The sequence below is a fragment of the Aotus nancymaae genome, unplaced genomic scaffold, assembly GCF_030222135.1.
Source record: "Aotus nancymaae isolate 86718 unplaced genomic scaffold, 86718_ANA_hifiasm-v0.15.2.pri h1tg000046l, whole genome shotgun sequence".
In the NCBI taxonomy this organism is placed as follows: Eukaryota; Metazoa; Chordata; class Mammalia; order Primates; family Aotidae; genus Aotus; species Aotus nancymaae.
This window is the reverse complement of record NW_026988460.1, coordinates 28,786,368-29,273,954: the sequence shown is the minus strand read 5'-3', so window position 1 is coordinate 29,273,954 and position 487,587 is coordinate 28,786,368. Positions and strand designations below refer to the sequence as shown.

General features: G+C 49.0%; 4 protein-coding genes and 1 long non-coding RNA gene across 6 annotated transcripts; 4 read left to right on the top strand and 1 right to left on the bottom strand.

Moving 5' to 3' along the window:
• The first annotated feature begins 1,971 nt into the window (after positions 1 to 1,971).
• On the top strand, positions 1,972 to 252,245 carry CHCHD6 (coiled-coil-helix-coiled-coil-helix domain containing 6). Of its 2 annotated transcripts, none has more exons than XM_012475813.2 (8): positions 1,972 to 2,133; positions 27,353 to 27,461; positions 31,004 to 31,073; positions 33,649 to 33,793; positions 147,458 to 147,541; positions 208,705 to 208,775; positions 249,400 to 249,535; positions 252,028 to 252,245. In XM_012475813.2, exons 1-8 carry the CDS (start codon positions 2,047 to 2,049, stop codon positions 252,031 to 252,033), a joined length of 708 nt encoding a protein of 235 aa, XP_012331236.2. In that variant the 5' UTR covers positions 1,972 to 2,046; the 3' UTR covers positions 252,034 to 252,245. The 2 variants fall into 2 exon arrangements, with proteins under 2 accessions (XP_012331236.2, XP_012331235.2); XM_012475812.3 differs by having other exon boundaries at positions 147,455 to 147,541.
• On the bottom strand, positions 127,977 to 128,381 carry LOC105733410 (large ribosomal subunit protein eL27-like). Its single transcript, XM_064362162.1, has one exon. The coding sequence runs from the start codon at positions 128,379 to 128,381 to the stop codon at positions 127,977 to 127,979; it is 405 nt and encodes a 134-aa protein (XP_064218232.1).
• Positions 252,246 to 279,069: 26,824 nt separating the features above from the next.
• PLXNA1 (plexin A1) lies at positions 279,070 to 326,100 on the top strand. Its single transcript, XM_012475801.3, has 31 exons — positions 279,070 to 280,402; positions 282,016 to 282,198; positions 293,911 to 294,051; positions 295,205 to 295,305; positions 295,458 to 295,581; positions 295,663 to 295,816; positions 296,607 to 296,706; positions 298,274 to 298,388; positions 302,276 to 302,476; positions 303,650 to 303,746; positions 303,812 to 304,005; positions 304,107 to 304,258; positions 304,335 to 304,455; positions 304,812 to 304,948; positions 306,124 to 306,291; positions 306,549 to 306,642; positions 307,007 to 307,246; positions 307,321 to 307,464; positions 307,854 to 308,088; positions 309,753 to 309,895; positions 311,629 to 311,885; positions 312,277 to 312,343; positions 318,389 to 318,535; positions 318,636 to 318,795; positions 319,425 to 319,528; positions 319,875 to 319,971; positions 320,324 to 320,514; positions 320,696 to 320,865; positions 322,841 to 323,053; positions 323,143 to 323,293; positions 324,450 to 326,100. Exons 1-31 carry the CDS (start codon positions 279,164 to 279,166, stop codon positions 324,543 to 324,545), a joined length of 5,736 nt encoding a protein of 1,911 aa, XP_012331224.2. The 5' UTR covers positions 279,070 to 279,163; the 3' UTR covers positions 324,546 to 326,100.
• Positions 326,101 to 360,131: 34,031 nt separating this feature from the next.
• Positions 360,132 to 363,158, top strand: LOC105733395 (uncharacterized). Its single transcript, XR_001111265.2, has 3 exons — positions 360,132 to 360,232; positions 362,671 to 362,785; positions 362,956 to 363,158. It is a non-coding gene; the product is annotated as an uncharacterized LOC105733395 (long non-coding RNA).
• Positions 363,159 to 481,273: 118,115 nt separating this feature from the next.
• On the top strand, positions 481,274 to 486,357 carry PRR23E (PRR23 family member E). Its single transcript, XM_012475784.2, has 2 exons — positions 481,274 to 481,418; positions 484,761 to 486,357. The coding sequence occupies exon 2, from the start codon at positions 484,856 to 484,858 to the stop codon at positions 485,603 to 485,605; it is 750 nt and encodes a 249-aa protein (XP_012331207.2). The 5' UTR covers positions 481,274 to 481,418; positions 484,761 to 484,855; the 3' UTR covers positions 485,606 to 486,357.
• The last annotated feature ends 1,230 nt before the right edge of the window (positions 486,358 to 487,587 follow it).

The following is a 487,587-nucleotide window of genomic DNA, read 5'->3' as shown; positions in this document are numbered from 1 at the left end:
TCTTGAGACAAATGAAAATGAAAACACAAGGTACAACTTATAGGATGCAACAGAAACATTTTTAAGAGGGAAGTTTATAGCGAGAAATACCTGCATTAAGAAAAAAGAAAGACATAAAACAACCTAATTTTATATTTCAAGGAACTAGAAGAGGAACAAAGTAAGCCCAAAAGTCAGCAGACTGAAGGAAATAAAAAAGACGAGAGCAGAAATAGAAACTAGAAAAACAACAAATGATCAACAATAAAGATCAATAAAATTAACAAACCTTTAGCTAGACTAACCAAGAAAGAAGAGAATTCACATTAACAAAAGCATAAATGAAAGAGGAGACATTACAACTGATACCACAGAAATACAAAAGATCATCATCAACTACTATGAACAATTATACACCAAGAAGCTAGATAACTTAGGAGGAGAAATGGACAAATTCACGGAAACATACCATCTATCAAAACTGAGTCTTGAAGAAACAGGAAATCCGAATAGACCAATAACTAGTAAGGAGATTGAATCAGTAATCATAAACCTCCAAGGAAAGGAGACAAAGGAAAGCCCAGGGCCAGATCTGACCACATCTTTACTCAGTTTTCCCTGCGCCCCCCACCCCCTACCCCTTTTAGACTGTCTCCCTCACTTCCTTTCTTCTGAGGTACTTCCCCAGGAAACCACTTGCACCAGAATCCCCTACACTGGCTCTGCTTATAGGGAAGAAGTGGAGGACAGAGGGTGTGGAGTGGGGCGTGCCAATTAAGTATTTTGAATGAAACTAGCAGATACCTTTGTTCCTAAAGAGTCTCTGATCACACCATCTCTGGGATGTTTACTGGCTTCTTCACCCTGCACTGAGCTATTTTCAGTCTCAGAGCCTTACTGCTCTTTCTCATTCATCCTTTCCTCCTCACCCCTTTCTTTCAAGTAGCCAAAAGGAGCTCCATCTAGTGTTGCCCAGCTCGGTTTCAGGCACACTTTTGCAAATCAAAGCCATTCAGCATCTCAGAGGGACAAAAAGGGGCTTAGTTGAAGGTAGCAGTGTCTATGAATGGCAACCATCTGCGTGCTCCCTTACACATAGGGTCCTGTGTAAGAAGCCTACACACAGTGCCTGGCACACTGCACTCCACACATGGTATGTACACTCCTTGGGCAATGCCTCCTAAATGCTTAGGACCATTCCTTGTCCTCCCACGGCATTTAGAATAAAACCCACACACAGACCCTGCCTCACAAGACCCAACATGATTTGAGTCCTTACTGCTCCTGTGCCCTCTTCTCATTTTCCAGCCATGGGATGGACGCTCTTTCTCTTTTCCTTCTTGAGAGTCCCAGAAAATGTCTTCCCCTACCTTTTCCTCTATAAATCCTACTCTCCCTCGGGCTCGGTTCAAAGCTTCTTCTTCAGAGATTGCTCTGGTCACTGAAATTAAAAGAGGCCTCCTTGTGTTCGTTTCACTAGTGGCATCACCATGCAGCTTTCTGTGTACTGTCAGTTTACATGGATGCATGTTTGGTTTTTCACTTGTTTCCTCCTTTGCACTGTAAACCTCACAAGGGTGGGACACTCGCTGTCTTGAAGGGTGCTGTAATGCGAGGGCCTGGTCCTTGCTCGCCTGGCGCTCAGCCCCTGCTGCTCTACACGTGTTTGCTGAATGAATGGAGTGGTGAACCCTCAGCAATTTGCCTCCAGATGAGCGCCCTGGCCATCTACTGGCCTCAGAACATCACCCTTGGCTCTCCCTCAAGGGTGAACTCCCAAAGCGAGAAGGTGTCCCTGTCCTTGGTACCTATTCTTGGCCTCAGTCTAACGCACTTCTGCAGGCGCAGACCGCCACGCCCCCGCCCCGCCAAACGGAAGGACTACAACCCCCGAAAGGCACCGCGACTGCGAGCCATCCGATTGGCGAAGCCTCCGACGGCGGCCAATAGAACGTGATTTTGTTGGCGGGTGCCGCAGCCGCGCGAGTCCTGGAAAGCGTTGTTGGCCCGGTTGCTCCGGAGCCGGGTCCCCAGGTTGGGTGGCTGCCCGCTCGCCAGCAGCTCGCCATGGGTAGTACGGAGAGCAGCGAGGGCCGTAGGGTGTCCTTCGGAGTGGACGAGGAGGAGCGGGTCCGGGTGCTGCAGGGCGTCCGGGTGAGCAGCTCCGCCTGGGCCGGCCGGGGCGGGCACGCGGGCGGGGGAGGTGCGGGGCGGAGCGCGTGAGGGGCGTGGGGCTTGGGAGACGCCGGGGGCTTAGGCCAGGACGAAGCTGCGCCGGTACACGAGCCCGAGGCTGGCAGCCTTGGAGCGTCGCGACACCGGCTTCAGGGAAGGAGTGGATAGCGGGACAAGGTGCGAGGCCGCCAGAACACGAGAGACGCCCGGGCCACGTCCCCTCTCCGGTCGGCTTAGTTTTTATTTCTCTTGAATTTGCGTCCAGCCTGGCAGCCCCGTGGCCCCCAGGTGCGCGCCTCCGGTTCTGGGTACGCGGTGCCTCCCACCTGGGCTTTGCCTGGGGACTCCGATCTCCCCCGTCGGTCTGTTCTCCACAGCACAGCTGCGGGGTCTGGAAGAATCTTAGCTCAGATCTGATCCTCTTCCCTGCCTAAAATCCTCCGGTGGGTTCCTAGCGCGCTTGGATGATGCCTTCCCTGGTTCCAAAGCTGGCTGGTGCCCGCCGACCTCTGGGACCGCATCTCGGGCTATTTCCCTCTCGTGGCACTCGCACCTCGTCCCCAGCCTCAGGACCGCCGTGTTTTCCTGGAGGCTGCTACTGGCCCAGTATAGGGTCTGTGCGCCGGCTGTTCTCTCTCCTTCAACTCTCCTTGCATCCTGCTTGCTCTTGTAATTCTTATGTAGCCTGGACATCACCTGAGAATCCTTCCCTGACCACCCAATCTGAAGTAACCTTCCACCCTGTCACAGATTTATTATTTTCATAGCACTCATTACAATGTGAAGCTTCTATTGATAATTGTTTATTTATTGCGCTTCCCGCTAGAGTGTAAGCTTGTTGAGGCTAAGGTTTCTGTCTGATTGAAGACTGTACCAGAACCCAGAAGAATAAAAGCAGCTCTTATTCCAGTGTAGGGGCCATGCGTTGGACTAAACCCTTTATAAGGAACTGATTAATTTTCTTTCTTTTTTCTTTTTTTTTTTTTTTTTGAGACGGAGTTTCGCTCTTGTTACCCAGGCTGGAGTGCAATGGCGCGATCTCGGCTCACTGCAACCTCTGCCTCCTGGGTTCAGGCAATTCTCCTGCCTCAGCCTCCTGAGTAGCTGGGATTACAGGCACGCGCCACCATGCCCAGCTAATTTTTTGTATTTTTTAGTAGAAACGGGGTTTCACCATGTTGACCAGGATGGTCTCTATCTCTTGACCTCGTGATCCACCCGCCTCGGCCTCCCAAAGTGCTGGGATTACAGGCGTGAGCCACCGCGCCCGGCCCCGAACTGATTTAATTTTCAACAGCCCTATGAGAGCAGCAGAATTCTGTTAGCTCATTATTATACGTTAAGGAGAACTGAGGCACTGAGAGGTGAAGGAACTGATCCAAGGTCATGTAAATAGCAAATGGGAAAGCTGGGATTGAAACAAGCCCACTCCAGGGCATATTGCTGTGCTCTGCCTCCTCCTACACCTGTGTGTACACCTGTGGATGCTTTGTAAGTAACTGTGGAGAGATGAAATTAGTGAATCCAGTAGAAGGGACCAGGTTTAAATGAAATGCACAGAGCTGGGTGTAGGTGAATTAGTGAATTAAGGAGGAATTAGGGAGGTGGCTCAGAAAGACTTCAGGAGGTCTGGCAGGTGCTCATTAGCTGTGTGACCTTGGGTGAAAAACTCTTTTGAGCCTCAATGACTACATTTAAAAAAAAAATGGATGTGTATGTATCCTAGGTACTGCCTAGGATAAGATGATGTCTGCGAAAGTGTTAAGGAAACACACAGAGTGCTTTGTGGGGGCCTCTGTTCTTAGCCTATCAGAGTACTTGGCACATTTGGTGCTTGCTAGGTGTCGTATAGTTTTGTTGACCTCACCTGTGGCAAGGATTAAATGGGGAGGAGATGGCTTGTGTTGGAAGGCCGAGAGGGAGGAAGCCGAATTGGAATTTAGAAAGATATGGTTGGGTCTGTTTGGGTGCTCTCACCCTTGTGATTTGGTCTCTTGTTTTGGGAAATGTTGGAAAGTTGAGTTGGAGTCTTCAGAGGTTCAGGGGAGTGCCTTTGCGGGGGTACCTTCTTCCAAGTTGATTGGAAACTTCATCTTTGAGTATTATGTAAGACAAGTACATTTTATTTCTAGTTCTCTTATATACTTTTGCAAAATGTAAATTCTCTTTATTTAAAGATGGAGAATCAGGCTTAGAGAGGTTAAGGAATTTGCCCAAGGTGTTAACCTGAGTAACTTGTGGGACTTTAATCCAGATGTTTTGGGTGCAAAAAACAACTTTTTCTCACTACTCTAATCTCCCCTCTCCCCATGATGTATATGCAAGGCAGCCTGAACATTTTGTGACAATACCTGTACCTGTCCTGACAGGATGCTGGTGCCCCACTTAGTTTTATCAAACTAGTAAAACTAGAAGGAACTTTGGTAACTACTTCCTTTTCCAGCTGGGCAAACTAATCCGAGAGGCTATGTGACTTGTCCAGAAGTGCACAGTGAGGTGCACAGCCCCATGTTATGGGAGCCACATCCTTCCCTCTACTTGGGTTTGAAAGAGGAAGACTTAACAAAGGAGGTGATGGTAATGAAGTGTTATGGTGTGGGGGCTTTTTCTGTTAGCAAAGTTACTTGAGGCTTGAGGAATTCACCTTATCTTTAGGCAAGGGAGTGAAAAAGATTTCCATATCAACAAAACAGTTGCCAAAGTGAACAAATCGGTTAATTTAATGGGAGGCAGATGCCAAAGAAGATCTGCCCCAGCTTCTTTAGATCAAGTTGAATATTTGTAATGACCATTTGTATTTAATTCCCGAGGCCTGGTCCTAGATAGTGTTCTAGTCCCTTTAAGATTAAGTGTTAGCGGCCGGGTATCGTGGCTCATGCCTGTTTTGTTAGCACTTTGGGAGGCCGAGGTGGGCAGATCACCTGAAGTCAGGAGTTCAAGACCAGTCTGGCCAACATGGTGAAACCCTGTCTCTACCAAAAATAAAAAAGTTAGCTGGGTGTGGTGGCATGCACCTGTATAATCCAGCTACTTGGGAGGCTGAGGCAGGAGAATCCTTGAACCCAGGAGGCAGAGGTTGCAGTGAGCTGAGATTGTGCCAGTGCCCTCCGCCTGGGTGACAGAGCGAGACTCCGTCTCAAAAAAAAAAAGTGCTAGATCTTACTAGTTTACATACTTATTTGCATAAATTCACAAAGTGTGTCCAAACCATAATTCCATGGACGGTAAAAGAAATTTAATTAATGCAAAATGCTGCAGTTATATTCAACTCCAGTTTTCAGAGAAAACGTGTGAAATAGGTAAAGATTTTGTTTCAAGCAGTACATTTAACCTCATCCTCCAGTGAGAGAAGGCACGCATGGTAGTCACGTCCTGTGTGTGTCTGCTTTCCCTCTCCTCCATTCCGCGTGAGCCACTCTTCTTTGGTGATTTAGCTGATGGTGGTTGCTTCACTGTTCACCAGCCTTTTCCCCTTTCCCACCACTGAGCCGACCCCTGCTCCAATCACTCCAGATTCATTACCCTCTCCAGGCTTGATTGACTTTACCATCATGCATTGCTCCCATGAGGCTGATTCTGGACCATGGCGGAGGGGAAGATCAGGAAGGATGTAGTCAGACACAGAAGTGAGTCCCCTAATGTGCCAGTGCCAGAGAGGCTGTGTGCCAGAGCACTGCACCTGCAGCCATCACTTATTCCTTACCTCAGTGAATGTTCAGTGGCTTCATGTTACTGGTCTTGGCCTTGCTGAGACAATGAGGGACAAAGCCGAGGACCCTGTCATCATAGAGTCCTCAGCCCAGTAGAGAGAACTGACCAGAAAGGAAGAAACACAGGCAAAAGACTCAAAGAGCTTCAAGAGCTAAGGAGGAAACAAAAAGGGTGCAAAGGCTACTGGGGCTGCCTACTTGAGGTGGGATGGCCAGGCAGTGCCTCTCAGGAGGAGATGTTGACTGTGGCCTGAGCCAGCCCTGTGAATAGTGTGCATATTCACTCTGTGCTAAGCACTGTGCCCGCTGTATTCAGAGCATCACCCCAGAAATTCCACATGCTCACCTGTGAGAGGTCATTATCCCCATCTCAGAAGTGAGGAAACAGGTTCAGTGAGGCCAAGTAACCCAAGATCATAGAGCTAGAACCTCAGGGTTTCTGACTCCAAAGCCCACATGCTTGGCAGCCACAAGGAGGGTAGGATGCTTGAGGATGTGGCAGGAGGCGAGGCCAGACTCAGGGCCTGAATGCCAGGCAGGAATGTGAACATGTTATTCTGAAGGCCACACTGCAGTTCTCTAGTCAGGAGCAGAGCTTTGGAAAGGTTTTATCTGGTGACGCTGATTTTTCTTTAAAATCAAAAAAACAGGTTTAAGCCACTTGCAGTGGTGTGTTCCTGTAGTTCCAGCTACGCAGGAGGCTGAGGCAGAGGATCACCTGAGCCTGGTGGTTTGAGTCCAACATAGCAAGACCCCATCTCTTAAAAAGACAAAAAAACAATGTTATCGAAAAGCACTTTATATATTATAAAATTCACCCATTTCAATGCTTTTTAGTAACTTTACAGAATTGGTCAACTGTCACCACAATCAAATTGTAGAGCATTTAAAAGACCTGAAAAAAAGATGCCTTGGCCTGTTTGCAGTCACTCCCCATTCCCACTCCCAGGTAACCATTAATCCTCTTTCTCTATAAATTTACTTTTTCTGGACATTTCAGATAGTTACCCCTCGGTATCCATGGGTCATTGGTTCCAGGACCCCCATGGTTACCAAAATCCTTGGATGCTTAAGTCCCTTATGGAAAATGGTGTATTTGCCTATAAACTACACATATTCTCCTGTATACTTTAAATTATCTCCAGATTACTTATGATACCCAAACAGTGTAAACATTATGTAAATAGTTGTTACACTGTTTTTAAAGATTTATATTTTTTATTGGTATGTTATTTATTGTTTTTTTCCCCAACTATTTTCCATTGGACCCATGGATACAGAGGGCTGACTGTAAATGATTCATGCATCTTTTATGTCTGACTTCTTTCACTGAGCAAGTGTTTTTGGTTGGTTCATTGATGATGTAGTATGTATCAGTAGTTCATCCTTTTTATTGCTGAATGGTATCCTGTTTTAAATATATACTACATTTGGCTTATTCAGTCACCAGTTGAGGGCATTTGAGTTGTTCCTACTTCTTGGCTATTGTGAGTAATGCTGCTTATGAACATTTATGTATTACACATTTTTTTTTGAAGACATATGTTTTTAATTCTCATGGATAGATACCTGAGAGTGAATTTGCTGGGTCATTCAGTTTATGAATTTGATGGATTGTCAGGTTTAATTTTTAAAGAAACTGCTGAACTGTGTACTGGAGAAGCTGTACCATTTGAGATTTCTACTAGCAATATATGGGGTTCCAGTTTCTTCATGTCTTTACCAACACCTGTTATTATCTTTGATTCTAGCAATTCAAGTGGCTGTGAAATTGTATCTCGTGGTGGTTTGAATTTGCATTTCCTTAATAACTAATGATGTTGAGTGTCTCTTCATGTGACTATCTGTATATTTTCTTAGGTGAAAAGTATATGCAGATCTTTTGCCCATTTTTCGTTTGATTATTTGTCTTTTTATTATTGAGCTATAAGGTATCTTTGTGCATAGTAGGTGTGTATATGTTATATGCAAATACTACAAATACTGTGCCATTTTATAGAATGAACTTGAGCATCTTCAGATATTGGTATCCACAGAGGTCCTGACACCAATCCTCCATGGATACCAAAGGATGACTGTTCCCAATTCTGCCATTGTAGGGGAAAGCAGCCACAGACAATATGTTTAAGTGAATGGTTTTGACTGTGTTCCAATAAAACTTTATTTACAAAATCAAGTGGTAGGTTGGATTTGGCTCAAGCACCAGAGTTTGCTGAACCCTGATCTAAATTGATGTTTGTTTCATGAGGCATCTTATTTCTCCAGACTCTGTTGAAAAAATTATTCTTTCCCCATTGAATTACCTTGTGAAAATCCATTGAACGTAAATGTAAGGGTTTATTTCTGGACTCTTCAGTTTTATTTCATTGATTTTTATGTCTGTCCTTATGCCGATACATTGCTGTCATGTTGATTATTGTAGCTTTCAAAACTGGGATGTGTAAGTCCTCTAATTTTGTTATTTTTCAAGATTGTATTATCTGTTCTGGGTCCTTTGCATTTCTGTATACATTTTAGGATAAGTGTCAACTTCTGCAAAAAAGCTGACGGATTTTGATAGGATTTGTGTTGAATTACTTTCAGGAGAATTGCTATTTTAGTGATACGGAGTCTGCCAATTAGTGAATATGAAATATCTCTCCAGTCATTAGATCTTTATTAAGTTTTCTGAGCAGTGTTTTGTACTTTCAGTGTACAAGTCTTGTACTTCTTAAATGTATTCCCAAGTATTATTTTTGATGTTGTTGTGAATGAAGTCGTTTTCTTACTTTTATTTTTGGGCTCATTGTTGCTTTATATAGAAATATAGTTGGTTTCTGTATATTGATTTTGTATCTTGCAACCTCGTTAGACTCATTTATTAGTTCTAGTAGGGTTGTGTGTGTGTGTGTGTATTTCTTAGGCTTTTTTACAGGTAGGATTATGTTGTTGGCAGATAGACTGACTTCTTTTCCAGTCTGGATGCCCTTTTTCTTGCCCTCTTGCTTTGGCTAGAATCTCCAAATGTCCTTGACTTATTCCTGAACTTAGGGAGAAAGGATTCCGTCTTCCATCATTAAGTGTGTTAGGTGTAGGGTTTTCGTAGATGCCCTTTATCAGATTGATAACTTTATCTTTCAATAGTCGTGGCCACTGCCTTCTCTCTGTCCTTATGTCCCGTTTTTCTTTTATAAGCTCTAGGAGGGCAAATCCTGGATTTCCATTATAGTGTCTGCTTATTAGTATATACATGTTGGGTTACATGCTTGGATTAATGAATTGACAGTCCTTCTGTAGCCAAGCTGGCGATCGTGCGGCAGCTGTGCTTGAGAATCTTATTCTTCCAGGCTTTACCACAGACCTGTTCTGGATGTGTGCGGCAGACTTTGTTTTCCGCCATGTGATTGTCTAGTGAAATGCTTCTGAGCTTGCCTCCTTGATTGTTTCAGCTTGAACATGGATGTTCCTTATGATATGTTTTACATGATTACTTTTCCTGTTCTTTCTTTTGTTCCTGCTAGATGTTAACCTCTGTGCTTAGAATCCTGTTCACGCTAGAATGTCTGCTTTTTGGTGGCAGCATTCATCTTACTTGACTTGCTTAAAGGCAGTGTGGTAAACAGAAGATCTAAGACCTGAGACTGATGCCCTGACACTTCAGAAGGATGAGTCTTTCTTCTTAAGTGCAAGATGAAGATATGATGTAGCATCTCCATGCACCCATTTAGCATAGACACCGTGAAGGGGTTGCATTATAGGTCTTCTCTGGTCTTCCTTCCACAGCTGTAAAGCTCACCTGGCTAACTGTTTGGATGAGTGCAATTTGATGGAGCCCACATCAGGAATTGCCAGCTTGGAAAGCCAGAAAACAGGTGGCCAACTTCTCTACCACTTTTCAATAAACAGTATCTGCTTTTGATTTCAAGTCCAGCAAACGTTGCTTGAGTACACACTGCGTGCTGTTTTCTGGGTTAGCTACTTTCACATGTGTTACTCTGTTTGATGCTCCTGAATCCATCACATCTTCTGACAAGTGTTGAGGCATTAGAAAGCAAGGTAAGCAAATTCTGCAGGGAAGCACAGTACTTTAGGTCTCTCTACCTTTTCCGCCTCAGCTGCTAAGGAGTGGAGGCTCATCTTAAAGACAGGATGGTTGAAGACCCAGACACCTACATGTAGATTTCCCCCAGTGCGCTCCGTTTTTCTGCCTTGGAGGTTCTGAAACTCACTGTACGTGAGAATGACAGCAGGGGACGTCTACACAACCACACTGTACCTTAGGGGCAGAAGGAATCACTCTCAAGGTTTGTTTGACCATCCTTTAAATTTTATCATAATAATAGTAATACAACTTAAATAGTGCAATAGTTAAAAGTTATTTCCACTTCTGACTTCAGCATATGACACTCATTTATGATGATCTGTGATGAAATTCCATTACATTCCTCCTTTCTTGTATCACAACACAATGTTGATGTTCTATGTAAAAGATAAATCTATAAAATAATATAAATTTAAGGTGGTTGTTAATTGTAACCCTTACTAAGCTCATCTTGGACCAGTTCCCACATTTGGAAAGTAAAGGTGCTGCACTGGGAGGCAGCCTTAATCCTCGCAGGTTTCAAATGCTACCTTTCCCTCTATTGGAAGGGGTCGCTCCTGCTCTCCATGGTGGTACTGGTGTCCAGCATTGATGTCTGTCTCTGCCCTTCCTGTGTCTGGTAGGAGCTTCCAACCATTCCCAAGCCCACTGTCCCTTCTGTGCCCTGTCCCTGGCCATTCTCTTTCATCCTCATTCATGCACTGATGACTTCCGGATTCTAAATATCCAACCCAGAGCTTTCCAGATGCCCCTGCCAGAGCCCCTTGCATGTCCCATTGTGCATTTAATTGACTATGTCCAAATGGAGCTCACCTGCATTTTTCCTCTAACCCCTTAAAAATGACCCTTGTCTCTTATGTTGTGAGTAGCTCTACTACCCAGTCCCTCATCCAGAAAGCTGGCGGTCATCCATATTCCTCTCTTTCTCTACATTCATAACAAGTCTTGAGCTTTACCTTCCATCAGTTTCTCGGTTTTGTCCTCTCGTCTTTGTCCTTCCTACTCTCAGTTCAGGCCCACACTGTCTTCCCCTTGACCAACTGACAAATTGTTCTTTGTTAGCTTGCTTCCCACAAATCTATATTTTCTGGTGCTACCAGGGTAATTTTTTTTTAAAAGGTAAATTTTACTTTTGAACAGGTTTCCAGCAGATGGTCATTAAATGCAGACAGTTAAAAGGAGGTGGCCGGGGAAAAGCCCGTCTTCTTTGCGCTGTGTTTTGTCAGTCTTGCTCCTAGAGGCAGCCTATGACCATCTTCTTGTGTCCCAGGGACTGTTCAGAGTTGAGGCTAATTGTGTTGCATCCTTTCATATCTCCCCTTCACCTCTCAGTTAAAGACACATTTCTAGGCCTGGCTCACGAGGTCCTCCATGTGTGGGTGCCACTTTCTGCCTTCACTGCCCCTCTCTGCAGGGACACTTGCCCCCGCATGACCCTAAGCTGCTTCATGCATGTGTGCCTGTGATTCTCCTCCCTTCCTTTGGCTGGCCAAGTGCAAGAGTTGCCTTCAGAAGGAGCCTTCGGTGGTGTCCCCTGCAGACTCTGTGCTCCCCTCCCAGGGCTTAGTGCCCTGGGCCGAAATGATCTATTCCATGCTTACTCCCTTACTGCCCAGTGAACAGGGACCACATCTTCTTCATCTCTCTGTCTCCAGCACCTAAGCCAGAGATTGGTACAAGTCAGTCAAATACTCATAGGACAAAATTTTAAGCCACTGGCTCAGGTTTTCTTGTCTCAAACTACGAGTTCAGAAACGTAATGATATTGATTGATTTTAAGTAATTGCCACCATTTAAAAGTTGGGAAGCTTTACATACATTTGATTTTTAGCTTTTTTGGGGAAGAAACAGGAAGTGTGCCATTCTCATGTGGCAGTGCTTTGTTGGAGTTGCGAGGTGGCTGTGCTCTTCAGGTGGCCGTGCACGCTTATCACAGTTACACCATGGTCTCCTTGCATGGTGCTTTCTAAATTTTATTTTAAAAAATCAGGCCTGTTTTATTTGTTTCCACCACCTGTCCGACTCCTGTGGGCATTTGTGTGTGCCATGCTTGGTGTAGGAGGTCTCTGAGGGCTCTTCTTATTCTGCCTTTCTGGGATTGACATCTGTGGTGAGCAGCCGGTACATCTAATTTCAGCTCATAGAAAACCGAAGAGCTAGGGAACAAAATCTCCAAGGCAACAGCCTTAGGCAAGGCGGGTAATCTGTTTCAGATCACAGGGTTGAGCAGCACCTCTACAGAGATTGGGGTGTCGGGCATCGGGTGTTGGGACCAGGAGCCGACAGGCCTAGCTTCCTAGAAGCTTGTTATTCTGGAACTGGCTGCATCGGCACTGCCCTGGTGCTAGGCCTGCCCTAGCCCACTCTGCCTGCCTGTTGTAGGTCTGGGCTGATTTGATCTCTTCCTCATTTTCTGGTGCCAGACACCCAGCAGGCCCTCAGAAAACACTGCATTGAGTGGATAGAGCATGGCCATATAGGCCTGTCTTGGTTGCTGACCCACTGTATAACTTTGGGAAGTCACTCTCTGCACCTCACTTTCTTTGTCCTCAGAGTGAGGATGATGACACCATTCCTGCCTGTGATGCCTTGCTTTGTGAAGTCTATGCACTTTCAATGCAAAAATAATACTGAAACTGCTTCCCCACTGCTCTTTCCCAAATGTGCCTAGGTAGTTATATTTTTAAGGCTAAAAACGTGCTCATTTTCAGCTTGACATTCCACTAGTTTTTAAAGTAGGTTGTCTGTTTTGTGAGTATATGGATGCTCCTCCTGTCTGTCTCCTGGGGGCTCCAGAAAGCACTGTTGATGGGGAAGGGGGAACTGCAAATCATTCTATTGTTTCCCAGTCGTCCCTTCTATGAGAAGAGTTACTTGTCGCCTCAGAGCAGCTCCATGTTACTGCCTTTACTTGTGCAGAGGTCCCTGTTAAGTGTCCAGGGGTTTAGATTTGAGTCTTGGCCATAGCACTTCCCATGTTCCACGTCCCTGGCTGTAGTTTCTTCATCTGTAAAATGGTGATCGCTGCACAGGGACTGCCCTTACCCGGAGCCTGGAACATGGAGTGTGCTCTAGGAACAGCAAGTCAGAGTTGTTTTTGTTATTAGTCTTTAATAGGCACCCATGTCATCACTCTTGGGTTGCAGTCTTCTTTTCTAGCTGTGAGCTTTGTTGCCCACTTCTGGAGTGTGGGGAAATTACATTCTTACTCTGGTCTGCCCATAGGCTCTCTTGTGCTGGGGATTCCCCAACATCTTTCTAGAGAGGCAGCCTCTTGCAACTTCCTGTGCAACCTGTTTGCCTGTGGAACCGAGCTGCTTAGATGGACTTGAAACATGACACACACACAGAGCTCAATAATGTGGCTCAATAACGATGCCTACCACTTTCCCGTGAGCTAGACTCAGGGCCTTGCTATCAGTTTTCCCTCATCCCTGTTACTTCAGGAGTTTTTCTTCTTGCAGAATGCATCTTATTTTTAAATGCCAGCTGGTCACAATTTCTCTTGAACCCTTGCAGAATTTTCCAAGGCCGTGGATACAAGTGTTTTCCTTCCCTTCTGTGGGTACAAATGAGATTACACGGTTCCGTCCATTCCCTTTTCCTCTCACCCATGCAGGTAGTCAGGTGGTCTGAAGTAGTCTCACTTCCTTGGTGTCTTCTGTCTCTGTTCCCTCCCCGTCACTGCCGCAGCTGTCACACTTCTCACTGCTCTTCTTCCTGATTTGTACTGTTGTGATGGTGTCCCTGCCACCAGCCCCTTCATGATCTCAGTCCTGCCTCCTGCTTTGCCAGACCTTCCTGTACAAAGAGAAGACCCTAACCATGTCCCTGCTTACTGCCTTCATTGACTCCCAGTTCCAGCTTCCTTGACTTGCCACCCAAGGCCCGTGACAAGTGGCACTCCAGCAGCCCCTCACATCTGATGTTTTCACGTCCCTGCCAGACTGAGCCACGGCATTCCTTGGTGCTCCCTCCCTTCTGTGCTTTTGCTTATGCTGCGCCTCTCTCTGGAACGCCACCCCTTGCTCACACCCCTTCTCCGCCGTCGTCCCTTCAGGCCTGATTCAGGCCGTCTCCCTTCTAGCTGGAACTTGGGGTTCTGTTGTTGAATCTCCTGGGCCCTTAGCAGGGCTGCTCGTGTCCACTGCTCAGGGGCTTGTCTCCTCTCCGTGTGTGCCTGTCTGTTCCATCCTGCTTGACTGTGAGCTCTTTGAGTAGAAGAGTCACAGGTGTTGTATCTTTACATAATCCATTGCACTAGTGTGTGCTATGGACTCAGGTCTCTAATAAATATTTAATTCATGTGGTTCACAAACATTTGAGTGTCTCCAGTGAGCTAGACACTGAAGATACAGCAGGAGCACCATGGAATCCCTGTGCCTGTGGAGCTGCTGTGCTGGTAGAGTGAAGATAAAGAAGTGCTTGGGGTCTGTTGTGCCAGGTGATTATAGTGCTGTGAAGAAAGCAAAGCAAAGTAAGGGTAGGGGCAGTGCTGGCAGAGGTGGGGTGGATGGGGGGCTGGTTCCAGACGGGAGTTGGGGAAATACATGCAGTCCCCTTTGAGGCTGAGCCTGCTGGGAGTTGGTTGGTTCTCTGGCCTTTCCACGGCAATCGTGGCCCCTCTGCTTTTTATCGCTTTAGCTTCTGTGGTGGTCGTCCCTTCTAGGGCCCGTTCTAGGTAGTTAGTGCTGCTTAGCAGATGCATCTCCCCTTGCTTTGCTGTTGGGGTGACAGCCTGCTGCCCCCAGAGCAGAGCAGCACAGCAGTTAAGCATGCAGGCCTTGGGTCCTGCGACCTTCCCCGCAGTCAGGCTTTGGTCCTGTGGCTTCATGGGCTGAGCAAGTTCTTTAACCTCTCTCTGCCTTGGTTCCCTCATGTAGAAGGTGGTTGTGGCATTATGAGGATTAGTGAGGTGCTCCGTGCACAGTGAGTGCTGGATGAATGTTAACCAGTAGGTAGGTAGCATTATTAGTAAGGTGGCACAACTCAGTTGCAATCATAACTTGCATCCTCACGACCCCTTATATTGGGTCAGCTGTACACTGCTCACTCCTGTTCTTGTTCATTCAGTTGTTGGTAATACCTACTTGAGTTTTTTAGGATCGCACTCTTCTCCTTCCAACCTTTTAGTCATGGGATGGCCATGTGACTTACTCCATGTTACTTGCCTGTATGGTTACTTACCTGTATGGTTTAATAAAGAAACCCATATGGTGGCATGCACCTATAGTCCTGGCTACTCAGGAAGCTGAGGAAGGAGAATCTCTGGGGTCCAGGAGTTTGAGACCAACCTGGGCAACATAGCAAGGCCTTATCTCTAAAAAATAAAAAAAAGAAACCTGTAGCCCTTTGGGAACTTGCCTCTTAAGTTCACAGTTGCTTTTGGGTGAGGGTGGCATTTTGGTTAGGGTCAAATTTTTATTTCTTCCTTGGAAGGAAGTGGGATCTGGGTTCCAAATGCATTTGTTAAGGTGGAAGTGCTGGGGTGTGTGTGTGTGTGTGTGTGTGTGTGTGTGTGTGTGTATCTGTCTGTCTGTCTGTCTGTCTTAGATTGAAGCTTGAGCCTCTCCCTGACCTGGCCTTGCATCTGACTCGGACTGTCTGCGGGCCTTCTCCAGTCTGCATGCCTTCCCCACCTTCAGCCATGGAGCTTGTAGGGCAAGGACTATGGGCTGGAGACGGGAGGAGAGAGAGTCTCTTCCTAGACCACACTTTGTCATCAGAGACTTGTGGAAGTACCAGCCAAGTGTGCCATGGTAGTGGCAGGGAAGAGGCCCCCTCCTTGGTATCCCCCTATTACTCCAGGGTGAGGGCAGGTTCAGGTTTGAGCCACAGGATGTCAGATCTGGAGGGCACTTTAAAAAGAATCTGCCCACTTTAATTTTGTACACAAGATGGACAAGGCGAGAATAGACTTGCTCAAGGTTGCAAAGCTACATGGAGAGCACTTAGAACAGTGCTGATGGTCTGTGGCAAATGCTAACTGTTACTATTGATCAACTCATATATTTTTATGTACCCATTGTGTGCGTGGTACGAATTATAATTAATATTTGTATAGCGCTTTGTAGTTTCACTTAATAGCTAATAGCAATTGTTGACTTTGTACCACCTGCTTTCTGTAGATTGCTTCATTTAATCCTGGAAATCATTGTAGAGTCTGTACCATTAATTATCTCCATCTCACAGATGAGGAAACTGACTCAGAGCCAGGAAGTCCCCTGGCCAAGGTCACACAGCTGGTACGCAGCTTAGCTGGGATTCAAACCCTGGGCCGGTCTGACTGCAAAGCACTGAGTTCCTGAGCTGTGCTGCAGCCAGGCCAGCCTTGAGAGAGGCTCCATTTCCTAGGTGAGGACTGTGAAGCTCAGAGAAGATAAAGGATTGGGGCAGTGCCACACAGCTGGAGGGTGGGCGGAGCTCCTCCTCCCCTGCACTGCTCTATATTAGCCCTCTGTCCACTGACCACACAGGGCCTCCTGGCAAGCTCTGATGGCACCGTGACCAGTGGGCCGCGGCACTGAGCACCCAGCTCCGTTTGGCTCTGGAGGCCTCCCCTCTGGTTCTGTTGGTGCGGGGAGCACTGCCCAGATGGTGTTTATTCTCACATGACTGCTGTGTGTGTATGTATATTTGTTGATTAAAAATATTACTTGCTGTATTTTGTGGCAACATAAAAAAATTACAAATCTCTCGCTGCCAACAAGAATCTTGCCAATGTTTTCATTAACCTCTTACAAACCGAGCTGTGTGCTTCCATTCCTGCCCCCCAGGGCTGCAACTGGCAAATCCGAGCCTCCTGCTCACCTGCGCAGAACCCCCGTGGTGGCATTCTCGTGCCCTTGGATCAGATGTGAATGCCTTACCCCTGTCAGCCAGGGCTCACACAGTCTGGCCTTTGTCTGCCCCTCTGGCCTGATCATCTGGTCCCCTTCTTTTCATTCACTGTCCTCCAGCCTGCCGACCTTCTGTGGGGCCCTCGGACACGCCAGACTTGGTCCTTCTAAGAGACTGTACTTCTCCTGTGTGCTGGAACTAGGTTTCAGGATATACTTGCGGTTGGGCAACTCATCCCTGGGCAGGCGTCTTAACACGAATGTCACGGCTAAGCAGACATCCCTGGTGCGTGCAGCTTCCTGCGCCTCCGCCCTGCATGCTGCCATCACTTTGTAATCACTGTTTCTTCATTCATAGAGAGCACTGATCACTAGTGGACCTCACTGGTTCTTCAGCATATGTTTAAGCATTTCTGAAGCGGCGATGTTCTGTATGATAGGAGGAATGCAAGTTTCACAAGGGTGTTTTGTCTTTCATCAGGCCATGTAAAATAATGGTATGATTTATAGTTACTGGTATCCTGGTTTAGGTGAGGAAGGACCTAGCGTGTTTACTGTGTGTTGTCTCTCACTTGCCATCCGAATGTGAGCTCCAGGAACCCAGGGACTGTGTCACTCCCTTTCACTGCTGTTGCCCACTGCTTCTAGCACATTGCCATCACAGTGGGCGCTTCATGAAGAGGGATAGTGGGTCATGGCTATGGCATCATTGTCTGTTTGCTTCTGGCCAGGCTGCTTCCTCTGGTCCTTGCCTGGGCTGCACGACCAGAGTCGTCGTTTTTTTTTTTCTTTTGAGACTAAGTTTCACTCTTGTTGCTCAGACTGGAGTGCAGTGGCGTGATGTCAGCTCACTGCAGCCTCCACCTCTCGGGTTCAAATGATTCTCCTCAGTAGCTGGGATTACAGGTGCCTGCCCCCACATCCACCTAATTTTTGTATTTTTTTGTTGTTGTTGTTGTTTTTCGAAAGAAAGAAAGAAAGAAAAAGAATAAAGAAGAGGAAGAAAAAGGAAGAGAAAGAGAGAGAGAGAATGGGAGTATTGCTTTCTTGCCCAGGCTAGAATGCAGTTTAGTAATGGGTATTGAAAACCTCTTTTATACCAATAATTATACTTGATGTAAACAGGAAGGAATAAGGGAAGAAAATAACAAACGAGCAGCCAACCAATATTTCATTTAAACCTATGAAATGCTATGTGATTACTGAGGAGTGATTTACTTCCAATTACGTAGTCACTTATGGAATAGGTGTAAGGTGGTAATGTACGTTTTATGTATTTGAAGTGGAGAGTTCTATAAATGTTTATTAAATTTACTTGTTCCAGGTCTGAGTTCAAGTCCTGGATGTCCTTGTTAATTTTCTGTCTCGTTGATCTATAAAATCGTTAGCTCTTCTTGTTACATTGATCCTTTTGCCATTATGTAATGTCCTTCTTTGCCTCTTTTGCTCTTTGTTGCTTTAAAGTCTACTTTTTCAGAGGCGAGAATTGCATCTCCTGCTTTTTATTTATTTGTTTATTTTTACTCTCTGATTGGTTGATAAATCTTCCTCCTTCTCTTTGTTTTGAGTCTTTGTGTGTCATTGCATGTGAGATGGGTCTGGATGCAGCATACCAATGGGTTTTGGCTTTTTATCCGATTAGAATATATATAACTTTAATACTGGCATTTGATGCTAGCTGGCTGTTTTGCCCATTAGTTAGTGTAAATTTTTCGTTGTGTTAATGTTCTTTTCTTTTTGATCTATTTTTGGAAAGGCTGATATTGGTTGTTCCTTTATATGTATAGTGCTTCTTTCAGAAGCTCTTGTAAAGCAGGCCTGGTGGTGGTAAACTCTCTAAGTACTTGTTTGTTCGCAAAAGATTTAATTTTTCCTTCGATTATAAAGCTTAGTTTGGCTGGATAGGAAATTCTGGGTTGAAAGTTCTTTTCTTTAAGGATGTTAAATATTGGTCCCCACTCTTTTCTGGCTTGTAGGGTTTCTGCTGAGAGATCTGCTGTAAGTCTGACAGGTTTCCCTTTATGGGTAACCTGACCTTTCTCTCTGGCTGCCCTTAGTATTTTCTCCTTCATTTCAACCCTAATAAATCTGGCAATTATGTGCCTTGGGGTTGGTCTTCTTGAAGAATATCTTTGTGGTGTTCTCTGTATTACCTGGAGTTGAATATTACCCTGCCTTGCCAGGTTGGGAAAGTTTTCCTGAATGATATCCTGAAGAGTATTTTCCAACTTGGATTCATTCTCTTCATCACATTCAGGTACACCTATCAAACGTAAATTAGGTCTTTTCACATAGTCCCATATTTCCTGGAGACTTTGCTCATTCCTTTTCATCCTTTTTTCTCCAATCTTGTCTTCTCGTTTCATTTCACTGAGCTGGTTCTCGACTTCTGATATCCTTTCTTCTACTTGATCAATTCGACTGTTTAAACTTGTGCATGCTTCGCGAAGTTCTCGTGTTGTATTTTTCAACTCCATCAATTCACTTATATTCCTCTCTAAATTGTCCATTCTCGTTAACATTTCGTCAAACCTTTTTTCAAGGTTCTTAGTTTCTTTGCATTGGGTTAGAACAAGTTCTTTTAATTCACAGAAGTTTCTTATCACCCACGTTTTGAAACCTGCTTCTGTTATTGGAACACACTCGTAATCTATTAAGCCTTGTTCCGTTACTGATGAGGAATTGCGATCCCCTGTAGAGGGAGAGGCATTCTGATTTTGAGTATTCTCTGCCTTTTTACGCTGATTTCTTCCCTTCATTATATATTTATCCGTCTGTTGTCTCTGTAATTACCGACTTTCTAACTAGGTCTCTGAGCAGACGTCCAACTTGTTGATTCCCAGCGCCGAAATCTGAGCAGTGCACTGCGCCGGCCAAAACAGCGGTGTTAAGATTGATGGTGCTTTTCTGCCCGGGAATCTCCGGACTCTGCACCAAAAACTGGTGCGCTAAGGCACCAGCAAAACCGCCGTGCCGGCCACAAGAGTCGCCCTGGTGACACGTGGGGCTCCTCTGCTGGGAATCTCCTGGTCCGTGAGCAACAAATATTCGTCTGAAAGTGTGGCGTCCTCTCGTCCTCTGCGCTTTCACTGGGAACTACGAGCCTGAGCTTCTAGTGATCAGCCATCTTGGATCTCTCTCCCAATTTTTGTATTTTTAGTAGAGACTGGGTTTCACCATGTTGACCAGGCTGGTCTTGAACACCTCACCTCAGGTGATCTGCCCACCTTGGCCTCCCAAAGTGCTGGGATTACAGGTGTGAGCCACCGTGCCTGGCCAAGAGTCTTTTGCATATCAGGGCCTGCTTTTTCCAGTATTGCAGACTTTTTCCATGGCGTGGATTAGGACATCATCAGCTGTGACTGCCACTGTCATGTAGACACTGCCACTGTCATGCACAACACAAGTGCAACCACATGTGTTGTGGTTGCCTTGTTCTTACCCACAGAGATCCCAGGACCCCTTGAGGTTCAGTCCTCAGTGCTGACCTTACTTAGGACACCCATCTGGGTCTTCAGTCTCTCAGGGGCCTGGTGCATTCTCACAGGGTCCACTCTGTGATGGGGGGGTGCTCTCCAGTCACGTGCTGGTAAATTTCTAATAACTGGCTCTGCTCCTTACCCCTCTCAAAGGGCCTGGTTTGTAGCATTGGCCAGTTTCTATGGTGGATATACCACTGTGGCCAATTTCAAACTGCTGTCATGAAGTCAACCAGCACGTTTCCTGAAAATTTAAAAATCAGCCTTAGCCAGGTTCAGCCACCATTTGGGTGCCCAAATCTTTTCATTCAGCCTGTGTTCTTTGAAGTGCTGGCTTCAGGAGCTTTCCCGAAGTGTTCCCTCTTGAGTGCCTGTTCCATGTTTCCACCTCCTGGGAAGGAAGTTCCACATTGCTCCTGCTGTCACCTTGCACCCAGCCAGGTGTCCTGTTTCCACCCTCAGCATGTGGCTGACCCTAGTAAGCACTGGGGACTTGGGCTTTTGACGTTTCTCTTCACTCTCCCATACACTGACTCGCTCAGGGTCTCAGTTGCTGCAGTACAAAAAAGGAGCAGATGGGCAAACTTGGGAAGGCTTCTCCCTTTTATAATATGGGAATTTTGTATTTACCTACAATCAAACAGATCTGCTGCCTTCTTAGAATAATTTTCTTAATTTCCCCCACCTTTTTTTGTCATTCTCATGCAAGTTATTCCACAAACTTGAGATCAAAACTCCTTTTTTTCAACTCTGTGCTCTCGTTCATTCCCTGTAGTCAGGGTAGCCACCAGAGGAGCCTTTCATTCTACCTCCTATGTAGGCTGTGGTGATGTTTCCTTGTTCACAAACTTCCAGCATCTTCTCCAGATGGGTGGACCTCTCCCTCTGCCTGATTCCAAGCTTCCTTCTGTGCCAGTTTTATCCAAGTCCTTCCACCCTGCGCCTTCCAAAGTGAACCTGCGGCAGCAGGCACAGAGTCTCTTCCTGTCTGTTCCTCTTCCCCTGTGCTCTGCCCTCAGCTATGAGGCTTCTGCCTTTCCGAAGACACTGTCACCCCGCCCTTGTGTTGGAGCTTCTCCACTCCTGCCGTGGGGAACCCATCCCTCTTTTGGCCACTTCCAGCAGCTGGAATCCCTCCTTGTGCTGTTCTCAGTGACCTCCTTTCTGGGCTGTTCCTCTTTGTTTTTGGTGTTCTCTCCCTTTTTATTTGTAACAGCTTTATTGATATGTTTTTCACATGCTGTACAATTCACCTATTTAAAGCATGTGATTTAACAGTTTTTAGTGTATTCACAGGTATGTGTGACCATTGTCATAATCATTTTTAGAACATTTTCATCACTCCCACCCCATGCCCTCCCCATCAAATCCTACTTGCTCTGTAGCTGTCAGCCCCCGGTCCCCGCATTTCCCCAAGCCCAAGGCAATCACGAATCCTCTTTTGTGTCTAGAGATTTGCCTGTGGTGGAGGTATCCTGTAATATGTTGCACAGTGTGGCCTTTTGGGTCTGACTGCTTTCACTTAGCGTTGTACTTTCAAGGTTCCTCCATGTTGTAACATGTCAGTAGCTCATTCCCTTTTATGGCTGAATAATATTCCATTGTATAGATCCACTTCATTTTACTTATCCATTCATTGGTTGATGAACATTTGGGTCCTTTCCATTTTTTAGCTATTACAGACAATGCCGATATGAATACATGTTTTCATTTGTCTTTGGTATATAGCGAGGAGTGGAATTGCCATACCATGTGGTAACTCTGTACACCCTGGCAAATACTTATTATGATTTGACTTTTAAAATTGATTTATTTGGATACAGGGTCCCACCTGTTGTCTAGGCTGGAGTGCAGTGGCACAGTCATAGCTCACTGTAACCCTGACTTCCTGGGCTCAAGTGATCCTTTTGTCTCAGCCTCCAGAGAAGCTAGGACTGCAGGCACATGGCACCATACCTGGTTAATTAAAAACACATTTTTTTAGAGAAAGGACCTACTATGTTACCCAGGCTGGTCTCAAACTCCTGGTCTCAAGTTATCCTCTTGCCTTGGCCTCCCAAAATGCTAATATTACAGATGTGAGCCACTATGGCTGACCCTTACAAGTTCACCTTTTAATTATAGCCATCCTCATGGTGTGATGTGGTATCTTATTGTGGTTTAAACCCATGTTTCTCTTGTGAGTAATGTTGAGTATATTTTCATGTGCTTATTGATCATTTGTATATCTTCTTTGGAAAAATTTCTATTCAGATCCTTTGCCCATTTTAAAATATGATTTTTTTCATTTTCTTATTCAGTTGTGGGAGGTGTTTATATATTTTAGATAAAAATCCCTTATCAGGAATATGATTTGTAAATACTTTCTCCCATTCTGTGGGTTGTCTTTTCAGTTGCCCTAGGGTGCCATTTGGTATTCAGAACTTTAAAATTTTGAAGAAGTCCAATGTATCTATTTTCTTTTTCATTGCTCATACTTTTGGTGTCATCTCTAAGAATGTATTGCCAAAGCCAAGGTCATAATGATTTATTCCTGTTTCCTATTAAGAGTTTATAGTTTTAGCTCTTAATGTTTAGATCTCGGATCTGTTTTGTATTAATTTTTGTATATGGTGTAAGATAGATGTGCAACTCTCGGATCTGTTTTGTATTAATTTTTGTCTATGGTGTAAGGTAGATGTGCAACTGTATTCTTTTGCAAGGGATATCCAGTTGTCCCAACACCACTGGTTGAAGAGACTGCTCTTTCTCCCCACTGAACCATCTGGGAACCCTTGTTGAAATCAATTGACCATTGATATATAGGTTTCTTTATGGCCTCTGTATTCCCTTCCATTGATATGTTTGGTCTTCTCTTGTCATATGTCATTAGCTATTTGATTTGTATATATCTTAAATACTACAGGGACTCTATTATTATTATTACAATCTTTTGTGACTAAGTGAATATTCATGGTAAAAAATTAAGACACAAAAGTGCCAAAAGTGAAAATCCTGCTCTGGCCGCTCCTGCCCGCACTTGTGGGACCTCGTCCTCTGAGTGCTCTGCTAAGCAGCTTTGTAGATTTCTCCTCAGAGCAGACCTGCATATGTGTCTGTGTGCATGCATGTGAGATCGAAATGCAATTCACACTTGTGTGTATGTGGATATGCATATATTCAAATTCAGCAATATTTATATTTGTATGTCTGTATTTTATTTTTATAAAGTTGAGATGTACAAAAAACTTCTATGACTTTTTAAATAATCAGCTGTATATCTCATGTGTCTTCCATGACGGTGTATATGTATTTTACCTCGTTCTTAATGATTCCATAAAATTCCATAGGGTGTATATGCCAAGATTTCCTCAATCAGTTCCCTATCATTGGATGTTTATGTGGTTTCCTTTTCTTCTTTCCCTTTTTCCTCTGTTGTTGCAGTGAACATCCTTCCACGTGCCTTTGTGTACATGGGGGAGTACTTTTCTCAGTGAGATATCTGGAAGTGGAGTTGCTGATCATGTCTTTTGTCTTAAAGTAATTTTTAATGTCTTTCCCTCAGCTGTGCTTTATGATGCCTTGCACATACTAGTCACTTAATAAATATTTACTAAAGTGAACTCTTAAGGGTTTTTATCCTGGATTGATCCCCTGCTTGCTGTTTCATCTCAGTAAACTGTTTTATGACACCCTTAGGCCTATTTCACTTCCTCTAAAATGAATGAAAGTTTTGGTTCTCCAGTCTTCATTAGGGGAACTGAGGTGAAATGAGTCAAGCAGTATTTTGATTATCTACTGTATGTGTGGCACTGTAGGTGTACAGAGATGAGTGAGTTGCAGCCTTAGCCCTCAAGGTATTTAAAAACCATCAGGGTAGGCAGGCGGAAGGTGTAGTGCTTCTCCAGGAAGCACACGTGTGTTGTCGGGGGTGCTCAGAAGAAGGGAGGAAGTATTACTGGCGCACTTAGGAGGTGGTGCAGGCATGGCTCCAGATACCACAGTACAGCTGATGTCAAAATAAAGCAAATCATGAACTTTTTGGTTTTCTAGTGTATATAAGAGTTGCATTTACACTATACTATAGTCTCAAGTGTACACTAGCATTATGTCTAAAAAGTATATATACCTCCCAGCACTTTGGGAGGCCGAGGCAGGTGGATCACGAGGTCATGAGATTGAGACCATCCTGGTCAACATGGTGAAACCCCGTCTCTACTAAAAATACAAAAAATTAGCTGGGCACGGTGGCATGTGCCTGTAATCCCAGCTACTCAGGAGGCTGAGGCAGGAGAATTGCCTGAACCCAGGAGGCAGAAGTTGCGGTGAGCTGAGATCGCGCCATTGCACTCCAGCCTGGGTAACAAGAGCGAAACTCCGTCTCAAAAAAAAAAAAAGTGTATATACCTTAATTAAAAATACTTTATTGCCAAAATATGCTAATGATCATCTGAGCCTTTAGTGAATCGCGAACTTTTTGGTGGTCGAGGGGTGTCTTGCCTCCGTGTTGATGGCTGCTGACTGATCAGGATGGTGGTTGCTGATGGTAGGGTTGGCAGTGGCAGTTTTATAAAATAAGACAATGAAGTTTGCCACATCGTTCAACTTTTCCTTTCACAAAAGATTTCTCTGTAGCATATGATGCTATTTGATAGTTATTTAACCCACAGTAGAACTTCTTTCAAAACCAGTTTTCTAAAACCCTGCTGCTGCTTTATCAACCAAGTTTATGATTCTATTCTAAATCCTTTGTTGTCATTTCTGCAGTGTTCACAGCATCTTCACCAGTAGATTCCATCTCAAGAAACCACTTTCTTTCCTCATCCATAAGAAGTAACTCCTCATCTGTTCAATTTGATCATGAGACTGTAGCAATTGAGTCACATCCTCAGGCTCCACTTCTAATTCTAGTTTGCTTGCTATTTCTACAACATCTGCAGTGACTTCTCCATTGAAATATTGAATCCTTCACAGTCATCCATGAGGGTTGGAATCGACTTTTAAGCTCCTATTAATATTGATTTTTTTGATCTCCTCCCATGAATCATGAATGTTCTTAATGGCATCAGAATAGTTAGTCCTTTCCTGAGAGTTCTCAATTTACTTTTCCCAGGTCCATCAGAGGAGTTACTATTTATGGCAGCTCTAAGCTTATGAAATGAATTTCTTAAATAATAAGACTTCAAAGTCAAAATTAGTCCTTGATCCATGGGCTGCAGAATGAATGCAGTGTTAGGAGGCATGAAAACAACATTCATCTTGTACATGTCCATCAGAGCTTTTGGGTAACCAGGTTCATTGTCAATGAGCCATAATATTTTGGCTGGATTCTTTTTTCTTGAGCAGGTCTCATCAGTGGGCTTACAGTATTCGGTAAAACATGTTGTAAATAGATGTTCTGTCATCTAGACTGTGTTGTTCCATTTCTAGAGCACTGTCAGAGTAGATTGAATATCATTCTTAAAGGCCCTAGAGTTTTCATAATGATACATGAGTGTTGGCTTCCATTTAAAGTCACCAGCTGCATTGACCCCTAAAAAGAGAGCCAGCCTGTCCTTTGAAGGTTTGAAGCCAGGCATTGATTTCTCCTCTCTAGCTATGAAAGTCCTGGATGGCATCTTCTCCCAGTAGAAGACTGTTTTGTGTACACTGAAAATCTGCTGTTTAGTTTCGCCACCTTCATCAATGATCTTACCTAGATCTTCTGGATAACTTGCTGCAGGTTTTCCAACAGCACTTGTTGCTTTACCTTACACTTTTAAGTTATGTTATGTCCATAACATAAAAGTATTCTTTACTTAAGTCTTTGCTTAAGTCTTATGAACCAAACTCTGCTCACTTCACTGTTTTCTTCTGCAGCTTCCTCACCCCTCTCAGCCTTCACTGAATTGAAAAGAGATAGAGCCTTGGGTTTGATTAGGCTTTTGCTTAAGGGAGTGTGGTGGCTGGTTTGATCTTCTATCCAGACCACTAAAACTTTCTCCATATCAGCAGTGAGTCCGTTTCACTTTCTTACCATTCATGTGTTCACAGGAGTAGCATATTTAACTTCTTTCAACAATTTTTCCTTTGCATTCACAACTTGGCTGTTAGGTGCAACAGGCCTAGCTCTTGGTCTGTCTTGGCTTTCGACATGCCTTCCTCACTAAGCTTAATCATTTGTAGCTTTTGATTTAAACTGAGAGACATGTGGCTCTTCCTTTCATTTGAACACTTAGAGGCCATTGCAGGGTTATTAATTGGCCTAATTTTGTTGTGTCTCAGGGTACAGGGAGGCCTGAGGAGAGGGAGAGAGATGGTGGGGAATGGCTGGTCACTGGAGCAGTCAGAACACAACAGCATTTATTGGTTAAGTTCGCCATCTTACAGGGACAATGTTCGCAGTGTCCCAAAACAGTTACAAGAGTAACATGAAATGTCACTGATGACAGATCACCATAACAGGTATAATAATAATGAAAAAGCTTGAAGTATCATGAGAATTATCAAAACGTGACACAGAAACCCAAAGTACATGCTGTTGGAAAGACAGCGCTAATAGACTTCCTGATGCAGGCTTGCCACAAACCTTCAACTTGTAAAAACTGTGTTGTCTGCAAAGTGGAATAAAGTGAAATGTGATGGAAGGAGGTATGCCTTTGCTTCGCTTGGATGCTGTTGGGGAGCAGCCTTCCCTGGAGAAGGGGATTTTGAGGTACCCCCAAAAGAAGGATATGATTTGGACAGGTGGAGATGTCCAGGGTGTAGGGGAAAGGTGGCAGACTGCGAGTGGTTCAGAGGGAAGAGCGTGCCTCAATTCAGAGGAGGTGAGAAAAGTGAGAAGTCAGGTTCCCCTGAGGACCAGGAGTGTGGAGGGGGGTGGTGGAGGTGAAGCCGCAAAGCCAGCAGGGGACATAACTGTGGTAGACTTGGGATTCCAGATGGGTTCGGCATGGATCTGGTAGGCACTGGGCCACCACGAGAGGAGTTTTAGTAGAATTGCCTTGTTGGAGCTGGTCTTGAGGAAACTGCACACATTTGGTAAATCTGAGGCCTGAATAAAGAGGAGACTTTGCTTCCAGGCACTTCCGTGACATAACTTTTTCTTGTCCCTCCTTTCTGCTTCCCTAGCTGTCTGAAAATGTGGTGAACCGCATGAAGGAGCCCAGCTCTCCACCCCCCGCTCCTGCATCTTCTACGTTTGGCCTTCCAGATGGCAACTTGAGAGCCCCTCACAAAGGTATGGGGGTTGTGACAGTTCTGTGGAGGGTGGAGAGATGGTGAAAGGATTGATGGGTGCTCCTCTGAGCCCACTTGATGGTGCAGGGCTCAAGTTGGCTTCTGGATGACGTAAGCAGCTCCATCTGGTACGGGCTTTCCGGGAGAGCGTGGCCTTCTGGGAGTGATGGATGCTGTTGCCAGAGCTGCTGGGATTCGGACCGAACCACTTTCCCTCTGTGTGACTTTCTGCATGTGGGAACTGAGGCAGAAGAATCTGGGTTGACAGCTCAGGAAAGAAGTTGCCTTTAAGGCCTCTCAGAAGCAGCACAGCCATGACTCAGTTTCAGCCACTGTAGCCCAAAGCCCAAGTCAAAGAATGATGTGGATTCATGCAAATAGGGCCAAATAAGGGAGAATTCCATCAGTGACTTAGGCGCCTGCCCACGGCAGCCCTCGCCTGACACTGAGGTTGAGAGCTCCTGTCCTGGTCCCTGGAATGGTCCCCCCTGGACTTCTAGAAGGGGGTCCTAAGAGTTCCTCTTCCTGGCCCACTGTGAAGCTGGTGCCCAAGCCAGGCTCAAAGCTGATTTGTTCCCTACTCTATTGTGCCTGTTGCAAATGAAGAAATATGTACTTTCCCCCAAATAATGACTTGTAGCAAACACAAGGAAAGTGTTTTAAGAAAAAAAGCTGTAAGGCATACAAATGTTAAAATACTACAAAATAAAAAATTCCTTGGAGCAACTGCTCAAAACATACTAGTTTTTGAGAACTTGGGTCTGTCTATCAGACTCAGTAACTCGATTAAAAAAAAAAAACATTGGCTGGAGGTGCCATGCTACCACAGAGGGTCACATGGAGAACCTCTACCACCCACTAGATTGTTTGTCTTGGGCCTGGCCCCGTGTTACAGTTGCCTTTTCTGCTCATCTTCCCTGTTGGGTTGTAAGAGTTTAGAAGATGAGAGCTGTATCCTGAAGACTTAGTGTTTACTGAAGGCCACCCGGGACCAGTTCCTGTGCCCTGTGCCAGGACACAGTGATAGGTGGGCAGGGACCCTCTCTCATGGCACACCGGGCTCTGGTTACAGAGCCAGATGTCAGCCCTGATGGGTTATGTGTCATGTTGTGATGCAACAATAGAATCCATTCCAGGCTCAGGGGAGAGGAGGGACTGTGAGAGGCAGGAGGAATGGTGGTGGGTGGGCACTGGGGGTGGGCAGACAGCAGGAGCAGAGGTCTGGAGGCGGAGTGCAGCCCGGCATGCTCGGGGATCTAGAAGTATTGCTGTCTCTGGAATACAAGGTACAAGGGAGGGGAAGATGTTGGGGTGGCCCTCGGGAGCCAGGCCATGGAGACCTCCCATGGTGGCCAGAGCGCTCTGGCTTCATCTTCAAGGGGATGCCCGCCAGATGTCCTGACACCTCCACCCCTGCTGTCTGCCCAGGAGCCAGTCAGTCCCTGGGTTCGGATCTACCCCAGGGTCTTTCTATCTACCAGTAAAGGGGCTGTGTAAGATTCCTGAAAATCCCCCAAGAAGCCCTTGTTGTTTTCTAATAGGGCTCACTTACTCCCCATGCTGGTTCTAGCTGACTGATGAGAAGGGCTTAAGAGGGGTCTAACTTGACCCAATGCATTTTAACAAACTGGATTAACTTGAAAGAGGGAGAAAGTGATGATAAAAGTGAAAATTGCCATAATATATAATACTACACATCAATTTCAGCTTTGAAGAAATAAGCATTTGCTTCAGTTTGGTAAGTTTCGGCAGTTTAGAAAGCAAGAATAGTAGTTCTTTTGTCACTTGGAGTTAGTTACAACAAAATACTTTGCTGTTTAAATGATAGGTGCAAGTTTGGTTTCTGAATATTAAAGAAGAGTCAGCATCAATGGACTGTCTTGAAGTTAATACATTTTAAGATATTTTGTACTTTTAAAACCACTGTGCTTTATTTTACTGATGGAACAAAGTTAGAAAAAGGTCAAAATTAAGTCCCTCTTATACTATACCCCCCTAAAATGTCAGAGGAAGTAAAAGTTGGAAATGTATGACTAGAAGCCACGAAAGTACAATAGAGGGTAGATTTTCTACACACCATATTAAATGAAGAAACCTTAAAAAAGTAGGAAATGCAAATATAAGAAATTAGAGACAATTTAGGAAAGAAGTAACAGGAATGGATAAGTTAGGGAAAATATAACATTGGACATAGTCCTGGTAATCTTAATATGTGGTGAGTTCTTAAAGATCTTTAAGACATACAGCTCAGTAGGAAATGGGCACAGATAGCCATACTCACGGCAGGATCTCTACGTCGCTAATACTGGAAGAAACGCATATTCAACAATGTGCAATCCAAGAGATTGGGGGATGGACAGGGGCACACAGAAGGGGGAGCGAGGATGAGTGCCACATGCTCTACGTTGGCAGGCCTGTTATTGTCGTAGTTAAAAAATGGAAAATGATATAAAAAGCAAGAATACCAGACATTAAACCTCAGTAAAGCTCTTCAGGCAAATAGGCATGGGGAGCACTGGTGTGGAGATGAAACCCCACAGCAGCCTCCCATGTTCACCGCAATTGAGAACCTGGCGTGTTGCTGAGCAGCGTGGGAGTGCCCTCCTCTTGTGACGGGGTTTGAAAGGGCGAGTTACAGCCAACCACTTTCAGAAGTGCCCCTTGAAGGGTCCCTGACGGCTCTGGGGTGGAGTCTTATACCCTCATTGGGCGCCTCCCACAGCCTGGTTCTTGTGTTATGTTCTGTGCACTTCTGGCTGCCGCTGCATAGAACCCTGTGGTGGAGTGAGGTGTGGAACATCAGAGAAGGCCAAGAAAGTTGGTGAGCTTTGGCTGACACAGAGCTTTGGAAGGGTGAAGGCTGGGGACAGGAGTAGGAACAAAACCTTCAGTGTCAGCAAGTGGTGGGGAGAGTGAATTGGATTTGCTCAGAAATCCCCAAATTTGTGATAATCAAAAGGTATCTACTGTAACAACAGAAAGAGCCCAGTAATACTAGAGGCAGTAGGGGTTAACTAGAATTAGGTTTAATATGGGGCATTTGCCACACTCAGGATTGTGCAGACTCAGGTGGTTACTAAGGGAAACGAGATTTAAAGAGCTCCCACCTCTTCCCTTCCCTGTGTCAAAACCTCTTCCCTGGAGGCTGTCCTCATGAAGCAAAGCAATGATTCCTTCAACCACTCCTGGCGTGTGCTTAGGAGATGACCTGGATTCCAAATAGTTGTCAATAGAGTAGGGATGGGTTTGGAACACTGCACTCGAGGGGTTCTGTCTGCGGGCTGCCCAGTGTTGTGGGCATCCTGGTGCAGAGACCCCTTCAGGATAAGAGGTGGCTTGGATCATCTGGCTTTCCCCAGACAGCTTGAATCAAGGGTGTGTTTCTTGTCTGCTCTTGCGGACGCTCCTTTGTGGGGATGCATCTGTGGCGCTGCTTTCAAGGGGCACGTTCACTCATGGGGGTCGTTCCTTTCTGGGTGATATCTGTGTCTTTGTGGACCCTGGCGTGCCACTGATAGGCCTTTTCTTCTCTTTCTTTTGCAGAATCCACAATGCCCAGGTCAGGGAGCAGTGGTGACCAGCAGCCCTCAGGGGCGAAGGAGGGTGTCAAGAGGTAAGCCCAAGAGCCCACTTGCTCCTGGCACTGTGCTCTGCCTAAAAGCCTCTTTCCTCACCGGGTACCCGTCTCCTTGCCTGAAGCCCTAGAGGGTTTGTCTCACATAATTAATCTCAGTTACACTGAAGGACAACCCTATGGTATAGGTGTCACTAGTCCTAGTTTAAAGATGAAGAAACACCAAAAGGGGTATAGAGGAGTTGATTGCTAATGTTCCTCATGCCCAGTAGTTTGAGAGGCCAAGGCAGGAAGATTGTTTAAGGCCAGGAGTTTGAGACCAGCCTGGACAACATAGCAAGACTGTCTCTAAAAGATAAAAAATTAGCTGGGTGTGGTAGTGTGTGCCTGTCTAGTCCCAGTTACTCAGGAGGCTGAGGTGGAAGGATCACTTGAGTCCAGGAAGTCGAGGCTTCAGGGATCTATGATTGCGCCACTGAACTCCAGCCTGGGTGACCCTGTCTCTGAAAAAAAAAAAAAAAAAAAAAAAAAAGAATCATTAAAAAAATCTAGGACTAAACGGTTGAGTGGCTGGACCTTCTGCATGTGTGTGTGCAGTGCATGCAGGCGTGTTTTCAGAGAGATGAGGAAGTGGAGCCCTTCCAGTTCTAAATGTGGTTGTCCAGATGAGCTGGTTCCAAGATGTTGGTGACTTTCTGTCAGGACAGGCCACAACCCCAAGAGCTGGCCATGCCTCTGAAATGGTACCTGCTTCCTGTCACCAGAAAAGTTTTAGCAAAGTGGTTAAGGCACAGAGGCCCCAGTGGAGCACAGGGTGGCATCTTGATCCTGCAACTTGCTAGTTAGATGAACTTGAAAAATCACTGCATCTAAGAAGGGCTAAGAAGAGTGCTTCTTTAATTGGGATCTGTCATGGTTAAATATGTTAATGTATATCATGCACATGAGCACAGTGCCTGGCCTACAGAGTTCTCATTGGATGCTCATAGTAGTTGTTACTGATTGACCTCTTCAGTATTCCTGAGGAAATTGGCCTCAGTATGATCAGAGGACCCAGTGGGTCAGCTTAGGAGGCCCAGTGTCAGCTACAGTTGGGCGTTTGCCCTCTAGTAGTTCAGCCATGTTGGATCTGTTGCATAGCCATGGGTGAAGACACACATTGTAAGAATTTACCCTCCCTAGGAAGTCTCAGCAAAAATAACTGACCTGGCTGGGTGTGGTAGCTCAATCCTATAATCCCAGTGAATTTAGGAGCCTAAGCAGGAGGATTTCTTGAAGTCAGGAGTTTGAGCCCAGCCTGGGCAACATAGTGAGACCCTGTATCGATAAAAAAAAAAAAAAAAAAAAAAAATTAAAAACATTAACTGGGGGTAGTAACACATGCCTGTAGTCCTGGATGCTCAAGAGGCTGAGGTAGGAGTTTTGCTTGAGGCTGGGAGTTGGAGTTTACAATGAGTTATGATTGCAACACTGCACTCTAGCCTGGGCCACATTATGAGACCCAAAACCAAAAAAAAGAAAAAGCCAACTGCAACCTGAACCTTGCTTTTTTGGTACTTTTAAACATTTTAGGGAGCCACCGTGGCTCCAGCCAGTTGTCCTGGCGCTTGAGGAGGCGAGGCTATGTGTTCAAGGCCAACCTGGGCAATATGAGAACCTCTCATTCATTAAAAAAAAAAAAAAAAAAAAAAAAAAATTTTAAACATGATAAAGTAATACATTCTAATGGAAGATTTAGAAAATATATAAAGTGAAAAAATCATCCATAGACTCATCATCTCAACACAACTATTGTTAATATTTTGGAGTATTTCAAGTTCTTTTCCACCCTGCCCCAACCAGCCCCCCATTTAGGGTTATTTTTGAAAGTCATAGATAATTTCATATCTTGCTATTTTCACTTAGTATTATAATTTTTCATTAGTTTCACCTGCTTTATAAATTATTTTATTGCTAAAAGCACATTTATTGGTTCTCAGTTTTTAGATTCAACCTATAGACAAATTAAAGACTATATTTTCTAGTGGTGATGTCATAGCTCATTATATGATCAACCATATTTTCTGTAGCTTAACCTTGATTTGGGGACATTTAAGTTGGTTGCATTTTTTTTCACTATAATAAATAATACTGTTAGAGCCTCTCAGTGGTAATAACTTTTTTCCTCTCTATAGGATTATTTTACTAGGCAGAATGCCCAGAAATATGTCAAAGGGTAGGAACAAGAGTTAAATGTTCCAAACAGAGGACTACTACTATCTCAAATCTTCACGCTCTCAAGTGGAGACAGTCCTTGGATTGAGCCCCTTCCTGAGACCCTCACTGGGCACTGAGCTGCCTAACTTGGCCAGGTCTCCTTCTGTTCCTGAGCTGTGTTGTCCTGGCTCAGCGTCATTGTCATTGTCTCCCCTTACCTGGGGAGCTGTCATTGATGCCTGAACTCAGGCGGGGAATGATGGGGTGTGTGGTTTCACAGCACTCTCTCCTGTCCTGTCTGGCCACTGGCTGGTCTCAGAGCATCCCTAGTAGCTGAAGTGATGCGCGGACTTTTCTTGACTATGGGCTGCCTGTCACGCCATCTGCATGTATTTCTCCTCATCTTTCTTCTGCACAGGTATGAACAGGAGCATGCTGCTGTCCAGGATAAGCTCTTCCAGGTGGCAAAGAAGGAAAGAGAGGCTGCCACCAAGCACCCCAAGGCATCCCTGCCCACGGGCGAAAGCAGCATCAGTCATGAGGAGCAGAAGTCAGTCCAGCTGGTGAGTGCATATTTTCCTCGAACTGGCCTTCCAAGCTGGGCAGCACCCCGGGAAAGAGGGGGCAGGTCTTGGCACCTGGTTTGTCTGATGCCCTGCTGGCTCAGGCTGCTCCTAGGATATGCTCAGTGTACCTCTGTGGAAAAGGGTCTTTTGGGAGCCAGGAACTTGGGTTCTTCCAACCCTGGCTCTGTCAGTGATTTGCTTTGGTGCCAGTGTCATGTTTTTGCAATCTCTGTGGCCTAAGGTCTACACAGTAAGGGACTAGAACACTTGACAGCCTCATTCAACTCTGAAACTTCACAGGTGTCAGGGCTGCAGTGGTATGTGTGTCAGGAGGGTGTGAGGGGAGAGGACTGGAGGCCTGGAGCCATGTAATATATGAGAGGGAGGGTATAATCTTTAGAGTTAGGCAGGCTGGGCGCAAATCCTGGACACACTGTCTGTGAGCCTTGCTCGAAGATCATGATGTTCACCCACAGGAGTGCCCAGGGAATCAGAGGAGACAGTATTTGTCCAGGACTTAGCACATGCCAGCAGATCATGGAAGTGCACTATTGTTATTGTTACTGTCATTAATACATTTAAGTGATGGGCGGCTATTAGGATCTTTTTGCTTAAGTGCAGCATTTATTTTGCAACATGAGAAGTCTAGAAGTGCCCCCAGGGTTGACTAATTCAATGGTTCACTGGCATCATCAGGGACCTGGTGCTTCTCTTCCTGCCACTCTGCCATCCACAGCGTGCAAGTGCATCCTAGGCAGGCTGTCCCCATGGTTAACAAAGGCTGTTACTGCCCCACAAGTCACATGCAGACAGTAAAACCCTCAGTAGAAGAAGAGAGGCTCTGCTGGCCCTTGTGTCTCTATCATAAAGAAGCTCCTGGCAGAATTCCTCTTACATCACATTGGCTTGAATTGTAACAAGTGCCCATGGCTAAGCCAGTCCTCAGCAGAGGGGATACAGAGGGCTCCACTGACTGCAGCTAGGGATCTTTTCTAGTCCCTTTAGAGAGGGTACACATCCAGCTAGAATTAGGACTGACAGCAAGGAAGTGGGGGAGGGAAGCATGACTGTGGGCCACATCTAATAACATCTGCTGGAGGCCATGAGGTTTGAGACCAGGAAAGCCTTGCCCTGCTTTAGGTGGGTAGCCTGGTACACACGATGCTGTGTAGAAGTGGGTTGAACACAATATGAGAGCATCATTTGGGATTGTGCTCTCTTGGTAGGGGAAGGCAGACATGCTGGCTAGGAACAGGCATTAGCTTACTAATTTGATGACTACACAAATGTTTGAAGCCTGCAGTAGGCACATAAATGCAGGTTCAACCAGGCCCTCTGGGAAATACAAACAGTGTAGGATCCTAGCCCTCAGGAAGTTTTAGTCTGTGGAGAAGACAAACTAAGAAGTTTGAAAAAGGCCAGATTGGTTACAGTAGGTGTTAAATGGAGGAAAAGATAATATGATTTGGAAATGCAAAGGTATAAGCTGCTGGTGGATCAGAGTCGGCATTTAACCTCAGCCTTAAAGGATGAGGGGCAGCTGAGCTGAGACAGGCGGGTGTTGAGGAGGTGATCTGATCCAGTGAGAAGAGTGAGGTTTGAAGCCTGATCTAGAAGGCCTTGGATGCCCTGAGGGGTTAATCCACAAAGTAGCCCACAGTGATCCTGAAACAGTTGACAGTTCTTGAAGTTAGTAAGGATGGGAGTGATGGGATCTGACTTGTGCTTTTAGAACCCCGTGACATCCTGGTAAGAAGTCAGTTGATACAGTGAGAAACGGGGGCCAGAGCATGCCTTCAGAGGCTCTTGCAGTCAGTCCCTGAGAGGTAGATCAGTTGTTACTCCTCTGCAGGTGGCCTGACAACCAAGTAAGAAGGACTCCTGGAGATGAAGGGTTAATCAGTATGGCATGAGCAGGGAAAGTTGACTGTCTCTAGAGATGGCAGATCATAACCTACAGGTGTGCTGTCTCTTCATTCTCACCTGGAATGTGTTAATTACAGTGAAAGGGAATTCACAGCTTCCCTTTCTTCCTCCTACAAAGGAGGTTGAGCTCCCCTTTCTCAGGACTGTCCCTTGGGGAAGAACTTCCTTGATTTTTTTCCCCCTGCAGGTCTCTAGATGAATAATAATGCCCTTTTCTGAGCTAGAATTCCTGGGGAATAGTGATGCAATTTTAGCCCTTCATTTTAAATAGTTCTTCATTTTAAAAATATTTACTTTTGTGAGCATTCTCGGTTTTTGACTGCTCAGCATTCATTTCTCCATGCAATTGGCGTTCCAGTTTTCTTCTAGGAGCGTTCCTGTTTCCTGCTGTGTATAGACTTGTTATGATTGTAATTCCAGTGCCCAGCTTCCATCTGGACACAGTGTGAGCTCAGCCAGCTTGCACCTTGTGCCCAAGGACCTTCAGTTTTGAGTGAGTACAGAGGAATGGCAGGAGGCTAGGATGGGAGTTCTTCATTGTCTCTCAGGTGTTGTGATCAGGCTCTTCATGCTCTGATGTTGTATCTTTTGCCATCTCCTACAGTCTCGGGGTACCATTGGTTTCTGTCTGGTCCCCCTGCCTTCTTGAAGTTTGGATCATCCACTGATGACCTGCCAATCAACTCTCCTTTGCTTAAGTAAGCCGGAGTTGGCTTCTATTACTTGATGCTATTAGAAATGCATCTCCTATAGGAGGTGTTACGGAAAATGATGTTGAAGGTGTACAACCATATTCAGTACTCAGTACAAACAGAGGAGAAGGGAAGATGGTGCCAGGCATTGTCCCGTAAGTTAACAGATACCCAGGGCAGTCAACTAAATGCTGAGCAGATGCTATGGCCATCATTTCTCAAGAAAGGGGCTCCCTTTGGGTTGGTATGGTTGGGGAGTGCTTTTAGTGGAGATAAAACTATATTTCCAAAACTATATTCCAAAACTATATTTTGGAAGATTTAAATAAGAGGAGAAAGATGGAGAAAAGAACCTAACAAAAGCAGGGAAATTTTTCTTTCCTCTCCGGAGTCTTCCACATGCAAGGATTGAAGAAGGTGGCCAGTTGGCAACTTGCTTTGTGGAGTGCTGTAGGACCTGGTGGTGTGGCAGTGTGTGGATCACAGCACATCCTCCTAGCCCTCCAGAAGGATTGGGCCCTGAGATGGACCTTGCATGGTCACCGGCAGAATGACCTGTCTGCCCACTCCTCGGTGCCTTCTCGGCTACCCCTGTAGCCTTCCACATGAACCTGTGGCCTCATCTGGAGGATTTCCTATTGCACTGAGTGCTGCTTAACATGTACTGTGCTCTTCCACCCTGTTCGTTTGCCTCTGACTTTTTCCAGTATTGACTTTTAAATCCTCTTCTGCATAACGGATTGGTCCAACTTATTACTGGAAAAGTTCATAAAACTAATGACAAGGAAAGGTTATAATTTTTCTAATCTACATCTGATGACAGAAGTGTTCCTCTTTCCCATCTAGTGAAGCAGTGATGAAATGTTTGGTGTGTGTTGATGCATATTTTGATGCGTATTTGTTGTCACTGGTGGTGACCTGGTTCTGGTGTGGATGAAGGCCATGAGTTTTACTGGATCCTGTGAGAGGTGTTTCTCCCTCTGAGTTGATGGAGAAGTTAGGAGTCCAAATCAAACATTCTGGGAAGAAACAAAAAGAACAGTGCTGTTGATTGGAGTCTTCTGATGGGTGGAGCCTTAAAAATCAAATGGTTGGAGTAATCAAGTCTTGGCCAGTGGTTTACTTTAGGGAAGAATGAGATTTACAACTGTGCCTGTTGCATTCACGGCACATATTATTAGGTATATAAGAATGCCGTACACCTGATAGAAAGCAAAAACTTTCTTAGCTGGGCATGGTGACTCACGCGTGTAACCCAGCACTTTGGGAGGCTGAGGTGGGTGGATCACTTGAGGTCAGGAATTTGAGACCAGCCTGACCAACATGGTGAAATCCCATCTCCACTAAAAATACAAAATTAGCCAGGCATGGTGGTGGGTGCCTGTAATCCTAGCTATTCAGGAGGCTGAGACAGGAGAATTGCTTGAGCCGAGGAAGTAGAGGTTGCAGTGAGCCAAGATTGTGCCATTGCACTCCAGCCTGGGCAACAGAAGCAAAAGTCGTCTCAAAAATAAATAAATAAATAACTTTAGCAAAAACTTTCTTTTCTTTGTTGCTGAGCAATTATGTATATGTGTAAAACATACCACACACGCACAAACACACCACACACGCACATACTCTGTATTCCTGTTAAGTTAGGCACTGGATTAGTTACCTAAAAAATGGAAATGAATAAGATACAGCTTCTGACCTTGAGAAGATGTGTTTATTAGGAGAGTTAAACATTCTCAGAAGTGACCACACAGTGTTGCAAGGGTCATCCCAGAGGGACAGGAAGATACTTGAGGAGCAAGGAGGTGGAACCACCAGACACTTCCTGCTAGGGTGGGAAGGAATTCTAAGAGGAGGTCAACAGTGAACTGGATCTTGGAGAATGAATAGAATTTGCCAGGTGGAGAGGAGGGAGGAAGGATGCTGCAGATAGGGGGCCTCTTGAGCAAAGACCATGTGTTGGGAGAAGATGAAGTCTTTGGATTATAGGAAGTAGCAAGGTGTGGCGAAAGGGAGACTAGAGGGCTCAATGTAGGCGCAGTTGTGGAACGGCATCCTGGAAGTCTGATGGGGAGCTCTGTGGAGCGGTTTCCCAAATCTCAAAGAGAAAAATAGGAGACAGCTGGACATTGATCACTACGAAAATACTTCAGTTGCAAATCAAGAAGCTAAGGCCAAATCTTCACACTGAAGATTTGGTAATAAAAGTGCTTCCATCCCTGAACGTGCCCCTCTAACCTAAGGATTCCACCAGAAGAGTAGCTGTCCTATCCTGCTGTCCCAGTGGCAGAGGACTTTTGATCTCTTACTGCTTCATTCTCTTCAATGCTCAGATGCTCCAGGTAGCTGCCATCCTAGCTGTGTGAACTGGATACAGTTGGCTCTCCCTGTCCATGGGTTTCTGTGTATGCAGATTCAACTAATTGTGGATCGAAGTCCATGGATACAGAGGGCTTACTGTACTATGTCATTTTATATAAGAGGCTGGAGCATCCACAGATTCTGGCATCTGTGGAGGGTCCTGGAACCAATACCCTGTGGATACAGAGGGCCGACTGTATTATGATTTTAAGATGTTCAAAGTTTTTGAACTGCAATTTTCTAAAATTATGAGGGAGATGGAGGATTGGTTCTGGTTTTACTGCAGCTGTAGCCTTTTTTCCTAACATTCCTCTCCTACATTTTTATCATCTTGTTCCTCAGATTATAAACTCCTTGAGAATAAGAACTGTGATGCGATAATTTTGGTCTTTGTAGTGCTGAGCAAATTATAGACAGGCAGTGAATGGTGATTAAATGGCAGATCTTGAGTGGGTGAGGGTGTGGAGGTGCTACTGCTTTGAAGCTCGCCGTGCAGTTGTCTGTTACCTTTCCTTTGCAGTCCCATCGCAGTGCCCCATTGCTAATAGTTGGAAGCAAGCACCCATCATAGCCTTCTGTAGAATGGGTGACAGTTTAAAGGTCTGACCCTTTTCAAGCAATAAAACAAAACAGAGTTTCAAAAGGCTTTCATTATAATGATATCTGGGAGTGAACTAAAACGATGTTTGTCTCCTAGTCAGAGTCCTACAGACTTTAGGTTTACCTTGCTTGGAACAAGGAAGAGAGTGGGCTTTGGGAACTCTGGTCTGAGGTTATGAAGTATACTATCTGGCATTCAGCCAAGGCAGTCTTGATATGTGGGTCGAGCTGTTTGTCATGGCTGTTTGAGAAGTTTAGTGACCTGGGGACTCTGGTGACCCTGTCCCTTATACCTCCTCCAGTATGAGCTTTATATGGAGATCTGAAAGTCCCATGGAGATCTACATTGCCTGTGCTCAGATGACTGGTGAAAGGCATAAACTGGGAGATTTTACTTTTTCTTCTTTTCTTTTGTCTACTGAGCTTAGTCTCTTGATTAGATCAGAGGTTGACACACATTTTCTGTAAAGAGCCAGATAGTAAATACTCTTTGCAGTCACATGTGGTCTTTGTTGTTGTTGTTGTTGTTGTTGCAACCCTAAAAAAATGTAAAAACCACTCTTAGCTCAGAGGCCATACAAAAAGAGGCTGTGTACTGGATTTAACTTGTTGGCATAAACCCCCTGCTGGACTAGACTGTGCAGCTCCAGAGGTTTTAACTTTTAAAGTCTCTCTGAGTACCCAGGTGTCTTGAGAAACTAAGGGATGGAAGCCCTGGTGTTGGTCCAAGTTGCTTAGTGGCTATGATTTCTTGTGAGAGGTTTCTTGTTTTGGTATTTGACAGCCCCCATCTTCTGATGTGTAAAATGAGGATTTTTCTGGAGACAGCCCAGTGGGCTGTATGGGAAAAGTCATTAACTTCTACTTTAATTCCTGATTCTGTTTTCATTTGGCATTTTTTGTAGTTTCCGTTTCTCTGCTGAAATACCCCATCTCTTTACACATGTTGCCCACCTGTAGGTCCTCTAAACATAGTCTCAATTTGACAGTTCCAACACCTTGATCATCTCTGGGTTTGGTTCTGTTGACTATTTTCTCTCTTGATACTGGGTCACATTTGCTTGTAGCTTTATGTGCTTTGTAGTTTTTGATTGGTGCTGGCCATCATATGCAGGAGACCAGTAGAGACTGAGGAAAATAGTCTTTATGCCCAGAAATGGCCACTCGCCTTCTTTTGACAGGCTATGAGTGTGGGAGGTTGAGTAGCCTAGGTGAGTAGAGTAGGGGCTCTATTGTTGCCTCAGCTTCAAACTATTAATATGTGAAGGTGGGATCAAACCCATTCTGTTTGTCAGGCCTTAGGATCTGAGTACCTGAGGCAAAGGGTTTGTCTAAGTTCTCTTGGCCATCCACCAGACTATTTTATAGGCCCTGCTTGTCTGTAATTGAGGGTCCTTCCTTGTCTCTCCTGCATCTGCAGATGACTGCTGCTTGGTGGTCAGTGGAAGTCCTGGAGTGCCTATGGGCTTTCTCTCAGTTCTACTGCTCTTCTCACAGACTTCAGCAGGCCCTGTGCACTGGTACCTTGGGTGAATGTGTGGAGGGAAGAAGGTGTCTCATTCAGTTCTTCTGCTTTATTTTTAAGAAAATAATTAAGAAAATTCTCATAACTGATACCAGACTTAGTGTACTCTTTCTCTTTGTTGTCATCACCTTTAAAGCACCCTTTACACCCCAAAGAAAATGAAAAGGACAAAGTGATGGGTCTGGCTTCACTCTTCTGAATGTCCAGGCCCACATGGCTGCTGATATACAGAGCTACTCCTTCCACAGGATAGGCAGGAGTCTGCACATTCGGTAGAAAGGGCTGTACCACACAGCTGCTCATCTGCATGCCCTGTTCACATTCACATTTGCTCAGAGAACAAGGGTGGCAGGTTATGGTTTAGAGAATTGGAATAATTAGTTGGAAGGGACAGTGTGGGGCCTCCTGGATTCCCACTTAACCTGGCCTTGGTGGTTATATGATGTGACAAGTTTTGGAGAAAGAAAAACTGTAGATAGGCTTACACGAAAACTAGCTTAATCTTATTAGTTGATCACACACCAAAAATGAACTTTGATTTATTTCCTGTATATTTTATCTAAACTAAGAGTGGAGGAGGGCTGTAGAAACCAGACATGGCATTCAGTCATGGGACTGAGAGTCTGTCATCTGTGTCCAGGGGTGGCCCTCTGTTCATCACTACTGCAGTAGTCATGCCTGTCTTGGCCGGGTTGTTGTGAGGACCAAATGAGGAACAGATATGTACAATGCCTGGTGTCATGAAATGTTAGAAGTGTTATCCTAGAGTGGTGCATTGGACAAACCCGGGCTGTGAGCCTGTCACTCTGTTCAGACGGCCTCCATCACTGTGGTTCCTTTACGCTTCTATGATGCTTCCTTACCTGCAAGGCGAAGGGCAGGCAGTGCTGTGTGCTGTTGGGAAAGTTAGGATTTATTCTTCCCCCTTCACTTCCACCCGTGTCTCCATGATACAGAGTTGATGTAAACCGATTCTCAGAACTAATCAGTGATTTTTTTTTTTAAAGGATGTGGACTCAAGAAACAAGTGAGGTTCATGTAGCTTCTGACTCTGACTGGTTCTCTGGAGAGGCTGAAGTCATGTGGGGGTCCTAGAAACACCTTATTGATGGCCAGATGCCATGGGGGCTTCCCAGAGGTGTGGTGTGGGTCTGGAATGAGGCTGCTCTAACTCAATCCTGCTGTCGAAAGACCCTTTTGCCCATGTTGCCTGGCTCTTTGTTCATCTCACTGACTGGCTTCCACACCTGGCTCTGCATCTGGATCGCCTGAGAACTTGTTAAAAATACAGATATTTGAATCTGATACCGAAACAGCTGGATGAGACTCTTGGATGCCATGACCCTGGAATCTCTATTTCTAATAGCCCCCCACATGATTCTGGTGCAGCAAGCCCAAAGCCAGTGCCTAGACCGATGCTGGGAGCCATTGACCCCAGAGTGGTTCTTGGCCCTTTTTGCAGTCTGGTCACTCCAGGCATGTGAAGCGTTCCTGCCAGGGATGTGGCTCCCTGTGGTCCTTAGGCCAGGAGTCTGTGCTGTTTGAAAAGTGCACCCGGTGATTCTGATTGCCTCCCCTGCTTCATCTCCCGCTCCCTGATGCAGCTCCTGCCTAGATGAACAGCTTTGTTGGGCTTATTGACCTCTAAGAGAAGCAGGTGCTCTTTTCTCTGCCAGGGACAGCTAGAGAAGAGAATCAACTGTCTTCGTTACCACTCCCTTGGTGAGGGACTCAGGCCATCTGGGTTCAGCATTTTCGGGGATGGTAGGAAGAACTTCCGATCCCAAATCCGAAGGGATGGCTGTGGGATGCAGGTGATACCAATTGGCACACCCTGCACTCAGCAATAGCTCAGCCTATGAGAACCCAGAGCCTCAATTCTTTGAAGCAGTGGTGGCCGCATCCCAGAAAATACTGGAGGCATGTAGGAGAAGCAAAAGAAACCTTCTCAAGGGCTTGTGGGACTCTCGGGAGGGCTGCTGCTGGTCTGGTTACTACTTACGGCTGCCAGGTGGGCCCAACAGACCTGTGGGTTGAGCTTCCAGTATCTCCCCTAAGAAGACTGTTGTGTTCTTGTTCTCTGTCCACGTCATTAGATGCATTGTGATGGTATCCTTGGTGTTATGATTTGAATATGTGTCCCCTTCAAAACTCATGTTGAAATTTAATCCCCATGTGGCAGTATTGAGAGGTGGAACCTTTAAGAGGTGATTGAGTCACGAGGGCTCTGCTGTGATGAATGGATTAAATCCGGTTGTGGATTTGTTAGTTAATGGATTAAGGAGTTACCTTGGGAGTGGGACTGGCGGCTTTGTAGGAAGAGGAAGTGAGACCTGAGATAGCACACTCAGCCCCCTCACCACATGATCCCACGTACCACCTTGGGACTTCACAGAGAGTCCCTGCTAGCAAGGAGGTTCCCACCAGGTGCAGCCTCATGACCTTGGAGTTCTCAGTGTCTAGAATTGTGAGAAATAAATTCATTTTCTTTATCAGTTACCCAGTTTCAAATACTCTGTTATAAGCAAGAGAAAATGGACTAAGATACTTGGGGTGGAAGAAATCTTGTTTTTCCCTCAACTGTTTCATACATTTTTAACCACCAGATAAGGGGTGGTTACCCTGGTAATAGTGGAGAGAAAGACCAGGGGAAGATGTGGGGTTGGGTGGAGCAGTGCCGGGGGGAGGGTGTTCTTCAGGACAAGCTGGTCAGTGTAGTGTCATTGAGCAAGGAGAAGGTGAAAGGCAGTCTCTAGCTGTTTTGAACCCTATGGGGAACTTGTGGACTCCACCTCTTTAAAGAAAGCTGTTTCTTTGTGGACTGCTCAGATTCAAGTGTGGGAATTTCAGAATCTTACTGTTCTAGAATGGCCCTGCTGTGGGAAGGGGGAACCCAACATTTTTTGAATAGTAGGAGATGTGTGTGTGTATTCTTTAAGAAGCTGGAATGACACGTGGGTTTTGTAACCTGGGGGTTATTTGGATTTTGTGGTGCCTCCCCCGTCACTAAATCACGGGTCTGCAGATGTCTTCAGTTTTCTTTTCTCTGGCTATGGTGCCTGGCTCAGGTGACCTCTGCTGTGTGCTGACAGAAGCTGGACATCCTCATTAGCTGCTAACTTTGTTAGGCAAATGGCTGATTGCGGTTCCATTCCTGGTGTCACTGCTTCTAATTAGCAGATCACATGTCTCTGAAAATGTCTGTTGGCATCAGGGATGAGCTAAAGAGGCTGACAGCTGGGGCTGGGGGCTGGAGAGAACTGCGCAGAAGTGTTTTCTTTATAGCCTCTTGAGGGTCCAGGCTGCCGACCTCAGCCAGGCTCCTTGGCCTCTGAGTGCCCACTAGAGCCCAAGGGAACAGAGCAACAGGCTTCCTTGAAAATTGCACCAACTGGGAGGGGTGATCTGAGCCATCTGATCAGCAGGTGACACCCTCCCTGACTTCCTGTTTTGTTCTTGAGAGAAGCCCAGGCCAGTCTGAGCGTTTTGGGCTTTCATTTTTTGAGCAGAGGTCTTACGTGGTCATATGTGAACCTAAAACTGTAGGGAAACCTGATCGGATCAGGGCCATCCCTCCTGGCTCGCGTCAGATGGTGTACGCTGGCAGCAAGGGCACAGGCAGTCAGAGGAAGCAGTGCCGCCCCTCCTGCTGCTGTCCTGCTCTGCACCTGCTCCTCTTCCTTCTGGGCAGTGCCCACCAGCCCTGCTACTCTTCTGTGTGTGGATCAAGTGGGGCGGCCCTTACAGCCCTAGGACAACCTGACAGCAGTCTGTTTCCCTTTTTTCTCCTGCTGGATTAAAATTGGCCTGGTGCCTTCGCACTTCTATGCATGCCTCTAGGATGCCAGCAGGGCTGGGGAGAGGGGAGTGTCTTGGTTTATTTTAAATCTATTTATGCAATTTATTCACATCGTTTTTGGGGAGCTACCATTCTGCTTTTTCCTTTTTGTGGAAAAATGTTTTCAATTTGTCAATGAAGCAGACTGTGTTTGCCCTCTTGGGGAGATGCCATCGCTGGCTGCTGGCAAGGTAAAGAATCGAAAAGGGTAATTTGGCTGAGAAACATCAACAAGTGTTTTCAGGAGGAAAGTTCCCAGATTATTTCCCTTACCTTTTGTCTACTCAGTGGGTGAGCCAGGGCCCTATCTCCTGTGTGTCGGCTCCAAGTTGAGTCCTCTTGGGTAGACCAACACATGCACCAGCTAGGAGGAGGCTTGGCTGTGAGTGATGGAGGCCCAGTTGGCAGTGGCTTAAAGTGGAAGTGTATTCTTCCTATGAACAAGACACCAGGGGTAGCCATCCCAGGTGGTTACGGTAACTTCGTGCCTCAGAGGGATCCAGTCACCTCCTGTCCTTTTGTTCCCCCCCGAGATGGAGTCTCACTCTGTTGCCCAGGCTGGAGTGCAGTGGCGCAATCTCAGCTCACTGCAACCTCCGCCTCCTGGGTTCAAACGATTCTCCTGCCTCAGCCCCCTAGTAGCTGGGACTACAGGCACGCACCACCATGCCTGGCTAATTTTTGTATTTTTCGCAGAGACAGGATTTCACCATGTTGGCCAGGCTGGACCTCCTGTCCTTTTGACTGGCTGTCCTCAGTGCAGCTCTCCTCATGGCGGCAGAGGGCTGCTGTGCCTTCAGCCTTCACATCAATTTTCCAGTTAGGAAGAAGGAAGGGTTTGAGAACCTTGTTCTAGTGAAGTTATATTATTTTATGTGGGTGTGGGAGGGACACTCTTCTCTGGGATTCTCATTGGCAGAACTGTGTTGCAGGGCCAGCTCTGGATGCAAAAGGAGGGCTGGGATAGTGAGCAATTTTACTTGGGCACGTGACTTCCCCAAATAAAATCAGGATTATGTTATTAAAGATGAAGGACTGGATGTTGGTCAGGTGGCAAGGGCACTTTCCATAGTCTCACGGCTTAGAAGGAGCCCAGCATCTGGACCCTGTTACACCTGGGCTCAGATTCCCCAGGTACTGTCTCTGTGACCCTGGACCTGTTATTTAACCAAGCCTCAGTTTCCTCACATGTCAAATGGCACACCTCTCCTAGAGCTTTTAGTATGCCTTACTAATATGTGACCAAAACCTTCAGCACATGGTATGGCATTTGGAAGGTGGTCAATGCATTCTTTTCTTTACATTATGCCAAATTCCCCCAAAATGCACTAGGAGAGGAGCTGCACGGGTGACTAATAGCAGTCTAAAGGAAGGAAATGGGTAGTGATTTTCCACCATGGCAAAGAAGGGACAGCGAACAGAGTGCTTTTGAGTGAAAGAGCGATGGCTGTTACCTGACTGCTAATATTCTAACCCTCTACCTGGGGTGGCTTCAGGCATTGGAAGCTTCTGAATATACTCCTCCCTTCCAGGTAACCTTAATTCTAAAACAGACCTTTCAGATCTCACTAGTGGTTGTCTCCTAACTCCCAGGGTTAATTTGTACTTATAGAGGAGATACGGCTGCTCAGGGCTGCTGTCTCTGGGCTTGCGTTCTTGCTGATGCCAGGACTGGCTTGTTTCACTGATCTTGGGCTCGTGAGACTGAGTGGGTAGGGAGCCCTAGATGCTTTGCTCCCTGCCCACTTGGGTGTGTTCTTAGGAGAGTCAAGGCGCTCCCGCCCCCTACACTTGGTGGCATCTGCTCTCTCCTTGTCAAATCTTGGCGAGGCTTCTCTGGAGGTTTCTAGTGCACTGTTCTTGGCTAGGACTTGGTGGCTGGGCAGGGCAGCTACGGGGTATTGCCGAGGAGAGCAGAGGTATGTGGTAAAGCCTTTTGCATGACACACATCAAGCAACAAAGCTCTGATGCTGCTGGGACTAGACACACTGGGAATGACAGTCTCTGTGGAGTGGCTTCTACTGGAAGCCTTTGCCCCTGCGCCTGTGCCCACAGGGGAGGGAGTACCTGTACATCAGCCTCTCACAGCAGCATGGCCTGGGCAGCCCCTGGGAAAGTCATGACTTTCCTCCTCTTGATGCTGACTCCCTGCTCTTTCTCCTCTTCCCCTGTTGATTGAGTGCCTTCCCTAACGCACACAGCCTCTGGGGGGTTCTCTTCTTGTGTGTAGTGGTTCCCAGGAGCCCCAGCAGCCCTGCCCTGCCTTGGCCTGCTCCTTCTCCACACCTCCTCTGGCAGCAGTGGTGCTTGGTGCATGAGTGCATCCAGGACAGGATCCACCCAAGTGCCTCTGTTCTTGGGGCTCCCAGGTGTCAGACAATGTTGAACACGGGGCCCATTCTATAGCTGACTGGTCGGACACGATGTCGGCACCTTATCTTCGTGCTGACACACACTGGACATTAATAGAAATACACTGCCATGTCACACGTGTGGAATTTCAAGCAGCTGCGAGGCTGGTGCTTTGGATAGCCTATTGTGTGTTTAACCTCTTCCAAAGAGGTTTTTGATGAGAAATGAGTAGGGCTGTTAACTCCAGGCAGCCTGGCATGTGGCAGGTGTTTTTTTGGTTTTTTGTTTTTTTCCTTTCCTCTTCTTGATTCTTTGCAATGCTTCCTTAATCTTTACTCTGGAGGAGTGGGCTTTGCTGCTTCGGCACATTTTATTTAATCTGCAGCTGCCCAGGCAGCACTGTGCTGGCACCGAGGACTGGGGTACTGTGGGGCCGTGAGGTGGCCTAGGAGTACTGGGGGAGCCTCTCCTCAGCCTGAGTTGTCTGGCCCTGGGTTTCTTGCCCCAGTCTCAGCTTTCATGGCTGCATACAGGGCTTTTGGAACTACTGGCTGCTTCTCTTCTGAGACAGCCTAAGCTTTTAGAGCTGTTTTTGTTTTTTCCTTCATCTTGTCTCCTTTCTCCCTCTCAGGAGCTGCCAGTGATGCCTCAGTTTCTCTAATTGAGGTCCAAAGCCCAGGAAAAGATCTTTACTCAGATGCTCTGGGTCTTGATATGGTCTTGGTCATCATGTGCAACTCTGCAGTTAGCATAAGAGAGATTTGTGTTTGAAGCTCATTTCTGCTGCTTATCTGGGATCACTCCATACATGTTTACTTTTCCCAGCTGTAAAGTGAGATGATAATGCAATTCGTAAAGTTAGTATGGGGTTTCAGTGAGATAAAATTAAGTGCCTAGGAGAATGTCTAGACTGCAGTAGGCTCTCAACAGAAATTATACCTAAACATTTTCTTGGTGAGGCCTAAAGGTGAAAAGCATTTATGGCCACTGGCTTCTGGATCACGTTTCTCAGTCTTCCTAATAGTAAGGCTGGTCTTTAACCTTATTCTAATTGTCATTTTCCTTCTGATGGCACTTCGTATATCAGAACTCTGCTTTACCTCCATCTTGGATTTCATCATGACTCAATCCTCATGGCCCATCAGGTCTTGTGACCTGACGTGTCTCCCTGCCCACAGGGTCTGTACTGACAGCTGGATATAGCCAACACCCGCCTTCCCTTCATTTTCAGGAACGACTTCTATTCCCACGTTGCTGGATTCTAGCCTTTGGTGAACCCAACCAGCTGTTTTCTCTGCATCCGGGCCTGGGCTCCTGGGGGCCACTAAAGGCTGTGGCAGTCTGGATAGATGGGTTCTTGTGCAGTTCGTGCTCTCTGACCTTCTGTGCATTACCCTCTCTGCTGCTACTGTACCTTCCTCTTGCTGTGCTCCAGCAGCACCCTCCTGTGCCCTCCCCACACCCACGTAAGAGCTTTCTCCATCTTTGCCTCACCGCCCTCTCCTCCTTGCTTCCCTCCTCCTAAAAGGTCCCCTCTCTGCCAGTGCCTGGATCCTGGATCTAGTCCCTCCCCTTCTTTTAGAGCCTGCTCTGTTACTTCCCCACTTTCTGCTCAGATCTCCTTGTCTAAAACCAATACCCCTTTCCCAAGCAGCAGCTCTGGTTGCCTCCTGGCTCTTCCCTTTCCTTGCCATAGAGTGTCTTGGAATCACAGTGGTAAAGTCATAAATTGTCTTCTCAAACTCATTACAGTTTGGCTTGATCTCAGAAATTACCATGATCAGCTGGGCATGGTGGCTCATGCCTGTAATCCCAGCACTTTGGGAGACCGAGGTGGGTAGATCTCCTTAGGTCAGGAGTTCAAGACCAGCCTGGGCAACAGGGTGAAACCCTGTCTCTACTAAAAATACAAAAAATTAGCTGGGAGTGGTGGTGTGTGCCTAAATCCCAGCTACTTGGGAGGCAGAAGCAGGAGAATTCCTTGAACCCGGGAGGCAGAGGTTACAGTCAGCTGAGATTGCACCACTGCACTCCAGCCTGGGCGACAGAATGAGACTCCATCTCAAAAAGAAAAAGAAAAAGAAATTACCGTGATCATCTTTCTAACAAATCTGATAACTTTCCTTATTCACATTTCCTTCAAAGGGCATTTATCACCAAGGAGCTACCCTTTCTTTAAATGTACCTTCTGTGAGCCTCTGTGCCTTAGCTGTCCTGCCCCCTTTCTGTGTGCTTCATCCATTCATTCAACACATGTTCCCTGAGTGGGGCTGTGGCCTGGGCTGGGCTGGCCATCCAGAAGTGACCTGGTCCTGACACTACTGGAGCTCCTGGTCCAGTTGGAGAAATAGATGTCAAACAAGTAACTGCTACCAGCTGAGATAAGCATGCTGCTGTAGAGAGAGAGAGTGATAGTGGTGCCCTAATTTAGATTGAGGTCAGCTAATGTTTCTCTGAGGAGTGGACATTTGAGCTTCGACCTAGAGGGTAAGTGGGAATGAGACAAAGAGTGAGGAGAGGGAGCTCTACAGTTTGTGGGGAGTGCACCCTGGCCTGGATGGCAGAGAGCTCAGTGAGTGAAAGCAGCTGCCAGCAAGAAGGTTGTGAACATTGGGCAGGGCTCACGTGCATGGCGGGAAACTGGGTTTGAGAGGCAGCAGGGAGTGTGTGAAAGGTTTTCATAGAGGTTCTGGGGAGGATGGCAGAGTGGGCAAGAACAGAGGCAGGGAGGTCAACAGGACTCCCAAGAGCCCTGCAGAGAGGTCATGGTGACCCAGACAAAGGGCATTGACAGTGTCTGGGGGAAGAATTATGTGGAAAAAGAATTGATGCATTTGGTGAGGGGTGAGGGCTGCAGGGTGAGGAAGAAGGAAGTGTTGAGAATGGCTCTTGGGTTTCTGGCCTGAGCCAGATGCCCTTTTTTGATGAGGAGATGCCTAGACGACTCTGGCTTGCCTACCTCTGGGTCCTTGTATCAGTTATGGTCTAGCTTAAGCTGCTCTAGCAGAGAGGCTCCCAGATACAGTGGCATAAATAAGAAAGACATGTGTTTCTCTTTCATGGAATTGTCTAAAGGTAGTCCAGGGCTGGTGGGAGCTCTGCCAGCCTCAGCAGCCTTGGGTGCAAAGTGGTTTCTCCATTTCTCCCCAGTTCCTGGCCAGTGCAAAGGGGACACAGGACATGTGAGTGCATACCCATTTGCATCTTTTACGGACAAGACCAGAACTGGGCTCCATCATTTCTGGACATATCTTGTTGGCCAGAAGATAGTTACATGATCACTGCTAGTGACAGGTTGTCTGGGAAACATCTAGATGGTGTAGCTGGATGCCCAGCCAAAGCTCCATACCAAAGGAGGAGGAAAGAATGGCCATTGGGGGACAATTGGAAATCCGTCACTATTGTTTGTTGCCTCCTCTTACCTTTTGAAAACTCCCACCTTGGCCCGACACCTGTTTAAGCCTTCTGTTCTCCAGATGCTGGTTTGCCACACCTCTTCTGGTGCCTTCAGGACCTCAAACTGAGGATGTCCAGTACAGAACCTGTCTTCTCTCCACAACTGGGCTTGAATCATTTGCAAAACATTGCACAATTGGGATAACTGCTCAGTTCTCCATATTTAGCAGTGGAGGAGCCCTTGAGAAGGCACAATACTGTCAACTCTGCCCAGACATTAATGGAGGTGTTTCTGAGGAGCAAGCAGGGAATATCCCACAGAGTTGAGATGTCTTTGACTATTTCCTCCTAGAGTCCACCTGGCCTTCCAGGCAACTGACCTCAGGGCTTCCTCTGAGACCCCAGATGTGCGTGTCTCTGTTTGGAAGATTATCTGTCGAGATGCCACCCATGGCAAAGCACATAGCTCTTCCCCTGGCCGGCTGTCCAAACTATAGCCCTGGCCAGACCTCAGAGAGGGACAGTATTTTCCACCAGATCAGACAGAATCAGAGAGAAGTGCTCCAGAGTTGGCGACTCCCTTCTGGGAGTTGCTTTAGGATGAGGACTGAGATGGAGGTCGAGCCAGTGTGGCCTTTGGTGCTGGAGGCTCTGCTAAGAGCTGGCCCTGGTAGGGCATGGCTGCCTCTGGGCCTGAGTCTTTAGCTCCTGGACACCCCTGGCATGTGAGGCGAGTTCCCAGAGCTTTCTCCCACGCCTCCCTGTAAATGAGCAGACCCACCTAGCTTTAATGCTAATTCCTTTTGCAATGAGCCTGAACTTCCTTGTTTCCCAGTTCAAGCCAGCCTGTTAACACTGCCTCATCTGTCACCATAAATGGAAAGTTCTTATAATAGTTGGGCAGGCAGTTCTCCCATGCTAATGAGGAATCAATAAAATTCCTCCAGGGACTGACATGGCTGTGGACCCTCCCTTTGCTGTCTCCATAAGAAGGCACAGCCGAATAAGGGCAGTTGGTGCCCTGTGCTGACCCCAGCACAACCATCTTGACCTCTCAAGGCTCTGGAAGGGCAGGAGAGAGAGGAACGGTGGTCTAAGGCTTCTCATCTTTCTTGCCCTCTGGCTTTCCCTGGAGTCACCACCGGTAGGGCTGAAAAGGAATGTGTGTTTTTCTTTTGTGTCCAGGCCTTGCAGGACCTCTAGGGAACTGGGTTTTTCCTCTGGGCCTCTGGTCGCACTTCTTTGAAGGCAGTTCTTTTCTCGCTAATAAGAATTTGCCACTGGGTGTGATAGCTCATGCCTGTAATTCCAGCACTTTGGGAGGCAGAGGTGGGCCGATTGCTTGAGGCCAGAAGTTTGAGACCAGCTTGGGCAACATGGCAAAACCCCATCTTTACAAAAAATACAGGTGTGATGGTACACACCTGTGGTCCCAGCTACTGGGGAGGCTGAGGCAAGAGAATTGCTTGAGCCTTGGAGTTCGAGGCTGCAGTGAGCCAAGAACCACTGCACTCCAGCCTGGGTGACAGAATGAGACCCTGTCTCAAAAAAAAAAAAAAAAAGAAAGAAAAGAAAAAGAAAAAAGTGCCTACATTGTCCTAACTCCCTAACTTGATTTTTGTCTGCTCCCCCAGGGTAGCCAGATTTTGCTCCTTTGCTGGTGCCTCTAGCCAGAGCAGACCTGGGATTTTAGGGTTTTAGAGTGGGATGTTTTTTATTTATTCTTTTCTGTTAAGCTAGAATTGGAGGCCACAGTATGGTGTGAATTCAGGAACCGGGTTGCCCGGGGTTGAATCCTGCTTCCCAGTTGTGCTCCCTGAGGAGGGCACTGTCTCTCTGTTGTCCCTGCTGGTGATCCTGCCTCCTCCCTGGGTGGTCATAAGACTTCTTGAGATAGGGGACAAGCTTAGAGCAGCACCGGGTGCACAGCACATGGAATGTGCCTTTACTGCCCTCTGAAGTTTACCAGTCACTCCCCTCCAAGACCTCGTACCCTGCCCACCTCCAGGACACCTCATGCATAGTAAAATTCACTCATCTGATGGCCATGTAAAAATCACAGCTTTTAGGACAGTCTTAGGATGAGGCCAGAGCCCAGAACCTGTGTGTGTGGGTGGGGGCACTCTGGGTCTAGCATTTTGGAATTGGCATTCCTGTTCCATACATTTCTTGTGCTTGACTGGGGACAGGCTCTGGGTGCAGGAGTTGTTTGGACTTAGAAAAGGTGGGGAAGAAGGCCGAGCTCTGAGAATGCAGCTCACTCCTTCCCATTTTTCATTTGTCACTGGCCCCGGGAAATGGTTTTCTCCAACGATTTTGGTTGTTGCCACAGCCAGCGAGAACCCCGCTGTGGCTTGCAAATGAAGTCCTGGAACTCTTGGCAGGACTGGCCACAGCAGCCCCTCTTCTAGGATCCGGTCTCTTCCCGTTGTGTGTGAGCAGAGCCCACTAGGTGGCAGGCCTGGGCCACTTGTTGACTGGAAGGACAGGAGTGCTGGGAGAAGGCCCCTTCCCCTGATGTCATCCTCTGAGGGCCTGTGACCTGGTAACTTTGAGATTGAGGAGGCCGAAAGGCCCTTTACCCAAGGCCTGATCTTTCACCTCCCATCCGTACTTTGTGTTGAGAGACCTGGCTTTTTGGTGTTGTCTGACCTCCCTTTGTTGTGGCTGCCCTGGGGGAGGGGGTGGGTGCAGATGACCAGGTTCATACTGCCCTGTGGGAACTTAGCGTCCTGTTCTCACTGCCCCTTTAGTGCGGCTTGCTGAGGAGGGCTCCCTTTTATCTTTCCCTGTTCTCCTCCTCATTCAGAAATTTACTGTTGGCTTGGCTTGGGTCCAGAAAAATGTAGAGACGAAGCAGTTGGGATTAGATGAGGAGGGAAAAATATTGGGATTTTATCATGGGCTGGGCTGGGGCATTGACTCCTCAACCCCAGTTACTTTGTTCCTAGACCTGGTAAGTCACATTGTTTGTCACTGCCAAGGACCCGAGGTTAAGGCTAAGTTAAGAGCTGTGTCTGAGGACTGCTTCCCCAGCTGGCAGAGAGGGAGGGGATAGGAGGATTCCTCACTCGAGTCCTTCTCTTGGTAGCTGGTGGCACCCGTCAGAAGTCTTTTCCTTGGCTGCCTGTTGCAAAAGAAACAGATTCTGACTTTCTTGTGGGCGGATGGACTGCCACAGTTTGGGCAGCCAAAGGGATTTTTTCAGGGCCCAGGGAAGGGACATGGAGCAAACAGCTAACATAGCAGTGGCTTAGACTTCCATGGCAAGCAGCTGTTGTGTGAAGGAACCTCAAGTTGGCATCCGGATATGGCCATGCTTGCTCATTTCTGTGGAGAAGCCAAGATCCGGCAGCAGGAGTTGTGCTGTCCTTTTGCCCACCTGGAGGCTGAGGAGGAGGGGCACTCAGGCACTCGTAACTGGGTGCAGATCATTCTGAAGAGATTCCGGGAGCATGCTGCAGCCCGCCTGCATGCCTGCCATAGCTCCAGCTTGCAGACCGGCCCCGGGGTGGAGTTCTCTGTAAACATTGGATGGGGCCTCTGTAGAACAGGCATCAGCAGAGAGCTTGTCTCAATCTTATTGGGACCTTGGCTGGCATTCTCTTCCCAAATAAAGATCAGTGCACTCTTGCCTCTCTTTTTGCCTTCTCTTGGTCTGCCCTTGCCCCCATCTCTCTCTCTCTAGTGTACAGGTACATTGCCCAGAGCTTCCTGGGCTGCCTTTCTGCAACAGTGAGTGAAGAGAGGGCCCATGGGCTTGGCTTCCACCTGCTCTTTGGGCTGCAGTGCTCCAGCATGAATCTGGGTGGCAGTGGGCACCGAGGGCTGTGGTGGGCACATGCTGAGCCTTGCTGAAAGTGGTACCACCTGAGAGGTACCAGCATATGGCCTGGAGAAGCGCAGTAGTACCTGCTTTTCCTGAGAGGGGTGGAGAGGAAAAGGATTGCCAGACTTGAGTGTTTATTGGGAAGACACTGTTTTGAAGGTGGTGTACAAATTCCACATGGAGGTGGGAGATCCTGTTAGAATTATCCATATGCTCCAACATCCCTGTGACCCTGATCTGTAATCTCTGGTTTGTCCACATTAGTCCATAAAATAGTCATAGCAGTTAGAGCTACAGTTCTTTGACTCATAGTCTCAACTGCCTTAAGTGGAAGTAACAGTAGTAGAAAAGGTTAAAAGAATCTCTTCTGTGTTACTGAAACAAATTTCGTGGCCTTATTATGTGTCTCTGGACATCAGTTTCTCCATCTGTAATACAGGGACAGCAATACTAACTTCACAGGGTTGTTGCAAGGATCTAGTGTAAACATCCTGAGAATGCCTAGCTCAGTGCTTCACCTGCCATAGGTCCTAGAAAGCAGTCATTCCCTCCAGGAATGATTCCCTCCAAATCATCCTGTGCACATCTGTGCCAGGACACCCAGTGACATCCCTCGTGGTGGAGCTCTTTCTAAGGTGCCGGCTGTTGGCAGAGGAGCCAGCTGGGGTAAGGAGGCAAGCCTGTCCAGGAACATTCTTTTTTTTCCTCTCCAAAGCAGGCTGCTTCTAACAGCTCAGCTTCCAAAGTGAAAATCCTGTGTGCTCCTCCTAATTGGTTTTCAGCGGAGATTGATTTTTGCCAGTGTAACTGCTGCTAGGAACCCTGACGTCTTTCTCCTTAGGGATCACGTCCTTCCAGATGATTTTGTTTTTAGCCAACATCGAATCCACCTGCCACCTTTCCAGAAGGACCTGTTTAGGAACCCTGGAGATGAAATGGTAGGCACCTTTGGTGCTTTGGCCGTGGAGGATGTCCCTCAGAATGTCTCCAGGCTAAGAAGCCAATGGGCAGGAAGGGCAGTGGCCGCAGGAGGGAGTGTGGCTGCTGCCAGTCTCCTGGGTCTGGCATCTTCCCAGTGGGGGCAATGAGTTGTCATGCTCTAAAATCCTGGGGAAGCAGGGAGTATGGAGAGAATCCAAGCTCCTGGAGTACCTAAAGAACAGTGACCTGGAAAAGAGGAGGCCAGCTGTGTTCTGGCTGTAGTGAGGGCAGAGGAAGGTGGATTGGGCTTAAGTAGTGCCAGACAAGAATGTGAGGAGGGGAAAGGGTCCAAAGAAATCAGAATTGAGAACTCTCCTCAGGGCCTGAACTCTCCTCTCCTTGTGCACAGGGAGCTTTGCATGATCCCAGAGGACTGAGTACATGGCTTAGGGGCTGAAGGGCAGCATGTGCTGAAACAGCCAGCTGCTGGCACCATCTCCTGGAGGGAATGACTACTTTCTAGGACCTATGGCAGGTGAGTGCTCTGAGGATGTTTACACTCGATCCTTGCAACAACCCTGTGAAGTCAGTATTGCGGTCCCTGTATTACAGATGAAGAAACTGATGTCCAGAGACATATAACCAAGGCCTATTCTGGAGGGCAGGCAGCAGCTCTGTCTTCAGTCAGGAGGAGAGGTACCAGGATCGATCATCAGCTGGGAGTGGGTTTTTGAGGTTTCTGAATCCATCTAGCTCAGCCCTATTACTGTACAGGGCAGCCTGAGGCCCAGGGTGAGGCTAAGTGGCCTGTCCAAGAACCCGAGTGAATTCTCATGACTGCAAGTCTCTGGGCATGTGTCTTGGGGTCCTGGGTAACATCCCTGGCTGGAGGGTCATCTTTGAGGCTCTGCAGCACAGCAGGCATGAGGAAGTGTCTTCCACAGTGTTTCTTAAAATCCTGTCGTTTCACTGGGCTCCCTAGAGAGTCTGCAATATATCTGCATTTCAGTCACTGTAGCTCTCTTTTTGGCAGCCCGATTATTTAGGCCTGACAGGTAGGCACAACTGTCTCATTAAATGCAGATATATTTGTGTGACTTAAAAAAAATGGAACATTCCATTAGTCTAAAAAAAGATACCAATAGCTCCCCTTTTATTCATAAACTCAATGTATCAAAATTTGTGGTCATTAAATTTATGAGATGGGAATGAAGTCATTGCTTGTACCGTCTTATTGTGAAATATCCAGGTGTTGGTGGCACTGTTGTCTCTCTCTCTCTGTGTGTGTGTGTGTGTGTGTGTGTGTGTGTGTGTGTGTGTAGACACAGCCATTCCTTATGCCTGGTCCTGGATCAGGTGCTTTGCATAGGTTTTCTCATTTGATTCTCACAGTGCCCCTGTTAGGTAGGGGCAGTGCTGCCCCTTTTTGCAGATGACTCTGAGGCTCTGGGAGGTTAGTAAACTGTCCAGGGCTGTGCAGTGGGTCTGTGCAGGGCTCGGAGAGAATCCCTGTTGCAGCAGCTGGTCTGTCTGTAGGTATTGGTGCTAGAGAGCCCAATGGACATTGCAGCTAGAACACAGGACAGTTAGCTCCACTGTGGTCGTGATTCTTCACCAACCCCTTTGCCCACCTCTACCCTGGAGCCTTAGCTTAGAATCTGGGACTGGAGAAGGTAGAGAGAGGAAATAGAGATTGCAGAAGCCTCTTGGGTGATTCTGTTAAATACACCCACTATTGAAAATCTAGTCTTTGTAAAAGGAGAAAGATGAACATTATTAAAGTGCTTCTTCTCTGTCTCCAATAAAGCTGCCTGGGGAGCCACAGGCTGCTGGAGAGCCTGGCATCCTAAAGGGAGGGTGTCCATTTGTTTCTCATCCCAGCTAGACCATGGAGGGCTTTTTCCATTTTGATATAGACGCCGTATGCTGTAAGACATTCGGGGAAGTGGAATGTGTAGCTCACCAGTTTTTCAGGATTGCCTCCCTTTATAAATCCAGGTCTTCCTACTCTGTCATATCCACACCATAGGCTGGTGATCCTGGATAACCTTGAACAAATTACCAACCCTCTGTGGCCTCACTTTCCTTAGCTGTAGTATCAAGCAGCCTCACAGGGCATGAGGACTAAATGGGAAATCATTCATTTACCTGTTCATTTAACAGGTATTTATTGAGGATTCTGTGGACCATGCTCTGTTCCAGACACTGGGGATACAGCAGAACAGAACAAAGCTCTTAACCTTTAGTGCTTGCATACTAGTTGTATGGGATGTAAAGATGGGGAAATAGTAGACAAGTAGATAATAGGTCAGTGTTAAATATGAGGGATTAACCTTGGTCTGGTTATCTACTTGTGTCTTGTTAATTAAGGCAAGAATCATGTCATATATGTTTGTTTTCACCTGTATCCTTGTGTACCTGTAAACTAACTGGTGTTATTACAGATTTCTATGTCTTCCTCCCTTCTTTTTTTTTTTTTTTTTTTAATTGCATTTTAGGTTTTGGGGTACATGTGAAAAACATGCAAGGTTGTTGCATAGGTGCATACGTGGCAGTGTGATTTGCTGCCTTCCTCCCCTTCACCCATATCTGGCATTTCTCCCCGTGCTATCCCTCCCCAACTCCCCACCCCCCCCGCTATCCCCCCCACTCCCCCACAACAGACCCCCGTGTATAGTGCTCCCCTCCCTGTGTCCATATGATCTCCTTGTTCAACACCCGCCTATGAGTGAGAACATGTGGTGTTTGATTTTGTGTTCTTGTGTCAGTTTGCTGAGAATGATGGTTTCCAGGTTCATCCATGTCCCTACAAAGGACGCGAACCCCTCGTTTTTAATGGCTGCATAATATTCCATGGTGTATATGTGCCACATTTTTCCTGTCCAGTCTATCATCGATGGACATTTGGGTTGGTTCCAGGTCTTTGCTATTGTAAACTGTGCTGCTATGAACATTCGTGTGCATGTGTCCTTATAGTAGAACAATTTATAATCCTTTGGATATATACCCAGTAATGGGATTTCTGGGTCAAGTGGAATTTCTATTTCTAGGTCCTTGAGGAATCGCCACACTGTTTTCCACAATGGTTGAACTAATTTACACTCCCACCAACAGTGTAAAAGTGTTCCTATTTCTCCACATCCTCTCCAGCATCTGTTGTCTCCAGATTTTTTAATGATCGCCATTCTAACTGGTGTGAGATGGTATCTCAATGTAGTTTTGATTTGCATTTCTCTAATGGCCAGTGATGATGAGCATTTTTTCATATGTTTGTTGGCCTCATGTATGTCTTCTTTTGTAAAGTATCTGTTCATATCCTTCGCCCACTTTTGAATGGGCTTGTTTGTTTTTTTCTTGTAAATCTTTTTTAGCTCGTTGTAAATTCTGGATATCAGCCCTTTGTCAGATGGGTAGGCTGCAAAAATTTTTTCCCATTCTGTTGGTTGCCGATTCACTCTATTGACTGTTTCTTTTGCTGTGCAGAAGCTGTGGAGTTTGATTAGGTCCCATTTGTCTATTTTGGCTTTTGTTGCCAATGCTTTTGGTGTTTTGGTCATGAAGTCCTTGCCTACGCCTATGTCCTGAATGGTTTTGCCTAGGTTTCCTTCTAGTGATTTTATGGTGTTAGGTCTTATGTTTAAGTCTTTAATCCATCTGGAGTCAATTTTAGTGTAAGGTGTCAGGAAGGGGTCGAGTTTCTGCTTTCTGCATATGGCTAGCCAGTTTTCCCAACACCACTTAACCTCCCTTCTTTTTTAGCATAGGGAAGAAAGCCTGAGCAACCACATGCATGTATGTTTTTCTTCATAAAATTATAGGTTGTACAGGTTGAGCTTCCCAAATCCAAAAATCTGTAGTCTAGAATGCTCCCAAATTCAAAACTTTGCAAGTGCTGACGTAACATTGGAGAATTTTGGATTTTGCATTTTCAGATATGGGATGTTCAATGTAAATGTAGTGCAAATATTCAAAAATCACAAAAATTCAAAGTCTAAAATACTTCGGTCCCAAGCATTTCAGGTAAGGGAAACTGACCCTGTACTTGGGGACTTTGTCAGCCTATCTGGAAAAAGTCTAGGGAAAGAAAGATCCTTAACATTACTAAAGCAGTGATGAGGTGGTGGTGGGGCATGGGGGGCTGAAAAGGAAGAGGGAAAATATTACTCTGGAAAGACAACTTTAAAAGTAAAGGGCTTCGTTTATGGTGTATGGATCATTCGGAAAGTAGAGAAAGTGAACACAGACTTCTTCAGCAAACTCAAACTAGTGCCAGGAGGCATTTTGCAAAGATTGAAGAATAGGTAATGCCACTTTTGCTCAGTGCATAGATATGTTGAGGTAGGTATCATGAGGCGGTACAGGTTAGAAATCTAAGCCAGTTTTAAGAAAACTGGTATTAAGTAAAGTTAATACCTTGTGGACAAGTAGGCCACAGAAACGAGGAAGAAATTGTAAGAAAACACAGCAAGGATTGGTGAGCACCGCAGAGCTCTGGGAGTATGAGCCCAGGGGTGCCCAGCTGCCGATAGGGGTATCTATGTGAATTTTTGGATATTTTAGTTGTCAGCAACTAATTCAGACTTAAAAAAAGAAGAGGGAGGAGGAGGAGGAGAAAGAAAAAGAAGAAACTGATATGGTATATAAACAAAACAAATCTGAAGGCTCAATGTGGCCCAGTGCCCTACCAGATTATAAACTGGTTTGGATGAACCCACTCTCAGGTCTCTTGGTGGGAGACAGGTTTTTGGTAAGTTTTTGAGCTGGAATTTGAGACCAGATGAACTCTTGGGCAAGCCCTCCGTGGCCGTGTTGATAACCTTCAGTTTGCATCTGTGAAACAGGCCACAAACAGCTGCTCCATGTCTGTGGGGAGCTTTGAAATCTTGATTAAAAGGCCCCAGTTAAATAGAGAAGATGCTTCTGGCATATTGCCAATCTTTCTGTGTCCATCAGCGCCCATCAGCAGGTGCTGCCCTCAGCGTCTCTTCCAGCCTGTAACTGTGTCTGCTATTTTTAGCTCTTCTGCAACTCCATTAACCATATCCACCTCCTCGTGCCACTTGTCTGTATGTTTAATTATGTAAATGGCATTACAAATCACAGTGGTGTTGAACTACATCTCATTTCTTACAGCAAATCAAAGCATGTTACACTATGTCTTTTTGGCCATTCATTGAGTCTGAAGGTAGCCACAGTAGAGGATGATTGCTTTCTTCTTGTGAAGAAGATGAGTTGGGAAAATGGAAGTTTTGGTAAAAGGGATCTCATGAGATGCATGTGGGATTTCACTAAGCGGTTGACTTTTGTTCTTTTAACTTAAGATACAGGTTTTGTATCTCTATTAAGCCATTTCTTTGCTGTCCTATTTTTAGCAATTGGCTTTAATTCTCAAGCCACTCTCAAGTTTGTAGGTGAGCGAGGAGGTGTGCACAGTCTTTGAACTATAGGAGGAGGAAGAATAAGCCAGTAAGACTTTCCTTTGCTAGGTCACCTGTAGGAGGGATGGCTCTGAGACCCACCCTATGTCCGCCTCTCTCATTACCTTAGTGCCAGAATGCGTCCTTTTAGAAAGCCACCCCTTCTGTCTCCCCTGCCTCACTTATGTTGTAACTGAAGCTCATTTCCTTTTGATCGATGTTCAATAAAGAGTAAATGGTCAGTACCCTTCCTGGAGTGTCTCCACTTTTTGTACTCTGCTTTGGATCCTGTCTGCGGACCCTGTGTGCTTTCTCACTCTCCCCTGCCTCTTGCTCTCAACTCACCAGTGTGGTCAGGTCTGCCTGTTCTCGCCAGTCCACCCCTGCGGCCTCCTGCAGCCCTGTACCTTCTACCAGCAGCTCTCATCTCTCATTGGCTGTTCATCTGTGGTGTTTTTCTAATCTGGTGGTCAGCCTTACTGTTGTGAAATGATTCACTCAGGTGCTTTCCTGCCTTCCAGAGCCAGTGTTCTCCAGGCCTCACACTACCTGTATTATTATTGAGTCATGTAAGAGTTACTTGGAGATACTGTAATTTCATCCAAAAATACTTGAGCATGCATCTCATCTCCTTAGGAATAAGAATATTCTCCTGTCTCACCACAATAAGATGATTGTACTCTCTACCTAATATATAGGCTACATTCAGTTTACCTTGTTGTCCTAATCAAGTCTTTTATAGCGGTCTTTTAAAATTCCAAGTTTCAGTCAAGGACATGCATTTCTTGTAGTTGCTGTGTCTCTCTTGCATGCTTTAATCTAGTAGAACAGTTTTCTCAGGCTTTGTTTAGTCTTTTGTGACATTGACATTGAAGATTCCAGCTAGTGGTTTTGTAGAGACAGTCTACAAAAAAAAGATATCAAAAGAAATCATAGATTTCTCTGATCTTTTCCTCATGATGAGGTTCAGGTTAAATGTTTTGGCCAAGCAGGTGCTGCCAGGTTCTTTTGTGCTCTCCTTACTGTATCACATCAGGAGACACATGATGGCAGCTCCTCTAACTCTTGGCACCATTAAATTTGATTACTTAGTTAAGGTGGTTTATACCAGATTTTGCTATGGTAAAGGCACTATGTTAGTCTGTTCTTGCATTGCTGTAAAGAAATACCTGATGCTGGGTAATTTATAAAGAAGAGGTTTAATTGGCTCAGGGTTCTGAAGGCTGTACAGGAAGCATGGCACTAGCGTAAGCTTTTGGAGAGGCCTCAGGGAGGTTTTACTCATGGTGGGAAGGCAGAGCAGGCGTCTCACATGGCGAGGACAGGAGCAAGGGCTGGCGAGGTGCCACACACTTGTAAACAGCTAGATCTCGTGAAAACTTGCTCACTATGATGAGGACAGCACCAAACCATGAGACATCTGCCCCCATGACCCAAACACCTCCCATCAGGCCCCACATCCAACACTGGGGATTGCATTTCAACATAAGATTTGGGTGAGGACAAATACCCAAACTGTATCAGGTACCTGTTCCTTTTTGAAATTAATGAGTAATCTGTGGGGTGATGTTTTGCAAGTGTGTAGAATATCCTGTTTCCAAACAGACTTTCATCCAATAATTTTCTGCCCATTGATGATTCTTGATTTTTTTAAAGCTGTTCTTCTGTTGTGGTAAAATATATATAAAGTAAAATTTGCCATTTAAATCATTTTTAAGTGTATAATTCATTGGCTTTAATTATACTCCCAATGTTGTGTGACCATCACCACTCTCCTTTTCCACAGCTTTTTCATCATTCCAACTTGAAATTGTACCCATCAAACAAAAATTCCCCATTTCCTGTATCTTCAATCCTGTCAACTACTCCATTCTACTTTATCTCTGTCAATTTCAGTACTCTAGGGACCTTATATAAGTGGAATCATAACAGTATTTGTCCTTTTGTAACTGGCTTATTTCACTTAACATAATGCCTTCAATATTTATCTGTGTTATAGCATGTGTCAGAATTACTTTCCTTTTTAAAGTTAAACAATATTCCATGGTATGGATAGACCACATTTACTCATCTTTTGGTGGACACTTGGGTTGTTTCTACCTTTTGGCAGTGGTGAGTAATGCTTCTGTGAACAAGAGAGTGCAAATATCTCTTCAAGACCCTGTTTCAATTTTTTTTTTCTTTTTTCATTTAAAGGCAGGCCTTGCTCTGTGGCCCAGGCTGGAGCGCAGTGGCACAATCATAGCTCATTGTAATCTTGAACTCCTGGGTTCAAGTGGTCTTCCTGCCTCAGCCTCCCGAGTAGATGGGACTACAGGTGTGCACCTGTAATAATAATCTTTATTATTTCTTTTTTTTTTTTTTTTTGCCAGCTTTGGGTTTAGTTTACTCTTTTTCTAGTTCTTCAAGTAATAAACTTAGGTTATTAGTTTGAGATCTTTCTTGTAATGTAAGCATGTATGCTATAAATTTCCCCTTGAGCCCTTCTTTCCCTCTATCCCTTAAGTTTTGATATGTTGTTGTGTTGTTTTCATCCGTTTCCAGTTTTATCCTAATTTCTCAGTCTGTTTTCTTCTTTGATAAATTGTTGAGTATGTAATTTCCACATATTTGTGAATTTTTCAATTTTCCTTCTCATTGATTTCTAGCTTCATTCCATTGCGGTTGGAGAAGATACTTCTTAGGACTTCCATCTTATAAATTTGTTGAAGCTTGTTTTGTGCCCAATATATGGTCTATGTGGAGTGTTCTGCATATGTCTGTTAAGTCTCATTGGTTTATAGTATTCAAGTCCTCTGTTTTCTTATTAATCTGCTGTCAAATTGTTCCGTTTATTATTGAGAGTAGGGTGTTGAAATCTTGCTATTATTTAGAACTGTTTGTCCCTTTTATTTTGTGAATGTTTGCTTTATGTACTTTGGAGCACTGTTTTTTGGTGCATATATATTTACACCTGATATATCTTCTTGATAAATTGACCCTTTTATTAAAATATATTCTTCTTTATTTCTTGTGACTATTTTCTACTTAAAGTCTTATTTTTTTCCTCACATTATTATAGCCACTCAGCTGTTTTAGTCATTTTGCATACTTTTAGTTCCAACCTATGTGCCTTTGGATCTAAAGTAATTCTCTTATAGACAGTTTATGTTTCTTGCCCATTCTGCCAAACTCTGCCTTTTGGAGTGTTTAATCCATTTACATTTAAAGTAATTATTGAGAAGGAAGGTCTTTGCCATTTTTGCTATTTGTTTTCTGTATGATTTATAGCTTTTGTTGTCCTTCATTCCTTCTGTTTCTGCCTTCCTTTGTATGTAGTTGATTTCTCTAATGTAGTTAACTGATTTGATTCCCTTCTGCTTGCTTCCTTTCTTTTCCTTTCTCCTTTTTCCTTTCCCCTTTTCTCTTTCTCCTTTTTCTTTCCTTTCCTTTCCCCCCCTCATTCCTTTCCTTCCCCTCCCCTCCATTTTCCTCTTCCCTTTTTTTCCTCTCTTCTACCTCTCCCTCCTCTTTCAACAAGATTGTGCTCTGTGGCCCAGGCTGGAGTACAGTGGCATGATCATAGCTCACTGTAGTCTCAAACTCCTGGGCTCACACAAGCCTGCTTCAGCCTCCTAAGTACCTAGGTCTACAGGTTTGACACCATGTCCAGCTATTGTTTTTGTTTGTTTATTTGTTTGTATCTTTTTAAAGATGGGGTCTTGTTATGTTATCCAGGCTGGTCTTGAACTCATGGCCTCAAGTGATTCTCCTGCCTTGGCCTCCCAAAGCGCTGGGCTTATAAGCATGAGCTACTGCACTCAGCTTCATTCCTTTTAGTATATTCTTCAGATACTTTTTTTGTGGTTACAATGGGGATTATAGTTAACATCCAACATTTGTAACAATCCAGTGCAATTGGTATCAGTTTAACCTAAATCTTTGCCAATTTGTGGAGACAGAAAGTAGAATAAAAGTGACCAGGGTCTATAGGAGAGGAAGATGAGGAATTATTCTTAAACCAGTAAAGAGCTTTTATGTGAGATGATGCAAAAGTTTTGGAAATGGATAGTGGTGGTAGTTACTTAGCATTTTGGATGTACATAATGCTGCTGAAATGGTATGCTTTACAATGGTTAAAAGTGGCATATTTTATGTTATGTATATTTTACCACATTGAATAAAGCTAAAAACAACCAACTCATATATACTGCTCCCCTATTTATGTTATTGTCACAAATTTTATTTTAATACATTGTGTCCCAGTAATATAGATTTATAATAATTATTTTTCATGCTTTGTCTTTTAAATCATGTAGGAAATAAAAATGGAAATATAAACCAAAAATAGAGTAATACAGACTTTTATGTCTACTCATGTATTTATCTATTCCTGGAGATCTTTATTAATAACAGCTTCAAGTTACTGTCTGGTGTCTCTTTATTTCAATGGGAAGGATTCTTTTTAAACATTTCTTATAGGACAAGTCTAGTGGTAAATTCCTGAGATTTTGTTTTTATAGATATGTCCTAACTTTTTCTTCATTTTTGAATTAAGGTTTCAGTTTTGTTGGTTATAAAACTCCTGGTTGAACTTTGTTTCCTTTCAGTATTTTAAATGTCTTCTCATTGCTTCTGGCCTGCATGGTTTCTGATGAAAAGTTTACTGTTTATCTTTTTGAGTATTCCTTATATGTAACTAATCACTTCCTGCTCACTGCATTCAAAATCCTATCTTTGTGCTTCAACAGTCTGATTTTAATGTATCTTGGTGTGGGTATCTGAAGTTATACTACTTGGAGTTTCTTGAGCTTCTTAGATTTGTGGATTTGTAGATTTGTGTCATCAAATTTGGTAAGTTCTTAGCCATTATTTCTTTAAATATTCTTTCTCGTTCCTTTCTCTCTCTTTTCCTTCTGAAACTTCCATATTTTGTATGTTGGTGTCCTACAAGTCTTTTAGGCTCTGCTCACTTTTCTTTCTTCTTTCTGCCCCTCAGACTAAATAATTTTGTTTTATCTTCATGTTCACAAATTATTTCCAGTTTCTGTCTCCTTGTTGATATTGTATTTTGTTTATATATCATTTTCCTGATTTCTTTTTGTTCTTTGTATTTTCCTTTAGTTTTTTGAGCATATTTAAGACAGTTATTTTAAATTATTTTTGGTTAGTAAGTCTGATGTCTGGGCTTCTTTGAGGACAGTTTTCACCAGTTATTTGTTTCCTTGAATAGGCAATACTTTCCTGTTTCTTTGTATGCTTTTTGATGTTCTTGTTATATGACTGGGCATCTGAATATGTTAGTGGTAACTCTGGAAATCACATTCTTCCCTTTCCCCACAGTTTGCTTTTTGTTGTTGTTGTTATTTGTTTGTTTTTGATTGTTTAAGGCCATAGCAGTTTGTGTCGTTACTTTTCCAAAATGTTTTTGCAAAGACTGTATTTCTTATTGTGTGTGGTCACTGAGCTTTCTTTTTTCTTTTTAGACTGTGTTCAGTTCATGTTTTCACAGAAATTTCTTTGATGTTAGAGACTTAAAAAAATAAAAACATTGACATGAAAACAAATAAGAAATAAAGAAGGAAAAACAAAACAAGCAAACAAAAACCCAAATACTTTCTCAGTCTGCGTATTGACTCTGTGCTGGGGAACTCCTTCAGCAGTTAGCCAGGTTGGCATTGAGAATAGAGATCACCCCAAGGTGAAGGACTAAGGTCTTCTCAGATCTTTGAGCATGTAGCTTGGCTTGTGCCTGTGTGTGGCTTTCTAAATTCTGTATGCATGGGTGGTTTTAAATGTCGTTGATTTCCAAAGATTCTTTCCTGACTTTCCCTCCCATGCTTGTTAGGTGCTGTCTTTTCTGTCTGGACCATGATTTTCCCACCAGGCACCTGTGGCTTGTTAGTTTACCCAAAGCATTTTCTGTTTTCTATTTCTATTTATTTATTTTCAACATTCCGGTTCAAGGATGCACACACATGTTCATTATATAGGTAAACTGTATGTCACAGGGGTTTGGTGTACTGATCATTTCATCACGCAGTTAATAAGCATACTACCTGATGGGTATTTTTTCTGATTCTCTCCCTCTTCCTACTTTCCACCCACAAGTAAGTCCCAGTGTCTGTTGTTTCCCTCCTAGTATCCAAGTGTTTTCGTTGTTTAACTCCCACTTAAAAGCGAGAACATGCAGCCTTTGGTTTACTGTTCCTGTGTTAGTTTGCTTAGGATAATGTCCTTCAGCTCTATTCATGTTGCCGCAAAGAACACGGTCTCATTCTTTTTATGTCTTCATAGTATTCCGTGGTATATATGTACCACATTTTGTTTATCCAGTGTACCATTGATGAGCATTTAGGCTGATTCCATATCTTTCTTATTGTGAGTAGTGCTGCAGTGAACCTATGTGATACGGTTTGAATCTGTGTCCCTGCTCAAATCTCATTTCAAATTGCAATCCCCAGTGTTGGAGGTGGGTCCTACTGGGCGGTGATTGGATCATGGGGGTGGATTTCTCATGAATGGTTTAGCACCATCCCCTTGGTGCTGTTTTTGTGATAGTGAGTGAGTTCTTGTGAGATCCGTTTGTTTAAAAGTGTGTGGTACCTCCCCTCACCTCTCTCTCTTGCTCGTGCTCCCACCTTGTAAGACAGCTGTTCCCCCTTTGCCTTACATTATGATTGGAAGCTTGCTGAGGTCTCTGCAGAAGCAGAAGCCACTTGCTTCCTGTATAGTTGTGCACAGGAAGAACTTCTTTCCGTATACCTGTTCATCCTGTACAGCAGAACTGTGAGCCGGTTAAACCATTTTCTTTATAAACTACCCAGTCTCAGGTATTTCTTTATAGCAGTGCAAGAACAGACTAATACAGTAGGTGTACATGTGTCTTTGTGGTAGAACAATTTATATTCCTTTGAGTATATATTCAACAATGATATTGCTGGATTGAACAATAGTTCAATTTTAAGTCCTTTGAGGAATCGGCACATTGTTTTCCACAGTGGCTGAAGTAATTTACATTTCCATAGCAGTGTCTAAGCATTCCCTTTCCTCCACAACTTTGCCAACATCTGTTATTTTTTGAATTTTTATTAATAGTTATATGACTGCCATGAGATGGTATCTCGTTTTGATTTTGATTTGCATTTCTCTAATGGTTAGTGATGTTGAGCATTTTTTCATATGCTCATTGGCTGCATGTATGTCCTTTGCCCACTTCTTAGTGGGGTTATTTTTTGCTTATTAATTTGCTTAAGTTTCTTATAGATTCTGGATAGTAGATCCCTGTCAGATGTATAGTTTGAAAATATTTTCTCTCATTCTGTAAGTTGCATGTTTACTCTGTTGATATTTATTTTGCTCTGCAGAAGTTCTTTAGATCCCATTTGCCAATTTTTGTTTTTGTTGGAATTGCTTTTGGTGTCTTTGTTGTGAAATATTTGCCAGGTCCTATGTTCAGAATGGTATCTCCTAAGTTATCTTCCAGTGTTTTTATAGTTCTAGGTTTTACATTTAAATCTTTAATCTATCTTGAGTTGATTTTTGTATGTAGTATAAGGTAGGGTTCCAGTATCACTCTTCTGCATATAACTAGCCAGTTATCACAGCACCATTTATTGAATAGGGAGTCTTCCTCAATGCTTGTTTTATGCAGCATTACTTCTGGGTTCTCTCTTCTGTTCCATTGGTCTGTGTGTCTGTTTTTGTACTAGCACTCTGCTGTTTTGGTTACTGTAGCCCTGTAGTATAGTTTGAAATTGGGTAACGTTGTGTCTCCTGCTTTGTTCTTTTTGCTTGGGATTGCCTTGGCTATTTGGGCTCTTTTTTTTTTTTCCTTTTTTTGAGACTGAGTCTGGCTCTGTTGCCCTGGCTGCAGTGCAGTGGTGCAATCTTATCTCACTGCAACCTCTGCCTCCCAGTTCAAACAATTCTCCTGCGTCAAGCCTCTTGAGTAGCTGGGATTACAGGCCCGTGCCACCAAGCCTGGCTAATTTTTTTTTTGTAATTTTAGTAGAGATGGGGTTTTGCCATGTTGGCCAGGCTAGTCTTGAACTCCTGACCTTAAGTGATCTGCCCACATCTGTCTCCCAAAGTGCTGGGATTACAGGCATGAGCCACCGCACTTGGCCCAGGCTTTTTTTTTTTTTTTTAAATATGAATTCAATATGAGTTTTAAAACAGTTTGTTCTAATTCTGTGAAGAATGTCATTGGTAATTTGATAGGAATAGCATTGAATCTGTAAATTGCCTTGGACGGTATGGCCATTTTAATGATGTTAGTTTTTCATACCCATGAGCTTAGAATGCTTTTCCATTTGTTTGTGTCATCGCTAATTTCTTTGAGCCATGTTTTGTAATTCTTGTTGTAGAGATTTTTCACCCCTCTGGTTAGGTATATTCTTAGGTGTTTTGTTCCTTTTGTGGCTTTTGTGAATGGGGTTGTGTTCTTGATTTGGCTCTTGGCTTGAATGTTGTTGGTATACAGTAATGCTACTTACTTTTTGTTTGTTTGTTTGAGATGGAGTCTCGCTCTGTTGCTCAGGCTGGAGTACAGTGGTGTGATCTCAGCTCACTGCAACCTCCACCTCCTTGGTTCAAGTGATTCTTCTGCCTCAGCCTTCGGAGTAGCTGTGACTACAGGTTCATGTCACCATGTCCGGATAATTTTTGTATTTTTAGTAGAGACAGGGTGTCACCATATTGGCTAGGTTGGTCTCGAACTCCTGACCTCGTGTTCTGCCCCGCTTGGCCTCCCAAAGTACTGGGATTACAGGTGTCAGCCGCTTTGTCTGGCCTCAATTTTTGTACGTTGCTTTTGTATTCTGAAATTTTGCTGAAGCTGTTTATCAGATCAGGGAGCTTTGGTCAGAGACTAGATATAGAATCATGTCATCTGCAAATAGGGATAATTTGACTTCCTCTTTTCCTGTTTGGATGCCATTTATTCTTTCTTTTGCCTGATTGCCCTGGCCAGGATTTCCAATAATATGTTGAATAGATGTGGTCAGAGAGTACATTCTTGTCTTGTGCCAGTTTTCAAGGGGAATGCTTCCAGCTTTTGCCCATACAGTATGATGTTGGATGTGGATTTGTCACAGATAGCTCTTATTTTCAAGTATGTTTCTTCAATGCCTAACTTACTGAAGGTTTTTAAGATGAAGGGATGTTTAATCTTACAGGAAGCCTTTTCTGCATCTATTGAGGTGATCATGTGGATTTGTTCTTAGTTCAGTGTACGGGGTGAATTACACTTATTGATATGCATATGTTGAACCAACCTTGCATCCCAAGGGTAAAGCCTTGATCATAATGGATTAACTTTTTTATGTGCTACTGGATTCAGTTTGCTAGTATTTTGTAGGATTTTTGCATCTGTGTTTATCAATGATATTGGACTGAAGCTTCCTTTTTTTTCTTGTGTCTCTGCCAGATTTTTGGTATCAAAATGATGCTGGCCTCATTGAATGAGTTGTGGAGGAGTCCCTCCTCCTCAATTTTTTGAAATAGTTTCAGTAGGAATGGTACCAACTCTTCTTCTTTATAAATCTGGTAGAATTCAGCTGTGAATCCATTTGGTCCTGCACTTTTTTTTGGTTGGTAGGATTTTTATTACTAATTCAATTTTGGAACTTGTTACTGGTCTGTTCAGGAATTTAATTTCTTTCTGGTTTAGTCCTGGGAGGTTGTATGTGTCCAGGAATTTATCCAGTTCTAGATTTTCTAGTTTCTTTGCATAGGGTTTTTGTAGTAGTCTCTTGACGGTTTTTTTTTTTATTATTATTTCTGAGGGGTCAATGGTAAAGTCCCCTTTGTCATTTCTTTTTTTCTTTTTCTTTTCTTTTTTTTTTTTTTTTGAGATGGAGTCTTGCTTTTTTGCCAGGCTGGAGTGCAGTGCCGCAATCTTGTCTCACTGCAACCTCCACCTCCTGGGTTCAAGCGATTCCCCTGCCTCAGCCTCCTGAGTAGCTGAGACTACAGGCATGCACTACCATGCCTGGCTAATTTGTTGTCTTTTAGCAGAGACAGGGTTTCACCATGTTTTCCAGGATGGTCTCTCTCCTGACCGTGTGATCTGCATGCCTTGGTCTCCCAAAGTGCTGGGCTTACAGGCATGAACCACTGTGCCCAGCCCCCTTTGTCATTTCTTATTGTGTTTATTTGCTTCTCTCTTTATTAGTCTAGCTAATGGTCTAGCCTATTAATTTTTTCAAATAACCAACTTTTGGATTTGTTGATTTTTTGTATGGTTTTTAATGTCTCAGTTTCTTTCAATTCAGCTCTGATTTTGGTTATGTCTTGTCTTCTAGCTTTGGGGCTAGTTTGCTCTTGCCTCTCTCTTTGTTAATTGTCTGCCTCAGTGGTCTCTCTAATCCTGTCAGTGGGGTGTTGAAGTCTATCAATATTATTATATGGTAATATAAGTCTCTTCCTAGGTCTTTAAGAGCTTTCTTTATGAATCTGGGTGCTCCTATATTGGCATGTATACATTTAGGATAGTTAGGTCTTCTTGTTAAATTGAACTCTTTACCATTGTATAACACCCTTTATCTTTTTTATCTTTGTTGGTTTAAAGTCTGCTTTCTCTTAGATTAGTATTACAACTCCTGCTATTTTTTGTTTTCCATTTGCTTGGTAGATTTTTCTGTATTCATTTATTTTGAGCCTGTGGATGTCATTGCATGTGAGATGGGTCTCTTGAAGACAGCATACCACTGAGTCTTGCTTCTTTATCCAGCTTGCCATTCTGTGCCTTTTAATGGGGTATTTAACCCCTTTACATTCAAGGTTAGTATTGATATGTGTGAATTTGAACTGTCATCATGTTATAAGCTGTTCATTCAGATCTGTAGATTTGTTTGTGTGGTTGCTTCGTAGTGTCACTGGTCTATGTACTTTGGTGTGTTTTTGTAGTGGCCAGTAACGGTCTTTCCTTTCAATATTTGGTTCTCCTTTCAGGACCTCTTGTAAGGCAGGTCCAGTGCTAAAGAATTCCCTCAGCATTTGCTTGTCTGGAAAGGATCTTATTTCTCCTTTACTTATAAAGCTTAGTTTGGCTAGATATGAAATTCTTGGTTAGACATTTTTTTCTTAAAGAATGCTGAATATAGGGCCCCAATCTCTTTTGGCGTATAGGGTTTCTGCTGAAAGTTCTGCTGCTAGCCTGATGGGGTTCCCTTTGTAGGTGTCCTGCCCCTTCTCTCTAGCTGCCTTTAACATTTTGACCTTGGAGAGTCTGATGATTATGTGACTTGGGGATGGTCTTCTTATGTAATGTCTTGCAGGTGTTTTCTCCTTGTGGCATTTTCAAATAACACCTGCCCTTTTCCAGCCTTAGTTCTGAGTTAGGTGAAAGGGAAAAGTGCTTTGCATCAGTCCTTCAGGCAGCCGTCAGACAGGTTAGAACAGATGCACACTATAATTTATTAATAAGACCTGCCCTGCTCCCTGTGGCACCAAGGACCAGAGTCTCACATTGGGAATGTGGCTGCTACTGAGCCATGACAGGAATAGGGCAAAGGCATGTAAAAACACCAGAAAGTTTTCCTACTGTTTTCAAGTGGCCTTTTTGTTGATTCAGCATTCACTTGGTTGTTTTAAACTTTGGACTATTTTTCAGAGTTCTGAGAAAGTTGATTCTGACAGTTTCTACATTTTTTTTTTTTTTTTTGAGATGGAATCTTGCTCTGTTGCATGGGCTGTAGTGCAGTGGCGTGATCTCAGCTCACTGTATCCTCTGCCTCCTGAGTTCAAGCAATCTTCCTGCCTCAGCCTCCCAAATAGTTGGGACTATAGGCATATGCCACTACACTGGCTAATTTTTTGTATTTTAGTAGAGACAGGGTTTCCCCATGTTGTCCAGGCTGGTTGCAAACTTCTGAGCTCAGGCAGTCCGCCTACTTTGGCCTCCCAAAGTGCTGGGATTACAGGCATGAGCCACCATGCCTGGCCTAAAGGAGAAACTATTAAAGAAGACCCAAGACAACCACAGGCACAGCCGATTCACATTTCCCACTTCACACTCACCCCAAGGCAACACCTACTAAGGGAATGGTAGCTGTGCCAATCATCATGTCCTTGTACCTTGGATCCCAGCTCACCTTCCACACTGGTCTCTGTCATGCTGGGCCTGGCTGGCACTCAGCAAATCCCATTCCTGCTTGGCCACGTGGCTTCATGAGAGTCTCCAATAGGGAGCACTACAGGAAATCTGCACCTGCACCGTGACTGCTTCCTCTCCCTTCTTGTTCTGAGGAACACCACCCCAGCAGGGCTTCTTTACTGGAACAGCAGTTCTGCCCCAGAGCAGCTGCTGATTCCAGCCTGCAGTTTTTCCAAAACCCGCAGAAGCAACTTCATCATATGCCACCCTTGAAGATAAAAGCCCCAGCCAAGAGGTGCCCCTCTGTGAAGCTCTGAGGTCCATGGGGACTTTCCTTAACCATAACTGCAACATCTTCCCTTTTGATTCTCCAGCCCTACAGCTGGTAGCTGCTGCTTGAGGTTGCTACCTCCATAATACTTTAGTGTTCCCTTTTTACCCTTTCAGTAACCTAGTTATCAACCTTGTACCTAGTTATTGATTTTTGATATCAAATTCTCTGCTCCAATAATTGCTGTAGTTTTTTCTGACTGGGCCTTGACTGATACAACAGATTACTCCTTACTTTTATTTTAAATTCTCTCTCTGTCTCTCTCTCGGGACATGAAGAGGCAATTCACAAGAGAGAAAAATCAGGCCCATAAATATATGAAAAATATTAAATCTCTTCTCCAAAGAAACAAAAATTAATACCACTGACACACATTTCTGCCTGTCAGATCAACAAGATGGAGAAGGACGCTAACACCCAGTGTTGGTTACAGGCACTCTCAGACACTGCCGGTAGGAATATAAACTGGTATTACTGTCTTATGGAGGAAGATCTGATGATAATGTGTCATAAATCTTTAAAATTTAAGTCAATAAATAAGGCACTGCAGGAGTAGATTCACTTCTTCCTGTTGCCTCTGCAAATGCAGCTAAAAGACCTGGATATTACATATACCAAGCAGATGTAAGAAGATTCTGAAAAGTGGATAGAAAAAGGCATTGTGGCCAAGGGCCTCAGGACCCAGAATGACAGGCCACTGAGAAAACTCTCCTGAGTTTTCTTCTTGCCTCATTATCTCAGACTGGGTGCTGGAGGGGATGCCAATGGGAATAAACCAAGAAAGCCCCCTAGAAAAGCCAGCTCTTTCCAGCCAACAGACCAGGAAAGAAGCAGCTTAGCAAGACAGGCAACTTTTAGATGGTAAAACTTTTAGATAACAACTACACTGCTCCAGCCGAACACCACAGAAATAGCTGCAGTGCCACCGCTACCAAGAAAGGCCAACTGGAGACCCTGGACTTCCACCCTTACAAAACAAAATGCCTCAACCCACCTTCCCTGCCAGGGGTGTCAGAGAAGAGCAAGTAGGGGTGGATCTCTGACTACCACCCAGGTGTGGTGAGGCCTTCCCTGTCAGTGGAGATCACTTAGGGAGCAGTAACCAGGTGCCCCTCCCCATCCCAGCCAGGGTGGTATCAGAGAGAGGCCTAGTGGGGAGCACGAAGTCCTGGTTCCAGGAATTTACAAGTGATAAAATGACACGGAACTACACATATATGTTGTACCAATGCCAATTTTGTGGTTTTAGTATTGTATGATATTTATACAAGCTATAACCTCTGAGGGAAATATGATGAAGGATACATGGGCCCTCTGCTATCCTTACAACTTTCTCTAAATCTATAATTTACAAAAAAGGTTTTAAAAAAACCTTTGAAAAGGGGCATAAGAGAACTTTTTGGGATGCTGAACATGCTCTATATCTTGATCGAGCTGGTTATTATATGGATGTTATATGTTACACTCAGCAAAGTCACCAACCTGAGCACTTAAAGTGTGAATTTTATTGTGTATACATTAATCCTCAAAAAGTTATATTTTAAAATATGCTGTTAAAATATCCGAATCATGTCAGTACTAACAAAATAAACAGGAAATGAAAATCTTTTAAATAGAATGCCAACTAATAAATGTGGAAAACATTATAGAAACATAAAGTCATCATTTTAGAACCACTAGCAAATTGATTCAGACAAGTATCATCAAAGGAGACAAAAATGGTGGACAGGCGACTCCAAGCTCTCATCCTCCCACAGAAGCATACAAAAACATGCAGAGGCCAGGCGCGGTGGCTCACGCCTGTAATCCCAGCACTTTGGGAGGCCGAGGTGGGCGGATTGCCTGATCTCAGGAGTTCGCCACCAGCCTGGGCAGCACGATGAAGCCCTGTCTCTACTAAAATACAAAAAATTAGCCAGGCATGGCAGCGTGCACCTGTAGTCCCAGCTATTTGGGAGGCTGAGGCAGGGGAATTGCTGGAACCCGGGAGGCAGAGGTTGCAGTGAGCCAAGACTGTGCCACTGCACTCCAGCCTGGAGCAAGACTCCATCTCAAAAAAAAAAAAAAAAAAAAGTTTCCCCTTTAATGGTTTGAACATCTTGCTATGGTGCATTTGATTTTAGTGTGAACATGGTTTTTGGTACAACATGGCTCCTAAATTATATTTTGCATATGGATGGTATCCTGGGTACTCTGTGTCACTGCCTTCGTAGTCTCATACAGACTTGGATGTGAAGTTGTATATATGTACTTCACAGAGGAGACAGGATTTTTCACGAGTAGTTCTGATTATGTCTGATACTCTTTTTACTTCAGATCCGAATCCGCCTTACATTCTCTCAGCTCAGTAAGTTGAGGCTTCAGTTATATTCCAGTCAAACTAGAGACCACCACCTGTGGCTGGTCCTGCACACATCCCTCTTCTGACTTCCCTGTTTGTTTTTCCTGTTTGGATTGATTCTGAATTCCTAAGGACAGGGACCATATTTATCTTATGCATAGGACATTGAGGGCACTTAGTAGTTGCTCAACAAATATTTGTCAAATATTGATAATAGCTATCATATTTACTTTCTATATAATCACTTAATTCTCATATCAACTCTGAGTAGTTGTTACCATATTTCATCAATTCTGAGGTGAATTTTTTTCTTATAATATCTTTGAATTAGGGATACATTTTATAACTAATGACATCTTGCAACTAACATTTTTTTTCTTAGTGGTAATGGAATAATAGTTCATCTTGTAATCGATGGTGTCGTAGATTTGGTGAAATACGGTGTTATTGTTGTAGATTCGGTGAAATAAGGTGTTATTCCCATTTTATAGATCAGGAAACTGGAACACAAAGAGGCAAAGTGACTTGCCTCAGACCACACTACTAGAAAGTGCTGGAGCTGTGGGTGAAGGCTTGGCTTCTAATTTGAGGGTCTTCCCCTTCATCATTGCCTCCCTGCCTCCCTATGCCTTTGAGCCAGCCCACCTGTCTCAGTCTCGTCCACCTTACATGTCTAGCTCACACTTCACCTGCCCCACTGGCCATTCTTGTCCCATGCTCCTCTGCCAGTCAGCTGTCATTTCTTCTCTCTTCCCTTGAAACCCATAACATTTGTTTATGATACTTATTTTACCTGGTTTTGTGTTTTTATTTAATGGATTTGCCTTTTCCAAGGTATTCAGACTTCAAATCAGCTTGTAAGGTAGAAATCATACATGCTCAAAACTACCCATGCATACATTTTAAGGACGAAGACTGGATAGGTTTGGGTTTGCAGTTCAGTACACTCAGTTTTTTCTTCTACATTAGGCAAATCACTATTTCAGCATCAGATCAGCCCCAGATCATTAGTTACCAGATCAGTAGTTATTTCAGCACCAAATCAGAATCATATGATATAGTCGCTTGTGTTTTGGGGCCATGTTATAGGAAAAATGCTAATCTTCAACACTGGGCAAGCTTGTGAAATGTAACAAGGTACCCTCTAGGAGACACACAGAAACTGAGGTAGACTGCAGGAGACAACTCTTCTGCTTAGAAAGTGCTGCCACACTGCATGCTTCCCACTCTGGGACTCAGCCTGAGTGGTCATAGGTGGCAGCCCTGTAGTAGGCATGTTGAGCTCCTTTCCAAGGCATTGATTCATTGAGAGGAATAGCAATTGTTCTCCATTTCAAAGCTTAAAGAAAACTGGTTTTAACAGCTTTATTAAGATATAATTCACTTACCATGTAGTTCTCTCATTGAAAGTGTCTAACTCAATTATTTTTTAGTATATTCATAGAATTGTACAACCATCACCACAATCAGTTTTAGAACCTTTTTGTCACTCCCAAAAGAAACTCTCTACCCATTAGCAGTCACTCCCTATTTCCCACGACCCTTATTCTCAGGCAGCACCTAATCAACTTTGTCTCTATGGGTTTTTGCGATTCTGAACATGCCATATAAATGGAATCATAGAATATGTGGTCTTTGTGACTAGCTTCTCATTTAGCTTAACGTGTTCAAGATTCATCTATGCTGTAGCATGTATTAGTACTTCATTTCCTTCTATTGCCAGTATTCCTTTGTATGGATATATCACATTTTATATATCCATTAATCTGTTAATGAATATTTGGGCCGTTTCCACTTTTTTGGCTACTGTGAATAGTGCTACTATAAATATTTGCCTACAAGTTTTTCTGGGACGTTTTTATTTCTCTTGGTTATATATTTGTAGCGGAATGGTTGGATCAAATAGTAACTCTGTGTTTAACTTTCTGAGGAATGTTCAGACTGTTTTCCAAAGTGGCCTGCACCATTTTACATTCACACTAGCAATGTATGAGGGTTCTAGCTTCTCCACATCTTCACCAGCATGTGTCTTTTTGAGTATAGGCATCCTAGTTGGTGTGACATGCTATCTCATGTGGTTATGATTTGTATTTTCATAATGAGTAATGATGTTGAATATCTTTTCATGTGCTTATTGCCATTTATATATCTTTTTTGGAGAAATGTCTATTCAGATCATTTGTCCATTTTTAATTGGGTTGCTTGTCTTTTTGCTGTTGAGCTGAAGGAGTTTTTTTTTTTTTAGTATATATTCTGGATAGTAATCCTTTGACATACACGATTTACAAAAATTTTCTCACATTTCATGGGTTTCTTTTCATTTACTTGATAATGTCCTTTGAAACGCAAGGCTTTCAGTGTTTTTTCCAACTGGGAAAAACTTCACTGCACTCCACCTGGGCAACAGGTCTAGGTGGAGTGCAGTGGTGTGATCATAGCTCACTGCATGCAGCCTTGAACTCCTGGGCTCAACCAGTCCTCCCACCTCAGTCTCCTGAGTAGCTGGAACTACAGGCATGTGCCACCATGCCTGGTGTGGCCAAGACAGACAGTCCTGCATAGAGGTCTAAGATCAGCAGGGCCATTTGTAGCACAAGAGCTAAAAGCAGTAACACTCTGATTTGGCCTGATTCGGCAGTGGTAGCATTGAAGTGACAATACTCATTCTTGCTGTTTCATGCAGTAGAACTAGATCCCTGAAGTTTTCTTCTTTAAGAGATTTTTCCCTGGAAGTGCATCCTCTAGGAGAACACTTAGTTGCAATCTGCTTGTTAGAAGACCGAGATGCCTCTGCTAGCCTCCTGCCTTGTCTGTGGTCTTAGAGTCTGAACGAGCAGCTGGGCATCAGCTGAGGGGTCAGAACTGGAGCAAGGGCTGCCTTGAGTCTGTAGAAAGATGCTGATCTGGAGAAGATTCTGTTGGCAGCCCCGCTTTCAGAGCCAGATGCCAATGTCCTGTGCCCATGATGAGAGGCCTGCATTCTCCTGGTACCCCACCCATTTCATCCATCTGCCTTTCATTCCTGCTCTTTCCCCCTTCTCTATCCTTGTCTATCTCAACTTTGTTTTCCCACTCTCTCTTTTCTAGCCTCTTGGAGCTGAGATCCAGAGGCCCAAAGTCTTTTTCTTTTCTTGCAGCAAACAGTATTAGGAAGCCCTTGTCTTTGCCAGCAGTGAAGGGGAAAAGCCGCTGCTTAGAGGGTGGAGATTAGGGGAGGGTCTGGGAGTGTCACAGGAGAAATGAGAAACAGATGTAAAATCTGTGGCTGAGCCCAGTCAGAAGAGTTGGAGGGTGAGGAGAGGGAAAAGAAGGCTGGAATTTGGTGGTGATAGTTATTCGTGTGTTTAATACTTTTGTGGCTTTACTGGTGTTCATGAAGCAAACGGCTCCCAGCAAGGCGGTGAACAACAAGCTGATGATTAATTGCCCTTTTTAAATTGTAATTATGTCACTCACCAGAACCCGTGAACATTAATTCTCGATTTACAGAGTGAGTAATTGAATAATGAAGGGGCTGCCTGTTTGTTGTGCTCTGTTCTTACTCTTGCATTTCTATAGTGCCAGGCCCTTCTGTCTCTCCTAGTCTTTGGATGATGCCCACTTCCCTGTTGGTTTTAGTGCCTGTTCTGGCCTCTGACTGCAAGCTGTCTGACATTACATTTCATTGGCGGTGAGTGAGGCCCAGGCCTCATATGCTCTAGAGAAAGGGAGTCCAGCATTTCTGATTCCAGTCTGATGCTGCCTTTCATTAAATATCTTTAAGAAAAGCTCGTTCCACCTAACTCAAGCAAAATAATGTGAATTTACTACAAGGATACAGGGAAGCCCACAGAAGCAAAGGGAAAGTTGAAGAAGCAGGCCTTAGAAGAAGAGAGCTAGACCCAGGGTCCAGGGTAGGGGCACCAGTAGGCAGGTCCTCCCTGCAGGCGCCACTCTAAAGTGAATCAGCTCCAGCATTTCCAGTCTGCCATTTCGCACTTGATTGCTTCAAATTCCTGAGCAAGCCACACCCTTGGCAGTGGAGGGTAGAGCACTTTGACTGTCTTGCCCGGAATCAGGAATGCACACATTGTGGGAGGGAACAGTCATTCCTCCCCACACTGCCAAAACACACATAATCAACAGGCTTTTACCAGAAGGGGGAATGGTTGCTGGGCAGGCAGATGATTTTTGTATATGGTGTAAGGTAGGGGCTCAGTATCAATCTTCTGGATATGGCGGGTCAGTTAGTCCAACACCATTTATTGAATAAGGAGTCATTACCCCATTGATTATTAACTATAGTCATCATTCTGTACATTAGATGTCCACAACTAAATTCATCTTACATGTGAAAGTTTGTACTCTTTGACCTACCTCTCCCCTCTTCCCTACCCCATAGCCTCTGGCAGCCACCATTCCACTTTGTTTCTCTAAGTTCTACATATATGTGAAATCATGTAATATTTATCTTTCTGTGACTGGCTCATTTCACTTAGCATAATATCATATGATCATCTCAATTACTGCAGAAAGCATTTGACAAACCTCAGCATCCTTTCATGATAAAAATTGTCAGCATTAGCTATAGAAGGAATGTACCTTAGTGTACAAAAGCTACATATGACAAGCCCACAGCTAATGTTATGCTGAATGGTGAAAGACTGAAAGCTTTTTCTGTAAGATCAGAAACAAGGGTGCCCACTCTTGCCACTTCTATTTAACATAGTACCTAGCCAGCGTACTTAGGCAAGAAAATGAAATAAAACACATCTAAATCAGAAAGGAAGAAGTTAAATTGAAAGGAAGAACTCTGTTTGCAGATGAAGTGGTCATATATATAGAAGTTCCTAAAAACTTCACCAAAAAACTGCTAGAACTGTAAAGTTGCAGGATACAATATCAACATAGAAATATCAATTGCATTACTATATACTGATAATGAACTATCTGAAAAAGAAATTAAGAACACAATTCCATTTATATAGCATCAGCTTTAGGTTTTCAGGTGTTTTTCCTTTAGTGAGGCTACTTGGTTTGGAGCCACAGAGGACTTTTTGATCAGCTGCTGTGATCTGTAAGGTGGAGGGCTGTGTGAGAGGTGCAGCCTGGGGCCATGATCATGCCATTTTAGGTGGTGGCAGGGGGGTCTGGTCACACTGGGATTAAACTCATGAGATTGTCCTTGTTAAGGAACTTGGATCAGAAAGAGATAAGTAATTCAATACTTTTGGGGAGGGTAACAGGGCACTCTTATATGAATAGGGGAGAATCTGTTTGAACCTTCCTTTGTATCCCTGCTGCACTCACTTTTCTGTTGACCTCTCCTGGGAGACACTATGCCTTATACATGGAGAGCTCTTGACAGCTGCCTACAGGTAGCTTTCTGTGATAGTCAGCGGATGTGCTTGCCACAAATAAGATGGACAGGAATCTATTTCACCCCCACAACTGCCTCATGGTTTTCTTCTCCTCAGTGGTGCCCATCTTCATTCTCTATAAGAAACTCAGGCTTCTCTTCTCAAGATCTTGAACAACAAAAGTTCTTCCTGACCACAGTTCCACTGTTTTGTTCTTCCTGCTCCCTTTCCTGTTGAGCTTTCTCTCCTTTCAGTGCATTCTCAGAACTTCCCTGTTCTCTCAGCCCGGCAGCCTCTTACTGTTTCCTTTGTCTTCCTACCCAGGGCAGACCCCCTTGTCAGCCATTGCGGATTTCACTCTCCTCCTGCTAGCACTCATTATACATAATATCTGCCCCCACTGCTTGCTGATGCTTTCTGCCCCCAAACTGTGGAGTGTGGCTGGAGAAAGCTTTGGTGCTAATTTGTAGACTACCTGGTGTACTCCACACAGAGCTGCCCAGCCTCAGTGCTGCTCAGCAACAGCACCGTCCCACCCTCACTCATGCCCCATTGAATTTTCCCACAGAAACTTTTGACACTTTTGCCTGCCCAGGCATCCCCCAGTGTCAGCAGATACCACTACCTCTCAGTTCATGAAAGAAAAAAGGGGCCAAATAATCTGACCCCTCCTCTCCCAGTTTCACCCTTTCACATTAGTGCCTGTCTCTTCACTCACTATTTTCCTTTCATACTTGTGATCTTCACTGGATTTTGAGAGGCTTTTTTGGACTTTATATACTAATTGTCGTTCCTTTTGCTTGTATTTTTCATTTTCCTCTCCCTATTGATTCCTTTTCCTTAGCTTATCTATTTTCCCAGGATTCCCAAAGCACTTTATGTATTTATTTTTTTACCTGCTTCTAGTGGTTTAGAAGCTGTCTATTCTCCTTGTGATTATACTTATATATTTACAAAAACGTTTAATTCCCATGTTCCCTTCACCCAGTTTTTCTCCAGTAATGTCATCTTGCACAATTTGCACAGTCAGTACAGAGTTTCTCAGCCTCAGCACTGTTGACATTTTGGGCTGGATGCTTCCTTGTTTTGTGGCTGGCGGGTGGTAACTGTCCTATGCATTACAGAAGGCTTAACAGCATCCCTGGCCTCTACCCACTAGATGCCAATAACACACTTTTAGGTGTGCCAACCAAACAATCTCCAGGTGTTTCCAAATCTCCTGTGGGCAGCAAAATCACCCTGGGGTGCAAAATCACCCTGGTTGGAAACTACTCTGTGCTAGTTTTCTATTACTGCTATAACAAATTACCTGTTATTGGCTTAAAACACATGAACTTTTTATCTTCTAACTCTCAGAAGCCTGGCAGTCACTCTAGCTCCCATAGGCAAGGAAGGGCAAATACAATGGTGTGAATACCAGAAGGGAATCTTTGGGAGCTGCTTGCCACAAATGCTGTAAATTTCTCTCTGAGCTATGCTTTAGCTACAGGTCATAGTTTTTTTTTATTGTAAAATTTACATAATATAAAATTAAACATTTTAAAGTCTACAATTAACTAGCATTAAGTATACTCACCATGTTTTATAGCCATATCACTATGCATTTCCAGATTTTTTTTTATCATCCCAAACAGAAACTCTGTATCCATTAAATAATAACTGTCCCCAGTTAAATAAGAAATGTTCCCATTTTTCCTTCCCCCAGCCCCTGGTAACTTACACTTTCTGTTTCTTTTTATTTTTTTTCTTTTTTTTGAGATGGAGTTTTACTCTTCTTGCCCAGGCTGGAGTGCAATGGCACAGTCTTGGCTCACTGCAACCTCTGCCTCCTGGGTTCAAGTGATTCTCCTGCCTTAGCCTCCCAAGTAGCTGGGATTACAGGTATGCACTACCATACCCACCTAACTTTTTGTATTTTTAGTAGAGATGAAGTTTCACCATGTTGGCTAGGCTAGACTCCAACTCCTGACTTCTGGTGATCCACCTGCCTCAGCCTCCCAAAGTGCTGGGATTACAGGCATAAGCCACCATGCCTGGTCTCTACTTTCTGTTTCCATCAGTTTGCATATTCTAGATACTTCATATAAGTAGAATTATATAGTATTTGTCCATCTTTGGCTTATTTCACTAAGTATAATGTTTTCAGGGTTCATCCATGTTAAAACATGTATCAGAATTTCCTTCCTTTTGAAGGCTGAGTAATATTCCATTGTATGTATATACCAGTTTGTTTATCCATTTATTTGTTAATGGACACTTGGGTTGCTTCTACCTTTTGGCTATTGTGAATAATGCTGCTATGAATGTTGGTGTACAAATATCTGTTCAAGTTCCTGCTTTCAGTGGAGTACATCCATAGAAGTCAATTATATGGTAGTTCTGTATTTAAGCTTTTGAGAAAACAACAAACTGTTTTCCATAGCACTGCAACATTTTATATTTCTACCAGCCATGCACAGGGGTGCCAGTTTCTCCATGAAGCCAACAGACTTTTGATGTGTTGTTATTTTATTTTCATTCAGTTCAGTATTAAAATGCATCTTTTACATTTTTCTTTGAGACGCCCTCTTTGACCCATGGTTTATTTAGAACTGTATTGTTTAATTTTCTGGTTTCTGTAGAGCTCCCTGTTATTTTTATTTTTATTTTTAATACTTTATGGTCTGATACATATTTTACATCATTTTAATTAATTTGAATTTTTAATGTTCATTTTATCCGCTAGGAGATGGTTTGTCATGGTGAATGCTTCATGTATGTTTGAAGATAATGTTTATTCTGTTGTTAAGTGAAGTGTTCTGTAAATGTCACATTCGATTTTTTGTAATTGTTGTTCAGTTCTTCTATATTCTTGCTAATTTTCTGTCTAGTGGCTGTATCAATTTCTGAGAGAGTTGTGTTGAAGCCCTCAACTATAACTAGATTTGCCTACTTCTCTCTTCAGTTGCATTACATTTGTTCTGTGTATTTTGAAGCTCAGTTGTTTGGTGCATTCACATTAAGATTGTTACGTCTTTGCACTGAATTGACCGTTTTATCATTATGTAAAGCTTCACTTTTTTCTCTGGTAATGTTCTTTGCTCTAAAATGTCTTTGTTTGGTATTAATATGGCCCATCCAAATTTCTTTTCATTAGTATTTGCATAGTATATCTTTATCATACTTTATTCTACCTACATAAATTTGCTTGCTAGCATATAATTGGGTCTTTTTAAAAGAATCCATTCTAACAGTCTCTTCATTGGTATGTTTATGCCATTTACATTAATGTAATTAATGATATGTTAGGATTCAAGTTTGCCATTTTACTTTTTGTTTTCTGTATGCTTCTGTTTTTAATTCCTTTGCTTCTCCTTTCCTGTCTTTCTGTGGGTTACTTGAACATTTTGTAGTATTTTGTTTTAATCAAAAGTGCTTTGAAATATTCTCTTTGCTTTGTTTTTTAGTGGTTGCTCTATGGATTATAATATACCTACTTATCACAGTCTACTGTATCAACATTTTACCACTCCAAGTGGAATATAGAAACCTTACCACCATTTACATCCCTTTATCCTCCTCCCTTAATATTATGGGGTTGTCTTAAATGTTACCTATGTATATATTGAGAACCACATCAGACAGTGTCACAAATTTTTGCATTCAAATATCAAACATATGTTTTAAAACTCAAGAGAAGCATTGTTTGTTGTATTTATACTTTCCATTGTTCTTTCTTCATTCCAAACATGTTCCAAGATTTTTCATTCATGTGTCCCTCCCTCCCCTTGTCCTTTTTAAAAATTATTTATTTCTATCTGAAGAACTTCTTTTAAAATTAGAGCAGGTCTTCTGGGAACAGATAGATTTCTTTCATTTTCCTTCACTAAGTCTTTAGTTTCTTTCTGATCCCTGAAAGATACTTTTACCAGACACAGACTGTTGGGTTAACAATTGCTTTCCTTCAGATTGTGAAAAATATTTTGCCACTTTCTTCTGGCCTCCATGGTTTCTGTTGAGAAATTCACTGTCATTTGCATCATTCTCCCACAGGTAATGTGTCATTCATCTCTTGTACTTTCAAGATATTTTCTTTGTATTCTTCAAAAATTTGATTATGATTTATTTGTCTGTGAGTAAATGTCTTTGGATTTATTCTGTGTGGGGTTTGCTCAGCTTCTTGACTCTACAGAGTTTTCTTTCATGACCTTCGAGACAATTTCAATCATTATTTCTGCAAGCATTTTTTCTGTATCATACTTTTCTCTTTTCCTAGGACTGTAATGGTTCTTTGCATTTTGTGTTTTCCCCCCATATTTTTGTTCCAAACTATTTTTAGAAGTATAGTTTATATATATACATATGTTTATGTATATTACATTTATTTGTGTAAGTTTATATTATCCATTAAATAATTACTTCCAGTTTTATATCTCTGTTTCTTATTTTTTCAATTGGGCTCATTTCCTATTTTGCTTGAGCATTTTCTCCAGTAATCCTTTCAGAAAATGTTTGAATATTGTAAACTTTATTTTTTCACATCTAAAAATGTCTTTCATTTTCCAGCTGGTATATAAAACTTCTAGGACTTCTAGGGCAAAATAATTTTAACTTGGTACTTTGAAAATATTCTTCTACTGTTTTCTGGTATCTGGTATTGCTGACTCTTTCCCCTTTCTGCTCTTGTTGAAATTCTCATAATAGTATCGTATTAGTTGTGTTCACTCCTGGTGTCCCTGCCACAGTGTCTTGAAATCAGGGACAGCGTCTACTGTCCTTTATAGATGCAGTCTGTAGGACAATGCTCAGTAAACTATATCAGCAAACATTTGTTACCTTGGATTGAAATGTGGGAAACTGAGCTGTATCTGGAGAGGCACATCAGCGGATAGATTTGGTCCTCTGTTCTTGCATATTATTGATACTATTTTTTTTTGAGTGAAAATATTCTCCTAGTCATTTTTAGCTACAGAGAGGTGTGCCTCTCCTGAGGGGCTGCAGGTTGCAGTGTTGTGAGAGTGGGGAGTGTAGTTCACCCTGCGAACATGTCTGGGCTTGTTGCTGGGGCTGGCCATCACAGCAGAGAGCTGCACATGTCTCCTGCCCACCAGGAGCTCACGCTCTGGTAGAGACATGTAGACAGGTTGCTGAAGCACAGAAGGGCCTCAGTGTGAATCCCAGTTCTGTCATTTATAAGGTGTTTTCCCTAAAACAGGGTATTTATTCTGTTTTTACCTCAGCTTTCTCTTGCATGAAATGAGTTTAGCAATTTCCATCTTGCTTGTATGGAAAGCATTAAATAAGAAGGCATATATAAAGCACTTGGCATGTAATTGGCATTCAGTGAATTTTAGTTCTTTTTCTTTTTTCTTTTGAACTCATTTGTTAGGAAGCTGGAGAGTTTTTCTTTCTGGCTAAGAATTGGGCATAGTAAATGTGTTCATCTCCTCAGAATGTTTTACAGGGTAATGTAACTTAGAAGCAGAAGATACTGGTTAATTCTTGAAGATCCTGCTCAAACCTAGAATTCTAGGATTTTAAGATTTTACGTTTGGTTTGGCTTTTTGGAAAGGAGAGTTCTTTTTCAGTCTCTAGGTTTTCTAGGTTGGCATCATCTTACTATATTGGCAAGGTAACTCGTGTCCCTTGAAGGTTAAATAATGATACTCAGCATTACCTGGTGAATAGAAAAATCAGTCCAAGTTTCATTAGACCCTGCACTTCTCTCCTGACCTGCAGGCCCCTCTTCTCCATCACCCAGAGAGAACATTCTTGAGAGAAGCCAGGATGGTTTACTTACCCTTCTGCTGGGGCTCTCCATTTATGTTAGAGGTGCCTTCTTGCTTTGGGCAAGGAGAACGGGTATGTGTGGAGGTAAGAGCTCAGGTGATAGCTCATAGTCGGTTTCATTGGTAGGGTTTGCAGGAATGGTGGTGACTGTATCTCTTCCCTGGTTTTTGTCTACAGGTGGCACTCTTACTGGCTACTAAAGTGAATATTCTTGACTAGGTGTGGTGGCTTATGCCTGTAATCCCAGCACTTTGGGAGATTGAGGAGGAAGGGTTGCTTGAGCCCAGGAATTCGGGACCAGCCTGGGCACCATAGTGAGACCCCATCTCTACAAAACTATAAAAACAAAATTGGCCGGGTGTGGTGGTGTATCTCCTCAGGAGGCTGAGGTGGGAGGATGGCTTGAGGCTGAGAGTTCAAGGCTTCAGTGAGCCAAGATCATGCCACTGCAGCCTGAGCAACAGAGTGAGAGAACCTGTCAATCAATTAGTAATTCAAATCAGTGAAATCAATCCATCAAATGAGGGCTCTCCTCCACCCCCCCACCCCCCATCCCCCACCCCGCCCAGGAATTCCTGCTCACCTCTCCTCCACTCTCTCACTCCCTTGGAGTAGTTTCCAATGGAGTGCTTTGTCATCTTCTTGAGGAACCTTTATTCTTATAACTTAAGTGATTTTTCCAAGAGAAAGACTTAAATCTGAGAATCGTCATCCTCGTCCACACCATGGAGTATCGGTGTACAATGGCTCCCAAGGCTGTACAGCTGGCCCAGATATGCCCCAGGGAAGGCCTCTGTCAGCATTGTACTCCTGGGGTTAGGATTGTGTCTGATTTGAACAATGGAAATATCAGAGTCCTGTTAGTGGGCCATGGAGATGGCACCCTGGAGAGGGTTTCTGTGTGGGGATCAACTCCACCACACATATATTGGGAGGGTTTTTATTTAGGCCCACGCTAAGTCTCTCTGTCTGAACTCCAGCTTCCTTGCCCTCTACTCTATCTCCATAGTCTTCACAGCGGCCCTGAGATGTCCGGGGAGGACTGGGGCAGCTTTGTGTGCAGGGCCAGTAGTCCTTGGGTAGCACTCTGCCAGGGAAGCTTTAGGAAAGCTGGCGCTCCCAGTGGCTTTTCTACCCCCGTCTTTTTTATATTCCTTGCCTGAGGCTTAGTGTTTATCAGAAGCTTAGATGGATGAACTGCATCTGGACTTCTTACCCCTGGAGGTGGAAGAGTGAGGAGTGGTGCCTCAGCCTCTGGGCCTCTTGTACTGTGTCTCTCTCTGCAGGGGCATGCAGGAGAGGGGCTGTCTGAGGCTCTCTAGCCTGGCGAGTGGGGAGACTCCACCTGGGCACGTGGAAGCATTCTGTTGTTGCTTTAGTGGTGAAACCTCATGTTCTTTTTTCCTACTGCCATTAGTGCTAAGGAGAGTTGGTGAGGATTGTTGAAAGACCACATAAATGGACCTGCTTAAAATGAGGGAGCAGGGCAGGCAACTAGACCTCCCATATTGGACATTTAGCTTCCCAGGAAGTCGTTTTCCTAAAAATACTGAAAAGACCTTGAGTCTGTAATTTAAGGGAGGTAATCTCCAGATTTGTCTGTTTGTAGTTGATTGTTCCCACTTATTTGTAGATGGAAAATGTGGTGTCCCAGGTGTGAGCTGAGGCTAAGTCTACCGTGGGACTTCAAGGATATTTTTACTGCCTATCATGGGACCTTGTTTTTTTCAAATGTAATTTTTTTTAATATAGTCATGACACATGCTTGAAAAAGTTAATACATATTTGTTAAAAACTTTAAAATCCCCTGAAGTGTTTAGAAGAAAAAGTGAAAGTCAGCCTCCCTCTCCTTGCCCCCGGGGCCACTCCCAGGATCCCTGTGGAGGAAGGTCAATAGGAATCCCGGACTTGTTTCTAACACACGTGCTCCCGCAGGCTCTGACCCAAGCTCTGCCGCTCAGGCCTCCCTGCCTCCTGATGTGGTGTGGCTATATGAGAAGGAAACAGGAGAAGAGTAACAGGGCACCTCCGTGCCAGTGTCTGGCTCCAGTCATCCTTGTCAAGGGAGAATTTGAGAATGATCTCCCCTGACTGTGCTTTTTCCTTCCCAGGCCTTGTGCTGTATGTGCTACACCAGATTTCCCTCTCTGTCTTTTTAAAAAGCCTGTACTTTTTGCTTCACAGTTTGAATCATGGAATTATAACGGAGGGGTGGCAGGAGGGAAAACCAAGTGGTACGCTGGAGGTTCCATGGGGGGACCAGCGCAACAGGGTGACAAGGGACATGGGCCACTTGGGCTTCAAGGGCCAGGGCGCATGCTGAGTAGTGAGGTCCCTGCTTCATCTCCAAAGGCGAGTTAAACAGAACTTTTGAATGTTGGTTCTTGGAGTGGCTTTTATTCTTTGACCATCTACTTAGAGATGGAGTGGGAGACACCTGAGTCTGCTAAAACCTTGCTGTTCTTCAAACAACAAAAGCGGTTTCATCAGAGGATTTCTGCTGAGGTTTCTGGGATCTGTGTTGTCAGCCCACCTCCCTTGCTTTCAGGATGGGCCACAGTTTGATCTGGGAACTAAATGTGCCCTTTTCAGTGGATACGGTTCTCTTTTCCCCGCTGTTTTTCCTTTGTGGCAGGCCATAGTCACAGTGCGAGCATTCTCTCAGCTCCCCGATGGCAACTCGCTCTGTTACAGCAGGGTGCCCCCGCTCTGTGTGGCTGCGGAGCTGCTTCAGGACCCTCCTGCCAGCCTGTGGGTTCCTTAAAGCAGCAGCTGGACCTGAGCCACCTTCTTATCCTCCTGGACTCTTCTGGTCAGAGAGGACCTTTGACGGTCACAGATTGCAGCTACCTAGTCACCAAGAGCAGATGTTGGTTGAAATTCGCAGGAGTTGGTGCTCAGCCTGCCTTCCCTCTCACTCCGTGTGGGATTCAGTGCCTGATTCATCCAGACTAAAAAGATTTGTAGTTGCTGAACATTCCAAGGCCTTTTGTGCCTTAGTCGGTTGCTCTTGTATCCTGGAATATTCCATTTTTCTCTCTTCCCCAGGTTAACAGGAAAAGTTTCAGGATTGGCTTAAATACACCCTCCTTCAAGAAGCTATCTATGCCCTCTAATGCTGGCGAGGCGTTCCCTTGCATGGACCCCCATGACTCCTGGACTTTTGCATTACTGGGCTTGACCCTTTGTTAACATTGTGTTTTCTTTCCCATTTCCTGGAGTGCAGCTTTCTTAAAGGTAGGATCTGTGTTTTTGTCCTCTCAGAATCTCCAGCATTTAGCCAAGAACTTGGTGGGGACTGAAAAATAAAAAGATGTTGAACGAATGAAGGAATCTTGTCTCTAGCTGTACTTAACAGATAGGTACCGGTACTATGAGCTGAAAAATGTATTTGCAAGAGACAGTTGTGTAGAAAGCCAAGGAGAAACCCAGAGGGAGTGCTTATTAGATGAGAACGGCTAAGACAGGACTTCAAGATGCCTTGACAAACTACTGATGTATTTATTCAACACCCTTCTCATAAAATGTGTTTGTTTCTTAGTGGTCTAGTCATATTTATTTTCAGAGGAGTACTGTGACAAAACATGGATCCATCTTACTTTAGAAAACTGAAATAGGCGGATGTTGAACAATGAGAACACGTGGACACAGGGATGGGAATATCACACACTGCGGTCAGTTGCTGGGGGCTAGGGTAGGGGAGGGACAGTGGGGACTAGGGGTTGGGGAGAGATAATGTAGGGAAAAATACCAGTATAGGTGATGGGGAGATGAAGGCAACAAACCACCTTGCCATGTATGTACCTATGCAACAATCCTGCAAGATCTGTACATGTACCCCAGAACCTAAAGTAAAAAAGTATATATATATATAAAACATAAGTGTACTTATGAACTTAATAAAAGTTATTTTCTTTTTTTAAAAAAAAAAGGGAAAGAAAACTGAAACAGGGCATGAAGAGATGGTCATCTAAGTGGTCTTTGTGTCAGGGCTAGAACTAGGGATGAGCCAGCTTGTCCTGACTCTGGAATCAGAGATTCTCAGAGCTCACGTCACCCCATGTTCCTGGGTGCCTCTCGTGTACCCCATTGACGGTGTCACAGCATAGCCACAGTCCACTTGGGGGATTCCTGATCTCTTTGCCTGGTGTCCTTTTTTTCTCCTGGGTTGGGGTTGGGGAGAAAGTCGAACATAACAGCAAAAAGAAGAAAGAAACACCCAGAATACCATGGCCTAGAGAAAAAGAAGACTGCACCATCTTGGTCTCTGTCCTTCTAAATAATACTAGAGTTTTGGGTCACACTTCATATGCTGTTTTGTAAATAGTCTTTCATTTAGCAAAACATTGTGGATATTTTTCATGTCTGTAAATATAGGTCTCCCCATCATTTTTCAAGTTTGTATAGTATTTCATAATGGATGTGCATAATTTACTTAACTGATTATTGTTATCCACTTATTTCCTGTTTTTAATGTTAAAGTCAGCACTGTGCCAAATATACATCTACATCTTTCCTTCTTTTGTTTATTATTTTCTTAAGGTTAAATTTTTAGAAATTTAGTCAAATCATACACACATTTAAAGTTAGTCAAATCATGTGCACGTTTAAAATTGTGATATATATTATCAGATTAGTCTCTAGGAAAGACGAAACTCAATGACTGTAAGGATGTGAGACTTGAGGGCATCTGGGCTGTGTGCTATAGAAGGCATATTGAACATACCATTTACCTTGCTCCATCCCCAAGCCCAATTAAAAGGAGAGTAAAAACATGGGGAGATCAAGATGATGGCAGCAAAATTGTGATAGCTGGAAAAGAGATGGATGGTTGGTGGGTAATTGAGAAATCGAGAGACAGCTGGAACTTGGACCTGCAGTGAAGAATCACAGAAGCAGTTGGGCCACACACCAGGGTGCCCCCAAAGAGCTCCATAGTTGAAGGGACCAGGCACCCCTGAAAGTGGGGTTTAAGTGGAGTAGAGAATGAAAAGATTAGGTTAAAGTCTGTGTAAGATACAGTGAGATCCCCTCTCTACTTGTGTAACGTGGTATTTTTATCTCCTTCCCGCCAGCAGACCAGTGGTTTATCCTCCAGGTTATCGCCCTGTGAGGATAAAATGGAAGGACTTTGGATGCTGGCATGGTAGGCATCACAGAAAAAAGGAGCATCATACTCAAGACAGGCTGAGACCTTCCACCCTGCCCAAGAGTTCTTCCTCACTAGACTCCAAGGACACTGGCTTTTAACATACCCCCAACAGGAGATTAAAAGATTACTTCATGAGAAGTTAGACAGCCCAAGTGAAAAGCCCCATAAACATGGAAATTTGGAAGTTCTTCAGTATAGTGTTCAGACCAGATCACCCTACCAATTGACAAATCACTCTCATAGAGACAGACCTTGCAATCAGTTTGTTATTGCACCATTCTTAACTATAAGGAGATGACTCTGTCAAAAGACATTTGATAACTTCCTCTAACGTGACCAAAATAAAAACCGATATAAATATGAAACCAAATCATTCAGCCTCCATAGTCCAAAACAAACACACAAAGAAAAAAGGAACATAGAGAACAAACAATGCAGAGGAGCAGAAGAAAACATTTTATTTAAGTTAAAAAAATCTTCAGAAAAGAGAAAATGTTGAATTCATAAAATAAGAGCAGGAAGCTGTCAAAAAAATCACACTTAGAAAAAACACTTATAAATTAAAAATATATCAGAAATGGATAATTCTTTTTTTTTCTTTTTTTCTTTTTTTTCTTTTCAGATTTTTTAAATTGTATTTTAGGTTTTAGGGTACATGTGAAGAACATGCAAAATTGTTGCATAGGTACACACGTGACAGTGTGATTTGCTGCCTTCCACCCCTTCACCTATATCTGGCATTTCTCCCCATGCTATCTCTCCCCACCTCCCCACCCCTCGCTATCCCTCCCATATTTCCCCCCAACAGACCCCAGTGTGTCCCTCCCTGTGTCTGTGTGTTCTCATTGTTCAACACCCGCCTATGAGTGAGAACATGCGGTGTTTGATTTTGTGTTCTTGTGTAAGTTTGCTGAGAATGATGGTTTCCAGGTTCATCCATGTCCCTACAAAGGACATGAACTCATCGTTTTTGATGGCTGCATAATATTCCATGGTGTATATGTGCCACATTTTCCCTGTCCAGTCTATCATCGATGGGCATTTGGGTTGGTTCCAGGTCTTTGCTATTGTAAACTGTGCTGCAGTGAACATTCGTGTGCCTGTGTCCTTATAGTAGAATGAATTATAATCCTTTGGATATATACCTAGTAATGGGATTGCTGGGTCAAATGGGATTTCTATTTCCAGGTCCTTGAGGAATCGCCACACTGTCTTCCACAATGGTTGGACTAATTTACACTCCCACCAACAGTGTAAAAGTGTTCCTATTTCTCCACATCCTCTCCAGCATCTGTTGTCTCCAGATTTTTTAGTGATCGCCATTCTAACTGGCATGAGATGGTATCTCAATGTAGTTTTGATTTACATTTCTCTAATGACCAGTGATGATGAGCATTTTTTCATATGTTTGTTGGCCTCATATATGTCTTCTTTTGTAAAGTGTCTGTTCATATCCTTCACCCACTTTTGAATGGGCTTGTTTGTTTTTTTCTTGTAAATCTGTTTTAGTTCTTTGTAAATTCTGGATATCAGCCCTTTGTCAGATGGGTAAACTGCAAAAATTTTTTCCCATTCTGTTGGTTGCTGATTCACTCTAATAACTGTTTCTTTTGCCGTGCAGAAGCTGTGTAGTTTGATTAGGTCCCATTTGTCTATTTTGGCTTTTGTTGCCAATGCTTTTGGTGTTTTGGTCATGAAGTCCTTGCCTACGTCTATGTCCTGAATGGTTTTGCCTAGATTTTCTTCTAGGATTTTTATGGTGTTAGTTCTTATGTTTATTCAATAGAAGGGCTAGAAAGTAGAGTTGAGGAATTGTCCCAGAAATTAGAACAAAAAGACAAAGCAATAGAAAATATGAGAGAAACAGGAAAATTAGAGACTTAGCTCAAGAGGTCAAGCATCCAAACAGTAGCAATACCAGAAAGAAGAAACTGAAGAAATTATTAATGAAATTATTTCAGAACATTTCCTAGAACTGGGGAACAAGACCTTCTAGATTGAAGGGCCCATTAGTTCCTAACCCATTAGCTTTTGAAAATACATCTATACCAGGATATATCTTCATGGAATTTTAGAACATAAAGGATCAGAACTGATCCTCAAAGTTTTCAGAGAGATGTGTTATCTCCTGCTGTGTAACAAATTACTTCAAAACTTAGTGGCTTAGAACATGGAGTGGTAAACTTTTTCATAGTCTTGTGGGCCACATGGTCTCTATTGCAGCTACCCATCTTTGCCATTGTAGCACAAGAGCAGCCATAGTCAATAAGTAAGTGGCTATAAGTGTGTTCCAATATTTACGAAAACCCATGGTCAGGTCAGTCCCTATGTTTCCTGGCTTTAAATAACAACACTGTGTCTCACAGTTTCTGTAGACCTAGCTGTTTCACTTGCCCTTGGATCACTCAAACAATTTCAGTTAAGGTGTTGGTTAGGGCAGTGATCATCCGAAGGCTTGATGGGGTTGGATCCATTTCTGCACTCATTCAGATTGTTGTCAGAATTCAGTTCCTTGCGGGCTATGGGATTAAGGTTCCCTGTTCCTTGGGTCTGGGTCTATCCATAAGGCAACCTGTAACATAGCAGCTTGCCTCATCAGAGTGAAGAAATAGAGTGTGAACACAACAGAATTCAGTCTTTTGAAAGCTAATCTTGGAAGGGACATTCCATCACTTTTGCCATATTCTTTTGCCATATTCTGAATGAGGGCTGTAAGTCCAGCCCTTGGTATAAGGGTGTGAATACTAGGTAATGGGGATCATTGGGGTCTGTCTTAGAGGGCTGCATAACTCAAGAAAAAAAGAAAACAGGTTATGGGAAGGGACTTCAAAATGTTTGTGGAAAAATGGAATTAAAAGATAAAAATATAAACTTTGTTTTTCACCATGAGCTTTATCGAGTTCAAGATACTTTTATACACAGTGATACCCACCATTTCATCTATTCCTGAAGAACTGAAGGTCCTGGGAAATTAACCATATCAATGTAGTCTTTTTGGCCTTATTAAGAAAAGTGGGTGCCCTTTAAATAATTTTTAAGATTAAGAAACAAAAAGAAGTCAGAAGGAGCCCAATCACAACTGTAAAGTGGTTACCTAAAGATTTTCTGTCAAAACTCTCCCCAAATTGCCCTCATTTGATGAGAGGAATGAGCAGGAGCATTGTCCTGGTGGAGAAGGACTTTCTGGTGAAGCTTTCCTGGACATTTTTTTTTAAGCTTTGGCTAATTTTCTCAAGACACTGTCATAATAAGCAGATGTTATTGTCTACAAGCAAAATGCATTGAGCATCCCCAAAACTGTTGTCATGACCTTTGAGTGTTATGCTTTTTTTTTTTTTTTTTTTTTTTTAAGACAGAGTCTTAACTCTGTCACCCAGGCTAGAGTGCAATGGTCTGACCTCAGCTCACTGCAACCTCCACCTCCCGGGTTCAAGTGATTCTCCTGCCTCAGCCTCCCAAGTAGCTGGGATTACAGGCATGCACTACCATGCCTGGCTAATTTTTTGTATTTTTAGCAGTTACAGGGTTTGCTGTGTTGGCCAGGCTGGTGTGAAGCTCCTGGCCTCAAGTGATCTGCCCAACTTGGCCTCCCAAAGTGCTAGGAGGCGTGAGCCACCATGCCTGGCCTGAGCAGTCTGCTTCTGCTTTGATGGGCCCCCTTCTGCCTCTTGGTAGCCATTGCTTAGGTTGTGCTTGTCTTCAGGATTGTACTGGTAGAGCCATGTTCTATCTCCTGTTACAGTTTTTTAAAGACATGCTCAGGATCTTGATTCCACTTGTTTAAAATTTCTCCTGTGGAAATTTTAAATTTTACTGTGTAAAGCTCTGCCCTTGTCTGCAGCTGATCTGGGTGCAACACTTTTGGCACCCATTGAGTGGAAAGTTTGCTTAACTTTAGTTTTCACTCAGAATGTGTAAGCTGAACCAAGAGATGTCTGTGGTGTCAGCTCATGTTCTGCTGTTAAACATTTGTCATCTTTAATTAGGGCACAAAGAAGATGAATTTTTTCCTTGCAGATTGATGTGGATGGTGTGCCACAGAAGGCTTTATTCTCAACATTTTCTCTTTCCTTCTAAAATGAGATATCTATATGTAAACTGCTGATTTCTTTGGGGCATTACCCCCATAAATTTTGAAAAGCATTAATGGTTTCATTATTTTTCCACCTAAGTTTCACCATAAATTTGATGTTTGTTCTTGCTTCAATTTTAGCAGAATTCATATTGCTCTGGTAGGAGCTGTTTTCAAACTGATATCCTTCTTAGTGCTCAAACTAAATCCTGTTCAGACATATTATAATAAGTTAGTACAAGTTTATTTTGATGTCAAAAATTGAAATCCATGCATAGTTTTAAAATATGCATTTTCCATGAGCTTTATGAAGACCCCTCATATACAAAGAGTTAAGAATCAATGTGTCTTCCTGTAACAGCAACACTGGAAGCTACAAGACAATGGAGCAATGTCTTTAAAATCCCCTGAAGAACAAAATTTAATTTCAGAGAAAACAAAGTTATACTAGAAAGGAAATACAACTAAAGTACATTACATGGCTCAGCTGTGAATAATATTTCCAGTCATACTGTAAACACTAAATATTGAACCACACACATGTTTTGTTTAAACTTGGGGAAGTAATAGGGGACAGGAGACTTGTATGGAGGAGGTATGTGTGCAAGAGTGAAATCCCTACCTGTCACAGTGGGACGTTAATAGATGGCAGAATTAGAAACATGGAGGCAAATACTTAAAGAAACAGAATAATCTAGGTTGTCTCCCAGGAAATAGGGAGAGGTAAGCCAAGCACTACAGTTTGTGGTGACAGAAGATGTGCTATTTGATGTTCATAGAAATAAACTTTAAAAAGTAATGAGATAAAAATGTAGTGTGACACCTTGGGTTGGATACTAGAACAAAAACAAACAGTAGAAAAACTGGTGAAAGTCAAATTGTTTCAAATTTAATACACTCGTAAAGTGGGTTTCTTAGTTGTGACAAAGGCACTGCAGTAATAGAAGATGTTAACATTAGGGGAAACTGGGTGGGGAGCATGTAGGGACTCTGTATTATCTTTACTACATCTATTTTGTAAATGTAAAACTATTCCAAAATGGAAAGTTTATTAGAGAAGGCTCAGGGTGGATGCTCTCACACTACCGAGTGGATGGTGGGTATTTCCTGAGTTATGGGACACAAGAAGAAGAACAGGTTGGGGTGGGATGGGGCAGGAAGAGAGGCTGGGCTCAGTTGAAGAGAGAGACCTGTGCCTGTAGACACATGAGACTGCCTTGTAGGCAGGACTCCCAAGTTAGAGGCAGAGTCATGCACTAGCCCATGGACAATTGGTTGGAAGCAGATGGGACGTGTCTGTGAAATGTGTGTGAAATGAGAGAGAAGGGAACTTAGGATAGAGCTCTAATGAATGCCAAAAACAATGGAGAAAAATGCAGTTTCTACTGCTTGATTTTTGTTCCTAATTGCAGTTCTTTGTATTGATTGACTCATTTTTTATGAGACTGGTTGTTGAACCTTTAAGTCATTTAATTTTAATCAAGAGCTAACAAACTCAAATGTCTCTGGAAGCTATGCAGAATTAATTGAGTGAAACTGGCCTTGTATGTAAGTAATAGGGAATAGTGTGGACTGTGGCAAGTGTGGGTGCTCTGCCCAAGGGGTTGCTCCAGCTTCAGCTGATCACTGCCTATAGGAATGTGGCTCTATTGTTAACACAGTTTCTTATTTTTCTAAGTGAGAAGTCCAGGGTTTTATATAAAGCATCTCAAGTTTTAAGTATTGGCAATTAATTAATTATTTTTAATGTTTGCTAACCAAAAAGAAAATCTTGACAAAAAGTGGCTTGCAGACCACTTGTGTATTATTTCCATTCTAATTCTTTCCTGTGAGTGTGGCCACTTTTCCATTTTTGTCCCTGCCCCAAACTGTTTTCTATACATTGAATCTACACTACTTCAGTGGACCAGCAGCGAGGTGTTTGAGGAGGCTGTTGACAAACTTGGACCAATGACATATTCCTACACAGCTCTACTTATTAAATCCACATGCCCCAGAAGGCACAGGCTTAGTAATGTGAATGGAATGGAGTCTTCCAGACATTTAGCTCCTTGCTCAAAGGGACTTTATCTCATAGTTGTCCCTTGTATTTGATGCCCATGTCATGGGGGACAGGGCCCAGTGTCCTGCCAAGTAAGACAGTGTGCCCCTAAGACCTGTGGGGCCTATTATTCTGGCCTAGAAGATTAATCTGGGAGAATTTGTTTTCACGTAGCCATGCAGCAACATGGTAAGTTTTCCTTGCAGGTATTTGCAGATGAATTTCCATCTCCACCATTTTGCTTGTGGTAAGTAAGGGCAAGAGTGTAACTTTTACTGTAGTTACTAGAAGAGGAAAAACTCAGGCCCTCTCATGAAGTTTATCTGTAGTTTTCCTGTCTTGTCTCTTTGCAGTTTTTTTTTTTTTTTTAAGTGAAAAATCTTGGTGGCTCTTTTCCAAGTTGTTCAAGCAAATTATCAATCTTCCATGAAGTCTTAGAAATACGAAGTTATCCTGGAATGCATTTGGCCACTTTTCTGAGGGCCTCAGCACGCAAATTTGAAGACACAGATTTGGTTTTCCTCTCTCCCCTTCTCTGTGTAGCCTGATCAAAGTCTTTACTCCATGTGTGACTTTTAATTTGGAGAAAAAAAAAGCATTACAAGTTTTTTTCACATGATGTTATCGATTTCATGTTAAAAATTTGGCAAGAGCATCTTTTTCTGGCTTCTAGTATAACCAAACGTGTTTTCTGGTTTATGCCTTTTGAGTTGCATCTCTGTTCTTTTATTTATTTATTTATTTTTGAAACGGAGTTTCACTCTTGTTGCCCAGGCTGGAGTGCAGTGGTGCGATCTTGGCTTATTACAACCTCTGCCTCCTGGATGCAAGCAATTCTTCTGCCTCATCCTCCTGAGTAGTCGGGATTACAGTCACCCACCACCATGCCTGGCTGATTTTTTTTTGTTGTTGTTGTTGTTGTTGTATTTTAGTAGAGGCCAGGTTTTGCCACGTTGGCCGGGCTGATTTTGAACTCTTGACCTCACATGATCTGCCTGCCTCAGCCTCCCAAAGTGCTGGAATTACAGGCATGAGCCACCACACCTGGCCATATCTCCATTCTTTTTTTCTTTTCTTTTCTTTTTTTTTTTTTTGAGACAGAGTCTTACTCTGTCACCCAAGCTGGAGTGCAGTGGTGCGATCTTAGCTCACTGCAGCCTCTGCCTCCCGGGTTCAAGTGATTCTCCTGCCTCAGCCTCAGCTGGGCACCACCACATCCAGCTAATGTTTGTATTTTTAGTAGAGACAGGGTTTTACCATATTGGCCAGGCTGGTCTCGAACTCCTGACCTCACAGTCCGCCTGCCTTGGCCTCCCAAAGTGCTGAGATTACAGATGTGAACTACATCTCCATTCTTGCTTTAACTTTTAGGATGCTGCCTTTCGTGAAATACGTTTTCTTCTTTTCCTTGTTGATTGGCACGCTGGGATTTTTACATGTGCCTTTGAATGTCCCAGTATATTTCATTTCTTTATCCGGGAGGTTTCTTGCTGGAAGGGCTGGTGTTTGTGACTCATCTTCACCCCAGGAATTCTAAGCTGTCTTGGAACCTACCACGATTATGTGTATATAATTATTGCTTTATGTATTATAAACCTGATTAAGTTTGTAAAAATGAAAGTTTGTAAGAGTATTTTTAGGGAGTCAACATAGTGCCGTGGAAGAATGTGGAATGTACAATCAGAAAATTAGATCAGATATTTTCTGTGAAATTTGTTACCTTATAGCAAGTAGAGTGGGTCAATAAATTTTAAAATTTTCAAAATTTCAAAAATTTTGAGTTCAGATCATCATTTTGTCTTTTATTGGCCACAGGACCTTGGGCAAGTCATGCCCCTTTTCTGAGCCTTGGCTTTGTCCTTTTGTTAAAAGTGATACTGTCTCAACCTTGTTGACCGTATCAGATTGTTATTCAGTATCAAATAGATTATGGGTAAGGAAATTTAAAATTAATGTCAATAAATTATATTGCTGCTGTTATTTTAAAATATACTAAGTACTTTGCTGTTTTCAGAAGACAAGAGATAAATGGTCGCCTTACTTCAATGAGTTTTCCTAAAGATAGGACTGCATCTCCATTGTAATCTCTAGTGAGAGGAAGGACTGAAAGAAATGTATAGTTCCTGAGCATCTGCTAGGTGCTGGCCACTACTGAGGAGCTTACATCCACATTAGCTCCTTGAGTCATCACAAACACAATTTAGTTTTTGGAAATGAAGAAACTCAACAATGAGCAGAGACTTTGCACTGGTACACAGGATTTATGGGAGACCCCACTCTCATGACCTACACAGGGTGCTTGGACGCCCATCAGCCGGCCTGGAGATGCTGAATCCAGGGTTCACCATCACCTGCTTCTTTCCTTACTAGCAGTAGTTCTAGCCCTTTTGCCAGTCTTCTAGGAACGGAGCTGGTTTATGTTGGGGACAAGAAGGTGTTGCCTAGAGTGAACCTCAAAGCATCAGTGAATTGGAGGACACTAGTTAATTGGGGGATATATGGGGAAGCTATTAGTTCTAGATCTTGTTTAGTTCTCATTCAGATGAGAGAAGAGTAATTTGAGGAAGAGTTTAGATCCAACTCAGTATTTGTGGAGTGCAGGATGGAGCTCCCCAGAGGAACCCGGCCTTAAACATAGCTAACTTTGCTAGAATTATTGCACCAAGAATATTGATGGGTGGCTTTCTTTGATTTTCTATTTCTGGATCGAAGTACATTTTCAAGGTGGGTTATTGATATCAGAGGTGGTCAGAAAGGAGTAGAGGTAGGGAAGATGTCTGTATAGAGAGAACAGAGGGAAAGACACGATTTGTTTTAAAAGGGTTGGCGGTAACTCTTTGTCATCACCTCTATTTGCCTCTGTAAAATAATTTGTCTCCCTTTGCTGAAGCAGAGACAGGAAGGAGATTATGAATATGATATTTAGAAATATGTATTTGGTCTTTGTCCTCCTTTTCCTGGTTTACAACTCCTGAAATCCTTGGAATCTCCAGAGTGATGTTGATGTCTTTGTGTATATGAATGATTGACTGATAACTTCAGCATGGGGCTGATCACCAGAAACACAGGCAGGATTGGAGGGTCGGGCCTTTAACCCCATTCCCCACCAGCCTAAGGTTAAGTTGATCACCCAATGGCCAGTGGTTTAATCAATCATGCCTATGAAATGATGCCTCCATAAAAACCTAAGAGGACAGGCTTCAAGAGCTTCCAGATAATGGAACACTTGGAAGTTCCTGGAGAGTGGTACACCTAGGGAGGGCACAGAAGCTCGGCACACCCTCCCACATGCCTTGCCCCAAGCTTCTCTTTGTCTATATCCTTCCTAGTAAGCCAGGAAATGTGTTTCCTTGAGTTTTGTGAGCCACTCCAGCAAATTAATTGAACCGAAGAGAGGGTCCTAGGATCCCTAACCTAAAGCTCATCAGTCAGAGTTCTGGAGGCTTAGACTTGTGACTGGTGTCTGAGGTGGGGGAGGGGGAAGGCAGTTTTGGGGACAGCCCCCAACTTGTGGGATCTGACACCATTTCCAGGTAGGTAATGTTGGAATAAAATTAGAGGATACCCAGCTAGTGTCTGCTGCAGAATTAATTGTTTACTGATGGGGAGAAATCCCTACATATTTTGGGCTCACAGAAGTCTTCTGTATTAATTGTTGTATGGTGTGAGGCAGAGGAAAAATGGTTTGAGTTTTTCTTAAGAGAATCTAAGCCAAACCTGGGACAGACTTTCAGTTTGATTATAATGAGCTCTGGAGAAAGCACAGAAACAAATTAATATCCTAAGCCCTTTTATTCCAGGGCTATGTTTTCAGCAAAGCTCTGTTATTATTTCCTACCTGATCCTTCAATATCAGCACTCCCCAGGGACATAACCCCAGTAGACATCTCTCTGGGAGATTTCCTGTCTTCCCATGGTTCTAGCCTTCCTCTGTATGCCAGAGACTGAATTCTGCATGTCCAGATCCACACCACAGCATGGTTGTGCACAGAATTCTCTGTCTTGTCTGCCCGATGCACTCTCCTAGTGTGCTCTCGTGGATCCCAGCGCCTCCCACCTCATTGTCTAAGCTGGAAACCTGGTTATCATCCTTGACTCCTCCCTCTGTCTCATCTCCATGCCTTTGCAAGGCCTATTCACTCAACCTTGTGTTTTCCTTCTTAAATCAAGTCTCTGCTCTTTCCATGGCTACTCTTCTAGTCTAGCCCTTGCTGTTGCTCCTGAAGGTTCTTGGCCCCTCCCTTATCTCTGTCCACAGCCCTTGCTCCCTTGAGCTACTTCTTCTACCTACCAGCAGAATTATCCATCAGAAACACACAACTGGTTATGCCACTCCTTTGGTCTGAAGCAGGCAGTGGCTTTCCTACATTTCTGTGCTCAAGTCCCCAAGTTTGTAACCTAGCAGTCAAGATGCCGATCAGTGCCTCTGCTGGCCTCATCCTAGCTTTCCCCAAAGAAGAGATGCTCACCTCTGCTGGAGGCATAGAGCCTTCCTCCCCATTTGCAGAACACTCACAGCTTCATCCCTCTGTGCTTTGTTTGGAATGATCCTTCCGCTTAGAAGGCGCTTTCCCCCTTCCTCTGCCCCAGGAAAGATGTCTGTTGACATCCATTCAGATACAATTTTCTCTTCAGTTCTGATTGGCTCTTCTGCCTCCTCCAGCCACTCTTCTCTTGCTCCCTGTCCTCTGCCTTCCCCTCTGCATCTTCTTCCTCCTTCCTTCTATGTGTTCATACCCACCTCTAGGCCAGGACCTTCCTGAGGTCCAAGAGAAGAAGTGCTTTTGTTAATGATATCTCCCCCAGCATCAGTGTCAACCATGTGCTTGGAAATGTCAGGGGAATGATGGAAGCTGAGCACTGAGCCAGGCATATGGACTTGGCACTTTCTCATTGGCGTTGTCATATTAGTCATGATTAAACTGAAACATAAGCAGCCACAACCAGGTGGTTGTAGGGGCCATAGAACCGTTGTTTGGCTCTGTTTTTTGTTTTTGTGACGAACTGGCTTTCTCACAGCCCACATTTTGCTTCGAGCAGAGGCGCTCAGTGCTGGACTTCTCAAGCCAGCCAGCTGTCATTGCCTGGAAAGCTTCCCTTCAGGAAGGGTGTGGCTTGCAGAGGCTGTGGACTCTTTCAGGTTGCGAGTGTAGGCCCGAGGGACTGCTGCCTGAAAGCACATTAGGGACGAGGGATAGAGAAGGTTCCCATCAGCTTGCTCTTGAACTCTGTCCTGTGAACATATGTACCTGCAGTGGTGGGGAGCACGAATGGAGTCTTACTTCACATGCACCAGGGGAACTTGTTATTTAAAGGAGCCCTGCTGTGGATTGTTTTGCAAGGGTGAGGAGGCTTCTTTAAATAATTGCCTTCTGCTCTCTCTGGGCTGGGTGGATAATATCCTGTGAGTTCAGGGCCCAGTACCTCTGCAAAATGTTCTTGCCTGTCTCCTTTAATGACTGAAAGCCAGAAGCCAGCAGAGCCTTGTAGAAAGGAGGAGTGCAGTTTTGTTGTTTTCTTTTTACAACTGAGTACCTTGGGGTTTTGCCAGATAGATTTTCCTCTTGCCTTTTTTTTTTTTTTTTTTAAATGAAAAGCTTTTCTGGCAGATGTTGGAAAGCCACTTCTAGGGCATTGAGAGTTACCAAAAAAAGACCTGGCTTCCTTTCCCCATCAGCTGACTGTGCATTTCCCTGCCTCACATCTGTGCTGTCATCCACAGAAGGCTGAGCCTGCAAGTGCCTGCTCTGGTGTGGCCCTGGCCTTTGCCTGCAGACCCCTCGCCCCCACCCCAGCACAAGTCTGTCCTGCAGAGCACAGTGCATGAGGGGCTGTCAGTTGCTTTCCACCTGAACCGTTCATAGCCTTGTTTTCACTCTCCCTCTGCTGAACCTGATGCAGTTTCTAGCTCCATAGGTAGCACTTGAGACCTGACGCTCTCTGAACTTTACTCTTGTCCTTCATGACTTCCTGCCTCAGGCTGTCTTTTCCTCTTCTGCCCAGGACTGTGCCGTCTGTGTGTCTGTTGCTCTTTGCTATCAGCCCTGAATGTCCTCTTCTTACCCCTTCTTTGTCCTTATTTCCTATTTGAAATTCATTCTCTCTGGGTTAGGTTACATACCATCTGGGGGCTGTATAATGTGCCGAGGACAGTCTGAAAAGCCTAGGTTCAAATCCTGATTTGGCCACTACCCAGCTGTCTTTGAATAGCACCTCCCTGAGAGCCTCCTTCCACACATAGAGTGGGGTGATGGCCGCAGCCCTGTTGGGACTGCGTGAGGGGCCTGTGAAGCAAAGTCTGGTGGGGGAGGTGTCACAGTGTTTTCCTCCTCCCTTTTTTTATGTAGCTCTTTCTGGTCTTCCTAGTGAGAAACACTCTTTTCCTCCTCTTAATATTTATGCATTTGGTAGCCGTAAATTAGGTGGAAATCATTATTTTCCACCTTTTTAATAATTATTTGCAGATGAGCTTCTCTTCTTCCTCCATAAACATACTTCGGTGGCGTTTGACTTTTGTTTCTCACAAAGCTGAGCCCAGTCCCTTGCCAGGGTTCTGTGCTCTGTAAATGCCTGCAGAGTTGTGAGCGTTCCACCCAGAAGTTCTGAGTCAGTCTCCCAGAAGTGACCGGATCCCCTCAGTGACAGGCAGCCTGCTTCTCTGCCTTTCGTTTATTATCTGCACTGGTTTTGATTCTATATTAAAATGTATTTTTTAAGGGGAAATCAGCAAAGGCATATGAAGTGATGGCCTGTCCACGTGGGGCCCAGTGTTCTGTAATAGGAATCACCATGGCAACATGGTAGCCTTCACATTTCTCCAGTTAAGACGATGAGCTCTTCTGCCCACAGATGCTGAGTGGATTGGCCACCATTATCTAGTGCTGCAGGTCTCTTCCTGAAAGGCAGTGGACCTCATTACCAAGGATCGTTTCTCAGCAGGGGATGGTCAAACAGCAGTTCTGGCCCTTTGCATCTCCCCATCATATGATTCTGTTGTCTGTAAAATCTCAGTTCCTCCTGCAACAGGCCTCATGGCATTGGCAGCAAGTTTAAAGCAGTCCTGATGTGAGCAGCTGCCTGGGACAGTGGCTGGTGGGGCTGTGGTCCGCACGCCTACTCCATCTGCTTCCAGGCCTACATGGAGGCTGTGGAGGGATGAGTGAATGTGTGCTAAGTAGCAGTGTAGCTGGTCAGCTTGAAGTTGCTAGTATGATAGCAGCAGCCCTGTTGTATCTTATTGGGGCCTTCCCATCCGCTGGCTGTCACCACCCCATGCATTCTATGGGTGGCAGACACTTGCTTCCTTTTTGTAAACCAGCCTGTCCTCTAAGCTCCTGCTGCACTTCTTCATGATAGAAAGGTGGGGTTGTAAGCTTCTGGTTTCTGGCTTTTTCTACAGTGTTTTGTAACAAAATACACTGAGACCAGGTGCAGGCACAATAGGCCTGAATTCTGACAGCCACCCAGGAGTGCACAGCAGCTGTTCTCTGAGCCCATCAGTTCCATTTCTGTATGTGGGACTTATTGCTGGGCAGCTTGACCTTCTTGCCCACTGTCTAATATCAGAGTGCCTTGACAGCCAGGTTACTGGATGCTCTACGAAGTTAGCATCATGGAATCTGGCAAAGCTAGATTCTTTGCAAAGAAAAAGACTTGTTCACTTCTTGGGTCCTTCCTCTGAAGAGGCTATGCATGCAGCAGTATGACAGGCCTGACTATTCCTATCCCTCAGCGTCAGGCCACAGTTCATAGCCAGGCAGTCACTGTCATGGAGGCCTGGAAGCCAACTGGCCAAGCCTTCACAGCCCACCAGAAAACTGCTGTCCTATCCTTAGGCCTCAGCATCTGTGAGTTGACTGAGATGATCAGTGGCCACACCTGGCAGAAGTTACTGGGTAAATTGGTCTCTAAATGGACGTCTGGCTACATGTCAGAGAGCATTTGCTTTTGATGGTATGCATACAGCGGGGATTGAACCTACAAGCACTGGAGTCACTGTGGCATACAGAACACGGAAAGGCAGCATGCCCGGGTTAAAATTCTGGCTTTCAAGTTTACAGAACCTTGCTCTGAAGGAGAATTCTCTGCTAATAAGGCAATTTTCGGAAAAGCTGACTAAAAGAGACTGGGAGGCTTTTGTCTGGACAGCCGTCTGGGCTTTGTTTCATCGTAGGAAACAGTGTAGCTTAGTGAGAAGCAGCAGCTGAAGAGGCGGGCCTGGGTTCAAATCTCAGCTCTGCTACTTACTATCTGTGTATTCTTGATGGGGCGGGTACAACTCCAGGGTACTGCCCAGTTCTTGTTGATGCCTCTAGAGGCCATAACTATCCTGTCCCACGCCATGACCTATTTTTTCCAGGGAACTGCCTTTCTCCACTAGAGACACTTACTGTAATGGTAGCTGTATTTTCTTTCTTTGGCCTCTCTGGCCACAGTGGTTGGTCAACATATTCTTTTAATAAGTGTTTTATTGAGGTATAACAGTAAGTACCTAAATTTTAAGTCACCAGCTCTGCGCATCTTTACACAGGTGTAATCATAACCTCTTCCCGTAGATGTAATCATGACCTGGATCAAGATATAGACCATTTCTAGAATCACATAAGGTTCCTGAGGGCCCTTTCTTAATTGGTACCCTCCGAAGAGAAACGTTACTTGGACCTCTGCTGCCACGGATTGGTTTGCCTCTTCTTGTGCTCTGTGGACTTGAAAGAGTACAGGACGGTGTTCATGGCTTTCTGGCTTTTCTAGCTCTGCGTGATGTCTGTGAGATTCACCCATGTTGTATTTAGCAGTAGTTTGTGTTTTTCCATTGCTGTATAGTATTTCCTTGCCTGAATATACCACAGTTTATAATGCTGCTATGAATATTTTTGTATGTGTGTTTTGGTGGACATAACCCTTCACTTTTGTTGAGAAAGTAAAGGCTCCGAAGTGTAATTGCTAGGTCTCAGAATAGATGCACTTTTAGTTTTAGTGGATACTGTTGAACATTTTTCTGAAGTGATTATATCAGTTTACTTTCCTTCCAATAATGTATTTATTCCACATTCCTAACCACCATTTTCTGCTGTCAGTTGTCTTAAAGTTCACTGTTCTAGTGGAGATACAGTATACAGTTCATTGTTTTTAGTATATTTGCAGAATTGTGCACCAGTAACCATTCTCTAGTTCCACAATATCTTTACATCATTCGCCAGAACCCCATGCCTATCAGCAGTAACTCCTCCTCACCCCTCAGCCCTAGTCCATAGAAAGCATTACTTTATTTTCTGTGTCTGTGGATTTGCCTGTTCTGGACATTTCATGTAAATAAGATCATATAATATATGGCCTTTGTGTTTGGCTTCTTTCACTGAACATAATGTTCTCAAGGTTCATCCCTTTTGTAGCATGTATCAGTGCTTTATTCCTTTTGATGGCTGAATAATATTCCATTATGTAGATAGACCATATTTTATTTTTTCCATTTGTCAATCGATGGACATTTGGGTTAAGAACATTTACAAACAAGTTTTTGCTGAACATATGTTTTTAATTCCCTTGCCTGGGAATTTCTCAGTAGAATTACGCAGATACATGATAACTTTTAAGTTTAAATTTTTGAAGAACTGCTAGACTGTTTTCCAAAGCAGCATTTGAGGGTTCCAGTTTCTCGCATCCTACCTCATGCTTGTTCTTGTCTATCTGTTTGATTATAACTCTACAACAAGAGAGTGTGAAGTGGTATCTCATTGTGGTTTTGATTTGTGTTTCTCTAAGGTTTGCTGAGCATCTTTTCATGTGCTTATTGACCATTTATATATCTTCTTTGAAGAAATATCTATTCAAACCCTTTGCCCATATTAGTTTATATGCCTTTTTATTTCTGAGTTGGAGAATTTTTTATATGTCCTGGATACAAGCTCCTTATTAGATACATAATTTGCAAATATTTTCACTCATTCTATGGGGTATCTTTTCACTTTCTTGATGGTATGTTTTGAAGCACAAAAGTTTTAAATTTTGATGAAATTCAACTTATCTGTTTTTTCTTTGGTTGCCTGTGTTTTTAGTGTCACATCTAAAAACATTTTTTTTTTTTTTTTTTTTTTTGAGACAGAGTCTTGCTCTGTCACCCAGGCTGGAGTGCAATGGTGTGATCTCGGCTACCACAACATCCCCCTCCTGGCTTCAAGTGATTCTTCTGCCTCAGCCTCCTGAGTAGCTAGGATTACAGGCATGCACTGCCATGCCTGGCTAATTTTGTATTTTTAGTAGAGATGAGGTTTCTCCACGTTGATCAGTCTGGTCTTGAACTCCCGACCTCAGGTGATCTGCCCTCCTCAGCCTCCCAAAGCGCTGGGATTACAGGCATGAGCCACCGTGCCTGGCCTAGTCCATTGCCCAATTTAAGGTCATGAAAATGGATTCCTGTGTTTTATAAAGTTTTATAGCTCTTACATTTAGGTCTTTAATCCATTTTGAGTCAGTTTTTATATATGGTGTGCGGTTGGGGTCCAGTTTATTTTCTATATGGAAATTCAGTTTATTAGCATCATCTGTTTAAAAGACTATTTTTTTTTCTCTCATTGTATGGAACTGGCATCTTTGTTGAAAATCAATTGAGTGTAAACATAAGGATTGATTATATTTATTTTTGGACTTAGAATTTCAGTCCATGTATCTCTATGTCTGCCAGTACCACGCCATCTTGATTACTGGACTTTATAGTAAGTCTTGAAATCAAGAGATATGAGTCCTCCACTTCTGTTTATTTTCCCTGACAATTTAGATTATTTGGGATTCCTTGAAATTTTCTATGGATTTTAGGGTGGATTTTTCTATTTCTGAAAAAAAAAGGCATCTGAGATTTTGATAGGGAATACATAGAATCTGTAGATCAGTTAAACCTTTCTCATTTAGGTCTCTGATCACTGTGAATTAAATTTTATGTAATGTACTAGGTAGGAATATCCATTTATTAAATAGATCATTCCTCACTGAATTGCAGGAGGGCCTGTGTCATTAATCACTTTACTCTGTATGTGTGGGCTGTTTTTAGATTGTGTTTAGTTCAAGTGATTCTGTGTTAGTAATATTCTTTATTAATTATTGCAGCTTTCTGGTAGTTATAATTATCTTGTATATTAATCCTTCTTTTTTTTTTTGAGATAAGGTCCCACTCTATCACTCAGGCTGGAGTACAGTGGCATGACTGTGGCACACTGCAGCCTCAACTTCGCAGGCTTAAGTAGTTCTCCCACATCAGCCTCTTGAGTAGCTGGGACTACAAACACACATCACCACACCCCGCCAGTTTTTGTTTTGTTTGTTTTGTTTTGTAGAAATGGTATCTCCTTGTGTTGCCCAGGCTGGTCTCAAACTCCTGGGTTCAAGGCATCCTCCCACCTCGGCCTCACAAAGTGTTGGGATTACAGGCGTGAGCCATCACACCCAGCCAATTTTGTTTGTTTAAATCAAAACTATCTTGCCTTTTCTAGTCCTTTGTATTTCTGTATCATTTTTAGAATCCAACTTGTCAGATTAGCATCTATAGATCAATTTGTAGAGAATTAACATGTTAGCATTCTTGAGTCTTTCAGTCTGTTATATGTATATCCATTTGCGTAGGGCTTCTCAACATTGTTTCATATATTTCTCTGTAGTGATCTTAGATCTTTGTTATATTTTTTAAGGGTTTTATTTTTGGATGCTAATGAAAATACTATTGCTTTTAGTTTTTTATTTCTAAGTATTATATAGAAATACAATTGATTTTTATATATTGACTTTGTATTTTCTGACCTTGATAAATTGACTTGATAGTTCATGTATTGTGTAGTTCTTAAGTTTTTCTACATATATAGTCATGTCATTTAAAATTCTTAGCAGTTTTACTTTTTTCTTCCATTTCAAAGGTTGGAATTTTAAGAATTCTGTTTATTTTATTACCTTGCTGTACTGGCTGGAATTACAGTATGATTTTGAATAGAAATTATTCTAGTGTGGCCAGGCATGGTGGCTCACACCTTCGATCCCAGCACTTTCGGAGGCCAAGGCAGAAAGATTGCTTGAGCCCAGGAATTTGAGATCATTTGGGCAACATAGCAACACCCTGTCTCTACAAAAGATAAAAAAACATTATCCAGGTGTGGTGGCATGTGTCTGTAGCCCCAGCTATTCAGGGTGCTGAAGCAGGAGGTTCACATGAGCCCTGGAATTTGAGGCTGCAGTGAGCTATAATCACCATACCGCTACATTCCAGCCTGAATGACAGAGTGAGACTTTGTTTCTAAAAAATAAAAAATAAATTATTATAGTGCATATTTTTATTTTAATTGTGGACTTAAGGGGGAAATACCAATATTTCACCACTAAGTATGTTGTTAACTGTAGGTTTTTATAGATATGCTCTCAAATTTCTATTCGCAAGTTGCTGAGAGTTTTATCAAATGCTTTAGAACCAACATTTGACTTTTTTTTTGAGACAGTCTTGCTTTGTCACCTAGGCTGGAGTGCAGTGGCATGATCTTGGCTCACTGCAACCTGTACCTCCTGGATTCAAGCAATTCTCCTGCCTCAGCCTCCTGAGTTGCTGGGATTAAAGGTGCATGCCATTACAGGTGCATGCCACCACAACTGGCTAATTTTTGTATTTTTAGCAGAGAAGGGATATTGTCATGTTGGCCGGGCTGGTCTTGAACTCCTGACCTCAGGTGATCCACCCACCTTGGCCTCCCAAAGTGCTAAGATTACAGATGTAAGCCGTCGTGCCCAGCCTGACTTTCTTCATTTTCTTAATTGTACGTGTATTTTTTATTTCATTGATTTATATCCTTTTCTGCTTATTGTCTTCTATTCTCTTTGGCATTATTATGTTCTTTTCCTAGCTTCTCAAGGTGGAAACTTAGATTGATTTTAAACCATTCTTCTCTAGTGTAGTCTTTTAAGGCTATAATTTTTCCTTTAGATACAGCTTTTGCTTTGTGCCACAATTTGGTATATTGTATTTTCATTATTTATCTCAAAATATTTTCTAATCTATTTTGATTTTTTTTTTGAATTTGCAGTATAGATTATTATATGTATGCTGCTTCCAAACATATGGGGACTTTTCTAGTTATATAGCTATCTTTCTGTTATTGATTTCTAGTTTAATTTCATGATACTCAAATAATATACTTTGTATGATTTCAGAGAAATTTGTTGGGATGTGTTTTATTATAAGGCCTTGTATATGCTCTGTTCTGGGAAATGTTCCATTGTGCTTGAAAGTAATATAATTTGGTTTTTACAGTTGTTGGTTGTAGAGTTCTATATATATCAATTCGATTGAGTTGATTAATCATGTCATTCAGATCTTCTCTTTTTCTTACTTTTTTTGGTCTGTTGTCAGTCACAGAGTATTCAGTCTTCACTTATGTTTGTGCGTTTGTCTATTTCTTCCTTTACTTCTGTCAACTTTTACTTTAAATAATGTTAATAAATATGCAAATAATTATTAGATGTATATAAATCTGGAACTATTTGTGCCAAAATGATTCTTTTGTCTTTGTAAAATGTTGTTCTTTATCTCTAGTGATACTCTTGCCTTAAAGTCTACTTTAATATGAATTTTAATAATTTAACTTTCCTGTAGTGTTTGCATGGTGTATCATTTTCCATCCTCCTTTCACCTTCTCTTTGGAGTTAAAGGTGTGTCTCTTGCAGATAACATATAACTTGTCTTTTTCTCCTCTTCAGTGTGGTCTAAAAACCTTTGTGTTACCATTTCCAGAAGAATGCAACACGTTTACTCTTTCCACTGCTGTTCGTTTCTTTCTGGCAGTTCTGTGCTTCCAGATGGGATCATTTTCTTCTCTCTGAAGGACTTTCTCCAATTTTTACTTTTTGTAGTATTGTATTATCCCATAGGATGTCTCCTTTCATAATTCTAGGTTTTGGTAGACCTGTTAATAAGAATACCCAAGAAGTAACCTCCACAGAAACTTCCCCCTTCATCAAATGAAGTAGCCAGATAAAGCCTTTATTTAAATGATTCAAGGTAACACCAATATTAAGATATTCCAGAAGAGGACTTTGGCTTCTCAAACAAGTCTTGGTTTTATTTTGTCTTGCATGGACATAATTTCATTGTCCAGGGCTTAGAAAGGCTGACATGGTAGGTGGAAATACATGATTGGAGACCAGTTTATAAGTGGTGAGTTCCTTGGTGAAAAGTTTTTATGATTATGCCTTTTACCTTTGAGGTCTTATAAATGCAGGCACGTGTGGACTGTGAGTATTTGGACAGCAAGGACCCAGGAGAAAGCTTTTAGCTTCATATTTGGCAATAGCAAGTACCCAGTAAGTAGAGAGAAGGGGTGTTTTCAAATTCTGAAGGCTAGCTACTGGTAAGTTCTCTTTCCCATTTTGTGTGTGAGGAGACAATAATCGTCACTGCCTTGTATTTACCTACGATTGTGTTAGGCTCTCTGTATGTCTTATACAAGTGCATCCTTGTAATGGTGACAGAAGGAGGCATCATTCTTCCCCCGAGGTAGATGGGGAAACTGAGGCCTAGAGACTGTCACTTATGCAGGATCGTACATATATCTAATAATAAAAGTGGAGACTAGAGACCATGTCCTCTGTCTCCTAAACAGATGTTTGTCACCACACTTGTTAACAATAGGAATCTACTACTGAGGCCTCCTTTTTGGCATGACCCCAAGCTTCCATGTCCACAGTGTGGCCAATTTTTGCAGAACTAGTACAAAACCCAGCCAGTGACTGCAGTGGTAGTGGAAACCAAGAGGTCTCTGGTCCATAGAAAGGACACGTGGGCCTGAGGAACCAGGGCAGGCTTTCAGAGGAAATGAGACCTGAGACTTGAAGAGTCAATAGGAGTTAACAGGTGAAGGATGTTTGGGGGGCCACAGGGAGGAGAGAACCAAGTAGGAGGAAGCTGTGGTGTGCCAGGAGATGAGAGCAAGAATTTGGCATGTCAAAGGATGCCAAAGAAGTTGGAGGCAAGGAGGAGGAATGACACTAGAGAGGTGAGCAAGAACCAGATCCTTTAGACTTTTGAAAGCCATTGTAAGGAGGGTTGGACCTTATTCTCTGGGCATTGTGAACTACTGAAGGTTTCATGAAAGGAAATGACACGATCAGATGTGTGTCCTGGGAAGATTATTCTTGCTGTAGTATGGGGAGCATTCCAGAGCAGAGTGAGGCTGGAGGGATGAAACCAGTTCCAGGCAGCCACGTGTCATCCAGGAGATAGTTGATGTGGCCTGAGCCAGAATGAATGATGGGAAATAGAAAGAATGATTGAGGAGCTGTGTAGTGGGAAAGGTCCACATGAGGTTGCTCTGGTGGAAGGAAGGATGGAGGGCCCACCTGACTGCCCACTCAGCCTTGTGCTGCAGCAGCCCTAGAGTATCTTCCAGGAGCACAGTTCCAGAGACAACTTGGTGGGACTTGGGGGTATGGGGTTAGGGCTTCATCATCTTTAACCTTTCTTGGGTTCTGACATGGAGAAGCTGTGAAGACTTCTGAGATGCCACTCTCATCTGGGATCTTCCACAATGTGCCAATCACTATTGTTGATACAAAGTTAGAGGAAAAAGGGATTTTTGAGCAAGGAAAAAAAATATGAGTGGTTATGCTGTTACTTGAGCCTGAAAAGTAAAGAAAGAACAAGCTTTCATCCCAACAAAGTGGGGCAGGGGTGGAGTGGAGGGAGGCTGCAGAAAATAAGCCAGAGAGCTTGTTCTCTTCTGTGTCTGGCCCAGAGCGCATGCTTAGAAATGCCAAATTCTTACTCTCTTCTCACGGCACACCGCAGCGTCTTCCTGCTTGACTCTCCTCCCTGTGCTCCTCTGAACATCCTTCACATGGTAACTCCTACTTACTCTTCAAGTCTGAGGTCTCATTTCCTCTGGGAAACTTTCCCTGGTCCCCTTCTGCAACTCCTTGGTCTTGTCCCTCTCTGTCTCTTCGATGCCTCCTCCTCTCCTTCCAACTATGATGGTTGGGCTCCCCAGGCTTACATCCTCAGCCTCTCTCTCTCAAGACTGTGTGCTTTCCCTGGAAATGTCATCTTACCTCTGTAAGTTAAGGACTCTGCCTAAGCTCTACCTTATGAATCCAGTGGTACACTTCACATCTCTTGGATGCTCCACATGCCCCGACAACTCAAACTTGGCTGATTCTCTTCCCACTGGCTTCAGTGCTATACTCCATGTTCCTGCCTTTCGTCCTGACTGGGGATGCCCAGGTGCCTGATATCAGTTGGACTTCTTTGGTTGGAAACACCAGAAATCAGTTCTGGCTAACTTAAATAAAAGGATATATGTGAGGGGACACGGGGGGCTCCCAGAACTGACAGGCAGGTGGCGAATCAGGCCTGGACAGAGGCCACTCTGAAATCTGGGAAGCAGGGCTTCTGTGTTGCAGGCCTGTCCTGTTGGACAGGACAGGAAAACCAGTGATTTATCTCTGGGGCCTCTGCTCACAACTGCCTTCAAGGGGATCCATGTGATCTTTGGTGAGAAGGAACATCCTGTTTTAGAGGGGGAATGGATGTTGGCATTAGAACATTTTAAGTGTTTATTCCAGTGCCCCTTCAGTCCAGGCCCTACCTGCCTTTCAAGAGAGGCCCTCCTCAAAGTCATCTTAGCAGCTCTGCTCCCAGGAGCCCACACTATTTGTACCACTAGGTAATGCTCCCCTTTGATTCCAGCTGTTGATCATTGTATTCTCCTTTTTGTTTTGATCATTCTGGCTAGGAATTTATAAATTTTGTTGATCTTTTTAAAGAAGCAATTTTTGACTTCGTTGATTTTTGTTTCCTATTGTTTGCATTTGAGTTCATTGATTTCTGCTCCTATGTGTATTACTTCTTTTCTTCTGCTTATTTCAGGTTTAATTAGCTAGGGTTGTTTTCTAAAGCTTCTTAAAGTGAAACTATATATCATAGATTTGGCACCTTTTTTTCTAATATAGAGGTTTAAAGCTGCCAAATTCCCTCTAATGACCGTTTTTACTGCATACCACAAATTTTTCCCTACATGTATGTAGTTCAGTGATCAGCCAGAGATTTGGGCAGAGTTTCTGTACAGTATGTGGAGCTCTTCTTTCTGGGGAGTTCTTCCTCACTCTCCAGATGCTGCGCTATCCCCAGACTCAGATTCCTGGTTTTCTATTCAATTTCTAGGCTCCCAGTGTGGCAACAAATGAAGCCAGTTCTTAAGTAAGACCCATAAAAACAGGAAACTCACCCGGTCCGATTTCCTGCTCCCACATGTCAACTCTCCTTCGACTTCTGCTTGCCTTTCGTCATTCTCCAGGGTTGTTTTTTATATTTTGTCTAGAATCGCTTTATTTCTGCAGGAGATGCTGTGGATTGAGTGTTTGTGTCCTGCCAAAATTCATATGTTGAAACCCTAACCCTCAGTGTGAGGTACATGGAGGTGGGGCTTTGGGAGGTCGTGAGGGTGGGGGGCTCCATGGTAGGATTAGTATCCTTATAGAAAGTGGAAAAAACTAGAGTTCTCTTGTTCTCTTCCTTTCATGTGACAATAGAGCAAGAAGGTGGCTATCTGCATATAGGAAGAGAGCCCTTACCAGACATCAAATCTGCTGGCACGTTGATCTTGGACTTTCACACCTCCGGAATTGTGATAAAATGTTTGTTGACTGGGTGCCGTGGCTCACACCTGTAATCCCAGCACTTTGGGAGGCCAAGGCAGGTGGATCACCTGAGGTCGGGAGTTTGAGACCAGTCTGGCCAACATGGTGAAACCCAGCCTCTACTAAAAATACAAAAATTAGCCAGGCGTGGTGGCACACATCTGTAGCCCTAGCTACTCGGGAGGCTGAGACAGGAGAATTGCTTGAACTTAGGAGGCAGAGGTTGCAGTGAGCCGAGGTTGCACCACTGTACTCCAGCTTGGGCCACAGAGTGAGACTCTGTCTCAAAATAAATAAATAAATAAATAATAAATGTTTGTTGTTGAAGTCACCTGCCTGTGGTGTTTGTGGTAGCAGCCTGAGCTAAGAGGAGGGCTGGCTGGTGTGAGAGGAGCTCTTCTGCCATGTGGAAAGAGGAAACTTCACTGTTGGTGCTAGTGTTGGCCACCTCATGTCATTAGATGCCACTGGAGGGCCCCACCTGGATTGTGAAGACTGGAAGGAGGCCTCTGGATCTTGTGCCTCTTTATAGCCTCTTAGAGTTCCGCTTAGTGAAGGGTTGTAGACGTTTTTAGCCAGGCTTTCACCCTGTGGCTTCAGCTGCCCTGCGCCCTGCATGCCTGGGGAGACCCACAGCCCAGCTGCCTCCTGGATCTCCTTTGCTGCAGACCCCAGGTGCCATGTGGGCAACACAATCACAATAGAACTTTCTGTCTTCCTCACCCCCTGCTCTGCCAGTGTTCCTGTTCACCTTTCTTTCAGGTAGAAACCTTCCTCCTCCTACTTTAATTTCTATTCATAAAGGAGCCTCTTCACGACTGTGGCTTAGGTTTCCGGTCTCACTGTGTCTTGTCTAAACCATGCATTGTCCACATGGTTTTCTTATCCTCATCTCCCACCCACTTTGCAGTCTACTCTTTATATATATATATATATATATAAATTGTACTTTAGGTTCTGGGGTGCATGTGCAGATCATGCAAGATTGTTGCATAGGTACATATATGGCAATGTGGTTTGCTGCCTCCATCCCCTGTCACCTATATCTGGCATTTCTCCCCATGTTATCCCTCCCCAACCTCCCTAACCCCCGCTGTCCCTCCCTAGTCCCCTCCAACAGACCCAGTGTGTGATGCTCCCCTCCCTGTGTCCGTGTGTTCTCATTGTTCAACACCTGCCTATGAGTGAGAACATGCAGTGTTTGATTTTCTGTTCTTGTGTTAGTTGGCTGGGAATGATGGTTTCCAGATTTATCCATGTCCCAACAAAGAACACAAACTCATTGTCTTTTATGGCTGCATAGTATTCCATGATGTATATATGCCACATTTTCCTTGTCCAGTCTGTCATCGATGGGCATTTGGGTTGGTTCCAGGTCTTTGCTATTGTAAACAGTGCATGTGCATGTGTCTTTATTATAGAATGATGTATAATCCTTTGGATATATACCCAGTCATGGGATTGCTGGGTCAAATGGAATTTCTATTCCTAGGTCCTTGAGGAATCGCCACACTTTCTTCCACAATGGTGGAACTAATTTACACTCCCACCAACAGTTTAAAAGTGTTCCTATTTCTCCACATCCTCTCCAGCATCTCTTGTCTCCAGATTTTTTAATGATCACCATTCTAACTGGTGTGAGACAGTATCTCAATGTGGTTTTGATTTGCATTTCTCTAATGACCAGTGATGATGAGCATTTTTTCATATGTTTGTTGGCCTTGTTTATGTCTTCTTTTGAAAAGTGTCTGTTCATGAATTGCTGCCTCAACTTCAGACATTAGCCCACTTTTGAATGGGTTTGTTTGTTTTTTTTCTTGTAAATCTGTTTTAGTTCTTTGTAGATTCTGGATATTAGCCCTTTGTCAGATGGGTAGATTGCAAAAAATTTTTTCCCATTCTGTTGGTTTCTGGTTCACTATAATGATTGTTTCTTTTGCTGTACAGAAGCTCTGGAGTTTAATTAGATCCCATTTGTCTATTTTGGCTTTTGATGCCAATGCTTTTGGTGTTTTAGTCATGAAGTCCTTGCCTGTGCCTATGTCCTGAATGGTACTGCCTAGGTTTTCTTCTAGGGTTTTTATGGTGTTAGGTCTTGTATTTAAGTATTTTATCCATCTGGGGTTAATTTTAGTATAAGGTGTCAGGAAGGGGTCCACCTTCTGTTTTCTGCATGTGGCTAGCCAGTTTTCCCAACATCATTTATTAAATAGGGAATCCTTTCCCCATTGCTTATTTTTGTCAGGTTTGTCAAAGATCAGATGATTGTAGATGTGTAGCATTGCCTGCAAGGCCTCTGTTCTGTTCCATTGATCTATATCTCTGTTTTGGTACCAGTACCATGCTCTTTTGATTACTGTAGCCTTGTAATATAGTTTGAAGTCAAGTAGCATGATGCCTCCAGCTTTGTTCTTTTTGCTTAGGATTGTCTTGGCTATGAGGGCTCCCTTTTGGTTCCATATGAAGTTTAAGGTGGTTTTTTTCAGTTCTGTGAAGAGGGTCATAGGTAGCTTGACGGGATCACTTTGGGCGGTATGGCCATTTTCATAATATTGATTCTTCCTAACCAGGAGCATGGAATGTTTTTCCATCTGTTTGTGTACTCTTTTATTTATTTGAGCAGTGGTTCATATTTCTCCTTGAAGAGGTCCTTTACATCCTTTGTTAGTTGTATTCCTAGATATTTTATTCTCTTTGTAGCAATTGTGAATGGGAGTTCACTCTTGATTTGGCTCTCTTTTAGTCTGTTATCAGTGTATAGGAATGTTTATGATTTCTGCCCATTGATTTTGTATCCTGAAACTTTGCTGAAGTTGCTTATCAGTTTCAGGAGATTTTGGGCTGAGACAATGGGGTCTTCTAAATATACAATCTTATCATCTGCAAATAGAGACAATTTGACTTCCTCCTTTCCTAACTGAATATCCTTTATTTCTTTTTCTTGCCTGATCACTCTGGCTAGAACTTCCAATACTATATTGAGTAGGAGTGGTGAGAGAGGGCATCCTTGTCTAGTGCCAGATTTCACGGGAAGGCTTCCAGCTTTTGCCCATTCAGTATGATATTGGCTGTCGGTTTGTTGTAAATAGCTTTTATTATTTTGAGATACATTCCATCAATACTTAGTTTATTGAGAGTTTTTAGCATAAAGAGCTGTTGAATTTTGTTGAAGGCCTTCTCTGCATCTATTGAGATAGTCATGTGGTTTTGTCTTTGGTTCTGTTTATGTGGTGGATTACATTTATAGACTTGTGTATGTTGAACCAGCCTTGCATCCCCGGGATGACGCCTACTTGATCATGGTGGATAAGCTTTTTGATGTGCTGTTGCAATCGGTTTGCCAGTATTTTATTGAAGATTTTTGCATCTATTCATCATGGATACTGGCCTGAAGTTTTCTTTTTTTGTTGAGTCTCTGTCAGGTTTTGGTATCAGGATAATGTTGGTCTCATAAAATGATTTGGGAAGGATTCTCTCTTTTTGGATTGTTTGGAATAGTTTCAGAAGGAGTGGTACCAATTCTTCTTTGTACGTCTGGTAGTATTTGGCCGTGAACCCATCTGGACCTGGGCGTTTTTTGGGTAGTACGCTATTAATTGCTGCCTCAACTTCAGCCCTTGTTATTGCTCTATTCAGGGTTTCAACTTCTTCCTGGTTTAGGCTTGGAAGGGTGCAAGTGTCCAGGAATTTATCCATTTCTTCTAGATTTACTGGTTTATGTGGATAAAGCTGTTTGTAGTAATCATTGATGGTAGTTGGTAGTTTTGTGGAATTGGTGGTGATCTCCTCTTTATCATTTTTTATTGCATCTATTTGATTCTTCTCTCTTTTCTTTTTCATTAATCTGGCTAGTGGTTTATTTTGTTGATCTTTTCAAAAAACCAGCTCCTGGATTTATTGATTTTTTGAAGGGTTTTTGTGTCTCTATCTCCTTCGGTTCTGCTCTGATCTTAGTTATTTCTTGTCTCTGCTAGGTTTTGAGTTTTTTTGATCTTGCTCCTCTAGCTCTTTCAATTTTGGTGATAGGAAGTCAATTTTAGATCTTTCCTTGCTTCTCATATGGGCATTTATTGCTATAAATTTCCCTCTAGACACTGCTTTCATTGTGTTCCAGAGATTCTGGTACATTGTGTATTCGTTCTCATTGGTTTCAAAGAACATCTTTATTTATGCCTTCATTTCATTGTTTATCCAGTAAACGTTCAAGAGCCAGTTGTTCAGTTCCCATGAAGTTGTGCGGTTCTGAGTTAGTTTCTTAATCCTGAGTTCTAATTTGATTGCACTGTGGTCTGAGAGACTGTTATAATTTCTGTGCTTTTGCATTTTCTGAGGAGTGATTTACTTCCAATTATGTGGTCAATTTTAGAGTAGCTGTGATGTGGTGCTGAGAAGACTGTATATTCTGTGGATTTGGGATGGAGAGTTCTGTAGATGCCTATTAGGTTTACTTGGTCCAGATCTGAGTTCAAGTCCTGGATATCCTTGTTAATTTTCTGTCTCGTTGATCTGTCTAATATTGACAGTGGAGTGTTAAGGTCTCCCACTATTATTGTGTGGGAGTCTAAGTCTCTTTGTAAGTCATTAAGAACTTGCTTTACGTATCCGCGTGCTCCTGTATTGGGTGTGTATATATTTAGGATCATTAGCTCTTCTTGTTGCATTGATCCTTTTACCATTATGTAATGCCCTTCTTTGTCTCTTTTGATCTTTGTTGGTTTAAAGTCTATTTTATCAGAGACTAGGATTGTAACTCCTGCTTTTTTTTGCTCCCCGTTTGGTTGGTAAATCTTCTCCATCCCTTTATTTTGAGGCTATGTGTGTCCTTGCACGTGAGATGGGTTTCCTGAATACAGCACAGTGATCGGTTTTGACTTTTTATCTAATTTACCGGTCCGTGTCTTTTGATTGGGGCATGTAGCCCATTTACATTTAAGGTTAATATTGTTATGTATGAATTTGATCCTGCCATTTTGATGCTAGCTGGTTGTTTTGCCCGTTAGTTGATGCAGTTTCTTCATTGTGTCAATGCTGTTTACCATTTGATACATTTTTGGAGTGGCTGGTACTGGTTGTTCCTTTCTATGTTTAGTGCTTTTTTCAGGAGCTCTTGTAAGGCAGGCCTGGTCGTGACGAAATCTCTGAGCGATTGCTTGTTCATAAAGGATTTTATTTCTCCTTCGCTTATGAAGCTTAGTTTGGCTGGATACAAAATTCTAGATTGAAAGATTTTTTCTTTAAGGGTGTTGATTATTGGCCCCCACTCTCTTCTGGCTTGTGGGGTTTCTGCTGAGAGGTCCACTTTGAGTCTGATGGGCTTTCCTTTATTGGTGACTAGACCTTTCTCTCTGTCTGCCCTTAGCATTTTTTTCTTCATTTCAACCCTGGTGAATCTGATGATTATGTGCCTTGGGATTGCTCTGCTTGAGGAACATCTTTGTGGTGTTCTCTGTATTTCCTGGATTTGGATGTTGGCCTGCCTTGCTAGGTTGGGGAAGTTCTCCTGGATAATATCCTGAAGAGTGTTTTCCAGTTTGGATTCATTCTCTCTGTCACATTCAGGTACACCTGTCAAACGTAGATTAGGTCTTTTCACATAATCCCATATTTCTTGGATGCTTTGTTCTTTTCTTTTCACCCTTTTTTCTCTAATCTTGCCTTCTTGTTTTATTTCATTGAGTTGATCTTCAGTCTCTGATATCCTTTCTTCTGTGGCCGATTTGGCTATTGAAACTATGCTTCGCGAAGTTCTCGTGTTGTGTTTTTCAGCTCCATCAGGTCATTCATATTCTTCTCTAAGCTGTTTATTCTCATTAGCATTTTGTCTAGCCTTTTTTCAAGGTTCTTAGTTTCTTTGCATTGGGTTAGAACATGTTCTTTTAGCTCAGAGAAGTTTGTTATTACCCACCTTCTGAAGCCTGTTTCTGTCAATTCATCAGACTCATTCTCCATCCAGCTTTGTTAACTTGCTGGTGAGGAGTTGTGATCCCTTTGAGGAGGAGAGGTGTTCTGGTTTTTGGTATTTTCATCCTTTTTGTGCTGGTTTCTTCCCATCTTTGTGGATTTATCTACCTGTGGTCTTTGTAGTTGGTGGCTTTCAGATAGGGTCTCTGAGTGGACATCCTTTTTGTCGATGTTGAAGTTATTTCCTTCTGTTTTTTAGTTTTCCTTCAAACAGGCCCCTCTGCTGTAGGACTGCTGGACGTCCACTGCAGACCCTGCTTGCCTGGGGATCACCTGTGGTGGCTGCAGAAAAGTAAGGGTTGCTGCCAGTTTCTTCTTCTGTTGTCTTCATCCCAGAAGGGTACCCCTCAGATGTCAGCCTGAGCTCTCCTTTATGGGGTGTGTCTTTGGATATATGGGGTTTGGGGAGCTGCTTGAGGAGACAGTCTGTCCCTTATAGAAGCTCAGCTGCTGAGCTGGGAGCTCCATTTTTCCATTCAGAGCTACTGGGCAGGTACATTTAAGTCTGCTGCAGCAAAACTCATAACTGCCTTTTTTCCCAGGTGCTCTGTCCTGGGAAAGTGGGGCTTTATTTATAAGTTCCTGATGTGCTGCAGCCTTTTTTCAGAGATGTCCTGCCCAGCAAGGAGGTAGTCTAGTCACCGTCTGCCAGCAGAGGCATTGCTGAGCTGCTCTGGGCTCTGCCCAGCTGCTGTGTGAACTTCCTTGCAGTTTTGTTTACAGAGGTACAGTTAGGACTGCCTCAGTAATGGTGGTTGGCCTTGGTAATGGCGGACTGCCTCAGTAATAGTGGACTGCCTCAGTAATGTCAGACTGCCTCACTATTGGTGGACTGCCTTGGTAATGGCTGATGCCCTTCCCACCACTGAGCTGGACCGTCCTGGGTCCAGCAGCGCTTGCTGCAAAACTCTCAATCCAGAGCGTTTCAGATTTCTGATCTTTGTGGTGGTGGCACTTGCTGAGCCATATCACCTGGCTCCCTGTTTTAGCCCCCTTTTTATCAGTTGAATGAGCAGCTCTGTCTCCCAGGTGTGCCAGGTGCCAGTTGAAATGGCTGCCCAGATTTGCGTGAGTTTTTGTGCAGAGACCGGTGGCACCAGCCGTGCTGGAAACTCATGGCACTTTTCAGCGCAGGAATCTCCTGGTCTGTAGGCAGTAAAAACTCATTTGGAAATGCAGTAATCACTCACCCTCTGAGTTTTTCTCACTGGGAACTGCACGTCAAAGCTGTTCCTATTTGGCCATCTTGGATCTGCAGTCTACTGTTAACATGGACAGAGACTGACCATAGGAAGAGGCAGTGCTGGGTCATCATGTCCTTTAGTGAAACTCCTAGTTCACCTCCTTTACTCAGAGGACAGCGTCCAGACTCCTGACCTGATGTTTGGGGTCCTGTGGGTGTTGGCTCACCTGCCTTTTCTGGCCTCATTCCCTGTCACTCCTCACTTACTCTGGGCTCCAGTAAAGCAACAGTGTAGCTGCTCACAGGACAGTGCCTAAGTGCACCTGGGCCTGCTCGGGGGCCACATCCTGTGTGCTTTGCCCACTTCTCTCCTGGGCAGCCCTGCCAGTCTTAACTAGCATGCTGCCTCCTCTCCAGGCCTCACTCAATCCTGCTAAGGCAGTGTTGGGCAAGCTTGCCTCTTCAGCCACCTCTGTGATGATATTTTAAGTACTGTATTGCAATTGTTTTATGTCTCTCTCCCTAATGTAAGTGATGAGTGGAGACCTTGTTTCATCTGTCTCAGTGCCTGCAACATCTCGTACACAGCAGAGCTCAGCAGAACATGCTTAAATTAACAGAGGTCTCTCCCGAGGCTGTTGGTGGTCAGGCCTGGGTTGAATCTGTTGCTGTGGAAAATGCATGTGTTTACTGTTGGACTCAGAATTTGGGCCCTGTGTCCCCCAAGCTGGGAAATGGGCTCATATTCAATATATGTGCTTCAGAATCGTTCTAAATATCCATGCAAAAGGGGAGACTCTGCCGATACTGAAGAAGGGAAAATTCAAGCCATCTTTTGCAAAACCTGACTTCTGCCATCAGGAAGAAAAGTGTGTTTAGTTTAATGTCCAGATGAGAAGATGCTCTTGGTCTCAGATGAGCAATGAGCATGTAATCTGTGTGCTGAGTGAGGAGTGCAAGGGGCTCACTCAGTGGGTGTAGCAGCTGTCACTGTTTTGGGATCTTTCTGCAGCAAGGGACAAAAAGGTGGGATAAATGCTTTTAAAATGTGTCTAAAAGTATTTGGCCAACAGCTGTTGATTAAAGAAGACGGAAAAAAAAGGACTTAATGATTATTGAGCTCTTATGAAGTGCCAGGAGCTTTTCACATTTAATGTTGTTAGTCCTTTCCCCAGTATAGATGGAGAAACTGAGGCTCAGAGGGGCAAGGTGACTCTGCCAGGGCCACACACTTAGCAAGGTTCAGAACTGGGACTCAAAATGAGGTCTTTCTGGCTCTAAGTATCTAATGAAATATTTAATGTACATGATGGCTTATCTAGGACTTATCGTAGGCTGTTGAATGCACATCTCCTGTCTCTTCCTCTCTCTAGAACCTTACTGCCTTTCCTTATTCTAATGTTAACCTCATTCAAGGGTGATGTCCTTGGTTCAGCAATGGCAGAGCACCTTCATCTGCAGGCTTGGTGTGCGCCGTCTCTAGCATCTCCATAACATCCACTAAGTGCCAGTTATCCAGTAGCTGCTTTTGAATATTTGTGGAATAGGTGATGGAAGCTGGCAGGATCCTTCCTGCAAATGTGTGCTGCTCGTTCCCTGCTTAAACCTCTCAGATTCTGAGCCTTGAAGTCCTTAGAGCCTGCTTTACAAGGAAGAATGCTACTCTTTCTTGTCTTTGCCAAGAGGAAGATACAGGAAGACTGGAGAGCCTTTTGGTTCTTTAAATTGCTGCCATCTTCATACGTCATTGTGCTTTACTTACTCTTTCCACTTCGTGGAACAGGACTTAAGCAATGCCTCCTGGTAGTCTGACCCAGAGAAAGGAGGAGGGCTGGTGTGGGACCAGAAATTATTAGAGCCAGCTGAGTTAGGGCCACCACACCCCTTCTCAGAGGGAAAAGGGACCACAAGAGGGGAATTTCTTCCCTGGCCAAGGTCTACAGATACGGAAAGTATGGGGAGGACCTCACATTAGCCTCTTGCCTTCACAGTCATCATTTTGGCTCATGTACTTTGCAGATACAGCCCTCATATTGTGCTACATTCTACCCAAGTGGCTAAGAAAGTTACTGAGAGAGACGAGGCACATAGTGACACCGTACTCATAGGCAATGGGAATTAGTCCCTTGCATGTGTGCATGTATGCGCCCACTTGCACACCCATACACACACACGTACATGTACATGTGTACATGCTCATACATATGTCTCTCAGAGCTCAAAGCAGAGTAAAAACTCTGTACTCCAAGGACTTGTTAGTTAAGGAGCCATATTAGGGAGACAGTTTTCTCCTGAGTTTGGGGGCACATTTCATACTCTGTGGCTGGCTCTGCCCCCTTGAGGACACCTTGTCTCCTTCCTTGGCATGAGTACAGACACTCAGCTCTTTCCAGAAACTCAATACCTCTCTGAAAGACAGAAGGTTTCCCACTACTAAAGACCTGCATAAATGTGTTAAATTTGAAAACAGTTTCTAAACAATATTGTGAACAACAGCAGCTTTGTTAGAATCATTCACACGGTGCCTTGCATGCGATATGTCTTTTTTTATTTTACTTTAGGTGCATACTATATCTGGCATTTGTCCCCACGTTTTCCCTTCCTACCCTCCCCACTCCCACTGTCTCTCCCCTATACCCCCAACTGCCCCCAGTGTGTGATTCTCCTCTCCCTGAGTCCATGTGTTCTCATTGTTCAACACCCACCTATGTGTGAGAACATGTGGTGTTTAGCTTTGTGTTTTTGTGTCAGTTTGCTGAGAATGATGGTTTCCAGATTCATCCAAGTCCCTACAAAGGACACGAACTCATCATTTTTTATGACTGAGTAGTATTCCATGGTGTATATGTACCACATTTTCTTTGTCCAGTCTATCATTGATGGGCATTTGGGTTGGTTCCAGGTCTTTGCTGTTTTACACAGTTCTGCAATGAACATACGTGTGCATGTGTCTCTGTAGTAGAACTATTTATAGTTCTTTGGGTATATACCCAGTAATGGGATTGCTGGGCCAAATGGAATTTCTATTTCTAGATCTTTGAGAAATCGCCACACTGTCTTCCACAATCGTTGAACTAATTTACACTCCCACCAACTGTGTAAGAGTGTTCCTATTTCTCCACATCCTCTCCAGCATCTGTTGTCTCCAGATTTTTTAATGATTGCCATTCTAACTGGCATGAGATGGTATCTCAATGTGGTTTTGATTTGCCTTTCTCTAATGATCAGTGATGATGAGCATTTTTTCATATGTTTGTTGGCCTCATACCTGTCTTTTTTGTAAAGTGTCTGTTCATATCCTTCACCCACTTTTGAATGGGCTTGTTTTTTTCTTGTATATCTGTTTTAGTACTTTGTGATTCTGGATATTAGCCCTTTGTCAGATGGGTAGACTGCAAAAAATTTTTCCCATTCTGTTGGTTGCCGGTTCACTCTAATGATGGTTTCTTTTGCTGTACAGAAGCTCTGAATTTTAATTAGATCCCATTTGTCTATCTTGGCTTTTATTGCCATTGCTTTTGGTGTTTTAATCATGAAATCCTTGCCTATGCCTATGTCCTGGATGGTTTTGCATCGGTTTTCTTATAGTGTTTTTATGGTGTTAGGTTTTATGTTTAAATCTTTAATCTATCTGGAGTTAATTTTAGCGTAAGGTGACAGGTAGGGCTCCAGTTTCTGCTTTCTGCACATGGCTAGCCAGTTTTCCCAACACGGTTTATTAAACATGGAGTCCTTTCCCCATTGCTTATTTTTGTCAGGTTTGTCAAAGATCAGATGGTTGTAGATGTGTGGTGTTGCTTCTGGGGCCTCTGTTCTGTTCCATTGGTCTACATCTCTGTTTTGGTACCAGTACCATGCTGTTTTGATTACTGTAGCCTTGTAGTATAGTTTGAAGGCTGGCATTGTGATGCCTCTGGATTTGATCTTTTTACTTAGGATTGTCTTGGCTATGTGGGCTCTCTTGTGATTCCATATGAAGTTTAAAGTGTTTTTTTCCAGTTCTGTGAAGAAGGTCATTGGTAGCTTGATGGGGATAGCATTGAATCTATAGATTACTTTGGGCAGTATGGCCATTTACATGATATTAATTCTTCCTAACCAGGAGCATGGGATGTTTTTCCATCTGTTTGTGTACTCTTATTTCCTTGAGCAGTGGTTTGTAGTTATCCTTTAAGAAGTCCTTTACATCTTTGTTAGTTGTATTCCTAGGTATTTTATTCTCTTTGTAGCAATTGTGAATGGGAGTTCACTCTTGATTTGGCTCTCTGTTTGTCTGTTATTGGTATATAGGAATGCTTGTGATTTCTGCTAATTGATTTTGTATCCTGAAACTTTGCTGAAGTTGCTTATCTGTTTATGAAGATTTTGGGTTGAGACGATGGGGTCTTCTAGATATACAATCATGCCATCTGCAAATAGAGACAATTTGACTTCCTCCTTTCCTAATTGAATACCCTTTACTTCTTTTTCTTGCCTGATTGCTCTGGCTAGAACTTCCAATACTATATTGAATAGGAGTGGTGAGAGAGGGCATCCTTGTCTAGTGCCTAATTTCAAAGGGAATTCTTCCAGCTTTTGCCCATTCAGTATGATATTGGCTGTAGGTTTGTCATATATAGCTTTTATCATTTTATGATACATTCCATTGATACCTAGTTTATTGAGAGTTTTTAGCAGAAGGGCTGTTGAATTTTGTCAAAGGCCTTCTCTGCATCTATTGAGATAATCATGCAATTTTTGTCTTTTGTTCCGTTTATGTGATGGATTATGTTTATGGATTTGCATATGTTGAACCAGCCTTGCATCCCTGGGATGAAGCCTACTTGATCTTGATGGATAAGCTTCTTGATGTGCTGTTGCAGTCTGTCTGCCAGTATTTTATTGAAGAGTTTTGCATCTATGTTCATCATGGATATTGGCCTGAGGTTTTCTTTTTTTGTTGTTGAGTCTTTGCCAGGTTTTGATATCAGGATGATGTTGGTCTCATAAAATTAGGGAGGTTTCCCTCCTTTTGTATTGTTTGATACAGTTTCAGAAGGAATGGAACCAGCTCCTCTTTGTACGTCTGGTAGAATTCGGCTGTGAACCCATCTGGACCTGGACTTTTTTTGGTTGGTAGGCTATTGATTGCTGCCTCAATTTCAGCCCTTGTTATTGGTCTATTGTTTTCAGCTTCCTCCTGGTTTAGTCTTGGTGTAGAGTACAAGTGTCTAGGAATTTTTCCATTTCTTTCTGGTTTACTGGTTTAAGTGCATAGAGCTGTTTGTAGTAATCTCTGATGGCAGTTTGTATTTCTGTATGTTCAGTGGTGATATCCCCTTTATAATTTTGCTCTTTCATTACTTTTTTTTTCAGGCTTTTTTTCTTTTTCTTTTTTAATGACCAAAACAAAGCATCTAAAACTACATCTTCTGGGAGAACCACTTGTTCTTGCCTGTCTTGTATCTCTCCTCAAACTTGACCTTGGCCTCTTGTCGGGCCTTGCGTTTAAGGGCAGGATCCCTGAAGACATCCTTATTGACCACAGTTTTGTCCAAAGGGATATCCACGGAGTACCTTGTGGTCATTAGGTGATTGTAGTTATAAACTTTCACAAAAGACTTGATCTTTGACCTCTTGGCGATCTTCTTCTTGACCATGGCAGCTGTCAGTTTGCGGAGATAGCGGTCAATTCCAGCCACCAGAGCATGGCTGGAGGGGCCATCTGAGGTGCCATCATCAACGTTCTTCATGATGACGGCTTTGTGTCCAGAGTAGTGTCCAACCAGGACAAGCACCACCCTTCCAGGTTTCATGAACTTGCCCATTTTGGCAGCAACCACTCGGGCCTACAGCAAAAAGGAAAGAAGAACACTCCCGCTAACCTTTCACCCCGGGGAGGAGTCGCATGCGATATGTCTTTGATGGAGACCTATTGAAAAGCAGTGTGGTGAGTGGGAAGAATGTGGGCTTCGCAACTCTGTAGACCTACACCACGCCCAGCCTTGCTGTCTGATAGCTATGCCATCTTGAGTTCATGGCCCTTGTCCAGCATCCACTCAAAACTTAGTGGTATAATAATGATGAGTCCTTGGAGAATAAATTTACAACCTCTTGAGAAGATTGTTGAAAATTACACCACTGTATTAGGTGGCCTGTGTTTTGCTTTTGCTAGAATTACCAATAACGTTACTTAATAATTCATCATATGCATGAAATATGAATGCGTCTTTTGAAAGTGTAAATTCTGTTCAACATACATTTATGCATCATGTGCCTACCAGGTTTCATGCCAGGCATGGGGACACCAACAGAAGTAACTCAGGGTTGCTGCTTGCATGAAGCTCCTATATTGGCAGGGGGATCAATAGCTTTAGACCAATTAGTGTAACAATAATTAGAATAATTATAGGATATATTTGAGTGCTGTGAGAGTATAGATAGGCGATACAGTTCTGTTTCGTTGGAGAGAGAAGAAAAAATAAGCTATTCAGGGATTTTGATTACAGCCATAGAAACCAGCTCTGGCTATCATAAACGAAGAGGGAATTAATTGGAGAGTTGTTGAGGCTCACCTGTGGGCGTTGAGCCAGAGGGCCAGGCCTGGGGAATGGGCCAGAAGCAGGGGAGCTTCTAGGTCATGAAGCCCTACCAGTTGCTTCATTGTACTCTTGCTGCTGTTTCTGTGGTCTCTGTCAAGCCAGTCTCCATCAGTCCCTCCTTTCTGTGTCATTTATTTATTCAGGGTTCAGTTTTGTGTGATGATGACTGACTGAGCCCAAGTGGGGTGCCTACTCCTGGCTGCTTCACGACAGAGAAAGCACACATATTTGATCTCCACTTTGATATAGGACAGCTTCCTATTTGGAAATTGGACAGAACCTCCCCAAGACTCCAACGCAGGATTTAATAGGGTGCTGCAGGAGCGTTGACTGGGTCCTTGACAGTCGGCAACAGCAGAGCACTTGGGCAGGCAGAGTATAGAAGAAGAGACGTTTCTGGCAAAGAACAGTAGGAGCCAGAAGCACGGGCCCTGGAAGCCCTGGTGTGTCTGAAGGGACGAGAGCTCTGTTGTGCCATGGGCAGTATTTGTAGCTGGTTGAGACTAGGTCAAAGAAAAGCATTTATTCAGTTTCTAATATCCATTCTCTAGAGAAGTAGCCTAGGTGGGGATCCTAGATGGATCTACAAGCAGTTGGAACAGGTTTTTGACCAGCCTCTGAGGCCCCTGAAGGACAGTTTATCTGACGGAGATGGCCCAGTGAGCCCCCACCAGCTGCAAGCTGACAGTTCCCTATTCTCTGCATTGTCCTCTTAGCCCAGGTGTAGTACCAACAGCAGAGGCAGGACATTGCTGCCCCCAGAGGATCCCTCCAGTAGGTATGGGGCAACTGCCTACTTGCCTGACATAGTTACGGGCTGAGCGTGTGACTGTGGCCAGGCAGCCCGTTCTCTGGTCAGGTAGGGGCCACTTCTCTGACTCTGTTAACCTCATGGCTCTCTAGAGAACCTTTCTGACTCATCAACATACAAATCCTGAGGTCTGAAGTGCTGTCAGAGTGGGGCAGGGCGTACTGGGGTTGCTCTGGGCATGAAGACCACACACACCTGGCTGGCTCTGCTCAGTTCATGAATTTCCCACCTGGAGCCTGGGCAGTTCATCGCTCTTGTTCTTTGTAAGAAACTATAGTTCTATTGCTGGTCATGTTTGAGCAACTTCTCTGAACTCTTACTGTTTGGAGCTGCAGTGAGAAGCAGCAGGCAGCAGAGCTGAATCACTGGCTTTTTCTCCCTCCCCATCTCTCTCTTTTCAGCCTGCAGATTTAGAAGCATGAGTAAGCTCTGCTTTACCCAACTCTTGCTTATTTCAAGCAGCATGCTGTTACCCTGTACCTAAAGACAGCCCCTGCCTCCCTCACAGGCAGGGATTCTATTCTCCAGCATTACTTTTTAAAAGGTGTTCAGCTAGAAAATCGCATATTATTTCCTCTGTAAAGGTTTCTCCTTGCCACCTTTGCGTAGCTACAGCTGTCACAACCGCAGTTAATATTTTGTGTGCCTGTGCATGCAAGTGCACAGTGTGGGAAGGGAGATAATCAGGCTGTCCTCTTGGGCAGCAGCCTTACAGTTCAGCTTTTATGAGCTAGGTTTAAAAAAAAAATAAATAGATCATATCGCTCTCTTGCTCAGAGCTCTCCAGTGGCTCTCCGTGCTCATAGACAGCAGTGCACCACCTCACCAGGGCTGCAGGGCCCTGCGCCATCAGGCCTCAGCCTGTTTTTCATGCTGTCTCTCACCACTCCCCCACTGCACTCCCAGGTATTTGTTATGGTGTTTGTTATGTCCCTCAAACATGTCACGTTTGTTCCCACTCAGAGGCCTTTGCATTGGTTTTCTTAGCTAGGAATGAACTTCTCCAAGATTGTCATGGCCTTCTATTCTGTCATGCAGCTCTCAGCTTGAATGTCACCTCCTGAGAGGGACCTTCTCTGGTCACCCCCTATGAATGAGTCCTCACCCCCGCCTCTGGACCGCCACTCTGTTCTTCACAGCCCTTCATCACCATCTGATATTGCATTCACTCATTAATTTATGTTCATCTGTCCATTCCCTCCTTTGTGCCTCACTCATCACAGGATCCCAGTCTCTGAAAACAGTCCTGGATCCACAAGCATTCAGTACAATTTTGGTACCGATGTCAGTGCAAACAAGAGTCAAACAGCAGTGGGGACATTGACCGGGAGAGGCAAAGTGCCATAGCAAAGATTGTGCAGAGATGCTGAGAGGAGAGAGGGCATCTCCAGGGATGTGGAGGTGCTGTCCGAGCTAGGTGTGCCTGTGTATATCAGGGCTTAGTTGTTCTGCCTGGGCCAGCCTGGCTCCGCTCTGGAGGAACAAAATTCATGGCACAGGCCAAGGAAGACAGCATGCGAGGATGCCAACAGGTAAGGACTGTTGGATGCCAGGAGCAGGTGCAGGCGAGGGGCTCTCTGGCCTGCTCTTCCCGAGGAGAAATGGACATCGCTTTGGGCTGTCAATGGCACAAACTCCCATGTGGTTAATTGTTGTTGCTCTGTGCAAATCTGGGGTTCCTCCCAGCCCTCCACTAAAGGGAATTGTGCACCAGAGTGGTTCTACATTTCATTTCCGACCTTATCATCTCTGTGCCCTAGAACTTTATTAGACATTGAAGAGATGATATCATGATTTCTTAAGATAGCCTTGCTTGGAAAATTATACCAGGTAGGATCTTATTACACCAGGAGATGAAGCCCATTACTTTAAAACTTTACCTCTGCCATGTATTGATTTTGCAGCCCTGGGTGAGTTCATTACTCTATGCCTCATTTTTCCTGCCTTTAAAATGGGTTTAGGCCAGGTGCAGTGGCTCACATCTGTAATTCCAGCACTTTAAGAGGCGAAGGCGGGAGGATTGCTTGAGCCCAGGAGTTCAAGACCAGTCTGGGTAACATAGTGAGACCCCATCTCCCCAAAATTTAAAAAATTAGCCAGGCATGTTGTTCTTGTAGTCCAAGCTACTCAGGAGGCTGAAGTGGGAGGATGGCTTATGCCCAGGAGGTCAAGGCTGCAGTGAGCCAAGATTGTGCTATTGCACTTTAGCCTGGGTGACAGAGCAAGACACTGTCTCATTCATGCATGCATGCATGCATACATACATACATACATAGTGTTTAATAATACATATCTATCTCACTATGTTATTGTATAAGTTAATGGAGCACTTAAGGAATTATTTATTAACTGGTAATAAATGGTCACTGTTGCTTTTATAGAGTTGTTCCTGATTGTTTCGTGAGATGTCACTGATCCTTGTTTTGTCATGACCAAGATTATACTTTTACCCTGACCAATATCTAGGTGTTGCTAAGAGGAAGGATGGCTGCAGAGAATGTGGTATTTACTGGATAAAACGTGTCAGACATACACAGAGTTAACTGTTCCCGAGCATTTCCATTGTCTCCTTCCCTGCTGTCTTGTTCTTTTCTTCCTTGGGCGACATGGAGGAGAGCAGGCTCTGGTTTCCCGGGAGGCCATCTGTCCTGTGATCCCTCACACCTGAAGCCTCTGTTCCCTCATCCTCCCAGCCATGGGCACCATGTCCACAGTGCAGATGGGGCGGGGGAGCGGTCTCAACACTGCAGCCTGTGAGTGGAGATTTGGAAGGAAGCAGCATGAGCAGACACAAGCCTTCAGAATGAGACCAGTTTTCATGTGGCTTTCCTTGGTAATAAAAGGAAATGGGGGCTGTAGAGAGCCTACAGTATTTCAGCAGATGGTCTTGTAATAGAATGTTTTTTCAAAGTTTCCTTGTGAGGCATCAGTGACTCTTGGAAAATGTGTATCGTGTAATGAAGAACAAAGACGAGACTCTGAGCATCCCTCTTCATGGCACCTTTCTGAGTTGCCTCTCCCTCCTGGCACAGGTGATTTTGGAAAGTAAGGAATATGACCCTAGAGAAGCAGCCTCTCTGGATTTATCTGTGCCTTCAAAGAACCTGGGACTTGGTCCTAGGGTCAACAATGCCTGTTCATCTCTGCCCCAACCCCTTTTCTGGGCTCTGGCCTCAGCAGGACCCATTTGATGTCAATGAAGGAAGGTCTGCATTTCTGCAGTCCCTTAATCAGCTGCATCTCACTGCTGAATTGTGCCAACCTCGTGGAATGCTGTGCGCCTGTCCAGGCTGGCTTATGGAAGGAAGGGAGGGATGGATTCTTGGTGGTAGTTTCTTCTTCAGACTCAGAGCACACAAGCCCAAGCACTGCCAGGACCCCTACAGCAGGGCAGAATCACACCAAACCCTTATGGCAGCCCTATGAGGAAACTGAGGCACAAAGAAATTGCAAATAATTGTTAGAGTCAGAATTTGAACCCAAGCCTCTTAATCATCACAGTGTACCCGTACTGTCTTAATGATTAGCATCTCCTCCTCCCAAAATCAACTTGTTAACATCATTCATTTTATACCTTTTTTTTTTTTTTTGAGGCAGTCTTGCTCTGTTGCTCAGGGTGGCATGCAAGGACATTATCATAGCTCACTTGTGGATTCCATCTTCTGGGTTCAAGTGATCCTCCTGCCTCAGCCTCCTAAGTAGCTGGGATTACAGGAATGCACCACTATGCCCAACTGATTTTTATTTTTAATAGTAGAGATGAGGTCTCGCTATAGTGCCTGAGCTGGCCTTGAACTCCTGAGCTCAAGTGATCCTCCTGCCTTGGCCTCCCAAAATGCTGGTATTACAGGCATGAGCCACTGTGTCTGGCCATTTTATTATTTACTCCATGTCACTGGGGATAAAGCGGTAACACAATTTAGCCTCTAGCCTCCAGGAACTTATAGTTTAGGAAGAGTACAAGCAAGTAAACAGAAAAATCAACACACAATTTGTTCTTTGGACATCTCTCTGTATAAACACAAGAACATACCTATGCCAAGTTGGCATCTGGCAATAATTTGGAAATTTATGTGAGCATATATCCACAGCTGAATACTGTATTAACTGTGGGAATATATGTAGCTGTGTGTAGATGACATACAAGTACAAGGTGCACTAATTTCATTTATCATTACAACATAAGTAGACATAGTTCTCATTTTCAGCCAGAACCTGGAGGGATCATCGTGTTTTCCTCCTTCCCTTCCCCATGTGTATAATCAGTCAGTCTTCTCCTGTTGAACCCCCTCAGCCCCCAACCCAGCCTCAGTGCAGTCCTCAGTGTGCTCCCCAACCTGGATTACTGCATCAGCTCTCTTACTGGTCTCTTCACCTCAGGCCTTTTTTTCTTAATATTTTGATAACTTTATTTCAATATAATTTGTTGCCTTGGTAATCTTACGTATTTTTAACATCTTTATTGAGATATTCATAAACCATAAAACCACCCATTTAAAGCACACATTTCTATGGTTTTTAGTGTATTCACTGAGTTGTGCAGCATTACCACAATTTCAGTTCAGGATGTTTTCATCACCCAGATAGAAACTCTGCTCCCATTAATAGTCACTTCCCATCACCCCTGCCCCAGCCCCCAGTTCATGACAAGCACTCATCTGTTTTCTATCTTTATGGATTTGCCGAATCTAGACATTTCATATCAATGGAATCATATATGATCTTTTATGTCTGTCTTCTTTCACTTAGCATATCACTTTCAAGGTTAATTTATGTTGTAGCATGTATTAGTACTTCATTCTTTTTTCTGGCTGAATGATATTCCATTATATAGATATACCACATTTTAAAACTCATCTGTTAGCTGATGGACATTTAGGGGCTAGGTATAGGAGAAAATGGGAGCTGCCTGCTGTTGGACACAGAGTTTCTTTCTGAGGTGATGAAAATGTTTTAAAATAAAATAGTGGTGGTAGTTGCACAGCTTTTTGAATGAACTAAAACCCACTGCATTATAGATTTTAGAAGGGTGAGTTTTATGACATGTGAAGTATATATCAATAAAAAATCTAAAAACACATTTTAGAAAGAACTCTGTGACATTTATTAATACCATAGATGAACATATTAAGAGGAAGGGAAGACAGGTGTAGTGAAGGAAGATAAAACACTGATACTGGAGTATAACATCCCAGAGCACCTCAGGATCAGTTCCAAGTGTGAAGATTAGCCCATATTATCTCAAAGTTATATTTGTCTTTGAGATATGCCTTTTTATATTAAAAATATGTTATCTTATATGGTCATGGATAGGTATATTTTCTGATTAAATATTTAACAATAACACTTTTATTATGAATGTAATTTTTGGCTGACATTTATTTTGAAGAAAATTATGGTGTACCAGTTATTTGTTTAGTACTTTATATGTATAATCTTATTTAACTTTACTGCAACCTCATGAAATAGAGATTGTATTAATTTATCCATTGTATGGGTTAGGAAACTGTGGCATAGAGAAGTTCTGACTTGACCACAGTCACTCAAGTAGAAAGTGACGAGGCTAGTATTCGAATCTAATTCTTTCTGAGTCTAAAGCCTGTTCTCTTAAGTCCTTACTCTTTATTATCTTTTAAAATTAGAGTGCATTATCATTAATCTAAAGTAAGGGTTGTGAGGAACATAATTTAGACCCACCATGGATCTTGCAGAGTCTTTAAGATTTCACTGTAACCATCATTTATCTTTCCATAGGCACATTCTAGTGTCTTATTACTCAAAGCAGCATTACCGAGGCTGGGCATGGTTGTGCATGCCTGTAATCCCAGCCCTTTTTTTGGAGGCCAAGGTGGTACGATTGTTTAAGCCCAGGAGTTTGAGATCAGCCCAGCAACCTAGGGAGACCCCGTCTCTCCAAAAACAAAGAAAAATTTTTTTAATTAGCTGGGCATGGTGGCATGTGCCTGTGATCCCAGCTACCAGGAGACTGAGGTGGGAAGATCTCTTGAGCCTAGGAAGTTGAGGCTGCAGTGAGCTGTGATCATGCCACTAAACTTAGCCTGGGTGAAGGAGCAAGACTGTCTCAAAACAAAACCAAACAATTACTTGGGAGTTTGTTGGAAATGTTTAATGTAGGCCAGGCGTAATGGCTCACCCTTGTAATTCCAACACTGTGGGAGGCCTAGGTGGGAGGATCACTTGAGCCCAGGAGTTCAAGACCAGCCTGGGTAACAAAATGAGATCCCATCTCTACCAAATATAAAAATAAAAAATTAGCCAGGCATGGCAGTATGTGCCTATAGTACCAGCTACTCTGGAGGCTGAGGCAGAAGGATCACTTGAGCACAGGAGAGCAAGGCTGCAGTCAACCAAGGTCACATCACTGCACTCCAGCCTAGTGGACAGAGCAAGACTCTGTCTTTAAAAAAAGAAAAAAGGGCTGGGTGCAGTGGCTCACGCCTGTAATCCCAGCATTTTGGGAGGCCGAGGCAGGTGGATCATAAAGTCAGGAGATCAAGAATATCCTGGCCAACATGGTGAAACCCCGTCTCTACTAACATTACAAAAATAAGCTGGATGTAATGGCACGTGCCTGTAATCCCACCTACTTGGGAGGCTGAGGCAGAAGAATCGCTTGAACCAGGGAGATGGAGATTATAGTGAGCCAAGATTGCACCACTGCATTCCAGCCTGGTGACAGAGCAAGACTCCGCCTCAAAAAAAAAAAAAAAAAAGAAAAAGAAAAAAGAACTGTTTAACTCGTAGCTCATCCCAGACCCAGAGAATCTTGGGCCCAATTTTGATGAGTCTAGACTAATCTAGAAGCTAGAATCCACCTTTTATCAAAATCCTGGGTGATTCAAATGCACTTTAAACCTTTGAGAAGCATGGTTATAATACATGTTCTTAGAGTAGTTCAGTTTGATGATGCACCAATGAGTTTTATGTTGTCAAAGCACACAGCTCGGGCCGGGCGCAGTGGCTCACGCCTGTAATCCTAGCACTTTGGGAGGCTGAGGCGGGTGGATCACGAGGTCAAGAGATCGAGACCATCCTGGTCAACATGGTGAAACCCTGTCTCTACTAAAAATACAAAAAAATTAGCTGGGCACGGTGGCACGTGCCTGTAGTCCCAGCTACTCAGGAGGCTGAGGCAGGAGAATTACCTGAACCCAGGAGGTGGAGGTTGCAGTGAGCCGAGATCACACCATTGCACTCCAGCCTGGGTAACAAGAGCGAAACTCTGTCTCAAAAAAAAAAAAAAAAAAAGCACACAGCTCAGGGTGGAATGACATGGTCCCAAATGTGAGGTTGCTGACTGTGAGTCAGGAACCTGTCTTCATAGTCCTGCTCCTGTGTGATAATATAGCAAGTCACTTAATCTGAATCCTATTTTAAAATGAACAATTTGCTTAAATCTCAATTTTGCATTTAAGTGCATTTACCTCACAGATACCACATTAGCTGTATCACGCATTTTTTAAATGTAGAACTTTTATTCTTGTAATTTTGAAATTTCTATTATTTTGTCTTATCCAAAATTATTTAAGGAGACATGTCACCACAGCTCATTTTAACTGTCCTTTTTGTTGCACTGAAATTTTTTTTTTTTTTTTTTTTGGGGTGGGTGTGACCTGCAAGAGTGGGCTGTTTTTAAAATGGTCCATTCAACTGTAAAAGAATGTAGATATTTAATTTTGGGAGTAGAGATTCTAGATATATGTCTGTTAGATCAACCTTGTTAATTTTATTAATCAAATCCTCTAAATCTTTTTAAACTTTTTCTCTGCCGTCTCAGGGGAAGAGCCTTCAATATTACACGAATAAGCATGATATTAATATAGATTCTTTTTGGTACATGTTCTTCATCAACTTGAGGAAACTTCCTTCTATTACTAGTTTTCTAGAAGTTTTCTCCTTGAATGGATGTCATATTTTGTCAGCTGCTTTTCTTATATCTGTTGAGAATGATCGTATGATTGTCTTACTCTTTGTTAATGTGGTGAAGTATGTTGTTTGATTTCTGTATGTTAAAGCATTCTTTAACATACAGTATCCTGCTGGCATAAACCCTAGTTGGTTTTGGGTATTATCTTTTTTATGCATTGATGGAACTGATTTGCCTATTTTTTTGTTAAGAATTTTCACATCTCTTTTCTCGAGCCGTACTGGTTTGGTATCATTATAGCAGCCTCACAAAATGAGTTGGAAAGTGTTTTCTCCTCTGTTTGCTGAAAGAATTTGCTTAGAAGTTGTATAATTTCTTTCTTAAATATTTGATAAAATTAATTAGTGAAGCCATCTGGACTGGGAAATTCTTTGGGGTAAGGCTTATGGTTTGTTTTGTAAATCAAGGACAATTATGTATTTGTAAATTATCAGATGTACAATTTTTCTATTTCTGTTACTGCGTTCATCACTTTGTGTATATTGTTGAGTTGGTTAGTTTAGCTTATTGGATTACGGTTTATACTTCTGAACACATCTGGGAATTTTTCATCTATTCTTGAAATATTCAAATATTTTTCCACTACCACTGTCCCCTCCCAAGAATTCAATTACACATATGTTAGACCGCTTGATATTGAAATTGTCCCACAGGTTCCTGAGGTAGTGTTCACTTTTTCAGCCCTTTCATCTCGAATATTATACTTTTCAGCTCTTGAAATTCCATTTGGTACATTTCAATAGCTTTCATTTATGTCATTATATTTACATTTCCTTGAAGTCTTTCAACATGCTTACGTACGCAGTTTTAAAGTCCTCATCTGCTAATTGTGTTATCTGTCATTTCCAAGTATATTTTTAAGAACAACTTTTTTTTTTTTTGGTTAGGAGTCGTGAGTTATTTAGTAATATGCTTGTTTTCTAAATATTTGAGGATTTTCTGGGTGTCTTACAATGGTAAGGATTTTCTGGGTGTCTTACAATTTCTAATTTAATACATTTGTGATCATTGAACATACTTTGTATGATTTCATCCTTTTAAACTTTTTAGCTCAAGATGTGGTCCATTTCAGTGACTGTTCCATGTATATTTGAGAAGCATGCGTTTCCTGCTGTTCATTAGATGTAGTGTTCTATACGTGTCATTTGGGTCATGTTGGATGATAATACTGTTCAGATCTTCCATATCCTTGTTGATTTTTTTGTCTACTTGTTCTATGAATATTTTGATAGCAGGAGATTAAAGTGTTTGACTGTGATTGTGGATTTATTTATATTCCTCTTTAGTCTCTCAGATTTGCTTTATGTATTTAGGAGTTTCATTATAAGTACCTACACATTTAAAATTATTATTCTTAAATAATTGCTCCTTTTATGATTATGAACTGCCCCTCTTTATATCTGGTCTTTTTTTTTGTCTTGAATTCTTCTTTAATATTAATATAGCTGCACCAGCTTTTTTATACTTTGCATTTGCACAATATATCTCTTTTCATTTTTTTTCCACAAATTTTTGTGTCTTTGTTTTTAAAAGATATTTCTTATGAATAGCATGTAGTTAGGCTTTGCCTTCTTGTTGGGGGAGTGTGATAGGAATAATAATGCCCCCTCACCAAAGATGCCCACCTTCTAGTATCTGGAACATGTTCATGTGTTCTCTCACATGGCAAAGGGGACTTTGCAGGCATGATCAAGTTAAGGATATGTGATGGGGAGATTATCCTTTGTTATCCAGGTGGGTTCAGTGTAATCTCAACGTTCTTATAAGGGAAGAGGAAGACAGGAGAGACAGAAGATATGATAAGGATAACAGAGGTCAGGGTGATATGAGGCCATAAGCCAAGGAATGGAGGTGGCCTCTAGCTAGAACTGGAAAAGGTAAGGAAATAGATTCTTCTCTAGAGCCTCCAGAAAGGTACAGCCCTGCCAACAGCATGATTGTAGTCAAATAAGACCTGTTTGAGACCTCTGACCTTTAGAATTGTAAAAGAAGACATTTATATTGCTTTAAGCCACTAAGTTTCTGGTAATTTCATACCATAGCAGTAGGAACTATTGTAAGTGGAGGTAGTGGTTTATATTTGATTTGATTTTTGATGTGACTATTTAAATCAGCCATCTTGATGTTTGATTTCTGTTTGTTCCATCTGTTCTTTGTTCCTCTTTGCTTCTTTCTTGCAGGTTTGTTTTCGGTCGGGGAGAGTGGGGATGAGTCAGTATATTTAGAATTCCATGATCTCCTCTATTGACTTTTTATTTTTGCGTTTTGGGTTAATTTTTTTGGGTTACTCTAGAAATTATAATTTTTAAAAAACGTATTACAATATATGTTCAAAAATATCCCATCACTTAAGGAATTATTTAAGAATTTTACAAAAGCATCCTACTTGGAATTTTTCTGAGCTTCTCAGATTTGTTGTCTTAGACTTAATTGTCTTCATCAATTCCAGAGAATTCTTGGCCATATATTTTAATTATTTTGCCCTACTTCTATGCTGGGACTCCAATTAAATGTATGCTTTAGATATCTGATATTATTCTGTTGATCTTGGGGGCCCTGTTCTATTTTATTTTTTATTCTCTTTTCTCTTTGTGTTTTAACTTTGATAATTTATAATGCCTTGTTTTCAAGTTCACTGATTGTTCCATCCAGTATGCTAATAAACCCATGAATTCCAACCATATCATGCTAGAAATGGATTTCTGGCATTTCCATTTCATTCTGTTTTATAGTTTCAGGTGGTGTCAGTGAAACTGGTAGAACAAGGACCCCTAAAAGTTCTCTTTCATAAAAGCAGTGAAAATACTGGCAAAAGTAGTCAGAATCTATTTTTTCAGAACTCTGAAAATTGACCAAAGGCTTGTAGCAATCCAGGAGCATTTGTTCAAGAAAAAATGAAAGACTCTGAGTAAGAAAAGTGGGCTTTGTGGCATTTTAATTTATCGTGTCCCATCCCTCTCTCCCCTGCAGCTCCACAGTAGCCTTGAAAACCTGTAGCTCACAGGCACAGTGCAGACATGCAGACCTGCAGCCTGCCAGCCACTGGAAGGGGCAGAAAAGGGTTGGACCTCCTTCAAAGCCCCAGTCCCAGAGAAATATCATTATTTTTCCGTCTGGTGATTCCCTGGAGGAGACCCTGCTTATAAGGCTGTCTTTATATGACCTGACTCAGAAGTTGCCCAGTACCAACAGCCTTTTCCCAGAGGACATTTGTCAAAAACAAGCAGAGGCAATTGTTGTATATTATAGCTGCCTGGGGAGGTAGAGAACAATTTGGGCAAACAGTAGGGTAACTTGCAAGCTTAAAAAGAAAATCTAGGGAATGAGGTGGCCATAGGAGGCTTTGAGAAGCTTATATACCATTCCTGGGATTTTAAAAGACCAAGACTATGTATGTGGCTTTGCACAAGATTTCAAAGGGATCCACACCTAAGTACTTCACAATCAAGCTGTCAAAAGACAAAGTCAAAGAGAAGATTTTGAAAGTAGCAAGAGAGAAGTGACTCATCATCTACAAGGAATCCTCTATAATATAAAAGACTTATTTCTCATCATGAACAATAGAGGCAGGATAGTTTCTGTCATTCCCTGGAAATTCTCCATGTCTTCATGCATGATATTTACCTTTTTCTACTATTAATATGTTAATCTACTATGATTAACATATTAATCATAGTTATTTAAAGTCCCTTTGTATTAATTCCAGTGTCTAGACCATTAATGTGTCTAGTTCCAGTAGTTTATCTCTATAGGGAGGGTCATTATTTTCGTGTGTGTGTGTGTGTGTGTGTGTGTGTATTTTAAGTTTTGATATAATGCTCAACATTTTGTGTAAACAAAATAAAACAGTAGACACTACACTATATATTTATGTCCAGTGAAGGATTTCTTTTTTTCTGTAAGGCCATTAGTATAGGGGCTTAGGTTTCTTGTAAGTAGCAAATTGTTAGGGTTTTTTTCCTTTCTTTTATCCAAAGTGATAATCATTTTCTTTTAAGGGTGAGATTAATCAGTTCATATATTAGTTAACAATTAGTAAGTGACAAATTACAAAATGTAGTGAATTAAACATTTATTTTCTTGTGGTTTCTGTGGGTCAGGGATCTGGGCCTGGCTTAGCTGGGTGCCTCTGCCCTAAGGTCTTGTAGTCAAGGTGTCTGCCAGGGCTGATGTCTTATCTGAAGGCTCCACTGTGGGAGGGTCTGCTTCCAAGCTCACTCGTGTGACTGTGGGCAGGAGTCAGTTCCTTGAGGGCTGATGGATTGAGGGCCTCAGGTCCTCATTGGCTCTTGGTCAATGGCTACCCTCAGCACCTTACTATGTGACTTTGGCCTTCTGATACCTGTCTCCGCAGTGGTAATGGAGATAGGTCATAAAATGGAAGCTTGCTTCATCAGTATGAACAAGGGAAAGAGTATGAGCAAGACAGAAATCACTGTCTTTTAAAACTAAATCTTGGCAGTGACATCCCATTACTCTGCCATATTCTGTTTATTAGTAGTGAGTCCCAAGTTCCAGCTCACGCTTAAGAGGAGGAGATCCCACAGGGGCATAAGGCCCAGGAGGTGGAGATCATCAGGAGCCATCCTAGATGCCTCCTTCATGTGTTTTTTGTGGTAACCGATTTATTTATACTTATTTCTATAATTCTATTAGATCTTTTCTGTTTACCATCCTCTCCCTCTCCCTCCCCTCCTCCCTCCCTCCTCCTCACTCACCCCTCACCAGAGTCTTTCTCCCTTACCTCACCAACCTCTTGTCCTCTAATCTGCCTTCTACTCTGGCTTCTGTCCTCTTTCCCCTCTTTTACCCGCTTCTCGTCTCCAGTCCTTCCTTGCTCATTTTCTGAAACAATACATTCTGGACCATCAGTCTATCTTCCACAGTTCTTAGCTTTTACCAGACTTTTTATCTTTAGTTTTTTTTATTTTTTATTTTTTAAGACAGACTCTTACTCTGTTGCCCAGGCTGGAGTGCAGTGGTGCCATTATAACTCATCACAGCCTCAAACTCCTGGGCACAAAAGATCCTCCTCCCAAGTAGCAGGTATGTGCCACCATAGCCAGCTAACTTTTATTTTTATTTTTTGTTGAGATGGAGTCTTGCTTTGTTGCCCAGTCTGGTCTCCAGTTCCTGGACTCAAGCAATCCTCCTGACTTTTTATCTTTGTCTTCCATTGCTACATTCTTGCTCAAGTCTCTGTACTTCATTTTACTTTGATAATTTTTCCTTTGCTGTCCTCAGCTTAAAGTTTGTCTTATCCATTTCATTTTTTATCTTGTAGATTTTTAAATGTATAATCTTTACCTATTTGGGGGTTAGCCTATTTCAGGTTCATAATTTCTTTTGTATAAATCAGAAGTTACTTCGTTTTATCTTTTTGAGCAACTTAAATATACATATTTAAAATTCTTTATCATTTGGAAATTGTAATACTGGCTGGATATCTGATGATGTTAAGGAATTCGTGTTAAATTATTTTTGATATGCAGTAGTACTATGGTTCTGTTTTGGAAAATAAAAGTCCTTATTTTTTAGAGCAGTGTATTGAAGCATGTGTAGATGAAGCGATCTGTAACAAACTTGGGGGTGGAGAAAGTGGAGGGTAGAGATGAAAGAAGGTCTCTTTGGTTTCTAATTGTTGAAGCTTACTGATGGCTATCTGGGGTTTTATTGTATTCTTCTGTCTTTACATTTTTGCTTAATAAAAAGTTTGTTAAATCCTTTGTCATATTGTCCTATAAAATTAATGTCATCTGGAGTGAATTCGTATTTCAGTTATTGCTTTTATTGGTAGCCTTTTTAGAAATTATATTTTGTCACATATTTGAGATTCGGTTTGCAGGTTCATTTGGAGTAGAAAGTACAATATTTCTATCGTCATCTACACATGACCCCAGTGCGAGACCAGGTCTGATTTTGGCCTTCTGAGGCCTCTCTCTGCAGTGGTCCTAATGATATTGCAGGGCCAGGAAATGAGTCACTAGGTATATTTGTGGTTCAGGGGCTGGATCTGTACCCTCTGGGCTTTCTAGGTTTAAGCAAACTGAAAACCCCAGCCCTCAGTGGAACTCTTCAGACGTTTTTTGTATCAGCTTCTTATTTTAGGGAGATCCCTAGGCTGCAGGTGGCCAGCCTGGCTTCAGGCCCCCACTTGTGTGGAGGTGGCTTATTCTGACCCTGCAGGATAAAGAGGGGTCCTGACTGCCTCTCCCTGCTCCAGACCTGGGGCCAGCAGGCCTATGCTTCAGCCCCACCCACTGCTTTGCATTTCTGTTCTGTGTTGGATTCTTTAATCTTGTTTTTGAACCTGTCCATGTCTTTTTGGTCATCTGTTCTATATTTTATCTGCCAATGCTCTGTGTTTGGAGTAGGGTAGAGGCACCAAAGTGTGAACTCACTGTGTCATCTTGACTGGAGGAGGTCCTTGACTAAATCATGCAGATTCTCTCAATTCTCTATTCAAAGACTGTCATCTGCTGAGTACATGCTCACAGTGGTGATATTTTACTTTTGTATTAGAGACAAGATTCTTAATTATATAATTTTTTCCCCTGAAGACTTTCTCAGAAATCTCCTTAGGGAAAAGAGCAACCCGCTAACCCTACAAGTGAGTCTGTCTTATGGTCTCCCCAGCACATCTCTCTCTGAAATTATTTATCTGCACACACATTTGTGTCTCCCACTGGGATCTAAGCTTCATGATAGCAGAAACTCTCTCTGGCTTCCCTGTTGTGTCCTCAGTCCCTTTACGATGCTATCTGTCACATGGAGGTCCTTCATGATGTTCTCTAGTAAGTGACGCACTCAGACACTGAAACCACAGTTGTGTTGCATGCTGTGTGGCCTCTCATGAGAGCTAGCTAGGAAGCCACTTTGAGACTGTGGGGCAGCTGTGTGGAGTGGCGGGTGCTGCCCGATGTACTCTTCATACGTCACAACCAGGTCATTGAGTACCTGCTCTGGGCCAGGCACTGACACACAGGCGTTTGTGTCATATTCAGTTTCTACAGCCATTTTCTATGTCAATTCCTGTCCATTGTCAGTCATTGGGGTTGCATTCTAAATCTCAGAGATGAGCAGAGCTGGTGGGCAGTGCTTTGTAGTGGGTGAATCAGAGGTAGTGAGCTCGCCACCCTTCTGGCTCACTTGTGACAAAGTCAAGGTGTTGGGGATGTGGTGTACGAGGTGGAGTTTTCATTCAAGTGTGAGGCACAGCCTCATCTAAACAGTTCATTTCATTCTTAACTGCTCAATTGTGTTGCATTGGACATGAATAGAAAAGTAGGCCTTGATGTCCTGTTTCTTCCTGTTGTATGAACAGTCTCTAGCCTGAGGAGGTGCTGGTGCTTAGGCATCTTCACCTAACACTTGAGTCCTGCCTCCCATTCCTCACATTGACATCCTACTGGCACAGGCTCTGGAAGCTTTGGTATGAACATTCTGGTAGCCTCGGCCCAGAGGAGGCATCACAGTGTGTCAGTGGGATGGTGGTGGATGTGTGGATGCACCTCCTTGTCTCTACTGCTTTACTTGACCCTAGAGAATGGCAGGTGAAGAGCCTTATGATGGTTTTGCCTTCAGATATCATCTTCCTGCTTGGCTGGGACTGCTGGTCAAAAAATGTCAGGTCCAGAGCCCTCAGAGACTTTCTTGTACTGGCTGCTTAATTGCATCAGACAAGCTTCTCCTCTGATGGCACCAGGGATTGGTAACAGTTAAGTGCTGGGCTGCTGAGAGGCCCAGCACAGATTAGCCGTGCTTGCATTCCTGGGACACAGCTTCAGCAACACACTTTGAAAAGCCCTGCGAGAAATTCCTGGCATTCAGTTCCACTGTTTGTATTTAGCTTTTCTAAAGCATTGGCATTCCAGAGGCATGCCAGAAGCCTTCCTGGCATTTTTAGATCCTCTGCAGCTGCCTGGGGATCCAGGTTACTACTTCTCCCTTCTACAGGTAAAGGGAAAACAGACAAGATAGCATCTTGCTCAGGCTTCCTAGAGGCCACTCAGTGATAGAGCCACTATTAGAACTTGACTCTCAGGGATTCAGCAGCCACCCAGGCCCACTGGCCTGGCATGGTCCTTTCACCTGAGTTTTTCTCCTGCTCTGCACTTAGAGGCACTGCTGGGTGGTCAGCTCTTACTACAGACTTCCCTGCTGGTGGTTCTGCAAGGTTCCATGCCAGCAGGAATAGCATTGCCAGGGAGATGGGCTTTCAAAAAAAGGGGTCCTGTCTTACACTGTACTTTTGAATGATTTAAACCCATGTGCTGATACCATATTGTGGCTTAAAAGGAAAAAGCTCAGGACTTGGAAGTCGTATGAACTTAGGTTCACAGTCTAGCCTAGTCGCTGGCTAGCTTGTACTCCTGGGGGTGGTGAGGATTAAGTGCCATCAGGAGCCTAGCAGAGTGCCTAAGCACACTCAGCCCTAGCACAGGGACAGACAGCGAGCAGATGGTGTTATTCCTCTATACAGTCAAAAAAGGCAGTCCTGAGCTCCCAGGCCCCCGTGACTGTGTCCACCCTGACCCTCAGTGTGGAGTTGTTCCACAGTTGGTCCGTGGAGGTAGAGGTAGGTATTGAGGCCTGGTCCTGGGAAGCCCCAGGAGACTCTGAGGACATGAGTATCCCAGTGAGGGGACTTACATCCCTGCCCTGCCATGTGCTGGTGACGCCTTGTGGAGGCCTGTTGAGGTAGTGCCCATATCTGTTGGGGTTTCCTTTAACCTTCTGTATAGCTGTGCATCCCTTCCAGCTTTACACATCATACCTGAGGAAGTTGGAGGTCAGGAACTTGTTCAAGTTTGCCTAGCTAGTTAAGGGTGGGCTGCGTTCAACTGCAGGTCTGCCTCAGGTTGCTTGCCTTGGTGAGCTGAGCCCTCAGCCTAACTGGACCTGGAGGGAAGGCCCTTGGCCCTGTGCTCCAACAGGGACTCAGCCATCCCCATCAGGTGGGTGAGGGTGCAGTGACCCTCCAGCTGACCCTGTGCCTCCCTTCCTGCAGGCATAGATCCCCGCCCATGAGGCTGTGGCATGGTGTGGTTCCAAGCATAAAGACACCAAGGCCAGCATATAGCTGTGTAGCTCACGGCAGCACAGCCCGCATCCAGGTACACCTGAATTGACCAAGTTTCAGTCTCCAGCACTATGAGCAGCTATGAGTTTTCCGACAGTTACTTAGGCCCCCAGTTGTTGTCTGGCTGTTCATCTGTAATGGGGGTATCATGATGATGCCACCTGCCTTTTACAAGTATGGTAAGGATCAAAGGAAATAACTGTGGGAGCACTGTGAACAGGACTCCCATAATCATAAATGTTATTGTTTATCATCTGTGAAAAGGCTACCCACCTCAAAGGCTTGTTGTGAAAATTTAGCACAATATATGTGAATGATTTGGCATATCATAAGGTTTTCAATTCATTGTTGCTACTGTTCTCATTATGAATGTGAGCAGAAATGTCAGTTGCCTTCTCCCTGCAGCATCAGTCCAGCACCATTGCTGCTGGCTAACGTGGGCTTTGTTCTCTTCCAAGCAGGCCAGGGAGCTGGAGAGCAGAGAGGCAGAGCTAAGACGCCGCGACACCTTCTACAAGGAGCAGCTGGGGCGTATTGAGAGGAAGGTAAGACTGCTGCTTGGCTGCACTTCTTGGGGCCAGGTCCTAAAGGCATCTGACTAGAACACACCACCGTCATTGGGGGCCGGGGCAAGGAGCCCGCAGGCCCAATGCCCATTCGCCCAAATGTCAATCACTCCTTGGACATGCCCTCCTGCATTCTGCGGCAGGCACCCAAATGGAGCCTTTCAACAAGTTGCGTTCATGGAGATAATTGGTTTTTAATTGTCTCCCCCTGCCCCACACTTTTTCTGTTGTTGAATATGGCTGGCTTTACAGTAGTTCAGTTTTAGAAAAAAATTCACTTTCACCACAGGGCGGTGCTGAGTCCCAGTATACCTTTTCTACTTTAGTTAAGCTGCATTTGGTAAAAATAATAATAACGTGATATCTGGCTATACAAATACATTAAAGTTGTATTATTGATTTTCTCCTGGGAGTCGGGAAGATCAAAGTGCACTACGGCTGCACACTCACTGCTTTTCTAAAGATAAGCCTTTGAAATGAATGAGATTTAAAGACACATCATCATGCCTTAAAAAAAAAAAGCCTACAATGACTCTTGAAAATTCATTTGGTAACTTGCTTACTTTATTTTTTGGTTTAATTTGTGGATCATGACAGATTTTTCAAAGAAATGGCTTAAAACGGGGGAGGGGATGGTTGGGAGGTTAAAGAAGAAAATTGTTCTCCCTCATGCCTAAGACAGCATGCCAAGCAACCTGAGCCATCAGCTTATTGCAGGCAAATCTTCGCAAATCATTTGTCACGGTTTGGAGCTTTGAAATTGACAGTTTGCTTGAGGGGCCTGATTTCCACAGGGGTTTTCTCCTGTGGCATGCCACGGTGGAGCCTGGCAGAAATGTGGGTTTCTGGATTTCCAGGCAGTATGGAAATGAGGGAGAGTCTTCCATGCCCCATGAACACCTGCTTGTCCACCTTTGCCGGGTGTTTAGGGGATGGCTGGAGTTGATGTGCCATGAACACAGAGTGCTGATGGTGACATCCCACAGTCTGAGGATCGGCAGTGCACCTCTAAGCCACTTTCCGAGTGGCCCTTAACAAGCAAATCTTTCACAGAGCAGCCTCACGCACAGGTTTGACTGTAGCTTATAATGACAAGGATTGTGATTTGAGATCCCAGAAAAGGGTAAAAAAGATTCCACCAGCCATAGCTCTAATGATCACAGTTGCCCATATGTTCATAGGCACAGGGGTTTTTTTGTTTTTTGTTTTGTTATTTGTGCAATTCTTTGGTCTCCTCTGTGCTCCCCGTATTTCCATCTCTGGACTTAGCTGCTAGAGGCATGTGTACGTATCTCTGTTTGGGATGGCAGGGAAAGAGCCTCACAGCATTTTTGCCTCTCTGAAATCTGTTTTCCCCTTGTGATTCTCCTCTCTCATCTGTACCCTAGTTCTTCTCCTAGAAACCAAGTCTCTTCCTTGCTGAAGGAGAGGAAATTCTAGATGAGACTTCTTTCTCATTATTAAGTGAAGTCCAAAGTCCCTTACGCATGTAGGAGGGGGCTTTTTAAAAATCGAGGTTTCTTAGATGATTGTAAAGAGTTATTAAATGCTTCCAGAAGCAGGTGCAAAAGCATGATCTCCTTTCTGATTCTTAAATACAGCATTTTGCTGGTAATAATATTTAAAAAAAAAAAGGAAAGCACCTCCAACATCTCAGGAAATGGAGATTGGTGTGGGAGATAGGAGGATTAAAGGAGAGCCAGGGGGAGAGGCAGAAAGGAGGCAGAAGAATGAGGCTTAATTGTATTAGTTTTGAAAAAGGTTTTCGATCTTCTCCTTGGATAATTTTATTCTTGTAATGGCTGGGAAGATGGAAAACACAGCATCTGACAATCTTTTTTTATTAGCTGTTGCTTTTATACGATTCCACTTTCATTTGTTGAATACTCGCAGACCTTGACATTTCTAGCTTCTGTACACACGGCTCCAGGACCTTCCAATCATCACATCCCTTTCCTTTTTTCCCTCATTTCCTTTAAGTTTAGAAATTGACAGTAAAAACCTGTTCAGGGAAAAGTTGGATAAGCTGCAGCATCATCGTTGACCACCCAGAACAGCTTAGAGTACAGTTCCAGGTGAGAGCAGATTGAGATGGGGAGGCTAAGGGCTGGGGCTGTTGGCCGAGCTGTGGTGTATCCAAGAGGCTGGCTGGAATCCTGCTGCCGTCCACCCGCGGAGGCTGGTCAGCCCCCACCTTCTACCTGTTGAGACTGGCAGGTAAGGAAAGCCTGCACAAAATCCAGACTCATTTTCAAGGAGGAAGAGACTTCTGGACCCTTTTGTCTATAGTATTTATTTCCTAAATGATTATTCTTGAGCATGGAAATCTCATTTTGTAGGGCTCCTGTGCTTTATAATATTTCTGAGTAATTGTTCCTCAAAGCCACGCTGTAAGATCTAAGTGAGGAATATTGTTTCCCTTTCCCCACAGAAAGCAGTGAGCTATTGAGGACACATGGGCCTTGTGAGGGCCTTGTACAGCACCTGAAGAAGCAGCCTGGGCATTGAGTATGGTGCAGCTGATGGAGCGTGGGCACCAGGGCCCAGGAGCCTTGGCTCCCATGTAGCAATTCAGTCACTGTGCCTCCTTTCAGCTCGGTTTCTCCATCTGTAAAATGGAGATGCTAATGCTTTCTCTGCCAGGAGTTACTGGGAGGATTAAGGGAAGTAACGCCTGTAAAAGTGTTGGTGTGTGCGGGGCAGGTGCTGGCTCTATCCCTGGCGTACAGCAATACTGGGGTTCTATTTCATGTCATAGTGCTTCAGGTTTGCATTAATGGATGTGCATGTGTGCGTGCTGAGATGGATTTTTATCATCAAAGGTGACCTGACCCCAACACCCGCTCTCTGGGATGGGGAAGCCTTCTCTCTGGGCTACATCAGGCTTTTCTCTGATGGTCTTGCAGTATCCAGCGGGCTCGGGCCATGTACTCCCCAGGTATTTCTACACATCTGACAGTGTCATAGAACAAGGCCGTTGTCCGTTTCCGTGGGCATCTTCCCACAAGACCCCTATTAACTTCAGTAGGGATGGCACTATGTTTGAGAGGTCAAAGAAGAGCCCCAGACCCAGAAAATGAGACACAGAGTTTTATTAGTTACATACAGTGGCAGTTAAAAGTTACATTCAGGAACAGTCCGGTGGCAATGGGATGAACAGGGGAACCACAAGGCCCAGGGGCCGGCTGAGCCAGCGAACCACTACTCACGGAGAGCATGCAGTTTCCATAGCATTTCACTCTCCCTAACAGCTTCTACCTGGCAGCCTTCATTTAACTCAGGGGCAGCCAATCTTTTGGCTTCCCTGGGCCACACGGGAAGGAGAATCGTCTTGGGCTAACACTAATGATGGCTGATGAGATTTTTTTAAAAATCACAAAAAAAGTCTCATAATGTTTTAAGAAAGTTTATGACTTTATATTGGGCTGCATTCAAAGCCATCCTGGGCTGCATGCAGCCTGTGGCCTGTGGGTTGGACAAGCTTGATTTAATCTAATACAAAGGGCCTCAGTGCCCTGTACAGCTATGTTCCATGGATTTTCACTTCACTGCTTCACAAGGGCTGAAGGTTCAGATGTTTCTCATAGATAAGGAATGGGTCTCCGAGTTGGGCACTCCCAGATTCCTTAGCTCAGAACTCCAAACACACATTCAGGTGCATCTGCCATATGGGCTTATGGACCAGGAAGGCGAGACCCTTGACTGCCTGTGCTGTCGTGAGTCATGGCTGCTGAACCCCTCGCCATCTTACCTGTGCTTCCATGGCACCCCTGGCTCCAGAGCCTTTGCTTAGCTGCCACTTTGTAATTTTCTGCAGGAAGCAAAAGAACTAGGAGTGGGATTCACCCACATGTTGCCTGGATTCAGCCATCATGGGGCTAAGGGTGACTTGTGTCTCTTTAGAACCAGCACATTTTATTGTATTCTAGTAGAAACCTTGATGCTGGGTGGCTCTGAAGGAGACCCTAAGGGCCCATGGAGTTGACCACTTGTGGCTGGCCAAGGCCTTGTCTTCTGTAGTCAACCATGGGGCTGAGTAGGGTGGTAGGGACGAGTAGGCTTTGGGGTCCAGTAGACCTCAGTTTAGTTCTGCCTCAATCATGTAGCAGCCTTGTGACCCTGAGCATGTTGTTACATTCTCTAGCCTCAGTTTCCTTATCTTTGAAATGGGGATTTAGGACTAACCTGCCAGCTGTTTTGGGGTGAGTGGTGGTTTGTATAAAGCAGCCATCAGAGTACCTGACCTCAGTATCCAGTTCTCTTCCATGTTATTTCTGTCCTCTTCCTCCTCTTCAATAAATGGCCGGCCTTCATTCATGCCACATCGATTTAGGTCTACTAAATGCCAGGTGCAGAGATGGTTCAGACAGCTGTGGCTCCCGCCTCATGAAATCCGCAGTCAGGTTTGGGAGGGAAGGGAGGTGCCGAGGATTAGGATGCCAGATGGGAGGATGCTCATATGCAGGCTTCCATGTGACTAGAGGACCTCCCAGCTCTGCAAAATGCTTGATCTCACTTTTTCCAAACTCAGCAGCTATAAAGCAGAGAAGGTCTTTTTCAGAGTAAGCGTCAAAAACCGAGTCAGGAAGAAAGGGAAGGGAGAAATGTATTCTTCCTGGACTTTGTCTCCTTCCCCTAGGATTGAAGTCTTCCTCCCCGCACCTTTCAGACGCCTCCCTGCCCTGCCTCTGAGCAGTCAGTCCTTTCCCCCCTTGTACTCCCTGCTGCTGTTTGAGCTTTCTTAAGAAAAGACCATCATCTGATCCTGACAGCCCTGCAGTTTGCTCACTGACACTGCTCAACAGACATGCCTATCCCAGGCACACTGGTCTCTGCCTTGTCCCTTGGTGTATAGGAAAACATAAGCTACATAAGATATTTAGAGGAGGAGAAATTACATACAGGATTTCTACTTCACAAGAAAAGGTATGGTCAGCAAACATGAAAAGAGCTCATCCTCACTACACATCAGGGAATTGCAAATTACAACCACAACATGATACCATTACACACTCGGAAGAATGGCCAAAGTGGAAACGACAGCTCCAAGTGTTGGCAAGGATATGGTTTAACCTAAATTCTGAGACATCCTTGGTAGAGTGTGAGTTGGCCTAGACACTGTGGAAGATTGCTAGCCAGCATCTGTTAAAGCTGAACATGGGTATGCCCCAGGACCCAGCATTCTGCACCTAGTGCAGATGTACCCCCAGGTTCACCAGAAGAGAGGCTGTAGAACGTCCATGGTAGCATCATCCATGATAGCTCTGAAAATCAACAGGAGAGAGGGAGGTGCTGCATGAGACTGAGCAGTCCACAGCTGCAGACACTGCTGCTGGAACTCCAGACACACTGCTGAGCAAAGGAGCTGGCTAGGGAAGAGAACTTGCAAACTGCGCGATTTCATCCATGGAAGGGGCAAAAGCAGCACAGCACATCTGTGGCTTTAGCAATTGGGATGGCAGTTATCCTGTGGGGGCAGCAGTGACCAGCAGGGATCATGTGGTGGGGGGGTAAGGCTTCCTTTCATGACCTTGGTGTTAGTTACAGGTGTGTTCAGTCACTGAGAGATCATCTGGCTCCACGCTCAGGAGAGTCAGCATGTGAGGCTTCATAGAAAGTGGGCTGTGGCTGAGGAAGGCAGGCTGGCAGGGGTGTTCCATGGCCTCTGCTGTCCCTCACTGCCAGGCACTCTCATGGCCTGCAGGGCTCTGCTCAGGGCCTGCTTTTCAAAGCCCAGGGACCTTACAGGCCTTGAACGTCCTTTTCCAGGTCCTCCCAGACCCTTCTGTGTGTTTGCCTCTCTTCCTTGCATGACTGGAGGACAGACCAGCAGGGAGAGGCTGCTCGCCTTATGGAGAGACACAGTCGGAGTGCGGCAAGCCCTCTGCGAGACCACATCTGTCTGCACCCAGCCTGCTGGGCTCTTGTCACCTCTGAGTTCTGTAATTCTGAGTGCCTCCTCTTCTGACCGGGTTGCTTAGGAGAGCTGCTAAAACCCTGTGTCAGGTACTGTGAGACGAGGGGCATGGGCACAGGTTGGGGGCTGAGTGTGGAGCCACACCTCACTGGCATGCCCCATAGGCACCACAGAATCGCCTGCCACTCCATCTTCTGTCTCCCGCTAAGGCTTGGTCCCTGTGCGTATTCTAGCACTTGCCACACTCTGTCTTGTTAGTGCCTGTGGCTGTCTGCTCTGCATCTGCGAGCACAGTCCTTGCTGGTCTGATTCATCAGGTGATTCATCGTCAAGGACTGGGGATGCAGCGCCTGGCATAGGGTAGGTGCACAGTAAATGTTTGCAGGAATAAAGAAGGGAATGTATATATGCAATCAGGAAACAGTGACGCAGCGGAGTTCCAGAGGAGGAGGAAAGAGCCTTTGCCTAGAAGGCTTCTCGGTGGGAGCTGTTTGCAGAGAGCAGGATGTCACTGGGTCGTGTGCAGGGCCGCTCCTGGAGAAACTGGGGCTTCTGGCTGGAGAGCTCGGCCCCAGCGAGGTGCTCTGTGGGAAGGGAGGCCATAGGTGGTGCAGCTGAGACAACAGGCAGGCCTGAGAAAGAATAATGGTACCATTAAGAGAAAGAGATCCTTGAGGAATCGCCACACTGTCTTCCACAACGGTTGAACTAATTTACACTCCCACCAACAGTGTAAAAGTGTTCCTATTTCTCCACATCCTCTCCAGCATCTGTTGTCTCCAGATTTTTTAATGATCGCCATTCTAACTGGCGTGAGATGGTATCTCATAGGTAAAGGGGAGGCAGGCAGCAAATCACACTGCCACATGTGTACCTATGCAACAATCTTGCATGTTCTTCACATGTACCCCAAAACCTAAAATGCAATTAAAAAAAAAGAAAGAGAAAATTTAGGTGAGCCACTACACTTGGGGAAGGTTGTGAGTTTCATTCTAGGCATGCATTTATGAGGCAGAGATGACCAGCAGATGATTGAGAAGTGTAGACAGTGTCCTACAGAATGACAGTCACTATAATTTTGTGAGCATATGCTACATGCCAGACCCTCTTACTTAAGTCATCGTGAATCCTTGCAGCAACCTGTAAGGTAGATTATAGTACACATGTTCTACAAATGCAAAAGCCGTGAAGCAGGCTGAAGCAGCTGCCAGAAGCCACGCACGCGGCTGACAGATGAAGTCAGATCCTTGGGGCTCCAAAGCCCGCTCTTCCACCGCCATGTACTGCCTCCCACTGCCTCCTGCATCAGCGAGTGGAGAAGAGTCCAGGATCCAGGAAAAATGTGGTCATTGGTGCCAAATGCTGCCTATCAGAGACACTGAGGACGAAGCGAGGCCTCACTCATGCTGGCATGAAAGCCCCGTAAGCTGTGTCAGGGGTGCTCGTCCTGGATTGTCATGGAGACTGATGCTAGGTTCCAGGTAGGGTTCAGATTCCCCGGTGCTGGAGAGGAGGAGGTCTCCAGACACGTGCTCAGTGAGGGGTGTGTCTCATTGGAAGAGCTGCCACTTGCCTGCCAGTCACTCTGATGTGGCCAGCAGGCACTTCTGCAAGTGAGAGAGGCCTACCTTTTGTCAGGCCCAGAGTCTGCACCAGAGATTCAAAACGGACCCCACCATGAGGAAGTGAGTGTGAGAGGCCTGTACAGAGAAGCTGCCAGAGCCGTGGGAATTCAGAGGGAACTGGTAACAATGAGCTGTAAACAATACAGCAGGAATGCTTCCCTGGGGGAAAAGGCCCACCTCCCACTGTTATGGGGAGCAGTCTTAACCTGCTGAGTGACAAGTCTGAGCCCAAGGGACTTTTGAAGAGTTTTGAATCAAAGTTTTTCACAAGGTTGGGCTAAAGAAGGGTACTACCAATGGGTTAGCCCATTAACACCTTTTTTAAGTAATGGTACCACCTTAAAAGTTACCGTTTTATATGTTCTCAGCCTTGTATTGAAAGTGAGAAGTGAAATAGCATATTGTTTAGAGATGACTGTCTTTCTTAGCAAGATGAGCTTTTGTGCACTTGTCCTGGTAGGACCAGGTCCTTTGTTAAATGTGATCAGTGAGACAGGAAGATACAAAGAAATTGATAACCATCGACCCAGTCCACTTTCTTTCACAAATAAGAAAATGGCCCAGGGCAGTTAAGTGGTTTGAGAGTTTCTTGGTATGGTGGTAAGCCTTGCATTTTTAGATTGAGAGGGAACTGAGTTTGAATTAGGATTTTACCACTTACTGGCCCTGTGATCAAGTCACTTAAGCCCTTGAGCGTTGGGGGCCTTCATCTTTAACAGGAGGACACTAGAGTTGCGTTTTGGTTTACATAATAAAGGACACAACCTACAGTCTAGCTGCTGTAACATATCCTTGCTACTGCTGTTGTTGTCATTGTTCCTCGAGGTCACACAGCTAATGAATAATATAGCAAGGACTCTGCCTCCTTGTATCCCTGTCCAGCAGTCCTACAGTTTTTCTCCTGTAGTGTGAGGACAGTGGTTAAGGTCACAGGCTCTGAAGTTAGGTGCTTTTAAGTCTTGGCTTCCCAACATGTATACTAACCATTAATATCCTCAACCAAGTGATTTTACTCCTTGCTGAACTTCACTTTCTTCATCTATACAAAGTTCCTACTTCTTCGGATCAGTATGAGAATAAATAAGACAACTCACACTAAGTGTTTATCCAAGAGTAGCTCTCAGTAAGCACTTAATAAAAAATGCCCGTTCCCACCCCTGCTCCTGCCACCTCCTCCACCACTACCACCGTCTTATCCTCCTCATCCTCCCCCATTACCACCTCCTCCACCACCATCAACACCTCCCCCTCCTCCACCATCACCACCTCCTCCTCCGCCATCACCTCCTCCTCCACCATCACCTCTCTTCCACCACCATCACCTCCTCCTCCACCACCATCACCTCCTCCTCCACCACCATCACCTCCTCCTCCACCACCACCACCGCCTCCTCCACCACCAACACCGCCTCCTCCACCATCACCATCTCCACCACCATTACCTCCTCATCCACCATCACCTCTCCTCCACCACCATCACCTCCTCCTCCACTACCACCACCACCTCCTCCACCACCAACACCTCCTCCTCCACCATCACCATCTCCACCACCATTACCTCCTCATCCACCATCACCTCTCCTCCCCCACCATCACCTCCTCCCCCACCATCACCTCTCCTTCACCATCACTTCCTCCTCTACCATCACCTCTCCTCCACTACCATCACCTCCTCCTCCACCATCACCTCCTCCTCCACCACCTCCACCACCTCCTCCACCAACACCTCCTCCACCATCACCATCTCCACCACCATTACCTCCTCATCCACCATCACCTCTCCACCACCAACACCTCCTCCTCCACCATCACCATCTCCACCATCATTACCTCCTCATCCACCATCACCTCTCCTCCTCCACCATCACCTCTCCTCCTTCACCATCACTTCCTCCTCCACCATCACCTCTCCTCCACTACCATCACCTCCTCCTCCACCATCACCTCCTACTCCACCACCACCACCTCTTCCTCCACCATCACCATCTCCACCATTACCTCCTCATCCACCATCACCTCTCCTCCACCCCCATCACCTCCTCTTCCACTATCACCACCTCCTCCTCCACCACCAACACCTCTTCCTCCACCATCACCATCTCCACCACCATTACCTCCTCATCCACCATCACCTCTCCTCCATCCCCATCACCTCCTCTTCCACCATCACCTCTCCTCCACCACCAAGACCTCTCCTCCACCACCAACACCTCCTCATCGACCATCACCACCTCCTCCGCCACCACCTCCACTTCTACCACCACCATCACCTCTTCCTCCTTCTCCACCATCATCACCTTGTCCACCTCTTCCACCACCATCACCTCCTCCTCCTCCACCTCCACCATCACCACTTCCTCCTACACCACCTCCTCCATCAGCACCTTCTCCTCCACCTCCACCACCTCCTTCTCCTCCACCTCCACCACCCTTACCTCATCTTCCTCCTTTACCACCTCCATCACCACCACCACTACCACCACTACCACTTTATCCTCCTCCTCCACCTCCACTACCATCTCATCCTCCTCCTATTCCTCCTCCTTCATCACCACCACTACCTCATCCTCCTCCTCTTTCTCCTCCTTCATCACCACTACCGCCACCACTTCATCCTCCTCCACCACCACCACTTCATCCTCCTCCCCCACCACCACCAGCTACACCATCACCACCACCTCCTCCACCATCACTACTTCCTCCTCTACCACCATCATCACCTCCTCCTCCACCATCACCTCCTCCTCCGTCTTCACCCACCACCTCCTACACCACCATCGTCTCCTCTCCACCATCACTTCCTCCTCCTCTACCCTTCTCCCTCCACCATCACCCTCCACCATCACTTCCTCCTTCTCCTCCTCAACCCTCCACCACCTCCTCTTCCACCATTACCTCCTCCTCCTCCACCCCCCTCCTCTTCCATCATCACCGCCTCCTCCACCACCCCCTCCTCCTCCACCATCACTTCCTCCTCATCCACCACCTCCACCTGCACCTCTACAATCTCTGCTTCTACCTCTTCCTCCACAACCTCCACACCTTCACTGCCACCACCATTTTGATTGCTGCTGCTGCTCCCTCTCCCACTACTACTGCCATTATCACCTCCCTCACTGCCCCTACCTCCATGACTACCACATCATCCCCCATTCTCTGAGTCTGCTCTGTGTACTGCTTCTGGTACGTTTGCTGAAGACGTGTTTCTTTACCTCAGTCTTATCTCCTACTTTGCAGAAATCCTCTCATATATCTCACACTAATCTCTGAGGTGAGGGGAAGCAGAAACTGCAACCTCTCTTGCACACTAGAGAGTCTGTGGCCCTCCTGGGCCTTGCAGCCAGGCTTCTCTGGGGTAGATGTCTGAGCCAGGAACCCTGCTGAATCAACTGCACACCTGCGGTTTGCTAAGTACAGTGCACAAGACCTGCCAGTTAGGTTTTATGACAGTGGGATTGGGAGTGTGGGGAGAATCACAAATGAAAATGACAACACTGAGAGGTCAGGAGTTGGCAGGAGCTGTTCAGCCTCAGAGCCAAGATATAATCAGGTCTTTCAGACTCTACTTCTGTAAAATAGGAATCATAGTAGTTCTGAGGGTGGTTTTGAGAATTAAATTAATTAATACAATATTACTAACAGACTATACCTCTCTGTCTCCAAAGCTGGTTTTCTTGGTGCCCAGTAGTTAACATTTATTGAGGGGTCCCACATGCAAAGCACTAGTCAAGCACTTCACCTGCACTGACTCCTTTGACCTTCACAGTGACCCAGTGAGCTGGGTGAAAGCAGTAATCATTGACTTTACCTGAGTCTTTGCTGCAAAAGTGCCTAATGCAACCTGAGTGTGTCACATGTACTAATTTGTTACAGCCTTGAACGAGCCTGTGAGGAAGGGACTCCTGTCATTCCCGTTTTACAGATAAAGAAACAGCCTTAGAAATCTATACCAGTTGTCACATCAATGATTTGGGATTGTAGGGAGTAGTCAGAATTTGCTCTCCATAGGCCTTGGCAGGCTAAATTCAGGAGATCACTTATTCACCAGTTGACTGTACTGGGCCAGCTGCTCAGAGGATTGTTTAAATCTGTACTAAATCACCTACAATGGTCTTTACTCTAGGTGGAACAGTGCACCGAGTTTTTCTTTCCCTGTCCCCCAGACTTAATGATTTTGCCACATTCGCTCATCTCTCTGCCTTTTTTCTTTTGTTCTTAAGTACTTTAAAGCAAACCCTAGTGACCATGAAGTTTCCCCCCACATACTTCCGTATGCATCTCTAAAAACTGTGGGCATTTTCTTATATAACTACAATGATATCATCTTGCCTCAGAGAATTGACATTAGTTTCTCTGATTTTCTCAAAAATGTCATCTTCCAGGTGTTTTGTTTTTTTGTTTGTTTTTGGTGTAAGTCAGCGTCCTCCAGAGCCACCGCACTGCAGTGAGTTCTTAGGCATTAAGCCTGTCATCTCCGACAGCAGACCCCAGCCTGGATTTCGTGCCAGTGCCTTGTTGCGTACTCTTAGGTTCTTATTCTCCTGTTCTCTTTCATTGCATGGGACCTGGTCCAGAGTAGTAAAGGTCAGTGCTCCAGGAAAAGCCAAATATATACCTTGTTAGGAGAGGTGAAATTGTCATGCAAGGCCAAGGGCTAATCTCATGGTTAAGTTGATGTTCACTGCTGCTAATTTATGTCATTTCCTCCGTTATTGTTGCTAGGGTCCTTTTAAGCAGAGGCTGAATCTGTACCTCCTCTTGAAGTGATTCCTACACCATAGCTGGCAGCAGCTACATGAATATGCAGCATTTCCTGCTCCAGCGTTATTGTGTGTTGATATTTTCCCCTGGCACATTAAGCCTCCTAAATAGGTACTTATGGGTTGAAGAGCCAGAAGTGCCTGTCCATCGTGTGTGCAGGTTACCACCTATCCCTGCTGGAAAAGATGTTAAACAGATAATTTTAATAAAATGGGTACTCTAAGGCCTTTTCCTTTCCTTCCATTCTCTGCTCTTCCCTGTCCAGCCTTGATTAGCTTGTTTGACCAGGAGAACCCCTTTGGTATTTTCCTTTGGCCTTTGGCCCTTGGGGAGGGGGGCATGCTGAGAAAGGCAATCTGCTATTAGCTGTTGGCCTCTGCTGGGGCTGGCTATAAAACAGATGCTCAGCCGGGTGCCTGAGATGGCCTACACCTGTAATTCCAGCACTTTGGGAGGCCGAGGCAGGTAGCTCACCTGAGGTCAGGTGTTTGACATCAGCCTGGCCAATGTGGTGAAACTCTATCTATACTAAAAAATGCAAAAATTAGCTGGGCATGGTGGCACATGCCTGTAATCCCAGCTACTAGGGGGCTGAGGCAGGAGGATCACTTGAACCTGGGAGGCAGATGTTGCAGTGAGCTGAGATCGTACCACTGCTCTCCAGCCTGGGCAACGGAGTGAGACTCTGTCTCAAAAAGAAGAAAAACAGATGCTCATGCCACCCCCACTCCACTGGTGACCGAGTCCTGCCCATGTCATTAAACTGATGTCTTCCATGCTGTCTGTATCCTCCCTCCATGATAGTGGCTCCTTGCTAATCTCTCACTTGAACTGAAGCTAAAACCTCCTCCACCTATGATCTGGCATTCACCTGTTGCAGGAAGACTCTATCTTGAGTTCATCAGTAGCTCTCACTGCATTCAGGAGAGAGCTGAGATTCCTTAGCTTTGCCTGCAGGGCTCTGTGATATGGTCCCTGCCTGTGGCTCCAGGCCCTACTCCAGTCACACCTGGCATGCTGCAGCAGCATCATCTGTCCCTGGAGAGTAAGGTTACCTGGCAAGCCCTGCCTACCCTGGAAGCCTTTTCTGACCACTTTCCATTGTCACTTCTTTGTAGGGCCACCACATGGTGGTGGCATAACCTAACTCACTTCCCCCCGCCAGAGTCCAGCTCAGGTCCTGGTCAACACCTGAGAACCATACGGCAGCTCTACAGTCAGGACAGATTGCATCAGAGACCAGCCAGTGGCAGAGCCTGGGCTGAGGTGGATTGATGTAGATGGAGTTCCTCTCTGAGTGTAACTGAGTGTTACTTGGTGCCAGCAGGGGAGCCAGACCCTCTCAGTCCTAAAAACTCTGTCTTGGTACTTGGTGTCATGGGAATTACCCAGCCATCTGCCTGGAGCTTAGCCATGGGCAGCATTGCTTTTTTAAAAAAAATTGTTTATACTTATGTCTTAAGTAACACATGTTCATGTAGGAAAAAAACCAACAACACAGATAATCTCAAAGAATAAAATGAAATTGGCCAAGTCAGTTCACCTGGATAGGTAACCATTGTAAATCTCTTGGTGTATGCATGCCTAGACTGGCTTCTGCTATGGTAATATTTCTAATGTTATAATATTTGCAAAAATGGGATTGTAACCATACATGCCATTTGATAACCTTTTTAAAATGCAGTCTATTTTGAACTCTCTCTCCACATCAAATCTATTTCTAGACTTACCTGGCTGTGTATTGCTTCTTGTTGTGGATGTGCCATCATTTACCCCAGCAGTTCCCTATCATTGTGCTATTAAGTTGCTTTAGGCTTTTCCTGTTAGGAAAAAACCAGATTACTCTGACAAACTTTCTGGCTGCCTGAACTTGTTTTCTTAGGAGAAACAGATGAAGAATTGAGGTTACTAGGCTGTAGACCCTGCACATCATAAGGATTTTGGTTGCCAGGTTGCCATGTGGTAGGGGCTTTAGCAGCTCTCACTCTTCCAGTGGCACATGACAGTGCCAGTCTCGCCTGGCTTTCATAAGCATTGGGTAGTTTCCTTTCCACTTTTTAAGTTAATTACTCATATAATGCACATTTCCAAAAAATTTAAAAAACAGTATGAAAACATGCAAAATATGGCTCCTAATCTCCAGAACTAACCACTGGTGTGTATTCTTCCATACATTTTAAGCAACCTTATTTGTGTGAATAATACAAACATAGTTTGTTATAACAAATAGGGTCACAGTTTATTATTTCACAGTTTAATTGTGTAACTTGCACAGAGCAGTACATCTGGGACAGCTTTGCTCATCAGGTCTCTCTGCACACCAGTCTCCTTTATTCCTTTTGATGACTGTGTGATAGGGATTACCATTATTTAATCATTTCCTGTGCATGGACATTTAAGATTATTTTTATCTTTTACAATTAATTTCAATGGATACATCCAAATTTCTCTTCAAAAATATGTACCAACAAAAAGTGTTCTGGAGTTCCTTGCCCCACACCTATACCATCACAGCATGGTGATGGTACAGAATTTTGCATATAATTGTTAATATGGCTGAGCATTTTTTCATAAGTTTGTTGGGCCTTTTTATTTCTTCTTTTGAGACTTGCCTCTAAATATCATTTGGCCAGTTTTCTCTTAGGCAGTTTATCTTTATACGACTTCTTTATATACTATGAATTATTAACCTCTATTTATCATTACTCTATTTTCCTGATGTTGGTTTAATTTTATAGATACTACTTTTGGCATTTAGATATATAAAATCTGTGTAGTTTATTATAAGTTTAAAACCTCCCCCTTCCCTATTTTCATCACTTTTTAAGTTTGTCAATTTGATGGACAAAAAATTGTTTTGGATCTGTACTTATTTATTACTAAGTAGGTGATCACATTTGTTGCTTTCTGAAATCCTGTTTTACCCATTCTAATCATTGTTGGAATCTCCCCTGTTAGAAGGCATTTTTTCAGGATGTTTTCCTGAGGTCACCCCAGCTGTCGATGGCTTAGCTGCTGACTGGAAGTTCCCACGTTGGAAAAGCCCAGGCTTTGGGTTCATCCCTGGGTCTGACTCCTGTCCTTAGCACTTGCTAACTGCATTAGTTAACTTTCCTGGCCTCAATTCCTCATTCTTAAGGGACCTTCCTAGAGTGTTGCTAAGGGTTCCTTAAGATAAGATATGAACATGCCTACTAGGATGTATAGCGAGATATTCAGTCACTTCCTCGTCCTGAGGGCCTGTTGCTTCTACTCCCACCCTGCGGAGTTGCCACAGCTGTTACAGAGTCACACAGCAGCCACCTGCAGCTTCCTGTATGTGTGGAGGTTGGGGAGTTAAGGGCTGACTTCGGTTTTTTTCCCCTAAACCGTTCTCCCGGTTCTTTCAGGCACTCCTTGCAGGAGGTGATCCAATACTTCTCCTTTTGGTTTTGTCCCCATCCTTCATGTCCTGGTGCCTGGGTGGGGCTGGATGACACTGCGCTGTGCCTGCTTGTGAGGAACTGTCTTCCACAGCACACCCTGGGGCTTCCACTCCTCAGCACAGCTCCCTCGGGCTGCCTTAGTGTGCACGCTGTGGACAGCCACATTCCCACATTCTGCATATGGCTAGCGTATTCATACCTGAGCACAGGGACTTCTATTCCCTTAGAATAGACAAAGACAAAAGGTGACGACGTGAGTCCGGCCTGACCTGTTCTCCGGTAGCCTGGGCTGGGCTGGCTTCTGGTGGCTGCATTTCTGGACCATAAAGTTCTGCCAGGGATCTATGTCCAGTTCACCAATCTGTAGTTTGCAAAGCATCTGCCTTCTCTCCCCTTTGCTGAATTGGACACTGTCTTGTCTTGGGCATCTTCTCATTTTCTCTGAATTCTCAAGAGTGCCTGCAGCGAGCAAGTCTCTTCGGTGAGTGAATTCTGCGCTGAGCTGTTATTCATCTGGGTCAGGAGATTTGGATTCATTTAGTGTGACTAGATGTTCTCTCACAATCTCTTTCCTGACGTGCGTTTCAATTCCCTCATATCAGCATTTGATTCACCCTTTTCAGTCTGAAGATTGTTCTCCTTGATAGAAAATGGGAGTTTAGTAACTCTTACTCTCTCTCATCTGTTAACTGAACACCTTTCACCCCAATATAGGCCTATCCCTTCTTGTTTCTATCATTCCTAATCCAATTTTAAAAGGCCTTTTTTTGGTCCTTAACATTTTCCAAAAGGATCAGCTTGTCTGCGCCTCGGCTCTCCTGACCCCACTCTCATCGGCCTGGGCCGCTCTGTTTTGTTGCTGGTTGGTCCCCTGCCCTTCCTGCACTCTGTTAGGCGTCCGTGCTTCTGCGAAAGCTTCCTCCACAGCCACCTTGAGGCCCTTAGGTCAGGGATTCTCAGGGGTTTCACTCCTAGAAGCACACAAAAGAAATCACCTCTGTGTTCATCAAATTGTAGGTCTCCCTCTCCTCAGGATGAAGTGTTCCCCCAAGGGAGCCCTGTCCTCACCCTGTGAGTATCGAGCCTGGCAAGGCGTGATTTTTAGGCTCGTTGGAGCTGAGGATAGCTTATTCTCTTCCCCTTTTAAATATCATCCATCATTGTATTTCTCAGAAATTTGTTTCTAAAGACTCTTATCTCTCTTATGTCTTCTCCTTATGGTGTGGTGGCTCTCAACCAGGGGTGTGTGTGCCCTTCAAGGACTGTTTGGCCACATCTGGAGACATTATTTGGTTGTCATGACTAAGGGAGGGATGCTGTTGGCATCTATCTACTGAGTAGGGCCTGGGATGCAGCTTTCCACCCTGCAGTGCCCAGGACAGCCCTCACAGCAAGGAATTATTCTGCACAAAATGTTGACAGTGCCAGGCACCATGGCGGCAGCCTATAGACCCAGCTTCTCAGAAGGCTGACGTGGGAGGATTGCTTAAGCTCAAGCATTTGAGTCCAGCCTGAGCTACATTGTGAGACTCTGCTCTGTTTTATTTTTTTAAGTGTCAAGATAAAGACATACTGTCTGGGGCAACTTTGTGTGCCTCATAATCACCTGAGGTGCTTGGTAAAAATTGCAGATTTCCACCTCAGAGTGCTAGTGTAGGCTCAGGCCCAAGAATCTGCATATGGATGAGCACACACAGGTGATGTCTACATGGATGGCTTAGGGCCCACCTTTGAGAAACACTGTTGAAAGTCTTAGCTTAGAGGCTGCATTCCTTGAACTCTTTTTTTCCTGGCTGAGGGCGCCACAGGCTCCAGGTGTAGACCGTTTCTTTCCTGAGCTGCCAGGAGCACTGAACTCACAAACTTGCTCTCTCCTGGGCCGGTCTCAGCTCCTGCACCTTGCTTCCCTGGAGAGCCCCGGTTTTCATCCCTGTTTTTTAGACCCAAGGGGCAAAATGGAACATTCTCCAGGTGAGTGACAGTTGATGACCCTGCCCCACTGCTCCTTCCCTTGGCTGAGGTCTGCTGAGGCAGGGATGCTGCTGATTTCCCTCGTTTCTCACTGCAGTTCTCCTCTGCTGTGGTCTAAGGCAAGTTGTACTTAAGCAAGTTTCAGAGTCTCAACACGGGCATATAATTTTTTAACAGGGGCTACTGTCCCTCTACCTTCTGGTCAGCACTGTGCAAGATATCTACAGTCCTGGGACAGCTGCTCTTGCTACTTCCTTGAACAGGACTGGTCGAAAATATCCACCATCATGTGAACACTTGTATGTTTCCAGTAGGTGTTCCTCATCACATTGAAAATCCTGGTTTGCAGTGTATTTTGGGGTATTCAAAGAGTAAGTAGAGGCCACTTGAGCCCGTCATCTCTCTATATGAGAAACAGTGCTAGTGCTGGAGCTGGGAAAAGACTGCAGGCCTATTTGCTCTTCCTGTGTTGCCTGAATGAGACCTGGTGGTTGCTCAAGTGCAGTGAGTAGAAGGTTTGTCTTCTTTTCCCCCTCTTTTTCCTGAAGCTCTCTCGCCCTGCTTTGATTTATTTGTCCATTGAAGTCCATTATTCAGTGCATGCTTCACCAATATCACCAGTGGTGTTGGCAGAGTAAGAGCTGAGGAGGGAAGACTTCATTGTCTGAGGTCAGAAATACTCCAAGTGCATGAGTTTCCTTTCCTCCCCTATGGCTGTTGATTCAGGATGTGAGATGCCAGTTCAGCTAAGGGTTGGTTCAGGTTGGTCGGCCAAAGGGACCTAATCCATAGGGCTGGGGCTGGCTGGAGTGCCGTGATAAGAACTTCTGCGGCTTCTGTGGCCTCTACAGCACCTGCCAGGCATCACCACTGAGCAGGCAGGATGGCGTCTCCCAGAGGTCTGTGGCCTTGACATTCTCTTCCACCTGCATGCAGGGACCAGACCAGCCGCTGCTCCCTTTTGTTGAGTGCTTCTGGACCAGGCACTTCACCAGGGGCTTTATCTCTAGTCACACACAGGTCTAGTAAGTAGATGCAAGTATTCCCACTGTACCAGTGGGAACCTGGGCCTCAGAGAGTATGTAGCTTGCTCAAGGCCACACAGCTTGTTAAGTGGCAGAAGTGGGATTTAAACCAGAGGCAGGCTGGCTTCACATCTCTACCCTTGCCTCCATTGTTGAAACTGTGATTCGTCTTTTGAAAGAATGGGAAGATTTGCTATCAGTAATGGAGATGGCCCTGGCCCCACAGAACCCAGCTTGCTGCTCTGATTACTCTGGATCTCAGGCCAGGTCGGGTCCCCTCCAGACAGTCAGCTTCCATGTCACTTATGAAGTGCCATCCCAGGAACTCATAACGCCTCAGGACTGTCCTTCTCAAGGCTGTCCTTGGAATTCAGCCCCTCTGTGTGCCTTACCACTTACTCTAGGTGTAACACTAGTGTTTAGAAAGTGTTTCCTATAGATGTGTTCCTGCTCTCGGGACCAGTTAAAGTGTTCATGGTAAAGTGGAACCTGAAAGATGCCTTAGGAGTAAGAGTGGAGCCATTAATTTAGGAGGAGAACATTGCATGTGCCAGTGTGGAGGGCACAGGCCAGACCAGATGGAGTTGGCCAACATCGGGGCAGGGAGAGAGCACAGGCAGCCAAGCCCGCTCAGGATTTGTACCGTGTGGCTGTGGGAGGGCACTCATTGGGCAGCTCTGTCTGGAGGGCTCCCCATCACCTGAGGCTGCATATAGAAACCGTCATCTTCCCCTGGAAACATGCAATGAATGGTCCCCTTTCACCACCGCAGCAGAAGACTCACGGTCTGCCCGGCTCCTTCCTCTCCCTTTCCTTGTAGTCAGTCCATTCCTGTACTTCCCCTTTTCTCCTCTCCATCCATACTGCCCCATCATCTGTTACCTGGACCTTCACAATCTCTTGCCTTTAGTCTGACAGCCTCAATTAGTCCATATTTCTTGTTACCACACAAAAGAACCTGCCAGTTCCCTACTCAGAAGGGTGGTCCTCATCCTTATGGTCTGTTCTTCACGGTCCTGTGTCCCAGCCCCTCCTGGCTTTCTGCCCGCAGCTCCCCAACCCCACCTCACATGCTCCTGCCAGCAGAATGGACCTGCTTCTGCTTTGGGGTAAACTTTGTATGCCTTCAGGTCTCTGTTCCTTCTGGGACCTTGTATTAAATGTGTTCTCCCTACCTGTCCTGACCAGTGTCCCCTTTAAGACTCAGCCTAGCCATTGCCTCCACCAGGAAGCCTCTCTGGATCCCACTTCCCGGAGCTCATTGTTTCCTAGCCCCTATGTCAGCTGCACCATCATGAGACTGGTGTGACTCTTGTTTTAATCTGAACCCTCCAGGCTAAGGGTGATTCTTCCTCATCACAGCACCAGAATCCAGAGTAGGAAGAGAGGAGAAGGGTGCCCTGGGGGGAAGTACTCACCCTGCGCAGATCCTGGGGAGCCAGTGGCCTGTGTGCCTATCCAGCAGGGCGCTGGCCACCACAGGCTCTGTCAGGTGAAGGGCTGCCTGACTTCTGAAGAGCAGAGACCCAGGCTTGTCACTGGACACCTGGGACTGTTGGGGAGCACCTGGAAAGCTGGTGTGTGGAGCCTCCAGCTGGCAGGTGCTGGCGCACTGCTCGTGCTACAGTGACACAGTGGCACCTAAAAGCCATGGGAGAGCTTCCCTCAGAAATTTGGAACACCAGGGGCAGAGGGGAAAGGGCTGGAGAGAAGTGGGCTCAAGTTTTATAGTGTTTCAATGAAAGACTGCCAGGGCTTCTGGTGAGGGTTCTTGATGGCATCATACTACATGCGGTTTTAAATAACCCAGTCAGTTCAGAGGTGCTTCAGTGTCCTTAGAATCCTACTACTCAGGTTTTAGACTCCAACCCAGGGAGATTAGGGTATTTTCCCAAATTATACAATGTGTTAAAGGGCTTCTAAAAAACAATGCACTGTATTTTTATTTTTTCTTGAAATGTCAGAAAAATCACATCCTGTCACAGATTGTCCCTTAGAAATATCACCATGAAAACCTGTAGGGTTTCTGCTCTTCTCCCAAGAGGATTATGGGTTGTCTCATTGTCTCTTGTTAAAATAGTCAGACTCAGCAAATATTTTTTGATATGCTAATGACATCTAATGAGAACAGCAACTTTCAGTGAAATAAATAGAATGTGTTGTAGAATCTGGTAATTTGCTAGTGGTTGTTGGATATTAGCCAGTGACTTTGTCTGGCTTAGGATAGTACTTACTGGATACTTACTCTGAGCACTGGTAAGTATCACCTCATTTAGGCAGCCTCTTTGTAGCTGCTCAAGAAATGTTCATACTATGAGTTAGTGGGCAAAGATGCTCGCCGCAGAGGCCTGCTTTCTGATCACATGTTCCGGGTCCCCAAGTACCCAGTGCAGGTGTTACTGGTGTAGGTGATATTTAGAAAGAGACTTGATGAGTTCACATGATGTGGAAGTGGCAGCGAGGCACTGGGAAGAAGAGTTAACGTGAAGCTTGTTTGAGTCTGGTGAGAAGAAACTGGCCTCAATTGCCAGAACCCCAGGGATGTTTATCTGTACTTGGTAACTGTGTGTGAGTTAACAGACCAGCCTGCCAGAACTGTGACAGTGTTGTGCTCTTGTTCGTGGTGTTTGTATTTTGTGACATTTTTTAAAGTGTGGTGAGGTAGAATTTTTAACATTTTATGTTTTATTGGCAGTGTTTTATTGAAAATATCTCACTTCCCTCATGAACATGTGATCTTAAAAACATAGGCAGCACTTTTAAATGCGTTATAATCCTATGACCACTTTTCCCCTTGTGGACTGGAATGCACTTCATTGGAAAATGAATGAATGTGTGAATTTCATATCACAGAAATTCATTTTGCAAGCAGACTCTAATAGAGTACATTTATTTCACTAAGATAGACAGATCCCTTTTCTCCTGTAGACCAGTTCTCAAATATGTCAGTGACTGAAGAAGAAAAAGAGTTATGAGGAAAGTCTGAAAAGAAAAACCTGGATCCATAATGTGTTAAGAGAGAAAGCAGCCAGCTGACTCAGCAGGGTGAGGAGTGTGCGCAGAGTAGAAGGAACAGGTTGCAGTGGAATCCGAGCAGCATCCAAAGTGCTTTCGGTAGGAGGAGCATCTAGATCATGAAGATTTTAAGTCACTAGGCTGTGAATTAGCAACTGCTAATTGAGATTCTGAGGCCGAGATGTGCTTCTGCTAAAATAAGAGGAAAAAAGAAGTGTTTGAATTCACTTACTTTTCAGAAAGAAACTCAAGAAGGATAAACCAGAACCTAATGGAATTGTTACTTACAGTGGGGAATGGGGATGGGATGGGACTTCTTGGAGAAGACTTTTCATATATAGTTCGGCTTTTTTTTTTTTTAAATGGAGTCATGCTCTGTTGTCATGCCAGAGCGCAGTGGTGCGATCTCGGCTCATTGCAACCTCTGCCTCATGGGTTCAAGCGATTCCTCAGCCTCCCAAGTAGCTGGGACTGCAGGCATGTGCCTCCACGCCCGGCTAGTTTTTCGTATTTTAGTAGAGATGGGGTTTCACCAGGATGGTCCTGATCTTCTGACCTCATGATCCACCTGCCTTGGCCTTCCATGTAGTTTGGCATTTGAACCATGTTGATGTTTTGTTTATTCAAAAATTATTTTGTTATTTTATTTATTCAAAAATTAAGTCAACGAAGATGATGAAAAAATGAATACAAACATTATTTAAAGGAACCTAACTCTATACATTGGATACCAAAACCACACAGAAGGAAAAAATTTAGGTTAGGTGAACCAGTTTCATCGAACTAGATTTAAACAAGCACAAATGAGTGTGTGTAAATCTGGTGAAATCTGAGTAAGATTAGTGGATTACATCAATTAGTAGATTGGTGGTTGTGATATTGTCCTACAGTTACTAAGGCGTTACTACTGGGGGAAACTGGTGGAAGGTACATGGGATCATCTGAATTATTTCTTAGCTCTGCATGGGAATCTACAATTATCTCAAAATAAAATGTATAGTTAAAAAAGTAATTTAGGTAACTTTTGGACATAGTACTCTGTACATTCTCTGTAGAGTGTATTCTAAGGAAGAAACAAAACCTTGAGCTTCACTTGGGCTTGATTTCCCTTGGTATGGTGATTACAGGCTATTTTATTTGTACTGTAGGACTGAGCAAATGAGCACTTGTGTGTTAGGAGCTAGAGTTCTCACTGTATGAGACAGAAGGTGCAAAAATGGAATGGAGGAAGAAAGACAGAGCCTTGTGGTCTTAGGTTGGAACAAGCAGAATCCATATGAATTCAGGATTTTTAAGAAGTGTATTTTTCCTGGCTTTCTTCCCTGAAAGAACACTGAAAGTGAAGACACATCAGTAGTAGTGAGCACTCCTTTGACCTAAATCTTGGTTTCTAAATGACCATTCCTAATTGAAAGAAACCAGTGTTCCCTGAAAACTGGCTGGTTCCAAGGCTACAACAGGAAATTGCCAGGGTGAGCCTAGGACATTTTATTTTATGAAAAAGAAGGACGTGTTCACAGAACGATGGCAGTATGTGAGTCCACGTACCACTGAGGATCCAGCCTGAAAGGGCTCCCACGAGCCACACTTAGAATGCACAGTGAATAATGACAGAAATGGATTAGAACACATTGAATGTTTAAAAAGAGAATCTGAGTCCATTCTGATATAAAAACATACAGAAGTAACAAAGTAAGGAAAGGAAAATTGTCTTCACAAAAGAATGCCAACTAGTAAGTACAGAAAGAAGGATAAGCCGTCCTTTTTGCCACCTTTGTAACTAATTTAGGCAAAAATCATGAATTGGTCTGAAGCTATTGGATGAAAGATTGTTGGGAAATAGGATAATCACAGGTCTTGTAGCATCACCCCTCAGATTATGTATCATATCGGGGAAGGGATATGGTTGCAGTTTGTCTATGCCTGCATCACAAGCCACCTTTGATAGTGACATCAGGCAGCCATCTGATTACAGTGGTGGAGGCTGTGAGTCAGGAGCAGGACAAGCAGTTTGTGTCTGCTCCACAGTCTCCTGGGCCTCATCTGGGAAGACTTGATGGCTGGAGGCTGGAATCGCCTGTACCTGTCTTCACTCACACTTGTGGCAATGGATGCTGGCTGTCAGTTGGGACCTTCGCTGGGCTCTTGGTCACAACATCTGTAAGTGGTCTCTCTGTGTGGCTCTCTAGGCATCCATTTATGTGGTAGCTGGATTCCAAGAGCATATAGAAGCATGAGGCGTTTTACGGTCTAGCCTTGATGGTTGCATGATGCCACTTTTGCCATATTTACTCAGTTGTTGGTTGAAGCAGTCAGAGTTCCACCCAAGGTCCAGGGAGAGGATATAGACCTCACCACGGTGGGGTGGGGTGGGATGGGACATCACGTCCCATTAAAGTCTGGGCATGTGGGTTGGAAGACATTGCTATGGCCATCGCTGGAAAATATCTGCCATGGGATCTTATGATGGAGCAGTCTAGTGGTCACCACCTTAATTTCCTATTACCAGCCATGGGATGCATCGAGAAGGGACACTACATTGCCTATGTCATTTTTTTTTTATTATTAAGAATTTTTAACCTGACTCTAATAATGAGAAAACAATCCTTCAAGTCCATATTGACAGTGGTTCTCCAAAACAAGTGTCTCATACTCTTCAAAAGTATTGGTATCACAAGAGGCCAAAGAAAGGCTGGAAATGCTTTAGATTAAAGGAGACTAAAGAGACATGTCAAGTGAAAGCATTGTGTGAACCTTGATTGGATCCTGAATAGGAGAGCAGCATCATTATTGGGGTAATTGGAACAATCAGATATAGACTATATTAGAAGAGCATTGTGCTGATGTGAAATATCCTGAGTGTGGGACAGTTGTTTTATAAAGACAATATAGGAATGTGTCAGAATGACCTTGTTGGTAGGAGATGGAGCTGAAGTGCTTAGAGGTGAATTGTCATGACTACTGCCATGATGAAATGTGTAAATCTGGTGAAACCCTAACAAGTGATGAAGTCTATATGGGCATTTATCATATTATTCTGCAAATTTTGTTGGTTTGAAAATTTTTCAAAGTAAGAACAAGTGTTGGGTAAGCCAACACCCAGACTCTCCTCTTTTGTGCCAGATATAAGATTTCTGGGAGGATAAAGGAAAAAAAAAAAGATTTAAGTGTAAGGAAAAGCCGCCATCAGCTCTGCTCTCTGGTTGAGGAGATGCCATTCCTGTGTGCCAGTGTACTAGGTGTAATATACATGGGGTAAGAGGAGGTCAGTGTGGGTCAGCTGACAGTGCCCCTTTCAGTGATGGAAACTCACAGACAGGAATAAGGCCGAGTATAGGGTCCTCAGTGTTTTATGGAGATAAAGACTAGAGGGGAGGTTGGGGCTGAGTGATGGGCTTTATTTCTAGAAGCCCCTCCTGCAGAGCAGCAGGACCCGCAGCTACCAGGCTCCTCTCTGGCCCATATATGCCTTGGGAGAAAGACCACAGCCAGGCCTTGGATCTGGAGTGGTGGCCAAAGCCATCAGAAAACAAGATGCAAAATGCTGTGATCTCACACAGAAGAGAACCGAGTAGACACCCAAAAAGACAGAGTCATCTTGCTGAGATTCCCACATTCCAGGCCTTTCACTCTGCCTTTTACTATAATGAATCACTAAATATAAACTCATCTGATAGCCTTCCCATCTGAGAGGGTGACTCTGAGGTATCCAGGTGATGAATAAGGATCTGAGGGAAACCCACTCACACTATATGGGGGACAAATTCTAGGCCTAGAGAGATCAGTCATTTAAGGATGAGTAAAAGGGAAAATTTAAAAGCCCAGCAAGAGGCATGTAAAAAGTATATAGCATTAGAGGAGAGTTATAGTGCTCGAGGTAAAAACATCTTTATCTTCATGTTTTACTAGAAAAAAACTATGTACTCAAGGAAATTAAAGGGAGTCATGAAACAAATAGTGAAAATGATTGCCTTGGTTCCTGACACTGTGAGTCAGGCTGTTAAGGTGGAGGCCGGAACATGGGTCTAACATGCACGGAATTGGTCCTTGGGATTCCCAAAAAAACCCCAGAGCACGTGGGCAACAGAAATAAACATAGATGTCACAGGAGGAAAGATACCTGAGTCAGATTCCAAATGGGTAGAGCACACATTCGCAGAACTGCTGACCTGTATGGGAGGACATTGTCTGTGGCCAGAAATGCTTCCTCAAAAGAAAGTTAATGGCAGCCAAGCCCACGTGTGGCCTGTTTGCCCCAGGCTTGATTGCACTTTCTAACTGTCCTTGCAGGCCTCGCAGGCTTGCTCTGTACAGATGCTACTGAATGTGAAATGCAATGGGTAGAGCCTGTTTCCTTCCCTGTGGCTTTAGGCAGTGAACAGCTCTGCCCCTCCTCTGGCTGCCCCACCCCACGCTATGCCCTCTGCCTCTCTTGGGGTTCTGGGGTCTCCCCCAATGCTGAGTGGTTTCCCTCGTCTGCCTTCCCACAGGGCTCTGTGCTGGACATGCTGAGCACAGCTTCTCCTGGCTACTCACCCCAAACCCCACATGGAGCAGTCCCAGTGTGTGTTGACAGACTTGAATGAATATTGATTTAATACAAGTGTATAGCAAAACTTTGTGAGAAAAGGTATAAGAGAGCTGACCCTCAGTGCCCATCATGAGAAATTAATCACTGACACCGCAGGTTGATGCATCTCAAGATTGTAAAAACATGGAATTCAGAGCTCTGGAGTTAGTGCTGAGGGGATGGAAGGGAGCTTCTCGAAGGAGTCGGCTGGAGTATTGGAAGGGTGGGCGGGGCACTGCTGTGTTTCGTTGTATCTTTTTGTATTTAACAACCATTTTAAACTATCTATTATAATAGTTATTTGATTAAAATTAAAACTAATTAAGCTTTTTAATAGATAGGTGCTCTGACAAAAGAAAGAACGAGGTACTGTGGGAGGGCATCTGAAGGTGGGGTCTCCAGGCTGCCCTGGCAGGTGGCTCTTAGATTCCCTGCAGAAACCTGGGCCCTTATTCTCCCCATTAGTCTCTTCCCTTCTGACTCTCCAGTGTCTCATGTATGGCTCTAGTGTGAAGCAGCCCTCTGTGGCAACGGCCCTGCTCCTGCAGTGTGCCCGGCTAGGCAGGAGCAGAATGAGCAGCCCCACCATGGAACATGGCTCAGATGGGAGGCTGGGGGGCCCACGGTCCACTAGAGAAAAGACAGGTGAACCCTATCCAAGCCTGGTCTGAGGATAGACCTGCCTTTAAAGAGGGCACCATGCTTAGAGAAGTGGGCAGCCTCGAAGTCCAGGCAGGCCTGCTCTGGCAGGTCTTTGGCCAACGTCACGAGAAGCATGGGTTCCATCTGATGCCAGCTTCCCTGTTGTACCAGGTACACTGCTAGATTGTGCCCAACAAGAACTCGTTGGGTCAAGATAGTGGGAGAGGGGGTTTGTCACGTGGAACAAGATGTTGTCAGAACAGAGGCAAGAGTCCATGGGGAGCTGAGGCAGCCAGGTGGAAGGAGGCAGGGAGACCAAAGCATATCCCGACCTGTGAGGGACAGTGAGGGAGAGCAGACAAGGGGCCAGGCTGTCCATGCCCAGGGGAAAGGCGCTCAGGCAGGCTCCTCCCCCTCCTCAGACCCAGAAGCTGGGGCAAGAGGGACCTCTCCTTCTCCTACCCTAGGGGAGGACTCAGACATGGGAGCCCCTTCCACCCACTCCCAGCTGACCTTTCTCACAAGTGTGTAGTTCCTCCTGCCCCAGCCCCATCTGTGGGGCCCGCCCTGTGCTGACCTCCCAGTTCCCCACACCTAAAAAGACCCTCCTTTTAATTCCCCATCAAGGCCACTCTGCTGAAAGTCACTAAAGCTTAGTGGATGAGATAACTTCCGAAGAGCATGGATGCTGATGGTTGGATGATGACAGGAGTGGGTACTGGGCAGCCCTCTGTGTACTCTGCTCCCAGCTGCTCCTGTCTCCAGGCTGCTTGCTGAGCAGCCGGCCTCAGAGTGAAGCTGCATTCATTGAGGTTCTAGGGCTATGGCGCACCCAGACATAATTGTCTGCCATCTCGCTACCTAAATTGCCAGTGCAATAGGCTCCTCAGGTGGTGAGGAAGGCCTGTCTGTTCCCAGACCGAGAAAGCAATTCTGCCTCTTGTCAGAGAGAGAGCCAGGGCCCCAGCTCCCAGCAGAAGTCCTAACCTGAGGTGGTGGGGTACCTGAGAAAGTGCCAGGTGGCCTGGCCAGGGCCCACCCAAGGCAAATGTGTGAGTCGGTAAAGCTGGTAATTTCTTTTCCTTCTATCCATCCCATCCACCTTCCCTCTCTTGTTATGTGCCAGGCCGTGTGCTGGGAGCTGGAGATACAGCATTGAATAAGATTTAGAATGTACCTGCTCTGAATAGCCACTCAGGGTCTAGTGGGGGAGCCAGATGCATTACTTAGAGATGGAGTAAAGTTGAGAAGTGCCCTGAAAGGAGTCCGGGGCAGAGGCGCCAGACAGTCTGGGGCAATCCAGGAAGCCTTCCTGTAGGAAATGCTTGACCTGAGAAACAGCTCATGTTTGCCACTCTGTGTCTATTTAACAAGACTCTCGTTTTACTTAAGTGTGTATTACACATTCCTTTGGGGTAAATAGGAGCAGGTGTTTTATAACCAGATATATTGACTGCATAATATATCAGGGACATCTTTAATTGGCAGTGTGTAATGATCTATCTTTTTAAAAATCTTCATAGTGGCTGATGCTGTGGCTCATGCCTATAGTCTCAGCACTTTGGAAAACCAACTAGGAGGATCACTTGAGGCCAGGAGTTTGAGACCAGCCTGGGCAACAAAATGAGATCCCATCTCTACCAAAAAAAAATTAGCCAGACGTGGTGGTACGCACCAGTAAGCCCCAGCTACCTAAGAGGCTGAGCTGGGAGGAGCCTAGGAGATTGAGGCTGAAATGAGCCAAGATCACACCACTGCACTGCAGCCTGGGCAACAGAGAAAGATCCCATCTACCAAAAATACAAAAACAAAACAAGACAAAATTGGCCTAGTATTTTATTCTTTGTACCATAATTTACTTAGCTATCCCCTTACTGATGGGTGCTAGTTTTTTGCTACTGTAAATGCTGTAGTAAAATTCCTTTTATTTATGTCTCTATGTACCTGCTATTTCCATTTGACAAGATGTGGTCATTCAAGGTGCTGACCCACATTGCCAGCTTGCCCTCTAGGAAGTCTGCACTGACTCACATGCACCCTGACAGTGTGTAAGAGGCCTGTGCTTGGCATAGCAATCCTTTTATCTTTGCCAGTCTGATAGGTAAAACACATCTCTGGTCTTATTTGCTTTTTTTCTTTTTTTTTGATTTGCAGTGGAGCTGAGACCCTGTTCCTGAGTTCCTAGGTCACTTGTCTGTGAGATGGGTTCTGATGGCTGCGCGGTCAGGTTTGGGGAGATATGGTGGCAGGTGCTCTGGGAAGTAGGAGGAAGCAGTGGGACATCAGGCCATAGGTTCCTCCAGATCACAAAGACCCTGAGTGTGAGGCAGGACTGGGACTTCGTTCTGAATGGTGTTGGGAGCTATTCATGGCCTCTGAAGCACCTGTGTTTGGTGTTTCTCCCACTCTCATGTCCCAGGGACCCCTTTGCTGTCAGTTGGTTGCCCACCCACCCCCAGGGAAGTAGGGGCCTGGCCATTAAGAGTCCTGCTTGCTAGGGAAAGAGAGTAGGACAGCCTCCCTGGCTCTCTGTTCTTGTGCTCCTTGACATGCCAGACCCCTGCTGATTCCAGTGGGGATGGCACTGTGTCTAGGCAGCTGATGAAGGGACCCAGAGCCAGCGAATGAGACACAGGGTTTATTGAGAACTTACATACAAGGCGTGTCCAGGAGTGGCTGGCTGGGCAGGATGTCCGCTACTATTTGTAAAAAGCATGCAGTTTATATAGCACCCTCCTCCTGGCACCTTCCACTTAAACAAGGGCCTCAGTTCCTTACATGCCCTGGGTTCCAAAGGACGGTGCCAGGAGTTCAGATGTTCTTTGTAGATAAGGAATGAATCTCCGGTTGGCCTGAGATTTGACACATCTCCGGTTTGACCTGATTCCTTATCTCAGAACTTCAAACACACATTCTTAGCCCATAGAGTCCTTCTCAGGGTATGCTTAAGTTACTGTTGTCAGAGGCATCTGCCATATACCCTCAGAGCCCCAAGCTATCCCCAGGTATCAGCAGGCAGCAGGAAGCGGTGTGGAGTAGTGGCAAGAGTTCCGCTCTTAGATTCCACCTGGAACTCCCTCTCCGCCTTGCGTCATCCTCTCTAGTGGAGACCTCTAACCTCTCTGAGCCCGTGTTCAAGCATGGAGATGCCTGCCTCGGCAACTGTGTCAGGATGGAAGAAGAACTGCTATGAAAGGATTTTATCAAGAGGAAGTGCTGTGAAGATCTGGTTGTGGTACTAAGAGATAAAAGTCTTGGTTCTCTACTGCAGAGGTTCCTCTGACGTGAACTCTCTCTGGCCTCAACTCCAATTCATTTTCTCAGATACTTAGGAATTAACCTCTTTTACAAATCGTCTGTTGATAATAATAATCATGATAGCTGCAATTCATTTAACACCTGTTATTGCCAGGCCCTGTATTAGACACGTATCAGAAATCACCTTTTTTACTCCTCACAGCAATCTGTGAAGGAAGCAAAGTTACCTCCACTTCATACAAGAGCAACTTGAACCTTTCTAAGACAATATCACATATGCAAGACTTCTGGAAGAGCCAGGATGCTTCTTGTACAGAGGGCTCTTTGATTTGAGGAAGCCTACATGTGATAATGTGAAATATGTATTTGGTATTCTGCCCCATTTTCTGGCGTACAACTCCTAAAATCCTTAGGATCTCCAAAATGATAAGTTATCTTTGTGTGCTGTGCATGACTGACAGCCGGCAGCCCCTAGGCAGCTTCAGGTTGAGGCTGCTCACTGGAATGACAGAGGCAGGATTTGAGGGTTGGGACTTTCAGCCCCACCCATACTTCTGGGGAAGGGAAAGGAGCTGAAGTTAAGTTGATGGCTGATAGTTTAATCAATCATGCCTACATAATGAAGCCTCTATAAAAGCCCAAACACAAATTGTCTGGAGAGCGTCCAGATAGCTGAACACTTTGGAGGTTCCTGGAGGGTGGTGCCCCAGGGAGGGCATGGAAGCTCCATGCCCCTTTTCCCCATACCTCCCTACAGGCCTCTTCGATTTGTGAACTGGTAACCTGTGTGTTTCCCTGAGTTCCGTGAGATGCTCTAATTGAACCCCAAGAGGAGGCTGTGGGAGCAGTGGTTCCAGAGGTCCTGCAACTGGTAATCTGAGGTGCAGCAATTTTAGGGACTAAGACCTCAACTTGTGTGATCTGCCACTGTCCCCAGGGAGATGGTGTCGCAATAGAATTGGAGTACACCCAGCTGGTGTCTGCTGCAGAATTGATTGCTTGCTTGCTGGTGGGGAGAAATCCCCACATATTTTGGGTCACAGAAGTCTTCTGTGTTAACTGTTGTGTGATAGGAGAGCAGAGGAAACACGGTTTGGGTTTTTTCCATACACGGTGTTTTGAAGGCTGGCTGTGGGAACAGACCATCTTCTAAGGCATACTCCAAACCTTTCAACCTGGATTATCAGCCACCACCATCACTGCTGTCCTCACTCTGGGCCCCTGCCGCCTTTGGCAAAATTACAGGGTGTCACACAACCCCAGCACAAGCTGTGTGCCTGGGTTTCTAATTCCAAGCCTGTTTTCTTTATGTGATAATGTTTAGTATCTGTCTTTGCATACTCTGGGCTGTATTTGTGGATATGAAAATAGAACCTTTTAGAAAATACCTTTTCAAAGCCCCTAAACATCAGGCTTATGTTAAAATCTGTAGGTTTTCTCAGTACTTGTAACATTTCCTGTTTGCATTTGCACAGCTTGGAGAGCAAATATTCACTGATGGGTTACAGATTTATTTTGTCTTCTGTTCCCATTTCTGTAATTCAAGTCTTAGCTCTTCAAGGCATTCATTTTTGGGGAGTAAAATACTTATTTGAATCTGTTGCTTTTCTTCATATCAAGTTTTCAACAGAATTCTTTGGTGGAGAATGGTACAGGCTTGGGCTGGGACACAGCTGGATCTGAGTCCTAGGTCCTCCACTGGCCAGCTCTGAGCCCCAGGGTCTATGTATGAAGTGGCATAGACTCTATGAAAGCACTTGGGGATGGTGTACAGTAGGTGCCCATCACAGGTGAATTCTCTTTCCTGTAGATTAGCCAGCATCCTACAAGAAAGAAATCTAACCAGCTCAGTCTTTTACACTGCTTACTAAACATTCATCAAGAACCATTTGTGTACTTAATATTGGTTAATTTTGGTAATAAAGGAGGGAATTGTTTTAACTTAAGTAATAATTTATACTACATATACATTGAGCTACATTAGCCCCACAAATCCAGCTATCTACCAACGTTTTGAAACTGTTCTAAAATTGGAAATGGAATTCATAGGAGTTTACAAACCATGAAAAAGAATTCATCTGTGTGAAGGAAAAGAGAAACAGAAGTAGGTGTGTTGTTTTCACTGAGAATTAACCATAGGAATGGAACTTGTTTTGAATCATTTGGAGTAGTAAAGAGGGTCCATGAAAGAAGTGAGTATGGAAAAGGATGATTAGAGAGTTGCAGTTTTAAAAATTCTTTGTCTTTTGTTTCAGCCTTCTTTCCTCCTTTGATTTTCAAGAAAGTCTCAAACTCCAAAATATCGGATAGCTGGGATGCTTAATACAAGAGACCAAATTATAGTGTCCTACTGTCATCCCACATTTTGACATAGAAAAAAATCAGATTATTGAAAAGTCACCATTCTTTGGGGCATGGATACACCCCTGTGGTGACTGCCCACGTGTGTTAGGTTACCCACCGTTTGTGTCGGTGGGGGTTCCTGGGAGATCCTGAATGTCTCTGCACTTTTTGACCTCCTCTCGTCTCCATTGTGGAGTAGAAGAATGCCTTAGTGAGCACACCATCCCACTGACTTGGAGGCCAGTCCTGGCACTGGTGTCAGGGGGCAAGTGTGTAGAAAAGCAGTCTGGTGACTCCCACGCCCAACACTGTGCCCATTCCAGGATGACTCTTCATCTGGAAAGAGGGACTTTGAGATCTGAAGGAGCAAGGAGTTGACAATGCCTGCCGGTCTTCCAGCTCCAGTCAGCATGGGCCTCCTGTTTAGTCTTGAGTTTTGAACACTTGGTTTCAGGCTTTGGAGGATCCACTATTCTTTTATCAGAGTTGTGACTTTCAGATTTGGAGAACACAATATTTTTTTCTCCTTCCTTTGAATCCTGTCCTGACCCAACTCCAGTTTCTTCCACTTCTTACCAGAGAGAACTGAGCCCCGTTTTACTAAGATTTTTGGTAGCTGCATACTGCCTGCACTCCTTTAAAGAAGCCAGCACCTCAGTGGGAATTAATTTTGAAACATGCATTTCAAAATCAGTTGAATCACATTTGAAAAATGTTTTGTGTAAAAATTCTTGCTCAAAATGTAACTGAGTTCATATTGTAAGAGATATGAGCTCTTTCAGAGAGTAATGTAAGATTAATTTGTAAAATTTCAGGAAGGCATTATATATCTAAAGAACTGTTACTCTAACTCCCAGCAGCACCTCGTCTGCTGTCAATAGCCTCTGAAGAGTCTCTTCTCTTTGGGCAAAGGGGAAAGTGATTGTCCTGTTACTATTTGCACATAAAACAGATGTGAATTTGTTTGTCCTCTGCTGCCTTGTCACTTACTCTCTTTGGCTTCTCCAAAATGAGAAGAGGCCTCTAAGGTAGTCAAACCCTAGGAGGGATGATGCTGACAGGAGACATGGAAGGACAGAATTCGCAGGACAAGAAGTAGAAGGGCTGGTGCTGCAGGGACCAGGCCTCCAGAGGAGTCTAACTGAACCGGAACGGGTGTCAGTGGTGGAGCAGGCCCTGCAGCCATGCTAGAAAGAAGGCCAGGGTCTCGGATGGGAATGACGAGAGTCACGATGGGAGAGGCCGCTAGATTGTATCTGTTTCAGTAAAAGACTGCTGTATGAACACTGTTTAAGGACAAAACACACTTGAATTTAAACAGCATTACCAGGGCCCATTCTGTTTTAGAGATAGAAGCTCCTTTACTAACAAACTTACAGATATAAAGGAACAGTAGTTCCCCCGATTCACAAGTTCTCTTTTGGAGGTGTCAGTTACCTATTTCAGTTACCTATTCAATTACCTAATATTTTGGACTGACAACCTCAGTCCAAAAATATTAAATGGAAATTTTCAGAAATAAACAATTTGTAAGTTTTAAATTGTATACTCTTCTTAGGAGCGTGATGAGATCTCACCCCTGCTCCCCAGGACACGAATCATCCATTGTCCAGCCCATCCATGCTGTAGACTCTACTGCCCGTTACCAACTCAGTGGCCATCAGGGTTATCTGACCAGCTGTCTGAGTGTAGCAGTGTTTACGTTCATCTAATGCTATTTTACTTAGTAATGGCTTCAAAGCACTAGAGGGGCCGTTTGAGACTCATTCCCACTGTGACTCTGTTTCCCCTCATTCCCATTCAGCCCTGCCTGCTCACCGTTTCTCAGCCTGTGTTTCCCTCACAACTGCATAGAGAGCACCATAGGCTTAGAACCTGTAGGGCATCTGGATCCCAGAGGAATCGAAGGAAGAAGCAGTGTATGGCTGGGGTCCTGGCCTCCTACCTCCTTGGAACTCTTTCCGAGCTGCCATTTAGAACCTAGGAGCCTGAGGTGCCTCAGGAGCTTTCCAGCCCTTCTTCCCAGGCCAGTGCCCCTGTCAGATGGGATTCAGCCTCACACTGTGGGCTCCAGCAGCACAGTGTGGCCCCACCCCATCAGAAGCCCCAGCTTCCCTCCCACCCTCCCCTCACCCCTCATCTCATCAATGCTGCAGTTTCCTTTTCACTTTCGTTGGCTTTATAGGTTGCTACCTAGTACTGGACTGGAATCGTTTGCTTCTGATAGCAAAGTTTGATCATGCTCTGTAGTCTTTCAGATTTTTGTATCTGTGCTGTGGATTTGAGCTTTGTGTGTGTTCCTGGTCTTTGTGCTGTGAGTCAGCATAGCAGAATGGAAAGCCATCACCAGCAAGGCTGGTATGGGAATCCTAGCAGTGCCCCTTGATTGACTGTGTGACCTCAGACAAGCTACTTACTCTTGCTGAGCATCTTTCTTTTTGCAATCTATAGAGTGGGGCTGTTGATAATTCCTGCTGAATAGCATAGCTGTAAGGATTAATGACCTTGCACATGATAGGTGCTTTAAAAGTGCTAACTTTCACTGTCATGATTTTTCTTTTCCTCCAGGGATGTCTTAGCTTCTTAGATTTAGTGCCATTATTTCTACCAGCCACTTCATGTTCTAGAGCTGCCTAGTGTAAGTAGGGGTTTGTGTGGGAAGATCTGTCTTGGCTCTCATGCACAGGATCTGGCTTATTCCCCCAAGCCCTGTGTTATGGCCCAAGAGGGCCCCAGAAAAATTCAGCTTGTAGCCCATTGTCCCTGGGCTGGATTAGGGCCTGAAACTGAGGTCTTCTGACTCTGGCCACTTATTCTCATTGGTCCTCTGTTCTGGCCTTCAGGGACTTCAGATGCTGACCAAAACGTAAGTGGTGTCCCTGCTTCCCGGGGGCCTCCCAGAAACACCACACATTGGGCCACATTGGACCAGCTGCAGCATAGGGCCTGCCCAGGAAGGCAGCCAAGCAGTCTATGGTGCCCATCCAGCCGGAGCTTTTTGCTGGCCAGAGTCTGCTAGTTGCCAGCTTAAATCCACATCCAGTCTTCTTTTCACTGAGATAAGAACTCCACTTTTATTTGGGATAGAAGAGAATCCTACTAATACCCACTTCCTAGCCTCTCTGCAGCTAAGGGTAGCTAAGGACCTTGTTCTGGCCACGCATATGTGAGCAGGGGGCTGCTAAGGGGCCCGCGGCCAGAGTCCCTCTCTCTGGCTGACTAAAGTGTGGGTGTGGGAGGGAGAGCTCTATTACCATCTCCTCAAGGGAAGGTGACTGCACACAAGAAAGGCAGAACAGAAAGACAGAAAAGCTGGAGGCCCTCAGGACTCTGGGGTCACCATGCCACTAGGCCTGCCTGCATCTCAGCTTCTTCTGTAAGAGAGAAAAGGACTTCCATGTGGTTTGAGCCACTGTGACTGTAGGCTTTCTGTTATCTGTAGCTGAATCTAGTCCTAGCTGATAAAGAGCCCCTTGAAACATATTCTGTAATCTAACATCTGAGCTAAGGCACAATTAAGAATTCCCCTTCTGTTGCACTTAATTGTATTTATCCGTTTAGCCACTCCTCACGCGACAGCCACCAAGACACTCGCTGCCCTCTAGCTAATATCACTAGGGTCAATAAGGGATGTTCTTCCTGCTATGCCTCACCTGCTGCCTGCTGGGATTAAGGAGCTTCTGGAGGCCACCTGGACAGGTGATGAGAGGGTTCTGAAAATGATCAGGAGAGCCATCTGGGGCACCTGGGTTTTTACCAGGGACAGGAGGCAGGCCTCTTCTGGTGAATAGATAGGAAGGGATGGTGGAGATGAAGCATAGACCTGCTCTCTGGGTACATTCGGGGTGTGCCTGCTCCCCAACCATGGAGCAGTGCTTGTTTTCCTGTGGCCACGTTTTTGCATGGGGCTGAGCTGGGTAGCTCCTGTGAGCATGAGGAGCTGACCATGAGGTTCCTCTGGGTTTCTGCTCTGGAGAGAAAGTGGGCAAGTCAGCCCCTCATCTCTGTGCAGTGCGCCTGATGGAGGCACATGTGTGGCACTCAGCCCCACAGCAGGACTTGCGGTCTGCTCTGTACAGGTGTGGAGACACATAAAACAGGCTTGGTCCCTTGTGTGGAGCTGGAAGCCTCAGGAGAGCGGTGGGTAAGTGACCAGCATGGGTTGGTGTGAGGAATCGCAGAAAGCCCCACATGGCTGCCCAACTCTGTTAGGTCCTTGGAGGATTCTTGAAGGAGGTGGTGTCGGGGTGGACTAGAAGGCTTAGGAATGAGGAAAGCAGCCATCATGGGTACGAGAGGTGATGTCGAGAGGGGCCCAGGGCAAGGCTGCTGAGGGCACTGAAGGTTGTGGCAGGAGCTGGGGCTACAGTGCCAGCTGACTGATGTGTCACTGAGAAAAGGACTGCCCTGGAGGCTGCAGACTGGCATCCTGTGCCTCCATACCTGCAGAGCATGAAGCGCTGTGGAGCCCACACACCAGTGTTTTTCACAGTGTACCCCAACCCAGAAGGGGTAACATGCTGTGAGCTTGGCAGTTCAGGAACCTGATGCCCTTGGTACTCAAGTTCCTCAGCACCCACCAGGGCTGCACAGCCCCACCTGGCTCCTGCTGAGCCACCGGCTGGCAAGTGGCTGTGGGAGCAGACTGTGCCCATCAACTTGCCTCTGTGCACAGCGGCCACACTCTCCAACCACCTGGGCCCCATGTTCCTGGCTGGCGTCACCTTTATGATACAGGGACCCTTGATGCAGGGTATTCTTGTATACTACCACTGCACATCTTTCTTTCCCTCTGCCTTTCTATACGTCCTTCCTGGAGTCTCTAGAGCTAGGGACTTCGTGAGTGTCAGAAATATCATTTATGCGAAGGAGCCTGTTGCCACAGCAACCCCAGCAGATGGCCTGGTGGTGCCTGGTATGCAGTCTCCGACTAGGTCTGCAGAACGTGCTCCAGCAGGGAGGTGTGGGGGTGGCCCCTGCCCCTGCGTTTGTGGTTCATTGGTACCCAGGGTAGAGGAACCATCAAAGGGGCTGGACCAGCAGCCCTGAGCTGACAGCCTTGGCGGGCTCTTTGTCCGGGCCCGAGGCTGACCGCAATTGCCACCCTTTCTCCTGAGGGCTGCATGGCCCATGTGGAGACAGCCAGGTGGAGGGACTTTGGGGTGACCTCCAAGGTGTTCCAGGTCACTGTCAGGGCCTTCCTGGACCGTGTGCTAGCTGCCTGGAAAGTGGGTGGGTTTCTTGTGCAACTGAAAGGAGTCCTGTTGGAGGCAGGTGAAGCCGGGAGTTGTCAGCATTTTGGAGAAATCAATAGCTGAACAAGGGCTGGAGCCTCAGCTACTTCCTAGGCATGCACATGTCCCTCATGAGCAGATAGGGCCTGGAGCCAGCTCTGGCCCCCAGTGCTGACTGCTGTGGTCCCACAAGGCTAAGTGACACAAGCACACAAGGTCCCTTAGTTTTCAGTTGGGGAGATTGTTGGGAGAGGGCTGCAGTGTCCCACCTAAAAACAGGCACAGTGGGTTAGTTCCATCTGCCCTACTGACAGAACTGTGTCTGTACAGCCCCAGGACTCTGCAAGACTCCTGGGGGACAGAGTCAGGAGGGGTAAATTAAGGGTGAGAATAGGGACCGGGCTCTGTGTCATGTATACAAAGCAGCAGTGCCTGCATTTCTGTAGCTGTGGGGCTTCTGAGTGAGAGCGTCCACTTGAATAACAGCTCTTTAGCCTAAGTTTGAAAGCCACTGTGCTGGGCATTGTCTAAGAACCCTACTAAACCAACATTGTAAGATTTTGTGATTATTAGTGTAGCTTAATAAGTAACATCTTTAGTGCCTTGATTTTTCCAGATGTATTTCTGAGCAGCAGTTCTCAGCCTGTTTCTGTACCTAGCCCACCTCAGAACCATGGCCCTTCCCTCCAAGGCACAGTGTCTCACTTTGGGGTTCCCCAGGGAGCAGGGAGGGGATGATGGAGATGGGAAGGCATAGAAACCGCATGGTCCTGATTTTGTCAGTGAAGAAGGATGTGCGGGGCTTTTTAGGAAGTATCCAGTGGGATATTTGGCTGGGTGAGGGGGCGTGCGGATTGGGATGGGGTGAATTTTAGCGCAGCTACTGTCTACCAGGCACTGCCCTGGGTGCTGGGGAGTTAGCAATAAAGAAGACATTGTTTCTTCCCCAGGACATACCCTAGTAGGGAGACGGCTAGTAGACCGGCACACTGTGGAGACCAGCGGGGTGCTGCAGCCAAGTACACCGTGTCGGAAACACCAGGATTGAGGGAATAGGGTTTTGAGAAGTGCTTGGGCTTGAAATGTGTTTGGGGTAATGACACCCTACTGATGGGCTTGAGAGATTAAGTAAGACAGAGCTAGATCAAGGGCAGCTTTAGGCTCCTGGCTTGAATCACTGGGTGTGGGGGGCGAGAAGAAAGGCTGGTGGCAAGGGGCATGTGAGTTGGAGCTAGCCCTGTTCCAGAGCTGCGACATTGGGCCTGTGTTCTGGGGTGATGAAATCTAAGCCACTGCCATTTGGGAAGCACCTGTGCTTGTCACTGTGGTGGAGTGCCCAGGAGAAGCAGCCTCTGCAGCCTATGGCACAGACAGTGCAGGGGCCTTGGCCCAGGCAGGTGCCAGTGACAAAGTCTCGCAGCCTATGTGTTGCATGTTTTTTCTCATGGGGGCCCAAAGCCTTGGCTCTGAGCAAGACACCAGGGGGATCCTCTGTGCCTACTGCAGCTCCTCCTCCTCTAGAGGATGTCATTATGGCCTTCTCAGCTCCAGCCTGGGCAGGCTCAGCTCCAACACTGGGTCCTGTGCTTTTACAAGCCTGGAGTCTCTCTAATGAGAGCTGGTTGTTCTTCATTTGAGGCGCTATGACTTAAAGAGACTACAAAACCTCAAACAAAAGCCATGAAAACATCATAACCCAGCAGGGTTTCTAATACATACACATCATCCAGCCCAGCCTCTGACTCTATCCAGAACATTCTTCCACAGCTTCCCCAATAAATGGCTCCTGACCTTGTTCTTTCCTGCCATAGGGTGCTCACAATTTTACAATGAAGTTCCTTTCTTTACTTGCAACCCTGAAACTTAGAGCTGCGTCAGAGTTGGGCACCCCTGAAACTCCTGCTGAATGGTTCTGCTTCTGCCTCCAGAGGTACACAGGCCCATCCCTAGCCTACATCCAGCTTTCAAGACCCTAAAGATGGCATTCATGCCACTTTCCTTCCCTGTATAAACCCCCCTGCTCCAGACTGCTCTCCTGTACTCTCACTTCCATGTGAGACATGAGTTTAGAAACTCCTGACTACCACCCTTTTCAGGAACTGGCATATTCTGTTTCTCTTAGATTCGAGGCCTAAAAACAAATATAGTTCCTGTGCTGTAACACAGCGCATCCATGCCTTGCCCGGCACTTCTGCCTGCCATTGTGTCTGTCTCATGTGAAAGTAGTGCTGACTGGGCATGATATCCTTTTCTCAAATAGCTCTTATTTCCTGAAAGTCTCTTTAGCTGATTTTTTTTTTTTTTTTTTTTTTTTTTGAGATGGAGTCTCACTCTGTCACCCAGGCTGGAGTGTAGTGCTGCAGTTTTGGCTCACTGCAACCTCTGCCTCTTGGGTTCAGTCATTCTGCCTCAGCCTCCCAAGTAGCTGGGATTACAACCACTACACCCAGCTAATTTTTGTGTTTTTAGTAGATATGGGGTTTCACCAGGCTGGTCTTGAACTCCTGAACTCAACTGGTCCACCCTCTCAGCTGGCTTCCCAAACTTCTGGGATTACAGGGGTGACACTGTGCCCAGCCAGCTGATTTATTTTTAATTGAGTGATCTCTAGGCTTTGAATAGAACAGTATGTAATTATTTGGATTCTGAGGATAGGAGGTTTTTTCTCTCAGTCTCTGTCATTGAGGTGTCTTGTAGCCCTGAGTGACTCATGCGTATTCTCTACCTTGTCTAGCCCTATGGGAATTGGCGGCCTTGCCTCCAGTGCTCTGGCCTTCTTGAATGAGGCCAAGACAGACACTGAACATGCCTAATAGTTTCCATTTCTTGCTCAGGAATTGTGATAAAAGCCATTAATCCAATGAGTCCTAGTCCTTTATTACAAAAGATAAAATGACATCAATGCAGTGATAGCAGGGCTCCAGATTCAAGGGTTGAGTCCATAGGGAAACTTGCCAATGAAAGGAACCCCCAGAGGTAGCAGAGACCTACCTGCAGAGAAACACTGAACCTCCTAAGGGGAGAGAGTTTAAAGCATGGCTTGGTGGGGCCAGTCCCTTTCGACAGAGTGAAGCTGCATTGACTGTCCTAGGTGTCCCGTGCAGCCCTGCTCCTAGGCCTGAAAGAGAGGCCACCCCAAAATAGGTGCCTTAAAGCTGTGGGAAAAGCAGCCAACTCCTGGGGGATGTGCATTAGATATCCTGGTGCCCCTAACCCCAGAGGGGATGGTGATTGGCAGAGGAGGAGGTAGCTGGGCTGTGAGATGGCCCTGCCCTAGGCCGGGGCTGTGCTGCTGAGAGGGCTCTGCCCAGAAGAGCCAGGTGCGTTTAGGAAGCTATGCTTGGCTGTTACTCGGTTAGGTTTTTGTGTTTTCCTCACCTTTGTGATTGTCCTTCCTCCAGCTAGGAGGCAGCTGCATCACGGTAATACCCTCAAACACTTCTCCTGAGATGCCCAGTGGCACATCCAATGTCCCCACCCTTGCTTGATGCCATGCATTTTTCTTAGACACAAGATGGCACTGACCAGTGAAGGCCCAAAGAAGTGACATGCTGCCCCTTGGGGGCTGGTCCTTCCTCAGTGTTTGCCAGGAACCCAGGGGTCTCCGGAGGGCCCACAAGGATCTGTGGAAGTGAAGTCCGTGGTCTCTTCTGTGAATCAGCCTCTCTGTTCCTTGAGGTCACTTGAGGCTCATGAAGCAACTCAGGCCTTTCCAAGACAAAATGCAGACATTAAACAGAGGGAGAAGGGCAGAGAATGCAGGATGCTGTTGTACAGGGAACAGGATGGATGGGGGCAGCATTTGGAAGACAGGAAGAGGCAGGAAAGAGGAGTTCTGTTCCCGGCCAGATGCTCCTCAGGGGCAGGGCCCATTTCTTGCTCGGTGTAGGCTCAACCCTGAGCACTGTGCAGGATGTCCAACGGGCCATTCAGCAAGTGTCCGCACATGCCCATGGTGGCAGGAGGCAGACTGAGTGTGAGCACCTAGCAGATGGAGCAGGAGGCTGGTGAAGGGGTGGTGTTGGGCACATAAGGGAAGTCTGGAGGGATCACGGACTGGGCCATACAGGTGCAGCAGGAGCAGCACTGTGGCTGTCCTTCCAGCGTGTGACAGCAGGAGAGATCTAGATGCACCACAAAGACACATGCAATGAACTGTGCTTTCCATTCACTTCCGCATGTAAAGAGCCACATATGCATGTGGTAAAACATTAAAGCCAATGCAAGATTGAACACCTCTTTTCTGCCAACCCCTTATCCCACTCACCAGAGAGGAGCCACTATTAATACTTTCCTATGTATCCTTTCAGAAATTTGTAATGCATATTCGAACGTATACTTTACCCAAATGGAATCATACGATATTGTTCTGTGGCTTGCTTTTTTCATCTTAATAATATGTCTTGCAGTTATTTCTCTGTCGTATATATAAACCTTTCTCATTCTTGTTAATGGTTGCATATCTAAAATCATAGATTCTTCAGGCTGGAAGGAACCTTCAAGTCAGTGTGATCTAATTGCCTCATTTTGCTAGAACTTGGAGCGGTGAGGTGACTTGCCGGAGGGCACAGTGAGTTAGCGGAAGGAAAGGATTCCTCTGAGAGCTATTTAGAAGGAGCTTCATGAGGGTCTGGGTGCTGAGGTGACAGATGCGAATGACCATTACTGGCTGGCTGCATTTTATCAGCAGCAGCATCTGTGTCCATCATTCTAGGCTATTTGCAGCAGGAGAAAAGAGGGAGGACTGGAGAGAGGAAGTGATAGTCTTCTCTGCACACACTGAATTTGAGTTCACAAGATACTTGGGTGGAAATGTCATTTGGGCCAGTATAAATTTGTGTTCAAGTTCCAGTGAAAGGCCCTCTGTCTTAAGCAACAGAGCCAAACGCTCATTATTTGGAGAACAAGTGTTTTCCTAGAAGTCGCTAGATTTTGTATGTGTCCCTTTGTAGTTCTTTTTAGGCATGGAAACATAACTTGTTGCAGGAGGGTGGGACTCCTGCTGGCCCCAAACTTGTTCTTCTGTTGTATTTGCTGATCCCATCCCCCACCCCTTCCAATTCCTTCTGGTGTCCTGCCATGTGACTTAGGTTGGTAGAAATAGGCATGAGCGAAAGCCTTCTGAAGGGCCTTAGGGCAGCAGCTGTGTGTGGCTCTCTGCTTGCCCCACAGAAGATGGGTCAGAGATGACACCTCTTGCCTCTGCTGCACCAAAGGACAGGGTGTTGGTTCACTGCCAGGCCTCTGGCTCACAGTGTGCGAGTGAGAGCTGGGAGGGCCCCTCGAGATGTTCTAGCTCAGCAAGTCCCACCCCAGGGTCTGTGTGCCCCCAGGAGTGCCCATTCACTTGTCAGGGTGGAAGATATGAAACCACAGCCTAGGCAGAGCACATCTTCCTGGAATGTCAGTTTTACATGAAGCTTTGAGGGGAGAGATGCTATTTTTATATTAAAGCAAACACTGATATTATGAAATAGCATGGAAAAGTCAAGTTACTTTTCAAGATAAAACAAGCAATTTCAAAGCAATTTTATCTTCCCTTGCCTTGGGCAACTTCAAGCTTTAACCCCTATACCCTGGAGAGCACATGTTCTCTCTCCTCTGCTCTTTGGGACTTTGTCAAAAAATACTTTAGTTAAATTGGGGTAGTCTTCTCAAGAAAATGAACTTTATCTTAAAGATGTACATATCCGACCAGGAGCGGTGGCTCACACCTGTAATCCCAGCTCTTTGGGAGGCTGAGGCGGGCGGATCACAAGGTCAAGAGATCAAGACCATCCTGGTCAGCATGGCAAAACCCCATCTCTACTAAAAATACAAAAATTAGTTGAGCATGATGGCACATGCCTGTAGTCTCAGCTACTCAGGAGGCTGAGGCAGGAGAATTGCTTGAACCCAGGAGGTGGAGGTTGCAGTGAGCCAAGATTGCGCCACTGCAATACAGCCTGGCAACAGAGCAAGACTCCGTCTCAAAAAAAAAAAAAAAAGATGTACATAGCCCAGAACCAGCAGGTGGCAGGGCCCTGGGTGGCTCCTGGCCAGATCTCTGCCTGCTCTGTGCTTAGCTGTGTTTGCTTCCTGCTGCCCGGTCTCCACATAGCCCATCTGTGTTTTTTCTGGTCTCTTAAGAGTTCCTTTCATCTTTGGTCAACCTCAGCCCCAATCCACCCTGATGACTTCCTCTTGCATTACCTCCATTGCCAACTGGCCACTCACTTCTTTGTTTATTCCCAAAGGAAATCTGCTTGGCCCACCTCCTTTTCTCACACCTGATCTACCCGGCTGCGGATCTGCTACCCTGTGATCAGGTTAGCTGGAGTGAGGAGTTCAGGGCCTTCGCATATGAGACATGTTTCCCTAGATGTCAACCTCTGGAGGGGCAGGAGTGGGCTAGCAGACCCTGGAAGGGAATGTGGACTCGTGCATGATGCTGCAGTCCAGCCAGGTGGAGCACAGAGGAGATGTGGGGGCTGGAGAGGGAAACGGTGAGTGCTGGAGGTGGGCCCTCACCTCCTGAGACTTCTTTCCCAGGGCCTCACTTTCTTCCATTTTCTCTGTCCCATCCTTTCGATCTGAATGAACACCTCCTACTGCTGTGGTCCAGGTTACCAGTGAGGACCTTAACCTGCCAGAGCACGTCAGCATAGACTCCCCACATGGACCAGGTGGATGGAAGCTGAAGGGAAGGGATGAGGGGCAGAGCGTCAGTGTGGGGTCCTGATGTGTGGCCTGTGCTGTTGTGGGAGAGAGAGCCGCGCTGGCAGGGATCCCCCAGCTGGTGCACACTCCCCAGGGTCCCACAAATGCTGTTGCAGCAGGGCTAGCCTCTCTATTCATCAAGTCTGGCCACATTTCAGGAGCCATTAATCCTCTTTGTATCTCTAAGTACTATGACCATGGACAAGGTTCTCTTCACAAGCATGCCATGGTATCAGTAGATAACGACTCTGAAAGATTTTTCTTCTTTTGGGTTAATATAATGGTGATGCTGTGGGTTAATGTGCTGGAGACACGGTGTTACTCTTTTAACTAGGACATTATTAACAGAGCAAACCTGCTTTTTTATCTGATTTTATCCTGTGCATGTCCCTTACTAGCTTTTTACTGAAGGAGTTTTTTTTTATTCTCTATTGTCTGATGCAGAAAGTGTAGGCAGTTCATGGTTTGGGGAGTCAGACGGGCCAGGGTTTAAATCTTTCTCCACTACTCACTGGCTCTGTGACCTTGAACAACATTCTTCATCTCTCTGAATCTGTTTTCTCAGCTATAAAAAGATGATGTTCCCAGCCTTCTCTGGCTGATAGGATTTAATGAGATCGCTTGCAGTGGCACTGAGAACCTCTAGCCATTCTGACCTTTTTTCAGTTTGTCTCCCTAGGGCCTTTACCTTGCCATTTGCTCTGCCTGGAATGCTATTCCCTTCCCTGTCCCTTCCCTGCAGCTGCCTGGCACCTTATGGGCATGTATACCCCAGCACAGGAACCCTCTGCGTGTGGACAGTCCTAGGTTTTTACCAAGTGGGATTGCAGCCCTAGATGAGTCTTTCAGCCTCTGTCTCTGCCTGTGAAGTGGGGAACATGGAAACTGTGGCATGGGGTCTCCATGACGACCATGCTGGTGTGAGGAGAGGCCCCGGAAAAGCCTGTCTCGCGGGTACTGTGCCCTACTCATTGGTAGTGGCCTCCTTTTCTGTTAGAGTTTTCACAGGCTCAGGCAGCTGTGGGTGAGGCCCCTCAGGTTCACAGGACCTAGTGCAAGATCAGCACCCTGCCACCAGCCAGGCTCGCACGCCCTGGACTGTCCTTCTCAAGTCAGGCTGGGAATGAGGTCCCCCTGCTCTTCCCCAGTAAAACTGAACATTAAAACATGGGAAAGTTTGTTTTGTTTTGCTATTTGCTTGCCCCTCTGGGCTTCCCTTTATTCTGCAGCTGGGAAGTCACCAGGAATAGACATGGTTATTTATTTACTGAGCTCCTGAGTTGTGCTTGGTACAGTGCTGGGCACGCATCTGGCCATCTGGGGCACAGAGGAAACATGGGGACTAGAGCAGGAAACAGAGAGATAAGGGGTTTTGCTTTGGAATGATAAAGATATTTTTGAACTGGATAGAGACATTGGTTGTCCATGCAGCATTGTGATTTTATTTATTTATTTTATTTTATTGAGGTGGAGTTTTGCTCTTGTTGCCCAGGCTGAAGTGCAAATGGCACAATCTTGGCTCATTGCAACCTCTGCATCCCAGGTTCAAGTGATTCTCCAGCTTCAGCCTCCCAAGTAGCTGAGATTACAGGCATCTGCCACCATGCCTGGCTAATTTTTATATTTTTAGTAGAGATGGGGTTTCACCATGTTGGCCAGGCTGGTCTCAAACTCCTGACCTGAGGTGACCCCCCCTCCCCCGACCTCGGCCTGCCAAAGTGCTGGGATTACAGGCATGAGCCACCACGTCCGGCCATGAATTTATTAAATGCCACTGAAATATTCACTTTAAAATGGTTACATTTATGATATGTGAATATTACCTCCGTAAATATTAAAAGGAGGAAACTGGTAAGATGGGAAGTAGTACATCAAATGTACACGTGTTGAGGATCTGTGGGGCATTTGGATCCTGCAGGCGGTTAAACTTAGAGGTAAGGCTCTGGGTGCCACCACTGACTCTGAGTGTATCGGGCTAACATTGTTTTCTTCAGTGACGTCTGAAAGAGTAGCCTGCATAGCTCGGGTTTACTATAGCTGCCTTTCTGTGCAGTGTTTGGTGGGACCTGATTATGTTGTTATGGGTCACGTGGCTAAGTGTTGCGATGCTCTGCTAGAGCGATAGCTTTAATTACCATATTGGAAAAATGCTAGGAAACACATCAGTATTAACCCACAGAGTTTTCCTTATTCCTATCCTGGTCATTGTTTTTATTATGATTTAGATAAAGATGAAGAAACCTACTCATCAAATTCGCAAATTTTCCAAAGCTTGGATGGATGGTGAATGTATTGAATAACCATCAAAGACATTTGCGGTATTGGGATGCCTGGAATCCATTTTCCTTTCTTCGGTGTCAGTATCTGGATTTTTGTTCAGAAACCTTCCTTTTCTATTCATATAGCCTATGCGTTTCTCAGTAAGGTGAACCCAGTGCCAGTTCTCATGTGTTCTCCACATCACTGATGTTGATGTACATACCCCATCCTCCTGTCTGTTGTGTTTGCTTTAGCCCACTCAGGAGACAGACGAGAAGTTTGGGAACCTGGGAGAAATAATCCCTTGGGCTTCAGAGAGCGCAGCTCTTTTTTGGTTTTATCCATTTACCTTTCCTGGTCTTAAGAGTGCCCTGCATTGGAAGGGACACTTTGTCCTCCTGCTGCAGCCCTCAGCAGTGCAGCTCACGGTTCTGCAGGCTGTATAGGAAGCACAGTGCTAGCATCTGTTTCTGGAAATACCTTAGGAAGCTTCCAATCATGGCAGAAGGCAAGTGGGGAGCAGGCATCTCACGTGGCTGGAGCAGGAGCAAGAGAGAGGGAAGGGAGGTGTGACATACTTTTAAACAACTGGATCTTGCTTGGACCTTACTCATCACCAAGGGGATGGCACTAAGCCATTCACGGGGATCCACCCTCATGATGCAAACACCCCCACCAGGCCCCACCTCCAACACTGGGGATTACATTTCAACATGAGATTTGGCAGGGACACAGATCCAAATTGCCATATCACCAGCACAGCACTTGGCACAGAGCAGGGGCTAAACCAGCTTCACAGGGGCAAGTGCTAATGCATACTGTCAGTTTCAAGAAGCAAAAGCCTAACTCTAAGTAACTTACTGGCTAAGAAACATGTAACAGGAGACCCAGGGTGGAGCAGCCTACATGGGTGGCTTCACCCATAAACTGCTCATTTCTCTGACTCTGTTTTCCCCTCCTCTGACGGGAGATGCTGTCTGTGTCTCAGAATTCCCAGCAGTTGTCCTAAGTTCCATTCATCCTGACTGGATCACCTTAGGTTACTCAGTCCTGTGACCAGGGCACTGAAATGCACTAGTTGGCCTGACCCGAGTCAAATCCTGCCACCTGTGGGTCTGGAGTTGTAGGCCACTTCCCTAGAAGTACACAGATTCCCCATGAGAAGTGGGAGCTGTCAGATAGGGAGAAAAGGATTGGATTCTGAAGAGGCCACCAGCAGAAATTGAGTCAAATGGAACCATCCTAATGCAGTCTAAGACTGCGTCTCTGAATGTATAATCTGTATGAGAGAGGAGGCTTCCTACTCAGACTACATCTTAGACTTATATTTCATTCTGAAACATAGGTCAGTTGAGGCTCTTTCCAAAGAGTGCAAGCCGGATTTGGGGAACATTTGAAATTATGCCATGTGAGGAAGGGTGGTACTAACAAGGGAAGACTCAACAGCATCATGATAACTAGAGGGTCTCGGTTCTCCTGTGTTACCACACGAGTGAAAGTGGTACCAGTAGCCCCTGTCACTCATTGAGTGCTTGTTGCACTGCCCAGCATTGTACTCAGCTTTCCCCCTGTGTTGTCTGATCCTTTAATATTCCTCTGAGGGAGGGACCAGACCTAAGAGATAGCTACTCTTACTGCCCTCATTTGTTAGATGAGGAAACAAGAACAGGCAGGTTAAGTAATTTGTCCTAAGGCATAAAACTAGTGAGTGAAGAACCCAGGATTTAAACTCAGGACTTTAGCTCAGGTTCCCTGACCTTACAACAGTGATTCTCAACATGAGCTGCACATTAGAATCTCTTGGGGGAGCTTCTGTAAAATATTGATGCCGAGGGCCCACCCTAAACCAATAATCAGAGTCTCAGGTGTGGGGTGGGCTCAGGCAGAACGTGTAACAGTGGCTCAAGTATTGCCAGTGCACTGCCAGGGCTGGGGAACCACTGGCCTAGAGCAGAGGACCACAGCATGGCTGCCTTCCAGAGCCCACTGGGAACTGCAGATTTATGAAGGATAGAAGGACTGTTAGGAAGAGGAGAGCAAGACCCAACCAAGGGCATTCAGTTTTTAAAAATCAGTTTGTGCTTGGAGACAGGACTCCTAGGGGCCTCCCTTCTGCACACCCATGCTGCCCGGACATGTAGACCACCTGAGGTTTGTAAAGAGCAGGTGTGGAGCAAGGTCTGAGAGATTCTCCCTTTCCAACAAGCTCCCTGACCATGTTGGTGCTGCTGGCACAGAAGCCATCCTTTGAGTAGCTAGGCCGCCATATACTGCCGTACTGCCGAAGACTGAGCGGATAGAGATTAAGTCAGCAGTCTGCCTGGGGGTGGGCCATCTCCTAGGAGTATTCTGAGGCTAACGGGCCTTCTCTCAGGAGTGTGGCTGGCCGCTGTCAGGAGGGCTGAGCATCTCCAACACTGAGAAACGCTGAGTGCAGTGCCTTGTCCAGCCTTCCCTCTGCAGTCCACCTGGAAGCAGAACTCTAGGATCAGCACAAAGAGCGGAAGCATCTGTTAATGCCTCCTTGGCCCAAATGCACCGTATCTGTAGATCTCATGCAGAGAACCACCCCAGCCCTCAGTCTGAGCAGTTGCACTGGGTCATTGGGGTATAGTGTTGTTCCTTAACCCTGAAATTCCCTCCCAGCCTTGGATTTCCCAGCTTTTGGGTTGTCCCTGGATTGTTTACTCTTCTACTCTGTTGCAGAGAGTCATAGCAATCCACACCTGTATAATCTTATTCAGGGGTCAGATCACCAGTAAGCAGCAGAACTGGAATTTATAATTCATGTCCCTTGGCTTTTAAAAAATTTTCTGTTGTGCTATGCATTTTGTTTTCAAACTCTTTAGATATTCATTTAGTCAAATATGTTTTTGTAAATGTAAAAATCAACTACCCAGCAGCACCAAGGCATGGCTGGCTGCCCAGCCTTTGTGCAGATAGTGGTGCCACTCGGCTGGACGGCCCTGCCTTCTCCCACACCCTGCCAGTGGAGTGATTACGGCAGCAGATTTCCTTGTCGATCCTGTTTACTCCAAGCACGCTGTGGAATTCCCTCCTTGTCTGCCCTCACATGGCTTCTGTCCATCTAGGTTAAATGCTTTTCTGTACTTTGCAGCCATTTGAAGCTCTCTGCCTTCCTTTCTACTTTGACACCCTCTCCCTGGCCTCAGGCTGGCTCCAGGGGATCCCATCCTCATCTGCATCCCTGGGTCTAGGTAGGGTGAAATTTACCTTTCAGATACCATAGCATATTTTTAAAAATTGTTTTCTACACATCACTTTAAATGATCTTTTGCTTTTAAGTGTTCATCAGGCATTTCTTCCATGAAGTTTCTCTTGAATAATCCCATTCATCTGAATACTGTTTTTCTGGTGTCTTCTTCTAAAACACAAACCCTTCCTTCATTCTCCTACAGGGACAGCACCACAGAGCTGCTTCTCACCCCTGCTTAACCCCTTCTCTTACAAATTGCTGGGTACATTTGGCTAGCCCCGCAGTCTTCAAAAATTCCTGTGTGTGCCCTTTCCAGAAAACTATAGGCTAAAGCCCCTTGTGTGTGTCTTCTCTGGGACTCCCCTGCCAAGGTCCACAAAAGTGGTGGATCATTCCCACCCAAACACCTGTCTTGGCCACTCTTAGTGAGAAAGAGCTCTGGGATGACGCTCAGTACTTCCCCAAAGCCCAATAGCTGATGTTTAGTATTCAGTGTGAATCACATTGTTAAAAAGCCTGTGCAGCTATTGCTAATGAACACAGCTTTACGCTTATCTGTTGCTTTACTCTTTGCAAAATCTGTGTGTGTGCGTATGTGTATATGTATGCATATACACACACACAACTGCATACAGCAGCAGGATATGCACACCCCAGTAGTGACTGAAATGATAGACTCAGCCACAGACGCAGAAGAGGTGTGGTCTAGAACACACGGCTCTATGCCTCAGACTCCGCATTATGGCACCAACAGAGAGAGAATGACATAGAGGGATCTTTTCTCTGCTTTCTCACAAATGCAAGTACTTCTGGGAGGGTATCACCTAAAGCCACTGTCACTAACACTCTAATTAGCAGTTCATACTATAGCAAGGTTTAGATGGCAGCCAGCCAGCTGTGTTAAGAAATAGGACATGGAATAGATGTCCTAGAATGAGAGGTGCCTAGAAGGGGAAGGGTGGGGTGCCCTGGAGGACGAGAGAATGGGCTTGAGCTAGGATGCGAGGTGATGAGGCATGGGCTTTTATCGCTCCTGCTGCTTCCAGGAGACTAGGCCATGGGCGGGAGCAGTGGATTTGACTACCTTAGGCTAGAGGTGATGAGGGCAGAGCAGTCTGGAATGTCTCACATCCAGAATGAGCTGAGAAATAGCGCCTTCATTCATACTTCAAGCAGGCATCTCTCAGACCCGGGGTCGGCCAAGCATTAAGTGATCAAGGCAAAGAAATGACTCTGAGCCCAAGCAGGTCCCAGTCTAAGCCAGGGAGACAGGCATGTCAGCAGATGATTGCAGTGCACAGTGGGAAATGCCGCTGAAAAGTGTCTTGGTATAGCATACTGGGAAGGGAATGATTAGTTTTGCCTAGGAGAGGAATGACATTGTTCAGCAGAGATGACCTTGTTGTTGGGTCTCAAAGCTTGAACAGGAGTTTCTCAGGTAGACGGGGAAGAATGAGCAGAGGAAGGAGCATCTAGAATATAACGGAGGCTTAGAAACAGCAAGGCATTGCAGGGGAAGTGCAGCGCCTGCTGGGACAGTGCCAAGATTGCTTACTAGAGAGGGCCAGATCTCACAAGGGGCGTCATGGATGCCATCCTACAGGCAGGGGCAACTGCATGTTCTCAGCTGCGAGCTGTAGAGGAGGGCTGTCCCTATAGCCGCAGGCCTGGATGCAGCAGTAGAGCGGCCAGTATGGATGGTGTGTGATGCGTGTCCTTGTGTTCGTCCGCTCATAAGATAATAAAGACTGAATGAAAGCAGTGGCAGTAAACAGAAAGGGAAGGATTCAGGTGACAAGCAGGAGATGGGGTTCTCTGAACTTAGTTGCAGCCTGAGATAGGGACCCATGGGATAGGAAGCAATGGCGAATGACAGGTAGCCCTCCAGAAGCTGGATAGCTAGTGGTGTTCACCAGTTCAAGAACAGCAGGAAGCAGGGACATGATGCGAGAATCAAGAGACGATGGCATGTAATGGGAGAGTTCTGGAAGCAGAATAACTGACAGAGGGAAAGAGGAAATGTGAGTGGGATCAGATCATTGATGGAGCACAGTTCTGAGGAGGGCCAAGCCTTCCAGAATGGAAGGCTGCATAGACACCGTCATATCTGCGTCTTAGACTCCAGTCATTCCTTAGCACCTCACTCACACTCCAGCTGCGGTCTTGACTTCCCCACTCATTGTCTCCTCTACCTTTCAAACTCAGTGGGTCCCAGCCTATGGTGTTGTCTCATTTGGAACTGCCGCTGGTGGAGACAGTGTTCCACACTCCCTCAGCGAATGACCCATGTCTCTGGGCCACTGCAGCAGCCTCCAGGCCTCCAGGCTGACAGCTGCTTCCACTTTCTTCCCAGTTGACACCATTACACAGCAGCCAGCAGTCCTTCCAGAATGGACATCAGATGGGGTCCTTTCCCTGATTAAGCCCTCCAGTAGCTCCCTACCAACTCTGAAACAGGCTCTGCGGTGTGAAGTCCAACCCTGCTGGCCCTCCCTGCATCTGTGCTTCACGCCCTCCAAAACCTTCTGACTGTGCTCATCTTGCTGCCTCCTGCCGGGCATAGTCTCACCCCAGACCTTTACTTACTTCTCTCGTTCACATCATTCAGACTTCTGCCCAGTGTCAGCCTGGGTTGGGGGAGGGGGGAGCCTTCCCTAACCAACCATTTAAAACAATACCCCCATCTTGTTGTTCCTTTTCACGTTATTTAGCCTGCTGTGGTTTTGTTTTTTCCCCTCCATATCCAGAGTGTTAGCTCTGTGAAGGCAAGGACTTCACCTCTCTTGGTTCCTGCTGCACTTAGCCTGTCTGTGTTTATTATTCACTGGATCCTCAGCACCCATGAAAGCTAGGTAGGTGTTTTTCTCCCTGGACCAATGAAGAAGCAAGTTCAGGGAAGGGGGAATCATCATCCATGTCACAACAGATGCTGGAACAAAGAACCCAGATGGCTGGTGGCCATCTCTTCTGAGGGTACGGGGGTCATGGGTACAGGGGTCATGGGTGTGGGCAGAGGCATGCCTGGCCCTGGTGGAAAGTGCTGGGGGTATGTATGCCCAGCAGCAGCTGCTGTTTTCTCTCAGGTGGAAACACTGTGATCTGACAGTGGGAATTCTGGGCCAGGGTAACAGGTAAAAGTTGAGATAGCTAAGAAGGGGAATGGAAAAAGACTCCAACCTAGAGTCTCGGAATTATAAGTTGCATGGAAGGTTCAGCTGAGCTGACTTTGCATTGACTCTAGTCAGGGCAGATCTTTGAATCTCTTCAGGGTCTCCTCCACCTTGGGCAGAGAAGGTGGGCAGTTTGGATAGTTGGAGGGGTCGGTGGGTTGGGATCTTGGCAGGGCAGTTGCAGTCATTGCACTTGGAAGTAGGAACTGGGGTCTGAGTGGGTTGCGATGGGAGCTACTGATACTGGGGTCCACACTGAATAGAAAGGAAGCAAAGTTCAGAAAGAGCTAAATAGGAGGCTAGGAAGGGGCTAAGCCAGGAGGTCACAGCAGGGACAGGAGCTGAAGTCAGGAATGAAGAATGTTGGAAGAGTAGAAAAATGTAGATGCCTGCGTTGTGAGACTTGGGAGGATCACAATCTCAGGTAGATTGTGGTCTGTGCACGCTTGTTTTGGGTAAGTGAAGAGCAAGTCAGGAAAGAGGGGTCTCCCTCTCCAGATGACAGCACAGTAGGGCATAGCCAACTAGTAAGTTTGCCAAGAACCAGATGTGCAGCCACTTAACAAAATTAAAATTCTCATTCATTCATTCATTGGCTGTGTAGCTCACTGCATGTCCTGAGCTTTTCATGTTTTATATTGATTATTTGGACCTTTTTTAAAAGACTTGTGTTCATTTCTCACTCATTTGTGGTTTTTACCATTTTCACATCAGAAGCTCTTTCTCCAAATCCTGAATATGTTAATTTTCTTCACTTCCCTTAAAATATAATGTTCCTGTGAATTTTGAGAAGCTTTGGATAATTAGGCTGGTGAGTTCCAAATCTCCCCAGATGACCAGCATTTGGCCATGTTGATAGCATCTTGGCATAGGGCTCTCCTGTCTTCAATCTGTTCCTCTCAGATTTCTGGGATTAGCTTGCACCGTCAATCCTTGGCCCTTTTCCAGCCTGCACTAATTTTGCTGGGAATCTCTCCCCTGCCCTGGGCAGCAGGATCCTGAGCTGCACATTTTTCTACATGGAACCGTGTGCTGGCATCTGTATGGCCTTTGGTTTGTTATCTTTCTTCCCAAGGGACAGCTGGGTAGAATGGAAGGCTTGACACTGTGTGGAAAGCCACCAGCCCTGTCCTCAGATCCTGCTGTTTAGCTTGAACTTTTGACTCCCAGAGTAGTACCCTTTGCCTTGCTGAACCTTGGTTTCTTCATCTGTCTAAGGAGCAGTAATTCTTACCTTGAAATAACTGCTTTCAGCTTGCCAGAAATTGACCTGTTGGAAAGACTCTGCTTCAGCGCCTAGCCTGAGGAGGGCTGTTGCACCTTGTGAGTGGACATATCCTTGTTTAATTGGAGTTTTGAATACATTGCTAGTGGATGCGGAGCACAGTCAGTGGCTGTGGGCTCCTGCATTCTCCCAAAGCATTTGGAGAAATGTTCTCACTTCATGGGAAAGGATCCAGGTTCCTGATTCTCACTCCCTCCAACCCCTCCTGGCCCCACCCTTGGCCTCCTCTGTGCTTTGGTCGTATTCTGTGCTACCCCTAGCTGGTTTCCATACCAGCCTGTCAGCTCCCCTAGAGCAGGGCCTGGTACAGAGTGGGAGTAGTGGGAGTCAGCAAACTTTCTTGATTGACTCTGTAAATGACTAGGTCCTGATTATCTTTTCAGATATTCTCAAGTTGGATCATCTTTTCGGATCTACTCTAGTGGTTCTGACCCCTATTTCCATTTACTCACCTTTATATTAAGAGCCTCCTGTCTGCCAGGCACTGTTACAGGCTCTGGGGATAGGTCAGTGAACAAAACAAGCTAAAGTCCCTATCTGTGTGGAGTTTACATCCCCTGGGAGACCCCACTCTTCCAAGACTCTCAGATGTCTCTTCTAAATATATAGTATACTTGGCTGGTATTTATGCATTTGGGTAGGAGATGTTTAATTATTAAAACATGTATTGAATATTTACTCTGTGCGAGGCACTGTTCTAAGCACTTAAATGTATTATCATTTGATTCCCACAAAACTGCAGAAAGGAGGTTCTGTCATTGTCATTTTACAGATAAGAAGCTGAAGAAACAGACCCAGAGGTCTTGACCCTTGCCTGTGGTTACCCACCCGAAAGAGGTGGGTCCTGACTGTGCACAGGCTGTCTGAGCACGGTGCGTGCACGTTGCCGCTGCCCCGTGCTGCCGCTCTGTTCTTGGAATGCTCCTGAGGCCTTGGTTCTTTCTTTGCTATTAGATGTAAATCCTCAAGTGCTGTGACCTTCTTAGGCTCCTTCTCTCCCGTGGCGCCCAGCACAGCCTGTGCACACCATAGGCTGTGAATGACTGCTCTTAACCCGGGGGCTGGGTGGAGGGTGTCTTTCAGGGCTCCAGTCCAAAAGTTGCTCTCCCCAAGGTCCACAGATTAGACTCTGTTGTCTTCACATCCGTGTTTGCACACACCTTAGCGCACTGGTCCTATGCTGCTCTATACTTACAGGGATTCACCTCAGACCTCTGGCTTTGGAGCAGGGGCTGCTGGGTGATCTCTTCTGCTCAGACATATTTTGCCGTCTTCCCCTCCCCAGCTTCCTCACCATGCTTCCCTCACCCTCACCCTCGCTTTTGATCTCGCAGATCCAGGCCCTTGGAGAAATCAGACAGTATGAAATATGAAAACTGCTTGGGAAGTAATTGAAGAAACACTGCGACTTTCGAAACCCATGGAGATAACACTCACACCTTCTTACTCATGTTATTTAATTTTTAATGGCAGATTTAATTAATGGAGGTCAGGCCTCCTGCTTTCAGATGTACATGTAGGGTGGCTGAAGGAGGAGGAAGGGCAGCTGTTTACAGGGCAGAGGAAAAGACTGCAAATTTGGGAAACTGAAGAGTCCAACGGGAAAGAAAATCGCCCAGAAATAATAGTCCCTGGTCATTGGGTGCCAATTAATGTGTGAGAATTCAGTACAGTGCACTTCAGAGAGGTTTCCCAGTGTCTCCTCAGTGGGCGGCAGGGCTCCTTTACAGGCACTGCCATGCTGCCTTCCCAGGCACTGTGCTGCAGGGTTCCAGGAGCTCTCTAGAACCAACGGCCTAGCCGGGGAGAGCTGGACGATAACATACAGACAGCTGCCAGATGGTCTTTTAAAAACACAAATCAGCTGGGCATGGTGGCTCATACCTATAATCCCAACAAATTGGGAGGCTAAGGCAGGTGGATCACTTGAGCTCAGGAGTTCGAGATCAGCCTGGCCAACATGGCAAAACCCCTCTCTACAAAAAAATAGAAAAATTAGCTGGGCAGTGTGGCACATGTCTGTGGTCTCAGCTACTCGGGTGGCTCTGAGGTGAAAGGATAGCTTGAGTCTGGCGGTCAAGGTTAGCGTGAGCTGCTATCACACCACTGTACTATCACACCACTGCACTCCAGCCAGGAGTGAGGCCCTGCCTCAAAACAAAACCACGCAAATCTTCCCTGCCACTCCCTGAAAAAGGAAAGCCTTCTCCACCCTCATTGCCCATGGGGTGCAGTCCAAGCTTTTGAGCCTGCAGCTGGCATCATCCACATCTCCTCCCGGCCATTGCCTCATGCCTCTGCAACAGTAGTAGCTTCTCTTGCCCTATGCACAGCCCTGTGGCAGCCCCCAGGCTCCTCGCGCTGCTGCCTGTGTTCAGGAGACCTCCCTCTCATTTGGCTCATTTCTGCTCATCCTTTAAAATTCATTAAAATGGAAACACCCTTTGACCCAAGAATTTGACTTCTAGAATGTTCCCTACAGATACACTTATGCACAAAGTTCTAGATACCAAGATGTTCCTCTTAGCGTTGTTTATAGTAGTAGAAGACTAGAAATGACCTCTGTACAAGGATGGGGAGCTGCGTGAGTGATACTCAAGGGATGACACTACAGAGTATTCATCCCTACTACTGAGTGCTGGTCAGCCGGAGGAGTGGGTGAGGTCTCTAAGGATCAGTGGAAAGATGAGGTGTGGCACATTGTGTCTGCTGCGATCCAGTGAGTGTCAGGAACAAGTGGGGCACACATGTGTGCTTGCTCACACATGTGCCCATGCACGCACAGCACCTCACCCATGGGACGGGGTACACAGAGGAGTAGGGACAGGGCTGAGTCCAGGCCAGCCCAGAGGCTCACTGTTCACCGCACACCCTCCACGCATTCCACTTTTGTTTTTTAAAACCATATGTAAGTATTTTTCAAAAACATTGTTTAGTGTAAATAAAAAAGATTAAACCTCAGTTCAGGTACTGGCTCCCAGAAAGTCAGTCTGACCCATGGTTTCTGCCAGGCTATCCTTTCACACATAACCTGTGCCCCACAGCACCTGGGATGACTGGCTGAGTGTCCCATTGTAATTATGATGCCATCATCTCAGAGCTCCCCAAGGCCAGGGAGCAAGCCGCACTTGTCTCAGAACCCTCTGGTACTTGGCAGGTTCTCAGTACGCATGTCGGTGGTGCCAAGTCCTTCTAGAAGCCCTGACCTGGTGATTGGCTGAGAGTCCAACAGAGTGCCCTGCCCTTCCCAGAAGAGGGAGTCTGGGTCCACTCCAGCAGCCTTGGAAAGGCCTGGTGGATGAGCAACTTTCTGAACACAGGAAGCCGGCTCAGTACTCCAAGTTGTGGACCGGAGACCTTTGAGTGCCAAGGGAGCCGCAGTTGTGAGGACATCCGTCCCTGTAGGTCTGCTCCGGCAGATTAGATGAGGTGGGTAGGCGGGTCAAGACAGGACAGGACGGGGAATTTCTCTGAGTCATTCTGAGAAACAATAGAGGAAGCTGCAGCGGGGTAATCACCGCCACTTCTTGGCCTGTGGGTACTTCCTGTGACAAATCAAGTTGACCACATGTTCAAAGTGAGCTTGCAATCAAACCCAAGTACTGTCCAAATTCACCAGGGCCAGGCTGTTCCAAGCAGTATGGCATCTTGAGCACAGGCTCTGAGTGTCTCCTGAAGCCCACAGCAGGCTGGGCCCAGGCCAGGGATTTGCGCTCTGAGAGGGTCAGCAACAGGTGCCTGGGCCTGCAGGACAGTGACCTGACACTCAGGAGCCCTGTGGCATAGCCACAGGAAGAGGGATTTGACTCAAAGAAAAGGTCTGAGCCATGAGGTTGTTTTGTGGGAAAGGAAGTGGGCCAGGATGAATGGGGAGGTGGGGCTTAGGATGAGGCACATTTTAGCTTTGGAAAATTCAGTGGCTGTGGTGGGCTGAGGCGGCTGCTGTGTGCCACGCTTACTCTCCGCCACCTGCAAGCTGGGTGGTACCCTGTGTTGCTGTTAAGAGAAGTGACTTACCCAAAGAACACTGCCAGCATATGCCAAAGCAAAAATCAAAATGTGGGTCTGCGGTCCCTGCCATCTCCTTGTGAGGTCTCATGAAGGGGAGCTTCAGACGGAGCTAAACAATCCCCACCCAGGCTGTGGTGGAAGGGCGTCTGCATGGAGTGGGAGGGAGGCCCGAAGTTGTTATGTCTCTATCCCTACCCCCTCGCCCGGGACAGGCAGTGCTGGTGAATACTGGACTGGTTGAGGCAAAGACATAATCTCCCATTTGAATGTGAGGGCTCTAGAGAGAACACTGGAGCCCTCTTGCAGGACATTTTGGCAGCGGCTGGCTGTGATGGAAGGAAAACCTGTGTTTACTTTGTGCCTGCTGTGTGCCGGGAGGATTGGCATTTCCCATCTGGCATTCCTGGTAGCCGTAGAGGGAGGCATTCGTTACCTCCTTGGCTCAGAGGTGAGGAGCGGTGAGGTGACTTGCCTAAGCTCACTGGGCAGTGGAGGGTGAAAGGCCCAGAAGTGGCCCCCAGGCCTCCCTGACTCCCCCGGCCCAGCCCAGGGCAGAATGCCAGCACCTGGTGGATCTTCCTCATCATATGAGCCAGGAGCTCTTCCCCAGGGGCTCCCCTTCCATATTTGCCTCCCAGTCAGCACTTCTCTGAGGCCACAGTGTAGCAGGTGAGTCCTTGGGGTGAGGACTGGAGCAGCGGGCTTCCATCTGGTTTCCATCTGGACCTGTCTTCCATGCCCGGTGGCCTTAGAGGCAGGGCTGTATCCCTGCCTCAGTTACCTTCCCTGCAGAAGGCTGAGGGGGTCCATGGTGCACAGGAAATGCTTTCCTTGGGTAGCTCTGCTTCTGTGCACCTCTCACTTCACGTCTGTCCAGCTTCAGCCAGGCTAGCTGTATGCCTAGCGGGCAGAGAGAGCTAAATGTGGGTCTCTGGTCCGTGGCATCTCCTGGTGAGGTCTCATGAAGGGGAGCTTCAGACAGAGCTAAACAATCCCCACCCAGGCTGTGGCATAAGGCTGTCTGCATGGAGTGTGAGGGAGGCCCGAAGTTGTTATGTCTCTGTCCCTACCCACTCTCCCGGGACAGGCAGTGCTGGTGAATACTGGACTGCCTGCAAATGTGTGAGGCAATGCAGCTCTGTGGCTTTGCAGTCCCTTCACTGCCATGCAAGCTTGTTTCAGGGGCTGACTGATCCGTGCCTACAGAAGGTACCTGAGGCCTGAATCTCCTGTTTGCTCATCTGTAGAATGGGGATAATCACGCTGCCCATATGAGGCTTTTTTTTGGAGACTGAGTTTTGCTCTTGTCACCCAGGCTGAAGTGCAGTGGCACGATCTTGGCTCACAACAACCTCCACCTCCTGGATTCAAGTGATTCTCATGCCTCAGCCTCCCAAATAGATGGGATTACAGGCACCTGCCACCACCCTCAGCGGATTTTTTTTTCTCATATTTTTAGTAAAGACGGTGTTTCACCATGTTGGCCAGGCTGGTCTTGAACTCCTGACCTCAGGTGATCCACCTACCTTGGCCTCCCAAAGTGTCTGTGTGAGGTTTTGAGGAGTAGATGTGGTTGGGTCTGCAAAGGGTCTGACCTCAAGCCAACTCCATGTGACATCTGCTGTGCCTTCCTCACCCACACTGGGGAGGTCTGACCACAGGCCCTGGACCACCTCCGGTTGTTTCATTTCTGAAACTGCTTTCTGCGTGAGTCAGCCCAAGGCTGGCCTTCTCCCTGTTGTCTACACATCCATGTGAGGGCTTCACTCTCCTACCTGGAGCACAGCAGGAGGTGGCTAGCAGATGTGTTAATGCCAGTCTCCCCTCGGAACATGCGAAGGTATTGGAGCTTTACAGAGAAAGGAGGATGTGGGCCTGGGCCTTTGTGGCCTGGAACAGCTCACCTCTGAGCCACAGCAAAGTTCCATAACCTACCCAAAGCCACACAGTGGTGGCACCAGGGCTTAGACCCAGCTGTGTTTTGCTCCCAGGCCTGGGCTTTCCCTCCACAAACCCGGGTCTGTAGGCACACACGTACCTGGTAATCTCAGGATAAATTAAGTGTGTGCCAGTGGATGCTCCCCGTAACACTCTGGACAGATGGTTGCTGTTCTGATGAGCAAGGTGGTTGGGGTAGGCAGCAGAGTGTGTCTCAGACCGGGAATCCAGACACCTGGGTTATAGTCCTGACACTGCCCCATTGCTGTGTGACCTAGGACAAGTCACTTCACCTCTCTGGAAAGGAGAATCTACCTATAAAATAGGGATTGGACCAGATCAGTACTCAGCAGTATTTTTCCTTAAAGATAGTATTTTAAGCTTTGTAGGCCATGTAATCTCTGTCACAGCTCCTCAGCTCTGTCATTGTAGCACAGAAACAGCCACAGACAATACGTGAACAAATGAGTGTGGCTGTGTGCCAGTAAAACTTTATTCACAAAAACAGGTGGCAGGCCGGATTTTACTTGTGGATCGTGGTTTGCCAACCCCTGAGCTAGAGGATCTCATAACGCACTTGCAGCCATTGTTATTCTAGGATTCCGTGGCAGCGGCCGTGCGTGCTGGAGCTGGAACCCAAGCTGTGGATTAATCACCAGTCGGCTTTGACGCCGGTCAAGAAATTAGCATCTGTCGATTTCTAATGTGGTTACATCCCATGAGGGAGTAGAGGGAAATTTTAGTCTTTGGTAACCAGTTCTGTTTTTCTCCTTGTAGAATGCTGAGATGTATAAACTGTCTTCACAGCAATTCCATGAGGCAGCTTCGAAGATGGAGAGCACAATAAAGTAAGAATTTGTTTATTATTCTTTGTAAACTTGGCCTGAATTTGCAAAAACTCCCACATGTGGCTTGAAACCTGCCACTACCTGCCTAATTTCAAATTTCCCTAATAACACACACAACCATCTGTTCCTCAGCTCTCTCACCTGGATCTGAGGTAGTCATTGGTCATCTGTAATTGGCCAAATTAGCACTCAGTTCGTCTCTAGCTCCTTGGCAAATTGGAGTGGGGCTGGGCTAGACTTGCAGAGTTATTTTCAGGGCCTGGTGTCTGGTGAGCAGGCGCTCCTTTCTTTGTGTGGCTAGCTGAGGAGCTGGCTGTCAGGCCCCAGAGGGAGTTGGGGCAGGGGTGCTACTGGCTTCTCTCTCCTCTGACTGTGGACAGGTTTTCAGGGTAAGGTGTCCCCCTCACTGCTTCCTGTGCCTGGTAGGTGCAGTGCACCCTGTGCACGCTCATGCTTCAAGTGGCTCACACTTCATGCCCAGAGGAACTGAGGCCCAGAGGTGCTCAGGTCACACAGTCCTAAGTGCCAGTGTTCCATCCCCTGTCTGTGGTGCTCCTGTGCTGTCCATTGAGGACTCAGCTAGGACGTCACAGGAGCAGCGAGGTGCTCACAGTGTGTCCAGTACCAATGTGGCTCTGCTCGGTCAATAGTACAGTTCCCTGGAAGGTCAGAAAGTGATCCCTGCAAGAGGGAATCGGGTCTTATGGGTTCTCTGTGTGAAGCTGGTCTCTGTGGACCTAAGAGACCTTCAGAAATTAGGCAAGGGGCTACCACCAACTCCATTCACTCCCTGGGAAGGCCTCTCCCTCCCAAGAGTGAATTGGGGCAATTCACTTTGCAGCCCTCAGGACACAGAATTGTGAGCAATGGATCTGGCCTCATGAGAAAGAAGTGTCAAAGACAGGTTTGGATGATACTTATAAACACAGCTGTGCAGAGAACTGTGAAAAGCTGGAAGGACAGTGGGGACAGATGTACAGTCAGCATAGACCCAAAGGCACAGAATAGGACAGGGAACAATGTAGGGTGGTTTGGGGTCTTTTTTTGAGACAGGGTCTCACTGTGTGACCCAGGCTGGAATGCAGTGGTTCAATCGTGCTCACTGCAGCCTGACCTCCCGGGCTTAGGTGATCCTCCCACTTCACCCTCCCAAGTAGCTAAGACCACAGGCATGTGCCACACCCAGCTAATTTTTGTATTTTTTGTAGAGATGGGGTTTCACCATGTTGCCCAGGCTTAATGTAGGGGTTTATTCTTGACACAAAACACCTAAAGCTGATGGGGATACTACATATTGTGGCAGAGCCATTTCCTAATGAGTTTGGGTACAAAAACAATTATCCTGAAATTTGGCTGGGCATGGTGGCTCACACCTGTTATCCCAGCATTTTGGGAGGCCTAGGCAGGCAGATCACCTGAGGTCAAGAGTTGGGGATCAGCCTGGCCAACATGGCAAAACCTTGTCTCTACTAAAAATACAAAAATTAGCCCAGGCATGGTGACAGGCACCTGTAATCCCAGCTACTTGGGAGGCTGAGGCAGGAGAATCACTTGAACCTAGGAGGCAGAGGTTGCAGTGAGCCGAGATCACGCCACTGCACTTCAGCCTGGGCAACAGAGTGAGACTCCATCTCAAAAAAAAAAAAAAGAAAGAAAGAAAAGAAAACCAATTATCTTGAAATTTCAAGTCCTGTAGCAACACTAGGAGCCTGGGAGGAACAGAATTTTCCAGTAGGCAGGTGGAGACAAGGACAGGCAGAGTGAGTGAGCACCAAGGCTGCCTGCATCCAGGAATGAAGGGTGCTGCACTGCCCTGCAGGGTGTGAGCCACCTGCACACAGACACCCTGCCCTTACTGATGACCAGCTTTTGGCCTGTTTCTGAAGGGCTGCCCCCAGTATGTCCTGTTCATCTGGGGCTGAGAAATACTTGGAATCACAGAACATTGAGAGGGAGAGCTGTGGTGGCAGCCACATCAAAGAGGCTGCTGAGTGACAGCCACAGCGTGGATGTGATCCCTGGAGATGGGCCGGCCACAGCTGCTGCCCCTCCCCTTACCTGAGCAGCTTCTTTGAGGGCCAGCAGCCCCTCCCTCTATACCTGGAGCCAGGACCCACCTGCCAAGGAGAAGATGCACTGGGGGAGAAGCCAGGCAGCTTTCTGTCGGTAACCATAATGCTTGTCACCTGCCAAGTGGCCCACCATCCCTGAGGGTGGGGACTCCTGCCCCACCGGCCCCTCCTTTTGTAAATGTGGCTTTATTGTCATAGCCTTTCTCATCCTCAAATCCTCTGAAGGCAAGGTGGGATGGATGTGAATGTATTTTTAATTTGAGAGAAGTGGGGTTTTGTTTGTTTACAGCATTCCTTGATGTTTACTGAGCAATAAGTACTCTGCAAGGCGTTTCAACTCTATAGTTACTCTTGTTAGTTTCATGTACAGGTAAAGAACTGAGGCTGGAGAGGTCAAATAACTCCTCCTTTTGTCCATGGTCACTGCTGGTTCTGTGGCCGGGCTGGGGTTGCTCTTCCTTTGTTTGTCTTTGTGTCATTTCTGTCCCTTGCAGGCCCTGCCTGGACGTAAGATGGCAGCAGGGTGGAGCTCTCAGAGCTTGCCTGAGCTTTGGACTCTAACCGGGCTCAGACCTCAGCCCCACCCCTTAGCAAGTCACTTCACTTCTACAGGCCTCTGTTTCCTCACCTACAAAACAAACAGGACACACTCTTTAAGTGACAATTGAGTAAGATTCCACATAGAAAGTAGACCTAGGATGTCAACAGCTGTTGTTGATATTAGTGTGACTGTTTGCTATGGACTATTTGTGTCTTTCCAGAATTCATATGTTGAAACCTCACTCCCAATGTGATGATATTAGGAGGTGGGGGCCTTTGGAAGGTGATTAGATCATGAGGGTGGAGCCTCCATAAGTGGGATTCATGCCCTTATGAAAGGGACCCCAGAGAGCTCCCTTTCCTCTTCCACCATGTTGAGGACACAGAGAGAAGACACCATCTATGAACCAGAAAATGGGCCCTCACCAGACATCAGATCAGCCAGTGCCTTGATCTTAGACTTCTCAGCCTCCAGAACTGTGAGGAATAAACATCTATCGTTTATAAGCTGCCCAGTCTATGGTACTCTATTATAGCGGCCTGAATGGGATAAGATACCGTTAATAATGGCAGTCATTTGAATCACTTTATTACAGCACCTAGCTGGGTACAGAGTAGAAAAGATTTGATATATAAATTGAGTTTACAAAAACACTATTCCCAAATACAGTAAACAGGAAGCAGTATACAGTTAGAAATTATTTAACTTAAACATTGAGAGAAAAAAATCTTTGAGATATTTCTTGGATTAGCAAATATTATAAATTATATCATAAATGTCATAGAAATAAATGCCAACTGCCCATAGCAATAACATTGAGGAGTTTTCTTCCAAGGCTATAAATATCTTTTAACAACTTTTGGCTTAGATGGTAAACTAGATGTCCGTGTATTCATTCATTCATTTAATACGCATGTATAGAGTGCCTGCTGTTTGCCAGAAACCATGCTAGGCCCTGGGGACACAGTGAATAACAAGACAGCTGCAGTGCCTGCCAGCAAGGAGTTTATAACATTTGGGAAATGATAAACAATGTTTTAAAATTAATTGCACAACAAGCAATTACCCAGTTAATTAATTGTAGCAATGAGTGAAAAGAAAGAGTTTGAATTAGAAAGAATGTCACATGGTGGGAAAAGCATTTTAAACAGAAAGATTAGTATGTGCAAAGGCCCTGAGACAAGGAGCATTTCAACTTATTGAAGGAATTGGAAAAAGGCCAGTGTGGCTGGAGAGTAGTGAATGAGAAGAGAGAAAAAGGGGAAGCTCCAAGAAGTGAGCATGAGCAGACCATGCAGAACTTTGTAACCATAGTAGGAATTTTAACTTGATCCTAGGGGCAGTGAAATTACCTTTTCCGAAGCTTTATTTCTCTTCTAATATATGCGTTTAAGGCCATACATTTCTCTATAAACACAGCTTTAGCTACACTCTATAAGTTTTGATGTATTGTGTTTTTAGTATAAATCAGTTAAAATTTTTCCAGTTTTCTGATTTCTTCTTTACTCATAGGTTACTTAGAGTATATTGTTTAATTCCAAACATTTAGGAATTTTCTAGTTACCTTTTTTATAATTGGTTTCTGTTTAATTCCTCTGTGATTAGAAAATGTACTCTAAATTCTTTGACAATTTTTGAAACTTGATTTATGATCCAATATATGATGTGCTTTGGTAAACTGACCATGTGTATTTAAAAAGAATGTGTATTCTGTTAGTAGCTGTAGTGTCCTGTATTGTCAATTAGGTTAAGTTGGTTAGTCATGTTCAAATTTTCTATATTTTTAATGATTTACAGATTTGTTGTTTTTTTCTGACACTTCCTTTCTGACTACAGGTTTGTTGTTTTTTTGTTTTTGTTTTTTTGTTTTTTTTTGTTTTTTTTTTTACTTTTCTCTCTCTCTCTCTCTTTTTTTTTTTTTGAGACAAGGTCTTCCTCTGTCACCTGGGCTGCCATGCAGTGCCATGATTATAGTTCACTGCAGCCTCAACCTCCTGGACTCAAGAGATTCTCCTGCCTCAGCCTCTTGGGTAGCTAGGACCACAGGTGCACCATCACACTCAGCTACCTTTTTAAATTTTTAGTAGAGAAAGGGTTTTACTATGTTGTCCAGACTGGTCTTGAACTCCTGGCTTATGCTATCCTCCTGCTCCGCCTCCCAAAGTGCTGGGATTGTAGGCAGGAGCCACTGCATGTGGCTGACCTTCATTATTTTTTTTTAGTGTATCTTTTCTGATAAAAGCTCTATTTTTAATTGTATGTAAATACCTTTTTCCACCTTCATTTTGAAAAATATAACAGTCATTCATTAAGCTCTTTGAAGATACCCTTACATTCTCCTTTGATTTTTTTCCTTGAGAAATCAGCGGATGATATTGCTGTCATGTCTTTACTTCTTTTTTCTCTGTTTTTAAGATTTTCTCTGTCTTTGGTTTTGCTAAGCCATGCCTAGTTATAGAATTTCTTTATTTTATTTTTTGGGGGTCTTGAAGTTGACATCCTTTTCTCGGTTTTGGAAATCTCTGACCATTATTCCTTCAGATAACACTCTCCCCTATTTTATCTTTCTTCTTTTCTGAAGTTTATTACATGTATTACTGTCTCATATGTCTCTTGTTCTTTTTTCTGTTTTTCCTCATTTTTAAAAAATTCCCATGCTGTAGTTGGAGTTCTCCCTATTGGTCTTTTAGTTCATTGATCCTCTTTATTGTGTCAAGTGTGCCTTAAATCTATTGCATTCAGAATTTCTGTTATTGAATTTTTTTTTAATTTTAAAAGTTCCATTTGCTTTGCTTTTTTTTTTTTTAAGATTCCCAATCTCTAGTGAAATTCTACCTTTTTCTCTCTATTCTCTTGAACATATTAGTTACAGTTATTTTAAAGTCATCTGAGGGTCTATTTCTGTTCCCTTTTTTTTTCTTGTGGTCATGTTTATTTATATATTTGGTAATTCTTGATTGAGTACCAGAAATTGTTTGGAAAGATGACACAGGTCATCTGTGATATGACTTTCCCCAGAGGTGCCTAGAGATGTGGCTTTCCAGAGTCCCTCTTTCTTGGTGAGCTTAAACCACTAGTTTTGTTTTCTCGACTCTGTGAGACTTTTGAAAATTCCACTCTTTCAGTGGACTTTTTTTAGTTAGCGTCTTAGCTTCTTGCCTGAGTAGCTCAAGAATTTAACAAATGTTTTAAAAGAAGAAAACCACTGATTATTGTCTCACTGCTGTGTAGCACCCTTCTGTCTGGAATCCTGGCTCCCTAAGTCCTAGCTGCCCGGGCAGCCTCCACAGAAGTGTTGCCTCCCTATTGTCCTGTGAGACTGCCTAGAGCCTCCACAGCTTTTCTTGCCTTTCAGCTGAAGCTATTTGCCTGACATTCAGCCTATCTTCCTGAACCAAGAATTGGCAGAAACTTTGAGGGGAAAAGTGGCTCTAAGAACAAACACTCACCTCTCTGCAGTTCCCTTCCCTTCATAATCTTGGACCTCAAGTTCTAGTTGTGTTGGTCCTTAGATGCCTTCAGACAGATTTTTTGTATTCCAACTTAATTCTTTTCTCCCCTCAGGAGAGAAGATGGGCCTTTTACAAGCTGCTCCATTGTAGCTGGAAGCAGAGGTCCTAACTTAGTTTTTGAGGAATGACTAGAGTTTACCAAGCAGTAAAGGGCCACCCCAGGTAAAGGAAACAGTAAGATCCTAAAGCCAGACCCGATTCATTTTAGCAGCAGGAGGCATTGAAGGCACGGGCGACTCTCCCAGCTTGTCTTGGGACACCAGCCTGTACCGAGGCCTGGATCAAGGCCAGCGTATGTCGAGATCTCAGAAGATTCCTGCCTCAGGGCCAACAGGGAGCTCTCCACCGAAGAGGAGTGTTGATGGCAAGGCTGACAGTCACAGGCTAGGACCTCTTGTTTTGGAAGAATCCTATTGTTAAGATAGAAGTGAGTATTCAAAGTGTGTATGTACACCCCTACCCACCCACCTCACAGCAGCACAGAAGGCAGAATTGTTCAGATTTTCTGAAGGAAGAGATTAAGACCCCAGGGAATCTCATGCATTTATTGTGTCACATCTATTTTTCATGATAACCTTCAGTCCCCTTCCCGTGGGATTCATTCAGAACCTATCTTGGCTTCTTCTTGTAAGGAAACTTGTACAGTCCTCCCTGGCCCCACAGAGAGCCAGCCCTCAAAGAGGTTACAACAATTGAGTTGAAGGAAGAAGGTTATTAACTATTTCCTGAAACTGAGCCATTGTGCTCCAAGGACTTTGATCCAGAGAGGCCTGATTAATGTGGATGTGGCAGCCTTGGGACTTGCTAGAGCGGAGCTGTTGTTGTGTGCTTTCACCTGCACTTGGAAGACAGGACTTAGTAAACTCTGGGAGGCTTTGGGACCCACCTGAGAGCATGCATTGTTTCTAGGCACCTCAGCTTCCTCAGTTTGCATTTATTTAGTCAGCTAATGACAGATGACCTATTAAAATAGTGGTCAGTTATTTGAACTCCAAAGAAAATGGCATTCTAAACATTTTTTAATCCAGATAGCATTCATCTTAGCCTGAATTCAAAAGATGTTACTATATCTCACTTCCCCATGTAGATAACCTTAGATGACTTTTCAAAGGAAATGTTTTCTGTGCAGAAATTTACTGATGTGTACGGCTTAAACTGATGGACCCTGCTCTTTGAGAAGTTAACAATCCAAACCTATTTAATACATTCATCTAACACACTAAAATTTAGTTAATTTCTTATTTTAAAAACACTTACTGAACATCGTCACATGCCAGTGACTGTGCTTGGCATGTGTACTGTACCCTGTCCCCCGTCTTCACAAGAAGCTCAGGTGACAGATGCCATTATTATTCCTATTCTGCGGATATGGAAATGAAGGTAAGTTCATTGACCTCTCAGACTAAGTTTCCTGATCTGTGAAACAGGGATGATGGTGCTGTCTACTTCTGTCAGGTTCTTATGAAGACCAGATGTGATAATCCACATTTGCTTACAGACACAACCCAGGGAGAGGCAGGTGGGATTTGAACACCGGTGTGAATGAGTCTCACCTTGCTCTTTTCTGCTGTACTGAGATTTGTATCTCTCAGAATGTACAGGATGAAGGTATTCAGCTGCTTGCTGCTTACCTGACTGGCTGCCCCAGTGCTGGCTGTGCCCTCCCCTGAATTCCAGCCCACCACGTGTGTGTGTGTGTGTGTGTGTGTGTCTGTGTTCATGTGTGTGCCCACGTACTCTTGTTTCCTAAGCTGTGGCATCTTGTGCAGGCATTTACTCCCATGCCAGTGCTTACAGACTTCTACCACCTTTGTAACAAGGGAAACAAAGATGCATGGAGAGAGAACTGACCAACAGTAATTAGTGTTTGTGTAGCATGTGGGAATGGAAAGTCAAAAGACGCTGGGTGACAGTTTTCTCTCAGGACCACACCCCGGCTGGTTTCTGTGGGTGGTGGGGTGAGCCACCATTGCTGGTGGTGTTGTGGCTATGATAAAGAGGCTGCTTCCTTCATGTGCCCAGCAGATGCCACACATGTGTCCCAGTGGCCTGCTGAACCTGGATGGGGCCTTGAGATCCTTCTCGCCACTGTGCTCTAGCAGCCGATCTCAGCCATGTGTGGTTGGCATCCAAGGTGAAACCCATTTGACATCCCTGGGCCAGATGAGTTCTAAATATAGAGTTTTCAGTTCTGAATCTCTGTTCTCAGTCTCTGATTACAGAACACAGAGTCTGTCAAGCTGTTTGTCTTTGTATATCCTACTTTCTGTCTAGAATGACCTCCCTCTTCTTTTCTTACAGATTATTATACCAACTGTTTAAAATCTAACTTAAGCATCTTTTTCTGCTTACTGTTTGTCTTACCCAGAGGTCAATCTAATGTCTTATTTATCTCTGTATCCCCACCATTCCAGCCAGGACTTAACCGTGATGGATGCTCCCCAGGCCAATGTCAGATGGGTGGATGAAGTGACACCCACTGTGGGATTTGAAAATAAGCAGTTGACTGTTTAAGCACCTACTCATGCCACAGGGCTCTGTCTGGATCAAGGCCCTGAGCAGGGACAGGGCCTCACCTCATCTGAGATAGGGCCTTGCGTGAGGCAGGAGCCCCTCACAGGGCAGAGCCTCTTGGTGACCAAGGATGCAGAGCTTAGCAGTACTACCTGATGTGTGGCCTAGGTCAGATGACATAAATCCTGAGACGCAGTTCCCGTACTTCTGAAGATTGTTTGGAGGGCATCAGGAGGTAATTTGTTAAGCCTCTAGGAAAGTTTCAGGTACATAGTAAGCACTCAATAAATGGTAGGTGTTGTGACATAGAAACATTTTAGTGAGAGATTGGAGTATAATAGCGAAAAAATGGCACATTCCTAGGTGCATAGAGTATATCAGTAACTGAACCTAGAGCCAGTAAGGAAAGGGACACCTAGGACTCAGCAGCTCTCCTTATGTGCCCCAGAGAGACGCTTACCTGTGTGCACCAGCAGCCATGGGCACAAGGGGCACTGCGGCCATGATTCTGAGTGTGTAGATCGGAAGCAGCCTCTCTACCTAGTGACAGGTGATACGTAACACAATTCCCCCAACCCTGGAGCTCCAGGCGGCAGCTATGGCGTGCACTGTGCACGCTGGCTCCCAAAGGCGCCGGAGACCTCTGGTTGGGGAAAAAGTGAATTGTTCACAATACATGTGTACAGTTGACACACATATGGTAGCACCATCTCTGTTCTGTAGACATGTGTATATTTATGTAACACAGAGAAAAAGTCTGAAAAAGTATGTTCCTGATGGGAGATAATAGTTACCTCTGGTTAGTTTGGAGAAGTTCAGGATTATGAAAAGGGTCAACAGGGACTGTAGATTTATCTGAAATGTTGTTTATTTAAATACATACATATATATATATATATATATATATATATATATATATTCTCTCTTACACACACACACATAAAGCTTATATAATTAAAAATTAATAAGACTACAAACACAACCACAAGGAAAGGAACAATAATGACTTGGGCCAGGGGTGAGAAAGGTTCCCAGTGTAATGGGACATCAGTTCCCCAAGCTGAGAGTGACCACAAGAGACAGGCACTGCACCCAGAGCTGGATTCCTGGTTGTGCGAGTGGGAGAGATTGCGAGCGTGCTGTTTGCCAGCCAGGGCTTGGCTTCTGATCCCCTGAGGTGTATGAGGCAATCTCTTTTCCTCCTGAACTCGAGCTGTGGTTTTGAAATGTCCTTTAACTGAGGACCTGGTGCTCAAAAGAAATTATTCGTGGACATGTGAACACCTGAGGCACAGATGAGCTGAGATTCTGGGTGAAGCCAGAATGGCCGGGCCTGGAGGGCCTCTCCTCCGCAGACATGCTGAGGATCTTAGGTCAGAAGCCCAGTAGCCAGGAGCTGAGGTCGCAGGAAAGATGGGCACCTTTCCTTCCAGGCCTCCATCACCTGGCTTTCATTCAGGCCTGGCTCGCTCACTCGCTCAGGAGCTGCTGGCCAGGTTTTTTGCATCTGTCATTTCACGTGTTAGTGGGAAGTAATGAGAGATGAAGCTTGCCGCAGTCAGTTTAGCTATTTTGCTGTCGGATGTATCCAAAGGCTCCATCAGGAATGAAGTTGAACCTTTATTGGAATACATGAAACTTAGGAATTAGGCAGTGGTTTTCTGTTCCCCATTCTGTCCTGTCACCCTGAATAATCAAGGGCTGGGCGCCTGGCACTCCATTTGGGACTATGCTGTGTGGGCAGGCGGTAGACAGATTGGAGAGGCTCCAGAAGGAGAGACCAAAATGGTTAAAGGGTTGAAAAGGTAAAACACACAGTTTGAGCCCCCAGGAAAGGAGAAGGCTGACCAGAGGGTGGAATCTTCTTCCTCTGAGAAGGAAACATTGTCTGAATAGTATCAGGGCTAGGGCCTTGTACTGCGGCTGTGAAAACTTAAATTAGATCTAGCAAAGAACTTCCTGACTTGCAATGAGACATTATAATGTGATAACTGTGTAAATGTTTAAGAAAAACCAGCAACATCACTCTGTACTAGCACTAGGAATGTAGTATACAGCCAGCCCTCTTCCTCATCTGACCACGGGCAACAGAAGGGCCACGTGCTCTGCATCAGCATCAGTGTTCTGTCTCTGTCTCCCCTGGCTGGCTGGCAGGCAGGCAGCCACAGTGCTTCTCCTAGGAAGTATCCTAGTGGTTTTCTCTTGAACCCTGCTTAGAGCATGGAGGCCTTCCTCCTTTTAGTAGTTTACTCCCTTAACACCTGCTCCAGCACTGGGGGCCACCATCCACAGAAAGGAGCCATGGACAGCCCGAAGTGTATTTGCCGCATAACCTTCTTCCCCCTTATTTTTTTTTTAAATCATCATTTCTCCTTAAAGACAGGATTAAATGATGGTGATCTAGAACTTAACCTCTGATTCAGTCCAGTCAGCCTTTCCTGCGGCTGGCTCGGTGGCAGGCTCTGTGCCAGGCAGGATGTGTAACGACAGACAAGACCATCCTGGAGGCCCTTGCCTCCACTGCAGAGCACAGATGCACTCCCAGCCACCACACTTGCAATGTCCTCACCTCCCCACTCAGCACTCTCATTCCTCTAGGTTTGGCCCAAATGTGTCTTTCTTTATAAAAGTAAAAGGCTCTCTAAAATTCTCCTGGCCCACCCAAGACAGAGTTATGCTGTGCCCAGGGAATATACCTGGCTGCCACTTCTACATCTGTTTTGTACTCACCTGTTCAGGCACTGCATTTTGTTAGACTATAGGCTCTTTGCAGACAGAAATCTTGTGTTATTCATCTTTGTATCCTTGGGGTCTAATACTTATGAACTCAGAGAATATTGAACAGAGGAAGAAAGCCCCTGTGACAAAGAGTGAGTGCCACAGCTGTGCATGAGGAAAGCACTCCCACAGCAGAGAGGATGGCAGAACTAGTTTTGCCGGAGCAGTGAGGCTTCAGAGATGAACTGACCTTGTGCTGAGCCAAGGTGAAGTGGACCAGGGCGGGCTCTGTGGCCAGGGGTCAGTGTGAGTGGAGACTCAGGTGGGCCTCTCTTCTGGAGTATTAGAGGAAGGACAGGGACCGGGCAGGCTGGTCAAGAAGCAAATATCCAAGAGGGTAAAGATAAGGCTGGTGGGACAGGGTGGTTCTGATGTGAAGAACCTTTGGTGCATTCTAAAGAATTTGAGATTCATCCTCAGGCAGTGGCAAGTCATAAAAAAGCTTTTAAGCAGGGAATTGATATGATTGAATTTGTGTTTTAGAAAGAGATCTGGCAGCATTTGGGAGAACCAAGCAGTAATGTTGTTGAGAACAGAAACAAGGGCTCCCTGAAACGCTGCCAGCCAGGAATGACTCACCCATTCCACAGATACACACTGAGTGCCTCCCATGCCGGCGCAGTTCTGGGAATGCAGCTATGAACCGGCAGGAGGCTTCCTGCTCTCAGGGCAGAGAGACAAATGGTCAGCAACAAAATAAGATTATTTTATACAAAGTGCTATGAAGAGGGAACAGTAGGGTAATGTGAGAGAGGATGGCCAGGACTTTGTTGGTCTGAGGATCAGGATGCTCTCTGACACTCAAGCAGAACTGAGTGCTGAGGAGGAACTGGGCAGATACCTGACTACTGTGAGACTCTGGCCTCTAAGCAGCAGCTGTGGCTGAGAGGAGGGCTGGGCCCAGAGGGAGGTGGCTGGGGAGCCGGCAAGGGCAGGGCAGCAAGGAGGCTCCCGACCAAGGCACGGGACATCCGCTGAGCATGAGTGCCAGGAGTGTTCGTCTGCTGTCCACCGCCAGGGCTGTGTGCAGAGCAAGGGCCCCATAACTGTCCCAGTACCCAAACGAGGGCACAGGAAGCTGTTGGGGGATGGTGGACTCAGCAGTCCTGTTTGGTTCGAAGTGCTGGAGCATGTGTAGAGGGTGTCTCGTCCAGCCAGCTCTGAAAGTGGCAGCTGCAGACTTAGGAAGGGCAGCCCCACTGTGCACAGGCTTTAGCCCAGTGCTTTCTGAGTGCTCAGAGATCCATGACTCAAAAAACTGGGCTTAGAGACGAGAATTTGTTAATCCCCTCCCCTCGACTGAGATGAAAATGGCATTTTATTCCCAGCTCTATTAATGGACTCACTTCCGGAATAAAGCCAGTGTCCCCAAAGGCAGTGGCTGGAGTTCTCCTTTTTGTCACTTTTGTTTTCTTTTGAGTGTTACATTTAGATTAGCTTCTGGGGGGATTAAATGTTATTACAGTTGAGGAATCTCTTCTTTTTTTAATCAGTGGAGAGGTTACCGCTTAGCATCATTGCTGTTAGATTTATTTTCTGAAGTCTTGCAGCCTCCCCTGTTCCTATTCTTAAGAGAAAGCTTTGCATCAGTTGTGTCTGGTTATCTGCGCCTTGGGGGAGCCGACCTCGTCACAGGCAGCGCTTTTCCATTCAGCAAGGCAGAGCAGACGCACCCCTGCAAGGTGCCCCACATGGTGTGCACGCACTGCTGCTGAGGACACAGCCCTAGGGGTGGGGGGCAGGAAGTTGTTCATTGGTAAAGCGTTCCCCTCAGATCTGGCTATGGTAGACCATAGTACTCAACCCAGGGAAGCTGCAGTGGCTCCAGGCTGCACTGACTTCCGTGAGAGCCCACCAGAGGGACTGCTGTGGCAGAGGCTGATCCTGGCATCTGGTTCTTATAGGACTAGGGTGGATGTTACAGAAAGACTGATTTCTTCTGTGGCATTGTGTAAAAGCATATCCATCTTAACAGACCTTGAAGTTTAGAGGTTTAGAGACAGGTATCAGGTGATTGTGTTTCAGGATCTAACAGCCTCTAGACCACAGGAAGAAAGTCCACACTGGGGGCTGTTTGGGGTCTCCACCCACCACCATCACAGAGCCCTCTGTCTCTGCACATGCCAGCTAGGAGAGCCAAGCCTGAAGGGTTCACCTTCAGAGGAATTGCGTCCCCAGTGCAGGCTGGCTGCACGTGACCCGTGGCACTCCATTTATACCTGCGTCATGGTGGCAGCTCCAAGCTAGAGTAAAACCCTGTGAGACCTAGGTTACCTGTGGCTCTTGGTCGCTTGTTTTGTTTCCAGTGTAGCCAGATCCAGGAGAGTCAAGTCCAGGATTCTGAGACTTCTTTGTGAAGTCCAGTCTCCCTGGGAAATGGGGCTGTCTGTCTACACTGAGCCATACTTTCTGAGAAAACACTAGGTGTTCCACTGTCCTCATTCCCACTGTCCCCACCACCACACACACAGATGAGGTCCTGACTTAACTGGTGGCATCCCTGAAACTGCAGGCCCTGTAGCTGGATAAACCCTCAGAGTCATCTAATCCAGTTAGATACAGGTTGGGGTCATTCATGTGTGGTCACCCTGGGAACTCTACCCCCTCTGCTGGAACAAGTTCCGTTGCCAGTGCCCATCGTCACGCCTCCCATTTCATCTCTGTACAGCCCTGGCTGTTAGAAAAGAGCGCTCTCTGATGGAAAACAGCTCAGGGCTAACTCTTGGGAGCTTCCTAGTTCTGCCCCCTGAGGTGTTATAGAGCACAGCGAAAGTGCCTATGCATGCAACTGGGCAGATATCTGAAGATAACTTTTATGTCCCCCATGTCTTCCTTTTCCTTCAGCTTTATCCCTCTCTAAGTCATCCAATGAAGTACACACCTGACTTGGAGTCCCTGTCTCCTCTCTCTCTGCTCTCTTTTAGAATTGGACTCTGGGGAGCCAGAGCAGATAAGCAGCCAGAATGCGGTGCAGGCATCACCTCCCTTGTCTGGTGGCTGAGCTCTGTCAGCAGCACGCACACTGGGTTGCAGCTCTGAACTCGCCGTGTTGTCTTCTGTCTCCTTGGCTGGGCCCACTAACTATTCATAGAAAGCTTCCTGTGATCTCACTTCCCTGCACGACTACTGAGTGCCCTGTTTGGGCTTAAGTACAGACCTTATATTTATTCTGAGTAAACTTCATTCTGATAGATTTAGTTCAGCCCGTAGACTGATTATTTGAATAGGCAGATTCTGTCATCCCTCTATTTTTTTTTTTTTTTTTTTTTTTGGAGATAGGGTCTTTCTCTGCCACGCAGGGTGGAGTAGTGCAGTGGCACGATCTTGGCTCACAGCAACCTCTACCTCCCAAGTTCAAGAGAGTCTCCTGCCTCAGCCTCCTAAGTAGCTGGGATTACAGGTACCTGCCACCATGCCCGGCTAATTATGTATTTTTAATAGAGGCAGGGTTTCACCATTTTGGCCAGGCCAGTCTCACTTCCTGACCTCAAGTGATCCACCTGCCTAGGCCTCCCAAAGTGCTAGGATTACAGGCGTGAGCCACCACACCCAGCCCCTCCCAACTCTTTTATATAAAGCAGCTAAGTATGCCTTCCCCAACTAAATCACTGATGAAAATGTTAAGTTATACAAGACTGAGGACCTCCATTAAAGCTGACCTCATCCATCTGGCTACAGTGATCCATCTAGCTCCTAACATAACCTCCTTGGATATCCAACCCATATTATTTCTTTCCCACTAGGCTGCATCATGAAGGATCCTCTGTAATGATACAGGAAGTGTCTGGGGCTGTCAGGCTGCTGCATGCCCCTAGTCTCCTAGCCAGGATCCCTGTTAGAAGGGAAGAGGAGGGAATGTGGTTTGACATGTTTCCAACACTCTTCTCTTCCTAGTGGTCACCTCTTCCTTTTGCAAGTACTCCAAACCAGCCTCTTTATGAAGCCATTCTACACTCCTACTTGGACTCTGCCTTCATTTGATGGAATGTACCCTTTTGAAAATCATGACATTGAAGATTGTTCCTTTCTAGTTTTCCTGTGTTTCCCATTCTCAAGAATTCTGTAAAGGTGACCCACAGTAGTTTGGTGGTCCAGCCATAGTTCTCCTGGTGTTCCTGGGCTCAGTGGAGTGGACTGAGAAAGCAGCAGTCAGGAGAAGTAGCTTGGCTCTCTCTGGTCATCTTCCCTTCCACAAAGACCTTCCGCACTCTCATACTTCCTTATTAGCATTGTCTGTCTTCTGGAAGGTGGCCAGGTAGAAATAAAACACATGGGCTTTGGAGCAGAAACCCTCAAGTCAAATCCTGGCTGGCCTCTCACTTGTTGCATGGTGCTTGGTTGGTAACTCGCTCTAAGCCTGTTTTCTCCTCGGTGAAAGGGGCGAGCCGTACATTGCTCACAGGACCGTTGTGAGGGCTGAGTAAGGAAACCTCTGTCCATCCCTACCCTTTCTCTTCTCTCTTCGAAGTCCAAAGCTCTATCTCTTTTAGAAGCTAAACAAGAGGGGCTGTTTCAGCACCCATTGTAGCTCAACCACACCCACCACGTGCCTCCTCCCATCTGTTCCCCCAGCCTGTGGTGTCTACAGTGAGGTCTCCTGTCCGACTGTGCTCCCTACTGCTGCCCAGACTGGCTGCCCTGTCATCAGGAAGCCCTGGGGTGGCTGGCTGTCTTCCTGCTCTGTGGGGACAGGTCTTGGTGGAACAGGGCACAGAGGGAAACACAAGGCTTTGCTTCCCATGGCCACTGCCCAGCACCCAAAGCCCTGACTGGCCACACCCCCGTGGACCCCCTCCACCTGCCTTCCCACAGAAAGAGAGTTGAGGCCTTTGCGGAGTCAGCCTTGGGTTTCCCAGGGACCAGGGGCAGGGAGTGCCCTTTTGCTTGTGCTGGTTTAGTTGAGGTACAGCACATGGAGGTGGAATTCACGACAGGCCTTTCCTTTTCCTCCTGGGCCCAGCACAGGCTGCAGGACACGCTTTCTGGGCTGCCTGCTTCTGCAGAGCCGACCCAGCCTCATCTGCCAGTCCCTGGTCTTGGTAAGGCTGCCGCAGGAAGGCCTGCTCCCTGTTACAGCCCTGTTTACACAGTCTGTGCTCCTCACAGCGTGGCCTGCGCCTGATGCGGAGCCCAGGGCAGCTTGAGGAGCTGGTGAACTGCGACTTCGGGATCTTTCACCTCAGGCAGCTGCCTGAGTCTGCCCCACAGGTCATTTCAGGTAGACCTGCCAAACACTCTCCTTTCTTCTTAACGCCCTTGACGTGCATAGCCCCCAGTTACCCACCTTGGGACCTTTCTAAGCTCCCCTTCTCAGTCCTCTGTTCCAAGCTGATTCCAGTAGAATTGGGATCTAAGTCAATAATGTTTATGCTAAAATACCAGCTTACAGGCTCCTGGTATATTCTGTGCTTGAAAAGAGGGGCTAGGGTAAACTGTTCACCACAGAAAGGCTTGTCTTATCTCATTTAAACCCGCCTGGAACAGGAGTCTTCACCCCATTTTTTGATGAGGAAGTGAGGCTCAGCTAGGCTGACACGTCTAAGGTTGCTAGACTGGAAGCAGCAGAGCCAGGATTCCAGGGCTGGCCTTTCTTGTCGTCAGCCAGGTGCATAGGTTTCATCGTGCAGGCACCTGAAGTTCAGGATCACTGAGGCGGATGTTTAAGAGCATAGAGGCTCTTAAACATGTGAGATGTGGTGCATTCCTCTTGTTGTCTTCCTTTAGAGGAGAGAGGGGCTTCAGAGACTTCACCATGCCCTTCTGCCCATAGAGCCTCTCAGTATCCTGATAACACCACGCTCCACAGATCTGCCTGTGCCAGTATGCTGTGACCCTGGTTTTTGGTGGCCTGTAGACCACTTCCCTCAGAATCATGGAATAGAGTCCCAGGCCCCGCCCCAAGCGAGGCCCTTGAAATCTACCTTGTAAACAAACTCCCAAGTGATTGCTATGAGTCCTGGAGTTTAGATCAACTGCCAAAGTGAATGTATTCCAGCCAGCAAATTAATTACTTCCCCAGGAAATCCCCCCAGGGAAGGCCTCTAAATCCATCCTGACTTCTGAACTGCCTCAAAGAGATGTGTTGCTTTTTCCTGTGGTGAGGAGGCCTTCTCCCACCCCGTTTCTTCCCAGAGTTAGGGCCCAAAGAACGTCATCCTGAGCCTTGAGTCTGGAGAGCCTGCGGTGGGCAACCAGTAGCCCCACAGAGAGCCTATGCCCTTCCCACAGGAAAGAGGGCTGTCCTCGTGGCTTGAGGGTTGGTGTTGGCACTGGCTTCTCAGACTGGCACATGCCTTCTTGCTGTCTTGCTGGCATGGCAGAGTGGCACATGTGCCCAGGGACCAGATCAGGCTGTCACAAGTAGGCACACTCAGTGCATGGGTGCAGGAAGGGCCCTTGGAGCCTCCTTGTCCATTTGCTGAGCAGGCCCAGGGCAGGCAGGGCTTCTCTGGATGTTATTTAGCAGCAGTCCTGGCCACTGGGCTGAGGGCCTTGGGTTTGCCCTGTTTGAAGATTGTTGTTTACTGCTTCTGAAAGGAGCATGGTCCTTGTAGGGTGGGGTGAGGCTCCGGGTGACTGCTGAGGGAGCCTGGGGTCTGGGAGGGAGGGGTGTCTGGAGAGTGAGATCATGCCTGCGCTATTACTGGACTCACCCATAGTTCTGAAAAGTCACCTCACACTGTGAGCTTCATCTCTTCATCTATGTCATGACGTAGTTGGACCACAGAGTCTCTAAGGCCCTTCTGGAATGGAAGCCCTACCTGCTTCCATAGGCCCTTCTTCTTGCCCCTCTGAAGCCTGGTACAGCATCCCCTACACTTATGCTGTAGGGGTGCTTTATTTCCCCAGGCTTCTCTGGTAGGCTGGGTCCTCAACCCCCATTTCCTACCATTTTCAGGAGTGAGATGAATGGCTCAGGAAGCTTTTGGTGGAAAGTTGAATTTCATCTCAATATTCTTGTGTTATCCATTTGCATTGCTATAAAAGAACACCTGTGGCTGGGTAATTTATAAAGAAAAGAGGTTTATTTGGCTCATGGTTCTGCAGGCTGTACAGGTTTGAAACCAGCATCTGCTCAGCTTCTGGGGAGGCCTCAGGAAGCTTTCAATTATGGAGGAAGGCAAAGAGGGAGCCGGTGTGTCACATGGCATAAGACAGAGCAAGAGAGATGCCAGGCTCTTTTAAATAATCAGCTCTCATGTCAACCACCAAAGCAAGAATTCACTCATTACCGCGCAGGGGGCACCAAGCCATTCATGAGGGACCCCAACCTCGTGACCCAGACACCTCTCACCAGACCCACCTCCAACACTGCGGAGTCACGTTTCAGCATGAGATTTGGAGACTGAAATATCAAACCACATCAATTCTTCATACACAATTCATGTTTTTTAAAACTTGTATGAAGGAGCGAGTAAAATTGTCTTTAGAAAACCTTGCTGTTTTTATTTGTCTTTAATACACCAGCCAGTGAAAACTGATTGCAACATCAAATACCCCCTTCCCCACACATATTGTATCTTGCACACATGCATGCATTCATGCACTCACACTCGCTCTGCCTGTAGCCAGAGAGCTTGCTTGTTCTGTGTCGGGATTCTGCGCTCTTTTCCTGTCAGTCGCCTCAGCACTGAGTATTTCCCTGAGCTCAGGGTCGGAGAACCTGGATTGAGCTCGCGGAAGTCAGACCACTGGAGTGCAAACATGGAAAAGCCCCTGGTCCATGTGTAGACGTATTTATTTGCTGCTAGAGAGGATATATTAGGAGCCAAAGACAAACTCCTACCAGCAGATTCCTAAAGGAGGTTTGTGCTATAAAAGATGACTCTGGCTTTCTGGGTTCTTTGAATTTCACAGAGATAGAGGAATTGCCTTCCAGACTTTTCTATGATAACAGTTGTCAGGAATGCCCGGGAGTTTTACTTAAGCTAACAAATGATTACCCTTCCCATTAGTTCTACAAACAGGCCCCTAATTAGTGAATTGGCTAATGACAGCTGCCTCTGGGGTCATTAGTCCTGACAGACAGTGCTGGCAATGTTCCGGGCACTGTGTTACTGTCATGAAGCATGTTGTCAGGCTCCATGGGACATCAGGGCTGGGGAACACTTGGAATGCATGCCCCCCCCTTTTCCTTTTATGTCATCTCCTGGGTCATGTAAATTAACTCCTACTTCAGATAAGTACGGATTCCTAAATATGGATTAAACATGGATTTTTAAAATAAAGGAGGACTAAGGAAATGATCACATCTATTCGGGACAAGAAAACAGTTTTTATGAAACAATTCCATTTTAAAGACACGTCTAGTCAGAGTTGCCAGTCGTTTTGGAAAGAGCATCTATCTTGCCATTCATTCCAGGGTTTACTTGTGAGCATGAATCACCTGCTGTCTCCAGCCACCTGGGATGCTCAGCCAGTGTCTTCGGAAACATTTCCACCCTGAATGTCAGGTAGTGGTGAGCAGGATGGCAGGGCTGGCAGGCAGAGGGCTCAGTGTGTCCCAGATGTGGTGTTCCCTTTTGAGAGCCTCTCTCCCTCCAGATGAACAGGCGTTAAGACCAGCCCCCTCTCTGTCCCTCCTGACCACTTAGGTGATCTTGAAGTGTGGACCCTCCTGGGACACACAGCCTCTCCTGACTAAGCTGAGCCCCAGGATAACTAGTCTGGAAGGCCCAGACTTACGTGATAACCAGGTTAAGTCCCAAGCTGATGTTCCAGAGACAAAGACAGCATTGCATGGTTGAAGCACAGAAGAGTTCTGGGGCTGGCAAGTGCAGAGTGGGATAGCTATTGTGACAGAAAGGCGCTCTGCACTCAGGTTTTGTTACTATGCAGATTCCTGCTACATCAGCTCAAAACCATGTGCGGCTTAGTCTAAATGCCTATTTAAGCAAAGGCCAAAAGTCTGTTGAAGATATAAAGGGGAAAATAGTGTTCATAATACAAAGCTTGCAGCTAGTCAGGGATGTACAATTTCCACACAGTAAAAGTGAGTATTGAAACTGCATTTAATTGTTCAAAAGTAGCAGAAATGCATCTTGAAGAATTAAGAAAAATTACAAAAAGGTGATTATACAGCATAGCAAATCTCTAACATGGATTAAACGGAATTGTTTAGGAGATAAAATACCAGCATGAACATGCATTTTGAAAGAGGGAAGAACAATGCTGGGTTTAGGTAGGGAGCGCCCAGCTTCTGCTTTTGCTTGGGACTGATATAGCAGGAAGTCACTGGTTCATGGCCCAGGAAATCTATGGATGGAAAGACCTTGGCTGCTCTTATGGAGTATACATACATACTTGACCTATGTAAAATGGATTGTACAGGACATCCCCAAACCTGACAGGTGCCTGCATCTGGGAAGCCAGCTTGTGCTGTGAAGTTCTTAGATCAGCCTTTCCTCTCAGCCAGGATGAACCTAGGTTTACATCCTCCTCCTGTGACTTCCTAGTCCAGATCCTGGGACAAGTGGCTCAACTGTGCTGACTCTGTTTCCTCGTCTGTGTAGAGGGTGGTGATACTGCCCTTGCAGTGTAGAGGGCAGGATAATATGAGCTGATGTTCATAGAACATTATGCCAGAGCTTGGGTCAGAAATGTTAGTCCTGGGCTACCACATCCTGTCAACACTGGCCACATAAGGCTATTGAAGTGTGGCTCACCCAAATTGAGATGTGCTGTAAGTGCAAAATACATACTGGATTTCAAAGACTTAGTACCAAAAAGAAGTAAAATCTGTCCTATAATTTTTTATGTTGAGAGAATATTTACCTATATTTTGTCAAATATATGATTAAAATTCATTTTAACTGTCTTTTTTTACTTTTTTTTTTGAGACGGAGTCTCGCTCTGTTGCCTAGACTACAGTGCAGTGGCAGGATCTCGGCTCACTGTAACCTCCACCTCCTCGGTTCAAGCGATTCTTCTACCTCAGCCTCCCAAGTAGCTAGGTTTACAGGTGTGTGCCACCATGCCCAGCTAATTTTTTTATATTTTAGTAGAGACAGAGTTTCACCATGTTGCCCAGGCTGGTCTCAAACTTGTGCCTGGCCTCTTTTTAATTTTTTTTTTTTTTTGAAACGGAATCTTGCTCTGTCGCCATGCTGGAGTGCAGTGACACGATCTTGGCTCACTGCAACCTCCACCTTCCAGGTTCAAGTGATTCTCCTGCCTCAGCCTCCCGAGTAATTGGGATTAGCCTGGCTAATTTTTGTGATTTTAATAGAAATGGGGTTTCACCATGTTGGCCAGGATGGTCTCCATCTCCTGACCTCGTGATCCACTTGCCTTGGCCTCCCAAAGGGCTGGGATTACAGGCATGAGCAGCCATGCTTAGCCCTCTTTTTACTTGTTAATATGGCTACTAGAAAACTGTAATTCCATACTTGGCGTGCAGCCTTTTTCTGTTGGACAGCACTGTTGGTCCTTTTCCTTCTTCACCCTGGCCTGCTGCCTCCCATCTTAACATCCTTCCACCTTGCATGCAGCCTTAAACTGGAGTGATTTATGTCCCTGAGGAATTTGCTCCAGGTCGTGTGGGTAGAGAGCTGGGGAACCAGTATTGTTATGGCATAACCCCCTTTCTTTTCTCCATTTTGAACATGAGGAGCCCATAGTGAAATTAAGTGCCTTTGCCGAGGTCAAAAGCCCTTTAGTACTGGAGTGGGAACCTAAATCCAAGTGTTCTGGCTCAAGTTCATTGTGATTTCTACCATGCCATACAGCCATTCATTTTATTGGCTGGAGTACAGCAGCATCTAAGCTGGCATTGAGCTTCACTTCCGTGCTGACTTAGAGAGACTAAGATTCTGAGGGACCCGGAAGAAGCAGCCTGGGTAGTGAAATGTAGACAGAGATTTGGATGAGAGATGGGGAGTGAGTGTTGGGAGCCAAGCCTGGTGTGTCTCTCAGGACTGTGCCTGTATGGCTTGTCTCGAAGAAGACTGGGGGAAGATGATGCTGAAAGGTGCTGGTCTTGGCCTGTATATGGGCTTTGGAGTCTGATGGGTGACGTGGGCCAAGTCATTCTATCTGCTTAAGCCTCAGGGTCATCATTTGTAAAATAGTCGTGTTTTCTTGCAGAGGTTTTATGAAGATTAAATCCCATGCCTTACAGATGCTCTCTGCCTGTTCATGGGCTTTCCTGTCTGCCTGGATTTGCTCTGTGAGTCAGTGGTCCCTCATCAGAACCTGTCTCAGAGCACGCTGGGTGTCTCTGTAGGCTTTCCATCCTCAGGCTGACAACAGCAGGCATGTATTGGTAAGAATCTGAGCAGAATTAGAGGCATGTGAGCTTGAGAGGGCTGGAGGATGTCGGGAGAGATAGTATTACAGATGAGGATCCCAAAGTGAGGATCCTTAGAATCCTGAGGGATGCCTTCTCTCTAAGCCACATGACTGAGAAAACAGGGGATCCCCAGGCTGTGCACGGAGGACAAGCTACAAATTATCTTGCTGTGCAGATGGCCAGCAGCAAGTCACAACCCCAGGAATCCTGAGAAACAGCTCTTCTTATCCAGGTCACTGTACTCATTCTCTTGATTTGTGAGAGTCCAGGCTATGACAGAATCCATTTCCATCAGGGAAATTGGCAAGGGGCCATTAGCTTGTGACTGTTGGCCTGGGGACAAGGAGAGGGGAATGGGAGGATGCTTAGCAAGGTGGCCACATCTCTCTGGCACTGCAGCCAGAGTACCTGGCGGGAACCACAGCCTGAGTTCCAGTTCCAGACCCACTGTGTGCTCATTCTGTACCACAGGGCTAGTTACAGAACCTCTCTCCATTGATTTTCTCAGCTGTAAGATGGTGATATGAGAACAAGGCAATGAGCTGGGTATTTAGATGCTGTGGAGTGTGTACGTGACACAGTAAGCAGACTGCCTGGCATGTAATCAGGATTCAATAAATGGTAGCTGTTCTTATTTATTATTGCTGCCGACTCTGTTAACATCCAGCATCCAGTTTAGACTCTTCCAAATTTCAATTTTTTTGTGCCATCAGCCACATTAAAAGACCTGTGCCAATAAGGTTTTAAAATGAAATGCCTCTCATAACAGAGAAAGTCCCAGTAACTATAAGACATTCCAGTGCTTACTTGGAAGAATGTGCTTTCTCCTGGGGCCATGCCCTGGGGAATCACAGCCATTCACAGCAGGAAAGGTGGCCCTGGTAGGCTCCCTCAGGACTGACAGCCGTGTGGCTCCCACAGGTCCCCATGCAGGGGTCTCTCTGCATGCAGGCCTCAAGGGCCCAGGAGGCCACCACTGCTGAGAAGCTGTTCCTGCTACCGGCAGCAGTCTTCGCCCTAAGCTCCCTGCATGTTCGTTCTTGTGCTTCATTTCAGGTTGACCAGTGCCTGATTCCATTTGTTATTTGGTACTCTTTTTAGTTCTTCTGTGGACAGAAACAGCAGTGGAAGGGGTATTTGTATTTATCAGTATCTTCCTGTGGTTCAGGCAAACCTCGAAGCACTTTGGATAGATTATCTCATTTATTACTCTGTTTTTATAGACAATTAAATTGTGAGTCAGGGAAGTGAACAGATGTGCCCAAGTCACGGAGCTGGTGAGCAGGAAAGTAAGGTTCCAGTTCAAGCAAGCCTGCTTCTAGAATCTGCCACTCTGGGGTGTGGCAAGGGAACACAGCTGGGACAGGATCAAGCAGTAGGGTTTTGAGTGCCAGGAGATTGGGCTTCATTTTGATGCGTTGGGAAGCCATCAGAACTGTCTGAGCTTTGAAAAGACATGATCAGGCTGGGTTCAGTGGCTCATGCCTGTAATCCCAGCACTTTGGGAGACTGAGGCAGGCGGATCATGAGGTCGAGATGGAGACCATGCTGCCCAACATGGTGAAACCCCGTCTCTACTAAAATACAAAAATTAGCTGGGTGTGGTGGCACGCACTGTAGTCCCAGCTACTTGGGAGGCTGAGGCAGGAGAATTATTTGAACCCGGGAGGTGGAGGTTGCAGTGAGCCGAGATTGCGCCACTGCACTCCAGCCTGGCTCCTGGCGACAGAGCGAGACTCTGTCTCAAAAAAAAAAAAAAAGAAATGACATGATGAGATGTGTGTTTTAGGAAGATAACTCTAGAAGTGGTGAATTACATCTGTTAAGCCACAACTTTCTCATCCTATCCCTCTACAGTTGGTTATTTTTAAACCCAAGTGCAGGAAATGTTTGTTTCTCTCTGATTTAATGTGCATTTCAGCCTATTGTTTCAGGCTGTCTTTTAGCCTGTGTGTGTTTGTGTGTGTGCCTGTGTGTGCACACAGGAGGACACAATACACCAGGAGACATGTGGGGACACAGTACACCAGGAGCAAAGAAGAATGTCTTGAGATGGCGTCTGCCATGCAGCCACTGGCATTGACACTGACTTGTGACACTGTGGAAAACAGGAATTTTATCTCTCACATACCTCTGCAGACATGGAACAAGATGGGATGCCAAAATAAAACGACTGATTCTTTAACAAACACACCAGAATTTACATGTATTCCATTCACTCCATCTGAGCAAATTGCTTGGGACTTCTATTTTTGAATCTTAGCGATAAGGGCATTGTTTATTCTCCCCTTCTCAGTCAACAAATATTCATTGAGTTCCTACGATATACAGGCATTTTCACTCTGCATTTCTTGTCCCTCAGGCTTCATCTTACTGTGATTATTAGAAGATGATGTGTGTGTGCATATATATCATCACCATAAAAAATGGACCTTTTAAATCCCTCCTGGGACTGTGCTTAGTCCTAGAAATCTACAGTACATAGATTCAGTGTCCACACATTGTCTGATTTGCTGTTTACTGTAGCATCTTAAAATGAGGCGGGATCTTCCAGGTTTTTCAAAAGGAAGAAGTTTCGTCTTCTGATTTATAAAAATGATACATGAATATTGTGAAATGAAATCAAACAATACAGAAAATACAGAGTTTTTAAAAACCCAGAATCTCTTCCTGCTTCAGTTTGGTGACATCACTCCATGTTCACAGAGCACAGCCACACAGCTGCACATAAATGAGACCGTGAGTTTGAGTTCAACACATGGCTCAGTGTCTGCTCTTTTCCCTCATCCACTTGTCATGCACATTATTTGCGTATCAATAAATGTAGATTTAGATCTTCATTTTAAATTACCCTATTATTCTTGTATATGGTTATACCAGAATTTATGTAACCAATTACTTATTGTTGAATCCTTGGGTGGTTTTCTATATTTTCTCAATATAATCAGCACTGTGACAGGCAGCCTTATTTGTGTTTGTATGCTTATATGTTTAAATTCTTCTAGAGAGAGTTTCTGGGCCAAAGGATACACACACCAAAGAAAACCCATAGGCATACATGTTTATATGCTTACATTTTACCTGCTAACCCTTCAGAACAGAAATGTACCAATTTTCACTCCAAAAATGCTAGAGAGTGTTCATTTCCCCAGGACTTCCCAAGCACAGGATATCAGCAATATTTTTTCAAAGCATCTTTACTGATATCAAAGGAGAAAACTACCCTCACTTTTAAAACTCCTTATTTTTTCGGGTATTAAGTGAGGGTGAAAACGTTTTCCTATATTATTGGCCATTTGTTTTTGTTTTTTACAAGTTGCTTATTCACAACCTTTCCCATTTTTCTCCTTACTATTCATTTTTAATAGGTCTTCGTGTAATGGTCTTGCTAATCTTTTATCATTTTTGTTGTGACTGTTTTCTAGTTAATTTTTTGTTTAATTTTTGCTTTTCGGAAGTTGATCTGGAGATAGGAATCAAATGTGTTTTTGTTGCTCATTTTTTCTGTTTGTAACTTATGTTACAAAGACCTTTCCTTCCCAAGGAAGGTCTATAATCTTATGCCCCATATTTTTAGACAAGTACTTCTATGATTTTATTTTCCTCCATTAAACTGTTATTCCAAATAACCTCGCTAGGATTTACTTATGAGTAAGATGGACTGAAGTAAAGATCTGCTTTCATTTTATTTTTTTCCAAACAAAGTGTCCTTTGTCCCATTAGCACTGATGTAAAACTTCACCTAATCATATGCTAAATTGCTTCTTACACACTTGAGTCTATTTTTAGACTCTTCTCTAGGCCACGTCTGCATGTTTTAAACGTGTAAGGCATATTAGGAAGCTACAGTTCTTTAAAATATTAAATATCTGGCTGAACAAGCTCTTCTGCCTTGATGATCTTTTTGCATTTTCTTTTTTGAGATTGAATATAGAATCACTTTGTCAAACTTCTCCAACACCACTCCCAGCCAGGAAAAGAAAATCTAGATAGACTCTTTTTGGGGGACAAGTGCATCCTTTTGAGTACATTCAGTCCTGTCAAATTGCCATCATTGTTGGTCTATTTTGAAAGAATTTCAAACCCATAGAAAGATTGTAAGAACAAACACCACCAAGGATTCCTGCATCTCCTTAAACAAGATTCCCTGACGTTTTACATGTTACAGAATTTGCTTCATCACCTTTTCTCTCTAGATGAAAACATGATCTTTTTCTGACATGATAACTCCCTACCCCTAAATACTTCCATCCACCATGGATCTCCCAAGAATGCCTCTTCCTTGGTCACCACACACTGCTGCCGATTAGGAAATCAGCACTGACTCAAAGGGACTGTCATCCCACAGACCACATTCCACCGGCTACCCTAACGTCGTCGTCTGTTCCTTTCTGGTCCAGGAATCTCACGCATCATCAACTCCTTCATACAGAACAGTTCCTTAGTCTTTCCTGTCTCACTCGACATGGACAGCCTTAAAGAAGGTGCAGGGCATTCATTCGTAGGGAGAGCCCCAGTCTGGGTCCACCTGTTGTTTCCTCATGACCAGACCCAAGCCATGCATTCTTGGCAGGAAGACCCCAAAATCAGTGCTATGTTCATCGAGGTGCATCCCATCGGGAGGCTCAAGAGGCCACCTGTCCTACCGCCAGAGACATTGACCTAGGCCTGGTTACACTGCTGTCTCCACGCTCTCCCTGCTGTGAAGGCCACATTTTCTCTTTGTGTTTGGTTAATATCTTGTGGGGAGATACTGCAGTATTATGCCAGTATCCTAATCCTCATCTAGTTTCCACCGATCAGCCTTAGCTTCCATTGAGAACATTGTGACTATCTATTATCATCATTTCTTCTATGTTTGTGAATTGCTATTCTATTAAAGGAGGAGTTTCCCCTTCTCTCTTTAGTTATATAGCTATTCATTTATTTGGTTATGTTAGCAAGTATTCAAGGACTCACATTTATTCATTGGGCTATAATATATGATTAGTTTTAGTATTCAAAATGCCATCAATTCTGCCCTTCAAATTGACTCTCCTTCCTCTTGGCCTGTCTCTTCATTTCTAGCACAAGGTGTTCCAGGGTCATCTTGTCCTTTCTCTGCCCCAGCCCTGGAGTCAGCCGTGTGGCCCAGGAGCGCCATTCCTTCTGTTGGAGGATGCTACTAGAAACCACGTTCTGGGGTCTGGGCTCTGGGTGTGCTCCCTGCTACAGAGGTGTCATTGCTTCTAGGTGTTCTCAGTGGGAGGAGCTGGGAAATACAGATGTGTGCACACAGCGTACATGTGTATGTAGATGTGTGTGCATGTACATCCATGGTGCATGCATGAGGACTCCCATCTGTCTGTGTGTATAGGAGTATTTCACAAGTTCATAGTGATACTTCAGTTCTAATACCTGGATGCTCTTTGTAGGGCTCTCTCTCTCCTTTTCCATGGATAGATCTCCCTTCTCATAGAGCAAGAGACTTGGCTATTTTCTTCAACAGGGTATGTATTTGCTCAATCAGTGAACTTCTGTCTCAGTGTAACCAATCTGTCAACCATGTTGGCTGCCTTTTCACCTGCCAGATCCCCTCCCGGACCTGGGCAGCTCCCCTCCACCAGCTGCCCCAACTGCAAGCAGACCGCTGCCACCACCTCCTGGTGACACCTCGCCACCACCCCACTCCCTCCGACTTCTGCTGGGAGGGGAAAGGACAATGGAAGGACAAGCCTTTCATTCTTCATTTCTTTTAAAACAACTTAAAACAGGATTTTTTCAAGTTGTTTTCAAACAGAGACTCGAGGTGACTTTGGGTTGCTGGGAGTTTGGAAATGGGAACAGAGCATGCCTTCCCCACTGCATGGCTGTGGGATGTGTCCATGTTCCATCTGCCCTGTTCTGCCTCCTCACCTTGGGTCAGCTTGTATCAGGTGTCTTACCAGACCCCAACAGCGGTAGCCGACCCTGCAGTTGTAAGGGAAGTCAGTTCTGGTTCAAAGCTAAGGTGTGGCAGTAGAGATTGAGGCACATTTTCTAGGTGCTTTCTATCCTAAAAACACATGGTCCACAGTCCCCCTTTTTTCTGGGTGACATCTGAGGTATGGTGAGAGGTAAGCCCTGGAGGACCCTCTTGGCCTCCTCTAGTGTCCCTGACAGGGTGGCAAGGTAGGGCTGTCACAATGAAGGAGGCCCAGTGTCTGAGAGCTCTTCTTTGGAATACCTAGGGTTTACCACGGTGTTCTATGCAGCTCCAGTTGCTGAATGTGCTCAGAGAAGACAGTAGAGGGAGGGGAAAGGGTCATAGATAGACCAGGGCCCAGGTCTTCCAGGAGGCCTATATGAATCTGTTTTTCCTGTTAGGTTATGAGACTCAGGAGCTATCAGCTGATAAAACACTATCACAACTTAAAAACTGTGAGCTTCACAAAAACTAATTCAGAATGGACCATAGGCCTAAACGTAAAATACAAAACTGTGAAACTCCCAGAAGATAACATAGGAGAAAATAGATGTCCTTGGGTTTGATGTTGAAAGGTGCATGAGAGGAATAATTCCTAAGTTGGATCCACAGTGAGGATGGATGAAGGAGGTAGGTTCCAGAATTTCCACACACCTGGCAGTAGGCACTAAGCTGTGTTCAGGAGCAGGAGGGAGGAGAAGGTGATAATGCAGGATGCAGCGTGGCCCAGACAGACGCCTCTTCAGCCAGGGGCTGGGCACGTGGCCCAGGGCTTGGCCCACTAGGTTACAAAGGCCCCAGTTCAGACCGCACACATGCACATCCAGTGTGTCAGTCAAAGCTGGCCTCTACCCATAGAAGCTGGAAGAAGGTGGAGCCCCAATGACCCTTAATTACTGATGCTCTGCCTACCTCAAGTTATTTATAGATATTTGCTTCCTGCTCAGTATTCTGTGAGGACCTTAGAGAAGAGGTAATAAGCTGTGGTTCCTGGCTTCAGGTACTCCTGTCTAGTGGGGAAACAGCATGCCGCACATGACTGGGTGCAGTCTGCTTGGATAATTTGTGTTACGGGATCCTCTCAGGTGAGCAGGCCAGGGAGGCCACAGAGCAGAAGTGAGACTGAGTCAGTAACGCTTCCTCCCAGTGAGAGGGGACAGAGAGGCGGGGCTGGCAGCCTGTCCACATAGGACTACACACACGCACAGCATCTTTGTGACAGCAGGAAGAAGGGCCGGTGAGCTTCGGGAGAAGTTGCGGTTAGCAGACAGACATGAGGGCAGATTGAAGGAGGAATCGAGAGTGTTCCTGAGATCTGGTCCCCAGTGGCCCGGGTGTGGGGACAGTTGATGACAATCAAGCAGGATGGAGACTTCCCTTCTCCTCAGGGCTGGGGCCTGGAGTGGCCTTAATGCCTCACTATGGAGCTGGCCCTGCCTCTGGGCCTTGTGGCTGTGGGTGGGTGAGAGGGGTCCCTGAAGGCAGGGCAAGAGGCTTCATTTTTTGTGGTTCTGGTCACCATGGGTACTTAGTAAATAGTTGTCATTTGAAGGACGGAAGGAAGGACCCTCATTTAGCGTAGGCCTTTACGGGGGCGTTTTAGGCCAGGATGGTCTGTGTCAGGGACCCTCTCCCCAGCCTGGGGAGAGGAGGCCAGGTGGGAGGGAGGCGCAGGGCAGCAGAGCAGGCAAGGGCGGCTCTTGTGAGGAAGACTTTGGCTCACCATGAGCTGGCCACGTGCTTGAGTGGAGCTGGCCAGGCCTCTGGTTCTGGGAGCCCCAACATTTGGGACCACTGAGGCCAAAGCACAGAGCTGGAAGGGCAGGCCCATGGGGGTGCCATCCTCTGTGGGAGCTTTGGGCCAGAGCACCCATGCCATCACCAGTCGGAAAGATCCCTCTAGTTGATGTCAGCAAGGAGCCAGGCTGGAGGGTCAGACTCAAGCAGGGAGTCTTGGGTTGGGGACACTTGATAGGGGAGACTTGGGAGGGGGCAGACGGGAGCAGGGAGACTCGAGGTGGGAGACCCAGGGGAGACTTGGGAGAGGAGAGACTTGGTGTGGGGGAGACTCGAGTGAGGAGACTCGAGTGGAGATTTGAGGCAAGAGACGTGGGAGAGGCTTGATGGGGGAGACTAAAGGGGTAGACTACAAGGGAGATTTGATGGGGGAAGTGAATTCGCCAGAAAGTGAGTAAAAGTTTCTAGGAGACAGGAGGCTGAGGCAGGAGAATTGCCTGAATCTGGGAGGCGGAGGTTGCGGTGAGCCGAGATCGTGCCATTGCACTCCAGCCTGGGTAACGAGCGAAACTCCGTCTCAAAAAAAAAAAGTTTCTAGGAGAGAGGCGGTGAGGACTCTTAAGATGACAGGGGGTGGGGAACAGGCAGCCGCCCACAGTCTGGAGTGCTAGGGACCCACCTGGTGCCAGTTGGGTGACAGCTCCCTACTTTGTTGAGGACCCAATGCTAGGGGAGGTCACATTGTAGGATTGTGCTTGGGAGCCTCCCACAGCCCCACACAGAGCAGGGTTGGGGCAACCTACTGACTTCCCTGTGTCCAGAGGCCATGGCTACAAGAGGCTTCCATGGTGAGTCTCTACTGGCAGAAACAGTGCCAGAAAGTTCTTCAGCCACAGGCAGGCTGGAAGTCGTCATCCTGCAGCACCAAAGGCCACCGTGGCCCTGCCCTTTCCTTCCGCCTTGGCGAAGCCCAGAAAGTGCCTGCCTGGCTCCCTCTGACATGTAGAGAATGGGCATGCATCCCCTCTTAAGGAAAGTGTGCATTCTTTATTTTTTGCAACAAAGGAACAAAGAGGAATGGCCCTTTCTTCTTCCCATGTGTTTGTACTCTTGTATGTGTGAGGGAGAGAGAAGGAATAATCCCAGAGAATCCTGTCACAGGCAGCCTCTGCCTCACTAAGCAGCAGCCAGGGGCCCATTTGTGTCTCAAGCCCTCCTGGGAGAGATGCACCCCCAGGCTCTCTTGCCTGCCTCAGCTCTCAAACAGGCCCCTCTCCCACCTGAGGGACAGGGCAGCTGGAGCGCAGCGTCCTGCAGTTGATAGCAATCCGCGTGGCATGTTGATCGATGGCAGGACCTCTGGGTTCCACTTACCCAGGCTGAGTGGCACATCATCGATAGCAGTCAGTTAACCAAGTCCTTAGTAACCAGCTGGTCTCATCAGCGCCTCGGCTCTAGCCACGGGTTAAAGCAGAAAGCCCTTATGAACAGCTAGATTGGACCTGACGAAGATGAATGTCTAATTCACTTGGAATCTCCTTAGCGCTGCCTGTAATAAAAAGCCTGCTCCATATATTCACCCCCCCGCTGATGTTTCTCTGAAATTAAATATCAGGAGGACATATAATAGCCCAGTTCCACACCAGGCCAATATTATCAGATTGATGTCAGCAGTGATAATAGGAGAAGGATAAGTTGATGAGATTTCATTTATTAAATAAAGTGAAGAGAGCACACAGAGGATTTGGGACTGCACGTGTGAGTGGGAGCTGGGGGCGCTCTGCGGGAGAATCAACGAGGGAGAAAGAACGGCACTTGGGGTCTGGCCCCCAATCCCTCTCCTTTCCCGCTTGGGAGCTGGAGTGCCCACTGGTGTGGGAGCGACTCAGCTGCCTACGATGTGTGTGCCCAAGATGGGAAGGTGCCGCCCATGCTCCTGCCAGGCCTGCCTCATGGTGGGACGCATCCGCTCACTTCCGTTTGCTTTTCTTCCCGCCACATGTTGATGCTGCAGGCAACCATGAGTTTGTGTCTTCCTCTCTCACCTTTCTCCCTGTGGCTCCTTGACTGGGAGCTTCCTGGCTGCCCATGGGGAGTTGGCAAGCTTCTGCCCCATGCAGAGCCCTGCCTAACGTGTGGTTGGGGGTGACTGTCTTTTGTTTTTCTGAGTACCCTTGGTGTCTCTTTCAGAATGTCTTGGCATTTTCTAAAAGCAGAGTGGAATGCATGTGGTGGTATAGAGAGCAAGAGCTATGGAGCTGAGCACACGCCGTTCTTCCTATCCCGGCTCCTCCCACTGCTCTGTAACTGTGGGCCAGTCATGTGAGCTCCCTGTGACTCATCAGCTCATCTGCAGAACGGGATGGGAAGGCCCAGCTCACAGGGTTGTTGTGAACTTAGAACAACCCCTGACAGGCAGAAGTTCCCAGGACCACAGACATCCACTCTCAAATGAGGCCGAATTTTCTGCCTGTGCTGTTGACCATCAGCTCCCCTCCCACAGCCTGATGCTCATCCCACATCTCTCCCAGAGAGGAAGACTTCCTGGGCAGTACCTGGGAGCAGCTTTAGGAACCTGGTCATAAGCTACAGCTCCTCCCCTTTTCTGTTAGATGGGTTAAGGGTGAGTCAGTTCATCTCTAAATAAGATAACACCTTACATGGGAGGACGGAGATTGGAGACACCGTGTGCAGACCCTGGCATGGAGCCTGGCATGCGGTGAGCATTGAAGCCTAGCGGCTGTTGCTGATGTGCGCCTGGGCCCAGCCACCAAGCCATGGAAAGTGCACGCTGCACTCAGAAAGCGACCAGTGATGTATTGGTACCCCAGTCATTCCTGTCCATTCCCACTCCCTGCTGTACTTCTGGGGAATGGGTCCAACCCCTTTGCGGCATGCCTGACGACATGCCAGGGTCTGCACACGGTATCTCCAATCTCCGTCCTCCCCTGTAAGGTGTTATCTTTTTTTTTTTTTTTAGACAAAGTCTCGCTGTGTCTCCCAGGCTGGAGTGCAGTGGCATGATCTCAGCTTACTGCAACCTCCACCTCCTGGGTTCAAGTGATTCTCCTGCCTCAGCCTCCCAAGGAACTGGGATTACAGGTACTCACCATCATGCCTGGCTAATTTGTGTATTTTTAGTAGAGATGGGGTTTCACCACATTGGCCAGGTGGGTCTCGAGCTCCTGACCTTAAGTGATCCACCCATCTTGGCCTCCCAAAGTGCTGGGATTACAAGCATGAGCCACTGCGCCCAGCCTGCACAGGATTTTCATGGATGGGAAGGAAAGGCTGCACAGAGGAATGGCTATGATATGAAGGAAAGGGCACACAGAAACTTGTCATGGGTGGGATGGGGCAGCTGCACAGAGTCATACTGTTGTTGGGAAGGGAGTGATGCAGAAAGCGTTGTTGTTGATGGGAAGGAAAGGTTGCCTGGATTCTTGTTATGGATTGACGGGAAGGCTGCATATGTTATAGATGGGAAGGGGAGGTCGCACGGAAGCTCGTCATGGGTGAAACTTGATATGATGTGGCTCTGTGTCCCCACCCAAATCTCATCTCGAATTATCATCCCCATGTGTTCAGGGAGGAAGCTGACTGGATCATGGGGACGGTTTCCCCTAGGCTGTTCTCATAATAGTGAGTTCTCACGAGACCTGATGATTTTATAAGGAGCTCTTCCCCTTTTCGCCTCTCTCTCTCGCCTGCCATTATGTAAAATGTGCCTGCTTTCCCCTCCACCATGATTATAAGTTTCCCGAGACCTCCCCAGTGATGCAGAACTATAAGTCAATTAAACCTATTTTCTTTATAAATTACCCAGTCTCGGGCAGTTCTTTATAAGAGTGTGAAAGCAGACTAATACAAAAATGAATGCTACACAGAATGTGTCCTGTAACTAAGGGAAGACTTCATAGAAGCTTTCCATGGATGGAAGGAAAAGTTGCAAAGAAGCTTCTCATGGATTGGAAGGGAAGTTCTCAGAGGTGTGTCATGAGTGGGAAGGGAAGGGTACAGAGGTTATGGATGAAAGGGAAGGTTGCACAGAGACTTACTATGGATAGTGGACCATGATCAGGGAGAAGGAAGAGGGAGGGAGGATTTCCTGGGTCTCCAGCTAGCTATGGGTTCTTCACCAAGTGCAGTGCACTCTGGGAAGAAGTGGGAATAAGACCAGGGGCCACTCAGCCACCAGAGGCATGGGGTCAGTTCCCTCTTCCAGCTCGGGAGGGGCTGGGGACACAGACCACCTTCTCAGGCCACTCAGTCTGGTGGCAGAGTTATACCAACCCTCCAACAATGGCAAGGTGACAGGTCACAGTGTCAGCATGTTTGAGGTCGCCTGAGGTCCATGGGAGACATAGCAGGCCATTAGGTCTAGGTAAGGTCTAACTAGGCCTGAGATCTGGCCCTGCTTTTCAAATGATGAACTTGAGCAAGTTACTGTATCACTTGGAGACATGGTGGGGGTTTTTTGGTTTTGGGGTTTTTTTGTCTTTTTTTTTTTTTTTTAAGGGAAAAAATACAGCTTCTACCTTATAGGGGCCTGCTTGGGATTAAATGAGATAATGCTTAGCACATTGTGCAGTGAGTTGTGATTTCCCAAGAAATGAGTTTTTGAATTGCCTTGGTGTTTTAGAAATCTGTGGCCTGCATTATATTCTAAACGCATCACTGTTGGCTGGAAGTAGAGAGGACTGTTGGGAGGCTATTTAATGATAGTGGAGACAAGGGATTGGGCTAGGGCTCTCCTGTAGGCTAGACTTGGGGGGGCGCTCTGTGGGCATGAGGGCTGGAGAAGTTGGGTGCTCTGGGTGTGCAGCTGGACCAACTGGGTGTTGGTGCTGCTGACACAGCTGAAACTCAGGAGGAGGAGATGCTGGGGTGAAGGCTACTCACGCCTGGTCCCTGTGGGCCTGTGGCCACCTGCTGGGCTGCATGGCAGGCAGGGGACAGCAGGTCTTGAGCTGGGCACCATGCTGGTGTGCTGAGGGGACAAGGGCAGGGAAGGGGGCCACAGGCAGAGCTTGCATACAGGCAGAAGCCCAGGGTCCAGCAGAGGAGAACCAGAGTGAGCAGCCAGAGAGGCAGTGAGGGCCAGGCAAGTGCCATCAGCTGAGCAGTGAGGCTTGGCATGGGGCCCAGGGGAGTGGGGCAGCGGGAGCCCCAGCCAGCACTTCTCCAAGCAAGGAGAAGCCGCTGTGGCCTTGGACTGAGATGGAGGCAAAGGGGGCTTCAATTTGAAAAGCTTTTCCATGTTTAGAGAGATGAATGTGTTTTGGGGGTGGAGTGAGGGAAATGGAGAAGGTCTAGTAAAGAAGGTCAGTGGAAGAGGCTCACTCAGGCACAAGGGTTGGGAAGGTACCATGCCAGACCTCTGGACTCTGCTCTGCCTGTGGTCTCAGCAGACTGGGGGCAAGGGGATGCTCTGGGAGTCAGGCGGACCTCTGTGGCCTGCTCGTCAGGGACCAGGACCCATGTGCCCTGTGTGTGGCCATCACACACTCAGGGCCATCAGGAGGCTGGATGTGGGGTCCTCTGTGGTCCTATTTACTCAGCACTGATGATTCCTTCAGAGCCACACTGCGGTGCTGAGCACGTTCTGGCCAGGCCGTCTTGAGCATCACCTGCCATCCTCTCAACAGCTCTGTGGGGTGGGGCCCTCCTCCACACCTGATGCACCAGCCACATAGTGGAAAGTGACAAAGTGACAAAGCTAGTACCTTGCCCCAGGTTTATCTGACCCCAGAACCTGTGTTCTTTCCACTAGACCAAGAGCCCCAGCCTCAGGCGTCTGCCAGCTGCTTGTTGAAGGGACACCATGATTATGCACATACGCTAATGCCTTAACATGCCGGAGGAGGAGGCACCACCACAGCTGGAGGAGGTCTGAACTAGGTCTCAATGTAGAGGGAGGGACCCCTTAAGTAAGGTCCCACCCTCCAAGCCATATGTCTGCAGTTCCACCATCCCAGCATATCCTCAGTTCTTCTCTGCCAAGGGTCTCCAGTAACCCAGCCTTTCTGCAAGCGCACCCCACCCCAGGCTCTGGCCCCACCTCAGTTTCTTACACTGATGGCTAGGTTGCTATGAGAGCTGCACTTCATAGCACACACTTGTGTTCATCTCTGGGGTAAGCGGTGCTACCGTTCCCATTATAACAATGAGGAACGTAAGAGCCAGTGAGGCGAGTCGACTTCCTGGGCATTGCCTTTGATGCCTGTGAAAATGGACACCCTATACACCAATGCAGGTGGTGTGAACCCCATCGAAGCCACGTGACCATTAGATCTTCATCCTTCAAGGTAATGTCCTCAAACAGGTGTACAGGACTTATTTCTCTCCTTGGTAACTTTGTGTCACACTTTGGATACCTTTATCTGTGCATGTGAAGAGCAGCTGTTTGCAAGACTGGACGTTTCTGGACATGGGAGCTGTTTTGTATGCATTGTAAACAGGGTCGCAGCATGCCGGGGCTGGGCGGGGTTCGGAGTGAATAGAGTGCACCTACTTTTGTGAATGGCTTCACCCAAGGCCTAGCCCTGCCTTGCTTCAGAGAAAGCTTTTCATTTCCAGAGCTATGCTCTCCCTGTCTTATCCCATTCAGAGCCTTTTTGTGGACAAATGGGTGAAATTTCTTCCAGTTGACATTTGCCTCCCATTCTGTCTCCTCATATTGTTGTGATGAGTCCCAGCAGAGAGAGGCCACCACAGTCCCAGAGGCAATATTGGCAAGGAGGGGATAGATTTCACCATGGCCCAGTTTCTCCTGAACTGGGAGCCCACTGGGAGGTTTGCCCTCAAAATGGAGAAGCCCTTGTCCTGGGACCTGAAACCAAAGGAGGAGAGACTAATGAGGAGGGGACACAGTCAGGCTGGCCATGGAGAGAGAGGCAAATGTGGCTGTGTCTTCCTGCGAATTACCATCCTGCAAAGCCAGTGTCAGCGTCTCTGTTGTGCCTCTGTAGAGGGCAGGGCGTGGCAGGTCAGCACTCCAGCTTCATGAGGCTCGGCCGCATGACTCAGCGGGCCACTTAGCCTCTGCCTGACCTGTCCCTGGCACTTCTTTTCACATAGATCAGTAAGCCTTACAGAGTTACAGCTTAGGATAGCTCTGTCTTTACTGAGCCTGGGGCTCCCTCTGAGCCACTCACCGTGACACACAGGTCCCCTTAGTGCCTGCTGACCTCCACGATGCAGCTATGAACCAGGCTCACCAGGGCCCCATGAGGGCAGGGCGGAGTCCTACTTCAGGGGAGTGCAGCAGAGGCTGTGATGGAAGTCGTGCTCTAGGGTATCAGACTCTAGAGGGTCAGCATAGTCAGGAGGAGCAGACGACACAGTAAGAGGCTGGTATGAGGGGATAGCAGACCCCAGGGAGACTGGCAGTGCCACTGAAGGCGCCCACAGCCCTACAGATTTAACCCTGCCTGGGGAAGGGAGAGTACAGCCTTCCAAGGATGGAGAGCCGGCGAGCAGAATAGGAGGGAGGGGGGCCTCTGTGATGGAGGCGGAAAGCCAAAATCTGCCCTGTGACTTAAAGGTGCTCCTAAGCAGGTGTCAGAACAGAACTGAAGCTGTACGTGCAGTGCCAGGGAGCGCTTACCTGAGATGAAATGCCACGAGGCCAGCTGTCCCTCAAGGAAGAAGCAACAACTAGACACACTCACGTCACAGTTCTTAAATACAAATGTGGAGCCATTCTTAAATACCTGGAGAGGAATCGGGGGCTGCCCCAGACACCCCAGCTGTGTTCCTGCCCCAGCTGCCTATGCGACAACTGACACAGGCCAGCAAAGTGGGTCTCCAGAGTCGGGCAGAGGACTGCACCCAAGGGGCTCATCTGCCCTGCATATGCAAGAACGAGAGGTCAATACAGATAAAAGACCCCCCATGCCCTGTCCTCTTCAAGAAATAAGAGGACCCAAAGACTTGGCACATGCAGCGTAGACGTGCATCAGAATTGTGACCTCAAGGGCAAGGACAGGATGGAATTCAAGGACCCAGGCCAGGACTGGGCCACCCATGGCCTCCCACGGCAGGAATGGGAAGGCACTCTCACTTTTCACATCCTTTACCTCGGCGTGCAAGTGTGTGAAATTGAGTGGGTTGCGCCTGGCCGGCATGGCAGCCACAGGCGGCTGCCCCCACCCCACACTCATCCCTCCCCATCTTTAATTTAGAGACTGCTCATTTTGTTCATCCCCTGGGGATGAGTCTTGCTGGCCTTAGCTGAACATGGGACACTCACTGCCCCTGGTAGCAATGGTGTTAGGCATGGGTATGTGACCTGGTCCTAGACAGTGAGTGGAGGAGAAACCTGGAGTGGGGTTTGAGGGGAGGATTGTCCCGCCTGGTCAGATGAGACTGCAGAGAGGCCTGTTCCTCCCTGCTGCCTTTGACCTCTGCTGCAAAGAGGACTGCGCTGCCGACAGTGGCCTGAGGATGGCACGGACAAGAAGGGAAGGCCAGGCCCGGGTGGCATTGCAGTACAGAGTCAGCAGTACAGAAGTGTCCACCCCCAGGCTTCCGGAACAAGACAGTTAAATATGGGGTCCTGTTCCCAAGCTGTCGAGCATCCTGTGCTGGTGGTTTCTAGCTGAGGAACCAGGTTCAAGTTACTGTTAGACGATAACAGCGCCAGAGACCCTGGTGGGAGAGCGACTGGCCTGCACGTCTCCCCCACGTGCCTGGAGCCGAGCTGTGGCATGTGTGACAGTGATCCTTTCTATTGCTAAGAAACTTGAGGAATGGCTTTCTACCTTTTTACAGCTCCTTTTGGTGCCCTCAGCCCTAAGTGGTGTTGAATTTGGAAAGGCTGTCAAGTGTTACAGTGGGTCCTTCTACAGCTGGGAAGGGTCCTGGCCTAAAACTCCCTTAAGAAAACAAATTGTCAGCAACAGTACAACTAAAGCCATGTAAATAAGTGTGTCCCGCTCCTCCACTGTCCAGCTGCATGGCCTTAATTCTCTGAGCCTCAGCTTCTCATTTGTGGGAACAGCATGGTGAAAGACAGTATCTGCTGCCAGCACCGTGAGGAGTAGCACTGAGCACGTGCAGCAGCCTGAGGACAGCACCTGGCCAGCATGGAGTGCACAAATGTGCTGCTGTGTGTGTCGGTGTGTGAGTGTGTGTGCGCCTGGCCAGCAAGGAGTGCGCAAATGTGCTGCTGTGTATGTCAGTGTGCAAGTGAGATTGAGTGTATGCGCACCTGGCCGGCAGGGAGCGCATGAATGTGCTGCTGTGTGTGTCATTGTGCCAGTGTGTGAGATCGAGTGTGTGTGTGCTTGGCCGGCAGGGAGTGTGCAAATGTGCTGTTGTCTGTGTCAGTATGCGAGTGTGTGAGATTGTGTATGCGCGTGGCCAGCAGAGTGTGCAAATGTGCTGCTGTGTGTGTCCGTGTGCGAGTGTGTGAGATTGCGTGTGTGTGGAAGGAAACCAACCAATCGGAAATTACACCCAGGAGGCTGGGCCGCTGACTGACTTTAGTGTCATCTATATTTGCTCTTTTTTCCCCTACAATTTTAGAAAGTGAACTTATTCACTTTTGTGAGTTCTAAAACTACTTTGAAAAGGAAAGGAAAAAAATGGTAAATTGCCCCTAAAATATTACTGTGGTTACCTCTAAGAAGTGAGAAGAAGAATATTTTTCATTTCTTTAGACATTTTCTATAGATTTCGTCTTCCTTCTTGCATACATATTAGTTTTAAATCAGCAAAAAAATAAGTTACATGGTTATAGCCATGGGTAAACCACAGGCACAGGAAAGCAGCTGACCTGGGTGCAGCAGGAATGGCTACCCTCGGTACAGCAAGGCAGGTTGTCCCAGGCATAGTGGGATGGCTGTCCTGGAGATGGGCTGCACCATCCTCCTGGGGGCCCTCCAGTGGGAGTCGTCAGCTTGGCAGATGGGTGTCAGATGGACCTTCCTGCCTCCTGGAGGTGCTCAAGCCCCAGCAAAGGAGCCCGGTGTGGAACCCCAGACCCACAGCCTGTTTCAGTGTCTGCTGTGTTGTGAGCCTAAGCCACTGACCACAGGGCTTAACCTGCGGCTGTCCTCTCATTTCTAGAATGGGAAAGCACAGTGCTTCTCTCTGAGGGTTAAAAGGATGCTGGTGCGTGTCAGGGGCTTAGCCTAGTGCCTGGCAGGTAGGTGGAGTGAATGTGAATTGTTTCTCTCCCCTGCCCGCTGCCACCTGAGCCCCAGGCCTGCCTGCTTTTGTCTTCTGCAGGCCCCGCAGCGTGGAGCCCGTCTGCTCAGGGCTGCAGGCCCAGATCCTCCAATGCTACCGAGATCGCCTGCATGAGGTGCTGCTGTGCTCAGACCTGGTCAAGGCATACCAGCGCTGCGTGAGTGCCGCCCACAAGGTAAGGCCTCACCTCCCTCCCAGGTTTCTAGGGGCTGTGGGAGGTGGAGGAGGTACCTCTATCCAGCATTGGAGATCTCTGCCTGCCTTTTCCTGCTAGAGTCAGATGCTCCACCTGGAGGTGTCTGCGTTTGCCAAGGGAGGGATTCTTGGGTCTTCGCTTTCCTCAGTCACCTCCCAGTGCGCACCAGCCTGCTTCCAGGAGTGCCTTGCACATCTGGCCAGGGGAGATGATCCCTGTGGTGTTTGCCCTGTTAGGCTGGACCTTCTTAGCCCTCAGCATTTATGGGTGGGAGCATGGCGGAGGCCCGAGTGCAGAGTAGGGGTCCCAGCAAGGACAGGCCATCTGGAAGTGGAGTGGGAGCAGGTGCAGCCATCAGGAGCTGCCTGCAGCCACCACCCCATCGCTGGTCTGGAGGGGCGTGCTGGCTTGGTCTTCCCGGTGTGTGGTCCCAGGTGTCACGTGCTCTCTGGTCACCCCCCACTCCAGTGGGCCTGCAGTGTGCTGCCAGCCAGCTTCTCCTGTCTTCCTCCCCGACCCCCAGCTGCTCCTCTCTATCCTAGATAAATCCTTCCCCTTTCCAGGTCCCACAGCGTCAGGCTGTTTCCAGTTACACCTCACCCTTGCCCCACTTTGGGCAGCGTCATTCACTCTCAGGGCACCTGGTTTAGGCTCCCTGAGGAATGCGGCCTGTTTGTGAAAATGTATGGGAGAAGCAATAGGATGAGGTCTTTCTTCCCACAGAAAAGCCTCTTTGGCCTGAGTAGGAAACAGGCTGCTTTAGGTACTTGAGGTGGAAAAGGCTGAGGCCAGACACCCTCTGCTCTCCAGCCACGTCTGAAGGGGGATCTCTCCCACGGAACTGAGCGGGGTCCTGCAGCCCTAGGCCTGTGAGAGCTTCCTTGGGCCATGTCCTGCTGACACCCATCTGCCAAGCTGATTGTTCCACCCTGGGCTGGTCACAGCCCCATCCAGCACCGCCTGACCCTTCATGGCCAGAGCACAGTCCAGAGGTAGCTCCATACAGGCTGAGTGAATGTGGGGCCTCTGTCAGCCTTCCAAGAAAGGGAAGCCCTGGGTAGGATAGGCGGCCTCCTCCTCTGTCTCAGACCATGGAAGCCTGCTTGCTCTGCTTCCACGTGGGCAGGAGGTGCTGGGGCACTGGGTAGGCTGGGCCGGACCAGGGCCCTTCACACCAACAAGACACTTAGCTCCCTACCCACTAGCAGGGTGAAACCCCCAGATCCTTCCCCACACCCTATCAAGGGCAGCTCCGAGTCCTGTTCATCACACACCTAACTCTTTACCGAGGGATCTGCTGCAGCCTCTTGGCTTCTTGGCAGGGCCTATCCTTCAGCAGCTAGCCCCAGACTCCATCCTCTCTCCATCCAGCCCCACCTCTGTGGTAGTTTTCAGCCCCTACCCCACACCCCCAAGAGTATTTCTTTAACAAACACACCTCACCAATATATCTTCCTTGCACCAAGGCAAAAATACGATTACCAAGGAAGACAGATTACATTAAACTCTAGTGTTCCCTGAGAGAGGCTCTGGGACACTGCCAGGCCTGGCTCCCTCCTTCCCGGCCCTACCCCTGACATGACTAGCAAAATCCGGAGACTGAGCGACAGCAGCGACAGCGGCCTGTCTGGCTCCCTTTTGCTGCCTTGGCAGCGTGTGTGTATTTGGGGACAGCATGTTCAACCTGACTCCCTCAGAGCCCCAGCACCCAGGCACTCGGGTGGCACCCTGTGTGTGAGATGTGGCAAGTGCTGGAGAAACTCTCACCACCCTTCTCCAGCCTCCACCTCAGAAGGCTGCTGGCAGAGCCAGAGAGCGGGGAGTGAAGGGTCCCTAAGAGGGATTTGCTTCTGGGAGGGGCCGAGCGGCAGGGGACAGAGGCCCACATGGTCAAAGACCTAGGGTGGGGCAGCACTACTTCTCCCCCCAGGATCTAGCATCTGCCTTGGGGCTCCTAGGGCTGCTAGGTGATGCTTAGGCCTAGAGCCTGGTGCCTGCCTGTGTGTGGATGTACAGGGCGTCTCAAATAAGGGCAGGGGCTTCGGGCTTTCCATAGCAGGGCCCTGACTGTGCAGACCCCGGCGTCCCAGCAGACTCCTGCTGAGCTGTGAAAAATCAGAGAACAGAGGGGATGCCTTGGTGAGGCAGAGCAGAGTTGTATACTGTTCTATACCCAATGTGCTTGTCAGAAGCCTCCGCCTTCTGAGCCAGCCCTGGGAGAGTTGAGGAACGGGAGCATGTGGTGATGTCACTATCGTGTGGAGTGAGGGCCTGTCTCCAGCTGCTGGGGACTGTGCTGGGCTCCAGGGCACAGAGGTGAAAAGACTCAGTGCTGGGTCTCAAGGTGAGGAGGGAGACTGACTCACAGCTGCTCCCCAGGAAGCGGTTGCTGTCCCAGGGCAGTCTGCATGGAGCCCTGAGGGCATGGGCAGAGTGGGCCGTGACTGAACTCTGACCTGTTCTCTTTGTAGGGCTGAGGAGCAGACATCATTCCCTGTCCTGGCAGTGACTTGGAGCCCTGAAGAAGGGACCAATCATGGGACCACAGCCCACAGAGCCCTAGGCCACAACCACCGTGCCCCGCCATGTCCTGCCGGGCCCTGAGCGGGGCTGCCATGTGTTTAGGAAACGAAGTATACGCTACAGTCTGAAAACAAATAAAGCAGACGCCTTTGTTTTCCGTTGTTGACTCACCAGCAGCCAGTCACTCCTGCCCGCTCTGCGTCCAGCCCTCTGCTGGACACCAGTGAAGCAGGGCTGAGGAAGATGGGCTGCTCCCCTCGGGGAGTCCCTGGCCTGGCAAGGGGGATGGCCTGGGAACCCCTAGTTACATCGCAGCAGCAACAGGCCACCCCAGAAGCAAGGATGAGAAGGAAGTGGGAGCAGGCCTTTCTAGGGATGGCACAGAGGGAGAGCAGGCCAGCTTCCTGCTTGGTGGGGGGGTGGTGCTGCCTGCGCCCAGTGCGGAAGCTGACCAGACGAGGGCAGGGCAGGCCGGAGACCCGGCAGAGTGGACCCCAGGTGTGAGGGCGGCAGGCAGTGGAGAATAGCAGAGGTGAGCAAGGCAGGCAGGCGGCGTGGCTACAGAGGTGGCAGGGCTGGAGTGCGTCAGGCTGAGCTGGCACTGTCTCTGAGTGACGTTGCTCTGGCTCTCAGGTGGAGGGTGGTGCCAGCGAGACAGGACTCAGCACTAGGGAGCATCACCAATGTGGAGGACCCTGCGCAGCTCAAGCCCAGGGAGGGTTAGTGGGGCTGACTGGCAGAACTGAAACTGACTGAGTGAAGAAGACTCAAGTGACTTTGAAGTCTCTGACTTGGGTGTCTAGGGTTCTCGTAAAATAAGGAATGCAGAGATTGAGGAGAGCAGATGACAAAGTGGGTTTGGGATATGCTCTGCTTGGTTGGTGTCCAAACACTGGCCTTCCAATCCTTGACCTTTGGCCGTGTCCCACAGCCAAGGTGCCCTGACCACACTCAGCCTGTGCCATGCCAGCAGGAGAATTTTGGGGTGGAGCTTGGGATCCTCTAACTGCTCTGCTGGTGACCTTGGATTTCCTGATAGAGCCCTTGGGGAGTCCCCATGCCATCTGGAGCTAAAAGCCTGTAGTCTTGACTCGGGCTTGGCAGCACAAACTTCCCTGCTCATTCCCAGATTCTTACACTCAGAGCTCAAGGGGTGGGTTGGGGCTTGGGCATGTCCTATCGGCTTAGCATACTAGCAGCCAGGCAGACAGCTCTAGGAGACGCCCTCTAGGAGTCCCAGGTCAGCCTGTGGAAAAGCGCAGGAGGCTCCATGCAGTGTGATCAGTGAGGAGGGGTGGGATGCACAGGGCACCCTGGCCTGAGCCCTTCGTGGAGGGGCCTACTAAGAGGAGGGGTGAGGGGTCACAGGTCCAGCCTATCCACCTGTTGTCACTCCCTCAGAAGCCTTTGGCTTCCCAGGCTTTTTCCAACTTCAGATCTCACAGGAATAACTTTAAGCTGTCCCTCTCTTCTCCAGGTATCAGTTTAGGTGTTAGGGACACATCTTGGAGTGGGAAACAGGGACTCCCAGGTACACAGACACCTGTGGGCTGGACGCTGCCTGAGCCTGTACCAGCTCGTTCTGTCTGGGTAACAAACCACCCCCAGACCTCGTAACTTAAAACAACGCGTGCTTTATGTGACTCATGATTCTGCTGGGTGGAGTCTATGGCCCAGGCCCACTCAGGTCAGCCAACAGACCTGTGACCCTAAATAGCCTCCCATGTCCAGCAGCCAGTGGGGCCATGGTTTCCTCTAAATGGCCCCTCCTCCTCCAGGCAAGCTCAGGCTCCTGCACAGCCAGAGAGCCAGCCTCCAGGAGCAAACACTTCCTGATCCTCTGCCCACGGCCCCGGTTCCCTTCATTCTCTGGTAGCCAGTCTGGTCAGATTGCAGTTGGCCTGAGAGGAGTGAAAAGACCCCTTTGGCCTCTGAGCTCCACAAAGCCACCTCCTGCTTTGGGAATAGGGCCAGAATGAGGTTGGCGGTGGCAGTGGCAGGTAGCAGCAACAGCCCTCTCCTGCCTGGGCAGGGCCTGTGCAGAGGCGTCCAGGGACAGAGGCTGGCAGAGCAGCCTCATCAGATGACACTGTTGCCCACCCATCACTGCATGGTTGACTCAGACCAGGAGCTGACAGGGGTTTGAAGGCCAAAGGTTTGGGAGGTGTGGGGCAGGGGCCAGCAAGGCTCTGCAGGGGCTCGTGCAGAATCCAGGGCGCTTCCTGGAGGTCTCCCACTGTCTCTGGCCCCTGGCTGTCAGGGCTTGCCTACCCCTCTCCCACCTCCCCATAGTGTCCTTAGCCCTGCCTAGGCTTCCCATACCCCCAAATCCACACATCTGTCCCCGGATCTTGCTGCATTTTCATAAACCTCTACTTGGTCCTGGAAATAAGACTCACACCTGACCCCTGGCCCATCTGTCCACTTTTCACCTCCATGAAAGGATACAGAGCTCATGGCCCCTGCCTGAAACTGTAGCCTCCTCCTCCTCCTCCTCCAGGCTCTGTGCGGGAGCTTCTGCTCTCCTTCTGTATTACTCAAGGGTTAAGCCCTGTGTGAGCCCTCCTCCTGGGTGCCCACCCAGCCCCAACACAGGCCTCCAACCCAAAGGCAATACAGTGTGTGCACAGCCCGCCAGCTTCTCAAGACCAGCCTGACGTGGGCTCCCCTTGGCCACCCCTGTGGTCCCTGGTACAGGCAGGTAGGGAGTCGTCTGGGGACCAGGGACTAGTGAATGAATGAGATATAAAGACCATCACCAGCTTCTTGATTGTCTCCAGGTCTGCCAACATCTACCTGGAGTCCAGGCCTTGGCACCTCCCATAATGGATTCAGGCAGGAGGGGAGCCTGGCGCACACAGGAAAATCCACAGGCTCTACAGACCTGGAGGCCTCAGTTTAAATCCTGACACTGCCTCCTGTTGGCTGCCAAGAAAGGCCAGCAATTCCCTTAGGCCTGAGCCTCAGTTTCTTCTTTACAGAACAACTAAAGCAGTGTCCATGATTTGTAGGGAACACCTGTGGCCCACTCTGTATCCACTCATCTTCTTTTAGAAATAGCTTTTCAAGTTTTCTGAAGAACCACTCTCCCCAGCTCTATCAATGATTCCTGTTCCCTCCCTCCTACCACCTTCACCTCCACACAGGGAGAAGATTCTAGAGAGCAGAGCCCGCAGAGAGACACAACCAAGGGATGGAGAGACTATGCCTGGTCATTGAGCACCTGGATCCAGCCAGACCTGAAGTCAACACGAGCTAGCAAGTTTCCCTTTTTGTTTGAACTTTGAACTGGGTTTTTGTCATTTGGAACAGGACTTCTTCGTGAAAGAGCATTGTTCTGGGAAGCAAATGATCTGCTGTCAGCGCCCGACTTCCCTTTCCTTTCAGCCAAGTTGAGGTGGCAGGTTTGACTCTTCCCAGTCTAGGGAGGGGAGCGCACTGACTCTCCCCTCAGGGCAGCTTCAGAAGCTGTCCCAGGCCCAGCTACAGACTCTGCCATAGGGACCATGGGGTGAGACTCAGGAATGGACTTTGTAACTGGGGAGGAACAGATGTGCTAGTGGCAAAGTCTGAGGCACTGATGTTCAGGGAGATGGGGAAAGCTTTCTGGGATTTCTTCAACCAGACCAATTGGAAGTGAGGCACCCACACACACCTCACCTGGTGAGCTCCTATCCATCCTTAGGAGCCCAGCTCTGACTTCTGCCCCTCTGTGCTCCCACCCGCACCTGCACACCTTTAGGTAGAAGCTGGAGGCTCCTGTGAGTGAATCCCTACGGTCTTCACCCGAGGAGATGGAGGCCAGGCCTGCGGGACTCCAGTGGGTGGGGCTCTACTCCCCAAACTTCAGCACCCCTGAAGGACCACGGCCTGTTCAACCATTTCTATTAGATTCTCTCTCCCTCATTGTTTTCTGGGGGCTTTGGGTTGGGGTGAGGGAGTGAGCTCCTGACTGTGCACATGACATTGTGCATTCCTCTCCTTGGCTCTCAATGTCTGTGCGGGGCGACCGTGTGAATGCGTTTGCATTGATATAAACTGTGTGTCCAGGTACACAAGTGTGTGTGTATGGGTCTGTATGCACATGTCCATCCTGCATGCAAATCCGTGTGCACTCATGTGAGTGCATGGTGTGCCAGCACACATGTGCAAGCATGTGCATAGCTGTACGTGTACCTGTCCATCTGCATGTGTTCATGTCTGTGCATGTGTACTTGAGTGTGCACAGGCAGCCAGCCATGCTCAGCACCTTCGGATGCTCACGAACTCTTCCCAGCCTAGATATCAGCTCCTTTCTCGACTTCCTCAGAGCCAAATCTTCGCCCATCCCCTGCTGGAGACTGTGCGTGTGTCCCCAGAGCCATCTGTAACACTGCATTGGAGTGTGAATGTGTGTGCTCATATGTGTCCATACATCTCAGTACCTCTGGCTGTGTGTGGTAGGTAGGAGGTCAGGTCTGAGAGAGCAATGCACAAGTGAGGGGTGTGTCAAGCAGGGTGTGAACCTTGAGGCAGATGCTGCGTGCCCCGGCTGAGTGACTGTTACACAGGAGTATTAATACTCAGCCCACCGATTGCAGGGGCATTCCTAGTGATGATACTGGTTTTATCATTCAGGGTCTGACCAGGAAGACAGCACCCTTGCTGTTGAGCAGGGGGAATTGAATGCAAGGGATTGGTCACAAAAGAGATGGAGGAGCTGGGAATCCAGATGGGATAGTGTGAGAGAAAACTGAGATCAGCACCTGTAGGACCTCCCACCACCTGGGGCTGCAGAGACAGAGGGAAGAGGCAGGATCACCCAGTGGAAGCTGGCACCACCGGGGCCCCGCGCAGGGAAGCTGGGGCCTCTGAGGAGGCATAGCAGCTGTGAGAGGCCTGCCTGTGGCGGAAGAGGTGGAAATTCCCTGACTTCATTCTGCCCTTAGCCATAGTTAGTGCCTCCTGTGGCAGGAAGCTGGAGCCGAGGCAGCCAGGAGTTGCTGCTGGCCACCTTCTGCAGTAGAGGAGTGGGTCTGAGAAAAAGGCCCAGGAAGGTGCCTTAGTGGGACTATGTGGGCTGTGTCAAGTGGGTGTGTGTGCCTGCACGTGTGCCTGTGCTCAGGTGGGCATGCGAGATGTAGCTGGAATGGCAGGTGTGTGCATATACCTGTGCACCTTTACTCCTTGTGTCAATAGACAGCCTGCAGAGAATAGTGCCGATAATCAAACTCAGCATTTATCAGACCTTTACCATGTGCCGGGTACTGTGCTGAGCCCTTTATAAATACTTCGTTAAGGTTTCACACTACCTTATGAAGTAGATACTGCTGTTACTATCCTCATTTTATAAATGGGGAAGCTGTGGCAGAGAGTGTGCATGACTTGCCCAAGATCACACAGTCTAAGAGGCAGGGTGGGGCGTTGGAGCGGCCTGGCTCCCGAGTCCTGTGCCAGTCCCAAACTGCTCCTGCTGTTGGACGCAGCCCTGGCTGTGTGCTGGCTGGGCTCTGACACCCAGAGTCTTACTCTGCTCAGCTCCAGACACCCCGCTGAGGAGCCAGTCCTTTCCCCTCGCCTCTCGAGATGGGGAAGGTGGCCCCTGGCAGAAATGGCTGGAGCGTGTTCCTTCCCACATCATTACTGGCCTGGAGAAGTCCAGTGACCCCAGGCCGGGATCCAAGCCAGGCACCACCAGCAAGGTGGCTGTGAGCCCTGGAACAACAGCCCAGGCGAGGTGGGAGAAACTGGTCCTGCCTCAGCCTCTCACCAACACTTCACCCTCCCATGGCACTGCCACCCCCGCAGGTCCAGATGTGGCTGGAGATGCCCAGAGTCAGGTGGCTGGGAGAGGGAAGGGAGCACCCAGGAAGGTGCAGAGCGGTCACAGTGGCGCTGCCATAGGAGGTGAATCACTGAGACCTCCCGGGAGGACTCATTGGGTGAAATGCATCAGAAGTCTTTCAGAGTGTGCAGACTCACAAAAACAAGCAGAACAAACCCCACAACATCCATCTATTCGATATTTACAAGAGACATCACCTTAATTATGAGAGCACAATTTGATTGACAAGAAAGGAGTAGAAAAAGATATACCTGCAAACTATAAGAAAGCTGAAATGGTTGTATTAGTACCAGACTGAGCAGAGTGAGACAGGAAGCATTATAGGCAACAAAGGGGGCATTTTGAATAACAGAAGGAACAGTTCGCAGGAAGACTTAGCACCCCAAAATAAAACATGCGTGCACCTAACACAGAGCTTCAAAATAGAGGAAGCCAAACTGGCAATAGCCCAATCCGGAATCATCATTGGAGATCTGGGAATGTGCACACCGTTTGCACAGCAATTCCAGTTCTAAGAACCAATCCTAAGGAAGGAAGCGTGTGTGCAGGTCCTGTGTCCTGGGTGCTTGTCCTGGTGTCTGCTCACTGTCTTCTCCCTTTGTTCACACACAGCCCTGGAGTGCCCACCCTGGAGCCAGAGCATCCGAGCCTTGAACCACTCCTAAACATCTAAGTCTGTTTTCTCATCTGTAAAGTGGGACAGGCATAGGCACTATCCCCTAAGGGAGCTTAACGCTCATGGAGTTGGGAATACAGGGCAAGTACGCCCTCCAGGAAGGCCTTGGCCGCTGAGAGCCACTTCACTAACAGTCATGCCCTTGGGGTCAGGGGCTTCATCCCTTGCCTGGAGATGGGGTGGGGTGTAAAGGGTGTCTTCACTGGGAGTGACTGGGAAGGGCGTCCCAACTCGGGAGCTAGCCCAGCCCACCCTCTGTCCACTGTCCACCTTCACCACGTGGGTGTGGACCCCAGCACCTCCTGAGAATCGCCCTGCAGGTTTGTCTCTGAGTTGGCTGCTCAGGGGACACAGGGAGCTAACATCACTATCCCCATTCTATCCTAGGTGCCCTCTAAGCAGCGGTGATGCCAGTCCATTTCCTCATGGGCTTAGGGGCTAGCAGGAAAGGTGACATTCACCATCAATTTTGGCGAGGCCTCTAAGCTCAGGGCCTCAGGACTTGGCCTAGGACAGTGGTCCCCAGCCTTTTTGATACCAGGGACAAGTTTTGTAGAAGACAAATCTTGCATGGATGGGGTCGGGGCAGTGGGGAATGGTTTCAGGATGAGACTGTTCCCCCTCAGGTCATTGGGCATGAGTTAGATTCTCATAAGGAGTATGCAACCTAGATCCCTCACATGTGCAGTTTACGATAGGGTTTACACTCCTGTGAGAATCTAATGTCACCACTGATCTGGCAGGAGGAAGAGATCAGGCCGGAATGCTCGCCTCCCACCGTTCCCCTCCTGCTGTGCTGCCCAGTTCCTAACAGGTCAGGAGCTGGTACCAGTCCACAGCCCGGGAGTTGGGAACCCCTGGACCAAGTGACGTGAGGTTAGAGGGCTGAGTGGTACTAGCCAGGTGAAGGCGCTGCTTTGTTCATGCTTTATTCAGGAAGTGGGGATTCTTTTGTTTGTCTTTTAGAGACTGTATCTCTGTCATCCAGGCTGGACTGCAGTGGCTCCATCCTAGCTCACTGTAGCCTTGACCTCCTGGGCTTAAGCGATCCTCTTACCTCATCCTCACAAGTAGCTGGGACTACAAGTGTAATGCCACTAGTGTTTATAATAGTGTCAGAATACTGGAAGCAACCTAAATGCCCAACAATAGGGGATGAAATAAATGTGTATACCTCCATAAGATAGCTCTAAAGCCTCTAAGAATGGGGATACTGAGTATATTCATACGGCACTCTCTCCAGTCCATTTAAAGAAGTAGCATGCGCTGTACAAACCCATTCTTTGGATGAAAAAAAAAATCTCAGCTATGGATATGTAAAAGCATACAGATGCCCAGAGAAAAAGGTCAAGAGGGTTATACATAAAATGTTACTGTGCTTTTCTCTGGGGATAGGATTATGGATGTTTTGGTTTTCATTTTATGATTGGCTATATTTTCTGTTTTTCTAAGTTAATCTGAATTGTTTTTATCACCCCCAGGCTAGAAGCCTCCTGAATGTAGATGGTGGACACGGTCTTCCACAGTCTAGGCCTGTCGGATCGTGGCCAGGCAGGGGTCTGCTCTTCCAACACATCTGGGGTCTTCAATGGGTGCTACCTGGGCCCAGCTGTTCAGCCCCCAGGCCGAGCCTAGATCTCCTTAAGTAAGGTGTTTTCCCTGCCTACCAAGCAGGGAGAGGCGAGAGGATAAACTGTGTGGAGGAGGAGAAGATGGAGGAGGGGCAGGGCAGGAGGCCAGTGTTCGCCAGAGGGAGGCCCCTAAAGCCACGAGAGTGGCAGCTGCAGGAGGGATCTCCATTGCTTATTCACCTTTTGTGTTCATCTACTGAAGATGGAGCCTGAGCAACACAGCGAGAAAAGCCCTGACCTCTGCAGCGTAGAGATCAGTGGGGGAGACAGACCGGACCAGAAACAGGTTCTGTAGGGTGGTACACAATGGAGAAAAAGCAGAGGGGATGAGGCAGCCCGAAGCAGACTGGGACAGGGGCTGTGGTTCCCTGCGCCCCTCCTCTCCCGGGAGACACACCCACACACGGGCGAGCCACCCCGTCGCCCCAGCCCTGGGACCAGCACGGCCCAAACCAGGTTCTCCGTAAGGGAAAACACTTCCCGCCTCATACGTGATAACCTGCCTCATTAAATTTAATGGGCTGGTTATTCCCGTTAAATAAACATCAACTAATTATGAAAAACATATTTGCTGAAGTTTGACTATGAAATGGACGAACCAATTACATGGTTATTCAGCCTCAAAACACAGTAATGAAGTGGGGTGCAGACCAGCAGCGGGAGAGATGGGGGATCGCCGGGGAGCCAGAGCTTCCGTCTACCCTTTCCCAGGCTGCAGAGTTCAGGGGGCCTCCAAATGCCAGCATGCTGGACAGAGGCTCGGTGTCGGTCTGTTGGTCACCCCCTCCCACACACATGACAGAACCCTCGCTGAAACTGACTACCACAAAGAATGTATGGGCTTCAAAAGTCCAGGAGTGAGCTTCGGGGGAGCTGCATCTAGAGGCTTAACCACAGTTACTGGGACCTGGACATTCTCCTCCCAGCCCAGCTCTGTCCCCATGGTTCTGTTCCCCTCTTTCCGTGTATCCGAGCTCCAGTGTAGCTTATCGGGGTCTTCTGCTCAGGGGCTTGCCAGGCCAAGATGAGGCAAGGCACCCCCTGTGTCTCCATGAGAAGCCCCAGCAATGCTCACCTTACAAGGAGAGCTTCTCTTTCCCTGAACTGAACTTCTAGCTCAGGGTTAAAGGTCAATAAAAAAAATAACCCTAGCACTAACAAAGTAATATTAGAAAATCCTCCAGGGAGACCAGTAAGCATGCGAAAAACAACTGTTGCACATCATCACGACTAACCAAAGAAATGCAAACTGAAAGCACCAAGAAGTGCTTCTACATCCAAGCACTGGCTGAGGTGAAAGGACAGGCCATACCCAGCATGGGTGACAAGGAGCAACCCCCGGGGCTCACTGTGGCTGTGAGGAGTATGAAAGGATGACAGTTGCTTCAGAAATGGCTTGGCAGTTCCTTATAAAGTTAAACACCCACCTACACTGTGATGCAGCAATCTTACTCCTGAGTTAATACCCAAGAGAATGAATATGTATGTCCTCTAAATAGTATGCACAAGAATGTTCATACAGCCTTACTCATCATAGCCACAAGGTTAAAATAACCCAAGTGCCCATGGAAAGTAGAATCGTTAAGTTATAGTTTATTCATACGATGAAATACTAGAGCACCACGAAAAAGAACACACGCAAGCTCCCTGTAGCAACATGGATGGATCTCTCAGACACCTCGTGGTGAGAGAGAAAGACAGATACAGAAGAATTCATGGATGTGTTAGCTTTCTACTGCCTGCTAAGTAATGACTACGTACTTAGCCGCTTGCAGCAATGCATGTCCATCCCCTCCTTTCTATGGTCGGAGCTCTGGTGTAGCGCAGCAGGATCCAAGTCTGCCCTCCAGACGTGGCCAGCCTGGGCTCCTTTCTGCAGCTCAGGCTCCTAGTTCAAGCTCACCTGGATATTGGCAGAATTCATTATCTTGCTGGAGGACCGAGGGGCCATCTTTTTGCTGGCTGTCAGCTTAGCTAGAGGCCACCAGCCGTGTCCTGCTCACAGACCCTCCACAGCCAGCAAAGGGATCTCTTGTATGACCTGTATAACATAATCATGAGAAGGGCATGCCTTCTCATTTGCCCAATCTATTGCTTAGAAGCAAGTCATGCGCTTAAGGTGGGGGGATTATAGAGATGTGACTCACAGAGGACCCAGGGTAAGTGTGCCATGGTACTGGATGTGTCTGTTTATATGAAGTTCAAAGACAGGCAAACTAACCCATGGTGAAGGAGTCTGGATAGGGGTTCTCTGGGGAGCGAGGGGTGGGGTCAGAAGGAAACTTTGTTTTGTGGAGATTACAAATGTATTTGTGTAGAAGTGTAAAGATGCATTCATTGAGCTGTGTGCGTAAGGATTGGGCACTTCATTGTATGTAAAGGAAATAAGGAGGGAGGAAGAAGGGAAAGGAAAGGGGAGGAGAGAGATCTATCTGAAGGTAGCTCTTAGTTTGTATCTTTTTTGCAAACAGAGAGGCAGGATGTCCCTCTGTCTCTGCATGTTGGACACAGTGTATGCATCTCTTCAAGGACACAGGAGATACACCATATCAGTTTTTGCTCTGGTGAGCTGGGGGCAGGTGTGGAGGGAGGCCAACTTCATTGTATTCTTTTATGCACTTCTTGGATTTTTTTTTTTTTACCATGAGCATATATTTTAATAATTAAAACATCTGTTGTTGTTGTTTTTTTAAGCCAGACAACTTGAAGGGTAAAGGGTACTGGGGAGGTGGTAGCTGTGATATCAGAGCAGTTGCCCCCACACCATCCGCACCTTACAGTGTGACGTTGAGAGGTGAAAGCAGCTGTAAGTGAGGGGAGACTTTTAGCCTCTGTTCCAGGTTGGGGAAAGTCTCTTGTATTTTCCTCCTGGTGGCTGCAGCAAAGGGTCAGGTCGGGACACCACACCTGGGAATGCACGCAGAGGAAGATGAAACCAAGAAATCAATGCCTGGTGGCATTATGGGGGTCCCTGGATTCAGCCTTGCCTGAAGCCAGACGTCCTATGCTTTTCAGGGAAGCACATCAGTGAATGTCCCTTGGGATGAGGCAAAGCTGGGGTTCAGCCAGCTTCCTTCGGTGCTGTTCTGCCCATGCTTTATGTCTGGTGTCTACTCTGATTGGCTGGTAAACATATACATATTTTTCAGTTTTTAAAGATGGAGTCACACTGTGTTGCCCAGGCTGGAGTCAACCTCCTGGGCTCAAGTGATCCCGCTACCTCAGCCTCCCAAGTAGCTGGGACTGTAGTTGGACGCCACTGTACCTAGCTTTGGCTGTTAAATATTTTAAATGTCATTTTGGTGTTTGCTCCTTGAACCCCAAAACCTGTGCCATCTGGATGGGGTCTCCAGGCCCTGGAGCTTGGAGCCGGGTGCTGTATGTTCAAATCCAGCCCCTCCCTTTGCTGCTCTGCTGCCCCTCCTCCCTGGGCCCGTGTCCCTGGCATAGCAAGTTCCCAGGAAGGGTGGGCAGCCCAGCCAGCCTGGGCTTCTGAGGGCACAGGAGAACTGAGCTGGTACTGTCTGCTCATTTTCTGTGGAGTGCAGACCATGCTGGCAACACTGGGGCCTTGGGACACCTCTGCTTCTGACGCAGGCCCATGACTGGAGGGTGACGCCCCATGGTGAGCTGCAGCTGCTCCCAACCCAGGCTGGGTGGGCGGTGCTTCAGGGCAGGCTTCCCAGAAGAGGAGGAGCCTGTGCGGGGGCTGGAGGAAGGTCAGCAGGGTGACCTCGGGGGAAATAAGTTGTTCCCTCTGTCTCCAGAACAGAGGAGCAGAACAAGCATCATGTGCAAAGCTCGTGGTGAACCAGGAAAGCACAAAGCCCACCCCCCCAACTCCCACAGAGCATGGGGGTGGGGCAGGAAGAGAGGCTGGCTCAGGGAGGGCACCTCTCTGCTTCCTCCCAGGTTCTCTGTGGCTCGGCCTGAGGTTATCCAGAGCAGTTGGCGAGTGTGCCCCTGGGGCCTGTCGCTTCTTCATGCCTTTGTTTCCTCATCCGAGTAAAGGGGGCAGTCACGGCCCCTCCCGGCCCCCATCGTGATGTGGAATGAGATGCCTCCAGGAACCTGGCACAGGGCCGGCCCTTCACATATCTTTGCTCTGGTTCTCACAGAGACCTCAGGGCCACGTGATTTGTCACGTGGTCCCAAAAAGGCACCGAGGTATGGTGTCAGGAGGGGACCCAACGGTTGCTGCCTTCAAACCCTGTACTTTTTCACATGAGCCCCCAGCTGCCATAGTGGCATTCCCCGCCGGGCCAGGGTTGCCTCAGTGGGCTGAGGCAGAAGACGGCACCGTGGTTAGAAAAGATGCCTGAACTCCCACCCTCCCTTTCCATCTCCACTCCCACCCATGCACCAGCCCATCAATAGCGCAGGCAGTAGGGGCACGCTTGGGGCTGGGGGTGGATAGGGGGCTCCCAGCGGGCTCTCCGTGGCTAGGGCTGGAATCCAAGGCTGGCAGCTCAAGGCCCTGGAGGCCAGCCTACTTCTGGCCAGGTGGCAGATTGTGTTTCCCACAGACTGCCTCCTCTGCACACCGTCCTGCAGGGCTTTGCAATGCACAGTGGACCTGACACCCCTGCCAGAGGTGGGGGCCGTGCTCTGTTCCCTGGAGAGCCATGGGGCTTGTCACCAATGTGCCTGATGTAGTGTGGCCCAGTGGTGGTACCCTCCAAGCTTCTGAGCCCCAGACCCCCGCTTCTCCTCCTCTGCCTTCCCTCTCCCTGCCCCGCTGGATGGGAGCTCTGCGTGGACACTAAGAAGGCCAGCTGCTCTGAAGCCACCATGCTGGAGAGGCTGTGGAGAGGCCCCACAGAGCTAGAGCTGCCAAAGAGCCCTGCCCCGGGGGAGTCTTGCCAGACAGGTAGGTGAGGAGCTGCAACCTATGCAAATCCTAGCTAAGGTCTTGGATACTGGGACAGAGACCAGCCTTTCCCACTGTCCTCTCTGAATTCCCCACGGAGATTATGAGAGGGAAAAGCAGCTGTTGGCTGAAGCCACTACATTTTAGGGTGACTTGTGATGCTGCAGCCGCTGATAGCTACTGTCCCCCGACAGCCCCTGATGGATGCTCTGCCTGGCACTGGGCTCTGTGTCCCTGAGAAGATGGACTCCCTGGCTTGCAGAGCTGCCGTCTGAGGGGCTGGATGATAAGCAGCTGAATAGACCAGAGACTGTCAGGTGGGGGAATGGGACTGGGTTGCGTTTTCCATCAGGGAATTGGGGACTCCTCTGAAGAGGCGATATGATCTCTGAGGCCTGGAGGAGGAGGAGATGGCTCTGGGAGCAGAGGCCAGGCAGCCCAGCCCAGGATTGCTGTGATGGCCTCTGTTGGGTATGGCCCCCAGAGGCCCGCTGGCCTGTGAGCTCTGTGGGGGCATACAGGGGGCTGGTTTTGCCCAAGAGGAAATGCCAGCAGTGGAGCTGGGGCTGGTATAAGAGCAATAGCCAAGGTATTTTTTTTAAACTTTTTATGTTGAAATAATGATAATCTGTAACAATTACAGAGTCACAGGAAGTTGGAAAGATAGTAGAGAGAGAGCCTGTGTACCCTTCACCCAGTTCCCCCCAGTGGTCACATTCCACATAACTACCACATATCAGAACAGGGACATTGGCAGTGGTGTGACAAGGATGTCAAGCCCTGTGTCACTTTATCACACATGGAGATCCATGTTCCTCTCCCTGTAACCATGATACAGAACTGTTCCCTCTCCATGGATATCCCCTGGTACTCCCCTTCACAGTGAGTCACCCCCACCACTCCATCCCCTGGCAGCCACCAATCTCCTCTCCATCTCTATGATATTGTTATTTCAAAAATGTTACATACATGGAATTATGCCATTTATGTTTTCTGTAATTACTGATATGGCTGAAGTCTGCTGTTTTATTTTTTGCTTTGTTTGTTCCTGTGTTTGTTGGTGGTGGTGTTTCTCTGTTTTCTTTTTTCTGCCTTACTGTGTGTTACTTGGACATATTTTAGCATCTATTTTGGTTTATGTACAGTATTTTTAGTGTATATCTTTGTATAACTTTCTAGTGGCTACCATATTGCATTATACATATGTACTTATCACAGTCTACTGTCATCAAATTTTATCAGTTCAAGTGACATGTAGAAAGCTTACCTCTCTTTGTGTCCCTTTCCCTCCCCCATTTATAATATCTTAAACGTTTTTTCTACATACATTGAGACATCCGACAATGCTATAATTTTTGCTTCAACCATCAAATGTAATTTAGAAACCTTCAGAGGAGTCCATTGTATTTTCCCAGAGTTTTGCTCTTTCCATTATACTTTCTTCCTGATGTCTTAAGATTCCTCCGTTTATCACTTTCTTTCCATGAGAAGAACTTCGTTTGGCTCTCCTTTCACAGTATGTTTGCTGGCAATGAACTTAGTTTTCCCTTCACCTGAGAATGTCTTGATTCCCCCTCATTCTGGGTATAGAATTCATGGTAGACAGCTCTTTTCTTTCAGCACTTAAAAATGTTCCACTTATTTCTTGTCTCCATGCTTTCTGGTGAGAAATCCACATTGTTTGGAAGGTGGTTATGTGGCTGCTTTCAAAATTGGGGTTTGTTGTTTTTGTTTACAGTTTTTGGAAATCTGACTGTGGTATGTCTTAGTGTGGATTTCTTTGGGTTTATAATGTTTGGAGTTCATTCAGCTTCTTGAATCCTTAATGTTTATGTCTTTTGCCAAGTTTAGGAGAATACTTCTTTAATGTTTTTTCAGCTTTGTCCTCTTTCTTCTCTCCTTATGGCCATTAGATGATGTAAACATTAGATCTTTTGTTATCTCACAGAGAACTCTTTCCCTTCCCACCCCCAGTCTATTTTCTGTATGTTTCAGACTGGGTGGTTTCTATTGCTCTATCTCCAGGTTCACTGTGTCTTTCCTTTGTCCCCTCTGTTCTGCTTTGGAGTCATCCATTAAGTTTTTATTCTGATTATTGTATGTTTTTTAAAGAATTCTAAAATGTCCATTTGGTTCTCTTTATAACTTCTGTTTCCTTGCTGAGACATTCTTTATTTTCATTTGTTTCAAGTGTGTTCATAATTGCTCATCAAAGCACCTTTATGATGGCTGATTTAAAAATCCTTGTCAGGTAATCCTGATATTCCTTCCTATTCAACATATACCAGTGTTGGTGTATGTTGATTGTATTTTCTGGTACAAGGTGACGTTTCTGTGGTTCTTGCTATGACAGGTGATTTTTTTTATTGGATCTTGAAAGTTTGGGGTATCGTATGTTAAAACCCTGGATTACATTTCAATCTTCTTTTTCACAGCTGGCCTCTCCTGAACCGATATGGTAGACAAAGAGGGGTGCTGCCCCATTAAATCAGGAATGAGGGAGGGAAACCCAGCTTCCTCACTTCAGCCCAGGTGTTTTTAGCACAATGAGGAAACTGGGGCTGCTTCCCTTATCTCCAGGGGAACTGGAGGCTGACCTCTTGCTGCCCTGCTTTTGGGGCTACGAGAGGCAAGGGCTGCTAGGCCTTACAAAGAGGGTATCAGGAATGGCTTTTCCAGAGGTTATGGCCCTGGAGAGGGCTCCCATATTTGGGGACATCATTGGTGATCTGACTGTGACCTCCAGGGTGACAAGCAGCATTCTGGGAGTGGTAGGAGCTGGACTGAGCCAGGGACTGCAAACTGGAGTCCTGCTGGCTGGGATCTTCACACTGAAAGGTCTTGTTCACACTCTCCCAGTAACATGTCCATGCCTTCCAGTGCTCTCTGCTGCTGCAGCTCTCACCTGCTACAGCATTCAGCCTGTCTCACTATTTACCTCCATCAACTATTTGGCCCCTGAAGTCATCTGAGTTTGCAGCCCCAGGAGGAGGCGGTGCCAAGTCCCCCCAGTGTTCCGGGGACTGCTTGTTTGTGTGTGGGCAGATGTGGGGCAGGGGAAGAGACTCTACTACTCTGTCTTTTGTGCAATAAAGTATTGACATTGGTTTTGTCTCCAGGCCAGGAGTGGGGTGGTGACAGGCCTGAGCCCAGAGTAGTCAAAGCTGGCACAAAGAGGGACAGGAAGCCAAGGAGGGCTCCTCGGGTGGGGTGGGGGCTGCAGAGAGGCTTCAGCTGAGATGACCACAGAGCTCCACACTCTCGAACCAGCACAGGGGGCACCTGCTTCATGCCAGGCCACAGGCAGAGTGACAACAAAGTGCACAAGGCCCTGACCCCATGAGCAGAGAGGACAAGGGAGGGAGCAGCGACAATAAAGTGATGACACGGTAAGTCAGAGGGAGGAGGGCCACCCAGGGCCTCCCAGGTGGGAGAATGGGTGGAAGTGCCACAGATGGAGAAGGTGGATGAACCTCATGTGCCAAGAGAGAGGGAGGCTGGCATGTGTGCACAGGAGGGAGAGAGGTGAGAAGCAAGTCAAGTATGTGTGCTTGCATATGTGAGTGTATGTGTGTGTGCTTGCACATGAGTGTGCACTTGCATATGTGAGTGTATGTGCATGTGTGCTTGCACATGAGTGTGCTTGCGTGTGTGCACTTGCATATGTGTGTGTGTGCTTGCAGGTGAGTGTGCACTTGCATCTGGGAGTGTATGCATGCATGTGCTTGCACATGTGTGCTTGCATGTGCTTGCATGTGTATGTGCATTTGCATGTGTGAGTGGATGTGCATGTGTGTGCTTCCACGTGTTTGTGCTTGCATGTTTGAGTGTGCATGGGTGTGCTTGATGTGTGTGCTTGATGTGTGTGCATGTGTGTTTGCATGTGTGTCTGCATGTGTGTGCTCGCATGTGTATGTATGCTTGCACGGGTGAATGGATGTTCATGCGTGTGCTTGCATGTATGTGTGCTTACATGTTTGAGAATATGTGCGTGTGCATGCTTGTGTGTATGTGTGTGTGCTTTGTGTGCTTGCATGTGTGTGCATATGTGTGCTTGCATGTGTATGTGTGCTCACATGTCTTGCATGGATGTGTGTGTACTTGTGTGTGTGCACGTATGTGCTCGCATGTGTGTGCCTGCTTGCATGAGTGTATGTGTGCGTTTGCATGTTTGAGTGTGTGTGTGTTCATGCGCATGGCATGTGTGGAGGCATTTCATGTGTTAAAAGATGCCATTAGAGGGTGTGAGCAGAGGGGTCCCGCCCACCCTCTATCAGATCCCCATGGGCCACAGTGTGGAGAGCAGAGTTAGGAGGACTGGGCTGGCGACTAAGGGTGCCCATGTCCTCCAGGCAGGAGGTGACAGAAGCAGAGGAAGTGAGACAAGGATGCGTTAGGAATATTTGGCCTTGGCGGTGCCAGGTTCCAAAGTGGGCTCAGGCAGGAATCCAGATGTCCCAGTAACCAGTTTGAACCCAGTGGCCAGGGATCCAAGGGCCATCCCCCAGAGTTGGGGGTGCCTGGATCCTCCCCATCTCCTTCCTCACCCAGCAACAGTGGGGCTGCCTCAAGGAGAGGGAGGTACTGAGTGTACTTTTGCAGAAAGCTGACTCGTACAAATGCAGAACAGTCCCCAGAGCTGCCCCAGGGGCAGGAACATGGGAAGGTGCCAAAAGGGACTCCTCCCAGACCCTCCTGAAATGGAACCATGGTCCTAGGAATCTCCTGCACTGCTCTACAAACTCCCCAGCCGGGAGCTGCTGAAGGCAAACAGAAGCTAAACCCGCAGAGGAAACGCAGAGGGAAGAGCCGAGCAGCCCGCTGAGTCACTTCCTCTCTGTTTGATGTGGGGTCAGGAGCCCCAAAGCCACAGACCCCAGCTCCAATCCCAGCTCCTCCAGGGTGGCTCGTCTCCAACTTCACCATCTGCATTTGGGGTGCTTCACTCTCTCCTCAGAGGGCAGTGTCAGGACCCAGTGAGGTCATGCCAGGAGCTCAGAGCTAAACAGAGGGCAGCTGTTGCCGGCCCAGACAGGACCCGCAGGGGGCTCCAGAGCCTGCCTCACACAGCCTGTCTGTAGCAAGAGGCACTCGCCTCTGTCTCCCACAAACCGCCTGTGGAGTCCTCTCTCTGCCTTCCTGTGGGGGCACAGCCTTTTCCTTGCTTACTCTTGGGAGTTCTTTATATATTCAGGATACTCATCCTTTGACAATTAGAAGTGTTATAAGCCGTCTTTTCCTAGATCCTGACTTGTCTCATTATTTCCTCTTTTGTAACTTTTATGGAACAAAAGTAACTAATTTTAATGTAGTCGAATTGATCCATATTTTCCTTTATTAATTTTTTTAGTATCTTATTTATGAAATCCTCCCCTAGCCCAGGGATGGGAAGCAAATCTGCTCTCTGGTCTCCTAAAAGCCTTAGAATTTTCTGTGTGGCTCTGAGACCTAGGCCACCTGGAATCCACAGTTGCTTATGATGGGAGGCAGGGATTCCGGGCATAACGAGAGGGTCAGATAAGCAGATTCTCACTGTGATGGTTCTTGCTGCTGCTGTCTGGGGAGTGGACAGACAGGCGTTACCAAGTAGAGCAGGCAGAGGAGACAGGAGGTGCTCCTTCCTGAGGAGCCAGAGTGGGGGATGGAGGGAAGTGGAAAATTCTAGAATGTTTTTGGGACGAATCCACAGAAGGCTAAGGAACACAGGGGGCATGAGGAGCATGGAGGTTCCTGGTAGGACAACCTTGGGGATGTGGCGCACTTCACAGAGACAGGGAAAATGAGGGGAGGTGCCTAGTTAATGAGGAGCTTGGTCCTGGACCTGCCCCAGAGGCAGCTGGAGAAAGTGAGCTGGACATCAGATGAGAGGCCTGGGCTCTCCTGGGACCACAAACGTAGAGCAGGAAGTGGCTTGAGTTGTGTCTGCCTTGGGGCAATAGGGCAGGAACAGGCAGAAAGCAGGGACAGCCCCTGATGCTGGTGACAGGTGGCGCAGACAAGAGCTGGTGAATATTCCCTGAGGTCAGCAATGGCCTCGGGGCCCATTCTGGGATGCAAATATAAGAGGTCACACCCAAAGAAAAGCAGTTAAAGATGAACACAAAAATGAGAGTTGTGGCTGCTCCTGGGGAGCCATGGTCAACCACCGTCTCCCTCATCACAGCTCTGCAAGCTCTCATGTCCATTTCACAGATGAGGAAATCAAGGCTGGGGAAGCCATCAGGACTTGCTCCGCCCTCACCGGTCACAAGGATGGACTTTCGCCCACGTGTGTGCCTCGGCAGTCCATGAGGAAGGAAAGCTCTCCAGTAGTTGTGTTTGTCAGAGAAGGGAGGGGAACTGCAGCCCAGTGACTGGGTCAGTATCACAGACTTGAGGAGCCAGACTCCTGGGGTGAGCCTCCCAGCCCGGCCTCCTACTCGCTGGGGGAACTTGGGCATATCTCCAGCCTCAGTCCACCCATCTGTAGAAGGTAGCAGGAAGATGTTCTGCCTTATTCAGGGACATGCAAGTTAAAACCACAATGAAGCCAGGCATGGTGGCTCACGCCTGTAATCTCAGCACTTTGGGAAGTTGAGGTGGGCAGATCACTTGAGGTCAGGAGTTTGAGACCAGCCTTGCCAACATGGCAAAAACCCATCTCTACTAAAAATATAAAAATTAGCTGGGCATGGTGGCACATGCCTGTAATCCCAGTTACTCAGGAAGCTGAGGTGGGAGGATCCCCTGAACCCAAGAGGTGGAGACTGTAGTGAGATCAAGCCACTGCACTCCAGTCTGGGTGACAGAGTAGACTCCATGAGGCTGGGTGCAGTGTCTCATGCCTTTAATCACAACACTTTGGGAGGCTGTGATGGGAGGATCTCTTGAGCCCAGGAGTTGGAGACCAGCTTGGGCAACATAGAGAACTTGTGTCTTTAAAAAAATAAAAAAAAAAAGGCATAGTGGTGCCCACCTGTAGTCCCAGCTACTCAGGAGGCTGAGGCGGAAGGATGGTTTGAGCTTAGGAGCTTGAGGTTACAGTGAGCTATGATTGTGCCACAACACTCCAGTTTGGGTGACAGAGCAAGACCCTATCTCTAAAAGAAAAAAAAAGCAGACAAAACCACCTAGTGAAAAACCAAAACCACTAGATTTGCAAAAACTAAAGTGTGCCAAACATTGGTGAGGATGTGGGACAGCCAGACCCTTCCATACTCCCGCAGAGCTGCTGGGAGTGTAAATGGGGGTTTTGCTGTAACTCCTAAAGCTAGACATATCCTATCCGTGACCCTGCAGACCGCCCCTGGATCTAAAGATGCCCACCGAGAGGCACGCACAGGATGCTCGTCACAGCTTTGATCGCCATGGCTCCAGATAGGGACAATCCCATGTCCATCTGCAGGAGAATGGGTAAGCAGGGGCCCAGCGTGGCAGCATACCACAAAACAGGCTGCGTGGACGATGCCTGCGAGCAGCCGCCCTGTGCCCCTCACAATACAGAGCAGGCGGAGCAAGCAGCACAGGCCGAGTGACCCCGTTTCTATAATGCCCAACACAAGCCACCCAAAACAGCGTCCCACTCTGGGATGCAAATGTAAGAGGTCATGCCTAAAGAAAAGCAGTTAAAGATTAACACAAAAATGTGGCTTGTGGCTGCTCCTGGGGAGGAAGGAGTGGGGTGAGACGGGGAGGGACACTTGGGCCCGGCATAAGTCCGTTCCCTTTCTCAATCATGTGAGCTGTAGTGGGTTCCTCTTCTGTAGGGGTGACGTGATTCACACAGCAAAAACCGCACGCCTCAGGCCCCAGCCAGAACTCAGCCCTCACGCAACGGGATTTTCTGGGCCCTTCTGCTCTTTTATAGATGCTCCTGCTGTCGGCATCCCCTTGGCCTGGTTGCCCTCCACTGGGAGGCCCTCCCGGATGCCTCCTGCCTTCGGGTGGCGGCGTGAGTACTGTCATTGAATGCTGGGTGTCTGCCCCTCAGCCTGGCCCTTGAGGGTATTGCCTGGGCAGCTCCGGCCAGTCACCGGTGCAGCTGGGCAGTCACCCTGGACTCTGCAGCCCCAGACCTCGCACCCTCCAGACCCGCTTCCCCAGGCTACACCCAGAGTTCGCGTCTCGCCACGCCTCTGCCGCGGGACCCTGGCCGCGGCCCCAGTCCGGAATGCGCCACCAGCCTGAGGCCTGCAGGGGGCGCCCTGGCTCCCTGCGCAGGTGCCCGCCCATCTGACAGAGCGGAACGCGCGAGGCTGAGAGCGGGCAACACCCAGCCCCGCAGGGTCTGGGAACTGCGATTGCCTCAGTTTCCCCTCCTGTGAAAGGAGGCCATGCTTTTAGCCCGGGCACACTGAACCACGCCCTGTGTCCGGGGTCGCGGGCCAGCCCGCCCAAGGGCGGGGGGCTCCCGAAACGGCCCGCGCAGCCCCGGCGCCCAGAGACTTGAGGCGGGCAGCCGTATCGCTCTTTGAAGGCGCGCGGCGCGGGGCAGAGCGCCCTCTGGAGGCCGCCGCCGGCCCCGCCCCCGCCCCGCCCCCGGGCTCTGGGCGGCGCATGCGCGCGGCGCGGCGCTCCGCGGGCGGCGAGAGCGAGGCCGGTCCGCAGCCGCGCGGCGCTCGGCGCCCCATTCATGCTGGGCATCGGCTGCGCGGCCACGCAGCGGAGCCCCGGCGCGGCGGCGGCCTCGGCCTCGGCGGCCTGCGTGGCTTCGGTGGCCCTGCGGCAGGGCGGGTGGCGGCGGCGCGGGCGGCTGGGCGCGGCGATGGCCGGCGGCGGGGCGCGCCCCGGGGCGGCGGGTGAGTCGGGGCGCAACTTTCCCCGCGGCGCGGGACGGTGGGCGGGGGCCGGGCCGGGCGGGGGTCCCGAACCGGGAGGCTCGTGGGTGGGCGCGGGGCGGCCTCCGGCGGCGGCCCTCGCGTGCGGCGGCGTGCAGGGGGTGTGCGCGGAGACTGCGGCGCGCGTGTCCGCGGTCCGCGTGTCCCTGCGGCTCCGGCCCAGGCGTCCGCGTGTGTCCGGGCGCGGCCGCGGCGCCGACGCGGAGAGACCGCACCCCCGTGCGGCGGGGCTGGGACCGCGGCCCGGGGCCCAGCGCCGCGGCCTTCCCCGCCCCCCGGCCGGGCCCACCGAGCCCCGCGGCAGCTCCGGGGCGGCGGAGGACGGGCGCTGCCCCTCCACGGAGGTTGGGGAGAAAGTTTGCGGCGGCCCCGCGGGGAGGCCCCTGCGGTGCCCAGGCCGGGCCCGGCCGCTGGACCTCGGCTCGGACCTACGGCCGCGGGCGAGGACGGGATGGCCAGGCCCGGGCAGGGATCAGAGCCACCCGGCAGGGCCGCGGGGGCTGGAGGAGGTCGTGTGGGCTAAGCCCCCGGCCGACCCTGGGGCGTGGGGTGGAAGTTGAAGCGGCTTCCCGGGACCTCAGCCGCCGCCGCCGCCGCCGCCCCCTCTGGCCCGGGGTGTGGGGTGGTGAGAGCTGGTTGCCGCCCCGGGAGGCCGCCCCGGAGGCCGCCCCGCTTGGGCCTCCTCGGCCTCCCCCTCTTGGGGCCTCTCCAGGGTCAGCCGCTTCCCCCAGAGGCTTCCGATTGCTTCCTGGACAGTCCCGGGCCTGGTGTGCGGCGAAGCTGGAGGCAGCGGGGCCGATCCTGGGCTGCCAGGGGAAGGGGGAGCAGGGACTCCAGGGAGGCCCCTCTGCCAGCATGAGGTCCCAGGTGCAGCCCTGGAAAGGAGGGGAGGGGCTCCAAAGGGTCGCCCGGGCTGCAAGCTGCCCCGGCTCCTGTGTGGGGTGCTGGGGCCACGCCCCTTGAAAGAAAGGGGTGTGTGTGCGGGGGATGGGACGTGGTCGAGCCTCTGTCCCCTCAGCGTGGCTCCTGTGGCTCGGGCTGCTTCGTGTTGTCCCACCTCCTTTAACACGTAGCCGGTTTTGGGGTCGGTGCGGGGATGGGGTGCACTGTCTGCTCCCCGGGCCCTTGAGGAGCTCGCCTCAGGTCCTCTCAGCTCCCTGCGGTTCAGGGTTTGCGGCAGAGGCCAGGTGCCGCACCAGGGGCACCGAGATGCTGCCCAGCCCTTGAGGAGCACCCAGCCCCCTGCCAGAGGCAGGCATGTGAACCAGTGATTCGCTGCAGGGCCAGGCTTCCATTCCTGGGGGGGACCGGTGGGGCCCAGGAAGGGCGTTTTGGGCAGATGGGACAGCATGGGCGGAGGCCTGGGTTTGTGGCCTTGGTGTGTGCTCTGGGGGTGGAAGACACATGAGGTGCCTGTGGACAAAAAATTGCCCTTTGCTGGACTCTTGGCCCTCCAAGGTCATTGCCTGTGTGTTTTGAGCCCCCAGGAAGACCCCCGTGCACAGAGCAGCTTAGAGCAGCTGGCCCGGAGGAGAGGGTACCCCAGGGGAAGGCCCACAAAGGTGGGCACTTTTTCTGAGGAGCAGGACTTCAACACCTTCAGATCCAGATCCCCTAGGACCAGTGGGGAGCAGGGCCACTGGGGCCACCTCCCATGACCCCCATATGGGGGAGGCGGGATGCCAGGAGCAGCTCCCTTCCCTGGGCTGCTGTTGTGAGCCACTGGGCAGGATGGCAACCCCACACCCCAACCTGCCTGAGCCATAGAAGGATCCAATGCAGGAGGACTTGAGGGGATTGGACTCTCCATTGTGGGGAGGGCTTTGGGGGCCTTTGTTTCTCAGGGTGAGAAGGAGCTGTGGTATTACCCAGGCCAGGAAAGGGAAGGGAAAGAGACACTGCTGGCTTGGCATTCCACCAGGCGGCGATCCCCTCCTGTCCAGGAGTGGAGCCCCTGGGCTGGGGTTCCTGCCCGCCCGCCTGCCGGCTGCTGGGCCTCTCCCGCCTCTCTCTCCCTGCTAGCCCTGTCGGCATCCCAACGCCAGTCCATCCTCCCCCGCTCTGGCTCTGCCTCAGCCCAAACAGCTCTGGCCATGCTGAAAAGCCACAGCCATTCTTACTGCCCTCTCCACACAGCCAGTGGTTCCCACCCCAGGCCTTTGCTCCTCCTATTCTGCCCCCTACCCCCACCAGGAATGCCCACCCTCCTGCACCAGCTCTTAGGCTGCCTGGTCCTCCCAGAGCAGGTGGAAAGGCCCCTGAAGCCTTTCCCAGCCACAGTGGCCGGCTCTGCTCCTCAGTAGAGCACAGCATCTGCTGGTTCTCCCCTCCCAGCCCCGGCCCAGCCCCCTGGCACCCAGGCCCAGCTTTGGAATGAATGCATTTTTTCCTGGGCAGACCCAGGCCTATGAGAGTTGAGCCCTGAAGCCTGACTGGTTGGCCCAGTCTTTGGAAGCTCGGGATTTGGGCCCTGCCCTAGTGGGACTAGCTGGGTGACCTTGAGTCTGATCCCCAAGTCTTGTGCCCATGAGGTGGAAGAAGTGGGCCAAGCATTCTCACTGGCCTTTGTTAGATGCTGGGTGTGAGGGACCCAGCTGTAGGCTTGGGGCTCCCCGTTTCTTGCCTGGCAACCCTGTGCCCCCGGGCCAGTCCCTTCCTAGCAACCTCTTTGGGGAAACGGGGGTGAGGGTGGGGTTTAGGGTGGTGGGCCCAGGGCCAGGCAGGAGTTCGGATGGTGGCTTCTTAGCCTCGTCCCTCCTGTTGAATATAAAAAGTAGGGCCCGTAATTGCATTAAGACGTGTATAATTATCCCAGAGGAGGGGAGAGCCCAGCCCCTGGTAATTGCAGGCCTGCTTTGAACTGATAAACGGTGAATGATTCATGTTTTCTTTGGAGTTCACGTGTGCTCAGCTCCCAGCCCCGGCCCCACTGCCACTGCCAGGAGCCTGTTCTCTCACTCCTGGGTCTGCCTTGAGCTCTGAGGTGGGGGCGGGAGCAGAGACTCCTCCCCTGCTGTTCTTGGGGCGCTGTCTGGCCAAGGCAGCTGGCAACCTGCTGGGAGCACACTGCAGTTCCTGCTCTGGGATTCCAGCCAAAGCTCTTTGCTTCTGAGAGCCTCGATTTTCCCATCTGAGCAGTGGGTATGCGCTGTCACACACTGGGCAGGGGGTGTGTGGGGAGTGAAGCCAGAGTAAGGAAGCGTGGGGGCTGCCATGCCCAGGCCTGGCTGGCCCTCTGCATACCCTTCATTCATTTGCTCACTCACAGGGATTTACTGACTTCCTGGGTCCCTAGCTTGGCTTGGAGATGCATTGGCAACCACCCAGAGCCAGGCCCTGCTCTTAAAGGGCAGCCATTCTGGCCGGGAGAGTGGGAGCAGTAAGTAACAGAGACCCTTTCCAAGTCCTGTGCTACAGTTGAAACCAGGGTAACTGAGCAGGGCAGGGAGTGGAGACAGTGGGCCCAGAGGCCTGGAGGAGGGGCAGGCAGCCCCGCGCTCTACATGTGGGCACCAGGCACAGGGGCTGATGGAACTGTGGCCAGCTCCCTGGTAGACTTGGAGAAAGCATTCGTCTTCAGGCCTCAGCTTCCCCATCTGTAAAATGGGGCCAGACCATACAAGGGGTGTCCGGAAGTAGAGGGATGGTGTGTGCAACTGGCTGGCCCAGGCCTGCACTCAGGACTCAGGACTCAGCCTTGCTGTGACCAGCTCCAGCCAGGAGTGGGTGAGAGGCCCAGCATATCAGGCACATCCGGGGCAGCAGGCCCTAATGACACCAAGGGAGTGGCGCTGCTGACTATGCCTTGTGGGCAGGTATGCCCTTTCCTCTTTCATCCATGAGAGAAGAGCTTTCATCTCCCTTTTGCAAATGGGGAAACTGAGGCTACAAAAGGGGACTGTCCCTATCAGGGCTACCTGTCTGCAGAGTAACAGGGTCTAGATTTAGCCCAGCGCCTGGCTACTAGTTGCTGGGTGGGAGGTGGTGAGACCTTTCCAGAGGCAATGGAGGCCATGGCAGGTATGGGGACTTCCGCCAGGATTGGGACAGTGCTGACTTCATGTGCAGGTCAGAAGAGTGGCCCTAGCCTCTGCGTAGGGGCCTGGCTGTAGGTGGTTGTGGGTGGAGGGAGCTGAGTGCCCTGGCAATCCAGGAAAGAGGGATGGGCCTTTTGGGGAGTTATGGGGTTAAGTCAATGGACCTTGGTAGTGAGTGTGACCGGGAAATGAGGGCCAATGTGGAGCAGGGTGGGAGGGGCCACACAGGTCTGGGTAGGGGTGGGGAGCTGAGGCTGGGTAACTGGAGGGGTGTAGTACAGGGAGCACCTGCCCACCTTCCCTGTGGAGGAATTCTTCTTTCCTGGAGTTGGATGTGAGGCTGGGAAGGGGAGTGATGGCTTGGTGGGAGTGCTGAGAGTCAGGGCTGGGTGGGCCAAGGAGCCTGGGAGGGGGCCGTTCGGCAGGGCACCTGTTGGCTGGTGTGGGGATGTGTGGGACACACTGCTTGCCTTCTAAACTACAGGTCTCAAGGTCCAGCATGGGGCTTGGGGTCCCACAGAGAGCAGCCCAGGCTGCCACCTGCCCACAGTGAGAACTGCTGCCTGCATGGCCTGGGCCTCCGTGTCCTCAGCGGTGCCTGTGCTGTGGACTCTCAGGGCGTGTGCAGGGGAGAGGCAGGGCTCTGGAGGTGGGAGTGAGCACTAAAGCCCATCTGTGTCAAGCTTCTATAGGGGATGGTGGTGGAGTATGTCCCCACCAGCCTTGGGCAGGGAGCTGGTGCCCACCCTGGAAGTATGGAGCTGTGGGGAGGGTCTTGCTCCCCAGGGCATAGGGAAGCTCTGGGTAAGGGATGCTCTCTAGGTCCCATTTTACAGATGGGGTGTCAGCTGGGGTCCCAGTCTAGACCTCAGGCCCTTGTCACCCACCTCCCAGTTCCTGGCCTCTGCCAGTGATGGCAGGGCACAGGTGCCGATGGGGTGTCCTCATGCCAGATATCCTGGGGACACCTGGTATACCCCACAGCTCACAGGGCCTCAGACTGGGGAGGTGTCCCGGTTCACCCCTGGCTCCTCCTGGTGGGTCAGGTCCTGCCTCCTGGAGATGGAGTCAGCACGCCTAGCATAGGAAGGGCTCACACTAGAAGATCATGGGATGGGGCGTGCACACCTACTACACTTGTGTTAGGGTGTGTGCTTGCCGGTGGGGGGGCCGTGCCTGCATTCACATGCCCTTTCCTTCCCTTTCCCCAGGGCTGAAGCTCCCGGCGCCATGAAGCTCGCCCCAGCAGGACCGGAGCACCGAGGCCTGAGGCCCCAGCCTGCCATGCTGCTGCCACCACGGAGCCTGCAGGTGCTCCTGCTGCTGCTGCTACTGCTGCCGGGCATGTGGGCTGAGGCAGGCTCTCCCAGGGCAGGTGGGGGTCTGCAGCCCCCCTTCCGCACATTCTCAGCCAGCGACTGGGGCCTCACCCACCTAGTGGTGCACGAGCAGACAGGCGAAGTGTACGTGGGTGCGGTGAACCGCATCTATAAGCTGTCGGGGAACCTGACGCTGCTGCGAGCCCACGTCACGGGCCCCGTGGAGGACAACGAGAAGTGCTACCCGCCACCCAGCGTGCAGTCCTGCCCCCACGGCCTGGGCAGCACGGACAACGTCAACAAGCTGTTGCTGCTGGACTATGCCGCCAACCGCCTGCTGGCCTGTGGCAGCGCCTCTCAGGGCATCTGCCAGTTCCTGCGGCTGGACGACCTCTTCAAGCTGGGCGAGCCACACCACCGCAAGGAGCACTACCTGTCCAGTGTGCGGGAGGCGGGCAGCATGGCGGGCGTGCTCATTGCCGGGCCACCGGGCCAGGGCCAGGCCAAGCTCTTTGTGGGCACACCCATTGATGGCAAGTCCGAGTACTTCCCCACACTGTCCAGCCGCCGGCTCATGGCCAACGAGGAGGATGCCGACATGTTCGGCTTTGTGTACCAGGATGAGTTTGTGTCATCACAGCTCAAGATCCCGTCGGACACGCTGTCCAAGTTCCCAGCCTTTGACATCTACTACGTGTACAGCTTCCGCAGCGAGCAGTTTGTCTACTACCTCACGCTGCAGCTGGACACGCAGCTGACCTCGCCCGACGCTGCCGGCGAGCACTTCTTCACCTCCAAGATCGTGCGGCTCTGCGTGGACGACCCCAAGTTCTACTCGTACGTGGAGTTCCCCATAGGCTGCGAGCAGGCAGGCGTGGAGTACCGCCTGGTGCAGGACGCCTTCCTGAGCCGGCCAGGCCGTGCCCTGGCCCGCCAGCTGGGCCTGGCCGAGGATGAGGATGTGCTGTTCACCGTGTTCGCCCAGGGCCAGAAGAACCGCGTGAAGCCGCCCAAGGAGTCGGCGCTGTGCCTGTTCACGCTCAGGGCCATCAAGGAGAAGATCAAGGAGCGCATCCAGTCCTGCTACCGTGGCGAGGGCAAGCTCTCCCTGCCGTGGCTGCTCAACAAGGAGCTGGGCTGCATCAACTCGGTGAGTGTGGCAGGGGCGCCCCTCCTCCCAGGACCCATCCCCCTGTCCCCGCCCCCCCACCCCCAGATGGGACAATAGCATCAGTATCATACACACTCCCAGTGGTACCTGCTGCGTGCCAGGCCTGGCTTTTGGCTTGGCCACCCCCAAGGCCCAGCTAGGTGGGGCTGCCCTTTTCCATCCCCCAGAGAGTGGGTTTGGACCCAGGGTGCTATCCCCAAAGGCTGCTCACAGCCATGATGGTGTCTGGTGCCTCAGAAGATGGGGTGACGAGGCCCTGCTGGCATAGTCCATGGCCCCTGTGGGACACCAGACAGGGTGTCGGCCATGCACCTGGTCCCACGATGGGTGCTTCCTGCTCCATCTTGTCCCCATCGTACAGATGAGGTTACAGGATAAGAGAGGTGGGGGGTAACTTGCCCTAGGTCACACAACCAGTGAGAGGCAGAGCTGGGGCCAGACCCTATCAATCAGGTGAGCCCAAATACCATCTCCATGGAGCGCTTGTGTCCCCCACATGCCCCTGGTGGCACCTGCCCGCTGGGCCTCTGCCTTTGCCCAGCAATGGGAGCTGACAGTGCCCTGGTGCAGACGGCAGTCCATGCCTTGCAGAGAAAGTGACCCTGACTCCAAGGAGCCACAGCCCCCAGCGCCCATCCCAAGGCACAGCTGGGCCTGGGCCTCTATCCTGCTGCCTTTCAGGCAGCGTCTTGTTCACACTCCTGAGCAGGCTCAGAGGGCACAGGCCTTGCTGAGGGTGGAAAGTGAAGGGACTGGGACTCCACCCAGACCTGGGACCCCTGAGACCAGGCCCTCTGTGCTTGCTGCTGGGTGTCGCTGGCCAGCCCAGGGGAAGGCCTGCCCCTCTCTGGCTGCAGCCTCCCATCTCTGACCTGGAGGTGATCCTAGTTTTGTCCTCTGGCCAGAGTGGGCCCGCAAGGGCCTCTCAGCCCTTCCATCTCACGCTCACTGCCTGTGTGAGGCGGGGCCCATGTGTGCTTGGCAGATGCGGTTGTCCACCTTCCCCTTGGCTTTTCAAGGCACGTTTTCTCTGTACCATACAGATGGAGACACAGGCTTGGAGGGGAGAGCCTGGGTGAAGCCCCACCACGCTCTCGCTTTGTGCTCTGCCCCAAAGCTGGGGCCAGCTCTTTTCCTCCCTGGGGACAGTCCCCACTGCCCTCTCCCACCTGTTCATTCCGTGTAGCCCAGCCCTGGCCCAGCCTCCCCTGCTCCTTCATCCTGGCCCCCCAACAAACCGGCTGCAGACAGGGACCATCTGCCCCACTTCCTCCCACACCTCTTCCCCGCCTGCCCTGCCCTCTCCTTGGGCCTGGCGGTGGAGCAGCACCCCTCCACGCTGCCCCAGCTGCTCCTGAACCTCATGCTATTGATTGCTTTCTCGGGCTCTTAGCTGGGAGCTGGCCCTTTGCCTTTCACATGTGACCTGCTCCCTCTTGTCTTAAATAAACCCTCTCTGTCTACACATTTTCTCTGGGGGGCTACCCTCAACCTCTCTAGAAAGACAGCCGCACTCCCGGCCCTGCCCAGGGAGGCCCAGCTCTCCGGGAGAAGGCGCCCGGGGAGTGGCTCTCACCCTGCCCCTCCCACAGCCCCTGCAGATCGACGACGACTTCTGTGGCCAGGACTTCAACCAGCCCCTGGGGGGCACAGTCACCATTGAGGGGACGCCGCTGTTCGTGGACAAGGACGATGGCCTGACTGCCGTTGCTGCCTATGACTACCGGGGCCGCACTGTGGTATTCGCCGGCACGCGAAGTGGCCGAATCCGAAAGGTCAGGCCTGGGTGGGCTGGGCGAGGAGGGGGCTTGGGAGGCAGTTCCTGCCTGGAGCAGGAGCAAAGGCTTGAGGTCCTCCAAGGTGGTGGCAGAGACAGTGCTGCTCTGCTGTGGGAGGCTAGATCTGGCATATGGGGGGCAAGAGGAGTGTGCCTTACACTGGGCCCAGTGACCTTGAAGGGCCCCACACCCCTCTGTGCCTCTGACCATGACTGGCCCCAGAACCACTAAGCAAGGATAATTTGAGACCATGCAGGAGCCTGTGCAGGGCCCAGGGATGCTGAGGCAGGGGCCGGCTCTCCAAGGGCACTCGCTGACCTCCCAGGGAGGCTGCTATGTGTGGGTGGTGAGGGCAGGCCCGCATGGCCCCCTCCCCTCTGGGCCCTGCTCCCGAGCTGGGAGATCCAGTGTCTGCTGCCTCAGCATTCTGCCAGGCCGGAGGCCTTGGCCCTGCCTCCCCCAGGCCCTTCTGCTGGGCCAAGGGCAGGGCAAGGGTAGTGCCCCTGCTCGTCTTTGGCTGGTGCTAGAGGAGCTCTGGGCCACAGTCCTGAGCTAGCCCCACGGTGGCAGGGTGAGGGCAGGGTGCTGCAGGAATAGCCGACTGGTCTTTGAGGTTCTCCTTTCCTTCCCCAGAATGGTGGGCTGGACAAAGGCAGTGCAGAGCTTCCTGGAGGGCGTGGGTGGAGGGGAGCTGCCTGGGCTGGGGTGGGCACCAGGCTGGCCGGTGTGGAGGAAGCTCCCAGAAAGACTGAAGGGTAGGGGTGCCTGGGTACCCCAGAGACCCAGTGGGTAGTAGTGGGCCCTGGGGGTGCATAACAGGCACCAGAGGCTGGTGCTGATGCAGCTTCCCCGAGCCCATGTGCGTCTGCAGGTGGGGCTGGGCCTGGAGCTGGCCAGGGCTGGCAGCTCTCAGCCCCGTCCCTGGTGTTGGAAGGGGCCTCCCATCTCTGCCATATTAGTTGCCCTGGGAATGGTGGGGAGTCCTGCCCCTCCTTGGCTCTGTGATCTCTGGGACCGGGATCCCCTGCAGCCTCAGCTTCCCCTCTGTGAAATGAGCCAGATGTCCAGGCTCTGGGTTGGCGGGGGTGCTGGTGGTATAGGGCTAGTGGGGGCCCAGCTGCTGACTGCAGGCCCCCCAGGGTAGGGATGCCCCAGGGTCCTGTTGGTTCTGTTATCAGTGGCTGTGAGGCTGAAGCTGATGGAGGAAGTCCTGTGACCCCTGAGTCAGGTCCTCTGCTGTGACCTCCCTCTTGGCCCCCATGTGGGGTGCCGCCCTGTGGCTCTGGTGTGAGGCCCCTCCCGTCCTCCCAGTCCACACTCCCTCTCCTCATACTGGGAGGCACGTAGGGCTCTTGAGCACATGGATGGGTGTTGGGATGGGTTTTGCCAGGCAGAGGGCCGTGCTTGTGTGGAAGCCCAGTGCAGCAGCTTGGAGACATTTTGTGGGGCACCCCAGAGCCTGTTACCCAGCCAGTGACCAGGTTCCTCCAGCCCTACCCTGTTCCTGCTGCCCGGCACTCATTCTCTTGTGACCCAGGGGCATCATTTGGGTTGGAGCCTTGCTGGAGGAGCAGCAGGACACAGCTATTCACCTGGGTGGCAGTTGGCCTGTCTCCCCTGCCTCCTCACCCCAGTCCCACAGAGGGAAACTGAGGCACGGAGCATGGAACTTCGGAATTGGGCTTGGGCCCATCTATGGAAAGAGGCTTCTTCTGGGATGAGATTCTATCAACTCTTCCCCTTCCTCCTGTCCCCACTCCTTCTCCCATTTCCGCCTCCCACCCCTAGAGCCAAGAAGGGCCATTCTTAGGGCAGTAGGTAGGGGTGGAGCCTGTCCTCTGCTCCCTGGGCCAGGCGCCTCGAGCCTGGCTGTGTGGGCAGCTGCTGGGAGGTGCAGCTGGGAAGGTGGAGGCTGCGTCCTTGTGGCCTGATATGGCTAGTTCCTTCCTGGTGACCCTAGACAGGCTGCCACCCTTCAGAGCCCTGAGTTCTCCTCAGAGTCTCTAGGTGCCCATACCTGCCTCCCAGTGCCCATCCTGGGTACTGCCTCCCTCCACCCCCAGATAAGTCTGGGCTGGGTGCCGTGGGCTGCGTATGAGTGGATGGTACCCTTTGCGGGCATCTGGGGTCAGCTGTGCCAGGGGTTGCTGGCCTGGCAGAGTCTGCAGTCGGGGACTTGGGTCTGAGTTTTGTTCAGAGGCCCTCCAGGTGAGACGCACCCCTGCTTTGTCCTCCCGGATGCAGACACAGTCATATCAGTGAAGAACCTGCCACCTGCACCCTTTCACCCAAATCTACCTGTTCTTAAACCATCTAGCAGCTGGGCACATCCTGAGCAGGGTTTTTGAACCCCAGTTACATGCAAGTGGGTACACGTCAGCGTGGTTCCCAGGCCTCTCCCATCCACTGTCTGGCCTTGAGCAAGCCGTGCTCCTGCTGTCTGGGGTGTGTGGTGAGTGCTGACTGTGCACCAGCACCCCACAGAGGCCTCACAGCAGCCTGTCATCCATTTGACAGGTGGGGAAACTGAGTGCTTGAGGCAGGTGCTCAGGGCTGCTGGCTCTTGCCTCTCTTTCTGCGGTTCCTTGAAGGAGGCTGGGCAGAGTTGTCAAGAGCTAGGCCCCTTCCTCAGTGACCTCCTCTCTGAGGAGCCCCTCTTTACCCACTCCCACCTGCACTACAGCCCAGGACCCTGGCTGTTTGGTTGGCTCCTGCCCTTGGACCTGGCTGGGGCTCTGCTGCTGTGAGTGTGTTTCAGGGTGGGTGCCTGTCTGATCCGCTCTGCCTCTCCTATTCCCTAGTCACTGTGGGGCCCTCAGGCCTGACTTCCCACCACAGGCCACTTGGGTGGAGGGTGCCCTGGGTTTGGGGCAAGGGGCCAGGAGGAGATCTACCCTCACTTGTCCTGGGGCCTGGGTTCGAGTCCCACTCTGCCTGCCTAGGCTCTGTAGTATCCTGCAGGCTCCAGCGAGAGGCCTCTAGACTTACTCCACTATGAAGGATGCTTGCTGCCTGCCGGCCACATACAGGCCTCTTGGCCTGGCCCTGGGGCAGCAGAACTTCACTTCTCATCTGCTTGTCATCCTGACCCAGCCTGGCTGTGGAGCTGGCTGTGGTCCAAGGTCCAGAGCCAGGGTGAGGAGGGCTATGCTGAGCCCCTTCCCCTGGGCTGCCCCACCTCCTTGTTGCTCTCAGGGTCTTGGGAAGGGGCTGGGCCTGGGCTCCCTCCTGCCTGTTCACACAGGGCTCCTCCTTCCCTGAGGCAGCTTGGCCTGGCTGTGCTCTTGGAGCTCAGGGCCCCTCCTCCTGCCCTCTCCACTTGGCTTGCTGGAGCCAGGCCCTGGGGACCCCCCGAGCCCACGCCTGACCCAGGGGCAGGCCTGCCAGGCCGACCACTCCCAGTCTTTCCCAGGCCGGTCCTTTCCGGGCTTTAAAAAGCATCTGGGGAGCTCCGGGGACTTGGCTGGCCTCTCGCCAGCCCCTGCCAAACTGTTGTGTAAAATTGTAGCCGATTAATTTAAGACCTGCGAACTTCAGCTGTGAGGCCGACTGGGGGTGCCCCTGACCCCTCTCCTTTCCCCAGAGCCCTACCCGCCACCTGCCCTGCCCCCACAGAGGCAGCCTCTCCCATTGGGGTGCCTCTCTCACTGGGGTGCCTCTCCCACTGGGGTGCCTCTCGGTGAACTTCCTGGGCCCTGCTCTCAGCTCCTCCTGTGCCCTCTGGGGACCCCAGCCATGTCAGGAGCTCCCAGGGGCAGCCCCTGGTTCAAGTCCTGTAGCATCAGCCCAGATACCCCCATGGGAGGGGAGAGCACAGGCCCCAGCCTCCTGCAGAGCAGGTGCTGTTTCCCCTACAGAGTGAAGCTCGGGAGAGCCTGGCCCTGTGGGCCCGCTGAGGGCACCCGAGGCCAGTCCTGCTCTGGTCCTGCTGCCACTGTGGGGCAAAAGGAGCTGGCCTCTGTCTAAGGCCCATCCTGCCCATGCTGGGAATATAGGCCTGACTGCCTGGGCACCTGGTTTTTCAAGAGATTCTGGAAATCTGTATTTTCTGTGAGATCTCTTGATTATTAAATGTTGGCAACTAATCCATGTTTTAAGAAAGTATAACAGGGCCAACTCAAGCATCCCTTTGGGCCACCAGTTTGTGGCCCAGGGACGTGCCCTGTGGCCTTGAGCAGCTCAGAGAAGCCATCACCTGGGCTATGGGGCTTACCCGGGCTCATTTGGAGCTTGCCCTGGCAAAGCCCCATCCTCTGGGGCCTTGGTTTCCTTCCCCGATGTTGGCTGCATCTTGGCGTACCCCAGGGAGGCTTGGGGCTTGAAGTTCCTTCTGGAGCTGGACCCGATGAGCCGTCACAGCATCTTCCTTCAGAGGTCCCTGCACGGGGCCTGTAGCTGCAGCACCGTGTGTGCAGCCTGACCTGGCTGGCCCCTGTCCCTTGCTCATGGGCCCTCAGGACTCATGCTACGGCACCTCCTGCACCTTGACTGGTCCACACCGCTCCTCGGCACTCCTAGGAGTTCGCGGTGGCGGGACTTGCAGCTGCTGGGTCTCTGAAGTGCTTAGGAGGCCTGTGGCGTTAGTTGCCATCCATGAGCCCGAGGAATGATGACCTACAGGGTCTGGAGCTGCAGCGAAGCCCCTGGAGCCCTAGGCAGTGTCAGAGAGGTGCGCTCCACCCAGCCGTCTTTCCCTCTGCAGACAGCTCAGCACCTGCTGTGCTCCTGGGCTGCCTGGAGACAAGGAACACCTGCCCCCTAGAGGCCCCGCTGCTCTAGAAGCTTTCAGCATGCTTTAGAGGCCTCTGCACTCCCACCATACCCCCTGAACCCCAAGCAGGATTTTGGAATTTGTAAGTTCTGGAAGTTGAATGGCATCTCACAGCCCACAGAAGTGCAAGGAAGTTGGTGGCCGGTGCCCACCGTAGGGTTGACAACTTGAGCCTGCCTGTTCAAGTCTGCAGTGAGCCTCCCTGTCCAGGGTCTGTGCCAGTATGTGGTGGGAGACCATCCTGAAAGAGCTGGAGCCAGAAGGACAAGAAGTGTGCTGGCCACAGAAGCCCCAAGAGAGATGAATGGCAGGATTGAGTCCCCAGCCCCTTAGCCACGGGGAAGCTGCTGCCCCCTGCCTCTGAGACTGAGTTTCATCTTGTGTGTTGTTGGGGGAGTGATGAGGGGAGTTGATTGCCCTTGAAGCATGCAGTCATTCCCAGGTATAGCCTGCACTGCACGGTCGTGTTCTTGGGGGACGTGCCCCTCGCGCCTGCAGCATGCAGTCCGCTCCCAAGCCTGCAGGATGGCCCTGCATGGCCAGCCTGTGATGGATGCCACATGGAAGTGAAACACATGGAAGCATGCATTGGGGGTGTATCACGGGAGAGCACAGGTACCCGCCATCCCTCACAGCCCCTCCCAGTCCTTCCCTCCCCAGGGTGACTGCCCTGGCCGACCTTTGACGCCATGTACTGCTATGTGGGTTCTGGGGTTGAGTCGTCATTTTGTGCTTGGCGTCAGTGTCCTTGGTGAGACTCCTCCTTACCGTAGGCAGCTGTGGTGTGTGCCGTGTCCTCGTGTTGCGTGTTCCAAGCACACACGCCTGTGTACCCTGCCCACTCTGGAGGGCCGTGGTGTCACCAGTCCTTGCGGGCCTGTTATAAGCACAGCTGTGTGTGGATTCCGGTGGCAGAAGAACAGATTCCTGTTAGGTTTCAGCCTGGGAGCTGGGCTATGGAGCCTCTGTTGTCATTCTACCCTAACTCTCTAGGACTGCCTCTGCTGCTGCGGGAGGACTCGGTGGGGGCCTGTGGCAGTGCCCGGCAGCATGCAGTGGGTGCTCCTGGGCAGGCTGCTGGGTGCGTCTATGCTGTGCCCCAACCAGTGTCTTCTTGGGATGGGGTGGAGTCAGCTGCCCGTGGTGGCCACTGCTCTCTGTGAGGCCTGAGTGTGTACTGCCACCGCCTACCTAGGCCAGCAGTCCCAGGCCCCTTGGGGGGACCCTGCACGGTGACGTGCCGACCTCTGTGCTTCCTGGCAAGCATGTGCCGCCTCCTTTCTGCCTCTCCTGTGTGTGGTTGGCCACTGTGGGCCGAGCCACGAGGAATCAGGGAGGGATCTCCTGTTTGCCCTGTGGGCATAATGAGTACTGTCCCAGAGCTGGTGGCACGTGAGGGTGCACAAGCATTGCTCCTGCTTCCAGTGGCCAGTAGAGCTACCCATGGGGCACGCACAGAGGGCCCTGCCAGTCAGGCCTAAGCCTGGGCATGGACCCCTCAACATCTTTGATAAGGTGGAGGCAGCGGTGGCTTCCTCATGCCCCGTCCTGTGTGTGCTTGGGCTCATGTCAGCCTGGCAGGGGCGGCCTCATGAGTGTCCACACTGGGCATTCCCCTTCCCCCACAGGCAGACAGACTCAACCACAGCAAGAACCACAGTGTAGGAGCCCCTGGCAGCATGCAGTGGCTATGGAGGCTGGAACAACCCAGGAGGCTGGGTGGTCTGCTGGAAAGGTGTTCTGGGGACAAGGAACAGGAGGACCAAAGCTCAGAGTGCCCCAGTGCATGCTGGGAATTGCACTATGCCTTTTGGGGTTTCAGGGGCTGCCTCGGGGACACTGTGCTTGTGAGGTGGGTCGCTTCACCGGAGAAGGCGGGAGGACCAGCTGGATGGGGGGTGTGGGTCTTTGAGGGCCCAGGGCCCTGGGGTCAGGGCTGGAGGTGGCATTGAGGTCACAGGATGGAGGAGAGAGGGCATCAGGTGGCTGGTGGGTTTGAGAGAAGACATTGGGGCAGATGGTCCCTGCTGCCTGCGCCCCTGAAGGACCCATGCTAGTGACAGCCTGGCTGTGGCAGGACCCTGGCCAAGCCCCAGTGTGTGACTGAGTTGGTACAGTCTACGGTGGCTCATGGTGGCCCTGCCAGTTGTGGCCTTGCCAGCAGGGGGCTAGGTTCCCCAGGCAGCTGTGCACATCTGCCCTGCCACAGGGCCAAGCAAACATGCCTGCCTTCCCCTTTGGAACCATGAGCTCCTGAGTTCTCACACAGCTCTGTGAGGTGGATGTTAGCAGATGAGACCAGGGGTTGGGCAGGTCCACTCCTTGCTGAGTGGTTGCTGCTGGGGCAGGCTGGAGCCCATCTAAGGCAGCCCTGGCTGTCCTTCACCTGCCAGGACCCTGACCTCGGTCCCTACTCTTCCCTGTGCGCTGAGGGTTGGGGGTGGAAAAGATGGGATTCCTGGGACACCCTCTCCCCCAACAGGTGTGTCTGGCCCAATTCCAGCCCTCAGGCTTCCTGCAAATCCTGTTTTAATTACCCAATTACTGCTAAGAGGAAATCACTAATTGCTTTTCCAGTGTCAAATTCCTCCTGGCCTTTCTGAGAGTGATGGGGACCCAGGAAGGAGGCCTAGAACCTGTCCCCAGCCGGAGGAAGGGGCAGTTCTGTGAGGGGTGATGAGGGTCCAGGAGTGGGTCCACTGGGGCCTACCTCAGCCGTGCGGTCCTGGCCGGGAAGGGGAGAGGCAGGTGGGCTCTGTGCCCTGTGGGGGATCCTGAGAAGAGGGGGCAGCAGAGGCTCCTGCTCCTGGAGCAGCCCTTCCTGGGGCCACCTCACACTAAGAACGGGTTTGGCAGCTGCCTCTGCAGAAAGGCTGAGAGGCGTGTGAGGCCTCTGCATGTGGCTACCTCCTTAGCTGCTGCCCTTGGTCTGCTTGTCCCCACCTCATCCTGTCCTTCTCCCAGCCCTGGAGCCAGACAGCAGCTCCACAGGTGCATGCCTGTCGTACAGGCAGGGGGAGGGCCAGGCCCCTGGCTGCCATCATGGGTTGGGCAGTACTGGGCAACTCCTCTTGCCAGGTCAGGGCCAAGCCAGGCAGCCCCTGCCTCCCGGCGGCTGGGGCGCGTGCCGGCCCTGGCACATAGCCTGGGCGGCCCAGACATCCTCCCAGCACCCCCGCGTGCCCTCAGCCTGGAGAATGGGCCCTTTGTTGACTCTGGGCGGGACGGACAGCTGACCTGGCCGGGCCCTCAGCTGCCCGCCTGCAGCAGTTGGCCAGGGCTGTGGCAGTGATGGGAGTGGGTACAGCCAGCAGGGCCAGCCTGGGGCCTGCAGTGAGCCCTGCCTGCTGTGCCTCAGGGCAAAGGAGTAAACCTGCTCCCTTGTCTGTGGGGAGGGTCAGGTGAGCCCTGTGGCAGTGGGAGGTGCTCAGTCCACATGTGAGGCCCGTGCTTGGCCTGGCCCCAGCACTGAGAGGCCTGGGAACCTGGTGCCTCAGGACTGCACTGCAGTCTCAGCTCCGAGGCCAGGGTCAACTCGCCCATGTGCATGTAGGACAGGGACCCCAGGGTTAGATGGTCTAGGCAGAAGTGGGTGGGGCGACCCATGTCCCCCCAGCCAGGGTTGGGTGGGGGCCTGGTGCAGCCGAGGGACATGTCCAGGGAGGCTGATGGCTCTGCTGAAGCCCCTTGGGTAAAGGGGAGGGTCCTCAGGCTTGGGGGCATGCATGGACATCGCCAGCTCCTGTTTAGTGCTAGGAGGTAGGAGGTCGGGCTGTTGGGGCCAGTTGTGGAAGGTTCGGGTGGTCTTTGGGGAAAGATTTGCAGAGCAAGAAGGTGACAGCTGGGGGAGGATTCCAGGGCATGCCTGTGGCCCAGCCCCAATGCCAGGATGCGTCAAGCCTCTCATTTGCTCTGCCAGCTGCCCAGCTGCTGTGGGAGGGGCTTTGGGTCCAGCTACCTCGAGGGTGGGCTGCCTCCAAGCGGGTGGCCCACGAGTGGACAGCTGTAGCCAGGGTGTGGACGTCGGCACGTGGGCTCCAGGCCGGCGTGTGCCCCGCTGTCCTGCCAGCTGCTCTGGCCTCAGGCCCGCCTGCCTTCTGTGCCCCTGTGCTCTTCGATTCTCCTGGAACACCCTCCTGCCGGGTGCTGGTTCCCCCTTCCCACTTTGCGAGCAGCTTCTGTGTGAGCCTCAGTTTACCTCCTGTCTGTGTGGTCTGATGAACCTGGCTTGGTTGCACAGGCCCTTCACCCTGAATGCTGTCTGGGACATGGGCCCACGTCCTGGGGACCACTGTCCTAGCTGGATGCCCCTCAGAACATGTGTGCACACATAGGGGTCTGCTGAGCCGGGACTGTGGCGCCTCAGTGAACAGTGTGCGGCCTGCTCTGCGTGCCGTCCATCCTCTGGCCTGGTGTTCTGGGCCGTGGCCTCCCCAATGTCTCACTCACACTACCCTCTGGCCATGCCATGGCCTCTCCTGGGGCCCTGTTTTCCTGGGCCCAGCCTGTGTGTGTGAATGGGGTGGGGGTGGCCCAGTGTGGGGCAGGTGGGTGGACAGATGGGTACATGGCAGATGGACAGCTGGATGCGTGTGCTCCCGGCTACAGCTGTCGGAGCCACCTGTCCAGTCGGCATGCTGCCGGGTGGAGCGGGGCGTGCCTGGGGCCCAGCCCGTGGCTCCTGTGGCTTCTTCCCTAGCCAGGACCCTTCATTGCACCCCTCGCCCACCATTTCTTGCCTTGGAGCTGGTGTGCCCCCTGGACCTGCCCTTCCCTGACCCATTTCCTCTACCCCTTGGTGTGACATCTGTGCCCCCAACCCTGAGTGGGTGGATGCTTGGCAGGCCAGGCCAGGGTCAGGCCCCAGCATCAAGTGGCCCTGGACTTTGTGAGGCGGGAGGCTGGTCCCTCTCTGGTCCTGTTCCTGTTCAGACCCCTCTCAAGTGTTCCCTGCATGCCGGGCCAGGTTCCATCAGCTCAGGCCAAAGAGTCCCTGCTGCCAGGGGCTAGAGGGGCCAGGCCTGGGGGGCGGGTGGGGAGGAGCTATAGACCTGGTGCTGGTGGGGGAGGCGGGGCTGGGCCTGAGCTTCACAGTGGGAAGCCACTGGGGATCTCTGCAGGGCTGTGGGGATGGAGGAGATGAGAGGAATTGCAGTTCCTAACCTGGGTCTTCTAGGTTGGAGCCCCAGGTCTGCACACTGGGCACCCTTGCCCCAGTCTCTACTCAGGCAGTGTCCTGCCCTCCTCGTCTTCCTGTCCCCACTGCCTGGCGACTGTCGTAAGCCACTGGCCTGGCTGTGTGGTTGGCTGCTGAGGTGCAGTGATTGCTTTGAGCCTGGCCTCCTTGGGTCTTCCCTGTTACCACGTGGCACACCTGGCCTGGTCCTCATGTAAACATCAAAACAGCTCTGTCTAAGGGAGGGGTGTCTGTCGTCCCCATTTCACAGGTAGGGAAATGGAGGCAGAGAGAGATTTGGACCCAGGCAGTATGGCCCAGAGGCTGGTCCTGGCTGGCATCCATGTGGGTCTGAGTACCTGCCCTCTGGCTACTGGCCCAGAGTAAGGCAGCGGGTTTGTGGTGCCAGCACCTAAGCTCCCAACAGGCAGTCCTTGGGCCACTGGTCATTTTGAACAAGGACTCCCATTCCTGCTGTGGCCGCAGGACAGGCAGGCGCAAGTGCACTGGGTTCGGGTGTGGGTGCAGTCCAGACCCCACCAGCAGGGGCACTAGGTGGCTGTGGCCTGGCTGTGCCTGGGCCACCCGCTGTCCCTGCGTCCTTCCTCCCAGAGGCTGTGGGCCATGGCTGCAGCTGGGCTGTCCCGGCTGCCTCCTCCCCTGCCCAGCTCTGGGCTCCACTCTTCCGGGTCTGGTTTGACTTAAGCCTGCTTGGAGGCGAGGCAGCTGAGCGGATGTGGGGGGTGGCCGCCGGCGCTCAGGAATGCGGCCCTCCCCCTCTCCCAGCCAACAGCCTCTTTGGCCCAGAAACACAGCGCCCCACCCTGGCTGGCCGCCCTTGGCCCAGGCCTGATGGATCGGGCTCCAACCAGGGGCTTTGCCGGGCCTTGCTGCCCTGGACCTGCCCTGCCCTGTCACCATGAGGTCACAGAGGAGGGGTACTGAGTCTGGGCCCAGGCCCGTGCCCTCAGGTAGAGGTGGAGAGGTTGGCTGCCCCTGGGGAGCGGGAGCCAGTCAGGCTGGTGGAAGCAGGCCACAGCCCACAGCGTGAGAGCCTGCCCTGGACTCATAGCTGGGCAGACACGCCCCAAGAGTCCCATCTCTGGAAAGCCCCCTGGGTCTCTCTGTTAATTAAATACATTTGTTTGGTAAAAGCAACTAAAAATACTTGCAGCATCGCAAGCTGCGGAGGAGAAGAGCTGGCTAATTAACGCCCGGTTCGTTTGGGATCTGGAATACATTTCCATGCCGATGAGACTCCCACCCTCCTCCACTGCCTTCTTGCCGGGATGCCCCCACCCCCAGGACACCCCATCCTGGAGTCTCCTGGTCCCAGCCACCCTAGACTCCCTGTGAGCCCCAGCCTCTGCCACCAACAACCAACACCCCTCCTTCAGAAGCCCAGCCTGGCCCCAGGGATGGCTCGGCACCCATGGGACTCCTGCAGCCTTCTTCCTGTGTGTGGCCGTGCTGCTCTCTGGTGAGCGCTGGGCTGTGGTTGTCTCCAGGCCCCAGTGCTCTCTGGCCTCTGCTGACTGATAAAGGGGCTGGGTCCCAGACTGGCCTGTTGAGGTCTGAGTTTGCCCTGCACTGGGGCTGGGCCGGGGATGTGGAGAGTGAGTGTGGCTGGCCCTGGATCTCTCTGCTCATACATGTCTTGGGCAGCTCGGGGAGGGGCTTTAGACCCCTGACCTTTGGTGGGGGTAGGACTGGGTCAAGGAGGTGTCAGCACAGCCCCAGTTAGGGACCCTTGCTACTGCAGATCCTGGTGGACCTCTCGAACCCCGGCGGCCGGCCTGCCCTGGCCTATGAGAGCGTGGTGGCCCAGGAGGGCAACCCCATACTGCGAGATCTCGTCCTCAGCCCCAACCACCAGTACCTCTATGCCATGACCGAGAAGCAGGTGGGTGCTGCACCAGTCAGACAGTGTGGGCTGAAGTGGGGGGGCCTCCTGCCAGGAACTCTAGTCACCGAGCAGTGGGGGTGGGGCCACATCACAAGTCAGGTACTCATGGCTCCTGGTGAAAGTGGTTTCAAGCTGGTCTGTGCTCTGCCTGCCTGCAGACTCATGGGCCTGGCTGGGTCTGTCGGGGAACCAGCCTGGGCACCAGGGGCCCCAGAACATCACTGCTGCCTCCATGTTCTCCTGAACTGGGTTTGGAATTCTCACCCCTCCCTTATTGACTTCCTGACCACAGAAACAGATATGTGAAGGAGAGTGATTTCAGAGGACAGATGTCACTGAAGGGTTTGGGGTGGGCAGGGCCCCTGAGTCCTCAGGCCTAGGGCTGGGTCTCTATCCAGTGGGTCTGCTTGTAGGGCCTATGGCTGGCCTGGTGCCTGGCCCAGCTCTGTAAGGCCATGGACTTGAGTCCCTGGCCTGACCTGCCTGGAGTTCACCTCTGCCCTTTGGCCCAAGCTAGTGGCCTGTGGCTGTTGGAGGATGGGCAGACAGGGCAGGTGGAACCAGGCTGGGCACACCAGCTAAGGCCAGGCCTCTCCCCCTTATGGCTGGCTCCTGCTTCTCCTCTGTCCCTCCTGGGTGCAGTGGGGTTCTGCCTTCCTGGGGACCTCAGGGACATGCCTCCATTGGCACTGGGATGCTAGGCTGAACCAAGGAGTCAGAGTGAGCTGCAGGGGAGTCGCCTGGCTCTGCACACGGGTGCCTGGCCCTCTGAGTGTTGTCTGGGCCTGCCTTGGAGCTTAGGATTGGGGCTTGCCAAGCCCATTGATCCCTGGGGAAACTCAGCTGGGAGGGAGTCCAGACAGATGGAGAGGAACTCTGGCTGGAGCTTCAGGTGCTTCTCTGATGGGCTCACCCCATATGGACTGTTCCCTCTGGCTGCTGCCTCCTGGGTTCCCAGAGCAGAGGCCTGACCTGTGTGACCTAGCTTGGCTAGGGCAGGGTCACCAGACCCTGGAGGCACCCCTGTATAGACTGAGAACAAGTGCAGGGCCTCCCCAGGCCTAATGAGAGCAGAGTAGGGAGTCGGAGGTGAGGATAGCTGGGATGCCTGGCGTGGGACTGGAGGGGCCTGACACCTCCCCCACCGCAGGTGACGCGGGTACCTGTGGAGAGCTGTGTGCAGTACACGTCCTGTGAGCTGTGTCTGGGGTCACGGGACCCCCACTGTGGCTGGTGTGTCCTGCACAGCATGTGAGTATGGGCAGGTGGGGATGGCCATGGTGGTCTTGAAGTGGGGAAGGGTAGCCTGGTGCAGGGTAAGCCACACCACGTTCTCCACTCCATCTAGGGGGTGGGCCCTATAGGTCTCCCCACCTACTCAGCCTCAGCCCCTCTGCCTTCAGCTGCTCGAGGCGGGACGCCTGTGAGCGGGCAGATGAGCCCCAGCGCTTTGCGGCGGACCTGCTACAGTGCGTGCAGCTGACTGTGCAGCCACGCAACGTATCTGTCACCATGTCTCAGGTCCCAGTAAGTGTGGCTCCCCAGGTGGTAGGAGGTGGGGGGCAGCCATGGGGACCCTGCTCACCACACCTCTTGCTGCATGCCCAGCTTGTGCTGCAGGCCTGGAATGTGCCTGACCTCTCAGCTGGTGTCAACTGCTCCTTTGAGGACTTCACAGAATCTGAGAGCATCCTGGAGGACGGCCGGATTCACTGCCGCTCGCCTTCTGCCCGGGAGGTGGCGCCCATCACGCGGGGCCAGGGTGAGTGGCCCAACACAGTGGTGCCTGCTGCCTGCCGAGGGCTGCCATCCAGTCACCGCCTATTTAGTGCCTCCCTTGTTCAGTTCCAAGGGCATGCTGGTAACACTCTGACAGCTGATACCGAGGAGGTCTCACCACCTACTGGTCTGAGAGTGGATGAAACCCTCCAGGCATGCAGCCAGAGCAAGAGCCCTCCTGCCAGGGAAGTGGACAGTGGATAAATCCTTCTTAGGACTTCCCTATGAGCTCACCATATAGACGTAGACACACGAGCATACTTTGCCTCCGCTACCATAATTATTGCTATCCCTACTGGCGTTCAGGTCTTTAGGAGTCCCGTGGTGACAGGGTGGAAAAGCAGGGCAGGGTAGGCGAGATGAAAGGACCACACGGTGGAGACCTGGGGTCTTGGGGGGTTTGCAGGCTGGAAGTGGGAGTGGGTGAGGGGTGGGCCTTGTGGGGCACAGGTTGGGTGGGGGACAGAGTCTCATGGGATTTGGGGTGCAGGACCTCGCTGGCTGCCACAGCCCATTGGGCAGTTGCTCTGCAGGCCCTTCCCCAGGAGCAGGCAGCCTATGGGCATGGGGAGGGCCTCACGGTTCCTAGCCCCTTACACTACTGAGCAGGAGTTGAGCAGAGCAGATCCCAGGCCCCAGTCACCTGGGGGCCGAGGGGGATGGAGGCACATTTGATGCGACTGTTGGTGGCAGCTCAGAGGGTCCCTCGGCAAGTTGTTCCCCTGTCTGGGCTTGCCCTGGATCCTGGTGACTTGGCCATGCTGCTCCTGCAGGAGACCAGCGGGTGGTGAAACTCTACCTGAAGTCCAAGGAGACGGGGAAGAAGTTCGCATCTGTGGACTTTGTCTTCTACAACTGCAGCGTCCACCAGTCGTGAGTGTCCCTGGGCCCCTCCACCCACCTGGTCCTGGGCTACTTGCCACACCCCCATCCCTGTGGTCCCACTGTACTTGCTGTCTGCCGACATGCCCTTGTGTGGCCAGGCAGCAGACGGTGATTCCATGGCTGGGACTCCCGAGTCTGGGTGGTCAGGGAGGGAAGAGAGCCACTGTGAGAGCAGCTTGCAGTAAAGGAGCCAGTCAGGGCAAGGCCACCAGTGCGGAGGGTGCCTGAGGCCAGGGCAGGTGCATCAGGGAGCAGCAGTCAGAGTGGGCGGCAGTGCCTACCCCACAGGGATCGCGTAGGGCCCCAGGCAGCCGTGTATGGCTTTGAGGGCACAGTGGTATGGACAGTGGCCCATGGGCACTGGTGTGGAGGGCTGAGGGCTTGTTTAAGGGCCTGGGCAGGGGCTCAGAGATGGCCCTTGGGTGCCTGCTGCTTCTGGTGTGTGGCAGGCTGCTGCCAGACAGTGTCCCCTCTGGTTGGTGCTGGCCACTATGCAGGCCCCTAGGTTGGTGCTGGCCACTATGCAGGTCCCCAGGGATCGTGGCTGGGAGGCAGCTGCTATGCCTGCTGCCCATTTTGGCTGTGAGCACCCCCAACCTCAGAGGAAAGATGGGAGGAGCTGGGGGCCTCCCCTGAGTCCCACTGTGAGCCCAGAGGAGAGCCCTCACTCCTTCCCTGACCCGGGGGGCCCAGGCTGAGTTAGTGGAGTATGGCTTCAGAGACAGGAGGTGCCTGGCTTTTCAGGCATGCCTTGTTGACTGACACAGATGGACTCTGTCACAGTTTTTGTAGAGCAACTGCTGTGAGCCAGGCAGGCTTTAGATTTCAAGGATGCAGCATGTCTCGTCCCAGGTGGGGTGGGGGATCTCTGGGACAGAGGCCTGGAGCGGACCAAGGGCTGCAGGAGAAGCAGGGTGGTTGGGGGAGCTGGCGGGTCAGAAGATCCCGGAGAGTAGATGGAGGTGGCGTCTTCCTGGAGGCTGTTGAGATGGCGAGGTGTCAGCCCTGTGCAAGGCTGCATTGTGGGCAGAGCACCTGCAGTGGCCAGCCTGGCAGACCCTGGGGCGCGTCAGAGGGAAACAGACAAGCTCCTGTCTCAGCGAGCCTGTGTTCTGGCCAGGGAGGTGATGTGCACAGCCCTGTCCAGCTCTGTGGCAGCACCTGCTGTTACAGTTTAAATCTAAGTTTGTTAAAAGGAGTCAAAACTTAAAATGAAGTTCCTTAGTTGCACTGATGCATTTCTGGTGCAAGTAGCCACGCCTGGCTGGCAGTCAGGTTGTGATCAAGGCTCTGGAGGAAAAAGCAGCAAAGAAGAAAGAGAGCTTGGCGTCAGGAGGGTGGGCAGGCGAGACCAGCTGTCGGGGAGGCCTGAGAAGACAGAGGGGCAGCTGCGTTCACGTTTGGGGGAAGAACCTTCCAGGCCAGGAGCAGTCAGTGCAAAGCCCCTGAGGTGGCACTATGAAGACCAGCGGAGGCGGCACGGTGTCCTTGTGATCACGGGTGACCCTGCGTGGTTGCGGGTCCCCAGGCTTCAGCACCCATCCTCTCCCTGCAGCTGCCTGTCCTGTGTCAATGGCTCCTTTCCCTGCCACTGGTGCAAATACCGCCATGTGTGCACACACAACGCAGCCGACTGCGCCTTCCTGGAGGGCCGTGTCAATGTGTCCGAGGTAAGGCTGGGTGAGTGTGGGGCTCAGGTTTTCGGAGGTGGAGCAGAACTGGATTGAGACAGTCCATCTGGGTGTCACCCAAGGCCTGGCCCGGGGAGCGCCTGTGTGCCTGTGGGTGACTGGGATGTTGGCGTGTGGTGCCCGCACCACCAGCCTGGGTCAGTGAGGGGACCCCGGATGCCAGCTGGGAGGCCTGTGGGGTCACTGTCTTGGCCTGAAACCAGGCCTGTGATATTTGTTGGTGGCCCCCGGGCATCCTTCTTGACCCTCAGGAAAGGGGAGAAGCCTCAGACAAGTTCTGCCCCTGGGCCTCTGTGGGGGCTGCAGACATGGGCTCCTGGATACAACGTGGGGCACTGTCAGGCTGCAGAGCACGTGTGGGCAGAGCCTGGGGTGCGGGAGCCTGGCTGGGCAGGGGACCTTGCTGGCGTAGTATGCCTGGAGGCTGGTGGGTTCTGGAGTCTCCGGGCGCTGAGTGGTAATTGCTAGTAATTAGGTAGTAATTATTCCGGGCTGGGCAAGGCGCTGGCTTTATGAACAGCAGACTGTTCCTTCTAGAGCCTGAGGCACTTAGTACCAGGACAGGCAGGACCCAGGGCCCATGGGCGCTGAGTGGTGGAAGCTGAGGCTGGAGCTGTGGCGGCCCGCACCCCAACCAGGTCTGGCTGTGGGTGTGGAGCCGGGACTTGCAGCCAGGTCCTTTTCATTTGCTGTGAACACTATGCCCTTTGGCTGGAGGGGGCAGGTTCTGTTTGCCAGGGATACCTTGGTGCCTATAGCTGGGCTGGACTTTCCTGCCAGGCTAGGGGCCGAGGAAGTGGCATGGTGGCCCTCTCTCCTCAGGGTTCCTTTTCACAGAGGCTCCCTGACCCCCAGGGTCACCCTCTGGACTGGACTTTTCTGCTCCCTGGCATGACATCAAGAGACAGGACGGCAGTGGAGGGTAGCCCAGAGCAGCAGGGACTACGGTGCTTGTGTCAGGGTGACTGCCTGTGACAGTTGGTGTGCAGGAGCCAGGGACACAGTGGGGGTCTTCCCTGGGTGTGCGGCCTGCCCAAGGAGCCGGGCCAGGGTGTCCTGGGGTGCGGGCAGAGCCCATGGTAGAGTCTCAGGCGGGAGCTGGTCCTGGGGCCTCTTGGGCCAGGGAGAGCTGGGTGTGAGTCACTGTGCAGATGCACTGGCTCCGGTGCTGTGCACAGCCCAGGGGCGGGCGAGGGCGCAGCACAGTGGTTGTCAGGGGTGGTGGCAGGGCCCTGGGCAGCTTGGAGTGGTTTTGGGACTGAAATAACCCAGTTCCTCAGTGGCAGCCTTCCCTGAGCCCTCCCTCATCCATGCCATGAACTTTGGAGCACCCTTGGGGATTGGAGGAAGTGGGCCCTGGAGTAGTGGCCCTGGGGGCTCAGGGCGTGGGGAGGCAGAGTGGGCAGGGCTGGGCTGGGGGCACGTGTGGGGTCGAGGGGCTGTGTGGGGAATTGATTCTCTCCACAAATACTTACTCTTTTCTTTAGCTTGAGTCCTAGATTTTTATGTAGCCGTTCCTAAGGGGCGTGATGTGAGTCCTCTCAGACTTGGGGCAGTGGCCAGTGCAGTCCCCTCCCTTGCAAGCCCTCTTCCCGTCTCTGGTTCTGGCGAGTTCCTTGGGCCACCTCCTGAGACAGGAGCGTACTACGTCCAGGTTCTTGCTGAAACAGCCAGATCTAACCCCCAAGGCCACCGCCTGCCCCTTGCCCCCTGCCCCCATGCTGGGAGGGGTCTCTGTAGCCTCTTGTGCCTGCCTGCATGCTGGGGTTTGTGTGTTTGTCTGAAGATGGAGTAGCCTGTGCGTGTTGATGGGAAGAGCCGCTGGGCTGGGGCTGTGGAGGCAGCTGGTGCTGTGTGCCAGGGCCTGAGGGCTCCCGCGTGGAGCCCCCACTGAAGCAGAGCTCATGAGACACTCTCAGAAGTCGGGACTTTCTCTTAGGAATGCCTGTTTCTGGACTCTGCAGAAAAGGAGGGACGTGGTTGGCATCTCCACATAACAGTTGTGTGCCCTGCCATTCAGTTCCCAGACCTAAGCAAGTCTTAGACCCCCTTGCACAAAGGGGAGGCCTGGGTCCCTTGAGGAAGTAGACTGGTACACTGGCAAAACGCACCCTGTTAATCTTCCCCCAGCGTTTCCCAGAGGGACTTCCAGCCTTTTACCAGGGAGACTATGCACTGGGCAAAAGGCTGTAATCAGAGCCTTTGGGGACAACTGGACCTGGCTCTGAACTGTCATTGATCCCAGGATGCCCATGCCACTGTGGCCCTCCTGTCAGAGTCGGACCAGCTGGAGTCAGGTGATCACTGGAGTTTCAGCGCAGGCCTGACTCAGTGGACCACATGGGTCCAGAGCTTCCCGGGTTCTCACCCAGCTGGGTGTTGGGGAGGAGATGGGGTGGGGATGCAGGGAGTACCTGAGAGGACAGGGTGTGGTCCAGGCAGCCAGTCAGCTTCCTCGATGGGCATGCAGAGGGCAGGGGCGGTGAGGGGACAGACCAGCCTCAGCATGGTGGGGCGGGTAGGTAGGGGCCAGCCACATTGGCCTTGATGCCTGCCGGGCCCACACACTCACACTGGTGTTGGGGTGGGTGGTGGTGGTCCCTGGCTGGGTCCTGGGTTCCAGGGATGGTCCCTGACTGAGACCTCACTCTTCGTGAGCCAGCTCCATGTCTCCTGCTACTGGCCAAGAGGTTTTCTGGACTTAGCAGCCTCGAAGAAGCCCAGGCCTCGTCATAGTTGCTTTCTGGCTTGCTGCAGGCTGAGCCACCTGGGCTCCTCTGGGCATTTTTCGGTTGGGTACGTGGTGGGGCAGCTCACCTGGTCTCAGACCGACCATTCCAGGGGGCTCAAGGGCAGCCTAGCTTGGACTGAAGAGTCTCAGTGCCCTGAGCCACCCATTTTCATGGCTGGGGCCCTCCAGTAACAGAGTGGCCCGTGTCACAGTGAGACTCCAGCCTGAGCTTCAGCGTGCAGAGTCAGTGAATGTACCTCAGCCTGCCAGGGAGGTACGGCCTAGGTATGGCCACTGTGTGTGCTGGTGACTTCCTGCTGTGGCTGTGGTCTCAACACACAGCTGCAAGTGCAGCCCCCAAGTTGGGGCCAGTGGCCCTAGCTGCAAGCTGCCACCACCTGCCTCTCCCCAGTGGACACAGGAGCATCCCTGCAGACTCAGAGATCAGCTTGCCTAGCTGGGCCTTGTTAACTCTGCTTCCCTGGAGCTCCTGAGGGGCCAGGCCAGAGTCCAGACCCCCTCCTGGGTCCTGGAAAATCTCTGCAGACCTGGGCCCAGGCCTGCCCACCTTGGGGACTATTGCAGGGCTTGGGAATTACAGCCTGTTTTCAGCATCCCTATTTAAAGCCCAGCTTAGTGGCGCTCCCAAGGGGCCATCTCCTGAGGCCAGCAGCAGCCATGCTGCAAGGAAGCTGGGCCATTGCATCAGTTATTGTTGCCGAAATGCAGGCCCCAGATGCCAGGCCTGTTTTTCTGCTGGGCTCTGGCTATTTTTGCCTACTCCCTGGGCACCCAGCACAGAGCCTGCAGCCCCAGAGCCCCACTCTCTTCTGCCTCTAGGGCCTTTTCAGCTGCTAGCCAGATGGTGCTCCTTTGGTTTATGGGATGGTGGAGGGTCCTAGAACATGGGGCAGGGCATTCAGGGGCCAGAGGTAACAGAGCTTGTCTAGGTCACAGTATGTAGCTACTGTCCCAGCCAGCTGTCTCTGCGGTCCTCGTTTTGCCAGTGCATAAAATGGGCACAGTGGTGCTTGGCTAGAGCAGCATAGGCCCAGTGCACATCCGGGGTGCAGTGGGGTGCGCCTTGCTCACTGGTCTCCACCCCTGGGCTCAGCCAAACTCATCTTGTCCCCAGGACTGCCCACAGATCCTGCCCTCCACCCAGATCTATGTGCCAGTAGGAGTGGTAAAACCCATCACCCTGGCTGCTCGGAACCTGCCGCAGCCACAGTCAGGCCAGCGTGGATATGAGTGCCTCTTCCACATCCCGGGCAGCCCGGCCCGCGTCACTGCTCTGCGCTTCAACAGCTCCAGCCTGCAGTGTCAGAATTCTTCGGTGAGGCAGCCAGGGCAGAGGCTGGGGGCTGTGAGCTGGAATGGGCCAGTTACCCTCACAGCCCTGGGTCCTGGGGTGTGTGCATGTTCACAAAGGGCAGTGCACATGCTCATGTGTATCTCTGATGAGTCAGAAGCCACTCCTGGTTTTCCCTGGCCACTGCCAGGCCCCTCAGGTGTGCCTGGGTCATGCGGGCAAGTGGGCCGCAGGGGGCCCGTGCTGTCTTAGTAGCTGCTGAGAACCCCCAGATTTGTGTTGGGAGCAGCCTGAGGGTGGACTTCAGTTCATCCATGAGGGTCACTCCTGGCCACCACAGCTATCTGGAGTTCCCTCTGCTGTCCAGCCTTTCCAGACATTTCTGCTCTATCACCAACTCTTTGTCTTCCCTGCACCTTCCACCTGTGTCTTCCTCCCCATCCTCTCTTCTCACAGGCCCACATTAATCTTCCCTTCAACTGTGTTTAAAGGGAAGAGGGTGTATCGGGGAATTTGATAGGATCCAATTAAATTCCTACAGATAAAATAATGATGAATTGCCAGGCCGCCCCTTGGAAACGCTAGGCTCCCTGCACCGCCCCAGACAGGAACACAGTTGAGGTCATCCACAGCAGAAAGTGGGGCACAGCTGGAACCCCTGGCCAAGCTCCCCGGGAGGGGCAGTTCCCATGGGCCCAACCCCACTTTGTTGGGGAGGGGACGGAGGGGCAGGGCTGCACCTGACAGTGATCCTGCCTTTCTCTGCCCCAGTCTGGGGACACAGATCTCCCACCTCAAGGTAGGGCAGTCCTGGCCCATTCAGCAAAGATGCTGAGGTTCACAGAGCATGCTGATGCATGTTCTAAGGCCAGCTTGGAGTCCTGGTTTCCAGCCTGGCTGGCTGCAGGGAGTGGTCACAGCCTGCCTGTGGTTGGAGGTGGTCTCCAAGGGGGTGCCATGGAGGTGACCATGGAAAGCATAGAAGTTCCCCTGGAAGGGCACCTCATATGGTTGCTAGGCTGGAGAGAGGGGGCTCTGGAGGCAGGAAGGAAGCCCTGTGTAGGGTAAGGGTGAAGAGGGAGCTTTCGTGGCTGCAGAAACTTCCCCCTGAGCTGGCCACGCTGGTGGCTTGGTGGGTGTCAGGCTCTGGCCTGGAGGCTGCTTCGCTGGGAGCCTGACCGCGCCACCACCCCCCAGTACTCCTACGAGGGGAACGACATCAGTGACCTGCCAGTGAACCTGTCAGTCGTGTGGAACAGCAACTTCATCATCGACAACCCGCAGAACATCCAGGGTGAGTGGACGCCCCGGCAGGGTGGGTGGCGGGCAGGCCTGAGCTGACCACACCTCTCCCCGCAGCGCACCTCTACAAGTGCCCGGCCCTGCGGGAGAGCTGTGGACTCTGCCTCAAGGCTGACCCACGCTTCGAGTGCGGATGGTGCGTGGCTGAGCGCCGCTGCTCCCTGCGACACCACTGCACGGCCGACACACCTGCGTCCTGGATGCACGCGCGTCATGGCAGCAGTCGCTGTGCTGACCCCAAGATCCTCAAGGTAGGGCCCCTAGCCTTGCCCCACACCCCACGCCCTGCCCCACCCTGCCCCACATCCTACGCCCTGCAGGATGCCTGCACCCTAGCCTTTGCCTCCCGCAGCTGTCCCCCGAGACAGGCCCGAGACAGGGCGGCACGCGGCTCACCATCACGGGGGAGAACCTGGGCCTGAGGTTCGAGGACGTGCGTCTGGGCGTGCGCGTGGGCAAGGTGCTGTGTAGCCCTGTAGAAAGCGAGTACATCAGTGCCGAGCAGTGAGTGCAGCCTGGGGCAAGCATGGGGTGGGACAGGGTGGGGCTCCTGCAGCCCCTGAGGCCCGCCTGTCCACAGGATCGTCTGTGAGATCGGGGATGCCAGCTCCGTGCGGGCCCACGACGCCCTGGTGGAGGTGTGCATTCGGGACTGCTCACCGCACTACCGTGCTCTGTCGCCCAAGCGCTTCACCTTCGTAGTGAGTCTGCGACCCTCCCTCTCCCCCTATTCCCCGCTGCTCTGAGAGGGTGTCCGGCAGCGGCAGCTGAGTGCTCCTGTACCTCCCCATGGCCCCTTGTCCGGCCATGCTCTGCTGCTGCTCTTCCATGGCCTGGGTGCTGCTCCTGCCTTCCTGTGTCTGGGCCAGCTCCAGGGCTCCTGGCCCACCTTGGGCCGTGCCTGAGAAGCCCAGGAGTACTGGGTCTGGAGTGCAGCTCCCAGGCACTTCTGGTCTGGGGAACTGTCTGGAGCTATAAGCAGGCCAAGTGAGGCCTGCCCCCATGTGACCCAAGGGGGAGTTCCCTGAGAGTTCCAGCAAGTTCCCTCTTCCTGCAGACACCAACCTTCTACCGTGTGAGCCCCTCCCGAGGGCCTCTGTCAGGGGGCACCTGGATTGGCATCGAGGGAAGCCACCTGAACGCAGGCAGTGATGTGGCTGTGTCGGTCGGCGGCCGGCCCTGCTCCTTCTCCTGGTACGGGGTGCAGGTGGGGTGGGGCCTGGCTGCCCCTCCTCCTGGTTCAGATGGTTGCATGCCCCCTCTTGTTGCCTGGGCAACGGGGCTATGGAGAGCCTGGCTAGGGTGATCATTGTGAAACCCAGAGGCAGAGAAGATTACCATGGAAACGACTACCTCCAGAGTGGGAGGACTGGCTGGTGACAGGGGCGGGGCCTGCCTCTGGGGGCGGGGCAACCTGGCTGGCTCTGTCCTGGTTCTTCCCTGTCAGGGAGATCCCTTGGGTACAAAATAAGAAGTATCTAAAAAAAATTTTAAGAGGGAAAACAGAAATCTTAACAAAAGCCCTGAGGCTTGAAGTGGATAATTTTAGATTAGGGATGATAATGGAACGTCCCTTTAAATATTTTCCTGTGGTAATTACCCGTTATCAGACTAATCATTGGTGTCTGCAGCTGAGGGGGCCTGGTGGCTGTGGCGCTCCTGGCAGTGGTGGAAGAGCTGAGGGTCCAGACCCAGGTGCAGGCCGTGCCCAGCTGCCTGCCCAGTGGGTTGTCCCCGTGACCCCCACCCCAGGCCAGCTCATATAGTCTCCTCATAGCCCCCAGAATGCAGGAATAGGACCAGCTTTTCCCAGTGGGACAGGTGCCAAGAGGGAAGGTGTCTGCCTGGCCCAGGGTAGTAGGAATGGATGCTGGGCTCCCAGCACTCGAACCACAGGTTGAGTGAGGGTGGCCCTGGGACAGGCAGGGAAGGTTGGGGCCAGGGCTTAGTCTCATTGACCCTCCCCAGGAACAAAGGGAGGCCAGCGTGAGGCCACCTTCCAGCCTGGCATGTGTGGGGTGGGCCTGCTGCCTACTGCTTCTAGGGAGGCAGATGCCCGGTAGATGTGGAGCCCTGGCCAGGGTCACCTGGAGGGGGTGTGGGCGACAGGAAGGGTGTGATGAAAGCAGACCTGAGGAGGTGGCAGAGTGGGTCCCAAATGCCAAGCTGGGTGACAGTGGGGGCCTAAGGGGTCTGGAGCGAGGGTAGGACAGACATACACAGCCCTGGGAAGGAAAGTGGCGGTGACAGTACACAGCCACCCAAGGCAGTACCTGTGACAGATGGCACCCTGTCCCTCAATGCATCTGCATTCCACATGCCTGGGTCCTGCCTGTGTGCTCCTCACTGCCCTACTTGGGCCTCTCCAGGAGGAACTCCCGTGAGATCCGGTGTCTGACGCCACCCGGGCAGAGCCCTGGCAGCGCTCCCATCATCATCAACATCAACCGTGCCCAGCTCACCAACCCCGAAGTGAAGTACAACTACACGGAGGACCCCACCATCCTGAGGATCGACCCTGAGTGGAGCATCAGCAGGTGGGGCCCAGCAATGCCCCTTCCCTTTCCTCAACTGCTGAGAGCAGCACCGAGCTGGGAGCTCTTCCACCAGGCACTTGGCGGTGGCCCTCCTGCATGTGTGTGCTGTCCTGCCAGGAAGCACTCGTTGCCGAGAACTTTTACCTGTTTCCCGTCTTTGGGGAAGGCAGGTTTTGCCTGACTGAGCTGTGGACCATGTTTCCAGCTCGCTGGGCCCCAGCATCATCTGGTGACCCCCTACTCCTGTCCTCTTCCAGCGGTGGGACCCTCTTAACAGTCACGGGCACAAACCTGGCCACTGTTCGTGAACCCCGAATCCGGGCCAAGTACGGAGGCATTGAGAGGGAGAACGTGAGTGCCTACCCTCAGCTGCCCACCTTGGTCTAGGCCTTCACTTGGGCTGGGGCTCCTGCTAGGAATGCCCCTCCCCCTGGGCCTGCCTCTCCCCAGCTTGTGTTAACCTTGGCTGTGTCTGGAGGCCCTTGGGGAGGCATCTGTCCTGCCCGGTGGGTTTAAAGTCTGGCTCTGGTCTGCTGGCCTCTTCTAGGCCTTGTGCCCCTGGTCCACTTAGGGTGGATGGCCCAGGACCTGCTCTGCTGGTGCCTGGCATCATCCATGCAGGGAACAGGTGGCTCCCAGGCCAGGGGCTCTATCATGGGGAGCTGTCGGGCCACTGGGGGAGGTCCTGCCCAGCATCCCCACCCTGTGTCTCCAGGGCTGCCTGGTGTACAATGACACCACCATGGTGTGCCGTGCCCCGTCTGTGGTCAACCCTGTGCGCAGCCCACCGGAACTCGGGGAGCGGCCGGATGAGCTGGGCTTCGTCATGGACAACGTGCGCTCCCTGCTTGTGCTTAACTCCTCCTCCTTCCTCTACTACCCCGACCCCGTACTGGAGCCGCTCAGCCCCACTGGCCTGCTGGAGCTGAAGCCCAGCTCCCCACTCATCCTCAAGGTGGGTCACCTTCACCCATAGGCCAGGGAAGAGGCCCCTCATCCTGGGCTCTGGCTCACCCCCGCCTCCTACAGGGCCGGAACCTCTTGCCGCCTGCGCCAGGCAACTCCCGACTCAACTACACAGTGCTCATTGGCTCCACACCCTGTACCCTCACTGTGTCAGAGACGCAGCTGCTGTGCGAGGCGCCCAATCTCACGGGGCAGCACAAGGTCACGGTGCGTCTGCCCACCTGGGTGCAGAGCTGGGAGAGCTATGCCCCACCTATGAACCCTGCCCTGCTAGGACAGCCCCAGCTCTGACCTTGCCCCAGACTCACCCCTCGCTCAGAGGGCGCCCAGCTGCAGTGCAGGCCTGCCTTAGCCCTCAGTCCGCCGCCTCCTTAAGCCCACCAGACTGCCTGCCCACCCTGAGCTCTTGCCATGCCAGCGCTTTCCTGGCTGGCTGGGTACCTGCCCTGGGTCCCAGTGTCCCTGCCCTGCTGACCACTCTGTGCCCATCGGCGGGACCTTGCCCACAGGTGGGTGGGGGGTCTCGCCCATCGGGAGGGGCTCCTGAGCTTTGTGAAAAGATGGGTGGCTCCTGAGTGGTCTCCACCCACCGGCAGGTGCGGGCTGGCGGCTTTGAGTTCTCGCCAGGGACACTGCAGGTGTACTCGGACAGCCTGCTGACACTGCCTGCCATCGTGGGCATCGGCGGGGGTGGAGGTCTTCTGCTGCTGGTCATCGTGGCTGTGCTCATCGCCTACAAGCGCAAGTCACGAGACGCCGACCGCACGCTCAAGCGGCTGCAGCTCCAGATGGACAACCTGGAGTCCCGTGTGGCCCTCGAGTGCAAGGAAGGTCTGTTGGGGCCGGGGCTCAGTGGGGCAGCTGCCACCTTCAAGCCAGACCCTGGCCCATCCTCACACCTACCCTCAACTTCTTACCCCGCTTCAGCTCAGTTTACAACGTTCCTGATAGCCTTGCTGTACCAGGCCTAGTCCCAAGGCAGTGGGCAGGTGTCTGACCAGGACCTGGCCCTACAGGAGGTACCACCTCCTTGGGGTGCTGCTTGAGACACAGAACCCAGGACCAGACTGCATTTGTATCCCAGCTGGGCTGTAAGGCTGAGGGTGGCTACTTACCCTTCTGTGCCTCAGTCTGTAGAGTGCCTCATCTGTAGAGTGGGTGTGGTGACAGTGCCTACTTCCCTGGGTGCTGGGAGTTGTGGTGGGTTGGTGGTGCCCACAGAGTGGCAGAGAGGGGTGCTTCTGCCATACAGCAATGCGGAGCCCTTGTGCTTTGGCAGTCCCTGGGCACATGCAGATTTTGGCCTGAGCTGACCTTCATCCTTGAGGAGATGTCTATAGCAAGAGTCAGGCCACACCATCCTCCTAATCCGGGGCAGGTGTGAGTGACAGAAATCTGTTCCATGCTGGGCGAGATTTTGAGCATTTGCAGATAGTAACTCACACATGTTCACGGCTCTAGGGGCAGATACTAGGAGCACTCCTGCTGCAGGGTAGGACCTCAGCCATGTGGCTCCAGCATGCAGTTGTCATGAACTCCACCGAGACTGCACTGGGATGGGGTGTGTGTTTGTACAGGACTCAGCCAGTCTTAAAATGCAAAGTCCTGCATCCTGGGAGCCCACTCAGTCCCAGACAAACTTAAGAGGCCCCCTGGTGGGCTGAGGCTCTCCCTACCTCTTGGGCAGTCCTGGTGGGACCAGAGGCAGGTGTGTGTTGGGGCCGGGTGGGAGGCAGGTGGCCTGGGCCCCCCTTGTGCTCCCACCTGCTAAGGCTGGCTGGACGCGGTGGTTGGTGGCTGCTCCAGGCCAGCCAGGTGCAGATAACCAGACGCCTGGCAGCGGTCCCCAGGAGACGAAGGCTCCAGCTCTTAGTTAAACCTGTCAGATGTCCCCCAGAGCCTGCCTGGCACTCCTCTGGCTCCTGATCAGATAGCTCTATCCTCGGGCTGCCGCAGGGCTGACACCTCACAGCTCTGGAATGTTCTGTCAGGGCCTGCTTCACTGCCCTGCCTGCTTTTGTTCCTGACAGAGGCAGAGCTGGCTCTGAGCAGGGTGGGCCACTCTGAGGGTGCACCAGACCTGAGATGTGCGTGCAGTGGTTTTGGGGGCTTGGGGATAGCCTGCAGCCCTGAGACCTCACCCCTACCTCTCACAGTGGGTGGAAGGAGTCCGAACTCCATAGCTGCTCTATGCTTAACTGCCAGTGTCTGAGATGCAGGAGGCCCGGCCCAGCCTGCCACTCGTGCCGATGCTGTCTCTGTTCCTGTCTTGTTTGATCCTGCAGGAACCTGGCAAGGGAGAGTTATTATCCCTGTGCTAGGACTAGGGAAGCTGGGGCACCGAGACTCACAGTAGTTTTCTTAAGATCATGAAACCAGTGAGTGCCAGAGCCAGGATTTGATGTGGGTCCCAAGAGTGGGAAGGGTTGGGGCATGGAGCTGGGCAGTGAAGGGCCACCAGGGCATGCTGCCCCTGATGCTACATCTGGCCATAGCCTTTGCAGAGCTGCAGACAGACATCCATGAGCTGACCAATGACCTGGACGGTGCAGGCATCCCCTTCCTCGACTACCGGACATACGCCATGCGGGTACTCTTTCCTGGGATCGAGGACCACCCTGTGCTCAAGGAGATGGAGGTAGGATGGCTGGTCCTGGTGTCACACGCACTCAGAGGCAGCTGCTGTCTTCTGCCTTTGGTGCTCCTTGGGTGCAGATGGATGGTATGGGGGCAGCCTGGAGGAGGGTCCAGGAGCTGCTGTCTTCTGCCTTTGGTGCTCCTTGGGTGCTGATGGATGGTATGGGGGCAACCTGGGGGAGGGTCCAGGTCTGCAGGGTGCTGGGCTCAGCCAAGTGGGGAGCAGGTGCTGGGAGGCAGAACAAAGGCCAGGCCAGCACGGTGGGGCCCTGAGCCCTGGGGCCGGGGCACAGGCATGGCCATCGTGGCTCTGCTCCATGAAGTGCCTCCAGTGGGCAAGAGGAGGGTCTGGCCCCAAGGGCCTGTGTGGGATGCCAGACCTCATCCCAGTAAACTACCTTTCAGCCTAGGTTTCTGGCACCTTCCTGGTCTCAGGCCTGCCTCTGTTGGGGGCCCTGCCTGTGGCTTCCCTGGCCTGGTCTTCTGGGTGGTTCTGCATACAAAGTCTGTTATGGCAGTTTGGGATGGGAGCGTGTGGCTGGCATATTACCAGGGCCTCAGAGAGTCAGGCTTTGCCCCGTAGACATTGGCAGCAAATGAGCAAGGGAAAAGAGGGCTGGCCCCCATGTCCCCAAAGTGCCCCCAGAAGCAGGCAGTCCAGGAGCCAGTCCCCGGCGAGCCACAGCCAGGAGCTCGGCAGGTAGTTTGTCACTCATCAGCAGAGGGTGCCCCCTCAACCATGTGCCTTGGATGATGGGGAGCCCACGTCTCCTGGGGTGGCTCTGTTGGTGGAAAGTCCCTCTTGAGCTGAAACTGAGCAGGCCTTCCTGCCTTGGGCCTGGGGCTGCCTGTGGCTGAGCGCTGCCATCCTGTTCCTGGGCTTGCTGCCACGAGGGGCTCCACAGTCTCCCCAGCTTGTATCTCTCTCTCAGTGCCTCCATTTGCTGTGTCTGTCAGATTGTCTCTCTCAGCCATGACTGTGTTCTGCCTGGGCTGTTACCTGTCTGCCTGATACCTGTTGGCCTTGACTGGGAGCCTGGTATCACTGGTGGCCTCTGGGCACTGCCTAGTAGGAAACATCTTGCCGTGACAAACCTTAGTATGAGCAAGAGAGAGAGTAGGGGCCCTGGAGGCAGCCATGCCTGCACTCCACTCCTTTTCCCTACCTCCAGTGTGGACTTAATCAAACCTTTTCCTTTCTCCAAACTTGTGTCCTCATCCATGAGATGCAGAGGCTGGCTATGCATTGGTTATTACTGTCCAGGCAGAGGGAGATGGTAGGCATGCACTCCTGGTACCCAGTGGATGGGGGCATTGAGTTGAGCTTCCTTTGAGCTGCTGCAGGCCAGCTAGGGGGGTTTGCTGTTCAAAGGGCCCAAGCACGGAGAGGGTGGTGGGAACAGCCCCTTTCATTCTACACCCAGCTGTGCTGGTAACACCTTTGTCACATCTGCTTGCGGTGGGCTTCTCAGGCTGCCACAGGGGCTCTGTGGCCAGGGCTGCCCTGATGGCAGCAGGCAGTGGTGGCAGGTCAAGTCCATTTTGCTAAGGACAGGTGGAGCTTGGGAATGGCCCGCGGAGCTGAGGAGTCAGGGCAGCTTGTCACTTGCCTTCCAGGCCTGTCCTCTGGCAGGGCCCTGCCACACCTCCCAGGCCTGGATAGCTCTCATCGGCCAGCTGTGGGGGCTGGGGCTGGGTCCTTCTCTGTGGTCCGAGCCCCATGTGCTCCCACAGGTGCAGGCCAATGTGGAGAAGTCACTGACACTGTTCGGGCAGCTGCTGACCAAGAAGCACTTCCTGCTGACCTTCATCCGCACGCTGGAGGCACAGCGCAGCTTCTCCATGCGCGACCGTGGGAATGTGGCCTCACTCATCATGACAGCCCTGCAGGGTGAGATGGAATATGCCACCGGCGTGCTCAAGCAGCTGCTGTCCGACCTCATTGAGAAGAACCTGGAGAGCAAGAACCACCCCAAGCTACTGCTGCGCCGGTGAGCCTGGGGGGGCACTGGGGTGGAGGGGGGCAGTCCTGTGCCTCCAGCTTTGGACAGGCCGCCGGTCTCGCAGGCACAGAGATGTTGGGGTAGGGGGGACTCACCTGGCCTCTGAGGCTCAGCTACCACCTCCCCAGGTACTGATAGTGAGGACCCAGGCCTGAGTTTCCATACTCACAGGCCTGGGTTCTGGGTGAAGGGCTGGGGTCTCCAAGACAGTCCCTAAAGCGCTGCTGCCCACTCACGTGGGTGCCTTTTGAGACCTGGCCTTCGGTGCTGCAGGAAGTTGGGCAGGGTGGGCTGGGATCTATGGGGTAGACCTGCGGGGGCCCTGTACCTGCTGGACAGCTGGAATGATGCCACTCTGCCCATATTCTATGTCCCCTAGGACTGAGTCAGTGGCAGAGAAGATGCTGACCAACTGGTTCACATTTCTCTTGTATAAATTCCTCAAGGTAAGCAGAGGCTGGAGGAAGCAGGTGTCATAGGCAAGTGAACAGCGGGAGGGGAAAACAGAGGGAGCTGGAGATCAGTGGGAGGTGCTGGAGAATGGCAGCAGGTGGGGTCTCGGTCAAGTTCTGGCTCCAGCCAAGGCCCCTGGACACACAGCTGCTGCCAGGTCCCGGCTTCTGGCTCCCTCCTTCATCCTCCTTCCTTCTGAGGCTGTCCAGCCCTCACACAGCTCACCAATGTAGGTGTGGAAGTTCAGATACAGGCTCTCAGTGCCCGCAGCTGGGGTGGGCTCAGGAGGGTCCAGTACCTGGCCAGCTTAGGAGGGGCCTGAAGACTCTGGTCCACCATCCGTCATGGCCCCACTGGACTTCCTCTGTGCTGTCCATTCAAGCCCTCCCACTCCCCAGCAGAGGGATGCTGTCATCCTCAGAATAGGAACAGGGAGTAGGCCAGAGGCTGCAGGCTGGGGCCCAGGCGAGACGGGGGTCTGGATGGGCTTTATTGGGGCTGTAAGTAATTGAATTGCTGTTTGCACTTCTGATTTTGGGAGTTATACAAACTTGGGTATCTGGCTTCTCTTGCAAAGTCTGAAGTCCTGATTAGCCCACTCCTGAGATGGGAGGAGCCCGGTGTGTGTAGTGAAGTGCATGCTCCCCACCTGGCTTCAGTGGTCCCTGTCGCTGCTCTGTGGGTGAGGGTGACTGACAATGTAGCCCAGTGGTTAAGGGTTGGGGCTGGCGCTGAATGCCTGGGTTCAATTCTCCTCGTCTCCTTATGAAATCCAGGGATGGCATCTCTGTCTCTGCTGGCTCATGGAGCTTTCAGTCCTCCTACAGCCAGATGCTGCTGAGCTCAGGTGCACAGATCCCTGCACAGAGCAGAGTCCTGGCCGGGCATCCTCGCTGCAGGGAGAGACAGTGGACAGGAAATACAGCAGACAGGCTAAGGGGCAGGGCTGAGCAGGGAGGGTGGGATTTGAGCAGAGGTCTGAAGATCAGGCTGATGGAGGGAAGAGAGTCCCAGGCAGAAGAGGCCGCTGGGGAGAAGAACACAGGTAGATGAGGGGATGGGCAGGGGCGGGCGGGGCTTGTCCGTCCTGGGTGGTCTCTAGAGGTAGGATGTGTATGTGTATATAGCATTCCCTGGCACCTAGCAAGTGCCCAGTAGATGATAACATCCTTAGGCAGAACTGGAAGTGGGTAACACGGAGTCGTGCATGTCCTGTAGAAAGTATGGTTCTATGAAGACTCATAGTGTGTGTGCACGCTGGATTAGCTGGGCTCTGTGAGCCTAAAGCAGCAGGTGCCCTGGGTGAGGTGGAAAGGGCACCTCTCCCCTGGGTTCCCATCTGATCCTGATTCTCCACACCTACAGAGACAGGGCTCAGGGCAGCAAACCCCTGTAAACACTGACATTGGGTGTGGATTCTCTTTCATGCCAGGCTATAGGGGGCCAGCCTCAGCCAGCAAAGAGTGTGGCCCCACAGGGTGTCACAAGCAGAGAGGGTGGCAGCGGGGCACCAAGGGGGGTTGTCCTCAGGCTGGGCCAGGTGCTCTATGGAGGGCTGGGCACATTTGGGACAGGTGCTGAGGGATGTATGGGCAGTGGAGGGAGGGAGAGTGAGGCCAGCCTTGGCCGAGGGAGCCATAGGAAGGGGACACAGAGAAGGAGACAAGGGTGACCATTTGGGTGAGAGTGGCACAGGCACAGGGGGTGTGGGCTGTGTGTTCGGGGCTTCACAGCCCATGTCCATGACCCCAGCAGTGCAGGGGGCAGGCAGGGGCCAGGAGCTGTTAGATCTCCTTAGGTCATCATTGTCCCCACCAGTTCTAGGAGGAGCCCTCACTATGCTAGGGAGTTCATGTACTGGATGCCAGGACATGCCCTGAGGTTCAGAGGCACAGACATCCACCCTGGAGCTGGGCACCCCCTGGATGGGACCGAGATGGTCCCAGGGCTCTTTCCATCCACATGACGGGCCAGTGACTTTTTTTTTTGCCACCATATCTGAGGTTTTTTGTTTTTGTCTTTTTTAAGATAGATAATATTTTTTAGATCAGTTTCAGATTTGAAGTAAAATTGAGCAGAAGGTACAGAGGTTTCCAGTGCGTCCCCTGCCCTACACATGCATCTTCTCCCCACTGTCATCATCCCCAGAAGAGGGGTGCATTTGGTTCAGTCGATGAACCTATCTAGACACATCTTCACCACCCAGCGCCCCTGTTTCCATGTGGGCTCACTCTTGCTGCTCTGCATGCTGTGGGTTTGGATGAATGTACGATGTCATGTATTCACCATTATAGCGTCACACAGCTTCGATGCCCTAAAAGTCTGCTGAGCTCACCTGTCATCCCTCCCTTCCCCTCAGCCCTGGCACCCATTGATCTCATTGTCTCCATAGTTATGCCTTTTCCAGATGTCGCTCAGTGGAATTGTATACTATTACTGCAGCCTTTCAGACTGGCTCCCCTCACTTCATAATCTGCTTTGAAGTTTCCTTTATTTATCTTCATAGCTTGATAGCTCATTTCTTTTTAGTGTGCCACAAACTTTAAAAAATTTATCATGGTAAAATACACACAACATAAAATTTACCATCTTTAACCATTTTTAAGTGCACAGTTTAGTGGTAGTAAATTCACAGCGGTGTCAGCCATGGCCACCTGCTCCATGACTCTTCGTCTTGTAAAACTGAAATTCTGTCCCCATTCAACACCCACTCCCTGTTCCATCCTCCCCAGCCCCTGGAACCACTATTCAGTCTCTCTGAATCTGACAGCTCTAGGGACCTCATATGAGTGGAATCATGCATCGTTTGTCCTTTCGTAACTGGCTTATTGCATCAACTTAAAGGGGAAGCAATCCAGGTGTCCATCGACAAATGAATTAATAAGCAAAATGTGGTCTCTGCATACAGGGGGATAGTATTCTGCCTTGAAAAGGAAGGAAATTCCAACATGCTGCAACATGGATGAACTTTGAGAACACAAACTCTTTTAAACAACTCAAATCCTTTTTATTCCTTGCTGTCTTTAGAAACAAAAACTTTAACTAGAAAAGTAACCCATGCCATTTTAGCACACGTAAACAACCTGGAAGGGAGAATGGAGGGGTGAGTTCCCTGCCCCTCTGCAGTTCTGATGGTAATGACTACCAGAGTTTTGGTGCCTGTCCTCCCAGGCTGGGGTCTGAACTGAAGCAATTATGAATAAACTATGCTTTTTAATATTAAGATGAATGTTAGTATCAAACCTTTTTTCTCATGAGAGAGTTTTAAATTTTTTTAGTACCACACATTTTCACTGTCCCTCGTTCCCTCTCTGCCCTCACCTTGAACATAGTGTTAGGCCCACCTTTGCAGGTGATCACACAGAAGTTTGCCTTATCTTTTTATCAGCTGCATAGTGTTCCATGGCGTGCCTGTTCCATCATTTGTTTAACTGTGGCACTGCTGATGGCTGGTGCTGCATAGCTTGGATTTGGATGCAGTTGTCTTTCTTGCATGGTCATGTTTAAGTGCGTTTCCAGAAGAGTGAGTGCAGGTGATCAGGCATGCTCATGTTTAATTGTAATATATGCTGCTGTGTTATCCTGCAAAAAAGGTTGCTGATTACCAGTTCATCATCTGAGAATCTTACCCAGGCCTGGGATAGCACTTGTCTTATTGATCTTTTTCACCTCTGCTCATTTGAAAAGTACAGACTGGTAGGGTTGTTGCCTTAGTTGGCGTTTCTTTAACACCTCGGGCATCTTTGTATATGTTTGATTGGCTGCTTTTATTTTTTCTTTGAAGCCAAGTTTGTAAACGTCTGTTTTTACCCTTTGCTTGTTTTTCTAGGGTCATTTCTTTTAGATTATAGGAACCTTTTAACATATACACTTCCCATCTTTTCAAGCTCATGTGTCGCCTAGAAATGATTTTTTATTTATGTGTGGTGTGGGGTAGGGATCTGGTTTGATCCTCCCACCTCCCCATGCCCACCATGGAGAAGTGCTTGTCGTAATGTCATTTATTCAACTGCCTGCATTATCCTTCTATTAGAAAAGTGGCACTTTTTGTTGGGCAGTTTCTGCACATTCGTAATTTGGGCTGAGAGGAGTCTGAGGTCTTTTTTTCCCCCGTCACTGCACAAGAGACTGTGGCTGCGACAAGAAAAGGACTGGGCGTTCCTTTTCCCTGGCCTCTGAGCTCTTGGAACCTCCTTTGCAGCCTCCAGGCTGACCTTGCTGAAGAAATGGGAGGAGTGGGGCAGGGTGGGGCCTGCTGCCTGGTTGAGTATGAATGCCTGGTCCAGCCTGAGCCTTCTCTGGGGACACCTGGCTTTTACGGGGCAGGTGCTTTGAGGTCAGATGGATCTGAGTTTAGATCTTGGCTTCTCCAGTTACTTGCTGTGTGAACTTGGACCAATAGCTGCACTCCCCTGACCTTCAGAGACTAGCTGTGCTCCTTTTACTCTCTGAGGCCAAGCCTGGGAACTCTCAGGCAGGTGTCTGACTTTGGGAAACCCCCAAAGGCTCTTGTCATCCTGTCACATTAACGGCTGTCCATCCGGATCTGCACCCCTTGTCCTTCTTCTTCGTGGCTAACTTAATGAAGCCAAGTTTGCAAATGAAACATAATTTCAAAGACAAGCATGTTGTTGGAAGATCTGGATGGTCTTAGCAGCTGTCTTTCTAATTACCGCAGATGCTAATGAGGTGCCTGGAGCCTCTGGTTACAGGAGCAGAGCTGCCGTTTGCCAGGACTGGGTAGGAGGCAGGGCTGCTGAGCCTGCCCCTCCATGGGGGTGCACACACACCTGAAGGCCCTTGGGCAGCCAGGGCCTGCAGCAGACCCTGTGCCCAGGCTCTAGGTGTCCCTCGCCTGCGTGGCCGACTCAGCAAGCCCAGACATGAACCTTTCCCAGGGACAACTCTCCATTCACTCAATTCGTCCAGCAAGTGTCTGTGGTGCCCCATGCCCAGGCTCAGCCAGTGCTGGCAGTAGGGTATAGCAAGCAGGCCCAGCAGCTCCCACTCCAGAGGGGTTGGCAAGGGTACACAGGATCCTTCAGAGAATGGCAGATGGTGGCGGAGACATGGCAGGGTAGCGGTGGGGAGTACATGCTCTGGGCTCCCTGGGAGCCTTTCTGAAAAGGGCAGATTGGGTTGTGTCCAGAAGGGCCCTTGAAGACCCGGGAGAAATTTCTGGTTGTAGAGGCAGGAGTTGCAAAGGTCCTGAGGTGGGACAGGAGGCGGCTTTTGTGACTACAGCATGGGGAACCAGAGAGTGAGGGGCAGAGGGATCAGGTGCCCCCCCGAGGGCCTGGGGCCATGCAGAGGCAGAACAGATGCCCGCTGAGGGCCGGGGGCTGTGCAGAGATAGAGTGGATGCCCCCCGAGAGCCCAGGGCTTTGCTTCTGGCCCTGTGCCTTGTGCCTGGGTGCTGGTGAACTTCCCTGGGTGGGCAAGCCTCCCCAGGTAGGTATGTCAGCATCCATAATGCACCATAGATATGTCCTGAAGTAATGTGTGGGCCCAGCCGGGTGGTCCCCCACCCAGCCAGCAGATCACAGAGGCCAGATCACAGTCACATGTCACACCTGCAGTTGCGTAGTGTGGGGTGCACTTGCGCCACAGGTGGCAGGCCATGGGAAGCTTTGTCCTGAGCACCTCTAGCTGGGGAACAGGCCCCTGGGAGCCTGGGGCTGGTCGGGATCCTGCTGAAACCAGGGGAGACTTCTTGGTGAAACACAAGGAGAGCCTCGGCCCTCCTTGATGTGGGCCCTGCATGCCATGCTGTGTTCCCTGACATGCTCTGGCGCCTCCTGGGTAATTTAGGGTTTTCACATGGTATTCGCAGGGTGGCAGGTATGTTTTGTTTCCTGATTTTCTTGCAGTTTCCACTGGGCTTTGGGACCAAGGCTATACTTTCCTCCTAAAGAGTTGGGAAGCGCTGCTCATTTCTCCTTGCTGGGAACACTGTGGCTGGCACTGGATGGGCAGAGGGGTGGATGGGCAGGAGTCTTGGGGGTCCCAGCTGCAGCCTCATGCTGCCAACCCCGCAGGAGTGTGCCGGGGAGCCACTGTTTATGCTGTACTGCGCCATCAAGCAGCAGATGGAGAAGGGCCCCATCGATGCCATCACGGGTGAGGCACGCTACTCCCTGAGTGAGGACAAGCTCATCCGGCAGCAGATTGACTATAAGACGCTGGTGAGTGTGGCCACCCTCTGTCCTGGGTGCCCTGGTGCCCCCCACCCCCACCCCTCAGCTGTTGGACTGACAGTGCTGTATTGCCCCGCACTGCCCGCAGACCCTGAACTGTGTGAATCCTGAGAACGAGAATGCGCCTGAGGTGCCAGTGAAGGGATTGGACTGTGACACGGTCACCCAGGCCAAGGAGAAGCTGCTGGACGCCGCCTACAAGGGCGTGCCCTACTCCCAGCGGCCCAAGGCCGCGGACATGGACCTGGGTGAGTGGGTGGGGTCGCAACCGCCTGGGGTGTGTGCTGGAGCAGAGGGGCAGGGCCATGACCCAATACTGAGCTTGGCGGAGAAGTCCCGGCCGGGCTTCTGCATCAGGCTGGTCTGGAGGGGAGTGGAATGCCGAGTGGGCTGTCTAGTCCCTGGCAGGTTATAGAGGGTGGCTGCCCTGCCCTGGGCAGAGACTCTGGGAGATGGTGGGTTCCAGTACACTCTGGGAGGCAGTAGGCTCTTGGAGCCTAATGGGGGGTGCTTATGAGAGGGGAAGGAAGAGCCACTGAGGGCCAGAAGGGATGGGACAGTTTTAGGGTAGAGCCCGGGGTCCTGCAGCAGATGTGACTGGAGAGGCTGGGGCCTCACAGAAACCCCAGTGCCAGGCTGAGGAGTTGGGGACCTAAGGCTTGGGGAAGTCAGGGCAGACCCCCCCTAGGGTGGGGCTGCTGTGACAGGTTGGGGGGGCTGTGGCAGGTTGTGGGGGGCTGTAGCAGGTGTGGAGATGTGCCCCTCCTCTGTGCTGGTGCTGAGAGCTGCAGGTGGCCCCCGTCCCACTACACTGATGTGATGGAAGAGGGAAGGAGGGCCCCAACGGCCCCACCCTCCAGCACCCTCCTCCCCGCAGAGTGGCGCCAGGGCCGCATGGCGCGCATTATCCTGCAGGATGAGGATGTCACCACCAAGATTGACAATGATTGGAAGAGGCTGAACACACTGGCTCACTACCAGGTGGCTCCCGGCCCTCTGACCCCAGCACCGGCCTTGCTCCCCTTGGGGTTCCCACAGTGCAGGTGCCAGTGTTTGCAGCATGTGGGCTGGACAGCAGCTGGATCTTTCAGGGAGAGGAGGGGAGGGGGTCACATGCGTGTGTGGACCATCCCAGGCCCTGAGCTGGGCTTGTGGGATTGCTTGGTAGCCCTGGGTTGTCCTGATAGAGAGACAGACTGAGTGAGGTGGCTGCCTGCCTCCAGGCACAGCACCAGGGTGTCACTTGGGTCTCCAGCCGGGGAGCGGGGAGCGTGGTGGTGCAGGGGTGCCCTGGTGGGTCACAAGTTCCCTGGGCCTCTGCCCACAGGTGACAGATGGGTCCTCGGTGGCACTGGTGCCCAAGCAGACATCTGCCTACAACATCTCCAACTCCTCCACCTTCACCAAGTCCCTCAGCAGATACGGTGAGGGTCCAGGCAGTGGGCAGGAGGGCAGTACGTGAGTCCCTGGCCTGGGCAGGATGTCCCCCAGGCTCCCACACTGCAGCAGCTAGACAGGAGGACCCAGGGGCCGGTGTCAAGGCCTGTCACTCGCACTCTTGGCCTTGCCTTCCAACACGGGAGGCTGCGCCTCACCTGACTGTGTGTCTGTACACAATTATGCCACCTCTGTGGTGTCATCAGGTGTCCCCAAAATCCCATGTGGGTGGGGGTGCCATCCCCAGCTTTCAGAAACTGAGGACAAGGGAACTGGGGAAACTGAGGCTTAGGCAGGGGGGTGCCAGCCAGGGTGGGCGCTGACAGCCCGGTGCTGCAGAGAGCATGCTGCGCACAGCCAGCAGCCCGGACAGCCTGCGCTCACGCACGCCCATGATCACGCCCGACCTGGAGAGCGGCACCAAGCTATGGCACCTGGTGAAGAACCATGACCACCTGGACCAGCGTGAGGGCGACCGCGGCAGCAAGATGGTCTCAGAGATCTACCTGACGAGGCTGCTGGCCACCAAGGTGGGCCTGGCGGGCAAGTGGGGGCAGGGGACACTGGGCTGGCCAGTCTCAGAGAAAGCACCAAACTTGGAGCAAGGCCTTCGCCCCCACGCTGCTCCCGCGATCACTTGCCCAGTCACTCAGGAGGTGCAGACAGCCAGGCAGAGCCCTGGAGCTCGGTGTCCCTGCCTGCCTCCTGCAGGGCACGCTGCAGAAGTTTGTGGATGACCTGTTTGAGACCATCTTCAGCACAGCACACCGGGGCTCGGCCCTGCCGCTGGCCATCAAGTATATGTTCGACTTCCTGGATGAGCAGGCCGACAAGCACCAGATTCACGACGCCGACGTGCGCCACACCTGGAAGAGCAACTGGTAACTCAGGGCAGGTGGGCCGGGGGGCAGAGGGGCATCCACTGGGCCAGGCCAGATATGCTCCCAGGGTCCTCACCCTGTTCTGACCGCAGCCCGCACTTGGAGCTTCCTGGCGTGGGGACACAACCCAGCAGGGCGTGGCAGGCCAGCCCTGTGCTAACTGGCCTTCCCTATTTGCCTGCACCCCTTGACCCACAGCTCGCCCTCTGCTCCTGCCTCCGAGCCCCTCCCACTGCTGCAGGAACTTCGTGCAGGCATGAGTGGCCCTGGGTGTGCACAACTGTGCAGACATGAGTGTGGGCTGCAGTGTGAGAAACAGGGCACAGTGGACCCAGCCCCGAGCCAGCTCATCGCAGTGATGAGGGCAACAGGGACTGCATGTCCTGGTACTCCCTGGTGCAAGGAACTTACAGCCTCCCCACTGCAGTGTGGGGTCAGGCCTGAGCCTGCTCACTGAGGTGCAGAGGCCAAGCCACTTAACATGGTCTCATGGAGCAGGTGGAGCACGGGGCAGAGCCTGCCTAGACTGTAGTGTGTGCAGCTACACCAGTGTCAGCTGGGGCTTTATGAGGCTGGGTTTGGTTATGAAGAGGCACCCCGGCCTCCAGGTGGCCTCTTTCCAGAGTGTCTGACTCCCTGGCCGGCCAGTCCCTTGCTTTCCTCTGGCCTGGTCTCCCTCTGGGACAGTGACCTGCTGCTTCACTGGTCCCGGACTGGCAGTGTTGGCTTCCTCTTTGCCCTGCAGGCAGGCCAGCCCTTGGCTTCGATCCTTACTCAGGGTCCCCAGGCTCTGGTCTGTGGCTTGCTGCCCCAGTTGGCACACCCTACCCCCTGGAGTGGGTCCCTACTGTGTATGTGGCCCCCACCCCAGCAGACAGCCCCACCCCTGCCTGCCACAAGGGAGTCCCTCTTTGTACACCAGGCTCCCCACCTGCATGTCCCAGAAGTTCTGGGGTGGGACTGCTCCCCAACACTTGGGGTCAGGTGGACACCTTCGCCTGTGTGGCTGGACCCTGTTTCACTAGGAAGTGCCCCTCCTTACCCTGCATCCTGCCGGGGTCTCCCGCCAGTTCTGTGCACGCTCAGTGTGCATACCCTCCACTGTCTTAGCTCCCTCTCACCTGGACTGTCCCTGCCACCTCCGCCCAGAGGTAGTGAGCAGCTCCCGGGCCAGCAGCCACCCCTAGCCTGGTCTTGTCCGGCCCATGTGTTGCTTCCCAAACCTGGGATGCAGCCATCTACCCTGTCCCAGCTCCGCCTGCTGCTCACAGAGTCTTGGATTGGGATGAAGTGTCATGAAGCCCCTCTCCTGGGCCATGCTGGTTGGGCACAGCGTGAGAGGGGAGTCTCCAGGGAAGCAGTGTCTCCAGGTCAGCATGGTCTGGGAGAACACTCTGCCACAGTGGAACATTCTAGACCTGTGCTGTCCAGGGTGGTGGCTCCTGAGTGTTTGAAATAGCACTGGTGTGGCTGAGGGTCTGGGTTCTTAACTTCATTTAAGTTAAGCAGCCACATGTGGCCAGTGCTACCAGGCAACCCAGCTGATGGCAGTCCCTGAGGTGTTATTTGGGGCACAGAGGGCTGGTCTCTGCAGGGATGGGTCCCCTGAGCTGCAGATCTCAGCACAGGAGCCAAGGGTGCAAGCCAGCACACAGGCCTAGGAGGGTGGTGGCTTTGTGGAGTGGGCCCCCGAGGGCCTGGTCACATCTTGCCTTCACGTAACCAAGTGCGTTAGAGCACACCTGTCACGTGATGCCCTGCATGAGATGCAGGTGGTAGGGGCAGCACAGCCCTGGCCAAGTGGCAGGGGACAGTCCACACTTACCCATGGGCTCTGCACCTCTGGGCCTTATTTCCCAGTCTGCATGGAAAGCCACGCCCACTTTGGATTCCGAGCCAGGAAGGCCACAAGTTTGCTCAGGAGGGAGTGGAGGGTGGAGGCCCATCTGAGTGGTGCCTGGCCTGTCACCTGCAGCCTGCCCCTGCGCTTCTGGGTGAATGTGATCAAGAACCCGCAGTTTGTGTTCGACATTCACAAGAACAGCATCACGGATGCCTGTTTGTCGGTGGTGGCCCAGACCTTCATGGACTCCTGCTCCACTTCTGAGCACAAGCTGGGCAAGGACTCGCCCTCTAACAAGCTGCTCTATGCCAAGGACATCCCCAACTACAAGAGCTGGGTGGAGAGGTGGGTGGAGGTGGCAGGGGTCGGGGCAGGGACTTGGGGGGCAGCGTAGACCCTGCTCTTATGCCCACCTGGCCACTACCTGGCCACAGGTACTATGCGGACATCGCCAAGATGCCAGCCATCAGTGACCAGGACATGAGCGCATACCTGGCAGAGCAGTCCCGCCTGCACCTGAGCCAGTTCAACAGCATGAGCGCCTTGCATGAGATCTACTCCTATATCACCAAGTACAAGGATGAGGTGAGCACCGTGGGAGCCTGCAGGCTGGGCTGGGAGGGCCCTGCCAGAGCCACCTGCTCTGCCCTACCCTGCCAGCTCCTCTCTGAATCTCTGGGCTGCCATGGGGCACCTTCGCTCCTCTGTACCTGCTGACCACCTGGTTCCTTGGGGCCAAGAGGAAGCCTGCTAGGCTGAGCAGAGAGGGCTATGGTGGAGTCACTGCATGCAGCCATGTGGGGTCGGGGATAAGGAAGATGGGATGGCAGCTTCTTCCTGAGGCGGAGGGTGGGGGTGGTGAGCAACTTCCCTGAGGGGCTCATTTCAGGGTTCTCCAGGCTGAGCTGGCATATCCAGGGCTGGGCATAGGCTCTGGGCAGAGCTTCCCTTTCAGTATCTTTTCTGCTAACTTGGAGTGAGCCCTTGTCATCCACGAACGTGGAACTGGGGACAGGCTCCAGGAGGCATCCAGGAAGAAGGACTGGCTCCTGGCCTGCACCAGACAGGAGCACGGACCAGAGGGCAGGACAGGCTTGGCCTGTGCCAAGGCCCTAGGGCCGAGGAGGCCACGGGACTGAACCAGAGCCACCCTGGGGAAGCTGGGGCAGGTGCAGCAGAGGCAAGGAGCCTTTCCCAGGGTGCCGCAGGCAGCAGATAGGAGTCAGAGGAGCAGCCAGAGACTGCATGTATTAGGGTGGGGGTGGGAACAAAAGCCTGGGGTCCTGGGGCTCACCAGGGCTAGGGATGCTGAGGCTCTCTGGGAGGCTCCAGGTTTTCCTTGCTGGGAGGCAGAGGCAGCCACGGGAGCACAGGCACATCCCAAATGCAGAACCACATCTCCCTGGGGAGACTCATCTGCACCCACGACAGATAGCCATGTATTAAAGGGGCACAGAAACCCCAGGGGTGTCAGAACTGGGTGGAGACATGTCAGCAGTGTGGCCAAGCAGCCAAGGCATCAGAGCCTGCTGTTTTAGGGGGCAAGGGTAGGAATGATGATGGGGTGGGGCTCATCCTCCATGATGGGGTTCTGAGGGGTCCAGACTCACAACCGAGGTCCCTTGGCCAGGAATAGATGGGGTTGAACCTCTGGCACCTGCTCCAGAGGCATCCACCCTGGGCCTGCTGAGCTTGTGGAGGCCGGTGGCCCGGCGTGCTGACAGCTCTCCTGGCCCTGCAGATCTTGGCGGCCTTGGAGAAGGATGAGCAGGCACGGCGGCAGCGGCTGCGGAGCAAGCTGGAGCAGGTGGTAGACACGATGGCCCTGAGCAGCTGAACCCTGGCTGTGACCGTCCAGCAGGACGCAGCACGAGGGTGGCCGAGCAGGGACCAGGGCAGCCCTCGCTGCATGCGTGTGCAATGTCTGGTGGCACTCAGGCCGCCGCAGTGCAGCGACTGCCCGGCCCTCCCTCCCCCGTCTCGCCCGGCCGGGTCCCGGCTCTTCCTGTGTGGAGGTGATGGTACCTGCCATGCCACAGCTGTGCACACAGCTGCTTGCTCAGGGGCCGGGGCAGCACTGGGTGCCCAGGCCGGCCAAGGACCTTCATTGCCTGGCAAGAATTACCTGGTGGCCTTCATGAGAGAAGGGCTGACCTCTGAGGGGCTGAGGGGTGAGGCCAGGACCCTCCAAGGGGGAGGGGTAGCCAGCTTGGGCTGTCCCCTTGAGACCGGGACAAGAGGCTGGGGGTGTCAGCATTCCTAGCTTCCCAAGCTGCCCCCAGCTGACAGAGTCTGAGGGTCCAGGGGCCCGGTTGGCAGCTGGAGAAAGAGGCGAAAGCCCATGGCTGGGCACAGGAGCTCACGTTGGTCTGGGCCCATTGCCACCCACCTCCCCCATCCAGCACCCACGCCCGCTGTACCGCTGCCATCCTCAGATTCACCGCGTGCTCTGCGCGGCAGAGGCCGGAGTGCCACATCCACCTCGCCCCAGAGAGGCCCTGCTCCCTCCTATGGAGGGGCTGCGAGCTGGGCTGCTCAGACTCCTGGGTGGCTCCCAGATGGACCGGGCGGCCCCTCTCTGTCCTCAGGGCTGTGCCTCTGGGAGCCATTGGGCCAGGGACCCTGGGTCACAGAGAGCATGTTCCCATTATTTATTCCCCTTCGAGTCCTACACGGGCTGCCCTGGCAGCTGCCTTCAAGGGTAAGGCCGAGCTCCCCACTGTGGAGCCCCTGAGGGCAGCCCCTGAGCACTCCTCTCCCTCCTCTCCCTGCCCCAGCGGCTTCCAGTGTGGCATCTCAGCAGTGTCCTGGCCCTTCCAGTGCAGTGGGACATCTGGGGACTGTTTTGTTTTTAGGGGAAAAAAATTCTGCTGCACTCTGCTTGGACCTTGAGTTCTGTGGCACAGCCCCTCCAGCCCACAGTGGCCTGGATCTGTCTGGGCCATGAGTGACGGGCAGTGACCAGAAGGACTGGAGGCCAGTGGTGTCCACCCTTGCCCTCAGCAAGAGAGAATGCATTCTTAAAAGAAAGCTGTACATGTATATATATGCACATATATATATGTGGCTCTAGCCTCAGGCTCCAGCCCCAGTGGGGTACTGTACAGTTAACTGAAGAGGAATTTTAAAGACAATTTAGAACAAGAAAATGAAGGCAGTGGGAAAACAATGCCAAATGGTTGTGGAGAAAGTGGCCAGAGCCTCCCTGGAGCGGAGCAGCCCTGAAGCCTGTGCCCTCAACCTGCGAGCCGCTGTTTTGGTTTGACGTGACACGGAAAGGACTTCTTGCCGACCCTGAGAGCCTCCGGGTGCCGCGGCCCCGCGGGGCATGCATGATTGTGCTAGCGTTTAGTCTGAGTTGATCTTTTTAAAACTGCAAGTGTTGAATACTAGAGGTTGTTAGACCCTTTTTTATGTTTTTTAATTAATCAGTCACTTGTAAAAGCAAACAAGCCGTCCATCCCCTTTACAAGGTCACTTTTTTGATGGTACTGAAGATCCCACAGACTTTAAGGGACAGCTAACTGTGGCCAGACCCAGTCCCGTGTCCTTGGCCAGGCCCGAAGAGAGCACTTGGCCCCAGGGGGTGCCAGTCTTGCAGTCCACCCCTCCTGAGCAGCTTGAGCCAGACACCACCACAGAGACCCGCCCCTCCCCTGAACACGGGTCAGTATGGAATCGGTGACTGCTGACTCAGGGAGCTCCTTGGCTCCATGGGCACTGTGCCAGGGCTGGGGCCTCCTGCTGCTGTCACACCCAGCTCAGGTCTGGGTCAGCTCCCACCCCCAGCCCACTGAGGGGGTGGGCTCACTCTCTGGGCAGACTTGGGGGCCAGAGCCGAGGCCAGTCCATATAGTGGCTGGGCTGTTTTTTCAGTAGTCCCTAGCGTTGGCTGGGATTCCCATCCCTGGGTGCGCCTCCACCTCCCTTCCGATGCTTCCTGGCCATGGTGGGGTGGGAGCCTCAGTTTCCCCCAAAGTCTTCCCTGGATGCTGGCTTCAGGTTGAAGCCCCTGGTTCTTCCAGTTCCTCATGGGTCAGGTAGGGGCTCCTGCATCACCTTCAGAATCCACTTCCAACCCTCACCCTCCTTAGGCCTTGCGCCCTGCTGGGCCCTGCCAGGCTGCCCTTGTCCATGTGAGTATCATGGGTGGGTGGTGGGGACAGCAGTGGTGATAAAGGGAGTGCACCCACAGGCCCCGTGTGAAGTGGTTCCCACGGGGCATGTGGCTGGGGTGTGGCCACCGCAGAGCATATGGCCGTGTGTAGGCGCAAGCACTTTAGCAGTATCTGTTTACATGCGCAAGGATCAAGCCGACACTACCCGTGCTGTCTACTGGGACAGCAGTCTCTGAGCTACTCCATACCTCCCTCCGCCAGGTCGTGGAGTTGGGGCCCAGTTCCCACTTGTCACTGGTTCCCACCATGCTCCGAGCTATGCAGCACCCGGGAGCTCTGGCCTGGGGCTGGGGTCCCTGGTTGGAGCTGGGGTTTGAGTCCGCTCTGTGTCCAGCAGCGGTGAGCGGCTCCCATGGGCCCTGTGTCTTCAGGGAGCCAGGGCTGCACACAGGTGCTGTGAAACCGACACCCACCTGGCGTCCTGCTGATGCCACTTGCTTTCCGCAGCACCTCCTACCCTGCTCCGTGTCCTCCCTCTTTCCGCGCCTGGCTCAGGAGTGCTAGGACAGCTCACGCCTTGGCCTGGGAGCCTGGCCTCTTGATATACCTCAAGCTTCCTCTGTGCTCCCTAGCTCCAGGACCACTGGCCCCTTGGCCTGAGGGACTGGGGACCCCAAGACCTGCAGCGTCGAGTCTGGGGCAGGGCCCTGAGCGGCGTGCCAAACCAGCTCGGCCTTCCGAGAGCCCCCGCCCTGGCTTTCTCCCTATTCTGGATTCAGTGGCTCGCGTTGGTGCTACACAGCTAGAATAGATATATTTAGAGAGAGAGATATTTTTAAGACGAAGTCCACAATTAGCTGTCCTTTAACGCTGCAGAACCCCCTCCCAGAAGAAGAACGATCCCTCCGACGGTCCGGGCGGGTACCCTCAGCTGGGGCTCCTAGCAGAAGCAGCGCCGCTGACCGCGGGTCCGGCCCTCAGATGTGTACATATACAGCTATTTCCTATTTTACTGTTCTTCAGATTTAGTACTTGTAAATAAACACACACATTAAGGAGAGATTAAACATTTTTGCTAAAAGCTCTTGGCTCCAGGTTTTCCTTGCTGGGAGGCAGGGGTGGCCATGGGAGTGCAGGCACACCCCAAATGTGGAAGCACATCTCCCCGGGGAGACTCAGCGGCACCCAGGACAGATGGTCCTGCTCTGTGAGCTGGGCGCACTCCACCCAGGTGACACACTGGAGCCCTTGGCGAAGACTAAAACACCAGTGCCTGACCCCACGGGAGCCTTGGAGCTTCAGGGGGCTGAGTGGTAGTCACTTTTAGATGCTCTCCAGGTGATTCTCCTGTGGCACCCCTAGCTCGGAGCAGTGGCTCCCAGCCCATGCTGAGTGTCAGGAATTCCTGGATGCCTTGTTGACTAAAATCTGATTCCGACCCTGAGGGGCCCATGCAGAACAGCCTGGGGGACCTGAGGCTGCAGTCCCGGGCTCCCTGCCTTCAGTTGCCAAGGCTGGAATTGTTTCCCAGGCGTTCGCAGCCAGGAAGCCTCTTTTTGTTGGCGGGCCTGCCGCCAAGGAACTAGGTTTGAGAAGTGTTGGTCCTTCCAGCAGAGACAGGCTACACTGCTTCATCTCATGAAAATGTGTACATATACTCATGATGGAGGTGTGGACGCAGCTTCTGCCAGTGCATGGCTTTGGTCAGGGGCCCCCTCCCTGGGCTCATTTCATCCATGGCCCAACAGGGGTGGCTGCTTCTGCTGCAGAGGGGTGGGTGCAGGGTCAGGTGTGACACTTGCACTTGCTCTGTAGCTGTGCCTCCAGGCAGACCCTAGGCTGAATTGTCTGAGCACTGCCTATAAGTGAACTCTCCAGGACCTCCCAGCACCTTGTGAGGTTGGGGGCAGCAGCAGCTGCAGGTGAGGAAGTGAGGCACGTGGAGTCTGTGCAGTGTGCCCCAGCCACACAGTGGTGAGCAGCAGCCCACCCAAATGAAGGCCCTTGGGACCCCAGGCCCTCCCCACCGCCTCCAAGCTCCTGTCTGTCCCACCAGCCTCTCCATGCACTCATTCCCAGCGCTGACAGAGGCCCGTAAGTCATCATCAACACCTCCTGCTCCCAAACAGGCGCATCCTGACAGCGGGGCTGCAAGCATGAGCTCCGTGCCAGGCTCAGTAACTCAAGAGAAATCAGTGTAATCACCATGAAATTGCATCGGAAACAAATTTAGCAAATGCGGTCCCGTTTGGGGTGTGACGGGGCCTATTCTCGTGGCTCACTCCCCTTCAGCTTTTTTCCAGCACAATCAGCCCTGCCTCAATTACCCTTATTAGACCTCCAAGGGCTCCGGCCCGTCAGCCTGGAAGCCGAGCCATCTCTGAGCTGCAATCAGCGTTCGCTGTGCGAGTGATCGGGTGCAATTACACGGCAGTGGTGATGGGGCCTTCTGATTGCTGTGTGAGTGTGCTGGTTCCTGAGAGTATTAAACCATCAGCTATTAATGCCAGCAGCTCTGAGCAGGGCACCTGGATGGGCTCTCTGCAGGGCAAGGGCAAGGCCAGTCTGTGGGCTTGGTCAGGATGGCGGCACCCCCCACCCAGAGCAGATCCAGAGGTGACTTCGGACTTCCCACCCGGGCCCCAGAGCAGCCACAGCTCAAGAACAAACACAGGCTCTGTGAGCAGAAATAAAACATAACCGGCCAGGTAAGACCTGATACAGTGACTATAGATGGTGCAGCGCCCTGAAGAAAACACCTGGCCAGGTGGGCAGGGAAGTCCTAGGGAGGGATGAAGGAATCGAGGCCTGAGAAACAAGGAGCCAGCCGAGGTGACATCGGGGGAGCATTCCCTGTGTCGGGAGGAACGGAAGAGGCCAGGTGAGCTCTGTGCAGGGAGGTGCAGGAGGTGCTGGGCCTTGGGGAATGAGGAGGGTGGGCTCTGATTCACATCTGGCAGCCGTGGGATGAGGCCAGAGGAGGCTGGAGACCAAGAGGCTCCTGCAGGTGTCCCCAGGGCCCATGGCCCATGGTGCCCCTTTGGGGCCTTCCGTCAGCCCTGATGGTGGGGCTTTGTGGGCAGATGTACTATTTCTGAGGACAACCATCACGGAGTTGTCAGTGGAAGTGACTTGGGTCATATCCAGGCTGAGCGTCTAGTCCTGGAGCAGAGCCTCCGGCTAGCCTGCACTGGGCATGTGGGCAGGTGCACCACAGACCTTTAGGGGACACGGATGCTGAGGAGTGGTTTCTGCGTCGTACAAGGCTGCCAGGCTGCAAGTCAGGACTAGGACCAACCCCATTGTAGGAGGAGAACCTGGGAGCAGAGAGGTGAAGTCACTACCCTCAAGGACACACGGTTACTCATGGTGGGGCCAGGATTCAAACTCAGACTCTCTGCTGCATGCTGCAGCACTTCTCTGTGACTGGAGACTCCTGGAGGACAAACCAGGGCCTGATGCCCAGAGTCTGGACGTAGAGCAGAGGGACATGAGTGGCTGGCAGTGAGAGACGTCCTAGGGCCTTGGGTACTTCGAGGAAAGCATGATCTCAGGAGCATTTCTCCTGTAGCCACCTTGTAGATACTGCCAGCCCCTTGAGTCTGCCCTTGAGGCTGGGAGACTTATGCCCTCTCCCCAGCATGGGGTCTGTTTGATAGATGGGCTTTCCAGCCATCATTGCTGTATTGGGCTAAAACTGCCCTGAGAAGCACCAGAGCACATGTTCCCTACTGGGTGCCCCCCTGCATTAGAAATGACAGAAACTTAAGCTGGCTGGAGCAAGAAAGGGAACTGGCAGGCTCGTGAAATTGACAGGTCCAAGGGTGCATCTCCTTCAGGCATGGCTGGATCCAGGAGCTCCTGGAGGTCATGAGGAATCTGTCCTCCTTCTCTGTCCTCCGTATGGGCTTCATTCTCAGGCCAACTCTTCCCAAGCCAGGATGGACAGGGGGGTTGCAGGCAGCGATGGCCACCAGCGGCTCCAGGCCTACCAGCTGAGAAGTCCCGGTGAAAACAGGATGCCCTTGGTCAGCGCACACATCCAGGTAGGGATTTCACTGGCCAGTGAAACGTCTTGATTTGCTATTTGAACCAGTCATTCTGGCCTGAAAGATGAGGTGCTCTGACTGGTAGACCCAGGCCACATGGCAGGGTAGGGGTCAATCCGTTTGAACAGCAAGGTTTTGCAGATTGTGGAGAAGTGTGCAGGTGGAGGGGAGGGTTCTCCCCACTGCTGATGGGAAAGGAAAATCGTACGCTTGCTGTGGATGAGGTGTGGCAGTTCCTGAAAAAGTTAAGCATAGAATCACCAAGTGATCCAGCAACCCTGATTCTGGGTAAACACACGAATGGAGAGCAGGGTCTCAGAGACACTTGCACACCCATCTTCACAGCAGCACTCTTCAGAGAGGCACCCCAGGCGTCCACTGACAAGTGAATGGACAAACAAAAGCGGTGCACCCCAATAATGGAAACCCATTCAGCCTTTGAAAGGAAGGCAGTTCTCACACGTGCTCTGACATGGATGAACCTGAGGACATGATGCTAGGAGAAGTAAGCCAAGCACAAAAAGACAAACACATATGATTCCACCTTTACAAGGTCCCTAGAGTAGTCCCAGTCATAGAGATGGAGATGGAATGGTGGGCGCCAGAGGCTGTGGGAGGAGGGGTGGGAGTGAGAGTTGAATGGGGACAGAGCTTCAGTGGGGAAGATGATTGTTCTGAGACGGATGGTGGTGGTGGCTGCAGAACAATGAGAATGCTCTTAGTGCCTCTGAGCTGTGCACTTAGACATGGTTAAGATGGTACATTTTACGCTACACGTGTTTCCCCAATGCTGGCACCTCAGCCTCCCTGCAGCCCTGGTCTCTCCTCACTCACTGCCCTTGAGACGCTGGCATCTCTGGCCGTGGCTCACAAGGTCCAGGGAAGAGCCTCTTATCACCCTTCCATGCCCCATGGTGGGATCCCCATCTTGGCAAAGCCACCTCCAAGTGGAACCCTCTCGAGCTTGCAGAAGCTCCTGCCCCACTGAGCAGCCCTGCCTGGGTGACCTGCTGCATGCTGTCTGTGTCAGGCCTGTCCCTTGCTGGGCCGCAGTCACAGGCAGCAGGGCCACCCCAGGGCCAGCACTATGGCCTCTACCCCAGCTGGGGCCAGGACAGAGAAGGAGCTCAGGACGTTCAGAGTCCCAGATAGCATGGGTCCTGTCAGCTGTGCCCCTGCCCTGGGGAGGTGTCTGACTCTCGGAGCCTCTGCCCAGAATCTCGGGTTCCAACTTCCACCTCACACCTCGTTGCTCCCAGGTGAACGTTCCTGAAGCCCGGCTTTGACAAATACCTCTTTTCTTTGTTCACGAGACTGTTTGTATTTTTTCTAATGGATAGACATTTTTCCTTATATAATGGTATGTCATTATCACACTAATAAAATTAATGTTTCATATTCCAATGTCCTCAACTATCTCACCCCCGAATTTTCATAAATGGGTGGTTTGGATTTGGATGAAGCCCCTGTCACGCTTGTTTTTCTGTTTCCCCTGTTTGGATCCCCAGCACTCCCCTTCTGTTTTCGAGCTGTTTTAATTGCCGAAGCCAAGTTTTGTGTCTGAAGACTTGGGTGGCATTTGACAAGCAGCTCCATCCCTGCTTGCTGGGTTGCAGGTTCAATCTCCCAGCAGGCAGTGCTCCCCGCTGCAACTGCCAGGAGGCCCCGGTGAAGTCAGGCTGATTGGGAGTTCAGGGCCGGCCTTGGCGTGCCCTCGCCTTGGTATGTCTCGCTCCATGCACCCAGGTCTTCCATCTATCTGGACTTTTTCTCTGAAATTGCTCTTCCTTTTTCAACCAGAAGAAATGATTCAAAAGAAAAACTTCATAGCACTCAGTGGATACCATGAGTAGGACAGAACCATTCCTAATGGAAGGGGTCTTTACAAATAACTACGATAGAGGTAAAAATAATCTTAAATTCTAGCAAAAAGCTGTGGCCCACATAAAGGCTTTCCTCTGATCAATGGCGAGGTGCGAGTGAGAGGCTGAAGACCAACGCCGGGGCTTTGCTCTCGGTGCATGGATTCTGGGCTGCATTCTGCCTGCTGGCTCAGGGGTCCTTCTCTGGCCTGCCCTTCTCTCTCTGGGGATGTGTGACCCTGCAAAGTCTACTGCTCAGTCCCCTCCACTGGTTGCCTGAAGGGAGACTGGGTGGGACAGAGGAGAGGCCCTGCTCTTGGTTCCCCTGGCTCTCCCTTGGGGTGAGCATCCTCCCTTGTGCTGGCCTGTGCTGGCGACAGTCCCTCCTCCCCCCGCCCCTCTAGCCTGAGTGAGCACGACTTCTTGCTGCCCCTACCCTTCGTGGTGCCCTGTGATGGTGACTGAATGTGTCAACTTGCCTGGGCCTTGGGTGCCCAGATACGTGGCAGCGCCTTGTCCTGGTGTCTGTGAGGAGGTTTCTGGTTGCAGTGAATGTTTGGGTGGAGACTGAGTGAACCACACTGCCCTCCCCACCCCCACGGGTGTGCCTACTCTCCATCCAGAGAGGGCCTGGAGAGGACAAAACCTTGACACCACCCCGCCCCACCAGGAAGAGAACTCCTTCTGCCTGACAGCCTTTGGGCTAAGACATTCATTAGACTCGAGCTGAAACATGGGCTCTTCCTGAGTCCCGAGCATGCCAGCCTCCTGGTTCTGCTCACTCTCGCCCTGCAGACCCTGAGACTTACCCTCCACATGACCACAGGCCAACTCAGAACCATCACCTGTCTGTCTATCCACAGCTACTGAGAACCCTGACGCATTTATTTCCCTCTACAGATCAGCCTTCCTTCCACCGGATGCTGCCTGCGGGTGGGGGGAAGGTCCTATCTAAGGCTTTCACTGACCACCAGATGCTGCCTGCCTGGTGTGAGAGAAACTGGGGCCCAGCCTGCCCCGTGGGTTCCCTTGCCCCTGCGGTGCCCCCTCAAGTGCTGTTCCTCCTTCGTTCTACGTGGCCGAGCCTGCCCGGTGGCTTCCACCCCTCCCGGTGGGGCTCTGAGCGGGGCTCACCTTCCTTGGGCTGGGCCTCTCATACAACTTGGCACCCGCAGGTGCGCGACATTCCTACCATTCTTTGCGCATTTGCCAGCCTGAAAGGCTGGAGGGAGGGTGCAAAAACAGTTTTAAGTCCAAGAAAGAGAGCCAGAAGTCCTCTTGTTTCTTAGTGGAACAAATTCCTTAAACAGTAGTTTTTGAGATGCAGATTCCTTTTTAAATCATCAGTCCATGAGAGCGAGAGCGGAAGGGGCAGGCCTCGCCGGGGATCTCAGCCTTGTGACTTGTGCCTCCTGTGATTTGGAGCAAGTCTCTGTCTCTTTCTCAGCCTCAGTTTCCCTATTTTAAAATAAAGGAACAGTTCTAACGACCAGCGCCCTCCCCTGCATGGTGGGGCGGAACTGTGTGATGATTATCTCGTGCCCTGTAAACCCATGCTTCCTGGAGGGTGGACACCGCCTGGGACAAAGAAGCCCTCATTCCTCCTGACCACAGGCCGCTGAGACTGCCCGAGGCAATGGACAGAGGGAATGGGGTTGCCCAACCCTTCTGCTGCCTCACCTGTCAAAAGCAAAGCTTGAATGGGAAGAGTCTCAGTTACCCTTGTACATCTGGCAGGGTCAGGGGTTTTGGTGAAGGAGGCTCCAGCTCTCCTGGTGGGAATGAGAAAGGCAGGTGTGAAAGAGAGGCCTGATTTCTCCCCTAAAGACAGCACCCCTTGTCTACTGTGGAGGGGTGAGTGACCCAGAAGTCTCCTATGGCCGCTCGAGAGGCCCAGAAGTGCTGAGAGGCCTGCCAGAACAGCAGGGCCTGGAGTCAGGAGGAGGGGGCTGCTGGGCAGGGGTGAGAGCCAGCACACATCTAGAAGACAGGGGCATTCAGGGCTGAGGAGCAGAGGGGAGGGACAACTCCAGGGAGGACCATGTACACTCTAGTCTATGCTGATACTGTCCCATGGAGTTGTGCAGTGCACAACTTGCACAGCTGTACCGGGGGGCCCTGAGTGTGCTGCCAAGGCACTCCCACAGGAGGCTCACATGGCTGACCTCCCCTTCCCTACTGCTGGGAAGACCCAGGAGCTTTGCCTTAGCCCCCAGTGTCATCTTGGAAAGAAGGAGGAAAATGGAGAAAGATCCCAATAGGAGGTTGAACTGCGACCAGAACTTCCCATTTTCCCACAAGAGACTATGAAAACAAGAGAGATCATTTAAATAGTGCTAGATTAAGCTATTTTCAAAGTTTGGAATGCTGTTCCTACTTCCCAGTAGGGCAGAAGCATGGGAGCAAAATTAGGTAAGTTACAGACAATTAAGAAGCTCCATTAACAAAACGCCTGAGCAGAGCTGTGTACTTTCTCAGCCCTAGAGAGTCAGGCTCAGGTGCAGGTAGAGGGTGGGGGACGCTGCTCCTCTGGCCCGCCAGCATCGGAGGGAGTCACAGCCCGACTGGCCAATCAGAACATCCCTTCCTCCTGTCAGGGCTCAGTGTGCCACCCCAAGGGGACATTTTCTTCCCCAGAAAAAGAAATTGCTCCTTTACATAGTGGGGGAAGTCTGTAAACCAGGCACTGCTGGGGGCCACTCCATGAGCCTGGGAGGGAAGCTAATTCAGAGGAATTCAGAACCATGAGATGGGGAGAGAGGGAGGGAGTGAAGGGAAGAAAGAAGAAAAGGAGAGGCAGAGAAGGGATGGGGGAGGGAGAAAGCGAAGGAGAAAGAAAAAGAGGAAAGAGAGAAATAGGGAAGGAGAGAAAGGGAGAGAAGGAAGGAGGAAAGGATGGAGAGAGGAAGGGGGAAGGGGGAGAGAGAGAGACAGGGAGAGGGGAGGAAAGAGAATGAAAGAGAGAAAGAGAGGCAGAGAAGGAGAGAGAGGAGTTGAGAGGGAGAGGGAGAGAGGAAAGGACAGAGGCAGAGAGAGGGTAGGGAGAGAGGGAGAGAGGGGAGGGGAAAGAGAGAGAAAGTTTAAACCTCTGGATCCAGTGGTGTCTAAAGTCTACATCTGTCCCGGCCTTCAGTCACGTTAGACAAGTCCCATTTCTCCCTTTGCCTAAGCCAGTCTGTCACTTGCCTCTTACAGAGAGCAGTTCTCTGCTGTGGCTGTTGAGAGCTTCAGATATACTTCATCTGAATTGAGATGTCCTGTGTGTGCAGAACACACATCAGATGTAAAATATTAAACCTTTTAAATGAATTACATTTTGAAATTATAATGTTTTGGATATATTGGATTAAATAAAATATGGTGTTAAAATTAATTTTACCTATTTATTTTGCTTTCCAAAATATGGCCACTAGAAAATTTAAAATGACACTCCTGGCTCATGTTGTATTTCCATTGGACAGGGCAGGGCGAGACCCATTTTCTGGGTATGAAAGATATACATTGTAATTTTGCGTGGGGAGGGGGTTGTCTATCTTAACACCAGCTGCTTCTGAAAAGAATGATTTCTGTGAAGCAGAGCGGGGCTTGGCTTTCTGAGTAGATGATGGATCTCATATGCAAGTTTGGGGTTAGACCTAAGGAAGAGAAGAAATGCTTTTTTTTTTTTTTGAGACGAGTCTGGCTCTCCAGGTTGGAGTGCAGTGGTGCGATCTCGGTTCACTACAACCTCTGCCTCCTGGGTTCAAGTGATTCTCCTGCCTCAGCCTCCCAAGTAGCTGGGATCACAAGCATGTGCCACCACACCTGATTGATTTTTGTATTTTCAGTAAAAACAGGGTCAGGCTGCTCTCAATCCACCTGCCTCAGCCTCCCAAAGTGCTGGGATTACAGGCATGAGCTGCCGGGCCGGCTGTGCTTTGCTTTCTGTTGTCTAAACTGCTTTACTCAGAATTCACATAACACCCAATTCATCCACTTACAGTGTGTAACTCAATGGCTTTTTCTGCCTTTACAGAGTTGTGCAACCATCACAGCTATCCAATTCCAGGATGTTTTCATTACCCCAAAGAAGAACCCTGTATGTTCTCTTTCCTCCATATCCCCCACCCCGACAACCAGTGGCCTGTGTTCTGTCTCTGCAGATTTGCCCATTCTGGACATTTCACGTGAGTGGCATCATGAATTAGTTCTTTCTGACTGCCTTCTCTCACTGAGTATGATGTTTCCAAGGTTCGCCCCGGTTGTGGCAGGCGTATTTCCCTTTTCGTGGCTGAATAATATGCCATTGTAGGGTGCACCACATGCTGTGTATCTACTGGGCAGCTGATAGGCATTTGGGCTGCGTCCACTTTTTTGCTATACTGAATAATGCTGCTGTGAATATTCAGGTACAATTTATGGGTGAACATTCATTCTCTGTTGTAAAGAGCTAGGAGCGAAATTGCTGGGTCACATGGTAACTTCATATTTAATCATCTAAGGAGCTGCCAGTCTATTTTCCAAAGCATCTGCACCTTTTTACATTCCACAATGTATGGTATTGATGAGGGTCCCAGTTTCTCCACTTCCTTGTCAGCACTCGTTCTTATGGGTTTTTTATTCTAGACATCCTAGCAGGTGTGAGGGGCCCCTGCTGCGGCTTTGATTTGCATTTCCCTGAGGGCTAGTAATTTTGAGCATCGTTTCATGTTCTTCATGGTCACTTGTATATCTTCTTTGAGAAATGTCTATTCAAGTCCCTTTCCCAATTTTAAATTGGGTTGTCTCTTTATTATTGAATTTTAATAGTCCCATATCTGTTCTAAATACAAATCCATCATCAGATGTATGATTTGCAAAATTTTTCTCACATTCTGTGGGTTGTCTTTTCACTTTCTTAATGGTGGCCTTTCAATGCTCTGCTTTTTTTTTTTTTCCCCCAATGCAGTGCTTTTAATAAGAGAATGAGAAATCTGAAGTTAGTTTCAGGGGTAGGGCATGGGATCCAGGAGAGGTAGAGTGGAGCTGCAGGCAGGGCAGTGCCCAGGAAAGACTGCGAATATGATTCCCAGGGAAGACAGAGGAGGAGCCGGCAGGGAGGGCGGGGCCCAGGGAAGACAGAGGAGGAGCAAGCAGGGAGGGCGGGGCCCAGGGAAGACAGAGGAGGAGCTGGCAGAGAGGGCGGGGCCCAGGGAAGACAGAGGAGGAGCCGGCAGTGAGGGCGGGCCCAGGGAAGACAGAGGAGGAGCCGGCAGAGAGGGCGGGGCCCAGGGAAGACAGAGGAGGAGCCGGCAGAGAGGGCGGGGCCCAGGGAAGACAGAGGAGGAGCCGGCAGGGAGGGCGGGGCCCAGGGAAGACAGAGGAGGAGCAAGCAGGGAGGGCAGGCCCAGGGAAGACAGAGGAGGAGCCGCAAGGAGGGCAGGGCCGGGGAAGGCAGGGCCGTGTTCAGAATTCTGAACACAAGTTCCTTTGAAGCGTCTCTTGGTGATAAACCGTCTCTTTTTCTCTGATGTTACCTTTGATTCATTTCACCCTCTTTTTTGAAGGATAGTTTTGCTGGGTATGCAATGCTAAGTGGAGCCATTTTTGCAGCACTTTAAAGACACGAATCCACTGTTCTGTGGCCTCAGTGGCTGCCATGAGGAGGTGGGCTGTCAGTCAAACAGTCTTTCCTCAAAGGTGATTTTCTTTTTTACTGGCTATTTTTAGGATCTTCTTTTCATCTTTTGTGTTCTGCAGTTTGGATACAATATCTCGTCGACCCCTGCCTCACAGCTGTGGAAGATGTTCTGGATATCAACACTTCCAGTGGGGGTCTCCTGGAGAGCCCAAGAGAGGTCCTTTCTCAGTCTTCCCAGTGATGGAGTGAGTATGCCATTCCCATGGCTCCATAACTTTCTCCTGCATCACTGTACTGGTGTCTGTTTTTTGCAACAAACCCTTACTGGACAGGGGCCCTCACCCACTGCCATGATCCTGTGAGCAGCATTTTTGTCCTTCCTCTGAGTCCCATAGGCTCTGACCTCAATACTTCTGATGAAGGTGTGAGGGGTGGGGCTCACACTTCCCCCAGGGTTTCTCCACCCCTAGTTTCCCGTTCTGGCTCCCACCCACTGAGTGAACAATGTGGGGGAGTCAGGGAGCTCCTCTTTGGCCCCCTTTGGAGCCTGGCCATGCTGCTTGATCATGGTTATTTCCATTAGCGATCTGAACCAGCGCGGCAGGATGCAGATGGGGAAGCATTACTGTTGCACCCCACCACCAGTTTGACAGCTCCTCCTAGTCAGCAGAGCTCCTCCTTGGCCTTTATCACAAGCTGGGGTCGTTTCCAGCTGTCCCTAGCTCAGGTTACTGGCAGAAGCGCGTCTCTGTCTGCAGTCTTGTACACCACACTTAGGACAGGTGTCTGTACCCAGAGCTGCTGTAGCCACCAGCAGGTGAGAGGTTGGAGTGTTTCGTAGCTTAACCACCCACTAGTTGAGATTGTCCCCTCTGCCTCCACCCACAGAGGTTGAGATGGCTTGGGGGTGCCTGCTTGGACAGCAATAGAAAGGGCAGGCAGCACGGCCCCTGCCTCTTGGCAGCGTAATCCTGGATTAGAAAACGGCCGCGTGGCTGCAGAGCCACTTCATTCCTGGGGCGAGTTCCCAGCACGCCCGATAAAGGCCCATTAAATCTCCCAGGTGGGGGCCCTTGAGGGTTGATAGGCAGTCATTCTTGACTTTTGAATTCCTGCCAGTTGAAATACTTCCCATGGCAACTGACTCTCAAATGCCTTCCATGGTGAGGATGGGTTGGAGTGCAGATCCTCAGGAAGGGGCACCATGAGGGTGGATGGCCAGTCTCCCTGGGGTTGGGCTTCTGGGTTCTGACCCCTGGGTTCTAGAAACTAAATAGCCACCAGGCCTAGGAATTCTAAGCTTTGCTGGTCTGAATTCTCCATCCACTGCAACTACTCCAATGCCTTTTTCTCAGTGACTCCCTCCGTGTTTGAATGGCCGTTTCCAACAGTGACCCCTGTCCCTCAGTCCTGCCGTCTTTTCCCCAAAGCACGCATCACCGTCATTTTATCTATCTGGTTTTTGGCCTGTGAGAACAAGGGTTTTGTCTGTCTTAGTTCCTGCTGATTCTTTAGCCCCTGGGACAGTGCCTAGCACACAGTAGGTCCTCAGTAAATACCCAGTGATTGGAGGAATGAATGACAACTGAATATTGGTCTTTGCACACACACGGCTGTGCTTCTGTGCACACATCCTGCTTGTCTCCAGCCAGACAAGTGTGCAAGGTTGTCCCCCACTCTCCTGGCACCGTGGACACCTCTCTGAGGCGATCTGAGCTATCAGCAGAGCCATTCCCAGGGCTTTGCAAGACCCGATAATTGGGCACAATAGACAACTTCTCCTCTCCCAGGGCAGAATTTCCATGCTTTAAAGAATCACAGGCCTCCCCACCCACCTGTGGGGACATGACTGTGGCCACCACCCCTGCGGTGCCCACAGAGCTCTGGGTGCAGGCTCCATGAGACCTCCCCATGTAGAAGCCACCCTGGGCTTCAGGATAGGAAGTTCCAAGGCTGTCAGGGCAGTGATTGCAAAGCTGTCCCCGTCATACCCTGTGCTGTTCCTTGCAGAAAAACACAGAGTTCATTTCCCATCCCATAAAACCAAGCTGCCCTGTGACCCACTTTGGCCCATAAAGTGTGGCAGAAGTGCTGGTGGTCACCCAGAGGTGGTGCCGCTCTGTCTGGAATCAGGAGAACAGGCCTGAGAGCCCGCTGGGGCTGAGTCTGGAAGGTCATCAGAGTTCCAGTTCCCTGTCCACCCAGAGTGCATCCAAAGGCCAAGGACCTGGAGCCCTTCCCATGCCTGTGGCCACTGCTAGGAGCAGCCTTGAAGTGCACAGGACTGCACTGGCTTGGCTGCCCGGGATCTGAACTCCCTCCTGACCCCGGGCGGCTCTCCCTGCTGAGGCTCAATCTTCCCTTGCAGGATTAGGCATGTCCAGGCTCCCTTCCCAGCCTCCTTTGCAGCAGCACAGGCAGCATGGAGGCTCTGGTCAAGGTTAGCCCCACCAGCGGCTCCCTGCTCGAGGTGGGCAGTGGCTGTCCAAGGCCGCACCCACTGCTCCCTGGCAGCCCCAGGGGGCTCCTCACCAGCCTGGGCTGGGGTGTGGTTTTTGGGTGTGGTCCCAGCTGTGGCTTTTCCTGCCTTGTCCCTGTTTCCTCCAGGTCTCCTGGAGAGCCTCTGAGCTAGCCCTGTCAGTGCATAGAGTCTCTGATATTTGCAAGTAAGAGCCCTGATGGTGTCAAGGTCCCTGTGTGGGCCAGGCCCTGGAGTCAGATTGATCAGGGGCTTGGCCAGTCAAACAGCACTTCTCTCTGTGCTGCCCAGGACACCCATTCTCTGCAGTTGGATGAGGCAGGGTCAGGAAATAGGGGAGGACCTGTGTACACTCCCAGATGGCAAATAATGTGCCCTACACTTGTCCCCATGGGGCAGCATAATGGCCCCTGTCTAGGGACTGTCTCCCTTCCCACTCAGAGTCTTGAACCCACAACTTGCTTTTTCTGAACCTAAGCACACCATCCCCAAAATCTGCCACCTCAGTCCCACTGGCACCCCAGGCACCCTCCCCACACCTGCCTGGGGCTCCCCAGAACTCCTGAAATATCCCAACAAACAAAAACATCCTCCTGGGCAAAGATGCCGGTCTCTTTTTCCTCCTCCACCTGCCCACCCCCAACACAGAGTCTTTGCATCTCCTGCCGGCAGCCTGGTGGGTGTCAAGCCCCCGGTGAGTCAAGCCTCTGGTGGGCCACATGGGATTCATGCTGTCACTAGTGCATGTCCTGATTCTCAGATTCTCAGGCTCCATCACGACAAGGTGCACCCTGGGAGGCTTATGTGTATTGCACCGTTCCTCATGTCTCCCTTTTGTACACTCAGTTACCAGTGATGGGTCGGTCCTTCCAAGACACCCTCTAAGAGGCCAGGGTCGCTGACACTCACCAGGGCTCACTCCACCGTCATAAGCCCAAGTCCCAGGTGGGTCTTTGTTTGGGACTTCCTCCACTCCTTCAGTGCTGAGCCTTCATGGGGGCTAAGTTACCTACACACAGTTCCCCGGCACCATCCTTGGTGTGCATGCCCAGGAGGCCCAGCAGAGACATTCTCGTGTGGTGACCTTGTAGTGCAACCTTGGCCAAAAACTGTTCCCTAGCCACAGAGCAACTGGGTCAGCCAGAGTTCCCAGCTGCAGGCAAACAGAAATGAGCTCTGATTTGAAGGGAATGGAATCTATTGAAAGGCTATAGGGGACTTCACAGAGCCTCCAGGAGTCCACACAGCCAAAGCTGTGCTGCGAGGCTGGGCTGAGGCGCACGTGGCTGCTGGCCTTGTGCATTTGCCAGTGTCAGAGTGCCCTTGGCCATCCTGCAGTCCCTGCTGCAACTTTAGCGGCCTCTGATGCCCTCACCGTGGCCCTTGTGTCACCAGCTTCCCAGTCAAAGTTGGGGGTGGGCGTTTCTGATGGTGGAGCCGAGGTCCTCCTCTCTAGCCCTGGACACCACGGGGAACCTGTTAATGCCCAAATCTCAGGCCTCACCGCGGCTTGGGGAGAACCTGCATTTTAACTAGATTCCCATTGTATTAATTATCAATTCCCACATAACAGTTATCCCAAAGCTCAGTGGCTTAAGACAACAAACGATGGTCTCACACTGTTCCTGAAGGCCAGGAAGTGGCTGGGCTGCCGGCTCTTTTTCACTGTCTCATCAGGCTGTAGCTGGCTGCAGGCTTGGCTGGGGTTGGTGGGTCTACTCCCAAGGTGACTTGCTCACTGCTGGTGTTGACAGAAGGCCATGGCTCCTCATCATGGGGACTCTCCACAGGACTGCTTGAGTGTCCTTGCAATATGGCAGCTGGCTTCCCTGGAGCAAGTAACCCAAGAGAAAGCCATGTGTGGCTTAGCCTTGCAAGTCACATATGTTGGCTCCATTCAGCCTGGGAGAGACTGTGAGGCAGAGGTGGTGAGGACCTGGGATTTTGTGGGGCTCTGCTCACAGAGAGTTTTCACCTTGCAGGACAGCCAAAAACGATGACTAGGATTATTCTCTTGTTCTTTTTCTAACCTACTGAGTTGGATGTTTAATTCAATTATTTGCATTGCTTCTTGTTTATTAATATAAACGTTTAAGGCTATGAATTTTCCTCTGAGGAACAACAGCTCCATAGGAGTGTTTTTATTATTTCTGGATATGTCAAATTTGGGATTTGATTTCTTCTTTGATCCAAGTTTTGCTTAAGAGCTTTAAAATTTCCAGGCAAACCTTTATGTTAGTTATGTCTGGTTTTATTGCATTGTGAATACTTTTTTTTAAACAAAATAAAGTGTATATGGCTTAAAAATTCACATTGTAGCATTATCAAGCGTAAAACAAAAATCTTGTGTCCCCTTTCCTTCCCTTGCATACTTCAAGTCCGCTTAGTCCCCGAGGCAACTGTCTTCAGCCCTCTTAGATGGCTTTTCTGTTATGTCCAACCCCAGATCTGAGGAATAGGACTGCAGATATTAGGCACTATCTGCCGACTATCATACTTCTAAGACCAGGACGCAACTTTTTATTTTCCCCTCCGTCATACGTATGTCTCCTCTCCCTGTCCTATTCTTGTAGCCATATCATGAGCTTTGGTTAAATTCATTCCTAGCACTGAGATTGCTCTGGTTGTGTAAATATTATTCATAGATGAATCCCATAGTACACCATGATTACATTGATTTTCCTATGCAATTTTGTCTTTGGATTTGCCCCATTTTAGGGGTTTGCTTGATTTTTGTTACTGTTGGTTTCTCAAGCATATTTGATAATCCACCAATTTTAATTTTTTATTGACAACATCCCTCCTGGAGCTCCAGACGCTTACATTGGCTGTTGCTGTGTTCTTGGTCTCTCTGTCCTCACTTCCCTGGGAACCCGCTGGCCTTAGCCCTGGGCTCCAGCCTCAAGGTTGTTACCGAGCAAAAGAGGCTCACTGCCCGGTGTGCTAAAGGCCAATACCGTGATGCTGAGCTTTTGAGAAAATAAAAGCTTTATATCAATAGTTGACTCCCAAGGAGACAGGTATCCATCTCATATCTGTCCCCTGGGCTGGCTTCACGGCAGTGCTTTGATTAGAGAAGATTGAGGGGGTGAATTCTGGGATTGGTAGGTGATTGGCAGAAGGGGAGGGAAGGTCTGGAAAGTCCTTGGGCATGCACAGTTATCTCTTCATGCCTCCTGGTGAGTCTCATGTGCAAAGTCTAGGGGGAGTTAGTCAGTAACATGCAGGGGAAGTTCAGGTTGTGACCAGCAAGCTCCTTCTGCATGGACTGCAATTGGCTATCTTGGTTCCAACCAAGATGTTTCTTTTATCTCATAAGCAGGGGGAGTTTCAGCGTTTCTGCAAGTTGCTTCTTTTCTTATCTGCCAGCCTGAAAACTCAAGAATTTCTGTTAGTCACTGGTTTTTAAAAAGCTCTTTGGGGCATAGTTTCAGGGTCTAATATCCTGGTTCCCCTTTCTGCCCTGGCTTGGGTGTGCACACAGACCTAGCACATTCTCCAGTAGGCTCCGTAGTAAGTGTGCACAGGGGAGGCAACAGTTTTGAAGCCTTAAGTATCTGAAAATATTTTATTTTACATTTGCATTTTAAAATTCTTATTTTCCATGTATACTGAGGATACTTTGGCTGGGTATTGAATTCTAGGCCGGAGCCATTGCATCATCATCTTCTAGCTTCCACAGTGCTATGGAGGAGTCAGATGCCATTGGAACCTGATCTTCTGTGACCTGATCCTCTGTTATCTCCTTGCCTTTGATGTTCTGAAACTTTATGGAAATGTGCCTTGGTGAAAGTCTGTCTTTATTGATTGGACTGGACCCTTCGTGAGGCCCCTCAGTGTGGGAACCAATGTCCCTCAGTTCTGTAATGATCTCTTTTATTATTTCTTGGATGATTTTCTCTGCTTCATTTTCTCTGTTCTGAGTGCCTGTTATTTAGACAGTGGATATCCTGGACTAACAATCTGATTTTCTTTTGTTTCTTCCTTTTGCCATTTTATGTAACTCTTTGTAGTATTTCCTCATTCTTATCTTCCCTTCTTTCAACTGAATTTTCAAATTTATGCTCCACATAGTTCATTTTGCAGAGCTCCTTTCTGTTCTTGTAATTTTCTTTTCTTTGCTAGAGCATCTTGTAGGTGTTCTGAGGATCTTCCCTCCTCTCTCGGAAGACATTCCTTTTGGTTTCCTGCTGAGGCCCTTTGTACTACTCCCTATTTTCCAGGCTACAGGCTTTCTTCAGGTGATCCCTCAACTTTCTGTTTATATTTAAAAGGGAGGCACTAAAAGCTGATTAAACACATAATATTTATTTGTAAGAGCCCAAATTGGAAAATGCTCATTAACAGTAGAGTGGACAACAGTGTACCTACACTATGGAACACTCTCCAGAGAAAAGACCATCTGTGTGCAAAGTCATGGAGCGAATCTCAAATATGATGCTGACAGAAGAAGCCAGGCTTGAAACAGCACACCTTTGCCTAAAGCATAGAACTAGGCAAAACAAATCTGTGCTGCTAGGAGTCACAATGGTGTGAATCTTTGCCTGGGGTGGCGACTGAAAGGGGCTGAAGGGGCTTCTGGGATGCCAGTTTATTCTACCCCTTGATCTGGGTGACTGAGGGTATGTCCAGTTAGTGAAAATTCACCATGCAAGACTCAGGATGAGTGCACTTCACCGTCCAGCAATTGTACTTTCAGCTAAAGGAAATCCGTGTGTTGGGGTGAGATTTGTGGGCTGGCAGATGATCCTGTGGGGCCAAGCTGTTCCTCCAGAGAGCAATCTTCCATTCTCCTGCCTGGGTGAACCATTTGAAAGTGGACTGAGAGAGGGGCAGGGGTCTCTTGACTCCATGTGCAGGCTTCTCACATACTCCACTTTTTCAGTAAGGCGCCTCACTTCTGCCCTGAGGAAGGCTGAGCTCCCCACCTCCAGAGAGTCTGGATTCACTCTCTGCAGAGAATAAACCTCCAATCTTCAACTGGTATGGTGGAGGATGGGTATCCAAATGCCTAGACCCTGCCTCCAGGGTATCTGGTACCTCCGATTCTGCCGGCTTCCTGGGACTCGTGATTGGCCTGATTCTGCCTGGCTTCCTTAATTCTTGCTTCGGAACAGTTTTTGTTTCACTGTATTTTCTGGGCCTCCTATTAGTAAGTGAGGGACCATCTGGACTAATTTGCTAACACTTCTTTTTTTCCTCATGTTTTCTCTCTCCCTTTCCTTTTGTTCTACTTTCTTGCAGATTTCTGCAACTGTATATTTTAATCCTTGGGCAGATTTTTAAAAATCAGCTATCATATTTTAATGTTGTCCATTACATTACCTTTTTTATTTTGAGATAATTATATTCACATGCAGTTATAATAAATAACAGAGAGATTTCTATGTACTCTGTGCTCAATTTCCCCCAGTGGTAACGGTTTGTAAAGCTATGGTAGAATATCACAACCAGGATATTGACATTAATGCAGTCAAGATGCAGAACATTTCCACTGCTTCAGGTATCTCTTGTAGTCCCCATTTTTTCTGACCAAAACAACTGTTCCTTCCCTCCTCCCTCTAACTTTTATCCTTGGCAACCACTAATCTGTTTTCCAGTTCTATAATTTTTTCATCTCAATAGTATTCTATGAATGGAGTCGCAGAGTATGTAATCCTTTGGGCTTGGCTTTTTCACTCAGCAGAATTATCTGGAGAGCCATCTAAGTTGTTGCATGTATCAATAGTTCATTCCTTTTATTGCAAAATAATATTGTGTAATACGATGTACTAGTTTGTTTAGCCACTCACCTGGTGAAGGATATCTAGGTTGTTTCCAGATTTTGGCTATCATGAGTAAAGCTGCTGTGAGTATTTATGTACAGATTGTTGCAGGAACATACTTTTTCATTTCTCTGGAATAAATGTACAAGGGTGCAATTGTTGGGTTGAATGGTAGTTGCATGTTGAGTTTTATAAGAAACTGCTGAACTATTTTCCAGACTGGCTGTACCATTTTACAGTCTTACCAGGAATGTATGAGCAATACAGTTGCTGCTCATCCTCACCAGCATTTGGTGTGATCGCTATTTTCAATTTTAGCCATTCTGTTAGGTCTATAGCATATCTCATTGTGGTTTGACCTGCATTTCCTTTGTGGATAATGATGTTGAACATCTTTTTATATGCTTATTTGCCATCTATATGTCTCCTTTAATAATATGTCCATTTGTGTCTTTTGTCCACTTTCTAACCAGATTGGCTTGCTTTTATTTTTAAATTTTTAGCTACCCTATTAAATGAAGGACTTTTTTTATTGCTAAGTTTTGAGTGTTCTTTTTATATTCTAGATACTAGTCCTCTATTGGACATGTGGTTTGCAAATATGTCTCCCAGTCTGTAGCTTGTCTTTTCACCCTGTTAATAGAATCTTTTGCAAGCAAAAGTTTGTAATTTTAAAAAAGTCCAGTTTGTTAATTTTTCTTTTTATGGACCATGCTTTCTGCATCAGGTTAAAGAACTCTGCCTAGCTCTAGAGTTTCTGCTCCACTTTTTTTCTAACATTTTTATACTTTTTAAGTCTATAATCCATTTTGAATTAAATTTTATGTAATGTGCGAGGTGTAGGCTTATGTTCATTTTTTTGCAGCTATCATTTAAAAACTAAATAATAGACCACTTTTAAGTTTTGGATTTACAGAGAAATTGAGCAGATTGTATAGAGTTCCCGTGTAACCCCACCCCTGCCTACAATTCCTCTGTTATTAACATCTCACGTTAGTGGCACACTTGTTATAGTTATAACCCAATATCAGTATGTTATTATTAACTAAAGTCCATAGTTCACACTTGGTTGTACAGCTCTGTGGGTTTTGACAAATACAGAATGTGGTACATCCCCCATTACAGTGTCACACAGGAACTCCTTGGCCCTAAAATTGCCCTGCGCTTTAGCAACCATTATCTTTTCACTGTCTCCATAGGTTTGCCTTTTCCAGAATGTCACACAGTTGGGATCATACAGTGTGGAGCCTTTCCATACTGGCTTTTTCCACTTAATAATATGCATTTAAATGTTCTCTATGTATTTTTGTGGTATGATAGATGATTTTTTTTCTTTTTTTCAGAGACAGGGTCTCACTGTCACCCCAGGCTGGAGTGCAGTGGTGCGATCACAGCTCACTGCAGCCTCGATGTCCTGGGCTCAAGTGATCCACTGCTTTAGCCTCCCAAGTAGCTGGGACTACAGGCACATACTACCACACCTAGCTATTATTTAAAATTATTTTTCGTAGAGACAATGTCTTGTTATGTTGCCCAGGCTGGTCTTGAACTCCTGGGTGCAAGCCATCCTCCTGCCTCAGGTGCCCGAGTAGCTGGGATCACAGGTGTAGATCAGATCATTTCTTCTTTCTTGTCTTTTTTTTTTTTTTTTTTTGTCACTGAAGAGTATTCTGTCATGTGTACAAACCTCATTTGATCATCCATTGACCTATTGACAGATGTCTTGGTTGAGTCCAGTTTTTGACAAATATGAATAAAGCTGCTATAAACATAGCAGTAGGTTTTTGTGTGGACATAAGTTTTCAGTTCAGTTGGGTAAATACCTAGGAGTGTGATTGCTGGATCATATGGTAAGACTATGTTTAGCTTCGTAAAAACTGTGTCTTCCACAGTGACTATACCATTTTGCATTCGCACCAGCAATAAGGGAGAATTTCTGTTGCTCCACATCCTTGCCAGCATTTTCGTGTTTTTTTTTAAATTAGCATACTGTTCTTGTTTTATAGCTGTAGTATTTCTCTCATTTCTATAAAACTATTAATTAGAATTTTTGGTAAATTTCCTTTTGTTTCCTGCCATATTGTTGGTTTCTTTCCATCTCTATGTTTACTTTGTTTTCTGTCTCTCAAGCTGGGGCTTTCTGCAGATGTCTGGTCATCCTCAGCTCCCCATTCATCAGCAAGAGCTGATTGGAGGCTCACAGACTGGGCTTCGCTTTTTGGTTAATTGCAAGCCAGAGCAGCTGTTTGACTGCAGGGGGACCGCCGAAGGTCTCCTACTTGGTGAAGAGTAGGGGAGTGGCCTCCTTCCTGCTGCCCTATGTTGGGCAGAGGAGGGGGCTGGGCTGAGGGATTTAACCAGTAGGTGTCCAGACTTTCAGAGAGTTACCCTTGTGTCCCCAAGCCTCCTCCATATCCCATGTTCACTGCATCCACAGAAGAATCTACAGTCTCCTGCTGGGGTTGGGGTGGCACCTGCCTGGGTGTTGAACATGGGCAGGGTCAAGCGATGGGCTTTTTAGCGTAAAGATTTCAACCACTCCGTCTGTGGTCTTCTGGGCTCCTCATCCCTTTCCTTGTTGCTGCCATCAAATTCCGAGCCTCCCAGAGTTCTCTGCGGGGAAGACAGGCTCACTTCCCATCTGCAGTGCTTGCCCTGAAGGGCGAGCCTTTCGGATCTGTTAAGTCAGATATCTTAACTCTATTCTTCCATAGGCAGAAGGTCTCTGTCTACTGACATTCCCATTTATACCTCCTATGTCAATGTGGGTTTACAGTTTTAAAACATTTTAATGCTTTAGGCAGAAGCAGAAACTTATATGGTCAGTCCATCCATCACCTTTAAATAAAATCTCTCAATCATTTTATAATGATAAAGTTAGGGGATACAGGCCATGTGCAGTGGCTCACGCCTGTAATCCCAGCACTTTGGGAGGATGAAGTGGGTGGATCACCTGAGGTCAGGAGTTCTATACCAGCCTGACCAGCATGGTCAAACCCTGTCTCTACTAAAACTACAAAAATTAGCTGGACGCAGTGGCATGCGCCTGTAATCCCAGCTACTTGGGAGGCTGGGACAGGAGAATTGCTTGAACCTGGGAAGCAGAGGTTGCAGTGAGCTGAGATTGTGGCCCTGCATTCAAGCCTGTGTGCAGAGTCAGACTCCATCCCGAAAGGAAGGAAGGAAGGAAGGAAAGGGAAAGAAAAGAAAGTGGATACAGAAATATCTCAAACAACATAGATACATGTAAAACAAAACAAACAAGCAGACACAAAAAAGTGACATTTTCTCAGCACCTTCTGCCACTTCCCCTTCCACAGATGTCACACATTAGCTATGAGGAATGTGTCCTTCCAGACCTTTCTCTGTGCATGTGGACAGCTGCAGACTGAGAATGTGCGCCTTTGTGTACGCGTTCCCTGGCTGTCCCTGTGATTACATTCTTTGTCTAGAAGAGCCCTCCTGGAAGGCACTTGCTGCCCTACGGTGTGGGGGTGGTGGCGGGCTCTGGACTGTGAGCTCCCTTAGTGGGGGATTTGCCTCGGGTGCTGAGACAAGGTCAGCGGTGACTGAGCAAGATGAAGGCCTGTCCGGTTCTGCCTGGTGTGGCCTCCCCTCCCAGCCGTCTTTGCTCTGAACTCCCTGTCGGGCTGGCAGAGGCTGTCAGGTCTGCAGCAGGGAGGAGGACTCCCTGCCAGGTGCTGCTTCCGCCTATCCTTTCCCAGATGTGTCTCCGGACCTCCCTCCTCATCCTTGCCACCTCAACGTTGGCTCCTAGGGAGCTCTGGACATACCCTTAGTCTGAACCCTGAGTTTTCTCAGGTCCCATGTATCAGGGATGCTTTTCTAAGCCAAAGGGCATACAACTGCCCAGTCCTTTTTAAGAATGGTGTGGTATTTTATGGCAAGAATGTATCTTAAGTTATTTACAGTCTCTTGGGTTTGTTTGTTTGTTTGTTGAGACAGGGTCACCCTCTGTCACTCAGGCTGGAGTTCCATGGTAGGATCTCAGGTCACTGCAGCCTTGACCTCCTGGCCTCAAGTGATCCTTCCACCCCAGCCTCTCTGTAATTCCTATAGCTGGGATTACATGTGTGCACCACCATGCTTAGCTAATTTTTAAATTTTCTGTAGAGACTAAGCCTCCCTGTGTTGCCTGGGCTGGTCTCAAACTCTTGCACTCAAGCAATCTTCCTGCCTTGGTCTCCCAAAGTGCTGGGATTACGGGTGTGAGCCACTGTGCCTGGTCTATATTCTCTTGTTGATGGAATCTTAAGAAGTCTAATTTTTTTGTGAAAAATCTATTGAAAAATCTTGTGAAAAAAGCCATTTTAAACATGCATTTCATGTTATTTTGTGTGTATTAATATGATAACATATCATTATATATTACATAATATATAATACAAATGATATGTATGACTTGATATGTATAATATATAATATGTATCACGTTATATGTGTATCACCTATGATATACATATAAATGGGTATAACATGTTAAGTTTATGTTTCATAAGTATTTCAGCCAACAGATTAGCTTCAAAACAATGCACACTGACATTTACTTTCTCTGTCCACCTCTCTCTCAGGACCAGGCACAGGGCCGACTTGGCACATTCTCCAGAGAGGAGTGTGTGGTGCGGGATTGTGCAGGTGTTGACGTCCTGTGGGCCCAGGCAGGGCCGTTCACACAAAAGCAGACCAGATTATCACAGCCCGTCCTGCCCTCCATGAAGATCGCCCTAGGGAGGCCATGGTACACAGCACTCTCTGAGTTCTTTTGGAATTTCTACATGAACCAGAGAATTAAAAAATAGAAATTTTATATCTCCTCCAAGATCTCCATGGGATTTTGAGAGGTCCTTCTTGCACATTGATTCTTAAGGATGTTTTGCCTACCTATTTTTGTCATGTGACCCTTAAGGCGGTTGTGCGGTGTCTTGCTCTGGCCTCCTCCAACCCCTGCACTCTGAGTTCTCCTCTAAGGCTCAGAGCCCTCCTTCTCAGTGGTTTTTGAGGGCTCCCTTTTCCCAACCTGCCCCTTCCAGCTGGGACAGTCCCCCTGGTCCCTGACATACTGAAGAGGGAAGCCGGGCATTGCTTTTTGCACCCAGCACCCTCCCCTCCCCGCCTTCAGTTCAGTGGGTGCCTTGTGGACACAGCCCTGATGCCATGCAGTGCCGTCCACAGCACACAGAGTCATGGCTCAGCGCACATGGCCAATGACAACAAATAAAACACACAGCGAGAGGCAAAGCTTGGGGAGGTGCCACCCTCAGGACCTCGGCAGGGTCAGAGGTCCCACCCCCAAGTGCTGGTAGGCCATGCCTCTGGCACCAGATGCCCCCTCAGCTAACAGTGCGTCACAAGGACCTGAGCTGAGGATGATCCGGAGGTGCTTGGGGCCAAGGCTTGTTCCACTGGCAATGCGGGCAAGTGTGCTGGCCAATAGCTATCTCACCAGCCAGCTGATTAGCAGCTCCCAGGGGACAGCTACAGATTCTGCGAGAGAGGACGTGAGGGGCCCACATGGGTGTCACCAGCAAGTGACCAGCTTAGGACCTCATGACTCGTAAGTAGCTCCTGTATTCACTGAGCCATGAGTATTCAGCATGCCGCCAGCTCATGCATTTTTGGTGTGTCAGGAATATTTTGTGCCTACTTGGCCCTTCCTCATCTTTATCTGTGCCCCTCGCACTCCCCAGCGCGGCTCCTGCACCACTCACGGGCTTGCTTGTTTGTGCTTCACTCTTCAAGTCCACCCACTCCCTTGTTTTCTTTCTTTCTCTTGCAGAATTGAGAAAGCCCATTTGGGGGATATTTGAATATATTTATTCTCAAATAGCAAATATACATGGCCGTCAATCTTCTTCAAAATAATTTTATAAAATTATGTCATATACTGCGCACATCAAAGTATGTATAAAATATATTTATATAGTTTTAGAATCCTAACAAAACAAATACCCATGCCTCCTCTCAGGTGAACAAAGGTGACACTAGTATTCCCCTAAAGCAACTCCTCGGCCCTTCCCTTCCTCCCCCAGTGTGGCCCCCTCTTCCGTAGTGCATTGCTAAACATGTATTGGCTTCTAGTGACAGTTCCATCCCTAAACTGTGCTGTCTGGCTTGTGAGTTTCTGAGTTGAGAGGAATGCAATCACACCACATGCATTTTCTGGGATCTGCTCCTCTTGCTCAACATCATGTTTTTGAGGTTGATTGGGGTTGCAGGGATTCCTTCAGGGAACCAGCTGTTCATGATTGCCCGGGATTGAGGGGTTTCCCAGGACATGGGGCATTCAGTGTGGACGCCGGGTGAGTTCTGGGGCAGGCCCGACTCATTTTGCTGCTGTAGACCGTCCTGTGGTGTGAGCCTGCCACAACTTGTGTCTGTGGACATTCTGGCTGCTTTAATCTTTGAGCCATTTGAACAGGGCCGCTGCGTGGAACATTCCTGAATGTGCCTCTGGGTGCCGGGAGGCCAGGTGGGTGTGTGTGGACACCTCCAGATGACAGCACACTGTTCTCCCAAGAAACTACAGCCATTCACCCCCCCTGGTCTAGGAGGAGCACGGCCACTCCTCCGAATCCCCACTGACACAGGGTGTGGTCCAGTTTCTAATTCTTCTCCATTCAGTGTTGAGAAGTCGATCTCATGTGATTGTCATTTAGATTCCCAAAGTTACTAACACGCTTTGTTGGCTATTTCAGTTTTCTTTGTGAGGAGTGACTGTTCGTGTCTTTTGCCCATTTTCTTTTTATCACAGTCTTCTTACTGACTACTGGAGTCCTTGATATATTCTGGATATTAATCCTTTGCAGTTACATGTGTTACAAATACCTCCTCACAGCTTGTCATTTGTGATTTCATTTTTTATGGGGCTTTTGGTGAACAGAGATTCTTTATTTTAACAGAACCGATTTTGTTTCTTCCTTTGTTTCTGTTCATTTAAGGGCTCTCTCCTAACCCCAAAGTCCGGAAGACTTCCTCCCATGTTCTCTGTGAATGGTTTTCCCTCTGCAGCCTGGTGCCTGCTCGGCAGATGGCTCCAGTGGTTGTCTTTGGGAGGGGGTGTCTTTCTCCTTGGTACCAAGGGCAAGGAGGGGTGTCCAGGCCTCTCTTCCCCCATGCAGCCTGGGCTGGGAGATGGGGGGGACAGTGTCCAGAGGCAGGGCTGGGAGCAGGCCTTGAAGGCCATGGTGAGGGTGTGGACTTGACGGCGGGTACAGAGAAGCAGTGGATGCCCTTCAGTTGGGGAACATAGGACAGATACATGGATGACATATATGATAGGTATGTATATGCACACATACGTGTGAGTGTGTTTGCACCTGGCTGTAGGTATAGCTCTTATGGAAGCCACTTGGCCATTTGGTGGCACAGAGCTCAGTGTGGGCCAGAGTGATGGCAGGGGTCGGGGCTACCTCTCAAGGGGATGGCCAGCCTGTGGGCATCCATGTGCGATTCACTCCCAGCTTTACCTGTGCTCACTGAGCCCCGCCGTCTGACACACCACATCATAGCTGGGTTAGGTCCATGGCTCCTCCTCCCTGAAGTGTGACTGACACACGCACAGTCAGTGCTCAGCACTCACTGCATGAGTGGATGAATGAGCTGATGAGTGGTAGGCCCCGCATAGGGATGGGCACCGAGAGGGCCATGGGCTTGAAGGAGAGAAAAATGGAGAATGCCAGGGCTAAGCTGTCTCTGATGTGACTCAGGGACCCCATCAGCACTCCCCCTTATGTGGCCACAGCCTTTCAGGACTCCAAAAGCATCATGTGCCCTTGCTCCCATCTTGACTTCCCTGCCTCCTTTCATGGAAGACAGCTCAGCTGTGAGTCCAGTTTGATGTCCAGGGGGCAGTATGAGTTTTTCAAGGCCCCACAGCGGGTCCGTGAACCAACCAGAGCCCCCAACACCATAGCCTGGACAGAGGAGGTTCTGCTTGCAGGCCTGGCCCCGCACCCACTGATCTGTCTTTCCTCATCCCAGCCGTGTAGCCTTCGTCTAATACCTTGACATCTCTTTCTGAAGAGCCGTTGCTTGGCAATGGTTGCTAGGCAAAATTCATCATTAACCAAGAGTTAGGGTTCTTGATAGGAGGCCTTCAGGAACACCGTGGGCCTGTAGGCTTTGGTGGGCAGAATCCTAAGATGGCCTGGAGATTCCTGCCCCAGGGGTACACACCCTGTGTGATCCCCCCTCCAGAGTGTGGGCAGGACCTGTCAATAGGATGGGACAGCTGCTCCCTTGATGAGGTCACATTCAGTGGCCAACATGACAGACAGTCACACCTGGGATCAGGCAGTGTTAGATTAGACTTAGCAGTCCAGAAAGAGGAGCTCCTGCTGGCTGCTGATAGACAAGTGCCACATTACTAGAGGGCTGTGTGCCAGGACTGGCAGGTACTGTCCAGGAGCTGGGAGTGTCCCCGCCCACCAGCAGGAAGACAAGAAGTCAATGCCACCACTGCAAGAAACTAAGTAATGCCAAGACCCAGCAGGCTTGCAGGAGGGCCCGGGAGCCTCAGCTGAGATCCAGGACCCAGCAACCCCGAGATCCAGCCTGGAGACACCTGCGCCAGACCCCGGCCTGCATGATCAGTGCTTTAAGTCACTTCATTTGTGGTATGCTACCATTGCTGTGTAGCATAGAAAAGGAATACACAGGCCCGGGCGTGAGGTGAGGGGTCTGCTTTTAGGAGCAGCCTTAGTGTTGAGGTTGGCTGCTGGGACCAAGGAGGAGAACACAGGAGCCCAGAAGGATTGGGCCATGGCCCTGTACCCAGTGTCTCACACATAGGTTCTCAGAAGACCCCTGCAAGGCGAGGGTCTTTGTCCCCCTTCACAGATGGGCCCAAGGTCACACATCCGGGGGAAATAAGGCTGGAACCTGAGCCAGAGGGACCTCAGCTGCTGCGGGGCTGCCTGCACAGGTTGCTCTGTGGATGGAGTGTTCACAGGCCACGGGACTGACATTTATGGGCACTGTTGGGAGGCTGATGGCTCCTGTCCCCCATCCACATCCCACCATGCCTAGGGAAGTGCAGCTTCCTACCACTCCTGCCCAGGCTTCCTCAGCGGGGCTTCCTGTGGTGCCCCTGGTTCTCGTGTCTGGTGTAGCTCTCACCAGGGAAGAGGATCTCCAACTCTTCTGTTGGTCCCTCTGGCATTTAGGGCTCAGCCTCGGGTTCCATGGGTTCAGGTCTCTCTCCACAGGGTATCAGCCATCTTGGCCACTTGCCTCCTCACTCCACATGGCCTCCAATTGTGGGATGACAGGCTGGTCACCTCAGGTTGAGACCAGCCACCCCTGGAGCCCTGGGCGCCATGTCAGAGCCTCTTGGCCCCAGAAAGCCATGGGACCATCTCCAAGAGAGGGTGTCCTGGGCTCTCAGAGGACAAGCATCTCAAAGATCCTCAAGCAGCCCAGGAGAGTGGCTGGTAGAGTGCATGGAGGTGAAGGGGCCCCGCCCTACCTGTTCCAGTGCCCGGCCCATACTGCACATCTGCCAGCGTGAGCAGCAGTGTGAGGCCTACCAACAGGTGAGAAAGGGGATGCAGGTGAGAGGGATCATCCCGGGAGGCTCCAGAGACGAAAATAAAGAATCAGGCATCACAGCGTAAGAAGTAATATTGTTACAGTGCATGACACAAGACGTAGAAACAAGAGAGTCACAGTAACCTAACAAAGATGAGAACTTTAGAATGTACATGTAATAAAAGATAGGAAAATGAGATGCAGGATAAGGAGATAAAAGGCGAGAAATGAATGAGCTGCCAAGCGGAAGGCTGGAAACACAAAGGAGCGAAGATCAGAAACAAGGGCGAAGCTCATTGCCACGAGGTAATTTTTTAAGTAGATGAAACCATAGGTCGACAATGAGAATTAAGGGATAGGGAGTTATGAGTAAAAATGAATATAACAACCAAAGAGAAAGTATAATCACAGAGCAACATTTTAAATGATTCTCTCCTGTCCAAAAACACACAAGTTACCCAACCACCTTCCAAATGAACAGGACCAGGAAGGAAAGAGGAAGGGTGGAAGGAGAGGCAGAAGGCAGGGAAGCTCAAGTTGACGTACAAATCAATACAGTAACATGAGGGTCACGAACTGAAAAGTTACTAGTGAAATCTCAGTTTCTCCCTTCAAAAAGCACAGACCCTGTCCTCAAAGAGGAAACATCTATGAATAACCAGGCCCCTCTGGCTGGGGGCTCCAGGAGCTGCCGCCGTCCTCCAGTGCGGGTTGAGGGTTCTCTGAGCCCTGTGCCCGGCTCCTGAGCTTGCAGCCTGTTGCGGATCACCTGCACACTGGCCCTGGCTGGTCTTGGTCCCGCGCACAGGGCCCTTGGCACAGGGCCCGCGCACATCTTCCCCGGCTCCCACGCCGCTCCACACGACCTGCCACTGTTCTGCCATCCTCCATTTTTGCTACTCAGAACCCTGTAGCCCTGACTCTGCCACCCTCCAAGCGTGGAGATGGCAGAAGTTCCCACCCACAGCCTAAGCCAGGCTGTCCTAGTTATGGCGGTCAGAGGCTCTCAGACCTGAGCCTGCACAGAGCCTCAGGTCTGAGCTTGCTCCAGGGAGGGGCCCCGGCACACAGAGCTAGGTAGCTCCCACAAGAGTACCACCAGCTAGGACCATACTTTGAGTGCGTTGGGAGTTGCTACTCAGGAAAGGAAACCTTAAAACTGGCTTCTAGCCAGGCTTGGTGGCTCACACCTGTAATGCCAGCACTTCGGGAGGCAGAGGTGGGTGGGTCACGAGGTCAGGAGTTCGAGACCGTCTGGCTGCCAACAAGACTCCATCCTGCCCACATCCAAAGGGCAGGATGGGAGGACGGGAGGACAGGAAGGCCACCCTGCAGAAGGGCATCAGATGGAAAGTGTCATCGCGGTTGTCTGGAAAATTCCATCTGCACAGGTCCCTGCTGAGATGCTCAGAAAGTTGGAGAACCATCAAGGGAGCCACAGTTGTCCTGAGAAGGGACAGTTAAGTTGGGACTTCGAGGACAAAGGGGTCATCCTGGCAAGGGGTGGGGGTGGTGCCCCAGGAGGAGAGGGCAGTGAGCAGAGGAAGTGAGGATGGGGCAGAGTGCCGGGTGAGAACCAGGTGGCCCCGAGACAGTGGAGACCTTAGCCGGGAGTGGACCACGCAGCCTGGCAGGCTAGGGCAGGGAGGGTGAGCGGGGAGCCGCAGAGGTTCTGGAGCAGAGACATGCCATGAGCCGAAGCAGGAAATACATTGTAAAAGAGTAGCTGCTGGGAGGTCTGCTTTGAGGCCCTTGCAATTGGCCAGACTAAAGAAGACTGTGGCAGGGACAGGATGGGGCAGGTGATAACTGTGCAGAGGGAGAGGAATGAGTGATTCAAGAGAGAGGGACTGAGCCAACAGAGCTCGGGCTGAAGTGGGCCTGGGGTGCAGGAAGGGCATGAGGCCTAGGTATAATTAGGGGTGCAGGGGTGCCACTTAGAGCCCAGGCATTGGTGCCACTTGTGGGCAGAGTGCTTGGGGCAGCAGCGTGTGCCTTGCCACCCCAGCAGATGTGAGTGTCTGCTAGAGGGGTCTGTTCCGTAGAGAGCCAGCTGCCCCGGAGTCCCTGAGCAGCCCCATGGAGGCTGAGCTTGTGCCTGTCCTCCAGGGGGATTCTAAACATGGTGGCAAATGTGAGACAGGCCCAGTTTCAGCCCTGGCTCCATTCTTTACTAGCTGGGAGACCTCAGGCAAGTCACCTTGGCATTTCAGGCCTTGGTTTTCTCATCTGTAAAAGGCAGTGAGGGTATGTGCCTTGCAGGGGTGTTGGCAGGATTAGTTAATGCTGTTACGGGGACAGAGCTGGGTAATGTTTGCAGAATTGGCACATGCAGGGTTAATCTGCAGTCCCATGTGGGCTTAGCAGGTTCAGGGCAGGAGAAGAGAGGGGGAGGGCCCAGCGAGACAGACAGCCGGTGCAGACCCCCAGGGAGTGGCAGAAGTATCTTCAGGATAGGGGCTGGGAGAGGCTCCCTCAACCCCCATCTGCCAACAACACCTTCCCAGGGACAGTGGGAGCTGCCTTTGCAAGCTCTCAGTGGGCACAACTGCATGACCGAGTGCATCAAGGAGGAGAAGGGGAGTCAGATGCCACCACAGCCCTGCTCATAGTGCTGGCCCCAGCCCGAAGGTCGCCAGAGCCACTCAGCTACATGCACTTATGACAGGTGGAAGTGCCAGGGACAGACCCCACACGTGACCCTCAGAGGTCGCCGGCGTCCCATGGGACTGAACCTTGGCCACCTGCAGTGGCCACCCACCTGTGACGAGCCCGTCTCGGCAGGTTCTCTTCCCCCTCTCATTTCTTCGTGGCCTGCAGGGGGTCGTGGGCTCAGCCCCCACTCACACTACTGGCACTGGAATCCTTGTGTAGCCCTGAGGGAAACCGTATGGAGACTTTGGGGCTGGGCAAGGGTGGGGAGGCGTGGGCCTGTCCTCGAGCTGGGCTGGGGTCCCACTTGTGCAGAGTAGCCAGGCCCAGGCACTGGGGACCTCCCTTTTGTCAGATCGCACAACCATTCATGGTCCCTGGTCACTCCCAGAACTGAGAACAGGAATGGGAAGCACAGGGACTTTCTGAAGCCAAAGGGAAGGTGGAGACAGGGCTGGAGTGCAGAGAGAAAGAAGAGATGGATGGGGAAGAGTGACCCTCTGCTCCCCAGCACGTACTGGGTGTGGAACATCCGGCAGCTGGGTGTGGTCCCCTTCCCAGGTGGAGATGCAGGCCTAGCAGGCAGGCAGGGAGGGTGGGCCCCAGACTCCACCAGCCTCTGAGGGGACACAGGTAACTGGGAGCTGGCCCACATTGTGGGCCAATGCAGGACAGGGATGGGAGAGAAGCCTCACTCTTGACCACTGTAGAGTGGAGACCAGTGGTCAGAGGGCCACGGCGGGCTGCTGTGAGAACGAGAGGTGCCTGCTCCCCTCCTAGGCCTTCCTCTCCTGCCTGGTGGTGGGGGCAGGTGGAGGGCTGGGGCTTGCTGGTCCTCCTTTACTGATGTGGCCCCACCCCCACTCCAGCCCCTAGGCCCAGCCCTTGCATAGAAGGCATCTGGGGAGCTTCCCTCTCCACGCCTGCCCGACTTCTCCTCCTGAAAGATGCATGGAGTGTGAAAATTTCATCAAAGCAGCTTGCTTCCTGGGCTCACAGGCGGAGGCAGGTGCTGGGAGCCCTGGTCCCTCAGGCCGTCCTGCTGCTCGCTCAGCCCTGGCCGCCCCTCTGGCCTCCTGCAGGACTGGGGTGAGCAACGGGTGGTGGCTAGAGGCCCCCTGGTGTGTGTGCTAGGAGGGGTTGTGGAGGGGCAGAGGAGGTGTCAGGCCAGCTCTGTGGGGTGGGCGGTGCTGACAACCGCAGGAGGGGCCGCAGCTGGGCAGGCATCAGAGTGGGGTTTGGAGTCCAAGGTCCCAGTGACTGTGACTAGTTGCTCAATCAGCAAACACTTACTTATTGACCCTGCAGCTTTTCATTATTGTTATTTTTGAAAAACAGGTAATACATTTGCCTAGTTTTAAAATGAGATGGGCATTTCGGGCTATTCCTGCTCGTTTGCTGCCAGAAACAACGTGGTGAGGGTAATCTTGCTCCGAGTCGCTTGGAGTGTGGTAGGTACATATGCAGGGCAGAATTCCGCAGGTGGGGTTGCTGGGTCAGTGGATAACATTGGTGGGAATTGCCACACTGCCTTTCATAGAGGCCATGCCGCGAACCCTCCCAGCAGCAAGGCAAGCAGTGTTCACTTTCCCGAGGTCTTGCCCACAGAGCAGGCTGAAAACACTTGAAGTTTTGCCAATCTGACAGAGAAAACATATTCTGAAAAATATAAAGAAGTTTGGTTTGTTTGTTTTTGTCCTCTCTGAGTGGCTTTCTTACAAACAGCTACAGGGAAGTTGTCCTGTGGCCAGAGTATAATGAGCTTATTTTAACTGTGTGTGTGGTGCATGTGTAGGAGCATATATGTGTGCATGTGTGTGTGCTCATGTACAAGAGTTCATGTGTATGCATGCATGTGCTAGCGTGTGTATGCTTGTTTTACTTGGAGCATCCAATCCAGCCCTGGTCACTGGGCAGGAGGAAACTCAATCTGAGCATAGCCAGGCGCTCTCTGGGAAGACAGGACCCATTCCCATGGCCTTGCTCTCAAAGATCTGAAGTTTGTGAGACTCGGCTGGTGAGTTAAAGACAGGGCCAGCTCCAGAGCAGGGCGGTGAGGAGCAATGACTGCCAGTTAGGGAGCTTGGGGGTGAGGCAGGCTCAAGCAAAGGCTTGGCTCTGGCAGACAGCGTGCTTCCACTGGGTGCTCCTAAACAAGAGACTTCGGAAGGTAAAGGCAGAACCCACCATGGCTCTGCAGAGAGCTGGGCTAGGGGAGGTGTGCCAGAGAGCTGAGCTGTATACCAGCCACCTCTAAACACAGGGGCCTCAAACAATACCATATACTATTTTTAGAGTTTAAGTGTTGGCAAGCTGAGCTGGTAAGTATAGGCTGAGCTTGGCTGGTCTAGGCTGAGCTCTATGGTCTGGGCTGTGCTTGGCTGGGCTGAGCTCTATGGTCTGAGCTGTGCTTGGCTAGTATGGGCTGAGCGCTGTGGTCTGGTCTGTGCTTGGCTGGGCTGGGCTGAGCTCTGTGGTCAGGGCTGTGCTTGGCTGGGCTGGGCTGAGCTCTGTGGTCAGGGCTGTGCTTGGCTGGGCTCGGCTGAGCTCTGTGGTCTAGGTTGTGCTTGGCTAGGCTGGGCTGGGCTGAGCTGGGCTGAGCTCTGTGGTCTGGGCTGTGCTTGGCTGGGCTGGGCTGGGCTGAGCTCTGTGGGCTGGGCTGGGCTGGGCTCCATGGTCTGGGCTGTGCTTGGCTGGGCTGGGCTGAGTTCTGTAGTCTGGGTTGAGCTCAGTGGTCTGGGCTGTGCTTGGCTGGGCTGGGCTGGGCTGGGCTCCATGGTCTGGGCTGTGCTTGGCTGGGCTGGGCTGTGCTCTGTTGGGCTGGGCTGGGCTCCATGGTCTGGGCTGTGCTTGGCTGGGCTGGGCTGAGCTCCATGGTCCCGGCTGAGCTCTGTGGTCTGGGCTGTGCTTGGCTGGTCTGGGCTGAGCTCTCTTGGCCTGGGCTGGTCTCCATGGTCTGAAATGTGCTGGCTGGTCTGGGCCGAGCATTGTGGTCTGGGCTGAGCTCTGTTGGGCTGGGCCGTGCTCCATTGTCTGAGCTATGCCTGGCTGGGCTAGGCTGAGCTCCATGGTCTGGGCTGTGCCTGGCTGGGCTGGACTGAGCTCCATGGTCTGGGCTGTGCCTGGCTGGGCTGGACTGAGCTCCATGGTCTGGGCTGTGCTTGGCTGGGCTGGACTGAGCTCCATGGTCTGGGCTGAGCTCTGTGGTCTGGGCTGTGCTTGGCTGGGCTGGGCTGAGCTCCATGATCTGGGCTGTACTGAGCTCCATGGTCTGGGCTGTGTTTGGCTGGGCTAGGCTGAGCTCTGTGGTCTGGGCTGTGCTTGGCTGGGCTGGGCTGAGCTCTGTGGTCTGGTTTGAGCTCAGTGGTCTGGGCTGTGCCTGGCTGGGCTGGGCTGAGCTCTGTGGTCTGAGTTGATCTCTGTGGTCTGGGCTGTGCTTGGCTGGGCTGGGCTGAGCTCTGTGGTCAGGGCTGAGCTCTGTGGTCTGGGCTGTGCTTGTCTGGGCTGGGCTGAGCTCTGTGGTCTGGGTTGAGCTCTGTGGTCTGGGCTGTGCTTGGCTGGGCTGGGCTGAGCTCTGTGGTCTGGGCTTGTTCAAGAACCAATGTCCCATTGCTGTGTCTTGGGGCTGACTGGTCTAGAATGACCTTCACAGCGACCACCTGGCTCCACAGGGCCTCCCATCCTCTAGCACCCTCCAAGCCGTCTGTGGTCAAGCAGAGGCAGGGCTCTGAGGGAGAGTGAAGTGTGGGCTGGGCAGTGGCATATCACTCCCACCTGTGCTAGTGGCCAAAGAAAAGTCAGGCCAGCCAGAATCACATGGTAGGGCAAGGGACTCCAGAGGAGGGGTGGAGCCCTGTGGCCAATTTTGCAATCCATCTTCCTTCTCTAGGAGGACAGAGTCCATGGCTGCCATGTCCCTGAGGCCATCTGTGCAAAGCTGAATACCATCAATACTCAACCCACAGCACCTAATCTGGGGGCCGGGACCCAGCAATGGGCAGCAGGTAGCTTTGCCCCCAGAGTATGTGGGCCAGTCGCACCAGCAGTGGGAGCACCACGAATACCAGGAAACGTGGGAGAAGGACTCCTGGAGAAGCAGCCTGGGCCACGGTTGAAGGGTACATAAGCGTGCACCTTGGCAGTAGTGGTGAGGCAGGGCACTTTCTCTCTCCAGGTCCTTCCTCCTGGCTGAAGGCAGAAGGCAGAAGGCAGACCCAGCCCTGGAGCTGAGGAGGGAGAGGATCCTGGTGTTCAAGCTGCAGGCCCACAGCCCCGCATGGGCTGTTCCTGCGTGGGCAGCCCAAGGATTAAACAGATTTTGTTGGGATTACTGCTGCCAATCAAGTTCAAGTGCATTTTTAAGAGCTTAATTTGCAGCCCTAGGTTTCGAATAAAATCGTCAAGTCCAGTCGATTAAACTCATTAAGGCGGGTGGACTGGCTGGCGTTCACACTGCCATCAGATTTGGAGAATTAATTAGGGGCCTGTTATCCTTTGTTGGGATTAGCAGAGCCAGCCCGGCGGCCCAGGGTTTCTGCTAAAAGACTGGCCCGTAATCTCTTTAGTGGGGCCTTGGGAGACAGAGATCTGGGTGGCTTTTGAGCAGGAAGCACCACACAGGTGTCTGATGCTGCCGTATGCAGACTGGCTGTGGATCAGGGGTGTGGGCAGGCTCGAGGGCTTGGGCCGTCCTGAGGGTGGCTGGCCTGGACAGCACTTTAGGCCACACGGCCCTGCACACTATCCATGACCTATTCCCCATCTCATAACAACCTGGCGGGAGGGCCCCATGCAGAGGACTTCTGCTGCCTTTGTCTTCAAGACAACCCCTGACCCCAACTGCTGGAGTATCAGGGCTCTATCACTTTATGAGCCAGGAGGTATCAGCAAGCTGGCTGCCAAGAGCATTCTAACCCCTTGGGGGACATCAATTAGTCTCTGAGTGGAGGGGGGGATGTGACCCGAGAAGAGCCAGTCAAGGCCATGTCAGGGGGTGGTTGGGGGTTCCAATATAGCTGAGGGCAAAAACAGTAAGCCTGGAGCTGCCAGGCCCTGCAGGCCTTGCCTCAGGATGGAGAGAGAAAGACAGATGAGTTTCTAATGACACTGGGTGAGCTGCTGGATCTAGCCACACATAAAGCTTACCCCTGGACTCTTCAGTGACATGAGCCAGTCCATTCCTCCTTGGAACAGGGTCTCTGTCACTTGTAACCAAGGGACAAATTAGTCCAGGTCTCAGGTCTCTTGCCTTCCAGAACATTAGGGCTGAGAAGAAATTTAGAGGGTCTTCTTTTTTCTTTTCCTGCCCATTTTACAGATGGAGAAACTGAGGCCCAGAGAGAAGGACTTGCCTAAGGCTGCTGCAGATAGTAATGGCTTCTGGTCATCTAATGCCTCCCAGGAAAGAATCCTTCCCACACCTTCCTGGTGGGTCTGGCCAGGCCAGTGCTGGGTGGGGTCTACCAGGTGTCCTTACCAAAGGCAGACCATGTTCAGAGCGAGTGGATAAGCTGGAGACATCTCCAGGGATTGGGGGGAGTAGAGTGCCCCACAGTGCCACCCACATGGGTCCCAGGTGATGGCTTTCACTCAGCTCAGGACCCTGGCTGGTGTTTCTGGGCCTGGCACTGGGCACTGAGCCTTGACTGGGGTCTGTTCGGTTCCTCTGTCTGTCCTGAGAGATGGCCCAGCAAAGGAGATAGGGGAGGGGCTCAGAGCCAGATTACCGGGGTTCAGATCCTTCCCGGCCAATCGCTTGCCGTGTGACCCTGGATTGGTAGTTTGGCTTCCTTGAGTGCACGCTTTCTTCTGTGTGAGGGGGTGGTGGTGACAGCGGGGCTGGGGGAAGCCTGGGAGGCAATGCAGGTCTAGCAGGGAGCTTCGTGAGTGTTGTGTTCTACATTTCACTTTGGCCCTTGGGGCATCTTCCAGCCTCTCTGCCTCCACTCTTCCTCCTCCCCATCAGTTCTCAGCACAGCAGCCAAGAAGCATCTTTTAAACATTAAAAGTCAAATCCTGCCACTTGCATGCATAAAGGCTGCCAAAAAAGCTTAGAATGCAGCTTAAATGCCTCATTGTGTCACATGTCCTGGCAAATATGGACAGGTGACAACCCCTGAGCAGCTCCGCGATGGAACACACCAGCCGTGTTGTTCTGCTCCAGCATTCTGTGTGCAAGGACTCTGGGTGGGACCTGAGCACATGGCTTGCTTCTGCTGTTCCAGGTCTGGCTCAGTGGAGACCGTAGACTGGAGTGCCTGCCTGCGTGTCCCCAAGGGACTCTGGCTTCCTCACAGCATGGTGGCCAGGTGCCGAGAGGGGCTCCTGGAGAGCACGGGGTTGGGGAAGCAGGAGGAAGCTGCATGGCCTTTTGTGACCTAGTCTGGCGGACACATAAGGTCATTTCCACTGGATTCTAGTGGTCCAGGAAGGCACAAGTGTACGCTGTTTCAAGGCCAGAAGACGTAGATGGGGAATGGCTGTGCTGCTTGCAGAAGGAGCATATGAAATGAGAGACACTGGTGAGGCCATCTCTGGAGAACATGGGCCCTCCAATCCACGGCATGGCCCGTCTGTCTGAAGCAATCGCCTCTTCCTCTCCCTACTCATGTCCAGGCAGCTACCTTCTCTCTGTGCCTCAGAAATGCCGAATACACTGCCGCAGGGCCCTTGCCCTTGCTATTTCTGTCTCCATGTGGCTGGCTCCTTCCACTCTTGAAGTTCTCAACTCCAGTGTTCCTGCCTTAGAGATGCTCTCCCTGACCCCTGGTCTAACCACTGCCCCCTCCAGCAATGCTCTAGAAAAGTCCCATCCAAGAAAAAGAAAGATTATTCAAGTCATATGTGTAATTTAAAATTTTATAGTAGCCACATTAAACAAGAAATTAAATGTATGGATATATTTACATGATGGAGTTTTCAGCAATGCAATTATTACTTCCTAGACTGCAGAAAGGGTACTCTCACTAGCCATCTTGCCAAGACAGTATAATGAAAAAAGGAAAACAGATAAATTTATCCCTTATGTGTTTAGGATCATCCTTACTGCTGTGTCTGATCTCCGTTGGCTGGAGCCAGACCTCACAAGTTAAACTAAAACCCGATTGGCTAATAACTTAAAACTCTTCTAAACAGGTAAAAGCAATGGACAGCCACGTCCAGCACAGATATCTTGGTTAAAGTGCAAGGACATAGAATGTACTACGTGCCTGTAAGCGTGGCATGTCTAACAGCTACATAGGATAGGGCTTAACAAAGTTATTAGCACACTTATTCTTTAACAAAAAGGAAACTTTAAAAAGGAACTTTTCCACTTCCCACACCCAATTTATCCAAAATATTATTATTCGATATGTAATCAAATAAAAATGTCAGGGAGGTATTCTCACATTCTTTTTATTGCACTGTCTTTGAAATTGCGCGTATTTTACACGTATAACACGTGAATTTAGAAACTGAATTTTTGTAGGAAATACTTGATCTGCTTTTAGGTCTGATACAGTTTACTATTGAAAGAGGCTACTTATATCGCCACCTTGTTCCAAAGTAACTGAACTGATTTGAACGTCAGTTTTAACATTTAAATGACTTAAAATTCAATACAATGAAAAGCCCAGGTTCTCAACCTCAGCATCCACCTCACATGCTTGGCAGCCACATTTACCTAGCAGAGACCACTTCCATCATCACAGAAGGTTCCGTTGGGCTGTGCTGCCCTAGGACAGTTCTGGCCCCTGTCCACGTAGCACTCACCGCTGTCTGCGAAAATCTCATGCTGCTTGCTCAGGGAAGAGGAATCAAGACCCAGTCTGGGGTGGGGGGCGCCCTGGGTCAGCCCTGCCTGCCCAGCGCCTGCCTTGTCTGCTGTCTGGGCACAGATCCAACTCCAATTTTGAGTCTGTCAGAACATGTGATCCTTCCAACTGCAGGGACTGGCTCAGAGATCGGCACCCTGAGAGTTCCCCAGCTAGGTTTTTTGTTTGTTTGTTTTTTGAGATGGAGTTTTGCTCTTGTTGCCGAGGCTGTAGTGCAGTGGTGCAATCTCAGCTCACTGCAATCTCTGCCTCCTAGGTTCAAGCTATTCTCCTACCTCAGCCTCCCGAGTAGCTGGGACTACAGGCATGCACCATTACTCTGGGCTAATTTTTGTATTTTCAGTCGAGACGGGGCTTCACCATGTTGCCCAGGCTGGTCTTGAACTCCTGACCTCAGGTGATCTACCCACCTTGGCCTCCCAAAGTGCTGGAATTACAAGCATGAGCCACTACACCTGGCCCCAGCTTGTTTTGAGGGAAGGGATGAGAAATATGCCTGCAGGCTGACCCAGGAGGAGGGAGGTTGAGGTAAGAAGAGGGTTCGTGGTTGTGGCAGTGCTGCTGAGTCATACCTGAAGTTGATGTCCCCCATCCACGCCCGAGATCCATGAGCCAGTAGTGAAGGACCTGGCTCTGCCAGGCAGGGTTAGTGTGGAGCAGGTCAGGCCTGGAGCCTGGGGTGGGATCTGGCACCTGGCTTACCTGTATGAGCCTGGAACAGTGTCCCAGCTCCTTGCCTGGCACTGCATGCATGGAATCATGTGTGTAATGTGCCAGGCTGGTGTTGCGTGCTCAGTAATGTGAATTCCCATCCCCCCTTCTTCTGCAGGCAGCTTCCCATGGGGTCTGCCCCAATCTCCTTGCCCACATCACAGCCCCAGAAATCCCACAAACTCCCTCATCTGACAAGTGGGGATTACAATTTATTCTGCACAGGCGTGTGTCATGTCTGCATGCATGTAACGTGTCTCTGTGTTATGGATTATGGATGTCACACGTGCATGTTGCGCATATATGTTGTGTGTGTTGCATCTGTGTGTCATGATTATGTCATGCATGTTTGTGTTGCATATATAGTAGCGTGCATGTTTGTATGTATGATATGTGTGTGGCATATGTATGTGTGCATGCATGTGTGTTGTATGTGCATGTGTCATGTACGTGTGATGTGTTACTTGCTTTGTGATGCGCACCTCACAGTGAGGAGTGGATGGCTCAGAAGCGGAATGATATGGTTTGGATTTGTGTCCCTCCAAACCTCAAGTTGAAACTTGATCCTCAGTGTTGGAGGTGTCTGGGTCATGGTGGGGGGCTCTTCATGAGTAGCATGGTGCCCTCCCCACGGTGATGCGTGAGTTCTTGTTCCATCAGTTTTGCGAGATCTTGCTGTCAGAAGGAGCTTAGCATCTCCGCTCTCTCTCTCACGCTCTCTATCTCCATGCGACCTCTGCTTCGACTCCACCGTGAGTGGAAGTTTCCCGAGGCCTCCCCAGAAGCAGAAGCTGCTGCTGTGCCTCCTACGCAGCCTGCAGAACCACGAGCCAAACAAACCTCTTTTCTTTAGGAATTCCCCAGCCTCAGGTGTTCCTGTATAGAGACGCAAGTGAGACCTAGCACTGAGCCTGTGCATGATGAGTGCTTGGAAACCACACTGACCACCAGCACCCATGTGTGGACACTGTTCTAGGCACGTGCTGTCTGCTGGCTGCTTTTGTCCTCATTGCAGCTGGGGGTGGTGTGATCAGTATCCATGGCAAGGACACCACAGCTCCACATCTCAGTAAGAGGCTGGCCTGGGGGCCACCTGGATCACCTGCTCTACCTTGATGCACAGCACGGCCACCCTTACCCTGTGGAGCAGCCTGCACTGCTGGTCTGGGTGAGGCGGGCCTCATGGCCCTTCTCTCTTTGTTCTCACTGGGAACTTCTCTCCCAGGTCCTTACCTCTCAGCTGATCAATAGCATCTTGAGCGGACTCAGCCTGGAAATTCTCATCCAATGGTTTCCTTAGCAACCAGCCCACAGGCAGCTGCCCTCGGTCAGTCTTCTTTCTGATCTGAAACGCAACTCAGAGCCCAAAGGCTTTCCTCAAATACCCTATCCAGCACCTCTCCTGCCTGGCTGGGGGCTGCAGGGTCCCTGTCTACCTCCCTTCAAGTGGGTGATGCTGATGGGGCTTCTTGCAGAGCCAGGTGAGCACAGCTAGGGCCCAAGGCAGGGCTTCAGGTAGACCTGGGTTCAGAGGCTTGGGCCAGGGTGGGTATGTGTGGGATGCTGACCAGGCATCTGTTTTAGACCAAGGAAGGCACATAGTCCGAGTTATGTAACCACCAATGTGACCTGGGTACTGGGCAACCAGAACAGCTGCTGGCCATGTGCAGTGGGTGCTGGGCCACCTGTAACATCCTGGGAGTCAGGGCTCTTGTTATCCCCTGCAGAGAGGAGACTGAGGGGGAGCAGAGCACACAAGGAGGGAGGCCAGAGAGGGATGTGAACCCTGCTGTGTTTGAGCACAAAACTCAGGTCCTCCTGGAAGAGTGGCCTGAAGTTAGTGGGCCCCAGATGGCGTCTGGAGAGGCTATGACATTGAGAGGCACGGTGGACAATGCCTGGGACAGGGGCCGGAGCCGGGAAGTGAGCCTGGGTTGCAGCCCCCAGCCCTGGAGCTCCCTTGCGGCCACTGCCCATCCCATGTGCATTCAAGGACTCCAGGCTGTGCAGAACCTGAGCAATCCCATGCAGAAGAGGTGTGGCACCCCTGCAGGATGTGCCGACTGGGAATTCAGGAAAAGCAGGGGTAAGGAGGAACAGAACTCCTGATTCTCAGGAGCCATTGGAAGTGTGGCGTGCATGCCTAGGATGAGTCACAGGGGATCACAGGACACACAGGCCATTTCAGAAGATAGGCAGCTGGGACTCCAACCCCATGTGCTTGGTCTGAGCCATGGCGTTAGAAGCAAAGGCTCTGGAGTCAGGCTGGAGACTGAATTCTGGCTCTGTCCTGCCTCGCTGGCAGTGAGACCTCAGGCAAGCTGCTTGCCCTCTCTGTGCTCTGGTTTCCTCACCGTTGGGAGCATTAAGTGAGTTTATGTTAGAAAAGCCTCTCAACAGTACTTGGCATACAGTAAGTGCTTCCCGGTGTTGGTTAAGTAGAATGAGGCGGCCCTGGGGCCGTGCCGGGTCACTGTAGCTCACGGCTTGGCCTTGTCCAAGCAGGCACAGCAGCACCGTGTTGCAGCCCGTTTCCTTGTGCGTAGCTGTTCCCAGAATGGTCTCCCCTCAGAGCTCATGAGCCCACGGGGGCCATGCAGGGAGAGGGAGCCTGGAGACTGGGAATACTGGAAAGGACTCTTCCCTCTGCCTCCCTGGGCCCACCTCAGACACATGCACGCACACTGTAGAAAGTGAAAAGTTCCTCTCCAAACTTTCCCTTCTTGTTAAAGAAGAAGAACAATAAACGTTAGAAATAATAGTTTATTTTAAAGACTAACTTTCTTCAAAGCCTTCTTGCTTTTTGCTAGCAACTATCCTATGTAGCTGTTAGATATGAGGGAGTAGGTACATTCTCTGTCCTCGTACTTTAACCAAGATATTTATGTTACTACTTTTCTAAGTCCTTTTGGAAGCTTCCTCTCCCTTCCTTATTTGGACTCACTCTTTTCCTTTGTTCTCCATTGCCTTTACCAACTTAGGAAGTTTTAAGTTGTTAGCCAGTTGGGTTTAGTTTAGGTTGTGAGGTCTGACTCCAACCAACGGAGATTGGACACAGCAGTAAGGACCCAATGCACAAGGAATAAATATACCTGCCTTTCCTTTGATCATTGCACTCTTGTGGCAAGACTGCTGGCAAGTAGTACCTTTTCTGCAGAAAGTGAAATTGGCTTGCTGAGAGATCCTTTGTCTCAGTGCTGATTTTTCTTTGCAGCACTGAGCATCTGTTTTCAACATGTGCGTACACAACATGTGCACATCCCTTGAGTGCGGGTGGGGAAATAGACTGGCTGTGAGCCCAGCAGTGCCAGGGACTGACAGGCCAGGCATTGGGATGTCCACTAGAGACCCTTCAAGGGCCCTGATTTTCCTGTGTGGGGCTCTAGGACAGGACTGGCTGAAACTGTGGACAAGGAGGAACTGTCCCATTATGTGGCTCAGGCATAAAAGAAAGACAGTGTTTTTTTGTGGGAGGGGGGTTGTGGTGGGTATTTTTGCATCATAGAATTGCTATCTTCCAAGCCCCCATCAGAGATGCCCCATTAAAAAGGGCCCGTCGGCGTAGGCAAGGAGAAACCACAGAGAACTCCCGGCAGACTCCTGGGTCACTGCGAGACCCTCAGCCTCTTTTCCTTGGGATTTGTGTGACATTAGGGAGGGAGACCCCAAAAATGCCTGAAATGGGATTTTCCTTCCACCTCTGGCCAAGCCAGGCTCCATTTGGTTTGCAGCTAAACAAAGTGTGCCATGTATCTCTCCAGTCCTGTGGCACGGCCTGCGCACTGTGCTTCACTGTCATGGCACCGCAGGAAGGGAGGCTCTGTCAGCCCCTCTGCAGCTGAGGGGAGCCTGGCCCAGAGGCTCACTCCAGGCCCAGGGTGCTCCCAGAGGCTGAGCCAGGGCTGGAGGAGTGGCCCCTGTGGTCACATGCACACTGAGAAGGGAGAGATGGGGCCAGGACCGCAGTCAGGGCTGAAGGGGGCGCAGGAGTTGGAAGGACACAGAAACTCAGCCCTTGCACTGTCCCAAAACAGGTAAGGGTAGTTCAAGAAGATATTTGGAGAGAGAGAGGCCACATTGACACGATTTTATTATGCCATATTGTCATGATTGATCTGTTTTATTGTTGACTGCTGTTATTAATTTCTTACTTTGCCTAATTCAGACATGACAACTTGCCACAGAAAGATACGCATAGGAGGAAACGTAGTGGATGTAGGGCTTGGTGCTAGCAAGATGAGGGGGAAGTGCTGTATTTAGGAAAATTTGCCAGATGTCCAGACCCTGGGATGTGGGATTCAAGCCTGGCTTTACCAAGGCCACTGTGTGCCTCTGTGCCAGTGAGTTCACCTCCTTGTGCATTAGTTTCTTCACTTTGAAAGGACCTGTTGCACTCACCCCAGAGAGAGGTTGTTCGGATTACATGAGGTGACACAGGCACCCAGCCATGCAGCCGCCTGGGCCTGTGCCCTTCCAGCCTGGAGTCCACCTCTCCTGGTGGGGGGACAGTCACTGCTGCTGTGTGTGCCCTGTGTAAGGTTTGTTCTTGGGTTTTTGATGCGTTTAAAATGAAGAAACGGAGGCCAGCACGAAAATAATCCAATGCAAAGGAATTTATTCAGGCTCCCGGGTAAGGTTCTGCAGTCCAGGCAGGAGGGGCCAGAGAAGTCGCATAGATGCCGCTCAGACAGGGGTTTTTATAGGGAGTGAAACAGCTCAATTGGTTGTGGGAGAGTGAGACTGCTATTGGGTAAGTTACAAGCCTTGACCTAGGACTTGGCTTGATGTTGGTTGGAATTACTCAGCTGCTATTGGTTGTTAAGACTCGGCTGCTATTGGTTGTTAAGACTCAACTGCTATTGGTTGTTAAGAAGCTAGGGTTGCAGCACCTTGTTTGCATATTGGGCTCTTTAAGGGAAGGTCAGACTGTGCGAGCATGGGAGAAGGGAGCATTCCTGAGCATGTCTGAGCTTCCCCGAGCTCGTCCGGGCTTGTCTGGGCTTTTGAAAAAGAAGCGGGGCGGTCTGCGTCTGTGCTCCCGGTGAGGCAACCGGCCTTACACCCTGGGGGCCCCCTGCTCCCGGGCATCCCTTCTTCCTGAACCCTGGCCATCGGCCTGGCATGGCTGTCCTCTCCCACACATTTTGTCTCTCAGTTCTAGGGTAACATTTGGACATCTGTGTATTTCACATAAGAGTCCTGATTTCTGGCTTCTCCTAAATTGTCAGAGCCACCTGGCTGGACTTGGCTCCTGGGATGCTGATTAGAGCATCCCAGCTAGGGAGGGCCGCCCCTTTGCAGGCGAGGGACCTGCAGGCTGGCCTCCTGCCTGGCCCCTGGGGCCTGTGGGCCCTCACCTGACAGCACTTTTCCTGAGTGGAGTGGGCCGGTCACTGGATGAGGTGGGGACAAATACCTTACAGGCTTCTCCTCATTTCCGACCCCACATCCAACGTGTAGGCAGAAATTGGCCTGGGGCATAGTCTCAGGAAATGAAAGGCACGCTTCCTAGAAGGGCATCGGGGCTGGCCTTTGAGCTCACTCCCTGCCATGGACCCAGCGTGTTGCTGTGTGCGGAGAGGAGCAGATGGCCCTGTGCCACTGCTCTGAGTGTCCTGGAGCCCAACAGAGGGCTCTCACTGACCCGCAGTGATGGGAGGGCTGGAGGGCAAGGCATGGGCCTGGGGGAAGTGAGCCCATGCTTGGGATCCCAGCCTGGCAGGCAGCTGGCAGGCCACTCCTCCCTGGCCTGACTTCTGGCCTAGAGGGGACCAGTAAGGTTCTCCCCTGCATCCCCCTGGGGCCCAGGTCCCCAGCTGCTGCCTGCTCCACCCTCTGCTCAAAGCTCCCTTGACCAATATCTGACCTTGACATCTTGTCACCATCCTTTGAGTGTTAGTGGCATCATTTACATTGATTAGTAACACCAAAGAAGCCCCTGTGTTTCTGTCTCATTCTAAAAATCTTAATTACGCCTCCAGAGGTCCTGCAATCTACATCTGTGATGAGGCTTCATTTCTGCCAAGGTCTGCAAGCAGCATCTGGCCAGTGGTCCACTGGGACCTCTGACTCATTCTCCCTGTTGTCTGCTCTGTACCAAGCTCCAGGCTTGGCTGAGGACACAGAGGTGAACACAAAGTTCTACCCCTGCCCTCAAGGAACTCCCAGACTGGTGGGGTTGGGGGAGACATACACGTGTACAAATAATTAGAATCCAGAGGGGAATGGGTTCCTTGCTATAACAGCAAGAAGCCCAGGTCTGGGGGACCCCAGAGGAAGCACCTGGCCCAGGCTACAGAGCCAAGAAGGCTCCCTGGAGGAGGGGACACCTGGGCTGGGTGTTGAAAGACATGTTTTGCAGGCTGCAGGGAGAGAACCGTGCAGTGGACACAGCAGCTGTGAAGGTGATGACTCGGGGCAGGGAGGAAGGGGCCATGAGGCGAGGGCCTGGGTCCAGCCGCACAGATGGCCGGCTCCTCTTTCAAGTCCATTCATGGTGTCACCAGAGACCAAGGCCAACAAGGGTGGGACAGAGAGCCCGGCTCAGGGCTCTTTCAGACCAGGGCCACGATTCCAGCTCCCCATTTCCAGCCGAGTGATCTTGGGCACATCGCAAGCCTCTCTGGGGTGCTGCTTCCTCATCGGTGAAATGGAATCTATGAGAGTTTCAGGCAGGGGTTGTCCACATAGTGATGGCTGCAGGAGGGGGTCTCTCCTCTGTCCCACAGCAGACCCCTGAAGGTGGTCCCCATTGGTGCCCTCCTCCCTCTGAGGAGACTTTGTCAAATGCCACAGGGAGCTGAGTTTGGCCCCTTCCCCTTGTTGGGGGATTCTGTGTATTCAGGGGTTTTGCCTGCAGAGGCTCTGGTGAGTCTGCTCACCCTGGGCCCCCCAGCGAGGAAGAAGGGAGATGCAAATGGCTGCCCTCTCCTCTCCCCACCCAGGGCCAGCCCAGCTCTGTCCCTGCACTGGGCCCCCAGGGAGGGCTGCTCCCACTGGAACCAGGTCACAGGGCACAGCGGGGGGCTGGGGGAGTGCCCAGAGCTGGGGGCCACCTTCTCAAGGGGCTCTCGTATCTGACTGAGGGCCATACCCAGTCCGCTCAGGTCACTGTTACCATCACCTTGCTCCTGGATGTTCTGGTTCTAGGATTCCAGAAGGGTGCCTGTGGGCAGCTCATCCCTGAGTCATGACGGCCAGCCCCAGCTGGGAAGGCTGAAGCCTGAAGTGGACTCACATGAAAGCCTCTTCACTCACACATCTGTGCCTGAAGACCAGGACTGCTTATGGGGCCTGCCTGTGGCCTGGGCTCCCTCGCAGCGTGGTAGCCTCAGGGCCGTTGGAGTCGGACGGGGAGCCTCACAGCTCTGAAAGTAAGTGCTCCAAGCCTTTCCTAACTGGCTCTGGACATCTTCCAGCATCACCCTCACACTCTGCTGGGAGGCACACACAAGCCCAGAATCAGGAGCAGGAGACAGGTCCCAGCCCTCAGTGGGAGCCGCGCAAAGGACTGTGCAGACACGCATGAGGCGTTTCCTTACAGACCAGGCACTGTGCGGTCTCCAGGATTCCTAGAACTCCCTCCCTAAATGCCCCACAATGTGCTACCATGAGGGCTTCCATTCTTTTGCTAGACAGTTTGGTTCCTGTTCAGAATGTAACATCCCAATAGAAGTCTCACCTTCAGCCCTCTTAGTCAAGATGGGCCCTGTGCTGGAAGCAGTGGCTCACGCCTGTAATCCCAGCACTTTGGGAGGCCAAGGCAGGTGGATCCCTTGAGGTCAGGAGTTTGAGACCAGCCTGGCCAACACGGGGAAAGGCTCATCTCTACTAAAAATACAAAAATTAGCTGGGCATGGTGGCACGCACCTGTAATCCCAGCTACTCAGAAGGCTGAGGCAGGAGAATCGCTTGAACTCGGGAGGCAGAGATTGCAGGGAGCTGAGATTGTGCCACTGCACTCCAGCCTGGGCAACAGAGCAAGACTCCATCTCAAAAAGGGCGGGCCCTGTGATAGAGCTCCCATAAATCCTGCTGCTTCGGGGCAGAGCCCGGCTCTCAGCCTGGGACCCGAGCCTGCTCATCACCCTGCCCTTGTCGCCTCTCCTCCATCTCTGCACTGTGTCCTCTCCACCATCCCTGCCTTTGCCCGCCCTTGCTGGGTCCTCCTCCCAGGACCCTGCCTCTTTCTCTGGTTGGAACCCAATGTTCCTGTCTCCCGCTCAGGGAACCCTCCCTGACTCCCTCAGGCAGCTCCAATCCCCCGACCAGGCACCCCTTGATTTTTTGCTCATACATTGTCTTGCCCCTGTCATTTCTCTCCCCCATAGTGGGTGCTCCCTGGGGGCAGAAGTGCCTGGCATATATGCTAAGATCATTTGCAAGCACCCACTGTGTACTTGGCACTGTGCCAGGCATAGAGGCTGTGGAGTACGTAAGGCCCACATCACCCCTGCCCTCGGGAGGCTCAGGCTGAAGTTAGGAAGAGGAGACAGCATACCTGCAAACCCGAGATGTGGGTTAAGGGTCCGAGTCAGGCTCTGAGGCCAGCTGGCCCTGGCGATAGTCACAGCCACAGCGCGGGCCAGTTGCAGTGTCAGTTATGCAGTAATGCTGCGTCGTAGCTGCCCCAAGCGTTGGGCCTCAGAACAGGCGTTTACCCTCACCTCGGGCCCTGGCTGGGTGGCCCATCCTTCCTGCTCCTTGGACTGACAGCTCCCTGGACAATCCTCATGGTAGATTTTGGATGTTCCCTGAGGATACTTCTTTTTTTTTTGACGGAGTTTTTGCTGTTGTTACCCAGTCTGGAGTGCAATGGCACAATCTTGGCTCACCGCAACCTCCGCCTCATGGGTTCAAGCAATTCTCCTGCCTCAGCCTCCCGAGTAGCTGGGATTATAGGCATGTACCACCACGCCCGGCTAATTTTGTATTTTTGGTAGAGATGAGGTTTCTCCATGTTGGTCAGGCTGGTCTTAAACTCCCGACCTCAGGTGATCCGCTCACCTTGGCCTCCCAAAGTGCTGGGATTACAGGCATGAGCCACCGCACCTGGCTGAAGGTGTCTCTTAAAGCCTCAGCTTAGAACTCACACCTTCCACCTCTGACCATGTTCCAATGGCCAATGCAGGTCACACTGGTGAGCTCCACATCACTGGGGTGGGGAGAACACTCCACTCGTGGAGGCGGAGGGAAACTGATGAACAAAGGCTAATCCACCCCACCGGCTGTGTCACCTTGGCCAGTTGCCTACCCTGTCCATGTCTCCGTTTCCTCTTGAATTAAGTGGGGACGTTAACCAGACGTGACAGGCCAGTGTGAAATTCACCCCCAAACATTTCTCATGTTTCCTGTGGTCAGGAATTCAGACAGGGCAAGGCAAGGATGGTTTGTCTCTGCTCTGTGATGTCTGGGGCTTCAGCTGGGAGACGTGAAGGCAGGGTTTGGAGACCTAGAGGCAGAGCTGTCTGAGGGCTTGCGTGACCACATGGTGGGCAGCTGTGCTGACACAGAGGGGGCTTTTAGCTGGAACATCTGTGTGTGGCATCCCCATGGCCTGGGCCCCCTTGTGATAGGGTGGCTGGCTTCCCAGGTGTAGGTCCCCAGGGAGAGAGGAAGACAGAGAGGCAGAAGGGCGCCACAGGAGGCAGGAGGGCACCGCATCGTCCCTTTAGGACCTGGGTTTGGGAGAAGCTCAGTGTCCTTCCTAGCCTTCTACTGTTTGCTGCTCCAGGCAGTTCCCTGTGGGTGTCGAGCTATAGGGTAGATCCCAGATGGGCTCTACTGCCATCTGCTACCAAAAGGTTGCCTTCCTCATAGGGTCGTTGTGAGGCGTTAATTAGTTAAATGATCCTCATAACGAACTTAAACCAATGCCTCATATGCAGTAAGCGTCTCATAGATGTTTACTATCATGATTATGAGAGAGAGCTGGAAGGAGTAGCCCCTGGTCCTGTGAGGGCTTAGTAAGGGAGCCCTCACCTCATCTTCGGGAGGGACAGTCAAGGAAGATTGACCTAAGGAGGGGCCATTTCAGCAGCGATCAGAGGCAGGGTGTCGGGGAATGGGCTCCAGGCAGAGGCACAGAACGTGCAAAGGCCCTGAGGCTGGCAGGGTGCGAGAGAGACAGAGAGAAAAAGAAAGAGAGAGAGTAGAATGAACTGAACAGAAATCTGCGTTCCAAGGCTGGTTTTCTCAGGGCTAAATGAAGAAATGAAGTTTTGTGTTATCTGAGGAAGGGCTACCAGGCCATGGTTTTGCTGTGGCTGGGGCCAGAAGTAGGTCAGCCAGCCTGGTGTGGGGAGCAGCTAAGGAGGCCACACTGACCTGCTCCCTCCCGGTTAAGGGGGTGGGAGTGGAGGCTGTGGCTGAGAAAGGCCTCTCATCTGAGGAGCCTGCAGGCACTATGGCAACACCACCCTGAACACCCCAGGGTGAGGCCCAGGGCTGGGGTCCCCTGCTCCCCAACTTACAGGCCCTAGCTCCCCAAGCCGACCTTCCTCTGGGATGGCCCCTCGCCTCCTTAACTGTGGCTGACTCCCAAGTCAGAGGGTAAAGTCCATCCCCTCCTTTGTTTGGGTTCTGGGTTGCACAGGGAGTGGGAAGATCCCATCTCTGAAGGCTGAAGCAGATCTGACCTCCTCCCAGACCCCCAGGCCTTCGCCTGCCCTACCCATGAGAAATAGCCTGTCCAGTTCCATGAGCAACCCCTAGGGGCTGGGGCACAATAGCTCAGTCCCCACGGGTGGGAGTGGGTGACGCGGAGTAGCCCCACCCTGCCCCTCACGCCACTGCCCAATGCAGCAGACGGGAAGGCTGCTCTGTGGCCTGCCTAGAGGGACAGCAGGAGAAAGATTTAATTGCAGCCTGACCCGCAGCCTCCGCTGCACTGACCTCCTGCCTCCTGCCAGCCACACCCCAGGCTGGGCACACTTTAATTAAAGACCAAGAGCTGCTGGGAGGAGGCCCTGCTGTCTGCCTCCCGCTGGCTGGTGTGGCCACCTCGTGATTACCAGCTGACCCTCTGCAGGGGCGAGGGGTCTCCGGTCTCGCAGAATCGATAGGGCAGTGGGCCGCACTCGGGCTGGTTGGGGCCACAGTTGCTGGGCTGTTCTCTGATCCATCGACCGCAGACAGCAAAACACAAGCCCTGGAGTTGCTCTTTGTAGAAAACCAGCCTTCCTGGGGTTACTCCGCTTCCTTTTCATCTCTGGGATGTCTGTGAGCCACATCAGTCGGGTTTAGGGCAGCTGTGCAATGAGACTGTGGCCAAATGATGCCAGAAGCCAGTGCTGGTGGGACACCCCTGGGTCTTCATCCATGGGAGCAGCACAGCATGGAAGCTAAGAGAACAGACTCGGAGCCACCAACTGGGTGCATGTCTGTGACTTCCTAACTGTGCAACCTTGGGCAAGTCACTCGACCTCTCTGAGTGAGGGTCCTCATCTGTACGTTGGAGAGATCCACAGTCACCTCTTGTGAGGACTGACTGAATGGGCAGAGTGCCAAGGGGATGGGTAGGCCCTGCAGATGCCCACTATGTGTCCTCAGCCACCTTTGTGAGGCCCCGGGCTGGGGTGCCTGTCCTGTACACGTGCACGCTGACTTCTCACCCCTTAGTCTAGTGCCTGCCAGATGGGCTCAACAGCCTGGGGACAGGGCAGCCTCGAAGTTCATGAATGTAATGCCCCTGGAACAGTCCTCTGCTAATGAAGAACAGAGCTGGTGGATTGGTGGATAAAGACCCAGCTTCCCTGTCCTGCAGCCTCACAGGGGGCATTTCTTTTTAAAAATAATTTGTGGGATACGGTGGCTCTCGCCTGTAATCCCAGCACTTTGAGAGGCCAAGATGGGCAGATCACTAGGTCAGGAGCTCAAGACCAGCCTGGCCAACATGGTGAAACCCCGTCTCTACTGAAAATACAAAAATTAGCTGGGCACGGTGGCACGTGCCTATAATCCCAGCTACTTGGGAGACTGAGGCAGAATTTCTTGAACTGGGACCTGGGAGGTGGAGGTTGCAGTGAGCTGAGATTGTGCCTCTGCACTCCAGCCTGGGCTACAGAGAGAGACTCAGTCTCAAAAAGAAAAAGAAAATTGTTTATATTGTTTTTTGTTTTATTTTGTACAGTTCTTTTTATCCTTAAGTTATATGTCATTAAGGATACACAATTTAATGACTATTTAAAAAATTTGATTGTGGCAAAATACATATAATATTTTTCATCTTAACCATTGTTGTTTGGTGGTGTTGAGTATATCAACATTGTTGTGCAACCAAACTCCGAAATTTTTTCTTTTTTGAGACAGGTTATTACTTTTTGATACCCATGCCAAAGTGTAGTGGCATGATCTCCGCTCACTGCAACCTCTACTTCCCCAGTTCAAGCAATTCTCCCACCTCAGCCTCCCAAGAAACTGGAATTACAGGTGTGTGCCACCATGCCCAGATAATTTTTGTATTTTTTGGTAGAGACAGGGTTTCACCATGTTGGCCAGGCTTGAACTCCTAGCCTCAAGTGATCTGTCCACCTTGGTCTCCCAAAGTTGGGATTACAAGTGTGAGTCACTGTACCTGACCCATAATTCTTTTTATCTTGTAAAACTGAACCACCATCCCCATTAAACAATTCTCCATCCCCCTGCCCTAGCCCCTGACACTTCCTAATCTCTTTGAGTATCTATGAATTTGACCACTCTAGTACCCCATGTAAATGGGATCATACAGTGTTGGTCCTCCCATGGCTGTCTTATTTCACTCAGCATAACGTCCTCAAAGTTCACCTATGCTGTAGCAGGGGTCAGGATTTCCTTTCTTTATAAGGCTGAATCTGTTTATTATATGTATAGACAACATTCAAAAAAATAAATTCAGTCATCCATCAACACTTAGTTTGCTTCTACCTTTTGGCCACTGTGAAAATACAATTATGAAAAATACTGCTTTTGTATTGTGTACAAATATCTGATCGAATCCCTCTTTTCTTTTCCCTCCCTCCCTCCTTTCCTTCCTTTCTTCCTTCCTTCCTTTTCTTTCTTCAGGGTCTCACTCTGTTGTCCAGGCTGGACTACAGTGGTGTAATCTCAGGTGACTGCAACCTCCGTCTCCCAGGCTCAAGTGTTTCTCCTGCTGCAGCTTCCTGAGTAGCTGGGATTACAGGTGCGTGCCACTATCACCTGGCTAATTTTTGTATTTTTAGTAGAGACAGGGTTTCACCATGTTGGCCAGGCTGAACTTGAACTCCTGACTTCAAATAATCCACCTACCTCGACCTCCCAAAGTGCTAGGATTACAGGCATGAGCCACCATGCCCGGCCTGAGTGCCTGTTTTCAATTCTTTTGATCACAAGACCAGAAGTGGAGTTTCTGGGTCATATAGTAATTCTATGCTTAACTTTTTGAGGCACCACTGCACTGTTTCCATAGTGATTGCACCCACCAGCAGTGCACAAGGATTCCTATGTCTCCATATTCTCACCAACACCTGTTATTTTCTGCATGTTTGATACGTAGTATCCCAATGGGCAGGAAGTGGTGTTTTATTGTGGTTTGATTGGTAGTTCCTCGATGATTAGTGATATTGAGCATGTCTCCATGTGCTTTTTGGCCATTTACGTATCTTCTCTGGGGAAATATCTATTCGAATCCCTTGCCCATTTTTGAATTGGTTGTGTGTTTGTGTGTGTGTGTGTTGTTGCTATTGAGTTGCAGGAGTTCTTTATATGTTCTAGATATTAACCTCTTGTCAGATATATGATTTGCAAATGTTTTCTTCCATTCTGCTGGTTTCCTTCTCTCTCTGGTGATTGTGTCCTTTGATGCACAGAATTGTAAAATTTTAATGTAGTTCAATTTATCAATTTTTGCTTTTGGAGCCTGTACTTTTGGTGTCATATCTGAGAAATCATTGCCGAAGTCTATGTGATGAAGCGTTTCCTCTATGTTTTCTTCTAAGAGTTTTACAGTTTTAGATCTTACATTTAGGTTTCCCACTATTTTTAAAATAGTTAATTTTTGTATATGGTGTGAAGTAAGGTCCCGATGTATTCTTTTGCATGTGGAGATCCAGTTTTCCTAGCACCATCTGTTGATTACCCTGAAAGGTCCCTGTCACAATCTGTGCCTGATCAAAGAGAAGAGAGAGGCTTGCGGAGGTTGAATGCCAGCCCAAGGTCATGGCTGGGAGTGGCTGAGCTGGGACTGTACTGGGACTGTCTGATCTCAGGTCTGGTCTCGTTCCTCTCCTGCACCAGAACCCATGGAGCTCTCATAAAGGCCGCTTAGCGCTTCTGGGCACATTAGGAACTGGATCGTGTGCTTGCCCTCAAGGCACTGCTGCATCTGCCTGAGGGCTCCCCATCATCTTTCTCAGGACACTGCAGGCCCAGCTGGGCTGGGACACCAGGCATGCACTTTCTGCAGGCAAGCAGGGTTTGGGAATGGCTCAGGAGCTTGAGGAGCCACGCTCTCTGCTGTGACTGTCAGCAGCAGAAGCCGTCATCCCCTAACCCCAAACATACTTCTGTTCCAGCCCCCCCATCACTCCCTGTCCCCCATCCCAAGGACCCAGCCCTGGCCTGGGCTTGAGGTTCTCTAGGAGCAGGAAGTAGATAGATGATTCCCACATTTGCTGCTGCAGGCCTCCCCCAGCAGGCTCTTACTCTGCTAGCTGGATGGGCTACTGTCACCTTCTCCAGGTCAGAGTGAGAGGTCACAAATGGGAGGTGTGTGAAAGGGAATCCTTGACCAGCTGGTGACTGCAGGAGGGCTCCCAGGGTAGCCAAAAATGTATGCACTTGACCTGCAAATGCAAACAGAAGACGAGAGCTCCAAGCAAGGGGCTCAGCGTGTGCAGAGGCGCAGACCAGATCCCCCTGGAGCAACCAGGGCAGCCCTGCAAGATTGGATTGTGGTGGTGGGGTGAGCGCTAAGCAGTCATGCAGTTCCTGAGCTCAGCGGCGGCAGCTGCGAGGGGAACCTGTCCACGCCCCTAGGCTTAGCCAGCAAGGACACATCGAGGCCACATGCTTCAGTCTGTTACTTACACAGATGGCAAAGGCCTGGTGTCAGCCCCTGTATCCCCAGTCCTCTAGCACAACACTGAGCCAGACGACACAATGGTGGGTCCCTAACTACAGGCAAGCAGTCCTGTCTGCTGCTGCTGCACCTGGAGGAGGCGGCCCAGGGAAGTCCCAGGCCTGGCTGGAACCGGGAGGAAGGTGAGAAATGGCCTTGCGACAGCTCCTCATAGTGCCACCTGTCATCCAGTTCTCAGGGAATTCCATCAGGATGAGGGCCGGACTGAGGTGGATCCTCACCTGCATAGCCAGGGTGGGGATCTGCAGGTGGGCTGTGGCCTCCCATTGGCCCTAGTGCCTCCAGCACGAGGGTAGCTGGCCTAGGTGGAGGCTGCATTAGACACCTTGGTGGCTCCGAGAGAGCAGTATCTTAACAGAGTGTGAGCTGCCTGCCTTTAGCCCCACAGGAGGCTGGCTTGGGTGTGCCTGTCTTTTCCTGTTCAAAGGGGCAACGCTGTCCAAACAGACACCGGATCAAGGACAAGTGCAGCACAGGTTAAACCTCTCTCCCCTCACCGTAGAATCTAAGGGTAACTTCCCCTGGTGTATTTCTTTCTCTATGTCTAGCTTATCATATGAGATATAAAAGAGGAAAAGACACAGCTGGTTATCCACTGCTGAGTAATGTATTCCCTGCAAACTCAGTCTTAAAACAACAATTTCCTGGACTAGGAACTGGTATAGGTACACTTGAGAAATTCTCCTGTTCCGCGTGGCATAGGACAAGGTACCTCACTGGTCAATTCAACTAGTTGCCGGCTGAGTGGTTTAGAGGGCCAAGGGCAGCTCCCTCCTGTGTGGCGCCTGACAGAGATGGCTAGAAGCGGGTCTCACCTGCATCTTCAGAGTCTCAGTGGGGTCCCTCTTTGTGACTTGGGCTTCCTGGCAGCATGGCTGCTCAGGGTGGTCGACTCCTTACCTGGCCCTCGGGGCTCCTGGAGGGCAGGCAGCGGCTCACAGTCTGTCTAGAGACTGGGCTCAGCACTGGCTTCCCCTGTGTGCCCAGCTGGCCTCGGGGCCAGCCTGGATTCAGAGTGGAGTCAAGCACCAGCTCTAATGGCAGGAAGAGCAAAGACTGTGCCACAAAAAAGAAAATCACCCACATATCATTCGACCTTCCTTATTTAAGACTGCAACATATTTTCTTCAAGTCTTTTTTTAAAAACCACATTGTGATCATATGTTCTGCTTTTTAAACTTAACATTCCACTTTGAGCATTTTCCTAGGTCACCAAAACTTCTTCCTAAGTTTCAATTTTGATCTTTGTAGACATGTACCATGATATATGTAACCGTCTCCTGACAGTGAGACATTTCTTCTCTTCTTCGATAGCAGAGACGCGGCTGCCCTAGCTATTTTTATGGAAACGCTTGTTTCGCTTTGCTGTCCATGGTGCGGTCAGTCTCGCCTGCCGATGCTGCGCGGAGCCTGCCCCTGGCCTCCCCTCCCTGCCTGGGCCTAGGCCTGATGCCCTCCTCCTGTGACTTTCGTCTCCTTGAGCTGTTCCCTGTGAACGTGCTTGGCCGGTTCCCTGGGCTGGAACTCTTTCCTTGGTATTTTCTATAAGGCTTCCCCTTCTTGGTGTTGGAGCCTGAAGCACTTTGTAGAGCTAATGGTGGTGTCTTCACCTCGGTCTGTGCCCAGCAGCCAGGGAGGCTGGAAAGTGGATGTTTGCAATTCTCATCTAGGGAGCCAGAGTTCCCCTCCAGGAAACTAGTAGCAAATAAATGAATAAATGACAGGGAATGCATAGTGATGGTGAACTTCAAGCGTCCCAAGGATTTGGGGCAGCCATGAGTGACAGGTGTCCATCACACGTGGCAATGCCATTCCTCATTGTCGATGATGTCTAGGGGATGCAAGGAAGAGGTTGTGATTCTTGTCTGACAAGTAAGGCATGGTGAAGGGAAGTCATTTGCCCAAGGTCACACAGCCTCTGCGAGGCTAAGCAGAGGCTCGGATTCCAGTCTGTCCATCTGCAAACCCAAACCCTGGTGGGTGCCTGGGGTGTGACTGCTACAGTAGCCCAGCTGTGTAGTTGGAGCCACCAAAGCACAGGGGCAACCTGGGGAGGAGCTGCTGCATGTTCTGCCCGAGCTTCCCCAATCCTGTACTCAGCTTGGAGGCTGGCGGAAGGAAGGGGCTCCCCGATCCTGACCTTCCATCCAGCCACCAACAACAAGGAAGGCCTCTTTTACCATAGGCCTCCCAACTGCAGACCACAGGCCAAATCGGACCTGCCACCTGTTTTAGTAAATAAAGGTTTAATGGGACACAGCTACACCTGTTCTCTTAGGGGTTTCACGGCTGCTTTCAAACTATGGCCACAGAGTAAAGCAGTTTCACAGAGACTGCGTGTCCTCCCCTCCAAGCCAAATATACTTACTATGTGTCCCTTTGCAGAAAAAGCTTTCCAACTCCTGGTCTGTTCTTGTCCTCAGGCCTGGACCTGTCATTCAGACTTTGGACCTTGAAAGTACTGTACCTCTACAGAGTCCTTTAGGAACATCAAACCATCCGGCATGGAGGGCAACTGTCAGGATTGTCTGGTTCCTGTGTCCTCACACCTTCTTCTCAGATGTTTTCTCACTGTGACTCGATGGTCCTGATGGGTCACTGAGGGGAAGGCACAGTTGGAAGTAGATGGCTTGGGATAAGCTTCTGGAATAACGACTTTTTCAGGACTGTTTGGATTGTAAGTGACAATCCCAGCTCAAAAAAGCTCTAGCAAAAACAGAAATTTATTGGCTCATGTAACCCAAAGTCCCCAATTATTTTTGGCTTCAGATATAGCTGGATCCAGGCGCTTGAAAGCTGTCTCTCTACCCTTTGGCTCTGGTTTCTTCAGCATTGACTTCGTTCTCAGGCAGGCTTTTGCTGTGTCGTTAGCCAGGAAGGCCACCGATGACTGAAGGCTGAAGCCTTCCACCACACAGAGGCTTATCCCCAATAGCTGCTGTCAAAGTCCTAAGGAGGGGCCCGGGGGTTAAGTACTGACACCTTCCACTGCTCACTGTGATTGGGGCATGGATCACTATGACTGCCCAGGCATGGGTCAGGAATTGAGGCTGGGTCCATTCCACCTGGTCACCACCACTGAGAGTAGAGGTGGGAGTGCCCTCCTCCCGATGCCCTTCTGTTAGTAGACGCCAGTGAGGCAGAATCCAGCCAGCACAGGAGCAGGCATCCTCTGCAGGCCACCCTACCCCCGCCCACTGCTGGCGGCAGCCCTGGTGCTGCCCTCCCTGCTCTTCTGGGCCTCGCTTTGCCATGTAGCCTTCCCTGCATGAGGGCCCCATCCTGAGTGCACAGTTACCTGTTCTCCTGACCCCCACACTTGCCTCTGGCCACCTTAACTTCCTGAGGGGCTCCTGTGGCTGCTGTTAGGCTCTGGGAACTCACAGGAGGCCCCAGGCTGTGGAGAAGGTGGAGGAGGCGGGGCTGGCAGACCGGGCTGGTGGGAGGCCCTGAGCAGGTTCGGGGTTGGTGTGACCTGGCAAGAAAAGGTGAGCACAGGGCCATGCATGGCCAAGCCAGGAGGCAGATGGCTGAGTGGCCAAGATCCCTTCTGCCAGCGGGGGGAGATGAGGGCCTGTAGAGACCCTGAAGGAGCCCAGGGCCAGCTCTAGAGGGGAGGATTTGGGGTCATTTAAGAGGCTCTCTGTTGGATCCTGAGGTCCGAGAGATAGAAACACCCAGACACCTCCAGGGGCTCCGCTGTGCCAGAGGAAGATGGATAATCAGGCAAGCAAGCTCAGGGCTCCTTGGAGAAAGGAACTCCTGAGGGATGGGGACAGGGTGGGCTGAGAAAATCACCTTGCAGGCCCACAGGATCCAAGGTGCTCTGTGAGGGCCCCAAGGGATGGGGGCAGGCGAGGTGCTAGTGGAAGACTCCAGCCCTCCAGGGTTGGGCCAGTCTGGGCTGAGAAGGCAGGGCTGGCGGACTGCATGCTTCCCAGAGCCAGGGCCCCAGGGTGCCCGCCACAGCTGAGGCCCCGCACAGCCACAGAAGAAGGGCATGAACTTAATTTTAATAATCAGAGTGAATTAGAAATAATATTGCATTGGGAATTCTCCTCTTCCAATTTTGCAGACTCTCTGGAGATAATTGGAGGCCCCCTGGTGTGTCAGAACCCAGGGCGGGGAGTCCTGGGGCGGGGGCGAGAATTGCTGCCGCTGAGCCATCTGCTCCCGCCCGGCTCTCCAGTGCGGCAGATTCTAAATGCGCTTATTTAATCATTTTCCCCCCAAAGTCGTTGCGATTTCTAGGGATGTTTTTGAGATGGATGGCTCACCACAGGAACCAGCTGGGCCGCTCCTGTTATTTTATATAGGGGGAAACTGAGGGCCGGGAAGGGGGAGCAAGTTGCTGGGAGCCAGGAGCCGGGTGCCGGAGAGGTGGGAAGGAAGAGGATGTCCCCGCAGGAGCTGACAGCAGGGCCTTTGCCACTCAGCAGAGTGGGGGCCCACACTGGATGCCAGGGCGGGGAGGAGAGGCTGGTGAAGATTCTACATCTTCTTTGAAGGTCACCTTCACCAAATGCCATCTGCCAAGACAAGTCCCTGACTCATGTCAGCCTCTCCTGACCCAGACTTGACTTCTCACCCACCAACATGCCCGCCCCCTCAGATCTTGGCTCTGGGGAGTGCCAAGGTGGAAAATGAAATCGCAAATTCGGTTAGACCAGGGCTCAGTGATAACAGCTTGATGTGTGGTTGCTTCACACACACAGGCACGCGTGCGTGCACACACACACACACACACACACAGAGCTTACAGTACATGCTACCTCAGTTCAGGACTTTCATACTCAAATACCTACTGAGGCCAGTAGTTGAGACTAAAGGGAGTGGTGGGGACTGTGGCAAACTGGAGCGCATCTAAAGGGGCAGCAGCTGCTCATCTCTAGGCAACGGTTGCCATGTGGGAATGCCAGCCCAGGGTGGCTACATCTTGAGGGCTTTTTGAAAGAAGTTGAGAATTCTGATTTTTAAATGAAGACTTCACATTTTTAAATGTTGGCGACTTACTCAAATTTTTATAAAACACTAAGTGGGCCATACAAAAATAAGTTTGTCAGCTGGATTCATCCTGCAGGCTTCTTCATCCGAGAAAGGGACCTTGTGATGGCGATAAAAATACTGATTGGTGGGGGAGGAGGAATAAACGTTTAGTACTCGTCAGTTATTTATCAAGTGTGTAGGCGCCAGGAGTACTGCGACAAATCAAACCAACAGGGCTTCTCCTCCAGCAGGGAGACTGCCTGACACAAGCGATCCCGTCACTCATCACCCAACAACCGTGCGGGCGCACCCCTTCGCAAGCCTGCGCTGTGTGGGGAGAGTCCACGCCCCAGTGTCCGCCCCACAGCCCGCCTGCTCTGTTGGGGAGGGTGAAGAGCCACTTACCTGCTGATAGGCTCCTGGGGACCTCTGGAGACAAGAGAACTGCCATGGGGAATGGATGATGCCCCGGAAGCCTCTCCCGCTGCAGCACCAGCACCCCCAGCCAGGGCCTCAGAGCAGACAGATAAGGCGAGGCAGCCCTGGAGGCCTGGGTCTCATGGCCCTGCATTCTGGAAACTTCTGTCGACTTACGCTATGAAGCAAGATGAAAAGAAATGCAAATCCGTATGTCCATTCGTGTGCCTGTCTCCTGGAAGCCTGACTGGTCTTGCTGCTGGCGTCTCTCGTTTCCCTCTCAGAGGCCCTGAGGGGGTGCCCTGAGGGGGGTGCCAGGTTTTCATATACCACCACCGTGCTGGCCATGGGGGGTGTGGGAGGGGCGGTTGGCCGAGCTGGCTGATTGCAGGGCCTTCCTGAGAGATTTTGAACTGGAACTAAACAAGAGTGGCAGAAGCCATCAGCAGCCATGCTTTCCCCAGCAGGGGAGAAGCCGGCCTCAGCCAGGGAGGAGAAACCACTGATCAGAAAGGAGCTGGGATGGGATGAGTTGGGGAGCATCCCTGTGGTATCAGAATTGCAGTCCTGGTTCTCAGGGTCCCGCCGCTCCTCTTCTTATGAGATACCTGGATCTTTCTAGGAACTGCCCTCTTTTGTTTATTTTTAAACCGATTTATTTTATTTTTAGTTTTTATATTTTTAAGACAGGGTCTCGCTGTGTCACCCAGGCTGAAGTGCAGTGGCACGATCATAGCTTACTGGAGCCTTGACCTCCCAGGCTCCAGCCATCCTCCCACCTCAGACTGTCAACTAGCTGGAACTACAGGCATGCACCATCATGCCCAGATAGTTTTCTGTAGAGATGGAGTCTTGCTATGTTGCCCAGGCTGGTTGTGAACTCCTGGGCTCAAGTGATCGTCCCTCCTTGGCCTCCCAAAGTACTGGGATTACAGGTGTGAGCCACTGAAGTTGGCCTTATTTATTTTTTAATTTTTAAAAATTGTGATAGGCCGGGCACAGTGGCTCATACCTGCAATCCCAGCACTTTGGGAGGCCAAAGTGGGTGGATTACCTAAGGTCAGGAGTTCAAGACCAGCCTGGCCAACATGGTGAAACCCCGTGTCTACTAAAAATACAAAAATTACCTGGGTGTAGTGGTGGGTACCTGTAATCCTAGCTGCTCAGGAGGCTGAGGCAGGAGAATTGCTTGAATCCAGGAGGCATAGTTTCGAGTGAGCCAAGATTGCACCATTACATTCCAGCCTGGGCGATAGAGCAAGACTTTGTCTCAAAAAAAAAAAAAAAAAAAAAAAAAATTGCATCACACAATACATATAACATAAAATTTACCATCTTAATTTTTAAGTGCACAGTTCAGTGGCACTCAGGGCATTCACGCTGTTGTGCAAACATCACCACCATCCATCTCTATAACTATTCATCTTGCAAACCTGAAACTCCGTCCCCATTAAACTCCCCATGCCCTCCTCCCAGCCCCTGGCACCCACTCTTCTACTGTGTGTCCCTGTGGGTTTGGCCACGCTAGTGCTTCATACAGTGGAGCCGGGCAGTGTTTGTCCTTCCGAGGCTGCCTCATTGCACTCAGCACCATGCCCTCACTCTAACAGCCATCCTCTTTCCTGAGCAAGTTCAAGCAGAGATTCTGTCACATGCAAGCAAAATGACACCGACTAATTCAATCGTGGTGGTTTTTGGAAAAGCAACGTAATTCAAAACACAGTATAGAACAATGCTGAAAGATATACAAACACTGATGCTTAAGGTAAAAACTTCTTTTGTTCACTAAGCTCAACTGGGCTGGCCACTGCCTGATGAAAATGATGACTTTTCTTTCGTGGTTTTTCTTATGGAGGTTGCTGCCATGCAGCCATCCCACCCACAGTCCTGTGCCTGCTTTGCCCTAAACCCTCAGACACGAGCCACACGTGAGGATGCTTTGCCAGGTGGCCTCTCACCGGTTTCGGGTTGTAATTTGCGGGTTCAGGTGCAGGTCAGAAAATGCTAGGGCTCTTCTCAGGCAGATCAAGCTTCTCTGCTCCCCGCTTAGCAGCCCTCAATGGCAAAGCATTCTCTGCTTGGTCCCCGCAGCCTTCGTAGGTTTACCATGTAGCTTTCCGTTGACACACACGCTTCCCAGTACCAGCAGTGTCAAATATTTAAACCACTGATTTGTTCAAACCCAATGGCCAGTTATGCCCAGGACAGGTGGGCTAGAGGGCCGCTCTCCGCTTTTGCCTGTCTTGAGTCCTTCTTCATGGAGGCTTTGTCCTGGGGCTGTCCCCAGCTTGCTCTTCTCAAGTGAAAAACAGAAACCAGGTTAAATGGACCCAGCCAGCACAGACCCCAAAGATGTCTGGGGCCAAGGTGGTCTGGACTCTGGGGGATGGAGGTGGAGGAGAGGTCAGAGGGGAGGCTTGTGGGTCAACTGGAGCAGGGGGTCACTCAGGACTGGGAGATGAGGCATTTTTGGGGGTCAGCTGCCATTAGTAACTCAGGGCAGTTTCTTTTCAGAAGAATGAAACCCTAATGGAGGCTGGCCTGGCTCCAGGAGCCCCATGGCCAATGACTGGTGATGTGGCCCTCATGGTAGGGACAGCTCAGTATGCAATTCAGAGCTCCCAGGAAGTTCCAGTCTCTAGACAATACCATGTCTCTGCTCAGCTCCTTCCCAGCCCCGCCTTGGTCCCCTTCCTTCCTTCCTTCTCCTGAGAGCCCTCCCTCAGAAGGCAGGTCTGCCTAACTCCTCCTCAGGTTCTGCCTCCAGGAAACCCTGTACAGGGCAGAGCTAGGGGTGGGATAAGATGGCAAACAAGAAGCAAATCTAGGAGTTCCGGAAGTGAGAGGAACTGGGACTGGAAGGCACTGGGTTTGGTGAACGAGGCCAGGGGCCAGGCAGTGGGGCTGGGGAGACGTCATCTTAGAGAGTGGTGGGCCAACTCCATGTCAACAGCTCCTGCGAGCCCCCTGCCCTGCTCCCTGGAGGTTGGCCTGATCATTGCAGGATGCACATCTTGGGAACTTGGGGTGGTTTTGGGTGGACCCTGATGATGTATTTCAGTAGCTCTGCATTGAGTTCATAGATCTTAGTGAACAGTGACGAGCCCCGTGAAGTTAGGCTTTCTGGGCTATTGTTCCTCAGATACACACAGAAGAAGAATGAGGAAGATGTTGGTGGTATGTGGATATGTGGATGCGGCACGTTTCCCTTGGTAGTAGCTGGATGGCAGTGGCTTGAGAAATGGTTTTGTGGGTTGGACTTAGGGTTGGGTGAGGTGGTTGGGATCAGGCCTTGGGGCTGTAACACCTCCACCCTGTGAGTAGGCGTTGGGGCTGCATGTAGTCCCCAGGGCAGGTGGTGCCTCTGGGCTCCAAGCAGAGGCCTCTAGGAGCTCCATCTGCCCACAAAGTCACCCCAAGGCCCCAGCCTGAGCTCACCTGCCCAGTGTGTGCCTGCCCCAGGCCGAGGGGTCCTCCCTCTCTTGACAGGGTGGTTTAGAAACAAAAGACTGGGCATTGCCCCAGACATGGGGTCCCTGCTACCTCCACGCTGTGCCCTTGAGGGGATCACAGTGTCCCTTTGCCAAAAGCCAGCGCCCATTCAACTTCAAGTGTTCAGAAGGCAGAACTTTGTGCTGCTCCTATAAGAAAAAGGAACCACTGCCATCCAGCTACTACCAACGGGACCCGGGCCGCAGCCACATCCCCACATTCACAGGTCCGTCCGCAGAGCTCAGATCTGTGACTCCTAGGTGGGAAAGCAGCTGGTCAATTGTATGAAAATGCGTTTACCTGAGAGGAGGGGATGAGTCTGCCCAGGAGACAGGAGAGAAAAGCCTCTCACAGAAGCCTCTCGGACCCAGCACCCTGCATCCCTGGAACTGAAGCCGCAGAGGGGCAGCAGAGATGGAAACAGGGAAGCCGGAGCCACGAGTGCCCAGGAATCATTCATCCTCCACTGCATCCTTGTGAGCCAGTGTCCCCCAGGGCACAAGGGGGGATCTCAGGCTGCCACCAGCCATGCGGAAATGGAGTCCTCCATGGGCAGCCAGAGCTGGGATGTGTGGTGAGCATCCAGTGCAGACCCCATGTCAAAGGCGTAGCCTCTAGAAAGAACAGAAAAGACCTCATTGATCATTTTTGTATCAAATATGTAGTGGAGTGCTAATGTTTTAGATATATCAATAGAATAAAATATGTATTGAAAATGAATTTCACCTGTGCCTTTTTACTTTTTAAAAATGTGGCTTGTAATACATTTAAAAATCACGTGTGCGGCTCTCATGACATTCCTGTGGTCAGCACTGGTATGGCTGACAGACGCTTGAGTGAATGAAGGCCTGAGCACAGTCAGGGCCATGGGCTGGGGTCCCTGCCTGGGGGTGGAGGAGAAGGCCCCATGTGTGCCTTGGAAGCAGTGCATGTCTCTCTGAGGCCCAGCTTCGTCCGCCGATGGGGATAATGGTTGTGCCTGTCGTCTAGGGCTGCTGTGAGGGTTAAATGAGATTGTCATCATCGAGGCTGAGAAATCATGAACTCCTCACACTGAGAGGTTCTCCCGTTGCTCTGTAATAGTGGCTGTGAAGCTGAAGGTGCTGTCAAGGGATAATTCTCAAACCTTTTGTTGACCCACAGGATGTCAGCGGTGGATGAGGGGATTTCAGTTGGGAGAGGTCAGGGGTCAGGAGGCTTGTGCTGGAACCAACTGGGCCTGGCACCCTTTCCAGCAGAAAAGTCCCTGGCTCACTCACTAATAACAGCCGCCTCCACCTTCCAGGAGGGGAGGGTCCCACGCTGCTGCCTGCCCAGGGTCTCAGGTAAGCAGAGGCTGTTCGTGGGAGAAAATGAGACTGGCTCCATGGAAGGAGAGGTGTGAGGCTTTTGATGAAGTGACAGGTGTCTGTGGGTCTTCTGCATGGAGTGTGCTGGGCGAGGAAAGCCCCTTGTCACCCCATGCACTCCCACCTTCCAGCCCTGCTCAGCCAGAGGCCATGAGAGGATGGCTTTGGACAGTGACAGGAGAGGAAGGGGTTTCCCTGCAGGGGGATGGCCTGGCTTTGTGCCTTTGAGGCAGGTGAATGTGTCCACAAGAGGTGCAACCAAGCAGAGGCAAGTGGAGTGGGGACCCTGGGCCTTCCCTGACACCTGGGCCCTTTCCCAGTGCCTTTGAGGCTGGATTCTGGGCTCACACTTTCTCCTGCAACCCGCATTTTCACAGGTGTCTCGTGTTCCACCTGGACTGGTGTACATGGGAGTGTTTCCAGAGGGGGTTGAAATGATGAGTGGGAAGTAGCAGAGCTACTGGGTTTCTCACCCATCTTTTGATTTCATTAGGAGGACCTTACATACCCACAGGGACTGAGGGGGACCAGTGAAGCAGGCTGGTTCCAGACAGCAGGGAAGGGTGGGGGCTGGGCTGAAATGGAGAGTGTGGCCTGCCGAGGGGCAGCAGCTCCCAGCTGAGGCTGATGCTTGTCATGGGGAAATTTGGGCTTTTTCCAGGCCTTCCTGTTTTTGGAGAACTTAGAAAACTAGATTTGGGGTAAAATCTAATTTAAAAATATTATCAATAGTTCAGTAATAATGATGATGATGACAGTATTATGTGGGCCAAATGAAACATATTATGGGGGGAATCTATTTGTGGTTTTGAACTTGGGGTTTTGACCTCTTACTTGTTGATGTTCTACCAATCTCTTGTTTTATTTTATTTATTTTAATTTTTAAAGTAATTTTTTATTTTTAATGTTTGTGGGTACATTGTAGGTGTATATATTTATGGAGTATATGAAATCTTTCGATACAGGCGTGCAATATGTAACAATCATGCTATGGAGAACTGACCTCTTGAGTAGGCTGTTTATAGGGTCTGACCTGGCCCTAGGTCCTGCACCTCATCACAGGCCCTAAGGGCTGAGTAGAAGGGGGCTCTAGTCTGGTCTAGACTGGTCTGGTCTGCTCTAGTCTAGTCTGGCCTGCTCTGGTCTAATCTGGTTTAATTTGGTCTGGTCTGGTCTGGCCTGATCTGGTTTGGTCTAGTCTGTTCTGGTCTGATCTGGTTTAGTCCCATCTGGTCTGGTCTGGTCTGGTCTGGTCTGGTCTGGTCTGTTCACCATTCGCTGATTATTTCCTGGAAGAGAAACTGTGCTGGGTAAAGTAACAGCAGAGCCAGGCATTCCATTCCCCAAATAAGTCCCTAGTCTGACAGGCATCAGGGAGGGGATGAAACTAAGACCTAGTGTAGCCAGGAGGAAGGAGTGGGGCCTCCTGAAGATGCTCCCAGTTTCCCAATCCCATGTGCCCAGGTCCTTGACCTCTCTTACCCCAGGAATGGGGAAGGGGCCCCAGAGGTGCGATGAGCTTGCCGTTTGAATAAATATAGTGGACCAGAGAGTTTAGCAGAGATGCCATTTATTAGGCAGAGAGAGAGAGAGAAAAAAAAAAAGAGAGAGAGAGAGAGACAGCTCCCATGCTGCCATGGGAGGCGATCCAAGGGAGGAATCCATATAGATAAAAAGCAGTGAGTTTTTAACCCTGGAGTTATTCCCACCCCATTCATGTTGTCCAATGAGAGGAGTTCTTTCAAACTTCTGCTGGAGTAATTGATCTTTGACTCTGATACCGGATTGGCTACTTGGCCCACAACAGAGCCCTCTCCTCCCAGAGGTTTTCCAGGGCTTTTTGAACAAAGACTTTAACCTGGATTTTTCTACCTAGCCCAAGGGGGAAAATTAGCCAAAGAACTCTAGGTTCCCAGATGGGGTCGTGGATGGAGGCGTGGCACTGGGAAACTCATCTTTGAAACCACGCCCCTTGTGGACTCACACAGTTCTTCACTAGGAAGTTAAAACATCTTACAACATATCATAAGGTAGAAATGACCCATGTTCTGGACTGTGTTCTCTTTTTCTTCCCTGGCTGTGATGAATTTTCCTTTTCCTTTGTCACAGCATCTTGATTTTCCTGCTGAGTCACCCGCTCTCACCTCCCAGAGTTTGTGGTGTAGGTGGGGCTGTTTCCACCCCCAGGTGTGGAGGGACCCACATCACACTGACTTAGCGAATCAGAATGTTCTCCTCCTTCTATTCCCTTGGTGATGGGTTCAAGGATGGGCGCGAGACTTAAGCTAGGCTGCTGGGGTGCAGTTTTAGGACACTTGTTTGAAACGTCAGGAAAGAAGCTCTTTTCATTGGTAGGAATGCAGGGCTCATGAAGTCATGTCTGCCGCCTCTTGGTAGAGGGCTTGCCTGGGAACACAGCCAGCCCAGAAAGAGATTGTGATGTTCCTCCTGATGTATAAACACCTGGATCAAGCCAGGCCTGGGGCTTCCAGTTTCTTGGGCCAACAAATTTCCTGCTTTGCGGAAGCAAGTTTGAACAGAGATCCTGTTCTATACTGTAACAGATCCTGTCCAAAACAAATGTCAGAGAGGTTAAGCTGCAAGTCATTTCTTCAGTGAGAGCTCAGAAAAAGTCTCACAGAAAATGTGGCACTGGAGAGGCAGACAGGCCATGTTTTGATATCAGACGGAAGGAAGTAGAGCATTCCAAGGGGGGAAGGAGAGTATAGCATGAGTTCAGAGGCAGGAAAAACATGGGCATGTTTGGATGACAGATGAAGCCTAATTTGGATAAAGTATAGAGTTCTTGTAGGGTCTGCATGGAAGAGAGGTGGTGAATGAAGTTAGAGAGATGGGCTGGAGCCAGAGCAGGGGACCGGGGAGGGGTCTTGCACTGCAGGCTGAGATGTGGAACTGGGAATGAACTATTTCAAGTGGCTGTTCCTGGCATGCAAGGGGCTTCCAAGGCTGATATTGACATCCCTGGGTCCATATATTTCTTTGATCATATCCATAGAGATGGGTGAGGGAAGAAGGTGAGTGAATTACCTCAGTCCACCATGTGGAGCCCATACACAATTAACTCCTAATCCGTACAGAATTTATGTTGGTGTATAACGTGAGGTGAACAGGCAACTTAACGTTTTTATTCCTTCGAATTGTTAACAGTTGTTCCAATGTCATTTGTTCAATACTTTGTTTCTGCTGAATTCAAGTGTCACTTTTAGCTTGAATAGTCCAGCCATTCTGGCTCTAGTGGGTATTCTCTATGGGTGTGGAGACAAGAGACTCACAAGAGACAGTAGAAATAAATATACAATACACTGAGATCAAGAGAAAGAGAGTTTGGGCCCAGGGGTCCACTACCACCTAGTATGCGGAATCTGGTAGTGGCCCCAAGTGCTGGACACTCTAACTTTTATTGGTTACAAAGTAAGGGGTAGGGAGAGTAGGAGGAGTTCAAGCAAATCACGTGTCTAAGGAACAAAGGGGCTGAGGCTTGCAAGTCGCTGAACAAGGGGCCCAGGGCTTGCAAGTAGCTGAAGCAGGGGGCAGCGAGATGCGTCAGTGTTTTATGTTATGCTTGCCAAGTAAGAACAAAGGCTTCAAGAATTATGCTACTTCTTACTATCTTCAAAAGAGGAACCAGGTGCAGAAGTAGGAAGTGAAAGCAGACACAGACCGTGGCCAATATAGCACAGCACCACATAGAGACAATTAAACAATTAAAGACTGATATCAGTCTTTCCACAAGAGCTTGGGGGAGTGGAGTGTTCTCCAGCTCGCCCAAGGACAGGGGATGTTCCCTTCCAAGGTCTGCTGAGTAGTGGGTGTTTCCCCAAGCACTGGCACTTCCACGGAGATTTTAGATGCCCTCCAGCAACCCTTACACGGGTGTGACAGAGGGCTTGGTTTTGGCATTTAACAGGTTCTCTCTGCTGATCGCCACCAGTCAATGTTCGACAGGTATTTATTTTTTTTTTTTAAATTGCATTTTAGGTTTTGGGGTATATGTGAAAAACATGCAAGGTTGTTGCATAGGTGCATACGTGGCAGTGTGATTTGCTGCCTCCCTCCCCCTCACCTATATCTGGCATTTCTCCCCATGCTATCCCTCCCCAACTCCCCACCCCCCCGCTGTCCCCCCACAACAGACCCCCGTGTATAGTGCTCCCCTCTCTGTGTCCATGTGTTCTCCTTGTTCAACACCCGCCTATGAGTGAGAACATAATGCTCTTGCCTTGTGGCAGTCCCTAACCACGGCAACCAGGAGTGCTCCCCTCTCTGTGTCCATGTGTTCTCCTTGTTCAACACCCGCCTATGAGTGAGAACATAATGCTCTTGCCTTGTGGCAGTCCCTCACCACGGCCGCCAGGAGTTCCTGGATAATTATGCATAAAGCACAAGAAGGCTTTAATCAAGGCTTAATATTCAATAAGACTAATATCTAATCACTCATGATACTTATTCCTAACTAGATTCTTCTTTCTATATTCTATTTATTAGATGGGAACTGGCTGAGGCTTCAGTCTCCTGCTTTGGCACTTATGAGACTTTCCTCCCACGTTTAGCGTATAGTAAATTCTTCTATTTAACAAGGTCTCTTTCTGGACTTCCTATTTTGTTCCTCTGATCTTTCTATAAGCCACACTCTTAAATGTCATTTCATAACAGGTATCCCCTCATTACAGTTTTTACCCAAGCATTTTGGCTAGTCTAATTTATTTACTCTCTAAATAAACTTGAGAATCACATTGTAAAAAACAGTGATTTTTATAAAAATAAAATTTAACATAGCAAAGTAATTTGTGGGAGCATTGACAACTATAGCATATTTACCCCTCTCATCCTGGAATGTTGTATGACTTATTTTAGTTTTGAGATTTTTTTTCATATACTTGTACATTTCTTAAAAAGATTAATCTTAAAGATTATTCCTAGATATTTGACAGTTTGGGGAGTTTTCTCAAATATATGTTATAACTTTATTATATGTTTATTTTGTATGGCTATTGGAAACCAAAAATAAAATTCCAAGTCCCCCAACTGACTGAATGGACCCCTCCTCTTGGCCAAGGGGATACCAAAGAAACCTAAAAACCTAGTTCAGGCCGTGATGGGAGGGGCTGTCACATTTGCCTGGTTAGACTCTCCTCCCTTTGGAGTTTAGGCACAATTGACCAGCATTAACAGTAAAATAGAGATCCTAAGACTGACAAACAGACTCTTTATAGCAATAAGATGTCAAATTCCAACGTGACTCTGGTATCATTTCATAAGATGAATACCAGGCCCTGAAGGAAATCAAAATATTTTACCACAAAATACATTTCTTTTGACTTATTTTGAAATGGTCCTGCAAAACCTCTCTTGGGATAGATATTTGCATTCTGTAGAGAATTTCACTCCCTAACTAGGTCTTTTCCAAGAGAGATGCCTTTTCAGGTCTGGTGAGAGACATTCCCCATCTCTTCTCTCTGGGGCCTGTTGCTCTGAGGCTTCATCTACATGACAAGAACCTTGCCTTCCACAAGCCCCTTCATCTTAACTGAAGCATTCCTTTCTGCTGACTTCAATTCTTCAGACAAAACTCAACTCTTTCAACAAACTGACAATCAGGAAATCTTTAAATCTACTTATGACCAGGAAACCTCCACTTTGAGATGACTGGCCTTTCTGGACCAAACCAATATATACCTTACACATACATATTGATTTAGGTCTTTGCCTGTAACTTCTGTTCCTCTGAAATATATAAGACCAATCTGCAATCCAACCACCTTGGGCGCCTGTTCTCAGGACCTCCACCTTAGCCTTCACTTCATGTTGTGCAGATTCTCCAGGTCCATTAGAGGTGAGAGCCTGGGCTCCTCAGGTCTTTTCTGAGCATGCACCCAGGCCTAAATGTACACACAGCCCCGCGCACCTGTATGGCCTTCTAGGTTTCCATGGATGTGTTGTGTTGGTTCGCTGTCCCTATCCCTATGGACATCTAATTTCCCAGCTTTTCCTTTTAAGCTTTTTGGTTAACTTATTATTTGTGTCAGCTGTTATCTACTGCCTCAGAAAGCCTCAATATTCAACAATTGCCTTGATGGTTTTGGCAAATAATTCCAGGAGACAGGCTGTTTGCAATGAGTGAGATGAGTCAGGTCAAACAAAGACAGGTTTGTAAGTGGGGTCTTCTAGGGAAACACCAGACAGCTCAAATAATGCAAATCCTTTGGGAAGGGGCTTTGAAGCAGCTCCAGCCCTATCCTGCCCCTGCAGGGACGGGCAGACTGCTGGTTTTCACCACCATTGTGGCTGTTGAATTTTTTTGGTATTTGGAAGCTGCGAGGGAGGGAGGGATGGAATAGGACAAGTTAAAATGCCACGAAGCTCACTGTTCTTCCTGAGAGTCAGCCGTTTTTCTTGATTAAACACTCTTCAGATTGCTGCAAGCCCTTGGTTAATTTGCAGAGTTCTGAAATGTTGATTCTGACTATTTTTTGCCAGGGTTCTCATTGCTTTGATGGAAGAGAGAATTTTTGGAGGTTCTCACCCAGCCGTTCTCACTGATGTCACCTCTCTGAGCAAATCTGGACTCTTACTGTACATACAATTGTAATCAGTGTGGTTTGCCATCCCCAAGGGCTAAGTAGTGAAAGGGGGTTCTCCTTTGTGTGTTCTTCAGCATGGTGATTGTCCCTTCTCTCCATTTATTTTCAGGTCAGGGAGACCTGTCCCAGCTTTGGACGGGAACCCAGCTGCACTGAGCAGGGAAAGTCAGGAAAGACCTGCTTCTCAGTTGCTCATTCTTTGTACCTGCTCCATTTAATGAGTCCTGTGTGCTGGAGATCTCCTTCCGCAGGGGCCCTGTTCCGTTTGTGGGCTTGAAGAATCTGTAGCATTGGCAATTAGCTGGCTCAGTTTTCTGTCCCTGCTCTGGAGACCTCCCAACATAAGTTCTCACTTCTCCCTGCCATCCTCTTGTCCTGCACAGCTGGGTGACAGAATAATGACTTTATTAAGCGCATCCTGCACTGAATTCCCCAAGGATTCTGGTCCATTAGGAGAGACTACATCTGCCACCAGCAGCCATGCAGCTGGTTTGGTCTCATCTGTTCAGACCCAGGTGGGGGCCCAGGAAGGATGCACACTGCGTTCATGCTGCCCAGTTCTGTGGGCCTGAGTCTGACCCTGGAGGGAGGCTCAGGCACATGATTCCCTGCTTCCACCAAATCTTACCTCTCCCTGCCTGCGTGGTGTGGGCTCCACTCTTGAGACAGACAGGGAAAAGGCCTGTGCCTGGTCAGCAATGAGAGGCCGGGAAGGGGTCTAGGATAAGGGCTTGTGTCCTCAGGAGGTTTCTGTATAGGAGCGGTGGGGGTCTGAGCACACTCCTGTATGCGCCCTGTCGGGAAGGGCAAGGGGAACGCTCGTAGGCTCAAGGAGGGAGGTAGGTTCAGAGATGAGTGCAGGAGGCAGAGCCTGGAGGAAAGGTCTCAGCAGAGGAGGTCATTAAGGAAATGTCTTAGAATGCACACCTCCTTGGATGGGAGTAAGGCTGTTTACATCTCTAAGTCTGACATGTGTTGTTTCTCTGGGCCTTAACCTTCTCTTCTCTGAAATAGGGATAGTGATTCTTTGCCTGTCTGAAGTCCAAGGTCAGATAGAAAGGATTCCTTTTTAAGGGCAGGAATTGGACTCTCCATGCAAAGAGTAAATGCAGGTGAGATGCTGTATAGCGCCCGGCCCTGCTGCTCCATGGACACCTCATCATCCCGTTCTGGTTGAAGGTCTTGTGTCAATCAGGGCTCCTCTGGCTGCCAGGGAAACAAATCAAACTTCACTTAAGTTTGTGGCCAGCTTGATTGGCGTATGTGGTGGAAGAGTCTGGAGCAGGTCTGGGCAGTGTGGTGGGCCCAGCCCGGAGTGTGGCACCGGCAGGAACAAGGTCTCCACACCCACCCTTTTTCTTCCCTTTGTGTCAGCTTCATTCTCAGGCAGGGTCACTGCACTTTAGTCCAGGCAATCCCAGGCAGCTCCAGCCTCTATTCTCACCAATGCCAGTGGAAGAAGGGTCCCTTACATCCCAAGCTGACTTGCGTTGGTCTATGCTAAGTCCTGTGCCCATCATGTCACCAGCTGGGTGACCCTGGAAGTTTAGGTCTGGACTACTGCTCATCCTTGGAGAGGAGTGGGGACAGGGCCAGGAAGGGATCTTGGCCCTTTTTATACCACATAAAATGAAACCAGTGGCACGGCTTCCCCCTGGAAAGATCAGGGTGCTGTTGCCAGAAGGTGCTGGGCAGCAGAAATCCAGGTGCCCACCACGTGGTTCTTTTTTTTTTTTTTTTTTTTGAGATGGAGTTTCGCTCTTGTTACCCAGGCTGGAGTGCAATGGCGCGATCTCGGCTCACTGCAACCTCCGTCTCCTGGGTTCAAGCAATTCTCCTGCCTCAGCCTCCCGAGTAACTGGGACTACACGCGTGTGCCACCATGCCCAGCTAATTTTTTTTTGTATTTTTAATAGAGACAGGGTTTCACCATGTTGACCAGGATGGTCTCGATCTCTTGACCTCGTGATCCACCCGTCTCGGCCTCCCAAAGTGCTGGGATTATAGGCGTGAGCCACCGCGCCCGGCCCACCACGTGGTTCTTAACCAGGTCCCACACCCAGGGCTGTGCCCAGCTCAGCTTTGCATCCTTCCTGTCTCCAGTCTCACCTCTTGGCTTTGCTTAGGGGTCTGTGCTTTTACTCCTTGCCCAGCCAGGCCTCTCTCTGCCCTGAACCACTGTGCTCCAGGACAGCTGCAGGCCCCAGAGTCCCTGGACTCCAGCCTCACCTCTGTCCCATCTGGTCCCAAACTGGGCCCTTTGCTGAGCTGGTCTGCTGTTTTTTGCTCAGGTCTTGGCTAATCCATTGATCTATTCACCCATTTACTACTTTGTTTACCTATTCATTTATTTAACAACTCTTTGTGAGTAACATGCATAAGTCACTATCTTAGGGGATAGAGTTTAGACAATAGATCTCGAATGCCCCCAAGTCAAGGGGACTCCCTTCTCCTTGCCATTCCCCAAATTAACAATTCATTTAAAAATTGTTTTATTGAAGTATAATTGCCATAAAATAAGCTTCACATACTTAACATGTACAAGCCAGTAAGTTGTGACACAATATATTCCTGAGAAGCCATCACTGCCATCAAGACAGCAAATGTGTCATCACATCAAGGCCTCTGTAGGACCCTTTGTCATTTTACCATCTTTCTCTCCTGCCCTTCCCCACATCCACAGGCAACCACTGATCTGCTTTTGGTCACTGTAGATTGGTTTGAACTTTCTAAAATTCTTAGTAAATGGAACCGCACAATATGTGCTCTCTTTTTGTCTGGCTGTTTCACTTTGCATGGTTATTTTGAGATCCACCGTCATTGTGTGTATCAGTAGTCAATGCCTTCTGATTGTTGAGTGGTGTTTCATCGCATGGCTGGTCCAGTTTGTTTACCCATTTGCCTGTCGGTGGAGTTTGGGTTTGCTGAGAACAGGATTGTGAAGGGAAAGGATGGAAGCCTGACAGCTCCAGGATTTGTGATTGCAGTGTTCTGAATCCCAGGGCACCCAGAAGGCCAAGGACTGGCATTTGGAAAGTGTAAGGACGTGCTTGTCCACAAACTAGCACGTCCCACATTGTGTTCTCCAGGAACTGGATTCTGTGTTAAAAGGTTTGGAAAATGTTCCCCCTTCTTGGAGGTTCACCTTCTATATGAGCTTATTAAAGTCTCTGAGTAAAGTCCTGCAGTAAGAAAAATCCAGTGTCTGATTATTAGACACTAATTAGACCATATAACCTCTTACTCCCTTTTGTCCTAGCATTAACTATATATCTCTTATGGAAGATGGTTTGATGGACATTGCCGTGGACCATGGTGCTGAGGGCATGCTAGGGAGAGGTGTCTGCTTCCAGAAACGTTCCAGAGTCCCAACATTCATCTAGGAAGTCTCATAGGCATTCACAAGTAACTCAAACGGATGAAGCTGTAAAATATTTTAAGCACACAGAAAAGTGTCGAGAATGAAACAACAGACACTCATGTAAACAACACACAGCTTTGTCAGCATTCTGCCTCTGTGTTTCAGAGTTATTGTGTGTGTGTGTGTGTGTGTGTGTGTGCCATTTAAAGAAGAAAACATCACTGATATAGTCAAAGTTCCCTGAGCATCTCTTCCCCATTTGACTACCCTTCCCTTCTCCTTAGCAAAAACCACCATCCTGAATTTGGTGTTTGTCATTTCTATGCGTATCTTTATTCTTTTACTCCATATGTTTCTGTGTCTCTAAATAGCATATAGTATTGTCCTGCATGGTGATATGGTTAGGCTTTGTGTCCCCACCCAAATCTCATCGTGATCATAATCCCCATCATCCCCACAGGTCAAGGGAGAGAACAGGTGGAGGTAATTATATCATGGGCGTGGTTCCCCCCATGCCGTTCTCATGATAGTGAGTTCTCACGAGATCTGATGGTTTTACAAGGGGCTCTTCCTGCTTCAATCAGCACGTCTCCTTCCTGTGCCTTGTGAAGAAGGTGCCTTGCTTCCTCTTCACCTTTCGCCATGACTGTAACTTTCCTGAGGCCTCCCCAGCCATGCTGATAACTGTGAGTCAAACTTCTTTCCTTTACAGATTACCCAGTCACAGGCATTTCTTTATAGCAGTGTGAAAATGGACTAATACGCATGGTTTAAAATTACATAAATGATAATATATTATGTGTGGAATTCTCAACTTGCTTTTCTTAGCTGAACCTAGTTTTTAGATTTAATGGGAGTTCATTCATTTTAAGTGCAGCATAGTATTCCATTGAATAAATAGACCACAGTGTGGGCTTCATCGTCATGCTGGTAGATGTCTGGGCTGCTTCTCATTTTTCTCTACTATAAACAAGGCTGCAGTGACAGTTTTTATACATGTCTCCTTGTCACATGTGTGAATTAGGCTAGGTCAAAGGGTAGGAGTATCTATAACTCCACTTAGATATTGCCAAAAGGGTGGCAGTAATTTTTACTCTTATCTATAGTATAAGAGAGTTCTAATTTCTCTACATTATCACTAACACTTGGTATTTCCAGATTTTAAATGGCAGAAAAATGCCTGGTCTACCATAGGTACACAATAAATATGCACTGAAGGAAGTGAGGTGTTTTAGTCCACATCTCCCTGGCTACCACCAGTACCCAGCACCTTGCGTGTGCCTGCTGGTTACCACGCTCCTCTGCCGGGGGCTGCTCATCTACGTCTTTTATCCACTCCGTTGTTGGCTTGCTTGGCATTTCTTCTCTGATTTGTAGCAGTTCTTTACATATACTGAATAATAATATCCTGTCAGTTATGTGCATAGCAAATAACTTTCCCAGTTTGCAGCTTGTTTTTTCATTTTGATAATTATGTCTTTTGTCTTACAGATTTTTAAATTTTAATGTACTTGAAGTTCTCAATCTTTTCCTTTATAGTTTGTGATTTTTGTGTCTTCTTCAATAAATCTTTCCCCACTTGAAGTCATAAAGATACTATTCTATTTTTTCTATGAGCCATCTAGTTTTTCTTTACCATCTAATTCTATAATGTACAAGGGCTTCTGATATTGTAAGATTTGAATTAAAAGTTTTATTTTATTTTTTTCTGCAGAGAGAACTATTTTAGTTTTCTATCACATGTTCCTGCTGCTCTGAAGTGTTACTTTTTTCCTTTTGTGTCTGAGGCAGCGTCAGGGCTTCCGTTCTGCCCTTTGCTTTATTTTCTTACTGTGCCAACACCTCACTATTTCAGTCGCTAAAGCTTTGTAGTCCATCTCGATAACTATTTTGGTGGGTCCCCCTGTGTTTTGTTCAGGAGTTTTATAGCTTTTCTTAGTATTTTATTCATCCACATAAATTTTAGGATGAGTTTGTCATGTTTCTTAAAATTGGGATTTAGTTGAGATTAAATTAAATTTATAGATCAATTTGAGGCAATTGCCATTTTTATGATATCGTGTCTTCTTACCCATGAACATAGCATATCTGTCTAATTTACTTTGGTCTTCTTTTATGATTTTCCATAAAGTCTTACAATTTTCTGCCCAAAGATTATATATCTCTTTTGTTAGATTTCTTCTTAATCCTATTAATTTATTGCTATTTATTATTGATGTCTTCTTAAAATTGAAAACCATCTGTTGCTGCTGCACAGGGATGTAATTCACTGTTCTATTTTGATCCTGCGTCCAGCCACTTTGCTCAGCTCTTGGATTAGCTGCACTGAGTTGTTTCCACGTTCTCTAGGACCTTCAGTTTAGATTCTTATAACTGGTGAATGCTGAAAATTTTTGTTTCTTCTTTTCTAGTCTTCATACATTAAGTTTCTTTCTCTCGTCTTACTGCTAAGGCTTTTAGTACAGCTTGAAAAGCTGCGGTAGTAGTGGGTGGCTTTGTCATGCTCCTGACTTTTCCTGGAATGCTTCTACTATTGCATCGTTAATCATGACTTTGTAGTGGGTTTTTTTTTTTACACTTCGTATTATGCTAAGGAGTTCTTTTTATTCCTGTTTTGTTAAAAATCTTTGTCATGAATGGACATTAAATTATATTAAGTGACTATTCTACATCTATGCAGATGGTCTTATATTTTTTCCTTCAATTTATTCTATTGAGAATAAGTAAGTCAGGAGTTGTTTCTAATGCAAACACCCTTACATTACTGGAAGAGAGTTATTTTGGTCACATATGTGGAGATAAATATCTGGAGTTAGCTTATTCTTTATGGAAGTAAATGAACACCCATCAGATGAGAAGAAGCAAAGTCTATCCATTCGGAGCTCACCATGGCAAGGGAGCCATCTCTGTCACATATGTTTTGACAGAGACCCAAAGGCAGGGAGTGAGTAGGAAGTGTGAAGTGGGAAGCTTTACGGTGGAAAAGGGGGAAGGCCCAGTGTGCCCTGGGTGGAGGCTGTTGGCACAGAGAGGCTGAGGGTGGGCTGACTGGAAACAAAGCGTCCTATGCCATGTGGTTTGCTGGGAGGGCATATTTGGTTTTCTCTGGTTGGTCCTAAGCTGGAAACATGGATACAAATTTGGGAAGCTGTCAGTTATTAGTCAAGTCCTGGCCACTTTGGGTGGATTATTACAGGCATATAACTTTCTCAGTTTGCAGCTTGTTTTTTCATTTTGATAATTATGTCTGGAGAAAGTGCTCTGACTTCCTAGAGTCTGACTTGCAGAGCAGCCTGGCTTCCTGGCTGGTTGCTGCAGGCTGTGGGTCAGAGCTCTATTTTTTTTTTTTTTTTTTCTGAGACAGAGTTTCACTCAGTTGCCCAGGCTGGAGTGCAGTGGTGTGATCTTGGCTCACTGCAACCTCTGCCTCCTGGGTTCAAGTCATTCTCCTGCCTCAGCCTCCCTAGTAGATAGGATTACAGGCACCTGCCACCATGGCAGGCTAATTTTTTGTATTTTTAGTAGAGACAGGGTTTCACCATGTTGGCCAGGCTGGTCTGGAACTCCTGACCTTGGGTGATCTGCCCGCCTCGGCCTCCCAAAGTGCTGGGATTACAGGCATGAGCCACCGTGGCCAGCCCTGAGCTCTATTTTTGTGTATAGTCTGGCCATTGTTTGTCTGTAGATTCAGTCTCTCACCTTAGTGGAGGTGTTGGTTTCATCCTCATGTCCAAGGCCAAGGCTTTTGCTTTTGTTCCTGTAGGGACGTCAGGATCAGTGATCCTCACGTGCCCAAGCCTCCACCAACACCGCTGCAGAAGCTGTTCCTTCTGCTCCTTTGTTTGTTGTTCCAGTTTTCAGTTTTCTTCTGGTTTCTAGATTTTGGCATTTTCCCACCCCCATTTTTTTCTTTTACCAGTTTCCAGCCTTTAAAGGAATATTTGTTACATTTTATCTACTATTTCTATGTGTTTGCAGCAGGGGAATTTTCAGGTTATCTAGTCTGCCAAGTTGCCAGTACTAGAAGTCTCCCGCATCTTTTAAAGTGGGAAGCGTTTCATTCATTTGTCTCTCAAAAACATTCATTAACTGTGTCTTACAGAGGGTTCGAGCTGGCAGCCCTGAGCGAGATCTGGCCCTCAGTCATGTTCTTGATCAAAATGAAACTGAAAACAGTTTGCTAAAATTATGATGTAAATGCTATATGTAGAGAATGTCCTCTCTGTTCCCTGGATATTTAGAACTTGCGGTAGATTGCTTGGGAAAAGAGCCCCAGTTATGCTCCTCGCACCTGTGCCCTGTGGTGCAGTGCCTCCCGTGCAATGCTGGCTCACCCTCTGGCTCTGGGCTGTCCTAGGACCTGCTTCAGCGAGCAGACTGTGCCGGCTCCAGCCTAGGCCAAGAGACGCCCTGTTCATTTCCACACTTGCTTTTGGGACTGCCCCGCTTCTGTGGGCGTCAGCCTGGGCTAGCCTGCTGGAGGACGAGAGAAGTGGAGTGAGACTACGTCGCATCACTCTGGGCCACCATGCTGCAGTCCACAGGAGAACGGGGAAGCCCAGCTTAGCCAACAGAGCCTGCCCCCACCAAAGGACCAGGTGGTGAGCCCCACCCTGGTCGCTGTCTCACAGAGTCATGAGCTAAACAGTTATTGTCTTAAGCTACTCATTTTGGGGGTGGCTTATTGTGTAGCAAAAGCATCCTTGCCTGCCTGTCACTGTGTCTGGGGCATCTGAGTTTGCGATCTGTGGCGTCTTGTATCCCATGCCTTGTTTGGGCCCTGGATGCCCAGCCTAGAGTGAGTGGCAGAAAGCACTTGCATCAAGTGTGACATCGGCCACCTGTATGCAGGGTAGTCCTGGCTGGCAGAGGGGTTGTTCACAGAGCTGCAGTGTGAGCTGCTGAGTCACCAAGGTGGGAATACAAGTCCCGCAGCTTCAGGGACCAGAGTATGGAGGTGTCTGCAGAGAAACGTGTGAGGGGCTTCTGCTCTGCCATGGAGGAACAGGGTTGGGAAGCTGGACCCAGAGTGGGTGGTTGGAAAGGGGTTCTTGCCACAGGTGGGACATGAATTTCCTGTGTGAGTTGGGAAGTCCTGTCTTTTGTTGGAGCCAAAATTTTCCCATCAAACAACAAAGAGGACTGGGATGAGATGCCAGCACCAGCTCAGGAGGCGCAGGGAGCACACACTAGAGAGCACCTGCAGGCCCAGGTGTCCTGTGTCCCGAGGGCCCGCCCCGCTCAGGGCTGGAGCGGTCTGATTGGTCCAAAGCCCAGGCCTGCCCCTCCTCCTCTGCCCTCCTCTGCTGTCCTCTCTGCCCCTCCCCTATGGCCTGGTCCTGGAAACATGGAGTCCCTGCATGGAGCCCCTGGGATGTGGGAAGTCCGCACCCAAAGCTTTGGCTGTTGGTGGTGGTTCAGGCATTTCTTCTCTTTTTATAGGTGACCTGGGAAGATGGGCACATTTCAGAAGCACAGGGACTCATTCTGGCATTCTGGAATTCAGATTTCAAGAGCTCTTTCCAGGACAAGCACTTTGGAACATTATCAGTCAGACGGAGTTGGTGGAAAGACAACACCACACTCTAGGGTCAGCTTACTGGCAAGACAGAAATCCACCTCAAAGCTATTTAAGAAGAAAGAGAGTTATTCATATTGGTTTGAGTTTTTTACAATCCAAGGGTAGATCTTCTCAGACTGCAGGCTGCAAAGACTTTCCGGTGCTGAACAGGTGCTGCTGAGCACGCGTCTCCCGCGCGGCTCAGCTCTGCCCCTCCTCTCCCGTGTTGCCGCTGAGTTGGTGTCGGCAGCTCCAGGAGCACATGAGAGCAGGAGGAGGGCCTCTTCTGTGCAGCAATGGAGAGAAGCATTCCCGGGGATGAGTGTGGGTCCTGTACCCACCTTGAACTATGACTCATGACCAAGGGGACAGAAGAAGCTTGACTTGAGCCACCGGGCTGAGAGTGGGAAGGGGCACTTTGGGGGAGATGGGGGCTGGTGGAAAGGACAGGTGTCCATTCCTGGGGCTCATCAAGTCCTACTGATTCCTGTGTTGTGTCCGTCCCAGCTCTGGTGGGAAGAGAGGAGGGACAGGGTGCAGGCTGGTCCCTGCTGGGAGAAGAAGAGCACTCTCATGATGTTGGAGTGGCCTTCCTGGGGAGGGGCTTTATGTGAGCTGCGAAACCAGCCTAGACGTCTGACTACAGCACTGCTCTGGCGTACCCTCTCCCATCCACCTCCCCCAAGGAATCTTGGAAAAGCACACACCTGGTCTCCCGCTTAAATCACCTAGTGCTGCCCACCACCACCAGCTGCCTCCAAGGTAAAGATCAGCCCTCTGAAACCAGGCTGGGGATCCACCTTTGGCTACTTTGCTTATTAACCGTAAGAGGTTTCGCCCAGCTGAGCACATCTCCAGGCCAGGACCTTGCTGGTGGGCAAAGGAGAAGAGGAAGACCCTGGATTGGAGCCAACCCATCCAGGTTCCAGTACCGCCCCCAGACCCTAGCTGGCCCTGCACAGTCGTGTATCTGCACCCCAGGTGGGTCCATGCATTTCGGATACATCAACCCATCCAACTCGCATGCCAGCCCTGAGATGCGTGCCAGGCAGGGGAGCTGAGCGGATCCCCGAATGTCCTGAAGTCAGAGAGAAGCAGAGCCGGGCTGTGGACCCAGGAGTTTAGTCCAGAGCCCATGCTCAGAGTCAAGCTGATGTGACGGCTCCATGCATTTGCTGACAGCCTGGTGAGTTGGGGCCTTGGGAAGTCACCCATCTCTGGGCCTCAGTGATCTCACCTGTACACGGTGCACTGAAGCTGGGTCCCAGCTCTTCAGCCCAGAGCTCGGGAGTGCCAGAGAGTCCTGTGGGCTGAACCACGGTGGGTTGAGTCCATTCACAAATGCCACAAACAATGATTAAGCACCTGTCATGCACTGGCCCATGTCCTAGGGGCAGGAAGTAAAGCCCTCAGGAAGCAGACAGACAGCCTAGTGGGAAGACAGTAGGCAAGAAGCCATCTGAGAGCATAAGGGTTCCGAAGACATGAGGCAGGGTACTGGGGGTGGGGCCTGGCCTGGGGGCCCTGGGGAAGCTGATGTTTCAGCTGAGCCTCCAAAGGCCAGGGGAGCAGGGGGTGCTGGGGAGGGGATCCCAGGCTGTGGATGGAGGAATGGACGTGGGGGCAGGGGCCAGTGGTGAGGTGCTCTAGCATGAACACAGGTGCAGCTCAGCCAGGCAGATCAGAGAGGGGCTCGGCCGTGAGGGGAGGCTGTGGGGGTGCAGGGCTTCAAGCACAGTGACAGGGCCTGGTGGTTGTTTTGAAAAGGTCTCTCATGGGCTTTGTCATGCGCCAGCCCTGTGTCTTTGGGCAGTTTTCTTTTCTTCGCAGTCTTCAGTTTCTGCAGAAGTTGGATGTGCAGGCTGAGGTTGGGATATCCAGAGTCTCTACTCAGTTCCAGGCAGTTCCACCCTGACCTCTTCTTGCCTTCCACTTCCACGGAGGCTTCAGAAGGTCCAGTGTCCCTCCTTGGCCCCTTCCCTGAGGAAGGGGCATCCCCTAGATACCCCTCCTGTTGCACTGGGGGTGACATGCCTCAAGGCTGGACAGACTGCAGGTTGCCCAGAGAACCCTGGGTGGAGCAAATGCCTCAAGGCCGTGCCGGCACAAGCCATAATCTTATCTTCTTATTGTGGTTGATTTTAGGAGCTAGAAAAAAAAGCCAATTGTCTGCTTTCAGCAGGAAGAACGGTGAACCCAGACCTCTCTGCAGTCAGTGCAGGAACAGAAGAAATGTGCTCCTCTTCTCCCAGAGGAAGGAGGAGGATGCCAGTTGCGAGGGAGAGGGAGGAGTGAGAGGAGGAAAGGGAGGGGAGAAGCGGCTTGGGCAGCCCAGGGAGCGCCCTGACCCGGGGAAGGGAATGCTCAGACCAGCCTCCACTGCCTTGAGAAGCATTTTATGTTTAAAAACAAGATCCAAATGCTTCTCACTGTGCCAAATCATGCCGTAGAGAAGTTACAAACAAAAGCCTTCTGTGGTTTACTACTTCCTTTCCTAATAGTTTTTTTGTTTTTAGGGATTTCTGTTTTTGTGCTGACCTTTTTTTTTAAATGCAAATACATATATACATTTAATTGTAGTTCAAAAATAAATAGGATAATATTATACAATTATTCTATAATCTGATTTCTTTCTGTTGATAAAATGCTTCTAAGATATTTCTTAATCTCAGTATATCTTTATCACATGCTTAATAATGTGCTATTAATTCTTAACAATTCTCTGAAGAATAGATTATTTCCAATTCTTTTTAGGAAAAGATATGTTTCTTTGTGAGTGTTGTGTGTGTGTTGTATGCATGCATATTATGCGCCTGTATGCTCATGTGTGCATGCATGTGCATGTGTGTATGCTGTATGTGTGTCTGTGTGTGTGTTGTGTGCATGTGTACACTCAGTAACTTCTCTTCTAATGAAGCAGGAGCCCCATCTTAGGGCACTGCCAGCCACATTCCATCAGATTCTGTGGGCCCTGGGCCGTGGCCTCTGACTCTGACTCTGTCAGAAGGGTGGGCCACTGACTCAGACATGGCTTAACCTACTGCTTCAAGGATGGGCTCCAGGAGGGTTGTGTGGCTGGAGCTGGGTCAATGAGAGTCCCTTCTGAAACCCTACATATGGAGGTGAGCTCCCTTTTGTCAGAAGGGCCCCCAAGGCTGCCAGTAGGCTTTCCTCCCACCTTGTGTGAACAGCAGAGGTGAGAGAGGGTGTCTAGAAGAGCGCCCTGGGCTTCTCAGACTCTGGTTCCAGCAGACTCGAGGTGGGCTCCTCTGTGTCCTCCTGGTCATGTGAGCCCATACACCCTTTTTCCTCCATAAATCAGCTTAGGGTGGACTTCTGCATTTATGTAGTTCTTACTGTATACCTGGTACTACCTTGGGCTAGAAATTACAGATGGACCATTATTCTCAAAGTGCTTACATTCTGTCAGAGGTTGAGGAAGCAATCCACAAGTAAACAAACGCATCATCAAGTGACTTTGAGATAATGGGCATGATTTCCTGGGAGGGAGTCCTAACTGAAGGCAGTGCTTTGGGAAACTGCTCTGCTGTTGTGACTGGCTAGATAGGGGAGTGATGACTGTAAGAATTCTGCAACTGACTGCATCTGACTGCAGAGGGAGGCTTACAGAAACAAAATGACACACTCAGGGTTTTTAAATCTCATTTTATAATGTGGTCAAATAATTAGCAAGCTTCTGTGACGTCCCTGAAACAATCTCTCTGCTTTGTAACTACAGGGCTGATATAGCTGAAAATAAGACTCCAAATTTGATGATGGGGTTGCAGAGTTACAGCATAAATTGAATTCCCAGCCATGAAGGGTCTGTTGTGGAGATGCCAGGGCACTGATGGGAAAGGAGAGGAAATCTGAGAATTGGAACAGGGGCATGTTAGTGAACGCAGATGAGTCTGAAAAACAGCTTTTCTTCCTGTCTGGAGAGATGATTCTTCCCTTTCTTGAAAACCCTGTATTGAGCTCACATGGGTCAGTTTTGCAAGAAGATGCCAATTCTTCTCAAGATTTACCCCTATGCCCCTCCTTGCCTCAGAGCCCAGTATGCTCAGGAAGCAAGTCTGGAATTTGGCTCAGGAGAAGACAATTTAGGGCTTCATTGGGTTTTCCTATGACTAGTTGCTGGAGGAAGAGAAAACTTGTCCCTGCTTTACAAGTACTTCTGCTTGATATGGCAGCACCACCAGAACTGGAGGGCCATAGCGCACCCTAGAAACTGTGTCCCATTGATTGGATCTATACTTATTCATGGCAGTGGCTAATGCTTTGGGACTTGGAAATAGTAAGATTTTAGGACTAGTGGCCAGAAGCTTTGGGGAGGAGATGTGTGGGCGGAAATCTCAAAATAGGCACAAAGATTGTGGGAATGTTTATGTTTCCCATGTAATTGCTCTCCAAAAGGAGAAGGGGATCCTGGTCATCAGGAATGTGACATGTTCTGTCAATGTCAGCCGACCTCTTTCTGCAGGCTCCAGCTTTTTCTCATGGAGGCACTCTATAAGGAAGCTATACATGCGTCAGATAACATGGACTTTCCTCACTGATGCAGATCTGGCTATTGCTTGCTAGTCAATGCTCAATCTATCAACAAAAAAGACCAGCATTAAATCATGGATGTGGCACCATGCTGTGTGGGGACCGGCTAGTCACCTGCTGGCAGATTAACCATGTAGGACTCTATCATCCTCAATGAAATAGACACTTCTTCTGGAGATGGATTTACCATCTCTGCTTGCAAGACTTCTGCCAACCACATTACCTGCAGACTTATAAAAATGCTTTATTCACCATTGTGGTATCCTGAACATTTCTTCTGGCCAAGGGACTTATTTTATGCAAAATATATGCAACAGTGGACTCACAGCTATAGATTTTACTGGTTTGCTACCTATATTGTTACCCAGAATCAGCTGAGATTAAGGATAAAGGGTCAGCAAACTTAACTTTTTGCAAAGGGCCACATAGTAAATTTTAGTATTTCAGGCCTTATGGGCCATATGGTCTCTGTTACAACTGTACAACTTTGCTGTCATAGTGTGAAAGTGGTGAGTGACGATGTAGAAGAGAATAGGCCTAGGCCAGGCACGGTGGCTCACGCCTGTAATCCCAGCACTTTGGGAGGCCGAGGCGGGTGGATCACGAGGTCAAGAGATCGAGACCATCCTGGTCAACATGGTGAAACCCCGTCTCTACTAAAAATACAAAAAATTAGCTGCACACGGTGGCGCGTGCCTGTAATCCCAGCTACTCAGGAGGCTGAGGCAGGAGAATTGCCTGAACCCAGGAGGCGGAGGTTGCGGTGAGCCGAGATCGCGCCATTGCACTCCAGCCTGGGTAACAAGAGTGAAACTCTGTCTCAAAAAAAAAAAAAAAAAAAAAAAAAAAAAAAAGAATAGGCCTGGCTGTGTGTCAATAAAACTTTATTTACAAAAACAGACAACAGGCCAGATTTGCCCATGGGCCAAAGTTTGCCAGTGCCTAATGTAGACTATTGGAATTGTACACTGAAGACTCAACTGTGGGCCAGCAAGAAGAATTCACCCTGCAAAGGCAGGGTATTGTCCCATAGGTTCTGGTCTGTGCTTTGATCCTGTGTGCAATCGATGGTGCTGCTTTCCCCACAGGCAGAATCATGGGTCCAGGAATGAAGAGTAGATATGGGAGCAGATCCTCCAGGTCCAGGCACGTGTTTGTGAAACTGTCGCTTTTCATCTCCACAATTTTTCCCAAGGGAGAAATGCTTCCAGCAAGGGCCACAACAGTGGTTCCAATGGACTGGAAGTCGAGGCCACCCCTGGAGTGATGAGCTCTTTATGCCTCTGAGTCAACAGGCAAAGAAGTGGACTTCTCTATTGGCTGAGATGGTTGGTCCTGCTCTTCAAGGGGAAGTAGATATACTGCTGCATACGACAGAGAAGCTCATGTTGGAACTGAGGACACTCCCTAGAGGACTTCTTAGTAATTCTATGTCTGTGTAATAAAAGTTAGTGGAAGACTACAGCAACCCAATAACATCAGGGCCACAGAAAGTGCAAATCCTTCAGGAAGGAATGGGGGTCACCCCATCAATAAAGAACCAGAACAGAAGGGCTGGCTGAAATGAAAGGGAGCTTGAAACAGATAGCAGGAGGAGGAGGTGATGAAAGGTCACTCTGGCTGCACAGTCAGGTACAGCATCAAGGATGGTCATGCCATTTTCCTTCGCTCACTATGTCTTTATTCACATATATGTACGAGTTATTTCTTTGTCCCCTGCTCTTTTATATAAGGCGTGTTTGTGATGTCTAACTTTAAAATTAGCCTTGCGCCAAAGAACATTCGAGTTGGATGGTGACTGAGCTGGAAGGCCACCTAAAGATGATCTGACCCCCTTTTCCATCCAGGGGCAGGAATGTCTTCCTTTGTGCAAGGAATTGTTGTAAGCATGCTGCTGTCTTTGCTGCTTTTGTTTGGAAGCGTGAAGAAGTGTCAAAGGTGAGAATGGCATGGTGCTGAGGGTGGGAACCGTGATGGTGACTCAACAGTAGACGTCAGCCCTGCTCTGGCCCTTCATGTGGCTGGGAGGCTGGAAGCCTGCTAACTCTGTTTCTGGGGCCTCTTGTGAGCCGGCTCTTTTGTTAGCTTCAGTAAATGGAAGGCTCTGGAAGGAGAATGGAATGGAGATGGGCAGCGGCAGACATAGCATGGGGCCACAGACACAGCTCCTGGGCTCCAGCCCAGCTTGCCAGGTTATATGGGCCACTGGAACTGTCCATGGAATTGGAAGGGCGCAGCAGCAGTGAGCTCTGCAGTGGTCTCAGCAGCACCGTGCTCATGGGCCCTGGATCCTCGTGTCCAGGGCGGTGTGGACACTGCCTCCTGCACAGAGGTGGTGGGAGGGATGAACACATAGCAACGGCAGCAGCAAATCCTGCAGCAGCCGAAGCAGCCAGCCATCATGGGCCCAGGCAGCCCCACTTTCCTTTTCCCTCCACCCCTGGGTGGTAGACTCTTCCTGCCATTATAAGTAATTGGGTAAACTTACCTTCCCCCCTTTTTTGAACCCAACCTTTCCAGTGCTTTTGTAGTGAATTTGCTATATAAATCCTTGTTCCTGGCCAGGTGTAGTGACTGACACCTGTGTTCTCAGCACTTTAGGAGGCTGAGGCAGGAAGGATTGCCTGAGCTGAGGAGTTTAAGACCAGCCTGGGCAATATAGCGAGACCCCTTCTGTACAAAAACTACATAAAGTTAGCCAGGCATGGTGGCACACACCTGTAGTCCCCGCTACTTGGGAGGCTGAGGTGGGAGGATCTCTTAAGCCTGGGAGGTTGAGGCTGCAGTGAGCTATGATCACACCACCACACTCTAGCCTGGATGACAGAGCAAGACTCTGTTTCAAAAGCAACAACAACAATGAAAAGAATCCCTGTTCCTGGTTTTACCTACAGCATCCTTATTTCCTGACTGGATACGGACTGCTACAGAGTGTGACAGAGTCAGGGGTCCTTTAGCAGGATGGTCAGGGAAGGCTCCTCAAAGAGGTAACATTGGAACTGATATATAACTGACAGGGAGACAACCATGCTGAGGTCTGGCTTCGGGAACATGTTTGTACATACATCCCCTATGCATGCGCAAATAGAAAGATTCCTAGAAATGGAATTGCTGGGTCAAAGGGAATGTAGATTTAATATTTTGGTAGCTACTGCCAAAATAACATTTAGAATGGCATAGCAATTTACAGTCCCTTAAACAAAGCGTGCACTCTTCCATATTAGTCACTTAGTTGTTGTCTATTTTAAGATGTCTACTATATGCCAAAAGCTGTGCTTGTGCTGTGTGTGGAGGGAGGTGGGGTGGGGTAATGGTAAACAGGAGAGGATGAGAAGAACACAGACATGGAAGATAAATCCTTTACCTTTGAGGAGCTCATCCACTGTGGGGGACAGGCCTGTGACTGCTGCAGCTGCTGCCACTGCCACTTCCTTCCATTCTCCTTTCTAATGAGCAGCCAGCTTGCAAGAGCCCGGGAAATAGTCTGCAGGCTTCTAGCCTCCCAGCCACATGGAGGAGAGCACGAAGGGCCGGATCAGGGCTTTCGGTGCGTGCACCTCCCAGCACAGTCCACCTCTTGGACGCCTCAGCATCCATTCCACTCTCTTAGCCCCACTGTAGTCCCCTCCTTATCCATGGGGGATGCTTTCCAAGACCCCAGTGGGTGCCTGAAACCACAGATAGTACCAAACCCTATGTACACTATGTTTTTTCCTACACATACATTCCTATGGTAAATTTTATACATTAGACACAGTAAGAGATTAACAACGACTAATAATAAAATTGAACAATTATGGCAATATACTCTAATAAAAGTAATCTGAGTGTGGCTTCTCTCTCTCTCTCTGAAAATATATAACAATATTTTTGGATGGCAGTTATCACAGGTAACTGAAACCATGGAAAGCAAAACCTGCATGTAAGAGGGGACTATGGTATTTAGACTTCCACGTAAAGATAAAAATGCCAATATGGTGTTTTCACTTCATGTGCTGCAGCCACCCCCGTACAGGTGAAGGCACTCTCCCTCTCACCCACAAAGAGGGAGTAAAGAATCAGGCATCAGGCAGGCATCCTGGATGAAGGGGACTTTGAGTTGGGCTTGAGGGAGGAGCAGGTCTCCAACCAGCATAAGAAGGAAAGAATATTTGGAACAGAGGGAAGGAGGCCCCGCAGAGCATAGTTTGAAACCTGCTGGTCCCAAGCAGAGGCAAAAGCAGCTGAGGAGTCCATCAGGCTGGAGAAAACCAGCCCTCGCCCTCGCTCCTGGGTTTGCACTTGGTTTTAGAAGGCTTTTATGTTATTTTATTTGACCCTCACAAGTTTTCTGGGTCTCCCATCACCTTCATTCTCATGGTCTGACTCCTGTTATGTGCTAGGCTGCAAGTAACAGGACGCCAGCTCCTGTGGTTTAAACAATACTAGAACTTACGAATTTGCAGGAAGAGAAGTCAAAGGACAGAGCTGTTTTAGGCTGGTTAGTTCAGCTGCCATGTCATTGAGGACTCGGGTCCTGCCCTTTCTCTGCTCTGGAAGAACTCCTTGGAGCCTCTTTGTGGATGAAGGTCAAGCTTGGACATTCTTTTTAGGAGACTTCAGCTTCTGAGCTTTTCTGAATGTAACTCTGTACAGCAAGGCAGATGTTTTGTTCTTTAAGAAGCAGAGGAGGAAATGATGGTTCTAGGTGGTCTCAGCCTCAGCAGTGCTGATATCTGGGGCCAGATGGCTTTTGTTGTGGGGCTGTCCAGTGCACTGTAGGATGTTTAGCAGCATCCTTGGCCAGTGTGCACTAAATACCAGTAGTGGCTTCACCCTCAGTGTGACAACCAGAAATGCCCAGACATGGCCAGTTCCCCTGGGGGACAATATCCACCTGAGTGAGAAGCATAGGGATATGTTATTTCCCCAGGACGAAAATCTTAGAAGTGGAACTATGGAATGCAAGGGTGTGAACATTTTCTTAAATTTATATGTAATTTTGTCTGGGCATGGTGGCTTACACCTGTTATCTCAGCATTTTGGGAGGTCAAGGTGGGAGGATCACCTGAGGTCAGGAGTTCAAGACCAGCCTGGCCAACATGGTGAATCCCCATCTCTACTAAAAGTACAAAAATTATCTTAGTGTGGTGGCACATGCCTGTAATCCAAGATACTCAGGAGACTGAGGAAGGAGAATCACTTGAACCCAGGAGGCAGAGGTTGCAGTGAGATGAGATCACATCATCTCAGTACTCCAGTACTGGGTGACATGTACTCCAGTCTGGGTGACAGAGTGAGATTCTGTCTAAAAATAATAATAATAATGTCTAATTATAAAATTAATGCATTATAGCTGCAGAAAACCTGGACAATGCAGAAATGCATAAAGAAAAAACAAAAATCACTCCATTGCACCTTCCAGAGATAACTGTTCCTAATATTTCATTTTATAATCTTTTGTCATTTTTCTATACATATAAATAGATGTATTTTTCATTTTCAAACAAAAAAAGATGATAATGCACACGCTATTTTGTAATGTGCTGTTTTCATTTAACAGTGTACAACAACCATCTTTTCATGTCAGTGGATACAATTCTGCCACACAGATTTTACTGGCTGCTCGTTTGTGACTGTGGGATTGTATTATAATTTACTCAATCCCTTATTCACTCTTTAAAACACTTATTTTTATTTCACAATTAATGTATGTTTATTGCAGAACAATTTCTAAATGAAAATAACCACCAGGTAGGCAATGAAAATCACCCAGGATCTCACCAACCATGGGTAATCAACGTTAGTATTTTACTGTCCCTCCTTTCTTACTTTCCTTATAAAAACTGATTTTTTGGCATCTATTATGTTATCACTCGCTCTTTTCACTTAACAATGCAATGTTGATATATGTACTTGTATAACGCCATTATTGATGGCTGCATAGAATTCCATTGTATAAAAATACGTGATTTATACAACAAGTGATTGCCTATTTGCCGACATTTAGGTTTCTTTTTTCGCCATTACAAAAAACACTGCAATAAACAGCCCTGTAGCTAATTCTTTTCTTAGGACAAATTTCTACAAGAACAGGTGGGTCAAAAGGTATGCAAAATGAATATGGAAAATGAAATTGCCCTCTAAAAAGTGATACACTTTGTGTTTCCAGCAAGAAAGTATAAATGCCCATGTTCCCGTCCTCTTGCTAACACTGAATATAATAATAGTAATAATCAAGTGCCGATTTTATAGGTGAAAAATGGTAGCTTGTTGTTTTAATTTGCATGTACATGAATACTAATGAGGCTGAACATTTTTTCAGATGCCTTTTGGTATTTGTATTTCTTCTATTGAAAATTGTCTGTTCGTAGTCTTTGCTCATTTTTCGATTTGTGTGTTAACATTTCCTTGGTTATTTATATGCCAAGGATATTAACCCTTTACCTGGGTACATAGATTGCAATTCTTTTCCCAAATTCATTATCTGTTTTTCACTTCGTTTTACGTTTTCATTTCATTTATTCCATCTGTTTAGACCAGTAGAAGTTTAAGATGTATATGTAGTCAAATTAATTACTCTTTTCCTTGGTGTTTTTCTCTTTTTTCTTTTGGAAAGCATTCCCCACATCAAGATTTTTGTATCCTCATTTATAAGTGAGGTGGGGAGGGGTGCAGCCACTCCAGGTAAGGGTGCCCAGACCAGGGCAGGACGGGCTTATTTTTAAGTTAATTTTTCCTTGTTCTGGAATGTGTTTCATTTTAATTCAGTGGCATTGGAACAAAACCATCTTTTCTCAGCCCCACCCGGAGCAGTGCCCCGGTCACCAAGGAGTGTGCGTGCAGGGCTGGCTGCACGTTTCCTGGCGTTCCGGTTTGGCGCTGCCAGCACTCTTTTGTATGTGATAGATAGCTTCCTAACATGTTTCCATATCTGCCGGGGCAAACATCTCCTCCATTGACTTCTTTTCACTATTTCCCTGTCCGTTCATGAATGAAATCTTCCTGGTAAATTTTGCTCATTTGTATTTGGAATTAAATTGTATTATCTTGAGAGGTCAGTTTGGGCTGAATTTATATAAGTGTTATATTAAGATTAAGTCTTGTCACACAAGGATAAGACACATGTCTCTATTGATCCAAGTCTTCTTTGTACCTTTCTGAAAGATCTATTTTGGAAATTTTTATAGTTAAAAACAAAAGCATTCCCTGCTAATTTTTAGTTGAATTGCTCTGGGGTCAGAGAATGCTGTCTTCACAGTCTTCACAATTCTCTTTGCCTTTGCCCTCTGTTGGTAGATTTTGTGTAGATTTTTTTTTTTTTTTTTGATGGTTGATTATTTGACCAGTGTATTCCAGGGATGTTGCAAAGGAGGGCGTGTTTTTGTTCATACGATTCAAGGTTTTATTTTACGTATTCATACTTGCCCTTCTCTCTTTATACATACATACACACTCAAACACAATGTTATTAGTAATATATCCAGAATATTTACTGCCTGCTATTTTTACCTATTTGGTCTATCAAGATTGTGAGAAATAAATTACAGTCCTCAATTAGAAGAGTATGTTCACCAAACTCACTCATATTTCTGAGGGTTTTACTTTCTATATTTAAATGCGAAGTAACTTGGTACATAAAATGTCATGACAGTTTAGTTCTCCTTATCCCATGCAATGCTTTTTGTCTTATATGCTACTGAATCTGAAATTAATATTTGGCCCATGCTCTCTTTCTGATTTTATATTCTGGTATACTTTTTTTTTTTTGAGACAGAGTCTCACTTTGTTGTCACCCAGGCTGGAGTGCAGTGGCATGATCCCAGCTGATCACTGCAACCTCCGCCTCCCGAGTTTAAGTGACTCTCCTCCTGCCTCAGCCTCCGGAGTAGCTGGGATTACAGGTGTCCGCCACCCCGCCTGACTAATTTTTGTATTTTTAGTAGAGACAGGCTTTTGCCATGTTGGCTAGGCTGGTCTCGAACTCCTGACCTCAAGTGATCCACCCACCTCAGCCTCCCAAATGCTGAGATTACAGGCGTGAGCTACTGCACCCAGCCGTATTCTGGTATATTTTTTTTAGAACTTTGCTTTAGAACATCTCTTATGAGTAGTATTCAGTTTGATTTTGTTTTACCCAGTATGAAAAGATGGACTTTAATAGGGCTTGATTTAGACTTACTATTAAACGAAAAGTTAAATACCTATTGTAGTCGATAATTTCAAGCTTTCTTCTCTTATCTTTTCTGGTTTTCTGCTTTTTGCCCCCCTTCAGATTCTACTGCCATTTCATCAGACTTTTATGTACTTCAAGGTTTTAGAAAGGTCATATATTCTGTTCTTAGCTTAACTAATTTCAGCTTTTTGGATGCATTGTAACCCTTATGTTTCTGGCTGCCAGATTCAAGAGTAAAACTGCATATGTCGAAGTCCTCCTGTTTCAGACTACTATTAGGGTATTTTGGTTGCAAGAGACAGAAGTTCCCACTGAAATTGCCTTAATTCCAAGTGGTTTGCATTGGCTCCCATAAGTACCGAACCCAGGGATATGTCAGCTTCTGACAAGGCCACTCTGGGGCTCACCTTTAGTGACGTGTATTTGTGATCGTATAATTATCTGCTTGGCTGTCTGTACCCCACTGGTGGTGGGCTTGCTCGGTGAGCCTGTCAGGAGTCCTTCCGGCTGACCAGCAGTGCACTCAGGTGTAGGCATATTTGATGGTCGTGTAATAGCTGTAAATTGGGAGCCAGGCAGTTGCGTGGACCCGAGTGAAGGGACTGCTTACAGAGGCTTGGGCAGGGTCCCAAGGACTCACAAGGGACATGGAGGCACCCAGAAGTTAGGGATGCTGCGAGCTGCTGTCACTCCAGGCCTGAAGGTTTAGGGAAGGAAACTGTTGCCAGAGCTCAGGGTAGGGGCCCCAGACAGAAGGTGCTGCTGGGAGGGAGGGGTGCAGCAGTCTGGATAAGGGTGCTCAGAGCAGGGAACCAACACCCAAGCCTCTTTTACTTCCCTCCAATCTCTCTCCAGCACCCGCTCTGGCCAGTGTCGCTGAGAGGCAGCCAAGCTGGCTGGAGTCTGCAGGGGTTGGCTTTCTGGGCCCTGGGTGTCTGGGCAGGGTATGGAGAGTAACTAGCCCGGGTGGCTTCAGAGAGCTGACAAAACCAGAGTGCATGTGCTGGGTGCGGTGGCTCATGCCTATAATCCCAGCACCGTGGGAGGCGAGGTGGGCAGATCACTTGAGGCCAGGAGTTCGAGACCAGCCTGGCCAACATGGGGAGACCCCCGTCTCTACTAAAAATATAAAAATTAGCCTGATATGGTGGCACATGCTTGTAATCCCAGCTACTTGAGAGGCTGAGGTGGGAGGATCCCTTGAACCCAGGGGGTGGAGGTTGCAGTGAGCCGAGATTTCACCACTGCACTCCAGCTTGGGTGACAGAGCCAGACTCTACCCCTCCCAAAAAAAAAAAAGCCAGGGTACACGTGAGTGTCTCTGCCCTCTCCTGCCTTCCCTCCATGGTTGGTGAATGCTGGCTGTAGCTCCAAGCCTCCTACACTCCTGTGACAACATCCCCCCCAGGGAGACAGAGGGTGGGCACGAAGGCCTGCCTGTGTCATTGTGTGTTGTGCTGGGGGAGAAGCTCTCTTTCCCTGAGACCCCCAGCAGACTTCCTCAGGCAGAGTTGGCCACAGCTGGGTCACAAGTCTACCACGTTCCCAACTACAGGTCAACATGATAGAGTGCTCTGATCATCTTAGACCATCGTGATCCACACCAGGGCTCTTTAGCCAGCCCCTCTGGCCTGGGTCCACTGAAGGTGCCGCAAGGTTAGCAATTCTCAGGTCCCATCCTACTTACCTGCCTATAGGAGTTGACGTGATCACTCTTCTCTGTTGTTTTGCTTAAATTGGCTTTATTGAGGTACAATTTTCACATGGTAAAATGCACCCATTGAAAATGTACAGTTTAATGAGTTTTTACAAATGTACTCATACTTGTAATGACCACTACATCAAGCTACAGAACACTCACACCAGCCCAGAAAGTCCCCTGGAACCCACCTGCAGTCAGTTCCCACCCAAAACCACAGCCCTGAGCAACCAAAGATCTGTTCTCTGTCACTAGGATTATTTTGCATTTTCTGGAATTGCATATAAGTGGAATCCTATGGTTTGTGTTCTTTTGTGAAAAGCTTCTTTTGTCAGCACGATGGTTGTGAGATTCACCGGTGATGCAGCTTGTATCAGCAGCTAATCCCTTCTTACTGTGGGGTGGCTTTCCACTGCATGAACCTTTCACAGCTGTTTATCCACTTCTTCCATTTTGAAGCACTTTCTTGGCTTCTAGAGAAACCTTCCTCCTCTGGTTTATCTCCTCTCCCTGACCTCTTAACTCGGGGGCTCCCAGGGTTCAGGCGGGTCCTTTTTTGTATCTCTTACAGGGTTGCCTTGCTCAGCGTTAGGGCTTCACATGCCTTGTAGAGGCCAACCCCCAAATCTCAGCCTGCCACTGTCCCTCAAGACTTCTGCAACAGCTGTCTCCTAACGGCTCCCACTGCACACGCCTGCATGAGTTTCCTCTCGCTGCTGTGACAAATGACCACAGACTTCACTGCTGAAGAAAAACAAATGTGCTCTTTCATAGTTCTGGAGGTCAGAAGTCATGGTGTCCGGGTGTTGGCAGGTGGTTATTCTGCAGGGAGGAGGAACTTTCAGAGGCCACCTCCATCCTTGGCTCATGGCCCCTGCCTCTTCCTTCAAAGCCAGCAGCCTAGCATCCTCAAAGGTCCCTTTCTGACTCTGACCCTCTGGCCTCCCTTTTATAAGGGCCCACTTTTTAATCACATTGGGTCACCTGGATAATTCAGTATAATTTCTCCAACTCAAGATCCATAACTTAATCATACCTGCAAAGTCCCATTTGCCACAAAGGTGGACTGGGATGGGGGTATTGTTGGGGGTCATGATTCTACCTCCAACCATGTCCAGATAGAACTCTAGAACTCCGACCTTCCTTCCACCAGCTCTTCCTATCTCAGACGTTGCCCCTGGTCAGCCTGATCTTCTCTTGCCCTCACCAGCACATCAGCAATATCTCTTGGCCCATTCTCTGAAACACACCCAGGACCCAGACACTCCTCTCACTGGCACTGGCCCAAGCCTGAACGGCTTTTGCCTGGGCTAATGCAGTAGCCTTTGCTGGCCTCCCTGTTTTCCAGCTCCTGTCTCACTCAGGGTCAAAGCCAGACCCTCAGAGTGGCCTGTCCACCCTCACAGGAGTGACCTCTGTGCCTTTTGGGCCTTCTTTCAGTCCCCTCCCATTGCTTGCTGCATGGAGCAGGTGGCCCCTTGCTCCTGTCTGCACAGTGCTCCTTCTGCCTGGGGACCTTCACCTCTCAAGAGGGACCTTCCCACTCCACCCCTACTCCTGTCTGCTGGTCCCAGTCCCTCCCCTTCTCTGGGCTGCCTTCCCTAGTCCTGAGCTTCGCACACACGTGTCCTCTACTCACCCGCCATGGCTCCTGCTCACAGCCAGTCTTCCCTGTTAGAAGGAAAGTCTCATGATGGTGGGCTCTCCACCTGTGTTGTTCACCCGTGTCCATGAGTGGCATGCAATTCTACAACAGGACAGAGGCTCAGCACACATTTGCTGAACCAGTGAATCAGGGATGGACATCACCCGGGGCTCAGGGAAGCTGGATCTTCTCAGGGGAAGGCAGCTGGCATAGCCTTGCCTTCCTGGGAGGTAGAGTGAGGACGGGGCTTCCTGTGGGGAAGAGCTCAGTGAGTGGGATGGTGGCCTTCAGAGTTGAGCTTCTGCTGGGGTGGGGTCTGACAGGGACGAGGTGAGACTGGAAGCAGGAGCTGGGAGTGGGACGCTGCCCTAAGCCGCCAGGGAGGAGGGAGAACATACTACGTGGCTGGGATATTGGGGGCTGGAGAGGGGCCTCTTCACAAGAGCTGTGTTGCCCACAGTGTGTTGTGAGTGGATGCATGTGGGTGCCTGCATGGACGTGCCTGTGGGGAGGGAGTGTCGGCTGAGGGTACCCACTTGTTTGTTTCTGGCAGTGTGTGTCTGGAGGTGTGATCTGTGTGCATGTGCGTGTCCTTGTATGTTTATGTGTGTGCATGTGTGTCTGTGTCCATGCGCATGTGTCTGAGTGTGCCTTGGTGACTGGGAGTGAGCGTGTCACCATGCATCTTTTGGTCTGGATGTCTGTACACATGTATAAATGTGTGTGTGTCTGGGTATGAGCCTGTGAATGAGTATGGGTCTGATTATCCGGTCTGGATGTCCAGCTGTGTCCCCGGGCTGGGCATCTGTGTGTGGCTTGGTGGCTACCCATGCATGGTCATGTTTGGCCCCATGAGTGGCCCCGCACCTGTGTCTCCGCGCAGGAGGTGGCTGGCCCTGCTGGCCTGCGCCCCTCCCCCGTCGGGCGGAAGGCTGCCTGGGGTGTGCCCCAGGAGCCGGAGAGCTCTTTGCCCTGTCTCTGTTAGGGAAATCTGTGTCATCAGGCGCAGGATTGGAAAACAGCCAGCGCAGGGGGGCCCTTGAGCCCGCTCCCTCCCCGCCCGCGCTGTCACCAGGGCCACTGGGCTTGGGTTAACTGATCGCAGGGAAAAACCCATTAAGCGCCTGCCTCTCCCAGTCATCCGTTATCGCGCGGACGGTCGCCGTTCTGGCTGACACGCGCTCGCTCTTCTTCACGTAATTGGAGAAAGTTTTCCCATTACCCGCTGTCTCTGAGAGGCGGCGCTCCCGCCCCCGCGCCCTCCCCGCGGCCCCTCTGCAGTCAGGCGGGTTCTTTTCCTCCTCCTTAAGAGGCTGACCTAATTTCCACTCTTTGTCATTTTCTCCCGACCAAACTCGGAGTCGGCTTTCTCCAGGAGCTGCTGGGAGTCTGGTCTCCCACAGAGCAATCTGAAGCGAAAGCGTCTCGGTTCTCTGGGCCCTCGGGACCAGCGCAGCGCCCAGCCCTGCCGCGCACCAGCGCAGCCCTGCACTCGGGAGGCCCTGCCTCGGTTGGATCAGTTCCTCCGAGTGTCAGGCGCAGCGCCAGGCACCGAGCTGGGATCCCGGAGGGCAGGGTCAGTCCCTCTTCCCTGCTTCTTTCCATGGGAAGGCAGAGTTGACTGTGGTTTCCAGAGGCGGCAGCAACAACAAAAAAAACCATTCTGTCCTCCTCCAGCTTCTGGGTCCTACCTACGGAGGGCTTGTGATCTTCACCAGCCCCGCCCCGACCCCAGAGGGGAACCCGGCCAGAGGTTTTCTCTTGCTCCCTGGGTGCCTGAAGTTGGCAGATTGGTCTCCCAGGGACCCTGCTGCACCCTCGCCAGCTTAGTCAGCCTCTGCACCTCTTAGCATCCCTGGGAGGAACCCCCTCCCTGGCACCCACTGGGCTGCAACCCGGGCAATGCCCCAGCCAGCCTCAGCTCTGCTCCCTGTGAGAGGCATGACCAGGCGTAGTCCTAGCTGGGGCTGGGTTCCCTGGATGTGCGAGTTCCGTGGGGCCCATGAGAGGGGGTGTCCCTCCCAGTGCCTCAGGCCTGGAAGCCAGGGTGGAGCCTCAGTGAACACAGCCTCCTGGCAGGGGACCTGCAGGGACACCCTTGGGACTTCCTGCTTCCCCAGGCAGGCAGACTTACTGGAAACTGAGCTGGAGAGGGCCTTGATAGCTCAGTCTACACCCTGATGCCAGCCTCCCAGGAGGCCCTGGTAGGTGAGACCTGAGGGTGTGGGTTGCCTGCAATCTGGGGACTTTCCTGGGATTTCATTCAGTTTCTCCTGACTTCCTAACCTTCTGATTCCCTAACCCTCTGACCCCTACCTCCTGGGCCTTAAGAAACCATTGCCGCAATCCCTGCCCTGCAGACCTCCACCCCAGCCTCTTTCCACCCCTGTGCCCCGCCTCCCTGCACTGCCAGAACGATGCTCCTGGCCCTGGGTGGGGGAGGCAGCAGCTGTCAGGAGATGGCTCTGGCCATGTCCTCTTGTGCCTGGGCTCACTAGTGCCCTACTGGGGAGGGTCAGTCATGGTTCCTCTGCCTCTTAGCTCATCCTCACCTGGTGCCACCTCATGCCCATCGGCCCCACAGTTTCAGTCCTAAACTTGGAGCAGGAGGGAAGGCTGCCCCCTGTGGGTCCCAGCCCATCTGCAGATCACTTGTTCTCTTTGGGGAATGGATTTCTGCTTTGTTTTTTGACGTTTCTGTTGACATCTAAGTTTCATGCAGTAAGCCTGCAATCTTTCATGTACATACCCACATGGGTGACGTCATCCAGGTCCAGAGACAGAGAACACTGCCTGCACCTGGGAGGTCCCTTGTGGCATTTCTAGGGAAATATCTGCTCCCACCGGCCAACCACTATTCTGACTGGAGCTTAGTGCTGCCTGCTCTTGACCTCAGATGCAGAAGCAGCCAGTAGGAGCTGATTGGTATGTGGCCACCTCTCCTCCAGGGTAGGTCAGAGTGGATGTGGCCTCGGTTTCCTCATCTGTGCTTGAAGAGGATTGGAGCAGCTGCTCTGTGAGGCACTCTAGCAAACTAGCCACATTGTCTGGGGCACTTCCTTCTCTTACTGCTACCGGTTTCCTGGGCCTCAGTTTCCACATCTCTGTAACGGATCTCCCAGCTCAAAGTCTGTGTCCCAGCGCACTGAGAGTGTGTTCCACACCCTGGGTGGCAGAGTACCAGAGCCGTGAGCCTGAGGCATGGGTCTTGGAGGGTGTACTGCCTCTGTTTCTCAGGAGGCCTGGGGGGACGTGGCCTCATGTTCTCACAGAGCCCAGATGGGGTCAGAACCTTTGCACACTCTAATTCCTTGCTGGAGCCTCTCACTTGCCTCACTCAGTCCCCAGGGAAAGCTCCCCTGGCCTCCCAGAACAGGTGAGATGCCCAACTAGGGGCCTCACAGGCCTGTGCCCATGACTGGGCCACCTCGGTGGAGCTGCGGTCTGTAGCTGATGACCTGATGGGCCTGCCTGTCTTCCCTGAGACACAGCTCTGTGCAGGCTGGGCTGGCTGTTTCTGCTCACCCATGTGTCCTCAGAGCCTGGCAGTGCCTGGCACAGTAGGTGCCCATGACGACTCACTGGCTGGTTGGAGTGGCCCAGCTGCGGCTCCTGGCCAAAAAGGGGCTGGGAAGCTACACAGCAGGCACCCCATGTGCCTCTCTTCTGAGGCTGCTTTGGCCCCGCCAACACTGCTGGGTTCTGCCAGGGGCGGGAGACGTCAGCTGAGCTGAGAGGGATCCTCGAAGTGACAGGTGCTTCTTAGCTCCAGGCGTGCCCCGGGCCCAGGCTCAATTGGCTGGTGCAGCAGCCCCTGTTTCCTGGGCTAATTAGGGAAAGAGGTCTGGGAAGGGAGGGGCCAGTGTTGAGAGATGCTCTATTCTGGGCTTATACCACAGGCAGTAAGCCTCACTTGTGAGAATGGTGAGAGTGTGTGTGTGTGTGTGTGTGTGTGTGTGTGAGAGAGAGAGAGAGATGATAGACACAGAAAGGGAGAGAGATCAAGACAGACAGGAAGAGACAGAAAGAGGGAGAGACAGACACAGAGAGTTGGAGGGAGGGTGTGTGCATGTGTGTATGGTTAGAGGGGTGTGTGTCTTGAGTGAACACATGTATGTATGTGCTGTGTCTTTGTTTATATGTAGGCATATGCCTGGATACACACTTGCTTCTGTGTTTTGTGAGTGCACGAGTACATTTGTGTCAGTGTATCAGTGTGCGCTCGTGTCTGAATCTGCATGCCTGCTTTTATGGCATGTACACTTGCTCCCGCGTGCATGTTTATTTCTGTGGATGGTGTTTGCACTTTGTGTGTCTATATTATGTCTGAATGTGTGTGTGTGCGTGCACGCGTGCAGCACCGTGGCTCTACCCCTGCTCCAAGCTTCTGTTTCTATGTGGGGATTCGAGTTGTTGCTCTTGGTGGTGGCCCCTTTCAATCTCGTTGGCTCCCCTCTGTGCCGGATCCTCTGAGGAAGGAGGAGGCCCTGGGGGATGGCCTCCTGATTGCCCCTTGCGTCCTCTGGCTCCTGCCCCATCCTGGGTCCCCATCCTGGGCTCCTGGTCATCTGCCTGAACCCAGGCTTGGAGCCTGGTGCCCACATCCTGGGCACATCACAGCTTTAGCAGATGCCATCAGATGGTGGCAAGAGTCCCTCTGTGAACCCTATGGACACCCCTCTTGGTCCTCTTTCTTAATAAGCGGCCTACAGGACCTGGATCTTGCTGGGTGATCACATCCTTTAACCTGGCCATTTTGTGAGTGACACTCAGCCACAAGCGCTGGCCAGGACTGTGACAGGCAATTGTGCTGATGTCCCTAGGTCTTGCCCACAGCTGCACTGTGCCCAACCAGGTCTCTCCCTGGGCTATGCTGAGGTTGCTGTGTGGTCTGGCCAAGCCTCTGCCCAACCTGGAGCCTGGTTTCCTGGTCTGCACGGTGTCACTGCCCTCCGGGCTAGAGGAGGGTGCAGGAGGGAGCTCTGCCCTGGGGAGGCCGTGCTGGCACCTGTGAGCCCTGCTTGGCATGAGGCACTGGCAAGGCAGTGGGGCTTGTGGAAGGTCAGGGAGTGTGAGTGAGAGGGTAAGGGAGACATGAGTGGGGAGGAGGTAGCAGATGTATAGAGTGGGGCTGGGCAGCAAGGTGGGCTCTGGAGTAGGGAGCCAGCGGTGTGTGCTCGTCACAGGTGCCTTTACTCTCCTGGCTGTGTTGGAGAGGGAAATGATGCCATGTGGAGGCCAAGGGGGCTGCTGCAGGGTCCCCGTGAGAGATGATGGTGGCTGGCCGCAAGGCTGGGGCTGGACAGTGTCAGACTGGGGTCTGAGGTGGAGAGGAGGGCAGGGAGGTGGCAGAAGCAGGTGGTGCCTGGGCCTCACACAGTGGTGCTGGCACTCACACAGGGCCCAGCTGCTTGTTGGCTGTCTGGAGCATCCCGGGCCTGCCTGGGGCAGGGGCAGGAGGTGGCCCTTACCCGGGGAAAGGCCTTGGCAGGGCATCTCCTGACCAGCCCTGTAACAGCCACTGCCAAGGGTGAGTCCTCAGGTTCCATGCTGGAACAACAGGAGTAGCAACCCCCAGGGGGAGGGCGAGTGCTGAGATGAATGGCAATGGGGTGGGGCCCAGTGTCATCAGGCTGGGCATCACAGAAGACTTGGTGGGGTTGGGGAGGGCAGCAGGTGGGCACCATGGGTGCCAAGGAGACTCTGACAGACCCCCTCTGATCAAGCAGGGTGGCAGAGCCAGTGTGGACGGGAGTGGGCAGCTGCTGGAGCTGAGTCTGGGAAGAGGTGATGGGACGGCCATGGCATAGTCAGCCTCTGAGAGGGTAGAGAGCTGGGGTGTCCTGGGGTCCTGTGAGTCGGGCAGGGTGGGGGCTGCAGTCCTGGCCTTCCCACCTCTCCCGCCCCGCACCTTCCCCCTGTGCTCTCAGTGCAGAGTATGGGCCCTACACCCCCACAGCCTGTCTCGGGCTTCGCCTCATAACTCTTCGTGGCCAGGGTCAGGGCTCCTGGCTTGGGAAGCCTGCACTTTGGAACACCAAGCCTGACTTGAAACCCCCACCTGGAACCTGACTCTGTGCAGCCTGAACCATTGGAGCACCCTCCTGGAGCCTCAGGTCCCATCCTGTGGGGTGCAGGGCAGCACCAGGCCACAGCCACACCAACCTGGCACCCAGAGCTGTCCCTGCATGTGGGGTGGTGGCATCAGCCGTCGTGAGAAACCAGGCTCCACCGCAGCTAGCAGGGACCCTTGGCTCCTGAGAAACCCTTCACTGCCCAATATTCTCACCTGTAAAACTGGAGGCACGTTTCACAGGGCTCAGAGGTAAAGGGGAGCCCTGTGAAACCCTGGTACATGGCCCCATCAGTATCAGCTGTCCTGTGACCTCGTCTTTCTCCTGCCTGGCCTTTCCATGAGCCACCAGGGGTGGTCTTTGGGGGGATTTGATAGCCTGGGGACGGGGAGTTTTATGTAGATGAGAGCTGAATTGGGCGTGGGCTTCCTCTTCCTGTGGGTGGGATGATAATTAGGGAATCCATATGGACGACGTAGCTTGTGGGGGGGCCTTAGACATGAGGGAGTTCGGGCACATTGTTGGGCTAATGGGGAAACTGAGACCCAGGCAGAAAGCCTCCAAGGCCCAGGCCTCCTCCCCTAACACAGGGCAGCCTGTTTGTAGTTCCCATGAGAAGGATACTCCTGGCCTTATGTCCTGCTGGGAGCTGGCCTTTCTGGAAAATCCCTGCCTGGAGGCTGCAGGTTAATCAGGGTGGGCGCTGCCAGCCACGGCTCCTGGCTAACAGGCCATCCTGCAAAACAGACCTCGGCTATCTCCCCGAAACTGACAGTTATTGCCACAGATAAGAGCAGAGTAAACATGAAATCCTTTAATGCATTTGCTAACAGCTGTTCTCTGTTTATAGACACCAGGCCAAGCGGGAACCTTGGCTCTATAAAGCCGGGATGCTGGGCACGGTTTGCCGCCTGCCTGCACTCAACTGGGCCATTTTGGCCAAGCCCAGGCCTCTCTGGGTCTTGGTTTCTCCATCTGTGAAACGAGCAGTCCCAATGTGACGGCCTAGAAGGCGCTGGCATCCTGTGAGCTGATGTGTGAGGACAGGCAGCGCGTGCAGGTACGTGATGCACGCACACACAGACCCACTTGGGGAAGTCAACTGTCAAGCTCAGTGTTTTAAAATGTGCTTATTTATTTGGCTTGTTTGTGCGCCATCTCCTCGGCTGCCTTTATAAATATTTATCAATGTTGTTCTAGTGACATTTCCTGAGAGGAGGTGAGAACCAGCAGAGAGGAAAGGATGTCAGAGAGGAGCTGACAGGTGGAGGCCCCAGGCCTGGGAGGGTTGGGGAAGACAGGGCTTGGCTCCAGGGAACAGGGACTGTGATGTGGGACCTGACCTAGGACTGAGAAGCTGGGATTTGAAAGTGGGACCCAAAATTCAGGGCATCAGGTAAGGATGAATCAGGACTATGAAGAACCAAGTAACTTTGGACAAGGCCCTCACCATCCACAGCTCTTTATTAAAGAACAACACTTAGCATTGATTTGCGCCTGCCAGGTACTGCTTTCAGTATTCAGTTATTTAATCCTTATAAACAACTCTCTCATGAAAGGATTGCAATCCTCCCTGCCCTACAGATAAGGAAATCAGGGCACTGGGATTTAGTTACCTGCCCAATACACACTATTTTGAAACCCAGAGCCAGGCTGTAAACCCAGGCAGCTGGTTCTGGAGCTCTCACGTAGGCACTTAGCCACTCCTTAGCCAGTACTCCATCTTGGGCAGATCATCTGCTTCTTAAATAAATGTTCCAGCCGGGCGCGGTGGCTCAAGTCTGTAATCCCAGCACTTTGGGAGGCCGAGGCGGGTGGATCACGAGGTCAAGAGATCGAGACCATCCTGGTCAACATGGTGAAACCCCGTCTCTACTAAAAATACAAAAAATTAGCTGGGCATAGTGGCGCGTGCCTGTAATCCCAGCTACTCAGGAGGCTGAGGCAGGAGAATTGCCTGAACCCAGGAGGCGGAGGTTGCGGTGAGCTGAGATCACGCCATTGCACTCCAGCCTGGGTAACAAGAGCAAAACTCTGTCTCAAAAATAAATAAATAAATAAATATTCCTTACAGCCTGCTCCATACCTGGCCAGTCCTAACCTTGCTCCTGGAGCAGCAGAGTTGACCAAGACAAAGCTCTTGACCTTGAGAAGCTCAGGGAAAGTTGAGCATGAGACTGTTGCTGTGTAGTGAATGTTCAGAGAAGATTGGGAGGGCATTTAGTCCTTAGTCAGTTTGGCAGTGGATAGCTGATCTTGGCTGGCTCAGGAAAAAGTGTCCTCAGTCCGGAGTGGAAAGGAGGGGCCTGGTAGCAGAGGGATGAAGCTGGGGGACATGGCAATCAAAGAGAAATCTGGTATTGAGCCTGAGGAACAGAGAGGTAGAGGGTGTATCAGCTAGCTTTTGTTGTGTAACAAACCACCCCAAAGCTTGAAGGCTTAGCACAACCACCAGTTATTTAGCTCATGATTCTGTGAGTTGGCAGTTTGGGGAGGGCAGGCGTGGCTCTTCTTTTTTTGGAGGTAGGGTGTTGTAATTTTACTCATTTATGATTATTTTTTTCCTTGGTCTTTTGAAAAGAAGTTTTTAGCTCTAATTATTCTGAGTACCTAATAGATGTGTATATTCATGTGGTATATGTGATATTCTAGTAGGCACACAATGTGTAATAACTAGTTGAGGTAATTGAGGTACTAATTACCTCAAGCATTCTTCATTTCTCTGTGTTAGGAACATTTCACAATGTGTAATAACTAGTTGAGGTAATTGAGGTATTAATTACCTCAAGCATTCTTCATTTCTTTGTGTTAGGAACATTTCAATTTTACTCTTTCATTTATTTTAAAATATACAATATGTTATTGTTGACTGTTGTCACCCTGTTGTGCTATCAAGTACTAGGTCTTATTTATTCTATCTAACTCTATGTTGGCATCCATTATCTATTCTCAGTTCTCTTCCCCTCCCTGCTACCCTTCCCAGCTTCTGGTAACTGACATTCTACTCTCTATCTTCATGAGTTCACTTGTGTTAATTTTTAGCTCCCACATAAGAATGAGAACATATAAAATTTGTCTTTCTGTGCCTGGCTTATTTCACTTAGCATAATGTCCCCCAATTCCATTGATGTTGTTGCAAATGATAAGATTTCATTCTTTTTTATGGCTGAATAGTATTCCACTGTGTATATATACCACATTTTCTTTATCCATTCATTTGTTGATGGGCATTTAGGTTGCTTCCAAATCTTGGCTGCAGTAAATGTGAGAGTGCAGATCTCTTTCCAATATACTGATTTCCTTTCTTTTGGGGCTCAGCTCTTCTTGCTGGGCTCACTCAGATGTCTGGGATGGTGCAGCTGGGATGGTGGGGCCTTTCTCCACAGTCTCTCCCCTTCCAGCACACTATCCATGGCTTCCTCACACTCCAGTCACAGGATCCTGAGAGTGAGACTGAAACACACAAAGGCTCTTGAGGCCTTGGCTTGGAACAGGTGCCATGCTGTTTTCCAGGGCATTGTATTAGCTAAATGGTTGGGGAAATAGAGCCCACTCTTTGGTGGAGGAGCTGCAAAATCACATTGCAAAGAATGTGGGTAGAAAGAGGGGTGAGAATTGGAGCCATTTTTGCATCTCCCTTGTAGATCATGTACAGTTATGCAAGTCAGAGGGGAGGTGGGAGGAAGCTGTGGCCAGATTCCATTTAGAATACAATTGCATTGGAAGTGTCGATAGGACCTGTGAGAAGAAGTGACAAATGCAGCTTTGGGGATCTGAGGTCTAGATTGGTCCTTTCAGTGCCAGTTCTTTAGGGGTGGCATCCAGAGTGCCTAAATGCCTGCTCACTGTCCCTGCTGACGCTCCCTGGTGCTGACTGACCCTGGGCAGCCCCTTCCCACCTGCCAGTGACTGCGTAGCCTGTGTTCTACCTGCTGGGTTAGACGTCCACTTCCCTCTAGTGTCAGGGTATGAGGCCTGTGAAGGACCCAGACCTGCCCTGCATGTGCATCCTGGTCCTGCTCCTCACCAGCTGTGCACCTGCCCTGCATCCCCGTCCTGGTCCTGCTCCTCACCAGCTGTGCACCTGCCCTGCATCCCCGTCCTGGTCCTGCTTTTCATCAGCTGTGCATTCCTTGCAATTCTCACCTTCTCTCTGAGGCTCAACTTCCTTATCTTCAAAGAAGAGGATAGAGGCTCCCCCTGGTCCTGTGAGGACACTAAGGCGCATGCACAGCTCCTGGCATGAGTCTGGGTGCACCGGGGTTGGGGGGGGGTCTGGTACTGTGAAGTGTACCCCAGGCCCCTCCAGTGTCTGTGCGTCTCTCACGGTAAGCCAGATTCAGCACTTCCATGAGCTGGCCCAGGGTGGGCCCTGGATCCCTCAATTGGCTTCTCCCTGAACCCCACTGCTGCTTATGCAGCTCCACTTGGGGCTCAGGCTGACATCTCCACCTTCATGGCCATGGCTGAAGCTTGACCCCACCCCCAGGTGCTCAGGCCTGTGCATGGTGCCATCCTTGATGCCCATCTCTCTTGTCCACACCAGGTCAGCCTCACCTTTGAAGTATGTCTACACTCTGACCGCTTCCCCCACCCCTACTGCTGTGCCTCTTTCCAGTCACTGCCATCTCCCACCCCCCTACCAGGCTCTGGGCAGCCCACTCCCTGCCATCCCTGATCCCCATGGGAGGTTGTGCTGGCCATACCTAAGCCAGAGCAGGCCTCACCTCTGCTGCAGGCTCTACCATGGCCCACATGTGACCTCTGCATGCCTGAGACCTCTCTGCCTTCCTTTCCCTGTGCTCCCCCTGTCTCCTCTGCCAAGCACCCATGCTGCTCTCTCTTTTACCTCCTTCCAATCTCTTCTCTAAGGCCACCTTCTCCTTCAAGCCTTTCTTGTCCACCCTCTTTAAAGTTGCGACTTCACCCCAGAACACGTGACCCTGTCCCTGGCTTCAGTTTTATCCACAGCACTATTGCCTCCTGATACAGTCTAGAACTGAGCGATTTTGTCTATCAGCTTCCCTCGGGATATGAGATCCATGAGGAGAAGAATTTACATCTGTATATTTGTTCATCATTATGCCCCCTGCACCCGTAACATATGGCCTGGCACATAGCAGATGCTCAGCAAGTATCTGCTGAATGAGTGAATGAGTGAATGGATGAGTGGATGAGTGAATGGATGGATGGGTGGATGGTTGTTTCAGTGGATGGGCGGACGAATGAAGGAGTGGGTGGATGGATGGGTGAATGGGTGGATAAAAAATGAATGGATGGCTGGATGGGTGAAAGAATAAACAAATGGATGAATGAATGGGTAGATGGATAAAGGGGTGGATGGACAGATAAATGGATGAATGGGTGGATGGATAGATGACTGGATGGCTTGGTGAGTAGATAGATGAGTGTGTTGGTGGGTGGGTGTGTTGGTGGATGTGTGTGTAGATGGATGGATGGATGGATGGGTTAGTAAGTAGATAGGTGGGTGTGTTGATGGATGGGTGGGTAGATAGATGGATGGTTGGGTGGATGGATGGATGGATGGATGGATGCCTTCCAGGTCTCAATGGACCATTGCTTCCTGTGTAAACTTGCCCCAGTTGGCCAACCTTTCTGTATTTCCCCTGTAATATAGGGACAGTGGAAATGCCTCAGCATCACTACCTGGCAGCCAGACATAAGTTTTGTTTGGCTCAGACTGCTTTAAACAATTCCCATGACTTGCCAACATTTTGAAACAGGGAGCTTTCACATAACAATTCATCTACTATCTACTTGTGAAAGAAAGGTGGCTCACTGGCTAGGGGGCTGTCTGCCAGTGCGACCTGTGCTCCTTCCCCCAGCCCCAGCCTGTTCCACCTCTCTCCAGTCACACCCAGCCTGGTCAGACAACTGAGTTTGAGACTCTGCTCTAAGGTCTGTGCATCAAGGAGGCCAATTCTGGAAAGGGAAATATCAAACATTTATTGGGCACTTCCTGTGTCGATGAAGCCCACACTATGTGTTTCTAAAAGCCGTTAGTAGGTCCATGAGCTGGTTCTGTGTGGTCAGCCATGGATGCTGGTAACACAGGGGTCACAGGAACAGTGAGGGACGTGGCCTGCAGTGGTGGAATTGTCATAGTTTAAGATATCTTGTTAATGCTGAGAAGTCTCTCAGCATAGTCACCTGTGATGATGAGAGACGTGGAGATGGCACCAGCCCATTTTGTGGATGGGGATGTTGAGTGCAAGATACACAGCTTCTGAGATCCCATCACTTGTTGGGGCAGAGCTGGGATCAGGGTCCAGGTGTGCCTGCCTTCCCAGCCACTCCCCAACCCTGTGCCAGCTGCCTCTGCTCAGGCTGCTACAGACCTCTGGGGTCCCACGCTCCACTACCCAAGAGTCTGCTGTTCTGTCTTCTTCCTCAGGGTCTCGCTACTTGTCTTCCCTGTTGCTGACCTCTTCTTGGTGGGTGTCGGGGGAGAGAAAGAAGGAGAGAAGATGGAGGAGGTGGAGGGGGAAGAAGGAATGAGAAGGAATGATCTCAGCATGGCTGGAGGTCGACACTTCGACACCTTAGCGGGCCATCTTCAGTTGTGCCTCGAAGCCAACCCACTAGCCTACTGGCCTCAGGCACTTATACTGTTGAGGGGGCAGGGACAACCAGGACCCTCCCGTTCTGGGTGAGAACGCCCTGCTGTTGAGCAGATGAGCTGGAACACTGAAAGGCAGTGACTGCCCAGCCACTCAAGTGGAGGGGACCCTGTGTCTGCCATGCTCCTCCCTGAGCACCCTGTGTGTGCTCACATCTCCCTTCTCCATCTTAACCAGGGCTCCATGCCACTACCCACAGCATTTCAGATGCCTGTAAATCTCACAGGGGACCCAGCGTGGGTTCAGCCTGTGTCCACCCCACTCTTCACCATCACCCCCTTCAAAATCCACCACTGTCTCTCCCCCAGCTATTGGTAGTCATTTATTAATGCCCCCCCACCTTCCTCCTTTACCCCTCCACTCCACTCAACATGCTATAGAGCTGGGAAGGGGGAGAGAAAGCGGGAAGGAGGAGGGAGAGAAGAAGGGGAGAAGACGGGGTGGAAGGGGAAAAAGAATATTCACTTTCATTGCTCATCTTTTTTATTGAGGTACTATACACATATAGAAAAGTATACAGATTTTAAGTGATCCCATAGCTTCCCCAGAGGCAGGCTGGGGCCCCTCTCCTGGTTTCGTGCCTCCAGCTGGGATGGGGCAGCTATGGGATCATTTATTCCTTCCTTACTCTCAACTAAAAGCATTGTGTTTCTTTTTTTGGACTTCAGAAGTGGATGGGATCACTTAACATTGAAAAGGTGTCAGTTATCCCCAAATCTCTAAATCCAAAGTCATCTAGGTGCTTATCGTCATTACTCAATGCCAGGGGACAGCTTCTTAGACACATTCCAAAGCGTGAATTGTAAGTTGAAAACATGAATAAATATATAGACGTAAGTATTAAGGGCTGATTCCATGTCATCAAAAGACCCAGAAGAAAGTTAACAGACAAATGGCTGATGGAGTGGTCACTGTGTACAACTAATGAGACACCCGTGTCTGCAGTACCATGTATTTCTAGAGAGACCTGTGTCTATACTATCAGGTATTTCTAGAGAGCCCCGAGTCTATATGACTGTGAATTTCTAGAGAGACCTGTATCTATACGACCATGTATTTCTAGACAGACCTGTGTCTATACTACTATGTATACCTAGATAGGCCTGTGTCTATACTACAATGTATACCTGGACAGAGCTGCGTCTGTACTACCCTGTCTATAGTACTGTGTGTGTCTGCATGATCATGTATTTCTAGGCAGACTTGTGTCTATATGGCCATATATGTCGAGAGAGACCTGTGTCTATACTACTGTCTGTGTCTAGAGAGACCCATGTCTATACCACCCTGTCAGTCTAGAGAGACCCGTGTCTATACTACCGTGTATGTCTAGAGAGACCCATGTCTATACCACCCTGTCAGTCTAGAGAGACCCGTGTCTATACTACCGTGTATGTCTAGAGAGACCCATGTCTATACCACCCTGTCAGTCTAGAGAGACCCGTGTCTATACTACCGCATGTGTCTAGAGAGACCAGTGTCTACACTATTACCCGCATCTAGAGAGACCAGTGTCTATATGACCATATGTGTCTAGAGAGACCCATCTATACTACCTCATGTGTCTAGAGAGACCAGTGTCTTTACTACCGTGTATTTCTAGAGAGATCTGTGTCTATACTAACAGGTATTTCTAGAGAGCCTCATGTCTATGCTATGTGTCTATATGTCATGTATGTCTAAAGAGTGAGAACAGAGCATCTGCAGGGAAACTCCTGCAGGTCAACAAGAGCAACTGAGGGAAACAGGCAGGGCTGTGACCAGAATCACAGAAGAGGAAACCCCGATGCCACAGGCTCAAGCTCACCACCGCCAGTCAGAGAGACACAGTTTAAAATAACGGGCTCACTTTCACCTGTTAGCCTGGAAAAACAGGAATGAGTAGGTGGCAGCAAGTGTGGTGGGGCTGCAGGCCGCAGGGCTGGCAGGCGGGAATGCAGGTGGATGCAGCAGCTCGAGAGAGGGACTGGACAGGATCTAGGCAGTAGACATGTGCATGCACTCAAGGCAGTGGGACCCCCTGGTGCACACTGGAGAGACTCCCCCAAGGCCATGGGGATGCACCCATGGAGGGGCAGCACAGGTGCAGGAGACCCCTAGCATCACAGAGCAATCTTAGTAATTGTGCTAGGCAGGACGGGAGACACAGCATGAGGTTTAAACAGAATGCCATGCATGTAGATTACAGACACACATAGCAGAGCAGCGCTTACTGTGGGGGACACCTACCAAGCATGCCCATGAACACAGGCTGGTCAGCTAAGGGAGCAGGAGGGGGACGCGAATGATGATGAATAACCAAAAGGAGAGGAGGGTGGGGCGCATGGCTCATGCTGTAATTCCAATGCTTTGGGAGGTGGAGGCGAGGATGGCTTGAGTTCACAAGTTTGAGACCAGCCCGGGCAACAAAGGGAGACCCCATCTCTGTAAAAAATAAAAAATTTAGCCAGTGTTGATGGCGGGTACCTGTCGTCCCAGCTACTTGGCAGGCTGAGGTGAGAAGATCACTTAAACCTGGGAGCTTGAGGCTGCAGAGAGTGATGATCACAACAGAACAAGACCTTGCCTACAAAGAAAAAAGAAATGAAAAGGAAGCTTTCTGTGCCGATGATGCTCATTAACTATAAACTGAGGAGCGTGGTCGATGTGGCCTCCATACCTGAGGTCCGTTGCCACGCATGAAGCATGCGCAGAGTGGTCTCAAAATTGCAGGACTTAAAAAATTAACCTAGTAAACTAATTCTAAAATGTATACACAAGAGAAATGTTGTTTAAAAAAGTGAAGTCTGTTTTGAGGAAGCCAAGCAAAGAAGGCCAACTTGCCCTAACAGATGCAAACCACCCTGCAAAGCCACGGTCATTAAAAGAGAGGCTGGCCCAGAAACCGCTCATGGGTCTAAGCACCCTCCTGGGCCAAGCACAGGGCAGCTGCCTTCTTCATGCACGCAGTGAGTGCTGAGCACAGACTCTGTCCTGGCCCTGAGCCCAGTGCTGGGCACAAGGGTGAGCCCAACAGACACAAGCCTGCTCATGTACTCATGCTCCCAGTGCAGCAGACAGAGGGGCAGAACGAAAGAGTTACACCCTCAGTTTGGAACCTTGATCATGAGCTGTGATGAGACAGAGAGAGGCAGTCAAGGAAGGCCTCCTGGGAGAGGTGGCATTTGCTCAAGGATGAGTGTGCAGCAGTCAGGGTGGGTGGCAGGAGTGTTCCAGGATGGAGAGGGGTGTATAGGGTCTTGCCCAGAGACAGGAGGGTGGGATGGATTTGGAGAGGTGAGGCAGGACCCACCATCTTGGGAGGGGCCTGGAGATCCTAAGGGCTTGCTCTCTACCTGCCCGCTTAACCCCATGAGCATTCTGTGGGGCTGTCTTTCCTTCCCACAGCTACCTCCCAAGTCATAATAAACTCATAGGGTTTTAGAGCCAAAGAGCCCATACTCCAGATAAGGCAACTAAGGCCCAGAGAGATGAGACAGCTTGTAGAGGAGCGGGGAAGAGGCTCTTAGCAGACAGTGCCCTGCCTCCCAGGCCTCCTGGCCTCCTTAGCCCTGGTGCCCCAGCAGGTGGGAACCCAGCCCAATCCCTTCTCAGGAGCCCAGGGCCTTGACTTTAAGCAAAGCTACTGGGGGTTTAAATACTATCATTGATTATTGTAAGTGGGCTTATGAGCCTTATCGGCTTAGAATTGTATCTGCAGGAGAGCTGTTCATCTTAAATAAATATGTTTTTAATAATCTCTGAGTATTTATGGAGCATAAAGCTGTCAGAGAAAACGGAGACGACGATTCCCGAAGTCACTTACTGTCCGGATCTCAGAGCCGATTCATTATGAAAACCGGCTCCCAGCAGGATAGCAGCTTTGCTGCCAGCAGCAAACGGAAGACCTGGGTGATTATCATCTCAGATTTTTTAATAAGCTGGTGTTGGTTATTTAACCTACAATAACCACTTAATAAACATAGTAAATTACTTGCAGGTTGGGAAATATCCTCTGCTCCTCCTGGCACCTCCCAGAACCATCTGTGCCCTGGAACATTGACAGGAAGTCCCAGGAGAATGGTCCTCCCTCAACCCCACTCTGCCCAAGTCACTACTGCAGTGGTCAGGGTGGGGTTTGGGTGGAGCAGAGGCAGGCCAGGGCCCCTCTCCCGGTTTCGTGCCTCCAGCTGGGATGGGGTGCCCCTTTCCCAGTGCTCACAGGGAGGCTGGGGCCAGCCAGGAGGCGGGGCTGGTTCTCCAGGGCCGAGGCTGGTCTGGCAGACTCCTCCCCACTCCCTGGGCAAGGCTGCAGTGTCCAGCCTCCTCTCTGAGTCCCTCTTGGCCTCCCTTCTCCATGGAGAGTTGCCCGTGAAGTGCACTCGCCCATTGTCCACGCTCAGCCACAGCACAGAAACTCTCACCAGCACCAAAGGACCCTCTTGTCACTGAACGTATGCAGCAGCTGCTGCCCCACTACTCCCACTACCGCCTGCCATCTCCTCTCACAGTCACTCAGCATTTACTGTGCCTGGTGCCATTCTGAGCTCTTCACATAGATTCACTCATTTTATCCCTCTCCCCAGTCTAGGGGGAGGAATTATTATTTCCTTTTACAGATGAAGAAACTGAGGCCCAATCACTTGTCCAAGGGGTAAGTGTTTGTAAGTGGTACAGCCAGAGGACAAATCCCAGCCATTAATCATGCTCCAATATCTCCAAAATACTGCAACCCCTGGACCATAATGTCCTAGTTATCTATGAACCATCTCAGTGTTTAAGGCTCATGTCTCTGCTCAGGCTGCTGTAACAGAATACAGCCGTGTGTCACTTAACAACGGGGATACGTTCTGAGAAATTTATCATTAGGCGATTTCATCATTGTGTGCCCATCATAGAGTGCCTGTCCTTAAACAACCTAGATGGCAGAGCCTGCCACACACCTAGGCTTTGTGGGATAGCCTGTTGCTCCTAGGTTACAAACTTGTACAGTGTGCGATGGTACTGAATACTGCGGGCAATTGTAACCCAATGATAAGTGCTTGTGTCTCTAAACATAGCTAGACGTGGAAAAGGGAGCGTAAAAATAAGCTGTAAAAGATAAAAAGTAGTATACCCGTATATGGCATTGACCATGAAAGGAGCTTGTGGGGCTGGAAGTTGCTCTGAGTGAGTGAGTGAGTGAGCGGTGAGTGAATGTGCAGGTCAAGGGCATGACTCTGCACTACCGTAGACTTTATAAACACTGGACACTTAGGCTACACTACATTTATTGAGAGTATGTTTTTCTCTCTTCAATAATAAATTAACTTTGCTTACTGGATAACCATCATATATGTGGTCTATCGTGGACTGCAATGTTGTTATGTGGTGCATGACTATACCACAAACTGGAGGGGCTTAAACAATGGAAATTAATTTTGGAGGCTGGAAGTCCAAGATCAAGGGCTGTTGGTTCGGCTTCAGATGAGGGCCAGGGGAGGGCTTCCTGGCTCGCAGACAGCCACCTTCTTGCGTCTTCACATGCTGTACTCACAGTGTGGCAGAAGTGTGATCAAGCTCTGGTCTCTCCTCTTCTTGTAAGGACAATAATTCCACCATAGAGGCCCCACTCTATGGCCTCATCTAAGCCTAAGTACCTTCTAAAGACCGCGCCTCCAAATACACTGGAGGTTAGGGCTTCAACAGATGAATTGGGGGTGGGTGAGTGTGTGTTTCTGTGTGTGTGTGTCTGTGTGTTTGTGTGTCTGTGTGAATCTGAGTGTGTGTTTGTGTGTGTCTGCCTGTATCTGTATGTGTGTGTCTGGATATGTGTCTGTGTGCATTTTGTGTGTGTCTGTGTGTGTGAGTCTGAGTGTGTCTGTGTCTATTTGAAAGTGTGTCTGAGCATCTATGTGAGTGTGTCTATGTGTGTGTCTGATTGTACGTTAGTCTGAGTGTGTGTGTCTATGTGAACGTGTCTATGTGAATGTGTGTAAATGTGAGTGTGAATGTGAGTGTCAGTGTGTGAGCATGAATGTATGTCTGAGTCTGTGTTTGTGTGTGAGTGTATGTGCATGAGCATGAATGTGAATGTATCTGAGTGTGTCTATCAGTGTGTATCTGAGTCTGTGTGTCTGTGTGAACCTAAATGTGTCTGAATGTGTGTGTGAGTGTGAATGTGTGTGTATGTCTGTGTGAATCTGAGTGTGTGAGAATCTGTGTGTGAATGTGTCTGTGAGTTTGTGTGTGTCTGAGTGTGAATCTGATTGTGAATATGTATCTGTGTCAGCATGAATGTGTGTCTGAATGTGTGTGAGAGTGAATGTGTGTGAGTGTGTGTCTGAGTCTGAGTGTGAGCATAAATGTGTGTGTCTGTGAGTGTGTGTATGTGTGTGTGTCAGCATGAATGTGTTTCTAAGTGTGTCTGAGTCTGTGAGTGTGTCTGTGTGTGAATGTGAGTGTGTGTGAGTGTGTCTACCTCCTGCTTCCTGGGCTCGCTCTCACTCATTCCCTCTCCTCCACTCCTCTCTGCTATTGCCTCTTCTTCAAATCACCCCCAGGTTTTACATTTTTCTCTTATTTAAAAATATAGAAGAATATAGCACACATTCAAAAGTGTAAAATGTGTATGAACAGTTTCAAGCATAGTAAAATGAACTTCGAATGCATGGGAGAACGTTTTCAGGTCTGGCAACCTCCTGTTTGCCCTCCCAGTCCACACCTCCCACCAGCCCAACCCCGAGTGACTACCGTGGAGTCCCTTAATCACTCCCACCCAGGAATGCAGCCTGTATTAGAAACAGATTGCTTAGGCTTTCTGGGTTTTTAACTTGATGTGAATGGTATCAAACCTGTGTATCTTCTGTGGCTTGAATCAAGCGACGCTGTTTCTGAGATTGTTCTTGTTGATGTGTGTGCCTAGAGATCAACGTCTTCGGTGCTGCGTGGATTCCATTGTTTGAATATACCACTCCCTACTCCTCCATTCCATTGTGGGCGGACAGGGGAATTGCTCCAGGATTCTTTTCTGTTGAAGAAAAATGCTGCTGTGAGCATCTCAGATGCGTTTCCTGGGGTGCACACCTTCCTGGGGTTGGTCACAGATGGGAATGGCCACCGTGGTTCAGAGTAGGCCCCTCCTGTGGCCCCTCCACCAGCAGGCAGGCCAGGACCCACCCCACATCCTTTTCCATTTCCTCCTTGTTCCCCTCCCCAACTTCCATTCCCTCCCCATTTCCCACAAGGGTGGAATCAGACACATGTTGCTGTATCCACCATGCTTGATCAGAGCAGCCTGGTGCAGAGGCTGTGATGTCCCACAGTATGAGGGGAGTGCCCTGTGCCCTCCTCAGTCACTTTTGCTGCCCGGGCAAGGCATCTCTCCAGGCTGTCTCTGCCCTTCCCTCACAGCAGAAGCAGGCAAACTCTGTTTTTCTGTCTCAACCAAACCATCGTCCAAAATGCAGCCCCTGGTTGAAGAGGTCCTCATGCTCCCGGGGCAGCCCTCTTTGGGACAGAGAGCGGCATGAGCTCTTGCTCCCCCTGCCCTCAATTTCTGATTGTCTTCTGCAGGAAGCCAGTCAGAAAATGGTGGGGAATCGGTTTTTTGTTGCCAGTTTTCCAGGTGGTTTGTAAACGTTCCCAAGGAAATGCTTCTCGGTAATGAACAAGGCCCCTGTGCAAGCTGAAATTGTATGGGCAATTAACCCCACTGGCCTGGCGCCCAGGAGGAACACCCCCAGCTGCTGCCTGCTGCACAAGTACCTCCGTGGGAGGGAGTCCAGGGTGGTCCCCAATGTGAGCCCCTCCTCTGCTGCTTCTCACCTGGAGGGTGTCAGGCAGGGCAGTGGGGAGGGGCAGGTTGGTGGCAGTCGGCTGCATGGGGGTGCTCTTCCCTCTACTGCTGACAACTCATCCAGCCTCTCATGGCTTGGGATTCCTGGTGGTTTCTGAGGTTGTGGAGACCTGATGGCCTCATTTGGTGTCCCCACCACTAGGCAGCCCCCTAATGGAGGCATCTGTGGGCATGAGTGGGCGGGGGCAGGCAACTCAAGTTGATGTGTGTCAGTGACACCCTTTGTGGTCACCGAGATGACAGTCACAGCCATTTTCAGCATAGCATTCAGACACATCTATGCCTGGCAGGAATCACAGGGGCTACTTCCTCCCTCAAGGCTCTTTTTCATTAGGGAGGAAAATACTTGCCAGACCCCTCCCACCCCCAGGACGGCCTGCACCACTATCAGCTGCTAGAGGCTATGAGGCTGTGAGTCTGGCATCTTTAAGCCTTGGTGATGAAAGACTCCTTCAGGAAAAAAGAGAGTAGGGAGGCAGAGGGAAGGTAGAGTTGGGCATTAGGAGGTTGAACAGGAGTTCACCAGTACGAGAAAGGGAAGACAAAACGAGCTGAGGGAACAGCAGGTGAAAGAGCCTGATGTATTCTGGTAATAGCAAAGGATTAGAGGATCAGGGTGTGGTGGCAAGAGTGGGGACCCGGTGAGGGGAGTGGCTGGGATCAGCCTGGGGTTCTCAAAAGTCTTGGATTCCCCACTGTGGGCCACAGAGAATAATTTGGTTTCACCACTCGGCATAGGACTCCTCAGTTTACTCTCTTGCACTTTCCCTGAGTCTCCAGAAGTACTGTTGGGCCATTTCCCCAAAGTCCTCAGGCCTTCTTTAAACATCACCGCCATCTGACAGCACGCCCCTACCCTCTGTTGCTGAGATCACTGAAGGTTGGAGATGGGGGAGCAGAAAGGAAGGGCTGAAGGACAGATTCTGGGTGGCTGGCAGCTGGGGCCTAACGTGCTCATGACCTTGGAGACATCACCTCCTTTGCTGAGCCCTTGTTCACCTGTCCATAAGTAGATGGCAACAGGACTAAGGTCTCCTAAGGTCCTGTGTGGACTTAGGGGGCTAAATCCCTGCAGGGCTTTGCATGTAGAAGGCACTTAGATCCATGTGTTCAACATCCAAGCCATGGTTCCTGAGCAGTTGGGTGCTGGGCATGGGGCACATAGCTGAGACTCAATGCACAAAGTCACTGCCCTCTCAGAGCTGACAATTATGTGAACAATGAGGCCATTCTAGAGACAGCTTTGGGGAAAGTTAACAGGTCAGTGTGTTGGCAGCTGGGGTGTGGGCTGGGTGGTCTGAAAGAGCTTCTTTGAGGAGGTGACAAAGGGCTGAGACCTGAGTGACAAGGAGGAGCCAGCAGGACAAAACACCCCAGAAAGAGGGACTAGGGAACAAAGGCTTTGAGGCAGGAGCATGCAGGCACATTCTGGGAACATGGAGAAAACAGGCTGAAGAGAGTGGGGACAGAGGAGCTGTCATCCCTGCGGCTGTGATTATTGTTAGGTGAAGCTCTGCATTGGCCTTGGCAGTTTCTCTGTGACCAAGCCCTGTCCAGGGTGCTGAGAGGCCAGCACAGGGCTACAGCCTATAGCCCGGCCACTGGACCAGCCAGCTGTGCTTGACTGGCTTAATCACTACAGCTGGGAAGCCTTGGACAGGCAAGTTCCAAAACTTCTCTGTGAGCCGCTTTTTCCTCTGCAGTGTAGGGGTGACAGCTAGTGCCTACCTGCTGCGGCTGTCACATAAGAAGAAAGCCAGGCGCATAGAAGGCCCATAACCCACACAGCAGTTACTGGTGACTGCCCTGCTCCACCCTCCTAGCTGTGCAACTTGAACAAGTCTCTCACCCTCTCTGAGCCTCCTGGGCCTGGTGCTGGGAGGATAAAATGAGGGAAGGTACAAAAGCAGCTCCCTTAACCCAGAGCTGGAAATGCTGGCTCCCTGGGCTCTGGGGCCTTTGCCACCTTAGTATGGTGGGGAATGGGAGCCCTGGCTTTGTGGAGGGTCTCCCTCCTTGCAGAGTTAGCACATCCGTGTCCATTGGGTCAGTGTCCCCTCCCTGTGGCCCATGGGCTGGGCTTCAGGGCACAGGAACTCTCCTGGGACCTGGCCACACCCCTCACAGGAGCCTCCAGGAGGAGCAGGCGAAAGAGGTTTTAAAAACGCCGGCGAGTAAAGTGTGAGACCTGCTCTCTCCCATCAAAAGTGGGAGCAACTCCGAGCCTCTTTGCCATCTGATTCAATTTATTCCCATCTGGGCCCTGCTGTCTCCATCAATTCAACTAATAAAGAGCGGTGGATGGCTATGACCTGGGCTGCCGTGGAGGCCTCTTCCGAGCTAATTAACCAGCCTGAGCAATCCCTTTTAATACTTCTGTATTTAATGCCCTAAAAGGGAAGAATGAACTGGGGATGGGGGAGGGGGTGGGAGGCTGCAGCTGGTTGGGGGAGGGAGGAGGGGAACTGGTCTTCCTGATGCCACCTGGGGAAGTGGGGGAAGTGGAGCACCCACCCCAGAAACTCAGCTTACAGACCCTGAGTCACAAGCCTCTCTGCCAGAAACTCAGTTTTCTCACGTATGAAGTGAGGGCGTGCTTGCAACAAGGACAGATCATTGTGAACGCATGCCCCCCACCCCGTGAGATAAACTCAGAGAAATACTGCTTGTGAATATGGTGCCATGTGCATACAATGCCTCTGGGCAGGTCCACGGGAGGCTAGGGGTCAGTGGTCTCTGTGGGAGGAACGACCTGGAGGGCAGAGGCACAGGGAAACATCAGGCTCAGCATTTGCTAGCCCTGGGGCCCTGGGCAAGCACCTTTACCTCCCTTCCCTCAATGTTTTTATCTGTAAAATGGGGCTAAGAACAGTGCCTCACTCAGGGCTGTCCTGAGGACTGCATGAAATAGCATGGTAAAGCACTTAGCTGCTTCCTTAGTAAATACTACCCATAAGCCACAGTGATAATAGTTATTGCTGTGGTTTAAATTCTTACCTAGTGTGTATATTAGCTATTAGATGGTATCCATTTATCAAAAAAAACACAGAGACAAAATCCCATTCCCCCGGGAGTCACAGTATTCCTCTGTGCATGCCCAGTGCCAAGCCCAGGGCTGGCTGTTCCTTGACATGAGCTCTGGATATTTCCCAAGCCCATGACACCTGGCATGCAGCAGAGAAGGTGCTGCCCTGGTGACTTTGCCAATGTCTCTGGACCTCTCTGTACCTGTGTCCCCACCTGCAAAATGGACTTGTTTCTGTTCACAGCACTGCTCTTCCCAAGGCCAGCAGCCCTTACCCCCTTTGTGGATGGACTTTCTCCCCAGCTGCAGGGGGTAGTCAGCACACAACCTCCACCTGTCAATGCCTCAGCATCTGCCTCAGCTGCAGGAGCCACCTCAATGGAGGCTTTGACCTCCCCAGAGTGGTCACACTCAGCAACTGAGCAAGAAGGGGCACTTAGATATTCCAGCCTGACAAGGAAGATTCTGGCACGATATTTACATCAACACTGGCTGCGGGGTTGGCCAAGGCTTTGCTGGGCCTGCACTCTCTCTTGCAACACTTCTGTTCTAGTGGGGCTCCTGCAATAAACATGTAGAACACACCTGAGGAAAACCTTGGGGTTTCAGTGCCACCTCTAACCTAGGTGTGTCTCTTTAGCTCACGGTTCTCCCTGACCTCCAGAGTTATGTGTCCCTAACCCCTCTTGGGCATCCTATAGGCATCTGAATCTCAACGTGGACCCCACTGAGCTCCTGAAAATGCACCAGTCCCTCCCCAAACCTGCTCCTCTCACAGCCTGCCCACATATGGGAAGAGCTGCTGCCTCATTTCTTAGCCTTGGCTAAAATCTTAGGGTCATCTTCGGTTTGCTCTTTCTGGCACACCCTGCATCCAGTGCATCAGAAAGCCTTGTGGCTCCTTCTCCCAAGTACCCGGCACCCTGTTCCAGGCCACTATAGTCTCCTCACTGGCCATATATGTCTTTGTTGGCCATTCAGCATCTCTTCACTGGGCTCCTGCTCCATCCTAGCCCCTTCTGTCCGCTCTCCACTCAGCAGCCACAGTGCCTGTCATAAAATCTAAGCCAGATCATGTCACGCCTCTGCTCACAACCTTCCAGTGGGTTTTAATCTTATTCAAAATGGAGTTCCACCCCTGGTCTGTGAGACCCTATGTAACTTGCCCTGTGGGCCTCACAACTTCACTGTGCTTCACCCTCTGCTCCACTGCTAGCTCTCTGCCAGCCACATAGCCACCTTTTGCTCATCTTGTGCTGCTCAGCCTCAGGGCTTGGCACCTGCTCTTCCCTCTGCCTGGAATGTTCTCCAGATGTTGTCACACCCTTTGCAAAGACATCTACTCCAATACCACCTCTGTCCCTCCTGCACTCACTATCCAGCTACTCCAGTCAATTCTCCTACAGAGCAATAACATTCCCATATCTCGATCTACACCTACATCTATACCTACACCTTCACCTACATCTATACTTACACCTTTTTCTACACCTATACCTACATTTACACCTACACCTACATCTACACCTACACATTCACCTACATCTACACTTACACCTATATCTATACCTATACCTATATTTACACCTACACATACATCTACACCTACACATACATCTACACCTACACCTTCACCTACATCTACACTTATACCTACATCTACACCTACACCTACACCTATGTCTACACCTACATCTACAGCTGCACCTACACCTTCACCTACATCACTACTTACACCTATGTCTACACCTACATCTACACCTACATCTATACTTACACCTATGTCTATACCTATATCTATACCTACACTTTCACCTATGTCTATACCTATACCTATGTCTACACCTACACCTACATCTACACTTACACCTTCACCTACACTGATATCTACACCTACACCGACATTTACACTTACACCTATAACTACACCTACATCCACAACTGCACCTTCACCTATGTCTATACCTACACCTACATCTACACTATACCTACCTTCATCTACATCTATACCTATATACACCTATACCTTCATTGACAACTTCACCTACACCTGCCTCTACACCTATACTTATGTGTACACCTACATCTACACCTACACCTATATCTATACCTACATCTATATCTATGTCTACGTCTACACCCACACCTTCACCTGCATCTACACCTACACCTTCACCTATGTCTACTCCTATACCTACACCTACATCTATATTTTTGTCTATATAGAGAGTCTGTCTCCCCTAGTAGAATAGAAACTCCATGAACTTTATCAATTTTGTTCTCTGATACATCATCAAGTGTACTTGAAATGTGCTTTGTCCAAACTGAGATGTGCTGTAAGTATAAAATGCCTGATTTTGAAGACTTAGGACAAAAAATGTAGAATAGTTCATTAGTAATTTCGTATTGTTATATATTGAAATTAATCTCACCTGTTGAATTTTACTTTGGTTAGATATGGCTACTATAAAGCTATATTTCCATTGAATAGAACTGTATCTTAGGGCTAACTGTAATACGGTTTTTTAAAAAACATCTTGTGTTTCCCTTGCTGGAGGGTCTGGCTCCCTTTCTCTAAGGAGCCAATGACCCAACTTGGGCCCAGAGCTGTGGGCAGCAGCTGAGGAGCTATCCACTCCACGGTGCTGAAAATAGGACCCAAGGGCCCAATCCTGCAGCCCAGCACGGGGACTTCAGGGCAAGTCAGAGCCTCAACTTCGGACTTGTTGAGTGGTCCCAGAGGCTTCAAGAATGCCCTTGCCCTGCAAACAAGTCAGTTCCAAGCCCTGGTCCCATGCCCTATGGCAGGAACATGAACAGAAGAGGGGAGACATCCCATCCTGAAGATGTCTCACTCTCCCTGGGGAAGGCAAGGCTTTTGCAAACTAAGCCTTGGGAAGACAGCCTATAATTAGAGCAGTAAATTGGGAGGCCCGATGGCAGGAGTGGGAGAGGGTGGAGGGCAGGAAGTTCGCAGCAGGCTGGCAGGGTCAGCACATTGGTGTTTTGGGAGGACCAGGCAGGCTAGAACACAGTGGGATTCAGATGGTTGTCCCTCCACCATGCAGCTCATTTCTGTTAGACATCCACATACTGCTAAGTGCTGGGGGATGGTGGGGACGAGACATGGGGCTCTGCCCCTGGGGCTGTCACAGGGGACTTCCTGACCCCATTTTAGAGTAAGGATTGCCTTCCTTCTTGCCTGGGCATTCTGGGGCTGTAAGGGGAGCACCAGGCCCCAGGAATAGGCTCTGGGCCCAAACCCTGGCTCTGTCTTTTCCCAACTCTGTGGCTGCAGGTAAATCACCCCAGTGCTCAGAGGCCGCCTCCCACCCTGGACTGTGGGTCACCTTCAGACCCTGCTTTGTCAGGGATGAGTGAGATAAAAAGTGATGTGTGACTGGGTGTGGTGGCTTATGCCTGTAATCTCAGCGCTTTGGGAGGCTGAGGTGGGTGGGTCACTTGAGGTCAGAAGTTTGATATCAGCCTGGCCAACATGGCAAAACCTCATCTCTACTAAAAATACAAAAATTAGCCTGGTGTGGTGGCACATGCCATAGTACCAGCTACCCGGGAGGCTGAGGCAGGAGAATCCCTTGAACCCAGGAGGCGGAGGTTGCAATGAGCCAAGATCATGCCACTGCACTTCAGCCTGGGCAACAGAGTGATACTCCATCCCCTGCCCCCCAAATGGTGAGGTACAGGTCCAGGCAGGGCTCCATGAAGGTAAACCTCAAAACAAATCATCCAACCTGCCTTTATTATGATTTGTTAAGATATTTTTAAATGACCTTCCATATTTTTGTCCAAGTAAAGCAGTTAAAAATTCACAGTGTTGGAGGATTTAGGAGAAAATCGTCCACACTTGGACCCTGCTCTCCCTCCTCAGGGGAGTCTCTGGCCCCTTTTGGCTGTAGGAATGTCCTCTGCAGATCCACACTATTCCTGGCTGGGTTCTTGTGCTATGACAGAGGTGAACTGGGTCTCTCCCCACCCTCCAGCTCCCTCATCCATCTGGCAGCCTTGTCCACCTGGCAGGGCAGGCAGCTCTCCTGGTTTCTCTCTTGTTTGCTTTCTAACCCTGAGGGACATATTCTGATCTTACTTCCTGCTTCATCAACTATAGGCTAGCACCTATAGATACTAATTTTTATAGCTTCTGCTTTGTTCCCAGTTGCAGAAGCACAAATGAGGAATAGGAGGGGGCTTGTTGTTCTGAGTCTCAGTTCTGTGCACCCCCCCAAATCCCAGATCTGCTGGGACAGAGCCTCACCTCTGCTTGTAGAGCCCCCACACCAGCACTCATCAGTGTGAGACCACCCACAACCCTGTGTCAGGGTTCCCTGCTCCCCTCCTGTCCTCCACAACCCAGTCTGATGGCCTCAGCTATCCTGCCTCACCTCCCAGCCAGAGCCCCTCATCCCTGTGATTTGGGCAACAAGGCAGGAAAGATAGTGTGGCTCGATCCTATGGGACAAATGTGAGAAGAGGGGTCAGGCATAGTCCTTCATCAGTCAAGTGACACAGGGGCTCATCTCACTCTGTTTCAAAGTCCACAGGAGAGAGGTGATGAGGCCAATTCCCTGGCATTTGTCCAGTGAGTTTAATGTGGCTTGTTTGAACTACTCATTCTACTGAGAAGACAGAAAGAGGTGCTGCCTCCTTTCTCTCTCCTATCAATGCTGTGAGAAGATAGTACCATCCCATTTTATGGGTGAAGAGACTGAGGCACAGGGAGACTCTGGAACTTTCCCATGGCCACACAGGTTGTGTAAAGGGGGGAAAGGGGCTCGTCTGGGCCTGGAAGTTGCCAGCATGCCAGCCTGTCTCATTGTCTTATAGCATCTGCCGAAGCTGGTGACTGTCTTGGTTGCCTGCCTGATGCCCGTCTTCCCCATGACAAGATCAGAGCCAAGGCTCTGGTGCCTTCTATCTTCCCACTTAATGCAACGACTGGTGTGGAACAGGCACTCAGTAAATCACAATTGAAGGTCTGGAAAGAAGGACACAGTCTAGATAGTGTGAAAGGCCTCTCTGAGAAAGAGACTGGGTGGTTTTTCTTTTTGTATTTTTTATTGTGGTAAAATATACATAACACAAAATTTATCATCTTAACCATTTTTAAGTTTAGTGCCATTAAGCGCATTCACATTGTCACACAGCCATCACCACCACGAATCTCTCTTTTCACTGAAACTCCATCCCCATTAAATACTAACTCCCCATTCTCTCCTCTGGCACCCACCACTATACTTTGTGTCTCTAGGAATGTGACTATGCTAGTACCTCTTATAAGTGGGATCATACAGTCTTTGCCTTTTGTGGCTGGCTTATATCATGCAGCATAATGTCCTCAAGCCTCATCCAAGTTGTAGCATGTGCAGAATTGTCTTCCTTTTGAAGGTGGAGTAATACCCATTGTGTAGACAGCCCACATGTGCTCATCCATTTATCTGTCATGGACACTTGGGTTGTTCCTGCTCCTTAGCTTCTGTGAATAGTACGGCTACAAATATGGGCCTACAATTATCTCTGTGAGATCCTGGTTTCAATTATTTTGAGTATTTACCCAGAAGAGAAATTGCCAGGTCATACGGTAATTCTGTTTAATTTTTTAGAAACCGCCGTACTGTTTTCTGCAGCAGAACAGTACCATCTTACTATCAAATGTACCGTTTTACTTTCCCACCAACGGTGCACTAGGATTTCAATTTCTCCACATCTTCATCAACCCTTGTTACTTCCTGTTTTCTTGATAACAGGAACCCAGATGGGTGTAAAGTGGAGATGACATCTTAGCAGAGACCAGAAGATGAGAAGTGATGTGGAGGGTGTCTCAGGAAGGAGGAATGTGAGCAGGCACTTGATGTGCTGGAGGGCAGAGGCCAGTGTGGATGGAGCTCAGGGAGGAAGGGAGTGGTGATGGGGATAGGGGCCAGACTGTCCAGAGCCCTGCAGGCCATGGTGAAAAGTCCAGATTTTGTAATAAGAAGCCACTGGAGAACTCGAAGTTGGAGAGTGGCATTGTTTGGTTTCCATTTTTAAAAGATCTCACTGGCTGCTGGGCCATGTCGCAGTTATCTACTGTTGTATAACGAAGTGCTCCAAAACATAGGGACTTCCAGTAGCTGTTTTAGTTTGGTCACAATTTTGTGGGTCAGGAATTTGGGGAGGGCTCAGCAGGATGGTTCTTCTCGACTCCATGTGATATCCATGGGGGAGCTGGGGCTGGGAGAGCCGCCTCTGAGAAGCTTCTTTGTCACGTATCTGGTGCTCCTTGGCCATATTCTCCTTCAGGGCGTGTCTCATTCTCCATGGCTTCTCCATGTAGCTTTAGCTGCATGCAGCCTGCTGGGCTCAGGAAAGTCTCACTTCCTACATGGCAAAAGTGGAAGTGGTCAGTCAAGTTCAGAACAATGTCCAGAACTGGCACAGCATGCCTCTGTCATAGTCTATCTGTCAGAGAAGTCACAGGGCCTAGCAGATTCAGAGAGGTGGAGAAAAAGACTTCACTCTTCTTGGGTGGGGTGGGGGTGCTGCAGAGGAGCGTGTGGAATAAGAGGTGGTGTCTGGGCCACTTTGGAAAGGGTGGTCTGCCCCACCCAGGTGATGGACGATGGAAGTGTGGGAGTGAGGGGGAGGCACCGGGTAGAATTATTCAGGGGAGACCAGGGATGCTGGGCACAGGCTGGAGGCCATGGGAGTGAGAAGTTGATGCATTGGAGATGTGGGAGGCAGTGCCAACAGGATTTGGTAATTTAATAGATGGTGGAGAGGGAGGGAAACAAGTTAAAAAAGACTCCCAAGGTTCTGGCTTGAGTTACTGTATCAACTATGCCTTTTATTTAATGATACTCTGACATCTGCAGCCTTACTGACTCCAGAGGGACTGTCCTTCCCAGGGTTATCCAGTTCCCAGAGATAGCAAATAACCCACCCAAGGGCACACCTCTCATATCTCCCATGCAAGCCACCTAACTCAGAGCCTGCTCTGCCAACCACCTTCTCTACTAGGCGCTCACAGGGCCCACCTGCCCTGATCACCAGGGCCAGAGACCAACAATGGGAGACAGCCCCTCTACCCCAGAGCCCACTGAAATGATTCAACTAGATCACCCTAAGCCTACATGCCCCCCCTCACCTGTTCCTTCTCACAGAAAGCCATGCTTCCCTGTGTAGCTCTCATGGCATGGCATGCCTTTCTTCTTGGGAACTGTGAGTAACAGACTATCTTTTCAGTGGCAGTCATCTCCTGATGTTGGCCTTACCATACCTACATAATAAAAGACCTACCTTTTGAAATAGTCAGTAAGGTCAAGACACTCTTGGTATGTGTGTCTGGAGAAGGCAACCTCCTCTCTTGGCCAGCCAGCTGCTTGCTTTGGCTCTCTGAGCTGGAAGGGAAAGGGCAGAGAGAGCCCAGGCTGTGGGTCTGAGCCCGCCCATCTCCTCCCACCTGTCCCTGGTCATTTCCCTGGTGGAAGAGTTCCCAGGTCAACCAAGTGAGTGACAAGAGTCAACCCCCTTCTCCAACAGGTGGGTCAGCTGGCACTCAATGGGTAGAGAAGGTGTGAATGGGTTATTTTTCTTAAATAAAAAGAAGCTATGTTCCTGTAGCTACATCTACATTAGAAAGCATATCAGGAGAAACTAGATATCTCTCATTCTCCCATCTCTCACACAATGACTATTGTTCTTTCTCCAGGATTCATCTTTTCATTTATTTGTTCAACGGATATTCCCACTTGCTCCCACCACATCAGCAACCTACCTGGCCAGATGCGAGTGCTGGCCGTGAGCAGGGTTGGGTGGTGGTCTTTCAACCTAACATCCCACTGGAACGTTTCCTGTGTTGCCAACGGCCCCCTGGCTGGCGGTTTCATCTGGCTGAACACTGTCATAAAAGGAGTGGGGTTGGGTTCCCCTGCAGCTGTTGAGTGCAATGGGTTGGCCACAGCCATAAGAGGGAAGTCTGAAAACGAGGCCAGGTCCAACATGCCACGAGTGAACAAACGGCCATGGCCAGGCTGCCAGAGTGGAGGGAGGGAGGCCGAGGGAGCAGCCAAGTCTAGGAGCCAAGTCACTGCGGTGGCCGAGCTGGTAAGTGTGCACCAGGATGCAGGAGCCCTTCCAGGTCAGCCCGGGGCCAGCTGCTCTGGGTTATATTTAGCCTCTACTGCCGAGGACAGCAGAGGGACCAGCGCACTCCAGGCCCATGCACCATACACTGCCTAAGCGTCTCTGGCTCTGGCATGCCGATAGCTTTCCATTTTGAGGGCCCTATTTTAAAACATTTCAATTAATAAAAAAGAGAGGAAAGGGAAGCTATTATAGAATAAAGGAGAATGAGGAAACATATAGCAACCAAATGCAATACCTTGATCTGTTTGCTTTCCGATTCCAACAAATCAACTCTAAAAATATAGCTAAAGGCATCTGAGGAGATTTGAACACGTGCTGAGAATTAAAAGATTTTAAAGAATTATGAATGTGTTGGGTGCAATGATATTGTGATTAGATTCTTAAAGTCCTTATCTGCGACAGACACAAATGGAAGTATTTATGGATAAAATGATGTGATGATGTCTGGGATTTACTTTAAAATATTAATAATATTGGCTGTGAGCATTTAACTGTTGAAGCTGGGGGTGGCACATGCTTCATTATCCTATTTGCTCTACTTTTGTGTAGGTTTGACATTTTCCATGATAAAGTGCTAAAAAAGTGCTTCAACCAATATATTCTCGTTCCTGGCTTTTTTTGTTCCTTCTATTGCATTGTTTCCTGAGGATGAATTCCCAGGGGGTGGGATTACTGGAGGCAGGGGCTTCAGCGTGTTTTTTCTGGCTCTGCATGTGCTGTCAAGTTGCTCTTCCATGGGACAGGGTGGATTTATGCTGCTGTGCACATGGGGGCCCTGGAACCGACCGTTGCTGGGCAGCCTTGCTGGCACTTACTTCAATTTTCAACTTTCACTAATTCAGTAGGTGGAAAAATGCCATTATTTTCATTATTTCCTTTCCAGGTCTTTGATTACGAGAGTGGGTGGAATGTTTGCCCCAGTTGGCCACTAGCTGCATTTCTCCCCTAGCCCTACCCACATTTAACTGGGAGAACTTTTATTTGCAGAAATATTTGTAACCTACTGATACAGTTTAGGTGTTTGTCTCCTCCAAATCTCATGTTGAAGTGTGATCTCCAGTGTTGGAGGTGGGGCCTGGAGTGGGGAGTTTGGGTCATGGGGGGTGGATCCCTCCTGAATGGCTTGGTGTCCTCCCTCTGGTAATGAGTGAGTTCTTGCTGTATTAGTTCACACAAGATCTGGTTGTTCAAAAGAGCCTGGCACCTCTCCTCCTTTCTCTGTCTTTCCTCCTCTCTTGCCACGTGATTTCTACATGCACCGGCTTCCTTTCTCCTTCTGCCATGAGTGGAAGCAGCCCGAGGCCTTGCCAGAAGCAGATGCTGGCACTATGCTTCCTGTACAGCATGCAGAATTGTGAGCCAAACTAACCTCTTTCATCAATTACCCAGCCTTAGGTATTCCTTTACATCAATGCAAATAGACTAAGACAGCTACGGATGACATGGACCCTCTGCCCTTTTGATGCAAATGTTTCCCAATCTTTTTTTGTTTCTAATGTCCAGAAAGTTTTTATGTTTACATTGTTGACCTCATCTCTTCCTTAATTTCTTCAATTCCAAGATCGGTAGGTGGTAGGTGTTAATACTCTCATATATGTGCCAAAGCATCTGCTATGTTTCCACTAGGTTTTTTATGATTGGATTTCTTATAGTCAAAGCTTTATCTAAGTTTAAATGAGTCTATGATGCAAAGTGTACATCCTTCTTTTCTATTTTCAAAATTGATCTCTAGCTATCTCAGCATCATTTTGTAAATTATTTTCACCTTCACCATTATTTAGTCTGTAGTGTTTGTGAATGATTAACTCCTCACGTATCTGACAGGTCTCTATCTCAAGGCTCTGAATTCTCTTCTCCAGCCTCATGTCTGTCTCTGTGGAAGCACCACATGTTGCTTGAATCACTGTTACTTTAGAGTGTGCCCTGACATCTGGCCATCCTGGAGTCGGCACTCAGTCACCTCAGACTCCAACAACACTCTCTTACTTTCCCACGCTTCCACCAAGGCCCTGGACATGGAGGGAGGAAACTTGGATCTGAAGTCCAGTTTTTCCATGAGCTGCATGTGTTTGGGCAGGTCTCTTAGTCTCTCTGAGGCTCAGAGCAATCATGTGACTTGTCAGCCAGGTGAAATGCCTGCCCTAATAGGTGCTCTGTACATACCTGCACTTTGGGATTTTAAAACTGTCCCTGGAAGTAACCAAGCCTGCAACTCAGTTGGGCTTGGGGGGAGGTGGGGCATCTTCTGCAGGGTGGGATTGGTTGTCATCCCTCTTGGCAAATGCTGGGGATGCTCTGATGAGGGGTCCCTGCCAGCCTTCAGAGCCAAAGGCCTGGCTATGGCTTGGGTGAGGGCCACCAAGGCACCTCATCCCCATGTGAGCCATAGCAGCTCACGGTTCTGTTTCCATGGTTACTGCCTGGGGATGAGATCACCTTCTGGCTCACAGGCCTGGGAGCACCCGGAATTCTGCCAAGGAGGCCCTCTGGTGTGCGGTAGCTAGCGTGGCTGGCCACGGGGTGGGGGTGGTGTGGGCTGGATGTCCCTCCTGGATAGCAGGGGTGAGGCCACAGGTGGGGGTGTCATGGATCTAATCCAGAGAGGCAAGCTTGTCCAGCCAGGACCATGTAGCTTGTCAGTTCTGGTCCTCCATGAAGCAGACACTGAGATGGAATGAGGTGTGCAAGAGATTGAGGGAAACACCATTGGGGAACATAGGGAAAGTGGGTGGGACAGGTGGGGGAGCCTCAGATCAGGACTCAGTGACCTGAGGAAGAAAGGAGGGGGCAGGAAGATAGCCCCAGGCTGTGGTGTGGCTCTTAGAGAGCCTTGGCCACACTCCCCAGAAGGCTCCAAAGCTCAGACTGCCCAGGGAGGAGCTCCTTTCTCCAGGATTCATCTTTTCATTTATTTGTTCAATGCTCCAGCACCCACTAGCCATGCTTGGTCCTCAGCCTCTGTGTGAAGCTGCCATGGACCTTGAAGTCACAGGAGCTGGGGGCTATCGGTCAACCACTTCCTCCCAGCAGGCTCTCTCCTGGAGTGAGCACGATCTACCTACCCCTTGGAGCCATGTCTCACTCACTGCTTGGCCTTCTGGAGTCCCCAGCCTCCTTTTGGGTGCTGATGAGGGGAGGCAGTGTGTTGGCCTCAGAGTCACCCCATGCAGGCAGAGAAACAGCAGCATGCCAAGCCCAGGGAGTATGTCACCCCCTCCCTAAGCTCCACCTCCTGATACCAAGGCTCATAGCCCCAGTCCTATGCAGGGGAGATGCTGGTAGCACACTGAGGTTCCCAGGACAGGGTATGGAGGGAGGGCCCTGGGGCTGTGCTAGGGAGGCAGTGGCCATGCTCTGGGAGAAGGGTCTCTGTGCACTCAATGTCTGCCAGTGGGAGATGAGACCTCAAGCTGTATGCCCACGTGGAGGGATTTTGGGGGAGACATTGGGGCACAGGGAAGTCTCCTGGAGTCCTGGACTGAGGGTCGGGCTGTGGACAATGGGGAAATTCAGAGAGGAGGCATGAAGCAGGATGATGAGAAAGGAGGGCCGTGTGAGCAGAGGGTGGACGCTGGCACATGGTGAAAGAGAGCAGAGGGAGAGGATGGACACAGGGCACTCGGAAGGTGGAGATGCTCTGGAATGCTCCAGAGGAAATTGGGGAGACTGCTCCTGTTCATGCCTACTGTGGGCTGGGTGCATAGAATTAAAACAGAGCTCCTCTCAGGAGCCAGCTGGCCCCCTGGCCTCTCACTCCCCCTGGATGCCGCAGTCTCCTTTTCCCCCACACGTGGGCCTCTCTCTCTGAGACTGCTCAGAGCCTCTACACTGCTGTTCCCTGGCCAGAACACTTTTCCCACACAGCTCCTACTCATCCTTCAGGTTTCAGCCCCCGTGTCCCCTCCTCACAGCCCCAACCCAAGCTGTCTGCTATGCATGGCCCTGCCTGTTTTTTTTTGTCACACTGGCCATGACTTCCAAGTGTCTTGGTAGCATTTTTTGGCCATGACTTCCAAGTGTCTCCTCTCCCATGGGTTTGTCACCTCCAAGATGACTTTGTTGACCTTGTTCATGACTATAGCCCCAGCTCCTAGAGCACACCTGGCACATAGCAGATGCTTGAAAGAAATTTGTCAAATCACTGAATCCAAGTGCCTTTAAATCCTTATCTGTGGGAGTGGGGCATTGCATCACTGGAGGTGATTTTCAGGGAAGAGGCAGAGGCGGATGGAGAGTTACCTGTCCATGGGCGAGAGGCTATGGCCGCTTCTGAGTTGGTTTCCCACTTCCTTGCTGAGTGGCCTTGCACAGGCCATCCACCCTCTCTGGGCCCCAATGTGGACTGTGTGAGTTGCGGGGGAGAAAACATCCATGGAGATGCCCTGTACAGGGCCAGACACCTGTGGCCCCTATTCCCGGCCACAGACCCACAGATGCCTGGTTCTGAGTGGCTCTGCCATGTGTCAAGGTCGCTCCTCTAACAGCCCTGCTGGAGTGGGGGAGGCCTGAGCTTGGAAGTGCCTCTGCAGGGAGAGCTGATGTGTGAGGGATTTATGGACGCTGCTCGAAATGAAAAGCAATTCAATTCAATCCCAGTGTGGCAAGAGTCTTCCCGGAGCCTCACTAAGTGGGTCTGGAGCAGTGATCAGCGTTGCAAATCTATTAGCTGTGCTCTGCATCTGGGGCCGCCACATGCATGAGTCATCGGGGTGGGAAGCCAGGAAGCTGCAGCGTCCAGCAGGCCACTCATCAATTAAACTCCTCTCCGTTTAATTAAGACATAAAACATCACCCTGTGTGTCTGCCAGAGGGGCCAGACACCCAGGGCCGTGGCAGCCCCACAGGCAACCGCCCTACCACCCAGCCCCAGACACCCACCCAGCTGTGGGGTCCCTGAGGAGTCTCTTTGTCCATTTCTCTGCCCAGGACTTGGCATCCCCGGTGGAGGGCACTTACATGCTGCTGGTGACTTACAGCTCACTCCTCTGTCTCTCCGCCATCCTGGACAGGATAGCACAGTAGTCAGGTGTGCCTCTGGGGTCAGGCTGCCTGTGTTCAGGCTACTTAGCCATGTAACTTTGCTCCAGTTCTGAGCCTCTCTCTCTGTGCCTCAGTTTCTCTATCTACACATAGAAGGATGGGACTAGTATCAGTGCAGGGTTAATTTGAAGATTAAGTGAGTTAATGTGCACAGAGCACTGGGGACAGAGCCCAGGCTGTGGACAGTGTCTCTGTACTCACTGCTGGGAGACCTCCTCCCAACCTTCCCTGTCTCTGCTGCTGGTCCTTTGATAGTCAGACCCATTGGGCCCTATGCCTGTGCCTCCAGGGACCTCTGGGACACACGGGTCTGGATGCTGGGCAGCTCTGTCTAGCTCACCTCCTGCACTGTGAAGTCTGAGGAACGGGCCTGGCTCTACTCAGCCCCAATGTTTCCAGTTCCCAGTATAAGCCCTTGTGTAAATGCGAGCCAGCAGGTTTCCTGGGCGAATGAATGATATGAATAATTCCTTCTTTGAGTTTTCTGGGCCCCAGAAAATAAGATGAAGATGGATGATGTGCTACAAAATTGCCATCCCTGGCATCAGGCGGATCCAGTCAAAATTCCAGCTCTATTGTGTGACATCCTTCCCATCTCTTAACCTCTGCATTCCCATCTGCAAGTTGGGTGCTGCACTGCGCCCCTGCTGCCAGCTCAGTGTCCATTCCTCCCTTCGTCCTTAGTAACAGACATTTTTTTTTACAGGAAGAGCAGTAGTTGTCTCAGCATAGGTGAGAAGAATCCCTTTTCCAGTCTTCTATGCAACTGGGGGCAGCCTGGAACTCTTATGGGACCCCAACAAGCCAATTGAATGTCTGTGGGGTCTTCTGGGGGCTCTGAGAAGTCAAGCCTGGCACCGGATCCTCCTTCCCCACTCATGGCCTTGAATTTGGCAAACCAGAGCCAGCCTGCTGAGAGCAGAGCTAGAGCCAGCTCCTGCCTGCCTCTAGACCTCTCACCAGATTCAGACCACAAGAGGCTGAAGACTCTATGAATTGGGGTCTTCTGTTTCTTAGAGCTGAGGGCATCCCACATAAACCCAGCAATGTCACCCCATCCAGGAGCACCCTTGGTGCCCTGCACGAAGCAGGTGCTGGATAAATGCATGTCCACTCATGCCCAGCCTGGCTCACTGTCCTGCTGGCCCGCACAGGTGCAGGAGAAGCAGGCAAGGCTCCATGCTGTCAGCACATGCCATGGAACCTCTAACTGCCACAGCCTGCCCACCAAGGCCAGCCCAGAAATCTCTAGTGTGTGGAAGCATGGGAGAGAAAGCCCTAGAAAGGGAAGATGAGGTGCTTTATGGGCCCAGCAGCAGTCACTGGGGGTCGACCAGGGAAAATTTGGCCTTGAGCTGGCCTGGCAGATGGCATGGCTTTGTCAGGAGAAAATTTAAGGGAAGAGCAGTCCAGGAAGAAGGTCTGCAGGTAGGGGAGCCCAAGGTAGGGCTGAGCACCCGTCCCCAGCACATGGGGGTATGGAGGGCCCGTGGGAGGGCACCTTGACAGAGCAGGTTAGGGTGGGAGCGACTGGATGGTGGGGTGCATTCTGGCTTCATTCTGTCAAACGGCATCCCCACACTTCCGCCATCTGTGTGTTTTGTCATGGTGTCATACCACCTACACTATTGTTTACTTCATACACACTTTCAATTTGGTTCCCTTTTATAAACCTAAACAAATGTATCTGTGGATCCCGACAAGAAAGCGGAAAGGCGGTACCACTTGCCATCGGCGGAAGGTACCTGTGAACACAAGCACAATAAGCGCCTGAAACAGCCAGTGAGCAAGCCAGCAAGCCAGTCTGTGATTTGCCTGCCAAGGCTCTGGCCCGACGCCAGCTCCCTCTCTGTTCAAAAGGGAGATTCACACATGTTGGAGAGGTGTGAAAGACAGGCTAGAACAAGCGGAGACTTTTTGAGTGCTGGAGTGAGCAGGCCAGGAAGAGCACTGGACAAGACTCAGTACACTCAGGACGTGAGGCCTGATTTCATGTGGGGCAAATGTGTAGCCCATGCGGAGCCTATGAGCACGAAAATACCATTGGCGATTGAGTTACTGGGGCAGACAGGGTTTGATCCTTGAATGGTAAATGAAGATACAAGAGGTTTTTTTGTTTATAGAGTTGGAGTCTGGCTCTGTCGCCCAGGCTGGGGTGCAGTGGCATGATTACAGCTCACTGAAGCTTCTACCTCCAGTGCTCAAGCCATCCTCCCACCTCAGCTTCCTGAGTAGCTAGGACTATAGGTATGTGCAACCACGCCTAGCTAATTAGAAAGTATTTTAGCAATGGGGTCTTGTTCTGTTGCTCAGGTTAGTCTTGAAGTCCTGGCCTTAAGCAATCTTCCCCCTCAGCCTCCTGAATTATAATTCCTCATTGGAATTATAGGTATAAGGCACCACATCCAGGAGAAGGTCCTTCTGAAAGGGAGAGGATGCTGGGGTGCTGGGGGGAGAGCAGGAGGTGGTAGCCAGGACAGACCCCCACGGTATCTGTGTCCTTCTGCCACCTTGAAGGTGGACTCCTCTTGCTAGCTGAGTGCAGATGGCCTTCAAGGTCTGCTTTTGCTGGAATTTGCTGTTGCCCCCAGTGGGAACTATTCAGGATCATGGAAATGGAGTCTGAAGGGGTGAGAGAACTGCCTGACCCCAAAGCTTCTGACCCTCAGATCATGTCCATAGGAACTACTGCATCCCAACACCAATGGCTCTCCCAGTCTTCCCAAGGAGCATCAGGAGGTGCTTCCAGGATGGAGAGAGACAAAGGGTAGATTGGAGGGCCTGCAGTCCTGTGAGCTTAAGGATACCAGCCCCATGAAAAATCCTAGAATGAACAGTTACATGCATGGTTTGAAGCCAAAAGAGCTGACTACCAGGAGTTGACAGGGGCCCACTAAGGAATATTTTTTGTTTTTTTGAGAAGGAGTCTAACTCTGTAGTCCAGGTTGGAGTGCAGTGGTGCAGTCTTGACTCACTGCAACCTCCACTTCCTGGGTCCCGGTTCAAGCAATTCTCCTGTCTCAGCCTCCTGAATAGCTGGGATTACAGGCGTGCGCCACCATGCCCAACTAATTTTTGTATTTTTAGTAGAGAAGGGGTTTCACCATGTTGGCCAGGCTGGTCTTGAACTCCTGACCTCGTGATCCTCCCACCTTGGCCTCCCAAGGTGCTGGGATTACAGGCGTGAGCCACCACACCCAGCCCTAAGGAACATTTTGAGTTTTCTTCAATGCAAAGAGAAGAGACATTTCAGGGTATATTAGTCTGTTTTCACACTGCTAATAAAGACATACCTGAGACTGGGTAATTTATAAGGGAAAGAGGTTTAATTAACTCACAGTTCTGCAGGGCTGAGGAGGACTCAGGAAACTTACAATCATGGCAGATGGGGAAGCAAACACATCCTTCTTCATGTGGTCAGAGCAAGGAGAAGTACAGAGCAAAGGCGGGAAAGCCCCTTATAAAACCATCAGATCTCATGAGAACTCATTCACTATCATGAAAACAGGATGCGGGAACTGCCCCCATGATTCAATTACCTCCCACTGGGTTCCTCCCATGACACATGGGGATTATGGGAACTACAGTTCGCAATGAGATTTGGGTGGGGACACAGCCAAACCATTTCACAGGGCAACAGCTGACTTCACGAGATTTTCACAGGCAATCAAGAGCAGAACAGCACTCTCAGTTATGATTGTTTTTTTTTTAATTGCATTTTAGGTTTTAGGGTACATGTGAAGAACATGCAAGATTGTTGCATAGGTGCACATCACACTATGAACATTTAATTTGTGGGTAAATTCTGAAGAATGCAATAACACAAGAAACTGAAATGGGAGGTAGAACTCTTGTAAACAGTCATGTTTATCTTAATTTGAGTACACTTACATTCCCTTTCAAAACAGAAAACTAATTTCAGTGAAGGAACTTCTGTAGGTGGCTGAATATAAGAAAAATATATGCAAGTAAATAGCTTTCCCATAAATACAGCAGCCAGTTAAAAACTGTGACAGGCACAGAGATGTGCTGCTCAAAGTCCCTTCATAGAAAGCCGCCTTGCTCCACCTGCTGCGAACGTGGTCAGCAGACAGCCTTCAGATGTCAGTCTTTTCAGGGACAGCCTCAGTGGGAGATGGCCACCCTGGCCTTTCCAAGGGTGGCCTTCCCAAAGCTGTACACATCCAGTGACTGAAGGAGGTAAGGATGAAAGCCCAGCTGGATACCTCCAACAGGCTGTTTCAGTTCCTGGGATCAACTAAGGCTGTCAGGCCTGCGTGGCCCATGAGCTCTCTTGACCTTGACCTCTCTCTGTCCAGTCCAGTCCTGCTTCCGTCCCCTCTCTCCCACAGCACTGATTCCAAGAGTCAGCTGCCTGAAGAACCCAACATAGAACAATAATGCCATGGAAAAAAATGTCCCCTTAAGAATAGCAACAGAAAGTATAAAATAGGTAAGAATAAAATATTAAATGACTTTCATAAAAAAATTAAAACCAGGCCCCTGGTTCAAAACAATGGGCCATCAAATGCTACAGTTGCCTTGTGATGCTTAATTTTAGGTGTCAACTTGACTAGGATTAGGGGTAAGAAGTTATCTGGAAAAGTGTTATATATTATTTTTGGGTATACCTGTATGGGTGTTTCCAGAAGAGATTAGTAGTTGAATCAGTGGACTAAGAAAGGAAGATCTATCCTTAACAATGCTGGCAGATACCATCCCATCCTTTGAGGGCCTGGATAGAAGAAAAAGACAAAGGAAAGGTAGATTCTCTCTCTCTCTCTCTCTCTCTTTCTCTCTCTCTCTCTCTCCTTGAGCAGAGAAATCCATCTTCTCCTGTCCTCAAGCAATGTAACTCCAGGTTGTCAGGCCTTAGACTCAGACTAAATTACACCATGTCTTCCCCGGTTCTCCAGCTTGCAGATGGCACATCATGGACCTCTGAACCCCCATAATTGTGTGGTACAACTCTCACAGTAAATCAATGTCTCAATCTCTCTCTCTCTCTATCTAATCTATCAATTATTGGTCTATCTATCCATCCATCCTGATGGTTCTCTGGAGATCCTTGACCTGTGCTACAACCTGGCCTGTGACATACCCCTTCCTGCACTAAATCCATACCAATAAGGAAAATATTCAACAATTTAACAGAAAATTAACCATCCCATTTGCAAATAAGAAGGGGACTTTTGGTAGACTTGAAACTGGGAGGAGTCCCCAAAATGCACAGAATAGATGGGTTATATGGAAGAAAAAACTGCTGGCCGGACCAAGTAGGAGGGTTTTACCAGAGCAGATGAGTGCAAAGGGATCGGCAAATGTCTAGAGATGCCCATGCTGTCTTAACTAAGGGAAGAGCCCCTCCCGAGAGAGTTAACACATGAATCTTCAGGAATTTCTAAAAGCTATCATTAAAACAAACAAACACTACCACAATCACATTCAGAGAGATGAAGACTACTACTTCATCGATAAAACAAAGACGGGGGTTATGAAAAAGAGCTAAATAGAGATTGTGGAAATGAAATATATAACATTCCATATAAAAAATGAATAGATTGGTCACATTGCAGAACAATGCGGCACAAAGGAATAAATAACTGGAGCGTATGGAAAAACAAGGGACATTGAGGTGTCAGGGACGTTTCAACATCTATCTAGTTGGGATTCCAGAATGAAGTGGATTAGAAGAAATATTTTCAAAAAGTAAAACAGAACCTCTAGAACTAAAAAAAATAAATTAATCTTCAAATCAAAATCACACACTGAGCAAATCACCACAAGATAAAACCTGGCCACCCTGTGATCACATTTCATTAAAGCAAGGATAAAGAATCAACCTTAATAGTTACCAACAAAGAATGTGAGCCATCTATAAAGAATAGCTACAGATGAAATCAGTAAAATGAAGGCAAGAAGATAATGAAACAGCATCTTTAAAGTGCTGAGGTAAAGTAGCTTTGGAATTGGAATTCTATACCAGCTGCACTGTCAACAAGTGTGGCTGATAATGAAATGAAGAAGTATTGGGATATTATTTTTACCAGTTTACCACCCTCACAGACTTCGCCAAAAAAATAGTAATAATAAAGGAAGTTATGCAGTAATTGCAAAAATCAAGCTGTGGAAGCCAAGAAGCAGTGATGGGCAGAGACACACACGAAAGGCATTAAGCTTGCAGGTGTACTTATTAAAAGTAGTCTGGGATAGGTAAGAAGGGCAGAGAGGGTAAGAAGATGCCAAGAAACTGAGATTTGCTGAGGAAAAATGGCATGTATTCACTCAGTAGAGGGTAGCAAATGAAAATGGATTAAATATATCTGTGGAAAGATAGAGACTGACCTGTAAATATTAACAAAAGGAGGGTATAGTGGTAGCCACATAGTATAAAATAAAATTTAAGGCAAAAATCATTATAAAGAGTCAAAAACAATGAATCAATTATTGTCCAAGGAAACACTCGAAGGGTTAAGAGACGAGCAATGAATGAAAGTCCTATTTGCAGAGGTACTGGTGTTAGAGTCAGACAGGAGCAGGGCAGCAGAGGGCTCCCCCAGCAGGAATATCAGGTGACCATCAGGTGATGGTCAGGTGGTTGTTAAACTGTCTCTCCAAAATAATGATTGGTTGCACCAGGGAAAGGCAGTCTCTTAATACATAGAAAACACCTGGAGCTGGTGATCAGCCGCTTCCTGATAAGGTCTCAGGAGTCGGGCGAGTGGGCTCAAGCATCTGCACTAAGAGGCAAACTGGCGTTTAACTGGCACGTGACCTTCCTCTACGAACACTCAACTGGTAAGGGAAAAACGCCTCAGATGAGCATGTGCATAACTTCAGTAAACACACTGTGCACCCCCTCCCACGTGGGCCTCTCTAAGCCCACCCCAAGGGAAGAATCAGGGGAGAAGAAACATAAACTCCAAATCACACCAATGTATAAAACCCCACATCAAAGGTTGGATGAGGCACCTGAATCTCAAGTTGGCCGCTTGGCCCTCTTCCAAGTATACTTATTTATTTATTTTTTTTGGTCCTGCTCTAAAATTTTTAAATAAACTCTCAGTCCTGCTTAAAAACTCACCTCGGTCTCTCACTCCACCTTATGCCCCTCAGACGAATTCTATCGAGGAGGCAAGAATCGAGTTGCTGCAGACCCATATGGATTTGCCACTGCTCACACTGGCAGGGCTGAAGAAACCAACAAGAGATGATGAGGTCCCCAGGGCCCAGCGAGGTCTGCAGAGGAGGTAGAGAGAGTGGGACGTAGCTTGGGGCCTGGGTCAGTTGCAGCTTTAGGAGAGGGGCAGTTGATTAGGAATGCAGTTGCCACCAGCCCACGGCCTTGCAGCGGGGAATTGGGCAATGGAATCAAGAACCCAAGCTCACCCTCCATCCTGCTCTCTGATTTCCTGAAAGCCAGAGCGAACAGGAGTGTGACAGATGCAATCTACTGAGGGAGGCTGCTGGGGCTCCAAGCAGGGCAGAAAGGTGGGCTTGGAGGGGCAAGCTGATGGGGGCATCATCACTGAGGGGTGCGTCTCATCCTGGTGAAAAAAACAATCACCAAGAAAATATAACAAGCGTAACCCTCAGTATATGCAACAACAAGCTTGAAAATACACAAGGCACAATAGATAGCACTAGGAGAAGAAATAGCAATCTACATCACATGTTCACAAACATCACACAGAAACAGTGAGAACATGAGAAATCTGTGATATAATCTAATCAGTACCAATTAAAACAGTAAAGCAGGATATCACCAACTAGACGGAATTCGTGTTTCCCATGATAACACTGGAGCTGGTCTGTACGGGCGGGGACGTGGCAGGGCTGCAGTCATTCAGACAGTGAAAGGATTCTGAGAGAAATCCTTTCTTTGGGAAGAAAGAACAGAGGTGTTGGTTAACATTAGAATTTTAAGAATATGCATGTGTTAACAATTTGAAGGTAATGACTAGAGGCCGGGCGTGGTGGCTTGTGTCTGTTATCCCAGCACTTTGGGAGTCTCAGGCAGGTGGATCACCTGAGGTCAGGAGTTCCAGACCAGCCTGGCCAACATGGTGAGACCCTGTCTCTACAAAAAATACAAAAATTAGCCAGGCATGATAGCAGAAGTCTGTAATCCCAGCTACTTGGGAGGCTGAGGCGGGAGAGTTGCTTGAACCCGGGAGGCGGAGGTTGCAGTGAGCCGAGATCACATCATTGCACTCCAGCCTGGGCGACAGAGTAAGACTCCGACTCAAAAAAAAAAAAAAAAAAAAAGTAGAAGGGGAAATGGAACAAAAGAAATAATGTAATCCAATGAATGTCAGGATGGGAGAAAAAGTAGTAACAAGCACAGAAAATGGAAAAAAAAATTGAGAGAAATAACTCGGAATGGGTTATTAAAAGATTCTCAAATTGGATTAAAACATGAAATCCAGCTATAGTTTACAAGGGACATACCTACAATGCAATAAAAGTGAAGCAGGAAAATGACAATAATATAAAAGGTACAGCAGACAAATGCTGACAAAAAGAAAGGTGTAACGAAGTTTTGTGGGAAAATATAATTGAAGGTAAAAGTATGAAAAAGGACAAAGAAACATAGTTAATTTTGATAAAAGCCACCTTCTGCTAAGAATAGATCGCCTCTACTGGCCTAAAGAAGCAGCTCCCAAATGTGTGCATGAAAGCCAACCAGAAACTCGGAAGATTTGATAACACTTGGCTCAGAAAGCGACAGACTGCTCAGAGAAACAAGGGAGAAAAGACAAAAGGGTCCGAATAACACAACGAAGCCCCTGAGGGCACATCATTCTTTGCAGACGCACATGGACTAGAGGCTCAGAGGGAAGTCAGGGCCTAAGGGTGTAACCCCCTCTCTAAAGCAGGGACAGGAACCCCACCGGAGAGAGCCCTGGTGCCAACCCCGGACACAGGGCCAGGGTGACTGGCTCCTGGCCTCTGCCAGGCCCGCTCCAACAGCAAGGGCTGAGGCACGTCCAACTCCAGCTCCCTTTACCCCAGCTGTAGCCACAGTGGACTGTAGGCTCCTGGGAGGGGTCTGCTCCCTCCCCAAGGGCCCTGATAGCTGGGCTGCCTCCTGCCCTTGAGCTCCCCAACCTCTTCCGCCCGGAGGGACTGACTCCCACTCCTGTCAGACCCTCCTGCTGGGGTCATTGTTCCCTGACTTCTGACAAGTAGGTCAATTACACGCCCTGCCCCTCTCCTGGCCAGCGGGCAACACAGTGCTGTGAGTACCTTTGTTTCTGGGATTAAACAGATGGTTGGATCGATCCCACCAGCTTCTAGAATGCCTAAGATAGCCTTGGAGAGGTGGACCTTTGACAGGGAACCTGATCCCTGTCTCCCTGAGTCATACCTGGTCAAAGCCCCTCCCTCCCCTACTGCGCCTGCCTCCCCAACTCCTGCCTGCCCCTGGGTGGTAAATCTGGGCCCCTCCATCTCTAGGTGAGTCGTAAGTGTGAGTGGAGGCCATAACTGCTTGGAGCCCACAGCAGCCCCCGTGGCCCTTGCTGTCCTGGACCATGTAAGGCTGCCTTCCGGGCACAGTGCCAAGGAGGGACATGCCAAGACAATCAGGCCTTTGAGGATGACCAGCAGATTTCATTAGGGGGATTGGGGTGGGGAACCTCTTTGGCACAGGGTGAGAGGGTCAACCTGGCCTGGACAGAGGAGCAGGGGCCCTCCCTGCTATGGCCCTGAGCCCTGCAGTCTGTCATGGGTTCAGTTACATTGCCCTGGATGTCCCCTCACTACTGCCCCAGCCTGCCGTTTGGTCTATGGGCCCTGGGGTCAGTGTGTCAGGGTGTGCGGGGGGATGCTTCTGCCAGGGTGGCCTCTGGAATCCCCTTCGTGCTGATCTGCATATCTGGTGAAATGCCAGGTACATCAGGTTTTATACTTTACCAAACTCAGTGATTAAAGACAACCTTCCATTCTTTCTTAAGCCTTTCCCCTCCCCTCCCTTCCACTAACCCTCCCCTCCATTCCTCTCTCCCTTCCCCTCCCTGTTTCCCCTACCCTCCATTCCCCCCTCCCCTCTCCCCTCTCCCTTCTCCCCTCTCCCCTCCTCCCTCCTCTCTTCTCTTCTCTTCTCCCGAGACAGGGTCTCACTCTGTCATCCAGGCCGAAGTTCAGTGGTGTGATCTCTGCTCACTGCAGCTTCAACATTGCTGGGCTCAGATGATCCTCCCACCTCAGCTTCCTGAGTGATGAGGCTACAGGTGTGTTACCACACCTGGCTTAAAACTTCATTTTCTTTGTCAATGACAAGGAGACCCCACATCACCCACCTGCCTGGCCCCCATGGTGGACCTGCCTATGGACTCGCTCTCTGCCTGGGCATCTTCCTTGTCATGGGGGGTCTCCTGTGTCACTGATCACTGGTGGGGGCTCCTGCCGCACACCTACCCAGTCTCCAAGGGCTGACCTGCGGGTGCCTTTGGCCATTATCTCCGGATGGGCATTCCCTTCCACGTGCCTCGGCACCTTCAGTTTGAGGCCCTCCAGCTTTGAGCCCCTCGTGGGAAGTCAGCACCCAGCCACCTTGGTCTCTAAGGTCTTTGCTTACTCCATGGGACTCCCAGCCCTGTACTCCTCTGTCCCTCCAACTCAGCCCCTCACTCAGGCGGCTTCTTAAACTGATCATGAGTGACAGCCCCGAGTCTCCAAGTGTGCTTCTGGATCCTGAAGTCTGAGTCTCAGTGCAGGAACTCACCTCCGTTTTTAGGGTGAGAAGGAGGATGGCTGGCCTGTGCAGGGGGGTCCTTAGGCTTTTCCTATGGAGGATGCAGCGGCAGGGAGCCTCCCAGCAATGACCCCTCAAGTCCACAGGTGGACGGGGTGGTGGGAGTCTGAAAGCAGGGGAGAGGACAGCTCTTTTTTGCGGTGAAAACTGATGTATTGGTGAGGCGTCCTGCTGGGGCCGCTGAAGGCTAGGCTCCACGGGGAAGGGCTGCTATGGAGCCACTGGGCACTGGTCCTTGCAGTGCCCCCCCTCATGCCATCTGGATCTGTTATTCACCACTCACTCATGGAGGTGTCCCCTCCTCCGTAGGCCCCACCGTCCTCTGCAACTCTTCATGGCTTCTGTCAAGCTTCATTTTCCTAGCCATTCCTTCTCCAGGGTGCTTTTTTTTTCTTTTTTTTAATACTTTAAGTCCTGGGGTACATGTGCAGATTGTGCAGCTTTGTTACATAGGTATACACATGCTATGGTGGTTTGCTGCATCCATCCCCCTGTCATCTACATTAGGTATTTCTCCTAATGTTATCCCTCCTCAATTCCCCCACCCCCTGCTATCTCTCCCCCTAGCCCCACCACCCCCCGACAGGCTATGTTATGTTCTCCTCCCTGTGTCCATGTGTTCTCATTGTTCAACACTCACTGAGTGAGAATACGTGGCATTTGGTTTTCTGTTCTTGTGTCAGTTTGCTGAGAATGATGGTTTCCAGCTTCATCCCTGTCACTGCAAAGGACATGAACTCATCCTTTTTTATGGCTGCATAGTATTCTGTGGTATATATGTGCCATATTTTCTTTATCCAGTCTATCATTGAGGGGCATTTGGGTTGGTTTCAAGTCTTTGCTATTGTAAACAGTGCTGCAATAAACATACGTGTGCATGTGTCTTTATAATTGAATGATTTATAATCCTTTATGGTGACTCCATTGTGGCATTTTACTTTAGAACAGGACTCCATTGTGGCATTTTACTTTAGAACTTTACTTGTTAAAGACTTTTTGCTTTTCCCAAGGAGGGCCACTACATTTCCATTCAGAGTCCGCTTCCCCCCAGCTGCTCTCATCTGAACAACAGCCAGAGACCCACCAGAAAGCTGTTGACAGCGCACACACCCCTGACTCTCAGGCCTCAGGTCAAGGGACGATCCAGCTGCCCCTTCCCACAGTTCCCCAGCAGCCAGGCTGAAGCCCAGCTCTGCAGGGCCAGCGCTCTGCCTGGGACCCAGCCTGCAACTGGGATACACCCCTTGTGGGTGAGTGGGGGTGGGGTGTGGGGGTGTCTGTGGAGAATTTGACTAAACACTCACCTTCATGCACAGCCTTCTCTTTCCTTATAAAATCTTCATTATGAGAAACCTTAAACATGAGGAAACATAGAAAGAATCGTACAAAGAACAGTCATACACCCATTGCCCAAATTCCACAAGTATTTACATTTTACCATATTGCTTCCTCTCTCCCTCCATGCATAACAGCAAACCACTGAAAACTAAATCAGAGCTATTACAATACTCTAGCAGACAGCTCTAAAAAATAAGGCTGTTCTCTCACATTCACACGTAGCCTTATCTTAGCTGCAAAAAATGACCAATTCCATGATGTCACCAGATACTAATTTACTCCATTTTCAAGTTCACGTAACTGTCCTCAGAATGTATTTTACAGCTTTATAAAAATTAGGATCAATCAATAGTGATGCATTATAGCTGTTTGTTATGTCTATTGACTATTTTATTAAAAAATAAGATAAACATTCTTGATCCTCTTTAGATTATATAAATGTGTTCCCCTTTACCTCCTTTTGCAGAATGGCATATAAACCTTAACAGTATGGTTCAATGATTTTTTTAATTGAAATATAATTCATATACCACAAAATGTACGCTTTTAAGGTATACAATTCAATGGTTGTCAGAATATTCATACGTTTGTGCAACCGTCACCATTATCTAATTCCAGAACATTTTCATCACTAAAAAAAAAAATAATCCCATACTCGGTAGCAGCCACACCCAATTCTGCCTTCCCCAGCCCTTGGCAACCTCTAATTTACTTTCTGTCTCTATGAATTTGCCTATTCTGGACATTTCATATAAATGAATGACTTCTTTCACTTAGCTTTTTTTTTTTTTTTTTGAGATGGAGCCTCACTCTGTGGCCCAGGCAGGAGGCACAGTCTTGGCTCACTGCAACCTCTGCCTCTCGAGCTCAAGTGATTGTCCTGCCTCAGCCTCCCAAGTAGCTGGGATCACAGCCATGTGTCACCATGCCCAGCTAATTTTTGTATTTTTAGTAGACCATGCTGGTCTTGGACTCCTGACCTCAAGTGATTGGTCCACCTCAACCTCCCAAACTGCTGGGATTACAGGTGTGAGCCACCGCGCCTGGCCTCACTTAGGATATTTATGAGTTTTGCCTATGCTATAGCATGCCTCAGATTCCATTGGTTTGTATGGTGACATATGTCATTATATGGATAGACCACATTTTGTCTATTCACTTGTCAACTGATGAACATTTGGGTAGTTTCTGCTTTTTGACTACTATGACTAATGTTGCCATGAATATTCATGTACAAGTTTTTTGTGTGGACATGTGTTTTCATTTCTTTTGGATATAGACCTAGGAGTAGAAGAGCTGGGTCATATGGTAACTCTATTTAATTCTTTCGGGAAATTCCATACATTCCCACCAGCGAGGTGTAAAGGTTCCACTTTCTCCACATCCTTGATGCACTAGTAATTGTCTTTTTATTATAACCACCCTAAGTGGGTGTGAAGTGGTATCTCATTGTGGTTTTGATTTGCCGTCCCCCAAGGACTAATAATGTTGAGCATCTTTTCATGTGTTTATTGGCCATTTGTTTATGGTCCTTGGAGAAATGTCTATTTAAATCTTTTGCCCATTATTAAACTGGGTTATTTGTGTTTTATTGTTGAGTATTTAAATTTTATTTTAAAAAATAAATTTTAGATACATGTCCTGTATCAAATATGTGGCTTACAAGTATATCCTTCCATTCTACAGATCTTTTAATTTTCTTGATAGTGTCCCTTGAAGCACACACAAAAAATTTAATTTGGTGAAGTCCAGTTTATCGATTTGATCTTTGGTTGCTTGTACTTTAGGTGTCAGTTCTAGGAAACCGTTGCCTAATCCAAGTCATGAAGATTTACATCTACATATTCTTCTGATAGTTTTAGGTTTCTCATGTAGGCCATTGATCCATTTTGAATTAATTTTTCTGGTAGACATGAGGTAGGGTATAATTCCATTCTTATGCATGTGTATATCAGGTTAACCTGGCACCATTTGCTGAGAAGACAGTGCTTTCCCTCATCAAACAGTCCCAGCACCCTTGTTGAAAATCAGTGGATCATAAATGCATGGATTTCTTTCTAGATTTGCAATTCCGTTCCATTTATCTATATGTCTCTCCTAGGTCAGCACCACGTAGTCTTGATTACTGTAGCTTTGTAGTAAGTTTTGAAATTCGGAAATAAATCCTCTAACTTTGTTCTTCTTTTTCAAGATTGTTTTGTATATTCTGGGTCTCTTGCATTTCCATATGAATTTTAGGATCAGCTTGCCAATTTATGCAAAAAGCCAGCTGGGATTTTGACAGTTACATTGAACTTGTAGATCAGTTTAAAAAGTATTGCCATCTTAACAATATTGTCTTCTAATCTGTGAACATGGGATGTCTTTCCATTTATTTTGATCTTCTTTAAGTTTTTTCAATGATATTTTATAGTTTTTAGTTACAAGTCTGACACTTTTTTGTTAAATTTATTCTTAAATATTTCATTCCTTTTGATGCCATTGTACTTGGAATTATTTCTTAATTTCATGTTTTGATTTCTTTATTGCTAGTATGTAGAAATACAATAGAATTTTTAATATTTTGATCTGTGCCCTGCCATCTTACTGAACTCATTTATTAGCTCTCACAGGGTTTGAGTTTTTTTCCCTTGGTGGATTCCTTAGGATTTTCTATATACATAATTATGTCACCTGCAAATAGAGATAGTTTTACTTATTTCTTTCCAATGTGGATGCCTTTTATGTCTTCTTGCCTAATTCCTTTGGCTAGTGCCTCTAGTATAACCTTGAACAGAATTGATGAGAGTAGACATTCTTGTCTTATTCTTTCTTTTAGGGAGAAAGTATGGTATCAGCTATGAGGGTGCTGTTTGTTTTTATAGATGTCCTTTATCAAGTTGAGAAAGTTCCTTTGAATTCCTAGCTAGTTGGGTGTTTTACCATGAAAGGGTGTGGAATTTTTGTCAAATGATTTTTTCCATATTTATTGAGATGATCATGTAGTTTTTGACCTTTATTCTATTAATACAATATATTATACTAACTAATTTTCAAATGTTGAGCCAACTTTCCATTTTGGGGATAAATCTCACTTGGTCTTATATTAATTCTGTGTATATGTTGTTGGACTTGATTTGCTAGTATTTTCTTGAGAATTTTCATAAGAGTTATTGGTTGGTAGTTTTCTTGTGATGTTTTTGTCTGGCTTTGGTATTAGGGTAATGCTGGTTTCATAGAACTAGTTGGAAAATGTCCCTTCCTCTTCTATTTTTAGGAAGAATTTGAGGATTGGTGTTAATTCTTTAAACACTTGGTAGAATTTACCAGTGAGACTATCTGGTCCTGGGCTTTTCTTTGTTGAGAAGTTTTTGATCACTGATTTAATCTCTTTATTTCTATAAATCTATGCAGATTTTCTATTTCTTCATGAGCATGAGTCAGTTTGGTAGTTTGCGTCTTTCTAGAAATTTTTCCGGTTTTATCTAGATGGTCTAATTTGTTGGTTTACCATTGTTCTTACTAGTTTCTTATAATCCTTTTTATTTCTGTAAGGTTGGTAGTAATGTCCCCTCTTTGATTCTTGATTTTAGTAATTTTAGTCATCCCTCTTTTTTTCTTGGTCAATTTAGCTTAAACATTTGCCAATTTTGTGGTCTTTTCCAGGAACCATGTTCTAGTTTCACTGATTTCTCACTATTGCTTTTCCATTCTTTATTTCATTTATTTCCACTTTAGTTTTTATTATTTACTTCCTTGTTCTTGCTTTGGATTTGGTTTGCTCTTCTCTTTCTAGATTCTTAAGGTTGAAGGTCAAGGTATTGATTTGAGCTTTCTTCTTTTTTTTTAACCTGGGCATTTATAGGTATAAATCCCCCCTGAGCACTGCTTTCACTGTAACCCATACATTTAGTATGTTGCATTTTTGTTTTCATTCATCTCAAAGTCTTTTCTAATTTTCCTTGTGATTTCTCATTGACCCATTGGCTATTTAGGAATGTGTTATTGATTATAATCTGTCTAGGTGTATATCTCTGAGTTTATCCTACTTGTAGTTCATTAAAGTTCTTGGATGTGGGGATTGTTTTCCATCAAATTTGTCAAGTATTCAGCCACTATTTTAAAAAATATTCTTTCTGCTTCTTTTTCTCTTTCCTCCCTCTCTAGGACTCCCATATGGCAATGAATTTTGACTGTAATTTTATCTATGTAAACATATGTAACTACCAAGATACAAATCACCCACAGCCCCCGGAAGGTTCCCAGGGGCCCCTTCCCATCAATCCACACTACGCCCTGGCTCTGGGGGTGATTTCTAACATTTATCACTATAGATTATTGCTATAGATTTTTTTTGCCTGTTTTTGAATGTTATACAACTTAAACCACCCAGAATCAACTCCTTTTTGTCTGACTTATTTTGCTCAACATTCTATCTGTGAGATTCATGTCTCTTATGACATGGAGCAACAGCACATATGTTTTTATCGCTGTGTATCATTCTGTTGTATGAACATGTCACACTTTTGTTGATGAATATTTGAGTTGTTTCCAACTTTACCTTTTATAAATAAAATTGCTTAAACGTTCTTGTACATATCTTTTGTGGACTCGTGGTTTTTTTTTCATATATATGTATGTGTGTGCATATATAATACCTAGGAGTATAAATTTTGGATTGTAGGGTATTTTTCCAAAGCATTATTCCAATTTAAAGTCCCACTATCAACTTTTGAGGGTTCCAGTTCCTTTACAGGCTTCTCAGCACTGAGTAATGTCAATTTAAGTTTTAAAAAATTTAATCAATTAATTAATTAAAGACAGGATCTCATTCTGTCATCCAGGCTGGAGTTCAGTGGTGCCATTATAGCTCACCACAGCCTTGACTCCCACTTCAGCTTCCTGAGTGGCTGTGACCACTGATTTGTGAGCTGTGACCATTGATTTGTAGAAGTTTTTAATATATTCTGTATATGTATCCTTAGTTGGATACATATATTACAAACATCTTCCTCTGGTCTGTAGCTTGTCTTTTCATTCTTTTTATGGTATCTTCTTATAAATGGCTTTAAATTTTAATGGAGTCAAATTTATTAATCTTTTCTTTTATGGTTGGCTTTTTTATTATTTAAGTAATCTTTGCCTGTCTCTAAGTTATAAAGTTATGCCTTTTTGAAACCTTTTATTTAAAATTTCAGATTTACAGAAAAGTTGTAAAAATAATACAGAGAATTTAGGTATACACTTCATCCAGCTTTCTCTAATTTTACTATCTTACATGACCATGGTATAGTTATCAACATAATGAAAATATTCTTATTTTTCTTTTAGAAGCTTTATTTTGTCTTCTATTATTTTAAAAGTAAAATTAAGTCTATGACCTATATCAAGTTAATTTTGCCTATGATATAATGCATGGGGGGATAAGATCTATTTATTTTTGATATGGATATGCATGTGCTCCAGCTCCATTCATTGAGAAGCATTTCATTTACATATTGAATCATTGGTCCCTTTGTTGAAAATCATGTGTAGGTCTGTTTGTGAACTCTTCATTTTGTTTCATTAATCTACTTGACTATTGCTAACTTATTTGTTGTAGCTTTATACTAGATCTTAAAATCTGGAAGTGTAAGTCCTCCACTTTATTCTTCTATAAGATTTTTTGGATATTTCTGGCTTAATCTCATTATAAGTATCAGAAACAGATTTTCTTTCATGAAACTAGTGAATCATTAGTCAATTTAATGAATGTTAGAGGTGATTAAAACTGAAGAAAGAAATTAATCTTCAAAGTGAAAGGTCATACCAAGTGTGTAGCAGAACAAACCACCATATAATAAAAACAAATCAAAATCACATTCCAAGGACATGTCAAAATATGAAAAGATGAAGAAAAATTTGTATTAGTTACATGGGAAAAGGAACTATTTATAAAGAAAGATTCTGATAAAAACCACAGTTCTCAGCAACAAAAGTGGAGTCAAGAGATTAATGAAATATTATTTTCAAAGTGCTAAGATCAAGTAACTCCGAACCTAGAATTCTATACCCAGCCAAATTGTCAATCAAAATTGAGAATTAACTATGTTTTTATATATAAAAAACTTTCCAAACTTTCCCATGTACAGATCCTCAGAGAGTGATTAACAGAATATAAATTATAGAATTATATGAATTATATATTATCAAAATTATGGAATCAAAATTTTAAACGTTAATCAAGAAAGAAATTGTGTAAGTCAAAATGCAACAGTTGAACACAGTCATTAGTGAAAGCTGTTAGTAAGTCTAAATAAGTATGAGTTAAAAAATGATAAAACAAGATTAAAGTAATATTACAAACATTAATATAGGATGTTAATATAGGGGAAATTAATATAGGGGAAATATAAAAGGATAATTTGGTGTGTGTTTGAATTTTGTTTTTATTTTTTGCATTTTAAAATTATACTTTAAGTTCTGGAATACAAGTGCAGAATGTGCAGGATTGTTACATAGATATACATGTGCCATGGTGGTTTGTTGTATCCATCAACCTGTGATCTACATTAGGTATTTCTCCTAATGCTATCCCTCCCCCAATCCCCCAACCCCTGACAGGCCCTGGTGTGTGATGTTTCCCTTACTGTGTCCATGTGTTCTCATTGTTCAACTCCCACTAATGGGTGAGAACATGCAGTGTTTGATTTTCTGTTCTTGTGTTGTTTGCTGAGAATGATGGTTTTCAGCTTCATTCATGTCCCTGCAAAGGACATAAACTAACTGAAAGGATAATTTTTAAATGGTGCTAAGAATATTGTTTCCATGAAGGGAGAATATAGCTATTGATTTACTAATTTAAGGTAAACAAATATGAATGAAATAAAATTATTTATTGAAAGATAAGGACTGACCAGGCCCATTGGCTCATGTCTGCAATCCCAGCACTTTGGGACGCTGAGGTGGGAGGACTGCTTGCACCCAGGAGTTTGAGGCTACAGTGAACTATGATCACTCCACTGCACTCCAGCTGGGGCAACAGAGGGAAGCTCTGTCTCAAACAAATAAAAAAAAAAGATAAATACTGACAGCAATACTAACAACTCAACAAAAGGCATGTATGATAAGGGTGGTCTCAGACAAAATATGATTCAAGGCAAAAACCATTTTGAAGAACCAAGGAAAGCATATCAGGCAAAGTTACGGTGTGGAACATTCAAGTGGTTAATTGAAGAACCCTGAATGTTAATGCCTGGACTATTTTCAGAGGCCTGGGGAAAGGTAAGGAAAGCAAGAAGGAATGTCAAAGTCTTTGCAGACAATTGGGAGTCACGACCATTCTGGGCTGAACAGCAGGGAAGGCACAATGCCATCAGCACCCAGAGGCAGCTGGGAATCTTAGAAGTGCCCGCTGCTGGTCGTCTGGGACGATCGGTTGTGTTGTATATATTTTACAATGTCTGCTTTGGGGCTTCTTGTCACCTGGATAAGCAAATGGATTTTCTGGGTCCCACTCATTGCATTAATGTGGGTCTCCCAAGGTGGTGTGAGGATGAAATAAGCAAATGCGTGAGAGGTGCTCAGAACAGAGCCTAGCACAGATAAAGTTTCCCTTAAACGTTAGGGGATGGGGGTACTGGGAGCTGCACACCCGAATGACCACACTCGAAGTAGCATGCACGTTCAGAAGGTTTGACTTCTCTTCCTGTGGGATGGCCCAATTGCTTAAGCTTCAGACTCAGCAAACGCAGGATCTGCCCCAGCTGAGCACACTACTGCTTCTGATGAAAATTGCAACAGCTGGCGGAGCTTACTTGCCCGGAAGTAAGCTTCTCTTGCCCCATCCACAAGGCCCTAGAAGGCGGAAGGAATAGGCGATCTGCTGTCTGACTCTACGTTCCCCCAAACGTCCACTCTGCTTCAGCCTCACTGGCCTCCCTTCTGGTGCTGTGGGCCTCCCGTCCCCTCTACCGTCAGCTCCACTCCCCTAGCACGGCTGGGGCCCACCCAGTGTGGAGACTCCACTGAAAGCTACTGCCTCCAGGCCTCCTCCCCAGGCCTTCAGACCCTGGTAACACCTCTGCGCTCTTGGCGTAGCGCTCAACCTTCATTTCTGGGATAAGCAGCTGACCCAATCAACCCCATTGGCGTCTACACCTTGGAGACTGAGTCCTGAGACCTCTGCTGACCACCGCCTGGAGCCCAGGCCGCGCTCCACAGCTGCGCGCTTTCGGGTAAAAGCCTGGGACGGCGCTCCAGTGGTCTCCTGCCGCCACCTGAACCGGGGACGGCAACGCCTAGGGAGCCCCAAGACCTCTTACGAGAGCTTTTCAACTCTGTTGACAAACCTCAACCACTCCAGGGACTTCGCTGGAAAGAAACGTTCTAGAAAGACCAAGTGCGTAAGTCACAAGAGAGAACAAAGTTACCCTGATGGGATGGCCGAGGGGGCTCTGGGGGGCTGGAGGGGTGGTGGGGAGGCGAGGGCCTGAGGACCTTCCCTGACACTATCCTCTCCGCCCTCTCCCACCTGGCTCCGGGCATTTCCCCTCTTCTCCTTCCCGCCCCTTCCCTCCTTCTCTCGCAGTTCAGTGGGCCTGGAAGTTTCTGCCTCACACCCACCCTATGAGACAGCTCTCACCAACCTGTTCCCCTCAGCCTCGGGCTCAGCCCCTCCTGCCTGCCCCCTCGCAGAATCATCCCTCCACTCTCTGCAGCTGGGAGGTGTGGGTAGAGGCCCAGATTAATGTGGTCTCTGTTCTGCCCTGGGGACCCGTGTCCTGAACATTTTGCTCCCAGGCCCGCCCTAGGGGACCCAGATGAAGTCAGTCTGGCTCCTTCGGACAAGGAAATCGGGTTTTGCATTTTGATACCTGTTGCCGACTTGAACCCCCAAAGAGTAAACAACAAAAACTAGCATGTTTTTCTCCATATCCTTTGAAAAACCAGTATAGGGCTTTATTCTCTAGCAAATTAATTGTAAAAATCAAAGTTCCATTTTTGTAATTTGATTTTTTTAAACGTGGTCAAGTGTAACATTTTTACATGATTTTGCGTAGCGGATTCTGTGGCTTGCTTGTGGTTGCCCTCGGGCACGGTTGTTGAGTACCTGCCGTGGACTAGCAAGTGCTGTCTGTATCTGACGTGATTAGCTCTGGTCTGCCACATGTTGGAGACAGCCTCCTCTATTTTATGGTTTGTCTTTTGATTTTGAACATGGTAATTTTGTGGCCTTTTTTTTTAAACCAGACATTCAATTTTAAAATAGCCAGTTTTATCTGCCTCTATTTTCTGGTCTTAGTCTCATGCACAAAAGGCCTTTTCCATCATATTAAGTTTTTGAGAAACTGACTAGGCATTTGTACATGTTAACTCTTGCAGGGGTGTCCAATCTTTTGGCTTCCACAGGACATATTGGAAGAAGAAGAATTGTTCCGGGCCACACATAAAACACACTGACACTAAAGACAGCTGATGAACTTAAAAAAAAATCATTAAATATTATTTTAAAAAATCCTGTAATGTTTTAAGAAACTATGAGTTTGTGTTGGGCTACATTCAAAGCCATCCTGGGCCGCAGGTTGGACAAGCTTGCTCTGAGGACGTTCTGAACTTGCAAGGGTATGCGTATCACAGGCCAGAAGTACATACAATGTGGTGTGCTTTCCTGGAACTGAACTTATTTTCCATCTAGAGCCCACCTTTGGGCAGTTGGGGAAGAGGAATTTCCTCTTCAGATGGGTACCTGTGGGCACTTGAGACTTTCTCAGTGAATTCCAGTTTCCTCCTGCCCCCTTTTCCAGGAGTTGCTCCTGCAGTCTGGGGCCAGGGTGTCTTTGCCTCAAATTTCTGAGTGGGCAGTTTGGTCAGTGGTCCACATCTGTCCTGCGGGCATCTCAGCGGGGCCTCCTCCCACTGGTCCTCAGCTTCTGTCCCTGCAACCATTTATGAAACACTAAGCTCCTTTCTTGTCACTGGCTGTCATTGTGTGTCCTTCAGCTCCCTCAAGAGGACCCTCCCTGGGGCTGCTGGCTTCTCCTCCACCCCAGGTCCCCTGCCCATTCGGGAGGATATGAATGCTGCTTCAGCTACACAGGCCCTCTGCCCTGACTCTGCCTAAACTTCCATTTCAGAGCATCAGGCCACACCTGAGTACCTCTCATGGTCCAGGACCCCAGCCAGAATAAAGAGCCCTGGCACTGTCTTCCCTTAAACCTGTCCTCCGGCCCGTGTGTCAGAGAGGAGGGGGAGCATCACTGTCAGATCTCCAGTTTCCCCTGTGACTGCATTCTGCCTGGTTAGAGGAGAGGAGATACACCAGACCCACTCCACTCACACAGATGTAACTATCGGAGAGCAGTTCTTTAGCACACCCCAGTTTAAGCCAGAAACTTGAGCGTCTGCCTGGCACTGTCCTCTCCTCCTCCTTACAACCATTTTTCTTCCTGTCCCGGGCTGGGTTTCTTCCATCTGTGGTCCACCCTCTGATCTAGAGAGGCTCCTGAAACACGAAGCTGGTAGAGCAGCTTCTCAAAGGCTCCCTGCCATGCTTGCCCTGAGGGTCCTGGCAGGCGTTCTGGGGCACCTTCATGATCTGACTGGTGTCCCTGCCCCCAGGAAGTCCCTCCCTGCCCTCACTTGTACCCCGAAAGGTTTCTCAGTGTCCTCATCTGCTCAACTTCTGACTCCAATGGGCAGCCTCCCTCTAGGCTCTGCCAAAAGGACTTTGGAGACACCTGACTGGTTCCTTCCTTACAAGTTCCCCTTGTTCACCTGGCTGGAGGTTGTGGGTGTTGACAGTCAGCTGTGCCTCAGTCTCCTCCATTCCATGCTGCTCCTGACCCCAGCCCTCAGGACCGCGGGGGTCCCGACTGCACCAGCCTCTGCTCCTTGATGCTGGGACTGGGTGTGCCGTCTCCTGGCCATAGGACCCCTCCACCATCTATGCCACATCCTTGTCACCTATGTCACCTAAGGCAGTCAAAGCATGTACTGGGCACCAGTTCTTATTTCAGAAATAGCTCCAAATTTCAAGGCGATTCCTCTGGAGACCTTTGTTTTGGGGAAAAACACCTGGTGCTACCTGGTGTGCCCTCTCCTTGACGCTGGGTCCTTGATCATCTCTTCAATTCCTTTCTATCATGTCCTCACTGTGTCAGGTGTGGGTGCTGAATACACCATTGAGAACATTCCAGAACACTCCAAAAACTGGCAGTCAGGCCTTGTGTTCAGACACTGCATCTTTTGAAGGAAATGTTTTGGGAGGTCTTACTTTGTGGGGTGAGTGTCTGTCAGGGATGAAATGCTCCAGGACGACCTCTCTCTGCTCCTTCAGCAGCCCCTGCGCTGGGGTGGCCCGCTGTGGATTTCTGGCTTTGCTGTTCCTTCATCAGTCAGCTTGGGGGCTTTGCTGAATCTTAACTCTCCCTCCAGCAGGTCTCCAACAGGGTTGGCCATCCGTACTGTCCAGTCTTTGGTATCTGACTTGCATAGAGGGAGGCATGAGGAACCGAATTCAGAACTTGTTTAGATGTCCCTAGCAAATGCCTCACAAGGCAGCTGTGCACCCCTCCCACTGCAGAGGCCACTCATTCCTACCCAGGATGCCCTGCTCCTCATCCTCCCTCCAAGATGCCTTCACCTTGGCTCTTCTATTACCTCACCCCTAGTTGTTCCCCTCTTCCCAGCCCTCCTGAGCGACCTGGTCTCCCTGCCCTCTGACCAGCTATCTGCCCACCCCACAGATACTAGGAGTCCCTTGAGGTGCGTGTGGCCTCAGCTTGCAGAGAAGCACGCTTGCCGAACACTTCGGAGCTTTGAAGGGCACAGGCCATCTAAGATGAGCACAGGTGCATCAGAGAAACAAGCAGAGCAGAAGGTCTGCCGTGCCTTCCAGGCCTCCAAGGAAGCCCATGGGACTCTGGCAGCCATGGCCCCGTGGGTGGCTATGGGCTCTACCTATGGCTCCTGCACCTGCCTGGGAGCCCAGCCTGTAACTGACCCGGCCCTCTGGCCTGTCATGGGGACTTCCTCTGTCGTCTACTCCTGGATGGGATGTTTTCCTCAAGCTTACCCAGCCTTCTGGGCTTACCCGTGGGTGCTGTATGGTGGGTATCTCTGGATGGGGTATCCCCCTCCAGCTGCCTTGGTGCCTTCAGTGTGGCCATATTGGAGGGGCACCTCCAGCTTTGACCCCCTCGTGAGAAGTCTGTACCTGGATGCCTTGGCCCCCAACCTGTTTCCTATCCCCATGGGATTCCCACCCAGCTACTCCTTGGCCTCTCCCACTCTGGGTGGGGCCATCTCCAGCCACTGTCCCCAGGTGGGATGCCAGACTCCAGCCAGCTCAGCCCCTATGGCTGCAGTTGGGGAGCTATCCAGAGGAGCTCCCTACTTGAAGAGATGCCAAGCCCCTCCCTCAGAATGGGCCTCCAGGTTCAGCATTTGGGCACCTTTGCCCCACTGCAGCTCAGAGCTCCGCCCTCTGCCCCCCTCCCCCATTGAAGATTCTCAGTCAGACCCCGGCTGCCCCCACTCCCCCTCCCCCCGGTCACCCTGCAGGGCCCGCCGCCGCCTCTTTGAGTGCTGATCAGCTCTCCAGACCCACCTAACAATCAGAGACAAGTCTGGTGTGGACTTTTAGTTTTTGGAAGAGTCTCAGAAGTGAGTTGTTTGCTATTCTTCAGTACAGAGCACACCTCCTGGACTCATGCAAGGCCCCTCTATTTGGTATTTCTCTTCACTTTCTTGTTTTTCTGTTTGCTCTTCAACCCTGATACTGGCACCTTTTCTCCTCCCCAGACTGTCCTGGGCCAGCCCTCTAGTAGATTTGCTATAAGTCCTCAAATGTGCATGCATGCAACCTTGTAAAATGAGCATATTTAAGCTCAACCCACCGTGCAGAGGTGCTTAGTTAGAATAACCCTCCAGGTTCAGTATTTGGGCACCGGCACCACCCTCCAGCCCAGGACTCTCTCTGGCCCCTCCTCAGCAAAGACCCTCAGCAGGACCCCCGCATCCCTGGCCACACTGCGGGGCCTGCCGCTGTCTCTTCCAGCACTGGTCTGTCCTCCAGGGAACCACACACTTAGGCACTTTAGAACCCATGGAATCCAATGAGCACTTGCTGTAGGCTCTGCCTAGAGGCTTCCAAAACCTGTTTGTTCCAGTTTACACGGAGTGGGAAATGCTGACTGGTTCAGAGCGCGGTGCCCTTGAGTCCTTGTGGGTGTGCTTTTTTCACTCCTCACCCCCTCAGCACCCTCTGGGGTAATGCACACACCAGTAAGATGTACGGCATATGTTTTTAAAAAATTTAAATAAATGATACTGTGCTATAAATCATGTTTTCTACCATTTTTCATTCATTAGTTTAAGGCCTAGCCATATCTGCATATATGTGTAGTGTATTTGGAGTTTGTTTTCAAATTTATTGGCATGTTTTTCATACCACTATTTCTTACTATTGTTATGGGCTGTATTCCATGTTACTTTACAATTTTATTGTGTTTGTTTACAACTTGATGTTGCGGGATACGTACAGGTAGGAAAATGGTTACCGTAGTGAAGCAGGCTGACATCTGTCATCTCACAGTTACATTTTTTGGTGACAAGAGGAGCTAAAATACACTTATTTGACAAAAACCCCTAGTACAGTGCCATTTCATTAACTTTATTCCTCATGCTGTACGTTAGAGCTGTAGGCTTGCTCAGCCTACGTATACTTTGTATCCTTTGACTCACATATCCCAGTTCCCCCACTCCCAGCCCATGGAGCCACTGCTCCATTCTCTATCTCTGTATTTTAGCTCTTTGTTCTCTTTTACTATTCCACATATAAGGGAAACTGTGCAATTTTTTCTGTGTCTGACTTATTTCAGCATGCCCCATGCATGTTATGGCAAGTGGCACAATCTCCTTTTTAAAGGCTAAATGGTATTCCGTATCCATTATATATATGGCTATAATCATATTTATCCATTCATCCATTGATAGGCATTTGGGTTGTTTCCATATCTCGGCTATTGTAAATAATTCTGCAGTGAACATGAGAGTACAGGTATCTTTATGAGGTGGTGATTTCATCTTTTTTGGGTACATTTCCAGAAGAAGCATTGCTGGATCATGTAGTACTATTTTTATTTTCTTCAGGGACTTCTATATTGTTTTCTATAATGGCTGTACTCCTACTTTTCTTTTCAAATACTGTATATATTAAAAATTTCCCATGGATTTTTCTGTTTTATTAGTATCTATTTTTAAGTCATTAATTCTGTGTCTTGAAGTATCTTTTTATTGTGAGCTTATTATTTATTTTGTAACTTCTTAAAGTTGATGACAGCCAGTTCATTTTTAGGCTTGATTCTTTTCTATTACAAATTTTTAAGGCTATTAAATTCCCTCTAAAGATACCTCTCTAAAATATATTCTACAGTTATAATATATGATATTCTTATTTGTGTATCTTTTTAAACAATCACTGTTAAGGAAAATCAAGTAAATTATATTAAAGGCTGACAAACCAAAATTGTTTGTAGTTTAAAATGCCTCATATAGAATTTCTATAATAGT

Bases quoted from the DNA above. Each gene is read 5' to 3' on its own strand.
- CHCHD6 (XM_012475812.3), top strand. From the start codon at position 2,047: ATGGGTAGTACGGAGAGCAGCGAGGGCCGTAGGGTGTCCTTCGGAGTG. The intron at 27,462-31,003 runs GTATGGGGGTTG...TTTCTTTTGCAG, and splicing joins CTTGAGAGCCCCTCACAAAG to AATCCACAATGCCCAGGTCA. The intron at 147,542-208,704 runs GTAAGACTGCTG...TTCTCCTTGTAG, and splicing joins TGGGGCGTATTGAGAGGAAG to AATGCTGAGATGTATAAACT.
- LOC105733410 (XM_064362162.1), bottom strand. From the start codon at position 128,381: ATGGGCAAGTTCATGAAACCTGGAAGGGTGGTGCTTGTCCTGGTTGGA.
- PLXNA1 (XM_012475801.3), top strand. From the start codon at position 279,164: ATGAAGCTCGCCCCAGCAGGACCGGAGCACCGAGGCCTGAGGCCCCAG. The intron at 295,306-295,457 runs GTGAGTATGGGC...CTCTGCCTTCAG, and splicing joins TGGTGTGTCCTGCACAGCAT to CTGCTCGAGGCGGGACGCCT. The intron at 298,389-302,275 runs GTAAGGCTGGGT...TCTTGTCCCCAG, and splicing joins GCCGTGTCAATGTGTCCGAG to GACTGCCCACAGATCCTGCC.
- PRR23E (XM_012475784.2), top strand. From the start codon at position 484,856: ATGAGCACAGGTGCATCAGAGAAACAAGCAGAGCAGAAGGTCTGCCGT.